Here is a 576,716-nt window from a genome sequence, read left to right on the forward strand (position 1 = left end):
AAAAAAATCTATAAGATCTCAGTGGAATTATTCAGATATAAAGGCATTCCCAAGGTTGTCAGCTGTGGGGTTTTTCATAGTTGTTAAGATCTGTTTCAAATGTGAGAGTCCAAAATAATTTACCAGCCCCTTAGTTTAGATGACTTGCTTTTATTCCCCCTCACCTGACATAGATGTCACCTATTCAGAAAATAAAGACCTATTTTGTTAACAAAATTTACTATGTATTTAGGAAGATGTAATCAGGTATTTTGGTTTGAAAACATCAACATTGGTTTTGTTTCAAGGCACACCTCTGCTAATACAGCATGCATATACAAAAGCTGATAAGTGACTATATACATCATGTCTGAATATATACAGAAGTTCAATATTTCTATTTACAGGGTAAAGTAATGGAGTCAGTCTGATCTGAGAGTGGTTCTGCATGCAATTTGAGGGAATCTATGTTTAATTTAATAGGTCATGTATCTGTCTCAAGTGGGGATTACAGTATCTGGTTTAAAGTGATCTACAGTATCAGGCTTATTATGTAGCTTTTATTTTTAGAAAGGAATGGATTTAACAGTTGACACTCCTACTTAAGTATGAAATACATCAAATTTACAACCCAGGCCAGCCTGCTGGCTGTACTAGACATGCCAGTTTACAAACAACCTTGGGACTTACACTCAACCGGTAGTTAGGGGCAGTGTGAAGTGGCAGGCTGGAGGCATAAAATCATCATGATCCTGCAGCAACCCAGGCTGATCTATGGAGCACTATTGTTGGGGAGGTTGTAAAGCTGATTGGAGGACAGGTTGATCACTGCACTGAGGAAAGTTATGGGGCAAAACAGGGTAGAGGGAATCCAGAGTGAAAAATAGTTCATGCGTGAATGCCCTGAAAAAGTGTGTCTATCTGCTTTGAACTTGACGAGTCCTAATACAGCCAGACAGTGGGACCAGCAGAGCCAGTCTGCAGTGAAAGGGAGAAAAACAAACAAGCAATAAAGAAATAACATGAGCTTAAGATTTCTGAGGGCTGAAGGGGAAAATATAAATGGTTGCAATGCACGCTGAGGCAGAATGAGGGTTTTCATGTGATACTGTTGTTGCCAGTTGCGATGTCTAAGTGATTTGGATACAGCAAAGGATCAAAAGATTATCATATTTCCTGTGATGATTGGCTGCTCCCTTGATCTCTCCCTGTCTGTACCTGCCTGTTCTTCACTACATCCATCGCTGGAGCCGGTTTCCAGCTAGAAACCAGTAGCAGGAAGCTGAGTGCTGGTACGGTTTCTAGCATAATGAGATGACTTTCATTTTGCTTGTGTAATAAGAGTGGCAAAACAGAGGTAAGTCATAAAGACCTTATCTGTATTCTAATTAACTCAACTTTTGCTTCTGGCCTGGTCTGTAGGTTTTCTTGGCACAGGAATGAATCCTCTGAGGTGCAGAGAAAGAGGAGTGTAATATCTAGTCATCATAATTGCACCAGTGAAAGCTGCTATATAAACAGAATTATTCTGCTAAAATTGCACTTCTCCTAGGAAGCCTATTTTACTTCTGAAAGTGGCTTTACTGGAGTGATACAAAACTTTCCTTGTATGCCCTGGCTGCACAAAGACTGCCGTGCCAGGACTGAGCAATACCAGCATGCCTATATGAGTAAAAGGCTTCTATAGCAGAGGTGGCTTTGGTCTCTGAAGTAAAGCTTAGGATTTTTTTCCCTTTTATTTTGACTCATTTATATCTAGCTGTAAAATCAATATTTCATGACCAGAAGCACAGCTATAAAAATTCCAATAAATCCATTTTCAAGTGCAAGTTTTGCTCCTGAAAGTGATGCTGTAACAGAGTCATCACACGGTTCCATGTCCAGCACCAAACAAATCTGCTTCATTTGCAATTAAAAGTTAGCTTTTCTAATTGTCAGCTTTAGTAGCTCTCTACCTGAGCTCTGGCAGCCCAGCTAGGGTCAGCCTTCCTCACACATCCGTACCAGCCATGATGACTTTGCAAGCTGAATTCTGCCTGGCAGTACACTAGATTCTCACACGGATGCACTGAAACAGTGAGAATGGATGGGGCATTAATCTCACCTTTCACATCACTTGTGTACAAAGGGGAGGGAACCTGGTCCATGTGACAGAATACATGGGTTTGCTTCTCTAACCTTTAAGATTCACTCACTTACATATTTACTTGGGCACAGTCTCTCCCTGGTGTTGACTCCTTGGGATACCACAGATAAGGAAGCCAGCCTATTTCCACAGGATCATCACTTTGGCAAGAACAGTAATGGAAACAATGGAAATCTTTCTTTTTTCTTCCTCTTCTGCTCTGTTAAAGGATACAGCCCTGAACTAAACTCCCCTTCCCCAGCCACTGCATGGCAAGTTGGTTACTTGTGTAGGCAAGGTGGCAGGTTAGTGACAGGAGGACAGTGCCATGCAGATGATGTCCAGGAAAGCTTAATTGGCTCCCCACAGGTCCTACACTTCCAATATCGCTTTTGTAATAAATCAGAAATGTCATTTGTTAAATAACCCAAGACCTTTCTTGTAATCACACAGGATTACATTAGAACATTAAATCAGACATAATTGGACTGTCCTATTTAAACATAATTTCAAGGTAAAAATAAATAAATAATTAAATAATCAGACAGGAGTGTATTATATGTAATGAGAAATTTATTGTAGTTCCAAAAATATCTGCACCAAAAGTACAAAAGAATTTATGGGCTAATTTTTTTTCCTGAATATAAAAAGAACTAACTAGAGTGTTTTAATCTGCAGCCACTGAAGTAAGCACTCTCTCTGACACAAAGAGTTTGCTTTTACTAACAGTAATTAGATCTATAGTCACCTGTAGAAGAAAATATTCAAATGCTCTGTTCTTTGCTGTTCTTATCTCTTTAAATTACACTTTCTACTTGTTCTTGAAATAGCATCAATGTAACTTCATTGGCTTAGATATTTTGACATATAATCAACCTCACAACTGATTTCTCAAATGAAGGGTTTAGAATTAAACTGGAGTCTGTTGAACCGAGATGCACAAAAATATTAATTTCCTTTCTAGAAAGTTTATTATTATTTATAGTCAGATATATTCACTATCAGAATGCTTCACTGCAGAAGAGGTTGAGAAAAGGCACAACTACTATCAGCATTGCCACTTCCCTGGAAATTGATGTTCTTCAGGTATATTCAGAGAAGTTTTTTGCAGAGATTTCCCACACCAGAAAGTGAGGAAAATGATTCGGCCAGAGGAAACTGCCCCGGCCGCACTGACATCCTGCCCACAGGGCAGCCCCAGCAGCGTGTGTGCACACAGGATGTGGGCAAGCACAGAAACACGCGCAGGCAGGATGTACGCAGCTGTGTGGCACCAGCGCTGCTTCCTCGCCAGGCTATTGTGATGCACCAGAGCTGTCCCCTGCCACACAGCCCTGCATCAGAGCAGGGTGAACACTGGGTTCCTGAGATAGCTCTCACTCCTTCGCAGCATGTTTCTATTCCCTGCTGGGGCTATGCCTTTTTACAACCATAAAACTAGTGTGCAGGAGGTTTTGCTTAAGGTCTGATGAAAATTAAACATGATCTGATCATTTTTGTACACTGGCCAGTCTCTGCCTTCAAACTATTTTGTGCTAATACCACTCTCAAAGAAAGCTTGTGCTTCAGGAAGAGTTTTGAGACTTCAATCTTTATTTCTCATGCTCTCTCTTTCTGGTGTGCTTTGCATGTGTTCTAAATGAATTGGTTTGGAATTTAGGGATGGTGTGCTTCCATCTGTGTTTTAAAGTCTTAAGATTTCTAAATGTATACACTTCGTATTTATATCATAGAGAACTCTAATAACCTTGTGTTATTATCATTTATTTCAGCTTGACATAAATCAGGAGCCAAGCAAAAGGGAGGGCAGGTTTTTCTGTGTTTAACTAGGCTGTTTCACTTTGCTTGATATTCTCCATGACTTTATTTAAAAGCTTCACTCCAGCTTCATTAAACTGCCTTTGACAGGCAGCAGCTTAATATACACGTGCACACACACATATGTATATACGTATTCGTTTGAATTTGGGCTCTTTCCCTCCAGTCTCTGGTAATTATGATTTGTGTCTGGAGGAATGAACTGTCTAAAAAATAATAAATAAGAGGCCAGGAGAATTGAAAGCCAGCGTTCGGGTTCATCTAGAAAGAAATTAAGCAAATCAAGTTCAGGTTTATAAAGGGAAGCAAATTACCCTGGGGTCTCCACACACTGGATCAGAACTGACTTGATGGTATTTAATTGTATTGCAGGTTCCTGCCCTTCTAAAGAAAATTGCAGCACTTTCACTACAGCCACCTGGGGAGGTGATGAGGTTATCAGGCAGTCTAGAACTGCTGGAACAGCTCCTCAAATGCACCCAGCTTGGGAGGGCTCCTGGTGCAAACGACACCCTATACCAACACATTAATACCCAGCTGGCCACTAACTAGCTTCAACCTTTTGAGGGTGTGGATGGGACGAAGGAAAGTGCCTCCTGGGGAGATAAAGGAAGACAAGACAGCCAGGAGCTAGCAGTAGGAGGAACTGTTGATCCTACAAACTGTGCCTTCAAAGTAGCTGTGGGCTGGTGTGGGGGCCACCTCTGCCTGTTCCCCTGGATCTGAGGCTGGCTTCCCAGCCCACTTGTGGATGCGGCTCTTGGTATGCTGGGAATGCTGTATACCACAGAGGTATGCAAAAGAGATGACTCAACACTTCTCCGATCATGATCCTACAAGTAGCCTAGGGATTTGGTCTTGATGGTGAGCTGATTATTATTTTGTCTCTTACCGAACTGCATATTTCACAGCAGTCTAATGTTTGCATGTTTTATTTGTGAGCCACTCTTGCTATTTCATTAGCAGCTGTGTTAAAAGAGAAAAATGCCTTTCCCTCCACAAAATTATTTACTCTCTTTCAAGCAGACTGCTCCCAGCTTTTCTACCTCTCCGCAGAACCCTGAACCCCCTTGAAGGGTTATACTTTGGTTGTCACTAAACAATCTATTTCAGCTGGATACAGAAAGCCATCTTTGATTTCAATTTCCCCTTAGGTGATTTAACTAGGTTCCTTGTTGAGAGCAGACGTTGAGATGGGTCTGGAGTGGTTTCTGAATTCAGCAACTCAGATGAGAAAGCCAAATTTAAAGGTGTTTATGAGTGTGTACAATGCACCCTTGCGCACTTGCAGCCACAGGCTGCAATGTAAAGCTGTGCAAATGTGTGTTGCTGCTGGGGGCTCAGGAGCTCTGTGGTGTCTCCTTCTTTGACTGCTGAGGTTTTGACCTTTCTTTGCCAAGGACTTGACTGAGGTAAATATGTAAGTAAATACCTTATTGATACAGTAGGTCTTTGCACAGTTACCTGGTGTGAAATCCAGATTCTGATTATTTAAAGGTTTGATTCTTAAACAGATTTTTTTGGGGGGTGTTTTCAAATTATGGCTTAATGTGTTACCTGAAACAGTGCAAATATGACCACTCAGGTAATGGCAAGCTTGCCTCACCTTAAGGGCAGGAAGGGATTGGACAAGATCTCTGGATTCTGGAGTGGGACTCTTCATTAGGGACTGTAGTGATAGCACATGGGGCGATGGGTTTAAACTTAAACAGGGGAAGTTCAGGTTAGATATAAGGAAGAAGTTCTTTACTGTGGGGGTGGTCAGGCACTGGTACAGGTTGCCCAAGGAAGCTGTGAATGCTCTGTCCCTGGCAGTGTTCAAGGCCAGGCTGGACAGAGTCTTGGGTGGCACTAGTGTGTGGTGTCCCTGCCCATGGCATGGGGGTTGGAACTAGATAATCTTAAGGTGTTTCCAACCTTAACTATTCTATGATTCTATGCTTCGAATATATGAACCTTCATGTTCTCAGGCTATCCAGGCTGCCTTGTCGCATTTCTCATTCCTTCAGCTAGTGATTCCGATAACCTGATGACACTTCCTTTGGGTTGTGACTGTCCACACTGATAAAGAGAACTGGTAGCTATTTTGGCAGTGTTTACCACCAGCCAAATGCATGTAATACTTAGCAGGGGAAGTCCTTCTCCTGCTGGATGCTTTAGGAAAAGACAGAGTAGGTTGTTTTGTTGGGTTGTTTGGGTTTTTTTGCTGCAGTTGTTGCCTGTTGCGTTAGTTCCATAGTGCAAAGAATTGTAGTTCATAATTTTATATCCAAAAGTGCAGGCTCAAAAGCTGCTGGCTGCAGTACAGGTGGCAGGGTCTGCCCAAAGGGAGGAATAGTGAGGAAGCATGGCCACCAACATGGTCAACACATTTCTGGTACAGCCAGGCTGTGAGCACAACTTCTGGACCACAGCTGCTTTGGCAGGGCTTTAGCCAAACTGCATCGTGACACAGCATATCCTGTGGGCAGAACAGTACTTTTCTTAGCTTGCCTGGATTCTGGATGTGAAGGTCACTTTTAAAAGCTGTACAAAAATTCTCAGCCATACTATCCACAGGTTATTCATTCTGCTTATACCACAATATACGTGGAAACACTTTTTCTAAAGCAGGATGCTAGTGTTGAGACAGGATCTCAGTTCCTCAGTTTCTCAAGGAAGTCCTCAAATCTTTTTGTCTCTATCGCTGAGTAGAAGCTGCCTTCAGCTCAGGACTTGGGTCTTGGCTGTTGATCCCAATTAAAGGCTGTAGTTTGAAGAGACTAACCCAAGTATGTGCAGTGAGGCTGTACAGGTACAACATGCTCAGAAAATTGTGAGCAGGATCACCAGGTTAGCTAAGTGCGTGCAAGAGGATGAACAAGTAGATTCAACAGGGATGCTCATTTAAGGCTGTCAACACCAGCTGCAGCAAAACCAGGAATGCTTGTCTAAAGAATGTCTCTTGTTGTTATTAATAATGACAATCCATTATACTGATAGTGCTGGACTACCTGTACTTTTGGAAGTATGAACAAATGCCTTTGCAGATTCACCCAGAAACATGTGAGTTGGTGTTGCCACCATAACCCATGCAGTCTATTCCTATGGCAACATGCAGCAACAAAGATAGATCCCACACTATGCAAGGGGGCAATGAGTAAACCAAGAGTGCCAGCCCATAGGTTGCACTGATGGTATACCGGATAAGAGGTTGGAAGGAAAAGGGGCAGGGGAGAATGCAGCTTGAGCAGCACTTGCTGAGGCACAGCTTATATGATGTGGGTCTGAGGACAGGCCAAATCCTGCTTAGTCTCATCCTGTGATTAGAAATAATAACTGACAGCAGGGGAAAAGGCATAGGATTTAGCCTGGTATGTGTTGCTTTCTTAATGGGGATGTCACTTGGCTGAATAACACTCAGCTGCTGTTGAAGGATTTGGAAAGCAATGCTGTGAATGCACTGGAGAGTGGGAATAGGAAGCTCCTTCTGAAAACTGGGCTGCTCTGCTACTTCTTCAAATAGTTGACTCCTGTTTCATTTGCTTTTAGAGGACTATTTCTGCATTTGTTTCTTTAAAATTGAAAACACAAAAGTAATAAAATACTTCCACTTAAAGGGTAAGAACCATGTTCTGCTCCACTTGCTCTTTCAACTAGTCCCTTAAACTTAGTATTTACTCTATCCCTTATAAAATGTATTTAAACTGTTCCTTCGGTTTTGGAGGGGGGTTTGTGCTGAACATGGCATATTTTTGCAGCCACAGCTTGTGACAGTTACTAGGCGTTCCTGCTTTACTGACAAACGAGACTTTCACTTTCAAAATCTTTACCAAATTGTGCAATACACATTCTTTATGAGACACTGAGTTAGCATTTAAAAAAAAAATAAAATTTGGCAGTGGAAAGACTGTTATAGTTGTGTGACAAAATTCAGATTGGAAGGAAATAGCTCACAAAAGCATGAATTAAACATCTAATTAAAAGTGTTAAGTCTCATTTTAATTTTCTTTAAAATACCAAAGACAGAAAAGCAGCTGCATGCTTAAAGAATGCAGTATGATAGGATCCAGTTGGGTAGAAACACAGAACTGATACAGAGAGCTCAAGGCAATATATCTTTATGGAAAATGTGGATTTTTGGGATCCTTGAAGACACGATTTATCACAGAGTAGATGTTTGTAAGGACTGCTTATGAAATGGATCTGAAATGGGAGTGGCGGAATGATGGTTTTTTCTACTTTGTGGTGAGCAAATATTAGCTTAATTTTTTCAATTAGCAGATGATACTCCCATGCATAGTCTTGTGCCACGGCTGTAATTTTGGACTAATGGGTTCACAGTGGTCTGATAAAATGGGCTCATATTTTTAAGTGACTATAAAGATAGGCATCAGTCTCAGCTGAGGGTTGCAGTGTCCTGCAAGCAATGGTTTGAAAATGTTAGGAAATAATTTGGGTCCTTCTCCAGTTAGAATTATAATTCTAAGCCAGAAAAAATTCATACCCCTATAATTTTAGAAGAATACTTTTTTTAATCTTCCATATTACACATCTACTTAAAAAGAACATACAGGGTGACCTAGGATTGTTATCTATTGTTCAATAATGTAACTGGACAGTCTAATATTTGCTCTATGAATATGAAAATTGGAACACTAAATTGCTGGGGCCATTTCATGTGATTATGGGGAATAAAGTTCCTTGCCTAATTACAATTGTAATTCAAAATGTATTTTAAAATATAAAATTATCTGCATTTGCACAGCTCAATCTAACCAGAAAGAAATGTGTTGTACTTGTATCCCTCCCTGTGGGCTGTATTCTGTCAGACTGTGCAGAGAAGTCAGGTCCAGAGAGATGAGCAGCAGAACTGTATGAAATGCAACTGCCTCCTCGTTTTGGCCGTCAATTGTGCAAAAAGCTCTACCTGCCCAGCCCAGAGAGAGTCCAGGTGCTTCTGCAAGCTGAAAGACTAGACTTGGATCTGCCCTCTCTTTTAGAGTGGTTTTACTTTGGAGCAACTGGAATGGAGCTCCTGATTTACACCAGTTGCTAAGAATTAAGAAATGGGCTTTTGAAATAAAAGAATTTTTCTTTTCAAGTCTGTCCTGATGTTGGGATGGCCCCTGTGCAGAGCTTTCTGCTGAAATAACCAGTGCTTCTAAGGAAGCAACACCAGCAAAGGGCTGTGCATGGCTTTGTTGAGAGCCAAAGCATATATACAGACTTACATGGGTGCTGCTGCAGTTGCATGTGGTCTTTCTGTACAGTAGGAAGTTTCTTTTTTGATTTGAAAATGCTCATGTCTTGCTGTTTCTAGTTTGGAGAGACCAAAGAAGTGTGTCACTAAAATGCTGGGCAGGTTGCTGGACACATCTCGGGGAAACAGTTTGATCTTGGCTTGAAGGAACTCATAAGTTTATTTTGCTTTCATGACATGAGAACTCATAAGGCTTTATTTTTATCTTCAGAAAATATCAGGAGTCTGATCAAGTGCATATAAATTGGTACACAATTACTACGGTAGCTCTACGTGTATGTTTTACTCTGTGTTTGCAGGCACTGAAACCCAACAGGCTGGGTTCTTGGGTTTATACCTTGCATGTCTGAAAACCTGTGAGCAACAGTGAAACCACACAGTGGAACAGTTATGCCTCAGTTCTTTCCTCTCCCTGAGACAGTGATGCAGCCGCATATGGCTGAGTGTTCTTGCGTGTGGCTTGGGGAATCAAGCAGAGCAATACATGAATTTCAATAAGTGTGCTCCCCCTCCATGCACAGTCCCACATGCCTTTCTCAATTTTGTTTCTGGATGGAACAATTAATGTGCAGGGGCTGTGTGAAGCCATGGGCAGCTAGAATATGGGTGTAATTTAGCACTACAGACAGAGTACTTTAGACAGGCGTGTCAGGCAGAGAGTCAAATTCAGACCTTTTGTTATGAAATTTGTGGGCACTAGTCTATACAGGTAGAATATGTGCATTAAAATGCATTTAACATTATTGTGGGACATACTTTATAAATACTCTGATCAGGTCTAGATGTACAAAGAATGCCTTACGGTATAGCCAGGAATCATTGCGCATGCCTTGGACTGAGAGGAGGGAGGATAGCATTCTCAGAAAAATCAATGAAATATTTAAGCAGAAAAAAGTAATTTTGTCTCTTTGATTTCATCTGGTAGCAACTGAAAATACATTTTTAGGCGCCTTTAAAGTACCTCTAATTTTTCATTCACTGCCAGAAAAAAAGGAAATTTCTCTGGTTATTCATAAATACAAGAGCAGTATGAAGTGGTTACTCCTTCAATATGTTATTGCACAACAGTGTTCTAACGTAAGAGGTTTAAAAGAGTTGGAAATACAAAGCATTGAAGCGTAGCAATGGTAATATTAATTTGCAGAAGGCAGCTGTATATGACTGTAATAACTGAAAACTGGATGGGGGAAATGGGTTGGACAACAAGATCAGCAACTCATAAAGTGAACATTGCTTCTCCTCTCCCTGGCCCTTTCCCCACTTCGCTCCCCCTCGCCCCCCCCAAAAAAACCAAACAAACCCGCACAACTAAAAAGTCCAAACAAACCAAAGGAATTGGAGAAATGGCTGAAAGTAAACAAAACATCAAACAATAACTGAGAGAGAGGTGGCAGAGGAGAATAGGCTAAGTCATGGCTGGAGAAAGGGAAATGAGCTGAGACAATGGCTGGAAAGTTAACACTACAGTGAAAGGAGCTTTTTAATTAGAAAGTTAGTCACTGAAAGACTTCAACCCCCAACCTAAAACCCAGAAATATTTCTCTGCATAGAAAAGGATACTTGTATGCACATGCTGAATTCTCTGCCCACACACAGTATGCGTGAATCTTTATAAATATTGCAGCAAAGGTTGAGCAAACAGCTGGTGCTGAGGACCTGGTGTCTGTGTTGTCCAGACTTAGGGCATTTGTGTTTCTCGTTGGCTCTAGCCTGGCCAGGCTTCATGTCCTGACTTGCACTGTGGAGTCAGCCTGGAGCAGGCGAACAGGCTGCTTCTTAGTGGAAACCAAAGTGAGATGTGGCCCAGTTTGATCCAGAGTCACTTCAAAAGAACTGTCTTGACCTGGAGCTGCCAACACAGATGCCCCATCCTGGGAGCATGGGGCGCACTCCTGATGCTCTTGTGCCCAGGTGCTGCTGTTTGGGGTTTTGGTACTCGTAACCTTGTTCAAAGTGGATCAACAAGATCATTGCTTACAGCTGATGAGTCTTCCGCACATCTTGTGTTGTGGGTAATACTTACTTTTGGCAGAATGATTGTGTGCTGCTTCTGCCCCTCTCACCTGAGGCACAAGTAAAGGGCTGATCAAAATGAGATTGCTGTAACACTTCACGAAATGATTGCTGCGGACTGCTCGTACTTGATGGGGAGTTTACCTATATATTTTTATGTTGATGAAGTCAGATGACCCTGATAATCCTGCATTTCCTCTCGTGTTTATTCAAAGAGCAATGCTCAGTCCCAGTTATTAAATACCACATGGTTGACAACGGAATTGATTTTTAGGCCAATCTGCTTTAACTTCTTGTGCATCTGTACCTCTGCATTTTGTCTTATCCATTACCCAGAGGAAACTACTCATAAATGGCATGGCATTTGTAAGCAGGATATTAGTTTTAAGAGTTGTGTACCCCATCAGAATTTTAATTTGTTTTATTTAAAGTCCCATTTGTGATTAAGAGAAATAGGGACAAACCGAAATGTACTGGAAATGGTTAGCATCAATGCATTCAGTATTGTATAGGAAACAACCAGGCCCTTACAGTGCTCTCCAGACATTATATCTGTTCAGAAAAGGCAACGCAGGAGGCTCTGAACCATTTGGCACTCTTTTTCTGTAAATGAGCACAGCTGGGGATTGTGGCTATTACTATATTTTTAATTGAGAATACGTTGACTAAGCAAGAAAAGAGATGTTTGCTCTACAGAAATGCAACTGGCAGTCTTCTTTCCACAAAGCATCAACCAGGAAAATAAATGGTGACATAATGGTTTTATAACTTAAAGATACGTTTTGAAGTGGACCATAAAATGCAGGGCAGGATAATAAAAGCAAAATTTTCTATTGCATTGTCTTGCTCAGGCTGTCATGAGGAGAACAGTGTAGGTGCTGGCTTGGCATAGAGAGAAAAGGTGCCCAGAAGAATTTACTAACATTGTGTGTCTTTCATCATAGCACTTTGGTTTGTTCCCCAGCAGTAGCACCTTGTGCCACCCGCCGTGTTCAAGAATACAGATAGCCAAATAACCTTAAAATGGTGTATGGGTAGCAACAGCAGCTTAAATTAAGCCTGATCCAAAGGTGTGAGGAGTCACTGGGCCCAAACCTGCTCACAGTTCCACCAGTGAAAACAGAAAACGCTAGCATCATGTGGCTGTGCGTGGTGGTGCATCCTCCCCTCCTCCTGCACATCCCCCCTTCCCCTCTGGGCTGCTCCGGGACCTCAGGAACTCCTGTCACGCCTTTGTGTAACAAGTTGGGGGTGAAGCATCCCTTGACCATACCAGGAACTCTCTTGCATGGCTAAGGAGGGAAGTGGCACTGACTGTACCAGGAACTCCTGTTGCCTGGCTAAGGTAGGAAGTGAGAGTGGGATAATCAGTCATACCCTGACAGCCTTGGAACATTCCTTCCCTTGATCGTAGCCTGAGTGGAACAGTACTATTGTTACTGGAATTTTGAAAAATTTCTAGCAATTACTGGCTTGGATTGTGGCCAGGATGGAAATTTACTGATGACTAAAGCCAATCCTCTTGCGACCCTACGAACAGCAGCCCTGAGTGAGGCCCTTGGAGCCTTCCTGGGCTGCAGCAGGCTGCAACCAGCGTCTCCCTCTGACTGGGATGCCTTTCAGAGCTCATGAACTCTTCAGTTTGTGAAGATCTGAGGACTGTTGCCACAAGCTGATGGCAGAGCCTGGGATGAAGCCCCCTCACTTGTCAAGGCTCAACCCTTGCCTGTTGAGAAGTGCCTAGACCTTTGATGTGAATATTTCACTGAACTCAAGGGGAATTTCTAACAGGTATATCTTTTATATATAATTTATCTTTGTGTCTGTGTGCATGTGTGTATAAATTAATCTAGGTACCCTATAGCAGGTTTAGGATGAATGTTGTCATCTTGGTTCTCTAAGTCACTGCTGCTAGCTTTTTTGATCCACCTTAAACTGCAAATAATCTTAGACAACTGCTAAATCTTGTGATCCACCTTAAAACTGCAGACTGCTGCTAGGTCAAAAGCTGTGTAGAAATCTCATCTGTGGTGAATTGGTACTTCCATAATATCATATTAATATCACCTTTTTCTGATATCATGGACAGTGACTCCTTTAGGCAATCCTAATTGATTACATGTGTAACCTTTTGGACATAAACTGTTGACCAAGTCTGAGACTAAGATTGGACCTAGCTGTACCTAAGCTCCACCAGGAGTTTAGAAAGCAAGAGGGTCTATTCTGAACCTCATGTCTCAAGGGGAGGGTCTCCTTTACCCTTTTGCGTCTTTAGTCTCTATGTAAATCATTCTAAATCAATTCTAACTCCATTTTGCTTTGTATGTTTCATCCAGGTAGTAATAGTGAACTTTACCATTGATCTTTGGCATTATTATAAATTTTTATTAAAATTACTTTTGCTAATACTTTTGACAGTGATTCTTTGAGAGACCCTAAGCCACACTTTTGTGACACTGTGCTGGCAGAGTGCTTTATCACAGCCAGCAAACCTTAATGAGCACTGCTGAGTTGCCTCACATGTGCATCTGGCTTCCCTGTGCCAGTCTAGGCTCCTGCACTTTGTTGCACGGCACATGTACACCTGAGGTCAGGCTTTCTGCCTGTGGATAACTGAAAAAGATTTTTCTCTAGTCATTCTCCTTAAGGAAATATTTCAATATGCTTAAAAGAAGACTGAATATCTTATATATTGAATTTTCATATCAATAAATATTGAAATAAAATCTTGATAACCACCTATGTGTCCTAGGTCTTATCTAGCATGAAGAAGACAATAGTTCTTACTTTCTAAAGTATATTAATTCTTAAAACTAGTAATTTTGGTTTTTAGACCAAATTTTTTTAAGCGAGTTTTATAAAATTGTATTTTCCAGTCTAGAAAAAGGAGGTTGAGTTGCTTCAGATAGTAGAAAATGAAGTTACAGATAGGGCTGCCCCAAAACATTGGCTCTTAACTTGCTTGATTTGCTTTGAGCTATAGGAAGAGCAGAATTCCTGGTGAAGTGGGTGTGGGGAGACATGTAAACTTGACATTTGGATGTAAGGGGTTTCCACTGTGTCAGGTGGGCAGAGAGCAGATGATTGCTTGTGGAAGGTGTTTGTACCACAAGATCTGAAAACATAAGCAAAGAAGCAATCTCATTTTCCAGTGGAACAAATATTCACCCTGAGTACTTTAAAAATTAGTCTCTAAGTGTGGAAAGAAAGGATATGTGCTCATAGCAGATTCTCAAGCTTCAAGGACACTATGACAGGTACAGTGTAGGAGTAGGGAAAATGATAGGAAGTGGGTCAAAACCCAAGCTTTTTGTTATCAATTTCTCATGCTTGTTCCTGAAACTTCCCACAACACTACTAGGACCATCATATCTTGGTTTACTTGGTTTCAAACTAGAGTGAGTCCTGTGATTCTCAGGAGGCAAAACTACCTACAACGCAAATGAGGCCCTGGACTAAATCTCAGTGTACGTGAATAAACATCCTCCCCCAGTGTTGGGGAGGCTGTCTTCAAAGAGCTGTAAGTTTTGGGAGCTGTTTGATCTAGGAAATTAGTGTTAACTCTGTAGGAGGAGACAACTGTAGTAAATCAGCCCATATAATTATTATAAGTAAGGCGTTTATCCAAAGGATAACTTCCACGTTCCATTATTGGTGTGATGGGTGGTGCTGGGGAAGTACTGAGCTAGCTACAAGGGGGGACAGGACAGAGTGCTTGGTGCACTGTTCAACACTGAGTAGTTGATAAAACTGAAAATTAATGCTTTGCTATGAATCACACGGCCCAAAATCAGAACAGCATGAAATAGTGGTACTTAAGGGATACTGAAGTGGGACTTGAAGGCAGTAGAAAATTCCAGCAATGGAATAAAACATAATCAAATAGAATTTTGCATCAGTGTAAAGAATAATTTCTCAATTGCCACAATATTTTAAGTGAGAGCAGGCCTATTAACACAGGGGAAGAAAAAAACCCTGGGTTTGTCAGTTAATTCCCAACTGTGGGATTTTATTTATACCATTCTGGGACTGTTCTGTATCTACAGCAGAAAAGTAGTCTCAATTTTATACCATTTGCTGCCTGAGTGGTGGTGGTTTAAAATACTGGTTTAAAATGCAGTCATATCTGCACTTCTTTGGCCTTTTAAAAAGCACTAACATTTCAATTTGCACTTCTGCTTTAAAAAAGTCTTGTTACTCCTTCTCAGATCGAACTTTGTCCTACTGGAACTGATTTGTCCCCTCTGATTCTGAAATTGTCCAAAATGAATTTCCTCCATATCATTTGTGGCCTTTAATTACCTTTGGGTTAATCTGCCTCCTTACAAGGAGGCCATCTAGTTTACCCAAACTAGTTCACAGGGAACAAAAAGTCCTGTTGCATGACCCATGCCCTGGGACTCTGCTGGCAGGAGATGCGTTAGCAGTGCTAGTGAGGGGCTCTTCCCAGGGAAACTGCTACCCAACTCACCCTACTCTGACTTTCCTAGTCAGATGCATCCCAATGCACTGTCACTCATCACCACAGACATTTCACTACTCTGTACCTACATTCTTGTCTATAATGGCAGAAGGTAGGGTGAGTTGTTAATTTTATCCGATGCTAGGTGACTATGCAGCTAAAGAATTTATTTGCTGGAGATGCAGTGAGCTAGAGGTCCTTTTTGGTTTGTTCTTTCCCATGAGCTGAATTTTAACACCACGCTTAGTTTAAGTCTATAAATGATGTACTATTGGATAGTTCTGGATAAGGCTGTATGGAGAGAAGCCACTTGCAATTAAAAAAGTTCAAGACGCTGAGTAGGCTGTGATTGAACAAAGTTGCCTTGTAAAAGCTTGGGTTTCTTCCCTATAATTCTAATCTGCAAAACATTACATGGGTTTGGTTTTCATATATCCATTAGCTGTTTAAAAGGTAACCATTTCCTGAAGCAATAAAATGGTAACATTTGTACAATTAACAATAGCAACATATGAAATTATGTAGAAGTGCTTGTCTGAATGATTAAAAGCAATTTGCCATCTCTGATGCTACTCTGTACCCTGTGACAGGTGAAGGTAATGAAAACAGTAAGTTGATTTGCACTTTGCCACAAAATCTTGATCTGTAGTAATACATACCACCTTAAAAGTATGGTGGAGTTATGAAAACTACACATTTCATATGGAGAAAATGGTAACTGTTACATTACCACCAGTCATGCTAGAGCTTCATCTCCCTTGAAGCAAAGAATTAAGAAGCAAGATACTTGAAAAGTCAATCAAAATTAATTAAGAAATTACAAATCAATCAATAATAACCCAAAAAGTCTTATGACCTCAGTTACTTCTTTAAGCATAAACAAGATAATCAGATACATTCCCTGTCTAGAAATAAGATCATTGCCAATTAACTTAGGACTTAATTACCTCTCTAAGGTACTGAACTTTAGATGCATCACAGACTGTTTTAACATTCTTATTAGTCACTGCAGTGACTCTAGTACATTTTTTATTTATTACTATATAACTATTACATTTACACTTATGATGCTATTAAAAAACAAAGCCTTCAATATTATGTTACAGTTAATGCCACATAAAGGACAGAAGCATTAAATAAAAGTAGAATTAAACAGACGATATAAGTTTACATTGGAAAACCACCAGTCCAGCTTCTGCTCTTTGCTGGGAGGCATCAGCATAAGAATTTATACCTTTAGGGGTATCAATTTTCCAGTGCCCAGCTATAATTGCTCTTTATTTCTGGTCATGAGCTATTGGATTTACCAGCCCTTTGGCAGCTCAGAGAAGTCACGGTATAGCACTGTAATGCAATCTATACCTTTTGAAGATGCTTCCTGCTTGTCTGTCCTATAACAAAACTTGGGACAATCTTGATTTTTATTTTTTTTCTTTTCTCTCACGACATCCCAGTAATTTCTTTTTTTCCGACACCTCAGTGACCCAGTTTTCTTCTTTTGCTTCTCTTTCTGTTTTAATAACTACAAGCTGCTCTTTTTCCAAGGCTGAGAAGAATTTGTTCCATGTTTGCCAAGAATAAACAGTCCAGTGGAACAAGTGTTCTGTCTGCTGAACAGAGGAGTGAAGAGAGAAAAAGTTGGATCAGTGCAGGCATAAAGCTGTTCCTTTGCTCAAAGTGGATGTTAATGTTAGTTGTTTGGTGGCATGTGATAAATATCTCCAGATCACTGAGTATCTGGAAATAAACCTACACTATAAGCTACACGCAAGTGTAACTATTGCTTGTGAGCTGGCAATAACACCACCAGCACACATCTTTTGTAAATGCGTATTTTGTCTTTTTTACAGCCCTAAAATAGTCACTATTAAAGTATTCCAATCTTTGATTTAAAAAATACTGTCACCTTGTCTATAAGGCAAATCCTTTTTGGGTGCCTTTATGCGCTCTTTCCACCAGGTAGAACAGTAGGATCTAGTCTTCACCTTTGGCTTTACCACAGTTTTAGCTGGCATTCAGGCTTTGGCTGCTTTACCATTTTATGACTGAGCTGGACAAATGAGGCTAGGAAAGCCAATGTACCTTTTGGCACTGATTATATTTACAGCAAGAGTGGGCTAACAGCAATATTTTGTTTCATGAAAGAATCATTTCAGCTTTAAGAAAAGCTCACAGCTCCCATGTGTATTATCTTGTGGTTTGGGGGTTGTTTGGGGGTTTTTTGTTTGTTTGCTATGTCCAAACTTAGGAAGTATAACAATCTGGTATCTGCTTCAAATCTGGCAACTAAACATAGGTGGATTTAGGATTAGCAGGGCTTGTTTTGAGAAAGAAACAGGCTCACAGAGAACCCTTTGACAAGATTGAACCCCATTCCTTTACAGTGTCTTAAGATCAGGAGCTTCCTTGTCCCAAACACTCCTGGGTACCTGTTTTGTGACCAACTTGCTAACAATGCATGTGCACACATGGTGGTGTTGCCACAAGCTAAACTGAAGCTTCTGCATCTCTCCATCCACTGGTTCTAGGCTGGGACTGCAGTTAACATCTCCAACAGTACAGCATCTCTGACAGGTGCTACATATACTTCATGAATACGTTTTCCTTTAATTCATGTCTAGATTGGTCACATAACATTTTACCTGGATCTAGGAATATGGCCATTACAATAAAGGAGGTGTCTACCCAGGGAAGTGGATTTGGCAGACTCTGCCAAATATAATAGGAGAGCTATTTTTTCTAAAAAGGCAAAAGGAATCCAAAATGAGACACTTTTGTTCTAGAATAGAAATATCCATCCTGGGAGTGTCCTTTCAGGGAGTAATTCCTGGCTCACTTCCAGGAATAATGTTGTGTGAGGACTCGCCCCTTTCTGCTGTCTCATGGGTTTTTTCCTTCTAAATGTGATGCAGTTAACATAAATACCCAGTGCTACATACAGAGATGTGCTTGGTTATCTTAGTTAAACACTTTCACAAAACTTAGTGTTATCTAAATTCCTTTATTGAGCATGTTTTCTACAGAGGCCACGTTACTCATTTGTAGGAAAAAAGGCAAGGAACGCAGAATGTCTTTTTCTTTTCAGATGTTGTCCTAGCTGCCAAGGATGTATGGCCAATAAGAGTAATGTTGTCATAGGACAAATAGATCACTTCTTGCATGCATGTCTGCATTGGTTTGTGCACGGGCTTGCTAGCAGAAACACAGTTGGGAGGAGGTTGAGGAGAACTGGTGGTGTTCATGCAGAACTCATTTCTTCAATATTATGAATCTTCTCTGGTGCTTTTCTTTTAGGTCCCTTGCCCTTTCCTAGCTATTCTTAATTTCACAGGGTAAAGCTAAATCTTACTCTTGGGTAACTGTGTCCATCGTTAATGTCAAGGATCATACAAGCCTCTGTTCTTATATGCTGTGGTTCAGCTGCTGCTTTGCCTCTGCTTGGCCCCAAAGCCAGGCTGAGCAGGGGAAGCGGCTTTTGCAATGTGTTTCTCTGGGTTGGCTTGACAGTGGCTCCTGATGTGCAGGGAGAAAATGATGATGGTATTGCTATTGCTGGGTAGTGCAGAAGTACTAATATCTTTACAGGCAGTAAAGAATTGAGTTATGCCTGGACATTTGCTAGTTATGTACTTGCTCACAGTCACGCAAAGAGCCTGTTCGGAGATGGAATAGGGCACATCCACTCTGCTTCCCTTTCCTGTGATTTAAAGGACACTCCTAATCATGACTTTATTATGCCTGCCACACACTGCTTATAGTTCTGAAAGGAGCTTGACTGAGAGTGCTGACATTTCTTAATGATATTTTGATCATTTTCCTGTAAATTATACTGTTAGGAAATGCGCCATGAGGAATAGAGGAAGGAATGGAGAATTTTACTTTCAGCCAGACTTAGATGAGTAAACCTTGCCACAGTCCTGGGTGCTCAAGGTCTTTCTATGATGCACTTAAGATATTAGGGGCCACATTTGAAACTTCTACTGAATTTAAATAGGGTTTGGATTAGATCCTTGAATACTTAACCAATTTTTTTTTTTATACATATACTGACTGTCACCATACTACTTTTGTAGTCTTCAGCTCACCAAGTTCTCATAAGCCTCAAGAGCAAAATAATGCCACCATTGCTGTTGCTCAGGAGCAATTATTATACCAGGTACAGAAGCACAGAGTTAGAAGATTAACCTCCCTGAGCCAAGTGAGGAGGGAAGCAGCCTGTGGTGGGAGGTCAGGTTGATGGCAATTAATGCCCTTTTTGTCATACTCAAGTACTTTGCTCTGTTCTGGTAACTGGTGGCTTAGGAGAGATTAAAATTCTGGGAGATAAAATATAAGGGGAAAGAGAAGAAAAGGGGAGGACAAATATGAAATGTGTAACACATGGCAATGGTGCTGTTATCTTGGCAGTTCATGAATGACACAGCAAATCCCAGACACTACTGTGTTAATTCTGTGGGCAGTGATACAGACTCTTCGTGTTCAACCTACCCAGATCAGAGGAGCTATCATCAGTAGTTGTCACCAACAGAAGACTATGCTGTTAAAAACAATCTGACATCAATGGCAGATGGGACTGGAGCTTGCAGCAGCTTTGGAAGATTTACTTGTATTTTGCTCCGTGATGTGTCCACTGCATGGACCAGAACCTGGGGGTCCAGAGGGCAACAGCTAAGAGGGTCCTTTATTAATAACACATACTGGAGATTGGCAAAACCATGAACCTACCTGAAATAAGTGAAGATAATATCTTTTAAGACCATCTTCAGCATGAATGGCCAAGTCCACAGTTGCTTCCAGCCTTTGAGTAATCAGGCAAAATCTGATCAAACGTGTTGACCCACACCACAGCTCCACTTTTGATTACATGATGGTCAGCACTTAGAGTATGAAATAGTTCGCTTTATCTGGTCAGTTCTTAAAAGATGCAGCAGAAACTTAAACGTTGATGTTTAAGTGCAACTGCCAGATGCTTTTATAGAGCTATCCAGCCCAGGCAATCCAACCTAAATAAGGTCCACTTAATGGCATTTAATTCAGCTGCTTTGTTGTTTTTTCCTTCCATAAACAAACACTAAAGTTCTCCATTTCTTCCATGAGCCAATTGTAAATCTAAGGAGCAGCTGGAAAATACAACATGCAAGTTCTAAACTTCCTAATGGATAACATAAGCATATCACACCTGCAATTGCTCTACTCCTAGTTAATGTACCTATTGCCATTTGCAAGTAGTTTAGCCCTTCTGCTTTGAAATTCTTCAGTCAACCAGATCACGCACTCATAAATTGAGGTTATCTGAAACAAATATTGCCCTTCCATTTTCTTCCCCTCTAAAATCTTTAAAGATTTTAGACACATGTAAAATGGAGCTTAGCAGAATACATACTGTTATTGGTGACTAGAGCCAAGCAATCAATCTTAGAATCATCCCTGGAGTGCACTAGCATTTCCTTGCACATGGGTGCTTTCAGAAAGCAAGTAAATTACCTGTTTAGAGAGATTAAGTGAGTTGGTGTAGTAACCTGCAAACTATAATTTAAGGAGTCAAAAGCCTTTCTCTCCCCACCCCCTTCCACAGAAATTAACAACTCCAGTAGCATAATGTTTTTTTTGTACTGCCGCTCTCTCTACAGTAAAATATACTTTATTACTATTTGGAGGCTTTATCCCTTTATGACAACCAGTATCAAGAGTAATATTACACCAATAACTTGGTTTGCTAAGTATTAATACAAGGGAAATTATGCTAAGAGCACTGTGTGAGTTTAATTGCAATTCACACTTTAATATTTTGATGCAGCTGTAAAAATGTAGAATGAGAAACATTACATTTCTATTGGATACTAATAAATTGTGTTGTGGAGGAGGATATGAGCTGTACTTGCCATAATGAAGCACATTCTACTTCCCATCTCTCTGTTTTGATCTTGCATGTGTATGATTTCATAGAAAGGTTCAGCAAAGGTGCTATAGAACAAGTAAGAAATGAATGCAGGGTTATATATTTTTATTTACAATAATCAGAAACAAAGTGAAAATAATGTAAGTCATCTTGCTCATGTAGTATTTGTCAAGCATTTTCTTTATGTAAAATATGAGAGTGTTTAGAATGAGTCCTACCATGTTTGGTTTGTTGTTTGTTTTTTTTCCAGACTTAAGCTTTCCAGGTTTAGATGCATCTAATGAAATGGCATTCTGAGAAATACTCAGGTTCATTCTTTTTCATTTTTTCCTAATAGAAATGACATTTTTAAACTGCTATGCTTTTCTCTATTTCTGTTCATAAATGAGGGATACACTGTGGCAGCAATGCTTCCATGGAGCAGAATCATAGAAAAGTTTAGGTTGGAGAAGGCCTTTTAAGGTCACCAAGTCCAACCGCTAACCCAGCATTGCCAAATCCACCACTAAACCATGTCCCTAAGTGCCACATCTACATGTCTTTTAAATACCTCCAGGGATGGTGACTCCATCACTTCCCTGGGCAGCCTGTTCTGATGCTTGACAATCCTTTTGGGGAAGAAATTGTTCCTAATAACCAATCTAAACCTCCCCTGGTGCAGCTTGAGGCCATTTTCTCTCATCCTATCACTTCTTACTTGGGAGAAGGGACCAAGCCCCACCTCACTACAGCCTCCTGTCAGGCAGTTGTGGAGAGCAGTAAGGTCCTCCCTGAGCCTTCCCTTCTCCAGACTAAACCCCCATAGGTCGCTCAGCCGTTCGTCATCACACTTGTGCTCCGGGCCCTGCACCAGCCTTGTTGCCCTTTTCTGGATGTGCTCCAGCACCTCAATGCCCAGAACTGAACACAGGATTTGACGTGCAGCCTCCCCAGTGCCCAGTACAGGGCAATGATCACTGCCCTGGCCCTGTTGATGCAGGACAGGATGCTGTTGGCCTTCTTGGCTGCCTGGGCACAAGCTGGCTCATGCTCAGTAGCTGTCAATCAGCACCCCCAGGTCCTTTTCTGCTGAACAGCTTTCCAGCCACTCTTCCCCAAGCCTGTAGTGTTGCATGGGGTTATTGAGACTCAAGTGCAGGACCAAGCACTGAGCCTGGTTTAACCTCATACAGATCTTACTGGGCTACTCACATAGTTCTGTTGCATTTCTCTGGGTAACCATTTGCTGAAGGCAAATGTCTATTTGGCCCTGGACTAGCAACTTCAGCACATAATATCTGAGGCTGTCCCACAAGAGCCTTCAGAAGGAGAATGTAATCTGTGGTGCACGCAGCACAAAATTACATGTGAGATGTTTGAGTTGTTGACCCCTTATGGGGCTTCCAAGTACTTTTTTTTTTTTTTTTGGTCCTTTTTTGCCTGTGTGTGTGTGACAATAACTAGTCATGCTTTGGTTATTCGCTTGCTTTCAATCAGCTGTCTGTGCCCTGGATCAGTTGCTACAAAAGGCACTAGCTCTCATGTTCAATCATTATAGCTCAATGAGAATAAAGCTGGAATCAAGGACTCTTATGCTGGACACTATAGATAGCTACAAAAAGATATGGTCTCAAGTTAAAGATCTTTCAATTAAGGCAAATAAATGACTGAAGAAGGTAGGCTGCACTCAAAGATCTCAAACTTCCATGTCTTGCATGTTCCGAAGTAACTTGTATGTGTTCAAAGCACAAATCCTGTGGGGTTTCCTGATATCAGCAGCAACTGAAAGGAGGCTGAGCTAACAGTTTAGTCTTATGTTCTGACATCCAGACTGAAATGCGCAGAACTATGTGACTTCAGGCAAATCACGCAAGCTCTTCTCTGCTACAGTAGCAGGGAAGCAGAAATAAAAATGTTTCTCTTCATCCCCCTTATATTTTTCTGATCGAATTAGAACATTACTTGTGTTCATTTGAACCCTAGGTTACTCTATTTTCAGAGAAGTGCACATATAGGTGGGAATAACCCCACTTCTATGCTGCTGATACAGACAGAGCATAATCTCCTGTAGCAGCACCTTCCTTAATTTATTGGTAGCAAGCATAAGATTACCCACAAAATATTTTGGTATCAGTGCTTTGGTGTCACACTACTAACAGCAATACAAGACTTCATGGAAGAGCTGACAAAGACCCAGCTCGCATCCTCAGGGAACTTGAACAGAACTGCTGACTACCTATATGTAGCTGATACTAAATAGTGGTTTACTCTGATTTTTCCTTTGAATGTATGTGAATCGTTGTGTGCGGGTAGGGGAGATGATGCAAGATTGCTGGTTAATTTGTTCTCTTTTCTAAAGTATATGTTCTGGGAGAAATCAAGGCTTGTAATAGCAACATTTACCTTTTCCTATCAGGCTTGATTTTCAAAGGTCAGTGTAGTTTTCCACTGGCCTTAGTGGATTTTTTGAGGGGTAAGAACAATTTAAGTGAACAGGAGTTTGTACACCACATCGCCAGCAAGTTATGTCCTTTCATGTCTCATAGCTTGTAACACCTTGCGTTTTCTCCTTCAATTCCTTCTCCCCCTCTTGATCTGGGTATTTTGTTGTATCTGGTTTTATGCCCATGCTCTCAGGCTTAGCACCGCTGACTGCACATTTCTCTCATTCTCAATCTAAACCCATCCATGTGTCTTGAATGAGCAACTTGCACAGGGATCTTCTCAATTAAAATGTTCACAGAGTCATTAAACTAACTAATGGTGGAAACTTCAGTAGAAATAATGCTGTAATGAGACAAGCTTTCATCATTTCGCTGAGGAAAACATATTTCACTTGATTCAGATAAATTATATTCCCCTACATATTATGATCAATATTTTAGCAAGACTTAGCATTTAACTATGTCATTTTTGAGTAATGAATAATCACGTTGAGTATATGAAAAATGAGTAATGACAGATATCACTGGACTAGCACGTTTTCTACTTCTCAAAATGATGTTTAAATTTTTACAAAAATGTTGTATAAAGGATCCAATGCCTCAAACTTGTTCCTTCTAATGGAGCTCTATCATCTAACACTGCATCTGCTCTCAAAGTACAGGTTAACATACCTAATTCTAGAACATGTTCAAATAGTTCTGCATTTTGACCGAGGAAAATGAAACCCAGTTGTCAGGAAATGTATGTGATAAAACTGGATCTCAGTAGCTGAAGGCCTCAGCAGACCACTAAAACTACTCTCTCATGTTGCATAATGGCAGCAGTACTTAGCAGTTTACGGCTACTTCATAGCTTTGCTATTATAGGAAACATGAGAGGTGTAAAGTAATTTTATCAGAAAGAATATCTAAAATAATGATTTTTAAATAATGTGCAGAAAACTACAGCAGCTGTCCTGAACTAGGCACCCTTTAATTTATTTACTTGCCTCCACTTATTATATCACATTTCTTTTGTGTTCAGCCTTCCAAATGGCTCCTGCCCTCATTTTTTAATGTTTATGCTTGAACCTACATTTTTAAAAGCACAAACCAGGACCAAAGGAAGTGTTTTGATTTTCCTCTAAAACTGCCAATGCGATTTCAAGCACCTACTTAAGAAAACCTTTGCCTCTTCTTGAGGCCTGTTGAATGAACCGTCAGTAAATGTGTGCGGGTCTTAGAAAGATCATAGAATCGGGAAGCATTTGTCACTGTAATCCAAAAAGAAATCTCTGTATCCATAATTTTTTCTCATTCAATTCTCAGTCACTTGATTACATTGATCAGTGGTTGACTTTTTTCTTCCAACAACTGATCAGTCATGGAGTTCTCAGGTTGCAATTGGGGTGATAGATACTGTTCTATATTTTCAATATCACTAGGTTGTAGTTGGCTGTTCTGCTCTTAATTGACTTTTTTTCATGATGGCAAACAGGTACCTAAAACTAATTTGCTAGTATATGACCACTGACATGGTGACTTGCTCTTGTAGCTGGGTTTAGCAGTGCAATTTTGTACTTCTAACTTTAAAAAAATAAATATGGTATTCATGAGTATACCCTATTCCAATTGTGTTAAAGAGATGCAGCAATCACCTCAATTGTTATTTCTGAGTCTTTAAAATTAAAACAGAGTGAACAAGAAGCAGAAGGGTCCATGATCACTTAAGTCAAATCTTCCCTCAAGTAGCTCCTTGGAGGAGCTTGGAGGAGGTTTGCACTGTTATCTGTAAGAAGCACTGCTTGTTTTAGTCACCTATACCTCACAAAGAGGTTTCTATTCCTCACAGAGTGGACAAAAGGCTTTTCAGGTATCCCCTCAGTGTAGCTGGCTGTAAGGTTTCCTTTCAATATTTAGTTATTTTAGTGTAGTCCAGATAAACTTCTAATGGTTCTGTCATTTTATGGAAGAATAATGTCAAGGAGATCAGCTATAATCTTCTCATTATATTTACATAAATACCATTCTGCTTTTAAACTCCTTTCCAAGTGTGGCTTTTTCACTCAAAGTGAAATTCTTCCTTTGTCAATATCAGTGCTTTCCTTAGGGATGAAACAGCTAATAATCTATACTATATAATAGGAAAATTCACATTAATGCTATCACAAGGATGATGATTACTGACTCTTATAGGGCTAGTTTTCCACAATGACAGAAAGGCATTCTAAAATGCATTTTCATAAATTAGGTCATTTAAATCAGTTCAATATGTAAGCCACAGCAGCAAATTTTTCACTTGGCAGCTCTTCATTGTGTAGCTTGGATTAATTCTGATTCTGTCCAGTTATTCACTTTTACCCTCAAAACTTAATTTTCAGTAAATGTAGTGACATCACAAAAGGGTATAACATCATTTGGTGCCACTCGCTTCTTCTGGCTGTGGAGATGATTTCACAAGGCACAACTGCTGTAACAGCAGAATCACAAGTGAACCACATAACTTACAAGGCAGCAGTTTTTCACTAGGGATGAGGGGGAAAAAAGAAGGTGAGAGTGGAGTTGCACCCCAGGCCCAATGATGGGAGTAAATGGAAGTTGTACTACTCGCTTTTGGAAATAGGTTTTAAGAGCATAAGTCATTTAACGACCTTAGTCTGGGGTGCCTCCATGCTAGAGCTGTACAAACACATGGTAAAAGACAGTCCATGCCCCAGTGAGTTTAACAGCCCTCTCGGTTTCCCCCCGGCAATGCCATTATGCTCCAACCCTCTCCTCTGGGGTAAGATGAAGGCCTCTGCCTCCTCCTCCTGATTATTTTAACAGACCTCTGGTTAGCGCGCGGAGCGAACCCTCTAGACTTTGCCATCAGCACTACAATCCTTTCAAAGCTCACCTGGCAGGTTTCCCAGAAAAGCAAGACACGGTCATTTAAGCTGGTTGCCAGGAAAAAGACTGAATAATGCTCATTCGAGCTATTTGTTTGGGATACTGGTTCTCACTTTATGAAATAAATATGCCAGACGTTCATCTCTTGAATGAAAAGAAATTGCTGCCATGGTCTTGCACTGTTCTCAGCAGAACCTTTCCAAGACCTCTCAAAGGCCTTTGACAGTCCATCTCAGATGCTCTAATCCTGACACTATTTCTGTATGGAGTATCAGTTTCACCAGGTCTTCCATCTTCCAGGGCTCAGATGGAGTTCAAATGGGGAGGCTTCTCTATTATTGTCTTGTAGGTGGGCCTGAAGATCTTTTTCTCAAGTCAGACCTGTCTTTCGTTCAGTGTAAAAATCTTAGGGGGGTGAACACCCAAACCCACTAACTTTCATGCAGTGCTCTGTGCTTGCCAAAGAATGGGTATGTGGGCTCGTACTTTAAAGGTATTTTCTATACTACAACATTTGTTACATCATACCAAAGTAGGGTGTAATAAGCTTATAGGATCCATCCATTAATGGCTGGTGTCTGGATGACTGGCTGCATCTGCCCATGGAAAGCAGGCGTTTCTGGGTTTCTTGCAACATAGCAGGAAGAAGTCTCCTGACTCAAGTCTGTTGGCTTCCCCATGCACCAGTAAAATGCTTCCAACATCCTGTGTAACTGATCAAATATGCGAACAAAAACTCCAGATACCTTCAAATGGGTATGCATTTGTGAAAGCACAGTGATCCTGTGCAATTAAGTTAGCATAATATATTAACGTTTTTTTCTAGAAAGTAAACTTTTTGTCAGTATTTAACAACCTCCTAATAGGCAAAAGTCTCTCCTTAAATGAACTTCAATTTCGTCTGACCTCCTCATTATATACATGGAATATTTCATATATATGGATGCTGTCTGCAGTTTTTAATGCTTTGTATTTATCATCAAATTCCTTTGTTTGCTATTGGACATCTAGACAAATACTGAAGCTGTGCTTAGATTCTGTTGCTTCCTTGCTGTTAATCCTGAATGGCTACAGGATCTGCTCTGAACATATTTGTTAGAGATACTGCGCTCTGATATTAGTAGAAGACAGGAAAGTCTATTTTCCTAACATAGGTTGATCAGCCAATTGAAGTTGAAAGGGATGAACATAACAGAGTGATCTTATCAGGAGAACAGAAGAAAGGGGGGAAAGAGGAAGGGAACAATATATCAACTTTTCTTGCCTGGTATTCCTCCTCTGTGCTAATGCTGTCTGCCATATATTATTCTTTTTGTTTCCTTCATAAAAAGGAAGCTTTGCCTAGTCTTACGTTTCTGCAAAGTGCATTAGAGAATATCATCATAAAAATCACTGAAGACAAGACAGTACTTCAGCAGCTTATATATAGACATCATTGCTGTAAAGTGCTTCTGTCTTTTGAAAGCAACATGGCAGAAAGAAGGAAACTTGATGTGAAAAGCCTTTTTACCATGCTTTTGCACTTCAATTTTTTGGCTGTGTTTGTGTTTCAAAGTTGGTATGGTAGTTTCGTTTTACGCTGTGTGTTAGCTTTGGTTCCACTCATAAGGAACATACGGTCGTGCAATTGGTTAAAAAGCTACCACAGGGATTGCTCCTGCATGCCAGGCTAGAAGAGGGTAAGAGCCATGCTAAGGCCATAAGCAATTGGTTTGGTTAAGGGAATGGATTGCAGCAGATGGCCTCCTCTTTATCTGCTCACATTGGCCCATCATTTACAATTGGTAAGCAAGAAATAAAATTTTGTCCCTTAAATCTTAGAAGATAGCCAGCTGCTTTAAAACCTGCAAAACTAAGTATTGGCCATAAACTTAAAAACATGAAAAAAGAAAGGAAAAAGGGGGGGCGGAGGGAGGGAATGAGAGAGGAGGATAAAATTAATCCTAATTAATTAATAAAATGTTTATTTGAAAATCAAATTGGATTTTTTTTAATAAAATTTGATATTTTTTTAATAGAATTTTTGTACTTTTGACCACCGGGGCTCTCCAAATTCGTAGTTGGGTGACCCTCCCTCTTGCTTTTCACAATTGATTTGCATCTGTTTTCTGATAGATCATAATGGTTTGGAGTGACTTTCTCATAGCTTTTGAATACGATGTCTTGTCTTGGCTAGTTTTGAAGGTTTAGACTACTCTGGCTGTTTTAAGAGTTGCCTGGCTAATGTGCAGAGTGACATTAATAAACAGGAATCTCATTATTATTGGCTCCCCCCCCTCCCCACCATGATGTTTTTCTGACAGTGGCAAAGCATCCTGGCGAAGCTGTGGGATCACACAGTGTTGCAGTCTAAGCACTGCTATACTTTCAACATGATTGCTGGGTTATCTGTGTGCTTCTCTTGAAAGCACAAGTTTGCAAATGTATTAGAGAGGATTTTCTCACCACTTGAATGGCATTCTTGGGGCTTTTGCTGTGGCATGTAGCCAACATATAGAAAGGTACCAAAAGAGGGAGCTGAAACCCCCTATGCCCAATCTGCATCTGACTATTGTGGGACCTCGTAACATCCACTGCACACCTATGAGCAGAGCATGATGAAACTCAGTGTGTCCTTGCAGCTAGCTCTGGACACATCTTAACATATGATATATAAGAGCTTGCCATTGTGAGCTTGAATACAATAGAAGTACCAAAGAACCCTATTTCCTAAAGGAGTCTAGAAAAACTTACTGAAGGAAGGGTTATTCATCAGGATGTGAAAACATTCTCCCTTCTTACAGTAAGAAAACTTTTCAATATATTTTCAGAAGCAATTATTGTATTAAATTAATCTTGTTTCATAAAATAGGAGCAACAATGCTAATAAGAGAATAGCTCTGCACAGTTAGATAAATCACTTGGGCAGCATGGAGATGATAATTACAATTAGGATGGCAAGAAAATAAAGATTACCTATACATATGCACTTGAAACTGAGTAACAACATACATTCAGTAACTAAAATTCTTCCATAGTTCCAAATGAGAAATTCAGCCATAGAGGCAGCACATGACAGGTTCCTACTTTATAAATGCATCTGTCAATGGTGATTTTTTTTTTTTTTTCTGATGTAGCAGCTTTAGGATATATAAGATTTATGCACTCATGCCAAGAGCTGTTCTCACAGAGTTGGGCTAAATGTTCTTGTGCTACCTTCAAACAGATGCTAATGTTAACTTAATTTTCAATGTATTAATGTAATTTGTGTGCTTTATCTAAGGTGTTATAAATTTGCTCTCTATACATGTTTAGTGCAGTATGAATGAGACACAGAAAGAAAAATCAATCATTGCTTCACAGAGAAATATGAACTCTGTTAGCTTCATTTTTCACACTGTGAAAACGACTTGACCTTCCTTTCCTCAGGAATCCAAATATCTCCAATCTGTATTCAACAGCATAGCTGGGCACAAATTTTCCATTAACATTTTCTGGATAGAAAACTGTGATTTTATTCTTGTTGTTTTGTGGAAAAATGGGGTTTTCTTTGGATCAAATGGAGTATTTTCAGCAGAAAAGGTTTCTGTACTGTCTCACAAAGGTTGCAGTTCAGTTACCTTTGGCTCTGCGGCTGTGGACCACTGGCCTCAGTCTCTCTTGCCTGACCCATCATGGCCACAGTCCTGCCATTCCTCCTTCAGGAACAGGGATGACGGAGTGGCTGGTGGTGGCTGTAGCCTGGCTGCTTGAGCCCTGCCTTTGGAGCAGAGCCCTGAACAGGCCCTCACTATTACTTCTCCAGATCTTCCTCCTTGCCATTGTGTCACCCTTTGCATATACAGCTGATGTGCGCAAAGCCTGTGGGTAATAGCATGGAATGTTTGTAGGTTTGAAAGAGAGGTTGAGGCTGGGATGCCCCTTCCCTTCTTCAGACTCTGTGCCCCGCTGTCTGCTGCTGAACCTGAAGGAGCAGGTGGGAAGTCTGGCAATTTTGGCACAACCTCCGCAGCTCCCTGGGTTGTGATTCTTACCCATGGTCACCCAGACTCAACCACAGCAGCAGCTGCCCAAGGGGGCCAGGCATTCATGCCTTCTCCTCCTCCAACCCTAACTGGGGACAACTGCCAAAGCCACCCACCAGGAGCATCCTGCGGGAAAGCCGGCTCTGGGCTTGCAGAGCAGGATGTGCAAGGGAAGGGCTGGCTGGTGCAGGGCAGGGCCTAATGCGATGGCAGCAGGACTCATAGCCTCATGGGCACAACCACAGCCGAAGTTGTGCTGAGCCAGCATTCCCTTTTGCAGCAGACTGCGGGGCCGGGTGGTGGTGAGTGGGGCCAGGAGGCCTTGCTGACAGTATTATCCCTGTTCAGAGCTGTTGCAGGAGCTGGGAACCGCAGCTGCATTTTCCACTGTAACTGTAAAAGAAGTCATGCCGAGGGCAGTTGAACTTTCTGTTCCTGGCAGTTCGGGTAAATGACCCCTTCGCTATTTGAAGCGGGAGCAGGGCAGCCTCATTGTTGCTCTTGCCCCTGAGCTGGCAGGCTGCGCAGCTGCTTGCTGCCCGTGGCTGGTGGCCATGTACTATGGGAGCACGCGCTGCCCTGGCACACTCCCCACAGCCCTTCACTCCCGTCGTTCATGGCTGCGGTGAGCCCGGCCAGCTCCTGCTCCAGCCGGTGCACGCTGAGGTCGTGTGGGGCCAAGCGTGGCCGCTGGCAATGGAGCATGCTGTGTCCCTCCTCCTGTCAGCCCTCGCGGCAGCACGCAGCGGGGCCCTGGCTGGGTGACTGCACTGGTGTGTACATCCAGGCATGTCCTTGGGTTGGAAACTTGACTGCCAAAAGCTGGTTCATGCACACACCTTCTGGTGCAGCTGAGGGAGCGGGGCGTTTGAGCTGCAGGTGCCAAATGTGACTTCTGAGGAGAAGAACTCTCTCTCCTACTGCCCTTCATGGGAACTGCTAGTTTGCTTGCTCATGCAGGATCTCCCAGCCCTTATCTTTACTAGAATGAACTCTGAAAGCCTTTTTAGGCAGACTATTTCTGTGCAGCTTTTGCTAGTTTCTGAAGAATGAAAAAGGGTTTACTTTGAGAAAGTGAAGGCACTAATAGCTGGGAAGTGGGTTTTCTTTCTGCTAGAGAAAAGGAACTGCTGCTGCAGACCCTCTTGCTGCAGGGGTGGCTGGCTGGCAGCCACCAGACCCTGCACTGGGAACAGAGGCCGTGCAACTGCCAACCCCTGCAAGTCCCAGTATGGAATGCTTTTAGTAAGTCATTTAGTTGAATTTAACGGGTCAAGCTCAAGATACTGAAAATAGGTGAGTCATTGAACTTAAGTGATCAGGTAATAAAAGACTAGGCTTTTATTAATAGTAGTTTAAAAAAACAAAAAAAACCCCCAAAAAAACCCCCAAAAAACAAACAAACAAACAAACAAAAAAAACCCCACCAAAAAAACACCCCCCCCCAAAAAAAACAACCAAACAAACAAAACCCCAAAAAACCAAAAAAACCAAAACCAAATCGAAAACCCCCCAAAAACCTCTCTGTACCTGTTTCTGGAGAAAAATTCTGAAAATGTTGGTAAGTACAGGCCACAAATGATTATTTTAAACAGGGCTTTTAAACCCAATGACAATGCTAAAATAAGAAACAGAAGAGGGGGGCCTGACCCATGATATTTGAGCAGTGTGTTTGAGTCTGTCTGTGAAGAGAGCAGAGATGCTAGAAGGGAAATGCTGTGTGCACCTGCCTGCCACAGCGGGGATGGGAGCAGTACTCTGGGTTTTGCGGGTGCGAGTGCAGACTGTCATCAGCACAGCCTGACCTGAGCTCCCTCCCTGTTGCAGATCCACAGGCACACGATGCAAATGTGACTCTTGCAGTGAAGCCCAAGCTAAGATGATGAAGTCTGCCACATTTGACTTCCACTGATAACAGTTCCACAGCTTTTCCTCTGCAATATTTTTAACCCAGAAGCACTTATAAAACATTTGTGTACTCCTTAGGAAGGCAGAAATTGTGGATTATATTAGCTTCTCTGCCATTGATCTAATTTATAATCTTGGATTTGTCTCTTAATTTTCAGGAAGACCATAAAGATGCTTCTGTTAGAGGGTTCACTGGGGCCTCTGTGAGAGCAGAGCTGGGTGCTGTGATGGGCTCTGTGAGCCTCCTGGGCTGGGGCATGGCTGTAGAGGTGGGACCTCACCAAAGCAGGGGTCCTTTCATACTTGGTCAACTCTGAGTCCCTGAGACCTGCTGGCAGACAGGGAAGCTCAGGGTGTGACAGGTCCTGTAGAAAACTGGAGTAATGAACATAGCTTTGGTCTTGTCTTTGCAGTACCAGCCAGTGTATGTTCTTGTTTGCTCAATGGGTATATGTATTTGGAGTGTTGTATTTATAAAATGGATGTGGAAAATCATGAGATGTTACTGTTTAGAAGGCAGTTGGATACCAAAGCACATGGTCAGGGTGTGTGAACCTGGGTAGAAAATTGTCTGATTTTAGGGGATGGAGGGCGCAGTGGGCCCCTTTCCCCTTGTGTGTGTGTGTGAGGCAGCCTGTGACTGCGGTTGGCCTTTCCGGGGGCAGGTGGGGAGCAGGATGCTCTCTGCAGGAGCGCTCTGGGGTGCCCCTGTACTGCCTGATACCCGCAGATGAGCGGTGCCACTTCCTACGAGTTGCGAAGCCGGGGCAGTGGGAAGGGCTCTGCCATCCCCATGGGGAGAAGATGCTGCTCGCCGTCCCGGAGTGCTCGGGACGCCCCTTCTCGTTCACCCTGCCGGGCCGGGGTTTTCCTGTGCCCCCTCCCGCCATCTTGCATCTCCTGGTAAAACTGACCCCGGGCCGGGTCCGTGCTACCTCTCGTGTCAGCGGGAGCCCGGTTTGTTCACTCACAGGAGTTCGCTTGGGCAATTAATTTATAGGTGCCTATTCTAGTATTAGTATTTTTCTCTTTCCCTCCCCCCCACTTCTTTCTCCCCTTCTGCGAGCCCAGCCAGGACGCTCTCAGATTATCCCAAGGCGAGAAGCCCCGCTGCTTCCCCCCCATCCCTGCTGCTTCTCCTTTCCCCCCGCCCAAACTTCCAGGCGCGCCGTGGCCGGTTCTGCTAGGCTCCGCCAGATCCCGCCGGTGCTGCGGCGGCGGCTCCATGCCGCGGCTTCGGGCCGCCCCGGCTCCTCCCCTCGCGGTGTGCGAGCGGGTGTGTGTGTGTGTGTGAGTGTGTGCGTGCGCCAGGGCCGCCGCCGCCGCCGCTCCCGCCGCTCCCAGCCGGGCAGCCAGCCGAGCCGCGCTGCTGGCGGCGGCGGCGGCGCTCCGCGAGCCCCGGCCGGCTCTGCGCGGCCCCGGCGGCCGCCGCTCCCCGCCGCTGCCCGTGCCCGTGCCCATGCCCATGCCGGCCGCGCTGCCGTAGCCGTGCCGGCTCGGCGCTCCTCGGCTCGGCGCGGCGCGGGGCGGGGAGGGGGCACCACTTCTCTGAGTCTCCCCACCACATCGTTATGGACCTATTCGACTTTTTCAGGGACTGGGACTTAGAGCAGCAGTGGTAGGTTTTTTTCCGGGTGTTTTTTGGGGTTTTGTATTCTCCCCCCCCACCTTCCCCTGTCTCTCCACTCCTCTCTTCTAGCAGCTGCCCGTTTCTTCTCCTCCCTGCCCTGCTCTCTCTCCGGTGCCTTAGCCTTTGTTGAGGGGCGAAGCACCCGGTGCCCGCCGGGGCGCGGGTCCGCGCTGCGCCGGCGGGGAGCCGCACCGGGGCCGCCGTGCTCCGAACACGCTCCGCAGCCGCGCTCGGGAGCCCCGGCCGCGGCCGGTGAGAGCACCTCGCGGTGCGCCGGCTGCGAGGCGAAGTTGATCCGGCGGGGGAGCGCCGGGATGTGCCGGGGTGCCGGCGGCGGCAGCCCCCTCCCCGAGCAGCGCAGCGTCGCGGAGCCGATGTTTTCCCCCGGATCGCGGCTTTGCTCACGTTGTGTTTACTGCTGTCAGTGACAACATTCCTTCCTTTCACGGGGAAAAACGCAACTGTAGTTTTGCTGTGTGGCACAGTTCAGCTGTAGCCCTGTTCAGTGGGGGGGTAAAGGGGGGTTTCTGGGGTTGGTTTTGGTGGTTTCCTCTTTTGGATGAAGCGTTATTGAAGTTAGTTTTGGAAGTGGGAAGATCAGTCCCCGTGATATTACAACAGGTCTCTCCTTGCCCCTTCCTCCGCCCCCCGCCGTCTATTTATTTTCTTTATTGCTCCCCCCTCTCTCTTTTTTTTTTTTTTTTTTAAAGAGTGGAATTTTAGGTTTATATTGCTCTGCAGGTAGGTGCACACCTTGAAAAGGTCGGTGCATCTGTTTAAGTGTATTGTAAACTTGTCACCAAAGTAAATGTTAAGGAATTTTCGGTGGGTGACAAGTATCTGGGAAAGTTACAATTTGGGTAGGTATTTAGTCGCTTCCCTGGCTGGTTAATGAGGTCATGCTTATTCTTTGGCTGTTTTTCTTGGTTCTTGCTTTACTTTTCAATTTAGCAAATACAATTCTTCAACTGTGCACGGTGAAATTCAGTGGTTGGTTACTGCTTTGTTAAATGCTCCTAGGCTGGAGTGCAGTTTGCCACGAAAGAAAGAGACTAAAATACTGTATTTTGTGATCCTAATCTCTAAATGTCACCCAGATTATATGTGTGTATGCGTGAGCATTTGGACCTCGTGTTTTGCAGAGAGTTTACTTTACTTTGTTGATAATACAAAGGTATGTCTAGGAAAAAGATAATATATTGAGTTAATAACTGTCATTTTGCCAAACACAGTCTAAAAGCTATGGTTGCAAATCCAAGATAATCAGAACCAAATACCTGTCACGTTCCATTTTACAGCAATTTGGAGTAAATCCTTGGAACTGTAAATTACACTCTATCAATATTAATCTGTAAACAGGCGTTTTGGATCATGTGCGTGTTTTATCAGCTCTACATAAACCATCATATTATATCTTTTAATAACCATGCTGTTGTTATTTAAAAGTAATAATCACAATAAAATTAGTGCGCAATTAAATATTATGCTTCTACCCCACTATCTTTACTGTGCTGCACTAATTTATTTTGCAGACAACTGATAACCACCGTATTACTACTCAAATAATATTTGCATACAATTTGCCTAATTTATAGCATGGGCAACATCATTAATTTAATAGAAGCTGTTACAACCCAATATGTAGGTGTGGTTCGAATACTAAGAACATTATAGGTATTGAGTTTTAATGTTTGCTTAATAACTTACTTTCATTTGACTGTGGTTTTATGTGGATTTAGAGATGTGCATCAGAAAGAAGGGAACTCTTGCACCTCTGTTTTTCTATAAAATATGAACATATTGCCACTTGTTCTAGAAATCCCATTTGCTTGCTTCCATAAATTTATTGGTTTTAGTGGTTTTTAAGGTCCATGAGGAAAGAACATTTTTACTTTGACTGTTTCGAAGTGTTTGATAGCTGCACAAACTCTCCGTATGGCACAGGCGTTCACAGACGATTATTCATTGCAGAGATCAAGTTGAATTTAGCTTTTAATAATCTAATTAATATATGCAAGTACCCATGTATATAATAAGTAGGTACGTAATCTACATGTACCACAAACATTACATGTATCTTATTGTACATGTAAAGATTTCTGTCTCTGACAAGTAGTTGTGTTGCTTAAGGAGAGTTGAATTTAGCTCATAATACGTGCATGTGTATATATGTAATATGTTATACCCATCATTTCTGTGTACCCAGAAATATGCATACTTACGCATCAAGATTTATTGTTTTTTGTCTGTTACTTCATAATATTTGTGTGGTTACTTCATAATATTTACAAATAAGTATAGATAACATGATGTGTGAATTGCTGCTTATTCTGAAACTGTCCTCCTCCCTTCTCTCTGTAAGATGGCCTTTGTAAAACATGTTTCACAAGCATTTATAAGGCAGTTAGAGACCCTCTTTTGCATTCCTTGCAAACCCCAAACTTCTGCTAATCTGTGCTGCAATCGCCAAGAAGGCAAGCTCAGGCCTACAGTGTGCGTGTGGGGGTGTTTGTATGTATTATCTGTGTGCAAAGTACAACAGAAACATAGTCACCCTGAGAAATATACTAAAAAATATAGCCTAAGCAGAGGTGGCTTTTTTTTTTTTTTAAATCCCGTGAAAAGGTGTAATGCATTGCCATTATATCTGTGCATTGTCATTGTATCAGAGAATGATTCCCCGAAAGTTTGGGGTTGATGGGAAAAATATACTTAATTTCCACACCCCACCCCGCCCCCCCGTGGAGGTACGTCTTTGTGTCACTCCTTGAAATGTATTTTTTCAAGAACTGTCAGAGTTACAGCGTGCACTGCCGCTACGTGTGTTCTTGAATTCTTACCTGGCATTCCCGATGATTAGTGGGAGCTTTGTCTTGATATAAACTGCAGAATCAGCCCTTTAGTTCCCCATATTACAAGAGATCACAGTAGTATAAGCACAAGGTGTTTAATTGAACCTTCATCAAGAATGCGGCTGGGAGGGTAGCCAGGGGTTGGTGTGGGGTTTTTTGTTAACACTTGGGTAAAATGTGTAAAATAAGGCCTCAAATATCCCAGTGGATGTTTTACCAGACTTCCAGACTTGAAAAGCTGAAAAAAATACCAAAACCCCCAAACAATTTGAATGAATCCAAATTCTGGCTGAGGTGAAAGGGCCAAGGCTATATAGTCTGCTGTGAGTCCTGGGTGAACAAGAAATGTTCACCTGGGCTTGCATTTTAATATGAGCCGTTCTATGAGGGAGAAAGGAAGGGAGATGGATATAATGAAAAGCTTGAATGCCTGTGTGCACCAAGGGGACCACTTGCTGTTAAAAATCAAATTTCATCTTTTAAATCACTTTCCACGCTTGTCTGTGGTAACCAAGTGAATGAAATCTTCAGGTGTCCTGGGACCATGTGGCTAGATTTGAACCTGCTTATGGAGTAAGGTGGTGCCATTAATCAGCAGCTGGGAGGCAACAAAAGTCAACAAAAACCCAAGCACCCCAGAATATATAGCTCCTCACTAACACAAACAAAGGTGGAACAATTTGTGGTTTACGTTTTATTTATTGTCATTGGTATTAATATTTGTTAAGTGCTCCAATCTTTAAAAAAAGTAGAAGTCGAGAAAATACTTAGCGGGGGAAATGCATATTGAGGTATATAAAATAAAACCTGGTGAAGGGAAATAAGCTCAGCAAGTAAGAGTATCGTTGTAGCTGTGTGGTTGTGATGGGGAAGACTTCTCACTGCAGAGAAACAAGCCTCTTGGTTTTTTGTTTTTTTGGGTTTTTTTTCTTTTTTATATTATGTATCACAAGTAGCCTAATTACAGCCAAACCAGCAAACTGCCAGTTATACAGGAAGAGGCTTAAACTCACTAAACTGTTATATAAATAGAAAGTTCAAAGGTCTGTTTGTGGCTGACAGTGCTGAGAACAGGCCATCTGTGGGCCAAGTTCCTCTCCTGTATGAATGTAAAAACACGCCGCATGCCATGGCAGCATGTACTTTTGACATAGTCCTCAACCTGGAGGGGGTGATCCTGCTCTCCAGACAAAGGTGGACTGTTTCAGTTCCAGCCTTGGGTATTTCCTCCCCTTCACCCACCTTCCCCCTCCCCTCTTTGCCTTGTGCCTCTGCAGAAGACCTTCTCAGTTACTGTTCCTTCACCAGGGTGTACAATAGCTCACTAAATGAAAAGTCTTCTGAATGTGGAGAGAGTGTTGTGGAATGTGTGAAGCAGAGTAGATAGATTCTTTGGGAATTAGATTGATTTTGTATTTTTATTTTTTTTATATTTTGGGATGATGGTGAGAGCATTAGTGAAGGAGAAAGTCACATTTTGAATGGATTTCTGTAAGATTTTTCTCCCCCTCCCTTTCTTCTCCTTAAGGATATTACACTTGAATTGCAGTTACTTTATGGATTTGTATTACAGACATCCCTGAGTAATTATTTGAAAATGTTTCATTTTCAATTTGCTTTGAAAGTGTAAATGGATGGATTGTGTGGCTGCTAGTGGGTGGGTGAGGGGGATTAGATGCTGTCAAAACAAGCAGCTGAGGAAGACCAAAAATAGTCTTGGGCCAAAACCTGTATTTGAAGTGCATCCTGATTTAGTAATTCTTCCCTGGCTGATATTGAACTCCATGGAGTGTAAATCTTAAAAAGAATTTGGCCGTTTGCAAACATTAAGCTCACATACATCCTATGAGGCAAAATTACTATCAGTTTAACAGCATTTGAATTGTTTTCCTAATGATTCATTCAAGAATTTAATGACTTTTAAAATGTACAAATTGGGATGGGAAGTAGATTCTTCAGATACTGTTCAGCTGTCCTGAAGCCAGGCAGAACTTCAGAGCACTTAAGCACTTTGTATATGAATGGCTATTATATTGTTTGGGATTTTCTTTTTGAGTAAAATATGGTGTTATGATGGAGGTCCTTCAGTCAAGCAGAATTACTCCTTTTGTCTGTCTGACAAGACAGTCATTGCAACCTGGAATTTAACTAAATAATTTAAGGGGAAAATGTGACATTCTGTAAAGTATTAAGTTAAATGTACTAAATGATTGCTGAAGAAATGGGTGTACACTGCTGGTCTTTTTGAGCTTCTTAGGACTGGGACAGCGTATTCCAGTGTTAGGAAGGAGTGTTGTGAAGCTCTTTGTGTTATGAGGCCCAAATTTTGTCTTTGTCTGAGTCATGCAAAATTCCCATCATGCAAGATGGGACAAAATTGACTCTAAGACCTAGAAAAAGCACGTGGGCCTTAATATAGGAGGGCCAATAGACAGGTGCGGAGTTTTGAGCATGCAAGCAGTCCTACTGAAACAACTCTTGGTTTCAGATTTTACTGAACTGGGTTCTTGATCACTCCCAAAATACTCAACATGTTTTACTAATGACTAAACCCCAGTTCTCCATGTATTTGGTGATGGTGTCATTTTTGACTGTATAATGCACATCCATTTGCCTGAAATCTGTCAGCAGTTTTACATGATGGCACAAACAACTGGGCAGGCAGAAAGAGTGAAAATACTAAATCTAATTAAAAAAAATTCTAGAAGAATTGTAGGAAACATTTTATACACTGAACCCGTGAAGTATGTGAAATCTAAGTATCTAAATAGATAGACCCCATCCTGTATTTTCTTGGTGCCTTTAGTTTGTGGTAATGGAGTTTATTTGTGTAGAGGACTTGAAGGTTTGGGCTCTTGGATGCTTGTTAAAATGTATATAATGAATAAATACCATAAAGTACCTGTGTCTTCCTTCAGCTTGGGCCTAAGCCAGTAGCCAGTGATGTCAGTGGACGTGCTCCCAGTTGACTTCAGAGAGTACTGGATTTGACCCTCTTTTGGCTAAAATGCAGACTTGGAGAAATGTGGAGCAACTCTCCAATGACCAGGATCAGCAAGGCACTTTGAACCCACCTAATACTGTGCATGTGGAGAAACTCCACAGAACCCAATTCTGAACCTGTTCAGTTCAAATTTACTGCCTTTCTTTTGAGAAAAAGAGAAGAAAAATGGAGAAGAAAGCTTGAATCTTTTCTCTATAGAGCCATCAAACATCTATTAACACTGAAAACTGAAACTGTGCCACAACTCTAGGTTTTGCAATGTTACGAATTCTTTCTTAAGCATTGAACAAGAAGATAGTAAATCCAGTAATATATCAAGTTAGTATAACCTTCCAGACCACTCATAAAACAATACAGTCAGGAAGTCACAATAGTGACTTGAAAAAAACAGCTCTCTCATCCTTTTATTGTTACTGAATGTTCTATATTGATGCTTTCTAATCAAAATATTTAAATTGTTGTAATAGCTCTGGTCAGAGGTCGGAAGGTACGTTACTCCTGACTAACGGGCAACTGTAGAGATAAAAAATGAGAGAAAAGATAGCATGTCAGTAGCTTTTAAGCTCCCGTTTGAATAACTTCTATTGATGCAGTTGTTTGACCAAAGATTCTCACAAAGGGCATGTGGTATTCAATCTGCATTTGTGAGTGAAGATTTTGGGGAATGAGCTGGGGGGTTTGTTTTCAAAAACTCTGTAGTTGAGCCCAGTCTTAATGAAACTTGAAAGGAATTGCATATGGCTTCTTAATTTCAACAAGACTGCTGTCGAATGCAGTCAGTGAGATGGATTTGCAAGGTTGGGCTTGTACTGCTGAAAAAATAATCTGGAACTAGAGGGCTGAGGTAAAGGAATAAACCAAAACTTCCTGCAGTTAACTTCCCAGCTGTTACAAACTGTTTTATCATGAAGAGAATGTTTTTCAACTCGTACGTAGCAGATCCACACCATAAATTATTACGACTTTTAACCAAAGGTCCAGTCAGTAGTTTCTTCTTCTGTAAAACTTTATATCACATTTTAATAATATGTTATGAATGTGTTCAAACCAAGCCGCTGAGAGAACTTTTACTTGGGGAATTTTTTCACTGTTTGACCATAGCAATTAATCTGTCTTTTTACTGGAGATTATCGATGAGTCCTTATTCCCGGTAGTTTGAGATGCTGAGGTGGTTTAAGGAGGGTGGGAGATGATACCACAACTGGAGGCTGGTATTCATTGTAGGTGACACAGAGAATGGGGGAATGCCATTTACTACGTACAATGTGTAAGTCTTGTTTAGTGAGGAGCTGTAGTCAGCAATTCAGATTCCTGACTTGGATGCTGCGTGGTGCTACCAATTATAGTGAGACATGAATAGCCCACTCATGATTATATGTTTTTATAGGGGTGGGCTATTAGCAACCAGGAAAGAAGAAAACAAGATAGAGCACCAAGTTAAAAATCACTCAGTTGGTCCTTTGACAAGTATTATAATAGCTATTTTTGTATCACTGTGGGTGTACATGGTGTTGTGGAATAAGTAAATCCTGTAGCTCTGCATCACTTTCAGTGCCTGGGGCTCAAACCTGCAGATGTCTTACTACTGAGACTAGGGCTTTTCCTTATGGTGCTTTGCATGGACTGTTGTCAGGATTCAACTGTATTTTAAAAGTTTTCTTCTTGGTCGTTCAAGTGTAGGCCCTTGTGATAGGTGATGGTATCTGCATCCTGCAAAGGGATAGACACCTAAAAGTAAGACGGGGTAAAAATGGAGCAGTACTTGGTGGCTTGTGATCTGTGCTGAGAAGGTGGCTTCACAACAGAATGTTTTTAATTTAAACTATTTTTAGGTCTGAAGGTAACAGTCCATTATGTAGGTCTACTTGTTCTTTTTTTCATCCTTTACTGTATCACTGGGTTAGGTCTAGATTTTACTTGTGAAGAAAAAAGCAAACAACTGTCAGTAGAGAAAGCAAATGCAAAGCTTTAAATATAAAATCAGGAAATACAAAATGTCATTAAGGTTGTCAGTTCCCATTTATTTCAGTCTCATGTCATGAGGGAAGCTAAGATCCTGCAGCACTCCAGTGTTTAGGCAAGTTTGTTTCTATACTGCTGTCAGTAGCCATGTTTATATTTGAGAATGCAGTATTCAAGACTTGGAAAAATAGATGCCTGTTAATTAGGGGCCTCTGTCTGCATAGAGGCCAGTGTGCGAGATGATTTCAGGGGCCTGGATTTCAGAAGGTTGCACACTTTTTAGGTCCCCATACTGAACTCTCAGGTGAGACACTCATAGCCTGGGGTAGCCAGTTAATGAATAAAAACTTTGGGCTGCTCTTTCTAATGTGAGGGTGATTTTTCTTCCAGTTTCTTTCCTGTAGAACAATGGAATGACATTCTTCCTGGTGCTTCCTATGAAGAATAATGATGAGGAATTATCTTCTCTGTCTACAAGTGTTTAAAAACTCTTTAGTTAGAGTCCTTGAAAGAATTCCAATAGAAGTCAGTGGGTGTGGTGAAGCTGATTGTAATGGGAAGCGGACTGGGCCCTGGGGCTGGTGGTCAGCAGGGAGGCAGTGTGTAAAGAATACTGTGCATATGCTATGGTAAGCATTTTCATAGATCTCCTCTGTGGGAGAGGACAATGGCTTTGGAGCTCATATTTACTCAAAAAGCAGCCCTTTGATTTTCATGGGTTTATGCTTCACTGCACATTGGAAAGCCCATTTGTCTTCACCAAGTCTTTGAAGAGGGATAGGTGAAGGGATTGAGGCATTGGCCAACGGCTGAGGGTAGCAGTTGCTTGGGAGAAGGAGATAAGTTGCCTGGCTTTTTTTGGTAATACTTGGCAGAGCTGTTGTCATCCTTTTCAAGTTTACTAAATCGAGGAATAGAGCATGGATTCTCTTACTGGCTCTGCCACTGGAAAGTCACTTTGTGTCTGTCAAAGTGGGGTAATGATGTTTACATCTTTGGTAATTTGCCTTTTTTTTTGGTCAGGTGGAAAGCATGAGAGAGAAGGGCTGCTTGTTTTGGCTGTGTGGTTGGTTACCTTTGGTGTTTCTGTTCATTTTTTCATATTCCTGGGGGTCAGCACAGAACTGTTTTTGATGTTTTTTTCTACTCCGAACTTCACTCTAGCTATACAGTCCTTCACTATCTTGCTTGTACTACCTTACCTACAAGAAGAGCAAACAGTGTTGATGCAGATTTTCTATGGCATAGCTCATGCATTGAGCTCCTGTGTTGAATGCAACTTTTGTGCTGAGGATATCAGACACATGTTTAGAAAAATGGGGTGACATTTCTGGCCACAGACCTTCCAAGCAATGTTGATTTATGTCTCTCTGCTATACCTCCTTTTCTGAGAAGAATAACATCTCAGAATTTTACTGGTAGATTGAGGCATTTTGCAGGCAAGTCATTGTTACCCCATCTTATCCGCAGGGGAATGGGAAGAAAGGAGTGAAGTAACTTGCAGAAGGACTCTGCATTGGTCAGGACTGCTGTCAGCTGAGTTCCAGTTCACTGCTTGCCCACCCTGATGGGTATATTTTCCTATTCCGCAGGGGTGTGATGAGGTTAAGTCCCTTAATGTTTACGAATGTTTATGGTGATAGAGCAAGACAGGAACCTAGGCAGATATATTAGTAGGAGAAAGGCAAACCCATAAAGAGAAATGGTAGGATTTGGGCAGAGCATATCTACAAGAAAAGATACTCAAAGCAGAGAAACTCTTCTGAAGGGCAGAATTTATTTACAGTGTGCATATTTGATATAATTTACCCTGCTTTCAGCTGGACAGTGAAGGGCATGGACCTTTCAGAGACAGAATGATCTTGTTACTCCAGAAGACTTGTCATTTCCCGGGTCTTATAGCAAAGCTTTGTATATGCAGCTGTAGCTTAAGTAAACGTCATGTCTTGGATGCTTCACTGAGTAGTACATCCACACGTTTTCAGAAGCATTGTGGGTCTTTGAGCCAGCTGCCTTTGTTTCTAGCAGACTGCTGCTTTGTTGGTTAACCCTGGGCATAAGTTTTCTTCACATATGTTATTAGACTGAACATACTTTCTATTTATACCATTTGGGGATAAAAATTACTGTGTTGCATTATCAAGCACTAGGAAGAGTACATCTTTGTGATGTAAAAAAAAAATACGTAGTCAAAATTTTATTTGAAGGTCCTTTCTTTCCAGGTTTGAGGGAAAACAGGCAACAAAACCAATTGCTGGTCCCAGAAAAGCAGGAGGTATTTGCACATATGTGTTTTAATAGATTATGTTGGTTGAATTGGGTTCTGAAATTAACAATGGGATTTTGAAGCAGGGAATGAATTTTTATGAAATCCTGTTTATCATTTTAAGGTAATTAGGGAGATTATTAGTAGCATATATATTTACAAGTATTGTCTTCATGGCTTTGATGATAGTTATCTGTGGGCCAGTAAAATTGCACTAGAGGGCTGAGCCAAAGGCCACTGCAGCCAGTTGAAGTTTTTCATTGATTTAGTAAACTCTAAAACATACTTAGCAAGAGCTTCCTTTGCTTTCTCACTCTGTTTCTGGAGAAGATGACCTTTACCTACTCTGTGGTAGAGCTCCAGAAATGTTATGCAATCTATTGCAATATTTTTGTTACTGCTCAGTCTTTCCTTCTCTCTTTAAAGAGCCCTTGCCCAAACTGACTATTCTTTAGTGTGCACATTGAGGGATCATAGATAAGGGAACATAATTAAAGAGGGTTTTGAAATTTGTGTAGGAAAACACCTGTGTGCTCATTCAGAGTCCTACAGCCCCATCAGCAGGATGTAGAGCATGTTTGGGTCGTAGACCATGACTAGGTGTTATCCTCATCAGGATAATAAATAATACACTTTCCTGTCACTTCACTCTGCCTAGTTCTTTCCCCATTACCCAAGACAAGCTGTTGTGTGAGAATTTTGCCTGGTTGTAGACTGCTCATGAATCTTGCAGTACATGACATGCAGACATCTAACAAACATGACTAGAAACTGCATAAAATACACAGACATAACACGAAAGTCATATGTTTGAAAACACGTTAGAGCTTCTCAAATAACCTGATATCTAAAAGGTTTTTTTCCTCCTGTTTATCCATAACCAGGAGTATTCTGCTAGATGCATTTCAACCGGATCAGGGTTATTTTAGATTTTATAATGATTCTTGCTTGTGTAAACTCACACAATCTGCCTGCAGATTCAACTTCAATGATAAAATGTCTCATCAAAAAATTGAGGCGGGCTAGAATGTTTGGTTAAGATTTAATATCTTTCTAACTAATTATAACACAGTGTCAATATATGTTCTAATATCTGTGGAAAGGAAAGGAACATAAATGATATAGTTCCACTGTAGCAGGTCTTTTGTAAACAGTTAACGGTTAGGTGGATGTCTGAGGCAAGGGCGAGAGTATTGATAAACCTGTTCCAAAGGGCTTGAGAAGTTGAAGTGAATTCTAAATGTAGATTAGGAGCAAATGATGACAGCCAAGCCAGCATTACCTCAGTTGATTAATTTATAAGGATACTGGTCAATGATTTTAACCAACAGCTATGCATAGTAGAATTCTAATGGGATCTGTCTGTTAAGATTACATAAAGTAGAGCATTTGATTTATTTCATAGCTTTCCAACGCTCCACTTTAACTTCATACAAATAATGCATTAGTCACACTGGATAAAATGGCGTATTGAATAAAGTTGTGATTTTGTCTGCCTCTTATAATCTGATTTTTTATAAAAGATTAAATCTGTTTTAGTAGTTTATTCATATCATAAAAGAGATTGTCGCTTGAATGAAATCTTTACATCTGCCACTTTCTATCTCATTAGAAAAGACAGTAACATAAAGTTCCTCATTTCCTCCCAGTCTGTTTTATCCCCTGGTGTGTCTGAGTCTGTATATCTTCTGTACATGTTTGTATATTATAATGTCAGTGTGTTTTCGAAGTTGTGGTTAAGACTGCGTCACAGCTTGGAGGGGTGGTAATGCGAGGGGTTATAAATGTTCTGCAAAGAAAATACCCACCCAGGAACAGATGGGGCATGCAGTAAGGGATGACTGTCAAAAATCTGAAAATGATGGGTTTTAGTGGCATGGCCATGTGTGTATGCGTTGCCAGATTCAGCAAGGTATTTAAGTACATGCAGTACTTCACTGTGAGTGTGCCGACGTCAGTGGACACAAGTGCATGCTTAATGATAAGCACATGTTGACTTATGGCTGAGTTAAGAGGACATGAAGATTGGGCATTTTTCTGAACTTCAATGTGAATTGTCAGTTGTGATCAAACTGTCCAACTGTCATTTGTCTATCCCAGTGACAGTGGTTTTTAAAACATTATTTGAATTCAAATGCATGGTTGTTGGCTTTATTAAGCTAAATATTTAATACGGAATTACAAATTTAGGCAATTTTATCCATTGTTGCTGGAATGTTGGCTTGTTGTTTGTGTATTTTATTCCTTTTGTTTAAATGTGTGTCATGGACAGGATGCTGCTGTTACAACTGGCAGTTATTTTCACATAGACCTTTAAAGTCAGAGCAGGAGATGATCTTTCCATAGATGTTTTCTTACTTGTATTTAAGGGTCTTGCCATTTCTGTTTAATCCCATTAAGTACTCACCCAGACTCAGTCTTCTGAATGTGAAGTTCTCTTGGTTTCTGATGGTGAGCAGAGAGGTAGTATCCAGCTCTTTTAGTTGCCTTTTTAGTCAGAAAAGCAGATTCTGAGGATCTTGCTTCTCCTTCTGAGGACCTGCTGAGGACGGAACTTCTTCATTCACATTTTCATTTGTTGGTACGTGTTGCAGTTTTACTGGCTCTGGCATTTTAATCTTGGCTCCTTTTCCTACATACTTCAAGTCAGTAGGAGTGTTTTGATATAGAATGTGTAGTCAGCCTCTCCCGAGGAGCAGGGAGCCACCTGCAAGCTCTGGTTGGAAGTGCCTGGGTGTGCAGGGAGGCTTGTGCTGGGTGCTGCCCTCGCAGAGGACCTTGGGGTGCGAGAGTGTTAATACAGGATTATACCTATGCGACTTGCAGCACAGGATGGGGCCTTCCTCTGACTCCAGCAAGCTTCTTGAACAAGGCTTTAAGAAACCCGTATTGTTCATCAGCCTGCTTTGTTTTAGGAGAAGCGACAAGGGGACCTAGCTCTTTGCTCTGCTGGCCATTTTCTCTGCAGCAGTGGTGCATTGGCTGACTGAGCTGTACAGTCACAGCTGAGTCATTTTTTGCCTAAATTGTGTTCATTACTGAAATTGAGGGAAAAAACCCTTTACTTGTTACAGAAGTGCTTTTGGTTGTGAGTACATTCCCATGATGCAGAGTGTTCCTCAAAAGGGCAATAATGTTTGCTGAGATAGAAATGCACCCTACACTGTAGTTTTGGGGCCTAAATCCGGGGAGTATTCATGGCTTTGTTTGCTGAGGGCAAGTAGTTTTGTCATTACTGAATGAACAGTGCCCTCTTCCTCAGCTAAATTTAAGTATCCTCTGCAGCAAGTTTACCTATGCACATCAAGCAGCTCCAAGATCTCTGGCCTTGCATTAAAAATGGGTAGTCATAAGAAGCAGGCACAATGCCTGTGTGCTCTCCAGCGGCACGGGGGGGAGATGGGCATTGCATGTGTCTTGGGAGCCAAGGGAGCATTCCCTGGTTGTCTCCACCCCAGCAAACCTGGCCTTTTGGAGGGGCCATCCAGGAGATGCAAGTGTCTGGAGCACATATCCACCACTGTTGTCGGAGAGTGTCCAAACCTTGCACCGTCTCGTATGCACAACTGTTTAAAGGGCAGTATTTGTCAGCTTTCTCACATCTGTAGTAGCACAATTTCAGGGGTGGAAAGCATGTACTAATTATGTAGGGTTCTATCTGCTGTTCAAGAACCGATGATGGTTCTTGATGATGCTGGTGCTGGACCCACAGTTTCATAATACACGGAGAACTAATGCAGTCTTCTAGCACTTGGTTAACAAATTATCCTGTGAGATGGTTACGGCAATAAGACACAGTGCAAGTATTTAAATATGAAAGAGCAGTGCCATGCTGTTTATTTTCTGTGAGGAATACTGACTGTATCTCTGAATAAACAGACAAGAGCCTTTCATGGGAGATTTTTGTTGTATTATATTTGGCAGCTGTTTGTCTTAATAGGAATTCTTCAATAGTATTTATTGTATTTTGTGCTGGTAGGGGGGAGAGCCAAAGCAGAATCCGAGCAGTTTTACTTGCTTTACTTGTGAACAATGAGAAAATATTGCTATATTAATTACTGTTGTGCTTTATTGGCAAAAATAAAGAGATCCTATAATATGAAATTGCTAATATAAGAAAGGCTTTGATTTTCTCATTAGCACAGGATATTTTGCATCTGTTCTGGTTCACGAGTGCATTGTCGGCACTTAAATAATAATAATGACTCAGTAATGAATAAGAATAACAACAAATAGGCATGCGAGTATGCAGGCAGGCAGGCACCCTCCGGTGTTTATCAGTAGGTTGGTTTTGGAGGTCTTGCAAAATGAGCTGTTCCCATATGCCCATTCAGATTTTCTTAGATCATTGCACAGCCTGAAGATTCATTTCGCTGCTGACATGGCTGGGTTATATACAAGTACATTTTCATTGTGTGTCAGGGGTGAAGTGTTAAAGTTGAAATGGAAAATGTGTTTCTTCCACTTAGAAACATTTAAGTCTCCATTTTTCCTCTGTTCTATTTTTTCTTTTTCTTTTTCTTTTTCCTTTTTTTTTTTTTCTTTTTTTTGTGAATAGTCTTAAGTATCTCATTGTTTTGAACTCATGAAAATATCAGAGCTCTGGATTGTTCTGCCAGCCTTTCAAGTATGCTCTTAAAAATGTAGCCTGGAAATATCTTCACTACAGTTCAACACAATTTGTATCAAATTGTCCCTGCTTCTGTAGTTACTATTGCAAAAACAGGTAATGTTAAACGAATGTTAGTGGTCTGTCTTGAATATCAGAAAGCACAGGAATCTAAAATTAAGGTTCAAATTCTGATTTGACTCTTGGTTTATGACACTGTCTCTGCTTTTATAAAGTCGCCTACCTGCCTATATAATGTGCCACGCAGTACAATTTATGGTTTTCTTTCTTTTTTTTTCCGGGTCGTATCTAATGCTGAATAGTTAAGAACAGTGATAAGTAAAGGATAGCACAATATTCCCTTCGTTGTTAAAGCAGTGGCTAATTTAATCAAAGTATGTTAACTTTTAGCCTTACTCCCAAAATAATTTGGGCTAATGATGTGACTTAACAGTTCTGAGTTTACTCTAAGTGAAAAGGAAAATGCTTAGTTCAAGTTGGTGCGAAAACAGCAATTATGTTTTGAGTTACTGTTTTCCTAAAGCACTACTCTGCATTGTAAATTATACCCTTATGACCCTGCAGCTCAAGAGAAAGTCACAAAAAAGGTGTGTATATGTATAAACAGTGATCTGGAATTTGACAGTTGTGGTCAAAATACTTCAAGTTCTGGGCTGACAAAGGAGAGGGCATCTTTTGTGTGAAGGGTCTAAATTGTGCTTGTCATTTAGTTCCATTAAAAGACTACCTTAAAAAAAGTTACCAAAAGCTGGCCTTACTGATTGCTCCAAGTGATACCTGGCTTAAGAAGTCATGTGTTAATGTGGACTTTAACTATGTCCATGAAGCAAAGAAAAGCAAAAGGGAATTCTTTTTGTTTTTCCTTATTTATTAAAATTATTTTTTGGTCCAACAGCCCTTAACCATAATGGCACAAACCTTACAACACATGCATGGTTAAAATACAACAGCAAGCGAGGAATTAAAAAAAGGAAAACAAACAGAAAACCAAGCTTCCCCTCCAACTAAAACAGTTTAGCCCTGGATAAGCCAAAAGAAATTGGTAAAGCAAGTGGTTTAATAGATACAACGTGTAAAGTACTTAAAGTGATCTGTGAATGGAAGCCACCCTAAGTCTGCTTCTTGTCACAGTAATTTGTCTGGCTTAAGAGCAAAGTAAGTGGGTCTCCTTGGCAGTACAAGAGCAAGTAGATCACCAGGTAAGATCAGATAGGAGTCTCTGGTGGTAACAGCAAAACTACAACAAAGCTCTTCTTTTGACACCATTTCTGCTGTTGCTACTGCTGCTAATAAGTGTGCTAATTATCATGAACCTGATAAGGCTTATATTAATTGACTGAACTAAACGTAAATTCTGGTTAAACAGGGAATAGTTCAGTAGATTTGACAGGTGCTGGTTTGTTTAGCTGCTGTATTCAGAGTAAAGGCATGCTTCAAAACAAATATCTGTATTTTAACCCTTAAATTTTGGAGAGGCTTAAAATGTTCAGATTGGACTCCTAAAATAGAAAAGCTTAAGGTTTTCAGAATATCTTCTGCCTTTCTCCCTTGTCCTGTGATACTTTATGCAAGGACAATTAGTTCTTACACATTTTGTATTGCAGCAAAATCCCAAGTGGTCATTTGTCATGTAGTTGCATGGCACTGAGTGGTATGGCCTAACTGTTTAGTCTCCAGATGCTATTACAGTAGTAAATGTTGGATAATAAATAGCAACAACAACCGATCTGATGGCTGTAGACTACATGTGGAGTGCCAGTTTGAGGGCACCCTGTGTTGGGGTTTTGGGCAGATCATCTTTCTCTACCTCACTTCAAGCATTTGCAAAATGGATACTGTCGTACACACTTGGCTTTAGAGGTGGCTTGGGGCATGTGTGGTAATTGTGAAGATACTTTTAGGTCTTTCAAATATCTTTCATATGTCCAAGCAAAAGAGTATCGGTATTGAAGTGCTCTTCTTTTGCCTGGGAGGAGGGCATTTCCTAACCAACAGAAGTGTTTAAATGCACAGTGTTGTAAGTGTAGACATGGAAATGGACATGGAAGAAACAAACATGATACCTCTGGTGGAAAATGTCACAGACATTCTTTGGAAATACTGGAATATTTATAGTATATTTTATGTATTCCATAATTAGGCATTGCCATTAGCACACACGACCTCTTCATTTTGTCAGGAGAGCTGTCACACAATAACAGATGCTGAAGCATGCTGCAAAAAGGAGTCGGCTTTTGTCATTTCTCAGCTACATTACTTTAAAAAATGCTTTAATTCTTTTTCCCTCTCTCCACATCATGTTCATGTGTAAGGCAGACTGCTCTGGAAATCAGTGACCTCTGCCTATCAAGAGGCCTTGGCAGGATGAGGTTCTTCCTCTGTGCTCAGTGAGGTTCTTCCTCTCTGCTCAGGTCTGGCTGTATCCAGAAGGAGCAGGGTTATTTCAGTCCCTTTTGTTCCTGTACTTGATGCCCACTGTAATCTGAATCATGCTTGCTAAAGGCTGAAGTTTGTATTCATTTTGGCTACATGATACCTTCAAAAAAACACTCCCAAATCAATCTCCCATCAACCCAACAAAAGGAAAACCTACCACCAGGTCTGTGCAGAGTTTCAGGACTCTGTAGTCTTACTATGAATGGGGCTGGAGTGGTACCTCAGAGTTAGGTTTGATGCATGTGGGATAAAAATAGCCGTGTGCTTTCTGCCCTGTTCATGCCACCTGTCCCAGTGGAAAGAGGAAGCCTTAGTTGCTTATAATGGTCACGAAACTAACTGCATTTTACTGAGACATACAGGTGCAAATAACTCCCTGTTTTAAAATATACATTGACTGTTGAGAAATTAGGATGCAGCTGGAGTCATTTGCAGGGTGAGGGTGGCTTATTTCTCTGGGTGCTCCCTTTTCTATCAATGCATGGTAATTACCAGACGTTACACTTTATTTTGGATTACAGGATCATCACATGCTTTTACTACATGCAGTGCTTTATTGAAGCTCTCCTGCATTATGTCTGCAAAGTTGGTTTTTTTGGTTTTTGTGGGGTTTTTTGTTTGTTTGTTTGTTTTTTTCTTAAAAGGGAAAAATTACAATTACCTCCTGTCCAAGGAACATGCTGCAGGGCTTTTTCTTTTCTTTTCTTTTCTTTTCTTTCCTTTCCTTTCCTTTCCTTTCCTTTCCTTTCCTTTCCTTTCCTTTCCTTTCCTTTCCTTTCCTTTCCTTTCCTTTCCTTTCCTTTCCTTTCCTTTCCTTTCCTTTCCTTTCCTTTCCTTTCCTTTCCTTTCCTTTCCTTTCCTTTCCTTTCCTTTCCTTTCTTTCCTTCCTTTTCCTTTCCTTTTTTCTTTTCTTTTTTTCCTCTTCTCTTCTCTTTTTCTCTTCTCTTCTCTTCTCTTCTCTTCTCTTCTCTTCTCTTCTCTTCTCTTCTCTTCTCTTCTCTTCTCTTCTCTTCTCTCTTCTCTCTTCTCTTCCCTTTTTTCTTTTTTTTCTTTTTTTTTCCCTAGTTTTGCATTCACTAATTTACTGTTTGTTCTAGAGCTGCAGTGAGGGGGAGTTAAACTTTAAGAGCACATTTGGCTCTTTAAAAAGACGTTTAGTGTACAATTACTGCTGTTTACCATCTTATAATTGTTGTGTGTTTAGGCTTAGTCAGGCTTAGGAAGATGGGTATCTGTAATCTTTGAGGGCTACAACTCCCTGTCCTAGTTTTTACAAAAGAGAAAGTAATTACAGATATTGAGATAGATACAGAGATAACACTGTGATGTTTTAGTGATTACTGTAAAATAAATACATAGACAAAGAGAGAAGTTGTGGTAAAAGATGCTGTATGTGGCTGCAGTTTCAGTCAGTGATAGTCAATGTGATGTTCAGATCTGGGAGTCAAGACTGCTCTTCATAGAGTCCCCAGCTTTGCTTTTCTGTTGTTACACAGGTGTGCAGTTTGCAAAACACTGGGTTTAAGTAAGGGACTGTATTTGTAGTAACAGCTATACGTTACACCACATCAAAGTAAAACTAAGTGACTGCAGTCATGCCTCATTTGGCAGCCTGATTATCAGGGGTACTGTATGTCCAGTTGCATAGAGGAGAAATACCTCCATCAGCCTTTTTGGTGGACATCTTTGTTAGATAGGAATTAGTAGACATATGGGTGAGTATGGGTTTGGGAAGAATCAGATCTATATCAGCATCTCAGCAGTGCTTAAAGTACAGTTTATGGGAGCAAGCGGGGTTTGGAAGCTGCAGGCTTCCTAGTTTGAGGTCCATCACAGGAAAAGGATGGTTGTGTGTTCCAACCTGCCATGTAGGTTGTTGCTCAGTAAAACCGTTGTCTTGTCAATAATGCATGCATAAAGCACTTGAGAAATATGGCTGAATGCAGATGTTAAATATGTGGATAGTGATATTTCCGTTTTACAGGACCTGAAATGTGGTCTTGGTGACTTGGCAAATGTTACTCTGTTAACCTGTGGTGTCTGAATTTTATTCATGAGGAAGCACATTGCTGAGGAATGGACTGAGATGGGGATGTGATGTCTATGGTGAAAATGTAAACTAAGCTGTGTGGGTTGATTTTGCTTTGAACTTGGGTTGAAAAGACAGTTGTGTGAAAACAAAATGTGACAGATGTGTAACTGAAAATGCCATAGTGCTTGAAAGGCATGAGAGATAGGTATTTAAAAAGCATCATTAGTTAAAAAAGTGTCTTCTTCCTTTAATTCAGTTGTATGACCCACTCTAATTGGAAGACATCATTCCACTGTTTTTCTTTAAACAGGAGAATATTATTGGATTTCAGGCCAGTCATCTGAAAGTTTTCGCTTATAAATGTAATGAATGCTCTCAGCTGTATTTGTAAGAAATGTTTTTGGGTTACAGATGCTCTAGAGAAAGAAATCTGTTTGAGGGCTATTTTGTAATGAATGCCTTTGAGAAAATATTGCTATCATTCAAAAAAGATCTGAAGCTCTGAGTATGTATTGTGATGCCATGTTAACTTTCATACTCGGAATGCAAAGGACATCTAATCCTTCCCTCCTTGGTAGAGTCAGATGCTGCTTTTCAACTTTCTTCACCATATTTTATTTTTAATGTAATTTTAATGAAAAGGTGGATCAGGCATTATAAAGTGGTTGGTTGTTGCTTCTCTTCTGTTGTGACAGTGATAGGAGTTCCAGCAGTGTTACTTTTTTTGGAATAATATTGTAGATATGCTGCGCTTAAACTTTGATCTTGTGTTTAGTCCTATGAGTTGAAATCCATGACACTTTCTTTGGGCTTTCTCTGTAGCCTTTTAAAATCAACTGATACTTCTTTTAACAGACTGTAATAGTCTCTGGATTGAGACCACAGAACTTGAATACTTGGGTGCTACAAAGGTGGAATATGGGGAGGGAGGTGGTGAAGATCAAATCCACCCTCCCATTTAAAGGGTGGAGATAAAGCCTGATACAGTACCCCACCTCTCTTTGATAAGGCTGCTCTGTCTGTATTAATGCTGTTCCTCCTCGCCGTGGTGAACTTCACCCACTGACATTAAATCCTCTCTCATAAGTGATTGGTGTACAAGCCTACTCTGTGATTTCCAGGCGCGTCAAGGGATTTAGCTGTACAAGCTTTTTCTTGTATTTGAAATGCAACTTTTTGATAGTAATAGGAAGCATGGATCAAAATGTGTGATTCGTCCTTTTTTGTATCCATAAAATCATGTAACAATAGCCAGGCTAATTAATAGTTAATTGATTTGTTCGGACTATTAAATAGTAGGGAAAAACCCAACCCACAAACCAGAAATCCTTAAAGCCTGTCTACTTGAAAAAAAACAAACCAAAACCAACACCTCCAAAACCCCAAAACAAAAAAATACCCCCCCATAAATAAGAAACCAAAGCCCCAAACTTTTTTCTCTCCTTTTTTTTTTTGTGTGCAAATCCCATTTATTTTCTAAAGATCAAATTTTATATGGGAAAATATATTTTCCCATAAAGTATAATATTTCAGCAATTTTATGTCAGTACTGGTGGAAAATTTTTTAATTTGGGAAAGGATTTTTTGCCAGTGGCAGTAGAGGAGGAAGATTGTTTTGCTTGAAGATATAAATCTGAGCATCTCTTAATAAACACTAGCATTACTGTGGTTTTTTTATCTGTATGTGCTTTCATAAAAGGTTCTTTTTAGTGCAATACACATTTTGTTAAATCCTGCAGTACCTTAATGCCTTTAATGCTAGTGCATCCCAAGGCATTTTACAATCTGTAAAGTTAACATTAGAAATGCGGCACATAAAATTCCCTAAGACAATCCTTTTTAAAATGCTGAATAAAACATCTAAACTGTTAAGTTTGGATTAAATGGCCCAGCAGTTGGTGCATTTTCTTTCTGTGGAAAATATGTTTGAAACAAATGACTGAAATGAATAAAGGCTCTGTAAATAATATGACTTCAAATGATATTCATGAAGGCCAAAATCTGCCATTCTGCAGGAGGAAGTCTAGACATGTACAAAGTTCAGCTCTGTTAATTAAGAGGGAGCAATACGCTGCAGTGAGTCAGAGCAATTTTATAATCCAAATGCTGCTAAAAGGGACTCTTGTCAACCTCAAAATCTTATTTGCTTTGTAATCACTGGGTAAGGAGACTTGCTGGCTGAGGAGATACATGTCTCTCTTAGGTTTGAATGCAGTCCAGCCTGGTAGTGACCAAAAGCTGTTACCATCTGATAGCTGTTTGTTAGGCTATGCAAAATAATTGTAGTCTCCAAACAGTTCCCAGTGTCAGCGTCAGAAAAACCACCCCCACACTTGGCACTAATTATTGCCCTCACTGGCAGCCCCAGTGAGGAGGCCAAGGTTTGACTGTTATTTCCCCTTTCAGTGCTTGCAGTGGTCCTGCTGGTCCTGCCGTGTGTGTCTGGTTTGTGGTTAAACGGTGTATGCTCTGTTCTCTGCAGGGCTGCCAGCCTGGCATCTTTTATAAGTACTGATTTTTATCATTAAGAAAAGAAGATCCTTCATCGTCTTCTCACTCCACCTTTAGGTCTGCTGTGAGCTGATTTTTTTATGTTGATTCAGGTTTTTTTTTTAAACAAACAAGAAACCCAACGAACCAGCAGAATGAAAGCAGTGGCAGGTATGAATTTGTTGTGCAGGGTAAAATGGGGCCAGAAGGAATCGGTACTTTTAAAAATTGGGGTTTTCTTTTTTTCAAATTAAAAGAAATAAAATGTGTGCTGAAAAATAAAAACAAGAATAACAGCCAGTTGATAGCAGTGGAATACATAAGAGAAAAAAACTCCCAGGATTATGCAGCTTCAGAAAGAGCCAACAGATGTTCAGGGCGGGTTAGAAAAACAACATGATCAACGGTATAAAAGCTGCGACAGATCTAAACAAAACCCCAAAATAGATGCAATTCTAGAATAAGCCTGAAAAAGAGAAAATCATTATAGGCTTTCCTCAGCACAGCCGCCGGTCTCTGATAAAACACGATTGAAACTTCTCAAAAAGGAAATTTATACTGATGTGGGTTTGCAACTTCATTGCTAGAGACTTCTCATGCACCTCTGCCAGCGCGTAAATTGGAAACAGGATAAAAATGAACAGTCTGTTCCTCGGGCAGGAAAGGTTCCTGAAAGGAAGAACTAATTGCTGACCTTGTAACAGAGTGGTACTTTCTTGGGAATGTAGTTGTTGTACCACTTAAAATAGGTTGGGGTTTTTTTCCTTCATTTTACTGGACACCTTGAGCTGGAAGGAAGTCCTAACAGTCCGTGTAGTCATACAAAATCATCTCTCTTGCCCTTGATGCGGTGGTGTGTGTTCCCATAAAATGAAGGAAATCAGACGCATGGGTGAGGCCAGATAAGTGTGTGGTAGCATCAGGGATGCTGGTGTCCCTTGCTGTGTATCACAGCCCCTGCTGCAAGGCTCAGATCAGGGTTATTGCCTGACACAATTGTCCTCCTCCTTCAGCACTGGAGAAATAGTTTATTGGGGCAGACCTGGGGGCAGGCTGTTCTGAAGAGGTTCGTGCTCGTAGGAGCCTGTTCCCTCAGACTCTGGTGGGACAGAGTGAGCCCTGTGTGATGTATCTACTGGTCTTTACAGGGGCGTGTTCTGCTGCCTGCCCCTAAGCGAGACCACAGCTGCTGGAACCAGCCCTGGCTTCTCACCTGTGATTAGAAAATGCCATTTTGAAAAGGCAAGGATGTATGGGTCTGGTTAAGTTACTCTAAATTTTAGTAAGACTATTGCTCTGTTTTTATCATAACATTGGAGAAACACCAGAGTGAAGTGTCTTGACTTGGTGTTATGGGAAGGGTGTGATGCCCACTTGGGTGCCTGCTGCCTGGTCTGTGAGAGAGACCGGCTCCTGTGGCGTGGGTGCCATGTTGGGTGAGGCGTGCTCCTGCTGCCTGGGCTACACCAGCCTCCTCTCGCAATGCTGATTATTGAATGTACATTCATTTGTGTAAATTATGCAAATCAAGTAGCAGTTGCGCACCACTGTGGTTTGGGTGGATCTCGTGCTGTACAGTTTCACATTGGACTGACACAGGTTTTGTTCACTACAATAAATGTTTTTGCTGTAGAGTGTTTGGAAGGCAGCTGGTGGTGGTAATTGGTTGTAGGTGACACTAGTGCACTTTATGAAGGTTTGTTTCGTAGAATCACAGAGTCATAGAATGGTTTGGGTTGGAAGGGGCCTTGAAACTCATGCAGTTCCAACCCCCTGCCACGGGCAGGGACACCTTCCACTAGAGCAGGTTGCGCCAAGCCCCTGTGTCCAACCTGGTCTTGAACACTGCCAGGGATGGGGCAGCCACAGCTTCTCTGGGCACCCTGTGCCAGCGCCTCAGCACCCTCACAGGGAAGAATTTTTTCCTAATACCTAATCTAAATCTCCTGTCTTTCAGTTTAAATGCCATATTGAAGAATAATATATTCTTCAACAGGCATATGCAGAAGGTCGGTGCGCTTAACTCACTGATGTACGTGGTTTGAACCAGCAGTACTTGGGCCATTTTGCTGTAGGGGGATGTTTGTGGAAACATTAAAGTGATTGTGTGCTCTGTTAAAAATAGGTAATTTATTTATCGTTCCTCAGGTTTAAGAAACTGTGAAATTAGTGTTGAATCATACAGAAGTGTGGCAGGTTCAACAGTTGCCTTTGTGCCTTGGTGTTCAGTGTGGCCTTGCTCTGCAGCCCTGTGCCACCGGCTGCTCTTGCCTCCTGTTGTCTGGTGATGTCCAGCGTCTTCCTGCGGTGGCACGCCGAGCAAAGCTGAGCTCTGGGCATATGTTTCCAGAAGGAATCCAGCTCCAGCTTTTCAGACGAAAAGGTTAAAGACTTTGACACAAGATAATTATAAAAGGAAAATGAATCTTTTCTTGGATCAGAAATTATTGTGTAAAAGAGTGTGTAAATTATGGCGTGCAAGTTAAGTAATGGCTTTTATACTGAAATCTGGAATTACTGTGATGAAGGAGATGGTGTCAAACTGTGGTAATTTATTTCGTTTTGGTTTCTCGGATCTGCAGTGAATTTAGGAAATTCAAATTTATAGCAAGTGGGTCTTTGTAAGAGTTTCTCTGCAAGAATGAGGATACTTTATGGAACTTCCATCGGGGTCATATTCATACCATTATTCTAGATGGGTGTTCCAGTTAGAATGTTCCCATGTATGATTTCTTCCACTGGCTTCTGTAAGTGAATTTTTCAAACTTTAAATGTTACTTCCATTTTCTCATTTATCTTGCATCACTGCTTTTCAGTGTTTGAACAGGGATATGGTGATGAGCATAATGCTGTATTTTGGTAATGAACCATAAAACCTTCCAAGCACTACTTAAGTTACCTTTTTTTTTTTCTTTTTTTTTCTTTTTTTTTTTTTTGAGTGGATTTCTTTCCAAACCATGCATAGTTGTATTTTTTGTTATTACACTACAGTACTAAGAGCCCAATCTGAAGTTTCCCTGGGGAAAAAAAAAAAATTAATCTTTTTGAAGTTGTATTTTTGGGAGGTTAAGTCAGATTAACTACAAGGCTTCAATTTTATTCCTGATGGAGGATGGTTATGAGTTGGTCATAAGCATAATTCACCTCGGGGTCTCAGCACTTCATACAGAAGAGTATTGTTGATGCTGCAGAGCATATAGTCTGCCTTGCAGTAAATCAAACCTAGGGTGTAGAGTCTTTCCGGGTGTGTTTAAAGAAAGAAATGAGCAGGCTATATATCTGCTGTATCTAAACTGTTCTCTTTTGTAAACAGAACGGCTATTTTTGAACCTCTCTAGCAGGATGTTTCTGGCAAAGGGGTAGTGCAGATGGATCCTTGCGTGCACACAGGCGCACACCCGTGGTTATCACTTAGTGAAGAGGCTCTGCCTATCATTCATTTAGCTGGCAATTCTTTTGTGGTGTCAGTATCATTTCCTAGCAAAATTGGCTAAAGGAATTGTTTCAAACACAAAAGATGTTTTGAACTGGCCTAATTACTTGCTCAACAGCCAGTAACTTTGGGAATTGTTTTCTATGTGAATTCTAGATAGAAATTGGGATATCCTTCCATTTGTTTAAAAAAGATTAGACCAATAGGAGAAAAAAAGGATCTTTACCCATTTTCACTGAGCAGTGAAGTTTGAATATGCAGCTTGCAATTGAAACTATTTTTTCCCCAAAGCCTTTGAGGGCTGTTTCTCAGTCTAGTGTAAACAATTTATTGTTAAAGTCCTAGAATATTTGCATTTTAATTAAAGACAATTTTAATTAAATACAAAACTTTAATCAGAAAAGCAGAGTTTAGGCAGATAGTGTGCTTGCATGCTAAGCAAGCTTACTCTGAGGGGACCTGTACTCTGTGTAAAACTGGTTTGTGTGGTAGTTTTAGCAGGAAGGTTGTAAATGCATCTTTCTTGCCGAACTTACCTACAAATAGTAATCTCCCTCCTGCATCTTTTATCTTTCAGTAAGATATTCTTCCTACGGGCAATTAAGTGAAAGAGAGAGTGATGCGGAAATCTTAAAGGGGCACTGAGCAGAAAAATGTTTACTTTGAACTCATAAGCTTGCCTATAAAAGTAAATGTTAAAATTACTGTTGCATTTTTTAAAATGTTCTGTTTCAATGGTGTGTTTAATGTTAAATTTTTTAAAATAGGACACAGGCAATACTGTGCAAACCCACATCTGGATTTGCCACTGCTTGGTAATGCTATAATGCTGATGCTCCAACAGCATCTTGAGTTATGACCCATTGTTTTTGCCCTGTTTGTAGATGAAACTCTCTGTACCCAGTCATAGAATTAATTAGTGCCCTAAAGGGTACATGTATAATAGAAAGTTGGGTTCTACCATGATGTTGTTAAGTAAATTCTGAGGTCTCACAGGCAAATGTATTTGTGGAGCTTGCTTTCTTCATTCTGATGATAATTTCCTTAGGCCAAGACTGCTTGGACAGTGGGAGTAAATCCTTCCACAATGAGCTATGAACAAGTCTTCCGAGAAATACAATGGTAGCCTGACTCTGAGAGGTTTTGATTTGTGGTTGTTGTGTGAGTTTATTTTTATATGTGAGATTCTAATATCCTACTGTAGGAAAGAAGTAGGTGATCTTCTGTGCCCCTTCTGTCTGTCTGTTGGAATTCACTTAATCCTTTGTAAAATAACAACTAAGATCTAAAATGATAAACAGTCACAATATGAAATGAGGGTATTTCATGCTTACCTGTAGCTACATATTTTGAAAGCAGTATTTCTCGTTATGGTCTAATCATTGACAAACTGCTCATAAAAAATTAGAATGCAGGTGTCACTCAAGATCTGTTTGAGACTGAGACTTGAACTGTGATTTAGTATAATATCAGCATCATGTTTTAATTCAAAATGGATAATGTAGCATGCATACAAAAATATTCTCTCTGAGGCCTAAAGTTACTTGTGGTAATGGCAGGCAGTTAATATATTACCTTTGCTAACAGGGAAAGTGCTGCATATAAATATTTTTAGTCAATAATGTATTTTAAAAAAGATTTCTCAGTGGGATCAGATTTATGTTGTCAGAAAAATTTATTCAGCTGACAAGTGCAGATGCCCGGCATGTCATGTAGTCTAAGATTTACAAAGCAGTTTCTTCCTGGACGTCAGTTGGATGTGGTTATGGCAGGGTTACGTAGAGAACTAGAGAATCAGTCCAGGAATCCTTTTGTGCAAAATCCTGCCTTAGATTGGTATGATCCAATAAACCTCTGCCTCTACATGTCCGTAGCAGCTTCTGGTAGCATTAGATACTCAGGTCAAGAAGGGGCAGAGCGCTGGAGTCAGGATCTGTGGTATGGATCTGAGAACAGAATTTTGCCTGAAGCGTTTGAGATTTTCCTTATATATTAAATGGGCCATTTTCCTTCTGCTATTACTTGTGTGTTGCTGCCAGCTGCAGTTCAGCTAGGTAGAAGTTGGAGCTTGCTCCTGTGGTTTCCACAGATAAAAAGTAGAGGCTAATAGTAGTTGTGCATTAGATTTTGCCAAGTGTGCATGTTTCAACCACTATTGTTAAAGAGCATGAGGATTGTTTGTTGTACAAAATATGTATATAATGAGAAAAATATGCCTGAACAGAGATTTCATGTTGCATAGAGTAGCCAAACTGTATAATGAGTAAAGAATAACAATGCTGTTTAAATCCAGTTTAAAATTAATGATCACAAAATAATTGAAATTCCACTCCTTTGAAAATTAAAAGCCTTTAAAGTATTTAAAAAGTCGTAATTCCCATTTGTTTTTACAGTTCTAACATCAGTTTGTGAACTTGTTGCATCAGTCTTTGTGCCTTCTGATGGAGCTTTTTTTTTTTTCCCTTCAAAAATCTTAATTGGTTGAATGGAGTCTTTTCTTCCAGTATAGAGGTAGCTAAACCAAGGAGGTCTTCAGTTGCCTAATTAGCCTGGTTAGGCAAATGATTTGGTATAGGGGATGTCAGGAAGAATTTGACTAATCTGTGCTGACTTTGAGGTAATCCATCAATTTTATCAAATAAAGAGGTGGAATTTTGGTTGGGTTTTTGGTTGGGATTTTTTTTTTTTTTTTTTTTTTTGATCAATAGGTGCAAAGTAAGCAGATTTTTTTCCCCTTCATTTTATGTCCCTTCTGAGTAATTGTGGTTATCTAATCAGCATAAAATTTGCACTACAGTTAAATAGCAATGCATGATTATACCTGGTGATACATTTCTTTTTAAAAGAAAAAGAATCTAATAACAGGATTCCGTATTGATTGTGCTGCTAATTCTGCCTCATAGCCCAGACTGGCAGAAGGCAGGTAGCTGAATTGTATTTAATGGTTTTATTGTGATGTGACTAAGATGGATGTGACATGGTCCTCTATTATTCGTTGGAGAGTGTGGACACTAATGAAGCCATTAGCTGAGCTAAGGCAAGTGAAGAAAATAGGGAAATTACCATTATTCTGAAGCCATTAAGTTGTAATCTGCCACTTTCTCTCCTTACTCAAAAAGGCATCTTCTTTTTAAGGCCTCCCCGACTGTCCTTTAAAGATTCATTAATTCATTAACTTTCCAAAGAGGATGGAGGAAACACAATTGAAATTTTAATCAGCTCAGCGTGTCATATTATTAACATTTTGAGTGTATCTGTATTCACTGTTGCACCACATCAGGTTAAGGTTAAATAAACTACATTACAGCAAATAATGTTCTGTTTCATACTGTAAAACATAAAATGTTGAAGACAGAAATTGGTTTCATGGTTAAATTAAATTACGATACAGAGCTCATATTAGAAATTCTGTTATTCAAATGTATGTTCTTTGGAGGAAATGCAATACTACCTCTGTGCTATCAACAGTAATATTTTCAAAATATTCACGACTGGTCTGTTCTGGGTGGAAGGATATAGAAAGCACTACAGAACTTTTTCAATAAATGTCTGCTTTTACTATATGCTCACTTATGATCAATGCTTTTATCTTTTGTGAAGTCACTGACTTATTTTAGTGTGTTTCTTCTAATGGGTCATTCAGGTATTATTTACAATTACAGCTGCAAAATTTTCTCTTTGCTACTACTTTGGTTTAGATACTGTGAAGTGCTATTTTTATCTTTCTCTTCTTTCTTATAAAACAATTTCCCTTTTGCCTCAGTGGTGCTGGAGTGTCCTGGAGCAGCTTTTGGCCTGTGCTGATGGATCTGATTGAGTTACGGCTCAAAACAGATGAGTGCTCTTTCTTAACAATTAAAATACCCAAAATGTACAGAGGGGTTGACCTCAATTCTGAGTATGGGAACAATTTGATTCCAGGTAACCAACAGGAATTTTTTGGGGGGTGGGAGGGAAAAGCCTGTTTCATTTTGGGCTTTCAAAGAGTGGTTTTGTTAATACGTCAGTTGAAAGAAGCCAGGGGTTCAGATGCTTTCTGGAAGGTGCACGTTTTAAGGGCTTGCTTGAAATCCTTTGAAACTGTGCCAGGGATAGGGCTTACACATACACAAGGGTACAGTGGAAAAAAAGGTGTAGGGACGATAAACAGAGGGGTGCCGACAGCCTGCAGGTAGGAGGTAAGATGAGGCACAGAGATGAAGGGAGGGTAATGGAGGCCTGAATGTGCTGTTGCTTCTGTGAACTTAAAGTTTTTTTCCAGCTTCATCAGGCTTCTTCCTCTTCTTATAGTTGTATGTTTGGAAACACTTTCTATTTGGCTCTGGACTGTTTTGCCCTTGTGCTGTATCACAGAACTTTTAAGCAGTGATATAACAAAGCCTGCATAGCTTGATGTTAGTATTTATGCGACGCAGGCAAGCCTGGGATAAATCTGAGGTGTTTTTCTTTTCTTCCTTTTTTTTTTAACTTAGCTGTGATAGTGTCAGTTTGATGTATCACCTTTCATGTTGTGTTTGTACTTGAGGTCAGGAAACTTCTGAGTTTTGCGTATCATCAGCATTGTAAATACAAAGTAGCCTTTGGCACCTTAGTGTGGTGCCTTGCAGTGGATTTGTCAAAACAAAACAAAATCCCTGCTTTTGTTTTCCCATGGAGTCAATTACACTCAGGATGAAGCAGTTGGTGACACCAGGGATAGTAGTTGAAGCATTACAGGTTAACCTGCTTATCAGAAGTGCTAGTATTGGTATTTTCTAGTATCACTGGCTGACTTGACTTGGTCCGTTGAGAACTTATGCTTTGAGCAGGACTTGCAAAACTCATTAAAACTTCTTCGCAGATTTTTGAGCTTCCATAAAGCACCCACTTAAATAAATGGATTTGACTGTGTCAGTGCAGGCAGGACAGGAACTTTCTCCTTTTGCCTATGAACAAACCCTTTGATGAGGGAGGTGGAGTGGTGGTTGTGCCTTCCAGCCCTGTCTGGCATGCCCTGCTGTAGGGACACTGAAGAGATGTGCCAGCCCTGCTGCCCTGCCCAGCCCCTCCCCATAGCTTGGGGGACATACCGGCCCTGCCACTTTGAGTGCATTTTGCACATCTAGAATACACTGTCCATAAACAGGTGCTGAGTGTGTGCTAGGGAGTGTTCTCAGGCTTTGGAGAACTCATGTAGGTGTATACACACCTCTGTAGATGCTGGTATTGTTTATACTCTGGATGATAATACAGGAGAGATGTATATACGTGATGTATACATATATGCACAGTGTATGACATGTATATTACCACATATGTACAGTATACCTGTATGTTCTGAAGATGCCTGTTCACAGCATCACACAGGGTGATCTAGTTGCAGCTGGTTTTTCCACACAGTTGGAAAATGGGCTGGTCAGCTGTGGTATTCCTAGGTTCAGTACAGCTGTGGAATAGTAATTTAATGGCAATTGGTTTTCTGTGTCTTGGATTTCAAAATGCTCTCTCCTGTGCTTAAGTATGTACAACTTTATAATACAAAATGATATAAACAGACCTGTTTCTGAACAAAGCTTTCCTTATTGTGCAGGAGAAGTTTATTTTGACTCCCTTCTCAGATAGGTCAGCTCATTAATTGTGTTGTAGCTGCAGTGGCATAGTAAATGTGGCTCAGGTGTTCCCATATTGCTGTTGCATGTCAGATGGAAGCTGGCTTTTGTAAGTAGTTTCCATATGTAGGATTAGATTTTAGCCATGTTCTAAAAAGAAAAAGGAATTCAAAATACAAGAGACAAAAATAACTGTGTGCCTCAGAAGCAGCAGAATGTAAATCTTGTATTGTTGTTTTGGTGATGAGATCAGTAGCTGTTCATTACACATCAGTGGAGTAAGAAACTACTATTGGCTTGGGATGGGGTTTCCAGATCTGTCTGCTGACAAGTAAGGTTTAGGACCCAGTCACATCTGCTGTGACGTTCCTTGCTTGAACAGAGCTTTTTCCCATTTCCCTTCAGTGTGTGGAGATTAGCATAATATATTTGAGTACAGTAAAAGGTCCAGACATCCTGGCCAACAACCAAAATATGCTCTATACTTAATACTGCCTCAAATTTCTCATAAATGGTCTGTGATCATTCCAGTCACAAATAACATAGGGAGGCTTTGAGATAGACTTTGTCATATGGTTATGAGTTCTTTTGTAAATAAAACCAATCCTCAGGAGTGAGCATGAGTAATGGTTGATCCTGAAAAATGAGGAATAGGACTGTGTTTTGAAGCTGGGTGAAAAAACCCACATGTTGTAATTTATTTATTTACTTCCATTACTCTGCACTTCTCCAAGCACAGAAACACAAGCAGAACATAGGAACTTATTGCAGATCTGCAAAGTCTTGTACAGCGGGGACTGCTCTTAGTTATTGCTATCAGCAGCAATAAATGTAATAAACATAAACCTCTCACGACAGCCTCATACATCTCTCAGTCTGTGATTTCTACAGTGGCCAAAAAACAGATGAACTTTGCAGCATGCCTGAAAGGGGTTATCAGGAAACTCTGGGTCTGCAGACTGGAGGAAAAGTTCAGCGTTCAGTGTCCCACGTTTTTCGTGGAAAATACTTATCATTGGGAGCCTCTAAATTTTTTGGGACTCTGGTCATAATTGTTGCCATCTTCCATGTGAGGAGTAGGAGACTTTTCAGTAGGCAAAATCCAAACTGGCAGGAGTGTTAAAAGCTAAACCTAGTGTCTAAAAGCCTATGTCAAAATCAGCCAGCCACTTGCACAGACATTGGAGCACCAGTGGCGTGTGTGAAGTGGGACTACAGAAATAGGTAGCCCCAAGAGTATGCACCAGTATCTTATTTTGAGGTGAAAACCACAAAGCACAACGGAATCTGAAAAAAAGTCTCAGTTACAGCTTTCCTGAGTCTTTCCTAAGTTTCTTATGAAAACTCAGACCCTGCTTGTCTTCAAATGTTGTTTCCCTTGTGACTCCACCATTCCTGACTGTGCTTCAACATCCATCAATGAAAGAGAGGTTCTGGGATTTGGTTTTGTTCCCCCTCTCTTAAGTGCGTGAAGGCAGGAATCTCAGTGCTATGGGGTGGCTCACCTGGCTATACAGAACTTGTTAATGCAGTTCTTAAGAGCTTGGTTTGACATGGAAGTACATGTGAATAAAAAACGTGTACGATTCAGTTCTCCCTCTCGTGGTCAGATGAGGTCCTTCTCACAGCCTTCAAGGATGGACATATTAGATGTTTCTGTTTATTTGATGTAACTTGCATCTTTTGGAAGTCTCACATGTTTGTAGTACCACCAGGATTTAGCGGGGAAGTTACTGATAGTTCTTGAAATACATATATTGACTTTTTGCCACACTGTGAGTGGACAGATTGGAGATCTGAACTGAACTGCAACGTTCTGTGGAATTGGATTAACCTTACTTATACACACCTCCCCTAAGTGTTTCTAATTTGCCTCTGTTTAGGTGTTAAAGTACTTCGGAAACATAGCTCTGTTTATCATTCTCCTGGCACTCCTTTTGACTCCAGTGGGTGATACAGTGTAAGCTCTGTTGCTTTTAAAGGATGCTGCAGTGTTGTTGACTTTGATAGGAACACTCTCTAAATAAGGAGAGTAGGATTTGCCTCTCTATTGTAAATCTCACTGTTTGGGAAGAAAAGTCCTGGGGATTTTGTTCAATTATATTTAAGTCTCCTCAGAAGCAAAAAAAAAAAAACCAACCCAAACACCCAAACCCCAAATTTAAAAAATTGCACAAATGTGCAGGATTAAGCATTCCAAAATCAATTCTTAATTATTGTTTAATTGATTTCAGATCTAAAAAGGAAACAAAAAGGAAGAAAATTGTCAAAGATATTCTTTGCACAGGGCTTAACAGCCATTTTCTGACAAAGTGGATATTTGAACAATACCAAAATTCTGTCATGGACAAAGCCACTGTGCACCAATATGCCTTTTGTCCGGTTCCATCAGTAAGGAGCAGAATTTTGTCTTCATTAATGTTTCTATTTCACAAGTATTTTCTGTTGTGTGCCTCATTTTTAAGTGCTGCTGACACTTATTTTCATCCAGTAGCATGAGAAAATAAGTGCCACATTTTAAAAATCCTGCTAAATTCTGAAGCAATATGTTTAATTGCTTATTACGTATTTCCAAGTAGTTAGTTTCCTCTAAGAATTGGCTAAAGATTTTCCTCACACAGATCTTGACTCAGAGATTGTCCTTTAGCTAGAAAATATTGATTTGCTTTTGTTTGGCCCCTGTGGAGAGCCCCTTATCTCTAAGACTGGGTTTTGTTACAATGAGAGTTGACAGAATTCAGATTTAGCCAGGTGAAGTCCGTCACGATCAGTAAAAATGTTAAAGAATTACAGTAAGAAAATATGATTTTAATCTTGCCTTTTTTTTTTTTTAATCAAAGGCAATTTTTTATGATGCAGAGATTTTGGGGAGTTTGGGCTTACTGAAGTAATTCATGCTAATTGTCTCATCTGCTTCCTGTGTAAGTTTTGTTCTATGAATATCAATGCCTACACTCATTTAATCCAAAATAATTAATAGCCAAACAATTAATAATGAGAGATAGAATCTGAATTGAAAAGAACTTTAAAAGATGTTTAAATATATTCATGATTGTTAAGACAGAAGATAAATATTACATTACATTTCTAATTATCAGAAAAATTATATGAACACAATAGTCATATGATTCTTTTTGTTATGCATGTCAATATTATTATTTTATTAGCATGCATATTCTGGTAAGTCAGAGCTCAGGCTTATGTACCATAGTTCAGGCATTGTGCAAGCGTGGTAAGAGGGTACTGGCCGTGGATGGACAGCCCAGACTATTTAAGTGAAGTGTGGTGCCCGCCTCGCTGATGTAAGCAGGGAGATAGGTGCCTTTGAAGAGTGATTCAGCAGCTCTCGGTGCTGACTAATCACTAGATTTAGCCACTAGCAAACGCAAGATCCACGATGATGTTTGAGCTCCTGCCTTTTAGGGCTGGCATAAGGCTCTGACTCAGGGCTGTATCTGCCCACTAATGATCTAGTGCCTACAGCCCTCTCCTGATGCAAGACATCTGAGCCCATCTCATTTCCTTAAAACTGACAAAACCCTCAACAAAATGTTTCTGCCTTAATGGTGCTTTGGCTTTTCTCTAATACCCTGGTGACAGAGAGAGCATGGCTTTGGGGCTCCTGGCACCTTGAGGGGGCAGAGCCTGCTGCCCTCGCCTGGGAGAGGGTATCCTGAAGAAACCGGCCTTATGCACCCGCCTACAACACAATGAGCGACAACACAAGCGAAAATGCAGCAGTCACAGCGCCAGAAGTAAGTCTGATCCTGCAGCCTTGTGGCCTGGGAGTCACCTGAAGGGGATTGGTTGGGTCTTTGCTTGGAAGCGTTTGTATGTTTTCCAGTAGACAGGAATTGGACAGAATAATCAGGATCACTATGTATAGTCTTTGCTGACAGATATGAGCTGCTGTTGTAACACGGGAGCATGTGCATTGCCTGCGAGGTTCATCAGGACCTATGTGAACATGACTTACATACCACAGTGGGGTGCTTTGTGTCCAGAGTTGTTTCTCAGTGTCATTTGCTCCTTTTGGGTTTAGCAGATCTTTCACACTGTTGAGAAAAGGATGTTAAAAGTGTGAAGGTGGATGAAGTGGATGTGGAGGCAGTAGCTGAGAACCTGTCTGTGGCTCCCAAAACCTGCTGCACTCATCTATGCTCTCAGGCATGCTTGTGACATAGTGATGTGGAGGGTTAGCCAGGTGTGGCTAGAGGTGGAATGTGACCTGCCACACAATTTAACTACCTGGCCTCTTAGTGCTGGCATCTATCTTCAGTCACCAGGGGACAGTGTACCCTTGGTCACCTCTTTTCTGAATGTTTTAGGGCATTGGCTTCAGATCTTCCTCCTCAGCAGCTTTCTGGCGGTCTCTATACTTAAAGGAATTGTCCCACCAAGCAAATTGGTGGGCTCCATAAGTACGTTCTGTAGATGTTATTTAATTTTCCTTACTACAGGTATGCCTACAAGCTGTAACAGAGCTGGCATAGCTAGGCCATTCTAATTCTATAGTAACAGCCTGATGTGCTACTGCTGGCTGGCACCAAGGACATGGTAATGTTGTTAGTTGTTACAGCGATGTTTTTCGTGTGGTTATCGGAGCCAGAGGTAGTTTGGATTTCTAAAGTGGGAGTTGGAGAGCCTGAAAAGACGTAAGAGGTAATGAACCTTGGATATTTTTTAAGCGTCTGTAAAATATCCTCAGCCTAGACACTGTCAATTTTAGGTGTCAATTTCTTCATTCACTTGAAATCTTAACACACGCAGGCTGCCAGGACAAATGCTATCCTACCTTCCAGCTTTACCCCAGCTATGCATTTGTTCTGTCTGCCTTGTGCTGGTGCTGGCTTTTAGGATGTCATGTTGTGACTCAGATAAAGCAAATCATCCTGCCGAAAGCATTCTCTTATTTGTTTATTTGTTTATTTATTTATTTATTCATTTATTCTGGGGTGATGTGGGAATGGGAGGGAGGGAAATTACTTTGCAGCCAGATTAATTTCCTGGTCTGTCTGCCTGAATGCCACTGCCAACACAAGGAGGGGAGCAAAATTACTGCTAAATTAAAATATTTGTGGACTGCCATCTGTAGATATGAAAGAATAAGTATGACTACTTTGTTAATATGACTTTGCTCTAGGTTTCGACACACTATAGGTTAGGACCATATGTATGTAATCATTATTCACTCTTGAAATGTAGAGTAGTCATCAGCCATGTTTTGTGGTTTTTCTGAGTATATATGTGTATGTATGAGTACTGCGATATTCTTTGTTACTAGATGAAATACATTTATTGGTGGAGAAACATAACTTGACTTTGCATCACAATGGCCTTAGCATGAACGATTGTGCTGCATCTGCTAGATGGTGTTCATGTCTTTTAAACACATGTTGTTCTGAAGATGTTTTGTCTAATTCTCACTGTTGCAACTTGGCTGTTTGCAAAGGGTGAAGATGCTGAATAACTCAATGGTTTGTGCTGGTCCTGTGGCCATGGCTTCTCGTCTTGCCATTGACTCAGTGTGGGTTTTTTTCAGTTTCTGTATATGAATTTACTCAGCACTACACTGAAGGGTCTTAACAGTTTTACAAAGTGATTTACATTAGTAAAGGATACAAATTCTGTGTTAATATTGCTATTATAGAAATCTTGCTGTAGAATTCTGGTTGATCTTTAATCAATGACCTGCATATCAAAAGTTAAGAATGAGTAATTCTGGTATATGTACTTCAAATCTGTAAACATAATCAAAATAGTTTGGTTATAAAGTTCCTGAAGCAGACAATTGTTTCAAATGTAGCTTATAGCTTACACTGAAGTAAAGTGAATGTAATCTGGATAGATGTCTATCCATTATAAATTACCAGATTCAGATAGATGTAGTGAAAAATTCATTCTGTTCCCGTATTTTCTTAGTTTATTAAGACAGTATGACTTCAGTGAATGTGGGAAGCAGTAGGGGAAAAACCTTAAATACATGTGAATAAACAGATTTCCAGACATGATACCATTTTTTCTTTCCCTTGTATATGTATTTGAAAGTATTAGGTCACAAAGTACTTAATAACTTTGTAAATGCAGTTAGTTTTTCACGTTAAAGATTCTACTTCTCCTTTTTTAAGCCTTTTACACAGAACACCCTCAGTTTACATGTGTCTCTGCATAAATACCAATAATGCTTTAATTTATGGGTGTTTGCTGTTGGGCTTTGTTTAAATGAGTTCCATCCAAAAGGAATCAGGGCCTTCTATTCCTGCAGAAATGAATAAACCACATGAGGTGAATTTTCATACAACCCATTTCAAACCTGGAGTTTTCAGGGTATAATTTAGATATTGCATTGGTGGTTTATGACCATATAAAGTGTAGGTGTGTAGGTAGGAGGTTAGATAGATGTACTTGTAAATGGCTAGAAGCAAGGAGGCTGAGTATGGTCTCCAGCAGTGCATTTTTCAGCTCACAGTTTCACATCTCTATCCTAAGGCATTAGATGTTACTAATTCTCCTAAAGCTAAAGATTTGTTTTACAGAAGAAAATTCTGATTTGATTAAGATATTGCTTCAAGACCTAATGTTTCTTTAGCAAATCATGCCACAGCTGGAAATGTACATGATTGGAAATAAACTGCATGTTATCTGAGAAAAAGTGAATGGAATGATCCTGCAGAAGCAGCATTTAATGTAATGACAGTACACTTAGATTAATTATAGCGCTGCTTGCAGGCGCCACTATATACTTACTGTTGTGTCAGCACTTTTGCTGTTAACCCTGTGTTGCAAAAGTTTATAATTTTGCTCTAAAAAATTAATAAATCTCCTGGTTTGGATTCAGGCTTTGTGCTGCATGCACAGAATAAACGTTTAGTTAGGGCCTGAATTTTATTTTTTGTATCCTTAGGCCTTCAAAGTATATAGCTGTAGAAATAATTGTATCTGTTTAATCTTGTCTATGTTTTCTACTCTGCCCGATTTTGATGGAAAATTTCGGTTCAATAAATGCCGAAACTGTGTTGTGATCACTTCAGACGGTCTGAAATAAAGCCCCGAGATACCTGACCTTGAAAATTGGAAGGGGTACATGTGAAGCCACCTTTTTTCTACTCAGTATAGGAGTTAAACTTAAATTTGGCTTAATGTGTTTTTATATGATTATCTGCAATGGGTCTGAAGGATTGTTAAGGTCTGAAATAAGCCTTGAACATGGCTTAAAAGGCTGTTTACACAAAAATTTGGAAATACTCTAAAGAAGCTATTATAACTAGTCATGTAAAACTACAGAGTAGTTTTTAAAATAAACATTTGAAATTTACTATAGCCATAGAAGTGAGAGTAAAATTAAACAACTTTCTGACTAAGTCATCAGAATGCTCTTTATCCTCATTTTACTACTGATGAGACAGTAATAAAAGCTGAGCAAATAAATGTGCTTGTACCTAGAATGTCTCCTCCTGCAATGCAGGAATCTCTGGACATTTTTCTAGCAGATCTTGGTCTCTTACCCTCTCTTCTTTCTAATTTCCAGTCTTAGATTGTATTTTACTTCTTTCTGAGAAGTGCTGGCAAGTGGCTCTTATCAAGAACAAATGATGCCATAAATCAGGACCAAAATCGATGATGCTGTGGGGCTGTAATAGTGAGATGCGGTTATGTGGGCCTGAGTGTTTTACCTGCCTCTGAAGCCAAGAGTGAGGCCCTGAGTACTGTTGCAACCCCTGGCTTCTAATTTACTGGCAAGTATATATATACAGCTGTTCTGTCTCAGAGTGGAGGTATCAATATTAAACTCCTGTTTTAATATGTCTTTCCTCATAATGCAAACACTAAAAAGCAAGTGGACATTCACAGTCAAGTAGAATTGCATAGGAATACGGAACACACTTAATCCCCTCCATCCTAAATACTACTAGAGTAGGATTTAGGACTGGCTGAAATGTCTGGCAGCGTATTGGCTCCCTTGTTTTCTTTTGAACTAGTGTTCTCTGTAGGGGCAAAGGATACTGGGTGCTCAAATAGTAGGACTGGTTCCTTCAGTTGGAGGAAGGTTTATTTGCCCAGAGCAACAGGGTCCTTAACATCATGACTGCCCATTTTCGGCTGTAGTTACTGCTCTTCTCCATGATAGGTGGTAGTATAAACAAGGAATGATTTGTGCCGCTGGAATAAGGCCATGTGTGTTATGCCAAATATAAAATGAGAGGGCTGATATGAGTGCCTCTTGGACATGTCTTTCATTACCCTTTACGCTTCTCTTTCCTAATAGAATTTGGAGGAACCAACACATGCTGCATCCAGAGTTTTATTAGAGTGCTTTGCCTCGGGCCCTTAACTCCTTTAGCTGGTCATTACCTGACCAGTAAAGACCTCTAAACGGGTCATTAATGCTTAAGTAATAAACTGTTTCACAAGACTGTATTGTACAGAACCTCTTCTATCATTTTTACAGTTACTGTTTTATAGATAAATCAATGACCAACAACTGGATATTCTTGTTTTGCTACATAATCTTGTAATAGCAGCCACAGCAAATAGGCGGTGGTTCAGTTAATGGTGTTCAGGAGAGCTGGAGATGGCCACACGCAAGTGGGACCTGGAGTTTTATGTAGGGTAAACTGGGAATATGGTAAAGAGTGAAGGCACATTCTGCTATTACCAAAATAAAGAGTATCTGCTTGTAAAGGGTGCTTGCTTTTTGGTTTTTATTTCCTTTCTAGAAGTTGTATAATTTCAGTAAGGTAGCTTTTCTTACTGCGCTACCATGTTAGGTACAAGTAGGCCTCAGCAGAGTCTAATGTTGACAGAGAGGTATTTCCTACTATTGCAGAACTAACAGTTAATAATGTGAGTCTTGCACTCTACCATACATCAGTTGTCTTTGAGTTTGGCACATATTAAACGTTTTCTAGGTATGACAGTAAAAGTTAGCTGTGGCACACGTTTTTCTTCTGGTTCTCGACATGAAAATTCCTGGCCCCTCCTTTGACCAGCATATCCCTTAAAATAGGTTTCTGTGCATGAAGATGTACAGAGCCCTTTCTCCCTGGAAAGACAGAAAGAGAAAATGCATAGGAGGTACCCGTACGATTTTTCAGCAGATCACCAGGCATTTGACATTTCTATCTTTGTTAATATCAGTGTATCATTGATTGACTGCTGAGTGCTGGAATAAGCAATCCAGTTGTATACCTTTTTTCTCATCTTAGTCTTAGAGGAGTGCCAGTCTGAACTGGGACCGTTGCAGTTTATTTGTGTGATTTTTGGCTTTGCTTTTTTTCCCCTCCCTTTTTTTCCCCATAATGCATGGATGTTCCAAAGCAGAACAAAATTTGATGCTGAAAAGGGTTCTTTTTAGACACTGTATTTCAATGGTAAAATGGAACAAAACCTGTGAAAATTGATGACTTCTTGTGTGATTAGTGCCCACAGAACAATTTGTAATTATTTTTATAATAAATTTAAAATATGTCAGTTAAGGCAATGTAAAACAATTAATATTGAACAGCTTGTTCTATGATGGGACTGACTGTTTTGCAAAAAAATAACTTTGACTTGTTTCTCTTCAGCTCTACATTGAATTTAGTTTTGCATTTGAGCTGTTATCTTGAATCTAACTAGAAAAAGGATTAAAAAATGAGACGAGTTATTTATTGAAAGAAACAATACAAGAAATACTTTTTTCTTTTCCTTCTCTTTTTGAGAAAAAAAGTATCTTTTTGAGTGAAAGCCTTAACCTTAACCAGACACACCAAGGGCTTTGAGGTGACCTCAGTACTGCACATCGTTGTGCTAGATCCTCAGAAGATGGTGCTGAAAGTCACAACATTATATATGGCGGCAAAAGAATTGTGTGCTGAATTAAGTTTAAGTAGGGATGAATCTGACACAGCACTTTCTCAGTTTACAACTCTCATAACATTCTTCGCACCTGCAGAAGGATTTTAATTTGTTTAAAGCAAAAATGCACCAGTGCTAACATAGGATTAGGAGACAAGAAACACTTCACAGATGGCAACTCCATGATTGTCCCATTGTCATCTTTGCAGAGATGCAGACAGTGCTGCTGTAGCAAAACCAATATTTCTATTGAATGCTTCCTTCAGACTCACTGGACAGAAGCTGTCCTGGGTGTCACTTTACTGTGTTAGAACGACATCAGGAATCAATTTGGTCCCATCTGCAATCTCCTAATATAATCAACCTCTATTCTGTTTAGTTCAACTGCCTACCTACAGTAGGTGATTTGTATGTGCATGAATATTAAACTTTCCAAGTAAACGTGCGAGTAAATACAATTTGACTATAAAAGGAAGTTATTTATGTGCACTGAAAATGAGTGCCCATTATTGTTTTTATAAAAAAAAAAAAGCATTATATTGCATCATCACGGTGTGAATAATGATTATTGCTTCCTTCTCTTATGGGAGAGAACAGCAGATCCCAAATAACATCTTTGTATTACTGCTTTCACTTCTGGTTAGTGTAGTCTCTGTTAGTCTATTTGTTGTAAAGATTTTCTTCTCTAATTTTTTAAAGTCAAACCTCTGTTAGAGAAATTTTTCACAGCTCAACAGCTCTTAGTTTTTTAATATGACTGACTGCAAGTGTATTTGCCTAGTGATTACAACAAGGCAGATACAATATTTACAAGCCTTAGCAGTTCCTGTGCAAATGCAGTCTCCGGAGAAGGGCACAATAACAAAGCAAGCAAACATCACAGTTATCTAAATAAGAAGAAGTTGCAGGCATTGGGGTGGTGACTCACAACGTGGATGAGAACCCTGGAGTTTTAGAGTAATTTATGGGGATGCTGCAGAGATGGATTTCATTTAAATACAGTAACTGCTGAAATATTTCTAAGTTAAAAAGTCAGCTAGTGGTTAAGTAAATATCCTCTTGACCCCTTTTAGCTCTTGTGATGTACTGTTGTTTTAAAGTATTTACTTTGAAATGCTTGAGTCATAAAATGACCCAGGAGAGATGGATTGACCACAGATAGTTAATGCACGGGATTGAGTTGCTTAAGATTTAAACCCCATGCCCATTTTTTATCTAATCTATTGTTCTTTAATTGGATGAATGAGGCTATAAATGGAGGGCCGGGGAGTCTAAAAAAAAATTGGGGAGGGGAAAAAAAAAGCATGGTTTCCTACAGTACTGCAAAAAGCATTAGGGGGGAAAATTTAGAGAAGAACAGAGATTCCTTCTTGTTTCTATAGAAACCAATAGTGATCAGGAGGGGAAAGGATTTCTTTCAAGTGTACATTTTAGTGAGGCTGCCTCAGCAGCTCAGCTCACTGGAGGGCCAGGGTAAAAAACCCAACCTTCCAGCGGCTTGAGCTGCAGTGTTCCTGCCCCTGTGGTACCAGCTAGAATGAGGATAACACATCGCGGGGAGTTTCTGGTTTGCACTGCTGTGGGTGAAGGGGACTCTTTGCACTGCCATGTCCCCTGGGGAGTGCAGCCTGGCAGGAGGGCTCCCAGTGGCTGAGCATCGCTGAGAAGGGAAACCAGCCGCAACGGCACGAATTGGATGTGAAAAAGGGGGAGAGGACAAAAGAGAAGGAAAATACTGAAGGAGAAGTGTGCTGTCCTGTGTCAGAATTAACTGTGCTAATTGCTATGAAGCAATAATCTCGTTTGGTTTTATCATGACAGAATCATGGCCACTGAAATACTGTGTGTCAAAACGATTACAGCCAGGACTCAGGCTTTTGAATCATGATCTTCTTCCTAGTATACTACATAATACATAATCCCCTCCACAACAGAATTATATTCTTAATTATCTTCCGTTTTCCTAGTATTACCTAAGTGTTTCCATAAAGAGCAGATTAGGGAAACGTTTGAAAATCAAATTCTAAAGCAAATCTAAGTCTTAATCAGTACAGTACCTTTAAAATAATCACAGGATTCCTCTAAGTGAAGTTCAGGTCAAATGCAGTGTCAAAAATAAGGCAGTTTCAATTTGCTACAACTTGACAGATCCAAGAAGTAACTGAGGAATATCTAGTAGCTGGCAAAGACACCTCTGTTTGACATTTACTTTCGCATGTAAACAATGGAGCACTGTATATTGGCATCTGAATGTATTAGCTGGTGGTGATCCGAACCCTGGTATGAATTTAGATGGTTTTCCTTTCTGTTTATAAATACATAATCTTGATAACAAGGGAACATTTACTGCAATCTTGCTCTGCAGTTGTCAGAGGCGAATGAATCATTTTGAAACATAAACCTCCTCAGATCTCAAAAAATATCAAGAAAAACATAAAACATAAGGGAAAAGGATTATAAAATACAAATAAAAAAGGTTCTTAACATATTTAGAGGCCTATGGGCTGTAAACACTGTAGATTATCATTAATGAAACTCTCTGCCAAGTACACAAACCACAGTTCGGTAGCAGCTGTTAAGCAAGCATTGTTCAAAGCTGGATAATCCCTTGAACATTATACATTGCGGCTCTGTACCTCTTCCTATTAGTAATCAGATAATTGCCTTGCATTTTCTGTTACACATTTTTCTTTCAAAATTCAGTTTCATTCCTCTTTATATCAAAAGGCTTTATCTTGCAATAATCACTTAGGCAAAAATCCCGCAGAGGTCAACAGGCAGGGCTGCGGTCTCCTTTATTTTCTGGAAATCTGGTGTAATAGAATTCAGTAATTCAGTCCTGTGGTGTTACTTTGGCTTTACAATGCTAAAACAGAGAAGAATCCCACTCTACAAACAAGGGGCTTGAACTGTATTGTAACATAGCTTTGTTTGTTTGCTATAAAATGGGCTATCCTAAATAATTCGGGAATTAATTGAAAATACTTTCTGCCACTATTTTTTACTTTAAAAATAAGTTTGCTGTTACATGTTGGGAGGAGGAAGAAAAGGTGGGAGTCTTTCTGATTCCATTTCTCCAAGAGTTCAGGCCTCATAGGAAGGCTTCCCAGGACATATGTAAGTGTCTTGCAGGGAGAAATCTGGAAATTATGACAGCTGTTTTTTTCCAGCATTAAAATATCCTTAGGTCATAACAACACAGAAATAGTGAGCCATAGCCCTGGCGATTTTGAGTTCCCTTGAGCTCCATTGGCTATTAGGGTTGAACGGAGGGAGTAGCTTATCTTGCTCTTCTGGAATTTCTCATAACCCCACAACAAAGCACTATTGATTTTTCTCAGCCAGGCAGGAGGGAAGGAGGGATTGAAGAAGGTCATATGTAAATGTGCTAAATTTGATAAACAGGTGGACCAAATATTACTGTGTCTAGAACCTCACCTGTGCTAAGAAAACCCATTTTATAACCCCTGAATCACGCATCTGCTGTTTCCTCTCAATTAGCACATTGTGTCTGCATTGGAGTGTTCAGCCTGACAGTACTTACTGACACGGGCCATTCAGTTTAAAACCACCACATCTTTTTGATGGACACTGGCTTCACAAGCTGTTGGCATCAACTTTCTTAGTCCAAGATCTGGTTCCAATTCCAGACATCAAAGCAGATGGAGACATAATTCAGAGAGCAGAAAATATGATTCATCCTTAAACCTGCAGGGTTGCAGGGACTGTTTCTGTCTAGTACTTAAAATTATTTTACATCACAAGGCATAAGCAGAGGTTTGAGAGATGGTGTCACACCCCCCATGGGCAAGGCATAGTGGATATTTTCTAGCTAACATATCTCTGTACATGTGTAAAAAGAAGAAATTGCTTTAAAAAAAATAAAATTGCAACATTTGTTTTCAAGAGAATGTAATGCTTTCTGTTCATTGCAGAAGCAATATTATTAAATGCCAGTCAGCAGGAAAAATTAGAAAAAGGATGGTCTGAAAGACAAAAAGAAATGCATTTTCCCCCCATTTTCAAAAAAATAAATTACCAATGAAGCAGGAGCTGTCTTTAGGCAAGGTTTCAGGAGGCAGATTAGATAGCAAAACTATTTCCTTGTTCTAGTGAGAGGCAGTTTTCATTGAAGATGGGAATTTAGGAGTATTTCTGAGGGAAAAAGTCTTGCAGCAAAACTGCAAATTGGGCAGCACTGCTCATAGAGCAGCAAAATCACTGATCCTCCCAGTAAAGTAATTCCAATTAAAAAGGCATCGTAACCAAGAAAGTACAAATATACTCTTCTCGGTTGCTGTGCAAGGAAGACATGTATGAAATAATATTATTATTCTAAAGGGCAACTAAAAGGTTTGGAGAAAGTATTCCTCAGTTGCTTTGTTGTTAGAAGCTCCGCTCTGTGCAGAGCATCTGCCAACAAATGTCTTATAGCATATGCATTAATTTGTAGTATATTCTAGAAGAAACAGCTTTGCAAAGATTCAGAGTTTTGGGTGAATTTACCTACATTAGGATGTTAATCTTGAGCATTTCCAAAAAAGCACTCAGGCCTCTGAAAGAAGGTTGTGACAGTAGTAGTTTTTGTACCCTGTTTGGATACAGCCATTTGGGACTTCCTGGAGTGGTGGTTGGCTTCAACTGAAAGATTTTCTTGCCCTTAATTATCTTTACAGTTGTATAAAACTCTTGCATTGTCTTGGCAGTCGTGTGTTGGTTTAGATTTGCATTTCTTTAGAATGCAGAATGTGTCAGGATCTGCCCAACTGTCTCAGCAGCACTGCCACCCAGGAAGGCTGAATAGTCTGTGATTAACTCCACATCTGTAGAGGGTTTAGTTTGCCAGTGGTACACAGTGGTTGAGGGAGTTTGCAGGTAATAGTTGGGTACAGAACATCAGCTCCAAGGCTAATCCCATTGAACATCTATTTATGTTTTATTGTTAGGGGTAACGTTGGCCAACTACAAAGGTTGTCCTGTGGTCTGCTGCTCTTATTTTAACTTACAAGAGCACATTAGCCATAGATGATCTCTGAAGTTCAGATAGATGGATGATTTTGAGGAATGTTAATCTTTGGGTATTGAGCAGGAATATGAAAATAAACCACTTTGCCTCCATACTCTATTAATTATTGGCATTTTGCCTTTTATACAAGTGCTAAAGGGAAGAAGAGGTATGGAAAACAGGTAAGAGAGAAACTGGGATAAGAGTCAGATGCTATAACTAATCCTGTTGTATTTTTCAGAGAAGCTGCAAAGCAATCAAGTAAGAGATTGAACAGTGCTTTCTTCCCCCACTCCCCCTTCTTTTTACCTGGCCATATTCTGGGACAAAACATTGTTTCTGAGAAGTCTGAAACACAGCTGACCTGGTTGCCAGGCAAACAGAAAGTCTGAGACTTTTCTCGTATTTTAAAAGAAAACAAACCCCAACTGTTCGCAGTTCCCCTTGAGTGGGATCCAGGAATGCCTTCAGCATTTGACTCCAGATGATGGAAGGCTCACAGCTTCGACTAGAACCCAGTCAGCTGCCATTTGTGATTTGGGCTGTCTGCTTTGGGTGAAATGAAAGGGTTCAAAATCTTCGTCTTATTTGAGGGGAAAAAACCTCACCATTCCTGTCATTGGCAAAATGTGGGGACTTTGAGCATAGAATTCTTATTAAAGGATTATTCAAATGAGGTAAACAAAATGCTCTGACTTCCCTACTGGAGAGAATTTGTGAAAGCAAATAGTTGTTATTGAATCGGATGGAACACACATACTTATGGAAGTAAAAGTGGAGAATTAAAATACCGTTGTAGGAAGGTGCAATTATTAAAAAAACAAGAAGACAAAAAAAAAAAAAACAAACAGGAAAAAATAAATCTAAAAGGAAATGGGAGGGGGAAGCAGTGCTTTCCTACTAATTTGCCCCCTTCATTCTGAGTTTAATTTAGTAAAGCAGTCATAAACGTTGCTAAACAGTCAAAAAATTAAATGTTGCAGTATAATTTATGGTGGTTACAGGATACATGAGAGTGCACTTTAATTAGCAAATTGCATGTTTATTTTATTTGCTTAGCATATAATTTAGATTGGATAAATGTGCTTTGACTGGCTATGGCACCTTGGTATCCTCATTTGGTATAAATTTTAATCACATTGTTTTGGAATTTTATTGCAGCATTATACAGTTGATATAACAGTGCACAATTAAGTATGCTCAGTTCACACCTTGCTCTTGAGGAAATTACTTTTTATCTGTATTTCGATGGAGCACTTTGTATGGCAAGTAAGAACTTGGGAGTAATAAAGAATGTGCACTGTGGGCGCTAGAGCTGCAATATGAATAGTAAATAATAATAGTAATGATGGTGCCCTGTTGGTGAAATGTGTTCAGGAGAAAGATAAAAAAAAAACGAACCACAAGCAAACCCTGGAAATAGGCAACCAGAAATGATTATTGGATTTAATAGTGTATTAGCTGTATCATAGCAAGGGCTACACGTTCCAGCTAAACTGTGGGAGGATGAGGATTGTGCTTGGTGCTGAACACAGCCAGAGGGGGAGAGATTTTCGTCCAGCAAACATTAGGAGAAGGAGGCAGATGTTGAGAGATGGTAAGTAGGTGATGCAGGATGTAGGAAATTATTGGACAAAGCTGCTATCTCAGTTCTGGGTCCTGCTTCTGCACCACCGCTATACTGTGACCAGCATCAGGATGCAGACCAGCTCATAAAATGTTGTGAGTGTGAGGACTGCCATAAAGAGACAGTACGTTGGGAGATGCATGCACAGGCATGGTGTGTGTTCCCGTGGTTCTGAGACTTAAAAACATTTCTGCACTTTTTTGCTTACTGCTGTGTATTTGATCATGCTCAGGGAGAGTCAGTCTGGGATCTGTTCATGGTATTCTGACTTCGATAGGCTTTGAATCTGGAGTGCTGTTTTTTCCCTGTTGTTCACTTGGGGGTTTTTTATGTGGTGACAGGACTAAAGGAAGGCTATATCCATGCTTTGGGGAAATTCAGATTCATCTTACCATTTAAATCCCTACTTCAGGTAAAAGGTCAGCAGCATGTTCCAGTATTCTGTAGATGTTACTGGAGAATATAACAGGGCTGCAACTTGGAGATTCTGGAAAGTAAAAATAAATAGATTTTTTTTTTTCTTCAAACAGAAAAAATATTCCCTGAACATATAGACATTAATAGATAATACTGTTTTTACAACTAAAATGTGGAAGGAATATAGAGCATTTAATTGAGATCTAGAATATAACTCAGCAGTGGCATTTTATATAGTGGTTTGACTTACAAAATTTTGCAGAAAAGCTATCATTTTCTCTCTCATTCTATAGACCTTTTCCATAAGGGCTGCCTGAGTATTACATATGTGCCAGTCTGAGATCCCAAGTGACTATGTGTCAGAAAGATTGATGCTGGGCCAGATTATGCTTTCAGTCACACAGGTATAAATCTGGGGTAACTCTGTTGTCTCGCTTCCACTGAGCAGAGGATCTGGCCCACTTCCCTTTCTTCTCTGCCTTTGAGTAATTGGCCCTGTAATGCGCCAGTGCCACTCTGGTGTGATTGGCACTGACCGTTTTGCTGTGACAGGACGTCAGCGGTGGTACGTACTGCTCGAACACTGACATTCCTTACTTTGTTACAGTGTGTTTTGATAACGTTATCTGTAAAGAATGTTCCTTGCGCTGATTATGGTTATTAAAATATACAGAGATCAACAGATACAGCAAACAGCTGCTTAGTCACAGCTGATGTGAGAAATTTGATTTAATGTTTCACAAATTGAAACTATATCTAACTCTAGAAAAACACAAGCGATTAATCCCTGCTGCATGCGAGCTAGTTGACTTTGTTTAAAATAGGATTATATCAGGATGATAAACAGAGACTAGACTTAAAGCACCTTTTTGAAGATTGTTGAAATAGAGAAGAAAAAAAGGCTGAGGAGAGTTTCTCTGTTTTGGGGGGATTTGGTTTTGTGTTGTGGGGGTTTTTTAATTTTGATTTGGGGTTTTGTTTTGGGTTTTTTTTTTCCCAGTACTGATGTACTAGATCGTTTAAATTAATATTTATGAGACCTATCATGCCAATGTCACAGTGCTGTAAGAAAACATTTGTGGTATTTAGAGCCAGCGATGCAGTCCTTTTAAATATCTGTATTGCTCTATAAAGGCAGACAGTGCTTCCCAGCATTCCTTATGGAACGCAGGGAGAATGGCATGGACCTCTTGAATAATTAATATGGTTTTCAGAGCAGTAGTCATGGAAACCCAGGCAGTGTCACATATATGGATTTTAGGAATTAGGCACGTTTTGAATTGCACACTTAGCCAAAAAAGAGCATGCTGCAAGTCCTAAAGATCAGAAGCATTTTCTCAGCGAGTCTCTTGTTTACACTGACAAATACACATATCTTATATATTTTTCAATTTAAATAATATTTGGATGTCTACAAATTTACATGGTAGCTATCTAAAGGGCCCTTAAAGGCACTAACTTCCATAAATCATCTTTCAGATGTCTTATTCTCTCCCTCCCCTTTTCTTTTTTTCTCTTTTTCATCCCAGACCCCTGAAGATACCAGGATGTAGGTTTTAAACTGTATAGCCAATTGCCATTCACTTAAAGGACCACAGCTTTAACACTAAGTTGCTAGGCCCTTTCTATTAGTTCAGTTGTGTGGCTTTTTTATCTGTCTCAAGAAATGTCTCTTAAGGATCAATATCGTCATTAACTTGGGTGTGTATGTGGAAGAAGTCAACCAGGCAGCAGTGAAAAGCTATCATCCAGTCCTCAGTAATATTGTACGTGTAAAGAATAAAAATACATGGAAGTTATTTATAGACCATAAACCCTCTGGTTTCATAAACCATTTTATACTATTATTTGTCCAAGTCTATAGAGTCTCTCCTGAGTTCACGGCACACTCTAAAGCCTCTGTGTTTTATTTCTGGCTGTTTGAATTGGGAAATTAATTAGAAATACACTTAGCAATTTATGGACATGAAAAAGCCATTTGGCCCAGTAAGCCTGCTTTCTTTTACCTTTTTTCATCCTCGTTTTGTTTTGTCGCTCTCTTTCAATCTACTCTCTACTAATAAAAATATCAATCTGTTTCATAAACTCATTGAGACTTTGTGACGGTAATAATACTTGGCAACGTAATATGGCATATTCATTACTCTCTAAGCAAAATGATTTTTCTTTACGTTTTGTGATCCAGATTCCTCAATTAGATGCACACTTGCAGCTTTCATTGAAGTCATTGGGAGTTTTATAGCTGTCACTGATAGCAGATACTGGCTCTTGATTTCCAAATGTGAAATGATGCCCACAGCTTCGTTTTTGTATTTTTATTTAAACTGGTAATGAATAGGTTCTCTCCCTCTCCCACATCTCTCTGCTGTGTTTAAAATTTTCCTAATATGAAATGGAATATTTCTGTTCAGGCATTTCCTAGCAGGAATTAATTCAGTCACATTGTCCTGTCTTGACAACATATCTTTAAGTAGCCAAGGTGGTTCAAGGTTTTTAAAGTTGCACCCCCTCTGCAGTAAAGCTAACTATCCTGTGTGATGCTTAAAACTGTGGACAGAATTCCAGTTGTGAAGCAGCTACTAGAGAAATCATCTTACTTCCTATGATTTGTATTGCAGCCCTTTGTTGATGCATCTTTGTGTCCTTGTTGCTTTTTCTTTTACTGCAGCCATACACAGAACAAATGGCTTCAGAGATTTTTCTACACTAAGCTCTAAATACCTTCCCAGTTGCTCTGAGCACTGTTTAGCTGATCCTTTTCATGTGTATTCCCTCTTTCCTGGGTTATTACACTATAGCACTCCCAGCTAAGTTGTCCATCTGTGGACCTTTAAAAAAGATGTATGTTAGTGATGGAAATAGTCATAAAATCAGGAGGATAAACTCAGAAGGATGTGTAAATATCTGCTGCCTATTGGAAACATCTCATAATTACCCAAGGACTTTCAAAACTCAACCCCAGAAATCCCATGCAGTTGATAATCTTCTCAGTGTAGCGTTCTCTGGGAAGAGTCGCAGGGAGTTAATTAAAATGATGAGTGTCCTTCAGACTTTTAGAGCTATTAGAGAAGTTGAAGGGGGACAAGAGTATGGTCCAGACTGTAGCTGCGTGCAAGACAATTTACTGATGAGTCCAAATGACTGTCCTGGTTTCAGGACCACGACTCTATGACATTCCCACAAAAGCAGCTTGGGTGAATCGTAACCAACTGAGGATCTTGTCATCTGGGCATGTTTGGCTCTTCTCATTTTCTGCTGACTTTCAGGTAGAATTCCAGTATGTTAGTGATATATGTGTGTGTGTATATATATATATATAGTGTGTATATATGTATATACACTTCCCTTCTTCCATTATGAACTGGTACAGTCATGGTACCAGTACTGTCCTAGAGTCATTCCCACTCAGGATTGTTATGCTTCCCTAGTCACAGAAGTCATTTTAATGACAACTTTTGCAAAAATCCAGTTGTCTCCCAGTTTTAATGCAGAAAGTTATTTAGCAGTTATTTAGTTTCCTTCTCACAGAACTATACATACCTTCTTACACAGAGACACACACAAGCACTTAATATTATAGCCTCAAACAACTGATGCTGCTGTCATATCTGCAAGTAATCTGCAGTACCATCATTGCTGCGACCTTTCAGACTGCTGAATGTAAATCAGATTCTTACCCTCTGGTGGTCTCTGTGGCAAACTAAAATTACTCACAGATTGTGTTCGAACAGTGCCTATCAAGTCAGATGACAATGCAAGCAGCAGATCATCGTTCTGGTTGCACTGGCACATTTCCAATGCTACACCAACTGCAGTGTTTTACAATGCAATCTGTGGTTTGTCGCGGGAAGTGTGTGTGCACCTCTGTTAGCTGTCACATACTTGCTCATAACCATTGTGTTCTCCCTGACTTCTACCCCCTATTGATGGAAATCCCTACTCTTGTTCTTAAGCCATCAAATCTCTGAAAACATTACTGGCTTTGTGGATTTGGGCTTTTTAGATTGACGTTCTACAATAACATCATGCCAGGTATTCAGTGGAAGGTATTTCACATACCATATTCTGCCAAATTTGCATCTTTCTTTACAGGGACATTTTCAAGTCCAGGCAGGTGTGTTAGTGGTTGAAATTTTAAGTAGGGTACAATGCCAGGCCCCTGGGAAGAAGGCAGCATGAAAAGAAGCAAGTACAGAGTAGTGAGGTAGTACTGGAAATTCTCCTTGCGGGCTGTTGAATTCATCATCTCCTGATATGATCCTGTTGAAGGGTGTGTGTGGGTTAGGTTCTCTCCTGCAAAAAGCAAAATGACGATGATCACAAGTTTAATTCATTGCCAAAGAAAGTCTGTGATTAGACTGAGGGAGTAAGAGGATCAATAAATACAATTTCCACAAAAATTTGTAATTAGATGAATGAAGAGCACTGATTCTTAGTTCATCAGCAAACTTCACATGTGACTGTGTCAGCAGCAGTCTTATCATATCTCGCCTTTGTTAGGCCTTTCAACTGTATTAATTTGTCAGTTTTCACCAAAAGATCAAACAAGGGGGGGCGATATTTGTGTAAACCAATCTAGGGCTCGACCCCTAGAGCCTGGATTCTTAGAGCACTCACATGGGGCAGGTGGGCTTGAACTATAATTCTTATAATGGTGTTTGCTGAATTGGGCTTTCTCTGGGATCCCTTTCTCCTCTCAGACATGCAGTGAAAAAAATCAGGTAGGAGATTGATAGTCCATCCCTTTTCTCCTTCTCTGAAATTCTACGTTGAAGTGGCTGCAGGAATATCAAAACTTAACACATTTATTTCTGGCTTAACAGAAGAAAAAATGTGTTTGTTTGGATATCTTGGTGTTCATAGTCTGTTTTCATCATCTGTCCAGGATTGTGTAAAAGGGGCTGGTATGAAGCTAGATTAAAGAGGCTCAAAGCACAGCTGATATGTCTTTTTATACATTGTCAGTAGAAGAGACTGTCTGAATGCTGCAGTGGGCTTTAGATCTTGGTTCCATCAGCTCACAGTGGAGATCAGGTGAATCACTGTACCTCATAGAGCGAAAGAAACTGAAGCCATGGATCTTTGCCACAAATCTACATGGCACGTGGCCAGTTAAGAGCTGAAATAGGTTGGTATTAGCGGCAGGGAAGTCTGAAAATGCTCTAATCATACCTATCCCAGCAGGGCTCTTACTGCAATGACAAGATGATCATCTTGACAGACTTTGAGAACTTTCTTCTTTAAACACACACAAAAAAAGGTGGGAGAGGGGGGCTGAAAAGGGGAGGAGGGAGAGGGGAAGATAGAAAAAGCTTTAATTCTGCTGATGTGGCTTCTTTAATTTGCTGTCAGTGATGCCACTGATGTTAATTCTGGCAGGGTTAATTATGAGAAATTAAAAAGCCGCTCAGAACAGACTGTACCCTTCGTACTTCAATAAAGAGGCAGCTCTGGCGTGAGAAAATTTCTTCATTAATATATATCCCCAAAGGGCTGCTGCGTACAGCTTTCTGAATATGAATCATAAACTCCCAGGGACCCTGCAGGAAGCAGGGGAGATAGGATTCAGAGGAGATTGACTGTGTTACTTTTACTGCTTCAGGAGAATGACGCTCAGGCTGGCAGGAAATCACCATGCCGGTGACATTTGGAAAGAAGAATTTATTAATTTGCATGTTGGCATGTTACAAGCTTTGAAATATGGTTTTAAATACGTTCTGTACAGACACTGCTGTATCAATGTTCAGTATGTCAGTCTGTAATACATGCAGCTGTTAACATGGAGCTTAGCGTAAGCATTGTAATTGTTTACCATTTAGTATTTTGCAAAAATGGCTTTAGGGCACGCATTTATTTCTCAGGAAAATTCAACTGACTTCTCACAAACTAGGCAGTATATACCCTAACCTAATACATTATACTAAATGGCAGTGTGGTTATACCAGATACATTGAGGAAAGTAAACCGAGAAGAATACCGCATACAAATTGCGCAGCTCTAAAATGTAAGCTGAAAAAAGAATGTGTCCCAAAACAATACTCTATAATTTATATTAGTATAACTTGGCAAAGCAACATTACCAAGCAAATAGAAGTGCAAATGGAGCTAGATAAAAGTGAAATACCTCAGTGATATTAACTTTCAGCAGAAATAAAGCCCTATTGTTAAAAAATTGTGCACTTAGACCATTTGCAGTGTAACTCTGATGCTGACAGGGTGTTCCGAAGTGCTGGTGCAATTTTGAAGTCTCTTCCCAGGAAAGATATTCTGATCTGTAAGTCATTACTACAAAGAAGGCAGTTAGACGAAGTTAACTTACAGCACAGAGGTCTAAAAGGAGGCCAGTGAATTAATTTTCATAAGAAAACATGTCTTTTTTCTCTCCTCTAATATACAGTGAAGTACCGATACACAGTGTGTAACCTTTCATTCAAAAATCTCAATCGTCTTCAGAAACATTATTAATTAACCTTAATAGCAGCTTTAGTCCATGAGTATTATTTTGAAACTTGTTGTAAATGGTCATTCAGAGGACTGATAAAAGCCAATTGAGGTGGACCTCTAAGAAAAATGAAACATTACTTACAGCAGTTGAGAGTACTTGAAGACAACCTCTTAGGAAAAGAAGTTGTTTAAGCAGATGGCTTTTTCAGGCAGGTTATGTTCTATATTACTGTTGCAATTAGCAGCTTAACTCCGGACAGGAACAGTCTGGAATATGAAGTTAGGACTTGTGGGAATTTTCTCCACATCTGCAGTCCCTCTGTGCTGGGATCTCTGTTTTGACAGTCTTTGTATACCAAGATAACCCTGCTTATCAGTGTAATTTTATTTTTCTAGTTGCTTTGTTAACATGGAGCTGGAGGTACACGTACATAAAGTGGCACACATAAGGCCACATGACAGCGCAGGACTGCTGTGACTGAGGGGCAAAGTCAGAAAACCTGATGGCCATTTTCTTTGTTCTAACACAAGAGTTCTACTTTCTACCTATATAACTAAACATCTGCTATCAAAACTAGGGAAAGATTAGGTATGTGCTATAAAAATGGCATTTCCTTTGCCACTGAAAAATGAGTTTAACATTTCCAGGAATAAAAGACCTCCTTTGTATTCCCTGATTCTAATCCCTGTCTCAAATTTCACCTTAGAAGTGTATGTCCCTCCCAAACCCGGAATCCCTGCTGTCACCAGCTGTGCAATTCTTGGCAGAAACCCACTTATCAATGTTAAGGATGAACTTTGAGGCTCGTTGAATCATTCATTGTAATCCTCACGTAACAAACATAACATTTCAGCAGGATTTCTAATTACCTTTTGACTGTTTTTTTCGTAATGCCCTGTTGCTGTTGGAATGGCTCTCATGGCATACACAGAAATAACACTAGACTGTAAATCTATTGACTGGAGCAGTGGTAGGAAGAAAAAATGTACAAGGGGAGAAGGTCACTTTTATAATTAGTGTAATATATCAACATGCTAGGAAGCTGAAATGGAAGAAGTTGTTAGAAATGGAAATTGACTGAAAGTGAAAGTTCATCTGCTTGTCTCCTCTTCCCCACTTCCCTTCTGTTAACCTTATTCTCCAGAGCAGCCCTTCGGACAGCTCCTGGGTATACTGATCTCACAGTCTGCACCTGCAACCCAATACAGGGGCAGGGTTCGCTGCTTCTGCCCTCCTGGAGGATGGCTGCTTTAAAATATTCACGTAGTAGAGACGGGCACTGTTCTCGGATGACTCCAAACCACTGCTTCCAGAGCCCTGAAGGGAGCAAAGCAGCAGAGCAGTGCAGGACTGAGTTGTGCAGCTGTGTCTTCACTACTTCCAATTCAGGTCTGCACAGAACAATTATAAAGCCCTGTTTGTGCCCAGACCTTGCTAATTGGTGACCTCTGGACACCCAGTAGTTCCCAGTATTAATGGGAGGAATAGCAGCATGTGTGAGTCTGAGACCCATGGTGAGGATCATCACAGTCTAGTCAGGTGAAATAAACCTCATGTACTGGTACACATGGTATCAATTAGGAATCAATATACAGGCTACTGTGATTGGGAATGGCTGCACTGAAACCCTTTCAAAATCTTTTGATTCCTTACAGTCTTTTCTAGACATCAGTGTATTATTCAGGCAAAGATCATGAAAACTGCTCTGTTTTCAGCTGAATTTTTCATCTAAAATGCAGCTCACTCGCAACTTGTTACTGTCTAAAGAGAATGCTAACACTGCCACATTTCCTCATTAGCTTTGCATAAGACAGACTCCTGTGTCACAGCTGATGGAGCTTTTATGAGCCTTTTAGCCAAATGACTGATGTTTCCCTCGTTATGTCAGATCTGAGGGCACTGCTGGCATCTTTCTTTATTCGCTGTCTAACACCATCAATCGAGCAGCTGCCATGCACCCATGATCAGGCTGATTATTAAAATGTGCTCAGGAGGCTGCCGACACCAATTTTCTTTCATCTGAAGAGGCCAATATACACTGGCTCAAGCCGACAGTTATGTACATGGAATATTTAGTGCAGAAACCAGCAGGTAAGACTGAGGCTGATTCTTTACAATCTGGATCCAGTCCACTGGGATTATCATTAAGATGTTATAGAAACAATGGTGATTGGTTTTTTTCCTCTCCTTCTCTAAATAGGGAAGTTGTTTTTTTTGTTGAGGAGCACTTTCTCTAAAACACAGCCCTTCCTCTTATACCTAGATGGCCCTGGTGATGAGGGGTCACATCTGTTGAAGAGCTCTTTAAACATGAGTCCTGCTAAAAACAGGCAGGGTTGCTCACCTGTAAGGTTCGTAATACTAGTTTTGCTCTGCTGTCCTTCATTCACTGACCTGTCAGTCTCTTTCAAAGGGAGACAGCTCTTGCCTTCTTTCTGATGCTGTTAGTAAAAAAAGCCTTCTGCAAACAGTGTAGTTCAGCACCATGGGCTCACCCAGTGTGTCAAGGATTGGTCAGGAGCTCAAGCTCACCTGGAGTTTCCCTACCAAAAGCAAACGCAATGGCTTGGCCACACGTCTTGGAACTCTCCTGTTCACCCGCTTTCTGCCTTTGGGGTCTCTAATCTTGAATGTTCTTCATCTCTAAATAGTAAGTTCAAATCTTTATTTTAAATGCACTTGTCCTTTTGATTTTTAAAGGTGACCCATGAAGGTTTGTTGTTTTTTTTTTTAACCCCAGGGCCATATGGTTTTAAAAAGAATATTTTAAGTTTAGTGGTTATCAGATGTAGTTTTGTCTTAGTACAACAGTGTAGTTGTGTGTGACTAAAAGGTGTAGCCAAATGCTTGTCATAAAGAGGTTTTATACGTAGGCTTATGTACATGAGTATAGCACAACAGAAAAGGAGGAGAAAAACCTCTGCAGATGTTTTGACAAACCAGGCTGCAGAGCAAGGGGGGCTGTCATTGACTTTCACCAAGTTGTTGTTGGAAAAAAGGGGGCAGAAGTTTTATGCTCAGATGTGGCGCATCCCCTCCTCTTGCCCTGTCCTGCCCAGGCCTCCCTTTCACTGCATTGTCTTTCAAATAGACCTGTATGCTTCAGAAGTGGTTTCTGCCTTTGTGAGACTGCTCATGCTGTCCAGTTGCTGCTGTGTTTAGACCCAATCTGTAAATTGGCTGGAAGGGGATTCTAGAAGCTGTGCTGCTCCTTCAGTTTGAGTAATGTTAAACTGTCTACTCTGGTCCTACAGGAAATGCAAACCCGAGCTGTATCACACTTGTTTTTCCACATCACAATTCAGTTTTTATTTTTCTCAAAAAAGGAAAAAAAAAAAAAAAAGGGCATTAAACTGCCTTTATTCCTCAGGGACAGGGATCCCCCATAGACCCCATGATAATCAAAACCTCCCTTAAACTCATAGTACTGCTAATTAGCTCCATAGCACTGCTGAGCAGTTAACACCTTTATTGTCTGTCTCAAGTTCACACCCAAGAGGTTATTTCTCTTGAAGAAAGCCCTCTCCTTAGGGAGAGACTAGAAAGGACCAGATGAGAGGGACTGAATTATCAAGATGCTGAGGGTGAAGCCCCAGTTACTTTGAAGCCTGTTTTGTTCCTGAAGTACCAGTAGGAGGGTTTGCTGCAAGAGCTGGTGTAGGGACTTGTCATAAAGAAGAGAATTGCGAAAAGAAGAGGGTTTGGTTATGGTCTTAAATCTCCAAGCAGCTGTGTGTCCATGGTGCCTTTATGACAGTAATTTTGTGTGGCAGAGTGTGCATATGAGTGTGTGTGGAGTGTGTGCTGAGAATTCAAAGACAGTGGTCCTGTGCAGTCTTAAAACTCCTACTCTGAATGCTACAGAATCAACACAAATTCTAATGGCATGATATTCTGCGGTATTAAGAGAATACGTTTTTCGTGGCCCACCTGCTAGTGTAACTAATTAACAGCCATTCTCATTAATTACATTGATCAGGATCATAAAATAATTTCAAATTGCTGAACATGATCAACAGGAGTAAAATGGTTTCACTTTAATCCCTTAATGATTTTTTCATGATTAATCAAACAAAATATATGTAGTTATTTGATCCATTTTTTCTTCTTGGAACTGCAACTCAGGGCAATTACAGTAGACATAAAGTTGCTGCAAACAGAACTACATTTCATCCAGTAGCTAATTAAGCAGTAAGGCACAAGAGGAGAGTGGGGTGTGAGAGAATCACACCCCTGAGGATTAAAAAATAATCCATAAACATGGACGCACGAGGACCTCTGCTCCCCCAGGAGCCTGATTATATTTGTATGACCACATACCCTGCAGTTGTCTTCTTGCTAGCAGGAAGTTCTTTAAGATTTTATACAAAACTGAATTGGAGGGGGGGAGGAAATCTTGCCAGGGTCTGCTCGGGGCAATGGTGTGCTGCAGTCTCAGTGTTGAACTAGAAGACTCACCAAGTCAGATGTCATTTACAAGTCGTAAAAACCCAGTTACCAGCTTTTCTCGGTAAAACCAGCATTTACTGCCAGTTCTTTGGATGTTGTATAGATCTGTGTTTGACAGTGTGTAGCTCTTTTTTGATGTGCAAACAGTTATGGCCTTTGTTCACAGTAGCTTCAGACAGTGGGTAAACCCTGAACTCAGGATATTGAACTGGGATGTTAAATATTGGTGGTTGAACTATAAGGAAGCTTCAGTATATACATGTGCACAAAATAAAATATGAATCCAGAAAAGGTTAAAATTATGTTTGTCATCATTTATTATACTGCTATTACTCCTTATTATCCCAAATTACTGAGACATTCACAGTGTTTTGCACAGTCATAGAGATAGAATGGTTTATGGCCATACCAAGGTACCAGCATTCTGTACATGGTTATTCTTAAACATATATATATGTAAAAGAAAAAAGAAAAGCATAATTTCTTATAGTTTATATGCACATGAGCAGACTCTGAGACCATAACACTTAGGTACCACCTGAACACTAGAGATAAGCATCTCTTGTCATGGAGAAACGTGCCTGGTATCTACCAGTCCTGTACCATGTGGATGTGGTAGGCTGCCATCACGCTCCCCAAGAAAGGGAGCTAGAAAGACCATGTGGTAGGAGCAGCCTGTGTTCAAGCCACCCTCTCCAGCTGGGATCGTGGCAGTAGATGTGGGAGCAGCCTGTTGATGGCCTGAGTGGTGCTGCTGGTGAATGCGGTGGGGTGGGTTGCCCTTGGCTGGCTGTGCCCTCATGTGCGCATGAAGAAGGAGGGGTGTGTGATGGATGGTGGTGTTACTGGATCTGAATGACCGGGTGGATTCAATGACCAGGCAAATTCAGTATTTGTTCCCATGAAAACTTCACCAGGCAAACATTTTGTACTTAAGGCTTGGAAATTTTTTCCTGATTTGATAGCTTGCGGTTGGACTTACTGTGGCTTACCCAGCAACAGAAATACAATAGCTGTATGATAATGCTTTCTGTGTGGTCATAAAGATCCAGAGTATTTAACCTAGTTTTGCATGAAATAACTAGATTTAGATCAATCACAGTCATTTTGCGGAAGAGAGACAGAGTATTAACTTGGTCTTGAAATGTGATTAATTCCAATTTGCTGTTTTCAAAGATAAGCGATGCTCACAGTCCTGTTAATTAAAAAATTTGGAGTTCTCCATTTTACTTCATGCACTATTTTTTAATGAAATAAGTTTGTCTTTTTGCTTCTTATTATGACTGATGCCTGGCTCAACATGCCACAGGCTTCCTGAAGGAAAAGTAGTGTGTACTTGTTGTGACCCTGTGAAATGAAGATAGATGGTCTCATGCAAGATACATTATGGGCTTTATGACATGCATAAATATACAGTAGGTTGTATCCCTTCCATAAAAATGTTCTTAGATTTCTAATATTGTGTTTTAATGCAATTTTGTTAACAGGATGACAAATAGTAAAAGTATGTAGGTATTAAAATAGGATCCCAGATTTGTGTGCTGTTCATTCAACTGTCAGCAATTGCTGCTTCTCACAGAGCTGACTTTGACCTTGCTAAATATTCATTTCATGTCTCCACCATTGCTTGATTAAGTCAGGCAACTTTCTGTGTGTAGCTGTGCTTGGCATGAGCCTGACTGCCATGTGGAAACACTTTTTTGGTCAAGGTTAGGTATGAGCAAGACCTTGTTAAAAACTAAACAAGCACAGGAGTTAGGAGATTTGCAAGATCTAGAAACACTGGCGTTCTTATGAAAACTACTGGTTTCACATCTTATCTTTAGTGAACAGTGATTGTCAGGCCTGCATTATATATTAAGAAGAGGAAATGTCAGTTATCAATGTACTGTAAGTGGCCTAGCTAGGAATGCAAAATGACCTTTAAACTAAAAACCGCAAAAAAGGGGAGGGGAAATAAAACATACATTTACTTTATAATTGGCTTTAGTATTTTTACGGAGAGTGTTTGGCATTTGGACTTTACATCTTACTGATGCTTCTGAACTCAGCTACTGATAAAAACAGTGATGACAAACCCAATAATTGTCCTTAAAAAAAGTTTTGCTGCACTGTGAGCATATATGGGGTGTATGTGCTGTGTTTTTTCTGTCTGTGTCCACATTGCTCAGTCATTACCTCAGAAGCCCTGATTGAAACCCGCTGTCACTAACAAGCCGCACTGTGCTGAAGCATAAGTCACCCATTAATTGACAGGTTGTGGGGCAGATTCTGAATGTACAAAGTTGTGTATCAAGTACTCTGCAGTACTCGGTGGAGTCATGTTATTTGACATGAGCTTTAGCGTCTGATCCCATATCTTATTTGGAAAATAAATCTTAGAGCAAATTATGTGTTTTTAAAATTGGATTGTCTAATCATTGTTATTCAAGAAGGCAACAGGCGCTAGAGTTGTTTATACCTGTAAATATCCAGGTGTTTTGCTCTTTTGAAGTAAGCAGCAGTCAGAGTTGATAAATGCCTTGGCTGGAATTTAGCAACACAATGAACGCCTGTATAGATATCCCACATGGTATCAATTGAAGCTCCATTTAAGACCTAATCGTTGGCCCATACAAGCAGAGGAAAGCTTGGCTAGACAGATGGAAAGTGCTGCTTTAAGAAGGGATCAGAAAAGGCATTGCTACTCGGCTGGCCTAAATCCACTAATCTGATGTTATTATTAGCGATAAGGAGCAGCGACCAGGATAAAATCTCATTCTCTGCAAATGTCATTTAAATAGGACTCTGATATTTTCCAGTCAAGTAGACAGGCTTTAGTCAAATAGTGAGCACTTTATTTGTAAATGCAGGAGGAAAAGAAAAGCTTTAGTTCAGCAAGTTCTTAAGATGTCAGCTTACCAGTATTGATTAATCGTTCAGCAGTGGCAGCTGCTTCTTTATTAAAAGCGTAGCTCTCCATACAAAAGATATCAGATGTAGGAAATGTTTGTTGACAATTTACCTTTTCTCACAATGTGGCAAGAGCTCAGTCTGTTATACATTCCCCCGCTTTCTGGCCCTGCGACTCAGATAATACCCATGAAGGAATGTATTAGTTCATCTGCACAAGGTAGATCGTGGCAGCTGGACTCCGCTGGAAACGTCACTCTGTTTGAAACAGACCTGCAACACCGGTTCCCAGCGTGGGAATTCATTCATGGAGAGCCAGTGCTGCTTAGGAAAACCCCTTGGTTTGGCTGTGCATGAGTGTGTTTGGAGTATCCACAGAAATATGGTCTGATGAAGCCAGAGTGAAGAATGAGATGAATGCCTGAATTTTACTCAAAGGGATATGACTTCAAGTGCATCATTGCCTATTTGCATTTTGAATGTTTTAAAACCTTTGGTTCTACCCGCTGCTGAATCAAGTGGTTGATATGGTAATTTGTCACACCACACAGGTGTGTAGGGATGTGGGGACTTACACACCTATGCACAGAAAAACATTTGAAGAGGAGTATTTTCTTCCCTTTCTTCGAATACATTTCTCCTTAGACTTAGGACATGGCTCCTCTTGCTGAGTTTTGAATGTCTGATCATGTGGACTCCCTCCATGGAAAAAGGAAGGCAATTAAGATGCATTTAAGGCTGAAATGACTCACCTTTGAAGTCCCCTCTTTGCTGTTTAGTACAGAGGAAGCCTATGTATTTAGTGTAGACTGCTATCACCTCAGGTCTTGAGTGTATTTCTAGAACTAATAAAGTTGAAGCCCACTATTAACTGATTGTAGAACAGTGGAAGCGAATATTGCACAGTGTCCTAGGAGCACAAACCAGGCTTATCCTGTTGCTTTATATCTTCTTTACTTGCCAAATGCAGCTGAAGAAAGAGAAAGTTGCTTTTCCAAGGGATTAGATGGGACCTTAAGTCACATCAGCATGCATAATATCTTTTCTTATAATGTAAGTACAGTTAATAACCAAATATTATTCTGGAAATTTGAATAGTTTCTTTACTGTACACCACCCTTCGCTGAATCTCCTGTTTCCTTTTTTGTCTTTCTCTTGAAATCTCAGCTCTTCTGCCATGTTCTTCAAATGCAAAGCAGTTTGACTGATTCAGTCTGAATCAGAGGAATTAAAATGGATTAAACTCCACAAACTTGTCTCACCTTCAGTAAATACATAGCTGTAGAAAGGAAAAACAGAGACGCTTTTAAATCCTTGTAGCTATTGAATGTTGAGCACTCCTATTCCTGGCTTAGTGCACAGGGGTTTATTGTGTGTCCAGTACATCTCATGCTAGTGCATGCTTGATGAGAACATGTCCAGCAGAGCCGGTCGTATTACGTGGAGTCCAAACTATTTGGTATCTGAACTGTGGTTGGATAGAACAGTTAAAGACTTATACAAATCTTACTGTCATGTCCAAATCCTTGGGACACAATAAATTGTTTGATACCTTGTCCTTGTCCTTTTCATTTATATGATCTTGCTTTACAGCAAGCTGGCTTCTAGTAATTAGATGTATGAGCTTACTCCTCGAAATCCCAATTTGTAGTTTCTAAAAGCTGCTGTTCAGATGAAAACCCAAATTAATTTTTATGCTTTTTGAGGCATTTACCTGTGACTAATTGTCCTGAACAGTTTTGCAGTAGGTGGTGAAAAATTTATTAGTCCCTGATCCAATAACTGCAAATTTTCATATTCTATGATAGTATTTATACTTTTAAGGCTTAATAAAATGAAGTGTCCATGTCAAACACTCAAGCAGTTCAGACTTCACTTGTCTTCTCTTGTTACTTAGACTGTGACATTCTGTTTGTCTCAAATGCCTGTAGGTATAGTTTGGGTTTTAGGTGTTCTGAATTAGTAATTTACAGAGTCGTCCAGCAGTAAATTCACCTATTGACCTTTGTTTGTGCTGTCTGACTATTTATGGTTAAGAACCCAACTGGGACAATCTGGTGCATAATGTGTAGTAGTTGCTGTGGTGTGTCAGGCATTTATTTTCATTTAGAAATCAAGATTCATTTGTAAATGTTTGGAAAATGTGTTTGGAAAATGGCATCTTCCACAGTTACTAATTCCATTTACTTACTAACCTGCTGTATAGAAATCAGTAGGTGACTGTACCGTATGTTTTTATGGTAGATTTATAGTTTTAAGAGAAAAATAACATTAGTTGAAATGTCAATAAAACTGTTCACTATTGATATTATGCTAAATTGAATAAGCAGCTCCCTGGAGCTGACATTTCTTTACTTCTTACAGTAACTCTTTGAAAGCATATATGAACTCACGGAAGCCAGGGTTTCATATAACTTGATACAGATATGGCTCAACGTTGGCCATATAAATTTCATATTTGTCTTGCAAATACTGTTGCTGCTCTGTTGTTGGCTGCTTCGAGCAGAAACTGGTATTAAATCTGCATCATGGATATGCAATACTGCCAGTGGTAGTGGGGCAGCCTGATCCCGGAGATTTAGAATTTCACTCCTAATACAAACTGATAGTTTTAAATTAAGAACAGACATTACTGACAGTTATCTATTTTTTAAAATATGCAGTATTGTAACTACTAAGATAATGAAATGGAGGGGGAGGGAATTGCCCATCGTTTTTGTGTAGCACCCCCAAATACCATGCATGAGCTCACCTTTAGTAACTGTCTGCAGAATCAAGAATTACTGAAGTTTGGGGAACCTTCTTTTCCTCTTAATTAAGAAACAGTATTTAAAATACACGGTGTGAGGGCCATGTTTTATTGGCTTGAGCACAATCTGGCAAATACCTTCTGCCAGCAATGCCACTGGTCTAGTGGGAAGTGCTCCACAGTGGCCAGTAGGAAATGATTGTAGGCTTGGGCTGATGCGAGAGCACAGAGGGATCCTTTGCAACCCATGGTGATGGATTTTAAAGACACAATTGTGTAGTATTGTCTAAAACACATCTAGAACATAAGATGGGTTTGGTGTTAGCTGCTAGGGACCACAGGAATGCAAATTGAGAGCGCTGTATTTATAAAATAAACATAGGTGTTGGTCTGAAGCTGTCTGCTAGAGTAGGAATGAATTTTAAATTACATGTGCCCGAGGCTTTACCTTACTTGCCGTGGGCAAGGCAGATCCTTCAGCCATGGCACTGTATGCACAACTATGCTACTAACAAAACACTGCTTTGGGAATAACTGAACCTCTACATTTTGTAAAGCTTTTCCTTCTGCTGAAAAAATATTACCAGATGACTTTTTTTTTTTTTCCCCCCAATCATTCCTGCATTTTCACTCTGTCATGCTCAAGTTAATGCAGCACAAGGCTGAACTTCCACTCTGGATGAAAGTGGGGCTCTGCTAATGCCATCTATGAATCTGCAGGTATGAGCCAGATTAATGGAAATGAGATGTTCCACTTTTCCACCAGCCCTAAAAGTGATTCCCTGCCTGGTGGGGTGAGTGCAGAGAAGACTTGCTTTCTTCTTAGTGTAATTATAAAATCCAACCAGACCAGCAGCGCTTGAAAATACCAGCTTCCAGAATCAGCAGAATCAAAATACCAGCCCAGTCTTGCACATCCTGCTTTTGCTTGGAGTTCTTTGGTGATGCTTGTGGTTTTGAGAGGAGGATTAAAAAGAAATTTCCACATGTTGTTTACGTAGGTTTTTAATACGTAGGTTTTTAATCAGTAGTCATATGTGGAAGCATGCAAGCAGGAAAAAAAAACCAACACAATTCTTTAAGTATTACTGGGTTTGGGTTTTATTTGCTTACATGTTTTTCAGTGCCTGGTAAGAAGTATCTGCTTAATTGGAAAGATATTGCAGCTGCCAAGTAGAGCTGTTGGTTTGAGTGGGATTGCTCATGTGAGTAAGGGCAAGTTCAGGCCTTTTTTGTGTTACTTGTGCCTCTGCTTCCTAGGAATATAAAATCTCTTTTGGCGATGGTAATGCCAAATGATGAAACTAACACTGGAGAGTTTAGTATTTACAAAAACTCAGTAAAATAAAGAGCTCTAGAGATTTGATTCCTAAGTCCTGAAAGCAGGTATAAAAACCTCCCACATCCATGAATGTATGTTGAGCAGAAATGAAACATTTAGAATTTGCTTCTCTTTTTCTATTTGTGCCTTTAGGGGGCTGTAGTAGAAATGGAATACATAATGTATTGACAGGAGATATATATTCCACTTGTGAGTAAGGCTCTGAATCCTCTTGGCTTCACTGTTTCTGAATCATCATGTCTTTCCTCAGCGGAGAGATAAATATGACATTCACTTCAACCCATTTAGCCCATTATTCATTTATATAAAGCAGGACCAATTAAGACATTCTTTTGTGTATTTGCACATTCTACATATGGAGCAAAAGGGAGTTAAAAATATCTGTTGCAGCAAATGTGACAGGATGCTCTCTGAATACTGAACATGTTACTCCTGCGCTCCTCTAAGCAGTAAACTGACATTCGGGAACTGCTGAAATACACAAACAGACACTTGTTTGGTTTTGTTTGCTCCGTTTCTGATATATAAGATTCATAGTCACCCACTCACATAAAAACGTGGATCCCTTTCCACTTCCACAGCTGTCTGCTCCTGAGTAGACAGGGCAGAATACAGCTCTTCAGCCATAGACAAAGCAAAAGTGACCAAATTGTTTCTGAGGCCAATGTCCATATCCCAGGAGGGATCCTCATTAGGCAGCACTGGTGTATGAGAATGAATTATTTTATTGGTATTGCTGCTTTCTTTCAGAACACGTGTTTTGACTTTTTGTTCAATCTAGGAGAGTTTGAGAATGAAGTTAAAAATAAAATAATAAAAAAACCCTAAGAAATTCCTGCTATTGCAGGCTTAAGGAAATAAGCCAAAATATACATTTTCAATTCCAACAACGTTTCAGAATGGTATAAGTCTCTGTTGGCTTAAGTGTTTCTTGGCACAAAATGCTGATTATATATGTCTCAAGGAGACAATCAGCATGTTCATACAAAAGTCTCAATCCCTAAAACACAATAACATGTGGTTGCCACTAAAGATTTGCTGTTGAAATAGATAAGAAAAGTTCTTCTGGATTACGATATGGGGCTTTGCATTGGAAAGCTTTGGTTTGCATTAAAAGGTAGTTTGTGGCATTGTGAAGTGATGAAATGGTATGCAGCCTAATACAGTTTGAATGGGAAGGAAATACGGTAAGATATAAACTGGTTTGATGGTATTTTTCCCAGCAACTCAGTAATATTTAACTATTTCATTGCTGCCTGAAACAAGTCAGTCTGGTCCTTGCTGAGGGAGTTGCAATGGAGTGCAGAGCTCTTACACAAGGTGTACCGGCACTGTGGCCCAGTTGCAGATGGGCAGCTGCTGCTCGTGCAGAGGGGGCTGTCTGGGGGAAGGCAGCGGAATGGCCCAATACATTTTGGTGGGTCAGAACGTGTATGCATAGTGGCTGTCTGTGGACCAGTGTAACAGTGATGGGTTCAGGTGCATCACTTTGTATCTCCTATGTCTGCTAGAATGAGTTTTATGTTTTCCACTTAAAATCCTTTCCAAATCTCAGTCTGTATTGTTGCTTAGAACTTCAACATCTTTGTGTGCGCAAGTTTGAGAATGGCAGTGTGAACATACGTTGGAAACTTCTGATCGTGCGGTTTTGTTGTGTTGCTGTGATGGGTGTCGTGGGGTTGGAAGAGGCCGTTTATGACAGGTCCAGCTTTCCCAGCAGCTCAGGCCCCACAAGCACAACCACAGAGCAGCGGGTGAGGAGCCCACCCAGAGAAGGACGGAGGCAGGGGAAAGCTGTGCTGCTTCGCTGGAGAAGGCTTTGTTTCATCCCTTCTATCAGGGCTTATGCCAAACCCCCTGTGCTGTAGTGTGTCTTTAAGAAAGACTTCCAATGCTTGTTTAAAGGCTGCAAACGGCAGTGAATCCCCTGTTTTTCTAGTTAAGTTGTTAAAATAGTTATTATTTTGTTATCGTTGAAAATTGATGCTGCATAAACTGGTTTGAATTTGACTGGCTTCAGCTTCCAAGCACTGGATCTTGTTACGCCTTTTTCTGCTAGATTAAATACCCATCTGCTCGCAGCAATCTCTTTCCTATGTAAGTATTCATAGTCTGTGATCAGGTTGCCTCTTAACCTTCTCCTTTATGAACTAAATAGACTGAGCTGTAGGCTCTCCTTGTAAGGCAAGTTTTTCCAGACGCTCTTGTAGCTCTTGTCTGAATCCTTTCCAAGTGTTAAAGGAGGTAGGGAATAAACCAGCTAAGCAGGGGAGGCCCACTTTTGTTTGATTAAGCAGTTCAGTATCAGGAATTGTTCATTCCTATTGAGAGGACTGAAAAGTACATCATGATGAAGAAGAAAAACAAAGCAGTGTGTTTCATCTGGCAAATGGAGGGAAATTCATGTCTCTGTGTCAAGCATCACTTCTTTAAAAAGCCCCGAAATTTCAGTCATTAGCAGAAATACAGACTAAACCTATAGTTGCTTTTCCTTCTTGGTCCCTCTGTCATACATATTTCCCAACATGTCCCAGTATTGACCTCTGTAGATCAGGTTTCTTGACCTCTGATCCTCCCCAATGTTTTGGGTAAAGGTTATATATTTGCTTTGTATAATGCCAAAATAAGTGTTAAAATGACCACGAGAGGTTGCTGATAGAAGCACCTTGATAACTGCATTAATTAAAAAATTAATTTGAGGATTATTTTGAAATATATATTATTTGTTACTTTAAATATACACAATAGACCACTGATGTACTGCAAAGCAAGGCATCTGTATGCACAAGTTGGCTTTTCTGGCCAACTTTAGGGCACAAGGCAGTCACAGTTTATTATTTGATTTAACTGTAGAACAGTGAGTTAAGAGGGAACGTATGTCTCCCTCTTTCTGTTTCTCATTTTCAGAATAGCAAAATAACTACCTATCGGCAGATGTGACTATATCCTCATGCCGTACAATTAAATAAGTTTTTATTGTACTGAGATTCTATTTAGTATAAACAACAAATGTGAATAATTGAAGATCTTAGTGAGGTCTTCATATTGATTGTATTGCCAGCAGTTTGTTTGTGCTGAGCATTTGGGATTCAGTAGAAATATGTTGTAAATATGTTCTGTTTTAATGCTGCTCACATTTAAACATGGTACATTGTTAGGATGAAGCTTGAATTATTGAAGAATCAGAACAACTAATCCTTGATAATATCAGAATGCTTTAAAAAGTTTAAGCGAATACTTTGTCCTTCACGTTATATGACCTGGAAATAAAAGTATACAAAAGGATTTAATAAAACATAGGCTGTCCTGTGTGAGAGCTCTCTCAAGGCTTTTCAAGGAGTAAATGGCTACCATTACTAGAGGTAGTGTACTTCATTTGCTTTCCTAAGAAGCTACTTTGATATTAAGAGAAACTCCTGAGCCAGAATTCGAATTTAAACTCCTGCAGGGTATTTCATCTTGCACCCTGACAGACCAGCAGCTTGTTTGATTCTGAGGTCAACTGTATTACTGGGCATCAAACTGGCTTTAGTAATTTCAGAGTTATTTCTCAATTTTATTTATTTTTTTCTTCTTCCTTGTGCAGCTTCAGCAATGATTTTGAGCTGTGCTGTGGTTACAGAGTAACTGATGACGGCTCTGTTCAGAGTTTCCCATTAAAATTCTACATTTTTCTCTCACTAGTTCCACATTTTAAGTGGATTTGTTTTTTTATTGTGAATGTGAAACCATACATGGTTTCTTTATTATAACACAGCTGTAGTTGGCTCCCTAGAGTACTTCTCTGAGCAGAGTTTCCCAAGGGAACAGTAGTACATGGGTGCTTTGAGGGTGAAGAGGTCCCCCCCATACCCACATTCTTAATAATGATTCAGTGGAAATGTCTCTGTAAAGAAGGTACTATGTATATGTGTGTGCCTGTGTGTTATGTTTAACAGTAATTTATGCTTGTGTGTTACATTATGTATTTTGATGTGATTTTGATCAATACTGTCTATCTGTTTGCAAAGTAAAGCCATCATTTGAATGTACTAGGGCCTGATGTAGTGTTTGCTGAGGTCAGCAGAGACCTTCCACTTCATTTTGAAGGGATTTGGTTCTGGTGCACAAAGAGAAAGTTGATCCACAAGGCTGTTGAGCTTTGCTTGGGATTCAAAGAATAGAAGCTGCATGCTGGAATGTGGTACTTGCCTTTAGGCACCTGGAGGAGATGATGACCCAGTGGAGCTAGAAACAAATGCACTCTTCCTGTTTTTGCAATTTCAATTTCCATGTTGTATGAGATAACTGTAGCCCGTTAAATTCATTGCTTCATCTGCAAGCTTCCTTTCCTGTCCTTGCTTTAAAACACTGCAGCAGTTCCAACACAAAAGATACCTGTTCGCCTCCTGGGTTTCTCAAGCACTTACGTGTACGATTTTTACATGGTGTGTTTCTTTTAAATTTTCCTCTCTGGTAGCGCAGGTGGTGGGAAGTGTAAGCTGCAGGCATTAAAGAAACTAGTGCAGTGTAAACGCATCTACACATCTATACCTTCTCTGAGATCTGGCTCAGTGTAACCAAAAAAACCCTCAGCAAAGCCGTCCTCTTTGGTGTTTAACACTGCAGCCTTGTGTTGACAAGTGAAGGTATGAGCGCTAAACATAAATATCACCTCTCCTCCCCGTGCTTTTGGCACTAAGAAATGCCATTGTCTTAATGTATAAAATTCTTAAGTTTGGCATGGCACGAGTTTCATTTTGAGGCAGGAATATGGCTGCTCTGTTGTAGGCATACCTTGATTTTGTTTGTTGGTGAGTGTGAAACAGCAATTGGAATTTCATCAGGTACCATAACCCCTTGGGTTTGTGTAAGTGTACTTGCTGTATGCAAAGGCCTGGCAGGTAAATGCATTAAGTGTACATACTGGACACTGGTTTCTTAGGTAAAAACAAAACCTATTCGACACACAGTTTAACAAGGTCAAGTAGTATATAAGAAAACTTACTTTTAGTTGATGAGTGAGGGATTATGTGCTGACCTGCCTGTTGGTTGAGGTTTATGAGTTACTTAGCTGACGATAGGTTTGCTCCAGTATTTCACATTCTATGCTACTGCACAAATAATAGTAGTATTTCCAGTTCCGATCCAAATTATGATGATTACTCAACTGCTGATAACTGTTCTGGTTTCCTAGTCTTTTCCCTGGAAAGCTCTTTTTTGCTGCCATAGGTCTCCGCATGCTTCCCTACAATCCTGCTCCTCTCCACTAGGGTTCTTTCAGTGTTTGCTGGGTTAGCAGGATAATTTGCTTTCCTGGCATGTTTTGCTTGTCCATAGGGACAGGCTGCTCAAAAGAAGAGAGACCTAACCTGGTGCATCAAGATGCAGCAACTAGTAACTATCATTAGTTCTGAGTTCGAACCTCCCGGCGCTGAACTGCACGGTCTTCGAGAATAGTAAGATTGATGTGTCTGTTGCTAGTTTAACATGCCAGCCTAGCCTGCTTCCACACTGAGTTGTAGCGTTATTATCCTTCAGCGACAGATATGTGCAGTGATGGTGATCTTTGACCTGCATAAAATAAGTCAAAGGAACAAAGCAAAACTTCAAAGAACACAAGTGCGCCCAACACTTTCAAGCTTATGAGAACAATATACTGTTAGCGTGAGTATTGTGGAGATTTAATCGTTTCATCTGTACCTTGGCATGTTTTTGTAATTAGAAATCAGACAATCCTTTTAATTTTAGAGCTAGAATTTCTTTTATTTTTTTTTTTTTCCTCAGGAATCAGTCCTATGCTTTGATTTTTCTTTTAATATTTTGCATATCACGTAGTCTGATTTATCATGAAAATGTATGTTGCATATGCAACTAGTAAAGAGCACTTACGGTCCTGTTTTTGACAGAATGAGTTGTTTAAGCCAGCTGCAGTAAAATTTTCCCGATTCAGACTAATGATCAGGAGAGTGATTGCAAATTCCAGAACTTTCTGATGTAGGGAGCCAGCAAACAGCTATAAAACCCAGAACAAATGCTTCCTATAATGTACTTTGTTCATTTATTTCATACCATAAGGATAGTTTTGTTTTAATTATTTATGGTAATAAACTTCTGAGTAAAGGCATTCTGCTATATTTTGTAATGATAATGAAACTTGAGTGATGCAGAGCCTCTCCACAGCATCCTGATATTAAACGTGTCTTGAAAACAAAACAAGGATTCGGTCATGTGCTCTTTTAGGATTTTTTTGCTATTTAAATAGGGGTTGAGAGCTCGTTTTCTTCTTCTCTCCTGCCTTTCCCTTCCCCTCAAGATAAAGCAGGGGCCTAATGCTGTTTCATGTATCAGAAATTCACACTGTTAAAAAGAAGCTCGTAATTAAGGCTCAGGATCCTGCACTTTTTAATGTATGAGAGCTCGTGGAAAGCATCTTAAAGAACCTTTCCAAACATTCTCTGCAAGCTTATAGGGAGCATCACAAATTTTGCCCCCTGGCTGCCTTTATTATCATGGGCGGGGGGGAAGTGTGTGTGTGTGTGTCCCCTGAAATACAATTAAAAAGGCCTTTCCGAGTCACCTGTACAATCTTTATGTGCAAACTGTGGCAGACACAACTCAGAGGCTCTTCAGTAGTTCATTCCTAGTGGCATGATTTTTTTTCTCTCACTGGTGATCTATTTAAGTAAAAGCTATTGAAGCAAAAGGCATTTCCTGGGGAATTAATGATCAGATAGGAGGAGTTGATAACCTAAAATACAAGTGAGGGCCATCTATCCCAGCCCATCATTAGTCTCCAGAAAATGCCCTGTACTGAGGGCACTGATTTACTGGTTTACTTATTTTTTTTTAAAGTAAAAAGAATGAAGAGCAGTACCAATTTGCTGTCTGTGTTTTTAACAGTTCTCAAATACTGTGCTTATATTTCATCTGTTTTAACCTGGTAGATTGATAGGATGCCATACTACGCAGTGCTTAAGAACTTGATAAATAATAATGTAGGGAGCATTTGTCAAGAATTAATGCCTTTCAACTAGCCACTTGGAGTACTCTAACACTTGTTAGTGTTTTATTAATTTGATAATTATTAGCCTCCTGAGTGCTAAAATTGAAGTCTTACTTTGCTGGTGGTGGTATTACAACTAGAAAGAGACAAACACTGTAAATAGAGTATTAATGGTGACATTCAATTTAGGTTCTAGCCTTTACAACAGGATGCATGGGGGGTATATATTCTGGTAGGTAGCGCAAATAGAGATGCTGTAACAGTAGCTCCTTACCATTAGTTAGGGATGTTAATGATGTTGTAGATAACAGGACTGAGACATGGGCAATGGGAAGTGGTTCCACTCCCATAGCTGCCGCTCGTTCATTCTGTGGCCATGAGCAAGTCCTTTCATCTTTCCATGCCTCAGTTTCTCGATTGGGAATGTATGTTGCTAGTGGCAGTTACCTGCTTAACGAGTGTTTTCACGAAGTTCTGAGTTAATATGTGTCAGGAGAGCCTTTGTTCCCCATTGTTGTTACCAAATTTGTAAATATTAATGGAAAAAAAAAGAGTGATTTATCTGATGAGTTGGAAGTTCTCATCATTTGGTGTGACAGGCAGTTCCATCTTCTCCCTTCGCCTGATGATTTCTGTCAGCATTATGTGATAGAGGCCTGTAAAATGTTAAATCTTCTAGATCAGATCTGGCTACAAAAATCCTATTTATACTAATGCTCCGATGTGATTGTGCTGTAATCCAGTGAATTAACAGAACCATTTTTAAAAAGTGAGCAAGCTATATTCTGTTCAAGGAAATAGCCAGAATCTATGCAGAACTGAGGAATGTAGTTGGTACAGTTTCCTCAGGAGGATTCATCCTTGATGAGTTGACCTGGCAGAAACCTGTGAGATCAGTAAGTATTGATAGATCTGCTCTCCATAAGGGCAAGCTGATGTATGGAGGGACCAAGGCTGTTTCTGTTCAGATAGAGAAACACTAACACAGAGGAGAAAAGAAACTAAGGAGTCATATGAGTAGATGCTTTTGTATTCATGGAGTATATACCTCCTGATATTAATTTGGTACAATACCAGTTAAAAGAACATAAAGCTGTAGTTCAGTCTTCTGACAGAACTTAATGTGTTGAATAACCGGACTGCAATGGTGAAGAGATCCACGCGGCCATGGCCAGATGACCTCCTTGAGCTGAAATCATTAATTAAAATGTTTAAATCATCAAAATAAGTTAAAGTAGATGTGAAATGTGGCTCTACATGTGCAGTCACAGGGCTTGTAGCTAATGATATGCAAATTGCTGTAGAGACTGTTGGCACAAGGCACTGTGCTCTCCTATCTGACGCACTGAAAGCCGCATTTGTGCTGGCCCCAGAGATGAGCTACCTTAGAGTAACAGTTGACCCTGTCTGCAGGAACTTTTTACTGGGTGTTTAAGTTAATGTTGGGCTTGGTTCATTTTGCTGCTTCCATCAGCTCTTTTAGGGCGTGTTGTCTGATGTGGGGATTGTGGCTTAGGAGGCCAAGCTAGATCTGTCAAGGTGCTTGGTTTTGTCTCTCAGGCTTGTCTTAACCATAGGTGGGTGTTATGTGGCTATAAAATCCACTCTGTAGGATTGTTTGCTTGAACAGATGTTACATTGGCTTTGGAGCTGTAATTATTCTTTATTTATGTCTGGTTGCTTGAAACTGGCATTTAAAGAATGACAGGTTCTGGGTAGTACAGAAATGTGTGTGTGGGGGGGCTGAATTATGTACAGTATGTTAATGTGAGGAGAATAATCTACATTGTAAAATCAGAGAATCCTTCCTAGACCCACAGTAATATACACTTTTTTCAGGCTTTCAGTGTAGTGATGTAAGACTTTCAAGTGGAAAATTGTTAATTTACTATAATGAATTGAAATGTGAAAAAACAAATATTTAGTTAATTGCCTCATAAATCTGTCTGTTACTATCAGTGGAATTAAATTGATAAACAGTTCTTTAAAATTAATTTCCACATGGCAATGTGCAGATTTTATTTTATTTTATTCAAACCCCATTAGGTATTTTTATGAAAGAAAACATAAATTTGTATTTCTGTCACATTAAAGAGTGTGTGTGACAAAGCACACATTTCCTACCGTGGGTACTGAGGTTTTAATACGTTTGGCATAATGAGGAGAGCTCAATGTTAGTTATTTTTAAAGGCAGTACCAGCTGAAAAGTGGAAGTACATCATACTGTCATGATTGTATCATGTTGCTTTACTGTCAATATAGCTTAACTCAGAGTCCTTTTGCTGTTGGGGTCAGAGGATCGTGGACATGATGCTTGAAGGTCACATGTGGTTTTGGGCTGTTGCCAGTGCTGGAAGTGCTTCAAGAGGCTGAGGGGAAGGTGGGCGCTCTCAGGGGGACTATGAAGCTTGTTTCTGGTCACTGCAGAATGGGAGTTCCTGGTGAGAGGTTGGTGGTTTATGCTACTGGGCCCGTATTGCCTCCGCAGCCACAGCTTTTCTCAGTTTTGAGCCTGCTGCACTACCACTTGTTATGAAAGGAGGTGGGAAGCTGAGTGCTCTGTTACTTTAATCACCTAATGACATTATGCCCTGTGCAGTATCAGTTTGTCAAAGTAAGTGGGGCACTACACAAAATTAAATCATTTGATACACTCCATCCTTCCAGCAAATGTAATAAGAACAGCCTTGCTGACCTCTCCCAGTGACATTCAGCAGGAGTGTCTCGTGGGTGTATGACCCAATGTTCTGGAAACGCACATAAAGATAATTCCTTCTTGCTGTATGGTATTGTTAGATAGTCTTAAATTTCAACTTGATGGTTGTCATCTCAGAGTTTAGTGGTGGATGAATGGTTGCAAGTTACAGCTGGTCTTACGGTGAAGTTTAATGTCTGAGAGTCAGGACTCCTTGGTTTTCTTCCCACAGCCGTCTCTTGCTTCTTGAATGACTGTCATCAACTCGCTTAAACTTTCATTCCCCCAGTTGTTCTTCTTGACAATAGTTGCTTCTTCCACCAATTAATCAGACATGACTTGCTCTGATCTGTAATGATCTTTGAGATCTCCCAAAGAAGCCAGCTAGAGGGACAAAATATCAGTGATAACAGTGACCCGCAAGACTTCAGAAGAAGGAGGTTACAAACACATTTTCATTTAGCTTTAATAATACTTTAATAATCAAAAGAAGAAATGTAATGTTTAATATTTAAACAACACTGCATTCGCTTTCTTCTCATGTTAAGTGAGTATTAAAGCAGGATGGAAGCTAGTTTACATATTTTTACAGTAGACTATTTTATTATTAAATACTGAAATGTGCTGGAGTGGGCCAGCCTCCAGTGAATATGAGTCAACTTACATTGCATTTTAATATTTGCATGTTGCATAGTGTAATATTTCTATTAGATGAATGGCTGATGTTAGGGAATTTAAAAAGGATGCACTTTTGTTAAGTAGCGCACTGTGTTCATGTTATGAAAATAAGTGATGTTAATTTGGTGATTGAAGTAGAAGGGACAGAAACATGAAGTGTTTAGAGTATAAATATTATTCAGGATGCAGTAATCCATGTATTTGGTCTTGAAAATGCATGGGACAGTGCTGTGGTATGTGCACCTGAGATTCTTCAGACACTGAAGAGCCCTGTCTGTTTGCCTGTTATAAGTGCAGGTACCCCCCCAAATGCATGTGAGTTCTCTTCTCACATATTCAGTAAAATACAAACAATATTGTTAAATCAGTAAGGTTTTCAGACTATGTGAGTGATAAACCTAATTTGACATAAGGTGATAATTTTCAAATGAGTTGTGAAACTCTTTGCCAGAGACTATTCTGTTTGAGAACGTTCTTTGGAGAAAAGGCTTCTAGAGATGTTAAATACAAAGACATCAGGTCCTTTGTACTTAACACGTAGCTTCATATGCCAAAAATTTCTCAAGGCAGTGTCAGTATTTTGGGGAGTGCTTTGCTCTGTTCCTGAGGGATTAACTGGGCATTCGTGATTGGCTGTTGTCAGAGGCAGGAGGGTTAAAACACAGCTTTGGTCTTACTTTGTTCTGGGAATTTGCCCTTAAATGACCATGTTTTCTTCATTGTGATATTTCTGTCATTCATGAAGTCAGTTATCCATGTGAGATTTCAAACACATTCAAAACATGATTGGGAAAACAGATACAGTTTCTGTTTGGCACTGGGAACTGCAGTGCTGGGATAATCATTTGCATCACACCCACCTTAAAAATTCAAGTAATTTCAGACATGAAATTGTAGTTTCGGCCAGTCTAAATAAGACTCTGATACAATCTACTCTGTCTGAAGAAGTGAAATTTTTTTTTTAAAGTGCTCATTTTTAGCTTTCAAATCCCAGGGCACGTTTCGAACTTGTGGCAGTAACACCTACGTGCCATATCCCTAATAGCACAGCACTCCTTTGTTGAGTTAAATTTAAGGGTGGTGTTGCTTCAGGAAGCATGGTACATTTGCTTTACCTTCTCTCAGTGACAAGGTCTGTAATCTGCTGCCTGTGGGGTGTGTGTGTGTCAGTACTTACAGTGGCATAGAGGCAGATTTCGTTGTTCCCCAGTCAGTTGGTTGAGATGTTCTGTGTACAGTTCCTAACATCACTTAAGAAAATCGTGCTTTAGCTCCAAGTGGTAATGGCCTCTGGGGTAGATTGGGAAGCTTATTTGGTATCTCATTTGATTTTTGTTTCTTTTTATGAAGACATTCCTAAATTTCTTTTTATTTGCATTTGTCAACCCAGGACATCTATGCAGTCAATATCTGTTGTAAATAATGACCATAGAAGCTGTGTATCTCTGATGTGTGCTGGTTTGTACTTAAGAATTTTTAAACTCTTGGCAGTGGATAAAAAATTTCTGTTGGCAGGAGGAATATGACAGAAAAGCTAGTTTGTACCAAAAAGTTGATGCTGCTTAGAGCTGGCTGCGTTAAGAGACCTGGCTTTTTTATCATTATTAAATGACTAGGTTCCATCCAACCCTCATTGAATTCACTGGGAAAATTGCCAGTTGCATCAGCTGAAGTTGAGCTATGCCCTTAGAGAGGATGTAAACCTCAGCAATGCTAATGAACTTTGTGCTGCTTTGGTTAAATAATTTTGTCACACTTTACACTCTTGTTTATAAATGAGGAATAAATATTATATGTTTGCTGGAGACATGAGCAGTATTTGTTATAGATTATCTTCCTCACTTAGAAGCCAATGATTATGATAATCCATTGACCTGCTGACTCTGAATCTAGTTAGGAAAAATAAGTACAAAATATTATTATACTTTCCTAAAGCTGTGTGTAACAGACACCTTGTTGCTGTGAGGCTTTTTACAGTCTAGTGGAAGAAGGCTTAAAGTCTGGAGTTTGAAACATTCTAGGTTCTTTCCAAGCTGATGACCATTAACTCTCATGAAGTTACAAAGTCATTGCATTGTCTGCAATTTGGTAGTGCCCAAGATGGGTAATATATGTCACAACAGCACTGAAAAGAGGATGCGTGTTTACTTGAATCTGAAATGAGAGTACCTTGCATTTATTTGATTATCTCTTTCTTTTCCAGTAGATATTACTACAACAAATGGAGGCAATTATATAGGGTTTCAACTGAGAGAAGAGTAATTTATTTAGAATATAATTTCTCTAGCCAAACAGTGCCCTAAATAACAATCAGTTAAATTATATTAGGCTTATGGTACTATTTTTCTGTGCATTTGGATCTATGAATCAGTCTGTATGGGTGCACTGCACACAGAGACCTGCGTGCACTTCCCCTTCAATCTAAAATTGATGAAGGAAATAGTCATCCTGCTGAACTCCTAATTTTCCTGTTGGTGGTATTCTTCAGCACACGTTAAGTTTAAGAACGTGTGGTTAAAGAGCTGCACAGCATGTGAAAATGCTCCAGGGAGTAGAGGTGCCTGTTAGTAAATGGATGCATTTATTGGAGCTGTAGGAATAACATGGAAGCACTTCTGTGATAAAATACTCAAGTAGTTGAGACTGCGGATTCATCTGTATCCACAAGGTTGTGTTAATCAATGATTGTTTTGTAATGTTTTTTAAAAAGGCTAGATTTATTTCTGTTAGCTATATTGCATATCATTGCCAGTATTTTGAGAAGCTACAAATGTGTGGACTCCATTTTTAAGGAAGCATCCTACAGGTGCCCAGGAAAGCTTTGAGTAGCAATAGTAAAGAAATTTTTAAATTATAAATATGAAAAAGGTAAAAATAAAAGTAGAATTCCAAAAAGCTGAACGCCAGAATGGTTTTCAGCTCAGATTTAAGAATTCAATCTATACACATTAAGTGACAAGAATTATTTTGTGTTTGCATACATTAAAGTACATTTTAATCTTTGAAAATGGTACATTAATAAAAAGAACCTTGGACATTTTGAAGATTTTTTTTTTTTAATAATTTGAGGTATCCAGGTAAAGGAACTGTGACAAGCATTGTCAGATCTTTCATTGCATCAACTTAGTGCTGTGCCTTGGGAGTGATATTATGTACAAATACACACTTTGTAGTACTACTATGCTATGTTTGCTGATGGTGTGTATAAAGAATAATGCACAGCATGCAAGTAAACAAAACTATGTTCATCTGGAACACATTAACACATAGAATACTGGTGCTGATGAGCAGGTGGAGTATGATGGCAGCTAGGAAGCCATTAGGAAGGTATGCAGTGAAATAGATTTGAATTACAGTATCAGTGAATTTTGAAGAAACTTCAAATTCCAGGAGATCAACAAAATTATAAAACAAATTTAAAACTGAAGGAACCATCATATCCTTCATAAGGGCAGTGAAATTTCAGATTGAACCTCATTCCCTGTTCAACCCACTTGTACTAATCAGTGTCCCCTCACAGTCACAGCGCATTACCTGTCTAATAAAGCTTCCTAATCCAGCTCCCATGTCCTGAATGTAGTTCATTAGATGCCAAAAATGCTCATAAATTTCACATTTATCTAAGTTTGTTCCAGTTTATCAGCGGTTTAGTGTAAGTTGTAACTAGATTCCAGGTGTTTCTGGGAAGTTATCAATGCCATAATGTGCATTCATTTATTAAAAGAAAAAAAAATTACAGCAGAAATAACCCCCTGATGTTATCTTAACTAGTTCTTTTATTTACGCATCAAATGTTTACTCTTAGAAATGCTGCATTTTGGAAAGCTAATTTATGTGACTGATGTTCTAATGACTGTGTGTCTTTTAATGTCCTTTTGAAGGTGTGGTTATAACCACTTTTCTCTTTAGTTTTCCTCCCTCTCTCCCTCCCTCCTCCCCTTTTCCTTTGGTTTTGCTTTTGTTTTCAATACTGCAAATCTGAACTGACAAGAAGACTGTAATAGGACTCCAAAACATACCTTGAACACACATTGTTAACCAAATTACAATTGCTGATGTCATTTACACATGTTGCCTTTCAAAGGCTGAACATGTTCACCTAATTTGCTTTTAAAATATCCATAGCAGTGTCCCCAAGCATTTTAACAAAGCAGAAACAGTTAATTATTGCCAAATAACGATATCCAAATATAGTGGTCTGCAGCTTGCATTCAAATATATCTGACAGCACTTCTCTCTTGAAAAGAAAATTGTATAAATTACCAGTTATTATAATTTTTAATAAATAAGTCTTATCTTGCCTGTGTTTCTCTCTTCCCTTCCCACCCCTCTGCAATACTGTTCAACAACCATACTTGCAGTGGGACCATTTCTATTACAGAGTGATTGAGCTCTGATTTACACATCAATTACCCAACTTCATGGAGATTTTCATGCTCCCCTAGCTGACATCAATGAAGCATAACTGCGTAAGCGCTTTATTTCATCCCAGTTTTTGATAACTCAGACTGATAACTAATCATATTGAAAGACAATGTGCTGTGATACAGGAAACAATAAATGCTCCTCTTTGAAACTGCATCTATTCTTTATATCCTTACTGTTCAGGAGCTTATCTCTTTCATCCATTCCTCCAGAATCGTTCCTACCAAATTCACATTAAGGAAAGGTCTGGGGTTGCATAATACCAAAAAGGGGAGAAAATTGAGTGAAAATAACATTTTCTGGGTACTTGGGGGGGGAGAATAAAAAGAATGAAGAATATGACAAATATGAGCCAAACCCTTAGCCTCCTAGCTTAAATTTCCATAAATTGCCCAGGGGTCTCTTGGGTGTTATTTTGTTCGGAGGCTTTAATCTTCTGTATTCTCTATCAAATGTGCTACAGGAATGGCATTGTTTTTAATGCAAATTGTTAAGAGATTTAGCTCATGTGGATAGATAACCAGTGACCATCTCAAGTGCTTCTCTACAGAACTGTTGAACATCAAAGATGGAATATTCTATTTTTTAAAATCAATCATTTATCTGTAAGTGCGGTGATAGATACGTTCTGTGCTAGATACTTCCAGTAACTATTCATGCTATGAAGAGCACAACATTAAAGTAAATGTTAAATATGAAAGATAGTGAGGAGTTGTAAAGCTGTTCTATTATGGCTTGATTGGTCTCTGTCAAGTAGTAAAATTACTAGGACAAAGATGCAGGTTCAGTGCTGATAAACAGAGAAAGAAAACTTTTGCTATTTTAAGTGTGGTACTGCTTAGGATGATATCATTAAGTGAAACAGAGACTTCAGATGAGCAGAGAACTTAACAACATTAAGTTGGGCATATTTCTGCTTATATGTCAGGTTTTGAAATTCCCCTCGTTTACTGAATACATTTTAAGACCTGCAATGAAATTTAAGACCTAAAGCTTTTTTTTTTTTATTCCCCCTTTTGTGTAATTTCGAGTAAATGTATTCAAACACCATAGTGCACACTGGGAAAACCTGAATGTACCAAGGAAGCCTGTTCTTCCCTTACACGGTGTTGTGGTACTCTGCTTTTACATGAAATCAGTGGAGGTATGGTGAAATAAATCTGGAGTTATATAGAGGTAAATTCCTGATGTAATGTATTTGCTAGAAGGAGTCTTTTACCTAGTTCAATTATCAGGTGAAATGCCTTTTGCCTTACGTTTTTACTGGCATTGAGAAAGAATTGCCCTGATGTGGAAAAGCAAGCGTGTATTTTAAGCATGGGAATGTTCTCATTGACCTGAGTTGGATTTCTCCTGTAAGTCAAATATGTTCATGAGTGGGTTTTCATTTGGGATGTGTAATACCTTGTGCAGGCACATGAGTGAGTTCTCAAGGAAGCCCAGTTTCTGAATTGACTTCTCCAACTTCCTGAGTGCTTGTGGCAAAGCAATGATTCCATCCCTAAGTCAGAGCTAGGAAGAAATAAGCTTGGGAAAGGACTTTCAGTTCTCAAACTTATTTTCTATCCAGAGCGTCTTAGTTTAGAAGCTTGTGTTTATTTCTTGTTTCCACAAATGACAAACATTTCAGTTTGAGAACTTCTTTCATCTTTTAGGCATATCTGATATTTTAAGGGGGCTGGAACTAGTACAGGGGGATCTTTGATTTGATCATAGTGTGCATTTTCATGAATTCAGGTATGTTACTGAGAACAGTGACTACTTCTTCCCTAACTTGTGGATAAATGCTGTTTTCCTTGAATGTTGTTCATTTATCCCCATGGATGTAGTCTGTCACTACTATAAAGCTTCTCTGCTCCAGCTTTTTTATTGATTCTTTTCCTATTGGGCTTTTGTTGTTTTGACTGAATCAACGGAGTGATGTTCTGTTCTCATTCATGATTCTTCTGCAACATTAGGTGTTTGATAATTTTTTTTTTTGTCTCCTACTTTTTCTTCATATCACAGTGACTACTCCTTCAAATTTGTTTGGTCTGATTTCTTTCTTCTACTCTTTCTCTTGTCTTTCAGGCTCTTGTCTTCCTTGCCTAATCTTCTGCGATCTGGGAGACTGTTTGAGTGGCTTAGTTAGCACATCCTTGAAGAAAAACCCCAAATGCAAAGGCTGTTTAGCTGTTGGTCTTATTTCATCAGCTTTCCTTTAACTCCTCCTTCTAACCTCGTGCTCTGTTGCAGTCTGTCCTGAAAGGCTTTTTCTTTTCCTTCCAGATCTTTTGCACCACATCCTCTCACTTTCACTACTGACACTTAACACTGTCTTTTCCAATGCCCCGAATTTTATTGCTCTAGTTCTCCTTTTTGTAGACAGTGCATGTCTGACTTCTCTTTCTTACTGCCAGATCCACATTTTTAGCTTCCAGTCCAAAACCTATGTACATGCCTGATATCTTTTGCCTTGACACAGCCTCCTCGTACCTCAGCCCCCTTCTCCCCTGCTCCATTCTCTGCTTGGTTCACATTGTCCCTGCAGCCATTGTGGCCCACGGTGAGGGTAAAAGGGTGAAGCTCCATGGATCTCACTGATGATCTGCAGATTCACACAGGCTGAGCACCTGGCCTGTTGCAGCACATCAACTTACCCTGTCCCTTAGGGTGTCCGTAGCTGAGAATGATGACAAATGGAGGTCTGCTGGTCTGATTTTAAAGGATTAAGTATCAAATGCTGTTATTCAAAATGCATTAGCAGCCTGCCCAATGTTAAACATACCAAACCAATAATACAGTTATGGTTACTATTCTTTCTGCCATATCCAGCACTCTGGTAATTTGTAGATCAATGGTCTCATATGCTTCTGGAACATTCTTACTGCTCACCATTCCTGATCTTCTCATATTTATATACAGACTTCCCCATTCAAATTCAATTATTAATCTCAGAAGTAGTAACAAAACAATAAAGCTCATGTATTTAAACTACATTGTCACATAATAGCTGCCCTCTCTGATCATGGCCTGCAGCTGTTTACTGCTAAATCTCTTTACAAATATTTGCAAAAGTCTGTATTTGTGATTTCCTGCTCTCCTGGCTTTAGAGGAGTCGTAAAGTATTTCTTATACTAATGAGACAGGCTGAACTCTGGTGTTCCTCCTGGTATCTGACTGTAGTTTTCACTGACACCTTCACCACTAATCACATATCTGTATTTCACAGAACATTAGTTAAACTAAATATTAAACATAAGTCCCAGGGATTGCATTGTGGCCACATTAAGAGTTTCTGGAGAGCATCCCATTAGGTTCTCAGTGCACTGCAGCCTTAAGATCTAATCAGCATCCCTCTTTGGATTACAAGGAATCCAAAGAAGTTGTTATCCTAATCTGTGTATGATCTTAGAATATTCGGCTTTCCAAAGCCACAATCAGCACCCTGTCAAGCATTCCCATAGCAAAAGTACATGTGCAGAGAAATAAGCCAAGTAATTGACCTGACAGGATGAGCAAACCACTTCCTTTTGAACAGATACTTTGGATGCGTGAGGCTGCCATGTGACTGTGAGTAGAAAGTTCAAACCAAACCTTTATTTTTTGTTTGTTCTCACAAAAAGAACAAGAGACAGATTTGAATTGATGCAGAGGTAGCAATTCACGTAGGGCTTTGCTTGTGCTGTAAAATGGATGCTCACAGTTTGGTGGTCTGTAAACACCATTGGGGTCCTTTGTGCTCACTTCTTGGGTGCGTGGAGTAGATACCTTTCATAAACACGTGCACTAATAGAGAAATACTTCACTTTGTTGTATTGGAAAATACTGTTTTTTCAACCTTTTGCTGTTAACATTGTAAATAATGTCTTAGCTTAACTTAATGTCTTTTAAAGTGATTATGCCACTTTGAATTACTGCTGTTTTCACCATTTTTTATTTGTGGTTTTGTATTGTGTCATAAAACATATCTAAATAGTCTTAGAGCCCTTGTTGCTTTTTCTCTGATAGGATATGGCAAAATGCCTCACTTGGTTCCCTGAATACTTTGCATGCTTGAGACCAGAGCCAGCTTTTAGATAAGAGTGCTGGAACCGCACGTGAAGGGTGAGACCTGTTGTGTGCCTGTAATCTATCATTCTGTGATCAGTGTGTTCAGTGGCCTGGTCCAGGTTGATTTGAATGGGCCCACTATTTCACCCTGAAACCCTAGGCCAAGGTTGCCATTTGAGAAGCTGTAAAACGCAGCTCTAACTTTCATGAATAATTCTTTCTGAAGTGAATGCTGGCAGTGCCTGGGATAGGACTGCTCCCATAAGCAAAGATTACTTAGGCAGGATGTGAAATTCTGCTTACAGTAGATCCACTCTGCTGGTGTCGAGACTGGGCTTAAAACTTCGTAATGATCTGATCTTAGTGTAAGAGTCACACAGTCAGTGGGTCAAACTGCTCAAAGAAATCCCTGGAAAGATCTCCCATGAGAGGGGTGAACACGGAGTCTTCCTACTGCTCCTGGGCTGGGTTATTCTTTGCCTAAAGCAGCATCCTATGTCAGAAAAATTGTGGGGAGAATTGGACTCAAATTTGTCCTCATCTTTGTGTACCAATTTGGGAAACAGTTTGTAGTCACTTATTCCCATACCTGTGGATTTAAATCTTGATTTAGGACATGAAAGGGGGGAAGCTTGTGACCCCCTACACCTTTTAGTGAACACGTCACTTGTGGTTTGCAGTGTTGTGTCAGCAATATGATCACATATAGTATAGTAAAATGACTGCTGGTTACAAAAACTTCCCTTTCAAGTTCCTCATGAAACCAGCAAATAGTACTATAGCTTCTGCAGAAATACTGAGAATGATTATAACAGCATTCTGGAGCTTGGTGTTCATGCAGTGATGTCACCAAGAAATAAAATAAATAAATTGTGGCATCTTTTCAGCCTTCTAACTTGTGAAAGAGAAAGGTGGATGGAAATCATTCAGCTCAGCCTGTGTGTAGGTGGCTTTGCATTTGGTTTACAAGCCATATTTAAGCCTTATTCAATCCAGCCAAGTGATCTCGAATTGCTTAAAGCAATTATTAATTAATATTTTGTATTTAGGGATCTTATTGTGGCATTAGTCTGTTTTTTCTTTCCTTCCCTGTACAAAACCAAGTATATGAGTGTAAGGATACGTGGAGTCATCAAGCAACAGACATACGCTTTCCTGTGCTCTCTGCAGGGCTTGCAGGTTCAAACACAACCTGCCTGAATCATAAGAACTTTAATTGAGTAGATAAAGAGGTCCTCATAATTATAAACTGCAGTAGGTATAACAAGAGGCTAAATACATAGCTGTGGTTTTAATTAGCTGGTGCTTCAAATTAGTAATTGTGGTTTCACTCAGAAATCAGTGACTTTATACACTGTTAAAGCCTCATCACTGTGCAGTTCATTCCTCATTATATCTCTCGGTGTGAAGCTTTCAATACAACATCATGCTGAGGTAAAAAGGCAAAAGTTGTAGGTATTTGGTTATCTTCCAAGTGCAGTGGAGCTCTATGGAGATTTAATTAATTCTTGCCAGAGATAGGAGAATTAACTGTTCTTTGTTACATATGTAATACGTATGTTTGTGTGTTTGCATTTGTACATGGATGGTGTGCATGGATGTGTGCATGTATGTCTGGAATCTGCTTATAAGGGATAATGCTAGTGCACATACTGGATCTGCTATTCAAGTTGTTGTCTGGAATTTGGTAGCTAATTAGCTAACACAAAGCAGAGCCAAAAGCCTCATAACAAATCAAATCTGGGCTGAAAGCACAGAAGTGTCCCTTTATGCTTGTCGCATGAGAGATTGTCAGTGCAAGTTGAAGCATGCATCTTTCCCTTTCCTCTTTCCATTTTTCTCCCTCCTTTAGGGTTTTAATTATATCTTTTCCCTTAGAGGAGCAGGAGGTAGTTTGCAAAGCCAAGAGACCAAAGTACTTCAGTGCTATTCAGGGGAGAAGTGAATGTGGTCTCTCAGCTTGTCATCTAGGTCTGGCAGGTGCACAAAGTAAGCTGACATACAGATAAGTGCCACTTGCCATTGCTACGCTGAGGTGCTAGATCCTTTTCTGTTTGTTTGTTTGTAGAATTATCCGAGACTGGAATCAACTACCCTGAAGCGTCTTCCGGGAGCCTGCTACAAAAACACTTTTTAAAAACCCCTTGACATCCACAATGAAACCATACATAAATTTTAACAAGTACATGGAACAGAATTAGGTGGTCTAAATCACACGAGGCTGAACTGGAGCAGTGGGATGGATAGAGACAAGTGTTACACCGTTAAATGGATTTGAAGGTGTTGCAGTGCTTCCCTGGCTTTGCATTTGCTTTCTCTGCAAAGACACATTGATTGTGGGCACAGGTCTGTGTTTGTGTGTGTGTGGTGCATGTATGTTTGTACAAATGCATCAAAATGTATTTTACTCTTCTGCATAGTGCTCTGTTAATTTGAAAAGAACATTTTTGTCTGTTTTCACTTTAGCAGTGTACTTAGTGTCCTACTGCCCAATTTCACATATTATTATGATTACAAATTTACATTTGGGAAAATTATTCAGTGGCTGTTTCTTTCTTTCAGAATTGCTCCCAGGAGTTGCATTGTTTCTGATGTTTTGCTGCTCTTACTGATAGTAATGAACATGTAACTAAATTATGGGGAAAATAATGTGTCTTTTTTTTGTCTTTCTCTTCTTCAGTCACTATGAGCAAGACCGGAGTGCACTTAAGCGGAAAGAATGGGAGAGAAGAAACCAGGAGGTCCAACAAGATGAAGATCTTTTTGCTTCAGGTTTTAACCTCTTTGGGGAACCCTACAAGGTAAATTGCATTGTTATGTTTTACATTTTCAGAATGTCTTTAACCTGAATGCATTTTACAAATACCAGTAAAGCTTCTCTTCACCTGTAAGAAAAGAAAGTATAACATCTGCCTTGGAAGTTATACTTTTGAACACACTGATTATCCAGATCAGCACATGGCAGCAGAGCAAATTGAATACTCTGCCCAACGTTTCATGCTAGCATTGACAGGATCAGAGTTTTTGTTAGAGTACAGTTCAAGATTTCTTCCCGTAAACACACAGCAAAGTCCTGTCATGGAAGTACATGCAGCTGATCTGTCTAAAATGGAGTTCATACTTAAAAAGCTAGTACTTAGTCCTTTTATTTTTAAGAAGAAAATATACCTGAGTTGTTAAAACCAATGTCCTCTTATAGATAATGAGCCTGTAAGCTTTCTTGTGCAATCATAACCATCCAAAGAAGTCTTTTGGGAGACTGAATCTTTGGGGAGCATAACAAGGGTATGAAAGGGACTTATGACAAGACTTATTCTCTCGAAGGAGCTTTGCTGCCTGAGATTTTCATCACCAAGGGATGTCCCTCTTTATGATTTCTGCTGCTTTGATTTTCAGTAAGCCATTCCCTGAAGAATTCATCAGAATGTAAATTTCCATATCTCTTTCTCCTCCCAATCAGTGACATCCATTGAAAGGCCACCACTTCATCTTTCCATTTTACATTGTTAGCAGCTGTAGGGAGGATGAGGGCTCTTTGAAAATCGCCCGAAAAGGAGGAGGAAAGACTAGAATTATTATCAGATAGTGCCTAATAATTATAGACTGGGAGAATATGACGGATACACTTGACTCCTAGCTGTACTTTGGTTCAGGCTGACTAAGGAGCGACAGGCCTCATGTCCTTGGGGTGAACTCGTGAGCTGGAAAGCCCCTGGCTCACATACCAGGGGGTGGAGGTGTCTTGAAAAATATTTCGAAAGGTGGTTTCAAAACTCAAAAATGCAGATAACTGAAGTACAGAACAAGATATCAGAGCTAAAGCAAAGACATCTATCTTGTCTGTACCATTGACTAGCAGCCAACTACTTCACCCTATAAATATTACCATCAGGATGGGCCCAGTTTGAGCTCTCCCTGAATTGCAGCTGGATTGCACAGCAGCTAACTCTCCCCTTGAGCAGGGATGCCTCTCAAGGTTTGAGATCTCTTACTTGAGACTAAGAGATCCTTCCTTACCCAAGGCAGAGAGATCCCTTACCTGCAAGAGATCCTCGGTAAGTGATTGATAGCATGCTGAATTAATAATATGAAGCGTTAGTAATCTGTGTAGCTAGTGTAAATATTGTATGGATAATTCCATTAGGCATGAACTGTTGACCAAGTTTGAGACTGAGTTTGGAATCAGCAACACACAGGCTCCAAAAGGAGTTTAGAAAGCAAGGGGGTCCACTCTGAAGCTCATGTATGGTCCTCCTTGCTCTTTGCATCTCTAGTCTCTGTGTGAATCATTTTAACTCAATTTTCCTTAGTATGTTTCTTCCATGCAGTAATTAATACGGTAAACCTTGCTTCCAGCCTTGCTTCAAACTTACTGAACCGTGGCAAACCTCTGTTAAATTGTGTTAAATTCCATCAAACTTATTGAACTCTATCAAATTATTATTTTACCTCAATAAAACATATTGCTGCTTCTCTGTTTTGACTGAGGTGCATTCCACTCATCCATGACAGACTTACTCAGCCAAATAAGGACTCTGCACTAGGGCAGTTTGTTTGTGGGTTCTTTTCGTTTTATTTTTATAAAAATCTAATCAATGCACTGTTTCTGCACTGGACCACATTTTAGCACCTTTGTGGGAATAATAACTTGCTATGAACTGATTTTGTTGATTTTGTTTTCTGCAGGTCATGCAAACATTTTTGTTCATTTTAAGTGGTCAGTGCAAATTACTGCGAAATTTTGTGTCAGGAACTAAAAACACCACACCCTCATTCTCACCCCCAATATGAATGGTAATACCTGATTTTACATCTGTTAGTGTGTATGTGTTCGCACCAAGAATACACAGAGCACGTGTTTTGTCAAAAATGTAACAACTGAAAACAAAACAAAAAAAAATCATTCTGGTGATTTTTCTGAGCAGATTGGGGTTTTATAATTGCTTTTCACCTGCTTGGTGGAGAAGTTTGTCAAATCTGTGGGACTGAGCAAAACATAATGTATTACTATCCTAAAAAAGTATTGTAATTACGAATTGCGAAAGATAAAAATTAGGAGGAAATTGCATACAAAACAGTTACATCTGTCTTAAATTTGCGAAACAAAGAGAACCAAGACTGAATAGGAATGCTGGGGCTTGCCTACATTTTACACTATTGGGGGGGGTGGGAAAAGGACCAAGTGATAGACTGGTATTTCCTTGGTATCATAAAATGGTTAGGGTTGGAAAGGAGCTTAAGATCATCTAGTTCCAATCTCCCTGCCGTGGACAGGGACGCCTCACACTAGACCATGTTGCCCAAGGCTCTGTCCAGCATGGCCTTTGAACACTGCCAGGGATGGAGCATTGCTAAGATCCAGCCACAGCACAGATTCCTAGGAACTAATGAAAGCTCAATCTAACTCTTAGTGGATATGTAGCGATTTGTATTTTTAGGCAAGTGCAAAACTAAATTCTCGGGATTCCGTCCATGTTGATTCTAAAATGAAATGAAGAGGCCATGAAGTGAGATGTGCTGCACGTTCAGTTTGAATTCCTTTTCCATTTTGAGATGAACAGATGTTTCTGTGTGGATGAGACTCAAGGCCTGGTGCACACAACAAGCTGACAGGGTATCCCATCTTGTCTCTCCTGGGTGCTGTCAGCGGGAACAGGAGGAGATGAAGCACTGCCTAGCAGTCAACTGTTGTGGCCTGTGGTGAGCACAAGGTTCACATCCTCAGCTGGGCTAGCTCAAGGGATGGCTGGTATGCCTCTCAAAGATCTGTGGCTGTGAAGTAACATGGAGACTACAGCAACAAAGGGAAGGTTGGGAATATCAGGTCTCAGAAAATATATCTTTTCTTTCCTTTTATTCCCAGACCTAGTATCCTTCCTTCCTTATCATTTCTTCCTCACGTGCTTCCACAGAAGCCCAGAAGGGACTATTAGGGTAGGGAATACCACAACTGCTGTTTTGATGTTTTAAAGATTGAACAACTAGCAGCTGTTTAAGATTGCTCTGAGGCTGGGGGCATTAAAACCTGTCCATTTTCTCACAGAGTTTACTGCCATTGTGTATCATGAGATGTGTGGAGTATCTGCCTCCATCTGTCATGTCTTTGCTTTAACTGTTACAGCATTTTCCTTTCTATCTCTCTGTCAAATAAAATTTAGGTGATCATTATGGTTTTGGACAAGTGCATGTTCCTACATTGATTCTTTGTAGTGTATATATGTGTACACATACATGAAAAGAGATATTTATTTCTGTGGGTGTATAAAATACATTTGTACATGGTTATTGAAAGATAAGTGTTCTTTTGAAGCTCTGCTGTCTCATGTGGGGAAACAATGACAATATTTTGACAACGTGATGACATCCAGCGTTATTTCGGGAAGGTCGGGCAGCGAGGGCTGTGTTGCACTTTAGTGCAAGTGGGTTGTAGGTCTTGCCCTTGAACTCTGGTGCAACCTGCTAATGCTAGATTTTGCAGAAGGGATCAGAGAAGAGCCTGCAGTGTTGTGACAACAGACATTTGAAAAAGCAATGTCAAAGTTTTCCTGAGAGAAGCTACAATTTTACTGCTGAGTTGTTGATACTGTTTAAAGTTTTGAATTAGTTAAGAGTTTCAGAGATGAGTGTTTTAGAGAAAACAGTAGGAGTATTTTTTGTTACCATTAGAAGAAATTGCCTCAGAAGAGTTCAACTTGACAAAGAGAACCCAGTGGGCAGCATTTCCACTGGGGAGCCTTTGGTGAATGTTAAATCATTCATCTTTTTCAGGTAAAGCCCCTCAATACTATTCAGGCTTAGCATAAAAAAAATAAATAAATAAATCTCAGCTTCTAATCCGTGGAGGTTAGTTTAACTGTGTGGCATGAGAAAGTGAATGAATTGTGAAACCTCAAGTTTCATGCAGATTTTCACAAAACCCTTGTAAATTGCGCCTACAAGTTTGAGTGCATTAGTTCTTTTCTTTGTAAACCTAGAATGCCATAGCTAGCTAGCAAATTGGTCTTCCAATAGGATTCTATTACAGATACTTACAGAAAGCAATAGAAGCAAAGGTAGGAAGGTATACATTTCCTAAATTAACAAGAGCCTAGGATGAGGGGGAAGGCTACTAGCCATGAGTCACAAACCAGACATATAATTTATGCCTTGGAATACTCAGAAAATGCTGCAAAACTGTGGTTCAACATGCTGTTCAGAAAACAAGATGTGCAGAGTTGTCCTTTAAGAAATAAGCCAATTACCCAGAGTATGAAGGTAGAAATTGTCCCAAATTTGGAAGTAAAAAAAGCGGAACCACAAATTATGACTGGATTTTGTGTTTACCTTGCTGGTATCCCAGCTTGTCAAGGATACTCTGCTTCTCACAAGAACCCCGAATATGTTGAGTAAATAAAATAAAAACATTAATGTTATGCTTTATGTCTTCAGTGCAGGTAGTACACTGCACTACACACCCACGCTCATTCAGGTTGTGTTGCACAAGTCTGGTCTTAGTTGTGCGTGTTCTAGCTTTATTTAAGCGTAAGCCAAATTACCACTCACGTTCACGATGTGTTTTTTGCTTTGCAGTCTAGTCCAAAGGCCATTGAAGACAGCAATAATCCTTCCATTGACTTCAATAACTATTGGATATGAGCTTTAGTGCACTTAAAATACGCTAAGGATGTTTAAATTAATTTAATCTCTGTGCTTTTCAGGAAATTTATTTTTTATTAATGCTCCCAGTAAATGACTACAAATAATAATACTTTCTACAGTGTCTTTTATCCCCAGGATGTGAACATTCTGCATAAAACAGAGTTAATATCAGGCAAAATTATATTAATCATTGTGACATGTAAAAGAAAATAGGTGGAATCAGATACCTCCAACACAGAAATGATTGAAAAGCTCTACACGCAAATTAGAATACTGATTCCTTCTATGAGGATCTAGACAAGAGCCATTTAATGTGCTGTGATGTTGAAGTGTTCTAGTGATGATATGTTGTCAGTACTTTTTTGGTTTGTTTTTTTTTTTTTTTAATTAAAAAACCCACAAACTTTTGCTTTTTGGAAAGAAAGCGAAATGCACCCTGGAAGTGTAGCTGAAGCAGAGGTGAAGGTTGGTGGTCGGGCTTTTTTTGATACTCGGCTGTTTCCCCTGTGCTATCGCATAAGGAGTTAAAATGTTTGGGGAAGGAGGAAACAGAACAAGTATGTAAGTGTTTAGACTTCGCATCATAATTCCTGCTGGGCCCTTAAGCACAATGGAATCTCCTTGTTTTAAATTTGGGGGTTGAATAGAGAGAGCCTGGTTTTGGCTGCTGCCCAAACAGCTCATTGTGCAACTCAGTTGAAGGAGACTGCTCATATACAAAGAGCTTATTCTTAGCTTAGCTAGAATATAATTTTTGCCACTAAAATGACCAACCTAGGGACTTACTTAGTGAATAAAAGTGATTCTCCACAAAATTGGTTCTCTACAACTGGTATTATTAACTGTGTCAGTTAGGAGCACTGGCAAAATGCATATAGATGAGAGCAGCGTTGAACAGTTAATTTTTAAATCATTGCCTCAGTGCAGTGGTAATATATGTTACAATCCCTGAGAATGAGCAAAAGGAAATTTGCATTTATTATCTTCTTTTTGAAACATTTTTTATGGCCTGTGCAGTACTAAGGGGAAAAAGAATCTTTCTGCAGTATTCTTCTCATCTCCTGACTAGTTCAGCAGTGGGAAATATAAGCAGATATTTCAGGAGAAATCCATGCATGGATTTTTTTCATCACCAAAACTTCTGCTTAATACTTGAGGAAAATGGGATCAGTGGCAGGTAGGATCCCTTGTTGAGGAATGAAGTGTGACACTCTCTAACCAAGCACAAGCTCATAGTGCTGCCTTACTCCATCTTTATGGCCTGGTGTTAGGGCATCTTTGGACTGTGACGCTGTTTGCTGTATAGAGTGAAAAAACCCAAACATAGGTAAAAGCATAGTTGGTTGTATGCTGTGGTATGTTACATACACTACAACTTTCTCATTTAATTCCAGACTGTAGAAGTTAACCATCTGCTTAAACAGGAACTATAGTTTTGCTTTGATTTTATCCTTTGAGTCTTATAAAGTAATAAGCATGGGGAATAAGATGTTTCAGTTCTCTGCTGGTCATTTCAGTGGAACATAAAGGTCACTAACAAGGCTGGTACTTTGGGTCTCTGTGGGGTGAGTTAGAACAGGAAGAGAGGAAATTAGCTGCATGTTAATTATAGCTTCAAGCTTATTTGTCCAGCTTTTTACAAGTGAAAGAGAAAAAAAAAAATAAAAGAAAAAAACCCCCACTTGATGCTTCAAAAGTATAATAGCAATGAAACGCAAATGAGTCAGTGTTTACTTATTACTGGAATTCAGAGAAAAGCGGGACTCACAAATACAACCAGCCTGCAGACAACGGAAGAATCCTGGTACTTAAGAATGTAGCAATTGTGTCTATTTATGTTCTGTAAGAAAATATTTTTGAATGGTCTTTTACTGGAAGTTACTGTAGCATTTGAGTGGGTAGAAGCTTTTTCTTTTCTGGGTTGAGATGCTAGATACCTCAGGTCAGCCTGAACGCTCTGTGGAAAAGTAATTGGACTTACACTAAAGTGAAGAGATTATGTGTTTATTGCAGACTACCTAGCTTCTATTTCTGGACTATGGGTCAAGGGGCTGATAGAGCAATAACATACTCAAATAAACTGTGTGATTGCAATTCAAATGCTCAGTAGCCAGTAACTGCACGTTCATGTTTTGCATGATATGAAATGTACAAGCCCAACATCTCTGACATAAAACCAGCTTATTTTGCTCCTAACATCCGTAACTGATGCAATTTAAACACTTCTCTGAGAGCATATTTAAGAAAATGGAAAGCAGTATACAAGTGTTACTCATGCAAGCCTGTTTCAAGAGATTCTTTGAACACAGTTATTGATAGGTTTTTCTTACATAACATATGCAAAATGTAATTGAAATTAAATTAAATGTCAGCATGACACCATTAAAGAGCTAACATTTGCCATCTTCTAAGGCAACTATTCTGAGCAGCAACTTGTAATCAGGAATGTACTCACTCTTTTCCTTCATTTATTTTCTTGATATTTTAGACAAATAAAGGTGATGCCCTTGCAAACCGTGTCCAGAACACATTGGGAAATTATGATGAGATGAAGGACCTGTTAACCAACCATTCCAACCAGAGTCACCTTGTAGGAATCCCAAAGAATTCTGTCCCACAGACACCCATTGACAAAAATGAACAGAACTTTTTCCCAGAACCGAGAAACAGGATGATCCCATCTCATCAGATCAGTGGCCACTCATCGACATCAATGCCTCCACCTTCTTCGTTGTCATCTAATTCTACTTTGCTACACAGTCACCAGAGTAGCAGGAAGTCAAGGACAGACTGGTCTCGTGGTGGTCACAACTCTAGTGGGGCCCAGCCAAGCCAATCCAGTAGTCAGCAGAGTCGGACAAAGCATAGCTCCTCTCATGACCAGCCACAGGGCAGGTATGAAGACCTCTATAGTTGTCAGAGTGAGCAGCATAAAAGTGGAGGAACTGAGGAAGCAAATTCTATGGCAGCATCTTCACATTCGAGGAGGCACACTCATTCCAAGTCAGCACCTGGAGAACATACTTACAAAGAAAACAGTCATTCGAAGTCTCCCGCAGAGCTTGAGTTTGTAGGTCATGGTCCTGGATCTCCACTTCCTTCCACTTCGTTGTTATCTGCAAACAACGGTCTTTCGTCTCAGAATTTCCCACCAGGACTTCACTGCAAGAACAGCATGGTCCAGCAAAAGCCTACAGCCTATGTCAGGCCTATGGACGGTCAGGACCAGGTACCCAATGACTCACCTGAACTGAAACCTCCGATAGAAATTGAGAGTGGATATGGAAATCAGTCCTTCGGAACACTGCTGGAAGGAAAAGTGAACACACCTAGTTCGAAGAACAAAGTACCAAAGCTCACCATTCCTCCTGTTAGCGAAGTAAGTGGTTTAAAATATCTTCTCTCTAGTACTGCTTGAGTATTTCATGCACTGAATATTTTTCACTGGAAATATGCAGGTCCATTTCCTGAAATTACAGTCTAAAACATTCCTTTTTTCTAGAATGTGCATGACTACAATTGGCAAAGTTTGTTTGTGATAGTCCCGGTAGCAATATTTAATGAAGTTTTAAAAGCACGGTTTGGAATACTAACATTGCTCTTTTCTGATTATATTAAAAGGCTAGATCTCTTTTGGTGTAATGTATTTATACCAGCTTGAATTCTGGACAGAGAACTCTAACATCTCAGTTCATCTGCAGTTTTCACTCTTGCATTTTCAGCTAGGAGCTAGTTTGATAGAAAGGTTACTGTGCTGAACTCTAAAGAAAAGTGGCAGTGTTCAAATTTAGTGGTACTAAATAGTTCTACCAACAAGGAGTTTATTTGCAGAGTTTGCTAAATTCCTATTGCTTTTAATGGAATTAATGTGGCTCTAGTTCTGAGTAATGCTTATGAAAATGTGTCCCATTAAAGCTTTTATGCATTCTGAAGAGCTCTTAATTTTGGGATTCAGTCCCAGTCTCTGCTACCAACAGTTGAAGCTGTTGAATTTTGTATTGCTGGTCAGTATAGTAGTCCTGTGAGGAACATTTTAGTTGGTTCATATTCATATCCATTCCAAGCACAGATGTCTAGTATGGCTACCAGCTGAACTATTTACACTCTGTATACTTTTTCTCTTATTCTGAGTTTCTCTAAAGCAGTAACCTTTGCAAGGTAGGTTTATAGCATATGTATGAACAGAATTGCAATATGGGGTTTTCATAGCTTTCTGTTTCCCCCCAAATATTTCCCTACTTGGTAATATTTTTATACCAGGAATGAGGAGCAGTGCATTCTTAAACCACTTTATTGCAAAAGGTCAGCTTTTTCTATTGGAATAATTGTTTCAAGCCAATAATTTGTTTGACTATTTAAAAACTTGATGTTATTTATTAACATTCCAGGCAGCAACAAAGACTGATGTGTTTTGCAGTAGAGCTTGGAATAATTTTCTGGGAACTGCATCTGAAAACAGTAAAAGGCCTATTTATATCAAGTGGAAGCTGAGGGTTGCTTGCAGATGGTGTTTTATTAGAAAATGTATTTGTTAATAAACGTAGCTTTGTACAAGATTACTTTACAGATGTTTCTGTTTATTTTTACCTTAGGTTAAAAATCTGCTGATGTAGATGGCTTCGTAGTCTGTTGCGATTTGTCGCTAGCATTATTTGGCAAGTAAATAATTGCATGCAAAGGAAATAATGATGTTGTAAAAGCAAATACATTTTTTCGCTCCTGCCATCTATTAGAACTGTGAGTCAATAGAGGCACTTTAAAGTGCAGCATCAATACGAAGTATTTTTGGAAATGGAATATACCTTTTGCAACTTATTCCAACTATTAAGAATGCTTTTTTTTTTTTTTTCCCCCCTTTATTTTTTTGAGTGAAATCTTGGCACTGTTGAAATCAATTGGCTTGCCAGCAATGGTTTTTTGGTACAGGACTTAACCCACAGTCTTTTTGTGTAACTCTAAGAAACTCTGATATGAACTGTTGTTTTTGGTAAGATTCCTAGTCTCACAGATGAAAAATTGCATTAGGAATTTGTTGCTATAGCTGCTTTAGTCTATAGCGTGTATAGTGAAAAGTGTAGGTATATAATTTGAGGGTCATAGTAGTAGGGGACTCTACTTTGAAAGGCACAGAGGCGCTCATCTGCCGGCCTGATCCAGTCTCCAGGGAGGTGTGTTGCCTGCCGGGGGCTCGGATCAGGGATGTTGCTGAGAGGCTGCCTGCTCTAGTAAGTCCTGCTGACTATTACCCCCTTCTAGTCATCCATGTGGGTGCTAGAGATATAGACAGCAGTTGCCTGGAGGACATTAAGAAGGACTACAGAGCCCTGGGAGAGGTGGTTAGGGGCTCTGGAGCTCAGATAGTTTTTTCATCGATTCTCCAGGGCAAAGGGGAGGACCTTAAAAAAGCTAGGCGTGTCTGGCAGGTTAATAAATGGTTAGAAAGCTGGTGCCATAGTCAGGAGTTTGGCTATTTAGAACATGGGGCTCCATTTGGGAGGCCAGATCTACTGGAGGCTGGTGGAGCTGGTCTGACAAAGAAGGGGAAGAGCTGTTTTGGTAGGAGGCTTGCCAGGCTGGTCAGGAAAGCTTTAAACTAGATGTGTTGGGGGAGGGGAGCATTGATCCATCCCAACACTCCTGGTCAGTTGCCAGCACCTGTAATAAGTGCTTGGAGAGATGTAGAGATGTTCCAGCTGCCCCAGCCATTGAGTCGGCTTCATTTGGAGCTCGGATAAGGTGCCTCTATACAAACGCCCATAGTATGGGGAACAAGCAAGAGGAATTAGAGATGTGTGCAAGGTTACAGGAATATGATGTCATTGGTATCACAGAAACATGGTGGGATGGCTCCTATGACTGGAATGTCGGAATGGAAGGTTACAGGCTGTTTAGAAAAGACAGGCCAGGCAGACGGGGAGGGGGCGTTGCTATCTATGTCAGTGATAGGCTAGAGAGTATGGAACTCTGTCTGGGGATGGGTGATGAGGTAACAGAGTGTTTGTGGGTCAGGATCAAAGGGAAAACAGCAACGGGGGACATTACGGTGGGGATCTATTACAGGCCGCCTGATCAAGAGGACTCTGTGGATGAAGCGCTCTACAGACAGATAGGAGCAGCCTCACGCTCGCAGGCCCTGGTCCTCATGGGGGACTTCAACCATCCTGACATCTGTTGGAGGGACGGTACGGCCCGGCACAAGCAATCCAGGAGGTTCCTTAATTGTGTGGAAGACAACTTCCTCTTTCAAGCAGTAGAGGAGCCGACGAGGAGAGGTGCCATGCTGGACCTTGTGCTCACCAACAGGGAGGGACTGGTTGGAAATGTAACGCTCCAGGGCAGCCTTGGCTCTAGTGATCATGAGATGGTTGAGTTTGAGATCCTCAGGACGGTGAGAAGAGCGTGCAGCAAGCTCACTGCCCTGGACTTCAAGAAAGCAGACTTTGACCTCTTCAGGAACCTCCTTAATAAGGTTTCATGGGATACAGTCCTAGAGGGCAGGGGGGCCCAAGACTGCTGGCTGATATTCAAGGATCACCTGCTACGTGCTCAAGAGTGTTGCATCCCGACTAGAAGAAAGTGCAGCAGGAGGGCCAGGAGACCTCCATGGATGGACAAGGAGCTGCTGAGGAAACTTAGAGGGAAAAAAGAAGCTTATAGAAGGTGGAAGCAAGGACAGGCGGCCTGGGAAGAATACAGGAGCATTGCCCGAGAAGCTAGGGACCAGGTTAGGAAAGCTAAGGCCCAGCTAGAATTAAGTTTGGCAAGGGATGTAAAAGATAACAGGAAAGGATTCTATAGATACGTAGCAAATAAAAGACAGACTAGGGACAATGTAGGCCCTCTCCAGAAGCTATCAGGAGAACTGGCTACCATGGATTTGGAGAAGGCTGAGGTTCTTAATGACTTCTTTGCCTCAGTCTTCACCAGCAAATGCTCTGACCACACAACCGAAGTCTTGGAAAGCAAATGCAGGGACTGTGAGAACGAAGACCTTAGGCCCACTGTAGGAGAGGATCAGGTTCGAGACCATCTTAAGAACCTGAACGTGCACAAGTCCATGGGACCTGATGAAATCCATCCACGGGTCCTGAAGGAGCTGGCGAATGAAGTTGCTAAGCCACTGTCCATCATATTCGAAAAATCCTGGCAGTCAGGTGAAGTTCCCGATGACTGGAAGAAGGGTAATATAACCCCCATTTTCAAGAAGGGGAAGGTGGAAGACCTGGGGAACTACAGACCAGTCAGTCTCACCTCTGTGCCTGGCAAAATCTTGGAACATTTTCTCCTGGAAAACATGCTAAGGCACATGAAAAACAATGAGGTGGTTGGTGACAGCCAACATGGCTTCACTAAGGGGAAATCCTGCCTGACCAATTTGGTGGCCTTCTATGATGGAGCCACGGAACTGATGGACAGCGGCAGAGCAGTTGATGTCATCTACCTGGACTTGTGCAAAGTGTTCGACACTGTCCCACATGACATCCTTGTCTCTAAATTGGAGAGACATCAATTTGATAGATGGACCACTCAGTGGATAAAGAACTGGCTCGATGGCCGCACGCAAAGAGTTGTGGTAAATGGCTCGATGTCCAGTTGGAAACCTGTGATGAGTGGTGTCCCTCAGGGATCGGTGTTGGGACCGGTCCTGTTCAACATCTTTGTCGGTGACATGGACAGTGGGATTGAGTGCGCCCTCAGCAAGTTTGCCGATGACACCAAGCTGTGTGGTTCGGTTGATACGCTGGAGGGAAGGGATGCCATCCAGAGGGACCTTGACACGCTTGTGAGGTGGGCCGATGCCAACCTTATGAAGTTTAACCAAGCCAAGTGCAAGGTCCTACACCTGGGTCGGGGCAACCCCAGGCACTGCTACAGGCTGGGCAGAGAAGAGATTCAGAGCAGCCCTGCAGAAAAGGACTTGGGGGTGTTGGTTGACGAAAAGCTTAACATGAGCCGGCAGTGTGCGCTTGCAGCCCAGAAAGCCAACCATATCCTGGGCTGCATCAAAAGAAGCGTGACCAGCAGGTCAAAGGAGGTGATCCTGCCCCTCTACTCTGCTCTTGTGAGACCCCACTTGGAGTACTGCGTACAGTTCTGGTGTCCTCAACATAAAAAGGACATGGAGCTGTTGGAGCGAGTCCAGAGGAGGGCCACGAGGATGATAAGAGGGCTGGAGCACCTCCCATATGAAGACAGGCTGAGAGAGTTGGGGCTGTTCAGCCTGGAGAAGAGAAGGCTGCGTGGTGACCTCATAGCAGCCTTCCAGTATCTGAAGGGGGTCTACAAGGATGCTGGGGAGGGACTCTTCCTTAGGGACTGTAGTGGTAGGACAAGGGGTAATGGGTTCAAACTTAAACAGAGGAAGTTTAGATTAGATATAAGGAAGAAGTTCTTTACAGTAAGGGTGGTGAAGCGCTGGAGTGGGTTGCCCAGGGAGGTTGTGGATGCTCCATCCCTGGCGGTGTTCAAGGCCAGGTTGGACAGAGCCTTGAGCCACGTGGTTTAGGGCAAGGTGTCCCTGCCCATGGCAGGGGGGTTGGAACTAGATGATCTTAAGGTCCTTTCCAACCCTTACGATTCTATGATTCTATGATTCTATGATTCTATAATTAATTTATGTTCAGATAAATAGTAAACTCAAATAGTAAACTCTAGGTACTTTAGAAATGAATGCAGATAATAATCTTAAAGCAGTCTGGGTATAAGAGTGAACAATAATTTGAAGGGGGAAAGAAAACCCAAAGCTATGTTAAGGTGACGAATAACTTTCCTTCCCAGTACAGACCATCTGACAATACCCAGACTGATGGATCTTTTACAGGCAAATCTCCTCCTGAGTTTGGAGGGTTGGATTTTTTTTTCACCTGTGTCAGGACTGTGAACTTTGGCCCTATGTGTTTTTCCACAGATGTGTATCCTGAATTTGATTTACCCTGCGTTCAGCAATAAAACTCCTTCCAATCCAACATTATAGATAACTGGTTTAGTTTAAGCTTAATCAGAACTGACAGTGCACACCTGTGAAACCCATAACATTTTCAGAATGACTGCAACGAGTGGCTCTGTTGTAATCTTTATACAATTGATGTGGAGGCTTATGATCCTTCGGTGGTGCTTATCAATTTATGAACCTTCCCTAGCCACCTGGAGCCGTAGTGATCTGCTTGGAACAATTTTGCTCCTGCTCCCTGGGTTTCCATCCTAGCACTGTTCCAGGTGATGGTGGTGATCTTTGAACTAGTAGTAGGAAAGTTACTTTTTGGGGGCATTTCTCCATAATTTGTTCTGTAAGCCTCCTCTGTCCTTGTGTTGCTGAGTGTCCATATAGAGAAACATATACAGCGTACATATAGAGATTTACACACCAAATGTTTTTCTCTCAGAATTCTGTATGCTCTTAAGATGAGGAATTCTGTGAAGAAATAGAATTCCTAAGTAATGATCCTGCAATAATGGCATCTATCAGGATGTGCAAAGTTGAAAAAGACAGGTTTTGCTATCTTAAGGAGAAGGAGGGGAATATGTAACCAAATATTTGAACAAGCAGATTTAAAAGATGAGTTCAGGCTGATGTGGAAATATGGTCTCATTTATCATGGCTTAATGGAAGAGGATGTTGAGTGCCCTGGAAGCATTTTGCCATGTGTAAGGAAGTGATCAATTTTATAACATAATTTGTGTCACTTGAGGTGTTGCTCTAAGAATCTTTGCTTGTTCCCTGGGCCCAATTCTGCCCTCAGAGATGCCCATCCATCTTTCAGCTTCTCTGGAACAGACAACATTGTTAATGCCTTGCTGCTGGCATGTCTCTACTGTGCAATGGATTGTGGTTTAGTGATTTCTGAGTTTGTAGAGATTCATGGTAGGTTCACACAGACTTACCAGGCTGGGTCAGGACGTGTCAGCAGCACTTACACACCCACGGATTCATTCTTGCCTCTGAGTGGATGGTGGTGTATGATTTTCAGATCTTGACTCAGTCCCATGGAGCTAGTTCAGACCTGGCTGCACCATGTGTGGCCATTTCTGGTAGACAGATAGGAACAGCAGAGCCTCTGTAGGCTTTTAGTTGTGATCCGTAAGAATTTCTTTATGATTCGGTGATCCTTCTGATTTCTTTTACCTTTCTCCTTTGTTTTACTTATCAGTAGCCTTTTCTAAGGGTAATGGCAAACAATTTAATGGTTTGATGCCTTAAGCAAAACCCAGTGTAACCACTAGCATCCAGGCTTGACAGCCTCTGAGATTCAGAAATTATGAAGTAGACCTTTTAGAACTGGGAAGCCATAAGGCCATTGTGTGACTTCAAGGGGATATGCAGAAATGCAGCAGACACCATGACACAGAATTAATAAGAACAGCCCTGGAGCTAGAACTGATAGAAAAATTGATAGAAAGCCTCAAGCTGTAAACATTATTTCTCATTCCTTTCTTATTAACTCTCATCTCTTTAGCCTATATTTACATACGCACTTACATACATATATATATATTAATTTTGAGCTTGCATTTAGCATTCAGAAAATTGTGGCAAGCCTGGGACATTGCAAAGAGCTTTTGTGTTGTGTAGAATTCCACCTACTTAAATTGCATGATGGCATGACGGCAGGTGATTGTTACTTACCACTCAAAGAGAACTGCTTAGTTAAATCCTATGCATTGCTTTAGAAAAGTAGAGGTTAGAGACCACAATAACAGCTGATCCTCTCTCTGCTGCATTGAAATCCAGAGTCTTGATACATGTATGTATATTTAAACCTCTAGGAATCAGATGCTTACAAATTATTTCAAATAGACTAAACAGGAGATAGCTGAAAGCAAGCATGTACTTTTCAGATTGGGCTTGAGCACAAATCAGTGAGAGTACTGAGTAAAGCAAAGCATTTTAAGGTCTGCAGGATCATCAGAAGATATGTTCCTGGGAAGTCTTATGCAGAGTTCTCCAGAGCAATGCACGGATTTCCATTACATGTTTATGGATGGGAAATAAAGGGCAATTAAGATAATGTTTGATTCTCAAGGCAGAGTTTTTAAATCTCACTGGAAAATTGGCCTCACGTTCCTACAAAGTAGCAAATGCTTGTGTACCAAATTTTCCCCAAAATACAAAGCTAGGAACAAATCCAAAAGGCCTACAACATCTATGTCACCACCCACTTAAGTAATAAAAAACGGAGAACTTCTATTTTCATTTTACTTCTAGGAAAATATTTTGACGGGTTCAGTATACTGTGAAGTGATAAGCTTCTGTTACGTGTTTCAAATCATTCTGTTATCACTGCATGTATTGATTAGCTTAGTACTTTCTGAGCTAGCTATAAAAAAGGCTGCTCTCTTTCTGCATTAAAGAGCAAGAAAAATTGACAGGTAAATAACCATATTGACTGAACCTAAATAGTAAATGCAAGAGGCTTATATATGACTTACAAAACCCAATAGGAACCAAAGCTAGTTTAATATCTTTTTTATTAAATGGAAAGTAGATGTCTTTAATTAACCACCCCCACACCTTTTTTGATATACATGCTACTTTAGTTGCCAGCTATAGTACATTACCATAGTTGTGGATAAATCGCTTTTTTCAGATGCAAGCTTTAGCTGTCCCCCAGACTGAGCTCTGAAGAAGAATGGATTGAATCCCGCATTAAGCTGAAATCCCTTTGCTTGGTTCATATTTCAAAAGTCTGAGGCCAAAAACAAACCCAAAGAGCAGTATTTCTTACAGTATTACAGGTTACAGCCATATGTTTTTCATTTGTAAATACTGTGAGAAGTAATGTTCTTGTGATACTTCTAAATGAAGACCATATGACACCACTCGACTGAAGACCTCTTATTGTGGCCTTTGAAAGCTACTGTCCGATTGCTTGGACAATTGCTAGCAAAGCTATTTTGCAGGGATGGCAAGAGGACAGCTTGCCTATTTTAAATCAAACATAAATAAGCGTATTTAGGGCCTGATTTTGAATCACTGTGACCAATGGGAACTTTGCATTTCACATCAGTCTGCAGAACAGTGCACTTTAGGTGACTTGAATAGGTGTGGTTAAAAGAACTGACCACATATATTTGGTTTGGGGAAGGAAGGCCTAGATAGCTTCTTTCTCATTGTGCATTTGTTAGTAGTTTTATGGTTTTGTTTTTTTAAGCTACTCCTAAACTTTTCTTGCCGGGAGGAAAAGAAAAAAAATCTCAGTGAACTTCTATTTGTACCTATATATCTATATATTCTCAGAGTACCTCTATTTGTGAAGAGTCAGTGTCATTGTATGTTGAAAAGTCTTTGTTTCATTTTGTTTACAAAAACCCCACAACACTTTTTGAAAACTCCCAGTGCCAAAGGAACTGCTTGTAAGTGGCTTGTTATTGGTCCAAGTTAAGTGTAAGGAATGCTGTTATTCAAATGGTGTCATAGGAAATGTCACAAAGTAAAATGACCTCAAAGGGTTTGGGGAGAGGAGAAGTAGAATTTGTTTTGCTAGAGCAAAGATGTGGAGGTATCATTTAACATTTGAAGGGGGTCTGCGGGGTGTATTCATATCTCTGCCAGTAGATTTGGTGTACGACGTTAGGACACTCACTTTGGTACTTGGCCAGCATAATTTGTAGAGGATTTTTAATCAAGCAGGAGGCAGAAATCAATCCTGTTTCCCGTTTTGATGAGTGGTCCTCAGTGCCGTGGTGCATATGACTAAGGAAGGGGGTTATAATATTTACTTTTCACCCTTAGAGGAATACTGTTTGGATATATAATGGAAAAGCATTATTATGGCTGCTTTTCCATAACTAAAACTGCATCTTTTCTGCTTCCTCCTGTTAATTTAAGGAAAACATCACGGGCCATAGGAAAACAGTGTTAAGTGTTGTGGTATCTTCACATTGACTGGTAATGTACTTTTTGAATAATGCTCAGGAGTTGGTAATTTTTCAGCATCTTGTTTCCATCCATCTGGCATACAAATGCATAAGGAAGGATGCTCTTGGATCTTGATAGAGCTGCTTAGTTGTCAGCTAACAAGGATGTTCTTCTAGGACCAGTCTGGCAGGTGTAACCAAGTTGGAGCCTTTGCGCTCTTCATTAATACTTTTCTGGAAGATGACCTGCTTTAAAAAATATATTCTCTGTGAACCGTAAAACAAAGAATGCTCATGTAAGAAGAGAAAACACTAGTTGCAGGTATTTGAATTTTTTATAATGTGTGTTTTCACTCTGGGCTGTGCTCAGCCCTTGAGGGAAGAGCCTGCATGCTTCTTACTGAGAACAGGATTGGCAGGTATCAGCATTTGGCCTTCCTTATGTGCTGGAATGAATGACCATTTGTAAACTTTACCATCAGCTATGTTAAATATTCCTTTATCTGATGCAAACCTTCAAAGTAACACGTGGCTAATTTGAAAGAACCTACCTACAGCTCTTTCCTGTCACAACTTCTGGGTACTTTTCTACGAATTATTCTGTTCTTTTCTCTGTAGAGAGCAGAGGAATTAAGTTTTTAAATAGTCTGAGAACACAGAAGTCACTTTTTTTTTTCTGTAAGTACAGGCAAGACAGTAATGCACACTCTTCTGCATGGGCAATGGCAGCTGCTGTGAATCATGGCTGGGACTGAGCCTGAGGCTTCTCAGGACAGCCGCTGGCTCTTCAGCAAGAGCAGGGACTCTTGCTGTAGCTGTAATTGACTTTCTCCCAGGGCCACTCATTTAGTGAATATGATGAAAATGCTACATCCAACACACACCTCATAAGTATATAAAAAGAGGCATAAAGAAAATACAAGACAATCAGTGTGCATAAAGGTAGACTTGGAGAAGAAAGTTTTAGTCCTTATGACTGTGGTAGTCAAGTAGAAAATTGGACTTTATCTGGTAGGCGTAGATCAGTAAGAAACAACTGGAATGCTCTCTTGCAAATGCCAGGAATCTGGGCAGCTGAATGGTGCAGAAAGTGTAATTAGGTACTGTAGAAGCAACAGGAAGCCAAACACAAACCACTGTTCAGAATCCTGTGTTAGCAGTTGGGACTGAAATACAGCTAGTGAAAGGTAAAGGAGGAGGGATAGTGCCATATATTGTTAAGCTGATTCAAGATTTACAAAGAGTATTGCAACAAGTGAGATAAAGCCTAGGGAAAGAACAAGAAATAAAAAATCACTTATGCAACAGAGGTGTCATAGACATGAAGGAGATGTAGGTGTGATCTGAACATGCAGTGAACCTTTGCCTCAGCTTTCAGTAGGAACATGCTAACCGTGAAGCAGAGAATGGACAGTGGAAGTTGAAGGTAAGGAAACGGGACTCACTATAGGAGAAAGAAGAACTACAGTACTCGGGTATGGTTGGCTTTCTGGTGGGAATCGCAAGAGCAGAAGTGCTTAACTGTTCTTAAGCTCATCAGACTCCATCTTGTGAAAATCTGTATGTGATATACAAGCAATTAACCTGTGATCCAGAAGACAGCCTCTTCCTGCTCTGTGTTTTTCCATTTTTACACATGTAAGACACTTACTTGCATGCATACCTGTGGGTATTCTGTATGCTTAGTTCGTTGACATGCAGAATAATACTCAGATTTTAAGCCATTAGAGCAATACCATATGAATCATATTTATAACATAACTTCAAAGTGTGAAAATCAGAGGAGGGTCTTCTATGAGCATTTCCAGCTTCATGGCCAGAGCCACCCCACTATAAACTGGTAGTCTCTGATTCAAGTATGGAAAAGCATTTAGGAGCTGCAAGTGAAAACATCATATGGGAATACTTTAATAAAAAAAAGAGTGAAAGAAAGTTGAACATATAACTTGGCAACTTGCCATGAACTGCAGATATAGGTTAAAGTTATTTAGTTGGCAGGCGATTGCTAGTGTATTAGCAATGTTGGAAAAAAAAAAGATCTAATTTCTGTATTTTGGCTTGTGCAGTAAAGAAATTCCTCCCACATAAATATGTTCATTTCACCTTCTGGGAAGTAAAGAAAGGAAACTGTAGCTGCAGTCTGTTATTTAATCTTCCTGAAATTAGCATTTGGTGCTCAGGAAGATTGAAAGATTTAATGCCAATGCCTTCCTCAAAAGAAAGAAATGACACACCACATATGTTTTAGCACTGGTTAGACTGTTAAATGGAATTAATCAAAATCCATGTTAAAATATTTCCATGTGTTAATTAGCAACGGTTTGGAACATTAAAATACATATTGGCTTGGGAATAAATTAATGAAGAAATATCAGATTGAGTTTGTGGGCTTTTAATTGCAACATAATATACTATGTGTTTTAGAAAGGTAAATGTAAATATACTCCTATGAAATGCAATGGCAGTATGCACTTAAAATTGTGTAATAAAACAATCTAAACCAGGCTTTCATTATGGCAGAGGGGGTGATACCATTTATCATTTTAAAAGAAACATTAAATCATCTAATAAGGCGAGAGAAGAACAGTTTTAAAATGCCAAGAGTTTCATCTCGGGCCAAAGGAAGTTTTAAAATTTCTCCTTTGAAAATCATGATGACGTAGCAAGTACCAACACCAGGTCTCCCATGGTGCACAGAAGAATTCACTTTTGCCTTTCTCTTCCTGCTGAGTCACTGCAAAGTTTGTTTCCCACTCCCTCATGCTGAGACTTGAGAGCAGCAGAACAGCATAAATTTAGTTAAGTATGTAAATGAGCAACTGAACTCTTAAATTACTACACACAAGGGAGGTAGAGATATCTGTGGTAGCATTATAGATACTTAACTCCTAGCTGAGGATAGAGGCCACAGTTGGCCCACAGAGTAGGGAGGACCTATTTCTTTTCCTGGGGAGGGAATGACCATTCTTTTCTATGACAAAAGAATATGTAGAAATGACCTCCAAGAGGTTTCCTGAAGTTGTATCCTGGGGTTGGTCTCCTGCATTCACATTGGTGGAGGTGATTTTGTGTACATCCAGCACAGGGAGCTTAAGAAGAAGGTAGGTGTTGATTTTGACTTTTTCTGTGGTCGCTGTTGAAGTAGCTGTTTGTAATACAACAGTGAGCATAAGAAAAAGGTTTAGGGAGCAGAGGGAGGAAGAGGCAAGGTAAGTACAGTTCAGTCACTTTCCAGGCTAATGAGCCTATTTCTGCTTGGATTCGCAAAGATCTCTGAGAGGAGTCACTGATCATAGGTGTAAGCCTCAATCCCCATTAATACTGCCAATTAATACTGCCAGTCTAAACATATTTCAGTTAGTACATGCTGCTTTCCCTTGCACGCTTCCTCAGAATAATTACCCATTGTTATATCCCCCAGATGTGTAAACTTGTTGGGTTATATTTCACTGAGCCACAAGCTGTGACACTTAAATCCACAAGACAAGCTGGCAGTTACTTCTGCTGTTTGTAAATATCCAGGCACCCATTTACATTTGCCAGTATTTTAAATATAAACATCGAGAGAATTTTTTCTTAAATATTTTAAAACTCTGACATGTACCCCACCCCCACCCCCCTTTGTAAACTTGGGAAACTGTAGAGATCCTCAGATCACTTGTTGGGAGTCAGGAGCTGGATTTTATTACTTAGAGCTCATTCTAAATGAAGGCTTCATGTCCTCATCAGTAACCTATGTCTGTGGGGTTTAATCCTTTTTAATGCCAAGAAACCCTAACTTCCATGTCATCAGAAACTAAAAACATCTCAAAAAAATACATAATTTCTACTAGCACATGATAGTGACACTTGAATATGTTTGATTTTGAACCTCTCTTTATATCCAAGGGTAGCTTTCATAGGCAGCTTTCTTGTGAAGTAAAACTTCACGGTATATTTTGCCTTGGGAAGAAGGAGAGATTGTAACATCATTTCTTCCCACCAACACATGCAGTTAACACATTGACTGAAATGTGGCACAAATTTAGCTAGGGAAATATTAAAAAGACTAATTTTTATACAAAGCAATTATCCTAGCAACCACTTCATTTGCTGTACAATAACCATGATCACAGAGGTCACCATATAACATGGTTTCATGGCGAGGACTACACACTGTGGTGTCATGGACCACAAATGGTTTGCAGATCCAAGTTTGGAAATCAAGAATGTAGTGCTTTGCCAATATTTCTGAAAGCAAAACTTTACCGTTAAAGTTTCCTAAGGTCTGTGGAGTCACAAAAAGCCAGTGAGGGGATATGCACTGTCTCTGCCAATGGTTGACATTTTTTCATTGTCATGAATTACGTCTTCCGCCACCAGATAGAAGATGACTCTGCAGAGTGCAATCGTGGCAGGGCTGCATTCAAAAAGCTTCTGCATGCAAATACAAAGAAATACATTTAAATTTGTATGTACAACTGCTGTTGCTTTTTCCCCTCCATGTATTGATAAACTAGTTCTTGCCAGTTCCTTACAAAATAAAATACCCGATTCAGTGTAGTCCACATAAACAAAATTAGCCAGAGTGAAGAGCAGACCCTTCTCTAAGGGTTATAGAGGTGATTGTAAAATACAGCCAGGTTAGACCTGTCTTACCCTTTGATGTTGGCATTGCTGTGCAAGTAACTCCACTAATTCCACATGAGGACTGAGGCTTCCTGATTTCGAATAGAAGCAGCAAAATTGGGCCATAAATGATCAGTCTGAATAAGACTTACTTAGGACTGGCAGCAAGAGTAGGATGTAGCAGGGATACAGAGAATTATTGCTCTTCAGAGGAGAAGAAAAATTAAAATTTGCAAATGCTGTTTTGCTAAACACTTTTTATTAAAATGTAGCTGCACCTGCATTTCATCAAGAAAATTGTTTGCTACAGTTTTTAATATACTTTGATATATTGAAGATATTTGATTTATTTTGATAATAATGTTTTTTCAGCTTTTATTAGTGTTCTACATACTTTTAAGTCCCTAGTCCCAGTATCAGATCTTGTGAGAGATGGCCTGTTTACTTATAATTCTCATCCCACTTTTTCAGAATCAGCTATAATGAAGACTTCAGATGAGCAACCAGATTTCAGATGTTTAGCTAAATCAGGAATATCATATTACTGTTGACTTTGCTTGGTTTCAAGAGGCAGGTGCTAGAAAGAAAAAGGGTGCATTTCTGTTAGCATTTTAGTTTATCTTAGGAGCACATTTTGGAAACAAATCCGATCTTCCCAGGTTGCTCTGTGGTTCACTGGGGAGTGGTCTCAGGGTAAGTCAACTAAATTTCTTTAGGTTGAAAGGAAAACAAGAGAAGCTCTGCAGGGATGCCCGTGACACACTCCAGATGTTCTTTGATGCTCAGGAGTAGACTAGTGCCACACAGCCCCTTCTCTTTCGTCCTCTCCCCCAAGACACGCACACTATGTTCACTGGCTTGGCACCAACTCTTCCTCACAGATCAGCTTCTATTAGTGTTGTGCTTCTTACTAGCATAGGTACAGCTTAATTCTCTGGCACTACCACAGGTGCCAGTGACCTGAGATAAAATTAACAGTCATAGTGTTTCAGAAAGGGTGACTGACTTCTGTAGCTTGCCTGTAAGAACACCTTAAACACCTATATGAGGAGGCAGCAAGAATAGAGAAGACTGCCTTCCCCTCACCACAGGCTGCATCTTTACAGGGACAGCCTAAGTGTAGCTCTTTGAGAAGGATGGACTTCTGCAAGTGATAGAGGCAACTTCCATAACTAAGCACATAAAAAAGGGAGTGGATTTTTACAGCCTAGTGTGGGAGATTTTCCATAACAAATCTTGCATGTGGTTTCAGAAGTGGGAGCCCAGAACAATTCGCCATGTTCTTGGCTCCTCCAGTCATTTTGGTTTCTAGGGTGAGGCACATGTCAGGTCACTGAAGGACAGAAGGGAACAGAGAGAGGGATTTCCCCTTTCATGAGCCACAATAAATATGTTTGTTCAAGAACAAATAGCTGGAATAAGAAAACGTGCAGCTCTGATGCTGAAGAAAAGGCTATTTGTGTCAAATACATAGGAAATACTGTTCACAGCTGAACCATTGTAAGCATTGTCTTTTAACGAGGACAGCTTGGGATCTTGTCTATGTAAAGGCCCTGTATTTCATTTTTTTCGCCATCAGCTAATATGGGGCACTGCATGGTGAGTAAAGATGTGATTGCAGTGAGCTGGGTTTTAGACTATTTTGGTATAGTGCTGTACTGCAAGCTGCCTTGGACTTAGGTGCTGTCAGAAATCCTTATTGAGTGGGATTTCCAGGTCTAAAGTCAACAGCCAGAGGCGGAAAGAAGAGATGCTATCTCTGTGGCATGCCCTTAATAAAAAGTTCGCTTGAACATAACTCCCTTATGATAGCAAACCTGTGTATAACGGCGAGAGTATTTACTTGGCACTCTCCAGGATTATCCATGGTATTTTGTTGTAATGGTGGGGAGGGAGAGAGAGAATGAAGCACAGAGAGACCAAGCCTGTGGCAATGGAGCATGGTGGGGGTGCTTCCTCGGCTGTCCCAGGCCAGGGGCATGGTGGCAGCTGGGCATAGAAAGACAAGTGGGTTTGCTTTCACTAGTTGAGTTGGAGCCCGGGCTGACGGCAACTCTGCAAGTAAAAATGTGGCAGTTTGTACTGGCGAAACAGGAGACTTGATAAAGAGCAGCTAGACCTGAAGGCATGAGCACCAGTAGGAGGCTGCGGCAGGGGTCATGGGGGAACCCCTAGAACGTGCATTACCTGACTCCCAACTGCTGCAGCCTCTGCCTAGGCTTCTCCAGAACCAGGCTGTTTCTTCTTTGCGGGGCTCTTGCAGGTGGCATCTCACTTCTCTTTCTGTGTGTACCTGTTTCTTCAAAGTACTGGCAGTGAAGTTGACTGTTGCACTGTCTTTTGAACTTGAGCTTTTGCGGACTTCATAGATGATTGTTTTTCTGGCAGCAATATCATTGGTTTGTTTTCTGTGTGTGTGCATATGCACAAATCCAGATGTAAAATTACAGATAAGCAGTACATAGACAGTCATATGACCGCTTAGAGCTATATCCACACTTGCCATACAGAGGCTGAAAAGGCTTTCCCTGGCACTGTGCTTTGGTTTCACAATAGAACACACATGATGAAAGTGGAAAGGAATTGGGTATTTTGTTGCCTTCTCTCCTGTGACATAAAGCCACGTGGAGATCTTCACCACATCTGGTTTCTGATTTTGGCCTCGAATACAGACAAATATCACAGGCCCTAACAGTTGTTTCTGGTCCTCCCTCCAAAAGTGAGGCCTAAGGGAATTGGTTTTCAGCTGAATGCTTTCTGTTCTGTTCAATGCTTAAATTTTTTACTGGCACTGCTTGTTTGTCCCTTGTTGAGTGGGATCGTACAATTACTTCTCAAATTCCTCTTTGTTCCCATAACTACTTTCACACTTAGTCCCACTCAAAACCAACCAAGATCCACAGTGCTTGTGTCCCATGGCTCCCAGCACTTACCGTCTCCCCTGCTGTGGGGAAGGATGCGGGTCTGCAGTGTGAGGGTCAGAGGAGGGAAGAAGAGCTTGGCTTGTGGCCCACAGTGTAGGGAGCAGAGATGTGTGCCTCGGGAGCTGGAGGAAAACAGAGGAAGACACTGCAATCCCTAGGTAGAGGAGCAGGAAAGTGAAGGCATCGGTGCATGCTTTAGTGGACATGACAAAAAGATAAGGGCCTGAGAAGGGGCAAAGTGCAAGGGAAGAGCAAGGCAGGTGTTCGCCCAAGGGCAGGGTGCTGGACTCTGGCTGCCTGGAGGAGGCAGCAGCAGGACTGCCCACCTGGACATGGAAAACCTGGGGAATATTCTCTTGGCTGACTCTCAAGTGTCTTAGCCTCTTCCTGTGACTTGTCTGCACCATTTGCAGGGGGTAGCAGTGACCGCAGTAATGCGGTTTTAGATCAGATCATGAATACATCCACTCTAAGGAGAGGTGAGCTGTGCATGAGACTTCTGCCCGGCTCCAGTTTCCTCTTACATGCCATCAGATGCACATTGCAAATAGCTGTGGCTGCAATAGCAGCACAACCTGTACTCTGTTGTCATAAAAAAGCCTGAACATTTTGAGTGTTTGGCACCTGAGGAACAATCCAATATCTTCTGTTAGGAAGCTTTGAGTTAGCAAGCTGCTCTTAAACCTTGAGGCGATTATGGTACACATGTATAAGGTGTAAAACCAAAGCTTCTGTATTTGTGTATGTTAGAGAAGCTATTCAAATGTGTTCTCTCACCATTTTTCATGTACTTTTACAGTGGTGATGGCTGGACTTTGCATATGGATTATTGTAATCCCACGTCTTTGCAGCAAAGTCTCACCTTGGATTGAGTGTCACACTGGGCAAAGAACATTGCAGATATTTTGGAACAGAGCTTTGCTTCATGAATTGCTTTCTCTCTGCTCTGAGGAAAGAAAAAAAGCCATAGGTCTGCATTTACCGCAGCTCTGTGTCTGAGCTAATAAACTGTGCTGAGAGCTTCAGCTCAGGCTTACACTTGTTCTTTTTTCCAGCCTGAAACACAGGCTGAGATAATTCAGGTCTGCCCACAGCAGACAGCACAAATATTCCTTGAAAGGGTTCCAAAAGTTTCGAGGCCTGGATAGCTATGGCAAGAGTTTGTAGGTGTGTATAAAAATATATACAATAAAGGATAAAAATATGTATCATAGAGGATGTGTATAAAGCCATTTGAAAATCAAGCAAAATGTGCACACAGCTCTATTGAGATTGCTCTTGGGGGAAAATAATTGGAAAATTACAGAGGGTTGTTTTTTTGGTTTGTGTTTTTTTTTTTTTTTTTTTTTTTTAAGAGAAGAGAAAGAGAACAACACTTAAACAAGGAAAAGCCAACACTGGCATTTTTGCATGTGGCTGTTACACAACTCTCCTTAGGGATTACCTTTGACACTGGGCTCCTAAAGTTGCAGCATCTTGCATAACATGCTTGCACAACAAGCACTGTGCTTCCCAGGCAGCAGGTTTAGACCCAGGGCAGTGAGCAGCAATCACTGACATTGTCTGCAGCGTTTTGTGGGAATGTTCTGAACCATTCCAAAACTGGAGGATAGAAAATGGAGTAAAGGAGACTGTTGGGGAAAAAGAAAATAAGTCCCCGCAGCACATCAGTCTTGCACATTTGGCTTTAAGTAAAAGAAGTATAAGAATTATTTCAAAATCTGGTGTCTAAGCTTTTGAGTTTGTTTACTAAAAAAGAAAAATCAATACATTTTCTCCAGGAGGATCTATTTGTACTCCTGCCAAAGTCAGTATAATTTTTATTTTTGGCTCCAATGGAAACAATTTTTGACCCTTTGTAATCAAGGTTAATAGATGAAAAATGTTCTTTATTTCCCCCGTACGTCTGTACCTACTTCGTATTATGCCAAATGGTGAGACCAAGATAAGAACTTCTGCAATTTTCTTTTTAAGGACTGAATTCCAGACCCACAGTTGCTCATAGAGAACTTATTGACTTCAGTAGTGTTTGGATCAAGACCTGGAAAAATAAATTCAGAAAGAACCTCTCTGAAATTAGCATGTACAGATGACAACTGCATTATAGATTGGGCTGGACTGAATATTTGTGCTTGTCCTCTTAGATAGCACTTTAAAACACCACAACTTTCACTGAAACAAGCTCTTGGGAAAACAAATGGAGAAGTTCCCAAATACTATAGCTGCTTCAGTATTCATACATAATAAACCCAGCTTCTGTAAATAACTCATTTTATCTGTCAAACATTGTAGGCACATATGCCACATTAACTGTCACTGGGGTCGTAAATAAACAATGTATCTGTCTACACATTACTTATGTCTGGGGGAAATGAACAAGTACACAAGAAAAACAGTAAGGAACATATTTTAATTGTAAAATAAAATGTTGGCGTTGCTATTGCTAATTATTTTAAATACATCTGAACTGAAGTTCATAATTCAATGCAGGATGACAAAAGGGTGATATTCAAACACAATCAAGTTAATAACGTATCTAAGATGTAGTTTTAAAATGCATTTCTACTCCCAGTCATTCAAGTACAACTCTGGGCACGTTTTGACTCGTTGTGCTTAACAACAGAAAATGCACACACGTCCCCCCCCACTTGCACAAGCCGAGTTTGGAGCTGTGGTGGTGCCTGTAACTGATTCTCTAATGATGCTTGACTTTGTAGCTGGAATCTTCTCAAAATGACATTTGCAGATTTACCTTAATACCATGGTGTTTTCTATGTATAACTATATAGAATTTACATTTGGGTTTAGACTGTAGGTCCTGGCTCTGCTTTACTGTATATCAGTGAGCTGAACTTGCACCTCTAACATATTCACAGCAGACTCTCTAATAGTCTGTTTGCATGATTTCTGCTTAGCAGTCTGTGCTGTACCGCTTCTTGTGGTCACATTTAGGCATCAGAGATAATAGGAGATTTCTAATGAGATGCCAAAATATCAGGAGTCTGCCTTTGACCACCGCAGTATCTCAGTTGTTGAAATACATTCTGTATGCTTTTAGTTTTGTTTTCTCAAGGCAGCATTGTCCCTGAAATGAGCAATTTCTGAGCCTTTCTTAGAATAATTTGTTTCCTGACATATGTTTGAAAACAAACAAATCCAAAACCAACAAACCCACAGATTCCCTTCAGTCCCTTCTAGATTTATTGTACTTTTGGTGAGAAAAAATAAGTTCATCAACAACAGTGTATGGATGGGGATAACAGGCTTGATCTATGATAGAGTAGAATTAAGTTAAGCTCTGTCTAAGCCAATGGGATAGTAGATCTTATATTTATATTGTTAGATGATATTATCTTTATTAATTAGAGAATTATTATGATTTAGTGTCTGCACTAACCACAAAACAAAAGCCTTTATAAATTCTGTCAATTGGCTAAAACACACCTTTTACATTAATAGTCTTTTACCTAAGCTAATGAGCCAGAGTATTAAGATTTAAGACATTAGTGCTATTAATGTAATAGCTAATGATGATGAAATTCAGCCTTTAGATATTTCCATGGATCTCTTGATAGCTTATGGATGGGTAGAATTTGACCCTACATGCTTTGCTGCAACACCAAAATACCACAATAAAGGACTAAGGTATAATTGATCCTGGGATGATTGAGTCACAAGGTAGCTATGTCTTTGAGAAGAAACACGTTTACTTCTGCTTGGCATGCATATAGCAAGAATCGATTGTGAATATCTATGTTATTTTCCTTTGACATTGTTAAATACCTGATAAGTTGTTTTCTGCCACGCGCAGCACTGCAAGTGGCAGGCTAGGAAGCATATATGATCTTTAAGGAGCTGTTGTTGGTGGAATTAAACAGCACAGCTATGAGAAGAATTCCAGTGCAGACACCTCTTGTTAACAGCTTTTCCGTAGGTGCTTAAGTTCAAATTAACTGTTCTGAAACCCAAATTAGAGTCAAATCTGATATGAGCCAGTTTACTCTGCACAGCAATCATGGGCAATGAAAAGTGTTCTGCTAGATTGCTGTTTAAATCGGATCACTAAAGCTCCCTTGGTGGGAAAGTGGTGCAGAATAACAATGGCCAGCAGCTAAATGTAATTTAATTATTAGGTTTACATATTGGTTAGTTCGTGCATTGTTTAAAAAGAAACATTTTCCAGCCAGGTGTACAATGTCTGGCCAGTGTCAGAAATCATTATAAAAAGCTGGAGGAATAATAGACTGATGATCTAACACATTTAAATTAAGCAAGGTCTGATTGTTGGATGTTGAAGGGTGGTTAGTTCATTTCCATCAAGGGCTGACATTTTGTCCTTTTTGTATATTGCATTGTTAGAGGGATAATGCATACAGAAATATGATGATGAAAAGTCTGAGGACTTGGAGTTTGAAAATAAGGCTTCTTTAGGGTTGAAATATCAGTTGTTTCACACAGCAGTTTTTCTGGTTGAAATCACATGGTAAATTTGAGACCCTCCATTTAATATTTACAAACCAAAGGAAAAGAGAACTAATAAGATGTCAGTCCATCTTTATCTTTCATCTCTCCGTTAGACTTTCTCATAACTGAAAGGTATTCCAGGCTGTGGAATGTAAGGTGGTGTAGGGCATCATTGTTCTAGTATTGCACTTTTTTCTCCAAGTTCTTTCTTTTGTATCGTAACAGCAAAATTCCATATCACGTCGCTGTTTGATATGAAATTGCTTGATAGGGTGTGATGACACATTCATATTATGTTAGCAGCATAATTTAACTGCTCCATTTTTTTTAAACCATTCGCAAAAGTGCCTGAAATGTGTGCATTATAAAATAGGGTCATTACAGCTATGGTTGATTTGGCATTTCAGTAATAAACCCTTTGTAGAGGGCTGGATGTTAATGCAAATCTTTTATCATTATAAATATGAATCAGTCAGCAACAATATGGAGTGACTTCAATAAATGGACACTGGAAAGCCTGATTTGCTGAATGCTGATACTTCACTCTCAAACTCCTGACATTGTGCCACCAAAATGTTTGCCAGGGCTGGTACAAGTCGAGAACACATAGTTTGGTGGTGGCTTGAGGGAGGAATCCTACTCGCAGATCAGCCAGCTTTGTAAGTCAGGAGAGGCTGGCATTTACTGTGTTTGGGGGGAAGGAGGTTGAAATGGATTGCTATCTTCCAAATGCAGCCTCAATCTGTGCCTGTATTTCATACAGGCGCCATCTCATTTTGGCCCTCTGTGGCATCATGGACCCAGCCCTCTGTCTTTATTCAAGTGAAGCATACTGCAATAAATATGAGTGTCTCCCAGTAAAAATGATACAACCCTTTGTGCTCTGTTTCAGAAGAATGTTTTTCATACAGTGTGGAGACTAGAGGTGTCTCTGTATTGCATACAGAGAACTGAACAAAAGGATTTGTATGCCAGAGCTGTTTGTCTCCTTCTTCTGCCCTTTCTTTCCAAGGATGTTACTTCAGCTGTGCTTCTCTGAGGCATAAAAGACATCCCCATGGGAAACTGAGAGCATCTCCTGTTGCAAAGAGGACCCTAAATGCTGATCTCAGATTTGGATTTGGAGTAGGTTAGTGGACACCTGAAGTATGTTTCCAGGTGTAGCTCTCAGAGCAGAACCTCATGTATCGTCCCATAAACATTTCCCTGCTCTTCTTCCTGAGACAAGGGATGGAAGGAGCAGTTGCCTCAGCTTCAGCACCAAAGCTTATGGTCCTTACTTAAGGAATTTATTTGGCTGAATTGACTTATGTTTTATCAGAATTTAGACTTTTGGAGTGCCTGTTAGAAGCTCAGGAGGGATGCCGGCATGGCTGGAGATCTGAAGACAAGCTCACAAACGATGTGACTGGGCAGATGGACTGGAGAAAGGGGGTGGCTGTGGATCCTACTTACAAAGGGTCATGAAAAACAAAGATTGATAGACATTGGTACAAATGCTTCCTCTGTAGCATCACATATATGCACTTGTCAGTAATTATACAGTTTGTTACTTAGGATATGGGGCTCCTTTTCTGCTGAGTTTCACTAATTCTGTTTCATATTCTGTCCATGGCACCAACTGGTAAACTCACAAAAGCGTGTTTTTACTGATGAACTTCTTTTGTGTATTTCTGTGTCATTTAGTAGTGCCGCCTTCTGTCTTCCGTAGTATGATCCCATAGCACTGGACGTGGGAAGACTCATGGGACAAACTAGTAATTTCTTCAGTAGAGGACTTGCCTGTTCGTAGACTCAATGCTTTTCTGCATCTTTGTCAAACAATGCTGTTACCTCCAGTTGAAAACCCGCCAATAAACATGACTTTTTGTGATAAATTTAGTGTCGCTTAGGATGTTGGGGCTCAAGAGGACATTTATGAATGAACCATGAATAAGCAAGGTCCATTCGCTGCTGTATGTCCATTACAAAATGAAATGGTAGAATTTCGTCTGTTTATACGCTGTGGTTTATAGAAATTTTAAAATATCTAGCTTTTGTTATAAGAAAGGCTCTTGCAGTGGAAGCACATACCCTAAGTGGGTACCAGGTGAAAATGCAAATGGCATTTCTTCATTAAAGTTCATTTTGTTTAAATTTAGAATAGTGTTGGATGGCTTTTTTCATGTTTGTTCACTCAATAGGCACATAAGTCACATCTGCCTGCATGGTCTGTTTACTTTTTAGGTCAGATTTGACACATATTTTCTGTTATTTCGGGAGTGTAATCACTCGACTTGTTGCCAGTTTCAGGGAATTCTTTTATACTCAGGTCCTTATGATTGAATTAAATGGCTAAAAGATTAATTTGTTGTGGAAAATAAATAAGTAGATTGATGGATATGATGCCTCAAATTAAATAGTGTGAACCAGAGAGATGGTTCTTTGTTATGTTTCTATCTGGAAGTTCCAAGTGTTTGAGCCAGCCCTCATATCTTCAATTTTAAGAAGCTGAAACCACTAAGGTCCTTCTAGTGCTGGTGGAGATATGCCTGACCTCTGAGGTATTTGCAGTTTGCGAGTTAATATTATTGAAACCTGTAGTTTAAATGAAGTAATTTCCCATGTTGAAAAGTAACAGAGCATTTCCAAAACTACAACATTATAGTATGTATATCCAAAATCTATAGGTGTTCTTGAGGAATAATGATACAATCTGATAGCAAAGAATCAACACAGAAAAATTAGGTCACAGCAGCTTGCTTGCTCTTTACACTGTCATGGTTGATTGGTTATTCTCATCACCCTTTGTTTAAAATCATTTCAGAATTAATTGGCGTTCATTAACGCAAGTCTTTGTAGCAGAATTGCAGAAACAGTCATTAATGTAGCTAATAAACATAAAAAAGAAAAAAGGATCCTATTACCAGGTCCCTACAGGCTGTTAACTAACATTTTGAATAAGAATACATAAACATAAATTAAACATTTTTACAAACTGCTAAGGATGTGGGAATTTAGCATGGTGGTCTGTAGCAGTGCTTTGAACCAATTTGTTACATTATGTTGATTTTTTAAGGTTTCTGCTATAAAGATAGTAGTCCTGATTAGCTTAGATTTTCACTGCAGTCACGCAGGTCTCCTAAGAGGTTTGTCTGCCTCTGCCAGCTACTACAGATGAGGCTCTGATCCTTCTCCCCTGCGTTCAGCAAGTGTTTTTCTTAAGGAGTGTAGAGGTTCAGGTTCCTTTTGTGATGCCTGGAGAAGAAACAGAGCAAACTTAGAAGCCAGAAGTTTAGGTTGAGGGTCCAGCAGCAGATACTGACCAGTGCAAGCATTGCCTGCTTCATTTCTGTGGGTGAAGGTTGGTTACTGACTTTATCTGGCTGCTCTGCCATCTGATTTTCATGTTAGCTTGAGTTTAGAGCAACTCAGTAAAACACACTTTCAAATTTGCTTTGTGTTAATGGCAGGATTTCCCTTGTCTGGGCTGTTGCCCTGATTTGATGGAACATACAATTGAGAAGGTGCTGCTGTATCTCTTAAACACACACCCCCCAGCCATTTTTTCCAGTGGATCTCCCAAGGTTAAGGGTTTTCAGTGGTTGAGTACAACACATTTAGGTAAAGTCAACTCAACTCTGCTGTGTGCTCTGGCAGGCTAGGAGGAGTGGTGGGATAAGGTGGTGCATACACAGCCATGGGTCTTGGAACGTGTTTCTGCCTGACTCCTTGCAGGTCTGCAGGGATGGAGCAGGTCCCAGTGCTCTGGTGCAGGGTCCAGGGTTGAGCTGTTTGAGGAAGGCACGCTCATTCCCGTGCTCACATGTACTTGTTACCCAACGTAGAGGGAGATGATGCTTGTGCTGCCTGCTTCTACGTGGAAGGGAACTGTGGCTTTTCAAAGGGTGATAAAAGCAGTCACGGCGCTGGGCATGCAGCAGAAGCTTCCGGCACAAGTTCTGTCTGGCTTCATGGGAATTCCTTCCAGCCGCACAATAGCTCCTCACAGTGCCCATCCACTTGGCTGTGGCACGGGGAACGGGCAGCAGGGCTGGGAGAGGCAGGGACCTTCTGCTCCTGCTCGTTCACTGGGACCTTCTGCTCCTGGTCGCGGCTGGCACCATCCTGCTCCCGCAAGTTCATACACCTGAGTCCCTGATTTGCAGGTGTGATGAGGTACCTCAGCAGCCAAGTGAGCATGGCCTGAGAACAAATGAATGGAAATGCCAAATAATTTATCCTGAAACGCTGCAGACATTGAAATGGAGCCCTAGCGAGGGGCAATTGGAAAATGTGTCCGCTACTATTTTGTTTTCTAATGTGTTACTACAGCTTACTGAATATAAAGAGGGTAATTTGCAGATGAACCACCTAATGTAGTTGGTAGGTATATTTTGAGTGCATTGTAATATCTGAACAGCGTTGGCTGACGCACTTTTAACTTTGGGTAAATGCAGAGTCTCCATGCAAATGCAGTCTTGGCATACACAGTAAGTTACAAAAACATTTCAGATATGAAATCAACTAGACAAATATATTGCTTTGTATGTCTGACTCTTGATATGCAGTGTCTGTATACATTCTGACGTGCGCAGAGAAACATGAAGGCTTTCCAGTGATCCATATACATTACTTTTTATAGCACACAATTTCAAAGAAGTCAAGCTTTAAGTAGGATACAGTTGGTAAAGGGACAAAGGAATCTATTCACCCCTACAATTAAAATATAATAACAGAAAGACTAACAATTATTTTAGTGTAACTTTTGTTTATTGACTAGAACATATAAATGGCTTTAGGCACTACTAAACAATAAAAAAATGTGGCTCACTATTGGGTCTTTTATCCATTTTAATTTATTTTGATGCTGCATGCAGTTTCTGAATATCTTTTGTGGGTTGTAATAAAATAGCCGCAGTGCAATTTTGCATGTATGTCAAGCGGTGCGTGACCTGATATGCAAATTTAATACCAAGGTGCCAAAACTGAATTCATAATGTTTCACATCTACAGAGCTGTTTAAGGCAGTTTAGAAATCAATGAATATGTAATATGAAGGTGATAAGACCTAAATAAAAACCCTATTTATCTACTACGAAAAGTATTTATACACAGAATATTTAGCACAAGCAGAAAATGGACAGAGCTTCCAATTATATAGTTTGCATAAACAAATGTTGAACCATGTGCTTAGAATAGATAATAACATAGCTGGTTCCTTCGCATTATACTTTAGAAATGTTTACAGATGTCTCTCCTAGTGTATATATAAAATGAAATACTAAACCGAAGCAGCTTTTGAAGAAAACCTCTTTGAGGTCTCTTATTTATTTTTAATTTACAGTGTATGGGGTGCTTCATTATAGGATTCTGTTACCAGTTTTCAGGTTATTAAAGATCAGTGAAATAAGATACACTTTTGTGAAGTCTCGTAGTTTATGGTGAAAGAAGGGACATAAATTCAACTGGTAATAAATAAGAATCAAATGTTTTCCATGTGCTTACCTTTAAAAGCAGAGAAGATCTAATTTTGGAAGCATTTCAACTTTTGAGATATTTTCCTGAATTGATGAACTGATTATTTCTATTGTTTTGTTCAAAAAGTTAATCTAATAAAGTTTCAGGAGTTGACCAAATGATCCTTGTGAATTAGATTGGCCTTTCACTCAGCATACTTACATGTGGAGATGGACTGGGCATCCAAGTCTTGATTGATGGCAATCAGTCCCAGCTATACCACTGAAAATATCTACTGTTTCCCTGCGGAGGCAGAGAGAGTCTGAGTCTGTGTGTTTGATTGCCTGGCTGCGCTGTTTTACAGCACCCTGCCAGTCAGCACAGAGAGACATTTTTATCTCTTGGCTTGAAATAAGTTGCTACAGTAATGACTACCAATGTGTTGAGCAATCAAGAAGAATGTAGGGGTGCAGTAGTTTTTGAAAAATGTCCATCATGCCATATGTGTACTGCTGATACTTGGAAGAGATTTTTGAATCCACCTTGCTAGAGGCCAGGGTCCATCATAGGAAAAATCAGAGCATTAGACTGACAGGTGAAGTAATGATTTGAAATAGATATTAATTGATTTTTGTTCTGTGTAAGAAGAGAGAGAAAACTCAGACCCCAGAAGTGCGTGCTTCTTTTCACACCTGACCTTAAACCAGCTCTAGTGTAGTTTTCCAGTGTTGGTCAACAGCCTGTTGACTTAATGTCTTGAACCTCAATGAGGGTTTAAAGTTCACAATAAATTTGACCACCACCTTTGTCTGATCAGATACAGATAAGCAGAAAAGGGAGGTAGATAATAATGAAGTAGATCTTAGGTTTTGTCCCTTGTGTGGCTACTACCCCGTGAAATTGCTGCCTCCCTCTGAGAAATGAATGATGGGGTCATTTTTTGTTTCTGCATGAGAGATTGTCTCCGTTTCTTCAGCAAGTGCTAGAAACATTCATTTTTATGAAGTTTTCTTTGGCTTTTGCCCCTATTTATTAATAAGACATTGTATAAAACAATAGTAGCCGGCATATTGTGAATGTTGTACTTTTCTGGTCCTCGCTTATATGTAAAAGCCTCAGGTTAATTCTCTGTACCAAATATGCTGCATTAATTTTCCTTGTCTGAGGCGATAGCACTTCATTCTTTGGTGGGGAGGACACACCTTAGTGCACCATAAGAGGTTTGTTTTTAAAGTATCCATATGGATCCTTCCCTGTGGAAATGAAATGATCTCTGAGGTTCCTCTCACAAAATTCTCTGCATTGCCTTCATGGTCCTGAGCTCTCATAGGAGACCACATCCTTTCCAGTTCTAAAAGAAACGTGCAGTAAAGGACCACATTAGGAAAAGAATCAATACAGTAAATGAATGAACTGGAATACACGTGGTTTAGTGAATAAGTGGAATATATATAGTGTTTTTCTCAAATTGAAATGAAGCATACGTCATTCTCGGAAACAAGTATTTTGAGTTGTTAAACCTTTTTCTGGAACATAATATCATAGTATTTATCACTTTATCTTTAAAATTACTATGATTCCCTGGAATTTTTATTTTGATCTTGGCTATGTTTTTCCCTTTCTGACCTAGAGACAATTTTTTTTTCCCTTTTTTTTTTTTTTTAAATCGGAGTTTTACATGGAATGCAAATTTTGGTTCCTAAAGAAGTCACAGAGCACAGGATAATGTTGTAGTAAGCAGTTTGGGTTATTTTTCTCCAGAAACATCATTTCCCTCTCCAGCCTGTTTCACAGAGCATGGAGGAGAACAGCAGGAAGGAAATGGATGAGGCAGGAGACCACCACTTTCCTGTGTGCAAATTCTGGGTTTCCACCACAGTCTCTGGTCTGTAATAGAGGCTTGAGCTTCAGTTGTTGCTGGGTTCAGCTCTGAGGTTAGATGGAAACTCCACCCTCACACCAAAACAGAGGGGTTTTGCACTCAGCCGGGCTACTTAACCTTTCTTTATGCAATCTCTAAAGCAGCTGTTTTTTACGTGGCTTTGAATTGTTCCTAATTTTTGGACAAGCAGTTGGGCGCGGACCTACAGTGCAATGGCTGATTAGTCAATACGTCTAAAACAAATGGGAAGTCTGACACTAGGCTTCCCTTGGGATTTCTTCTTGTGCAGAAGAGTGTAATGCACCTTTATAGTAATGTTGGCATAAAGGCTTGAGCTGCCAGTTCAGGAAAACCTAGACTCAGATTTGTCTCCTAGATTGTTTTCTGCTTCATTATTCAGCAGTTATCTAAACTAAGAATTAGGGAGACTGATCTCCTTTGGAAAATATTCCTGAAATTGGGAGTATTTTTGTGTTACAGATTTGTTTTAGTGACTGTTTTGCTGCTTTGGAGAATATCCATCCAGGACAACTGTATTAATAAAGCCTTCAGTACTTAAAAACCTAATTTTCTTGGCAGCTAAAATGTCTTTATTTGTGATATTTATGTCCATGTCTTTTAATCAGTGTCATGCTGTGAAATCTGCCATTTTTGCCATGACGAACCCATGAAATTTGTCATTGCTGTTTCTGTGATTTGCATGGGGCCTGCTTTATGATTAGCAAGTGAAGTTCAGAAGTGTGTGTTTTATTTGCATGGATCTCTGTTCTCCAAAAAATGCATGGCCTCTAGTTTGGGGGCCGGAATAAAACTGTAACCCAAGGCTTGCTGTTTCTAATATTAAGGGGTAGTTATTTCAAGTGATAGTTATGCTCCTTTCTGAAAGTGGTTATTAGGTTAGGCACCATGATGCTGTCAGGAGAGCTTACCTCGATGCTTGGATTCATCACTTTTGTTTTGTAGCTCGCTCATATTTACTTAGCTTGGCATAGAGGGAAGCAACACATGCTTTCTGCAGAAAAGAATTCAGACACTTTAAGAGTGTGTCATGCAGCAAACCAGATTACTGTAACAGGCTCAGCTGTGGGTTGAATCCCCAATTTGGAGTGCAAAATCTGTATGAGAAAGCGAGGCTCTTACTATTTGATATATAGTAATTATATTGTGAATTATAGTGATATATAGTGAATTATATTTTTAACACTGAAGCACTGTCTTATGAATCTTTTGGCTCTGCAAAAGGTAGTATGTTTAGTTTAACAATGAGATTATATTTTGACATCTATTAAAAAAAAATAGATTTGGCTTTATTTTAACTGTGTGGTCAGAATGAATTCATTTGCTCTTACTGGAAGAATACTTACCATAATGGATTCTTGTGGTATCCATGTGCTCATCACGTGTTCTTTTTTATGCACATCCCTCTAATTCCATTTCAATGGCACTTTAATTTAGCATTAGTTAATGGACTCCACATAAAGGTTGCTCATTTTTTATCTGGATTCGCCAACTAAATTTCTGGTATTTAAAACTGCTAAGCTGGAGAGGAGACCACTAAATGTTAATAGCAGCACTTTGAAAAATTAACAGAATTATCTTCCTTTGTCTGTTGATTCCATATTACTACTTTACAAATTAATAAGCAAAACAATAACGGTTAGATAGTAGTCATGAAAAATGAAGTACGTTGTTAGAAGAGAATGGGCAGCTTACCTACACAGCCCAGTCGTCAGTGGCTCTTGGGCAGCATGGGAAGACATGCAGATAACCTCTGGTGGGCATGGTGGAACAAGAGTGAGTGGAGTCACCTGTTCAATAGAGGAAAGGTGCTTATATTAGGAGCCCACCCCTCTGTCCTTTCTGTAGGTGACAGAAGTAACCTCTTGCTGAGGCTCAGTTAGGAGCCTGACTGCCCAAATGATGTGATCTCATTTCTGGAGACACCTGCTTACCTTGAACACTCACCTAAAGCTAAGGTGGGCAGTGGGAATATCTCCTAATATAAAATCCACAGAGGTCCATGGGAGTTATGCAGTTTAATTTAGTTGTAATCTAGGCTTCACACAGAGACTGGAGACCTGGAATTGTTGAGAAGTTTTTTCATTGACTTCACTAGGGTTTGGCTTAGGTTTGATGGGCCCACAGTGTGGTGTGAGACAGCCCTACACAAGCCAAGGTAGAAAAGATCCATTATGATAGCCAGTGAGGAAAAGAAAATATTCCAATGACTAAATTGGCTCCAGTTGTTTATTATCTATTATTTATTATCCCATAAAAAGGCTTTCTCCAATAAGACTGGAGCTGAATTTTCATAGGGCATTTTAAACAAAAGTGGCTTCATGTCAAATTTATGCTGGAAAGGTCAACATTAGTTTACATCAAAGGTTTGGGTTGTTGAGAAACAATAACATAAGGTCATAATTTCAGCTTGTTTGAAGAGCTGCAATGCACTGTTTGCCAGAGATTCGATCTCTGGTAAACAGGCCCCTCTAGGCTCAGTTGGAAAAGCTTGCAAATGCGTTGACGCTCTTTGCCCATTAGATTCAGGATGAAAAGCAAGTCTGAAAGCTGCCAGTGTTTATATACAGAATTTGGTTCTTGTTTCTTTTCTTTTCTATTCATTCTTTTACTTCTTAAGAGTGAAATCACTTAGAGAAAAACAAAAAATGGTGGAAGATGGAAAGAAGGGGAGTAGGTAAGAGGAAAGGGTCATGACGCTTAGACCCCAACTTAATTTAGCTTTACAAGTGTATGGTGCAACTGAAAGTTGCAATAAAAGTTATTGATCCTGAGGGGCCTTTTTAAAAATACGTTATAAACTACAGACCAGAGCCCCTTTACATCAGGTTGCGAATGGGTCAGAATTGAAAGCTTCCCTCCATAAGGGAGGAGGAAGCCTTGCTTATCTGAGGGAGAGATCTCTGAAGTGCCAGGCCAGCACCTCTTCCAGAAGCTGGGAAGAGCCAGCTTGGCTTTTTCTGAAGGCTGCTGTGGTAACCCTGCTTTTCAGGGGTGCAGTGCACGTGCTTCAATGCAGATTTGCCTCTGTGCTGCCGTTGCTCATCGGCTGGCAAATGGTGGCCTGAGAGCTCAGGCAGAAGCGGGTGAAGGCACTGCCCCTGGTCAAGGTCTCTTTCCATCCCCTGAAGAGTAACATTTCCCCTCTTTCTGATTACCTCTCCAAATGCACCTTTCAATTCCTTGGAGACTGTTGAAATGGTAAAAGGACCTTGTCTAACATAGATACTGCAGCTGTTTGTCGGGCTTTAGGAGTCCATGCATCCTTGCACATTTGGTTGTTGGAGTGACGTAATTTCCATGCTTTCACACACATGGAAACCATAATATCTCATCACAGATGGAGGAGTCCAGTGATTAACATACAGAAGAAGGTTGTCTAATTCCATGCAGTTTAAAAATCACCTTTAAAAAAAGAAAGCAAGAACAATAGAGTTGTGATGCTGTCTTTAACTCTGAGTGAACTTCGTGAGCCTCATTTATTGGGGTGGAATATTGGGCCTCTGGGGCTTGTTGAAGCCCTAGAGTCCCTTAGGATCAAGTGACAGACCTTATATTGGGAGTATCCAGTAATTACCAAAATCCTTTGAGTACCGTTACAGTTCTGATTTTTATTCTAACATTGCTAGTGATACTAATTTTTAAGTTTCTTCACAGACTTCTATTCATTACCCCTCAGTGATGTGCTAATTAGAGCAGCCAAATGCTACAAATGAGTCTCTGTTTGTGATTTTTCAAGGACTGGAGTCTAATCATTTTCCCCACCACTATAAAGATGTCATGAGGTAATGTGTAAAGTTATGCTGTGGGAAACCAAACAGAGAGAGGGGGAGATAAAGCATTCGAGGGTGTCTGATTTAACTCCTCTGAATGCAGTCATGCGCATGCACTCCTGGGTTGGAATAGCTGGTGTGCACAGGGTGCTCTTCAGCCTTGTGCTCTCAGATGCATCAGAGTTTTTACCCTCCTAAGAGAGAGAAATACTTTAATACTCGTAAACATTTGTTTAATCACTTGAGTCTGGAAAGGAGCACCTCCAGAAAGGCTACATGCAAATGTCTGTTCTTCAGAATAGGTAATAAACAAAGTCTGCTGTGAGTCTGCCAAAACCCAAGATCCACCTAACTAGACAAAAATCTATGAATAAGGAAATGCCCAAAGAAAATACGTGGATTCAGTCCCTCTTCCCCTAAAATACTTTCCACAATAAAGCAAAGAGAAAAAACTATTTTCTTTTACAAACAAGCACTCCAAAGCAGAAACACTTTTCTTGCAAGCTTGGCACTAGTGTTTTGAAGCAGCTGAGTACAGTATGGCAGCTCTGTGACATGTGGCAATTCCAGCAGACTTGGGAAAGCATAGAATAAGGAAATTCTGCTATCTGAAGTTAGGTTGAAATCCTCACAGTGTGCTTCATCCCACCAGATTTTAGTCACATAAAATATAAGAATTTTTGTCCAAGATTAGTTTTTTTTCTGTGATGAGGTGAGAAGAGTAGGGGAGAGATCTCACCTGGCTTGTCAGTCTAGCTTGAAACTATATTTCAGTGTGTATTGATGTAGTACTATACCTTCCAATAAAGGTTTAAAGTTTCAGGTGTGTTCACCCATGGGAAGTGGCATCTTGTTTCAACACATGCAGTTACCTGTTCCGCATGAAGGAGGGTGGTGGGATCATGCCCCCAGAAAGCTAGCACTAGTACTTTGTCAGTGGGATTTGTCTGTTGTCAACCTAATGGCACAGAGCAGCTTTGTATGCATGGTAAGTTTTGGGGTTTTTAGTAGAGAAATGATCCAATGCCTCAACACTTCATATTTAACACATATGGACGCTTGCCTTAAATGCATTTTCCCCATGCTAGAGTATCATACACGACAGAGACAAAACTGTTTGCTCATTCACTCAAAGACTGAATAAAACCATTCTGAAAAAAAGTCATCCTGCTTTTCTTGAACACAGTGGTAAAATTTGCTCTCTCAGCTCTCTCTCCTCTCCACTGCCCTTTTTTGTGTGTTCCTTGACGCTTTATAAAAGGGTTCAAAATCTGTTCTATAAGACTATTTGACTAGATCTATGATGATGTATGCCAGAACATGTCAAAATAATTGTGTGGTGACTATTCTGGGTTAAGGAGAATCATATTTAATGTTACTAATTTTCACATTATTTCACCCATAAAAATCTTTCTAGCAGCAAAAGTTTTATTGCACTGTATTTCAGAGTCTCTAATTTATTCATGGGATAAATGTTTCATGTAATGAATTTTCTAGTAAATGTATTCTGAAATTCATGCAGAAGCAGGACCACTGTAAAGCTGCACACAGTTGTGCTAAAAGAGATGGATTTCCCCCACTGGAAAGTTTGGAGGGCAAATCCTGTAGCTTTTTGCCCTTACAGCCCTTGTTTCTTCTTTTATTAAGGATTTGTAGAGCTTTAATAGCTTTATTGTAAAAATGGTATTGCCACATAATATGCAAGTGAGACTTTGAGTTGATTTATGTGTGCAGTCCTTTGCACTAACAGAATATTATGAAGCCCAATGCTTTTCTTGATCATGAGGCTTAACTATATTTTTAATGTTTACACTGGATTGTCTTTGTTTCTGTTTCACATCTTGGCACTCGCAGGTGGGGAGCAAGAGGTCTTGAAAGCTCTTGTTATTTTTGCTCAGATAAGGTACTCTGTTACAGACATGCATAGTGTTTGAAGAAGCAGAGGAGAGCTTTGTAGATACTGGCTCTACTGTCTTTTGCTGATGTCCTATTTTTCTTATGCTAAAAATGGCACCTATATGAAGCAACAGGTACAGAGTAGCACATGAATCATAAGTGCATAACCACAGACAATACATCAGTGACCTTAGGTTTGTCCCTGAGTCAGTGTAAAGTCATTTAGTAATGACGATTTAGTAAAGTCATTCAGTAAACCGTCTCTTGCTGCATACACCAGGTACCAAACCCTGGTGTACCTAGCAATCTAAACCCCTCGCACTCCTACAGCAGAGAAGTAAGCAACAGATATTCCTCAAATGCCTCCTTGTCTTTCGACACCAGCCAAATTCCTGACCTTAGAGATTAAGCCTCTCACGTGTTACTAAAAAGGCAGCTCTAACCATGTTGTACTGCACTGGTGAAAAATCTGGGATAAAACCTGTCTTGAATAATAAAATTATGTCACAGGGGCACTTACTCTCTACCTGAGTAAGTTTCAGGGACAAATTCACTGCCAGTCAAATTGATTATTAACAACTAGCAGCAAAGCAGATGTACCCTACTGTCATGTCATATAAAATACGCAGTGATTAACATTGATGTAGTCATTAGCTGTAGTTACCTCTCTATACAGAAGTAACACCCATGTATTTCTGAGTGTAGGTAGGAGAAAATACTGAAGTGGAACTTTTTTTTAAATGCTGTCTGTTTAACAGGAATCAAAGTAACTAAAAAATGAGGGATCAAATCCTAAACTGGAATTAATAAGTCAGTGGTACTAGTTCAGTTTATCAAGAAGTCTACAGTCCACAGTTCCTAATAAGTTACAGTGCTGCACTGTAATCTTCAGTGTGGTCAAAGCAAAACATTTAGCAGTAATCAGAAAAAGGAAGCATTACCAGTGTCCATGGTGAATGGAGCGGACATCTTTAATCTGAATGGATATAGTCTCCCAATGTAATTTCTTTAAGGCTGCTTCTTAAATAAATGAGGTAACCTTAGCCCGTTCCAGAGCTCTGTTTTAATATTCTTTTTAGGGTATGGAAATCTTAGGATGTGAATCTCTGAGTGACCAGATGCATAGGAGCAGGTATTAAACTGCTACAATCTAATTGATATATGCTGCCATCAGTTCTGACCCAGGTAATAGCACAGCTAAAACAATTTCGAGTGGGTCGAAACATCCCTGGAGTACTTACTGCAGTGATATAAAAATCTTGAAGCAATGTGTCTTAAGTCCCGTAAATCATGTTAGACTTAATGAAACCTTCTGCAAGAGTATTCTGTATCTGTGGTGCATTCAGCTGCAGTCTGTTGACATTTTGTATCTGGTTTTAAGAATTATGTAAACTTCTGATGATGTGCTATAGCTGATAGGATTGAAAAGTAAGGATTGCTTTTTAATGGTTCATGTTTGTGGAGATCTTAATAATTGCAAAGGAATTTCCTGAGATCCAGTGTCTTTCATCTTAATGTTTTGACTTCTTTTGCCCAGAGGAATTTTTCCTTATGAAAACTTTGAAACCAGAGATGTGCCTGTTGTGTACACAATATCTGTTTCAGCTGGTTTGATACAATTGAGTCAGACCAACTTCATACTCATGTTGCTTCAGTACATAAAATTTATCTGCCTTATATTTACCAGTGAGCTATAAATGTTGTCCTTTGGAAGGGAAGTTGCTTGATAATGACAGGGGAAAGATAACAGGTGAGGCTGCAAACACATAGACATACATTCTTCCCTCCATATGCACACATAAATCCTTCTGGCGTTAATGAGGACAACATGGATGTAGTGAAAAGCAGACAAGACTCCATAATAAAGGTTATGCTGTGTGAAGCACTTAAAACACCATAAGACTCTCTGTTTTCAAATATTTTCTTATCCTTATTACTGAGCTTAACATATACAAAGGCCTTCATCTCTTATAAATTAGGGTTGTGCTATGGATTTTCTTAATTTAGCCTTCCATAGTGCTTTTTATTGGTAGAAGCTTGCTGCTGGAAGGAGAAGCAAGTTGTGCTGTGTTATTCCAGAATGTACCTGAAGTAGATTAATTCAGCAATTCCAGGGCACTTTGTTTTGTTCGGAATTTCAGAGCTGTGTGGCTGGGCTACACGCCACTCTAATGCACACTTTGATCTAATGTGTTCAGATACACTGGGCAAGTTCAAATGCTTATTTTAGGAGAAAATAGAACAAGCTAAGGGACCCTGAAAGGAGCCTGAGTTTCACAGAAAACATTCAGCAATTTTGAAATTCAAGTTGGACTTCCTCTAATCAAGCCACACAGTCCGGTAATGATTTTGGAAAATGTGGTTTGTAATGCCAGAAGTCCATGCCTGCATTTACAACCAACCATTTATCAAACTGGATGTTGGCACCGACAAGCGCTTTAAAAAAAAAAAAGAAAGAGAGAAAGAGACAGACAAAGGTTCTTTCTCAAAAAATCATGAGACTGGCATAGTTATCATGACATTTAAAAAAGTAATAAGATCTTATGTGCTATTATTTGCTTTCTGGTTTCCAAACGAATAAGGGTAACATTCTGAAGCTTTTCTCTGGGACTGAGTAAGCTAGAAAGCTCTTAAATAAACTGAAACTAAGTTCTTCATGTGAATAAATGATGTAGTAGCTTAGGCTTTAGGAGAAGCACCAAATGTCTCAGAACTCTGTAAATCTGGTGAGCTAGCACTGTGTCGTCAAAGTTGGTAGATTTATTCTAATGCTCGCTAGGTAAAGGTAAATACCTTTAAAAAAATAATAATTTTATTGCTGTCTTAAAAATGTAAAGGTCCTTACTCCTGTAGTTCATCTGATAGCAAACAGATACTGCTTGATTCCATAAATGCTCCATGTGCCATCATGGGGGAGTTAGGGCAGTGGGTCTTCTGCCATGGGTTCATGCCCAGCTGCGACTCTAGTAACAGCACAGCCTTTATTTGGAAACAAAAGTACAGTTTGTTTTAATAGTGATTGAAAATGCTTAGAAAGAGAGGGGTTTAGAACAATCCACATGCATCTCCATCTCACCACGGGCCTTCTTAGCCCCTTGGAGCAATCCAGGCTGGCCTAATTCCTTTAGTCACCTTCTGTATATGTAAAAGTCAATACAGAAATATGATTCCCCTGAGCGGTTCGCGCTGCCTCCCTTTGAGCACCAATGGTTTTTATGTTCCTGGCTGTTCTGGGCAAAACCTGTCAAGAATGCTTACTAGAGATAAAACCTTTGGCTCTCAGCACGTCGGCGCACTGTGCTGCCATGGCTGACCTTGAGCATTTTCCTTTCTTCTGTGCTTCTCCTGTGTGTTGGCATCACCTCACGCAACTTGAATCGGCATGATCATACCATAAAAATTGCAGTTGAACCATCTAGTCAGCTCAGAATATCCTTTACATTTCCTTTGGGTTTAGGTACTCAATAGATGTTCCTGGGTGATCAGATCTTTTTTGAAAATCTGGCCAGACCTCCACAGCGAAATGTGCTGATGCTGAATGCTTTTGAAAAACTGACCCATACGAGAAACACACAGGCCCTAGAGTAGAAGTACTCTGTGATATGGTGTTAATGTAGTGAATAGTCTCCTTTTGCTGTCCAGACCTCCAGGTCACACTGTGAGAACAAGTGTAGCTAAATTCCTGAGCACTCTCCTACAGGACACATGGTTAGCAACTGAATTTTACAGTTTCTGGTTCAAGCCTAAGAAGGGATCCATCCCAAATACAGTTACATGTGAGCAGTCCAACAGCCATGATGGAACACATATCTGAAAGCAGTGAGACTTTCTGGATAAATTCCTTCTTTTTTAGATCGTTGTCAGTCACCACTGTTCATAGCTAAAGTTGCTTTCCAGGCATGTGTTGCCAAAGGCAGCTGTATCCATTAATTAATAGCAGGGATTTACAAATCATCCAGTCACTCTCTTCTCAGCACTACTCCTCATCCACAGAACATCTCTTCTGCTTCGTCTGCCCCAGGCCAGGCTCACAGTGGGGCGACCCAGTGAGCTCTGTTCAGTACAGGTGGAGGCAACCAAAATCTCGCTCCCGACAGATGCAGAAAAATGTTTTGAGCATGTTGGTGCTAGGAGCATGAACTGTCTCAAACCGGTAACTCTGTGCTCTTTCCCCTCACCTGGGACATCTTGTGGGATATAATCACTGACTGAAAGAGTAAATCCTCTTAAACCCCATTCCGAAGGAAGTCAGTCACACTCAGACACTGTAAACACTAACCTCCTTATCCTAACCCTCCTGATGTACCCCCTCCACATCTTCGTCCTCTTCTCTGCTTATGATATCCATTTTTATCTTTCCTGTTACATCACTCCCACCACACTGTATTAATCATCTGGCCACTATCACGTTACACTTAATAAATGAACAAGATCTAATACAAAAATCCCTCCAAACCAGATGACTTAATACTGTTTTATGCTTAAGTCTTTATTTTATTCCACAGATGTGTTGCAAACACTCATGAGTGTTCTGTAGTGGATGAAATGCTTTTAACAAAGATAGCTTAAAATATGTGTAATTTATATCAGCTATTTTAAATATTACTGTTCTTTTCTGTTTGATGAAGTATTGTACATCCTGTCTTCATTGTAAAAAGAGAGAAAATGCCTATTTTTGTGTGCAAAAAGGGAACAACCCCACTAAGTTATAAGCTTAGTTTAACATGTGGCTCTAAGGAGAGGAGATGTTCTCGGCGCAGTCCATATCAGAGCTGGGACAGGCACCACTAATCATAGCCACAATATTCCCCTTTAACTGAAATACCCTGTTTTCAGGGTCAAAACCTTCACCTTCAGGAGTGCAAGTTCAGCTCTGCTGAGAGCCACTGGCCCCTGGCTGAGCCCCTGTTTCGTCTGCTTTGATCCTTCTGCAGAGCTGCCACGCCCAGATAAGGTTGCCATCCCCAAAGCCGAACTTTGGGCTTTGACAGATGGATCTGCTGTCCCATTCCCTCACAGCACCTCGCAGTTGGATTGTGCAAACCCTTTCTGACCCATTTTCTTCCCATGGTGTCCCAGTTGTTCATGCATGCTCCCGATGCTTGCTCTCTGTGAGCGCTGTGCTGTCCAACTTTTCGTTCCACAAGTGCCACGAGGTGAGCAGGACATCCTTGGGGCACATCTGTGTAGCCCAGTGCAGTGTGTCAGTTGGCTGTTCATTTTTGCAGTGCCATACTTCCCTACCTCGGGAAGCAGCGGAGGTGCTGGGTGCCGTAGAGCTGTATGAGCACCCCGCTCTGCCTGGGCTGATGTACCCCACAGCTCCAATGAGCCGATTCATACCGGTGATGTTCGCGGGTATCTCTCCCAAATACCTACAAGTACCAACAAGCCCCACGTGGACATGTTCTGTGGGCTGTGACACATCACCTGTGCTATGGGAAATAAGCCATTGAGAAAGTACCTAGGAGAGAGAAGTAATAGGGATTTCTGAGCAGGATTTTGATAGGGTTATAATAGGTGATTAAAACCCCCTCCAATAATCCCCTTTATTTACTCACAAACGACTCTTTACTTTGATTTTCAAGAAAGAGGATGGTTATTTAAATAGGACTCACAAATTTTTACTGTCTTAGATTTGCCTGAGACGTCCTTATATTTGGCTGTCAATTGCAAAAATAGACATGAATTCGTAAGATTCAGATTGCAATTTGTTCACACCAAAACGTTCTACAGAACACATTAGCTTTCTAAATTGAAATAGTAATGACCCTTGCATGACTATGAAAGATTAAGTTCTGGGTTTTGAACACATCCGAGGCTTAAGAACAGTGGTAAGCAGGTATAGCATTAGGTGATTAAGAGGCTGAACTTTGCATCTGGTGTAGCTACCGTAAAGCTTTTCTGGAAAATGTAAACCAAATTACCTGAGTACTGGAAAATTGCATTTGAAATGAATAACGGTTTCATTTAGGTTTTTTATGCAGACTGACAGCTGGAGGAGACTCGGTCTGTTGCCGAACCCCCAAATCAACAAGTTTTGTCTCTTGACACACAGGGGGGTGGGAGAAGCTCTCATTTAAAACCAGTAAACAGCCACCACTGTGAATTTCTAATCCTTTCATTAAGTCTCGCTCTCTGATTACTGGCTATGTTCACTTTCCTTTCTTTTAATTCACTATCTCCTAAATTATAATAATTGAAAACACATTAGGACCAAGAAGGGGAATGGAAAAAGCTAAGTAGACAATCACCTTGTAAACATCTTGTGATGGTGATGGCTATTAAACAGGAACGTTCAGTACCAACTGAGGCACAGGCGAGCTTATCCAAGCAAATCAATGCAAGTTAATCTTTCAGTGTCAGCTGGCTGAGTTTTGGACTAGTGATGAATGCCTTGACTGGAAAGATGAAATGCTGGAATGCCAGGCACTGCTCTGACAGCTACAGATGGTGCCAATTACTGCCAGTAGAGCCTGTCCTGCTGTGAGCCCAAGATGTCTGATTTGTGGTCACAGAAAAAAGAAAAAGAGGTTTCCCAGCTGGGCCTGTCACCTGTCCTATATTGCTCCACAGCAAAAATGGTATTCGTGTTCTAAAATCAAATTTCTTTGTATATTTATGCTAATGATCCCACCATGCTAATTACCAGACATATGCCTTGGAAAGATGCAGACACTATTAGAAAACAGAATTTTCCTTTCCCTTGATTGAAATAAACTTCAAAAATTATACAAAACTTGCAATAAAATGCACTAAATAAAGGGGAAGGAGGTGAAAGGAGGAGGAACAAGTAATTCAATAGCGCAGGCAGACATTCTGTGCTTAATTTTTCTCCATGCAGTTGAAAGGGATTTACAGGCTGTAAATCAGAACAGAGTCTAGCCCATGGTCTACAGTCTTACCATACGGAGCTTGAATGTTAATATAAGCTTTTACTTTTCCTTTGTACGTTTGAGCCTTTTTGTGTTTGTTTTTCATGTGCCATCTTACTCCACTACTACCCAAGCCATACAAATTGTCAGTTATTGCACTTTCATATTATTTCCTGCCTCTGTGATATTTAAAAGGATTAGTCTAGACATCTGTGATCTGTAATTGGCTTTTTCCATGAAAGGGGATCAGCTGTAAGAACTTAAGCAACCCAGACTTATTTTACTTGTGATACTTGAAAGCCTTCTGGACAGAGCACCTTTGCTGCAATGATTTAGCACCAGGTTACTCAGTGTGCAAATGCAGCTTCAGTCAGCCTTTTGCCATTGAATCCACTGTGATTTTATCCACCTGAAAATAGCCCATGTGTTTTAATTAAAATAGATTTTGAAGTAAGTGGTTCCAGGTTTGGCTTGCTTTAGCATTGTGCTGTGGAGAATACCCGAACTCTGAAATATATTTCCATCCTGCTTTTATTTATATGTTAAATTAACAATAGCATGGTAATTGTCCTTATTGGAGCATGAAATACAAATTTGCCTCTTTTTCCCCTATCCTTGGAATGTATTTGCCACAATTTGCCTAATTGTTAAGAGCTTGTAGATGGGGACTGGGGGGCAGACAACTTATTTCCATGTTATTAGACTCAACCTTTGCTAATGAAGCTATTTTTCCCTCAACTTCAAACATAAATGTTTAAGCAAATATTAGAATTCATTTAACAATAATAGTAAAGCAGTAGACAGACTGTACTATAAAAATAACTCTTACAGCAGCTGTGAAGTGGAGTGGCCCAAAGTACCTTTAGGTCCTGGCTTGAATCATGGAGTATTTGGTGCTTTCAGATAAGGACTCAGTTGCCAGTTGCAATTCCATCATGTAACTTGGGAGAACTGTCACTGCGAGTTCCCAATACCCATGAACGATAAATTGTAAGCTTCCAAGTGTATCATTCCTTTAAGTATTTGGGAATTAAATGGTGATGATAAAATGAGAGATGGGAAGAAACTACATCTTTTAGTTTTTATCTTTTCACCTTTTCTCAAGTGATGAGGAAGGTTAAGACACCAGGGAAGCTTGGGAAGACTTTCAGTATGGCCATAAATTGCTGTAGCTTTCATGTGCCTGTTGTCTGAGAGTGCCATTAGGTTGCAATCTTTTATTTGTTACTGGGTTTGCTTTCTCCTACCTGTAGCTATTCAACAGTTAAAACCAAATATACAGGTTTCGTTGCCAAAGGTCTCAGCTTCTTGTAGAGCCTCTTGAGCACACATCGGTGAAGTCACCTGCTTTTAGTGGCTCCCTTATTATTCTGTGTAGGTTGCCTGTATTTAAAGACATTATTATAAATGCAAGGAGAGTTTGCTGGAGAAGTAGTGAGAAGAACCACATAAAAAGCCATTATCTGAGTGGGTAAGATCCATCGCCTCGTTCTCAGGTACAGCTGTGGGCATTATAGATTTCATAACATAACATAAAAAGTCTCCCAACCGCCTTTTTTTTTTTTATCAGCAAGGCCAAGGTGGTGAAATAGATGCTGCATTTGAGGCTTACTCCTGCTCTACTCCATGTACAAAACCTGTTCAGGGCTGTGCTTGCAGGGTGATGGGACTGTCAGAGGATGCTCTTGGGGCGTCTTACACAGCCAGGTGAGCCTGGGACAGCTTCTCTTGTCAGAGAGTGCCATCAGGTTGCAGCCTCCTATGTGTGGCTGAGTTTTCTTTTCCCTACCCCTAATTATGTACCAGTTAAACCCAGATACAGAGGTTTTGCTGCCAAGGGTCTCAGCTTCTTGCAGAGAAATATTTCGGTTGTCTTCTGAACCACTTTTTAATTTCCTGGCTTCTGGGAGAAGAAGGATAGAACAAGTGATAGCCATAGCAGTGGGCCTCCTGAGTCCAGCGTTTTTGGGGGCAGATACACTGTTTTGCGTAACATTGAACCTGGGGAGATACTTAACCACTCTGCCTCAGTTCAGCATGTCTAATACTTGGCACAAATCAGTGTATTCGTGTTTCATTCAGCTTGGATAACAGCCAGCATAGAGACTCTATTTTCATTTTTGAATTTCACTTGGCAGATCCTTAAAAGTCACTGGAGAACTTTGCCTGGGTAATAAAAAGCAACTTTTTTATTGAAAACTAATTATTTTTTCAGCTCTATGTGCCAGCTGTTCAAAAATGTTGTGGTCACGTTAGCGCATACTTTAATTACAGAGTTCTAGAAAAATGCAGATCCTGTTGTGAAATGTTCCGCACAGCAGTTAATAAGCCACTTATTTTCGGCCACATCCAAACTGTTAAAATACACAGATAGACTTTTTGGTTATAATTAAGTATCAATTAACACTAAATGCACAAATACCAGGAAAAAACATCTATCAGTTTTGGGTGAGAAATTGGGAGTTTAAGACTAGAAGACCAAGCTTGTGCATATGTGTAAGGATGTGGATAATACTGAGTGAGGTTTTTAGAAATGCTCAGGACTTTCCAAGTCACTAGGAACACCAGACTCAAGGTACTTTCGAAATTTCTTCTATTCCTAAGGAAGATCCCTTTAGGCATCCCAATGCATTCTTAGGCACCTAAATGCTTTTAAAAATCATGCGTGAAAAGACTGCTGGGATCCTGTAATGGACTCTACTAGCTCAAGACACAGGGTTTGGCTTGGGAGAAGCTGGGCTGTTGAGTGCAGCGGCACAGGCCACATAGAGCTGGTTCCTTGGCATTTGTGTCCCTGAGTTGGATGGGGTTTAAGTCTCTTGAAAAGAATAGGGGCGAGAACAAGAGGATCAGCAGGGAGGACAAGCGTGACATGAACCAAAGCAGGAGGTCTTTTCTCCTTTGAAGGGAGCACCACAGGGATGTTGGGAGCTGGGTCCCTTCGTGCAGCTGCAACCTCCAGCTTTCCTGCATTCACTGTTCCTGTGCGACCCAGCTTCCTCCGCGGAGGAAGTGTTTCTTCCAACATGCTGTGTCGCATGAGACTTCATCTTTCATAGTGCCAGCGTTTGCAGAGCGTTTGGCCTGCCAGATGCTGCTTCAAATTAAGGATGGGCCTGAGCCAAAATCTTGGGTTCAAACACCTTCAGACTTTGGGAAAGTTTGCATCCCAATTTTATGGCTTTGCTCTATCCCTGCTTCATTTCAGTCTTACCTAGTTACAGTTTTTATATTCTCCTGCAATCAGAAGCTGCAAAGAAATGTAACGGGAACAGAGTGGGTGGATGTTCCATGGGAGAATAGTAAAACCCTGCCTGGCTGGAGGCATGCTCCCCTTCCTTGGTCCATTTATTGAACGTATGAAAAGGATTGTTCAATGGACAAGAACAGTCCTGCATCCCTACCTTTTTTACACTATTTTTGGTCATACCTTTCATATAAAAATGAAGTATTTTGCCTGTTATATTTGATTTGTTACCGTAAAAATGAATGTGTCGCATATATATAGGCAGAATTTTATATAAGTGTATAAATACCACAGGAAAATGGCAAAACATATGGTAACTAATAAAGCCATTTAAAGGTACTGCTGGACATGCAGTACCAGACATGTATGTTTCTTCTCTGTAATTTTTAATTACTTGTTGACTTTGTTTAGATTGCATCTGACATAATTTTTCCTCTCATTGTTTTGAAACAGATTGAAGATTCAATTTCACCTGTATTCCCACACTTAAAGTGTAAGCATGTAGTGGCAGAATGTTACCATATCAAACTGTTTTGGTACAATATTTGCTTATATCGTTATATCTAATCTGTGTTGTTAGAGACAACTGCAGCTGTTATAAGTAGCCCGTCCTAGAAATAAACCAAAATGGCAATTTCAAATAATGTTGAACACGTGAATTTCAAAACCATTCTTTTGACCACAGAATGTCAGAATAATGCAGCTAAGGATGTCTGAAAACCTGAAAAACCCAAACTAGAGTGGCTGTTTTGATACTGTGCAATTTGACATTTTCTCCCAGGAGATGGTGAAAACCAAGGAGACAAACCAGTTTAAGGTGAAGAGGGAAGGAACAAAAAGTACATTTTAATGAGACATTTACAAATTGTTCAGCACTGAGAGAGGCACATTATGCTAGCACTTTGTCACTGTAAATATTGCAGATGTCGTTCCTCTGAGTTTGTCCTGGAGCATTATTAGAACAAAATATACAAACATACAGCCAAATCCTTCTGTGTTGATATTAATGCCTTTGACTCAATCAGGGTTGTGCAGGGAATCCAGATCTGCACCACAATCAAATAGTCATTAGAGCCCAACACTAATTGCTGCAACAATTAATTCCATGCTGACACCAGTACTGGTGTGGGGGGTATCGTTTGGCTGGTGGTGGGTTTTGCCTGCAGCACAGGGAGCAAAAAGCAAAATCCTGGTGGAGCTGCAACCCACATTAGGTGCTAACTGTGGGTTCCTTGCGTGCCTTCCCCAGCCCAGCATATTCCCATTCTCCAGTGAGCAAAGGGAAAGCCGGCAGGTCCACCGAGGCTTTTCCTGGGAGCCCTTCCAGGGGATCTTCACAAGCAAACACACCTCTGCATCTCTAGCATCCCATCACTCAGCAAAACAGTCCATGACTTTATTAATTTATTTCACCATTCTTCCATGCTTTATTACCAGTTCTTTTACCAGGTATTTTAGTTAAACAGCAGGAGCTTAACAGGTTTTGTTGTTGCCATTCCTATCACCTGAGCCATCAGTCCCCTCTGCCTGTTTATTTCATGGCTGTACTGGTTCAACTGGGTTCGAGTGATGTTGTAAAATGTGCAGGTGGAGGCATAAGCAGGCAGCCAGGAGCAAGGATGGAGGATCTGCTGGTTTTGTCTGTGCTGGTTGCTCCGCCAGCTGCGATTTGCATGACTTAGTGCTCTTTAATGTGATATAGGGAAGCGCGCTTGCTGTGGGGTGAGCTTCTGCCTGAGCTTTCTCAGGTGGTGCATGTCCAGGAGGTCCTGCAGCAGGTGTCCTGCAGGCAGCATCACTGGCTTCCCCCACAGTGGGTGACAAAGCTCCAGCTGAGTTTTAGAGGGGTAAGAAAGGTCCTCAAGAGAAAGACTTAATGATTTTGTTGCGTTCCTTCTTATCAGACACCAGTGGTTTCACTAGGAGCATTCCTGGATGTTTCAAAAGCTCTGTTTCCCTCTTCAGATTCTGCCAGCAAACATGGCTCTTTTTCTTTCATTCTGTATTTAAAAAATGCAGTTGAGCAAAAAGTTCATATTTTCTTAAAACTCAATCATTCTTTATAAATTACTAGTGTTTAATTTTTTTTGGCTGCTAGTCTTTTTTGGAAAGCTGCCATCTTCTTAATGTATCAGTGTGTATGTATGCACTCCCTACCACCAGAGAATGTAATTAATGTTTGAAAATTGTGGCTTTCAGTCTCACAAGCATAAAGAAATGTTTTAATTTGACAGTATGGCTGACAAAATACTAATTTGTTTTGGGACAGACCCTCACCTAGTTGTGTGGAGACAAGCACAAATAGGAAGCAAAGCCTTTCCAGAGTTTCCAGCAGGAGTAAATATCAGATTGGAACCTGTATTTAGAAAACATCCACATCCATTGTAATTATGCATTTGTACTATTAGCAATTTCCAGTAGTATAATTTGATAAAACACTCATGGTACAATTAACCATTAGGAAAGAAAACTAAAATTAAGAACAGCCTTTGAGAGGAATTAGCTTCTTTTAGTTAAGACAGTTTGCTGCGCCCGTGAAAATAGGTGCATATTCCATTTGTAGTATAACAGAGTGAAGTAGAAAGGCTACGTAAGTGCAAACAGAGAAAAATACAAATTTTTTGAATAAGATATGATGGACTACTTTCAGGAGTCAAGGTAATTGTAAGAGATCTATCTGGGCTAATGTGACTGCTTCATATTTTTGTCATGCCTTTGTAACATTGGAGATCATTAGGAGCCGTCTCCAGGGAAAGGGACCTGTGTCTAAAATCAGTTTGGGCCCATTATCTTCAGTGAGAGACTGTCTATACCCCAGGCATCCTCAATCTTCTATTTACAGGGGGAGGAAGCACATTATGTAATGGATATTAATACAGTGGGACCCCACATTTCTAGAGCTCATTAATCTGAATGACTCGGAATGTTGAACGTCAGTCTGTTCCTACCTCTGCTGTGCCTGCTGCTCCTGCTGCTCTGTGGGGCTTTTGCTTCCTGCCCTTGCTTTAGTTACTGTTTCTTCTGTTTTGTCTTATCCTGAAACGCTCATTCCCCATGAAATACCTTCAGTGCGCAACTCAGAGGATGTGTCCTGGCACAAGCAAGTGCCATGGGATGAACTTTGGTGACAGCATCCCCGGGTTTTGCTGTTAATGAGGTTCCTCTGTATTCCGTGGAGGAGAGGCTGAAGCCCATACAGGCACATGCCTTCCTGATGTGGCCAGCCAACGAGCTTGTTTAGGTGGTGAACTGAAGATCACCAGCAGCCTAATTTGTGACGTGTTTGTGGGGCCAAGTTTCTTCCTTTGCAGTAAGCAATCCTTAAACACATTATTTTTAAGCTGTTCCTCTAAACACAGTGGTAATGTTGAAATAATGTAGCATGCAGATCTGCTTTAATGTAATCTAAAGTAAAACATGATAGCAGAAATGTAAAATCAACATTTTAAAAGTATTCTTTTGGAAATTCAGATAGCATCTGAGGCTTTTTACCTCCCTCAAAGTGCAGTTTAGACATGCAAATAAACAAAAGCTAGAGGTGACTGTTAAAGATCTGTCTTTTCGACTATCTGTTAGAATTTTATGGTTTTCAAACAGCTGAGAATGTCTTCTGCTTTTCTTTTGAGGCTGGAAACACTGTGAATTACTGAGTAAAATACTTACTAGTCCCCTGTTCACTAATCAAAATCTGTAAGAATTGGCACAGTGTTATAGAATCAACATTTAAAAAACATAAACTTTGAAAGACTTTTTTTAACTATCGAAATATATTTCTTTATGTGCCTCTAAACAGTTTTTAATAGCTGTTGAAATAGACCTGTAAATGTCATTATGTCTTTAAAAACTACAGGTTACATCACCTGGCACATTACGTGAAGGTGTAGATAACATGAAACATACCAGCTTTATAATGACTACACAAATATGTACAAATGATACAGCTTGAGATCACACAGAAATTATATGTATAAGCATTAGATAGATGTTATCTCTACTCCAAAATCACCCTAAATCTGGTTAAATAGTTACTCTCCAGAAGTACAATAAATAACTCCTGGGATTATCTGTTACAAAGATCTCTTCTGAGGTCATCTGTACAGATGTCTGTGCTTTCTCTTGTAATTTGATGACTGCATCTCCATAGGCAGAGTCCTGGGAAGCCTTCGGTGCCCTTCTGACAGGTGCTGAGGAATTGCAGGATTAGTGAAGCCTCCGTAAATTGAAATGTTGGCGATGTTGCTAAATTCATTCGTCCTCTTTTCTAGAAAAAGAAATTATAAAGCTAAAAAGTATTCCCCTACATCATTTTAGTGCTGGCATATGCCTCCATATGATCGTATTTCTTTCTTTAATTCCTCATCCAAAAGATGCCGATAGTAGCAAAATGAAAATAAACAGATAGAGGTGTCCCCATACTAGGGGGAGAGACGTATTCTTATCCTTGTGTTATTTTTAACATTTTAATTAAACTGGAAAAAGAGATCTGGTTTTGGCTAAGTCATGGGGTACAGTCCAGCAAGTATCCGGGCAGTGTTTTGCCAGCACCCAAGCTACTATATTAAATGCCACCCAGTTTTTGGATTATTGAGCCTGTCAGCTCCAGCAAATATGTTATGGAAAAACAAGCGACCAAAAAGGACATTTTGATTTCAGTAACAGTTTAGCGCTGGTAGCTCCTACTCTGTACACATGTATCAGAAGTAGGAAGTCAGATCTTTAAAATTCAGCGCTCTAAGCTGATATCTTTTCTGCTCAATGAAAGTAGGGTTCAGAAACTTCCATTCCTCTTTCTTAGCTTTTGGCTTAAGTCTAAATAAAACTCAAACCTGATCCCTTTGGATTTATTCCACACTACTGACCTCATGTCCATCTGCTCACATACCCTCTCCCAGCATGACCACCTCCCCGTGACAGTTTTCCTTCTTGGTTTATTATCTGGTACACTGAAGAGAGGTCATTGAGCTATCCTACAAGTATGGGCCATGGTTACTCCCCTCCTTCAACTACAGAACAAGATCTTTTCTTCAAGCACCATTTTCTTTTCATTTGCAGCTATTGCTATTTTCCCCCCCTTTATTTCTCCAGTGTGTCTGTGAGACTGTTTTCTGGATACTATATAAAATAAAGTGTGTTGTATTGTAATGTTGTAAAGAGAGCTGCTGCTTGGATGAGGTGCTTCCCAAGGAGTAACAGTATTTGTTGAGCAGATGTTATTTCATTCTGAATAATGGAAACCATTTGGTGTCCTTCAAAATCATCATGAGGGCAGTAGACAGGAATAAAAAAGATTCAACAGAGACGTAACAGCTGGAGAATTTCTCGCCTCCCCCCCCCCCCCCCCCCCATCTTCTCCCCCTCTCATCCCCTGAATACTCGCTATTGCAGATGTTTCAAAATGGCTGAGGTGCTGTTCAGGAGAAAAGCTCCACAGCTTTCTGCACCATGTGAAGCCATGCAACTGGCTCCTGCACCCTGCTGAGCTATTCAGTAGAAAGCTCAGCTGGGTCATGGAGTTCCTGCCAAGGGGCCAGAGGGCAATTCCTGTAGAGAGCATGAAAATCAGAGCAGGAAACACTATTCCCCGCACTCCTCTGAGTCTAATGCAAAATGTCCCACAATGGGCAGTTTTATTTTTATTCGACAGAAATCCTTGTCTGTGCCAGGAGATCATCAGTTAGGTAATTTAGCAGGTATGGTTACACTTCGTTTACCAAACTTATTAAAGGCAAAAAGAATAAAAGTTTTGTTCCCTGCCATGGATCAGGGGACATGCAATTTGCATTATTTTCACTTTAAGAAGCTCTTAAACTATTTAAAGCTGCAGAGCTGATTGGCAGCTTTTCACCAGCCAGACACTTACGTGCTTTCCTGAACAGGTATTTGTGAAATCTGGAAGCGTTGGGCTGTTTCTCCAAGACATGCTCTGAGGCTTTGCGGTTGTGTCTAGCTCTATCTGATGGAGAGACATCTGTAAAATAAACTGAGGCTGGTGGCTGGAGTGATTTATACCAGGAGTGCCAGAGGAGTGGTTGGTTCCAGTTGCCCTCAGTATTCATATACAGCTGAATTTGCAAAGATTAACTCGGTTGCATGTAATAGGCACTATAGTTGCAAACCAACTTCATACCTACTGTCTTCTGTCCAGTAGTTTGACATGAGTATATAAAGAAGTCATAATACAAATTCGTGAAACCAGCTGTTGTGTGGGGACCTTTTGATCTCCTGCAACTTAGTTGTCTGAAGAATCTCCAGGCTGGGATGGAGTGCATCAATTTTAGCAAAGTCTTTGATGTTATAGTACTGAAATAACACACATTTGCACACTGGTAAGTACAGGATCACAAAATACCTCCTCAATTCAGAGGTGGTAGAGCAGGTATGATGTAAGAAATATTAATCTTCAGGAGATAGTGTCAGAAGAAATGTCTGCTTTATTAGCAAAAGTTTGATGATACTACAGCTGCTCAAGTAGAATGTTCATCTACTTTAGATCTATTCTTAATTAATTCCTGAGTACTTGACAGGCTTTTTCATTTAAAATTCTGTTTTCACCCTTTGAATATCCATCCTTGTTTGTGCACTGGTACTTAATTTTCTTACGGCTCAGCCTAACCTTTCCTTTCAAGCCTTTTTCTTTTTTGAATGAATGTATCATCAGACTCACACACAAAAGTTCCAGTGTGGTTTGAAAGTAAAATAAGAAACTAATTTTGCTTTACAGCAAGGAACAGCACTTCTGATACAGTGTGTTTCATTGGATCAGCCAGACTAGAGTCCAGTCCATTTTCGTATTATGGAAAAAACTTGAAGTCTGGACAGGTGTGATTATTTTACAAAGTCAATCTTAAGATAGTCTGAGGATTCGATTTACAGTCATGGCGGAAGAACAAGCTTAGATGAGAGAAAAAACAGACCTAACCCCACCTTTTTTGATGGCTAAAGAAATTAAAGATTTTTTTTGCTTAATTTTCTTAAAGGTGAGATGAGATACTGTTGAACCCTCTGGAAAGCAGTTGTGTAACGTCTTTGGTTGCACACATTTGGTATTAACCAGCTGACCACTGTGTATGTAGCTTCAGGGCAGTCCATGCAGGGTACTGTGTGTACGCTGCCTGGCTAGAATGAGTGTGGGGGTTCTGGACTATTCTGCTATGCAAGGACTGTGGCCCCAGGTTAAGCTCCCCGTGTTTGTTCAGAATGGATGTGGTTGACTCAGAATCCTAAAAGGTGACTGATTTTCTGATCTGTTCTTCCAAAGACAGGGAAATTTCCCTAATAATTCTTACCGAGTCTCCCAGCTTGTTGTTTATGGGTTTTGCTGTCATTTTCATTAACAGAAAATTGTTCAATATGATGCTAAACTGAGCTATATTAGATCAGCTAGAAATCTTTGTAGGCTCTCAAAGCATGGGCATTACATATTCAAAACAGGACCTAATGTTTCAGAGATTCATATTCTACTATAATTATATGGTTCAATGCAAGTGATTATATCTCTTCTTCAGTATTGGACTGAAAAGTTTTGGTTTGCTGGCTTCCTCATAATTTACTGCCGAGGCATAATAGGCCAGTCTTGCGGAAAAAAAGATGATAAATGACGCTGGCAAGGATTCATAGATTTATTAAATTTCTATCAAACAGTGCAACAAAAAAAATCTGCTTAAGTTAGAAATGGGCTCAAATTTTTTAATCAAAATTCATGAGTCCTTATGCTTGGTTCAGTAGGTCCAAGGAAGGCTTGAATTGAGGACTGATTAAAGAAAATAAAAGGCTTATTTGAAGTAATTTTTCAATGACGGCTTTTAATTGGATGTTAAATCAAATTCTTATCTGCTTTTCTGCAGATAGCACATTATATAAAATACAGTTAGTGGCACTACCACTGTAACTGATACACTGAATAACAATTGACTTCTTACTTTACACCAAGAGGATAGAAGGACTGCAGTTGTCAACCTGTCAGAAATTAAGTATGTAAATTAATGCTTAAGTATATGAATATGAATATGATTTACAAGAGGCTCGGAGTGCTGTTGGTAAAAATACTGATTTCTTCCCCCTTCAAGGTTAACAGTTACTTGCTGACCTTTACAAATTTGGGATATATTTCTTCCTTTTCTTTTCTTTTTTTTTTTTATTTTTTTACTCTTCCGAAGGTCTCAATAATGCTGAAATAATCTGAAGTAATCTGTCATGTACAAAGAGAAGTATCTTACTAATACCTATTATATTTCATGGGTATAAGGCAATACATTGGTAAAGATAATAGACTTATTATTTAGTTTGATGGTTACAGTATCTGTGAAATTTGTTGCTTGGTTTCTTTGAGGTCTGAGTTGTAGGGTAGCACTATTTTTGATGGGGATGTATTCTTGATAGGCTATCCATTAATTTTGTAACGTTTTACTGCTGAGAATAACATCTAATTTCTTGGGTTTAGGAAAAAACCCTCTATCTCACCTAGACTAATCGGGACCTATAAAGAGAAGTAAAATATGCTGTAGAATTTATGCAGTCTAGAGTGTGGGAGAAAGAGGGAAACTAGCAAGGTTTAAGCTTTAATGTTACACCTTTTCTTCAGGAGGACAAACGCGTAAATGTGGGTTTTCTCTGCTGAAGCTTGCATCGTGCACAGTATAATCACTGTGCTGAACATTATGATTCTTTGTACCACTGGAATTTGCATCTAGTTCTATGTATTCCCCTGCCTATTCCTCCACAGAAGTGTTCCCATAGGAAATAAGACTCCATATTAGGAGAAACTCCATGAGATGTTATTTTAAATTCAGAGAAACTATCGTCTAAAACCAGATCAGAAGCTTCTCTGAACAGTTAAACTTTGCAATGTATAACAGCGTTTTTCCACCAAGAGGCAGTATCGAACACAAGGTAGTGTATCCAAATTGCAGAATTCCCAGGCCCAGAATGGAAAACTAGATTCTCCTCATGGTTTCCATGAGGTTTCTCTTGTTCCTTCCATCTCAGATAGCCAGCCCGTTGGGATCCCTCACTTCTGTGGCGGGGACAAGAGCACTGAGAAGGGAAAGCACACTGTAAAATTATTGCATGAGGTTAAGCAATTTTAACTTCTCACAGTGCCTTGTAAAACAGACCCCCTGAGCAGAGACAAACCATCTTCAAAAGATTCTGAAATTTGATTCAGATAATCGTCAAGAAATTCAGCTTTTTCAAAGCTTTGAAGTCCTGTATTAGTCATGCCTCAGAGCACATGGAGCTTCAGTGGCTTGTGGGCTTCTATAGGTACTTCAGACATTGTGGCGTGTAATGGATCTTCCCGCCTGGGCTGGCAATAAGCAGAGAGTGCCACCGTGCTCCGGGCAGCTCCGGGTTGTTCTGCCAGTGTCAGTTGTGAAAGGAGAATCCAGCTCATTTCCATCAGAGGTGACATGCGTGGCTGCCGCCTGCCCTCTGTCAGTGCCAGCCCCTCTCGTGTCAGCCTGCAGGAGGCTGCTTGGAGGAGCAGGTAGAAAGGTCCTCTCTGAGCATTGACGCTGCTCACACTGCTCCCAGTTTTGGAAGTCCCCGATTTAGTAACTTGCTCAACCACCTGGTTAACTCTTAAACTGCTGTGCTGAATCAGGGCTTCGTTGCTTCCCAGAGAGGTTTGTCATCAAAGTAATTTGCATTTGACTTTAAATGTGCCTCTTACATGTCTTCCTAGATCATGAAAATCCCGTTTAAAGCTTGTGTTCACTAACTGGGAAATGTAAACTTTTCAATTCCTCTCATTTTACTACTTCCATAGTTTCTGCATCATAATGCATGTTATGGATGCCCTGTTTCGTTTTCTGTAGATGAAATTCGGGCTCGCTGTAGTACTTCTGGCAGGTTTCCCACGTTCCACTTTAAATTCTGGGCTCTTTCTCAACTGGTGCAAATTAAGCTGTGCTGGCTTAAACTGCACAGAACTCTGACACCTTAACGGGAGCAGGCCTGAGTTTGCATAATTGGAAGGAGGACTTCGGTCATTGTCCCTGTAAAATAATATAAACATACGGATATGTAAGTCAAGTTATTTGTGGGAGGTAAATGAGTATCAGAGAAGAATCTTTGAAGGTACAAAGATGCATGCAATTTTTTCACTTAATCTTTACGATAACAAAATTCATTTTCTTGCTAGGTCTGTATTATTTGGTAAATACGCCAATAAACACTGGCAACAGTTCATGGGGAATTTTTCTTCTAACAGCCTGGAAGACAACTAGTATGTTGCTCAACCAGATATGGTTCTAATTATAGTGTTTGCATTATACTGCTTTAATTGTCCTCTTAAATGCAGTTTTTGACATCCTGCCAAAACCTTCTCAATGATTTCTTCATTGAATAGAGGACTTTTAGTCATCCACTACATTTCTTAAGGCCATAATTTTCAACAGCATTAAAATCCACTTTTTCTTCATTGCCTTTTGCTGCAGTTAATATCATTCATCTCAAGAACAATTGTCCTGTCACCCATTTACCTGGGAAGCACAGTATCCTTTTTCTAATTAATCCACAAAAGGTAGAGATGGAGTAGTCCAGGGAGTGAGTAATTCTGCCATCTTGCTTGGCTTACATCAGGGAGGTGGTGGTGATACAGCATTTTGCTCCTGGGATAACAAGGATTTAGTAAGTAGAAATTGTCAAAATTCTTTCGTTTCCAGACTGTGTTTTTAATTATATTTTTTGTATGCCAGAGTCATGGAAGATAGTCTTTACTTCTTGTTCTATATAAAAAAAAGCTGCCTTAGGGTGACACTATTTTAAATTCTGAAGGAGAAACCATGAGTAGAAACTATTTTGCTAGTCGCTTTAGCTCTGTGGCTGCTTTGTAGTTCATGTTTTTTGCACTGAAAATTACACACTATGGGGTAAATTTTAAGTGTGGTTGTAAATTGCCAGAGGAGACTGCTGCTGCAAATAAGAATGAATTTAAGAGGCAACTCAGTAGTTCAGAGCAGGGGGCAATGCTGTAGAATTAGGAAGAGGCATTTAAGGTCATTCAGAAGCAATCAACTTTAGTCAGTCCCCGATACTTTTGTTGTGGTGGTTTTTTTTCCCTCACAGTATATTTAGGAGGTGGGGGCAACACGTCAGTGTTATTCCCATTACATTTGTATCAATCCAGAGGTACTGTCTTGAACAGAAGTGCCTGCTGTTGAGTTATGGGTTTATGGAGGGCTCTATGGAAGACTGGATTCTATCCTGTCATACAAATTGACTAACACATTTGCCAAAGTTTCAGTTATTATTTATCTATTCGTGTCTTCAAAACCCAAACATTTGCGAAATGAAAAAATACATGTTAGACCCCTCTCTTATCAAACACTTGACATAAATGCTTAACTTGGAGTATTTAAGCTGTTGAATTGAACTCAAGCAAACTATATTTTTGTAAAAAGTCTACAGGTACTGGTCAAATCAAGGTCCTAACATCGAAACCACATCTAGCCTGTGTTTAAATGCTTTCCTGAATCAAGACCTCCTTTCAGAAAAATATATTTTGTCCCAGATAAACGTGGACAAATTCTAATGGCCATTCTGGTTAGGCAAGAGCTCAGGTAAATCAGGTCTGCAGGACAAGGTAGCAAGTATCCTGAAGTTGCTCCCACTGTTCATTTTTTAATGATGTTTATAATGATTCAGAGATATTTTGATTTAAAAATGTACATTATAAATTTATGGTAGACATTTTTACTAATGTGTTTCTTTTAATCACCAGATCAATCATTTTTGTGCATGCTCTCCAGGAAAGCACATGCAGCCAATATTCATCTGCAGATGGATGTAGTCCAACCCATTTCAATGAAAGTCATTAATTTATTAGGAGTATTTTGACTTGTAAGTAAAACCTTACAGTACATATCCTTTCTGTCTACCCAGTCTGCAGACTATCTTTCTGGTAGCAGTAAGCATCCAACTGTTTTTGAAAGACGGACTAAAAATTAATAGGCAAATTTACCTACTACTCCCAAACTGTTGCTTCAGTTCCTCTCACTGTCTGTCGTTTGATAGCTGAAGTACTGCTGCAATGATATTATAAAGTGTTTGCCTGCACACGCACATCTCCAGCTGGATTATTTCAGCAATGAACAATTCAGTGGAGTTTGATCCCTGAAATTAATTAATTGTAGCCTAATTTGCCACTAGTGAAAACTGGCAGAGATCTGCAAGATCAGTGTAGTTCTGGCAGTTCATACCAACAGTGAATTTGACCCATTATCTTTTGTTGTTAAAGCTTTATTTCTTTTGAAGTAGTTGTATCCTTTGTCCGTAGTTAATTATGATATTAAATTGCAGAGGAATGTTTCCATTTTCTCCAACTGCCTAATCTGAGTCTTTGGTCTGACACATCAGATTAGTTGAGATTTAAACCAATGACCTCCTGGCTCTGGATAATGTCATGTTGGTTCCTATACAAAATAACAAGGCTGTCCCTGTTCAGGTTACACTAAATCACGAGCTGATGAGAGGTGACGGGTTCTGCAGCAACGCTGAATCACATGTTGTTTGATTTCTGCCTCTCTGGGCCAAATGCCTCCAGATAAAAGGTACAGAAGGTCACCCCCTGTCCAGAAACACTGTGCTGAGATCACAGCAATATTCCAGCAGTGCATTTTTGTTTTGGCAAGTAAACCAGCAATGTTCTTATAAATGAAAAAAATCGAAAACCTGTTTATAACCCAAACAATGCTTTTGTGTGCATCCCATCTCCCATTTATAAGTAATGGAATGAAGTGATGAGATGTTGTGTAAAAAGCACTTTTAGGCTTAGTTTTGCTCAATCCATGGAATAGTCGGAAGATGCTGTAAATATATTCTGGAGCCAGTGGCCAGTCAGAAGTACTTACATGCCAGCTTGCAGCCTTGACATGCTCAGAGTCAGCATCTAAGACAGCAGTTGGCACAGATCAAGTTGGAAGTCTAAATGTCAGTGAGTAGTAAGTGTCTAAGTCTTGATCTCTCAAGTCGTTAGGTTGTTTATTTGAGCGGTCGCTCCCTGAGGTGGACAGAAATGTCAGGAGAAAACTGTTCAAACGGATGTTGCACCACTGAGCTATTGGATGATAGTTAGCCTTGTTGGGTCTTTATTGAGAAAGTAAAGTTGCCATGAGTGTTTTTTATTTTTAATATTCAAGTAATTTTATATATTTATTTTTAGCTTTCTAATGAATCCTAGAGATTTTATAGTTTGAAAATTAGGTGCAATCATTTGTTCTCTGTGCTCACAGCAGATAGGTACGTATGGCTGTTTCTGAGGAGAGGGGAGAGAAATGAGCCTTGGAAGGAGATAGCAGCTGAGAGGATGAGCTAGAAACAACTCTGGATGGAAAGCCAGATTTCTGCAACTGCAGAAGAGGAACTGCCACAATGTCTGCATGCTGCAGTGAAGCCTTTAAAGTTTCAAATCTTACTAGTCAAACGTCTTTAAAAAGGGAGGGTTGTGTCCATGTGTATCCAGGCTTTGTGGCTGTGGTTGTGTCCATGTGTATGTGGTTGTGTCCATGTGTATCCAGGCTTTGATTTGGTAGGGCAATTTCAACCAAGTGTCAGTGAAGCTGTTGAATACTGTTAAAGTTGGCAGAAGTTTTGTGAAAGCAGTAGGATTTACCGGTCCTACTAGCAGCAGGGCTGGGGTATGAGCTCAATTTATGTTAGATGTATAAGAAACTCCCATCAGCTGTGCCCAGAGACCTGACTCCACGCCAGGAGCCCTCACTTGTCATGGTTTTGGTGGAAAAACATGTCGTTCCAGGATGCGAATGTGAGCAAAGTGAGACACAGTAGTCGTGGCCATATTTGAATCACTCCTCTGCTAAAGCATAGTCTCTTGCTACTTCCAGAAGAGCTTTGTCAGAAGACATGGCTGGTAAGTCACATCCCATTTTGGTCAAAGCTGGGACTAGCCTATGCTCTTGAAGTTTTTCCTGCTGAGCAGGCCCTGCAAAACATGTAATTTAGATGCCTGTAAGTGTGAGACTCCGCTCAAAAGTCTGCAAAAATACAGCAGAAGTAACCACCCATTATTTCTATCTTACCTGCTTCCTGGGACACCCACACAATGTTCATGTGCTCGATGAAAGAAATCCTTCCAGACTATCCCCCAAATATCGACTTCCACACAGGCAAATATAGACTCCTAGAATGGTTTGGGTTGGAAGGGACCATAAAGATCATCTATTTCCAACCACCCTACCATGGGTAGGGACACCTTCCACTAAACCAGGTAGCTCAAAGCCCCAGGGAGGTATGTTTCCTCTTAGAGATAAAATTATCTTTCTCTCCATGTTAAATGTCCTATTCTGCCTACAGGGTATCACTCAGTATTTTCAGTGTGCTCAGGTTCAAAGCCCATAAAGGTCATGTTTCCTTAGGAGTAAAGGGAGCAATTAGGGCAACAAGTTTTATTTCATTTGATAAAAGTTCACATACTTTAATACTCAAGTAATAATTACAGTAATCCTTAAATTAGTCAGCTAAAATATTAATTCATTTGGCACAGTCCTAGCATACACTGTCATAACAATGCCTGACAGGACTAGCTGAAATCCTATAGTTACCTTTTTAAATACCACAGAATTTCTTCATTGTTGTGATAAAATACAGATGTGGCTTCAAACGAAACTTGCATGGTGAGCAGAAATAGAATATATAATTAGAACAAAGAGGGCTTAAATCAAATTAATCTTTATCTGACAGGAACATTTACATTTAGATCACTGAGTGCAAAGTCATAGCCAAAATTGAAATTAGAAACAGATAATTATGATAAGAGAGGACACTTACGCTGACTTTTCTCATGCATAATTGGAAAGCACACAAAATGCACTGCTTGTTAGAATTAGTGTTAAAAATACGCCACTTTTGATGAACACTGTTTTGTTGCAATAAAAAGTTGCCTAAATACTTGTCTGGTAGAAGCACAAGTTGATTCTGATTAGAAGATCGTAAAGAGAGCAGATGGTTTAATAGCTTTTCAAAAACAATAATAATAGAAATGCAATCAGTAACATTTTGTCTAGTGTGTTCTAGATCTTTGAAAGCATAGATTTTTTGATGCAGGGCCTAAGTCCAGGCACGTAATTACTGTCATTTAAACATTTTAAGTGTGCATTATGAACAGTTCACCAGTCACTGAGCAAAGCATTTGCCACACCAGGATTTGATCCTGAGAAGAGCAGGATCTGGAGCAGCAAATTAAAGGTGCCCAGCACGCGGGAGGATTGTGCCCATCTAATACCCGTGCAAGCTACTTTTAATTTACTTATCAGCACGTTCACCTTGCAAGCATTTTACGTGTACAAACCTGTGCCCTTTGTGAGGAAGTTGCTGCTCATTTTTGCCCCTGGCTTCACTGTGAACACAGGTTTTGCTGCTCAAGTCCCAGGGAAGAAAATATGTTTTATGAAGTTGCTGCAAGAAAGAGCTAGCTTGAAAGCAAGGGAAATGCCAGTATCAGAACAAAAATTTTAATTCATTAGTTCACAACTGTATCCTTGTTCTATAGATCATTCATCCTTTTTCGTATGGTTGCAAACTGGAGGGCTGGATTTTCAGTTGCTGTAAATCCAGTACAACTTGCTTGGCATCGTCAAATTTGACTGATTTACTAGGCAGCTGAGGATCAGAGCTTGTGTGTATATATATGCTACAAATACACATCCATGGTGTTTAGAAACAGCACTATAATTGTCCCCAGCTGTAAAAATAAAATCCGTATGTTTAGATTTTTAGATTTCAAAAGAGGTATAACTGGAGCTCTAATGATGTTTGTCTGATTAACACCTCCTTGGCATAAGGAAAACTGTTTCCATGATGTTAAGGATAACGGGAAGAACTGGGATGTGAACTTCAGCCTTTGGTTGGATTCTCATAGGCTCTGAACCATTCCTCCTTTGGCTTTAAGTTGCAACTTTTATTAATGAAACAGATCCAGAGGGTCTCTGGGAATTTACCACCACAATAGTTTAGCATGCTGTCAGAAAGTAGCTTGTCAGATGGCTCTATTGTACTGGGATGTGATTTTTAGTAACATGTAGGATTAGGGAAGTGATTCATGTATTGTGCACTGTTGAAAAGAAGGGTAATTTGAGGTAGCAGAAAGGATTTTCAATGCCAAAACAATAATGATAATTCATGCTGTGGTAAGGAATTGTTATGACACGTTTTCTATTATTAATCTGGTTAGAGGCTCTAGGTTAAATGACTGCAGTCGATTAAAAGATATAGAGATAGAAAAGCTTTATGTATTTATTACCTGCTTAAAGAAAAGGAAATTTATCTGAGGAAATTACAACATGGAAGAGTGCACAACGGTGATTTAATGAGCTGCCTTTACACAAACATCTGGAATTATTATTATTATTATCATGATCATTATTATTATTTTACATAAAGACAAAATACTCACAAATATGAATGAGAAGTGAGTTTTTGTGTTAGCTGTAACAATAATATCCAGTGGGTTAAAATTAAACTAAACCGTAGCATTTCTATGGGCCCAGTACTGCTACAAGGGCTGTAAATTAGTGCTTTTCTCCTGGGGAGTGTCCCACTTAAATGAGGGAATGCAGAGGCACTTGGTGCAGAGTTTGTGCAATGTAGTCTCTAAATGGTAAATATGAGCTGCTGTGATTTCTGAGGAAAACATTGCTAAGGGAAATAAACTAGCAACTAGAAATTTCATACAGCTGATGCTCAAGGAGGGCAGATCAAAGTGTACAGGATGGTATTAGCTCACCTGAAGTCTGGCTTTTGTCAGGCACAGTGAAGTGTAGTCCTGGCACTGGTCTTCTGTGTAAAACCAAAATTCACTCCTGCGTACATATTTATTTGCCCAAAGCCTAGAAGTGGCCACATGTAAGTATATACAGTTGCTTGAAGAAGGGCTGTTCTTTCACATTAATGCCCATTTCCATGTATTTTCCTCCCAAATTCAGAACTTTATTATAGCTATAAAACCTAAATTAAGTCTTTATCTAGCTGTACTTGTTTGTGATACTAATCAGTTAATTTTCAGTGCCTTTTTATCGTTACACTAAATAGAGTTTAATCATAAGTTTTAGAGTGATTTTGAAGTATTTAGTGTAGAACCAAACTGTAGAAAGAGCAATGTACTTCTGATTAAACAGTCATCTTGCAATTTCCTAAAGCATAAGCCTAGTTACAAATGACACCAGAATGTATACAGCGTTGTGCCAGCAAGAGAGTTCATTGGTCAGAATGGTCTATTAAGTACCTACTTCTCTTTAAAGCAGAACTCTGAAGTTTTTTGGCTCTTGAAATTAACCTTGCCAGGAACCTGCTTTTTAAGGTATTTTATAAAAAGCTGAAGGTAAATTTAAATGAAACATAGCTAGATTAAATACGAATGTTAAACCTAACACTTTTCTCCTTCTTCTATACTCACCTTGGGTAGTAAACTATTGTGAACATATTTCTTTTCAGTTGGAAAACAGGACAACATCCACTAGGTTAATTTAATATCCAACAAATATCCCTTAAGGAAAAATTATATGAATCTTTGTTACAGTATTTCACAAATCAAATTAGCAACTCAACATTAATAGATTTTGATTGACATATCTGATATTAACCATTAGTGTCTCTATGGACTTTCGCTTTTCCTCATTAAGTGAATTCCACCTCTTGATCAGAAGAAGAGTCTGTTTTGTCTTTTCTTATGGAAGCAAGAGCAGATCTTCAGCTGACATAAATAAGCCCACCTCCACTGAAGTCCACGTAGGTGCTCCAGTTCACATCTGCCTCAACAATAAACTGTTTATTTCTGATGGAATGCATTCTGCAGGAGAGGACTTCCCAATATCACAAGTGAATTTCTTGGGAATAAAGTTTATCATTTACAGGTAAAATTATGGTAAACCAAAGGTGGTATTACACCCCTGCTCACTCACGTCTGTCCAATTCTGGCTAATCAGTCTCAGATTGGAGGCTCCAGCCACTGATGCCGCTTTGGTGTTCCGCATCAGCAAAGTGACAGTGAAGATCAGCATGCTTTCAGAAAGTACAAGGAATTTCCAGTGCAACACATGTCCCTGTTTGGACAGGAGAGTGACACCATTTTGGTGGAGAATGGTGAGGAACCATGCCCCGTCCAGCAGTCAGAGCACTCACTTGTGATGTGAATGGCATGCTCCCCCTCTCTTGAACTCAAGTCGGAGACTTGAACCTTAATCTGTCCCATACCTTGTCAGTATTGTAAACACCAGGGTGGTCTCGGTTACTCTGGTGAAACTCTCTCTCTGAGTCTGTTGGAACCGCTCTTCTCTGTGCAGGATGTCAGCTGGGGATGGACATTTGAAATTGGTTGCCTGGCTTGTAGGGGACTGTTTGAGCATCATTGACTGGTCTGGTGTGAGTGCAAAGGAGCAGCTCGCTTGGCTTTGTCCTGTGAAACTTGAAAATGTTTGATTCCCAGCTCCTCTAGAAAGGCACTTCAAAAATACTTTGGGAAAAAAAAACCAAACACAAAAAAGCCCCAGAAGAATTAATAGCAATCAGGGTTCCTTTCAGGAAAGTGAATCTTGTTTAGATGCTACCTACTGGTTTGTGGAACTAAAGCCTGAAAGCCGTGAATCTTTTAAAGAGAAAAGATGACATAGGTAGGGAGAGAATCAATACCTAATTTCTTTTCTGGAATTGCTTAAGAAAAAGAAGGAACACGGAGAATAGTGTTGCTGTAATCATAGCCATATTAAGTGTGTTTTTCTTAAAAACCGTGTATGCAGATACAGATCTGCATAGGAGAGCAAACACTGGATTCTGGATTTGCTAAGCCTTCATTTTTTGAACTTTGTGTTACACAAATTGTGTTTCCTCAAAGAAAACAATTTTTTCTTTTGATTTAGTTAGTGTTTGCCCAACATTCTCACCTCTATGATGATTATGAAGGTGACTTACTCCCTTAGGAGTAATGTTTTATATGACACCTGATGTGTCTTACAAATTAAGGTAGGTAAGTGGGCAATTTATCTCCACAGATACCTCTGCAGAATCATTTTACTTTACTGACCAATACTTTAGACTTCTCCCGCACTGGGTGGGAGGCTTCTCAATTTCTTTTGCTGTGAGCAACGTACTGGTTAACCCAAAACAAATGTATATGATAGATGAGACTAATTCTCCAGAAAGGAGCTTGGCCTCACACCTGCTGCAGGCAGGTTTGTGGCCAACCTTCCTTGACAGAGCTGGTTTGAATTCAGATTCAACAAAGAGACTGGAACATCTCTGTGCCTCCTTTAATGACTGTTATTTTTAGAACAGTTAAAAGCCAGCTATGCAGCGTGAAGGATATAAAGAGTATGGAGTATGTTAGATAAGAGTAAAATATAATAACTTTGAAGGAGGCAGAGGTGGGAGTTTGTGTGTTACATGCAAAGCTGCCCAGTCCAGTGTGAAAGCATCTGTGTATAGATGTTTTCTCAGAGTACATGTTCTTTCCCTCATGGGTAACTTCATCAGATCCATATTTTTAATAATGTAAATGCATTTAAAAATTAAATGCTTTGGCTACCTAAGTATCTGTGTTTTACACCATTAGCCCTGGTGGCTTAGCATTAGTTTCTCATGATTTTTCCTGGGTTGCATAGATTGCAGCCCATTTCTGTGCCCCCTTCAGGAGTGAGCCCATTCAAGTGGTCATCTGGCCTCGCTCTATTGAAGTGACTGGAGTTAGGACCATTGAGACAGCAGTTTCATAAATCATCAATACATCTGCTTCCCAAACTAATGCTGCTACAAGCTTCACCGCTGTGCTGAAGCTGCTTACAAGCCATCAGTGTTTCTGCCTCAGTTCTGTACACCTGTATTGATGCAATACTTCTGTTTAAAAATTTGCAACTTTAATTACAGACTCAGTTCTCCTGGGATTGCCATGAAAGAACTCTGGTGGCTTCCATTTAATTACTTCTGATTAGACCTCTGGTGCAAGCAAACACAGAATCAAGCCCATTATAACCCAGAAGGTTATTTGCAGTCATCCCAAAGGGGAGGCGTTCTGAGAAGTCTCAATAATACTGATATATTTTAGCATGTGACATAAAGGAGATTTTTTCAACCCATTTGTTGCGGTGAGTACAAATGAGGTGAAATATAATCTAAATTGGTTAAATAAGGTTCTTCAGCTATTAGAGGTGCTTACTGGAAATGAAGTGGTTTAAATCACTCAAAAGGAACATCACTCAGAAGTTAGTCACAGCCAAACAAGGTCGCATGAAATTTTTATATGTATTTTTTTAGTAACTTCAAATTAGCATTAGAAAATTTCACGAAATGTTTATGAGATTTCAGAACGTTTAGAAGATTTTAATCGGTCTTCATGGACAGCTGGGTCAGATCTTGAGTTGGATCATTGACTCCAATGTAGATTTAACCTACTAAGGATAGGGTACTTTGTGTAAGATGATGGAGAGACTAATAGCATTATGAAATGCCCAGTAAAACAGCAGGGTAATGGTGCTCTTTGTGGATTTTCTGTTGCTTATTTTCTGTGTCTTATTTGCTGTTTAACTGTTCAGACATGGTGTGGTGTTCTGCATAATTTTGAAAGGACATTTGTGTGTGTCATTTGTATAAGTGTGTTGAGTACAGTATGTATGGAAGGGAAGAGGACAGTAACATTGCAGGATGAAAAGGATGGATTTCGTGTTTATTTGAAAAAGACACCTGCAGAATTCATGCTAGATTGGCCATTGCCATGAGCCTGTTGGCCCTACAAATGTGTTTTTTGACCCATAATAGGTTACAGCTTGATTTAATAGGTCACATTTCACTGCCTTTATGGACACCTTTACATCTTCTTTTCAGGGCAATTATCTTTACACACATCTGATGTGTCAACGTAATTGACTCCTGCTTTTGTATGGCTATAGGTTAATGAACCAAACTGATAATTTTTTTAAAGAGAACAAATCACTCGTGTATTGTTTTTGAAATGATAGTCAAGCTGTATGTTTAGAGGGCTGCTTTCGATTTAGCAGAACACTTTGCAGAGAGGCAGCCACCATCTGGGGCTTTATGCTGCACAGTGCACAATGCATGGAAGTGTCCTGTACAAAAGTATTCCCGTCTCCTATGGGCAAGATCCTGCAGAGGTAATAGCCTCAAAGCTGTTAAGTAAATAAAATAATGGCAGTTTGCATCCACATGGGTGCAGACCTAAAGACTGGATGAGAAAAAAAAATCCAAAAATCAGGAATTCATTTATTTTAAAATAAAACCACAGCACTCCTAAAAAAAAAAAAAAAGAGTATGTCCCTTCTATTCCAAAGCCAACATTTTTCATCAAAATATGCCCCAGTGTGGGTTCACTCATTTTTCAGTTCCTCGTATAGTAAAGTGTGCATAGATGGCAGTTCACCATTTTTGGTGCTGGTTTGTTTTCATACAATCTGAAAGGAGCCTTTGATTAACAGTGGTTGTTTGGCATGGTTTCTTAGCTATTTTAAAAATCTGTTTGAACCATGGGAGCACTCGAGCAGGAAAAGCCGAATTAGCAGGTGCCTTTAGCACTTCTCAGTGGACACTGCACAATGTCATAATGCCTTTTATTTTTCCTATGGCCTGAACAGAATCCAGCAAATGCAGGTTTTCCGCAGAGTTATTTGAGTTTATTAAAACAATACCTCTGTTTCTGCCTTGAAGTATTTTTGGGGTTCTGATTTTTACAGAGGAGCTGAAGATAGGGAGTTTGAGGCTAGAACATGCTTTTACAAATGTTACTCACCTGAATGGGCCTATTAATTTTAGACTACCTGTGTGAGAAAAGATAACAGGTGAGCAAGGACCCTGTTGAGGGCCCTAATTAGTTAATGTGGGCCCTCATTATGCAGAGAATGTGCTCCAGAAGCCCATTCTCATTACTATTCAGGACATGTTGGTCTATCTTAATAAAGCTGTCACTTCCACTTTACTATCCCTGATTTACTTTAGTACTGATTAATAAATATCTGATAGATGAATTGTACATAGAGTGCCAATTGTCTGGCCTTTTGATCATTTTGTGTCAGAAAGAAGATGCAAAAGGGTCATAAACCTCCGGGTCCACCCAACAAAGGACATGTGCAGTGGGTAGGCAAACAGGTTGCTTGGCAATATTTAGTACCTTGGTAGTCCTTGGCAGCGAGGGGCATCCAAGAGTTCTGAGCTTCCCTGAGGATGAAAATGAATGGAGACATAAATGGCTTATTTACACCCCTCCCAGATGCTTGTTGGGGCATAGCTGAGAACATGGACACCAATGCCTTCAGTCTGCTAAACATCCTATTTTTAAACCATGCTTGTGGCTGCGTCACCAAATTCCCACTACCTGCTGGTACGAGTGGCTTATGTAGTTGGGTGGGGGTCTCAGTCTGTTTTTTTGCCCACCCAGCACCTCTTGCCAAATTTCCACCAAATTTGGAAGAGATGGTAGCACTGTCAAAGTTGAAAGTTTTGTGAAAACCAGCAATTGGCTAGAAAAGAGAGAGCCTGGCAAGGCCGTGGTCAGGAAAAGGGATACATAGCATGAGCCCAACTCTCAACAGTGCCAGAAGAGAGGGCATACACAGAGCTCTAGGAAATCAGCCCTGCTTGCACTGATCAAAGGACTGTTTGCCTAAAGCTTTGAATAAGCTCTTCAATCTTAGTTTTCGTACCGTGAGATACCTTTACATATGGGACTTAGGAAGAGTGTACTGTAAAGCTTTGGTACCTGGTGTTTGGAAAGTCATACTTGGAAAAAATTCTCCAGAAAAACGGTCCGGATACAAGTCCAAGCACTTCATGCCATCCTCCCTCAGGCCCTGGTCCATGTTACGATTCAGCTCTCTGAGTAGATACAGCAGCAAGACCACAACGTGATGTACAAGAGCAGACTTGCTGAGTTCCAAGGACCTGGGCATATATATGTAAATGTTTGCAGGATCAGGATCCTGGATATTGCATGGAATCTGCCCTGGCTTTCTGCTTCCCTGTGGGATTTGACCTATTGTTTTTAAACACCACTGTAATCGATGCATTTTAATATTGCTGTGATGTTATTCTGAAAGGCAACTGGGAATTAGCATACTGTATTTCATTATTTCATAACTTTTTATATATTCATATTTAGACTGAGCAGTGTTAAAAAGAATATTTTATTTCATTATGCAATTTTTAGTGAGCTTATTATCAGTAATATGTTTAGCATAAAATTTATTAGTGACATGCCCTTTAATTTAGCCTGTCTAATTGGTGCTAATTTAGTTAGATTGCATTAAATTACACCCTTTAATGTAGCTATGTGTGGGTCAAGAAATCCATTCCAACAGGTTAGGTAATTTTTCATGCAGCTGAACAGTAAAAATGGTATTAAGGTAGCTGGAAAATGCATTCATGTTCCAAAATATAGTTTTCCTGGATATGATTATGAGGGAAACAGGATTTCTGTTATAAGTGCTCTTTGTTTGAAGACTTAACAGGGTTCATCTTCCATCTAAACTCATGTCTCCAATCTCCACAACAAAGACAAAATGTGGGAATTAAGATCATTACTCTTACGTGAGGGGGAATTATTAAGAATGATTTTTATTTCAGCCTTCATTCCTTCTTTATCATGCTCAGCACAAAGATAACAGTGAAAAATACGTTGTCCCTTCTTTTATCTGAGTTTCTGCTTTCTGCTCCATTAGAATTACTTTGGTCAGATGGTTGGAGTGGAAAGTAATTGATTTGATCTCAGCAGTGTACAAAGAAGCAATCTAAGCCTGACAAAACAAAACAAAAAATCTGACCTGTAAGAGTCATTGATCTCCAGCAGTAAGAGCAGAGGGCGGCCAGGCAGGACTCCTGGGGGCAGGTCTTCAGCTCGTGTAAATTGTCCTCGCTGTTATAAGTCAATGGTGTTTGAAGTCACCGGCAGTTTCGCCAGAGGAGGTGTCAGACCCTGGATTCGGTTCCCGGTTTCCCATACAGCCTCCAGAAAAATCCTGGTTTTCTCTGGTCCCGGAATGAGTTGCTGTCTCTGTTCTGTGGATCAGCGATGGCTGCACTCCTGTGCCACCAGTCTCTCCCTCTTACCTGCTGGGAATCTAGTCCATGTGTAAGGCGAACTTTTTCAGTCCTTGGATGTATTTTAATACATCATTTCTGTGCATGAAGAAGCCCCTTCACGTCTTGGTGCTGTCTGTAGCAATGGTTTCAAGAAAAGGTGTGAGGAAAAAAAAGACATTAAAGCTTTCTCTCAGTGAATGTAAGTGTCAGTCCTGGCATGTAGAGGTTGTGTTCTCAAAGCCGTGGGAGATCAATAAATGATCTCCTAACTCTCTTTCTTTTACCTAGAGAACTTGAATCTTGGATGAAAGGGTCTGACAGGTTTTAAGCATCCTTCTAGGCATGGTCCTTGTAACATTATGGTTCACCAACCTGTGTTTGTGGTTGTTTGCTGAGATTATAGCATGGTGTTGTCATCACTGCTGAAGGAGTTATATTATTAAGCAGCAGTTTCCAGCTTTATTGTCATCATCCTGTTCTTGTTGAGCTTGGTTTTACTATAGATTGCCTGAATAAATAGTAACACTTGCTCTGTTTTCCCATATAACCCACTCCTGACATAACAGTATTTGTAAAGGTTTCAGGTTATAATCTTGGATTACCCACATCCTCAGAGAGCATCTGCACAACCAAGTGCATGGGAGCTGGGTGAGGAGGAGCAGTCAGTGGGAGCTTAGATGCAGGAAGGAAGAACAGGGGTATCTGCTATTTCTTTTTTTACCTTTACCAGCATATGTGATATTATTGCAGCTTAGTCACACATTATTGGGATTTTGCAGGTAACCAGCAGCATAGACCAAGAAGTAAAGCTTTTGCTTATTCAACTCCTGGCCTGTCCCATATTTAAGCGGTTGCAGTTTTCCCCTGCGGCACCAATGAGAAAAATGACTTGGAGGAACTAAGTGCTAATCCGTGAGGTATCTCTTTGGCAAATAAAAGAGCCAGTTATATACCAAAATATCAACCTGAGTTTCCTCATACAGCCAACTGAGCATTGAGAACAAAGCTAAATGCCTGTTAGGTCTGATCCAGAAAGCTTTTTAATCCCTTGGAAAAGGCTAGACGCTAGAGCAGTTGTAAGGGATTTAACCCCTAGAACACATAGGAAGAGCCCCTTTATGAGAGCAGTTGTCTGGGCTAGGCTGATACCTGTTTGATTTTTGGAAGGATGTGAGATCAACTTTGCATTAACAACCCAGCTGTAAAACTGGCAGAAAAAAGAGAGCAGCGGCAGCTCAATTGCAAATACCATGCTGAGTATTATGTTTTGGGTAAATAAATGTAAAAAAGAATAAGTGGAAATCTTCCTCTAATAGAAAAATACATCAATGATACTGTAATTAGAACCAACATTATTCAACTGTAATAAAGTATTTATTTTACTGTGATTACAACAGTTGTTTATTCTTGGGAGCTGTATCCAGAAACAGAATATCCAGTCTGGATATCCAGCACAATATCCAGCAGCTGCCTAAAACTAGTTTCTTAAATCTCTGCTTAGCAGCTCAGCTGGTACTTCTCACTAGAGCCTCGAGACAACAGACAGGACAAGTGCACCAGTCCAGTTGGGTCACTACATGGTTACAACCCTGTGCCTCGGATGTACCTGGATGTTAATGAAACTGCAGCTCAAGCAGTTGCAGAGGGAACAGGCAGCAGCTGTTATAGCTGCACAAAAAATTAGTCTGTTCAAGCACTGCCTGGTCCTGCCATGAATGCAGCAATGATGGGCAGATTTTATCCCAGAAACAAAACTTACTAGTCTGAGTGGGTTTTCAGGGCTTTAAGGAAAAGAGTGGATTTTTTAAGAGATGTGTGTTTATATATTGGCATTCGATTTAGAACAATAAACACTTCACACACACTGGCGCTGAGCATCCTTCCAGCTATTTAAACGTTCCCAAACTAAACAGTTCAGTCTATTCCTGTGCTCTGTCATCAGGAGAAAATGATCAGCTCCAGCAGCAAAGCCAAGTTTCCAGCAGGACTAACGGGGATGATCCCAGGCAACTTGGTACATCCTGCTCAGTAGCCCTGCCTAGAAAGTGCTGACTGAGGAGGACATAACAGCTGGACAGACTGTTTGAGTCTGGGCATCTCAACTGAGGAAGGGACAGAGCAAGTGTCTGTTTCCCAGGCTCCTGCCTGCAGTCTGGAGGCCCTGATAATCCCTGGTGATTCAAAATATTCAGAAATATCCCCGGGATATTGTATGTAAATGAACTGTACAATAAAATGTTGTGGGTTAATTCTGAGGATTGTTGTTGATGTAAGAGAAATTAGCTCTTCAGTTCTTCCTGTGTCCTCCCCCTCTGCCCTGCCACAGGGCTGGTGAATGGGCTGGTCACGCCGGGCCTTGTTCTTTGTTCAAAGTGAGAGGAGCAGCAGTGCCAGCCCTGCCCGTTGTTCTGATAAACGCAGAGCGTGCTAGATCTGGTGCCAGTGCTGCGCCTGCCAGCACTGAACTGCGTAAGTGGGGACACTGGGAGGTGATTCAGGGTTGTGCTGGCATAGATCCAGGCCATCGGTAGTGTCCTTTATCTCTCATGACATAACAGACTTGTAGTGTTGGGTTTGTTGCTGTAAATCCAAAGCTCTCACAAGGAGATGCTCTGTGGCTGGCTGTGTGCCTGCAGCCGAGGTGCTGATGTACAGAATTGCGACGTGGCTTCCCCCTGTCAGGTGTGACGTGGTCTTCCCAGAGTCCCTGTGTCATCCTGGCCTTTGGGTAGAAGCTGGGGGTCAGACAGAGAGTATGGTCTCCTGGCTTTGCATAAGAAGCATCTGGCAGAGGAGCAAGCTGAACTGAGGTCTTCCAAGAAATCCGTGACACATGCCATAGCCATTTTGGCAGTGGGTCAGTCTTTGGGAAAAGATGCAAGTTGTTCTGAATTGCTTCCAATTGCCTGCCAGCAGCAGGCATCAGCTCTGGCACTTAATAATTGTTTTGAGTGCTCTTAGGTGGGACGCTGCCGGGGGAATGCAAGCCAATACTTTGTATGATAATATTTAGAAAGAGATAAGAAGATCCTGCTTTTCATCTAAGCTCATTCTTCCCTACCAGCCTGTGCTTTCTTTCAGCTTAGGAGACTGAAATCTTCTGTTCTCTTGTAAAAAGAAGTCGCTCTCTGAGCAGAGGAGCTAATGAAGCCTGGCTTGTAATGCCTCTCTCTCTCATGCGGATCGTCTGATATCTGACAAAGGGTGAGCTTTATTAGCTTTTCCTGTAACGGGACAGCAGTAGGGTCCCTTTCGTCTCCCCCACTGCCTTCTTTTCAAACTCCAAAGAGTTTCTGTATCTTTTGACTTTGATGCTGGACAGCAGGGGCGAGCTGAACGCCCTTTTTGTATAAGAACACAAACACATGCATTATTTCAGATGCCCGTGGCTGCAATCCGTGGGTGTCTCCTTTCTGTCAGGATTCAGGCTAAAAATAAAACAAACAAATCCCCTGAAATTAAAAAGAAGCATCAGTGTTCAAATGATTTTATGTTATAAACTGGAGAGTCATCTCAAAAACCATCAAAATAAGGGCTATACTGGCTAAGCTGATATCCACCCACTCATAGCAACAGGAGTTGATACTTTATTAGAACAGTGGGATGTTGCTCCCAAAACTTATTGTCTGTTAACATATACATCATGTAGCTTTTCTTCTTAATCCACAGGTCAGCTTTCCGTTTTCTTACGGTTAGAATTGGTGAGACAGGAAAAGAGCGGTTCATCCCTGCCACTAGCAGGCAGAGGGAGACAAGGGAAGCTGAATGGGTTAAAGTCACTGCTGGATTCAAACATCAGATTTTCCTTGTCAGTTTGTCACAAATGTAACCGTATTTAAATTCAGCTACTTGGGTAACACCCAAAAACTATCATTGCACTAATGCAATTATGATAGTGCATCAATTGCTGTAAATCACAAAGCTATAGATAGGTTGTAGTTGTCATGTCCTTTGTGATTAAAAGATGTAGAATCTCTAATCACTGCAACAAGAGAGGCTGTCATCGATAAAGAGAATCTGGAGCTGGAGAGCAGTATTGATCGTACTGAGGAATTTGCAAACTCTATCTTTCAGTTTTTGCACACTTTGAACAGCCTTTCAAGATGCACCATCAGCTTCACACACATACACATCCCCCTTAAGACTGGGGTAGTAAATGAATATGTTAACATCTGCCTTGCTCAGGTTCTCTAGCAAAAGGGTGTTCAAGAGATGCTAATTTTTTAGCAGTTTCACACCATGCTGGTGCTGGGGGCTCTGCTGCTGGCAGAGGCTGACTGCTGAGCCCAGCCCCAGCACAGGCCAGCATCTTCTCCACTGAGGCTTTAAATACCACCTGGAACTTTTTACTTTAAATAACACAACTTCTCTATCTGTAATTGAGAATCAGGCTTTCCCTTGCTCCAGGATGATGTGTTCCTCTGGAAAAAAAAAAAAAAAAAAAAAAAAAAGAGAAAAAGAGCAAAACCAAAAAAAACTCACAACAAACCTCCCAATATAATTTATGGCTAATATTCATAAATTATTTACATTTGAACTGTGGAATTGTAAGCAAAACTGAATATTAAATGACCAAGTATGATGAAAAGGGGAAAGATAGCGCAGGATTGTCAGGCTGCTTGGTTGTTTTTCATGCATTTGGCTGTTTGTTTGCTTTTCCCTGAAGAATCTCCATGGATCAACATACAAAGAATTTATGTGATTTTTTTATTAATACATAGCATATGGTTTAAAAGCTTTTATACATTTATAGCTTTCGTCCACAATCACATAGTTCCTTGCATTGGTGTGTCTGCATATAGATGCATGTATGTACATAATATCTGTATGTTTATGTGTTTAAACTAATATTCTTTGTATAGAAATACTATACCCTCGTGCTGCAGTTTCTCTGGTTTTCACCACTTTCTTCTTTATGCTTGGGTGGTCATATTTTGAAATTTCCCCAGGATCAGTTTTTCATGCAGTCACGTTTCTCATCACATCTGAAGGATGTTGTGCTTCGCATGGTAATTAGGTCCTCTTTGTTTCATCTGCTGAACCGCTCTCTGTTACTTCCTGCAGCACACTCACGACTGGAGGCTATTGCTCAAATGTTAGAGCAGTGGAGGAGATTCTCTAGGAGTAAACAGCTTCACGTTAACTTGTTTTTTTTTAACGCTGATTTACATCCTATTTAAACCTTGTGCAATTATATTTATCTTTGTTGCTTTCTTAGAGTAATGCCATTTATTGGAATAATTTATTACTGCATTGTGTGGCTGGTGGGTGTGTATGGAAATCATCTGAGTATTTACAAATACATACGACTGTATATATAAAAACACACAAGTGTCTGTCTATCTCCCTGAGGCTTGAAAATGCTGATGGCTTAGCTGGAAGCGCAAGTTGCTGTCAAGCTTCACAGAGGTTAAGCTTTCATGGCTTAAAAGAAAGCTCTGATTGTTAGTTTCTTTGGCCCCACGTGAAGGCAGGCTGAGGGGGGCTCCAGGCTGTGTTTGGTGTTTGTGGGACCAAGCAGGGGCTGGGCTTGGGAGGCAGTTTGCTGTGGGAGCCCCTCTCTGCAGATGCTAGGACAAGGGCCCATGTCCAGCACAGCAGGCACCAACAGCCAGCGCTCCTGCAAGCATGGCCACTGGCCAGCACAGTTTGACACCTCCCTTCTAGCTGTCAAGTTACAACAGAGCATCAACCCTAAGTTTTTAGCCTTTGTTGTTTAGAAAGAAACTTTCCAAGCTCGACTCCTTTTGCTGGTGCAGCCAGCTCCTGTGTCTCAGGGCTCACAGGTTGCTCAAGCTGGAGCCAAAGGTCAATTCGTCGGAGGCAGCTCAGGTCATATTGAGCTGCACTTGCAAACCCTGATGGAGCTGGGGAGGGCAACAGGAACCGGGTCAGGTTTGCCCTGAGGCTGCTGGGGAACCCCTGCCTGGGGTCCCTGCAGAGAGACATTCGGGGCAGGAGCACTGAAAATGCCTTCAGTCGCCTCAAGAAATGGGAAGTGACCTAGTAACTGACCCTGAATTCCCTTTTAGTCAGTACAAAGCTCTGGAATGACTTTTTGCAGGACATAACCCAGTGTCGTTATAATGAGGACCATCACACTGCCCGCAGGAGGGGAGACAGGCAGGAGCTCTCCACGCAGCTGCGGTGGCAGGGCAGAGGTGGCAGCAGGGATGTTTTTCACCCCAATAGGTTGAATAATACCCTCAGGCTGATACATGCTGGGTACATGCAAGTGGTGCTCCCGTATGTACATAGAAGTGCACATAGGCATCTGAGTGATGTGAACACTGATGATAGACAGCAAATGCTTTTGCCAACACGTGGAATTCCTAGTGGTTGTTTATCTATTTTTTCCCTCTTGTAATTAATAATGCCGTGATTACTCTGATTATAATGATTGCATATCCCTTTAAGTGGCATCTAGATTGAGGTTTACATGGCATTTTTTTTCTTGTTTGTGTGTTCTGCAAACATATTAAGAAAGTCTCTAAAATAATATTACCAAACATCAAGTCAAATCCTGTCTCCTGAAGGGCTGATGAGATCATATGCGCATGGCTGTGTGTTATCTTGCCTGACACATGGAATTAAATCTTGGAGTACTCTCACCTAGGAAGACATCATTCTGCCAGCGGTTTCTCTCTTCTGGCCATTTCAGCTACGACAGCTTTTTTCCCTTGAGCCAATTAAAGCAGGGCTGTTCTCTATAAAAGCCAATGAGAAAAATTGGGCAGTTTGATAATTTCTGAGTATTTCTTCATGTCATTTTGTTGAGCTTACTGGTAGCACACAGAGACGTTTGTGACAAAAACCCCCACCGTAGCCCTGTAATAATTCTGTGACTTTAATGAACTCAGTTGTATGTGGAAGGGAGACCGGATTTTCGGTTATCCCACTGGCAAAGCTGTGGGTGAGGGAAGCCTGAAATTCAGCCATACAGCCCTGCAACTTGGGGGACACAGTTGATGCAGTGGAAGATCAAGTTTAGGAGCACTGTCACTTCTTTTAATAATTTTATTTTATTGGGTTTTACAAATTCTGGGAAGTTGTGAAAATCAGCAGCAATGTAGGTATTGCCTTAATTCACATTTCCAGTTTTTGAAACAAAATCTATGTTGTTTCCTTCTGGAGCTCCTGCCATTGTTTTGTTTTCTTGATGAAAGTGTTTTACCAGGTTGGAATCAATAGGAGACACCTCCATTTTTGTCAGAGCAAAGTTTTTTTAAATCAACACAAAATGAATAATTTCCATTTTTCAGCTTTCTGAAAAGTTTTTTAAATGTCATTGTAAGTCCGAATCAAAGCAATTCCCCTTCCTTCCTCCACTTCAAAATTATCGCTAGACGACAAATTGCTTATTGTCTCTCTTGACAAAAGTGCTTGGCTCTCGGCCTTGCATTCAGATCCCCAAACCACTGTCTGATGGGGAATTATTCCCATCTGTTTCCATTTCTACACTGCGAGATCAGCCTGGCACATGAGCTGCAGTGCAGTCATGGGGTTTGTGATCCATGTTTAATTCACCTGACTTTCAGTCGTTAACTGAGACACCCCAATTAAGCGGAGCAGTGACCCTGGCCTCTCTGTATAGTCACTGCAGAAGTGGGTTCATCCAGAAGGTAACTCTGCCCATGGAAAATCTCAATTAAATGCCTAAAGAATAACTTCTCTAAGATCAAGCTGCTATATGCTTTGAGCAGTTCCACTGAAAGAAACCTCGTTGGCTTGTAGAGACATGCTGATAATGGGCTCATTGGCTTGTTAGGTCAGCCAGCAAGCGGAGGGTGGAGGTCCTTGGGGCTTAACTACCAAGACATCATTGTATTTCTGGGGAGATCATTGCATTTCAAGGGTGTGATGTGAGACAGGAGACTGCAAAGTCATCTCCAAGCTGCATTTATTCCCCTGAAATGCTCAATGTGTCAGGCCTGATTTCAGTTATAAAATGGAAATAATAGATAAAAAAGGTCAAACCATTTATTGAGGATTGACATTTACAGCAGTCAGGAATCTCCAGTTGTATACAGCTTTGTGTATATATGTAATTCCTGTATGACACCATCCTGCTGAGGATCTCCAAACCTGTGCTTTCCTGGTGTAACTAGATGGTGGCTACCTAGATATTGCTTATTGTTTTTATACAGGTGCCTAAACAAAGAAACAGAGAGGTTAGTTAACTTGCCCAAAGTTGTAGTACACCTCCAGCAAAATGAAAACATAAATTCCCAAATCCTCTCTCTCTCTCTGTGGTTTCCAAATTATTTTGTTTTCTACTTTAATAAATTTTGTCAGAATATTTACTGTAAAGATTGTAAAAAAAACCCTGTTTGAGATTAATTATGTTTTCTATAAAAGCTGACTGTTAAAAGGCTTGCGTCCTTGATCCCATTGTAGGCAGTGGCAGTGACATTGGGTCATTGACAGGGTATGTAGCTTGAGTACAGTGCGGGAAACTAGGTTGAAGGTAATAGTCCAGACAGGGATCCAGAGAGCAATTGCTGTCTGTTCTGCACCAGGATCTGGCACAATCAGACCTACCACTGGAGGGATCATGCTGTGTGTGTGGAATAATGCTATCGATCAGTACATCATCTTTACCATTAAGATCTAAGTAGGAAGGGAAGAAGACAGACATACACACTTAGTTCTATGCACATGCACCCGTGTGCACATACACACACGTAGGGTAGGAGACAGACGCCTGAGGTAGGGCTGGTAACAGCAAAGTAATTAAAGGTGCTGAAGCAGTGAGTGCCAAGACACTCTCTTCAAGGGTACAGAAGGTTTGCTAATGTCACTGCTAGTGTCCCTGCGGTATCATGCAATTCTGGTATTTGTCTTAGATGCCCTTCTGTGAGATCTGCATTGCCTGGAGCCAGTCTTTTATCTCCTTGCCTTAATGGTCTGACTTTGAGAGCTGAGCCTTGAGGTCACTGTGCCTCAAGGAGACCCAACACAGACCCTGTTGATGTGGTCTTCAGGGCTGTTTTCTTCCCGTTGCTTACACATTGCTGCAGCATTATTTCTCAGTGCTTTGAGTTAAGGAACTAATATCCTGGCAGTAAGGATTTAAGGGACCTTGTGTATAGACAGTGCATTTTACAGAACAAATACCATAGTAGTCTTGAAAACATTGATAAAATGACCTATTGTCGCATAATAGGTATTAGATCATAGAATCATAGAATAGTTAGGGTTGGAAAGGACCTTAAGATCATCTAGTTCCAACCGCCCTGCCATGGGCAGGGACACTTCGCACTAAACCATGTCACCCGAGGCTCTGTCCAGCCTGGCCTCGAACACCGCCATTTTCCTGTTCCCACTGCCCACTCCCCAAAAGGAAACATTTTAGCTTCTGGATAAAATGGCAAGAATGACTAGTCAGCCCTGACTTTAAAAAGGAAGAAAAAAAGACATTTAGGTTTTAATGAAACGTCTTCCAAGTTAACTTACATGCTTGTTTAGATAGCTTTTGAGATTGGTCTAAGAATAATAAACTGTTATTTATAGGGAACTTCCTGGCCAAAGACTTCTGGGCAGCTCCAGAATACCAGAACAAAGGATTTACAGCCCACTGACTACTTAAAACGGTGATGCTATTTTCAGATTGAAAAGTCCTTTTTCCTTTATGACCACCTTTTGGTGAAGAGGAAGAGCTGTCTACCCATCCTTCAGATTTTTTCTGAGTTACTCTTGAGAGTGTAAAAAACATGGGTCAGTTTATTTGGCTTGAGTTTGGAGCTTTTATAGATCTGCATTGTCTTCTGTGCAGATTTGTTTTTCTGCTTATGGCATCAGTTAGAACAAATGGAGGGATGGGATCTGCCCTGGCTGCTATAGGGAATTTTCCTGAAATGTCCCCATCCTCCTAATAAATCAGTGTCTTTCCTAGTCTGTTTCGATGGGATCTGGCAGCAGGTCAGCATCCTTAGGTAAAGAAAGGCTTCCTCAAGTGAGCAGCAGTCACAGAAAGTAAATTAATGGAAGCCGGCATCTGCTGATCTCTTTGACAATAAGGAATTTTGCTGCCAACATTTAGAAACCATTGGAAATGGTCTCCATTGGAAACCAGATTTCGACTTTCTGCCCTGGGCTGCCAGAAGTATTTCAGCATAAAATGCTAAAGTAAGTTGAACTTTCAATTATAATTTCAATGACTGTCTAGTGAAATGGATTAATGCTCTGGCACTGCACCTTTGAGGCTTTGGCTCGAATCTTGTAGGATAAAAATCTGTCTGCTTTGACAGTTGAAAAGGTCAGAAGTGAAATAATGTCAGGTGGTCTTAGCCCAATTCAATGTCTCGATTAAGAAGTAGATGTAGAAGTTGTTGATGTGGGATATCATATCAGATCCTTTACAAAAATACAATATAAATATAAAAATACATTTTTTAATTTACATTTTAGCAGCAAAATCAGATGCAGACAGCTGTGTTCTAGAGAGGTGGAGTTTATTCAGAATTCAGGAACACTGGATTGCAAACTGAGCAAAATATGGGTTACGCTATGCAGTATCTTACGCTCAAAAGCTTGTGTCCATCATGAAATTGATTTCTTGATATTTGACTGTGTCAAGTATAGTTCTCACTGAAGTATTTTTTAAAGTTTAATTTGGGAATTTTTATTAACTGAGAGTGAATAGAAAGAACGTTTTTCTCACTGTTCAGGCAAGACATGGGGTCTTTTCAATTTACTTTTTGAAACTGCTGCAATTCAATTCTTAAGCTCATTAAATAGGATTGTGTAAAGGAGCAAAATGAGGTTATTTGCAGAATGCATTTTTTCTCTTATTTGGATAGACTCTTATATAATTTTATATGATAATAATATTTAAATATAAATTGCTTCTCCAGACATCCCTGCAGAAAGGTCACTACAGAAAAAATTTCTGGCAATAGTAACAGGAATTTCTGTTGGGGAAAAAGGAGCGAATCAGAGTATGGGGTCGCATGTCTCAGTGATGTGTGCTTATGGAGGGGTTAGCCACAGGGACGGTGGCTATCGGAGCTGCAGAGCAGTTTCAGTGCCTTTGATTTGTCCCAGCCTCGCTTCTCCTCACGTCAGGCAGCCTTGGCACCGCTCTACCGAGTGAGGTTGCAGATCTTTGCTTATTTCAGTAAGAAACACACGTACAAGATAGTGTAAATTGGAAATCAGCTGTCATGGCATGCTGCATAAATTACCCGGTTCTGGTTGGTAATCTATTGCAGATGATTAAATAAGTGAGCAGTTACATCCTTTTCAGAGCTGGTAGGCATCTTTGTTTTATTTAATTCCCTGTTCCTTCTCTGTTTGTGTACATGTGGCGTGTCATGGGTTTTTGTCAAGTTGTGTTTACGTCTTAAGGCAAAGAAACCACAGTCTCCATGCGATCATGATGCAATGCAAGAGCTGATGGAACTGTACATATGTTGTAAAGATTAATTGGCATTCAGTTAGGCCCCATAAAGCATGGCATGCCATGCATTATCCTCTACTTTGTCTTCAATTTACAACACAGTTCAGTTCACATAGTGGGCACAGGCTGGAAAAAAAGTGTATTTCTGAAGTATAAAATGTGTACTGTTTTAGTAGGCTAATCTTCCCAATGACAAAACCTTGGAAGAGCTTCGGAGATTCAGATACAGCCTGATTGTGAGGCAGTGATAACATGCTCTTGCTTTTCTCAGCCGAGATCTACTAAGTGGGGCCCAGGGGACCATCAAAACCATAGAATTATCTTTTATTTGTTCTATAGATTTTTCTGACCAAAACCCAAAAGGTAACACGTCGCCATCCGCACACTTGAAAGACGTGGTGCTTAACTGCGGTGCAGGAGCAGAAGGCATTCCATGGCCCCACGGTGCCGACCTTGCCGGCTGCCTGGGAGGGCGAGAGGCCAAGCACCTGAGTGCAACCCGTTATTTATAACAGAACAAAGTGGTAATTTTGCAACTATCAGGGCTCAAATATGGGACCATTTCCCTAGTAATAAAACTATTACTCTGTAACTGTTTACTTATCAGGAGACCATTATGTGATTGATGACCTGAAAATGGAGGTTATCTTTCAATTCATTTGAAATGCAAACTGACTAGAAAATCTATAGTTATTGCAGCGTATTTTTAAGCAAAATCAGGCACCTACATTGACTTCCTATTTACATTTCTTTGAAAAGAAAAATCACATAAAAGCTATCAAGAAACACATTTCACAGCAGGCAAATTAATTGGTTTTACTGTATTTGAATGGAGGGTTTGTCAAATAAAACATGCCATGACAGTTAATAGTGTCATTTAGAAACAGCAAATTATTGGCTTATTTGTTATTGGATAAAAGGAAGGCAAACACTTTGTATTAGGAAGTTTTAATGTGTTTAAAATCCTCATTAGGGATTTATGGACATTCTTGCTTAGCATAGCGCCTCATTAATTTGAGGCTAAACAGTTACTTCTGTGTTTCAATTCCTTTTTTTTTTTTTCCCCTTTTCTTTAATTAGATCTCGCATTAGAGTTTGGTCTCTACACCACTGGAGATGTAGAATTAATTAATGTGATTTATAAATCTAATGGAAGTGAGTTATTCTTAGATATCTTTTCATTTTCGTGAGCAGTTTAACTGCATGCAGCATAAGTGCACCCAGGTCTAAGAGATTTTGGGAGCTCAGGAAAAGTATGCTACTTCTGCATTGAATACATTTAGCAGCATCCCTTGGCATTAATAGATCAAAGCATTTTAATTAGAAATGTAACTAAAAGAGAGGCCATAAAGATCCCATTCAAAATCAGATTTTCTTTGTTCTAAGCTCCATACTGTCTATAAAGTGTTATTTTAGCTCCCCTTTTGTATGATAACCATAACAATCAGTGGCGGTTGGGATAATAGTGTGTCTTGCTATTTAATGAGCATAAGATCTGGCTCTTAATGTAGTCTGAATTTGGATCGAATCCCAATAAAGACATAATCATTAATTTAAATTATTGATAAAAGAAAAATAGCTTTTATTTCATATAGGAATTTCATTTATTCGATTGAAGTTTATGTAAAAAAATGTATTTGTGTGGACTAGTTATGCTAACAGGTAGTGTTGGTATTTAAACCCTAAGATATTTCAGAATACATTTGTTTTCTTTCCCACTGGCAAGAACATGTCCTTGCCCTTTGGATTCTGGCCCTTTATTTTGAAGACAGTGTGAGGACACTGACTACAAGTTGTGGCTGTGGTGGAGGGACGTATGAAAACAAATAATTTGCAAACAAGCTCTGAGCAATTAATTTGGGTCCCAGCATTGGCCTTGCAGCTGTGCAAACTACTGTACAAATTATACCCAGCAGTAAATTTTCAGTGAGGACATTCATACCTGCTTCAAAAAAAAGAAGTGGAGCAGACAACCAGCAGTCACAAACTGTATTCTTCGGCTACAGTAAAGGTATTGTCAGATGCAAATAGATGTTTGGAAAGGTTCCTCTCTAAAACCGCACAAGAAATGTTGCAGTCTGAATTCATGAGGCCATGTAATGCTCCAGGTTACACTGATGCAACATTACTGACATCAGCGGAGTTTTAGTCATGTCACCGAGGCCACACTCTGACCTGGCGATGTCGCTACTATTTTAGCAGGAAGTTACACAACCCCTGCCTGGCACTGCTTGCCCTCGTGCTGCCATAGACTGGGAGCAGACACCAAATTCCACTCGTGTGAAATAGATTTGAAGGAGATCCAGTTCCAAGTTGTATGAAATTGTCTTTGTCTGTATAGTAAAAGGATTTTGAATGATTTACAAGAGGTTCTATTCAAAGGGTTACGCAGAGAATAAATATGGTGTCTAATTTACATCCCCCTAACTGAGGGCAAGTAGTCTTGGAAGCCAAACTCCCCTCACACTCCTTTTATACTTAAACTGCTTCACTGTCTTCAGAGGAGTTAGATTTCATTCACATTGGTAAAAGTAAGACAAGAAACAGACACTTGATCTTTATTTCTGCTGCACTATATATCTCACCGCGCTAGAGGGTTGCATAGGCTGTTAGTCAGGCTTTGATGTTTCAGGTGGACAAGTGCATGGTGGCATTTTAGGTCAGGGAGCCTTTTGTCATCAGTTTAATGGAAATGTATAAGGTAACCTCTTTCAGAATAAGGCGAAAATACCAAGGCATATAAGAAAATTTACTTATTTTATGTAAGTAAGTGAGTCATTGCAGTCATTGGAGGAGGAGGGACAGAGAGAGAAAGGAAGGAATAAAGGAAGAATGAAAAAAAAAAATGTTTATTTCCAAAATGCCTTGCTCTTTGTCAGTGTTAAATGGTTGTAAGAGCCTTTTTGCAAGCCAGTGTTTTGGTCACAAATGAAGGACTGCAAATGACACTTTTGTTGGGGCCTGGTTACAGTTACTCTATACTACCAGTTACTCTGGTATTATCATCATGGCAAGCTTCTAAAATACTACATTCAGAATATTTCATAAGCAAAACGTGCAGCCTTACCTACATTAAAAAACTCCCAGGAGACCTTGAAGTGAGAGATCACTTTATCAGGCTCCTCTCTCTAATAGAGTTTGGCAATTTACTGCATGAAAATAATGAAGAACCATTGAGTTTAAATTGAACATCAGCATATTGTGCTTTCATGGAGACTATTTCATGCTGATCAACATTGAAATGGTATTGTTAAAAGAAAACATCAGAGAAATGAAAAAGAAAACATGGGCTAAATACAGCATGCACTGGGAAGAACAAGAAAAATGTAATTGTCACATCCAGGTCAGTCTAGTTTAAAACTTGCTGTAGCAGAACTAAATGCCAGTGAAAAAACATTGTCCTTGCAGTTGGGGTTGATCTGACGGGGAGGTCATTGTAAGCTGAGTTCCTTGTAGGGAAATTAAACTAATTCCTTCCAATTTGTGCGCTGGCACCCAAGTGTCCCAACCTGGTGTAATGGCACCACTCTGTCTGGCTCCAGGTGACTGGAGAGGAGCATATTGGAATCATTGGCTTTTGTATGAAACTAGAGGTACCCATTGTGGCAGTTTTGGCTTCTAAACTGGAGACTTTTTGGCAAGTTCACTAACGTCAGCAGGAGTCTGATTCAGTCATGTTTTGGACCACACTAGTAAGTTGTTTTTCCTCGCTAATGTGCTTTACTCGAGGGAAGAGGCATAAACTTCTCCATCCACCACTGGAAGAGCAGCACTGACCGCAGCCCAGGCTGCCCTAGCTTAACAAATGAATTAACTTGACTCACTCCTTAAAACTTTTCCTTGTTGTCGGGTTTTCCACTAGATGCGTATTTGACACAGCTGCTTCTGCAGTATTTGAATTGAGGGGGAGCAGTGGAGCAGCTCTATTTTGTTTTAGGCAAAAGTTTTTCATTCTCTCTTTATTTTTTATATATATTTAAAGTGTATATTTTCACAGACCTTTTAATAAGCCCAGGAGATATTTTTGGGGTTGAAATAATGGGAAATGTAGTCTTCTCATGGAATTCTGGTTCAAAGATGGTGGAGGTACTAAAAGAAAACAGTGAATATACATTATTTGGGACCCACAAATGGCTCCCTTGAGAATTAATGACCCTGTGAAAAAAAACACATATGTACTTGAATACCAAAGGAGAAATTTAGTTTGGTTTTGGGGGGCTTAGGTTTTTTTTTAATACCACCATGTTTGACTTCATTAAGTTTCTTCCAGAGCCCAAACATACAGTCCTAATATATGGTGGTGATAATCTCATGAATATCAAATATGCCAGAAAAAAAAAATACCACTCAGGTTGCAATATTCATTCCTTGCTCTTTTGCTGCTCCCATTCTTACATGTTTGCACTAAAGTTAGTAAGGAAGAGCCAAGATCCTCCCAGCTAGTGAGATTAGTTTGACATCTATTTCAGGTGTCTTTAACATGAATGACCACTTGGGCATGAAATATTAGCAAGCTAGGAAAGAGACAACAGCATGAACTGTGAAACAACTCAAGGAGGGTTGAACAGTGGGCTCTGAGCAGTGGTGTACCTCAAATACATGTGAAACAGTCTTCCTCAGGAGGAGAAATATGTAGTCAGATGGCAGCTGAAATGCAGCAGGTTGAGAAGAGATGTAGGGAATGACTGAGGAGGGGAAACGAAGCCCGAGCATGCAAGGACATACCGATGGCCATCAAAGGAGAGCTGATGTTGGAAAGGCATGGCTCTATCCTCCATTCAAGTGCAGGTAAAGTATTGCATCTTCTTAGATTTGTAGTTAGCATATTGCAGAAATTGAATCATAGGTTCACATAGGTTGGAAGGATGTTCAGAGGTCATCTAGTCCAACGTCTTTTATCTGGAAACCTTGCTGGAACCTCTGTTAATAGGAAGCCTGGCAGAAGCTGAAGGCATTCATAGGATGAGGCTTCTGCAGACAGTCCTGGTTTGGCTGTATTGTGGTTTATGCCCAGCCAGTAACTCAGAACCATGCAGCTGCTCACTCACTCCCCTCCTTCTTTTCCCCCTGCTCTCAGAGGAATGGGGAGGAGAATCGAAAGAATGTAAATCCCACAGGTTGAGATAAGAACAGTCCAGTAACTAAGGTATAATTCAAAACCACTACTGCTACCACCAATAATAATAATGATAAGGGAAATAACAAGGGGAGGGAATATAAAACTAAAAGGGGAAAAGGAAAACAAAACAATAAACACAAGTGATGCACAATACAATTGCTCACCACCCGCCGACCAATACCCAGCCTGACCCGAGCAGCGATCTGGGCCTTCCAGGTAACTCCCCCCAGTTTATATACTGGGCATGACGTGCTGTGGTATGGAATACCCCTTTGGCTAGCTTGGGCCAGGTGTCCCATCTCTGCTTCCTCCCAGCTTCCCGTGCCCCTCCTCACTGGCAGAGCATTGATTGGAGTAAACATTACTTAGCAACAACTAAAAACATCGGTGTGTTATCAGTGTTGTTCTCAGGCTAAAGTCAAAAACACAGCACTGCACCAGCTACTAAGAAGGAGAAAAATAACTGTTACAGCTGATCCCAGGACAGTCTGCTTCTGGTTTTCTAAGTGTTTTCCTCTTATCATTGTGTAGTGCACACTGAAAATGATCAATCAAGGCTCATGCACATGATCTTTTCATGCTAGCAAGTGAAAAATCAATTCGTGTTCAAAGGAGTAAACAGTAGTACGAGCTTCACCTCCCCGGAGTCAAAATAGATTCCTTGATAAAGGAGATGACAATGAAAGCTGAGCTCTTGATGTGTAAGCACACAGGTGCTCATATGCAAGAAATCAGAGTGGGTTCCTACATTCATTTAACATGCCACATATATTTTTCCAGTAAAATAAAGGTAGGAAGAAGCCATTTGTTGAATGGCAAATGTGCATCAATAAAGCCACAGGGATTGTTCACAGTTTATCCAGATGAGAATGTAGATGGTCAGTTCTGGCAAAGACATTATTCATTGTGTATTTCTGCTTTCTGACTCTACATTTGAATTTTCAGAACTATTCTTATAAGTCTGTTGGAAGATTTTGTTGCTATCATTTCTGAGAAATGCCTGTTGTTGGATGTAAATTACAGGGGAAAGAGACTAATATGATTTTTCTGTGCTGCAAAAACAAAATCTGATCTCATCCAGGTTATAAATTTTCCAGGAGGTAAGAGTGGTCAAGGAACTGTTGAATGAATAAATGGAAGGTTAGATCAACATGACTCATCAGATATTATAACCATTCACCCAATGTCATTTGATCTGCATAACATTAAAGGCTACTATTCCCTAACTCTTAGATTTCTGACCTCTTTCCCTCCCTTTAAAGTTTAGCACTGAGCCATCCAAGCCATACATTAAACCTTTGGTTCCACATCATTTAAGTTTTGTTCTGTTCTCTTGGGAGTCCGAAACATGAAGAGACCCTCTTAATACTGACTTGTAGTAGGTGGAGTATTTTGATCATCTGACCTGTCCCTTTTTCTAGCAAGCAGCGTTTAAAAGTAAACATGAAGTGTTTTGATGCAAAAGAGCTTTACCAGATTAAAATGAAACTGGAAGATGAGTTCAGCGTAGCATGTAGCTGTTCTGAATTGGTTTTGTTTTGATTGAAGTTTTATTACCTCAGGACGTCTATCTGCGGCTTAGGTAATATTCACTGTTCTTCAGTCTGGGATTCACGAATGCACTGCCGGCTCAGGGAGGAGCTCATGATGTGAAATGCATCTTATGGAAGTCTTATGGAAGCCAAATTTCTGGAATCTTTCCTTTTGGCTGAGTTAGACCATGCTGCTCACAAAGGAAGAAAAGCACGAAAAGCGTGCACAAATGCAAGCTGTGACCTCCTTTTTAGAAGGTTACTGATGAAAGCTGAAGAGGAGAGGGGTGGAGAATCGCACAATGGGTCCTAAACCACTTGATTTTTATTAGATTAGGAAAGTAGTATTATGGGATGAATGTCCCATCTCGGCTAAACTACAGGAGGAACATGGCATCTTATTAACGGCAGTTGTAATAACAATTTGTTATAGCACTAGCACTGGAGAAGGTGATTAATATTGTATCTGCTCTGTTTCATTCTGTCCTGATGAATCTGCATGGATGCCATGGTGTGCCATGGGGGCCTGCTTGCACTTGTTAGCTGAATGCAAGTATTCATGGACAATTAAACTTGCAATTTTTGATTTACACTTTGAAAGGTCAGAAGGTTGCTTTTTTCTTTTCTTTCTTTTTTTTTTTTTTTCCCCAGGATAGACCAAGTTTCTAATAGATCTGTGCCTTTCACGTCTCTTAGAATGTGCAACTGTAGCATGAATTTAGAAAAATGGTCTCATTTCTTTAGAAATCCATTAATAGTAATGTACTGAAAGACTCTTACATTGATCTTCTCTCTGATAGCTATGTTGTAATAATTATTCTTTTAATGTTTGCATCAATCTAAATGTTTTCCTCTTTGTGCTAGCTCCTACTTGGATTTCCCTAGATGACAATCACAGCACTTTGACATCTTGCATTACTTTAATACCAGTGATTCAAAACAAAGCAATGCCAAAGGGAACAAAAGTTCTGTCAAGCCATTAAAATCTTCTTTGCCATTAACACGATTAAATTGATGCATAAGCATTTAAAGTTATTAGCAAGTGCTGCCAGCAGAAGCTGGTTGTGATTGCATAATATATAGTGGGCTTTATTAAAGTAAAATGCTATGTTTATTGTTATTATCATCATTAGTTCTGAAGTAACATAAACTTAAACAGGGCTGTGAATTGCAAGAGGACTGTGAAACAAGTAAAAACATGCTCTGCCCTGTATTAACAGTTAGGGACATGATTATGACAATTAAGACATTTCTAAACAAAAGAATACCCATGGTATCTTGGTTAACCATTGAAAATGGCATGTGCAATGGTAGGGAGGGTTGTTAAATAAAGAGAGGACTGCTGTATCTCTGCAGCTCTCACTCTTTCCAGTCTTGACTCACTCGGCTGGAGTTTGGGCTGCTCCTGTTACTGCTGTGAGAGGTTTTGTGGTTGGTGTGCAAACTGATGGGGGGAGTATTTGTTTTGTTTTCTTGTATTCCAACATGCTAATTTTTCAATTAAAAAATTCAGAAGTGTATTAGAGACATATGTACTCCCACTATCCTGCTGCACAGTGTAGTAATACTGGTGCTTGCTGGTCTTAAAGTTAACTATTCCTCACTGAATGGAGAGTTGGTATGAGGTATGGAAAACAGATTAGCAAAGAATGTGCAGGTATTGAGAGGGAGAAAAGTGATTTAAGTGAAACACTGCTGGATGAAGGAAGGCCAGTGAAGTACTGGAATATCAAGTTATGCAGTATGAACGGTGGGCTGCATGCCTATTGCAGTTAATGCTTACCATCCACTGGAAGTTCTCCAGTGCTATGTTAGGTAGAATTTGAGCAGAGTAGAAACTGGGGACAAAAGGTAAGGCTCTTTTTTCTGATCAGTTGAGTGTTTTTAAGTGATATTATGGAAAATTATAATCTATAGTTGCTGAAGGAGATAAAAATCACTAATATCCCTGCAGTGTACTCATATTCAGTTGAGTACTTCTTTACCAGGATATTGATGAACTGTTGGAAATTCAGAGAGCAGAGATGAAATAAGCCACAGGGATAGAAAATGTGTATCAGGAAAGAAGGTAAAAGTTCAGCATACATCATTTGAGAAAAGTGAAATTCTGCATGTCTGTGCATGGTGTAAATATGAAGGGAAGAAATGAATAGTGGGAAGAGCTCTACAGAAAGGCTGAGGTGACATTGAAAGCAAAATTTTAACAATTATCACAAAAAAGGGCTGAATAGTTTACAGCACTGCTCCATATTTTATTAAGGGAAGGGATGGGAGACCCATTTCCCTACAGTTTTTATGTCAGACTAGCGACAGTACAAGAAGATACAGGGAAAATGTGCTACTTTAGCAGAGCATGAGCTTGGTGATCTAATAGGTCATTATGGTCTTCAGCCTTTGTAGCTGTGTGGATTTATTTTTGCAGCTTAGCGCTGGCTGAAATACAAGAGGAGAGCCATGGTCAGTGCTTTTGGTCAAGCTCTATAGCAGATTAGGATGACAGGGATTAAGTTTAGTCATGAGTGTCTTTTACCAAACTAGTTACCAAGGGCAATACATGAAGTGTCAGGCAGAAAAGTCTCACTGAATATTCACGCAGTGCTTACCTGGTTTTTGGTACCTTCCTGAATATTGTTTCTTCCTCTTCTGCTGTACCCCTGTGATAAGAGCCTGTCACAACTACCTACAAGTGCTACAGAATGGTTGTACACACGGGTCCGCCTGTTATTTATGTAATTGTTCACAGTATTTAGAGGTTTTGAGCTCTTTCATGTCCTTGGAATGAGAGATTGTGGCAAATGCTGCTGGTACCATTTAAATGAGTATTTTCAATTGGAAGACATTAAGGGCACCACTCTGTGTGTGCATGGGTATGGTTGTGTGCATAGATACATTGCAACTTTCAAAGGGGAGAAGGAGTATCTGTCAAGCCTCTTGAGGTGGATTCCCCTGTGCTGTTCGGTCTTCAGAGGATACTTAACCTGCGACAGGCTGATGAAGTGAGAGACAACAAAATCAGCAGCCACCCTTACAGTCCAACCAGTATTTTACTACAGTATGTATTTAAGAGCTGCCTTGGCTGTTAGCCTATTAAGCTGTAGGATAAGATAGTTGATGATAACAGCTTTCTCCTAACTGTTATCACCTCTGTCCTTTGCTGCAGCGTGCAGCAAGTTAAACCAAACCTCGCCTTCTCTTTGAAGGCTGCCGATAGGAGTAGCAGTGGGATCTTCTTCAATACAGAAGTTTCAGGCAATTCCAGTGCCAGTGCCTCAACTGTGAGGAAATCGGGGTACTTTATTGCTTCAGAAGTGTCGTTAGTAGCACAAAGCAGCGCAGAAAAAAAAACCCCAACTTTTGACAGAATGGATCCTGCTGATGATTTATGTTGATTGGAACTGGAAAATCTGGTAGGCAGCAAGCATGGATACAGCAGTCTTCAAACAGAGGCTTGTTACCTGTTCACCTCTGTGGTTGTAGTCACTGAACTTTGCATCCAGCACCTGATTAAACATTTCTTTCTTTCTTTACACCTAGGTTCCCAATGACTCCAGCTGTGTGGAAGACATATTACGGGTGAGTAATACCCTTTGCTTTTGTATCTTCTGTATAACTGTAGTGCTGTTATTTCATCTTTCAGGGAGAAGAGTTATATGGGTGTCTTTAACACTGTATGTGAATAATAACATTTTAGTGGGTCCGTATTAAAAACACACAGGCAAGTGGTAGGCCCAGGGTGCTCCTTAGTGGGTAAGGTTAGTTCACCTCATATTCTGCATGTGTCAGCTTGTCCCAGTCAGGATTTACACACATTCCTGGGGGTTTTAAGCTCTTAATCTTAGTGAGTCTCTCCAGGACACATTTCTCTCCTACCCTGAGGTGGAGTCACCTTAATTTTCTCACTCATAGGCTGACCTACAGTCTTCCTCCTTCTTCCCCCAAACTACAGTTGCTCATCATTCATGGTTTTGTTAAACACTCAGTTATTTCTTTTTCCAGGAGCTCTGGTCAGTGGTTTAATACAGAAAATTAAAACCATTCCAAACTGAGCATGGCTTAATTGCAACAAGATCATATAGTAAAGGGGACTGTGCACAAATTGTGTACATGTAAATCTGTGTTACTTCAAGTGTAAGATAGGCTTTTCCTCAGACACCCCAATTTTGACGTCCCCTGTTGGCACTGAGATTTGTCTGGGGTCAGGTTTGCCACCCAGCAGTCCCTATCTGGAATTTAGGTTTTTGTCCTCAAGTGTTGAGTCTCTCATGTGTCAGAGACACCTCCTTGGATTGCCAGCCAACTTCCTGGGTTTTGGTGTAGAGGGTATAAAATTTCAGTGGGAATTTGTGCTGACCATGTTCTTACCACTAGGAGCAACTGTTGCAGACCTGAAATCATGTTTAACAATTGTGCCTACTTGCTTGCAAAGATATGGACTTATTCTTGCTTATAAAATAAAATAGGCTTCTCAGTATCCATTGCAATCCAGACTTAAATAGTTTGGGGAAACTTGCTCCTGTTATGTGCACACACATTATCTTGGGATGGTGTTGATGTCCTTATGGGTTGCCAGTGTTGCTGTGGAAGTATATTGAACCAGCAGGCAAGTATGCACGTGCAGACCTGCAGTACCAGAGGCGTATGCATCTGCATGTGCACCCAGACGCAATAAATGCATGCTAATAAGTAAAATCTAGTTTCAACCCTCAAAATGAACAGGGGTTTATTACCTACAGAACACTAAGGGGGCAAAAGCAAACAAAATGTTGCAAGGCTATTTGAAATACTTGGTACATTTTAAATTTCTTCTCCTGTTTATGTATTTCAGTTAGGTTCGTTACTATAGTTGGAATGAATGACTTGTTAGCTGGGGAAAGCAGTTGTCTTCAGTAAACAGCATCAAAAGGAAATGTGATGATGTGAATTTCAGGGATCAATCATCCAGATGACAGTTTTAATGTGGGAAGAGTGCATATAAATCACAGAAAGCAGAAATGTCCTTTTTCTAATCAAGAGGAGGTAATACTATTTCCTACCCCATGACTGCAATTTGAGTCAACACAGTAAGAATGTCTCAGGCTTTCTTCTGAAACGTGCAGCGATCAGTGCAAGAGACTCTGCTGTCTTTAGAGGGTGGGGATGAGCTGCAGAATCCCTGCAGCTGCACCCAGTAGGCTGTTAATCTTGGGGTGGACAGAGCAGGGATGTAGCAGGTTTCCGTGTCTCTGGTGATCTATCTCTCAAGAGCATGTAATGGGCACCTGGAAAAGGGGTATGAACCAGCAGATCTTTCTTGACTGCGGGGTGCAGATGCCTGGAGGCAACCCCAATGCCCAGCCTTGCCATCCAGCCATGGAGCAAATCTGTCACCCACAGCCACAGGCGTAGCCAGAAGCTATGTTGAGCGCATGAGTCCACGTGTGCCAGGTACAGGGTTGACACAGAGCTGTGAGTGTGGGACCTGGCCACATGCACAGCTAGGTATGAAAGCAGCAGATCACAGAACCGCTTCTGGGGCTGCCCATCAAAGGCCCAGCAAACCCTAGTCCCAACTGATTGCCTTCAGTGGCAGCTAAATTAGGCTTTCAGCTTCGTATGGTGGTTGAAGCACACATGGAAGTAGAAGTACCTCAGTTTTGTCAGTGACTTTGTTCTTCTCAAATTTATAATGCAGAATGAGCTAGTGCAAAATGTGTTTTGGCTGCATGCAGAGTGTCATATTCTACTTGGTAGGCAATGGAGAGAAAATAAAAGAATGTGATGCCCAGCAGTGGTCAAAATCCAGTCTTCAGGCTCCCCATGGAAACCCTGTGTCAGGAGATTCAGGCTGTCTGCACCAGATGAAAGGATGACCTTTGGTTTCAGCAGCGATTTGTGCTTTGAGAATGTGGATTAAGTTCCTAGCTCTGACTGATCCTTTCTGGCCTTTTGAGGCCATTTATGTAGGCTCTGAAGAGCCTTTGGGAGTGTGGCCCTCGGCTCCCTGATGGCAGTTTCCCCACGTAAAAACTAGGCTATTAACACTTCCATCCTGTCAGGGATGTTGCAGAGGTAAACAAGAGGGATTACAAGGTAGTAATCTGTCTACCCTGAAGGTAGACAGATGGGGCTCTAATAATGTGCATTTTGACCAACCAAACCATTGACAACAACTGGCAATTTCTGCTGTGGGCCACGTCCACTCCTGAGCTGTGCACCCCAAAGAGCAGGAGAAAAGGTGCTGCTGCCTGCCTTGCCCGAGCCCTGCCCGTCTCCCTCGAGAGAGATCATTTCATGCCTTGAAGTTTGCTTTTTGTCTCTTTTAAAGTCAGGGGATTAAGTGACTTAATTCGTTTTCACCTCTCAGAAAGACACAGTAACTCTTCTAGGGTTTTTTCCTAGACTTTACAAGAAGAGGTACCATGTTAAGATCTGTGACCTCTGATTTTACAGAGCTCTTTTTTCAAGCTGAACTTGATTAGTGGGTTTTGTAATTGTAGAGGTTTGCAATTCCTCATCTCTATTTTTTTTTTTTTTCTTTAGGGAAAAAGAAATTTTAATTGAGTTTATGGTCGAAAATTTCCAGCTGAGAGAGGGGAAAGGTCTTGAGTCCATTCAGACCTCTGAGTCTTCAGAGACAAAATTTCACAGTCTTTCAGATTTCCTGAAACACTTAGCCACTTATGTCATCTTGTGTAAATGCTTTACGGACTGTTCTGATACTGTAACCAAAGGTTAATGGCAGACTAGTCTCCTGTTGATTTTGATTTCCTAACTAGGATGGCTGTGAAGGTTGTTAATAATAATAATAATAATAAAAATAATCTCTCTTTTATAACTAAGGCTAAGCTGTAAAGGTAGTACAGGAGATTTGCATTTCATAAAGGTTGCTAATAGCAAATTGAAAGATGAAGGTGAATACATGGGTGGTCCGTACCCTGTTTTCTGTTCCAAAATGTGGCTTACTTTTTAACCCACCATAATGGCTTTGAAAGTGTGGGTAACGTGGAAGACAGGCACTCGACAGTGAATGAGTGTGTAATTCACATTTTATTAATATGGGCTTAAATTAAGTTGTCACTTTGCTATGTGCAGCCTTTGAAAAATGAGTTTGTTGAAATGTTGTGATACAAAGTGCGAATGGGGCAGTAGAACTGACATTTTAAACCAGTGTTTTGATGCTGTTACTTGTGCCACTTGTACCAGTGCTCCATCAGCATTCCCTGCTGGCATGGCATGTTATGTGACACGTTGTGCTGGTCCCAGTATAGGGCTGTGTGTCGGTGCAAACCCGCAGCCATCCTGTTTCTACCTAGAATGAGCACAGGAGGGACCTCCCGTCGCATTGGTTTACCGCTGGGCAGAGAGGTGATAAGCATACAACATTACACGGGAAAGAAAGGAAATCTTATTTAACTAAATGTTCTTGAGGACTTGCAGTGTAAATTGGAACTTTGGGCTAGGTGTTTAGGCAATCGATTAGATGTAATCCCACAGCAGTGAGGCTCTGGTCTGTACACATAAAGCTTTCGTGTCTGTGTTGCTAACCATCTGGGCAGGCACTGCTGTCTAAAAATCTGTCCCTGCTTAAAGGAACGAAAGAATTCTTGTAGATGCATATTCACTGTAGTAAGCCATCAAGTAACTAAATGGACTTCTGATGTTATGTGGACAGCTGTGATATTAATTATAAGCTTTCTAGTTTGGAAGCAAAACAAATCCTAAATATAATTCAGGTTGTAATTAGTATAAAATGACTAGAGTTAAAGGAGCAAAGTCTATGATTTGTATAGTCTTCCATTCTTCTGATGACTAGCTAATATCTGATGACATTGGAGAATATGTAAATTGATCAGCAAGTGAAGATGCCCTTGACTGGGCAAATTATGTGTAGTATTACCTTCCTCGTGCCAATTGAAAGCACTAACGAATTTAATGTGTGTCATCCATAGCTGAGGTGAGCTGTTCACTGAGCAAAATTAGACTGTAACAGATACAGGCTGTTATTTGCCTCTCAGTAATTGTTTTCTCTTCTAAAATACAAACCAACATTGAAGAATGATGCTAAACCTAATTATAATAATTGTAATTTGAAAAACACAGGTACGCTGTCCAGTGTAGTTACAAATGTGTTTAGTAGCTGATGGGCAGTTTAAATATTTTCGTGTGGAATCTGAGGGCTTGCTGGGCAGGACATGATGTGAGTTTCAAATGATTATCCAGACGTCATTGGACAAGTGAATAACGAGCTGACTGGCCTAGTAAATCATGTGAACCTGTCAACTGTGGGAACACGTTGGGGAGGAGATGATGTCAAGTAACAGTAACTTAGCAACCTGGCATTTAGCTGTCCAGAGAATGAGTAAGAGTAGCCACTTTTAAATAGCTGAGTAAATAAATGAATCCCTATACATCTTAGGTGTGCTATAAAAATAGCCCAGCACCGTATGTTTTCTGTCAAGCTGCTTCTTTCTCCAGGATAAGGTGATTTATTATTTCTACTGAAATGAAAAAATGGATTGAAAAGTTAACCCACGTGTAAATGTGCATCTGCGGCCTTTGTCCCTCGCCTGGCGTGCAGCCTTTGGAAGCATGTGAGGAACGGGTAATAGCCTGTTTTGAAAAAGGCAAAGTGTTACAACTGTCGTTTTGGTCTGGTTTTTTTTTTTTTCTTTAGACTTTGCTTATGTACATGAAGATTTGGATGGATGAAACCAGTTAATTTCTTAGCAATTTCTAAGCCATTGCATTTTCAGCTTTTTATAAGCATTTTCTCAATGGAGGCAGAACCGGTTTCTGCTCTCTCATAAAAATAAATCAAGGGGTAATTCCACTGACATCTGATCTCATTTGAGTTCATTGAATTCTTCTTCCTCCCACACTGGTATAAAATGGCAGCAGCTCCACTTACATTGCTGGTGCTGTTATTAAATAAAAAGGAGTTACCCCTGCATTACTTTACGTGTACATAAAAGCAGCAACTAGTCCTTTGCTCTGATGACTCTCTAGATGTAGACTTGCCCCAGAAAAATGAAGTGCTGAGTAGTTTTTGAGAACAGCTCGTTCCTGGTTTGGTAGGTGATCAGCTCAGAACCACCACAAGCATTCAGCAACAATTTCAGGAACGTCAAAAGAAGCCTTTTCCCAGCATTTTGTGAACTGTCCAGCCATATACACACAGGCACAGAGAAATCAATAGCTGGAGTCATTTGAGGACAGCCTAGTGTAGGTTTGATTGGAGCTGGAGAATGCAACCTTAGGTCTTTGTAGTGTAGAGTAGACCCTTAATACAGAGGTTTTGTTTGGCCAATGTGAGCTATACCTGAACACAGCAGAACAGGATTATTCAAGTTTTTGGCCATTCACCTTTACCATGGCAATATTATTGTGCCGTGCATGAGAAAGGCACCTCAGGAGCATTACCCCAGAGCTGTTTATGTTAACTTGAAGGTACGTTATGTAGAAGTCAAGAGTTAACTTTAGGCTAGCTGAGTAGGAAGTTGGCATGAGTCAGTGCTTGAGTATGCAGCTTATGTGGCTTGTTTTTTGTGGGCCACTGTTGCAGTGCTGACATGGCCCAGGTTAGGTATGAGAGGAGTTCACTTGTGGTCTAGATATATACTGTAAATCTGCTTTGTGCTGCCAGATCAACACAAAGATACTACATGCTGTTGGGGAGGTGACGGGGAGGAAAGGTTGACTGTCTGATCTGACAGATGCACGTGGGTGTGCAGTGTTTCCTGTACTTGTAAGGTGTTTTGCACCTGCCTGTTACAGGGATAAATGCCTCTTCAACATGTAAGGGGCAAAAGATAAGACCTTTGTCAGGACAGACAAGCAAGATCTGATTCCAGCCTGCAGGAATTTATCAAATAAAGATTTTATTTTTGTAGCAGTATTAAAGAAATTATTTAGCAAAGAACTTTGAAACGTAAAATCTGATCATTATGTGGGTCTATTGCAGCATGTCTACACTGTAACAATAAAAAAAGATTACAAAAGGTATTCAGGAAAAGAGAGAGAGATTGCAGTGCACCTATTTCAAACTCACTATTCAGTTCTGTTTTCTTATCTCCTTAACCATAATATTTTAACATACATTTTTGTACTACCAAATGGAAATACTACTGATTTCAGTAGTACCATATCATTTGGCTATCACTGCCAGATTTATCATCGCTACTAAAATTACTGTAAAGTGAGCTGACATCACAAGAGTTCAGACACATTTTACTACTCCTGAAGAGAATGAAAGCACTCTCATGAGAAATGAATGACTAAAGGAAAAAGTGTTAATTCTTGTCTGTTTTCCGAATGCTTCAGCATCTCTTTTGCACCGAAACAACCACTCTTATTTTCTCTTCCTCATTGACAGTCACCTCAGAAATGATCCACTGTGCATTGCAACATCTTACGGCATCCTCACTCTGATTTGGTACTCTGTTATGATAAAAATGATTATATTTTATGAGAATATATGAAATATTTTTTTAAAAAGGCACTTCAAGAAAGTAATTCCAGAAAAGTACATTGCCTTGGAGGAAAAGATAGTAAGTTTTGCAACTTCTGCGGAAGATCAGGTGCACCCTCTGCGTCACTTAAAAGTTTGGGTCGGTTTATATACTACTTTTTTAAAAAACTCTAAGCTTTGTAGTTCCAGAAATAACTGAAGTGAAAGAGGCAAAAAAATGTGGGAAAATGAGCTGATGGGGTCTTGAGTGGAGAGTATCATAAAACTAAGATTCCTACTCCAGATTTGCAGACTCATGGGACCCGACTTCCCGTCCCTTTTCTTCATTGTAAATAAAGAGTAGCTCTCCTATCTCTGAGTGAAAGTGCGAGAAAAAACAGACCCAAGGAATCTGGAATGTCACATCCACTTTGACCTTTTGTATGCTCCCATGAACAAAAAAGGCCGCGAGTGCTGAACTGGATGGGAAATTTTCAACACTTCTGCACTGTTACAGTGTTAGTCTCTAGCTGTACCAAGTATCCTCCCATAAGGACGCTGCATGGATTTATGTTGTCTAGAAATATGGATGAGAACTGCAGAGCCTGGTGTGTGCCTGTCCTGGAGTACTGCTGCTGATTCCAAAATGACCAGTAACAGCAACTACTGGCACAGTGTGCAATCCGGTCAAGTAGAAGAGCCACCTGAAGCTCCTGTACTCCACTTATACATCTTACTGCCAAAGTATTAAAAGTAAAATCTAGTCCTATTTTGAAATATAGGTAGTAGAATATTGCTTTGGTCTCAGATTAATCATTTCTGTTATTTCATCTTGTCCTGTCAAAATGAAACATTGTTAAATATGGGCATGGAGTGTTTAAACTGCTAGCAATGTTACCTTTCATTTAAGTAGATTAATAATGTGTACTCTACATAACAAATTGCTTTAGGCACAGAATGAAGACATTGAAAACATATTAAAATCGAGTTAGGCTTTCTGAAATGAATGTATGCTTTAGAAACAATTCTGGTTTGAAATGACAAAGCCTATAGCATCTTCTGTGGCTCTTTATCGCACAAAAGGGAAGAGCTCCGTGTTTGCAGCCCTGAGGGTAAGTGTTGTAGTTTTTGAGTCCTGGTAGGAAGCCTCCCTATATGTCAGCACTGCTGAAGAAGCTGGTGAGGCCCATGGAGGGTAAGTTGGCCATGTGGTTAGTCAAGAGAAACAAAGCTAGGAAAAAACAGACTTGCGGTGCCCAGGGGAAGACAGGACTGGAGGATGTAACTGAATGAATCTTCAGAAAGAGCTCTCCTGTTTGAAATTCTCTTCTGAAGTTTCAGCTGGCCATGACAATCCAAACCTGAAAAAACTGGTTGATGGTTGGAAAATATATGTAAGGAAAGAACTAGAGAAATTACAAAAAAAAAAAAAAAAGGACCAAAAGGGGGCCAGATACTTGAGACATGCTCAGTTTCAGTGATTTGAATATACCTACCATGATGCAGCCGTTGATGCTTCACCGTTTTTGTATTCTTAGAAGGAAAATAAAAACAGGACAAAGATTACATCGGGAGTAAAACTGAAATTAGAAGTATGAATCTCGTCGCTCTCAGAGGAGATGGGTGTAGTGTTCTGTTTCAGCAGATATCAGGAGTATTTGTTGCCGTTTTCTTCATGTACTGCAGTCTAAATTTAACCCAAGTCATTCCGAATCTCTTCTTCTTAATGCAATGATACAGACACGAGCTACCAGCTGAGTTACAGGCCAAGAAGTATTTCTTCCTGAGAGACCCCCTGGAGAAGCAGGTGGACTTTTCCTTTGGAGGAGTCATGTGGTGACACTCTGTCAGCCTTGCCAGCCTTCATGGAGTCTGGGGAAGCTGCCTGGCATGGGAAGGCAGTCTTGCAGTCATCATCTGCCTCAAGTTCAAGTTATTCCACATTCTGTAGGGAGAATAGTTCTGGAATCCGCCTTTTTAGGGGGAGCAGTTTCTGTCTTTACTTTCTTGACATTGATCTGTGGGCTTTAAGACTGTCAGTACAGTGGAGCTGTTTCTGAAGGTGTCTTCCTTCTTGACTGTGGAGATTGTTTCAGCTGTCAGAGTCTTCAGAACACACCACTTCGCACCTGCCAGTAAGAGACTGATAGGGTTCATCTTCCCACCTCTTTGAACATCCTCTCAGTAAATGTTTGAATACATAGGCTCAGGTAAAACATCCTACCTTTAATCTTCCTGTATCACTTTGAGATACCCCTTCACTCCACAGCGTCTCCTTCCGTGAAATGGCAAAATAGAACCTCGCCCACACTGCCATTATTTTGCAATCAAAATACATTGAGGTTTTCAGCTGGAATTATTGGTGTTATGATTGTGCAAAAGCAAGGCATAATCATATATTTAAAATTATACTACATACTGTGGTTTATCCATTGCTATAGAAAATTTCTCACATTTCTTTAAAGAAAGCGTGTCATTGAACTTAATGTTCTGAGAAACCTTATGAACTTCCAATCTATTTTAGCCATATATTCCAAATTGTGCTTATAATTGTTTTTTATTGAATACGTAAGTTCCTTTCAGTTTCTTCATACAATACATGGGGTTTAATACACATTTGAGAAGAATGCACACTGTGGATGGGAGGCACTTTGAGCATTTTCAAATTGTCACAGTAAAGTTGTCACATTTGTTTAATTAGCCTGTAGATCCTGCCATGCTGATTTATGTCAGCTGTGTAACTGGATAGCTAGAAAATCTGACCAGAATGCTTTTTAGATTTTTTTGCCTTTTTTCTGCCCTTTATTTTTTCTTCCCAAGGAATTTCTCACATTTCTGTATGATTTAAAAGCAGTCATACAGGCACACAGCCTTGCAGAAGTCAGCTGAAGAAAATGTCAGGCTATAGCATTAGAAAGGAAAATGGTTTTATTAGTTCAAGGCGTTGAGGTGTTTGTTGACCATTGTTCAGAGGCAAGAGATAAAAGACGTGAATCTGAAGTTCAGACCTAAGTGCCCAGATTTATGTTTGTTCAACATTCTGCATGCACTGTTTATTCTCCCTGCTGCAAGTGTTTCTGTATTGCTTTCCAGGGCTCCAAGGGCGAGGGCTCTGCTGTGGATGTCGCTAGAAACCCTGTTCTCAACAGTTTACAGCTCTTAGCAAGTATTTCCTCTATTCCAAAATTTCCGGGCAACGTCTAAGCAAATACTGTTTGGGGTGAGGTGGAAATAATACCTACTGGTACTTTGTAGGATGGAACAGGAACATGGACACACATGGACTTAGGAGGCTTGCATGGGTTGGAAAAAGAAAGGGGAGGCCAGTGTAATGATCCTTGTATTTGCTGCTGGTTGAGCAGGCGGTTTAAGGCATGGACCAAATTCCACCTCTGGAGCCAAGCTGGAAAATGGCAGGTGCTGATGTCTTGTGAGGAGTGCTTTGAGATCTTCTGATGGATTTTGTTGCACAAACACTGAGTGTTAAAAGCCCCTTTGGGCTTTGTAGTGCATTAATTTCTTTGTCATGAGTATACTCTCCTAAAGATTATGTTGTTTGTATATATATAAAGGTACAGTAACCTTTAAAAATATTCTGGGACTCAGAAAAAACCCTGGTGCTCGGTTTGTAGGAGAACATTCCCAGTAGTGATCTTTTTTTTTTTCTTTTTTTTAATCAAGCCAATTAATTCCTTTCCATTTATTCCAGTATTTTATAATTTCTAACCTATCAATCCCATAATCTTTTCAATAAGAGGTCTGAGTTGCCAGTGTATCTGAAAAAGGAGTGCTGTACCAATCAAATGAAAATTGGTGCTCACAGAAGAGCAGCCTCTTCTCGTCCCTGAGTTCAGACAAAAACAAAGTGTGCAAGTTCAACAGGGAGGCATTCACTGGAGGCTTCTTTTCACGAAAGTAGTTATCACTACTCTTCCTTGGCAGTCGTTGCTTTTAAAAGTCGTTGTTGTCAGTGCTAGAAGAACCCCAGAAGTGCAACTATATGAGCCACCATTGCTGGGACATGCTCAGCAAGCCATGAGGATATCACATCATCGTTCCTGTGCCTTCTCCAGCCCTTCCCCATCCTTAGTAGAAGTCCCTCGTGAGCCCGGAATGTGTCACTGCTGCTTCTTCTGACTCCCTCTGAAAAGCTAGTTTCTGCCTTAATAATTTTAGGAGAGGAGATGGTGCTATCAAACAGCATGAACATTTTAACACTATCAAAGGCCTACAGCAGGCTGAGAAACAAGACTCTTGGGTTGTTTGAATTCTTGCTGCTTCACTCCTCACCCTTCTCCCTGCTTAGATCTCTCATGTGCACTGACTGCATCAATACAAATCTGGTTTGTAAGTTGAAAAAAGAAAAAGAGGTAACTGCCTCAAGCTGTGCCAGGGAGGGTTTAGATTGGATATTAGGAACAATTTCTTCACAGAGAGGGTGGTCAAGTATTGGAACAAGCTGCTCAGGGAGCGGTGGAATCACTGTCCCTGGAAGTGCAGATGAGACCCTCAGTGACATGGGTTAGTGGTGGACTTGACAGTTCTGGGGTAATGGTTGGACTTGATGATAATAAAGGTATTTTCCAGCCTAGCTGATTCCATGATTCTAAAAGAAGTTGTCATGATGTCCTCATTACCGTTTTTCTTAATATGGTCAATGTAAACTACAAGAAAGCTATCATGTTTGAAAGGATACGGGAACTGCTTGTGTGCTTTGAAAAGGCTTGGACTTGGAATTTGACTAGATGTATCATTCTGTCTCCGTTGCAGCAGCATTGTTATTTTATAGTGTCTTTCACTTACAACACAAGTAACCTTTCAAAAAGAATGCTGTGTTACTGCATCTAGCCTTTGTATCTCTCCAGCAAAGTGAGATCAACAACTGCTGTCGGTAATTACTTGTAACATGATAATAGATTGCACTTCTAACTAAAAAACTAAAAAAAAGGATTCTTTGGCAGGTTTATTCCAGTTCATCTTTGTATGATAACTGGTAATTGTCAGTGTTTGACACCAGCTGGAGTTGCAAATAGCACTAACTGCTTAGAGCTTACCAGCAACCGTGGGTCTACTGGGTGGCCTTGTCTTGGGCTTGCTCCAGGTTTGTTCCTGATTGCTCACATGACCCCTGATGAACTATTACTAATGAACAGTTTGCTATTCCTGTTTGGCCATCTAGAAGCAAAAAAGACAATACATGTCATCGTCTAGTAATGTAGGTACATGATTTTTAAATGCTGGAGCACCGAACTTACTGCATTTTAGCTCTGTGGCTTTTGTGTGCTACTCGCTGGTTTTCCTTTGGGAAAAAAAGTAGTGCAGTGTTTGGAGACAGGAAGGTTGTGGACTTTGCCCTTTTTCAGCCCAACTTTTAGGAGTTAGTTTGTTTTGATGTAGTTTGCTGTCAGAAGGCTTTAAAAAATGCAGGCATGGGAGGAGGATATATTAATCTGGTGTATAGTCAGAACATGCTGATTTCAGACTTGGTCTCTGTGTGGGACCAAGCAACCTCAGCTGTCATATGTCTTCGTGGCAGTTCTGAGTATTTAATGTTTCCAACCTCATACTTACTAGCTTTCTACGAAAAAACAAGCTGGGAAATGAGGAATCAAATACATGCATGTGACAGTGGGAATCTGTCTACCAGAAATACTCCAAAGCGTCCATACCTTAAGGGAGATCAAAAAAAGACCTCAGCATGTTTTGGCTTCGGTTTTCTTTACTCTTTAAGCTGGCTTATTTGGGTAAGGCTGACATGCCAAAAAAAGTACATGTTGTATCAAAACATGTTCTATAACATACATCTATTTTTTCTACACCTGTTAGTTTAGCAGGAGTGGATCAAAGGGGAGTGTTGGCATGGTTTACAGGACACACAGATGCAGGAACAGACCTGCCTCAAGACACAAGTGAGCAAAAGGAAATCCAGACTGAAATGTTTGGGGTTTGGTTTGGGTTTTTTTTCCCCAAAGGCTAAAGTTACTGTAATAAATGCCAGGTCACATGCTAGGGTTTCAGGTGGCTGCTTAGGTCTTTCTCTAAGAGAAGAGAATTAAAGGGCTGAGTGTGAGAGACAGCAAGGACTCTGCCTCCTTGTTACAGGCCAGAACCCATAGTATTTTTTTGGTCAAACGTGCTAAGGTTTTAACCTTAAAGAAAAAACCAAACAGGGTGCCAAATGAGAGGATCCAGTGATCAGGCTTCAGTTTGAAGTTTTTTGCCCATCCAGGGCCCACTAAATGCTGATCAAGCTGGCTATGTTGTCAACTCAGGATTTTCCAGCCAATATTCACTGTTTCCAATTTCCAGCCAATATTCAGAAGTTCCAGCACTGCCCTAGGCACTGCATAAGACAAAAAATGAGACAGTCTTTTCCCTCAAAGTAGTCATAGTCTCTGATGTAGGCACTGAGAAGATAATCATACTCTGTAGGGGGGAGTGCATTCTTCATACACAAGAGAGAAGCAAGTTTTCAACTGGGACACTTAGGGAGAACATCACACAGATGAAGAAAATGTAATGGTGGAAAAAGACAGCTTCTGTAAGGGCAGGTTTGAGGTTTTCTAGCTGTTCACTATGTCTTAGCTTCAGACTACTGTTTTAATGGCATTACAGTTGAGGTGCTGATGAGACCATGTAAGAGGGAAACACTCAACATTAAAAAGAAGTGCTACCCTGGCACACCCACTCAGGAAAACCCATGCTGCAATACTGCTTGTGTGGTAAGCAGAATAGAAGAGATCTGGCAGAGTCTTGGTTTTGAAGGCAAAAAAACCCAGCTTTTGTAAAAGATTTCAATGTGTATTGTACACCAGTGTGTGGTAGCTTTATTTCTTTGTATTTGATGAGTAACAACTTGGAGTCCAATTTTAATGAAAGCAAATCATGGCTTACACAAAAGAATTCAGCTATAAACTCAAATAAGTTGCCTAACCTGATTTCTTAATTTCCTCCATGTGCTGTTGCAGATAATTGATGCTCCTGTTTTAGGACTAAAGCTGGTGTCTTCTGGCACAAGTTGATGCTGTCAATTTCCTGATGATTTTTTAGACTGTTTCATCTTATTGTCAGGATGTGTTGTAAGCTGGTTACATGGGTCTAAAACCTGGTGCACAATATAAAACTTGAACAGTTTCTTTGCTAAGCCTACAGAACAAGAAGTTCTGTAGTTAGTAATGCAATTTTACCTGATGCTGAATTTGGAGATTTTATTTTTTCATGACATTGGCATAAGTGACTTCAGAAATTAAATGCATTTTGCAATAAATTACATGGATAAGGTCTTGTCATGTGATTGCATAATTCACTGTTGCATTTTGTATGAAAAAAGCATGAAATGATTGCGTCTGGCAACGTAAAGAAGATGGTGTAATGTATTGTATAAATGTGCACAGTGGAGTGCCTCAGGGAAGGTGCAGTCTTGTTTTGTAACTGTAAATTATAGTTCTTCTCTCCTCTTGGTGTGAGCCCTAAGTTTCAGAGAAGAAAACAGGCAATTCAAGGCATGCTTTTTTGCTTGTGAAGCTCAGGATGGATGGAACAAATTACCAGATTCCCTTAAACAAGTGCCAGCAGTGAATAGTTTCAAAACACAGTTGCTTATTTACTTGGAGAAATGTTGCCAATGTTTTTTAAATTGCAAAGATGAAATTATATGTTGGTATTAGTAACTTTTGAAAGAATTAGCTTTTTATTACTTATTGTGCCTTTGTTTATATTATACTGTTGGACTGCCAGGATGTGATGTTGCATTTAACAGTTCAGTGCATACTTCCTATCTCTTGAGGCCCTCATGAAAATTAGATGTGCCATCCCTGGAGATGGTTACCAAGTATCGTTTTGAATAAATAAAATCAATGGGATATGGCTGTGCATCTCAGTGGGGATGAAAAGCTGCCAAGACCAAGAGGTGCTATTGGCCATACTGTTCACAGCAGGACCCTGGTACTGTGTATTGGGAAACAAAGGCATTAGTCTAAGAGTCTAAGGTCTGAGAGTGACAGCTGCGTAGCTTTCTGGAATTTGGTTTAGTACGCATGACTGCAAGTACCTGAATATTTACGGACCTATCATTAACTTTTAGGACTCTTAAAGCTGGTGTTAGCTGGTGTTAACTGAATATCCAGTTCCAGATGCAGTATTAAACAGATAGGATCTCAGCATGGCTGGGAATTAGTAAGTATTGAGGATCAGGATTTTACCCTCATGATTGTTCTGGTGCTCTTGAAGTGCTCTGTGAAAGACACAGCACCAACCACTGTCTACCAGCATCCCAGATGAGTGGGATGAGTCTGACCCATCATGGCAGTTCCATGTTCCTGGCCCATCAACAGGTCTGTCCAGAGGAACAGTTTCATGGAAATATGAATACCTCTCATGGCCCAGCATCTTGCATGTGCTTGGCAAAACTTCAGAGCTTTGATCATGCTGTCCTTGCATGCAGTCGTTATGGCCTATCCTTAACAAACCCAAATATTCTGCAAATAGAGAAGATGCCTGCTGCCTCTCTTGGATGGGAAGAGGAGTTACCTCAGTGTCATTATTCCTGGTCAGTATATGCTTGTCTTGGACACCCTGAGATGGACTCAAAGGAAAATTGCCCTGATCCACCTTGGTGAGGAGCATCCAACCTGTTTCACCCTAGGGTCTTGGGAATTAACTATTACCTGCACAGTGTGGACCACTGGGGGCCCAGGACCCAGTAAGGAGCTAAATCATTTGACAGTGTAGACACACTGTCATATAGTCTGTGGTTACTTTTAGGATTGTGTCGAACTTGTTAAATTGGAATCCAGTGCTGGGTTCAGGTGCTGTTGCTTCATCACTCTCCCCCTAAGCTGAGATACCTTCTCACTGTAATAGACCATTGTTTTTCTTCACATACACGAGATTGGTTAGAGTAACAAGTATATCAGTCATGATTTGCCATTTTTTTATTGTCTTCTAAATGCTCTAAGCAAAGAATATGAGTGCTATTAGTTACAAAAGCTACAGTATGAGGAAAAAATATTGAAAAGCATGAGGTATACAGGAGTGAGGGACTATTGAAAAGCTCTACAGAAAAAGAAAAATTCTTTGTGGATTTCCAAATGTTAACATAACTTGTTAAATTGGAATCCAGTGCTGGGTTCAGGGTTTTCCTTCCTTGTTAACAAAATAAGGAAGGAAAACGTACACTGTAAAGTTTATAGTCAATTGCTCGTGGCCTCTAATTTCTGTATTCATTTTCATTGAATATCATTTTTGTCTGTCCTTTCCCTTCTTGTTAATAGGGAAAGGAATATAAATTTACCATGGGAAGATAAGGAATGCATCCCATACACCACTTTAGCATAGGGAACCTGTTCTCATTGATAAAACCCAGAAGTTGAACACTGTGTTTTTAGATTGTGGTCAGGGAAATGGTTACTTTTTGTAGAATAAACTTTAGTTTTTCAGTAATAAACTCAAGCACGTATGCACTGTATTTCCAAATGGCTTTCTTAGTAGGTTTTGGTACAATAGCAAGATAAATTCTAGTATGACAAAGGCATCATTGCAGATGCTGACACATTGTTCCTCCAAGACTATGTACTGGGCGCTAGCCACTTGTAATAACCTTGCTAGAACATTCACATGAGAAAAATTTTTCCATCTTAGCATTCATACTGGGAAAACTGACTTTCTCTTGGAGACCATCAGGCCATCAGTGAAGGGGTTTTTGTTTGGGTTTGTTTTTTTTCCCTTTACAGGAGAAAAGGTGTGATATCCCTTTGGTGCTGAAACATGATAATCGAATATATATCCATGAATGTATCTATCATGTCCGTGTCAATACTGACAATGTATCAAAATCCCTTCCTCAGGAAGCCTTTGGCCCAGTATAAAGCAAGCTGCATTACTGGTCAGGATATTCTCAACTGCTTGTGCAAATTTCCTACTCGTTCATCTGGAATATGAGTGAAAAAAACCCGACATAGATTTATTGCCTTTGTGTTCATTTAGGCTTTAGGGTCATTTGCTTGTAGATGTGTAAATATATATCTATATATTCATTCTTTCTTTAGCCTTTTCCCCAAAGATAAAATGGGTTGAGATGTTTTTTAATTCAGCATTCATCACACACATAAAATGCGGCTGCTCCTCATGCATTGCTGCCTTCCTAGCAGAGAGAGTTTGATCCGGTTTGTATAAATGCAGAAATCAGAAAGATACTGTGAAACAAGACATGCTTTTTATTAAGGTTGCATTGATAAATAGTTGATAAAACATTAATAAATCATTAACAGAGCCTTTAATAAATGGTAAATCACTTGGTTATCTTTATTCCATCAAGGCAGTAGGTTGCTTAGCACCAGCTGTAACATCAAGTTTGTGATAACCTTAGAACATCTATTCATCATGTATTAATTTTTTCCGAATGCAACTTTAACATACTGTGTAACCAAAAATTTGAGAAAATTTAAAGCAACAGATTTAGCTAAGAGATTAAAGGATTGGGAGAGTTGGCAGAGGGAATACAATGGATAAGGTTGCTAGCAGCAGTGGCCTCAGATTGCATTTATTGCTAGCTATGTATGCAGGGCTGCTCCTCCTGCTCCTCTGGCTGTCCTTTAATGATGTGAGCAAGATGTCAGTCCTGAATCTGCCTTTGTGGACTCTAATGCCACAGAAGAAAAACACCGGGATTATTGCTTTCTCATTCTGCCTTTTTGTGGGTCTGCTGTCCGCAAGAGAGGCAGTCAGGGTAGCGTTTGGCCAACAGAGATCTATCAAACTACAGAAAAAGGGCTGGGAGGGGTCTTAGAAAGCTCATTATCTACTACACATCTCTGTCCCAATGCAGGAATCAATTCTGACTAAACCATTCCTGATGGATGTGTGCTAATCTGTTCCTAAGTGTGTTCTTCCAAAGATGGAGTTGGTGTAGCTCTCTGAGCAATTGGTTTCAGTCCTGCATGGTCCTTACCATTAGAGAGCTTTTTCTTATGTCTAACTGGAATCTTTGTGGCTACAGTTTAAGTTCATATCCACCATAAAACTGGAGAACAGATTATTTTCTCCTTTCTCAATGGCTCTTCTGTAGTTAAAGACTGTTCTCATGTCTCCCCTCAATTCTCCCAAGGGAAGTAGCGTGAGCCCTATATCTTGGGAGACTTTAAATTAGATCAGGCTAAGCAGTTTAGAGTGCGCTGTAGGAAGGGAAGGAAAGCTGCCTCAGTAGGAACATAGAGTACACAGGCTAGCTGCTTTTTTCCATAATGACCTCTTAGAGCCTGGCTCAGCACTTTTATCTGTATTTAAAAACTGCACACTTTCTTTTGAACAAGAAGGAAATGAGGAAAAATGAAATACAGAGAAAATAAATAAATCTTGAAGGTGGTTATTAATTTTAGGGACTGGTTTTGTAAAGCTATTTACCATCTGCCCCATATCCCCTGTACTCAGTTCTCTCACGCTGACCTTTTCCTTAGAAACTTGCAAGTTTAAATCCTGCCCCAGTCCTCTCCTTCCATTTAAATCATGATTTGGCCTTGTACCTCTGCAGCCCTTAAAAAGTTTTCTTGAAGTATTTGTATTTTGGGTGATTCATTAGATCACATCTGCATGTGTCCTTCTTAGTTACTTACCTGAGGGCTTTTATAGCTGAAAAAAGCAGACTTAGCTGAAGAGACGAGCGTGCCTAGCTCTAATAAATAAAGCACATGGAGTCAATTAAAACAATGTTTAAAGAATTTTCAAAAAGGAGGATGCTTGATGTTACTACATCAGAGGACCACAGTGACTTTTAAGCCAAAAAACTGTGCAGGTTTACTTTCTCATTTAATCTCCAGGTCTATAAAAAAATGCATGCTTCCATAGCAGTCATCTACCCACTCCAACAGTTAACATGATTTCAGAATTATTTTAAGTCCAAACCATGTGAAAATAAATCCTAACTCAATTTTGTGGGATTACTTTGTTTCCATTAAATTCCTCTTTAAAGCATTTCATATGCTCAGTTTTATTATTGTTACTTCCAGGAATTTCTAAATACTTCAAAATTTGGATTGATTAAAGTTTTTTAAGTTTTCCTGGAAAAAAAATAATAAATGAATGCAATTCCCTGCCTACTTTTGCAGGTTTTTACAAACCAAGATGTTTATATATACATCTTAATGGATGCCTACACAACACACAGAGGTTTTGTGTGGTTATTTATAGTAATAACATATTAGAAGGTAGATAGATCAGATTTCACAAGTTAAACAAAATAGAGTTTAACAAGTACTTAAAGATGAGGTACCTCCAAAAGAAATTGGGGCATAGCAAAGAGTGGTGAAGTCATGTGGATGATTAAACAAATTACATCTTTTCTTCTGATTCTCCGGAATAATGTTCATGTTCTTAAGGAACAGAGTGGGAGAGAGTTAGGCACACGGTCACATCTCTGCAGGATGTGAGGCTGGGGCTTTGACCCTTCACTGGAAACAGTGCAGTGCCATTTCTGCATGTCATTCTGTAGCTCAGGAGTGCTCTGTGTGAGTATAATGCCCAGCTCCGTGGTGGTTGGTGCATTGCTGCCCCTGCGTTTTGAAGTGACATTTTTCAGATGAGTAAACTCAAAATTTTCACTACAATCACTCTTTTTCTTTGGTCAGCAGTGCTGTGGCACCTATCTGTAGGTAGATGTAGGTGTGTTTCTTTAAGTAACTGTATACTTCCTCACCACTTCCACACACAGTGCTTGTTTACATGCTGAGCTTTAAATACTTGAGTTGTTTTGCATGTGTGATCGTATTTGGAGTTTTCTATACAATAATTTTTATTACAGTGATAATCGCAGTGAAACAATTCAATGTAGCTAGCTTGTACATTTGTAATAGACTTTGGTGCTCATAAGGGCACTCTGTAAACGCATGGATTGGGTAGTCCTGACCTCACTGAAGTTGACTTTTGCCTCTGACCTCAGTGGAGTCAATATTTCTTACTTTATAATTGAATTTCCTCAGATAACAGCAGACTTATTTTTCCTTTTCCTGCTGTTTTGTGTTCAGGTGTCCATGAACAGGGAGATGACTAGATTTGCTTACACTTCAGCCCACCAAGTTGGTACACAGTGGATGCTAGATGCATTTTGACAGTGAATGTTCTGAATTATTTGCTGGTATCACCTTCCCCTGAATCCTAGGCTTTCTGAATCCAGCCTTTTATGCATGGTCAGGAAGAGACTGAGGTCAAACCTATAATTGCAGTTCTAGAATAGGCTTCATTTCTGCCTTCAATCAGGCTGCCTGTCCCTCTTTTAATTATGTGATATGGTCTCTGTTTCATTGTTTTGTGATGACAAGATTTGCCACAAAGCAACCTCTATGGCATAGCATTTGGCAGAGGCATGTAGGATTTGGATTATATTATCTCACAGAAAAGTTAACTGGATGCTTAAATCTTTTTCTGCCTTCCTCTATGCAGAGCTCAATCAATCAAATGCAATATAACAGGGTACTTCTCATCATTGCACTGAGCTGCTGCAGCCTCACCCAGCAGGAGGGATGAGCTCTTCATGAGCTGCCTCTTCCTCCTCATTGCCACTGTTTGGGCTTTGTGCAAAAAAACAATGAAATCATTTTGCGATGAAAACAAGCCCTGACCTCCACAGGCAGAAACCCAAAGGCTCTTTCAGGAGTGCAGAGACATCTGCACCTTCCCCTGTCCCTCGGTCATCTGCACAAGGAACTGGCAAAACTTGGCCCCAGGCTACATTGTCGTAGCTGTGTAGCCTTTTGGGTCAGGGCAATCCCAAACACAAACACAGGCTGGGTGGAGAAAGAATTGATAGCAGCCCTGAGGAGAGAGGGTTTTGGTCAATGAGAAGTTCAACATGACCGATCAGTGTGCGCTTGCAGCCTGGAAAGTGCACATTGGGCTTTCCAAAAGCAAATCCTGGGTTGCATCAAAAGGAGTGTGACCAGCAGGTCAAAGGAGGGAATTCTCCCCATCTACTCCACTCTTGTGAGACCCCTCCTGCAGTCCTGCATCCAGCTCTGGGACCCCCAACACAAGAAGGACATAGACCTGTTGGAGGCTCCTCCAGAGGAGGCCACGAAGATGCTTCAAGTGCTGGAGCACCTCTCCTATGGAGACAAGATGAGAGGGAGACGTTAGAGCAGCTTCCAGTCCCTAAAGGGGATGACAAGAAGTCTGGAGAGGGGCTTTTGACAAGGGCCTATAGTGATAGGATAGGGGGAATGGTTTTATACTGACAGAGGGGACATTTAGATTAAATATTAGGAAGAAGTCTTTCCTGTGAGGGTGGGGAGGTCCTGGCACAGGGTGCCCAGAGAAGCTGTGGCTGCCCCATCCCTGGCAGTGTTCAAGGCCAGGCTGGACACAGGGGCTCGGAGCAACCTGGTCTAGTGCCCATGGCAGGGGGTTAGAACTGGATGAGCTTTAAGGACCATTCCAACCCAAAACATTCTATGATTCGCTGCAACCGTGTCCATGGTGCGCTGTGCTGGTGGAAGCAGAGCAGCAGAGCCCAGTGGAGCTGAGCTGCTGGACCAGCCTCCAGCAGAACAAGGTGAGAACTCCTCTCCATAGTGGCCATTCCTGAACTCTGTCCCTTGCGGGGCTCACGAGACCTTGCTGCAGTAGCAGCGTTGCTAAGGGTGGAAATTTAATGGAATTCAATAAAATACCAGTGCCTAAGAGGAGCATGGGGGAAGTTTACATGTCTGTCTGTCCCACTAACTGAGGACCATGGTGCATGATTTTCCTTTCTCTCTCCTAACCTCATGTATGACACATAATTTGTGAGGGACAACTGGAGACCTGAAACTTGCTAGCTCTATCTTCAGTGAATTATACATTAGTATCCAGCTGTAGCCACCCAGGACATGTCTTTAGTCCATATGCACCCACCACACTGCCCTTTTGACAACAGTTACATTTTCATTAATTTATTCTATTATGTTATATTTTTATTTGTGGAGCATTTGCAGTGGTTGTCATGTTACTTACAGAAATTTGTGTGCTTGTAAGCTTTGCTGTAACTGGCCCTGGGCTTGACCAGTGAGAAATAGCAGCTGGGAAGTTTAGATTACTACAGTCAGGATTATGGCCATTGCACACAAAATATCCTAGGTCAGACCCTCCTTTGCTCTTTGTTTCCGTTGTCTCATGAAAGAATCTGTTCTGAGCTTTGTAGGCAAAGAAAAACAACCAAGAAAAAGATAAAACAGATTGCCAGAGACAAGTATTACTGCCTTTCTGACTATTTATTAAATTAAAAACAAAGATAAGAGAGAATGGACCAGCATCTACCATAAAACACACTCATTGGAAGGGCATTTACAAGCTCTGCCTAAAACAACACTTGCAGTTTCTTTATTTTACTGACTTTCCCCCAGAAAGGGAAAAGTTCATTTTACTGAACTTAAGCCCCAGTCTGCTCCCATCAAGCTCAGTGTAGCGGTGGTTCTAGGCCTCAGTATGAAAAAGCAGGGTGTGCACTGTCTCTTCTGCTTGTTTTCATAGCTGTGGGCACCCAGGAGGTTTCTTTGAAGGTCGTTGGAACATGAGTGTGCAAATGATGAATTAACACACTGTGCAGAAAATAGGTGTGTTGCTTAAGTGGTCTGGTAGGCAGGTCTTCACCAGAGACCTGGATTTCCTAGTCAAGTATGGGCTTTCGGTGGAACTCTCTTGCAAATCACCTTACCTCTCAGTCCGTCATTTTAAAATGGAGTCAATAGTGCTTTGATGCTGTGACATTGCAAACCACAGTGCCTATGGCCAGTGCTATGAGAAGATGCTTTGGAGCATAGGACACTTACCACTCTCTTCTACACCAGGCATTCATGCTGCAAGCACTCCAGCTTTTTCTTGACTTGCCTCTGATTTGTTTTGCCACTGTGCTCTATCGAATAAGGTTGCATTTTGCCACCATGCAATCCTATATAGAGTTGCATCCAGTGCGATGCAGGAGGAGGAGCCCCTTCCTGCTTGGCCTTTGCAGTTCAAACCCTATTCTGTACCTGTTGGCTTCATTCATGCAGCTTGACAGGCTGACCACAGAGGTGGAGCCAGCTGCCACCTGATGAAGACACAGATGGCTATAATTTTCAAGAATATTTCCTGTCTTCACTCTGTTCCCAGGAAATGCTGCCTGTTGGATAGTGAAGGTGGTCATCTGCCAGATATGGATGGGTGGTGATGCTTCCTTAAGCAATAGCATCTTCACACCCAGTGGAGAATACATGATAATTTTTTTCCTCTTTTTCTTCTTTATGTATTTGAATTGTTTTCAAAAACATGGTTTGTTTCTTCCCTAGGAGATGACCCATTCCTGGCCTCCTCCTCTTACTGCTATTCACACTCCTGGCAAGGCTGAGCAGACCAAGTTTTCTATCCCAAGCAAGGTACAAGTAGGTTAACCAGTGACCCAATTAACATTCTGTGCTGTGGAGTGTTCTTCACTGGCAAGTTTATTTTTGTAATTGGTTCAATTTTCAAAAATTTCTTAAGACTATTTTTAGTTGGAAATTCCCAATCAGATTGTTATTACTAGTAGGACAGCTTATTTTAAAGCTGGTGAGTTGCATTGGAGGCAAAGTGAACTTTATCCCTGTTGTTACAAGAGTCTTTCTACATTAAGTACAATATATTTTATTTGCTTGGTTTTTCCCATTATTATTTGTGCAATGCAGTGGCTGAAAGGTCATTTTTCCTACTTAGTCATTGATTGCATGATGAGGTTTAGGCTGTATGGTCAAATTACAGCAACTTAAAATGTTCCTGCATGTGAACAGTGCTGTGGCATCTGTGTGCACACTCCAAAGGTAAACCAAGTTGTGCAATGCACTTCGGAGTGTTGGCCTTGTTAAAAGCACACAGTCGGCACTTCCCATGTCAAAAGCACGTGCCTGGAGAGTACCTGCAGTTCACCTAACACGCAGTGAATCGTTTAGTTGTATGATTTGAGCATGCCTTTAGCCTAAATTGTTGCCTTCTAGCTATGATTCTGGTAGCACTGTTAGAATTCAAGCCCATACCCAGGGCAGTTACTGCCAGAGGTATCTTTTGCTGGGAACTGAAGAACCGCAAGTTGCTGATGTTTGGGAAAGGGGAGAACTTCCCCAGGGTGCGAAATCTACCCCAGTTTGACATGGAGCTACATCAAGTTTCTTTCTAAAGGCAGGACCTTGGAAAATAGCTTATAAAACTGGTACTACTTAACAGTATGGTTCAAACAATCATACCGTGTTTTAGAAGCTGGAATGTGATTTTCCTCTTGCTGATTTTATCTGTTTGGCAGATATTCCCCTGTCTGAAATGCAACCGCCATACTTAATTGAAAATCATATGAAATTACTAGTATCTGTGGCTCCTTAAAAAACACAGAACCAGTGCCCGGAATGTCTGGCTTTAGTGGAATGTGATTGTCACTGCTCTAGCACTGCCATTGTCACTGCAGTTAACTGCTGCAGCATTAAGCATCAGAAGTCATAATCATGCAGGAGTATAATCCTCATTGCAAACTGGGTTAAAGTCAGTCGAACCTATTTAGAGGAAAGTGGAATCTGAGCTGTGTGCATACAGTGAGCGGGGAGGGGTTTGCCCACTGGAAGCTGTTAGTTTTTTTAATTTATACCATTTATTAATTTAGTATTCTGGTTTTGATGGGCCCTACAGAAATTGGTCAAAGTCCTGCAGACTGTCACTATCCTCACTGGCAGCAGAATAAGCATAGGTTCAGCGAAGCTAAAATTTTGGTTTGCTTTTCTCTTTCTATTAAGTTTGCTTTGAACTTTTAAGACCCACATCAAAGTTAATTTCTGGGCACATTAAATGTTGATCCTAAAGTTCTTGACCATATCACTTCAATGCAAAATTTAAATTAGATTTCTTTTTTTGAGCTCACATTTCAGGAAACAGGCAAGCATATAAATGTTTCCAAGTTTGCTAGTTTTGCTTCAAAAAATACAACAGAAATGTCTCTTCAGAACATCACATTAAATCAATTATACCTAGCCAAATTATAGATCTTAGGCATAATGTAGCTAGATTGTGCAGCCGTATAAACCAGAAATGGGCACTATTAGACGTTCTCAATTATTATCTCAACTATTGAGAAAAATAGAAAAATATATTAAAAAGTGTGATATAAAGGTGGAACTTACCAGAACAATTTATCCCTTTGACATTCAAATTGAAAGTGCCATGTTTAGTCTTAGGGCGTGATTTACTTCACAAGGGACTGACTGACAGCATAGTATAATATTAGGAACTAATAATGCCCTAAGAGGAAGTGCAGTGAGGGCTTTAATGACTTTAGCGTCCTACAGAACTAACACTTCCAGCAAAGTAGTGCCTGGCTGTAAGACGAGGTTGTAAATAACACTTTAATTTCAAATGATCAAACTCTGCTTGGAAGGAAAGCTGATTACAATCACTGTGGACTATAAAGCCTAGAGAAAAAATAAGCCAGAAAACACCGTGACATTAAGGAAGCAGCTTAGTTGCTGTGAGCCAACAAGAATCTTGGAATTAGCATGCTCAGTGTTACAAGTCAGATTCTTTGCTGGTTTAAAGTTGTTGTACTTCCATTGATTTCATTGGATTTGGACCAATTTCCATCAAGTGAAGATCTGTTTCCTGCGTCTTTATCAAGTTCTGTGTCACAGTCCAAATAAAAGCAGTGACTATCAATCAAAGGTTACTGTATTTCCAAGTAGTGAGATCAGAAAAAGAAAGGTAGTGGTGCTGAATTAAATGCATAGATGCATTCATGCTGCAGTCTGAATTGTACATCATGGACGGCTCATACCCACATCCACGACCAAACCTGGAAAAAGCCTGGGACCACTGCAGGTATAAATCTGTGCAGTGTCTCCATGAAGGGGGTATGCAGATTTACAGCTGCTGCAGACAAGCCCTTGTCTGAACTGTAAAAGGATCCCTCAGTGCTGCTCTGTCTCCACAGTTAATGTTGTCACTGGTGCTGCCTTAACAATCACATGATCCCTTCCCTGTCCCATCTCCTTCCCTGTTTGTGTAATGCCATGCCCTTAATCTAGCAAGCCAAGATATATCTTACCTTCTTCATCTTATTTAATTAATGCTGACATTTTGTGTGTTCTTCTTTGTAGGACTCCCAACATCTGACCTCAGGATACAATGTACAAAGTAGGTCCTTATCATCTTAGTCCTAACAGTCAGGGTTGGGGTTTTTTTGGGTTTGTTTTTTTTTTTTTCTGCTTAACATCATTAAAACAAAGGCGAAAAAATTAATTTCTATGGTGCTAAAGCAGATCAGTTCCATTTTTTATTACATGTTATGCATTGTGGCATGTTGTGAAACCAAGTATAATTAGATGGGCTGACAGCTTTGGGTGCATTTTAATTCTACAGTAATCTTTTGACATTTGAAAATGTGTTTCCTTTGTTTGCAGAGTGGAGTGATCCAGCAGGGAAAGTTGCAACTAAGTCAGTGCCACAAAAGTCGTAAGTATTATTATTTCCAGCTTTAAATCTCATTTTAAATTTATCATAAAGAATGAGCTTATTTCTCCAAAGGTACCTAAAATCTAGCTCTGCTCATAATCTTGTCCTGGTGTTCAGGTGTTCTCAGTAGTCCTTAAAAATTAGCCATAAACCAGTTTGATGTTTTCAGTGCTTATTACTGTTTCTTCTTTTTAAGCATTAGCTAACAGAGGTATGTGAAAGATGAGTTTATTAAGCAGAAATAATGCTGATTTTAGTTGTAGAGCTTGCCAAAATTAAATCACTTTTATGCTTCTCTCATCAGATACTAAGCCTCTTACAATAGAAAATGCAACCCAATGAACAGATGATGCAGGAATTTTAACATTCATAGAGTGAGAGAGAGTGAAACACATCATACAGAATGATTCTGCTAGCTGGTGTTGAAAAGCTGGTCTTTCAGTTTCATACACTTTGAAACAGCTGAAAATCACAGATGATCTATAAATATGACAGTTGAAAATTGTGAGAGCTAATTCTCCATTGTGTTAAACCATTTTTCTTTGGTGCTAAGGCTGCAATAATGTAGCAGTGAGTTGAGACTGAACTGTTTTTTTCTTTCTACCCCAGGATCTCAAAGTAATTTACAAACAAGAATTAAATAATAACTTTGAAAAGCAGGTTGTCGGTTTTATGGTTATGAAAATGTGTGGGTCTGATTTCAGTTCAAATCTGCTTTTTTTTTTCAGTGTTCAAGCACTTTAAACTACTGAATGCAGAACTGCACTAGCTTAACTGACATTTGTATAAATACAGTATGTTCATTTAAAATTACTTCAAAATTATTCTAGTGATTCCCCTCAATTTACTAAAGATGCAATTTTAAGTAAATCCCTATAGGGGAAGTAAAATCAATGCAGAGATACCTACATAGGTTTTTAAAATGAATGTAAATATATTGATTCTTCGTACAAGTTTATGTATAGGAAAAGACTTGTTGGAGTTCAGCGATTTGTGTGACCATATAAGAAACGCAGGACTAGACTAGATCTAGGTGCCAAATCCATTAATGTACTCACCAGGTTCTGAAGGTCCAATTCTTTACTCATATACTGAAGTCATGGAAGTGCTCATTCAAATAAAGTTTGTTGAGTAAAGCTTTACAAAATTATGGTTAAACAAACAATTCAATTTTAAAGTGAAATGTTTTTTTCTTCAGATTGAGAATTGGCTGTGAATGCTAATGATAAGTAGATTAATTTGCATGAATAGTGTTTATTTGTGAAACTTAGTAACAAATTAGATTTTGCCCTTTGCTATTTGATTGCTAGTAGTGTCTTTTTTTTTTTTTTTTTTAAAGAATCTAGCCAGCTATACCCACTGTTACTGGTAACAGAATGGGTGCATTCATGTTTTAGAACATCTAAGCGATCCAAACCTAACATCAAGCATGTTCCATAGTATAAAAAAAGTAAAAAAAAAAATATTATTACATCTTAAAATTATTTTTCTCCTAAAGCAAGTGTATTTGGATTCCACTGTGAAAAATATTTTAGTGTGTATACCATAAAATACAATATTTCAATAGTTTGTAACCAACAGTAATAGACTTGTCAATCATGGTTTATAGTTATAAGCTGAATTTCAAAAGAACAGTGCTTCAGAGCTCAGTGGTATATAGTGCATTTAATGGGACCAAAGCTCTCTATAGGAAGCCTGATATAAAACCCGAAGACACTGAGTACATTTTATGAACCAGTTGCTCTCTGTTCTGCTGCTTGATCTAAAGTTCCAGTACTATCAATCAGATTTCTGCTGCAATGAACTGCCTTCTTATGGTAGGTGATAGATTTTACACATGAGAGATCAGAGCTGCAATAAAGCTGCTTTTATTTTTAGCTTCCAAATGAAGATCAGCTAACCCATTACTATCACTTTTTCTCTTTTACTGCAGAAAAATTGTTAAGGCAGCTTCTAAGAATTTCCATAGGGCTTTGGGAGGTTAGAAGGCAGTCCACTGTGAGACTTGGTATTACGAGGCCAATTTGTTTCTTTAGATCTGCGTGTGCAGTCACTGCCACTTTCACTGGGAATTACAGTACTTGAGGACATAATGAAATTAAAGCAGAGAGTGGGGCAGAAAGATGTAATGGTATCAAGTAGAGCTGGATAGTGCAATCCAAATAAACCCTGGTAGATTGACAGCTCCTGTCATTGTGTATTTTAATAACATAGTATTTATCAGATTGCAGTTGCATTAAGAAGGATTTAATCTTTCTAACATTGGTTGGTTTCAGGAATATTGGAGTATATGAGTGAAATTGCAGTCCATCTTATCCCCAGTAACATTTGTTGCTGCACTGTCAACCCCACAGCATGATCTTACGGACTTCAAAACTGTATTGCCTACCAATTCCTTATGTGTTTTGTCAATGGGATCTGTTGTCTGTATTTCAGTTTGATCAAATCTGACAGAATTTGGGTTTGTTCATCTGTATGCTTTGTTGGAGACCTTTTAACTTGGACATACTTCTATATATTCCCCAACTTTTATAAGTTTACATGCAATTAAGGTGAAACTTAAGTTATATTTTCCATTTACATTGGTCCTAGTGATAGTCTTACAGATGCCACTGGCTTTGTTAGAAATCCATAGAAATTGGCAGTAATGTGCTTGCATTACCATGTCACTGAGTTATACCATGACTAGTTGAGCAATGCATGGAGAAGAAGGATACTTTACCCTCCTGATGCTATATTCTGCTGCAAAATATAAGGATATATTCTGCTCCAGAATAAGAATATAGGCAGCTAAGCTGCCTGTATGTCATTACAGAATTCAAGTGTAGAAATATTGGCATCATGGAAGATCATGCAAAAGGGATGTATGGTCTTTGCAAGATAAGCTTTCAGGTGCGTGCTTTCAGGGGGCAGAATGGAGGCAATATACTGCAAGGTAGATTAATTGACCAGCATCTCGATGTTGTAGAGGGTTGCAAGATGCATGGCTTCTTGTCTAAGTAAAGCTTTCTGAAATACAGTTTTCATGCTTTTTATACTATTTCAGTGTCTTTTATTACATCCACATGCTGGAGAATCCAAATCCCCAGTGCTTTGCAGCAGGTAAAATAGTAGGTAGCGTAATTGGCATTGTGTCTAAATTCTGCACTTACGTTGCACATGTAACTAACCTCAGATCCTAATTTCTACTCAAAAATCTTGAAAATAAAATTTTGAACATTGACATGCGCACACTTGTGTATACAGTGGTGAATTTTTATAGCTGAAATCAGGTTATGTAAAACTAGAGCACTTGCCTTTTTTTAAATTTCAAATTCCCTGTATATCTCCACTGGCTATTACGTGGTCAGCTTTCAGCCAGTCTACTCTGATTAGTTTATTATGAAGCATAGCAAGCAGGAACAGATAAGGTGCAACTAATTGCACTGAGAAGGATTTTCTGTCAACTTCCATGAATTTGAGGGTTCGAACTGAGCTTGTGACTTAGGTTTCTGTTATATAATTACCATTGCAAGTATGTCATCCTCAAACATGCAGTCCTTTTGTTCTGTTTAGGTTGTTAGCGTTTGGCCTCTGTCCAGTTGGAAACTACCCAGAACCTTTTTAATCAAGCACATCCTGTATTTCGAAATCATACTGCAGTGTAGTCTTGAGTAGTTTCCATAAAAGCCTAGCTAAAAAGAAGAATGTAATCATAATGGTATTCTTCCCCTGTCATAAAATTACTTCCTATACTTACTGTATTAATATAGTATTAAAAGGCCCTTCTCATGGGCTCAGTGAACTACTAGAAACCATTAAAAACTTAGAGCAGCAAATTTTTGTGGATCAGACAAAACCAAGTTACTTTATAGAGTTTTTGTTAACCATCATACTTACTGATACGCAACTTGTGTGGGGGCTAGAGAACAGCTAAATACATTGGGCTTAAAAACAAAACAAGCAGCTAAAACTCTTTATGTGATATTTCAGAAAGGATTTTTCAAAGGGGGCTCACCACTGGTTTCAGTTGAGCCAGGATTTCACTTCATGGTTCTAAAAAATTTTCAGTAAATGCCAGTACTTTTCTAATTCCAAAGATTATCATAATGCTTGATGGAAGCCTGTTCGAAAATGGAAATGTGCTTCTTGACATCTAACTGCTTTCCATAAGTATCTAATGGCTTTTTGGAAGTTCTCCACTGTGTCAGGGACAGCCACCTGGGAGCATGGAAAACAAAATTTGGCAGCATGTTCAAGCTATGAATTAAAGGTAATTCACGGTTTGAAATGAATCAGCATGAGGTCCTTATGAAGAGTAATCAGACATCAAGAGGATTTTACACCAAGGATCATATATTGGATAATGCGACAAGTAATGTTGTTATTCAGAACATTCAAATCAAGAAGCACTGATGAAGTCTTAACCTTGAAAGGAATCAGTTTTAAAAAACGGGAATTCATTCAATGTTGATGCATCATTTCCAGTTCAATCACATGAACCAAAAGTGTCAAATTCATCCCCAGCTGGAATAGGAAGAATGTTTCTATGTATGTATCGAACTCTGTATCTGAGTTCCAGTCACAACCCATCCCAGGTGTAAGACACTGAAGAAGATGAAATTTTAGTATTCCTAATTACAGTTTTTAACTGATCATATTAAAGCACAAGAGTGTCAGTTGATCCCCCAGTGCTGATAGCCTGCTTTCTTTTATTGCATATGTTCATTTTCACTTAGTGAGTGTGGCAAGCTTTGATCATTAGACTAAGTACTGCCTGTTTGTTAGAAGTAGGAAGTTCCAAAGATATTCCCTCTGGGTAAACTGGGAAAGTCATGAATACAAGGGACTTTCACTGCCATGTACAAATTATGATAAGTGAAACAACAGTGGCATGTAATTGGAACTCCATTAATCTTAAGAGAGCTCCAGTGCACCATATTAAAGGGACAAATAGCAAATGAAAATAGAAGGGTCTGTTTTGATGTCATTCATCTTTCATATTTACTGTTTTGTTTTGTTACTTAGAAGTTTGCTTTGCATCCTTTTGCCTCATAAGTTCTTGGGTTTGGAGCAGTGGTAGTCAGTAAAGATTGTATCATTTTGTTCCTCGCTGCTGCAGGCTTTTCCTTTGAGCAAAGTACTAAGTAATTGGCAGTAAAACATACAAGCAATTCCTATGGACAGTTGCCTGTAGAAGCAAACTTGCAAAATATTTCAGCTGCTGTGAAATACAGTAAAATCCAGTACTGTAATTAAAAGCCCTGTATCCTTGAAGATAAGCCCATTATTCAAAATAATTTCTAAATTAGACTTTTAATTTGTTTTCATTAGTCAGCTGGCTCACATACAGCTTAACCTCCCTGTCAAAATAGTTACTTCCTAATACATTCTTTTCCATGATCTCTTTTTCCTGACATGTTTATAAATCAGTTTAAAAGATTGCAGGAATGGAACTAAATTAATTCTCTTATATTTTGCTGATCAATGTTGAATAATTTTTCTTGACAATCAGAGACATACATAATTACTGCCTTTAAGAACACCTGAAACAAGCTAACCAACTGCATTCTTGCCATCATTGCTGATTGCAACTCAAGTGAGCACTGAACCATTTGAATTTCCTCTGACACTGTATAACCCCCCACTAAAATTCAATATTTATTTGCCCTAACTAACGAGTAGCAGTTGAAATACTTTGTTCTCAAGTAGGATGCGCAACCGCATCACTGCAAAATGTATGCAGCCACTGAACTGCAACCTTTGAAGAGTCGGAATAATAGAGATAGGTAAAATGACGCACATTAACATGTTTGGATTTGGGATGTATTTCCCTGTGCTCTACGTATCAGTTCCCATTTTGGAAACTGGTTAGACTGCAAATCTGCCAATGGTTTCCCTGTATTTAAAGAGCTTTTCCACAGGAAGCAGCATATGTTGGACCTTCATGTCTTTAGGCCAGTCTCAAACCGCCCTCTCACTTTACATTTCTGTGGGATGGAATCACTTCCGAATTTTAGTGCAACCTCAGATGTTCATTTTAAAAAACAGATGTACTTGGTAAATCTGAAAATGTAAATCAGAATAGAGCAGAGGAAGCTACCACACTCTGCCTCTCCCACCCATTTGTTTTGTGAGCTGCACACTTGCTGATAAAATGCATATAAACTAACTTCTTGCTTGGCTTTCTGGTCACCATCATTTGGACCTCACCCTACTCCCTTTTGACTTTGACCTGTCAGTAAATGTCAGGTTCAGAGCCAAACCATTTCTCTCTCTGGCTTTTAATTCCTGCTGCTTTTTGCTCTAGTCCCTTTCATTCTTAACTATGATATCTTACTGTCTCTGTATACTTCAGTAGCCTGAAACAAACTGAGAAAATTGTCACCCAGATTCATCTGCACCATGCTGCAAAATAGGCATAATCAGAAATGAGTGATAACCTTGAAAGAGAGATTTTGCCAGGAATTTTGGCATTCATTATACCAGAGAGAGCTTGAAACTCCCAATTTGTGTCCTAAATATCCTAGGTAAGACTAACAGCCACTTTTCTTAATATCACAACTTAATCCTTTGCATCTTTCCTCTGAATCCCTCTGACAACCCCAATAATCCACCACATTTTTCTCAGCTTTACACTCTCCATCCAGAGGAACTTATATTGCTACCATTATCCTTTGGGCTGAGGGCTCAGCAGGCCTCCAAAGCCTATCAATTTTCTGACCAGAGGGCTTATTTTTTATGAAGTGAAGTTCTCACAACACCCCATGAGGCCAGGCCATGCTCACTGTGTTATTCTCTGTCTTGGATAGCCCTTGGAGCCACAGATTCAGAATAGCTTTACCTTACAGATAGATCCTCCCAAACGGTGAAAAAGGGAAATATTCCCCGCTGCTGGGATAATTACTGTTCTAAATTCCTAGAGGAATGGCTGCTTCCCTCACTTGTGTCCATGCATCTCAGAAAAATGCATTGTGAGGCTTCCTAGTGTTGTAACTGCAGCTTCCTAAAAAAGTGATGCAGCTCTGGAGGAGGAGGGAGATGTCTGTAGCCTTACTCCAGTAGGCTTAATTAAAATCCATGTTATGGAAAACATGGGAGGGGGCCTAGAGAATTGGCAAATAGTGATTTCTTAATTTCAGGAAGCATTTTATCCTTCAAGATATAAATAGTAAACAAAATCTGAAGGTAGTTTAGCTTTCAGGAAATTGTCCCTTACTGGAAAGTCTTGTTTAGTCAAAATGCTTCACAAAAAGATCTTTAAAGAAAGATGCTGACTCATGTGCCTCATATTGACAAGACAGACTGAAATGCAGCTGTCAGGCTCATCTGAGGCTACAAAAGTAGTAAATATCTCCAGTAATGAGGGATTGCTTTCGTAGCTCTTTACTTGTTAGACTCTGCTGAGGTGTTGGCTTTTTGGGTTTCCCTGATAAATTACATGTATGTAACTGTTTTAAGGACATCTATGTGCTTTTCTACAGAGAGAGAGGAATGCGAATCAGTGCTGCCCATATTTAATTTAGCATAAATTTCAATAGTTCCAGGCAAATTTGAAAGCCTATACAAATCATACAGCTTCAAGTCTGGCTGGGTGCTAGACTGGAATTTTTTGTTAGGTCAGACCTTTATCTCAGCTTCTTTTTGTGGCTCTTTATGGGAAGATTGGAGAGGAACTGAAACTGGTGACCTCTCTTGACCTTTAGTACTGGATTAAAATTCCAACTTGCTGCCATGGCAACGGGGCCTTGAAAATTAGATCCTGACAGAAGCAGGGAGAAACTTAAAACTGCAACTGCTGCACTGAACTGAAGAAAGGTTGCTTACAATTGTCAGTGACAGGCGCTTAATTGAAATAATCTGCCTATCCCTGTACTTAAAAAAAATAAGAAAGAGAGAAATGAAAAAAAAAAATCAAAACAAATCAACAAAACCCAGAAAACCATGTCTTCAATTTTTTTAGGCAAAAATCTGTTGCAATTCAAAGTACTCTGATATTAGAGGTGGCAAGCAAACCTGCATGGTGAGAAGGGAGCCAGACATGCACTCACAAAGGTCTAAACCACCCAGACCAGACCAGAAGCAGGAGCCAGACAGTGGCCAGAGTTAAATCACAGGTTATTTTTTTCCCCTTTAACCTGACACCAGGGATCAAAAGAGACATCACAGTGTCACATCTGACTCCCAGGATCCATGCAATTATCTGTTCTGTAGATGTAAAGGGATAAACATAAGCTAGATAGCGCTATTTCAGATCAAGTGTGATAAAAGTTACTCATTTTCCAATCTAATCAATGCAGCAGTCAAAGGGAGATAATAGTGCAAGCCGTTCACTGCTAAATGAGGTTAAGTTGTTTTTTTCCCCATGGAGAGCAGAATGCAGCTGTAACCTGAAGGAAGAAGTTGCTGAGGGTCACATAAAAGATTTCCTGCTTTTTTCCAATTTATCCAGGAATCCCCCTTGTCCCAAAATAAAATAACCTTGAAGATCAGGTTGCCACACCTTCTCATGTTAATCTGTGGCTTTCCCTAAACACCTGAGTGTCCCAAGGATGCTGTGAGGGCTGTGCTCCCCTTCCCAAGGAAGGACCAGAATAATCCCCCCAGCACACAGGGGGATGCTGCCTCCTAGCAGCCACTAGCCCCTCTTTCTAAAGGCCCTGCAGAGATTGCTGTCATCTTCACACACAAAAAAAAAAACCCAGAAATCATGTATAGATTTTACATATCAGATATAGGAGGTTTCTTAATGGACAAATAGATACTTTTCAATTAGATGCTCCATACAGTTAGATAACTGCTGCGGAATCAGATTGCATTGCAAGTACTATATATGGAAAATATAACAGCTACAGGTAAGACAGCGTTAAAGTTTTGGAAAAAATAGTTTTGTCAAAGCTTAGTGTCGAAATTTAATGCAAAATCCCAAGACCATGTTTGGAGTCTAACTTCAGGTAGAAGGTGTGCACAGAAAAATACATTTTGTTTTCTCTAGACTGTACTACCAAAGTATTGGATTGTTATGTATTGGTGTATTGTATTGGTGTATTATATTATATTGTCCCAATATAATATAATGTATAAGATCAGGGGAAATATTACGGATGTTCAAAACCACAAAATTTCAGGTAATGTGTTTTGTATCATTCGCTGCATTGTTTAGCAAAAATATTTATTGACAGTACTGTCCATTATCAGGCCAGGTAAGCATTAAGCAAATGCAGGTTGCATTGAAATAATGTGTTGTATCGTCCTAACAAAGCTGATTTCTGGAGTAGACTGTTGGCTTGATACATGGCAGAAAGTGGGTGAGTGGGTGAGTAGGTGAGCAGTTTCCTAACAAAGGAAAATAAAATCCACTTAACATTTCTCAGGCCCTCAGTTATGTGCTTCAGTAATGTCAGACAGTTAAAAATAGAGGCCGTTATTTGAAATTTCAAGTGTCAAATTGATTTCTAGAGTAAGTTAGTTATTTCAGAGGAGTTGCTGTCAGAAATGAATTCGGCCCATCTTGTTGTACACTTGCCACTGTTTCCATTTCCTGCAAAGCACCACTAATTCAGCCTTAATTACTGTCAGACTGGACTATGGAGCCCTGGAGTATCTGGCAATAAACTTGTGTTTTGCTGGGAGGGAGGTAAAGAAACATTTAAATGGGTTTTTAAAATAAGCATGAAATCTCTGAAGATGTACTGTTGTAGTGTGTGCTGTATATCAAAATATATAAGCATCTAGTTGTAACAATGGCTTTGTAAACACATTACTGAGCAAACTATGAAAAGTAATCCACCAAGGGGCTGTTTCCCTAACTCATAAGCACGAAGTTAAGAGACCAGTGCTATAAAGTAGATATGTGCTGTTAAAAAATCCTTCCTTTTATGTGAGGCTATTTTGTATTAAGCCCAATAGATGATTCCTTTTTTATTTTTAGATGCATATCTTTTAATGCTTGGAAATATTTGTGTTTAAGGCAAAAGTGAGCCATCCTCAGAAAAGCCATAAATAATTCATTAATATATGAACATGGGGCAAACAGTGCTTAAGGGTGGCATGAATGTGCCCACATGCACCTGACATGGGCAGAGTGCAGTAGTGCATACAGTCCTACTGCAGTTAACTGCTAGCTTTTTGTGGAATTACAATCTTGCAGTGTATAATGAGAAGAGCCTTCAGCACTGTCATTCCTTTCAGCAGCCTGCTGGCATAGCCTGAGGGGCGGTTGGAGCCCACCTCCCAGGGCATGCAGAGCCTCTTTGCTCCCAAGCCCTGCGGTGCCTTGGTGAGCTTTCAGCTGCTCCAGGGCAGCCGCACTGCAGCAGGGCTGTAGGCTGCTTACCCAGGAGGAGCACAGTGTCTTGCAGCCACTTTGGAGGCCACAGTTTCCAACTAATCTTGGCACAGCTGTCAGTCAGATGTGCGTATCACTTGCCCCCATGTCCCCACCCCAAACTAGTTCAGAGCAGCCTGCTGCAAAATAGAAAAGGCATGAGGTAAACCATGCTGCAGTGTGAATAGTTCTGATCTCTGGTTGGCATCTTCCCTCATAGCTGGCTGAGGAGCCCTTCCCACCATACAGCATTCGTGGACAATGTCAAGAAGGAAAGGGAGATCAGAACCAGAGGGTTATCTGATTTCTGGGTTGATTAAGCTCTTCTGCATTTACCCATCATGTCTTCTTTCAAAGCAAACCTCAGGGTTCGTGGTGACTGCAAGGGAGTTTGCTCAGATAGTGTGCAGCTCACTCTCAGAGGGATTTTATTCAGGAAATTGCAAAACTTGAGTAAGAAAAGGTGTTAAGTGAATTATATACAAACTGGATATGGAATTAATCTGCCTTAGCCAAAAACCAGTAAAAGCTCACATATTGCCAATTGCTGACATTTCTTGCAGTTTTGTAAATTGTGCAGCTATGCAAACACTGAACTAAAAATCCAGTATCACCTTCCTTCTCCAAAATACAGAACTTCCCATGCTATTTTGCTTTAGCCGAAGTGTTACATACTATTCTTTTTATTATTAATTGACTCTTGTGAATTAAAAAAAAATCGGCTACACAAGGATTGGTACTGGTTGGATTCTTGGAAATGTATGGTACACAGTTCAGGCTGATTAATACCAGTGAAAGAGCATTCATTGATTTTGTTTGCTTTGTCTCAAGCAGTTGAAAAAGTTGCTGTTTAGTGGATTGGAGAAAATTTATGTAGTTGAAATCTCAGATCTGGCTGGTTGTGGTGCTGTTCATAGAAGTAATGGGAGATTAAGACTTTTCAAAAGAAAGAGCAATATACCTTGTTATAAAGATTTTGCAGGATGTTTATTAGTATAACGCTACGGTCTTTTAGCATTTTTGTGTTTTTAGAGACTGAAGGTTTTAATAAACAGCTGTTGTTCATCTGTAGCAAGTTTTTAAAACATCTATTCTGATAGGTAAAATTACTTCACATGTATTGTACGGAACATGCACCATGCGTCACATTAAAAAAAGAATAAAGCAAACACAATGAATCTGTTAAATCGTAATGGCTCCTAATCGTGACAAATTTGCAGATTAAAGCTCATTGAATACACATTTAAGTGATAAATGATAATGGCTTGGAAAGAGTCATTATGATCTATTTCATCAATAATCCACATTTTTTGCCTTGTAACTACACCAAGGATGAACGTAATGGATACTGCCTGATGAAAAAAATATTTTGTTTATGAAAGAGAATCAGAGAAAAGAAATTCTCAGATTAACAAATTTAAGTGGTTATTACTGTTTGTTTATATTGTTTGTACATGACAGATTTTTCCCATTATTAATATTAATCATTTACAGCTCCAGAGCTTGTACTCAGATAAAGCGCATGTTTAGTATCCCTCAAACTGCAGTTGATTTCACTGAGTTTCTGGTAAGCGTAAGTAAGCAGAATGAAGGAGGGATGCAGAATGAAACATTCAAGGTTTTCAGCTGCAGATTGTTCAGCAGTTGTGACCACCCAGTCCCACAAAGTCTGGAGCAGTGTTCAGCAGGTTTGTCACAAACCTGTCATGTTTCCCATGCAGAAACACGTGCGCAGTTTCTTAATTTATTGTGTGCTGGGGTTTGCCATGCCTGCTCAGGACAGCCTTCAGGGTTCTCCAGCAGATCCCAAGTGCATTCAGTTCAGTCCAGATGGTGCTGATGTGTTTTGGCGCTCACGGGCATGCACCTGTAGGAGACCTAGTGGGGTTTTGTCAACAAAATCCTTAAATTGTGCTGAAACAGAATTTCCTGCTGGAGAAAGAGGAGGGGTGAGGGTAGACTCAAGTGTGCTGTGTTGCCAGCTCTTGGCTGTAATCTCATGTGTCTGTGATCTCATGCCTCATCAGGTGAAGACTTCAGTGGCAAGTGCCTTTAGGACTGAGTTCCTGGAGGCCATTTAGAAAGCAGCAGTGAAACTCTGTTTAGTATGAAGGGTGACAAAGTGCACCTTTGTGGGATATTCTGATATCAGCAGTTAACTTAAATCTGAAATTTTCTCATGGAATGTGTATTTTCATATGTGATACCCAAAAGCTAAATCTGCTGCAAGTATGAACTGTGGTGCATTTGTTTGCCTTACTGTGTTGCTGGATAAATTGAACGAGTTAACAGTGGAGCAGGATTCCGGTAACCTTTGTTATAAAAGACATCGCAGTGAAGTTACTAGAGTCATTCATCTAAAGGACGTTGAAGGTCCTTTTTAAGAACCATGTTTATCAAGTACTTCTGGGCATTTTCTGTTTTCTGGTAACATGCTGTTGCAGATTAGTATCATGGAACCATTTAGCAATAAACAAGACTGTTGGAATGTTGTCTGAGAAAAAAGAGCAAGATCCAGGTCTAGGGCCTAGGTAGCCCTCTTAAAAACATGTGTGATTTAGGTAGTTCTCTTTAAGAAAAAAAATTACTTATTTCACTCTGGTGTTGTGTAGGACACACCTTAGATACTCTCACAAGGAGTGAACCACATCAAGTGGCTTGTTGTCTCAGGCAGTCGGTATCTGTAGCAATCCAGCATTAATAGCATCCTATGCTACCACAATGCTTTGAATTGTAGAAGAGAGATTGGGGGCTTCTTAACTTTGAACACATGCGTTAGGTAAATACTCAGGTAAAACATAAGCTTGCCATGAATTTTTATAGCCCTTCTCCTCCTGAAGGCTGTACACCAAGACATCCCTAATGCCTGTGGTTGGGGTACTGTCTGAAGGTGCCTGTGAGAGTAACCATGGGGACAGCTGTGGTGGTTGGAGCTCCCCAGTGCTGTGACGGAGCTGGCGTGTCCCCTTGGGCAGCGCCCTGAGGCATTACCGCAGTGCTCACCAGTGCACTGGCACCAGTGAGCTCAGTTTCAGGTAAAACACTCTTACAGCGCACCATGACGCACTGGTCCTCACCCTTCAGAGGTGTGACCACAACCAGTTGTGGGAGAAGCAGGTTCATCCTGCCCTGGCCCTCACGAGGGTGCCCTGATGGGCCAGCGCAGCGCTGGGCCCCATGTTTGATAACCTGGTCTCTCATGTGGCCTGCTCCCAAATCCCTGCATCCAAATGAGGGGCTGTTATGGCCAGGCTAATGACTTAAAAACTATTCATTAAATATTCCTCTTGGCAGTTTGGTTCATGGATGCTCGAGGGGAGGGGGAGGAAATGTTGGTCCCAAGTGTTAAAAAACCAGCTTTATTTTTAGCCCTTTTTCCGTAGTCAGATTTTCTCAAATGACTTGCTGCAATAAATGGGTCTTTTTGAATTTGAAAAGTTCAGTTCTAAGTTCAGGGGTAGCCCTTGGGCACTGTGGTGGAAGATCGTTGTACATACTACAGAGTGATTATTGACAGAATTTAACTTTGTTGACCCTGCTCTCCTAATTCCTAACAAATTTTCTAAATGTGCTCTTTAAAATCCCTGCAGAGCACTGCAGACTATGGGTAATTCCAGCGGTGCATTTGAGATTATTGCTTTATTACCTTCCTTCTTTCCATCCCCTTTCCCAGACTGACTGGTCCTCTGACATTTCTTTTTTAATATATTCTAAGCAGAATATGGAGGTTTGTTCTTCCCATAGCTTTCTGCTTAGCATTTATCCAGCCCTCCTGATGTATTGTGTTGATTCAGACACTTTCTGCTCCTGCTCTAACCCATTTCGGCAATGTACTTGCCTATGCTTTAAAAAGAAAATTGTTCATCAGTTTGATAGCTTTGTCACAGGGTTCAATGAAAACAGATGACATGTTTATTCCTGTATTGACAACTGAGAATAGCCTGAAAGTCTGTGAACTTTCTACCTCTCCAACTTCCCTGAGCAGACTTGGGTCTCTCCTCTCTCCACAGTTTCTTGCTGCAGGTTGCCTTGACTCATTTTCCCCTGCTGCACAATTGAGGGATAAAAATCCTACTTGAATCAGTAAAGAAAACCTGAGTATTTAATTCCTGCACAGGATTCTGGGGTTGATAACTTACAGCTACGCATCATATAAATTAAGTACAGTTTGTGCTTAAGTGCTTTTTTATTAGACACTGCTGAGACTGTTAATAGCAGGTACGTTCTTTAGATTTAGATTTTAGAGAAAGTTACTTGCTCTGAAGTGATTGAAAATCAAGCAATACGTCTATCTTTAGGTATGAAATCACTCTGAAAATAAGAACGACAATGTGTTCTTCCATATTTAATCTTTCTACCTTCCTTGGAAATAACAGTATTGCCTTAATACTCATATACCTAGCAATTCGCCAAAGCATTATTTTAATCTCACTTTTTTGCTATGATAGCAAATTAGGTGCTTTTTTTAAGGGTTAATCTTAATTCATACCAAGTTTTAGAGTTCTCTCATATGTGAGTTAATATAAAAATACTTTCTGTCAAACATTGCCTAAAATTCAAATTTTTGTCATAAATTTTCACAGAACATTCATATGAAAATTGAGAGGAAATATTTACTTAGAGAAAAAAAAATACTTGATGTGTCTTTGTGCCTCCTTTCCAATTTTTTTTTTTCCCCAGAAAAGAAGAAATCTTAGATTAAATACACGAATTTTCCCTAATCCTGTCCAAGCAGCATGTGTAGTTGGAGGCACAGAAGTGTCCAGAGGAACTTCTCCAGGTGCTGATCTTATTTCAGGTTGAATGTGCAGTGCGGGAGGTACGGCTGTTGCCTGTATCCTCCCATGTATCATCATGAGTCAGAAAATGTTTAGAGAAGAAAGCAGGCAAAATTAGGAAAGAAAACTGAGGAAAATCGGCTCAACTCTGCCCAGTCAGCATCATCTCTGTTCCTGTTTCTTTTGCACCTTTAGCTGCGGGGCTAAGGAATTGCCTTAGCCTAAGTTTGGGTGGTTGGTTGGTAATGTTTATTTATGCAAAACTTAGCTGCTGCTTCCTGACCCACTGAGTGCGTGGCCTGATCACCTTACTCATGTTCCTTATGAGATGGCTTGTTCAGGTGTGCAGTTTGTGTGTGTGATGCTTTAAGTCAAGACAGGTATTCATCATGTCACAGTACTAAAAAAAGGTGTTTAAATGGTACAGGGTTGAGCGTGGAATACAGTAGATGAAGAAAAACACAGATGTCGGGGGAAGATGAATTAGCTGTTAAGGCAGTGGATTGGTGCTCAGGAGAATTTGATTTTAATTCCAGCTCTAACAAGGACTTCCTGTATGACCTTTTGGAAATTGTGTCTCAGTTCTCAGTCTGTAAATAGGAATAATTATTTTTTTTTATCCTTCACTGTCTTTTCAGTGTACACAGTTGTTAGGGCAAGGGCTCCTTTATACTACGTCTTTGTACTGACCTAGTACAAGGCACTGTGTTCTCTGGGTGCAGCCACATGTGTGTGGTATGACACAAAGGTGTGGTTAGGGATAGGGAGGGGAAAAATAACATTGCAGAGTGGATATACATGTCACTGGTTGAGAATTTATGGAATTTAATATGGGATGTTTGGGATAAACCTAATGAAAACATTGCCTATTATAGACTAAGATTTTTGTAATTTCTGTGAACCTCTGTGCTATAAAAGGCTTCTGTAAAGAAAAAAAAAAGTTAGTTTAATCTCTGTTAAATGCTTAATGGAACTCTTTACATAAGCTGGTTTTTAGCATGCATTTGAGATGAGTGCATTACCCATGAGTAGTGAACTCACAAATGAGTTATGCGGGTAATCCCAAACAAGTGCCAGTAAAACTTTTGTACCACATAGCATCATTATGGAATTCGTTTATGCCACATATTTTAGAGGGGGAAAAAACACACTATTTTGGTCATATATTAGAGAGTTTATAATTTTTTTTTACTGGTGCTGGTTTTCACATCCCTCTGCCTCTAAAGCCGGGCCAAGTGGATACCGGCAATCCTAGAAGGAAGAGAAAATTAGAACAAACACATGTTTGAAATGTCTCTGAAAATAAAGCAAGGGCCAGATTCTAATCTCCTTACTCATACCAAACACCACCTTATTCCGTGGGTAGCCCCATAGTTTTCTTTGGGACCATTTGTCAAGTGAAGTGCTATGTGACATGTGTGGCAATACACAGAATTGGCTCGATCTAAACAAGCTTTTTCCATTTAAGCCCTCCAAAGCTTGCTGTCTTCAGTGGTTAGAAACATATATTTATAGTTTTTTATTGCATCAAAAAGAATTCTCACACTGCTTAAAGGGTTTGTTTCGTCCCCTTTTTAACAGACCTGGGTGATTGGAAGCAGAATCCCAGCATTTTTATAAAGGTGAGACAGAGAAAAGCCCTCCTGAACAGGTGGCTGGCAGGCTGAGTATGCTGCTTCCCGCCTATTCAACGGGTCATGTTTGGGCAGCAGAGATCAAAGAATTTGTGCCTTCCACTTTTGCCTGCTGGAATCGTCACCTCATGCCAGCAGTACAACAGATGTAAACTTGTTGCACTGATGTAATACCCTTCTCCCCATCACTTCAGCATATTACCTGCCATGTCCCCATATTCACTTCCCCTCCTCTTGGGAGCAGTTATTTCACCTTAGAGACTTGAATCCTGTATCTTTCCTTGTGTAAACACAGTGCATTGTAAGAGAGAGGTTTTGTATCTTTCTTTTGTTTTTCTGCTGCTGTGTTAATTTTATTGTCAGGATCATACATCCTGAACTAGTAGGCGTAAGTCAATAGAAGAACTCCACTTGACTTTATTGAAAGCAGGATCAGGCCATAAATGTCCTGAGTTTGTTCTTTTGTCTCACATAAAATAACTCCACCAGTAAAATGCCTTGTCTGATGATGGCTAATCAAGGATTGCTGCTTAAAGCTCCACACATAACCTAGCTATCTCCACATTAACCTCCTCCTTTCATTTCTTTGGTTATGTTGAATAGAAAACAGTTATTGAACCACAGTTATGTTCATAGAAACCATTTGATTAATTGACTATGTTCTGAACTCTTGTGACCTGAGACTGAAATATAGCTCAGACAAAAGTGACAGTAGCCCAGTGGTGGGATGGAGTTATAAAAGAGCACCAGTAAACTGTCCATGGGCAGCCCACATTCATGTTCATGTTTATCCTTGTGGAACTTGCTAAAAGTAAAGACAGATGTCCAGCTTATTTCATGGAGTCAATAGCAATAATATGTACGGATGCTGCTCACTGCGAGTTGAGTCTACTCCTGCTGTCACTATGTATTTATGTGTCCGCAGGGAGAAAACCTGGAAGGCAGGGGAAAAAAAAAAAGTATTGCCAGAAATCCCTGTGGGCTATCTGAGAAGGAATGGATGTGTAAAGCATTTCTTTCTGCATAAACATTTAGAAATCAAGCTCTCATAAGTCAGGGATCCACCAAATGTGGTGTGAAGAGGCAGATGAAGCCTGCCTTCTGGCATGCCAGCATTTGCTGATTGATTTGGAATGCAGAAGGGCCCTTTTTATTTTTATTTTAAAATTTGAACCACATCTTAATACAAATCAGGTGAAAAATACATTGAAAAATAGCAAGCCTGAGATTACAGATGTGCCAGCTTCATATTGTTCAGTTTAGCTGAGGTCATAGTCAAACCCATCAAGTTCACATCGTTTAGTGTATGGCCACTGAGGTAATATTCAAACAAAAGAAAAGCAGTCAGAATACTGATATGCTCCTACACTGCCAGCTGGCCTCATTCAGCTGCACAAAGCACACTGGCTTCAGCTGTGTAAGGAACTCTACATTGGTAAGGAATACAGGTTTTTAAAAGGATATTCTGTTCCAAACAGCCCATTCGTGCTCCAGCTTTCTGATTTTAGATCAGTCATAAAGAGGAAATACCTCTCCTAATATGCAGTTTCATATTCTGAAATCTAAAATGTAAGAGCTATGCTAATGACAGTACAGTTAATTTAGACAGAAGAATTTTCCTGTGGGGGACATTTGTATTCTGCTCAGTGGTTTACAAAAAGCTTGAACTTCCTAGAAAGCCTACAAGTAGAATTACTGGCATCCGTTCCTCCTCCATACTGGTGACGTTACCCTGCTGGTTCCCTGCACACAGGTATAGATTTATGTAGATTAATTTGGTATAGTACAGTGAATTGCCACTGTGATATATATTTTAGAATTACTTCCTAGCACAGCCTAATGGCTGGAATCAAATAAAACATAAAAGTAGATTTATATAGATTGCTGTATAAATCAGATAAAGCTTTATGTTACCTAGCATTGGTAATGGAAGCTTTTCCTGCAAATAATATAGAAGTTGTTCATGTAATATTTTCATTATTTCAGTGAGAGTAAGGCAACAAAAAAAGAAGAAAAGAAATAAACAAGTCTATCGCGCTTAGCCACCATTAAACATCATTAACTACAATTTTGCCTGACAAGTTCTCTCATCTGGTGATGGGTGAAATAGTAGAAAAATAGACTGAACAATTGCATAAACCCAAATGAAATATGCCCTTGTATTCTAAGTGTGCACAGTTCAGTCAGTTAAAATAGAGCAATTTATTATGCTTTAGCAGCTTGAGCTTAATCTAGTTTTAAATACATCTCTCTTTTTTAACTTCTTGCTGAGATTTACCAAGTTTGAGAAGGCACATGAAGAAGACACATGAGAAGACACGTAGTGCTACACAGTCTCATGCTCATTCTCTCACCAGTTTACTTTGAAATAACTTTAATAGAGTACTGATGAGGAAAATAACTCCCAAAAAATGTAGATGAGCCTTTAAACAACAGTGAATATATTTGTTTTGTTAGAAATGTGTTGATAAAGGCTTAATGATAGAGGTAAGAATACAGAGTGGGGCAAAAGGAGATGCGTGTAGTAAACTGCTACTGTGAACCAGTCTGAAACACTTTGCCATATTGGCCACCCGTTGCCAAAATGAGTTGGGAATGTTTATCAAAAGATCTTCACATAATACAGGCAAAGCTCTTAGCTGCCTGCATTCAGTGTGTTGTGCTATTCCTTGAGGTGGGGAATCTATAACCTGTAACTGGTGGAATATTTTGGCTGTAGACATTCTGTTTGATATTATGGTGTAGTTTTCCACTTATTCATTAGATCCCTGAGCATTTTTCACAGGTAATTCTGTAATTACACCAGCTGTGATAAATGCTGTCTTGAAATCTTACTTGAAGAAATTCAGCTCAGACCCTTTGCATGTGGAAGGAAATAAGCATCTAACTTAGTGTTTGCGCTGTTGATTGATACAAGCAGCCATGCCAGATGCATGGGTCATTACTTGCACCTTTACATTAGATCCCACAGAAATGGAAGAGGGATGTTTTTTTCAGGGAATTGTGTGTGCATGTGTGTAAGAAGTTCAGAATCCAAGTGGCCCCTAATTCTTCTTATAACTGGGAAGGGGACTCTGGCTGACACAGGCTGCACTAACAGTAGGACGATGGACCCTTTCGCCTTCGGGTTACCAGTTCAAATTCAAAGCAGATTTGTAGTGAACAAGAGTCCTTACACTCCCAGAGCTATTCAGTGGCCTGTGTGAAATGAAGGTCTCAATGAGAGTGTAATGAACGTGTGTCCAAATCCAAAAGCTGTAATCCTAATTGGCACTCTTGTTTATAGTGGTCAAGGACTGAATCGCATACAGACTGAATTTACTTTCATTGCCCTGAGCTGAGTTAAGGACCAGTAGAGTAGATCATTGGGTGTTTATGTTACTGCTGCACATGATATGAATGTTGCCTGGGCTGAGAAGGGACTCCAAACTTCAAAAGCATTCACGGACTCTAAAGTCTCCTAAAAAGTCCTAAGCTAACTTCTTTTTTTCATTTAGAGAAAAAACTGCCTGCAGTGTTTGTGGAGGTGGCTGAAGCTTTGAGGTGTCCTAACTCAAAAAGTAGGGGGAAAAATGTTTTAATTAAAAGTCAGAGAATACCAGGAAAATCAGTAGAGAGACTTTATGTACTGTTCCTTCTTGTGAATGACTGTTTAAACAGAACCAGATTTCTGGTCTTTAAAATGTATTTTCCTAGAAGAAATTTGCTGTTTCCTAATAAAAAGCAAAAAGAATAGCCCTAAAAAAATAAACCAAACCACAAAGAGTATGCCCCCAGCTGACTGCATGAAGCAGCTCTATGATCATGAGTGTGTATTGTGATCAGAAACTGTATATTGCTAAAACTGCTTGATGGAATGAGTTTTAATTTGGTTTACAGAAAGCTTTAGGGGATATGGCTCTCTACAAATTAGACCACAGGAGCTATAAAATGAAGGATGTCCTCCCTAATTAGAAACAGTGGAGCAGTCTGGTGTTCTTCCTAGTTATAGCCTTGTGGGTACTCTCTCACAAGTGAACTCTGGGCAATAGATGCTTCTCTAGTAACTGTTACCTGCTTTGTTACTGGAATTTATCTGTCGTCCAGTTTTCTGTCTCCAGTTCTGAACACGCTTTTCTACATGGCTGGGCTAAACTCTTAAGTGAAGTTTTGAATGGCTGCTGCAAACCAGAAATTCATATGTTGCTTGATGATTAGCCACCACTAGCAGAGTAGCTTATTTGTTTTAAGTACTAGGAAATGGTTCTCAAACTCAGGTGACCATGACAGTCAGTTTAGGGGGTTCCTTTTGCAGTGTATGGCCGTACCAACTCTTGTTTTCTCATTCCTCTTCTGTTGAAGTTAATGAGAGTTCTAAGGAGAGGAACGTAGATGGAAAATATGCTTTATGGTAATCAAATTCAATTTTCTAGACACATTTTTTAACAAGAAAGGGTTCATCAAACTGGTATCCAGGATTTGGACAAGAGAATAATACAGTTTTTTAACTATGGCTAGAAAAAGAAAATGGTGCCTGCAGGTGTAACAGTGGGATGTCTAGAGCTTGTCATTTGTGCCAAATGATAAAACCAAATTTAAGCATAACTGCAAAAGAACATTAGGCATAAATGCACAACAGTAAAAAAAAAATCAGCTACAAATGTATTTCCAAAGCACTTGTGACTGGTAAGCTGAGTGTGGAGCTGACCTGGGAAGTATTGTGAGGCTGTGCTTAGGCAGCTGTAATTTGACTTTTTTAATTGTCGGTAAGGGAGGACATCCAGGCTCTTAATTCATCAACATCTTTCCATGTAGACTTATATGGAGCAGGACCGATGACTGATCCAGTGAAAGCCTTAATTTACTTGTGATATATTGTTTCCACTAGGAGCTGTTGTAGATCAATTCGAGAACAATTACTAGGTGAATAAAAGAGAGAAAAAAAAGTCAAGCATTGCTCTGGAATACAAGTAAAAAATGGAAATTTAAAATCAGTTGAAATATTTGTTTTGCTGCCCAGCACGAGGTATTACTGGCAGGAAAGAGCTGTATTTTTAACTGCGAGTGCTGTTTAGATTTTACCAGAATATATAACCGAACATGTCTCATGACCGTCTTATTTTCATGTAGTATTTCATCCTCTGGTTTTGGGGGGGGAACTTTATGCCAAGAGAACTCACTGGAGACTGAGTGACAGATCAGGCTGTTGTCCCACATTCCCTTTCTACTAAATCACAGTTTTCTTTAGATGGAAGGTGGCTATTGTGAAGCTGTCAAACTGAGGAAAGTTAAATGGGCTGAAGTGAAGGCTCGTGCTAACAATAGCAGCTATCTCTGTCAAATGAAAGCTCAGCAGACAGTTACAAGGCAATTCGGCACTGATGGGTGCTCGATTAAAAACAACAAAAGGCAAGATGAATGAAAGGGGAAAATCCCTATTACTTTGTGGTAGGAGCAAGGGGAAAACCAAAAATAAAATAAAAAGCCCACCTCACCCAACCCTGCAGCAATTGGAACAGACTTGTAGTTAGCATGACCTTCATCATCTCAGATATGGCACAATAAAACTGACAAGATTATTTTCTCTTCAAGCAGTGCTGAGGTGTTTTCATTGGCAAAAATCTGGAAAAGTAAAATAAATGCAGAGTTCAAGGCAGTTGAAGAATTCTTGAATCTGATAACAGCGGGAACATAGTGCCACCAGGAAAAATAGCTAGGTTTTGTGCTAAAAAAATTATGACTTGTTCATTTTTTTACAGTGTCATATCTGAGATTTTGAAGGTTACCCTATAGACAACCAGAAGAGGATTAGAGAGAAATTATCTTTGAGCTCAAGGGAGCACCAATTTAAATTGGATTTGAGATAAAACTTCTGCATTACCTTAGGAGATGAAAGGTAGTGTTGTGCCCTGATAGTTACCCACCTACCTAACCATACGTATCAACTGGATTAGTCTGTAGATTAACAGCTCGTGCACCAAGCGCAAGGTGTATCGTGCAATTTCCTTTATGTGGGACTCATCCTGTTTTGATTGAACTAACATCAAAACTCAGCAAAAGTGGGGAGGGCTTTGTCACTTGCATGTCAGACGTAAGGTAGCTACAGCAGGTGTATAAAGTAAGAGGAGAAAGTAAACCAATAATAGTATAAGAAAAATGGTACATTATGTCCTTGTAACTATCCTGATAGAAAATCAAGTTTTGAAACCTTAGTGAAATTGGATGGGAGGCAAGCACCTAGACCTACTTGGGTCCTATGAAATTCCCATTCTTTTTTTTTTTTTTTTACAATTTAAATGCTAGGAGGCATTTCATGAAATTCCAAAAGCCAAGAAAAATAGTTTTTTACGCAGCATACAGTTAGGACTCAGGTTGCTGCCAGCAGGGGAGCCAGGGTTCAAAGAGGTTCTGAAAAAAGATTGGAATAGAGAATTTGGGAGACATATGTGCTCCATGAGCATATGAACCAATGTCTCATTCCAGTTATATTAGGAAAAATAATTCAGTAATAACAAATTGTTCCATTGAACCATCTCCTGTGACAAGATACAGAACTAGAGGTACCACAAGCCTGATCTAGTCTGACAGTTCTAACATATTATCATACTATTATTTGTGTTTGTAAAGTCATGATGTCATTAGACTAAATGACTAAATTTTCAATCAGTGAAATTGCATTTAGGCTGCATCACCCCTAGGTTTTGCCCTTTGAAGAAAAGTTTGAGTCTCCATTTATCAATTTTATATACTAATATTCTTGTTTATTTGTCTTATAATAACATTGATATACTCTGTCATGGACAAAGAAATCAAGTGCCAAGCCTGGTATAAATGTACAAAAAGAGATGTAAAAAGTGAGTATTCCGGGATTTTATTTTCTGAAATGTTTTTAGCACAGAGGACAATGTTGCAAGTTTCAGGATTTTTTCAATGGTAACATGCTTTTCATCTCATAACTAAATGAATTTGGTGTGAAAATATTAACCAACCTCCCAGAGAATTAACCACAATGTTTCTCAAAGGCTTTATGGTAAAGGAAGACCAGAGTGGTCTCAAGATGACTTCGGGAGAGAGACCTTAAAGCAGGGAACTGCTAAAGGAGGTCTTCCTCCTGATCTTGGAAACATCACTGTATGGCATGTTCTCATTAGGATCAGAATTGCAACAGTAACTTGCAGGGTTTGCTCTCAGTAATTAGGCATAAATAGTGTCTGTGGGCATCTTTACTATAGCCTTTTAAACCAGTAACTGAATATTCATTTCTTGATTCCTCCCAGCTTCATTCTTCTAACATTGGAGAGGGCTCTGCAAGCACAAATTAGCAGATAGCTAAAAGAAACCTGGATTTCTTAGGGAACATGAAGAACAAAGAGAATTTGTACATGGGGTGTGCGTGAATGCAGGGAAGCTTTTCCAGAGTTACACCATTTGCAGTGATACTGAAAATAATAACCTCTTGCAGATTTCAGGCCAAAGTGTGGCTTAACCATGTGGCACAATTTATAGAGTAAACAAACCTTCAGTAAGAGCTAACTGTATCAGAAAACTTGTTTAACATGCACAGAAGGCACTGTTAAATTATTTCAGTGCCATAATTCAAAATGCCAAGGAAAAGTCTCTTGTATTACAGCCAGTGCGAGATTGGATCTGTAGCCAAGTACATCAATGTAAATGTTCAACTGTCTGGGGAAATACAAGTCTTACAGTGTTACTTAGGGGAAAATGTGCACAGACATGGTGGAGCCCCTTATGAAACAATCCTCATTTTGTTAAACAATAGGATCAAATTTTCAATCAGGTTATCAAGCATATTGCATTCTTCAAGCTTGCCAAGCAAAGAGAAGTATCAGCACGAAGATGGATATATTTTTACAGAATTAATGACGTATGAAATCTGGAAATGAAAACATAAATTTTCATTTTATCCTGTAATTTTTCTTTTTACATTATAAGTGAAAGGAAATGCTTGGACATATTTGCAGTTATTCATATCTGTTTATCTTAGAGTGATTATCAGAGCAAACAGTGTCAGGCATTGTGTTTGGATCTGAGCCTGAAAAATAGTGCTTGCAGGAGCGAGGATTACTTGCATGAGTCAATGTTTTCAGGATTGTGCTTGGTACTTGATTTCTGTCATGCATATTCAATGCTTTCTAAATCATCCAGATTCAGAAATTATTTCAGTATTTTATTCATTTATCCTCTCTATTTATATTAGTTTTATTCTTGCTTGGTTTTACCCCCTCTATTTATATTAGTTTTAGTACTGCTTGGATTAATCTGGTTTTACATTTTTAGATGGCTCAACAAAATGTGCATTTAAGGACAGAAGTGGACTGTCTTACTGAAGATTCATTTCTCTTCCAAAATTTGTATCAGATCTACAGGATAGGTGTGGATTCTCGATGTAGGATGTTGCAACTACAGAAGTGGCTTTAAAAACTACAGAAGTGGCTTTAAAAACTGATCAGAAATTTAGTGCAGTGAAAATGAAGCTCACCTTCCCCAAGATTGGGATTTGATTGATCAGGCCTGATCTACCCTGCATTCTTTAAGCCTCTGACTATGACAAATTTCACTTTTCTCCATATGAACGAACACCATTTCTGAAGCTAAAGCTCCCATTCTTCTTAACCTAACATATCACTGAGACTCTTTCAGCTTTTCAGATCCACCCTTATTTGTGAAGAGTGGATAAAGTTGACTCATCTTGTGGAAGAAGACTGGAAAACCACTGCCATCCTCCTGAGGTCCTACCACAGGACTGTGCCAGGATGGCAAGAAGGAGGAGGCAGGGTTCCTTCTGTGTGCTTTATGCTGGGTGTTGAAAGTCAGGAAACCCATTGCCTTCGTTGGCTCCTGGTGCTACTGGTGAGCTGCCTTACCCCATAGCAGGCACTGAACAAGCTTCTTTTCCTTATCACCCCACTGCCCAGCTCCATGCAGTCCTGATACCCATGCCAGAGAACATCAGAGTTCATCTCAGTCCATACTGCCTCTGCAAAGCACCTTGGGGACTTGGTGTCATCCTTACAGCTAACGCTGATGTGCAGTCTCTCTCCATGACACTGAACTTTGCAGACAGCAGTTCAGAATTAGAGGCAAATAGTTCAAGTGGCAGAAAAAGCCTCAAAAATGCATCAGTATAAAGGTTTTCATGAAAAAAAAAGCTGCTTTTGCTCCAGACCAGGTTATTGAAGCTTAAGATTTACCAGACAACTCATTTCCAATCTGCAGAAACAAAAAGAGCTCTGCTCTTCAGATACGAGATTAGTCTAAACTAAAACAGTGCACAGAAAAAGATATGTGAATGTCATGTTGGCACTGACAGCTCATCAAACAGCTCCTTGAAAGACTCACTTTGCTACCAGATTAAAAAAGGAATAAAAGATAATATAATCAATGAATAGAATTAATGTCCTTCCATATGCACTGTAGAACACTGGATAGACGAGCCAGTCCTATGTTATTTGTCCCCCACTGAACAACTCTTTTTAATATATTTTCTGGTATGATTTTTTAAAGTCACCTTTGCAAGTTGCTGTAGAAATATCAATCATTGTTTAACTGTGTGCTAAGTTCCCATAGCCTTTGTGTGTAAATATGCCAACTGAAGGCTTGTTTACCAGAGAAAATACTGGTGCTCTGGCTTGGAGACAGTTTTAATCAAATATGGCTGCAGTAAGCAGGTGTTTTTCATGTGGAATGTATTGGAAATGAGAATGTATCACAGAAATGGCTCTTGGACTATATATTGCTCTTGATAAATAGCAGAACCCAAAATTATACCAGCCGTTGCAGTTGATCAAAGGGAAAATAGTAAAAGCTTTGTGCACACCAGCAGAATTTGGCACACTAAAAAAGTAGGGTCCTCATTTTTATTCTTCAAAAACTTGAACAATGCAGGTTTTCCACTGCTGTTTTTAGAAACTGCCAGTCCCTCCCCTTATTTTTCCTGGACCCACACTTTTCTTTGTTCTTGTCTCTTTCTCTCTCTTCTGCCCACCCCCCTTTTTGTTTCAATGATACATCATTCTCAGGCCTTGCCAAACAGAGGTGTGTTGTACTGAGGAGTCATTCAACAGTGAAGGAGACACGATGTAGTACAGATTGCACTTTTCTAGACAGAAGGCGTAAACAGTAATATTAGTGTTAAGACAAAAATACCAATTCACCAGCTTGAAACAAAAAGACGTTGCGGTTTTTTTGGTTGGGTTTTTTTTTTTTTTTTTTACTTTTTAAACTGCCTTTGACACTTTAACAATATTTTGACCCAGTTCTGTTCCCATGCTATTGGATGTGTTCTTTGAGAGCAGGGTTGGACCTCAATATGGATATGAAGTTACTGGATATGCTACAGTATTATTCATGCTAAACGTAAAGATTGCCATCTATGCTTATAATATACAGATAAACTTTGGCAGTAGTTTTCTTCTTCCTCCCAAAGTTCTCGTCACAGCTTTAATGAAAAACAAAACGCCTGTCAACAGAGCAGTAGTTATAATGCACTTAGTAGCAACTTAATATTTTAGTTGCCTTGAAGAGATTAATGGATGGCTAGATAAAGAAATTCTTCTACTGAAAGAATTAATTTTGCTTAATCCTTTTGAAATTAAGAGATGATATGGAGAGATGAGTAATGAAGTGCGCTCTCTGATTGTGAGGTACCTAATAGATAACCACAGGGGTTACTTCTCTCTCACCAGCTGTAATTACACTAATTACTGATACCGTGCCAGGAACGCTAAGGCAGGCTGAATGTGACAACACAAAATGGAGTGCTTCTTAGCAAGCCATCTTCCTCCATCAGCTGGGCCAGAGGGAGGCTGACCAGGTTACGAGGCTGATGTGTGTCTCCTCCTGTAGGAGGGAAGGGACCAGGTACCTCTTTTGCTCACAAGCTTTTTTGCAGCACAGACATGAAACTTGACTTAAGTTCTTCCTAAGGGGAGGTATTTTCAGGCCAGAGGCTGAGGTCTTGATCTATACTTTAAGCAGATCAGTCCTATTCGGGCCACTGAAACTGCTGAAATGAGTAGAAGTTACTCCTGTGAGTAAGAGTTTGCCAGACTGACCTCATCATTGATGAAAATGTAATGAAAGAAAATGGTGGATGAGGAGAAGGAAAAATTAATAAACTATATTTAAGCTTGTATAAAATTGCTGGACAAATGCCCCTGACTATTAAGGTAAATAGTGCTTGTATATTCCATTTAATCTTCTGAGATTTTCTTTTACCGTAACTCTTACAGTATCTCAGAGGAAATATTTTAAAGATGATTTGCACATTTCAGCAAAAGAATGAATATCAGGTTTCAAGATTTATTGATGGGTTGTTTTAAAACAAAAGATATTTTTTTTCGTTGGAATTACTCTACCATTTATTTTCATTTCCCCAGTTTTTTTGTCCACTGTATTATGAAGTTCTCTGGGGAAATCTGTTGTTAGATGTTTTCACACACATAGGCCCCCTTCTTCCCCCTTGATAAATGATAAAATTGTGCTCCAGTGTGTGCAACACATTCTCGAAATACATCTGAATTCCATTATACAGTTTGTCATCTGCATGATGCCTTTTGAGTTACCACTCTAGGAGAAGTCTTATATGCTACAGAGAAATGCACTACGAAAATGAGAAACAAGCTCAGTATAAAATCCATAGGGTAAACCAGCATAGATTGTATTCAACTGATGCCCTTATTTCCATGAAAGTTCAGGGGTAGAAAAGGTTGCATCTCAGTGCTAGTCAGTATTTGCATGGACAGTGTTCCCTCCACATAAGTTTTGCTGCAAACAGGGGTGTAACAAAGGCTCTGTAGCTCAGGATGGTAATGTACTACTTTTTTTACCTCAAAGACATTTATTTGACTCCTGCCTGTTCTGGATTTAAGTCTTATTAAGTATCATAAGTGAAATTTGCTATAACAGTCTGAGCTCTCTCTTTAATATCGAACAGAATAACTAGTTGTAGCACAGGCTACACCAATCTAAATCACACAAACCTCTTTTTAAAATTGTCCTATTGTGTCAGTGGAAGGTTGAAGCAGGAGGGAATTTTTTCCTTGGAGAGCACCCACATCCTCTGTATGCTTCCCATACCAGCCACTGATTCTCCCTGTCAGTGCTTTGCTGTGTCTTTTGTGTCACTAGGCACAGTTTCATGCTTAGCTTCAGTCAAATTTAAGCAATACATCTGACCCTGCTAATGGGGCAGAAGCATGGTTTGCCCATTGAGGTTGCAAAGACAGTGTTGCACATTTACAAAAATAAATGGGCTAGATATTTTGAGAAGCAGGAATCTTACAAATAAATTCCCATTTTACCAGAGATAAACCTGGCAAGAAAAGAGTGGCATTTCTGTGCGGTTAACGCCATTGCCTGTCCTCCTTCCTACAGAAGCAACACTTGTGTTTGTTGTGATCTGACCCAGATGGGATATACATTTTGTACAAATGTGGTTTGACATGGGTGAGTTAATTTTCTGGGCAGCTCAGGATTAGGGAATTGCCCAGTATTCCCTTTGCTGTCTGCTTGCAACCCCCTCTTCCCTTTTTTCCAGTCCTTCTCATTCCCACAAGGGTTTGGTTTTTTTTGCATTTGAGTGGAGCTCCAGTGCAGTGATGAACTGATCCCAGAGCAAATTCAAAGTGCAGAATCTCATACTATTTAGGCTTCCTTTTAAGCACCTCCTCCTTGGTGAAGCTGTCTCACCAAACTTATGTTATTGTGAACAGTGTACTCACATCACAGCCCTACACACAGAGCAGAGGAAAAAAAAAAGCATGGCATTCTCAGAAGTCTACTGGCAACTTGGACATTATTCACTTCCAAAAAGCTTTTAAATATGCTATACATGAAACAAAAAAAAAGGATGATGAGCTGTGAAAATACTCATTTAAGAAGTTCAGAATCTTCTACAAAAGTGGCTGAAATTGAGTTATATTGTGACAGAGCTTTTTCAGGGAGGATCACATCTCCTCACTTGCTTGTTCACAGAATCCCAAACCAGCAGGTCTGGTGTGCACAGAATACCTGCTGAACTCGACAGTGCAGTTGGGGTACAAGTCCAATTTAGCATGCACACAGCTGAGCTTGGTGACACCCCAGTAAGTTGAGGTTCTGCTGCCTTTGCTCCACTGATGGGGGAGAAAACCTATTTCAGTGACCCCAAAAGTCTCATCAAGCCCAGGTCATTTTTTGCTGCAGCTTTGGCCTCTCACTATTCATGACTTCTCTGAAGCAGTTAAAAAAATGTGCCTAGACTTACGTTTTAACTGAGTAAGTTGTGCTGTTACAACTGTTGGGAGCGGTTGGAGGGTATAAGACAGTCTGTCTCACTAAGAAACAGTGGGCCATGATGGGACTTGCATAATCTTTTGGCACTGTTAAGAGAATAGATACAGGGAGGTTTCTGATTATGTTTAAATTGGTTTATTATCATGGCATCATTTTTTAATGGTTTTTTTGTTTTGTTTTTTTTTTTTAAATATGTGAAGAGTCAAATAGAGAATATAAAAATTTGGCTTGCTATGCCAAAATCATAATAAACTGTTATAAAAATAGCTCATTTTGGTCCATTTCATTGTCTTCTGAGGCCTGGTACCAGTTAAAGGCTCCTAAAAATAATATTTTGTTGTTATTATTTCTAGTGAGACTTTACAGAACTCACCCTAATAAAGCCCGCGTTCAGCCATTTGTCTAGTTAAATTTGTAATGTAGGAACAATCTGCTTTGGGAGCTGATTCATCCCTGGAGGAAGTGGGTATTGTAGTCAGTCAACAAGATTGCCCCTACTTACACCACAGATAAATGTGTTGCTTTGTCCTGACATTTCTGCTTTGCAATGATTTCACATTCCAAATTATAAACCTCTGAAAATTGTAGATTGTAATAAATGTGCTGACACAATTTCAACTGTTAGAGTAAATGGCATTGCTCTAATAATGAAATAAAAAATCCTCCTTAATCCCATTCTTTCCCTAAAGTGGTGTTTTGCATTAGCTATGGATGAAAAGACAAACAAGTACATGTATATTCAATAATAATGTCAGCTGAGTCAGAGAAGAATAGGAAATAAAATGAATTCATAGCACCTCTGAAGATAGCTTTCTGATACAGGCAGTTTTCTCTTTGATTTGCCCTCATTGACAGTATTCATTGTAAGTTTAACATTATTAATAGCTGGCCCGATCTTCATAACAAATATACTCTGTGATCTCCAGTCTGGGTGTTGCTGAGGTTAACAGTTACATACAGCAGAACAGATCAAATGCGTATTTACAGAGATCTCTCACTCAAGAGGGCCTAATTTCACGTTCAAACCATCCAGACAGTGTTTGAGATAGCTATAAATACAGAGTTCCTGCATCTCAGGGCTGTGAGGCTGAAATGGGTTACCTCTCTAGGTATGACAGTGAAATAGTCACCTTGGATTAAGGTTGCTGGCAATCTTAAAAGCCCTTATTGGGCTTTGACCGTGATCAGATGCTACTTGCTTATAAATGAGAGTTAATAGAAACATTAAACAGTACAAGCTACTGTGACCCATGTCTTCAGAATATTAAGCACATTTTAAAATTGTGGAAGACCATCTAGTCTTCTGCTTTCTGTAAAATATTACCTTTTGTAACCAATATCCTCTGGGAGCAGGTTATTTGAACCCTTCAAGATTCTACTTTCATTTGCACATACAGTGTATTTTTAATTTATTTCCTCACTTCTCTGGCTACCATATATTTATTGTTGATACCATACTAGTTTCTCTTTAATTATTCCATCTGCCAGGAGTGTGTGATGCATTTTAGAAGCTGTGTGGTTTAGTTGTTTAACCTTTGAGTTTTGTAACTGAATGGGATGACATATTCTTCATTTAGCAGAACAAGCTATGAAGAATTATATACTCCAAGTGATAAGCTTGGAACTGCTAAAGAAATACCAAAATCCAATTTTTTTTCTCTCTCTAGTCATCTGAACATCCATTAGTCTCTTGAAGGGAACTCATAAATCCTGCAAATTTAGTTTATCTGGAACCAACTCTAACAGTTGTCCTTCCTACTAATCATGTTTTATATCCATTTTATATTTTTCAATATTCAATAAACATGTCTTGTGCTTACTGTACTTGTTAGAAAATGTCTGCAGTATAGCCTGTATGAGGACAGTTATTAATCAGCCATTTCAGATGGCTGTTTGGTTAGTTTAGTAAGTGTATCCATTTATCTTTTTTATGTTTTCTTCTTTGTTCTTTCCATTTATCCAGTATGGAATTTCGTTTGTCCTTTTTCGTTTATTTCTACCAGGATATGTCAAAAAGGAATTTAACATGTAACAAATGAAAAAAAAAAAAAAAAGCCCAGTAGCTGGAAAGGAAGAAAAAAACCCCACTACCCTTTGGGCTTCGTTCATGAAAAGATCCTTTTTATTATGTCCTCTTAGATCTGCATTAAAAAATAATAAGAGAACACATTATCTAGCAGTGCCGCTTTAAAGCAGCGGATAATTTACACATTAAAGTGAGATGTAGGTTTAAAAGTAGGAGTGTAGGATTGAATTAGAGTTAAGAGACAGAATGATATAGTCCTGTATGAAGATGGTCTCAGTTTCCTGGGGGTATTGTCCTTCTGGTGTGTAATGAGACTTGCGGATAACAATCTGGGACTGTGGATAGATCAAGGTACAGCGATATACTGAGAATAGCACAGCAAGTAATGACACTGGGGAAGCAAATGAATGTGTCTACTAGATAAACAACACTGAAAGTTCCTGTTCATCACCAAAGTCCAGGCCTCTAAAGATTAATATTTCATGAAAAATTCCATACTGGGTTTACATGGCAAGGGTTTGGAAGCAGGGAGGGATGCAGGGGGGATGACCCCGCGGGGAACCTACACTGGAGCAGGGGAAGAGTGTGAGGAGTCCTCCCCTGAGGAGGAAGAAGCAGCAGAGAACACGTGTGATGAACTGACCACAACCCCCATTCCCCAATCTCCCTGCTCCACTTGGGAGGGAGAGTTGAATTCAGGTGTACAGTTGAGCCCAGGTAGAAGGGAGGGGTGGGGGGAAGGTGTTTTAGGATTTGGTTTAATTTCTCATTACTCTACTCTGATGTGATTGGTAACAAATTAAACTAAGTGCGTCAAGTCGAGCCTGTTTTGCCTGTGACAGTAATTGGTGAATGATCTCTCCCCATCCTTACTTTAACCCACGAGCCTTTAGTCATATTTCCCATCCCCTGTCCAGCTGAGGAGGGGAGTGACAGAGCAGCTTTGGTGGGCACCTGGCATCAGCCAGGGTCAACCCATCACAAATTCTTACTTTTAGAAGATTCTTTACCCATGCTGCAGTTCTTACTTTTATGGGTTCACGTATTACAGGGAGGCATCTGCCATTTATCAAGACATTAATGACTAGTAGTTATGTGTCCAGATACTTTGTAACCACTGAGCTGCCCGACAACAGAGGTCACAGAAAGACAGATGACTTACAAACCAGTTTAAAGACCTCCTTGCACTTTCTCATTTTAAGAGCACCAGTAGGGCTTCAAACCTTTTGAGATTTCCACGTCAGGATTATTGTCCCCTCTTTAAAATTCCTTGTACCAGGAGGCTTCCATGATTTACTGGTAGTCTTCAAACAGAAAAAAAACTTCCTAACAGAACATCCATTGATTGCTACAGTTATTTAAAGGCTAACAATAAAAAATCATAGACTTCAGTCTCCATCAAGGCAGAAAAGAAACAGTAATTGCAATTTGCAAGCCTCTTGCTGTGGGTAAAGGAGCTTGGGCTGGGGGAAAGGAAGCTCAGCAATTTTAGTGGCTGTCACAGCGGATCTGGGTGAGATGTGCCAATTCATCCGTAAGTTATCCTGTGATAAGAGAATTTGTCGAGGTGAAAAGATGGGTGTGAGGTAGGAGTGTGCCCAAAGGAATATCCATTCTGAGGAGGACCACCCGATAAAAGCGTGAATATATGAGAAGCTATATGGGAGTGTATTTGGTGGCTACTAGTCATGTCTTTCTAGGTAGACAGACCTCCAAAGAAGAGGCCTTTTCTGCCAAGATGTAACAGCAAATAGTATGATTTCTTACCCCATATGTTTTGCCATACCCAAGTCTTGGACTGAAAAAGAAGTAGTAATACGAGTGTTAGTATAGTAATATGGATTACTCAACTCTTTTTTCTGCCAAAGGAAAGGAAGGCAGTACTGGTTCAGCCACATCTTCTAAGAGTTTTCTTCCCCTTTAACCAAGGGCAGGGAACAGTCATGTGAGATTTCCGTGTACTTAAAAATAAATACATAAAAATGGGGATATGAATTAGCAGATTCGTAGCTTGGAAAACGTTTGCTCTGCCTTCAGATACCAACAACTGTGAGGTCCCATCAGACCTCACACAAGATCCTCCTTTTCTTGCTATTTTCCACACCATTCTCAGTTTGATAAGATGGGAATTGGTACCAGCCTCCAAGAAGATCAGTGATGCCCTAGATGAAGAATAAGACATGGACTTTTTCCCAGTTTAACAGTCTCAGAGCTGAATTTCCCTTCCACCTTCTGGTTTAGAAATATACATAGGTATATATGGTAATCACTGTGAGACAATGTACAAATAAAAGAGGACATGAAAGAGGAGCTGCCAAACTTTATGATGGATGAACCTCAGAGTCATTTGTTCTCACCTAGCATCACACAGGACTAATACATACATGAAGTATTCATCAGTTTAATTATAACATCTGATTTTGCTCTTCTTGAATTGAAAGGGAGTTTTTCCTCTGACTTTGCTGAAGGGTAGATTCAGCCCATTGTATATGAAGTTAATTCATTAAATGTAATTCTGTATTATTGTCTGTCTTTTCAGAATGCTTGAGGATGATCTGAAACTCAGCAGTGATGAAGATGACAATGAACAGGTAAATACATCTGTATAAGTGCATAGACCATATAATCTGACAAAGTTGTTTCATCAGTTGAATGTGATTGTATGTTGGTTTACTATATTTGAATCAAAAGCATTTTGGGATGCAGCAGAATCCATTAACTTAAATCTTGCTTGTACATAGAACCTCTGTGGAAGGAAACTTATTCTCAAATAGGAGTGCATTTTGTCGGTTTTGCTGAATTAACTTTGTGAAGTGGATTAAATTAAACCAAAACATAACTTCCTAGCCTTGGAATTAGAAACCACACATGGCATCACCAAGGAACAGCTAATGTGCTCTGCATTTCTGTCCCTCGTTGTACCAAACTGTCTCTGGAACAGCGTCCACTTGTTTTGCACTTAATTTCTGAAATTGATTACCTTTTTGGAAATGGGTGTAAAATGACCACATAAGACCACCAGCACAACTGTAGAGTTGGTTTGGGTTTGCACTGTACAGTTGCACCTGAGAAGATTGGGTGTGTAAGTTTTATTCCAAGTCAGTGAGTAAAGGACAGGGAGTCCATAGTCAGTAATCCAGTGATTCCCATTTGTGAGAGGGGAAAATCCTCTGTGTAGCTGTAAATCAGTACTGAAACTCTCTCAAGCTATTTGGGATGTTAATGAAGAATCATTTTCAGAAATCTCGCTCATATCATTCTCTATTCTTCCCACTTTATAAATATTTATGGATAATGCTTGGAAATAAAGCTGATGAAATTCATATTCTTAACATTCTTATCAGAAAAAAAAGAAAGAAAAAACAGATTTTGGGTTAAATTCCTCCTTCGTGTTACTTTATATATGCAGTAGGCTCAAATGTTTAGACATCTGCAGTGGAGAGGAGGGTAATGCTATAATTCAGCATAAGATCATCTGTTCATCCTGGGAAATGTTAATTATAAGTTGATCTTTCTTTCTTATTTATCTTTAAACCACCTAAATGTTCTCCTTCAAACCACCTAATCTGCCCTTTAGGGTCATGCCAGGAAAGATTTACCTTCTGGTGTCAGTTGACCCCTTAGTCATACAGTCAGTATTTTTTAGCTCCAAGTTAGACTTGCGCTCTCTTCTGAAGCTGAAAGATCATAAGCCTGTACTTGTGCAATGTTGTATTGTGTAAACATGGTGGCCTATGAAACCAGCAGATTTCCTGATCTGTTGGAAACTTGGACAAATAGTCCTGTAAAATGACATTATGATACTAAGATGTCCAAAATATAGAAATGGAAATATATTATCAGGTGGGAGTTACTTTTGTTTTCCTACAGTAGTAGTTTTCTCATGACTTAAGTAGACTTACTGCAAATCTATACATTTTACACTACTAAGATAAAATCAAGCTGAATGAAGAAGCAAATGCCTGGACCAGTATTTGCTGACAAAAAATCCTCAGACTTGAACAGGTGTCATCTCTGATGTTAACCCCAAGCAGGAAAGACGTGGTTATGTCTATACTGCATAGAGGAGTGTAGATAGCTCTCAAAACATCATTGCTGTTATGTGGTACATGTGTGCCTCTTACCCAAAGGCAATGTCAGGCATGTGAACAGTGTCACACTCCTCCCAGTTCAGGGGCTGCGGCCTGAGTCTTTATGTGGTGATGATGTGCCCAAGCTGTAGGAAGCCTCATACTGCACCAGAACTCCATGTGGCTTTCCAGTAACTCCGTTCACAGCGTAAGCTGCAAATAAGAGAGCACAGTAAGGACCATTCATGTAGTTTCTCAAAATTTTATAGTATAGAGATGTTTTTCCTTTTCATAGAATCATTTAGGTTGGAAAAGACCTTTAAGATCATCAAGTCCAATTGTTAACCCAGCACTGCCTTATCCACCACTAAACCATGTCTCTTAAGTGCCACATCTAAATGTCTTTTAAACACTTTCAGGGATGGTGGCTCCACCACTTCCTTGGGCAGCCTGTTCCAGCGCTTGACAACCCTTTCAGTCAAGAATTTTTTCCTAATATCCAATCTAAACCTCCCCTGGTGCAGCTTGAGGCTGTTACCTCGTGTCCTGTCACTTGTTACCCGGGACAAGAGACTGACCCCCACCTCGTTACAAGCTCCTTTCAGATAGTTGTAGAGAGTGATGAGGTGTCCCCTGAGCCTCTGCTTCTTCAGGCTGAACAACCCCACAAGACTTGTGCTCCAGGCCCTTCACCAGCTTTGTTGCTCTTTTCTGGACCTGCTCCAGCACCTCAGTGTCTCTTTTGTCGTGAGGGGCCCAGAACTGAACACAGGATTTGAGGTGCAGCCTCACCAGTGCCCAGTACAGGGGATGATCACTGCCCTGGCCCTGCTGGTCACTATTTCTGATACAAGCCAGGATGCTGTTGGCCTTCCTGGCTGCCTTGGCACAAGCTGGCTCGTGCTCAGTGCCTGTCAGTCAGCACCCCCAGGTCCTTTTCTGCTGGGTAGCTTTCCAGCCACTCTTCCCCAAGCCAGTAGCGTTGCCATGAGTTTAGTTCCACGGATCCTCCTTCTGGCTCTTCTTGTAGATTGGCATCACATTTGCTAACCTCCAGTCAACTGAGACCTCCCCAGTTAGCCAGGACTGGTGATAAGTGGTGGAAGGTAGCTCCATGAGCACTCTGCCAGCTCCTTCAGTACCCTTTTGGCAGCGTGAGCTTCATCTCACTCTGAGTGATTAGAATTGATTCAAATCTCCTAAGCTCTCTGAAATATCTTCTTAAGAAACAGATTATGGTCTGTATCTTTAGGGATTCCAAACATGAACACTTCCAATCATGTCAAAAAATAAATTAACTATCTGGACAAGAAGCACACTGAGCATATTTCTTAAATGCCCTGCACTTCAAAGAAGACCTTCACCTCTCCTGTGTGTGGTTGCATTGCTTTTATTTGTAGTACAAATAGAGAGTATAGACAGAGTTATACACATTATAGGAAAGAATCCTGCAGCATTTTAGGTTTCCTGAATGAATGACTGTATGGGTCTGTCCTTTGGATTTTTGTCACACGCTACATCCCAGACTAAGGCCTGCTGAGCAGCAGGGCTCTGCTGCATCCCTCATGCATTACACTGGCTGTGCCTTCACACTTTAGCAGCTTCTGCCATATCTCTTTAAAGGAGTATTGGAAATGGCAAAAAAAGGTTGATCTGGCCCACTGGTCAGACACATAAACATCAGCAAAGTAACTGCAGCGGTTTCTGATAGCAAAGTGTATTCTCCAAAAGGTATATAAAATATTCATTCAAAAGGGACAGATCAAGGCAATTAGAATATATAAATTTTACAATGTTTAATGTTCAGCTGTGGAGCCCAAGGTTAGAAAAATACTTTTCTGGTTTTTAACATAAAGATTTTGCAGTCAAATGACCATTGTAATTCAGCTGCACACACACGTGCATTCTGACAGGGAGAGAAAAAATTAAAACTTTCAGCTCAAAACTGTTCTAACAGTTTATGCAACATTTCTATAATGAAAATGGGTTCCATGGAATCATTATCCTTACAATCTTTCTGACTTTTTTTACTATAGGCTTGTAGCCAGTGTGAGGCATGAGCGCTAGCATTTACTCATTTTTATTAGTAAAAACATAGTATGTAAAAATAAGATTTCTTGTCTTTATTTCTACTTGTATTTCAAGGAAATTAAAATTCTTTGAGAACAGTGGTCAGTAGGGAGCCCTAAGATTTGTTCTTTGAGAATTGCTAGGGACTTTTCAGTCTCTACACAGCAGGGGCAGTAGTGACACTGATCCAAAATGCACCTTGATCTCAACTTTTAGTGAATGTCTGTAGTGTCGAGAGAGTTTGATCTATCTGCCTGTCTTCTGAGAGTCCCGGTAGTCCATTCGTCATGATGGAAGATTGTTAGAAGCTTGTCTGCAAGAAACAAAGCTCTTCTGTCTTACCCTTTCCCTCCTATGAATGAGTACACTTATTTCTGCATTTATTTAGGGGTTCATGGACCTTGTGCTCTTTTAGGTGTTAAACCTTTCCTTCCTTTTCTCCCTGAGGAGAAACCCAACACACAATAGCTACAGTCAGTCATACAATTGAGAAGCTGAACCCAGTTTCTGGATAGGATGAGAACTACCAGGTTGAAATCAGTGGAAGGTATTTATTCTATAGATATTATTAGCAATGCTGTTACTAAACATGCTGCCCACTTTTGGCATTCATTTTTCAGACAGGATTTTGAATAGCAGGAAATTGTTCCTAAGAGGTATAAAAATGATCTGGAGAAGCCTCCTTAATGTAAGTGTTAGGTCTTTTTTGGTTCAGGCACACATGATGATGGCCTAGCAACATCACCAAGAAAAAGCTTCTTTGAAAGGAGGCTCTACACTTTAATTTCACTCTAGAGGGCTTATGAGGCTTCAGCAAGTGAGAGCTGACTAGAAATCCAAACTACTAGTGCCAAGCTGCTGCAAATTGAATGGAAACCCTGTGTATCCCTCTCCTTTTAGACTTCTGGCAGCTGTGGGCTAGATGCAGAAGTTGTCAAGTGAGTTTCTTGGGGCTCTGGCAGGCAGGAAGTCCAATGAGATGTTCATTGCAGACTTCAGATATGTAGAGCTTTGGACCATCTTAATGATTACAATAGTGCATGAGGCAAGTTACAAGTCTCTCCACCCCAGCTGCAAACTTGTGTTGTCACATTTTGGGCCTCACTTAGAGAGACCGCAGTTACCACCTACATGTAAATACACCCCACAGTATCTTCAGCGCAGACACTTTGGAGCTGGCTGTATGACACATGGTTTGTCCCATAGACAAAATGCTGATTCTTATGTCTCATTGTGGGTGATTTGGGATTAAAGACACACAGAAAACGACAGGTTAGATCTGGAATCAATTTTCATTTACAGCTGAGAAGCAGTTATTGATGCTGTACTCACAGTTCAATAAAAGATCTAAAGATATAGACCTTGTGTTTCTCTTTCAATATAAGCAGCATAATCAGTGTCAAATGTTTTTACAAAGAAAATTGTATTGACAGTTTTATTAAAATTGCTGTCTTTAAAGTTCTAAGTTACCCACAGTTTGACCTACTTGAATGGTTTTTAATATGCACACTGACCAACCCAATAGATTTTATGTCACATATTTATAATACCAGTACACATCTGTGTAATGTATTATTTGAGAGATATTGTTACATTTAAGCATCACCTGGATTGTAAACTCCTGTAGTATTGTCACTGAGAGGAATATTGGCATATATATCGGTATTGCATTCAGAAGTCCTATTGCCCAATATTTTTAGATTGGCTATGAGAGATGTAGTCAAGGCAGATGGCAGACATGTTGTTAGTAAAACTATTAAATGACAAGGCATTTCAGAGATGCTAATGTTAATACTCTTCTGTGAGGAAAGACAGAGCTTTTAGATGGCTTTATTACTCTGTTAAAAAAATACATCAGAAATTAGGAAGAGTGGTGAAGATTTTTAATTAATAGCCCATTTCAGCTGAAAGAGCTTAGATAAAACACAGGTTAGTATTTTTGTTCTTTAAAGCACCTCTGTATAATTCAAATTAGCTTTGAGCTCAAAGGCATCCAAATGAGTTGTGCCTGGATACAGTATTTTAAGTAGCTGCAATATACCCAATTTTCTTCAACCAGCTCCTCTTTGTTCTTCTGCCTAAGGAATAGTCCTGTTAACCTTTGAAATGCGTACTTAATTTAAAGCACATTGCTAGCATTCTGTGTGTTTTTGAAACTTTGATACTAGTTACAGACATACTCCATTTTCAGTATTTTATGTATAAAGTGTTTTTGGCGGAGGAAATCAATAAAATGTTTTTCCTATCTACTTGATTTTTTTTCCTTCTTTCCCTTAATGATTGCCACTTTATTGCCACTTCTCTGATAACCATATAAAGAGAAGACATGCACATAATCCCTGGCTCTGCTTTATCATTTGTATTTTACACAAATGGAATTTTTTTTTGCTAGGTTATTATTAGGTAATTGTGTACAAAATGTTTCACTTTGTAGCTCAGCCTAAAAAGGTCATCAGCCATAGGCTGAGCTTTGAATTCTTACAACGCATGCTGAGCTTTCAAAGCCTTTCTTCAAGTTAATATTTTTTTAAAGTTTATGGAATTCTAAGACACAGTATGCCTTCATCGTATCGTGGAAACACTTTTTAAAGTAGAACAGTGACCACTTTTCTTGTAACAACAGGTATCCTTTCCTGTTGTAATTTTTCCCATTTTTAGCTGGATCCTGAACAAGCTGTTTACCTCCCCAAGGTTTCTCTACATTTCCATTTATTTTGTTATCAGCAGAAAGGCTGAAGAACAGCTCTTCAGTAATGACATCAATACTGCACACACAGGGAGAGAGGTCATCTTGTCAAAGCTATAGAAAAATCAGATGGATTAGGATGAAACTAGGTGCAAAGTAACTTTGATAGAGTCTTTTAATGTAAACAGTTTATCTGTCACTGGGTTTCATTGAAATCCCAGAGTGATGCAGCATCAGTTGTAGCCACAGCAGTGGCAGTATTTTGATAAAGAACCCACAGCCTAGTGTTTAAGATCTATAATCATGTTTTATAATTGTAAGGAAATGTTTTCATTAAGCCATTAATGAAAACAGAAGCTATTAGGATAATACAGTAATTCTCCAACCTTGTCAGTCTATAACCATGAAAAATCCTTTCATGACATTATTTCTCTTCTTGCTACCTCAGTCCATTTTAATTGATATTCAAATTATTTTATTCTGCACAACACTAGTTGAAACAACCATATATCATCAACTGTGTCATCAACTGTGTAAAACGAATAGTCAAGCTTCCCGTAGACAAATCTTTGGTAATAAGATATTTGATAGCTGACATGTCTAAGGTCATCATTCACGTGGTAATGACATAGGTTTGTATCATATATTTGTTTATTATCAGCAGAAGCTTTCAGTAATCACTCTGAGATCTGGGCTGAACTTGCTGCATTTATGAGGAAAAAACATGCCACACCACTGAAATACACAATGTTATCAAAAGCTTTTAACTTGTTCAAATTCACAGAATCTCATGTAATTGTTTCTGCACATGTTGTTATTGTAGAGGTCATCCATCTGTGAGGAAGGGGATTAATACAACCCTCAGGACACATGGTTGCACAGTACTACAGATTGACAATGATACGTTTGCCCCTGCAGGTTGCAGCCATGCTCTTACCTGGACTCTGGGATAGGGACTGCCCAAACCAGCACAGGAACCAGAGGAGCCCCATCCCTCCTACCGACTTACCTTTCCCATGGGTTCCCAGTATGCACTGCTAGCTCAGTGTCTCAAAAACCCTCCCTCCCAGTAGATAAAATAACACACAAAAAGGAAATACTTAGGACAGGCAGCCCTAACAAAGGGGGAATTAAATGCCTTAGTTGAAAAGGTGGGTAAATACAGCTGCAAGAAGTCCTCTCCTCACTTTGTCACGAGTAAGCAGGCACTTCATAGCCCCTCAGCACTCTCTTAAGCAGGTGCTTCTCTTGGGTTTAGTTTTTCATGCCACCAGCCTGGAGCAGCCAGACTGTCTCAGCCAGACGGTAAGACACCACTCACCTGAAGGAGGAGCTTTAAAAAAACTTGATGCCTCCATCACTAATTAAACAGAGGTGGAAAGGCCAATTGTTCTTCAGTGTAGCCATAAGGACCAGACACTGGAGATCTGCCAGCCTTTTTGGAGTGGGAGGGAGGATGAAAATCCAGCTTTCAGTCTACGAGATGGGTCATGTGCTCTGTGTGTGTGCATGCTTGTGCACACATTGTTTTTTGTAAAGGAGTCTTTATTATAAGCATGGAGGAAAAGTATATTTCCCCAGGGCCTCTTGCTGTTTATGCCACTAATGCAAAAGCCCTGTATTGTTTTGGCAAGAAGCAGAGGCAGCAGCAGGTGAGATAATTGATTGATGCCCACATTGTCGTTGTTGTTGTTAAGAGAAAAGCCAGACTTGACCATCCTGTCCTATAAAAATAAATCTGAAGTCTGGTATCTGAGGGCCATCTTAGTGCTCAACAGTCGCTAATCTGACCACATAGGAAACATTTATCTCCCTTTTCTCCTCAAAAGGAGAGTGTGATTTTTATCATGAATGCTTTGTAAAGCGTTTTGGTAAAGAAAGTGTCTGGCTTTCTTACACTGGCCATCTGCAGTGTCACTCTTTTGTAAATACCCAAGGAACTGACTGTGAACTTCAAAATCTAAATTCCTGGGAGTTTTTTACACCAGTAGAGGATAGTGCTAGTGCTGGCTTTGAGACTGAAGGGGTTGCAAAAGTCTGAAGGAGGGACTCATAGGTGGCCAGAACAAGCATAAAGCAGGTGATGAAAAGGGCATGATAAATCCAGTAATTAGCTTCTGTCAGCCAGAATAAGGGGAGAAGAAGTGAAAGTTGATCTCCCCTGGAGGTATTCCAGAAGGAGAACAGTAATGAGAACTAAACACCTTCATTTTTCTTACAATAAATTCATCTGCCACTGCAAGGTTTGCTGGAGCTGGAGGTGCTCCATGCTGTGCTGGCAGGATGAATCTTCCCACAGCAGACCTTCTGCCTGCACGCAGGGACAGGTCAGGACCGCAGTCTGACAGTGCAATTGATTTGGACAGGGTGCTCTCACAGAGAGCGTGCCTGCTTTACAAAACTACCAATTTCATGGCAGTATTTAGTTTATTTTTTGGAGATGTGCAATTTAGTAATTGTCTAAGTCATCTGAGCAATCTACTAAACCAGACCAAGGTCAGCAAAGAGTTATTTCATGTGTATTTACCTCTGTTACCTCTGCTGCCTGTTTGTAATAGATTTAACATTCAGTATAGGTGTAATGTTCAGTATAAATTAAAATCCTTAAAGTCTCTAGTCCTGCACAGGAAATAAATGGGTGGTGTGAACAATAGCAACATCAATTCACGTCTTCCCAGCACTGCCGCTGCTGGTACTCTTTGACTCTGCCCTTTTGCTTCTCAAGTCTAGGGAACTATTCATTGATTTAGAGTAGGGAACAGACTAAGGAGAGGACTTGGACTCCCAAAGGAATGAGATAAAGGCCTTTGCCACAAAGGAAAATCTAAGGGCATAAACTGCAAATGAGCAGGGGTACAAAGGGCTGTTTCTGAGATGTCTGCCTATCCTCCTTTCTGTTTTGACATAGCAAGTTATAACTCATGTGATCATTGCAAAAGTAACAATCGGACGTTGCACACTAAAAGTACACCTCATTGTAAGACATCGAAAATGTCAGCACTGTTCAGGTAAGTTTCAGGGATGGAGATTCAAAGAATTACTCTCCTTCGGTTAGAAAGAAATACTAGGAAACACAGGTTGTGGAATACATGGATGGTGGAGACTGTCTGCAGCTGCACAGTGAGGTCACAGGATGCTCTTTGAATCTAGCCTTTTGCTGCTTATTTCTTGACGGAAGTTTAGAGAAGACTTTCTGTTTCTGTTAGAAATGTTTCTTAAACTTTTCTCTATTTCTTTTGCCTCCTCCAGATTTTAATCATGTGATTAACACGTTGAAATGTGGCTATGGAGTAAATGAAACAATTAATGGATTTTTTTTATTTATTTATTAGTCATCTGGAGGGTTGACCCAAGCACATGTTTTAGGAAAATCATCAGTAAATAAGACAACAACAAATACTGAGTTTTATTCCTAACTAGATGTTTTATATTTTCACAATAGGGTTATCATCCTAGGTCATTTGTAATGAATTTGTAACAAATTATTTGCTAGGAAATTATTTTTCAAACCAGAATTTCAATTTAATTTATTTTTTTTCCTTAAACTTGGACCACTCAGTACAATTTTCCCAACTTTTTCTGTCACCATGGTTGTTATTTGTTTTCCAAATAAAACAATTCTGAAAAATCAGGCCTAGGTCTAGCCAGGAGTTCTTTTCTCTCCCATAGAACTCTGCAATGACCAAGTCAATTGGTATTATCAGAGCATTTGAATCTATTAAACTTCATGAGACATTGATTAGCATTTGTAAAGCAACTTGACAATGTTTTGTAGGACTACAAAAATAGAATCAGTAGAATTTGTAATGTCATATTACAATTTCTCCTTTGTTGGACGGAGGTGTCAAAATTAGTGCAATTAGGAACTTCCCATCTAAAGCATATTTTAAAGATTCCAGCATATATCAAAATAGCTGGAGGAGAAGGGCACTATTTTGAGCCTCTTCTGTCAAGGTACATTGTTACTAAAGTCCTAAAATAGGCATACATGTTATGTGAGTTATCTCTGAAATAAGTCCGTTCACTGACAGAATGTCATAACAGTTTGTATTGTAAAGTTCACCAAAGACGCTGAGTAAACTAAAGCCTGTGCGACGAAAGCAACAATGTTCATAGTACCCACACGAGCTAATTTAAAACTAGCTCAGGTATGTCTACACAAGCAACAAGCACTCCTCAGGGTGTAGTATGCATTCAGTGTGGTGCTCTTAATCTCCATTTCTTTAAAAAATATGGAATACTTCTTCAAGAATGGGAAGTGGCCACATTTATCTTACATATTTCCTTAGTTTGATTGGCCTGATGGAAATGTAGGGATTTGGGAAAAAATGCTGGCAGAAGCCCAAATATATCTCTTGTAGCTCGATTAGAAGCAGTTTGCTTACATCAAGGATGAAGGTAACTCCTAACCCACAGACAGACTGGTTTAGATTTGGTCACTTAAACTCTGTTTTTCATTTTACCCAGCCTCCACTGCACCAATTGAAATTAAATTTCCAGTATTTCAAGTATTCTTGAGCATCTCTCTGTGAAGCCATGAAGGTTACTGCATTGCTCAAAGCAGTGATGAGAAGCTCTCTGTGGTTCAAACACAGTGAGAGTTCAATGAACTGTTCTGATTTGTAGATACCACGTTTGGTAACTTGATATTTCAAAAAATAGATCTTAACTGATCAATCCCACTTGTTCTGCTTCTGAAAGAAAAATGCTTATTTTTTAAAAATACAACATGATGAGGAGAGAATATTCTCCGTTGTGTTTGGTCCTAGACATAGTAACGTTGGACTTGTCCTCGAGGTGAGACTCACGTGGAACATCACACACAGATGGAACATCAAATACAAGGTTGCCAACTTCATGTCAAAGGCAATTAGCAAGAAAGAAATACAATCTCCTCTGTTGACATCAGGGGACAGGTAGAGGAGAGTGTAACGAATGAAGTAAAGAAGGAAAAAAAAGGAACACAACACACATTCACGCATGTATCATCACATTCTAATCCTTCAGCCCTTGAGTTTGGGCTTTCTGATTCCCAGCACAATTCTAGATGGTTTGTTTGCTGCACACTATGTTCTTCTCCTCCACAGGAAATCATAGCACTAACTGTATCATTAAGAATCAGAGCACAATACAGTGCAGTTGACAAGTAGTAGGTTTTGGTTCATTACTTAGGATCACAGGTAAGCATTCTCTGTAAATAACAGTATGGTGTAACTTCCAAGACAAATTACAATCTACAAAGATATATGAAAATATATGTATATATATAAACCTATATATATAACTCAATTAATGTAGAAAGAGTCTTTGGTTTTATTATATTGTTGAATTGGGTCTCCAAGAAGTCTCTACCTACAGGACAGGAGAACAGCATCATGGATTGTGAACTTAATTCTGTTGAGTCACTTAGCAATTCACCCAAGTATACAGAGCTGGTTAGAAACTGGAAGATTAACCTGAGTCAGATTTGCAGGAGCTCATGAAAGAAATTAAAGCATGAAGGCCTTCCTTCTTCTGCCAACATATTCAATGGCATGAAGTGCCATCTGTCTCCCTCTAAGAGACTCTTTGAGGCTCAGCAATTGCCTTCTTACATGGCTGATGTGCTTCTCAATCAAGAGGGTGAGGAGGCATTCTTAAAAAACAGGTTTTTTCTAATTTCACTTTCTCAAAATCAAATACTTACCCCTGAAAATCCTGGATTTTCAGTTATGCAACGGCAAATATGTATTTTATTTGGGTAGCAGACACTTTCACTGTAACACTTGACCAAAAATCTAATTTGTCTTTTGCAGATGCTGGTTATTTTACTTTGATATTTTTGAGCCAGCCTCTTCTCAGTTCATTCACCTCAGGTCTTTGTAATGCAGCAAAGTTGTACTCATTGAAGTACCTTTTCCGGTTCTTTCTATACAAAAGCCAGTCCAATAATTGATAGTAATTGAGAAAAGCATAATTTTCTACATTTTTTGGTCCTTGTGCACAATCTAGAAGCAGTTTGTGCTTATTCCCATGTTTACTGTTTTGTGTAATAGTTAAATACCTGCTAAGAAAATAAGTTTATGGGTATATCCACACTGCAGATCATGTAAAGCACAGTGTGGTGGTTCTTGAACTAAAGCTGAAAGAGCTAGTGTCAAAATCGGGTGTAAGCAACATAAGAGGTAGGAGTCATTTGCAGTTTTAAAAGTCATGGGAAAACATCCCTGGGCAAATATTCTCTAATAGATGATCCCCTGTATCTTACTGCTTTTCATATATTCTTCATCATCTTCCTTCTTATTCAACATGAGAGTCAGCTGTTGAAATATCAGGTCTTAGAGAGCAGAGGCACAATTATGGAAAGGCCATAATTGTAAAATAAAAATCAGAAGGAAATTGCAATTAAAGTGGAATGATTGTCTGGTTCACTCTGGCTTCCATTTTCTAATCATCCTAAATTATTTTAATGCATGTTTTCAAGCTCAAAATTAACAAAGGTCCCATGATGTAATTCTCCTAACACCCATTGAATATTACATTATACCAATCCGATTTCATTCCAATCTTCTGCGTATCATCTCCCACTCAGGGCATAATGCTTAGAGACCTCCTACCTGCTCTGTTTCTATATAGTACTTTTAATACATGAAGTTTAGGAATTGTTGTGGATTTAAACCCAGTTTCTTATTTGAAAAGGCCTAGGAACATAAGATAAAAAATAACTCTTAAAACATGTTTGTCTTTGAAATATCTTAAATTAATAATCTAAAGCTTGCATCAAGTCTAAAGCAAATCAAACTCAGTCATGAAGATGAGAAACAGGAATTATTAACTGAGTAGCGAGGCTGATGGAGGCTCAATGAGATAATTTTGTTCAAAGATTAAAGGCGATGAACACTAAAATAGTTGAGGAGGATGGCTACGAACACATCTGACTAGAACTGCTAAATTCAGTAATGATCAAAAGTTAATTATCAAAGCAGAGAGAACTACTCAACAGACAGTTTGAGTCAATAGCTAAGCAGCCCAGAAAAAAAGTAATTTGGAAGAAGTATTTTCCTATAATGAAGTTATATAAAAGACGTACATTTCAAAGAAACCTGCCTAAAACAAGATTGCATTCTTCCTGATCAGAGAAAAATAATTAGCTCTAATTGACAGACCCGCTGCACACCAAATATTTTCAGATAATATGTTTCTGCATCAAAGCTTAATGTGTAGAGTTACTTAATGTCGCTTTGATTTTGCCTTCCTTTATCTTCTGCACTGGGCATGCTCATGATACTGCAACAAATACACTTTGAAAAATGAATGAGCAACACCTATAGTCAAATAAAAGCAGAAGGCCAGATCCTGCATTTTCGTCTCAGGCAGAATCCCTGACGTGTTCTGTGCTGTGTTTAACATCACCACAGACCCACTCAGAGGCAAATTGAATCATTTGTGATAGGAAATGACCAGTTGCTTGATCATCCAACATTAAAATAGGATGCCATGTAGATTAAGCTGAGAGTTTGCAAGATTTTTTTAAAGCTCTTTGTGAATGGGCATGTGTGTGAGGGACCCGTGCGTCCCTCCAACATGTGCCTTTTCTTAATAGTTAGGAAAGTGCCTTCTCTCAGTAACACAGCAATAAAATGTGGAAATTCTCCATGTAAAAATCTAAGGAAGGATATGTGGTAGAATCTTCATGGTCCAAGATAATAACATATATCTGTAATTCTTCTGAAAGCTACCACATTTATTTCACATTTCTTTCATTTTCTGTACCATGATGGCATGGTGAGCAGTTGCCATCAGCGTAGCTAAGTAATCAAAAAAGCAAACATCCAGTTTAGACTCTGCTCTTTAGTAGTCTATGACTTTGACATTGTCAGTTCTCACTCCCTGAAATATCTTCCTCTTCTTTAATCTTTCATGTAAACAGTTTAGCTCACACCATCATGCACATGCTTTCCAGAATATCTTCTGCTATACTTTGTATTAGAATTGACTGCATTATTATTTACTTCTGATCCTAGACACTCTCCACTCTTCTGTTCTCTTTTCTTTATCTGTATTTTGATACCAGGTTTTGTGTAGTGATTTTTGAATAATTCAGGGGGAAAAACCTGATTTAGATGCAAGCTTCACATACTTGAACTCAGAATTGTAATAGTCCAGCTATTTGGTATATAAAAGGGTCAAGCAAAATACCATTGTACAGTCAAAAAAAACCCTCTGCCATTGTGGAAGGCTCTTTATGAGCTTTAAAAATAATCTTAGTTCCCTGCAGGATGGGACTGAAATTGGCATTTAGTGGGAGGCTTGAGAAACTGAAATGCCATTTTTGATGGTGTTTTAATCCATTTTAAATGAAGCATTTGTGTGTTGTTACATGTGTTTTATTACTCAGAAAGATTTCTTAATAACATGCTTCTGACTCTGCGTTTGCACGCGTGAAAAAGGGAAATTCGGGATAGTGTCGTTGGAAAGAGGCGCAACTCACATTATCTCACTAATGAGGCAGGGACCCCATTTCATCATAGGCTTGTTTGAGAGCACGTAATTAGGTTTGGGTCTGTAACACTCTACTTGTGCAATCTTAAGTTTAGCATTTCCTGAGGTTTAAGTGTTTTATTTAGCAACCCTACTGTACAATTAATATAATTGTTTCCTATCATGCATTCATTGATTTATTCTTTAGATGAAAAATACAATCCAAATGAAAAAATCCACGTTTTATTTGCACACTGGGAGCCAGCCCAGAGGATTGCTGTTGCCCCATCTCAGCTCTCACAAGCTCTAATTCCTTCTCTCATATTTTAAAATCATTATTGGGGATTTCCATGGATTTAAACACAGATTTTATCTTTGCTATGATTGGAGGCAAAACTGCCAAAACAGCAGGTATTTTGAAAAACTAGCCCTGTTGTAGACTCCAAAGGAAAACTCATTCTGGCAAAATTTGGAACCCAGCTGTGCAGGTCCCAGAGGTTTCAGAAGTTAGTTGGTTTTCATAAAGGATTTAATTCCTCAAAGGCAACGTGAGCATTTTTCAGGACCACTAATCTTAGCAGTTCCTATGTGGGAACCTTTTTATTCCCATCCTTAAGCACAGCAGAGGTTAAAGTTCCTCACCAACCCCCTTCTCAATTTTGGTAGGCTTTATAAAAATATCTCTGAATGTAATTAAGCACTAAAACTTCCCTTACTATAATAGGTTTATGGATCAGTTGTCTTAATTCTGCCTTTCACCGCTATCTGTGCTTGTAATCTCACTAACCATCTGACCGCTTTCCATGTTTAAATCTATTACAGTCTGGTTCTAGCAAATGCTAGGAGGAGTTCTCTGAAATGATACGGCCACCCTAGTTTATCCAGAGGTGATATTTCAAGCCTTCTTGCGTTAAAACATCATTTACCTGTTCTGGAAAAAATCAGAAGGTAGATGCAAGGTTGGTTCAGATTACATAATTGTGCCACGGAAGCATTAATAAAGCATAAAACCTCCACTAAAATCTCAAGCAGCTTAACCAGTGTGATAGACTGGCGCAGCTCTGCCATCGCTGCCCCCAGCTGTGTTGCTTAGCAACATTTTAATTCAAGAAGAATCGAAGGAGATGAAATCCCCGTGGAGAGGGAAACAGAAATAAGAGGGCCGTTGACAGATGATCTGAGTTGTTTCTTCTAATATACTGTGAAGATCACTGGCTCTTTTCATGAATGATAAATGGACTGTACACAGATCAATGGGTTCAGCAATAAACTGGAACCAGGCTCCATGTCTGAGGTGGTGCAGGCCGAGAGGCCCAAAGATTTACTCATTTAGATGATTTGGAGTGTGTTTTCTCAAAGGTTTCACAAGAGGAAATTGATCTGACCATTTGGTCATCCCTTGCCCTTTCCTGTTGCTGGTGAATAAAAACTGTTCTGGAAATGGAGTCCATTCTTCCCATTATTTTTTCCCATTGTTGTTCTTGTTCCAGATATGGACAGATAGCTTGTGACAAAGGGACCAGACCTCAGAGCGGGAAATGAAGTAATCTCCCTGAATGAGCAGTTCCTAAACACTCGTGGCCATTAAAAATAAACAAACCATGCTGATATCACAGACTGGGGCAGAAGTGTTCAAAACCTCTAGTGCTGTATCCCTGAAGAGTGACGTATGCGCTTCCGAAGAGCATCCGCGGGTTGATGTTTGCTTGCGGCTTGGTTGTGCTTTGGTGTGTTGCCTAACTGCTTGTTTCCCCCACCCCTCTTCTGTTTACAGGCTGCTGAAAAGACAAAATTGAGAAATATTCCTGTAAAGTAAGTTCTTTTTATATCTGTTTGAAAATGCTGGTTTAACCAAGTTATTGTATACAGTCACTAAAAAGACTAGGACAGCAAGAAGGGCGATGAAAGAGATAATAGAATTCAAGTTGCCCCTAATCATAGCTATAAAAAGGTAAGTATCACTGAGGAAAGCTTTCGATTTCTCATGTGTCCCTAATGATTGCACTCCCCAAGTTTCATCCAGTTTCCATAAATTAATGTGTTGTCTATGAATAGCTGCCAAATAATATCAGAGTCATACTCAATACATAGTGCTCCTAGCCTTGGGGATGTTTGTACATGCTAAAAAGATTATGATTTTTAATTGCAATCCTTGAGAAGGTCTGACAGAGGGGAAGTAACTAGGAACGTGCCAAATGATTTCTAGACACATGGGAATATTTTGCACCTATGTATCAAGGCTTTGCTATCCTGTTGATTAAGAGCTCTTTCTCACTCCGTGTGTGCATCTCTCATACCATACGCACACGTATGTTTCTGCTCTTTACAGTAGGGCTGTGTGAAGGATGAGCAAGCTACTAGGGAGCAATTTCGAGGGCATTTTATGAGAAGTTCTTAAATCTTAGGGCACTAGAGGCAACATTCAACCATATATCATTGAATTAAGAAAGTTGCTATATAGATGTCCTGGCTTTTTGAGAAAAGCCATTTTCAGTTAAAGCTACCAACAATCAGTGATTCAGTTTAAATAATGAATACTCTGGTCTTAATGGGCTCTTATGTACCAATAAAACACATATTTTTAGCTTCAGTAGGAGGTGATCATTGCCATTTAAGTAAGTCCCAGTAACTGTATATTCCTGTTATAGACAGGGGAAATGTTTTTATTTTTATAGTAGTTTGCTGATCATGCTGGCTTTTGGGCTGGAGTGGTTTTGCATTTGTAAGAACATGCACTGACAGGACTCACAAATCATTGTGGTTTAGCACACATAACAAAAGAATACAGTTCTACTTCTCACTTGGCTTCCATCATGTGTAGACATTTACACCTTATAAAGTGAATGCAAAATGTGTATGAGCACTCATAAGAGTGATTAGGCAAGATGCAAGGTAGTCATAAATCACTCTTTCTTTATGTTTCATTCAGTCTGATAAAAGTTAGAAATAGGATCCAGCAGGGACCTGATAACACATGAAACTTCTGATAAGACAAGGGACCTCTCTCACCTGTAGGGCTAGTTCAGATTCAGTGCAAGCTGAATTAAGTCATTGTTAGTTGTTGGTTGTTTAATAGAAAGTGTGCGCTGTTTTCACGTCACATTCTAGAGAATCCAGGAGTTGCAAGGTGGTGAGAGTCCTGTGGAACAAATCCAAAATAATTATTTATCATTCTTTCACTTATGTTTAATATTTTGAACCAGATTCTCAGGAATGGCTCAACTGAATTGCATTTTCCCACATATAACAGAGATATTGAGCCTTGCAGTCATTAAATAGCGTGTATGTGACACTGATACCCAGTTAATCCACTGGGATGGTTTGGGAGTTGGGGCAGAAGGGTGATTTAGGTTAAATCATTCCTTTATGGGACTTGAGTAACTGTAACATTTTGGAATGGAAGAAGGCCAGATGGACAGTCTCGCTCGTTCTACCTACATGTGCATATTTCACCCTGTCGTATTTCCCCCAACTGATTGTTTAACTTCTCTTTGACTATGTTCGTCGTGGCAGCTTCAATTAGTACCTTAGGGAATCCATTATACATATTAATTACACTCTGCATAACAAAACAGCAGAAAAATCTGCCTAGTATTTTTCAGTGACATGTAACTATTTAAGGTACCTGTATACAATTATGATTGTGTACTAAAATACTACCTCTCAGGGCAAAAGTAGGAATAGTGTCTGTAAGATAGCCGTAGTAGATACGGATTGCATTTATATAAGTGTCACAGCCACACTTAGTACAGCTTAGTCTTGTCTAGTTTTTATTCGTTGCTTTTGCAGCTCTCAAATGTCAAAGAGAATTTCACTTGAATTTTAATGTTCTTCAGCAATGCAAAATAAAGTTAGTAGCTTCCATTGTCATAAGGGCTGAAAGCTGTACAGATTCCTTCTACCATATGTGACTTATCACATACATTTTTAAAAACACATTTCTGTTATTAAGACATATGTGATAGTACACTTCTGCAAATGTGAATTGCTTTTGGCTAAAAGCCATGCACTAATAAGTTGAGTTGAATCTAACTGCATTTGACATCTGTTACAATATATTTTTTTACATATATAAGTATATATAAAATATTCACAGTTGTCACTAGCATAAAAAATTCCCTTGTTTTTACGTTGTACTGGCATAGTTCTTGTGTCCCAAAACTGGAATCAGAAATCTCTCCCTTTTCAAGACTAGGTTTCTGTAGAGTCCTTGGACAGAGCCTAATATTAGTTTAGGGGCATGACAAAGATTTCAGAAGTGGTCTATTTGTTTTTCATTGCACAGTTTATTAATGTTGGTGGTTTAATGTTTGGGCAGAAGTTTAGTATTTTTTGTTCTGTTGAATCCCTGCAGCCCTTAACACTAATGGAGGGGAAAAAAACATGGAAGTTTCCTTACTACAATTAAGTAAGGCAGCCAAGCTGCTTGTTTCTTGGTGTTAAGTGTCTATAGGTGCTTAGACTAACTGATGTGAACTTCTTGAAGGCCAAGGTAGATGCACGTGCATTTGGCTCCTTCAGAAGGCTTGGTCTCAATTGCGTGTTGTTTGTAGCACTGCAAGACACTGCGCATCCATAGGAACTCATTTTTATGTATTGGTAGCATCATCTGACATGATATTATTACAAATAAGCACATAGAAAATGGGTAAGAAGTGTCTGTGTCTGCTGAACTGTTTTTTTTTCTGAGGGGGAGGTGAAAAAGGGGGGTGGAAATAATGCAGTTACTTTTCCAAAAACAGAAGACCTTTTTCTATCTGTATGTGGCACCAAGGTGGCCCCATAACTGCAGAATCCATGACATATAACTCATTTATCCTCTCCTGCCCTTGCTTTGTCCCATTGGTTTTATCCATATTTACATTGAGAGTCTGTAGTAGAAAAGGGATTTCCTGGATGCAAAGTCCTAGATACTTTATTACTTGCTGGTCCTTATCATGCTGTTCCTACCCCTGAATCTTGAAGGAGGAAACATGACTTAAACAATTTTGTGCTGTGGAAGGTTTATGATTTCTAAAGAGCTGTTACATGAGAAATTATTTTGAATTAGGACGCATCTGAGGAAATACTCTATATACCCTGTGATTTGATGGAAGAGGGGGAGAACAGCAATACCATTAAAAGTCATGTTGGAGTTTAAGCCCAGCCGGTAACCCAGAACCATGCAGCTGCTCACACGCTCCCCCCGCCTGCTTCCCCACCCCACTCTTGGAGGGATGGGGAGGAGAATCGAAAGAATGTAAATCCCATGGGTTGAGATAAGAACAGTCCAGTAACTAAGGTATAATACAAAACCACTACTGCTACCACCAATAATAATAATGATAAGGGAAATAACAAGGGGAGGGAATATAAAACTAAAAGGGGAAAAGGAAAAGAAAACAATAAACACAAGTGATGCACAATACAATTGCTCACCACCCACCAACCGATACACAGCCTGACCCAAGCAGCGATCTGGGCCTTCCGGGTAACTCCCCCCAGTTTATATGCTGGGCATGACGTGCTGTGGTATGGAATACCCCTTTGGCTAGCTTGGGTCAGGTGTCCTGTCTCTGCTTCCTCCCAGCTTCCCGTGCCCCTCCTCGCTGGCAGAGCATGAGACTGAAAAGTCCTTGATTGGAGTAAACATTACTTAGCAACAACTCAAAACATTGGTGTGTTATCAGTGTTGTTCTCAGGCTAAAGTCAAAAACACAGCACTGCACCAGCTACTAAGAAGGAGAAAAATAACTGTTACAGCTGAACCCAGGACAAGTCAATAGCAGCATCGTTCTGAACGCAATTGATCATCACTCTTCCTAGATTTTTTTCCCAGGCTTTTGTAGGCAATAGAAGCCCACTTCAGCATAGAGCCTAGAGGTATCATGTTCACGTTGGCTTGGACCACATCACTTCTATCAGTTGGGTTGAGCTGCAGGATCCCCTCATATCCAGTCACAGTCAGGGTTAGGCCTCACGCTCAAGTACAAATACACTTGGCTTGGCAGCCTGTACATTAACGTAGAGTAAGGGTCAGCCAACCCAGGGCTTTATCTGCTAGTGGCAGAAGGTAGGGGAAGAAGAACAGCAATTACAGAGGTATCCTTCATGTGGCGTGTCCTCCCACCTTCCTACCCACAACTCTTTACACCTCCGTAACCTCACATCCTGTATTTAGGAGGTACCAGTGGACTTAGTCTCCATGCAAAATCTCTTTGAAATCTGTCTATACTTCTTGTCCCCACAACATCACATGGCACTGAGCACCATAGTGTGTGAAAAAATACTGCCTTTTGTTTGTTTTTTCTTATATATTCACTGGAATCCACACAAGTAGTTATAGTTATTCTTACACAAAAGAGCAAGTGATTACTTACTGTTCTTCATCCCTGAAGAACAAATAGACCAAGGAGTCTCCGTACTCAAAAGCTACTCATAATGCGGTTTTCCTTCTAAGTGTGTGAGCCAAGGCAAGTCTCTGCAGTTGGAAAAGGAAGACTGTGTGTCTACTAGTCATGCAGAGACAGTAGTTAGGAATATTAATTAATTTCTTTTCACTGTTTTCCATATTAAAGAGGTGAGTTCTTTGCATGGCAGTGCAAAGACTGGATATAATGTCACTCTAAACAAATGCCTCGGATTACAGTCTTTTATGAAAATGGCCACATGAATTCCTTGGGAAAATGTGGGCAGGTTAAAGAACACTTCAGCTAAACCCTGATGTCATCCAACACTACAAAATACTTTTTTTTTTTTTTTTTGTTATGAAAGAAATTAGATTTTTAAAATTGAAAATGAATGCAGTTGAGTGATCCATGTAGTCCATGAACTGCTGTAGAACTATGAGAATATTGAAATTGACTTCTTGCTTCAGGGAATAAAACATTGCCTTCCTTAGTGTCCTTTATACTCACTTCTTTTATAGTTCCTTTAAAAATCTTCAATAGAAAGCAATGGCATTTTCCTCAAACACCTGCATATGCTTAGATTTGCTGTAGATTTAATGACTTCCAGATACATGTTTGGGGATTACAGCTTGTGTTAAAATCCCACTGCTTTTTTATTTTCAAAAGATATTTGTTTTCCATCAGCCACAAGTTTGTTAACCAGAAAGACTTCTGGTGTTTATTGTCTTTGCCTGCCATAAAACTCATCTTCTCCTCAGAAGGGCATCTGACTTGACTTGGTATGGTTTTCTGTCCCAACCATCATTGGAAATGCAATCCATTAACATTTGATATCTTGACATTTCAATTGACCTCTCATTTGCAAAGCGCAGTGGTATTTTTCGTGGCCTTTTCATCCTTGATTATACATGGAATAGGAGTGACTGTTTCTACTGACTGCACTTTAAAAATATCTTTGTTTTACCAGCTGGAGTGGCACCTTGTTTTTCCCTCCCTGGATAGACCTCATTCTGCATGGAAGGTTTGAGGTCTACGCAAGTCATGCAGAGCCAGAGGATTTTCTTATTGACTCACTAAGCGGGAGGGCGAGCAGGTCAGACTCCAAGGGTCAGTTAATGTATGCTGTAATACCAGTAAGCATAAACAGATCTTTTGCTCCTGTTGGCAAAGGTGCAGGCCAGTGGGCTAGATCTGAAGGTTGGTTTGTTTTTAACCAGTCCAATCAGGCGTTTGTAACCAATAGAGGTACGAAAGGGGTGTTGTGCTGTTGACATGTATGCTTGGCTGTTCCGCTGCAGGGTGTCTCCTGTCCTGTATTTACAAAAGGAAGAACCAAAGTATGTCATGTCTAGGTTGCAAAAGCCTCCCCTTCACGGATAATTGTATGGGAGGAAGGCCATATATACATATATTTATCTATATGTATATGTACACACATGTATACACAGGCACCTGTGGACCTGTGCGTATGTGTACCTAACAGACATTTACTAAAGGACTTAAACCACTTTTAAAGAAGCAAAAAGCCCAAACCTGCCATGGGTTTTCATTCACAGTAAAACTCCCAGGCGGTTTCCACACTGCCACCTGTTAGTCTCTGCTTCTAAACCTTCCTTCCTGTTGTTTCTCCTCAGACTATTTCTGGAGGACTACTAAATCAGCCAGTACCAATTCAATTAGTTCTAAAAATCCATTATAGCATAGTGCCTAAACTGCCTGCCCATATTCATTTCTCAGAGAAATCCATTCGTATTTATGTTTTAGTACTTTAAGTCTAGCATGCGAAAGCACTCAAATCGTGAGTAGAAATCCAGGAAAAAGCCTGCTTACAGGCAATTATAGACAATGTTCTTCAGCCTCTGATCCTCCTAGTCTGTCCGCTTAGGACAGACTAGGTGTCTACACAGGTGCAGAGTTCAGTCAATGGGATCAGTTTATTGCAGCAGCAATAAAGTCCCTCCAAAAATTCACAAAACCCCCAAGTGCCACTGATTCTGCAAGTTGGGCCATGTGGAAGAGTCTGTACAGACATGCAGTACTCACAGCAGGGTCAGCACCTGGAGCATCACTATGAAAACCAACATGTATATGCTACCGTTGATTTCCAGTGAGTTTTATTTAAGGGGGCTTAGTTTCCTCAGCAGAATGTGAACTCTAGAAATGTTGCAAAGGATTATTTTACTCTTACAAGTTAAAGGTTAGTGTTGGAAATGGATTACAGAACTGCTGCTTTTAAACTGTTTGCAAAGAAACGCACATATTAAATCCTTTTTGATGATATCACATTAATCCCTAAATACTGATTTTTATGTAAATTTTGACTCTTGCAAAGCTCTGACAATTCATCTATCCCCATGTGGTTTTATCAGAGCTCGATTGTCCCTTTAGATCTTTTTTCCTTTTTGCAGTATCTTTTGCTTTATTCTAAAGTCATCACGCCAACTGGAAGATATAGTACTTTAGACATAAAATAATAAGTCTATTTAATATTTTACCTTTATTTTCTGAATTTGTTCATCTGACACATCTTGTTAGATATATTTTTATCAGTCCAAAGGATAACCACAGTAGGGCTATTTTTATTTCTAGGAAAATGATGCATGATAACTACTGGCAGGGCCCAAAACACTAAATCAGTCCTGTTCCAACCACAGAATATATTAAAAGTCTGTAGCCTGTGGTAATAAGTTATAATTTAGTTGACTAGCAGTTTGTTTGGACTTAAAACTGTACAAATGAGTCACACTGGCTAAGCCCTGAAATATAGAATAGTTTGTGCTTTATTAAGGTTTTCAGCTTCCACCACAACAGGTTCCCAGAGCGAACACACATTTTTCAAATGGGTGCAATACATTTTTATAGTGAAATGCTTCCGACTTGATTGTATAATTTATAGTAGATGGTTAAATTACCACACGTCCTGTGTAGTGCACAGTGTTTGCTTACAAGACAATGAGATGAACAGACTCTGAGATCTCATTCATCTAATCTCTCACAAAGCTGAGCACACACCATCAATACCAAGCACTGCTGTCTGTATCCAGCCACAAGGCGTCCCTCAGCTGCCAAGCCCAGCATGTGGCTCAGTACCCATCACAGAACTCCACACACCCAGAGAAACCTTCTCTTTTGTGTATTTTTACTTATAGAGACATGTATATGTCCATTGACTAAAGCTAATCTTGCTTCTGTGTACAGTTTGCCAGGAGTCTGTCTTGCAGCTGGACAAAAATAAGTATTTTCACTGTAACTGGGTCACTTCTGTTGTTTTTCAAAACAATGTTTTTACACCTTCGTTGTAATACTGCTTGTCAAGATTAAATTTAGGTCAATTTTTTAAAGCTATAAAAAAGTGACAGTTTGAGCCAAACAAAACCTTTTTTTTTTTTTTGCCTGATTCCTTATTTTGACAGAAAAAAAGTTAAGGTCAATATTTTTTTAGCATTTTTAGCATGTATCTGCTGCTGATCAAAGGAGTTACCCATTCTCTCGTCACTCATTCTGTAGTTTTCATCATTTTAGAGTTTGTGTTTGTCTTTCTTGGTTATTATTTTTCGTTTTAAGTTACTTAGCAGTTATTCAAACAATTATTCTAAGTGTTTGTTTTGGGCATTGTATTAAGTAACCGCTGTTTTCTAACTACCTGTGATCTTTTTTGAATTAACACTTTAAAAAGGTGCTTCTGAGAATTAAGATATCGCAACAAAGCAACAAATGCTAGCAAAAATGAAGAAAAGGCCTCATCCTGGTAAGAACGAGAGGACCTGTTCTGCTGATTTCAGTACAGCTGGCTGAATCCACCATAGCAGCCTGCCTTCAGATCTCATGCCCATGAATTTCACTGTTATCCCGTTTTTGTGCTGCTGGAAGATAAATAACCAGAGCAAAACCGTAAAAAGTGTTAGTGTATGTGTAGGACTTCATGGTTTATTTAGGTTCTAGCACGTGCTAGACACTCTCCAGATGAAGATCCATGGCTTGGAGAGCCTGGTAACAGGCAGTGGATAAAGCTACCAGGCAGTGAGATTTAACTGAAGTTGTCAACAATATCTTTGAAATCTGGAGGCCTGTGTCTATTCTCTTTTGGACTGCAAAGCGCCACTGGCATCTGTCTTACTTTTACCTTGGTGTGATGGGAGAGGATGAAGTTTCCTTGCTCTTTTTGGCTTGTGGTCTGGTGGTAATATATCTAGTAGGTTTCCTCTGCCTTGTGGAATTACGAAAATAGGGCAGAATAAAGCTGGTCTTCCTTGCTGTCACCTTTTATATGCCCCAAAAAGTGCCTGGCATACAGCTAAACGTCCTTCACTTTGGCAGTGAATAAGTGAAAGAGAAGAAAAACAGGTGTCTTCCAAGCATTTTTTTTTTAAATACACATACAAAAAAAAGAAAATAATGATCTTGTGTTAAGTGAGAGAAGTAGAAAAAAAAAATCCAGTCATTTAGGATCGATGAATACGAAAGAAAGGCAAAAGCTAGATAATGTTTCAGGAAATAACACTGCTACAAGGTTAATTTTGCCTAGTACAACATTTCCTAGTATTGAATTGCCTGATATACTCCCTCAGGGATTGCTCCTGCGCTTGCAATAATCGAGGCTGATTTTATTGGAAAATCACCTCTGGATGAGAGACATACTCTAGAGAGAACTTTGCATGGGTACAAATAGGTTTTTGGTGCCAGTGCCATGTTGCCCAGGCCAGCACAGTTATAGTTCCCAATCTGTCAGTGCATTCAAGCAGCAAATTCATTAGCAACCCTTCTGGCAGGATAGAAAAATAGACATATTAGGGAAATTTACTTTGAATTGTTTTCAGGATTTGTTGGGTAACAGTTCAGTAATCAAATTGCGCCTCCTAACAAGAGCATTAAATATTTTTATTAATAGTGGCAGGGAAGCTGCAGATATTCCTTTAAGTGCAGAACCTTTTACCATAACGCTATGTGACTTGCAGAGATCGTGGATGAAAGAAGAGATTAGCATAGCTGGAGCAGGGGTGCTTGTAACGTCGAAGCTGATTTTTGGTTTGTGTTGTATGGCGAGGCTGTGTTGAGTCGCGTGACTCTCACATTGCACATGCAGTGTATGTTCAAGTATCTGCTCATCCATCAGACCTTGCCAGTTCACTGGCTCTTTAATTGTAGAAGTGGGCCCTATCTTGACAGCTCTGTGCTCTCTCTAGCTATGGGACCTAAGTTCACATACATGTAGTGGCTTCCAGGCCTTGTCAAGTGGAAACTGAGCATATTGTAAACATCATGTTTTGCCTCCAGCTGGAGGAGGGACACGTGGAGTGCAGGAGGGCCCTCCACTGACCTTGGAGCGACTTTGAGTGTGGGGAGGCCAGGGAAGTGCTGCGAAAAGGCTGATTCAGAGAGACAGATGAGCGAGGAACTAAAATCAAGGAGATTGGTATAAGGTCAGTGGAAAAAAAATCCTTTTAAAGGCAGCAGGAAAAATTTTTACACTCAAGGCCAACACCGAGCCCTTATAATCAGGCTCATCTGGCCACACACCAACAGTAGTGAGAGAAGAAAATACCGAATGCAGCTTGCAAGCTAAGGACTGTGCAAAAGCTGGTGTTCTACTGGGGAGAAAATGAGCATGGACTGAATTTATTAAAGAACAAATTGCCTTAAACTCCAGGAACTGACAGGGTTAAAAATTAGGATTGTGAAAAATTATCTGTTTCCTAATTCCTTGTTGTCTTCATGATTGTTTCACTGAGGAGAGCCACCCTGGGTATCAATCATAGTAAACTATTTAGACACAGAAATAAGTGACATGTGGGTTAGCACTTTTGGGTCTAGCAATCAAGTAGCGACCTTCTGCAGTACAACTGTAGTTCGGTTCCCAGTGGGCTTCACTTTGATGATTAGATATATTGAGTTCTCTGTGTCATTCAAAGACAGCAGAATTTCATACAAGTTGGTGTTAGCTTCCTCTCACTTCATTTCAATTTTCAATAACCAGTGTCATCACATGTAACAGTTTCTTCGTAATGGAACTTCATGTCGAATCAGATTTGTCTTTCAGGTGCAAGAACACTGTGAAAAGTCTTCAGAAATACTGATCTCTGGAAAAATTCTTACCACAGTGAAGTTGGGCAGAGATTATTTATTTATTTCTGCAAAAGACACTTAGGTGCCCAATCCCCAGATCATTCAGGAATATTCAGAAAAAACCTTAGTGTTGCATTTTGGGATGGCATTAGCATTCTTTACAGAACCCTAGGTGCTTGCTCAGGTCATTGTTGTGCCAAGTTAATAGAAAATGTTTGTTCAGTCATATTTGAAACCCAAACTATGATATTTAAAGCTAACTTCTGCGTAAGTGGAGTTATATCCCAGGAGATTTTGGACTTCAGGTATTAATTGATCCCTCTGTATTTCAGCATAGCAGCTGTTAAACACTGATGTGCTTCGCTGTAACAGAACTGCTACTTCTCTGGTACTTACCTTCTCTCCATTAGCTCAGCCCTGTCCCTGGGCAGTGGAGAGGTGACTGTGCTTGCAGGTAGAGAGAGCCAAGTGCTTTGCTCACTGGAGGATGAAGGCATGGTCCCTCATGGAGGTCAGGGTATAGGGAAGGGAGGGCAGAAACTCCAAGAGTAAACAGCCCAGAATGTGCATCGTGGTGAGCATAAACATGCAAGTATCTGCCCATTCTGTCAGGGATATTTCTGGAAAAATTCAGTGTCTTGGAGAATCTACTCATTACAGGGCTCGAAGATCTTCCCCAGTGGGCTGCGATCTCAGTTTTCGCTTTGTTGCCCCTTCTCCATAAGATTTCCAAAATGGAGGAACTCTTTGAGGGTCCACCTGTGTCGCACAACCTGTACATTGAGATTCATCTGGCAGCTCACCATATACCCCCTCCCCTGCATATGGATTGTATCAGATAGTATAACAGAGCAAGCAGTGTTTTTAAAAAGTAAATTCTGGGTCACACATTCACAATGAAGCACTTGCAGTAATTCACAATTAGTTTTAATATGCTGTAAGAAGAGTGACTGCAGATGGATGTCTCACAGCTTTATAAGCCTTACATTCACCAAGCAGCAAAGATGAAATGGCTGGCTGTATCACATACCCAAGACTGCCCATCCCATAGTTTTGTTTCTTGGCAGTTTCCTACAATTTTGTGAAATATTTTTTTAATGTGACAAAGTCACTTCAATTACACAGTCATTATAAGTTTTGCCAAGGTTGACTATGGATCGTTTTGTGTTCATTAGAGCACAAAATTAGAATTTTCATTGCAGCAACTGTAAACAGTATTGGCTCAAAAGAATCAAGCTTTTTTCCCTCCATAAAATCTTGGATAAGCTATAACTGAGGACTTCCATGGGGTTTTGACAGATTTTTTTTTTTTTTTTTTTTTAACTGCCTTCTGAGTTGTTGGATTTTTTTCTTCTTCTCCCAAGCCCTTGATATGTTTGTTTAACTGAATAACCAGTTCCCATCAAAACGATGACATTGCCACTATGTGCATGAACAAGCAGGTGCAGTCAGTTTCTAAGACTGTGAATATGTTATTTCTTCAACTTCTTAAATATTATAGCTTGGTGCTTGTCGTTTTAGACCCAGTCAGGGTTGTATAAGCCATAATGGTCTTCAGGAAATAACTGTACTTCAGGAAACACTTCATCATCTGCTTAAGTCCCACTAAGCCCCATTAAGCTTTCCCTTAAGTAATCTCAGAGTTTATTATTTAAGTAATAATTAAAGTTTCTATTTAATATTCTCATGAATTTATGGATATGTATGATCGAGTTTGCTTGTCATGCTGATATAAAGAAATTGCTTCAAACCCGATCATTTTATATATGCAAAAAATAAAGCAAACAGGAAATAAATTCATCAAAGAGAGTTTCAAGCAATGGAGGAAAACCAGACGGGTTTCTGGTAAAGCCCAGGTTTTCAAAAGCTGTCTGGAACAGATTAAGAATAGGACTACCTCGTCTGGATTTAGAAAAACAAGTAAAATCCAGGAAAGCATCTTGGAGAGAAGGAGATTGTGTTTTTCGCTTGATTTTTTATAGTAATGTCTTGTGGGTTAACTTAACCTTATTGCTGATTTAGCTCACTAGAAACATTAGCATTTTAAGTAGTGGGAGGCTGCTTAGTAGAAAATAGAACCAAAATGTCTCATCTGATAGCTTTTCAGGCTGAAGGTGAACCTATGCTGCTCTACCTTCCTCCTCTGTCTCATAGGATTAGGGAGTTTGTGCTGTTCCTCACTTGTGCTTCAGTTGGAGGAATTTCCAGGCTTTGTTTTTAACCTAATGTGCATTTACAAGGAAGGAGAGATGACAGAGACTATTAAGAAAGTAGCAAAAAATTTCAGCAGACATCCCTGTCAGAGCTTGCACAGCAGCAATCCCCTACCTTGCTCCTATAGATCCATTGAGTGCATGTGTTTCTCTTTGCATGTGGCATGCTCGTGTCTTGCCAATGGAATGCCCAGTCCTTAGATTTTTATTCTTTTTTTAGATATAATATGCTGTGATAATGTCATTTAGGATAAGATAGGTCAGTAAATGCACCAACAGGCTTTATCAGCTTATACCTCTTAGCAAAACCTGGAGCTACAGTGAATGAGGAGAGCAGACATACAGCAAAGGCATATCTTTTCCTCTTAAAGAAATGTGTTTAACAAGTTTATGTACTATTTGCATTCCAAATTTGCAATTAGCACCCCAGGAACACACAATGAAATCATCCAAGTGGCAGATAATGTGTTAGATATATGTAGTTAGACTTTTGTAGATTAAACACACTATTAGATACGTGGTAGCACAGCTACAGTAATACATTTTATAGAAATCAATGTAATCCGAATAGTATGAGAGCTCATTGAAATGGTTCTCTTACTAAACCTGTGAAGTATGTATGTTTGTGAATGCAGTGTGCACATGCAGGAATGCAAATTACTGAGTGGAAAGATTAGCAAATTGTGGATCGTGGAAGTCTTACTGTATATAGTAGAAAATTTTCCTTCAATGCACATATAAAGGTTTGATTCTGCAACTTTATTCTCAACCCTATAATTTTACACTAGCTGGCATAAATTAGCAAGCTAGAAGTCTAAATATATGTGTCAGATGCCTCTCAGAAGAACTAACAAGACGAATGCACATGGTGAAACAGCAGTAGTATGTGTAAAATATCTATGCTTTTCTGCACATAGGTTACATTTCAGTCAGGTAAAGGAAAGAAAAATCCTTCAGCTGCAGTTTATCCATGTTGTTCGTAGTCTTGGAGTTCTTTGAATGTATTTCTTTTTAACTTCAAGGACTTTCAGTCTGTAAAGAAACTGGCAGTGCCAAGCATTCCTTCTCTACCAAATGTGATAATTTCTGAATCCAGACAGTTGCTTACTTGCATTAATGTGCTCAGTGGTCTGGTGGAAATCAGTAAAATGATGAGGCACAGTGAAGGGGGAAGGCGGGCCTTCCACATTTATTTATTCTGGATAAATGGTGCACATTAATCTATCAGGAAAATATGGAATTAGCAGGGAAGAAACCACAGTTGCAAATTTGGCAGTTGCTAGCATGCACAGATGGTCTTTCAGTGTTTTAAGATTTTCCAGTCTTTTGATATTGATACCAACATTGAAAAGTAGCCCATGCACTGCTAATGTTTACCTAGAATAGCCATAGAAAAATAACATTGTGTATTTTGGATTGTTCGATCTCCTCTCCGTGTATTTGCATAAAGTTTTTTAATCTGTAAGGTAAACTTTTTATGCTCTGTTTGTCTTTGGTTATTTTAAGAAGCATAACTGGTGTATGATTTCCTAAAGTAAGACAGACAGTATATCCAGACAAAGGCATTAGCAAGAGACTGACTCTTACATGTGAATTATGTTGAACAAAGTTTGCAGGTTCATAGTCCAGATTGCTTTCCTACTGTTATAGATAGTATGCTTCTTTGTAAAGTGGTGTTCTCAAAACGGATGTTGAGTCCCTCCGTGATGGAGTGTTGTTTATTTGTATTCTGCTGACAAGCACTGATTTTCAGTCGCTATAGCTTCACTAAAGCTGGGAAACTTACCCTGGCCATGTCTCCGTTCAGTGTTTCAGGGCGTGAAGTCAAGACGGAAGGATCATATCATCTGCTTAATTTGCTTTGGGAGTGTTTGGTTAAGTCTTTAAAGACCTTGTTAATATATTTCACAGAGAAAATCACAGAATAATTCTTGCCAACTTTACTTTGAGTTTATTTTCAGCTGACTCAGAGGGCACAGAACCTTACTGACTGTTCTGAAACATGCCTTCTGCAGTGCTGTGGTTGTGTATACAACCCGTATGTGCACAAAACAAAGACATCTTTGACTACAAACAGGCCAAGGTGCTTTGTATTAAAAATCAGTAAAAACTGTTGGGGGAAAAATAAATTAAAGGAAATTATCTCTCTGCACCACAGATTTTAACCTGGTGAAAATAGATCTGAGATGCAAAAGTAAGGTGAAGTTTGAGATGTGTGACAGGAACAATGTATGCTGCTATCTCCAGTGTATCCAGGTACATAGGTCTCATTTATATAGATCTGTATGAAGATAGATAGATAGACAGACAGACACATATGGACAGTCAGGCAGACAGGTGGATGTGGCTATCTAGATAAAGGTGTGACAAACCTATAGGACATTAGGATATATAGGTATGCTTCTAACGCTTTTTTGGTTTTAAATGAAACAGGGCAAATGAACGCTGTCTTGCTAATATCTACCAATGAGAGAAACATTTCTGAAGAATTAAATCTTAGGTGCTGACAAGAAAATTTTCTAATTATGTTCAGCACAAATCTTTTCAGCATCTGGATACCATAGAACAGACTTAGAGCACCTTGCTGCTTCAGACAGTAGTTCCCATCCTTGATGTGCATAGCCAGATGTCATGTACCACCTTAGAAAGAGAACTTGGTTTTGTTTTAAAAGCAGAGATGCAAAATCTAGAGTTTTATTTCCCAGCTTGCCAACAGCCATCTTGGGTAAACAAGTACTTTAGATTAAGCCGTACCTGTCTTGAAGGGCAGAAAAATTATGCCATATATTTTGCAAGCTACACTTCTGTTTATTCATCCCAAGAGGGTGGTTGCTTTTTCTGCAACCACCTGATACCATTGACTGATGCTCAGTGTGTAATCCATTATAACCATCTGATCTTTTTCTGAAAACCTACCTCACCAGTCATTCTCTACCTTGTATTTTTGCTGTTGAATTTTCCTGATAAACTGTAGTACTTTGCACTTAGAATCAACTATGTTGTAAAAGACCTTTAAGATCAAGTCCAACTTGTCCACACTGAATTTTATCCTGTTTCTTATCTCTACTTCATGTGGAGGATGTTTTGTACTTCCACTTCTTACTTCAATGTCTTATCTCTGCTTCATCAGGATAATTTTGTATTCTGACCCATCCTCCATAATACTTGCACACATTCTCTCTTATTTGCTAATTTAACAAGCATACCTCCCTGTTCTCTCATCCGGACTGTTAATGTCCATGTCTATTGTATAGCTACTGTAACAGTAGTTAGACTTTAGCCTTGACAGATGTTTCTTGCCAGTTCTATAACAAAAATGAGATATGATACTGGTGATGATTTGGGCAATTTATGTGATGATAATAGATAGCTTACCAGAATGGATCAACCCTTTAAAATCTTGAAATGGATGCTCATCTTGCAGGGCTTCTTGTGGAAGTCTAAAAATCCTGGAGTGTATGAACTTTTCAGTTCTTTTGTGTGTATGTGAAAGTTTTGTTTAGCAAGCCACAAAAATGCACAAACAACTCAATGCAACACATTTCAAAGTCCCTCACCAGCAATTAAAGGCTCTGCAGTTCTGATTGTCTATTTGCTACCCCACAACATATGAATTTTATGAAATAATGCCCACCATCAGTGTTCTTGCAGCACTGGCAGTTTTTTAGTTTTATATGTTCCTATTTTGTCATGAAGATTGTATTGAGAAAAATCCTAAATTTCCTTCTAGTCTACGTGACATTTAAGAGAGTAGAGCAGCTCCTAGGCTACTTGGGACAGAGGTGCAAAAAAATGGAAGTGACAGGAAGTGGAGAGGAAGAAGTCAGACACCAGGCTAGACTAGGAAATGAGCATGGAAGGTTGTTGTGTAAGCAAAAGCTGACCCTAGTCAGTTCTAACTAGCGTTATCTTCACTTATTCCAGATATTGCTAGAGGAATTTCTTCATTTGTTTAATATCAACAAGCAATTCATCTAGACTTCACTCAGCAGTCATATATGATCATATCATCACTCATGCACATACTGCAAAATTCAGGCACACATTCAAGAATAAAGCATTGTATCTAATAATATATGTAGAGGATTGTTCCGGATGTATACTGTAGCATGCGTACTTCAGCTTCTCTGTTAAAAGGAGCTGTTTAATACTTCTTTTAAACATGTAACTGTGATATATCAAATGATCTTTTAATCACTGGTCTAAAAGTCTGTTTGCAGGGTAAAGGATTCCACTCCTTTTGTCCCGTGTCCTCCACTGCATTTATCCATTCCTCTTCCTAATTTGTACAGGTGTATAGAGACCTCAGTTCTGCCTCCACTCCAGAAGCTGTCTCAGACCCTTAGTCTCCTACAGGAGTTCGCTAGCATTTGGAGAACACTAGCACAGTTGTGCTCACTTGGGTACATGTACGATGCTGTTCATGTATTGTCTTGCTCCATCTTCTAAACAAAATATCCTGGAACTTGGCTCCCAAGCTCTTTGTGTGTTCCATACTGCATTTGTGCATACCTGGTTGCTTAATTTTGCTTTGACTGAAGTTACTGAATCTATCTTGTAATTTCCTAATATTTGCCAGAGTAAAGGCAGAGCCATGGGCTTGTGATTTGGCCCAATAGAAGGTTGTCATTCTCTACATAAAAGCATTTCTGACTCACTTTTATGCTGTAACTCCACCAAAGATTATTTTTTTCTTGGCCCATAACCATTGTACAATGATCAGTCCTTAAAGAAAAGTGTGTATCTCCAACACCAAAGCCCAAGGAAGTTACTTTTGTTGTCAGCTTTCTAGTGTACTCAGGAGAAAATCTATCCTCTGCCATCCTCGGAAGTGAGAACTCAGGGAACAATCTCACATCCATTTTTCCATTTAGGTTCCCAAGTGCCTTTGTGTATTTGCTCTGACCTTATGGTGGGAAGAGTTATAAGTTACTAGCAGTCATCTTCTCCGTATTTTTCCTATGACCATAATTCAGTGGAATGGAAACATTCCAAGACAATTAGAAACACAGTCCATAAGCAAACTGCACTCAAAAATTCGGTGGAAAGCACTGACCTTCTTTAAAGAGGCATCGGGAAGATGGGCTTGCTGAAAGTCCTGAATCTGTTCTTCATAAGCTTTACACTTTGTTCGTATACTAGACTGCATCTTAAATATAAACCTATCATCAGGTTTAGCAAATCAATACTGTAAGAGTGTGAAATGGTCCCCAGAAATCTCCAGAATGCCATTTCACAGTAAAAGCAATTGAAAAAGAAGCTGCAGTGGAATATCTTATGAGATAGCCATTTAGATCACAAAAGGATCATAAAAGTCAGAAGCAGTTTGTTTGAAGCAAGGTTCATAATATAACCATACAGAGCTTGCTGGAAAGAAAGAGGAAAATTGCAAACCAATTTGTGGTTACAGCTTTTTCTGTCAATTCTACAGGGATTTAAAACTTGTAAAAGGTGGAACTTCTGCCATCTTACATTGCTCAACTAGAAAGAGATAGCTATAATCATAGTAGCTAAACAAACAGCAATTATTGAAAAGCGGTATAGTCTTCATTAACTTCAAAGCAATTAGCACTTCTTTGGTTCATTTACTACTGAGCAAGGTGCTGTCAGACAGCGACATTTGTCAGTAATAATCTAAGCATCTTTTGAGGCTTGCCTTCCTATATTCTCATAATATTTTGTCAGTGAAGTTTTGATACTTTATGCGCAATAAAGGCAATAATGAAAGCATTAACGTTTCTGTGAGCGAACGCCACCTGAGCATGCCACCCTGTTTCAAACATTTTTTATCACATAGCTACAGATTACTTAAAAGATGATTATGTCCCAGTGCAGGACAATAGGAGCAGAGCGTTCTGGAGGAAATTGTGTGTCACAAAGGAAAAAAAAAAACCTAGCATAAAATCAATTCATTTTGTCACTCCCATTCAATTCCACAAGTGTCTGTGCACACCCTTTGAATTAACATGTAATCTTTGTTCTTCAGTTAGAGCTAACAGATGCCCTGGCTAACTAGAATGGCTCAGGTCAGATTTAAACGAATCCCTCCCATGGTTGGAAACTTAATTAGGTTGCAGTTACAAGTCCTTTAATATATATATTTTTTAAATCTTTATGATTCATGGTTGATTAGAAGCTAATATGGAGCCAGTCTACCTTCTTCTTTGCTTCCTTTATTAAAAAAAAAAAATCTAAACAATAAAAATAGTTTCTGTTTATTCTTCTGATAGCATTTCTTTTTAAAGAGTGGCATTGCTTTAATAAAGATATAGGAAATGAAATTTCAGCTATGTTGCATTCAATCAGATTACTTTGGACAAATGAAAAGTAATATTGCCTCCTTTAATAGCATTAGAAGAATTGATATTGCAGAATTCTTTTCAGATCGCAGTACACTGACGATAAAGGCCTGATGCCATTTACCCTTTGGTGATACCCATGTGCTGTGTTGCTGGGAAATGTCTCAGTTGTGGGTACAGGAGGTGGAAAGCTAATGTGCTGCCATACACTGGGAGCCTTCCCGTTTTCCTGGCTGCTGCCACCATAGGTGAGGCTAAAGCCCAGGGCAGGAAGCACAGCCAGGGCTGTTTAGGTAAGCAACTCTTTTGCCTAGGGATGCTCTCCACAGTACTGTACATGGACTGGGACACAGCCTTGACCCTCCTGCACCACTCCAACATCCAAAATATGATGCAGGCTTGTTCAGTTTTGCAGGATCAGGTTCTAATTACAGTATCTTTAAGTGATGGTTGTCCTGAAGAGTTCACATCTATATAGTGGAGTGAAAACACGTAGGCTGCATTTTTTCTATTACCTTCTAGATGGCTGGCCTGGCCCATTGCGAGGAAGCCTGGCTAGCCAGCTCTGGGAGGACTGCCTGGCTGTCCAGTAGTGGCAGCACAACAGGTTTTTGCTGCCTGCATCCGTGTAGTATCATCAGAGTCCTTTCTTCATACAGATACACAGTTGCTGTCATGCTGGGGCTCCTCAGGCACCCGGCATGAAGCAGAGTAGGCCTACAACAGCTCTGCAGTGGGACATGCCATTGCCCTGGGATTGGGCTAACATCGAGTCATGCTCTTGATTTCCTAAGCTACTGCTCTTCACTCCTCAGCAGCTGAAGTCCTGGACTGTAGAACACTAAATGAGTGCTTGAAGTGATTAGGCATTATTTATCTACATTTAGGAACAATGCATTTCATTCATGTCATCATTTACTTCACATATGGGGAAAGTTATTGGGCTCTTTGGGCGATTTCTGTTCCAGGAAGTGAGCATGGCATTTTTTTGTCTTATACAACCCCCCATTTATCTCCCAGAGCCTGCCTTCTTTAATGCCACTTCTTCTTTTTTTTTAGTTTTGCACATATTCTTGTGTCTGAAACAATGAGAAGAAATGCACATTAAAACATTTGTTCTAATCCATTTATCAGATAGGGACAATTACAAATAGCACTTTACCAATTAATTAGCAACGTTATTCATCGTGTAAACTCAAATCATGCTAAGGCAGCTTCTTTTCCTTTGCGTGATTTGCGCCATTTTTATCATCTTATGTGACTGATGCTGCTGAAATATATTTCTCAACATTGCTCAGAAAGACAAAGGCAAATTATCTCTTTCCCCAAGTGAGTGTTAATGAGCAGGAGGCTGGTGTGCATCATTCCTACCACTTCTTTCAGTGTCCCTTGTTCCAGGCTGGGAAAATAGAAATCTTAATTACTAAATGCCACTAGATAATCCTTTGTCCTGGTTTGCGGGTAGCCAGAGTGCTCTGCTAGCACAAGGCCGTTGGTCTCTGTTAGCTGTATCAGGAGCAAGGTCAGTGCAGTGCTGCAGCTGATGGGCTGGCTGGGCTAACCAGTGTATGAGAGGAGTTCATAGTGCTTAATAATAGCACTATGCGCAAATACTTCTGGCAACTTAAAATCATCTGCAGGCTGGAAGCAAAGGGACAGCTGCCACTGATAGCCGGTCTGTCATTACAGACGTAACACACAGCTCTCAAGTAGCGTAAAGCAGCATATCTCCGTTTACTTCATTAGATCATCATCATTTTATACCAGTGGAGGGTTTGTCCCATGAATCAAAACCTCTTCTGGTATATCTCTATTGATTTCTTTGGAGTTACCACAGCAGAGAATTGTACTCCAAAGCATTGCAGAAGTAGAGAAAGCTGACAAGATGAGAAGAGGGGCTAAAGGTTAAAGCCATGAGTTATATGAGTTATGCAACATAGAGAGAAGACAGACAGTTTGTTGCTTTGGGGTAAGCAAGCAAATTCTCAAGATGAAAGATTTTTATTCTTTTTTTTTAATCCTACTTATTTAATAGAATGTAAATAAAGGCTTCTCTTACATAGCTAAGCTTATCATGGCATTAGACTCTCCAAGTAAGGCCAAGAGTCATAGGAGTCATGCTGATGTAAATCCAAAACAATTCAACTTTAGTGAAGGAAATATCTATTACATTTAAAAAAAAAAAAAAAAAAAAAAAATCTTTCTAGGTCAGTGGTAGGAGTTCCAGTCAAAACAGACCTCTTATTACTAACATTCCCTTTAAAAGACAGTATCGGCAATGAGAAATGGGACTAAGGGACTATGTTAGTGACATGCAGCTCTTGCTCATATTTAGAAGTAAAGTTCAGACACTTTACAGCCACCAGAAGGATTTTTACTTTCAATAAAACTGAACTGAAAGAAGGAAGAGGAGTATGATGCTTCCCTATGAAGTTGTGGAAGTTTGGTGTTTTTTCGTTACTTTTTTCTACTTCAGAGCTGCAGCACTTTGGGGTATGGTTTAGGATCAGCTCCAGCTCTCAGTCAAGTTAACGTGAGCTGGATCGGTTCCTCCATGACATGCAGTTGTAGTTGAATTCTATGTGGAAACAAGCAGATGTGATTGAACACACGCCTACTCTCATCGTGTGTCCCAGGCAGCTATGGAGGGACCTTCACACTTCTCATTTTGCAAAATGCAACTCTTCAAACAGCATTTTAAAAAAAGTCTTTTAAGATGTGAAGTGAGTATAACTGGTACAGAAGTGTCTGGCTGGCTTCTGAATAGCCTGAAACTACTTTTCTCTGCGATGCAAATGATACTGTTCAGTGCAGTGCAGGCTGATACAGATGATGACGGATGCTTCGAGGATCAACATCTGTTACCCAGTCAGCCAGCATGGCCGGAAAAGAGAGAACATCTCTTAAGGAGATACAGTGTGGGCGCTTATAGAGTGAATTCCCCTGTGCTCTGGGAAGTGAACCTGTGACGAAATGTCGGTATGTAAGATGTGTGTGGTAGAGTTAGACATGAACATAGGCAGGCATTCAGCAAGACATAAATGGTATCCTAGATGTCTCTGGTTATATTTTACTGCAGCAGCATTCTACATTTAGAAAGTAGGAGGAAACTGTTCTGGTGAAGTCTAGTCCAATGGCCTAAAAACAAGATTTGAATAGGAATCCTAATTTTCTGTGCTTGCCTTTTTTCCCCAAAATCTCTGTAGTATTGGTCAGACAATTCAGAACTTTCCAGCCTCTGTGCAAATATTTAGACATCTTAAAAATCCTGAAACAAGAAGTACTAAAAGTTTTGCTTGGGATTTGGTAAATTGTTGTGGGAAATGCACAGGAATTTGCAATAAGGTATTTTGTTGAAGACTTTGTATGTTGAATAAATGTATTAGATGTTCTCATAATATATACATATATATATATAATATATACATCCTAGATGGTACACCAGTGTGCAGAAGAAAATCACTCAAATAGTTACCTCGCTGCAAAACCTAGATGTAGAGAAGAGCCTGGAAACTCTTAGCAAATTCTTTTTGGTCTTTCTGTGAAAGTATGTGAAAAAATGGAGAGCTGTTGGTTGTGCATAAGAACAAGGAAAATTCTAGTGTAGTCTGGAAAATTGACGATTTTTTGCAGAAAGGAACAGACACACATGAATTCAGCTATATTAAGTGCTTTTTCATAAATATCTCCAATCAAACAAAATATTTTGACAGTCTTGAAAACAGCATACTTTTATTAATTTGATCGAAAGGTTCCACTGGCTTTGCATTGCACTGCATCAGACATCCCTCACAGACAGGATGCAGCCAACTTAAAGCTCTCAGCAGGGACTGTACTCTGGGCTTAACTGATTACATAAAACATTGTAAGTCAATTTAATGAAACAAAATATTTCTTTGTGGATGAAATTAACTCAAAGTATTTTACTTGAGTTTTCCCGATAGAAGTGTGTTGCTTTAGAGGGGGAGTTTGGAATTTTCTTGCAGGTAGTAATGCCAATTTTAATGAGAATTTGTTTTTGTCAGGTTATCCTGGGGGAGAATTTCTAAGAGCTCTACTATGCTTTCCATAGAAGACCTAATTAGTATTGCACTTCTCACGTCCTGCTGGGCGGAAGATCTGTGGTACAACTTCCTACATCACCAGACCCTCCAAATAAGTTAGATTGCAGTACCCCTACCTGACTGCGAGACAGGATCAGGCCTTGGGCCTTTGCACTTGCAGACGCTCAGCTGCTGTTCAGCAAAGGCAGCTGGAGCTGATGTGACTGAATAAAGAGGATTTCTTTCAAGCCCTTTGGGCCCAGGGTGATTACTGAACACTACAATCAGGGTCTTTTACTTTTCTTTTTTTTTTTCAAGTTTGATTGCCCTTGCATGAGACTGGAAGGCAGAGAAAGGACTGTGGCAGTACAGATTCCTATGATCTCCCCTTGCCATGTAATCAGAAGAGCTCTGCAATTGAATATTTCACAATAATCACTGCATTTTCAATGGGGATGATATAAAAGCAAATATCAAGGCCTCTGGCTGACAAAAGCAGAATACAGAGGGAAAATTTGAAAATAGCAACTTACTTCAGCAATAAAGAGAGTATATTTTATACTGCAGTTTTTCTTTTTGTTAAATCATGACTTTCTAGTAAATGACATCCCAGAAGATATTTATCAAAGCAGGAAAGCACTAGAAAGGAGCACCCTGCATTCACTTTAATATTTCTCCTTTTCTTCTGACATTTTCTTGCCTAGAGATCTAATTCCATTAAATATGTACATTTTTGACTGGAAGACTTCTTCATGTATCTTTCAGATGAATCTTAAAAGTACATAAGGTCTGTAGGGCAGGTTTTTTTAAGTGCAAATGAGGTGCACAGTAGAATATTGTCTATGAGGCTTTTCAAATTATTTATGTTCCTGCAGTGCTTTACCTTTCTTTTTCTGTGATAATGATAAGGAAGAAGTGAGACTCCAATGCACCTTCTGTGGAACACTGTCAAACAACATTAGTCATATTTAATATCTGACATGCAGGATCTTACTTTGGCTCATCTCCATTTTTGGAGATTGGATTTATTAGACGTTATCATGTCTGTAACTTTCTCTGATCCCATAGTGCATCGATGTGTTAAAACCCTTTAGGTCCATGATTGGTCAGTGTTAGAGCCCTGTTACGCTCTTGTGAATGGATATAAATTAACATTCCTCATTAAGTGTACTTTGCAGCACATGGGAATCTGCTGTAGTAACAATGATAGCTAAATGCTCTGTTGGCCCCTGGCCATGCCCACTTGTGCTGTTCTCCTCCAGCCTTCTGAAGCTGTGTAGAGCTGGGCCATGGCAGTGCTTGGAAAGATGTGCTCTCCAGGTCACTTGGCACTGTAGAATGGTCCTGGGGCTGACTAGGTGGCTGTTTTCCCGTCACCTTTGAAACAATGACTTTATGTTGTGTTAGAGGCCACTGTGCTGTAAGAGTTGCTGCTTTAGATTTGGTTTAAAGCAAAGGTCCTTGCCATTTGCAGTCATTAATGATTTCATTGCTTTTTCCTAAGAATTTGAGTTAAGGGTGTTAATCCTGGTGTCCCAGCCAAATTGCTACTTAAGTAATTATAATCTGCCTAAATGTCTGCCTGTGCTGCTGCTAGTGTCACCCTCCTCCCGTTATCTCTGAGCATCTCAAGCCTTATTTCAGATCCCATATTTGAATAACTTATCCTCACCATTATGCAGCGGTCTTATCTGTGCTTTACCAAGAAATACACAAAGCTATGCTGACGTAAAGATTGGGATGGTAAGACTTTGCTTTCTCTGGTTGTGTTAAGATGAGTGAATTAAACTTCCACAGAGCAGGGAGGGTCTTCAGCAGGAGTAAGGAGTGACAGGGTGATCTGTTAAGTCTCCCTAGCAGGAATCTGGAAGCTGAGTAAGTCTTTCCAAAGCTGGGCCAAATATTTATAGCTTTCATAGTGTTACCTAGCTATAATATCTCCAAAAAATCACATTGTCAAGAGCTATGTGAAATATAAGACCATCTTCAATCCACAAGCTCTCGGTTACTCATTCCTATTGTAGCAAAAATGGCAAGTTGTTCAACACAGCCTCCCTTTCTCCTGCCCTGGCTGTGGCTACTCGTGTGTTCGTGCATCTCCTCAGGTCTCCTAGCTCTTCTGTCCTGTTGCAGACTTTGTCTTGCTGCCCCTTTCATTGTTACTTCTTTAAACTCTTGTTTTCTCTTTTCTCTCTTGGACTCTTCCTTAAAGCCACACTTGCAAATAATCTTTTTTTGTGCATAATGCCTCCCACGTCTGACATTGTGGATCTTGCCTAGTGTAGCACTATTGCAGTGTGTCTCAGGTTTGAGGCATGGTGTGGAGGCCTGTGAAGGTGTCCCGTACGCAAAGCAAGTGCTTACACTTGCCTTCTTTTAAAGGTTAGAGTCTATTTATCCTCATATGTTAGCCAGCTTTAGTGAGAAGAAAGGAATGGCTGTGGCAAGTTATCTTGCCTATCCCACTTAGATATCTGTTTCTCTTCAGATGATGAGCAGCTCCCCTGTGTGTGAGGAGCAGCGTCTAAGCTTAGCAAGGTCCACAGGAAATGTCCTTCTCCTGAGTTTCACTTTTTGTTTTACAGAAGTGCAGGTGCCTGTGGGGATGATTGTACTAATTGCATATATATACAAGTTGAACAAAATACAGCAAAAATCAGGGCTGTACCTAGTCCCAGAGACTTGAAGTGTTTCTCTCAGAGCTGATACCTAGCTTTTTCCAGGATTTTAGTTTACTGCTTGCTTATAAGTTGCAGACTATAAATAAGCTTCATTTATGGTCACCACTAAGAAAGCCTAAACCACAAGTAGTTGGCACCAGTGTATTAAACCATGGCACACTCCCAGTGAGAAACAAATTCTGTAGCTTCATGGTTGCTCTTGGAGTTTAGCTCCGTGTTGGGTTGGAGCTTGAAAGCCTGGGCATAATTTTGATCTCCACCTTCCTCAACAACACTCTTTTTGTTTCTTATCCTTGGAAATGTTTTGCTGCTGACCTTCATTCAATGTGTATTCTGCTATGCTAATATTGCCTTCACCGTAAGTTCCTAAAGTGGTTTTGGACTGATGAGTGCTCTCAGCTTCCTTCGACTTCTTCACTTTTTTCTTTTTCCTCTTTCTTTTTTGTTTTCCTTTTCCTTTTTTCCTTTTTTTTTTTTAATTTTAATTTTTTCCTTTTACTTCTTCTCCTTTTCCTTCTCCTTTTACTTCTCCTTGTCTTTTTCATTCTCCTTTTCTAATGTGTGGGTAATTGGTCCCACATCTGGAAGGAAACATCTGCTTCTGTTCACATTCTTTCTGGTTCGTTGGTTGAAGGAGGATGCTGCCATTCATCACCGAAGTCAGATGCTGTGCACAGGATACCACTTTGTCCCTCACTGCCAGCTCAACCCCCTTTAGAAGTCTGTAGGCGTCCTCTATGCAAATATGATCCTCTCCAGTGTTGCCAGCCAGTTTCAAATGTAGGAAAACCTTAGCCCTGCAGCCCACTGAATTTCCAAGCCTTCTTTCTTATAGGCCTGTTTCTCCTGAAGTTCAGGAAAGCAGTTGCTTTTCTCTAATTTTTGGTTCTTGTATGAGATTATTTCCTCTTTCCAAGTCTTAACTTGACTTTCAGGTGACACTAAGGTCTGCTGTTGTAATGGCACATGGCTTTTCACAGGAGTTAATTCAAAGATTTAACTTTGGATGCTGCAAGTTTTGAAAAATCATATTGTAGATATACAATTATATCTGAATCTTTTACCTGCTCAAGGAGTTCTTGTGCCTGATGACTTCTGCAAAGTGTTGCCTGATAGCATCTCCCATCAGCTCAATATATTCCCAGAAGTAGTTCAACTGTGGCAGTTTTAGTTGCACTGCAGTCAGTGTCAGGAGAAAAAAAAACAACAAACCTTTCAGTCTAACACTGAGACTGCAAGAATTTCCCCTCCATGTTTCCTTCCTTTGGGCTGCCTGGCTGCTTCTCTCCACGTGCACACTCCATCCCCAGATGTTTTGATAACATCTCTGCTGATAAGTACTAGCAATACATCAACAAATAAAAGTGCAAAGTAAATAGTCACTGTCAGCAGAAGTATATAGTTGAGACAGCACATTTTGAAATATGCAGAGGTGAGAGTCTGTGATCCCTTGAAGAGCCAGGACCCATGCACACGCTGCCATATGGCTGCAGGCACCTTGGGATCCAATAAGACTCTCAGCAGTTTTTCATTTGCACTCACATAGCAGGATGCTAGGTGCATGCATCTCTTCATGTCTTCCATGTAAAACATCTGAAGACAATGGGTGAGGCATTAGCAAGATAAATACATGGCCAACCCCCAAAGAGAGATGACAGATTGGTGCTTGGAGAAAAAATTTAATTGTATTTTATGCCTAACAGCTTATCACAGGTAACTGGTTGAGAGGGGGATTGATGCTAAGTATGAGATGCGCTTCCTTCTTTTGTCACAAGAAAAGAAGGAACTTGCCTGAATCTCATCAAGCCAAAAAGAGCTTCTTTAAAGCTTCTTGTTCCCACTGAATGATTGTTTTATCCTTGTTTTCTTTTGTTCCTACTTCTGCCATTGATAGCAGCCTGAGGGAAGAGGGGTGGGGAAATACGTTGCTCCTGCAAAAATCATTGTAGGAAGAATGGCCAGAACGTAAATGATACTGGTTTGGCTTCAAAAGGGTAAGCAGGTGTCTTAGGAGTCCCAGAGGAGCGATGTGCAAGCTTGTACAAACAACCTCGGAATCACGCCTGTTTGTTATTCACACAAACAGAGTTGAAACCGTCTGAATTCCTCAGTTTCCAGAATTCAGATGGTGCACAATGGCCCATAATGAACAGCACCTGTGCTTACCTCAATTACTACACAGAGCCGAACAACAGCAAGAAGGGCTTTCAGGAATATTTTTTCAATAATAGATTTAGTTATGTCTTTCATAATTGGATTCAAAAGCTCAAAATTTCATTTTGCAACTTGTTCATGAAATTTGTATGAAAAAGTCTGGCACTTATTCAAAAGAAATACTCTATGAACAAGAAATTGCAGAACAGCCAACTGCTGGTAACTAAGCAGCCAAATTATAGTCCAAGCACTTGGCAAATACACCGTCTTTTTTATTATTTCAGTAATTGAATTTCTGTTAAAGCGTGGAGCATAATTTAACATCAGGAATTTATTTATAATACAATAGTGTTTCAGTAATAAATGCATTATTATTGTCACTTTTAATGGAGTCTTCCGTATTCCCTCAGAGACTGTGTGGCAGACTCTGAGACAACCACTGCATCAGTGTTGTTTGTAGACAATTGAATTAATTGGAGACAGGGTCATTAACTCGACCTGAATACCTCTGATTGCTTCTGTAAATAAGGTTAGAGAGCAAATGGCTAATCTTTGTTGTCATTATAGATTCTTTTTACATTTTCACACTGCCTTGTATATTAAGATCATTTTGCTAAGCAGCTTTTCAGGCTGTCGTCGTGTTTACAGTATTGTCTTGCATGGCATACAACCGTAATTGTATCAGACTTACATTTCATTTCCCATATCTATATAAAACATGATACTAGAGAGAGACTTATTCTGAATCACAGCACATAAAAACCATTGGACCAACAAATTAATAAACCAAAATGAATAAGCTGTAGCATTAAAAAATAATCAAATCACAAAACAAAAGTTGATTTTGTTTGATTTTGTTCGAAAATTCCAACCTGTGAGACTTGCCAGGGATAATATAGTGAGTCCATTACTCAGTTGGGAACATGACCCGCAAGGCCGGCTCTGTGTATACCAGCCTGTGAGTTAAACATTATCTGGACTTTTGGCATGGATTTTCTTGGAAAACGAGCAGCAGGCTGTCATTTTAGCACAGATAGAATACAGATATTTTTCAAGGAGAGATCCAAAAAAATGTTGTGAGAACACTGTTTCATTTCTCATCAAACTTAATAAAGAATGTAGCCTGAGAGGCCTAGGAAGGCATGTGTCAGGAACAAGAGACACCCTGAACTCGAGAATGAGGTCAGGTTCACACTGAACTCAGGGATACCAGCTTGTCATCACTCCCATATTCCACCATATACTTAAAAAAACACATTGCTTTCTCAGAAACAGTCTTGTAAGTGGAAGAAAACAGCTGGCAGTGTCTTATAATATGCCTGGTATTTGCATGAATTTCTTTCATTCTAAATTTATATTCAAGATGGGCTTGAACCCAAACCCCAGATATGCAGTGTGAGTTATCCAAACTCTGGAGCCGAGTGTGGGATCCTGAGTTCATCTGTAACCTAGATGATAAGTGGTGTTTTATGAATTCAGATTCAAAAATAACAACCTCTCCAAAACTAGCAAGTACAGCTTTCAGCTTCAGAACTCTGCCCATGTCAAACTCCCATTGACAGTCTGTTGGTGCAGGAATCCATCCTGACTTGAGCGTGGTGGGAGGAACATGCTGCCACACTATGTTTTCTCTCAGCAGCCTCTGCACAGCTTACTTATAAGAACATTTAGGGATGTTGTTTCATTTAAAAAGCAAAGGAGGAAACAAAGCATTGAATAGATGCTAAATTGTTCCAGGGTTTTGAAGGCATCATCTGAACTTGCAGACTGGCCTTGTAGGTTTTGCTCTGCACAGAAAAAAAGAAAGAGTGAGAACTTGACCAAGAAGTCTTAGTACTGAACAGGATCCAGATTAGAACTGATCTGAAACTCAGGGTGAGCCTTTTAGGTCTGGGCCACAGTGTCTCTGTCTCTCCCTGCACATTTGCAGGGGATGAAAGCACTGCTGGTGTTCACCTTGGAGCCCTGCTGCAGAAGCAGTCAGTCCTGCTCAGCCTCTTTGACCATTTGTGCTCCCGTCTACTGTACAGGCTGACTTTTGAGCTCTGTCCTTGGTTAATTTAGCTTTATTGTCCATCATATCCCAAACACTGCAGGCAAAATTAGAGAGGATAGGGGGCTTTTAATTCTGATGCAGAAAATAAGTTAATACTTCTCTACTTCCCTGCTAGTAGAGTGACATCCCGGTGCTGATTTTTGTCATTAACAAGCAAGAGAGCTTCAGATGTCACGTAACAGGCAACCACCGTGCCACACTAGAGCATGAGGAGATTGAGGCTGTCTGGGCAGATATGTGAAGAACACATTTACACCTTACTAAAGGAATGATGATCAAGTTGAAAACAATAAAAAGTTCAAGGAAGATTGAACTTTGCCTATTTACCTTTGTATCCATGAGGGGTTTGGATCTTCCTGACCTTTGCTTGCTGGCAGACCTTCAGCAAATCATTGCTGATACAATAACCCTTCATCAGTCTGGGGAAAAATGGATGGTGGTGATGTTGAAAAATCCATTTCTTGTAACTCAGGAACATAAGTGACCAGAATGAAAGCTTCTTAGCTGTAATGGGTTTAAGAAAAAATAATTTAACTAATCCTAAAGTTCTATTTTATTTTAGCCATACTGAAAAAAATAGACAAAATGTCATTTTTCTTAGTACCCTATGGATAAAACCCACTTTATACTCAGGATTATGGTCACTCCACTTCTCTTTTCCTGATCCCATCTTGCGGAACACAGTGTTTGTCCACAGTCATTTCCAGGTCAGATTTTAACTGCCCTTGTGAGGCATCCCAGTTTCTCTCAGCCTAGGTTAAGCAAGCAGGGGATGAAGTACTGAAGTTACACATCAGGAAGGCACCCACGGTTACTTGTGGCGATCCCAGTTCTTCTCTCCATTTAAATCAGCAGTGGCTCGAAACTTGCCCTCAGCATGCTCGCAGGCAGTGCAATCCTTCTACTTGCAGTGTTTTGACTTAACTCCCACAGAGCTCCATCCTGAAGGTGCTAAGCACCACTAGCTCCCTCTGGAAGACATGGCAACTCTGTTTGCCCACAAGATCCCAGCAAATAGGTGTGGAAGCTAATAGGATCTTCCCTTTATTTTGGTGTAGATGAAAAAGGCTGAAAGGCAAGATTTTCAGCCAGGTAAGGTTAAGGAATTAAAGATTCTCTCTTTCCTTTTGCTGTCATTCAAAATAACAAGCATAGAAAATTCTGTTTAAAATAGCTGAGCTTTTTGACTTAAAGGGTTTTCATGTTGAAGATTTAAGATGTCAGGTTTAAACATGACACTGATAGTATTAGGCAAAGTATGGGAGCAGATACTTGTTGTAACTGTCATTTTTCTGAGTGTTTATTAATGGCCTTTTGTGATTTATAGTGAATGTTGTGAAAGATCTTCAGGTCCATTTATCACTCAAAGGAGCACCTTTTTTTTCTTTAATACCTACGAATATCATAATTAAGGGTGGATGCTGCTTAAAGATTTAGCTCCATTCTTAACATAAGATCCTTCAAGATCATATTTAATCCTAAACAGATTTAATACATTTTTTTTATTTTAATCCACAAAGCAGTGTATTATGTAACTGGCAAAAATCAACAGCATTAAAAGAAGCTCACATTAGACAGAAATGTAGAGAAGGTTCAGGTTTCCACTCCAAATGGAGTTTTTCACCCCATTTTAAAATCAATTGTAAGGAAGAAACCTATGTTTCAGCATTCACCTTTATTAATATTTTACTAGACAGGTTTCTCCTTGTTCAAAAAACAAGTCATGTGTGCTGAAGTACATCTTTATATCCATGAAGGGCTCTGGTGCTGTGCCATAAATTCATCATGTGTCTTTAGGAATACTTCTTTAAAAACTATTTCAGAGTAATTGCCCATTATTAATAATGATGGCTCCTTTTTACTGTTGTGGCAGAAGCAGTCAAACTAAGTGTCCGCTTGTGGTTTTCGTTAGCGTCTGTGTACTTCTGTGGCACCTGTTATTCTAACTTAAATCTGATGAATGTAAACATGCTTGGAGTCTCACAATACTAACTGTATTAAAAACAGGGAAGAAGTGGAGGAATTTAATTGTTTTGCCCATTAAATCCCAGAGAGACGTAGGAATCGAACCATTTTTCTAAAGTGTCAGATCAGTGCTGTAACCACAGGGTTGTCTACTGAGGTGCAGTAGTCATGTCTGTAGAGGTGCATTATTTGTGCCTTAATCATTTGAGTAGATGCCTACAAGCCACGCCATGCCTCTAGCACCAATCCTGCCGTGTCAGGCTTTGTACTATGTATAGTGCAGGGAGATTGCTACCAGTTTGTGAGCAGCCGAAGCTCATTTAGTAAAATATTGCCCATTTTTTTCTGATTGTACTTAGTTTTTATCTCTGTGTCTTTCTCTATTGCTTGTTTTACTCGTCATGCTCCTGACAGTCCCCACAGTTGGAGCAGTCTTGGGCCTTTTGTAAATAGGGGTGGCTTTGACAGACTGCAGCGGGCTGTTTTCCCTTCTTTGGGTTGCAGAGACTCATGTTTCTGGTTCATCTTCTTTGCTCTGGAAGTGGTTATACTGCTCACCTGCTCCCAGGGGAATCCCCTAGAGAATAAATCCTGAGGTGATGTTGTGACGCTTGTACATAGTGCACAGGTGTGAATGACTATGTGTGTGCTGTAAAGCTCTGGAAAATCAGGGTATGCCTTTTGGCACCCTTTCAAGCTCAGAGGTGTTGTGTAGGGGAAGTAAAAAAAAAATCCTACTTTCTCATGTTTTCTGACTGCTTGGTTGCTCAGGATAGTAAAATTAGCTTTCCTCGGATAGCAGATGAGACTGGAAATGTTGAGGAGTTGGAGGTGTCATGTGGATCCATCTGCACCAGTGTGTTTTGGTCCCACAGCTCCCAGTTCTCTTCCCACTGGGCTCTGTAAGCTGGATTCTGTTTTCAGTTAGAACTGAAGTAGAACTGAGTTAGATCAAGTAGGGTAGTTCATTTACAATATTATGTATCCAAGTTTCTGCCATACATGTATGAGAAAAAAAACCAACACTTTGGTTTTAGAGGTTCACTTTGGGTATTTTTTATCATGTCCACACTTGGACTCTCTGCTGAAATAAGTAAAATCAAAGTGCAAATAAGTGACTCATTAAAAAATTTTTTATGTTAACTTAAAATTATGAACAGTAGAGGGGTGAGTATGTACTTATAAACTTTCACTGAAGATTCACAAAGTGTACTGAAAGATGTAGTATTCGCATTTCCTTTGTGGAAAATAAATAAGTTCCTATGTATCAATACTCATCTCTAGCTTGATTCAGTGGGGCAATATTGATGTAATAAAATGGTTCCATTTACATCAAATGAGGCCCTTTGGAGCCTCACAGTAAGAGACAGTATTCTTATTCTTCCAGATGCCAGACAAACAGTAGCACATCAGGGCATAGTACAAATAATGCACTCTGACACTTGAATCCATTCACTAAAATATTGTACATCAAAAAGTCTACATACATTGCATTCCTTGAACAATACCATGCTCAAAAAACTGCTTCCAAACTCTGAGGTGAGCAGGGTGATGCATGCACAAATCATGGGTACAATATTGCTTTTAATATGCAAAATCCCCTTCTCTTCCATGTCAAGGATGTATGAGAGTGCTGTGAAATTGGAAGGAGAGCAATTACCATACCAATAGTTCAGAAAGTTTTTTATGTGCACTGTTAGGGATGTGCTGTTCAAACTCCTCCTCTGCTGTTTGTTTTTTATAAACAGTTTGATAAGGCAGTTTGATACATGGCACCTGTTCTTTATGGCAGATGTGATAAAGAGTCAGAACTTACTGTAGCCCAGGGATAAAACCTGGGAAAGGGTCAGAATAGGACAGTAGAAACAGTACCGTGGTTTAAGTCACATTGCAGATGTATATACTCAGTTCCACCTAGGATTTGAGGCTAATGTAATTCTTTATTGGAAGGCTTTGACCTTGTTACGGATTCTTGGCAGCTTTTTGCCACTCTATTCATTACTAATGCAAGCTGTCAATCACTTTAGTTCTGCTTTGACATAGATTGTGGCTCATAGGAGTTAGCTCTGTCATTCTTTTTATTTCTTTCATCTTTCCTATCCTTTTTTATGGTCTTTAAAGCTGGAAGTGTAAAAGGGTTATATGTATATGAAAAAACTGTTTCAGTAACTCTATCAACCTTGTTATAAACGGTCTTTGATTAAAACAGTTACTTTTGAACACAGTAAAATGAGAATGCAGCTTTTTACATGCAACATCTTGTAAATTACCCTCCCCCTCAAAATAAATCAGAGCTCCTATTTGCATTACAGTGTTTAGGATTGATACCAGCAGATCAGCTGCCACATCCTGAATGACGTATTAGAGAGGTTTTCCCTTTCCGTGTGTTTTGACATGAGAGAGCCATCATAAGTGATGTCTTACTATGCATGCTAATGTTAGCTGAAGTAACAATTTCCACACCTTATTTCATTTCACTGACCTGGGTATGATAAATATTTTAAAAGGGCTCTATACAGGTTTTCAGTTCCTGTGTCAACCCAATCTCTGAAAGTTTAAATTTGAATTCTACCAGCCTGATGATAAATAATTTAATACTAACCAATGGAAAGGCAGTGAACAAACCATTCAGAGCAATCCTTTTCTTTAAAACGTAATCTAGTGGCAGTCATATATAAGTTTGAAGATATAGATATGAAAATTCATTATAGAAAAATGGCAGCTCCTTTTCAAATTAGAAGAGACTATTACTTCCTGATAATGGTATAAGAATAGAAGGGAAATAAAACTTCGTTATTGAACAGTTATGGTATTAAATTCTGACACTAAATTTTAATCTGCTAGGTGCTGCTCTATTATTATCAGCTAGAAGAATGAAGCAGCCTTTTTACACAGAATTCAGTGGGCCCAGTAACTTCTAGTAGTGCCCCTCAGGTTCACAGTTTTTCATGTTTGTTCCTCTCTCTTATCTCAGAATAAAGTGTAGTGAGTGGGAGAACGACAGTATCCCCCAAGAGTGAGCATTACTGTCTACTCTGATAGATCCTGTAGTGTGGTTGTAGTGCACAAAAGTCTTACCCAAAGCTGGGTGCCCAATTTTCAGTGCTCTGTGCAATCAGAGTCTTTGTTCTGAGGAATTTGCTTTTTAAATAGATGAGCCAAATTAAGGATAGGCATCATAGTCTCTCTGTTACTCACTGGGAGCTGGTGCACAGATGTATTTTCTTCTAAGACACAAAGCAAAATTCATCCAAGTCCCAGTCCAGTGCCTCCATGGGAAGATCAACCACTCTGTCAAGTCTGGAGTCACTTTTCCAGCATGGACCTTCCCCTTTCCAGATTTCTTTGATTGAATTTTCCCTAAAAATAGGCCTGTGCAGTAAAGCAACCTTTGTAGAGTGCTGCTTCATGTGGAAATACATCGCCAGCGTTGATACACTGTTGACATACTGGTCAGGTCCCATCTACAATTTCCCACTGCCCAGCAGCGCTCTGCTTTCTCAAAGTTTACATTTTGGTTTCTGGGTAGAGCAATGGAACAAGTGGCCAATTCATCGTTACCCTAAAAAGGAAGGGTTGGAATGAATAAAGCTATTGTTGGAAAGCACCATCTATTTGCCAAATTCTCTTCACAGCAATTAACGTGACTACATCTAATTGGTGAAAAGTTCAGGGAGGTAGTTAAGGGATTTTTGTTCCTTGGTGAGTTTTACTGCAGTAGGCTGAATTACACACCTTTTCTTTACATGTGTATTTAGAGGGTAAAAAGCTTATTCTTTTTCTTTTTATAAGTTAATGAGTTTTAGTATTTTACATTATCTTTGTTGTAACTACCAGGTTTAATCTTGAAAATAAGTTATTACAACAGAGTAAATGATGTGTTGAAATAGCCTGGATGACAAGAAGAAAGTGTCAGCTGCATGTTGGGCCTCCAGTTCTCTAGGCAGCATAAAATCCAAACATATAATAATGCCATGTCTGCTTTAACTGGCTTTGGAAAAATAACCCATGAGTTTAAAACCAGACAAGCCGCAGGGTCACGTTTAAATTTAGGCAGCTCATCTGTACCAGTGAACCGCGGTAAAAACATGACGGTTGATGTGTGATGAGCTTGATGCAGTTCCTTACCAGGAGCCACCAGCAGACACCTGCAAGCCTCAGCTGCTCTGTAGTTAAACCTTAGCGCAACAAGTGCTGAAAAACACTGGCAGGCACTGGTGATACTGGTGTTTTTTCTCTCTTTCAAGACATTTCTCACTTCATACTTTGCGCCCATGCTGTACACAGTCATGCTACCAGGCAGCAAGGGACAGGAGAAGTGCTGTCTGCTGCAAAAGCAGGAGGGAGGTAGGTGAAAGTACTGCAGAAGAGCTTCCTTCCAAATCACTTCCGAACGTGCAGGTATCTTTCTGTCTGCTTCATTATTTGATAGCAGGGAGGAGACCAGCTTACCAACCTGCAGGCAACTAGAGACATCATCATGATGGCCTTTGCAAAAGGAGGTCTGGTTTTCCTCCACCTACAGTGTGGGTGTCGCTCCAGTGTCTCTCATCTTCATGGCACAGGAGAAGCTGCTCTGGAGAGGGGTAAGCAGATGCTGGTCCATCTGGCATGAGTGATGGGGATCCTTGCTGCCAAGTCACGGGTGTATTTTTCCTCCCAGATAGCACAGACATGGTAAGGGCTCTGGGTCAGGGCAGCCCCTGTCTGACTGCCCTGCAGGACTCACCTCAACTGCTGAGCACAGGGCTTGGAAAATGGGGAGAACAAAAGAGGAGGAAACTGATGTTTCCATTAACGTCGGAGTGGCCTTGGGCTTAGAGAATGTGAGACGCCTGTACTGAGTATGAGGATGATTGTAATACCTCTCATGTTTGCTTTGTGTGTTTGGATTGCAAGTTCTTTGGCCAAAGGACTGTGTCTCATCATGTATTTACACAGATCCCAACACAGCGGGTCACTGGTCTCAGTAGGGGCCTCCAATCTCAAGTGATAATAATGAACTGGCTTTCTTCTAAGTGTTATTTACCCAAACAATACTGTGTTCCATTGTGGAGCATTGTTTTTATTAAATTTATTTTTTTTTCAGTTCAAATGAAGTAAAAACATTGTCCACCCAAACACTGAGGAACGACATGAGTGCTCATCTCCTGCTGGGAAATAAAAATTCAAGAGTTTCAAATACCAGTGCTTCCTGCCCCCTTTAGTCACTTTGAGGACTTGTATCTGATGATAAAATGCTTTAAATCCATTTTAAACCTTGTCTGGGCTGGCATTCCTTGTCCAGATCTTAGCAACACAACAAAGCTTCCTTTGAAAGTCTCTTAAAGAGGCAACCCCCAGTTCATGTAGTTGATATTTATGTGAAGAAGTCCAATTTATTTGGATGCTTGAATGCACATTTTCAGAATCTATCCCAGCATCTTTTAAAACATGTGCTTTAACTTTAAAGCTGAAGAAGTCTTTGGGAAAAGCGCAAACCGACCTGTTGTTTTGAACTAAAAGATGTATTTTATGTAAGGAAAAAACCCCAGAAGACAACCCAGAATCTCTCTGCTACACTCATTTTATTGGAATCAAAGGTTTATTTTTTTCATGCACTTGTATGTGAAAGTTCTGTGTGTTTTCTTCTGTTCTTCTGAACAGCATTACTAGAAGTTGATTGTGCATGTAGCTATAAGCAAGATCTCTCTTTAGTATGGGGAGATGCTAGGAAAGGCGTTTTGGATCTTATCTGATTGTTTTGCAAACATACAGAGTTACTCTCAACACAAACTATATGATGAAAAGTGAATGCTTCTACTTTAAAAATGTAGATCAGCAATGATGCCTTCAGCATGAAACCACTTGATGTAGCCAAGGCATAATTTTATTATCCCAGATGAAAGACAAATATGACCTCATTGTGTTTTGTATGAAAAACATTATTTTGAGTCTGTCTGGTTCCTTCAAGCTTGCTGAGCTGTGTTATTCAGTAATGTTTGGCATATGATAATTTTCTAAGGCTAGTGTGCAGAAAGAAAAAAATAAGGCCAGGTTGGAGCTACCACCTATTTCCATGGGTTTTTTTTCTTGCCCTTTGAGTTCTTTGTCAGACAGTTGCAGTCTGCTACAGTACAACTCCAGTTTTGTGTAAGCCCATCCCAGCTACAGTGTCATTTCTCTTCCAGAGTGCTAAAAGACATAGGTTGTGTTTAAAGGCTGGAAAGGTCTGGCCTTACCTGCTGGGACACTGGCTTTTCCTTCTTTGATCTATTATAAGAGGTGATATTCTTTAAATCAGTTATCTTAATGACAGCAAACTTGCCAGCACTGACAACAGAGCATTTTCTTAGGCAGATCTGCACAGATGTGTGAGCAGCCTCACACACATCCTTCTGTATGAGGGTTGCCTGGGCATAAACCACCCCAGGCAAGGAGCTTTGTCACTGCATGAGTCTAGTGCAGGTTTATGTGCCCAGCTACAGAGATGCTTCAACTCCGTGCAGGAACCAGGCTCATCATCTCCACGTCTTCACAGCCAGCTCCCTGCTAGGGTAGTGGGAACTGGAGTTTCCAGCAAGGGTGAAGCATTAATATTGTCTTGTTCACTTCTAGTTTGGGGTGAAAACAGATGAAGCTCACAGACTTAGGGAAAAAGTAATTTCTAAATTGCAACTTCATCATTCTGATAATTCTGTAAGTAAAATTCTTTTCAAGGCTGATGTTTCATTTTGGTATTTTAGAATGGAATTGCCACATTTGCCCCCTCAGCTTTGGAACCCTTGAAGTTTTTTCTATTTTTTTTCTTACTGTTTCTTCTTAGAAACAGTTGTAATGAAGTAGGAAAACTCAGTTTTCATCTACTTGTTTTCCAAATAGAAAATATAAGGCCAAAATCACAAGATATTGAAATGAAAGGCAAACTCCCCTACAAACACATTCACTTGTTTCCTTCTTCACTGTAAAAAAAAAAAAAAGTCTTTTGCTACACTTGAGCTTCACTGAAAAGAAGGGATAAAGAAAGAAAAACAAATGTGCAAATAGTTTCTAAAAGTAATGACATTAAGTACAAAGTGTAAGATTTACCTTTTAATTCAGCAGTGATTAGTTCTCCGTGATAGTTTCGGAAATGCCAATATTTTTAAAAGCATCTGTTTGATTTACCTGTTACTTCCGTTTGAAATTTGTAAAGTAGCTCTACTTGAATCAGTTGAGTGAAGAGCCTCTGGAAGAAGGGGACGGGGTGTGGGGGGCAAGTATACGCACTTAATGAGCAACAAAGTTAGTGATCTGTAGAAATTACCCAAATGAGTAATTTTGTTTCATTAATGCACCCTAAAGCACCAAGCTGTTTTGTCAATGGGCACTGCAGGGCCATTGCGATGCTCAAAGAGACAGTTACGTTACCAACCGCGGTGTAAGGGATAGGTTTACCAACAAGGAGGGAGAGAGAAAATAGCTTAGCATAAGAAGAAAATTAAAGACCATCTATTATTGTCACAGAAGCCAATGGCAATACTTGTAAAAACTCTAGCAGAGCAGGTCACACATAGTTTTTCTGGCTTTTCCCACTTACTGATTCTTGGTTAGTGTGTTTTTTTAAGAGGGCATCTTGATGCACATAGCATTTCAGTTTGAAAGGGGAAGGAGGGCATGTACCTGGCTTACTTGAATAATTCCTGGAGGAAAGTAGAAGAACAGATAGCAGGAATGAAGGCAAAGCTGTATTAAAACTTCTAGGCATCTCAGAATCACTCAATATGAGACACACAGAGCGTATGATATATTAAGGTGAAGTATTGAATATCCATAAAGGAGTACTCGCAAGCAGTGTCAATTTTCAAACACTTTGCTTTGTCAGCTTCACAAATTTAAAATCAATCATCAAAAAGTCTCTGAATAGATCAGCTGAAGAGACATAAAACCTTATGGTTATCTCCCTGAGAAAAAAGTTGAAATTAAAGATGAGTTTATAAAGACTCAGACTGGCAGAATTTGTAGTGCTTAAAACTGGGGTCATCCAACCTCTCAGTTTAGAAATAAATGCTGAGGAAAGACAATGACACCCAGTGCATTGTGAATAAATACATCCTGGAGGACAGTTGAACATGCAGAAAAATAAATTTCACAGAGAGGCTTATTTTCAGCATGAATGCCATTTCATCACTGCATTATCATAAACATGAGAGAAAAAACAGCTATAAATAAAAAATTCTTGGGCAGTCCCTGCAGACTTGGCAAAAGTATGTAGTTTTTGTATGCCGCAGTGTAAAAGTATTCATTAAAATTAATTTTTAAAATGCCCCATCCAATATTAGTTGCCTGATGTCCTTCCTTTGATCATAAATTATAAATGAACCAGCAAAAAATGAAGAAACTATGATTCCATTAATGAATTATTTAAGTGTGATTGTTAGTGTTTGCAATCACTGGGCTAATAAGCTCAGGCTTGTGACACTGAAGTGTTTCTCATTTAAGGGTGATGATGATGGTGGTGTGATTAACACCATTATCAGCGTGTCCCGTGAAGCATAAACCCAACGGGCTCCTTTGGTGGCTATGCAGTGGCATGGCCACTGGAGCTTTCACTGGGTCTGTACTGCAGGAGGGGGAGTTGACACAGAGGAAGGTCAGTGTGAACTGGCTTCACTGGGTGGCTCCCTCCAAGGCAACACTTTAAAAAAGGCAAGGAGCATACTGACACAAGAGGCTCTTTTCCCCACAGCAGCCTGCCCGTGCCAGCGGCACACGCAACTGGCTTAGCCCATTCCAGCGGCGGCTCCGGCAGCTCCAGTGAGTCCGAGAGCAGCTCCGAGTCCGATTCTGACAGTGAGAGCAGCTCCAGTGACAGCGAGTGCAACGAGGAGTCACGCAGTGCCACGCCAGAGGTAAAGCCACACTCAGCTCGTCCCCAGCGGGTGCTTGGAGGGGGAAGCATGGAAGAGAGTGAAATCCCGCTCCCTTATAGGAGATGTTGGAGTTCTGTGCTGTTTGATGCTGTTGACTTTTTTCTCACTTCACAGTTTTACACATATGACCCACATACTCATTCTAGCTTTTGGAAGAATCCTTCTGGCCTACATTTGAATTGTTTGAAAGAAATATTTAGATTTTTGCCAGTAGCTAGAGAAGATTTTATTGACACAGTATTCAGCTGGGAGTAAGGGAAGGCAACATGACAAAAGTATGTCTTCAGGGACCAGCTAAACTTTTTAGTTGTATTAAATTTCTCCAGGGCCACATTGTAAACCAGATAAGGAAGCCTAATTAACCATAAATACTCCATAAATACTCCCATAAAACTAGCAGTCACCACTAGTTGACTGAAATAAAAGGGTACGTTAAAAACATTCTCTTTTAAAGGCAAAAGCATTGCTTCTGTGTGAGATTTGTTCCTTGTCATTCTTCCATCTGCAGCCTGAACCCCCCTCAACAAACAAATGGCAGCTGGATAAATGGCTAAATAAAGTGAACCCCCACAACAAGACCATCATCAACAATCAAAATGAGCCTCACAGCGAGACCAGCTCCCAGACCCAGAGCAACCAGCAGGCTGAAGGGCCTAACAAAGGGAAACTCAACAGCAGCCTGCCCCCGACTGATTCCAAAGACCGAGCGATCCTTAGTCCCATCCGAGAGAAAGCCAAACCGCGGGTTGCCCAGAAAACCCCAGAGGCAAAAAGCTCCAAGCAGAAGTCACCAGCTCATAATGAGCCAACTTCACAAAGGACTACTGGGAAAAAGCAACCCAAAAAGGTAGAAAGGACTTCCAGTGTAGAAGAGTATAACTGGCCCAAACCAAATAATACCAGCAACACTCCCAAAGAAAAAGACACACAGGAACCCCCCGAGCAGCCAAAGGTTCGAACTAAAGCAGCAGTTGGGAAGACCGCCCCAAGGAAAGAACCACGAACTAGCACAGGTCTCACTTCAGAGAAGAAGAAGTACAGAGGCCCCAGCAAAATTGTCCCCAAATCCCGGGAATTCATTGAAACAGATTCGTCTACTTCTGACTCAAACACTGACCAGGAGGAGAGCTTGCAGGCTAAGGTATTGCCAGCTTGCCCTGGCTCTGCCAATGGTGTCAAAGCGAAGGACTCTGGCAGTAACATCCTCAGCGTAAGTAGTTTAACTAGCAATGGCAGCAACACATCCATTGACCAGACCAGCAATGACCTGGAGGAGCAACTCTTTTCTCCTATTCCAATTGTACAAAACGAACTTCTGTCCCCACTGAGAGAATATGAAGAACTCAAATCTCTGTGGGTGAAAATAGACCTTAGTTTACTCTCTAGAATACCTGGACAAGAGCCTTTTGAGACCACGTCTGTGAAAAGTGAACCAAGAGAGGCAAATGTGAAACACAGGCGACCATCTCGAGAGTCCCCTACCCCAGCAGCTGAAAAACCACCAACAAAATCCAAAAGAAAACACAAGGTAAGTAATTTTCATTGTCTGGAGGAAAACACTGTATGCATCCTTGATGTCAGGATCGCCGTCAGTGATTCCTCACTGCACCTGCAGCAGGGCTGTAAGGAGGCCTCATAACACTAAGGTTTTACTGTTTTTACAAAGGACATACATTTACAAGTGCATTCCTGCAAATTAACATCAGAAACCATTAAAAACCAACCTCCAGCTGACAAAATCAATGAACAATGTATTTTTTTGACATTGGTCTTACAAGCTTTTTCACTGTATTTGCTCACTTACCCATTAATTTCCAGTGTTCTCTAGTCAGCAGAAGGATTCCCAATGATGAGTTCATAGTACTCCGGGTTCAGCCATACTCAGAAAACGGGAATACTGTTTGGAAGGCAGGGTTTTGCTGTCTGCAGAATTAAGGCATTTTCACCACTGGCTTAAAAAGGCATAGCTTCATTAAAGTCAATGGAATGGTAGTTGCTTCTGCTCCTGGTGAATTTAGTCTTTGTATTGTTTTGTTGTATAAACAAATGTGATTCGTAGAAATATCATTTGCTTAACTAGCTGCTTTCTCTACACAGCTACCTGAAAAAGCAAATATATTTTGACTTAAGGCGTTACGTTTTATCATGTGTTTTATGTTATTTATGCCCAAGGTTATCCTATCTCGTGGGATACGACAGTGCACTTCAAACTAAATGTGTTTTCAGAAAAAAAAACCCTGAAGTTTTATATCATAAATGAATTTTTGTAGTCAGTTTTTCCAGCTGGAATGGTTGTGCTCTGGCCTGTCTGTGAGAAGTCATCATAGCATGGGGGTTTTTATACCCCAGATTTTATAAATGATTGTGAATGTGTCTTCAGCTGTCTGTTCTAGTGGACTTCTTGAAATCCTGAGTTTGAGCAGCCCAGTGGTATGAGAGGGTTAACTAAACAAAGACAGACAATGCCAGGCAGACACAGGGTCTGCACCCTTGCCTACATGAGTCACTGCACTGGCTCCTTCCCTGTTGAATTAAGTGGAAATAATCACATGAGTAAACTCAGAAGGTTTTTACTCAGTTTATATTCTAGCTGTACACTAAAGGCAGAGATATAAGAAAGAAGGAGGAAAGAAGAGGAAAGGGATGTATAAATGTCCATGCTTATGTGTATGTATAAGTACACCAGGGTGCATACTAATTATACAATTATACTCCACCTTAGTGGAGTGTCAGTATGATGGAGACGGAATCTTGGCTAGTATGGGCAGCTAATCTGAGGGCTCCCAGGAAAAATAAAAGGGGGGAGGGGGAACATGGTCATGAAAGATGGAACCTCATAATTTGAATCAGAAAGTAAAAAAATGAGGAATCTCCTTCTGGGACTGTACAAACATAAGCTACGCTCTGGAACAGCCTGCTCAGTTGCTGTATGATTGTTCCCAAGGGGAAACAAGCCAATTAGGATGACTTGAGGATATATCAACAGTTAAAACAGGGTAGGGAGAGCCTGATTTCTGTTTCTAAATCGTGCTATTAAAAGATTTATTTTAACCATCTACTAGAGGGCTCAAAGGCTGATATGAAGGTTCCAGTGACAGAGCAGTAATCAGCTTTGCTTGTATCATCCTCATTCAGGCACAAAAGTCATGCATCAGAGAATCTTTCAAAGCAAATTTTAAACCAGCTATCACTGTTAATGACTACCCCAGCTCAGTCGCCTAGTCTTCTAGTCTTGTGAGGAATACTTACTCAGGGAAGTTTTCCCATCAACTTCTACTAAGTCAATGAGTAAAAGCTATTTACTTCAGTAGGATTTGGTGCTATCACGTCATTCCATCTGAATTATTAATTACATTACAGCACACTACAGAAGATAACTACAGCACATGAGGTGTTTTGTTGCCTAATTATCTGGCTATGTCACTTGTTATATAACTTCATGTCATGTGTTTGGAGCACGTTTAGCCCTGATTTCAGGTGCCTTTCACTTCTCTTAGACCAGTATTTTAACTGCTGCTACTGTAAAGGAAATACACGGAGATTCCTGAGCTCCTCTTAATAACAAGTGAAACTGTGCATGCTGGATTTTTCAAACTCTACCCTTTTCATTAAAGCAGACGGAAAGCCTGGATACCTTTGTTGAAAGCAAGAAGCAGCGCCTGGAGGACTCTTCAGCTTCATGCCTACTCCCACCTTGTATCTCTCCAATACCGAATCACAGATTAACCAGCACTAAAGAGTAAGTTGGGTTTTCTTTACGACTAACATTCATGAGGGATTTCGTGATACTGTTCTGCAAATGTCTTTGCTGTAGAGCCAGATGGGGTTTACAGCCCATAAGCATAAGTGAACCGGCATTGCTATTCCTGTCATTCGGGAAGAGGAACCACATGGTTTTCAGTGAGATTCATTCATCCTTCTGATGGACTGCAGGCATTCAGAGTGGCACCACAATCCTGGTGTGCTCTTTTACCCCCATACTATGTCTTTTCAATGTTCTTTATTGCCCCATCGTCCTTAACCTCTATGGCCAGAGAATACTACTAAAAGTAGGCTTTATTTGATTGCCTGGAATTTTTTTTTTTTTTAATTGTTTTCATAAGAGACGGTTCTCATTTTTATTGAACAAAATAGTGACTTTGCTGTTCACTTCAGCAGCTCTTACTCTTTAACTGTGTGTACAGCAATGCCAGAGGTGACCAACCTAAATCTTTCAGACATACGTTCTTTGTAGTTCAGCAGACATGTAATCAAATACTTTGTGCCTTTCAGAATGTCTTTGAGAGATGGCTATAATGCTTGAGCAAACAGGTGCCACATAAATAATGATTCTGATTAGTATAATCACAAGATTAACATTCTATAAATAACCAAAGAGTTCAATTCCCTTCTGTCACCAATTTTGAGCTTTTACAGTTTTGAGACAAGGCATTTCTTTCTGCTCGGACAAACAAAGGATCAAACCCTCAATGTGCTTCTGAAAACAATTTGAGTGTAGGAGTATTTAAAGTTAGATAAAGTTCAAACATTATTCATGAAATAGCATACAAATTTTAAAACCCACGAAGAAGGTTGTTTATCATTTTATTTATACTAGTGTATAAATACCAAGGACTTAACTGAAGTCCTTGAACTAAGCCCTCATTTTACTACTGAGAAAGTCAGTTGGAGTCTGGAAAAGGCAGATGAGTAGAAAGTTACAATGTGTTCTGTAACATGTTGCACGTTTGATAAACATCATAATGGGTGTTGCCTGATTGTCCTTGCTAGAAATACAATAAGCAGAGATATATTGCAGAGGAAATGAAGGATTATCCATCCCCAACACCTCCACAATCCATTAAAAAAATCCTTCTATTCTTGTCGCCAGCAAGCCCTAAGGATCCACCCCCAACCTGATGTTTCTTAATCTGAGCTTGTTTTCCAGGTCCTTAATTTGATTCCTTGCAGCTTTCAAGCCTTTGGTATTCTCTGTTAAAATATAATTGTGTCCATCAATAGTTATTTCCATATGCCAGCTTTTCTTCTTGTCTGCCTCAAGTTTTTAGACAAAATTTTCTGACTTCTTTTCCACTGCAGTGTTTGAGCCCTGGATCACACTGTATTTGTTGTTAGTGTTTTCTGAGTTCACTTGAAACAAACGCAATATTGTTTGATAATTCAGGTCTTCAGCTCCCAGAGACGTGCAACTGAATATAGATCAACATATTTCCCAGAAGATTAAGGAGCTGGCTGAACTGTGTGGCAACAAATTTCTGGAGAGCCCCAGATTGTTTTTAAGTAGTCAGGAGTGGTTCTGCTCCTCAGAGGGTTAGGTAGAGTTTTAAGGAGAGGCACAAGAAAGGGGAAGCTGAAAGTACACTCTTCAAGGGCATGGGGGAAAATAACACTTCAGTGGTAAGATGTTGAAAGACAGGCTTTGCCATTTGCTCCTTTATTCCCAAAGGTTTTACGTTTCTTTCAGAACTCCCTAAATCTCTATGTAAGAACTTTGAGAAATGAGGGTGATTCAGCCACAGGTGTGATGGTGATGTTCATCCATTAAGAAGGTGGTATGTCCTATGGTGGATGTTCCCAGTTGGGAGGAACCTTAAGTCTCTCCTGTTAGAACTTGTTAGCCAAGTTGCCCAAGGCAGCCTTCAGAGACTTTCATTGGGGTTTTTATAGGTACAAGAGTCTTTTGACAGGAAGACTAGGACCTCTAGGCTGAAATTTGGAGGCATTCAGGAGTCTGGAGGAATTGGTGAAAGACAGCCCCTCTTCCCCTTGCCTCTGCAGCTCTTGCTTGGCTCCCTGTCCATGGTTTAGCCATTTGAATACATTTCCTCATAATCTTTCCCTAAATATATGTGCTCAATAGAGCAAGCAAAGATGCACAATTAATTTTTAAAAGGTAACATGTCTAATATGGACAGTTATATGCCTAATTTCCACAAGTTTCTATGACTACGTGTACAGTTTCAGTGTAGAAGTTTCAAATGGTCAATTATGAACTTAAAAGCTGTTCACACAACCTAAGAGCTGGTTTGTATTATGTAGTCATTGCATAAGCAACTGGTTATCTCTCTGTTCCTTCCCTCGCACGCTCTGGGGCTGATGCCTTTACCTAAATCTGACATGACACTTAAAATATAATTATTCAAACAAATGCTACTGTATTTTCCTTATTTCTGACATTTCATAGCAAGTGAAGGAATAGATAACACTTTGTTTTATCTAAGTAGTTCAAGCTGAAACACTGCTGTGAAGCTGGATTTTGGTCAGGTCAGCTGCCCACTTTGCAGCAGAGGATTATTTATTTATTTACCTGCTTGCCGGAGCAATTTTAATTTAAGCATTAACTGTATGTGCTGCTGAATACCTTTTATATTTGAATACCTGATTGGTAGACCCAGTCCAGAGCACTGTTGGCCAGCATTTGGCAGTTTGTAACAACGCAGAGTTATTTGCTGATGCAGAATGTCTGAATTTCAGACTGGACTCATACCAGTGAAACATGCTTGCCATCTAGCAGGCACACTGGAAATCTGTCTAAGGCAAGCATTTCATCCTGGTTTTCAAGATGTCCTGTTCCCTTTTGTTTGACCTGTAGTTAAAGATGCACTTATACTTGGCAGCGTATATTAGCCAATCCCTTGGGTAGTCACAGCCGTCTATATGCGGCATTTCATTGTGGACAGGGAAAATAGAGGCAAAGGAAAACCAAGTGATTGGTGTAGATAATGGTTTTGTGTCACTAGTAAGCCAGAGATACCACTGCATACATACCACAAGGAGTGGATAAAGAAAGGGCAAAGAAAGGGAGCTTGAAATGTGAGAGTAGATGGAAATTCTCTCCCCTTCATGCAGTGACCTCTTGTTACCTGCTTTCTTGCTTTCTGCCCCAAAAGAAACCAGGTTGGAAAAAAAAAGCAAATGGGGATGCTTCTTGGTGTTTGATAATTGGCCTTTTCAGTCGCGAAAATTAAACCCTGCAGCCACAAGACCATCAGTTCTGCTTGTATTTTTTCCTTAAACTTTTATTGTGTTTCTCCCTAGATTTTAAATATAGTTTAACTAACAATCATGTCAGCAAATTAAACCATTGAGTCTTGGTAATTATTGCAATAAATTCATTCAAAATTAGCGATTACTGCAATCAAAGACCAGTTTCTTAGGCCATTAACAGCCCAAAGCGAAGTGACAATCTGGTTTACTGCTGGTAACAACCTATTTCATGGAGGTTATTGTTAACATAAATGCTTTGGTGTAAATCTTAGGGAGGTAACATTGCTAAATAAATTATCAGCCTACTTCCTTCAAAAACTCATAAGCTTAAGTGGGCAACAGGGAAAAAAAGAAAAGAAAAAAACCTAAACCAAATAGAATTATAACCATAAAGTATTGGGGTTTTGAGTTATATAGAAAAAAAATATCCTCAAGTTCATTTTCGCTTTGTGGTTAAGTCTTCCCACCCACAGAATGACTTGTGTGCCAGAGCTGAGGAGCTGTATCTGTATTGTGGTTTCCCCTATCTCTTATTTAAGCCCAGAGATGGAGAGAACTGGTGAAGTTTTAAAGCACCTACAGCCACCTTAAGTTTGTCTGATAATACTCTCTAATGCCTCCACCTCTGTGTAGCAGCTGAGGAATGTTGCTTTATATGTGCCTTAAATTTCCCCGTGCAGTTGTAGACTGTGTGCAAGCAACGGAGTCCTGCATTAGCCCTGGAAATATCCATGGGTGTGCTGAGGAACCTCACTAGTGGTGCAGCGTCAGATCCTAAAGGGGTCTTGGCCAATGGCTCAAGTTTTTCTTCACATGTTTTTGAGATCTGCCAGATGTCGTTGCTCTTCCCTTTGCAAAGCTGTACCAGGGAGAAAGAAGACCTCCACACACCTCCATGCACAGGGGCACAGAAAACCGCTTTGCTCTCTGCTCCCACACATATGTGCATGTTCAGGATTCCCTGCATAGGACACTCATTTGGGAGGCAGCGGGTTTGGATTCTGCTCCTGGGTGTTTCATTAACTGTGTCTGCTTTGCCTCTGTACAATCCAGTAAAACGTGCATGCTTTGTTGGGACAGTGCTTGCCCTCCTTTGGAAAACTTTCCTCTGGAAGAAGTTCAGAGTGTTATTGTGCTATAGCTGTGGTAACTTGTCTGAGTTCCAAAATGCCCTTTGGGGGTCAGAAAGCTAACAGATGGAGTTGTGAGTGAGAACTGTTTGGAGGACATGTTGCAGGACCACATGCACATAAAATCAGTCTCCTCAAAGAACTGCCAGTCTCTTCCAACCTGGTTGCTTTCCTTTGATCAGGCCCATGTGTTTTCTGAGCAGGACATGATTCATACCAGTCCTACTGTAAGGCAACATGAATTTCTGTGCTTATTTGATTCCTTTAGTCTGAAGATCTTTAATATCAGAGTTTCAAATCAGATACTTTTAACTCTGCTTCACTCGAATTAAAATAGTTTTGAGAAGAGCTGTAAAACCTGAAACATGGCGAGCTTGTGTGATTTTACAGTTAAGCTAAAATATTCTTCTATCAATCACCAGATTTTGTATCATATTTTTGTATTTCCCAAAGTAGGGGAATGACCAAAGCAGGTGTGGATCCTGATACTGTTGGCGAAACTGCAAAAGAGGCCAGGGTGGAATGAGAGAGAGCTCCAGGATGAGGAGCAAGGAAGCTTGGCTTGCCTTCTCCTCTTTCCCTGGTTACTTTAAGGCAAAGTAGATCTATAATTCCTGACACTGACTGAAAGTGACTGGGAAGGAAACATAAATTCTTTGTGACTTAATTTGTTATTGAAATTTTGGTCAATAATCATGAAAAGCAAATGACCGTGTAGCACAATATTAGATGTCTAACAAAAGATTAAAATTCAGGTTATCTTCATTGACTGAGCTAGGACAGTACCCAAAATAAAAATCTATGAGTAGATTAACATGTTAAACAGCAGGGTGTTGGGTTCTGTTTTTATCCTTTTTGATGGATTTGAGGGGAGAAAGGTCTAAAAGGTTTTTTTTGTTTTACTGTGTATCACAGCTGCTACTTCTAGCCGGCTAACAATTTCTGTACATAAAACAGACAATAGATTATCATATTACTTGAGCTTTCATGTCAAAACCACATTCATTTTCTGAATCACGTTCAATTCATCAACCAATATTTGCTCAAGGGTTTTGCCAGCTACAGTGTATCATTTTAATATAGTGTTGAACATTGGTTTTATTCTAGAGGTCAAATAATTATTATCTTGTTATTGTTACGGTTATCATTTTGTAGTTGTTGTAAATTATTTTTTTTGTTCACATGCCATGTGCTGTTATGCTTTTTGCAGAGGTTGCTTATGTGGGCCCTAATCCACCTCTTAAGAAGATGCTTAATGTTAAACACATAAATAGTCATACTTGATGTCAAAGGAACTAACCCCATGCATAAAACTTTCTAGCACTTTGCTGAATCAGAACCTCTATGACCTCTTAAATGAAGACTGACTCAAATTAGCATTTAAATTGGGTGCAATTTGTACTAATGCACTGGAAATTGTCCTCCAAAGCAGGAGGTTTCTGCAGCTATTGAAAAGGCAGAGGTAGCTCTTCTTTTTTCCCTGCCTATTCCCTTTTGATGTAGTTCGTAGGACATGGGGACTGCAGGACATATTTGAGGGTAGAGCTGGCTTCTCAGTAAATATAATCTTGGTGCTATGGAGGATTAACCAAGGTTCTTGAAATGCAACTGGTTCTTGTCTGTGTCCCAGGAGCAGTGGTAACTCAGTGAAAAAGGTGGCAAAGAAAAGAGAAGAGAAGCTGTTCCCTCCACCGTTATCCCCACTCTTGGACGAGCCTGTGCACCGGCGGCACAGCAGTGACAACAGCTCCTTCAGCCAAGAGACCAACATCACAAACACCTCTCAGACCAGCAACTCTTCCTCCTCTGTTTCTAAACACAGAAAGAATGAAAATAAATCTTCTTCTAACCCCAAAGGAATGTGTGTAAGTAACTGACCTCAGTTGCTGAAGGTGAACAAGATAAAATTAACTTAGCTTTGTTCTGTTTGATATTTTTCCCCCCTCAGTATCTATTTTTAAATGCTTATGTAGCCCCACTCAAGATCAACAAGGAGTGGATCTTTGCAGAGCTGGGCATAAGCAACTCAAAAAGCTCAATTTTTAGGTCAGTGTTAAGCATTTGCTTGGCATTGTGTATCGGTCCCAGAGCCTCAGAGGAGAGCTTTGCAGCCACCAGCTAGCTGCAATTAGTCCCTTAAATCTATAGCTACAACACACACTCTTGAAAAATAAAGCTTCAAGAATTTTGATATCCATCGCTTGAATAATTTCCCCAAATTCTCAGCCAGAATTAAGTACTGTAGTTATACTGAATATTGTGGCCTAAACTAAACAGACAATAAAAATCTAACAAAAAGCTACCTGTCCATAGCATACTCAACATGGAAATATCTTCTCTCAGGTTTGCAGGCTCCCAGCTTCCAGCAGTTAGGTTTATTTACATCTAATCTCCATGAATTATGTATATAAGCTTTTAGATACCATGTAAATAGTTGGGGTTTCCACCCAAAAAAAAACCCAACATTATGTTAGGGCCATTTCCTGTTCAAAGCAATTCTTTCTTGCTTGCTTTTCACCAGATTCAGATGATTTTTTTTACAGAAAATACATGAAAAAGAGCCAAGCCTAGAAACTGCATAGCAAATTCACTAAAAAAAAAAGTAGTGTTTCACATCTGTTTGTCATCCTTTTTTAGGTGAAACAGGAAAACTTGAGGGTTTGGGCCCATTTAATAAATAGTCCTCCCTCTGGAGTTTCAAACATATCATTTAGTATCCGACTGTATCTTAGTATCCCTGTCAAAATTAAAAGACGAGAGAAAATTCTGCCACAGAAAAGGACACGCATAGCCCCGTTTTTCACAGTTCGACGCTTCGCGAGAGGTTGTTACCCTGCACTGTGATAGTAAAACTCACAACTTGCATTGGATCATAGGTGACAAATCACCTTATTCATTCATCCCTGTTGCTTTCTGATATCATTGTGTCACTTCAAGCTGCGAGACTAATACACACACCTTCAACTGAAATCAATGCCAAAATGAACTGCATATGTCAGCAAATAAACAATGCTATGTAAACAGCAGGGCCACTTCCTCTTGCTCCCAGCATCTCTAGTCAGATTTATCCTTGGTTTATCTATTAACCTGATACATGACATATTTGTCTTCTAAAATATGTTAGACTTCTTTTCCTAGTTCATTGGTTCAGCTGTAATTTAGTTTATCTGGCTGTGGACCTAGCTTGCAAGTTGCAGTTGCCTAATTTAAATGTTTCATTTACGCTTCTGGTTTTAATCAATGCAAAGTCACAACTCTTGACTTCTGCTTTCCTTTCTTCTCTCTGTTCTGTGTAGCAAGGGTGAGGAAACCACTCCTTGCTGAAATCTGAGCAGACTTTTCAGACACCTTACAGTTAGCTAATGTTAATACAAAAAAATAGTTACATTAGTGTGATACTGCTTGAATGAAGTTGAGTTTACATCCAGCCCTTCTGCATTGGATTTCCCCACCATTGCTTTCAGCAGTATCTCTAGTCAGTAACTCTGTGGTATCTGGGCTGACTTCATCTAGGAGTGTAAGTTAATGAGTTCAGGTGATGGGTCAGAGGTAGAGTCATATTGCCTAATTAATCTAATAGGCTTATTAGATTAATTAATTATAAACGTTAGAAGTGGTTTTGTGAGGTAACCTGGATGTAGTTGGGTATATACAAGCGCTAATTTGTGCCTTAGCCTTTTGTTTGGTTGGTTTTTTTTCCTGAGGAGTGGATGTGAACAATTCTATTGCTGGAAGCTGTTTGCTTGAACTATGAAGAGTTAGTAACAGTACTTTTTTATCTAGGAGGAAGAATCTCACAATACACCAACAGCCAACCCTCTTCTTGACACCAGCCATCTAGAAACGGACATCTGGTCTGCAATGCCAACTCTTTCCAATGGGAGTTCTGAGTCCAGAAGACCCAAAATAACATTTGATGATGTGTAAGTATTATTGGCTCTCTGTGCTAGCTGTACGTTATGTAGCTGGGATTTTCATGCAAGCAGAGGTCCCAGTGAAAGAGCGTATCTTTGATGAGAACACTAGCATTGGGCACCTGTGTGGATAGTGCTGCACAAAGGCACACACAGTTTTAATCTTTACAAATGAACTGTTGTCACTGATTAATGAAGACTCAGTTGATAAATATTTTTAGATCATGAATGTTGATTCACGGTAATTCTTCTTTTTTTTTAGTTTTATCTCCTCTAATGGAAACTTTTTATACTTAATTAGTTTAAAATATTTTTCCTTTTCCTCTGTTCAGCGCACATTAACGGGTCCTTTGGGTGGCCAGTTTCTACAGCTAGTTATTTTGCATTCTGGTCACCCATCATATCTTTGCTTACAGCAGCTTCAGATTAATATCAGGTTAAGATGCAGAGCTAAGTGGGTGTATATGTTGAAATTGTTCTTGGAAGCAGTCAGCAGTTTTCTCAAACAATGTTTGTCCAACTGTATGAAAATGAAGACTTGAAATAATTGATTTTGTCTTTTTAGGCTTCACAATGCGGATTATTATATGCAGGAGGCTAAGAAGCTTAAGCATAAAGCAGATGCATTGGTAGGTTGACATGGGGGATTTTTGTCTCTTTCCAGTGTGGAACTGGGTGTTACAAAAATGTCCATTCTGAATGTCATCTAAAGTCTCAGAAACCAAGAGGAACCCTGCTATTGGCTAAAGCATGCTTCAGGTTGTACTCCATAAGTACACTGTCCACAGCAAGTCAAACCCTGAGCACCATTTCTAGCCTTTAACAATTCATTCCCCCCAAAAAAAGAAGCTCCTTACAATAGTTGATATCTCTTCCAAGGAGGTGCAACAGTTATGCTGTTTATGAAGGATGTAAGATAGTTTCATGGAAGATGATGTGTACTTGAAATTTGTTTTCCTATTCACTTTGTGCCTAAACCAAGTGTGTTGAAATATTCCATTACAGAAAGTTAAGAAAAGCAGATCACCCTCCACCCCATTATCTTGTGGTAAAACTGTTTGATATTTCCAATCCAGTTGTTTAAAATTTGCAACAATTGATTTTTAAATAATACATTCATTTTTATTGCATGCTTTTAGGCTGGTAAATAAAGACTCAACACACTACTTCCCAAAATATTTTGCAATGAGGTAGTTCGATGCTGGAAAAGCTTTTTATCTCATTTTACCCCAGATGAAATTCCAGTAAGATTGACCTAATTTTGCAAAGTGTTTTGATTTTGATAAAACTACTTAATCTGACAGACTAGCATAGCTTTTTCAGTCCAAGCTATTGCTAGCACTGAAGTGCCTTTAATAGCCATTTGCTTTGCAGGTAGGGACTTCACTCCAGTATGCTACATAGAGTACAGAACAGCAGCTCATTTAGGCAGGCTTAGTGGAACTTGACTCCTCAATTTATTTAAAGTAAGATGTCTAAAATGGAGTGTAGCCATTCACTTTGCCCCTCAAAATCACAACTGAAAAAGAACTGGGTGATTATTCACCTCTTGCTTTATTATTTGGCGGGGGTGGGGGGAGTTGCATGCGTATTTTATCATTCCACATCAGAGATTTTGTTCTTGGAAAAAGTGTTTGTCAAAAAAACCAAACCAATCACATGCTATGTTTCTAAACACCAAAAAAAAAATAGAAATTAAAATAAAATGGCTTTCCCTTTGCTGTCAGTGAGCTGAAAGAGAGTTGATCTGTCAAGCTGCCTGCTTCCGCTTTCCAGGCTGCCTTTTGACTTGGGGCACAGTGTTACCAAGTGTGTTTTCAGTGGGAGGTGGGTTCAGGTTTTTGACAGCCTGCCATGGCTGTCAGTAAGTGAGCAGTCATCCCTCCCGACACGTCCAGTTGCAGGAGGTGGCCTGAACTGATGCCTGCAGCCCGGCTCAGCAGATCATGTTCAGCCAGAGCCCTCACATCTGCATGCTGAAAGGGCTGGCAGAAGCAGACTGACAACACCTCCCACAGCTGATTGACCTTTAAGGAAAATACACATGGTTCTGGCACAGGGATGCCTGCTTCATGCTAGCAAATATTTACAGGCTCAGGCTCCTGATGATCTCAACATGCTATGTCAATCCACTTCCCTCCACAGCCTCATGCACTAAGAAAGTGTTGACCTGTCTCCCATCCTCTTACCTTTGACTATGCCTTGTGGAATCAGGGGTGTTTCTCAAGCAGAACTAAGAGGAGCAGGCACAGCACATCATGCTGCTGCCTGCAGGCAGGCCTTGCCTGTCGCATGCAGTTTGACACCCCGAGTGCGCTTACAGGAATGTGGGGCCATATGCTACAATACAACTTGTTGGCAGACAGAAATACCCATGAACAAAGTATCTGCTTTTTCTTTCCACTGTTTAGGTCTCGACTTCTTTTTTTTTTCCCAACCCGATACAGCTGCACACAAATTATCTCCATGTAACACATTTTCTGTGCAATCCCGTAGCGTTAGTTGTCCTATGGAAACAATTGCTTCTGGTTACTTGGTGCTGACATGACAAAGCACACACAGCATTGAAAGATGTGTTGCAGTGGCTAGAAAGATAATGCATGTGACCTCAAAATGTGTCAGCAAATGTTAATGGGATTTGTGGCAGTGCTCATCCTGAGCTTGTATGGAAAATAGATTTCTGGTGAAGGGCAGGCTTGGGGAAGAGTGGCTGCTCAGAGGAAAAGGACCAGGGGGTGCTGATTGACAGAGCTGAGCATGAGCCAGCTTGCACCCAGGCATCCTGGCCTGTGTCAGCACTAGTGTGGCAGCAGGGCCAGGGCAGTGATCATCCCCCTGTACTTGGCACTGGTGAGGCTGCATCTCTAATAGTGTGTTCAGTTCTGGGCCCCTCACTACAAAAGAGACATTGAGGTGCTGGAGCGGGGCCAGAAAAGGGCAACAAAGCTGGTGAAGGGTCTGGAGCACAAGTGTGATGAGGAGTGGCTGAGGCATGGGGAGGGTTTAGTCTGGAGAAGAGAAGGCTCAGGGAGGACCTTACCGCTCTCTACAACTGCCTGACAGGAGGTTGTAGGGAGGTGGGGTCGGTCTCTCTCCCAAGGAACAAGCGATAGGACCAGAGGAAACGGCCTCAAGCTGCACCAGGGAAGGTTTAGGTTGGATATTAGGAACAATTTCTTCACGGAGAGGATGGTCAGGCATTGGAACAGGCTGCCCAGGGAAGTGATGGAATCACCGTCCCTGGAAGTGTACAAAAACTGTGTAGATGAGGCCCTTAGTGGCATGGTTTAGGTGGACTTGGCAGTCCTGGGGTAATGGTTGGACTTGATGATCTTAAAGGTCTTTTCCAACCTAGTTGATTATACGATTTTGTGTCTTATGGGAGCGACCCCAGGAAAACCTATCTTTGTCTGGATGGCAGTAAGGAATCGGCTAATGTGGACGGGCTACTGCAGTGGCAGCTGACTGTAGCATATGGAAGAGATCTTGGAGACCTCACTCTGTTCTCAGCTGAGCCGTGATGAGCTGGAGGAATTCCACCTACTCCACTGGAGTCAGCGTGGAGCAAAGGGCAGGATCAGATCCTGTTTCTGGCGCAAACTGTGTCTCTGCACTAAATATGCTTGCAGCCACATTCCTGCTTTTTATACCACAAAAAGTAATCTTTGGAAGACTTGAAGCAAGGAATTCAAAGAATATGCTGAGAAGTGGCCATTAGAATAGAGAGGAAATATTTAGAAATATTTCCCCTTTTGCGGTCATTCAGGTAATGGCTATCAGTTATACAAAGGCTTTGTATATAATCAATGCACAAGAGCAGAACTTGAAATTAAAGGTATGCAGAGGGAACTAGTTAGAAAGATTGCTCAGAAGTAGCCACAAAGGCACATATACTGTTACCTTGCACCAATACTAAATGTTCTGCTTAATATGTTGCTAGGACAGGCTTCCATTTTGTGAATGGAAAACATATGCAGATGCATCAAAAATATTTTGATAGAGACATACAAAGAAATTTTTAAATTATTTAAAGTATATTGGATCTGTTATATCAAATGGCACATTAGTAGAATTCTTACATCCAGCTATCAAAAATTGAAAATGTTAAATACTGTTATAAAATACTTACTATAAAAATGTCATATATAATATTCATTACACATAAAAAAGAAATCAGTATGTCTAAGTCAGTTTAATCACAACCATTATGAGGACTAAAACCTTTTGCAATAAAATCCTAGTAAAATAAAATATTTAGCAGTGCTATATTTTCTCCCTTTTTTTTCCTGCTCTTTCGATCATCACATAAGTGATGATATTTTTTTTTGGTCAGCAGTTAACAGAATGTGATGTCTGACAAGTGACATGGAGTTGTAACTTGACATTCAGACTTAGTTCAGATATCGAGGAGGAATACTGATTTGTTCAGACATGCTTACTGTCCCTCATTGCCTGTATAAATCCATGTGTGTCAATGGACATACACTGACTTTCCTCTGTGGAGCTTTGGGCCGTATACTACCTGAAAAGATTTGGTGAAAACATAGCCCCTGCCTTAATTACTGTATGAATTCATCCATAACTACCAGCGTCGCTTTGCTTTCATCCCAGTGCTACTGTTGCTTTGTATAATGATCTGTCTACCTAGAAGTTAAAGCTGAAGGATTTTCTTGATGGTGTCATTCCCATTTCAGCTGGAGAAGTTCGGCAAAGCAGTGAATTATGCTGATGCTGCCCTCTCCTTCATCGAGTGCGGGAATGCTATGGAGCGAGATCCATTAGAAGCTAAATCTCCATACACCATGTACTCAGAGACTGTGGAACTCATCAGGTTAATGTCCTTTCTGTGATCATTTTCATCATCTCATTTCAGACATAATTAGAACCTGCTATGTTTTAAAAAATACCATTTCGACATATTAATGATTTGTCCAAGGCATCTTCATCTCAGAAGTCATCATAATTAGTTCTTGCCATTTTATTAATGTCATGGAAAATTTATAATTGATGGACACTGCTTTTATAAATTATCCCCTTTAGAGGTTATAATGTGAGTGTTATAATTTGCAATATTCATAAAATTAAAATTGAAATGTAGTGGGTGGAAGTAAAGTATAGTAATTTCACTGTTTGGCAATGACACTTGTCTTTTAAAAGGTGTAGTTTTATAATTCAAAACATTAAAGTGAGTCTATCAGGATTTCTATTACAAACCCTGTTTTTAGAGGTTTATAACTTGGCTGTTAAAAAAAAAAAAAAGCTGAAACTTGGCACGTAAGATCATACAGAAGAAGCTTTCTGCATGTATTGTATTAAGGAAATATATTTTTTAATGTTAAAGGAATGAGAACCAGCTGAATTAGTTTAAATACAGTTTTGTAGGCTTAGAATATGGATGAGAGAGCCTTAATTTACTAATTAAATGTCTGAATTATTATTTTAAAATCTGCTACTATTCCCTGTAGCTGTTTCATAGTCTTGGCTCTGTAGAAATAATGGTCTCCTGAGTAACTAAGGGCTTGTTTGCTTTACTTGCACAAATTACCAAAGTGAAATCAAGCAGGATTAAATTTACCTGTAAGTAGAACAACAGGATTTTTCCTCTTCGCTGTGATGCACCTTTGGTTTCTCCAGTGTGTGCTGGGAATATCACCATTACTGTCAGTGTAATTACTGGTAGTTTACACAGAAGAAAGAAAAGGAGGCAAATCAGGCCCTAAGTGTTTGATTTTTAATATGACAAAGGTGATTTTTTAACATGCCAGATTAGCTATTGGGGACTGCCAAAAATAATACATGTTTTACGTTCTAAGCAGGTATTTACATAATAAAATGTATTAAATCTTAAGAAGCTCTTACTCTCAGGTAAATAATACGCTTGTTAAATGTTTAAAAACATGTTTTTACATTCTACACTTCGTAAAGAAAAAAAGAAACTCTGAAGAGATTACTTGACAAAAAAAATTATGTTCACTCAACATTCAGGACCCAAGTTAAACTCTCGAGGGCAGAAGGTTTAAGAAAAGGAGCTGTCTACCTCTGCCTGCACTCTGACAGTGAACAGCACAGTACTTTGTGTCCTGAACTACATAACTACAGTTGTATGGCAGGATAAATTGTATTTAAAGAAATATTCTTTAAAGAAGTGAGAGCTTTTTCATAGGAGCCCATGTGTATCTTTTTTTTTTTTAAGAAAACCACATGGCACAGTTGAAAGTGTTCCTCAGCCCAGCATTCTGTCTGTTCAGAAGTGGATGCACCAAATATCTTCATTCATTCGAGAGCCACACCACATGCACCAGTTAACTGGGAGAATGGCAGCTCTAGGAGTAGCTGACAAATGGGTGATACCTGGATGGAGTCAGCTGCATGTATAGCTGCATCTTGGAGCAACTGGCACTCCTCAGCGTATGCAGCCCCGCTGCCTTGATCCTCCCACCAGCTCCTGTATCAGCACAGTTCTGCTGCAGGCTGTGTGACAGATAGACCTTGGCACAGAAGCAGCACCTGAACTGCTTTTGGATTGCTTTTTGAACTGCGTTTGGCTCTAGAAGAATCTGGAGGACTTTATTATAGTAGATCTCAAATTTCTAAATAGTTAAAGTCAGGTGAGATTAATTCCACCACCTACCATCAAAGGTAGAAGTCAACTTATCAACTCTTCTATGCAGCATCTTGTGAGCAGCCAGTGAGAGACTGATTTGCCATTTAATTGCTGACAGTGGTCAGACATGATTGCCCAGGTGAGCAGCAGGCTGGTACAGGTTCGATACATTCCATGGACAAATTCACTGCAGCAGTGGGCTGCAGTGGGTGCTGAATGTAGAAACCAAGAACGCAGCTGTGCACACGCACTTTCTCAGTGTGGCTTCTAATGTTAACATAGATTTTTTTACAGTGAGATAAGAAATAGGAGTCTTCTCACTTTTACTCCTACCTTCATGAGAGGCACCGTTTGCCCCTTTTGCATTAGCTGTGTCTGCCCTGAGTATCTGCATCAGACACCTATTTGTGAAAGCAAGTGAAGCATCAAGGAGATTGGGAATATCAGAGATCTGACTGTCAAAGGTGTTTCAAAGTTAATGGTAATGCTAAAATCCCTAATGTAACACTGGAAGTACGAGAAACATATTTATTCATGTTTGGTCAGATTTATTCAATATGACTGGAACAACAATACGAAAGAGCAGGTGAGATAGGACATGGAGGAAGCACATAAGGTGCTGTGCTACAGCTGCAAGCTGGGGGCTGATGATGGGGTGGTGGGAGGAAGGCAGAGTGAAAGCAGCACTGCCTGCCTGCACTCCATTATCTCCTTGTAAATGAGAACTCATCAAGACTGCCTTAGATACCTTAAAACTTTCTTACGCAACGGTGAACCCTATTACTGATTCTAACACAAGTACCTGTGAAATTGCATTAGGGCTCAGAACAATGATTTTATGCGATGAATTGATTTTCAAGAGACTAAATGCATGGAGTGGAGTGTGCTCAGTTAAAGGGGGAAAAAAGAGAGGAGGTAGAAATACTCAATCTTTGGTGATCTAAATGCTGGACAGCAGCAATTAAAAAGAGAGGGAAGACCAAGTACACAAGACTCATAAATTAATTGACCCAAGACTTTAAAAAATTGTGAATGGGACCTTTCCTGTATTTAAAACCATTTTGTATATAAAATATATTAAAAGCTTTGAAGAAGCATTTGTGAGAAGGATTTTGAAGGTATTATTCAAGCCCAAAGTATATTATGTAAAACCTCATTATAGATTACTCTGCTCTTCAGTACATATAGGGCCAAGATCATATGCTTCTGTCCAACACTCATCACAAATGTTTACAGGACCCAGCCTAGATGGATGGATGTAATATCATTAATATGCCCAAAGATAGTTCATCTCATTTGCCCAGAAAATGGGTTGGTGATTTACTTTAGCCCTCCAGATTTTAAGTGGTGCTTCCTGTTGAATTTTACATTGATCTCATCATTACAGAATGATGTGGCCTTTTGCAGTTGGAGATGAGTATCTATGTGTGGCTGATATTTTTCAGAGTGTCACTAGTATTCTTGGAAACACCTTAAGTCTCAATTTCTTCTTCTCACTTTTCTGACAAGGTATGCAATGAGACTCAAGAATTTCACAGGCTCTTCTGCCACGGAAGGGGACAAGAAATTAGCAGTTTTATGGTAAGTCCCATTGCGACAATGAGAGAAGCAGCTAAAATCTTAAGGAGGACTTTAAAAGTACTGAATTACTTAAGCAGCTTACAGAAGATCATTATTCTTGTTTTCCATTAAACTATTAAAGGATAACTAATGGATTTCTTCAGCAGCTGACTAAACATTTATTCTTCTGATTTATACTTTTATCAAGATGGGATTTTAATGCTTTTGACCACTTCTTTTTTCTTTCCCCATTTGCTTGTGTTTCAAAATCTAACCTTAAAACAGAAACTGCAAAATATAGGTCAGCATTTTTATTTTTTTTTACAGTTTATAGGTTTCATTAAGCAATGGAATTAACATAATCCTTTCGTAATTACCACAGCTACCGATGCTTATCACTTCTCTACTTGAGAATGTTTAAACTAAAGAAGGACCATGCTATGAAGTACTCCAGATCTCTGATGGAATATTTTAAGGTAATCTTTATGCTGCTTAATTTATTGATGTGAAATGAAATTCATACCAGCACTGAAAGCTTTCACAAGTATAAGTGCATTACTTAAAAGTTCCACATTTAACCTCTCCCCTGGGAACTGCAGGCAGGATGGCTGCCAGGCAGTGGGGACAGAAGTGATTTGGGGGATTTTTGGATTAGTCACTTGATTCAAAGGACCATACTCAGTAATTCTACTAAAATAACATTATTCTCAACACCATGTAATGTTTATGCAAGTTTCTGTAAAGGAAACTGATTCTTCCAAGATTTCAATGTGCAAGTGATTATGAACTAACACCCAGTGAACCATAATAAAGCAATTATTTACGCTTTAGTTAGTTAAATTTAGATTTTAAATTCAGTGAGATTTGCTGAAGCTTATTGCAGACTCAGAGATTTCTCCTTTTATTTCTGTGGAACTTCACATTTTCCTATCTACATATGGAAAGTTTGCCTTCACCTTGAAATCGAGTGAAGATCAGATTGTCATCACTCGGTGATGTTTTGCTTTACCTTCTCAAGTGCTGTTTAAGAATGACAAATCCTCACAATCCCTAAATTAAGAGAGAAACAGAATCTTTCTTCAGCGCTGCTAAAGTTTTGATATTTGTAGTTTCCTGGTTAATGCTGTTTGAAGCATACATTAATTTTTGTACTCTATTACTACATATTATTCTATAATTATGTAATTATACTGGTTTGTCAGCCCATCAGTCTTTTTTTTTGTTGGTTTTGTCAGCCTGTGTGAATTTGTTCCAGGCTTTGACATATTGGTACTGCAAACCAGTAAAACTTTTAACACTGTACTTTTAATATTTTAATGTAAATGGTGATGAAATGGTCCTTCAGCTGCTAAACTCCAGTACTATCATAGTACCACCACTTAATCCTGGTGTCCTCTGTGTGTAACTTCAGTAATATTACTCCTGATTGTATGCTTAAATAGGGGCTCTCTTGAAGTCATTAGGAGTGCATCTGTTGTTCTCACAGAGTTTTCAGTCAGGGATTTGCACAACAAATTAAATTTGAACTAGACATATCTATAGCTTCAGCATTTACCTGTAATGTATTTCATCCACTTCAGATTTTATCCTGGATGAATGTAGATTGTCTCTTAAAAAAAAAAAAAAAAAAAAAGGTTGTTAGACAAATCATTTGATAAACATTTTCTGCAGAAAGTAATGATTTCTTAAGGGAGTAAAGGAGATTCTTCTTCTCTGCAAATAAGTACGGTGAAGAACATAATACTACTGCCTGCGTAAAACCCTTTTACTGCATCCACACAGAGAAAATGTCTTTTAATGTAAATGAAAATGAGAGAACAAAAAATTGAAACATAATAAAATAGACAAATCAGGAATGCTGGTTTTAGGTATCCAATTGAAGCTGAGTATTTCAGCTAATGTTACTGTGTGTATGCTATAGACACTGTAACTCATTTGCTAGAAGTAGTGTTTAAGTGTATACAGATTATATGTTCAGGATCTTTTTGTAGTAAAGGCATAGGAGGAGAAAAGAAAAGAATGGAAGCTATTAACTACATATTAGTTTTGTATTGCTGCACAATGTTCTCTGTGTTCACTAGCAAGAATCTGTAATACAAATGAAATAGATTAACTGTTTGAATAGAGTTGTTATTCAAGATTTTACACAATTTTAACTGTGAAAAGCAGCCCACTGTTTACAGCAGAACTGGAGAGGAATTTTTTGGCAGAATTGTTCTTCATATTCTTCCTCACAAAATGCCGCTTTGTCCAAATTGAAACCATTTGTGGAAAGAACTGGTTCTGATTAATTTCCAATCAAGAGTTTCAAATTGGTATTTTTTACATTTCAAAACAGAAAATAACCATTAAATCATAAAAGTAGTTTTGAAATTTAGAGACAACTTGGAGTAAAATATAACTAAAATGATAAATTTTTAAAATTGAAATCAAACTTTATAAGATTAGCAGAAGTGGCATCCTTCAATGCATTTCAACTAGAAGTTTGAGATGTTTTTGGAAATGTGTTGTCAATAGTCATTGGCAAAGCTATTCAAATATTTTCATTGTCGAATAGCTACCTCCAATTGAGAACTAATCTTAATTTTGAGAGAGCTTGTATTTGTCTCCAGATACTGTTAGGAACAATCCCCAGACAGTAGAAACTAACATCAAAGCTGTTTCTTCATCGCTGAAGACTTTGCAGGGGAGTTTAGGATCTCCCTCTTTCTTATATAGGAGTGGGTGGCAAAAATATACACTACATGTGCTTTGTACTGCGAAACACTCCATTTCATCTTTAATGAAACAAGTGGCATAGGAACATGTTCCTTATAGGACTATGCAGGCAAGGCCAGTATCATAGTTTGGGCAGTGTTTTCTGTTTTGGTTAATTAGCAAGTATAGCTCTGTTTTAGAAATCAAGGATAGGATTTTGCTCCCAGAGTGAGCTGCATGACCCTGGGCCATGCCCTGGGCTGCTCTGTGTTCTTCTGAATCTCTGTGCCTCATGTAAAATAGTGATTACAGTAACCAGATGAATATTGTAATAATGATGTAATCCTTTGCAGAGAACTTGTAAAATTTGATTGAATTCTCACTGTGTGTGCTGACTTCTTTGCAAGGGAGCTCATAGTGATTGTTTTCAGAAAGCACACATAGGTAGCTTCAGCCACTTTTTTGTGGGAACCAAGTAAGATATACCACCCAGTCTGAGCAAGACTGGGAAAATCTGGACTTTATTGTTGCCAGGCAGTCTTTTTGTACAGGGTTGCACAAGGTGCTACACAGACGTGAAAGACAGAATGAGTAAGCAGGTAAGGAAAGTCAATTTGTGCAAATAAAATACATAAAACTAAGGGCACTCAAGCAGATCCTTACTAGAAGTTTTATTTCTACTTCCCAAGCCACCTTCTCTACAAACTTGGGAGGGATTAATTTCATTAAAGTATCAACGCAAATTCTTTTTGTTCCTTGTTAAAAGATTGAAGGTTCCCCTAAAGATAACAAGTCATTGTGTAAGTTTCAGTGGTAGTTAAGCCGCTTCTTTGTGAACTACATCTGCTTTTACTGGAACTTTATTGTATTCCCTCTTTGATTAAGTGACTTTCAAGATATTGGTTGGAACCTACCAGTCGTCCACCAGCCACTTGGTTATGGGACTAATGTGCAGAGCTGTTCTGCTATATGCTCTGTAGCTCTTGCAAAGAAAACAGGGAGTGTTGAGCTTACATCAGTATTGATGTACTTGCATCACCTTTATTTACATTTTGGTTTTGTACTTACAGAACTCTTCAAAAGCCTCACAGGCCCCCTCACCTTGGGGCGGCAATGGAAAGTAAGTATTTTCTGCTGAGTACTTCTGTCCAGGAACAAGTGGTTTCAAGAGGGGGGGAAATGTTTTGGTGCCTTTAAAGGCAAAGGACAGGCTATGACACAGAGGTTTGGGAGCCACAGATGCGTTTCAGATATGTAGCAGCTTGAAAATGTTATTCTAGCTACAGAATTGATCTTATAGCTGCCTTAGGCTTGTGGAGTGGGGGGCTCCCACTGGGCTACATCAGGTACCCATGTTAGCTGTTCAGTGTGAGTGGGAAGGAAGAGCTGAAACACACCTTCTTCTTTGTGCAAAGCCCCCTTAAGCCTAATATGAGCCATGGTGGGTCTGTGCTGAATTCTTTGACAGTTTGCTTCTCGAGCCAAATGAAGGCCATAAAAATATCTGTTAATTAGCTAGCAAGTACCATGTCATTTCAGGAAGCCAAAGTAAAGTTAACCTTCATTGCAATGATTTTTCAATGATTCGTTCAGTAATGAAAGACCAATGAATATTTCATTGATATATGGTAAGTGCTGTTTAATAAAACTGAAGGCATAAGAGCGGCGAAAATGTGAAGGCACTTAGTCAACCAATTATCAGTGGCTTTATACTAATGTTAAAACACCCTCGCCTCAGATATGAAGTCAGGGCAATGCAATTATGATCTGCTGTTCAGTGAAGGTGCATTGGTGCTGCAACCTTGCCTTTATCGTGCAATGTCTATTGCCACCTCACTCACATTTCTCCTGCTCTTTTCTCCTGCCCACACATACAGGTACAGGAAAAGCAAAGGAGAATTTTACCTGTCTTTCCTTCTTTATTTGAGTATGCTGAATTCTAGGTGAAAATGATTCTTGTTAATGGTCTCTTTCTAGTGGTTCATAAGAAGATATTACTATGAGACACTCCAAGGAAACAAAGTAATAAAACTGTAAAAGAGGTTGAAGTTTAGCACACAGAGAATTGAAGTTTTGTTCTGAATCAGTGCAAACCCCCAAATTCCAACATTTTGCTTAAAGAAAAATACCGTGTTATATGATTCAAAATATTTTTTTAGTATATATACACACACACCAAATACCCAAAATTATTTGGATTATGTATATGGAGATATTTTAGTATGCATTATAACACAAACTGAAGTGATGAAATACAAAATCATTTTAAATAAAAACAGAAAAGATATTTTAACACTGGAAAAGCAACTACTAAATTAAATTATTCAATATGTGCCAGTTTTTCAAAACATTGAAATGTCAGTGAAACCTTGTATTGCAATGAAAGTACAGTAAGGTTTACATAAAATTTTAGTGCCAAAATAGACCACTGGGGTGTCACACTTCTTGTTCCTTAAGAAGTGGCTGATACCTAAAAATTTCATAGAGCAGAAGTTGTCCTTTTATTCCTGTCCTATAACAGACCCCATGAAGTGTGTGCTCTGCAGGTGATGACATCTCCCTTGCTATTTAAAGGAGCTGATTAGGTGCCCAGGATTTAGGTTCAGTGGGTTTTGGCTGGAAGAGAAAATTCTTGTCTGGACACAAAGCAGGCAGCAGAAACCCAGCATTTGGTTCAGCATCACTTCTAACATAACACCCAACTGATTGGTCTCTTCCCTCTAACTTTGGAGATAAGGAAGTAGAGCTCTGAAAGTGCATACCTCTGTCTTTTATGCAGAAAAGGAATCACCTGACATGTAGGAATAACTGAATATGACAAGGCCTTGTTATAATGGTGTTATTGTGAACACCCATGACCAAACACACGAAGACAACAGTTCACACTCAGGTCTTCAGTCCCTTCAGAAGAAAAGCTCTCCAGCTGGCGCAGTTGCCATATATCTCAGAAGTTTCCTGGTGACCCCAGGGATTGTCACGGGCCTGGTGCTGGCAGCACATGCTCTGCCTTCCCCAGGGCTACTTGCTCTACAGTTTCTTCTTATTCCCAGATGGGAAGAGAAGCCACACACCACAGAGGAGAAACTAAACACCATCACGGTATGGCATCACTGGAGGCACATCAGTAGCCTGGTTAAGAGTGGGGAGACAGCAGGGTATTCTTTTGGGGTTTTTTTGAATATAGCAAAACTTATCCATTGCCATGAAGTGTAGTTTGCTTGGGATCTCAAACTGTCGAAAATCTCAGCTTGGCTTACTGGAATTTCTGGCCGCTTTTGTTTGAAAGGGTTGTGAACCTCTGCAAAGTTGGCCTGAGTTTTAGGCTGGCAATGAAACAAAATTGCCTTGGTTTCATTACAGAAATGTTTCCCACCTCTAGCGACAGAAAGCGCAAAATACAGCGATTTAATAGACTCACCACAGTAATAATGGCTGTGCACAACAGGGTAAATCCAATGAACAATGTGCTTTATTTGGCAGAAGTGCGTCAGCTTGTTGTAAGTGGCTCTAACAAAATACTTCTGGTCTCCTCAGATACTTATGATTTTTAACCGCTCCCAGACTTAATCTAGTATAATTCAGCTCTTCTGTGCATTAAAGACACTGCAGCGTGTCAAGTAACCAGGATGTTTTGAGACTTAAAACTAAAACATTTGTGCCATAGGGTATGCTTAAACTATAGCACATAAGCTGTGTAAAAAGCTAGTAGCTGCTGAATTAACTTGGTCTTTACCTCTGGAAAAAGAATGTATCACAGGAGCCTGTTGATGAGCACAGGTAATAGCAGAGAACTGCTGGAAAATTGCAGAATCGTAGAATAGTTAGTTTTGGAAAGGATCTTAAAATCTTCAGCAAAAGCTGTTGCCATAAATGCCTTTCAGCCCAAGGCTGTGCTGTGGTGGCAGTCTGTCCTATGGCACCTGTAAGGTATCAGCACAGCAGGTCTGTACCCATGCTTCATGTTCAGGACTGTTGGCGGTGTCCTGTAAAGCCAAGAGGACGAGGTTTTCTACTCTAGGCTTCGGATCAGGCCCGTAATGAGTCTGAGTGAGCTTGATGCTGTTGCACAGCGTGAGGCACCAGTGGCCGCTTGTCAAGACAGGGGTTGCGGCATCCCCATCCAGAGGTTTAGCTTGGATGTTAGGAAAAATTTCTTCACCAAAAGGGTGATCAGGTGTTAGAACAGGCTGCCCAGGGAAGTGGTGGAGTCACCATCTCTGGGGATGCTTAAAAGCTGTGTAGATGTGGGATTTAGAGACATGATTTAGTGGTGGACTTGGCAGTGCTGCATTAGCGATTGGACTTGATGATCTTAAAGGTCTTTTCCAACCTAAACAATTCTATGATTCTATGATTCTATGGATTTCAAAGAGGATAGCAGTATGTGAGCATTCAGTGCTGCACAGCTCTAAACATGAGCTTGCTGTGCTGACCTCTGCGCTGCCTGCAGCCAGCAGGTGATTCCTAATTGCTGCTGTTAGAGTTAAAGGAAAATCTATATTAGAACATTAGTGTTGCACTAAGTAGGTAACTTAAAACACTGCTCTGAACAAAACTGTGCAGATGAACTGTAGGCAATTAGAAACAAATCTCCATAGCCACTCTTAAAGAATCCTATAGAGATATTCATAATCCTACAGTACCCTCAGCTCCTAAAACTACTCTGCAGGGTGCTTTTGAGACTTGCGCTTTACTTACTGTGGTGACTGTTTTTGGAGCAAACCGTCATTGTGGTTTTCACAAAATGCTTTGATAATAAGCCAATATTGCACATTTAGTGTTTTCTAACTGCCAGTGCAGCTGCTGGCAGCAGGTAGAAAAATCATTACAGCAATGAGATATTTCTTTGTCTGAAAGATTGCTCTATTTTGATGATAGATACTTTTTTCTTTTTTTTAAATAACAGGTTCATTTATAGGGAGAATTAAATCCCTTTTTATTTTCAATCATTCCACTTTATAAGCTCTCCTTTCTCATAAAACTAGGAGACACTACTGCACATTCTTCCTTAAGTGAGTGCAGAGTTAATTTTTCAAGTGCATTTAGGATGGCAGTGAAGTTGCATGGGACTCACTCTCCCTTTACCTCTCGCAGGAGCACAGAAACGCCATCGCCCATGTCCCTGAGCCCGTCCCCCGTCAGCTCTGCTGGAAGCAGCACGGGCACCACTGGCTCCTCCTCAGCAGGGACCATCACCATCCCTCAGCGCATCCACCACATGGCTGCCAGCCATGTCAACATCACCAACAACGTCCTGCGGAGCTACGAGCATTGGGATATGGCTGACAAGCTGACTAAGGAGAACAAAGGTGCCCCATTCCGCTTCTGCTTTGTCCCATTTGGCTCATCAGCTTTAGCTTGCTTTCTGTTCTCGTAGGCGTTGTTGGGAATTGGACCCAGAACCACCGCATCTAGGAGCACAACTGAGACAGCTTGAGCAAGCAGACCAAATCTGCTTGCTGGTCACTGTAGCCAATGCATATCTTCTCTTGTCAAGCACAGAGGGGGGATGTGTAACACATGCTGAACATGAGGTTATCAGAGCAGCTGGCAAATAATTTAACGAACATGAGCCCCAAGTGATGAGAGCTTTTGAGTCTGCAAATTTGTTCACAGTTTCAGCTTCTCATAGAGCACCGAGGTTATTTTCAGGCTGCTCTGTCAATGGATTTAAGACTATTAAAATGCTAGCTAGGATAATAAGCAAACATTAGAAGTTGTGTTTATGCAGGGGGTCCGATTAGGAGATGTCCACTGAAAGCCATGACCTTGACTCTCCTATGGTTGGATTGCAAATCTGCTTGTTTATTCCTAACAACAAAATGTGAGTCTTTACTGCAGTCATTTCAAAGGAGTTTTGGCAAGCAGTTTGTGACTGGGTTATATTGAGTATAGTGGAGTGGCTGAGATGTAACTAAAGGACAAATTTGGCCTTTTGTTGACCAGCTGTGAACTTCCCTATGATAATGTAATTATTCGAATTCCAGCTTTGGGCTTACAGAAATCATTGACAAAGCTTTCTTTGACACTAGAGGTACAGAGCCTAACTGGGAAATATTCTCATCATGAATTGGCTCATTCTCTTAAATTATACTGAGATTTCAGATGGCTGACTTCTCCTGACAAATGTGCTCGCTGTATGCAGTTTGATCTTACTCCCATTAATGTCAGTGGCAAATTTCCACTGATTTACAGAAACTAAGCTTGAGATTTATAGAGTTTTATGTCTGAATGGTGGGTCATAATGATCTATCCCTGGATGAGGAACAATAATAGAAGTTCTGTCCAGTCCTCCCCACTGCTGCTTGTCTTTGTGCGCATTGGTTAATTTAGTAGCAGTGCAGTCATTTTGGATTTTTTCCATAGCTGCATCCATTTTCACAAAATGTGAAAGTGATTCCCTGTCAAATGTACTGCAGAATATTAAAGAGGGAATGCAGAAGGATGCTCTGATAGGAGAAAGATGGCGATAATCTTGTAATTAGCCCTGTGTGTTGTGGAGTTGTTAAATGTTCTACTTGGTATTGAATCAAAATAGCTCAGGCATTCAGCCAGCAGACAGAAAATGTACCCAGCCACTGCTGTTATCAGTCCTAGAGCTGGATGAGAAAAAACCTGCTGACTCTCTTTCTGCATTTCCCCCCTACACTTCTCTTTGTTCTCGTTTTGATTTGCAGTCAAATAAACCCAATTCTGCAAAGCCATATAGGAATAATCTTTATTCAGATGAGCAGTCCCTTTGACTTCAGTGGAACTGGATGCATGAATGAGGATTTCTCACATGAGCGAGACATCTAGGGTTGTGGCCTGTTCTTTCATATCTTGTTTCACAAACTGCAGCCATGTTACAGGGAATGAGAAGTTCATGTTACTTCAAATTTCATTTAAGTATTGTAAACCATTGGAGAGAGATCAGAGTTTCATACATGCTATAGTGTATCTGTCTTTACATTTTGTCTGAAAGGATACCTCATTTCTAATTAAATACTAAATTTAAAGTTGCATGTTTAAACACAATTAGACTGCAGTTTGAAAAATTCATGGTGTAACAAAAAAGTATACAAGAAGTGCTGTGGTACTCTGCAGCCTTCGTCATATCATATGATGGATTCTGTTTACAAAAGTGTTTAGGACACTGACATGAGAAATGGTACAGTGTTTTATGAAACCTAGCTGTAATTATTTTAGTAGATATCATCTGCACCTCTCAATCCAAAACACCTCTATCTTTGTGGCTGAGACAGGACTCATCCCTTTCCACAGGGCTAGCTCTAATCCACCTTTGCCAGCTGGCCTGGCCATTGCAGTGCCCCAGCTCTGGGACACTGGTGCGTGGACTCTGAGTTTAAAAATGCCACATGACAGCAAACGGGATAGGTGCAAACCCCGGACTCTGCCTTGAGTCCCAGGTAAAGGACAGATCTTCTGGTCTCTCTCAGGAGTTTGAGTAGTCAATTCATCATAAAAAACGAGATTTCCTCCCCCTTCCCCCAAGTAAGAATGGTCTCAAAAAACAAATAAACACAAACCCACAAAGAAACACGCATCTCAGATAAAAAAAATAATTTTCTTACAAAAAAAAAAAAGAAAGGAAGAAAACATAAACCAGATCCAGTCTCTTCTTTTTTTTTTCCTTGCGGTCAGCTCTTATTGTTTCTGTCGTTTTCTGAATCACAGGGTGTGCCTTGCCCAAGAACATGTCCCTGATGAGCTAATAGAGATGGATATAAAAATATGGCCCCATTGTTGTAATGTTTAATAGCCTTTACCTCTGCATCTTACTGCTGTCATAGATGTTTCTTAGGTCATGCCCATGCAGACACAAGAGATTTCTTCCACGGTGTAGGGGTTGTGCAGCCTCCCCTTGTCCACGGCTGTCAGCTTAGGTTTTGTGCTCCTCTGAGTATGCCTGCACACTCCCAGTTTGGACTTGACTCATGTCCAGCTGGCTCAGAGCAGGAGACAGAAGCCCTTCTCGTCAGCCTGACAAAAGATGTGCCATTAAAATAAAAAGGCATGGCAAGAGGGAGAACAGCAGAACTATGACCTGCCAAGCTGATCTGGTTTGAATAGGAGAGCAGGAACATACTGCTGTGTACCTCTGGTTGAATTTCCTCTGGTCAGTAGACTTTAGAGTGTGGGATAGACTGGATGGAGTTTGTCATGAGCTCTCCATCTGTAACAGGCCAGGCTAAACTGTAGACTTCCCAAAGCCAACCCATGGACTGGTTTGTGCCCATGAGAGATTTTTCACCATTTATAACATCAAACTCTCAGCTGGCTTTACAAAATCAGATTTTTTTTTGAGCTTCCAAAGATAGCAGCACTTTTTCTCTACAGTAGAAAACTATCAGCTCTGTAGTGACAAGGGCCTGTTCTTTCATGCATAAATTTAATAGTGGCTTCAGTGCTTGTAGCTTTTTCAAGAAATGTTAAACTGAAATTAGGCTTTAAGGTGAATTCTCGGTGTTTAAAGCAATTATTATTTATCTGAGTCTAGAATGAGATCTCTAGAATGCAAGCAAGGCAGTGCATTATTTCACTTCTAAATGTATTGATTTTACACTGGAGGAGGGGAATAAAAGACAGAGGAAGGAAGATTAAAAGTAACTGCTGGCTGCAGCATCTTAATGCAACTGGTGATAGCCCTAAGCTTTCATTATGCTTGCCTCCAGCCAAATCACTTTGTGCTGTGACACTGCTGTAGCTCCCAAGCTGACCAGGGTCAGGCTGTCAATACTTGGATAGAAGACCTCAAAGCAGCACTTGCTTGCTGAAGAAAGTACTGATAATGATTTCGTACCCAGCATCTGCTCTCCCGAACTGCAGCCAGCACAGCGTTAGCTTGCTGAGTGCTGTGTGCTTTATTTTAGATAGGGTGAGAATGTAAAGGCTCAGCCACTGGTTATTGTGACCGTTGGTTGTTATCTGAGCTCTGAGGGGCTTCAACTGAGAGCAGGCTCCACTCACCTAAATATAGTGTAAGTAAGTGTTGTATATGTGGGAATGCCTGCACCCCAGTGAGCAAAAAGACAACTGTGGCTGAATAGAGGACGCAATCCAGTTTACCACTGAAAGCAATTAGGAAAGGTCTCTTAGCCCTAACAGGATTAGTCTTTCACCCAGAGAGCATTTAACACATGGCATAAACTGGTGTGTCGCTTCCTAACTATGGCTCTTTGTTCAGTGACATTCTGTTAACCCTTCCCAATACCGGATCCCGGTGGCCTTACCCATCTTTTCTTTCCCCTTATAGGTTTCCATCTCCTAGATGCTATTTTCCTGCTGTGTTCCCTCTCTCCTGTTCCTTCTCCCTGCCCACCCCACACACATCCTCAGGGGCCTGCAGCTGCAGCAGGATGAGCAGAGGGCCAAAGCTGCCGCAGAGGCAGTAACAGAATTTGGAGGGTGCAGAAAAGAGCAAGCAAAGTCTTCTGTAAGATCCAGTCTGGCTCTTCATGCCCAGGAGAGGGTACAGCATGGAAAAGGAAATGCCACAGTTCGTTACCAGCTATTTAAATCATGCAGTCAGGAAACGTAGGCTCAGAAAACAGAAAGTGCAGATCATCAGAATGAAGGAAAGACTATTCGTACCACGTTGTGGTTAACTTCCAGTATGGATAATCTAATTTGGTCTGCTTACGTATATTGCTGCCTTTGTTTAAATTCTTTCCTACTGACCATGTGCTCATGTGTGCAATGTCTTGTGAACTCACTAATTGCACTGGTGCTACTGTGTGGGAAGTCATGGTATATATATGTACTTCAGTATCATTGCCTGAAGGAATGACTTCTGTTTCCTGTGTATTGCAGAATTCTTTGTAGACCTGGACTCGGTGATGGGACCCTTAACACAACACAGCAGTATGACCAATCTGGTTCGTTATGTTCGCCAAGGACTCCACTGGCTCCGCATTGAGGCTCATTTGTTGTAGTGACTGCTGCCCTGTTCATAACATCCCCATTCTTCTACCTCTACCAGCGCAGAGACGATCACTGGTGGAACTCCACTCATTTTTGGAAGTTTATTCATGTAACTTCATTTTTATTGCCTTTTTTAATATCCTATCTATTGGAAGTAGAAGTCACCATAAATTGAACTTATGACTCAAGAGCAGTATGTGTTGTACCATCTAATCATTTTCGACAATTTTCTATGCCTTGTGTCTCCTGGATCCTGCCATCCTTATGTGCTTTATGGAACGGTACATTCCCTGCAGTATTGTTTTAAGTCCATGCTGCCTTCAAGTGAAAACAAAAAAGCACTTTGAGAAGATACGGATTCCTGAGAAATAGTACAAAGCATCTTAAATATTTGAGGGTATATATGAGAAGTCCCTTCTGAAATAAATTAGTAGAAGTTATAGCTATTCATATGATTTAAAATCGTCTTCTGAACCTGAACCGAGCTTTTTGACGCTAAATTCTGGCATCATTACCTGACACAGTACATTCGTAAGATTTAATGTTTCCTATAGGCTTAATCTCTAAAAGAGAACATATAATATCTTACAGATACATAATGTAAGATCACCAAAGGTGTTAAGAGGTAAAAGGTTGAAGGAATGCCTCATAAAAGAATGACACACTATGCAATGAGGTTTTGATATTCCATTCTTCCTGTTTATTGTTGGCTTAATAATTTCATCAGGCAGCAGAATTTATTGCAGTTTTTAGGCAGTTTCAAAATATTAGTTTTCATAGTCTTATCTACCACTCCTATACTGTATCTGTGAATTTTGTTTCAGTTTTGCTGTTTAGTCTCAATCAAATACTCATCCAGGATTTTTCTTCATAGAACAATCTCTCCTTGCATAGTGACTCAGTGAAAGCAGATTTTAACAGGACCACTGCACTCTAAGCATTGATATTGTATGTGAAAGTCCATTAATAAGTGTATGCAGATTCTTCGTGAAACTCTCTAGAAGTTTAACTAACCAGCTACTATTGAAACATTGTAATTCCATGTGGCATCAATTTTCACCTGTTTTGTTCATTTCAGAGCATTAGAAATGAACAGTATTATCTTGCTATCTTGAAAACAATGTCAAATTAAATAAAATCACCAGATTTACCCAAAAGCAATATAACATTTTTTTAATAATGGCCATGAATACTTAAGTCAGATTACCTATTTTCCAAGCTCTGCATCTGTTTACCCATGCTGTCATGTTTTGGACCATTCCTCTAATGCATGAATAATGAGACAATTCAGATAGAATTTCAAAGCAATTGTGAATAAATTACACCATTTCACATTTGCTCTTTCCTCTTCTTTTTTTTTTTTTACCCCTGTTATAAACTGCACTGCTCTTCTGGTGTCACTGCAAGAAGCGCTGGTGCATGAAACAAAACAAAATGAATTTATATCAATAATCCGTGAGACTTTAAATGGTCTCATCTCACTCTTGATATAACGCCTGCATACCTTACTGAACTGTAAAATCCGTTTCCATAAACAGAAAATGCTCATAGCAATGTAAATATTATTCTGTCTCATCTCATTGAAATAATACAATATGTGTATTAAATGCCATCCAGATATTAGTTAATTGCAATTACCTTCTGCTATATAAACCTGTATATCCTTTAATCTGGTGAGTTATTGGATTCTACTCACTGGGTTGTAACCAGATAAATAGGAAAAATTTGCATTTAAAAGGTTCAGACTGTTAAGATTTTTAAAGCAGGCCTTGGATATTTGCAATAAGAGCAGTTTGAGGACTCTGCCCAATGCACATTTAAGACAAACTTTACTGTAGCTGTTGTATATTAGCTCCCTGTAGTACTACCTTTTCTTAAAAATCAGTAATTCCTAATATTTTGTTCCAGAAGACTGTGTTGTAAATGTAGCCAAGGTGCATCATTAGAGAAATCATCTAGTTTAGGGTTGTCTGCAAAGGACATTTGCAGAACAAGCACATCCTGTATTATCTGCACATTCCTGTTCCTGAAGTGGTCGATATACCCTTATCTGTTCTCTGAGGGCTGAAACGTGAATCCGACAGCGTTTGTCACGCTGATTCTGGCCCCAGTAGCTATGAATAAAACCACGACAGTGAGAACCATTCAGAAATGTAGATGAAAGGTGGCTGTTGGGTTTTTTTAAAGAAAAAGAAAACAAAACACTTGAAGTACTTTATTTAACTTTTTTAACAGGGTGAGTACTTGAGATGAAGTAATGTTGGGGTGGTTTTGTCATAAGCCACAGTTTTCCATTCTTTTTGCAAGATCACACTAATGCTATTCAGTAACTATTTAGTCTAATTAAATACATTGTCATCATTTTTTCCTTTAATGTAGACTGAAACCTTAGACTTCCATGCATTTATGAAGGATAGATACATCTTGAAATACAATCTTCAGGTGCAAGACTGTTCAAAGAGGTAGCTGCAGTCACTCGGTGAAGAGAACATATTACCTTTCCCCTAGGGCTTGCAGTAAACAGACTCCTATCTCTACATTTACCCCATGTTCACAATCTTTTGCTTAAACAGCTTAAGGAATTAGCCCACCTTATTTTGTATCCTGTGACTTAGTTTGAAATGTATGCTGAATCAATGGCATGATTATAGTAAGTCCAGCAGTCAAGTCTAGGATCACAAGCCAACTTACTATTTAGCAGTCTTGTTTCAAAAGCGGCTTAGAAACAAATTAAATATGGAGAGTGAATTACCATCTTATCCCTGGGGATGATACTTCTTTTGGGTTAGTTATTAAGGATTATTGCACTTATACAGGCACTATATTCATCTCATTTCAAATGGCAACATGTCATCTTCGTGGAATCATTTTACCCCTTAAAATATTACTTCCAGCAGAGTTAATCAAATGAGATGATTGTTTGTTTCAATCCATGGGGAAGCAGCATGTGTTTGCTTGGGCATTTGCTATGTCTGCTCTTAATACAGCCCACTTCAGGCATTCAAACTCATGAACCAAGCACCAGAAATTATAAGATTGGCTTCAAATCATGGGTGGGGAGTTTTTTAAATAAACTTTTTGGGTTCTTGTATTGCCTTCTGGATACTACACTTTGAGACTGATTTCATGACATGTTTTCAGGCATTTTTCAAGCATGCCGAGGGCCAGAAATGACACATTTGTTTTTAATAGTGATAAACTGGAACAGTGATGTAATCTCTTGATTTCTGCAGCTGGTATTTAAGGACACCAAGCTTGATAAAAAATTGCAAGAACTGACAAGACTCTCATTTGTGTCCCATGCTTCAGGAGCTTTGGAGCAAGATCAGTAGTTCAGCAGTGAAGGGAGCATGCCAGTAAAGGGCTAAATGCAAGCATTTGGGAGCTCCATCGGTATGAGATCCAAGGGCAGCAAAGTCCTAAGTGCTGGAGCGAGGCATTTACATAGCACTTACCCTCCATGTCAAGAGCTGCAGCAAGTGTTAGTGAAGCATTTGACAATGTGCAGGCAGAATATCCTGCTCGAATGCAGTATCTCTGGCTGCATGATGTGCGTTGGGTCCTTGCGAGCGGGGATCAGAGGGAAAGCCTGAGATGATGTATCCATGTGGGCCGTGTTCCCTCAGACTGTGTCCTAGTGGACACAGATCTCAGCTGTGCTCCTTGGGCTCCTTTCAGGGGGCAAATTGTTCTGCCCCCGCTTACCAAACTAACAGTGTAAGTGGTTCATGCTGAGTTTGGATATCTGGGTTTGGCCCAGTATTTGTGCTGTTTATTTTAGTTTAGTATTTTATTTTATTTTATTTTATTTTATTTTATTTTATTTTATATTACTTTATTTGGGTTTTTTTGTTTTTTTGGTCACTGTGGTTTAGCTTACAGCCTTTTTGTTGCTAGTGGTGGTGGTGACTTTCACAGCTTGCTTCTTATAGCTTAATTTCACTTTTTATTACATGGTCTTTGGACTTTTAATCATTTAAATAGCCTCTCTGTGAATATATTATCTCATTTATAAATTATTTCCTTTGAAAGATAGGAACAGGTCTGTTGATATCAGTGTGGGATTTTTTGAAGAATAAAGATCAAGATCTTCATTCTTCCTAAAGAAGCAAAATCTGAGAAATTGAATCTGGACCTTAATTTCTCAGATTTTTTTAATTTCACAGATTTTATGGTGTTCTTCTATTAGATTCACAAACAGTTTAGATTCACAGACAAGTTTTTAGGTACTTCGGAAGAAATGTTTTCATTGTATTTTTATTAGTATTTAATGCTGCCTGAATCCAGTGATTAGTTTTATGAGTGCAACTTAAATGGTAGCAAAAATGGAGCTGGTAAGGTTTCTGACTTGGGTATTAATATACTACTTTGCTTTGAATTCAGGAGAAACTCCACTACACACAGTATTGAAGGAAGCACATGTGTGTGTGTGTGTGTGTGTACACATGTATAGATTTGGATGTGGATGTGCAACACAAAGTGTCTGCTCATTACTTCATAGCACAGGAAAAAAGATGCAATAGCTGTAAAGAGAAAACACTCTTACCACTGCTGAGTAGTAGCAGAATTATCAGTGTTCCTCTGTAGTTTGTGTATAGTCCTATTTGCACCTGTTATCTCCTTGCAGGCAATGAAGGTATGACAGGTAGTAGCAACAACTCTTGTCATCTTGGTCCTGTGGCCCCTAAAGTCAGTGTTGCAGCAACGTGTTGTCAATGTATTGTTTTTCAGAAGGTTAACTCATGCAATAGACCAGTGTCTTGAAATTTTAAGAAAGGCAAAAATATTTCACAAGTCACCAAAGAAAACTAACTTGTCATTATGAACCAAGTGTGAAATGTCCTATAGGTGGGCCACCACCAACCAAGGGCCTTTGCTTCTCACAGCATCTCCCCGGCCTCACTGAGTGTGCTGGGAATGAGGCAGAGGAGGTGACGATGAGAAACCAGTTCACTGTCCTTATGACATCTTCCAGCTTTACTTTACATACTGTTTTATAAATACAAATAAAACAAGTCTTGTTAATGTTGGGAGGGCTCATTTCCTCTATTTCTAATACTTCTCCTGGACTTCCATGGTATAACCAGACCACTATCACAGCAATGCATATAGGCATTCTGTATTGTCTAATGACGTATGTAGATAGATAAATAGATAGATAGATCTCAGTAGATGATCACTTGATATTTCATAGCCTATATGTAAAGGCTAAAAGCTCACTAAGTCTCTCCTTCAACAAAACCTCCCTGCTACTGAATTCAAAATGTTCCTGCCTGACTTAGAGAGTAGCCATCTTCTGTGCAGTACCCTGCCTTTCTGGTGGATTCAGTAGCTTTATTTTAGCCATTCTGTTTCAAAGATCTTTTGTCTATTTCTTTTGTCTTCCAAGATCAGTGATTCTGATCACTTCATGCCAGTTTAAACCCATGGTAGTAGCTGTGGAAGTCAAAAAAGAGTGAGCTCAGATCTTGTGTACAGCCAGGGGGGTCCCGTGGCTCTGCAGATAGAAATGAGAGGAAATTCAGGTGCAGATGAGTTACTGCATAAAACTAGTGTCAGATAAGAATCAAACCTGGCCTCCTTAGGAGGCAGAAATACTACGAAGATAAGCTGTGCCCAGAACCACAGGGTATGTAGCAACATCTGTGGCAGCTTATTGGCATTGTAATCATATGAGGCAATGAAAGAGATTTAGTGAAAAGTGGTTTAAAGAAACTGGGGCAAGTTGGTGTGGTCTGGCATTGTGAATTTAACCTGTGCGTGCTTCTTGGGAAGGGGGATTTGTTACTGTTTGTATATCCTGTACCATAGTATCCTACAAAATCTGAATGTGGCACCATCCCATCCAATTCCTTAATCCACCCCAGGGTGCCACCACATCTCACAAAGAGCTAATGCTTGTCTCTGCCCTAAAGTCACCATACAGTTAAACCATTTTTCTCTTACAACTCCAGCAAGGACCAAGCCCAGGGACCCAGTGGCCAGCTCAAGTAGCTATGTGTGTGCTCGGTGCTCTGGAGAGAGGCTGCAGGAAAGACCTGACCTTGTCTACTGCGGGCTGTGGAGCCTCACACAGCTCCCTGAGCCCTCAGCCTGCTCAGGGTGTTGGACTACTACAGGTCTGCATAGCCCTGGCCACGGTATTGGTGTGCAGGAGGTGTGGTGGGGGACCAGGGCTGTGCCCAACAAGAGTGAGTGGCCCCAGCCCCAGCGCCTGAGTGCAGCAGAGCTGTGGCTCTGCATTGCTTTTAGCTCTTGGTCCTCTGCTGCTGCAGGTGGGACTTGGATTTGGGCACTCCGTTTTACATGCACTGAGTCTGGGAGCGCCAAAGGAGTTGACAGAAGTGGTGCATGCAGTCACATCATAAAACTAAGGCAATATTCACTGTATGCAGAATTGCAATTTAAATTGTAGTGTCCATGGGGCCACTCGTGCTTACAGGACTCTAGCTGAGTCCAACTGATGCCAGTGGTAAAAGCCATGCGAGTGGATGATACAGCTGTTTGAGACTTTTGTTCTTTGATTTTAACTGAGTTCCCCTCTATGCAAGTCCTGTAAGCACTCTGTGCTGGATATAAGCTAACTGACAGTTGTGTGTCAGTTTGGTGTAATTCCATTGAAAGCCCCACCAAACAGGGATAGGCCTAATTTCCAGTCAGTTATTTCCTTCTTTGAATTAGAAGGAAAGTCAGATTCTGGAGTAAGTTTATTGTTTTAATGGACAACAGTAATTACAATGGACCAAGCTTTCAGCTAAGCAAATGTAAAGTGACTTGGCTCAGCCTGTGGAGTTCATGGGATCAAATTCTGCTGTCATATGACAATCACACAAGTTTCACAGAGCTTGCTGAGCACTGTTTATCAAAGGAGAAGCTGGTTAGCAGAAATGGCATAGTTTATCAGGCAAGACCATCAGTTGCATTAAGCCCATTAATTCAGTGGAATTACACCTATTTTTGTTCTGGCTGAGCACTCTCTCCACTGAAATTAGTTCAGTGTCTCTGGACTAGAGCTGGAATAACTGCAATCAGACTTGTTCTTCAACCAGACCTTATGTTGACTCAGCCCAGCTCAGGGAAACCACCGTTGACTTCAGTGATAACATGGAGTTATGGACATGAAGAAGCTTTGGCCCACTGGCAGGAGGCATTTACCCATGAATTTATAAATGAACTGAGTAGTGGATAGCAACACGCTTTATTTATGATAGAGGTAGAGTACAAGTTCCCCAGCTGGCGTAGACTGGTGTAGGAGTACTGACTTCAGTGGAGTTAATCCAATATGCACACACTAAGGAGCAAACCCTCCAACCCCAGACTAATTTTTGCCATATCTCTATGCAGACAAGCTTCCAGAGCTTTTATCATCATGCCTTTTTTACTGATCATGCCAATGAAATTATTAATGTACTATAATCCATGCCTTTAAGGAGATACTGTACTTTGCAAAGCTATGCAGTGTAGAGCACATCGTAAAACTGCTTTAGACCACACTGTCTGGGAAGACATTATCAGAAACCAGACTAACAGAGCAGCTCTGTATCTGATGTTGGTGACATGTTCACTCTGCGCTTCCACCACTGAGTTTTACATATGGGGTGAATGATGGCTCTACATTTCTGATGACTGTGGGCCAAAGCTTCAGCTGATGTGCCTCTAAGTAGCTCCATAGTTGTCAGGGCTGATTTACACCAGCTGAAAAACTTGTCCTCTGCCTTTTCATACCATACTGCGTGCTCTAATGTAGCTTTATAAATACATACCGAAGCTAAGTATATATTGAACTCTTCTGATTCAGCACCAGATAGTCCCTGCTAAAAGAATTGGAGGGTAATTTCTGCCTGCCATCTAGGCTTGCATGTGTTTTGGTTTTAACTGAAAGGCATGTTGCAATTTCATTACCTCTGAGTTTAAATATTTACTGGCATCAGCATTAGCTTGCATAGAAAAATGGCAAATAAATTCAAACGTGTCATAAATGCTCTCAGTCTAGAAATGGAATCTGTTACTTTAGCTCAAAGACATTGCAGCAGGCTAAAGTGGTTTTTCTAATTCAAAAGCTGTGGCAAATATTTATCTAGGCCCAATTTTGCCGTTCTTCCCCTGAGCATCCTCATCGGCAGGTTGCTCCACTGAAAGCCACAGGAGTAACTGTGTAAATTAGTGCTGAGCACACAGATTGCAGAATTGGGCACTGAGGATGTCAGGTTGATGCAATCAGGAGTTTAATTTTAGCCATATGTATCATTTGAGGACTCTTAAAAATTCTGTACATTTTATCCAAGCTGACAGTCCTTGTAATTCCATCAAATATTGTCTAATTTACTCCTGTCTGTATTTTTGACATCTCTGGATTGCATATCTTCTACTGAATCTTAAATGCTGTTTTTTAAAACCCACATTCCAGAGGTCTAGGACATATCACCACAGAACATGAAAGTCGAAAGATCGGGTTATATTTTGCTCTGGTTTTGAGCTCTCCTTTGGTTGGTGTTCTGTCTTTGGCTGTAGTACTCCCAGTATTTTAAAAGCAGCTCAATTCAGTTCAAGATCCTGCCTATCTTCTGGGGAAAAAAGAAAGCAAAACACAGCTAAGATTGGGGAAAAGTAATCATGCAAGCTCAGTGGGTGTTTGCTCTTCCTGGTTGTCTTGGTTTTTAACCCAGCCATGTTGGGAGTAGCCAAGTCTGCGCGTTCTCTTGCCCACGTTTCTGACTCTTGCGGCAAATACTAGATTTTCCTTTCTTTTTGTTTTTTCATTTTGTGTATGTGTGTGCGTGTGTAGAATGAACCAAAATATCAGGAAAATTTATATGCGCTTTCTTCTGGTTCCTGGAAATAAAGCAACATTATGACCTTACGGTCTTCCAGCAAAAGTCAGATTTAATTTCTGCATTGCAGTGCAACTTAATTAGCTATTGGACTTAGATTATGGTTTACTAAATGCCCTTTACCTTACATTCTTCCTTTTTATTTACTGTTGAAGTAGCCTCTTTTATTTCTCATGTGTGCAAATACCGTATCAATAATCATTGCAATTCCACAAGGTGTCTTTGTTCTGAACAAGCATGTTATTCTTGTAAAGTTTTAAGTATAAGTTAAGATGTTTTGTACAGACCAAGGTAACTGTTAAAATGTCAAGCAATTACTGAAATGTTGTATAGTTCTAAAAGTTTGATTTCTTTTGCTTTATATGTATAAAATTGTATCTTGCCTGTTTTGCTTTGTATTTCCAACGTGTTGCACAATTATGCATTTTGTTTACATTTGTTCCTTCAGAGAAAAAAAAATAACAGTAATACTTTATGTACAAACATTTTAAATGTACTTTTGTTGTTTTTAAACACAATGTCTCTGTATAAATAATATTGGTTGAACTGGTACAATTGTGTCTCTCATAGAGGGATTAATTATACTGCCAGTGCATTGAATTATTTAAAAAAAAAAAAAAAGTAAAATAAAATTTTTATGAAAATGTAACCCATTTTATCACTATAAATTATTCTGTCTTCTGCTATTTTCTCATTCCGCTCCCAGGATACAAGAAGCATGGTACAGTAAGTACTGTTCGTGGGAGAGCTGTCATCAGTTTTAATTTTTAATCGATGTGTTTGTGTCATTGCGGGGACTTAGAATGACTCGATGTTAGAAAATAGCACAGTGCTGATACCAGCTGCAAGGTGACGGGATCAATAGTCTATTTTCGCCATCCCTGAGGGGCCTCTGTTGCAAGACAGCGGCCTAAATCCTGTCTGTCCCAAACCCCATCCGAAAAGCAAAGGAGCCAGGCTTCAAAGGCAGGATATTTTTGGTTGCTTGCCCAAGGCCCCAGCGTGACTGAAGTGGTGTAATTCCACATGCTGACCTTCTGCGCAGGGGTGCGCTTGTCCCCGGGGGCTTCCCGGGATGACAAAACTAGAACCACCAGGTTTAATATCATCATCACAGCTCTGAGAGGCAGTGCCAAGAAGACCGGCTCGAAAGAGATGTAAAAAGCTCTCGGGAGATGCTCAGCAGCGAGGCTGAGCGCTCGGTGCTGCTGAGTGCGGAGCAAGTGAGGTCAAGCCACCCGCTGGGAGGGACGAGCCGCAGCACTCCCAACACAGAGATGTCTCAGACTGCTGTCCCCAAGCAAAAGAAGCCATCGCTGTGGTGTGTACAGCCCCTTACACTTATAGCCCCGCTTAAAACCTGTTACCTGAGTCTGGAGAATCTCGTGCTCTGGAGATGCTGCAGGAAGGGGAGGTGGCCGGTGGGTGTCTTAGCCCGGGCAGTGTCGGGCATGGAGAACCCAGAAAACACGTGGTGGTGCAAAAGGATGCCTTGAGAGCTATACCAGTAGGTGTTTGGAGGCCGAGTATTTATTGTAATGTCCTGCTAAAAACAAAGGGCCACTCACTGATACCCTTCAGCTTCTCTGCACCACTCTGATCTCATGAAGTGGCTTAAAGCTGTCCTGTCTGACCAGGCTATGGCTTTCCCCATGTTCCTCATCCCACTTGTGTGAATGGTTACCTGTAAAGCACATGCTAGAGCCCCTGTCCTTCTTAGCAGTAGGTCACTTCGTAAGAAAACTAGAATGGGGTATTTGGAGCTCACCATGTATCACATTTGACCATTTTGCATTCAAGGAGCCAGGAAACATCCTGAGTATCTCAGAGAGAGACATCTTTAGGGTCAGTGAGGAGAAGGCAGGTCTGATGCTGCGTGTGCCATCCGTTCCCAGAGTTCTTACACATCCTCTGGATGTGCCCAGAAACCCACCTGAAGCTTGACTTCAGATAGACAGCTCACGTCATTCCCTGCATGCGTAACCTTGTAATCAGCTGTGAAGTGTTGTGTGATCCCAGCTATGAATGATGAATGGCTCCACACAAACCTGTGCTATACAACACTGTTAATGCAACTGCACAACGCAGAAAACAGCCCTCTAGAAAAAATAAAAGAGATTATAATTATTCACACAGCCAGGACGAAGGATTCCCACAGGAGCAAGGATGCCCGGCTGCTGACTAGAGGGAGCAGTCTATCCTCCAAACATGGCCGTGATGGGGGTAAGAGAAGATGGGCGTTTGGATGCTCACTTTCACGCACAATTTCACAACCGCAGGCAAGGTACTGTGTGCCCTTTTCCCCAGCCAAGGAGATGTCTTCCCTCCCTCCCTAGCTGTGTGGGGCTGAGGCAGTGGAGTAGGATGTTGGTAAGAGCTATGTAAGGCTCAAGAGAGACAGAAGTGCTACAATTTCTCAACCAGCTAAGATGATTTAACTGCACAACTCCCTCAGGAATGAATCTGGCCCATGACAGCTGCCTTAGACCACAGGATGGTTAGTTGCCAGCACGAAAGACATAGAGGTTGTGAAGCCTTATTTATATCTGGAAAGTCTGGCTGGAGCTTCCCATGGCCTGTGGAGCTAAGGAGTAGGAAGAGTAGCCTAAATCTTTGCACTAAAAGACTGGGATTCTCTTCAAGCCCTCCTACATGGTCCAAAAGGAGTGCAGTGCAGTATAAGCTCCACGTAATAGAGAGGAATTTCACTTACCAGCTGCATTTCAAAGTGAATTTAGATATCCTTTTATCCCTTTGATTGAAAAAGGCACATGTGTATGGGGAGTTTCAGGGGGGTTTTGCCCCCATACTCTGCCCACGTGGTTGGAAGGACTTTATTATAGCTAAAGTAAACGTGTTCAGCACACAAGCCACATGTGAAGTTAACGTTAAACAGAAGTTTGTGGTCATATGAGCTACAGAAAAGTCCCTGTTGATATTTTTAGGCATGTATGTTGACTAGCCTTCTGAAAAAGAGACTTTCTCCTGGATACCTGTGAGCATATGGAAACAGCTAAACACAAGGGAAGAGTTTGTAGGTTAGACCTCAGCAACTGGACCGCAGAAGAAAAGGGAGTGTTGGCCTTCCTAGGCCAGAAATATTCGGCAAATTTGGGCAATAACCTTTAGGATCAGTTTTCCTTCAAGTTACATCTCATTCATCTGTGAAACCAACTTTGGGGCTGTTCTCCAACCAGCTGCTTTCTGGTTATGTTTGTCCCCTGCCCCTGGGCACCTTGTGTGTTCTGCTGGACTCAGCAGTGATTTACACTGCTGGCACGCAGCTCCCTGAAAATGTGGCTGCTGGTATTTGTAGGATTGCATGAAGATTTGCTCAAGGGCTTACATTTTGAAAGGAAAATTTAAGTGAAAGAGTACAAAAACCCCCACACCACAATAGCCACCACTACCACCACAACTGGATCCCCATTTTTCAGCCAGCTTCAGGCCGGGTTCACCCTTTTGGCTGGGGGGTGCTACGAGAAATGTGTGTGGCTGAATGTGATGAAGCCACACGAAAAGTCCTCCATTTTCTGCTTTCTAGGAGAGCTGAGTATTGCTGCCTGGGTTCCAGGGTGGCAGCTCCCCCTGCCCTGCCACCCTCAGTGACACCTCAGTGCCAGCTGCTCCCATCCAGCACACCAGTTCTGATCCCCTGCTAGGATGAAGCCCCCGAGTGTTTGCTGTGTTTGAAGGGCAAACTTTTGGCAGAGGCTGCTGGAAAACCCAGCACACCCTGAGTACCCCGTAGTGCTGTTCCCAGGCTTTGGGCAGCACCGGAAGCTTTGTTTAACTCTCCATCCCAAGGAATCTCAGCATCACGGTGGTGTAACAGGGAGCAAATTCTGCAGCACTTTCTTCTTTTTTTTCTTTTTTTTTTTCTTTTTTTTCTTTCTCTCTCTCTCTTTCTTTTTTTTTTTTCCCCAGCAACTCTACATTCGCTGCTTATCAAGCAGGAACTAAATAAAAAGGCTGTTATTGTGCTTCAAGCCATCAATTTAAGAGCAATCACCTATGCGTTCGGGATGTGCTGGCAGGGAATTATCTGCAATGAGAAGCTGTTGCCAATCAGCGTTGTAAAAGCCCATTGGCTTTAACTGAACCTAGAAGTGGATGCGACTCATTCAGTTAAGTGTAGCACTCAGATCTCTAATGCCCTCTATGGTTTTGCAGCTGATTAGCCTAAAGGGGCCTCCTCCAGACGGGTGTCCAGGGCATCCACAGTGCCCCAGACGAGCACTGCTGTCACCCTGTTGTCCTGCTGCAATCTGCCTGGCTGCATGGAGCTGCAATGAGAGGCAGAAGCTATGCCATGGGGGAGCACAAATGTCACAAAATCATGACTGGGACAGGACAGGACAGGGCATGTCAGAGGAGCAATATGCCTGGGAAGCTCTGACATTGGCGTTAAGGGTATCATGAGGGAAATACTTTCATATTAAATGTTCCACAGCCAAGATGACATGATGTCTCTGGCTTGGACCAAGCTGCAACAGTGAGCCTCTGCCAGCCCCAGGCAGAGACATAAGTGTCTCCCTCAGGGCTGCTATGACTGAAGGTCACTTGGGTGTCCAGAGACTGGATACAGACATTCTGGCAGCAGGCTCTTTTCCACACTACTCAAATAAATCCCTTCTTGGCTCCGTAGTGCTGGTGTTGGTTCAAGGACAGACCCATATTCTCCAGGCTGCCCCAGCACGACAGTGATGAGGGACTGGCCTCACAGACCATCTAATTAGTTCTATTCTAGGCAGAAGAGGCCTCCTCTGCTGCTCAGCTCGGCGGGTTGCTCCCTTCTTTGGCAGCAGTGTCCTTGTTACTGGTGGCAGTGGGGATATGCAGAACCCCTGCAGCCAGGGCTGCCCCACGGGGTCTGTTGTTATCCCGGCTCATCCTGCTGAAGGGATGGGCTTGCTCAGCCAGTAAAGGTACATTTGAACAAGGACTTACCAGGTGAAGTTTAGTGGCCTCTTGGTAGTCAGGAGGTTAAAGCAGATGACCACAATAACTAAAAATTGATCAGTTTATTAATCAGGTCACCTGCCCTCACCACAGTGCCTTCTGGAGAGAAACAGAGGCTGAGCCTAAATCCAGGTTACTTCACACTGACGTAACATGCCAAATCGCAGGGTAAATGAAATCAGGTTCAGGCCTTCAGTTTTGTAACACCAGCATGAAAACAATGCAGCTGCATTGACTACTCAGGGTTTACACAGGCGTAACTATCATTTTGCTGTCAAAACTGGCATCTCCTGTGGTGAACGCTGGATTCTCTAGGCCAATGGAAATGTCACCTCCATGTCTCAAGGAGGCATTTCAATCTCAATCACCTCCAAATCAATCAATGAAAGCAGCACATCTATTTCAATAACGAAGTGCCGTGGGCCAGCACACAAAACTCCCGGTGCCTGGCACCAGGGCTGCCGATGTGCTGCCAGTACATGGCTCAGGCCCCTGCTCTCTGATCGCCTCAGTCAGCACCATCAACCCCCCATAGCTGCTGCTCGTGTGCAATTTCAGGAGCGTAATTTATTACCCTGAAGAGCCTGACTCTTCTCTCCCATATATCTATATCTCCATGCTACATTGTTTATGTTAGCATAATCATTCCTCAAGGAGAACGTCAATAAACGCTGGAGACAAAAGCATCACCACTACCACCACCACCAAAAAGCCCAACTGCTAAATAATTCCTAGAATGAGTTGTCAGAAACCTTTTATTTACTGATTCCGTGCATTTCATTTATTTCTGGCAGCAGGCCAGCCTTTCTGACAGTTAAGATTTATTGATTTAATTGCCTAGGGTAACCATGCAATAAAATCATCTCAAAGATAAATTTTCATGGCACAGTGCGGCATTGAAGTAATTTTTCAAGTGCTATGGCTATATTTCTGCAGGTTACAGGTGCAAAATTTGCTTAAAGCAGAAATGTCTCATTATTGTAACCCCAGTGCATCAGTGTGGTCCTTCCTGTGAAACTCCTTTCTTCTTTTCCTTTTCCCCTCTCCTTTCTTTCTCTTTCTTTCTCCCTGTCACTGGCTCTTTCTGTATCTTCCCCTTTTTTTTTTTTTTTAAGGGGGACAGCACAGGTCTCTCAGAAAAGAAATTATATTTATTTCCTTAATTGGTTCATATGTTCAATGCCCAGGAGAAGTGAAGCTTCAGTTTAATTAGCGGTGGGCTTAGAGGTTATTTACAATGTTATACAGAAGCATTTGTTTCCAGCTGCGTGATGCTTTTTAACACAGAGGCCTCACATGGTAGATGATTGCCATTTGTGACATTATAGTTTATTGAATCTTTAGATCTTTTTATTTACACTGTTCAAGGGCTCATTATAGTTCAGAACAAGGAGCAAATTAAAATCTCTGACTAATTCCCAGGTTAATGGTAACATGTCTGAAGTCAGAGATAGTATAAACTTTTAACAATGTGAAATGTTTTCTTCTCTCTTATGATCTATTTGGGGTGGGGGATGCTGTTTGGTTTGAATGTGGCATTTATGGCCTATTGCTCTGGCAGCTTTGGCAGCTTCCCTTGCCAGATCTGAATGCTCCGTTTCACTCTCCTGCCCCATTGAGGTCATTTGGCCAAAAGCAGCTCTGAGGTGCCGCCAGCACCATGGTGGTACCAGCCTTGTGCTGGAACGGCTGCAGCCACCATGGCCTCTGCAAGCCGTGCCAGAGCTGAGTCCAGCAGCCCAAACAGCACAAATAAATTAGGAAGTAGGGGTTTTACTCTTCCAACCTGGCACAGAAACACAGTGAGGACAGCAGATAGATAGCCATGTGGTGTGGAGACGATGAGCAGCCAGCTCCCAGGTGCCTCCTCAGGGTGATACTATCACCTGAGACCTGCTTTCCCATCAGACCCGTGCTGCTGTGGGATAGTGGGGCTGTCTGTGTTACCACTGTTAATCCATGAATGGATCAGATGGAGGGTTTTGCAAAACAAGCTTCTGTTAATTCAAATTATTAGTAATAAAATGTGAAATGGACTTGACAGCTTACTTTTTGTGGTGGAAAAGAGAGCTTGGTCTTGCAGATATGCTCAACTGACAAGGTTGTGGATCTTACATGGCAAACACCAACTTTAAAGCCTAGGACCTTTATGGTTGCAGTTTAACCTCTTCAACCTCTACCCCTCTGACTTCAGCCTTTCACTAAGTGAAATATGAAGGCAGGTTGGATACATTAAAAAGAGTATTAGTTAGAAGAGAGGCAGTTGAATCAATAATGTCAGTAAAGGTAGACCTGTTTATAGAGAAACAATGTCAGCATATGACAAACCTGTGAGTAAATTGGCTGAAAGCCCAGAGCTTTGTACTGGTTTGGTGAGCCTGAAGGGATCTGAGCAGCAACAAGCACAATCAGTAATGCTGGGGCTCAGAAACATCAGCCATGACAACTGGGGATCAGGAAAACCAAAGAAGGACCCTAGGGTGGGAGAGGACGATGGAAGGAAGAGGGGAAAATGGGCACAGCTTCAAGTATTGTCAAAGGGAAACGCCAAGTCCTTAAGGCTGGGCAGCAGTGGTGAAAGCAGAGGTCCGTGGTCGCTGAGCAGGCTGTGAGCCATGCAGACCTCCCACACTGCAACCACACATCAGCCTCCAGGCACCCAACATCAATAGGCACCTCCAAAAACCTGTCCAGGTGTTCAGAACAAACATCCCAGAGGTACCAACTATATACACAAGCCCCTCCCTTGACCACCAAGAGAAGAAACTTGCCGGCTCCAAAGAATCTGATTCACCATAACCAATCCGATACTTGGGTTTGGCTTTTTTTAAGGTAAGAGACCACTCAAAGCAATCTGAACACAGTCTTGAGTCTATACTGAAATCTATGAATAATTAACATTGGCTAGATGTAGCATCCTGCTTCTTTTCATTGACTCCACAGAAAGTCAAGGGATGTGAGCTTTACTAGAATTAAGTTGATATTGCAGACACCAACCCTGAGGATCATTGGGGCCTACTGTGAGAAGTCACACTCTGACCATACTCTTGGTAATTAGCATTAGTAGAAATATTTAAAAAGAATAGCATTTCTGTTTCAGATGAACATTTGAACAATTTTTCTTCTAGTTTGAAAGCAAAATTTAAAAATTTTTCCCCCAATAGTCAAAATTCTCCTTTTCTGCCTCCTGACCTCAAAAACTCCACATCTGGGGCAACTCCACCAAGTCCTCCCAAGAGCATTCAGAAAACTTCATCCTATGGTATCAGTCTGACTTACAAAGTGTCCTTTGTTTCGGTTTCATTTGCTTAGGTTCTGAGATGGCTTCCATGAGCTAGGACACACCAGATCATATAAGAAGTTACATTTCTGCTGATGTTTTCCTTTCACAATTCACTGCTGCTATGGGCAGGCTGACAACCCAGGAGTGTAAGAGTACATGAAACAGAATAGACTCATGTTTGTGGGGAAGTTCAGAAATAGCAAACAAACCAAGGAGCCTTCAAGTGAATAAAAACCCATTCACAAATGCAACCAGTGAGATCAGGCCTATGCCCTAAATTGTAGGTGTGTAGAGCCAGATGCGTAGCATATAAATGTGTGGGTACGCTGTATGTTCCCAATAAACAAACATAGGAAGAGATAGAGGCACATCAGAGCACACAGATCACTTGAGCCCTACCAAAAAGCCACAGTCCTGAGCCCTTCCAGGAGATCTGAGTCATCCTCATTTGAAGTAGGCAGTCAGGGAAGACATCAGTGAAAGCATAAGAGGTTTAGAGGGCCTTGTGAGGGGTGGTGTCCAACAGCCACATCCTAAACCATGCCAGGGCTGCTGGATTTGCTGCAGCAGACCCAGTGTTCAGTCTGGAGCCACGTTAGCCCAGTTCTGGCCACAGAGTGTGTGCTAGATGTCCCAAACAGAATGTAAATAAAAAGGGAAAGGGCTATCAATCATGTAAAGACCCCTACTGACACACACTGTGCTCACATACATAGCACAAACACCTCTAAAAAACTCATTTTTAAAGAACCAGAACTACCAGCTGTTTCAAAACCCCTGCACTTTATTAACATTGAGAACGTGTCCTTTGATATAAACTCTTCTAGAAATGATTCAGATGAATTAGCACAGGAAAATCTAGCTGAGTTGGAAAGCGCTGAATCAGAAGCAGTGCAGTCAGTGAATAATGAAAGTAAACCATCATTTTGAAGTATGACTAATGGTGACATGGTCTGTCTAGAAGAACAAATAACCAAGACATACTACTTGGCCCCAAAACTGGGTTGAACATTTTTTGAAATGACTTCACTGTTGTATGAAGATTATTAACAAAACAGGAAACCCTGCCAACTTGTGGATTACAAGTCCGATGAGGGAGAATTTTACTTGTCCACAGGAGAGACAGATGATTCGCTTTGTAAAAGAGCAGGACTTATTACTCTTAGAGGCAATATTAATAGATCCATCCAAAATCGCCCATGGAAGAGATCTATTGGCAGTGCCAAGATTCTTAGCTAAAAAATGTGCAGAGAAACTTGAATCTGCAATGTAGAATGCTGCAGCGAAGTGATTACATTTTGTGGCACCTAAAATGCTTTTATCAAAGGATGACTTGACAAGACATCAAGATAGCTAAATGCTTAGGGCTGAATGTCAATCAAAAACTTACATGTATTATTCAAGCTGCAGACTGAGCTTCAGCTAGGCAAAGGGAAAATACTAAATTAAGGCTTATGGAAAGCATATTTGTGAAAAGATAGCAGGTATTTTTTGCAATCTAAGTACATTATTTCTGCTTCTTGGATTAGATGTGTTGGGTGTGGCTTTACCAATTGCTTGGGGAACGAATTTGACCCATAGTGTCTCATTTGGGAGGTGGGGTAAATACATTGTCTAGGCATGGTGTGGTTCCAGGATACAGTTAGGACTGCAGAGGTTTTCAGCTCAGTGCTGCTAGTCCAGCAGCTGATGGCTGCCAGATGTAGTATGCAGCAGAAATGGCTGTCATCAGGAAAAGGCCTCCTCTTTCTAACAAAAAGGCAAGAATTGAGCTGTGATTCAGATTTAGCACAATGACCCATCACTGAATGCACCCGCACCAAAGCATAATCTCCACCAGTAGGAAGGCACTCCTTTAACTCCAATGTTTTAAAGCCTCAAAACAACCTAAGACCACCACAACTTACCCATTCAACATCCCAGCTCTGAGATGTCCCAGCACTCAGCTTCTCTGGGATGGATGGGAAACAATCTACATTTTCGATGGTCCCCAAAGACCTGGTGAAGTTTAAGTGACTCTCTCTCTGGACACACAGACTTGGCTTCTGACCACAGCAACGGTCACCAAGAACATGCAAGTCCTCTCAGGAGCAGGATGTGCAGCTGAAACTGCCACTGACTGTTTTTCCATCATCAGAGCTGTATAAAAGGCATAAGCCTTATGCTCGGTCCTGCAGAACATCAGAAAAACAGTCAGTCTCTAGCTTAACCAGCAAAACCGACTTCCTACAACAAATGAACAACTAGAAGAGACAATTTATTTCTATGTCTTTTTGCACATACACATATGTATGCTTTCTAATTGTGATCACATCCTAAGGATTACATGGCTAAGAAGCCAGGGGACACACATTATACAGTCCAAGACTTGCCTTTATAAAATTCCAGTCATTCCATCCATGTTGTTTCCTACAGAACTCTCAGAGCATCTGACACCAAGTTATTAATTTTACTATGGAAGTGATCAAAATAGCAGCAAAATGATGTGAAAAAGAATACGGCAGGGAAGCAATGGCAGCACAGAGCTCAGACTTGGGAATAACCCATGACTGGTCACACAGAGAGGAGGAACACATGTTTTCGCTCTGCTTTCCTTTGTGTGGCCCAGCTGAAATATGGAACATCACCTGAGAGGACAGAGTGGAATTATTGCACTATTAAAACCAGGAGTGAAACAAAGGTAAACACAGCCTCACGCTTGATCTGCTGCCTCCTTGCAACTGCCTAATTGCCTTCCATACCCAAGGGGTTTGCAAGGCAAGAGTGGGAGCAGAATGAGAGAGAACTGTCTTAAAGATGTTAAATATATCTATTAAGGGGAGGGGAAAGAGTGAATTTTCCTATAGGGCACATGGATCAATTAAACCTTTCAATGGGTACACCTTCCTTGTGCTTCCAACATTAGCACGGGCTATGTTGCACAACTCTATTTACTCCTTTAGTTAATATGAATAGCAGTTACCATAGCAATTATTACTTTTTATGATGTACATAAAGTTCCTGATGGAGTTAAGAGATGGGGTCAGTGTTTAAGCTTAGCTCAGCATTTAGCAAGCTTTCTGTCCTAGATGTTTTGATTACTCAGGAAAGCCTTAGCCTGTACAACATAATGAAGGACTGGAAAGTTGTAGGGTAATTCATAGGAGAAAGGGTGTGCATGAGGATATATGCACTAGCTTAATAAATAACCATGTGAAATCACTGGCATTTAGGACCCTCCAGAGAGGAGCTTTCCCAGCTGGCTCCTGATCCCTCATACCCTGAGTAATTCCAGATTAAATCCACTGACTGTGGAAGTGCACGTGACATCAGAAACCCACCATGTATTTCCAAAACACACATTAATTGGCTCCAGACAGTGTCAAGGGGGTTGTACATGGCTCCAACCCTAGGGCTTCAGCTCCTTCATCCCCAGTGTGGCTCAGAGGGAAAATGGTACAGTGCACAAATGGCCAGAGCTGTGGGAATGATGTAAGATGTCTTCCACTTGCATTTTATTGAGAGAGCCCATAAAATTCAAAATCCAGCTGTGCACATTGGTTCAGTCTGCCTATTAAAAGGGCGGCATTTTCTCATGCCTATGATTGATATGGCTTTAGGCACATCTGTGTACTTACTTAACCCGCTTCCCTCCACCCTCTCCATGTCAAGCCACTACGTAGACATGAAAAGTGGGAATTTGCCTTTTCTATGTGAGGGTATAAAAGGCTTCTTGACTTCCACTGGAGAACAATAAGTGGCAATTCACTTTGATTCCCTCTTGATGCTAATTTTATCTTAATTTGACTCAGGGAAAACATGGAAGCCCAGCACCAGGGTTATCAGCCCTTTTTCTTTCATAATCTCAAAGGTGTAAGAAAGGAACAGCCTGGTAAAATGACCTGGACACGTGTTACAGTGGATAATCAATGGCTCTGGTAAGATGCATGTGAAAGCATTTCAAGCCCACATTTCAGTAAACATTTTCCAGAATCTGTGGCTATTTATCAAATATGAATGCACTTTTCAGGATGAGAATCTCATTTCCCCCTGGCGTTTTTGTTCCAAAAATAATTGGAAGTGACAATACAGACAAAGATGATGTTTCAACTTCATGTTTAAAATAAATATAAGGCTGTCATCAGAGCTGAGCTGTCTTGCGAAGATCCCTCTCACAGGAGTCAACAGGCACCTCTACTGATAGAGAATCGTGTTCTATTATTGATTAGCTTTTAAGTTCTTGTTACATATTAGATTAGGATAGTTGTATGCATAGGGAATGAATAGCCCAATTACAGTCTAAAATAGCTCACCTCAAAGCGGTTTAGGATTTTGATATTATAGAAAGAATTTTAAGGAAATTACAGGGTTTATTCAGAAAGCCTTCAAGGCAGATATTTACATTTTTGTTGCATGGCTTTCAGGATGGGGAGGGCAAAATATCCCTCCTGTATTACATACAAGGCTGGTTTTAGCCCCCTCCCAATTAGCTTTTAAAAACTTTGGGAGTTAGGATTTGCTGTATTTGGGATTTTTTCTGCATAGAAAGTAGCAGACTAAGTAGCCCCAGAGTTATACCTCTAGGGTCACCCAGTTTAAATGAGACTTCAGGGCTTGTTTTGGAGGCAGTGACAGTTCTCAACAGAAGTTGGCACTCAGATGCTCAGGACCTTCAATTTCTTACTCTTCTTTGCAGGAGGAAAATCTATTGATGGTGCTACAACAGTCACAGCTTCCTGAAGTTGGCCCTCAAGTGGACTGAGCATTGACCACAAGTAACTTGGAGTAGACTCAGCACTGTTCGAGCACATTCCGGCCCTCAGCAAAGGCACCGATCCCAGTGACCAGGGCTTTTGTGAACATGGGACCAGCACTCGCATAATACAGTGTTCTTGAGAGTGCTGATTAATATGCTTTAGTGTTGCCAATTTTTATAAGACTGGAGCAATTCTAGGGATTTATGCTTCATTTTTCAAAACCCAGTAATTTAATTTTTTCCTTTTTTTTTTTTTTTTTTTTTGCTAAAATCTGGCAACCTTAAGGCCAAGAAATTTTCAAGACTAGCTTAAGCAAAACCATAGCTGATCTTGTCTGGCATTGGCAATACCCCTCTTCAGGCGGCAGGTGGGATCTCAGGCCCCTAGAGCTCCCTTCCAGTTGGTGTTTTGTTGTCCTTGTAGACACACTGGACAGGGTCTCCAAGGTGGACCCTGGGGATTGCATTGGGGAGCAGTGAGGGCTGCTGACAGAGGGGGAACAAGGAGCTGCAGGCCAGCATGGCAGGGCCATGTCCCGCAGCAAGCCAATGGGAGCGGCACTACATCCGAAATGCCAGACACCGGTCTGGCTGCAGGGGAGCGTGAAGCAGGAGTCAATGGGCTGTATCGTTCTTGGCACATGACCCATGACAGGGTGGACTGCTGGCATAATTTAGGGACACCTGAGGTACCTCTGAGAGGTGCCAGCCTTGGGGACTGCAGGAGGGTGACAGAGAAAGAGCTGCTTCCTGCTCCAACCCACACACGCATGCACACAGAGCCACACCACCCTCCACCCTCCCTCACAACTCAAGTTTTAGCACTAGCTTTAAAGGCCCTAGTTGTTAAAAACCATGTTTTATAGCTGTCCAGAACATGGTCATTTTTCATTTCACAAGAAAATACAGTTTTGAACTTACGGGGGAGAGGGTGCAGAAGCCCAGACTCACATCTCATCTCTCCATATCCACTCCTCACAGCACCAACAGTATTACATTTCACAGTTTTCATTCCATATAACCACCCTGAATACTTTGGCATAGAAAATAACCACTTTTTTTCTACAAAAAAATTCCAGCCTTCAGCAAGGTGGAACAATTTTAAAAATTGATCTGACTTTCCCTCAAATTTGCCTGACTAATCCGTAGGTTAATTTGAGGCTTGCATTGACTACTTCTCCAGGAAAGCACAGATAAGGTCACCAGAAATAGATTTCCAAGGCCTTCAAGGGTCTCTGTGGGCAAATGGTTGCCACTAACCAACGCTGCAAAAGTGTGATTAAAGGTAAAAGGGAGAACCAGGTGGGGGAGAGTTGCATGATCCCAGGATCCTTGCCAGTGGAAAAACTGCAGCAGAAATGTTTAATACATATTCCAGGCCCACTGACTCACTCTTTTTGGAAGGTAATACATGAAATCTTTAGAGAATAGTTCTGCTGAGTTCTACAGTACTGATGATAGATTCATAACTGCTTGCCACATAAGAAGCCCAAGTTCCTTTTTTCTTTTTTTTTCATGGCTGCAAGTAATGTAAGCACCCAGAAGGCTTTCCTTCAGTAATGAAAGTCCAAGTCCTCACATATATGTGTGCACACAAGGTCACACTGGCTGATCAGCTTAGATATCTCTCTCACCCCTCCTGAACTGTATGCTGCGATAGCCCACATGAATTTACACCTTTCCAAATAAGTTCATTGAGGTGCTGAGTACAGTAGTTTAATCAACGAAAGTATTTTCTGAACTGAGACTGCCCACACATGTTTAAAATTAAAAAGGCTCTGGACAAATTGCTTTTATGCCCCACAGATGAATACTTGCTGGCTGTCAAATCCAAGATACAGTCCTAATAGATATCTGCGCCACCTTGTGCATTCACATCCGCAATCTAATAGGGAAATCCATAGCTTCATACAGGGAAAGTACACCTGGACATAGCAAGAAAGCAGGTTGGCTTGTACCCATGAAGCGATGCTTTGAACCTGGGCCGCTCCTGTCTCACGTGCACGGGTATGGCTGCAGATCCCAATGAGTGGGTGGTGGACATGCCAAAGGAGTCAAAATAAATTACACGGACTAAATGAGAGGTGAATAGCTGAATCAACCACTTGTTCTTCAATTCTTTAAATTCAAAGTGATCCTTGGCCAGGGACATCGTGTGAGGAAATGCCTTCAGAAGCTCACTGGGGTTGCATCCTGCTCTCATTGCAGGGAATGGGAACTTTACCATTTGCTCTGTCAAGGCAGGCACACCATCACTGCAGCAGAAAGTCCTACCTGAGGTGCTAGTTGGAAAATTAGATGAGACAGGTAAAACCAGGCGGTTGGTGCCTTTCTTTTTCCACTGTAATGAAAAGTAGACAGGAAGTAGTTCTGTGTAGCAACAGAGAGATCAGCGCAGGGATGTTTGACCATATGAAAATCTGAATCAGTAAGTTCAAGTCTAGATATCACCTTCCTCAACTGACCAGCTCTAAACTCAGCAGCTCCTTTAGTCCCTCCACAACCTTATGCTTAAATATCCCTCTCCTTAGTCTATACTGAGGAGGATTACAGTTAGACATCAAAACTTCTTTTACAAGCAAACAGACCAAGCTGACAAATGCATAATGGATGCACTGAACCCCCATAAGAGCAGCATGTCTTCGGCAGTTTACATGGTCCCTCATTTACATTATATAATCTTTAGTTAAACACATCCACAATACTTAGCTGTCCAAGCGGAGACAGTTCTTACTTTGTTTCTAACCATACATTTTGCATCCTTTAAGCAAGACCAGAGTGCTTTCTTACAAAAAAAAAAAAAAAAAAAAAAAGTTGTTATTATTATTGCTGTTTTGTTGTTTTGGTTTTTTTTGTTACTGCTATTGCTATTACCACATTATGCATAGAAATGTTTCTGTGCTTTCCTATACCTCAGTAAAGCAAGAGCAATTATGTAGCTTTATCCATTTCTCTAAACAGCTATGGAAAAATCTCACTTTCAAGAAAAAAAATTAGAATTTTTTATAAATATATAAAACAAAATACTCAAGGCATTTTTGAGAGGCATTCTCACATATTGCTGAAATTACACTCAATGTGTGAAAATTTGCATAACAAATGTGACAAGATGGTTACTTAAGGGACTGAAACAGAAGGAATAAAATATATATTAGATACCTCAGCTCTCATTAATTATTATTCTGAATGAGAAATAATGCCAGGAGCAAGAGGGGTGCCAGAAGAAGCAATGGGGAAATATATTATCATGTATTTAAAAACCTTTAAAAGATATAATAACAATTAGGAAATTATTGTACTACTGATCTTTTTAGTAGCAGAGCAACCACCTGTTCACACTTCTATTAATCGCTTGTCACCTCTTCCTTAAAGATGGTCTGTGAAGATCGTTAAAGGAAAAGCTACCTGAGTAGAAAGAAGGAGAAAGAATTCAGGTTATGCAGGCAAAAAATAAAATAATCCATATAAAATTCATAACTTCGAGTAAGAGTCACATGTGAAAAGGCAGTACTATTTTAAGTACTGGAAAGCATGCTAAGGCACTTGAAAAACAACGAGGTGGTTGGTGACAGCCAACAAAGCTTCACTAAGGAGAAATCCTGTCAGACCAATTTTGTGGCCTTCTATGATGGAGTTACAGAACTGATGGACAGGGGCAGAGCAGTTGATGTCATCTACCTGGACTTGTGCAAAGCATTCGACACTGTCCCACACAACATTCTTGTCTCTAAATTAGAGGGACATCAATTTGATAGATGGACCACTCTGTGGATAAAGAACTGGCTGGATGGCCACACACAAAGAGTTGTGGTCAATGGCTCAATGTCCAATTGGAGACCAGTAACAAGTGGTGTCCCTCAGACATCGGTGTTGGGACCGGTCCTGTTCAACGTCTTTGTCGGCGACATGGACAGTGGGATTGAGTGCACCCTCAGCAAGTTTGCCGACGACACCAAGCTGGGTGGTTCGGTTGATACGCTGGAGGGAAGGGATGCCATCAGAGGGACCTTGACATGCTTGTGAGGTGGGCTAATGCCAACCTCATGAAGTTCAGCAATGCGAAGTGCAAGCTCCTACACCTGGGTCGGGGCAATCCCAGGCACTGTTACAGGTTGAGTGGAGAAGAGATTCAGAGCAGCCCTGGGGAGAAGGACTTGGGGGTGTTGGTTGATGAGAAACTGAACATGAACTGGCTTTAGTGTGCACTCGCAGCCCAGAAAGCCAACTGTATCCTGGGCTGCAACAAAAGAAGCATGACCAGCAGGTCGAAGGAGGTGATCCTGCCCCTCTACTTTGCTCTCGTGAGACCTCACTTGGAGTATTGTGTACAGTTCTGGTGTCCTCAACATAAGAAGGACATGGAGCTGCTGGAGCAAGTGCAGAGGAGGGCCACGAGGATGATAAGGAGGCTGGAGCACCTCCCATAGGAAGACAGGCTGAGAAAGTTGGGGCTGTTCAGCCTGGAGAAGAGAAGGCTGCATGGAGACCTCATAGCAGCCTTCCAGTATCTGAAGGGAGCCTACGAGGATGCTCGAGAGAGACTCTTCATTAGGGACTGTAGCGACAGGACAAGGGGGAATGGGTTCAAAAGTTGTGAATGCTCCATCGCTGGCAGTGTCCAAGGCCAGGCTGGACAGAGTCTTGGGTGACATGGTTTAGTGTGTGGTGTCCCCCATCACAATAGTGATGGAAGAGAATATTATTACTATTGATGTTAATTTGCTCCCAATGCTCTGCCTTACCTAGCTTTGTCTTCCCAGTGCTCCCTAAAACACTGTCGGTGCAGATATATATTTAAGGCAGCTCGGTGGGGCCTGCTAAGCACTGGCACTGCAAGGTGGTGACCACAGCAGGTCCGGTCTCTTCCCACAGCACCCAGGGCTGATCCGCAGCAGCCTCAGACAATATCCCCCAGGTGAAGCTGTTGCTTAGTTGTTGCTAAGCTGGGAAAACTGCAGCCTTCCTATTTCGGGAGATAATGCCAGTTAATGTATGTTTGTTGTCAGACACACATTCACCCCCTGAATTACACTGCTATGTGCTTGCGAGAGCTGCACAGGCCCCTGCTGCTCCTCTTGTCCCTTCCTGACAGCGGATGGAGATGAAAGCACAGAGTGGTCTTGTTGCTGGATTGATCCCTTCCCCGCTGCTGCTGCGGGAAGGTGCATGCCACGGCAGAATCGCTGTGGGCGTTTGTGCACACCATGCCCCATAATCATGGCAAGCAATTTCACAAGCATTTGTCATCATTCCCTCCTTCAGGCTTTGAAGCATTTATGCTTTATCTCTTCTAAAACAGAGAAATCTATTTTTCTATCAATCAACCTCTTTCCTTCAAGCCTCCCATGGAAGCTGCACAGAATTTCCCATTTGCTCTCTGCTGCAGCCAAATCTTGTCTTGTGTTTCCACAGGGGCTTAGTCTTGGCCTTCTCTGGAATCAGTCTCCCACAGAAACCAGCTTTGCTTAAATGCAAAATTCCATGTCCATTTTTCCCATTAGTCTCCCTGTGTTTCTTTTTTTCTATTCCCTCTCTTGAACCTCTTATCTCCCAGGTTCACCAATTGGAGGCTATTTCCTCACTGTTTGGCCTTGGGAAGCACTATGTTCCATCCAGGAGTTTCTGAACTCAAAACCAAGTCCAGTGGGTCGCAGTACAGGCACCTCCACCAGTCTCCTAGTCCACCCTCACATGGGAGATGGATAAAGCAAGCTTAGCATGGTCAGAAATAGAGAAGAAACCTGCTATGCAGTGGCACTCCTAGCTTTGCAAATAGCCTGCTTCCATTCGTCATCCTCTTGGAAATGACTCCATTCCCTAACTTTTCTTCCTACTTATAAGCCCAACAGCTGGGGCAGGCAAGCTGGAGGGTGAAGAAGGTGGAGAGGGAGACAAAACCCTTTGCACAGAATCTACTGGTGGTGCCAGTTCATTGTGCCATTGTGTGATTGAACTGTGAGAGGACCCGTGTCTTTGCTTTGGGCTCTGTGGCAGGGCTGTGTGCCCTCCCCTCCTGCCAAGGCTCATCCTACCCTCAGCACCTACACCAACATGAATTCCCAGCAGTGGTTCACTGGCAGGGCAGGCGTTTGCACACTGCAGCACAGGAGCTGCACGACTCCATAACGGCAGGCTAGAAATGGCGTTTCACTGCATCTGTCTCCCATGCTGAACATGAGTGCAGCAATTAGTAAAAGTTAAATCCACCTAAAATCGTTTTAAGAGGGAAAATAAGTCCCTTTCTGGGGATATTATTTCTCTGTCATGTTTTACTCTGCCATTAATATACTTTTGGAATGCATGAGAATTCCTTGCACCCAAGGCAGGTAATAATGGTCTATTAAAAGACACCATCTCTGTTTCCTAATGCTCTATCAAAGGTTCATTGATGAAAATAGCCATCTGACTGCTCTCATCAGCTTTAAGGAATTCCATAAAAGAACAAAATATGCTTTCCTCATAATTGCTTTTGTATAAGATTTATGACAATGTGAGTAATGAATAAACTGGGCACTTGCTGAACGACTCAGATTTAAGATGTGCTGATGCAAACAAGGAAGAGTTCAACTAAGAGGTGCATTTCTTGGGAGAAATGTGAAAGGGTTTGCAAAAGCTGTAAGTTACCACATACAACTGGCTACATTCCCTACTGGTGTAAACACCTACAGCTCCAGGGAGGCCAAAGAAACTGCATCAGCTTTCTCTGATGGTAAATCTGGATCTTAGAGGCCAGTCACCTGAACAGCTCACAGCTGAGAAGAGGACCTTGACAGCATCTGGAATATGTCCTGGGTATACCTATACAGCTGATTAAGCAGTAGCATGGGCTTTTGCCACCTGCACCTGATGATGTTGTATGTGTAAAGAACATCATGTGCTTGGGGAAAAAGAAATAGTTCTTTAATTCCTGGCAGCACTTTTCCTACTCCTGCCAACAGTAAAAGTCACATCAGTGGGAATGTGTGATTATTGTTGTGGGATAATTAAATCCCATTTGCCCACTATTCATCTGGTTTAAACACTCAGCGGTGCAATGGTCATCTCTGTTCCTCTTTATTATTAAGTCAATAATATGGTCCTACGAGCTTTTGCTTCCAAGATTATCTAAAGCACAAGATTGGCACTAAGGAGTTTATTTATGTGTTTCCAACTCTGTTATTAGGTTTTGGTGTCACTTCACTTAACTTTTTTGTCTTTTTCTGTCTCCAAAACAGGAATAATAATAGAACTATTTAGGTTGGAAAAGACCTTTAATGATTCCTTGCCCAATTTCATTGCCCTTTAGGAGGCAATCAGATACTACAGATCTAAGTGCTGCTTAAATACTTGTAAACATGCCTGTCTCATGCTATATGATAAGGCAACCACTACACTCTCACTCAATGCAAACAAACTATTCAGTCATACACCGTGAGGATCTGAAATTGCTAATGTGTGCGCATTTCTGAAGTTGCTCCACCTCTGTGAGTGTTTGATATGCCCACCAGAGTAAGCTCAAGGGTAGGGGGTAGCTCAGTCCCCCATAGAAGTTGAGAGGAGGTGGTGGGCGTCAGCTGGTCACTGCTAGAACGATGTGAAATTAGATGCTTTTTAGATTTTTAATTTGAAAACATTTCAATCCGCCAAAATTTGAGTCTGTACAGATACGCATGCTCTCCAAAGCCATTTCTTTCTCTGCACACTTTCTTCCTTTACAAACGCACACATTTTAAGACTTTCAGCATGCCCACATTTGGGTATTATTTGCACCCAAAAAAGCTAATAACCAGTATCCAAAATTCTACATAAAAGATTTGAAGCTTGTCAGAGCCGTAAGACCAGAGTATAAGAGGGAAAGAGCCAGCCATTTTGGTACGAGTCAGTACTACAGACACACTTTTAACACCCCAGTTATTCATTCACCTTCTCCTTTGCCTTTATTTTTTTTTTTTCCCAGCTAATTACATCAATAAGACTTTATGGAAACCACTGCCAAATGTTTAAAATGAGAGCAGTTCAGTTGTTATTTCAGTCCCAGGTTACTGTGGTAAATTGTACATGCTCACCTTGTGCATTCATTTGTGAACATTTGACATATCAGTGATTAATTAATATTAATGGCATAAATCACTTCAAGCTTGCTTTATGCTAGAAATCACACACAATCTTGGCTCTAATCACTCGGCACATAAAGAAACTTTAATTGATAACCCAGATTTAATATCCATCAGGAATGGATTCTGTAGGAGGAACAGAGCAATGTTCCCTGTAATCATCCTAGAGGAGATAGAAAGCTTGTTCTACCAACATCAAAGAAGATTAGGCAGCAGAAGCCTGATAGTAAAGTAGCAATTATGGAGGGTTTTTTTTAATTCTGTGCACCTGCTTCATCAAAATAATAGGCATCTTTTAGCAAAATAACCTGAAACTCAGTTCACTGACTTTCAATTATCTGATGCTGGGAAATGCATCTGGAGAGACATGAAAAAAGGTGATAGACACACAGAGAAATAAAGAGAAGGGGGAAATTAGAATGAGGGAAAATATGAGGGCCTGTGTAAGTGGGTGTTATAAATATCCTGTGCCTCAGGCTGATTATAGAATGGGAATATTTTTGCTGAGTTAAGATAGTGGCATCAGGCACATTTGACCAAATCAGTCCCTGGTGGAGTGCCTTTGACTACAGTAAACAGCTTGCTTACACCAGGGACAGAATTGGCTCATTGCTTTTAAGGGCAATTTTAGGCATCAAACCCTAATGTAAGCGAGGGAAGCGCACGAAAACTTTCCATGAACATTTCAGGCTGTATAACTCAAAGCAAAACTGGCTATCCCCAAATTCCCCTCTATCAGGTGGACTTGCTACACAAACTAGGAATGACCCCATAATTTTATTTCAAAAGATGAGCCTAATGTTAGACCAGAACCAATCTTTCCTGAACGTGGGGAGGGAAAGAAAGCCCAGACAAAATCTTGGTTTTACTTCAGGGACCGCATACCCATTTCTGGAAATGCGCAAGGCAGACCCTCAGACTTAAGAAGCCTGCCTGGGGCTTAGTACATACCCTTCCTTGTTGGAAATAGGGTTGGGGATTATGGGTGTTGTTTGTTTTTAAATAAATCCCAATCTTCTCTGAAAACACTTTTTCAGAGGTCAGTGGGCAATTCACTTAAACTTTTCATGATCTGAAGCCTTGGAGCCCCCAAAGGCAGAGCACAGCAGAGTTCTTACCAGAGAAAAGCCACATTGCCAGCTCCATTTCTGGATAGAGTTCTTGCCAGGCTCAAGACAAAACCGAGGACAACATTTTTCCACCTTTTTTTCCAGCTTTACATCCCTGTTGAATGCACTGTGCCCTTTCATGCATGTCTCTCTTCCTCCTCCATTACATACAGCCATCCATATCTCATCTAACTCAGAAATGATCCCCACATGAAAGATGGACAGGAGAGCTGTTCTCTGTACTTTATCTTCTGAACCTTTGTGGCTCACGTTTGAGCTCCTCTTTCCCTGCAGGAGCTCATGGCACATGTGGACTTACACTTAACCAACATGCAAAACTAGGCTCTGTGTGAGGCACAGCAGTTGCCCTCCCTTTAGCCGTGCTGCATCCTGGCACATCACACATCCAGCAGTACTGGTCCCTGTGCCAGAGGTTGAAGCATGGAGGATCTTGAGCCAACAACCACGGCTGGCAGACGCTGATCCTTCAGCAAGAATCACAACCACATCCCACTTCATGCGAATGAAGTAGAAGTAATTCCATTGTAATTAAAAGGAATTTTTGTGTGAATTCCAAATGAACCTTTGTAACATTATCATTAGTTCTCAATTCATCTCTTATTTTACCTCATTAGAATTATTGGTAATAAATGGTAGTAACTGGATTGTAATTAAATAGGAATTAAAATTTGACTTCCTAATGAACTACAGCAAAGCAATCACTATTTCAATATACATTAATTGCTGTTCTGTTAGGAATACAGGCAACTTATTTTTAATGAATTGCTACAAATTATTATGAATATATGGCCTGAGCCTACAAAATAGTCTCTTATCAGTAAGTGTGCCTGGTACATGCCAGCCAGCTGTGCAGTGAGCAGATCTACCCAAGGAACATGGGACTTGCAGCATGCTAATGCCAGTAGAGAATACACTGTTATGACATTTCCACAGCAAACTTTTTTTTCAGAAGGTTGCAATTAATTCCCAAAAAAGGCCAGACAAGATGCCATTGGGGAAGTGGACTTCAAGGTGTGAGAAACAAATAGCAATAATGCAAGACTAGTACATTTTCGTGCCAGTGGTTCCTGCTTGATTATAATGAAAGTAAATATGTCCCAGAGTGGTAAACTGCATATAGAAAACCCCATTTTATTATTTATTCATTCTCTTTCTGTATATAGAGATATATATAATATATGTATGAATAAAATTTCATTTGTATGACTGATCTAGATTTAAAAGCCACAGATAGTGTTTGGTTTTTTTTATGACTGTTGAGGATGTAACAGGCTTTTGCTATAAGAACATGCAAGCTATGAGACATGTTGGTGATAGGGACTACTGACTATCTAACAGAGGGTTTGTATCCATATTCAGGGCAGACTTATTCTGATTTGATGGAATGGTTGGGGAGTGAACCCAAAGTGTACATGAACTGCTGAAAAATCATCTTTCTGTTTTCACTGTGAAAGCTGGCAGCATGCGTCCCTTTGAGCAGCCTCTTGGTTACCTTATGTCTCCAAAGTGACTGGCACAAGGCGGAATTCCGCAGGCTTTCACAGGGTGTAAGTTCCCCCCATTAACTACTGAGGAATTTTTTCCATCCATGCTCCTCATTTCTGAACCATCATCACAGAATCATAGAATCACAGAATCACAGAATAGTTAGGATTAGAATGGACCTTAAGATCACCTAGTTCCAACCCCCCTGCCATGGGCAGGGACACCACACACTAAACCATGTCACCCAAGACTCTGTCCAACCTGGCATTGAACACTGCCAGGGATGGAGCATTCACAACATCCTTGGGCAACATCATCATCTCACGCTGTTGATTTCTAGGGGATGGCAGCAGTCAGTCACCACAAACATGGGACAGCCAGTTCCCTCAGACATGGCGTGAGCCATCCGCATTGATATGATCACAAGGCCTCAACGTGGTTTTACTTGCAGTGAAATATCTTCATGTCTCCATTTGTTCACCATTGCCATCATTTTACCTCCCATTGTACTGCAAAGTCAGTGTCTGACATTTGCAATCCCTTTGGATTTCCAGATCCAGCAGGGAAAGTTCAGAATCAGGCTCCAGATGGGATACGAGAGAGCCACAGTGACACGTGTGAGCTCGGGAGAGGGCAGCTCACTGCTTAGGCATCTTTGTTATACCCACATTTAAATCACAGAAATTGAACAGGGCAAGCAAACTCACTTTTTCAATTTTGTTACCTAATCAAAACTCTGAAGCTTTCTAGTGCTGGAGAGTGTTCACATATCATCCACTTTCCATATCCAATGCTGACAAAACAATAAGGCAGGAATAACATAAGCCGTGAGAAAACTAGTCTGTCTCATAAATCTTCACAGGAAAGTGGCTGCTGTTTTATGTTATTGCAGTGTGTTGTTTCCAATGAAGTGATTACTGTTAGATGTATTTTTAAATTGCTTTTGGTATTTTTAAAAATACATGACTTTGAGAGTGATAGAAATGAGATTGAGTGGCGGTAGGCAGTGCCTACAATATGATTAACTTTTTCCCACACCGGCTACTTCTGAAATTAAGGTTACCAACACAGCTATTGTCAACTTTCCCCTGTCTGATAAGGGCTCATTGGAGTCTGTGAAATGTATGTAATTATCTGATGGCCCATCTAAACCCTCCTTTTGCTTCAGACATTCCATGGGCTTGTGTTCTGCTTCAAGATGTTTGATTAATAATCGCTAGTGTTATTCTGAAGTGAATATGCACGTTTATGCACTAAAGCTCTGTAACACAAAGCCTCAAGTTACATCCCACTGTGACTGAGAAGTTGTGGTTTCTGCCATGGTGGGGAGGAACAGCTTTGTGTGTTAATGGCTTCAACCAAGGCACACACGCTTCCAAAAAGGCTGATCTACGTTTTAGATAAAGTTCATTTGGAAGACATTCAAGGCAATAAATATCCAGTGAGAGGTTTTCTCAGGGCTTTACAAGTCATTAAAACTCCAGGTAGATTTTACCTACCAAAGGCTTCACTTGTGGCTTGCTGAGCTCACACGGTCCTTTTCCCGGATGCCGTCATAGCCCTTCCAGCAGCTAATGAAGCCTGTAACTATCCCAGGGCCCACCTACAGGGTTCCTTGGACTGCTGTGTGCTGCATAGACCAGGCACTACAGGGTTAAGCTTACCCAGACAAGAGGAGACTCAGTAAGAGGCAAAAGGAAAATGAATTAGAGGAAAATCAACAGGCAGCAAAGGAAAAACTAAATTACATTTCATGTACACATATGCACTCTTTTGGCTGGAGGGGCAGAAAATGTAGCCAAAACCAGGCTGTTTTTATTCTAAACAGTGCATCAATCCATTGATTAATTTTACACTTTGTTCCTTATGAACCTGGGCTGGGGCCATGAATGCTGCTATGAAAAGAAGAATATAGCCAAAAAGGAACTCTAAAAAAGTTGGCAGCCGTTTCAAGGCAATGTGTCTGGCCAGCAGGAAGGAGATGGCTCCTCCAGGGAAGTGTATGGAGCTGTAAAACCATTTGTGAACCGGCTCTGCTTTGTTTATAAGGTGTGTGAGAGACTTAAAGTCAAGTTTCTTGCACAAATTTGTGACTTGTAAATCAAATGATAAAAGTAGTCTTAAGGATCATTTTTCCAAGAGGGCATTACAAGATTGGTTAAGAATGACTGTATTTCCTCACTAATACCATTAACTTCAGAATTGTTTCCATCCATTACTGAGTTGAACAAGGAGGGTTTACTGTAAATTGCTACATGCTGTATGGTTAAGCTGGTCAGCTTTATGGTATAGGAAGCAGAAATAAACCAAAATCAAATAAAAGAATATAACAAAGCACCACGGACCAGCTTCAGCCTTGGTGTAACCAAATGCAAATGGAAATTAGTGGAGTTGCAGTCACACCAAGGCTGACACATCTCTTGGCCACAGAGCAAAGGGAGGCAGCTAACCTCATCTCTCCATGTTGCTTCCCAGGAACACCTATGGTGAGCAGAGGCAGGCTACTAGCTCATCATTTTCCAATTACCTGCTATCTGCTGCCTAAGTGTTTCCTGAAAAGCCTAATTTAACAAAGGATTTCCCTTCCCTAAGTATGTATTCCTTTCAGCATGTTAGGATGTCAAGGAGTGATTTGGGAAATACCCCAAAAATCTCTCAAGATAAGCCAAAAGTGACATTAAGTAGGTGGAGGTCTGTGTAAGATCTCAAGAAAATGGGACAGAAGGAGGGAGAAATACTGCCTGTGATATATCTTATTCCTCATCCAGGCCACATTGCTTAGTGGGGAATCAGGCTGGCGGTTTCCATTGACAGGAGGTTCAGAAACCCCATAATACTGATTATCTCATTTGCATCAGGCAAGAGAGAGTATAAATCCCACTTACTGATGGGGAAACTCACGTTCTGTAGAAGACTAACACAAAGCCAGGACCCCACTTAAATGCCTTAAAACAGGGATCCGCAGAGGCTCAGGGCAGCACACAGGCAATATGACCATTCCCCTGACACAGCACCCTGCAGTCAGCACCCATCCTGGCACCTGCCTGAGGGAAGAGTTCGGCTCAGTGGTGAATTCGACTACATGTTCACATTTGGCAACTGTAATGAGAAAAAATTGCTTTTAGGTGAGTTTCTCAACTATTGGTCATTTAAGCGACAAAGCTGCTCCTGCTTATGTTGCTTGACTACCCAACTTTCAGACCTCCTCAGTGCCCATAGCCTCAGCACAAATACTTCTGAGCAGACAGGGTTTCCAAATCCCCTGCACAGAACCAATTCTTTCCCTTCTCACTGCATTTCAATATTGCTAATTGCTAATTATTCACAGACTTTACACAGCCTCCCCCTTGCCCAAGTTTTACAGTTGAAGTTTTGTTTGAACTACTCTTCACCCAGCTGAACAGTGCTTGAGGGTCAACAGAGCTATGTAATGTGCTGTGAAAAGTAATGCTTCTTTTAAGAGGCCTCGTTATTGAAATAACTTTTGAGTTAATGTTTGGAAATAACTTTGAAATGAGGACTTGTGCAGATTTGTTTTCTTAGTGCAGCAATTAGCTTCACGAGCAGTTACTGGCTGCAGTACCTTCTGCCATGTCTGACACATTAAATAAATTATGCACTCAGTTCATTAGTTGGAAATACAGTTTGTGTTACCTGCCGAGTTACAGGACATGCAGCAAAACCACAGATCATCTCGAATAGAAAAATGAAATCAGGTTTTGCTGCTCCCACATAAACAAAAAAAAGAATGTGAAAAAAGGTGAAAAAGATACTGTTGTTCTTACCATGCAGCTCAGTTTCTTTCAGAAAACTGCCCCTCTGCCCTGTTCCGTTTTTAATGATCAGATTACAATTCTTTCCTTCCCACCAGGTTGGACTGCCTCAGCAAAATCTCCCATTGCCTCTGGTGGAAATATCCTCAGCATTGGTTACTTCTTAATGAAAGTACAATGTTACACCCTCAAGAAACAGCTTATTATTTTTCCTGCCAGTCCGTCTCACGGTTGCAAGCAAGACCCTTGCAAGCCATCTATTTTTCAGGCTTTACGTGAGCAGGCAGCAAAAACCAGACACCTTTGTGGAAAGGTGGAAGCTGGGGCAAGGAGATGTGCGGGTTGTCCTTCACGCTTGCTGGTCTCTACCTGGTGCACTGGGACATACTCACCGCACTCACTGCTCCCATGAGAGAGGGAACAAGCTGTGGGGACAGTACCTATTGATCTAACAGCTTTTCACCCCACATACCCGTACATAAACAGGTCCCTACCTGGATCAGCACTTGTGATGGAGACACACCTACTGTTAGTCTGAGCTGCTGGCACCCTGGCTCTGGAGGAGCCCAGTCTGGGTGCAGAAGGTGGACCAGGACCCGGCTGAGACCACCAAGGCTTTTCATGAGTGAGTGTAAGGCCACTGTCTAGAGGCTGCAAAGGGCCACCCAGACGTACAGGTCTTCCACCTGCATTACTGTCCAGCAGCCTGTGCAGTCAGGGCCCTGGCCTGGGGTGATACAATATCTAGGATCTTACGATGCAGAGTATGACATTTAAAGAGAGGAGGGGATTTTTAAATACCAGTTAGCAGCTGAGCTTAACTAGACATGGCAGGGCAGGAGGATGAGGAGACCTTTGGAGCCTTACCCTGCCCTTCCATCTTCATCATTCAAAGCGGCCCTAAAAACAAAGCCTAGATCCAGCGAACTTTGACTAAATCCTTGAGCTCAAGATTTCCTCAGCCAAAGAGGGAGGCAAGTCCTCCTTTCCTCAAAGGCAGTAGAGCCAGACACCAGTAAGGAAACACCATGCAATGAGTGGGATTCAGGCCAGAATGCTGGGATGAATTTTAGAGAGACAAGCGCCTGTAATTAAGCTCCAAAATACATATTCAAGCATCAAAATGGGTGACATGATTTTGCTAAGCAATGATGGTAGTAGAGACACCAAGGTGAACCCCAGTACATGTGGCAACCATGTGCTCACATCCAGCAGAGCTGCCACCCTAAAGCAGGCCTTGGACGATTTGATCCTTTATTTTGTTCAGTCAGATTCCCCCAGGTAGAATTAAAAGGCTTAGCCACTGCAGGTCAGCTGTACTCTTCCCAATCACATACCATGGGTGACACAGGTCTGCTATGTAAAAACATGTTGTGTAAAGAAGAGGAGAAAGGAGAGAAGAAATCTAATAAATACTCTGTTATTTTTAGCATATATTATGAAAAATTTGGCATGAAATCTTTATCTCACATAAACGTGAAGGTCACTTATTTGTTCATTAAATTCTCCTCAGTCTACATCATTATGCTCATAGTTTTTCTTATACTCAATGTAGTAGGGGCCTGCCAAACTCATTAGACATCAGCTGATAAATGGATTTGAACTCACAATCTGTTAAAAATCACACAGGCACATTAGAGCAATATTTCCATGGCTTAGAGACTGTATACATTTAAATCTTCCCAGAGAGGGTTTTAAGCATTTTTGATCCAGTGCAGCAGACTCAACACATAATTCAAGTCTGCTTGCTGTAAAAATTTACAGGCTGGGATCTTAGCATCACTAGTCATAAATCAAAGCTGCACACTTAAAAATGTGGTAGTGGCAAAACTGTTGGATAGGGCGTAAACATCATCAAGCTCATTGTCATGCAGCACTTGCACTGGAATAATAGGGGGAGATAATGTTAAATGTTGCATATATTTTCTCTCTTCTGGTGGAATTTGTACATATAACATATTACTCTGTAATTTCCAGCCTGGGCAAACCTCTGGATGAGGAAGAGCTGCTAAAGCTGTCCTGAATTCTCACCCTTGTGCCATGGCTTCAAATAAGCTTTTACATGAAACATGGACAGAGGGGGATATGGGGCATGTTTATGCCACAGTTTACGTTTCACTTACTCATTGCTCTTTATTGTAATTTCCCCCAACTGATGATAAAATGCTTATAAAGCATTGGGCTGATAATTTGCAGGCTCTCCTGCTGTTCTGTTTGTTATAAAGCTACTCATGTCTCCAGGAGAGTCTTTCTTCCTTCTGGATTTATGAGCCTAATGAACCACTGTTATTCTCCATCACAGGAGCCAGTGATGCTGTGACATTATAGCAGGAAGATTTGAAAACTTATGAGAAAGCACTTGAAACAAACTGCTGCTCTTAATAAGTGCCTCTTGTCTTCAGTGTGGTCTGAGGAAGATCTAAGTGAACTAATGAATGAAAAGAACAAACTGAGTCCTGCACTAACCCTGTAAGCTCCACTGCAAAGTAGTGCTAGAGAGACAAATCCTCTGCTGGGATGAACAGTGTTTTTCAGTGTCAGAACACTGATACACAGTTCCACCGAAGGGACCACTCAGCATAAAAGGAGCCCAAGTCCTCAGGACTGCTTAGATTTTCCAGATCAGGGTTGTTGGATCTATGAGACTATACACAATTAAAATGACCTACAATTAATTTCAACTTCCACCTTACTGAAAGGTCGTTCACTGGAGCTCAGATGGCTTAGGCAGGCTTTTGCCCCCTAGGCACTCCAGATTCACTCAAACACATCTTTTTCCCAGGCCATTCTTGACAGTCACCAAATTCAGATAATTTCAAACCAAAGCAGTGGAAGTGGGGGAAAAGGGACCACTTCCTGAAGGCTAGCTGTGCACTGTGTTCCCCTTGTTATTTCCATAAGGGAGAACATTTCTGCTTACCATGGCAAGACACAGTGAAGGAAAAGGCAGTACCACCCCTAGGCCAGCCCCAGGCTATTTAGGAAGTTATAGGTCATAACCCACACCTTCATCTCCACCTGGAGACTATTAGAAAGCCTGTGTAAAGCCTGGAGCACATAGTTCATTGGCTCCCAGTGAGATGCCCAGAGTTAAAAGCATGTCCTGTTTAGAGCCCCATTGTGCAAGCTGTTTCTATCAAAGAGACAGTTCTTGGACCCCAAAAATTTACTTCAGTTAAAAAAGTGTGGGGAGCTAAACAGAAGCAAGTTGCCCAGTGTTAGGCAGTAAGTCAACAGCAGCGCTAGACGTAGAACCCAGGCATCTTGGCTGGGAGTGCAAGCAAGACACCAGTATGCTCTGGCAAGGTTTTTGCTGCCTTTGGCTGCTCTGCTGAATTCCCAGAGACAAGTGGGTTGAGCCAGTTGAGCCGTGCTGCTTGTTGGGGCTGAGCTTGAGACGATGCAAGTCCCTCCCCACCCTCAATGTCCCTGCCTGCAGAGCCAGCTGGCTCCCTCCAGGCTCAAATCAGGGTGTCAGACAACATCTCTGCAGCCTGGCTGGTCAGGGAGCTTACTTGTAGGGTGACCCCCAGCTATGGGCTTCTGTGATAGTCTTGACATACCTCTTGTTGTCCAGGGAGGGGCGCTGGGTCTGGCTGGAATTTATGTTTGCAGGTGAGGAGTCTTGCCAAAATAATGAGACCTCCCACCATACACGATGCCTAAGCACGCTGTCAACTCTGTGTATTATTCATAAAAGCTCTGCTGTTTTCAGTTGCTCTGTAATCATCACATCTTTCATCATGGCACACATATCTCAGCAACTGTACTCATTACAAAACCACCAAGGCATAATAGGAAAAAATGACATATTTGTTCTTTTTTTTTGTTATATAGTGGGATATGGAACTCAGTGCAATACAGGTCATTTAGCCAGAAAAATATTAGTGGAAAATGTATGGCGACATGCCAATCAGTGCTTTGAAAAGCTCAACCTAGGTGACTCTGTTTGTTAAAAAGTATTCAAAAGCCCCAATTACAATCAGTTAAAAGCAATAAGCATGCAAATTATTTTAAAACAAACTTTAATTAATTTCAGCATATGTTTCACTTCGGCTGATTAGTCAAATCTGATTTTCTGAAAAGAAACAATAAACATCTGCTAATGATGATTTACATATCACCGCTCACATGGCCCGCAGTGTATGCTGTGGCGATGGAGGTTCTGTGCAGCACAAGGAAGCAATGTCGTGCTGTGCCAGCTACCCCCAGCCTGCAGCCATCAGGTACAGAGAGCAACAAACAATTCTTCGGTAAAATAACTAGACATGCCACAAAAGAACATGATAGTGTTTGTATGATCAACTGTCCTGGTAAGGGCTTTCTGTTTTGATAAGCATTCTTAGGATGAGAAACAGGTAAAGCAGCCTGAAGCCTGGGCTTATGGGACCCCAGGCTGAAGCTCTCCACAGCCTGACCTTGGCACAGACCCATACCCTGAGATGCCAGGTGAGAAGCTATTCAGGCAGCTGCATTCAGAATAACAAGAAGGGCTTAATCTATTGTTTAGACCCCCCTTTCCTATAAAATCAGTGGAGAAAAAAACACCGTTTGCTATAAACACATAACTTAGCCAACATAATTGCTTATTCTCTGTCCATTATATAGGGAGACAGGATGTGATAATCCTGCATAGCCAGAAGGCTAAATCCCTCTTTACACCCAAGACTCCATTGTGGAAGGCCTGAATATAGCCCCCTCATACCTTTGGGCCTGTAGCTCACAGTAATGTAAATATTTAAAAGCCCATGGAATTTTATATTCACAAGGCTGATAAGGGAATTGCTTTAATATCCTTACAATGCCAAATCCAGATTAAGGCGATAATAGTGGCTCCCAAGCAGTTTATTAGCACTCATTCCCAATATGCACTAATCCTAGAGGGGAAAAAAAGGGAAAAAAAAAAAAAAAGTCCTGCCAATGTATACTGCACACCAAGCTGCAGGATGTTGTATTCCAAAAGTTATTTCAGTTGTAGAAACCAAGTGCCATTACTTGGCATGAAGAGAGGATAAAGACAGAATGGTCTATGACAGGTGTTGCTTTAAATATTTTGAAGATATGCATCAGGAATAGTTCATAAAAGTGCTTCCAAAGTAGCTCTTACACCCACTGGGCTTGGCAGTCCTCACTCTTTAAAAACATGAACTTGGCACAGTAGTCTCCTAAATCTTTTAAACTAGCTTAATCCTCCCAGAAATGAAACGTGCACTCAGCTAGATGGGTGCATTTATCTGAAACTCACTTATTTACAAGCAAATAAAACATGAAATTAGCTGGCCCCGGAAGGCAGCTTTGTGCTTCCCAGCTCTTCTGCTATCATAAATCAACCCATTCAAGAGGGTGCCACATTTGTTTTTCCCATTCTTACATTCTGTATGAACAATCTTTCCCCATTTAATGCCAAAGATGATCCTGTGGAGATGTCTCTGCTCGATTCTGTGATTTCTGGCTTCTGTGGGACTAGAAGTACGTGTGTGCTGGCAGACATCAGGAGGTTTGCAAAATCTGGAATTCTGGGAACATTTCAAAGGACATTCCTGTACCAAACAATGCTACTGCAGAGCGGGCATCGAATGTGAGTGATAACAGTGGGATCAGCCATTTCCGCCAATTATCTCTCTGCAGAGAGCAATCCAGCAAGCAGGAAATAGAGTTGTACTTCAAATGTATGCTCCTTTTATACCCACATTACTGTGGTAGTGCCCAGACAGACAACTAGATGCACTCATCACAACCACTCCACACTTCCTGGGAATATCAGTTCTGAAGAAGGTTCTTGTATCTCCACCATGGCGAGGGAGAGCAGCCTTACTTTGTTAAATGTGAAGAACCAAGCTTCTGCCCAGCTTGGTGAAATAAAGGATTTTCCAGGATTCCTCACCAGTATATCTGGTAGTGTGTCCTTGCTCCACTATGCTACTTCTGCAAAACAAAATGTTCAGTGGCCAAGTAGCACCAATATAGAAGGTATTTTCAGCTTAGGGATTCAAAATTAGTATTGAATCTTCTCCTTAGGGAATTTCTTCCAGAAATTAGACTACCCCAGCAGAGATCACTGGTTCATGACTGCAGAGAATAACACACCTTTGAAGGAGGAAACATCAGAGCAACAGGAGATCAAGGCTCACAACCGGTAGCTGAAAATACTATCACTAAGCCAGCCAGCCAATCAATCACAGAGCTTCTCCACACTTCATCTTTGACTGGAGCATAGTGCAGTTGGCTTCTATCAGAAATGTAAGCAGCTCTTGCAAGGTTAAAACATTCTATGCAAAGTGACCTGAAGATCAGCAGTTGCCTTTTATTGTTCTTTTAAAATGTGGCACAGAAGACAGTTAAAAAAATAATAAAAAATGGAAAGGGTGCTTTTCTTACTTGCCTGAGAGAATGGCATATTCACAATACACCTTCATTTGCCTTTTTACACCAAATTATCACCTGTCACCTGATCATTTCAGCCTTTCAGCTGCTACAAGGATTTCCCTTTATTCTGGAACATTTTCAAGTACTGGATTTAAAACCGCACAAAGAGCAGCACCAGGCTTGAGAATGCAATCAGGACCACAGAAACAGGAAAGAATCTGTTTCCACAGAAACTTTTAGAAAGGAAACAGCAACTCTTCATTCATTCCCGTATCCTCTTTGAGATCTGGAGTAAAGATTTGCTGGGAAAATGAGTTACACGTGAATATACCAGATGATGAGTCAGAAAAGCTCTGGGCAAGAATTCAGCAAACCTCAGTTTTACCAGTGTTCATATGCTTCTAAAACAAGATCCTGAGCAGAGTGTTGTCAGGCACAGGAGAAACTAGGCACGTTGATATGCGGCTTTTGTCAGCCAGCAAACTGGATACATGTGTGAGATGGAGGTGGCTTCTCACAAATTCTGCTCTCCCCTAAATACAGGGGCCCTCAAATTTTGTTGGCCAGAGATCAACTGTGAACAAAAACCATTCTGCCAGAATCTCAGGGTTTTGTTATCTTGTCTACATCAATTTGAACGTTTTAATTCCCTGGTGATACAAGCAACACTGGAGGGTCTCAAAGGCGACACAAGAAGCCGGTGTTGTAAGAGATGGGTTCTTTTCTGACAGGTATCAAATAACACCTCCAATCTCCTCTGGAAAAAGTGGAAGAGGGGAACAGAATAAAATATATAATGTGATAGCAAAGCTCCTTGTCTTTGAGGGCAAAACTCCCATCCTGTGTGAAGAGTATGAAGGAAACAGATGTTCCTGTGTGGAGTTTAATGGCTAGATTGTTAAAGGGATAACATAATTTCTCCTATCTGCATGTGCCTTGTTCAGACTAGTACAGCAAAACCTTTTCCTCCTGACATAATGATTCCTGATTAAGGACCAGATTCTGTCCAGTTCCAAGATAAATGAGCAGAAACTCCCTGATGTCACTTCTTCCATAAGCACCCTGCACTAGAAGCTGAAAAATTAGCCCATGTGCCCAGGGGAGCACAAATCTCTTCCTTTGTAGGTTTCTGGAAGTAGGCATTTCTTGGTAGGAATAATCCTACCAAGGACAGGAAAGAGGTGAATGGGTTTCTGGGCAGCCTCGCTTCCCGGCTAGTGACTATAAGCAGTTATGTTTTGGGGTCCACAAGTTCACGTCAGTTGCAAACCCCAGTTATGCAACTGAGTGTCCACCAAACTGACTTTGAAGTGTCCTGGCTGCAGACAAAGTTTCAGCCCTCAGCTCTGAGAGCCAACCAAAACTGCAAGTCTCTCAGACACCCTGAAAGAGAAGGGTGCACCACACTAAACCCTCTATGCCATGGTTCCTCAATAATCTTGAGGCATTAATGGACAGAATTTTCCTCTAGAAGGTCACAATTGAGATTTTACCACCAGACCATTCACTATCTCTCAGTTTTACACTTAAATTTCTGAGCAATTGTATTTGGTACTTTTCAGGTCAGCTCCTTTACTCTCAAGTTAACCCTGATTTCTGTCTACAAATAAAAGCAGAGAACACCAAGTACATTGCTGGGAAAGTCAGTAGTTAAGAATCACCTACATGACCACATTATGTCCATGAGAGCTCCCAGAAAAAAGGTCACCACGTATTTATCTGGCTGCACACTCAGTAGGAAGTGTGCTCTATAAGAAGTGCTTTTAGCAACAGTTAACATTTTCAAGACAATATGTCAGCTAATGGTAACCTTTGAGAGGAGGGTTCGAAGAAAGGTTAAGGGAAGTTAACCTAAATAGCTTAGAGAAATAAAGAGAAGTGTGGAGGTAATTAATACTTGAGAGGAAATAACGTAAAGGAGAAGAAAGACTTATTTAAGGTTGGCCAAGTGCATGTACTACAAGAGGTAATAGCTTTAAATTAAAGAAGGGCAAGTTTAGATTAGATAACATGAAAAAAACTTTCCAACAGGAACAGTAATTCAACAGCATAGCAGTCTGAAGAGAGAAGCAGCGCAAGCACTATCAACAGACACATTCCAGCCGACGCCAGCTAGCACTCTCAGAGGGAAAATACCTGGGATAAACCACAAGAGATCCTGGTGATTTGACTCAACAATCCATAAAGACCATTGCAAACCCAACATCTATGATCCTGTGATTAACACACACATCACCTATTAATCTTGCATGTTCCAATGGCTACCACTTCCCATTTAGAGCATACCCACCTGACATAGATGGATGGTGGATTGTGGAACCATAATGTAGCCCTACAATGGATTACTGGTCTGCTCCTCCCCTCAGCCATGCATCACATCTCACCTCATATATGTTATGTTACAGTAAATTTTCAAAGGCTGGTCCCCTCCCCCAGAAAAGCCAGATGCAAGAACCAAGTTGGAAAAGTTAAAAAGTGTTTAAGGTATTGATTTAGCAGCATGTTTAGCTGACCACAGTTTGTAAATGTGCTGAAATGTTTCAAAATGAAAATGATTGGATTGGCAGCGGCTCCAATTTTATGAGTTTATTTGCCATGATTTTTATAATTCTGAAAGATTCATATTTCCTTCCTTCATCTCATAATTTTCCTTCAGCCTACAATATCATCTGTTAACCTCTTCTTTATTTGCAAGGGCAGTTGTTCAACTGAATTTCACAAAGATTTGATAGCTTCTGGCAGGGAATAGAAAATACAAGATGTTGCATAGTCTGAAAGAGGAAACAGCATAGGATCTCATCTATCACACAGTATACCACATAATTAGCAGAAGCATTGTTTCACTCTGATTAGAACCATATTCCTCACAGCACAGTTGTTCTACTATGCATTACTCTAAACCCAGACATTCCCTCAAAATTAAAACTTCTCGGAAAAGTACAGGGAAGCTGAAGACATCCCACAGGAAACTAGTAACTGCCTCCAAAAGTACCATGGTTGTTCTCAGCGAGGATATCAGTGCGGCAAAGAACTGCAGGAGTAGGGCCAGACCAGCTGTGATATGTGCTTAGCCACCACTGGAATCTGAGATACGGAGCCATGCTGGGCTAGAAAGACACGGGCCAAATCACAGCCATGAAATTAGGGCTCCTGGGTTTTCTTCCCAGCTTCCCCGTTGACTATGCACAAGGTTGTGTGCATAATCACAATTCATTGCAAGCTTGCAAGGGTTAATTTATGGACTTTGAAAGACTTGACTTAAGGTTAGGTTATGGCTCTCCTGCAACTGTGAAATGAAGTAGAATTAACCCTTAAAAGGAAACACCTGGGGGACTTGGGAGCAAGATTTGCTGTCTTGGCTCTCAGCTGAAGGTTGAAACCCTAGCTAGCTCCAGAATCACAAAGGTTCTCATAGCCTGATACAGCCTGCTGAAAGTAGAGGTCTGATCTCGGAAGCAGCTAGTAACAAAATCATCAGTTAGTAACAAAAACTAAGCTTCTGATAGCCACCCATCCTCAGATGCTTTCTCAGTGGTTGTGTAAGCCACCACACAAGCAAAGTCTGTGTCGTATCTTTCTCCTCATGGGCTGTTCCTCATGGCCATTGTGGGTGCAGATTCCCTGCTTTTGGGCAGAGTTCTACAATGGAACAGGGGGGGTCTGCCTCAGAATATGTGCTGATGGGAAGAGTTACAGTTTTCTTTAGAAGAAAAACTCTGCTCAGAAGTTACCAATACAAAAAAACTAGATTTCCAGAAAAGCAAGCAAAAAATATACTTCACTACTATTATGTTTCCCTGGGAAACTTTAATTTTGCTTGCTATTGAACGTACATTACAATTAATCTTATATGAATGGCCTTACAGATACAACTAACTACATGTGGCCTACAAATCCATATCCATCCTAAGTCTGGGGTGGATAAAGAAATAAGACCGGGAATTCAAGCGATGGAAATTAAACTCAACATGCGAAGACTACCTCTGTAACCATTCATATGCAAATGCCCTACATAACATCCTATTATTATGCATATATATATAAGAAGTTTGGAGGGTAAGAGGTCAAACACAATTCTACTATTTTGCAGCCTTAACATAGGTTTTAGAGGTGACATCTATAAATCACACATATCCTCAGAAAGTTGCCAAATACATGGTCAAAAATAGTTCTTCCTAATGTATTTATCTCTCAGTCTTCTTGCTTCCCTGCTTAACAGATCTAGATATGATTTCCTGAAAGGTTTGGGTAGTATATCTAGCTATATTAGTCAGATCAAAAGATCAGTGGAGGAAAGTTGTCCAGGGTTCAACAACAGCATTTAATCTTATAGCTGCAATGTCAAAGTTCTCCCATCCCTCCTCTCAACAGGTTAATTCATGGAGGTTTATTGATGGCCACAGTGATGGTGGGCTCAGAAGAAGCATTACAATAAAAAGGGACACTAAAGAGGAACTTTAAGAGAAAAGGAAGAGAAAACCATTGGTTTATTATGCAGGCTCCCAGATAGACTCAGATCCAGTTGAATAGAACTCAGCTTGCAAAACAGAAAAATCTAAGCTAAATAAAATTAAGTAAAAAATAAGTTCAATTTCTGCAAAGAAACTCACGAACCACTGCTACTGGCCAAGACTATCTCAACACGGCACCTCATCGCATGTCTCTGCTAAAGAAATTACTGCCTTTATGAGTTTTATTGCCTTAGAACAGGTGTCACACTGCCTCAGCCTTGTCAGTCTCTGTGGAGTATTTCACATGCTCCTGTTCATTCTTAGAGCAACTAGAAGCATTCACAGGAAAATGGAAGAGAAAAAAACACAGCTTCAAGTTGTTGTGGCAGGACAGACACACTCCCTGATGTGCTCAGGGTATCAGAAATTGGTACTAATGTATGAGATTCTATCTGTAAGTTGAATTTCCTTTCCCCTGAGGAAAAAGAGCTGCACAGAGTAGTATTAAATATGGTTGTCTTGAAAGACCACATGACCATACATTTGCCAAAAGTTTCATAGAGCTAAGTTGGCTATAAAGTATGAGCTGGATACGTGAAGAGGGTTCAGCTCATCAAAGGAATAAGATATTTAGACACAGCTGCCTGACAGGGACAAGAAACCAAACCTACTTTACAGTGAGGCTTAATAAATGAATTCGAGAAATTGCAGGATGGACTTATCTGCAACACGATCATATTTGGGGAAATAAAGTATTCTTGTAAGTCATTGATTTGCTTCCTGGCATCAGTTTCAGTGGTGTCTAGCAATGTTACAAGGTGCCCTGAGATTTCTAAGCGCCACCACAGTTCAGGTTAAAGGTTACAGGTAACACGGTCTTCCAGAATAAAAGCTCTATTTGTGGTTATAATCCACTTAGACTTTGCCTATAGTTTGTCTGTTAGTTCTTGTTCCATCATCTACCTCAGCTGTTAAATGTCTTGCACTGCGCAAATGAAAAGTAGGAGTCAAACAAGCATTAGCTGATGACATTTCAGGCTTCTTCACAAACGATCCCAGCACCCACAGGTACACACTACATCTTGGCTCTCCAGCCATCCACCCCACACTTCCCTACATCCATGCCCATCAACAATGGTATTCACCCTGTTCTCCCAACTGGCTGTGGCTGAGGCTGATGAGACGCTTTCTCCATGACTGCATTGGGCACTGGCTTCAGCTCTTCCATCCCAGCAAAATGGTGGGAGTGACGTGACTAATTTGTCTGCTGTTCCCACAGCACAGTCTGCGCTTGGGTGTGCCCAATGCCTGCCCAGAGTCCTGGTGACTTCAGCGGAGTGTGGGTGTCCATGGCTCTCTGTGTGCCTCAGAGCGCAGCTGGAGCATCGCAATAGTCTGTAACACGATAAGCAGCGGAACACTCTTCTGCAGCCCTTGGCAGTGAGTAAACATAATACATACATATATCTACATATATTATTTTTCTGCATGGACTTTGCCTGTGCAGCCACATGAGCCTGTGCCACTCACATCCCAAGGAGCTGCTTGCAGGAGTCTGGAGATCTAAACTCACCCGCTGCCTTTAGTCTCTCATCAGACACCAAAAGCATTCACACTCCAGAACAGGTTTCTATGAGCCTTTTATTAATCCTGTACATTTCTTGGGTGACTGAAATTACTCAGTTTCTAGCTTGCTGTCTTATAATTCACAGGGGCTTATTATTAATGGCCCAGTAAAACAATATACGACCTGTTGTATCTTAATTCAGTAGTCAGTAATGACCAACTTAGAGAAATCATTTTAGACCTATGGTTTTTCTAAGGCCTTTTGAAAGTAATGGCAGTAAAATATGCATATATTAATGTTACTTGCAGAAGGCAGAATATAGTGGCAGTATAAGCAATAATATAGCACTGTGTAATAAAAATTGAAAATTCTTTTCCCTAAGTGTAAATATAAAATACCTCTGGGGGACATATCTAAAGGAAGAGTGTTTCAATAACACATAGTTAAACTCAAAGTTATATTTTTCAAAGCTATCCAAGTATAGTCTAATAAATAAACCATAAAATAAAACAACATTTTACAAGGAAGACTCATACTGTATTTCAAGTTTTTTGCCACTCTTAAAATCATTATTTAATACGGACAGTTTTAGTCACAAAATTTCAAGAGTTTATTCAATATCTTTTATGTGCTTTACAAGGTTATTAGAGAATTTATTTTCTCTTTCCCTTACAGATTGGAAGGTAGGCAGTGATATATGAGCTTTCACATTTTATTTATTCACCAAACTGTTCCAGATGTGATCCCATCATTTATCCACTGACACATCAAACCTGCTGCATGACCTTTACAGTGACCTCTTTACAACATTTGCTTTCATGCCCTTAAAGTTATAGCAGCTTAACAGTGCTTGCTTCAGTGGGAAGACAAGAGAACCGATATGAAGGAAGGGGGGGCTATAATTTAAAAATAATAAAAATTTAATTCCTCTCCTACAATATGAAAACTAAGTCCAGGTGGTAAAATAGCCAGTGGAGTTATATTCCCAGAAATGTTTCAATCATATTTTGCTCCAAACAGGATTTCACTGCATGGACTTGGAATGTACTGGATTTGCACAAGCTAAATTTAACAGGCACTAAGCCTTTCTCCACTTGTGATTTGTCACAGCAATAGGCATTCTTGGGGTGAAACGTCTTTCCTTACTATACATCAGCAAGCACAATGAATATCCATCTGCAGTTTTCCTTCTTGAAGGGGAAAAATTGCTTATAGTGCATGCAAAATTTCCATTAGTTAAAAAACATCCACAGCATTATGACCTTAGCATTATGCAAAAAAAAGAATTTTGGTGTCATGTCTTAGGGAGTCAGTGAGTATACAGAATTATTTCAGGTACAGATAATTCATTCCAGCCAGCTCCCAAAGCCCAGACCTAGCCAGCTGGGAGTTTCCAAGTCTGGTGAACTTTTCCTTAGTACTTTTTTGTTTTACGTACTTCCACGTTTGGGCTGGCACCAGCAGTAGAAATGCCTCTCTTGTGGCTCATGCAATATTTATGGTCCAAGAGGTATCAGGGACTATCAAGAAGCAAGCACACATACGCATACATACCCCCACACACATGCTGTCTGAATCCAGGAGAGTTCTAGCCAACAGATGAAGCTTTGATAGCATGAAAAAGATGCTGTAATGCCTTCTAACAACTCCCCACACTGATTTCACTCAGAAAAAATCCCACCGACTTAAACAGAAGTGCTCAAGTAATGTGTAAGTAAGAAATAAGTAAAACCTGGGAAAAGTTGCAGTGAGAACTTCTGGATGGCCTCTTAGTTTCCATGCGCTCAGATCTTTGCTCTACCCGCACTCACTGCAGATTCATTTCACAGGAATGTCTGAATTTTTGGGTTCATATCAAAGCAAAAACTGAATTGTGAGGTACTGAAACCCTCCCCCCCCAGCTTTCCTCTTGTCCTCTTCTCCCTTCCCTCCCTCCTGATCACAAAGGTGATCAGGGTATGTAGCACCCCGGGCAGACAGTTGACCATCCAAAGTATCAAGTCACTGGAGCCCGCATTGCAGAATCACCATACAGAAATAAGAGGAGCAGAATAACCCCTGCAACTGCTTTTCAGCAAACCCTCCCCAGAGCTATATACAGACACCTTTGGTTAACCTGAACATGGGCTTCTATGTCAGTGGCTTTTAACACAGACAGTAACACTGAGCTGATCCTGAGCCTGTAAGATTTACGCTCAAAGCGGAGAATTAGATTTACTCCTGCCATGTTTTACCCCCTGTGTAACACAATGTTCTGAAACTGGGGTTTACTTTTTTGGTAGAAATAATGAGGTTTCAGAGTAAGATCTTAAACAGCCTTTTTTGCAATATTAGTTAATCAATAATGGAAAAATGACATCAAAGAAAACACACTTGTTTCTTTAGGTGTAAATCAAAACACAAAGCAAAGCTGGTAGAAAAAACAATGCATTAACCTCCTGTGCTTTGAAAACAGATGAACAGTACAAATAGTAGATCTGAAGATGCCAGCAGGAGAATATTATGAAGCTATCTGGAAGTACTGCTTCCAGGTTAAGTGATTACAGAAAGATTACAGTAACACACCACTGCTAAGTGATTAATTCTCAGAAAAAAAAGAAAGGTGCAGTCCTGTTTTGATCACTTCTCTAGTTCACAGACTTACATTTCAGCTGGAGTCATACTTTAAATAAACAGAGCTGAGATTTGAAACTTTTAAAATAACACTCAGAAATAAAATTCAAGCGAGCTCCCCTGCTCGCTTTCTATCACTTTTCCCCGCTGGCAAAGTAAATTCAACTGTTGGCTTTTGAAAGCCACAAATTTGCAAGGGTCTGGGGCGTGAGCTGGCAGGAGGCTCAGGCTCCTTGGTGTTTGTAATTGAAAAGGACATGAAGTAATGAAGTAATTTCCCTGTCCCTATTCTCCATGTTTATCAGAGGCCTGTCTGCAGTGGAGGAAGGGTGACAGGGTAATCTGAGCCTCCACAGAAAACCTGCTTTTTCTCCAGAGTTATTTAGATTTCTATGAGCGCTGGCAGAATTTTGGAAGGAGTCCAGGCGAATGAAGGAATTTGGCTGCTCTGAAAATATCATACAGGAACTTTAAAAATTGAACTGATTTATGCCCTGTAATGTTTTCAATACTGTATAAATTAAGTTTGAGTTCCTAGCCTGGATTTTAAGAAGAAATTTTATATGTTATGAGCCATGAAAGAACTAGAGGAAAAAATATCTTATTGTATGATAATTCCACCTCTCCTATAAGAAGTGCTAGACTTTGCATATATAATGTGTTCAAAGGAATAATATGGAAAATGCATTACTTTGTAGTATCAAAGGATGTTCCAGAATACCTTGAGGTCCTGACAGCTATTTGGAGTTTGCTAATATCACACTGCACTGTGAAATATGTGAGGAATATAAGGTTTGTATGTTCTGTTCACCACGGACAAACTGTAGAGCTGGGCTTGGGAACACTGTAGGCTTCTAAAGTGCCACATCTAGAAAGTGTAACCTAATCAGAGGGGGAAAATTATCTCCTACAGAGGACTGCTTAAAGCCACCTTTAGTCTTTCATGTGCAGACTGCAACATCTGGGCTTTTTTCCCTTGTGGACATGCTAGCCTATGTCAAATACTCCTAGCAACAACTTCCACGGCACAGTCTCAGGAAGTCCTCTAGCGTCAATAAACAGCCATGTGCTTTCTAAGGCTTTACGATAAACTGTGAGGCTTTCAAAGGAACCACAATTTTCACATCTAACAAACATAAATATGTTTATCCATGGTGCCTTGTCCTCAGTCACAGGGAGATACAGTTGTAAACAGCTAAATTTATTTTCCTCTTTTAATCAGCTACGGACACAACCTCAGCTAGGGATCTAAAGTTTGACTCACAGTTGATCCCTGATTTGATTAATCACCAGCCTTCTCTGAGGTTTGAGTCTTGTTTCTGGTTCAGAGGTCAGGGTGTACAAAAGGCCATTACCAATGAGCCAGCTACCTCTGTGCTAACAAACATCGAGTGCAAACCAATGCGTCAACTGTAAAACAGAGAGCTACAGAATATACAACTTAGAGCTCAAGCTGATCTTCAGCTTTGGGCACTAAAGAGTAGCATCAAGAGGCTGAGAAGAGGTAGCTGTCATTCAGAAGTGTGAAAACAGAAGCTTAGGAGAAGATCACTTTCTTCAGGAGCCTGAAAGAATAATTGGGAAGTTAGCAGAAACTGACAGTCATCTGACAGGTGAAATCATAAAATTAAAGCTGTGCTGGCTGCCAAAACTCCCTCCAAGAATTCAGGAGAGCGATGCAGGTGAGGATCCATTCACCAGGCAGCCAGGAAAGAATAAAAGGTTATTCAACAGGCAACTCCTTCATAAGCAGACGTGTACCTTCATCATGCAGATACATGTGGGGTTGCCACTGTCGTTTCCTACAGAGTGGAAGGGAACAGGATCTATTGTCTGTCTATTGTCTGTCTATTGTCTGTAATTGCTTTGTGCACCACCATTCTTCCATCCTTCCCCTTTGAGTCATTTTTTCAAAAAAGAGCCCTAAGTTATCTGGTTGCAATCTTCAGTCCATGATTACTTATAACCAGTGTCATCACCTGGCATGCATTTGTGTGCAAGCATCCAACTCCATGCCTTTCCACGTGCAAATGAGACAACTGTTATTGTTGTTGTTGTACAAAAGCTCTGGTACAGATGATTGTGCATGGGCACATTAAAATGATTTGAAAAACCAAACCAAAACACGACAAAAACAAACCCCACAAAAGCGATGCTCTTCCAGGACAGAATTTCTCTTTCTCTACTGTGTGCCATTCACCATATTTATATATATATAAAAATAATATTTATTATTATAAATATATAATAATACATTTATTGTCATACAGTCCCTTGAATCAAGGCAACAACCCCTCTCTTCCTGCCTTTTGTGACATGAATATCTACAACCCACTATTGCCTGTTGGGACAGGCAACAATCCCATCCTTTCAGCAAGCCATCATGCTAAGAATGTACCTATCTCTTTTTCCAAAATGTGCAATTTCTCTCCCCCCACACTACATGCCTATAATCCTGGCATGCCCAAAGCATGAACAAGAATGAATGCTGGACCAAAACTACCTTTTATACCTGTGAAAATAGAACAGCCATAAAATCCAAAGCTGCTCTTAGTTCTGTGGAGAAACCTAGAAATTTAACCTATTGGGAATGGGTGTTTCCACAGAGGCTCCCAGCAGAGTGCAGAAAGCTCCAGATTTACAGTGTAATTAAAATTACATTTTTCTGCTATATTTTCCACTGTGTGGTTTTTTCTTTCCCTCTGCTGTAGTATTCTGCAGGCCTTAAAGAAGTGTCCCTGTATCTTAGTACACAGAGGTCTTGGGATATTACTTGAAAACAGTACACCAAGAGGAAATTGTGCAATCAATTCCATGAGAATGCCTCCCTCAGCAATAAACACTGCCTGTGCCAAATAAATGGGTGATGTGCGTCATAAATTTCCTTTTCCTGTCAGAGCAGCCACAAGAAATGGATGAAGTTATGCACATTTGTATAAAAATAAAAATGTGTTATTTGCTCTCCAGCATACTGCCGACAGAGTGCTGCAAGTACTGAGGGGCTGCAGAGTGCCTTCTCGGGCTCCCAGCCTGCTCAGAGCTCCTCACACACAAAGGAAAGCACATCCAGTTTTTCTCACAGTCATAGTATGCCAGTTCCAGCCTAACTGGTCACAAATAATGAAGAAATGCCTTAATTTTTTTGCATTTAAATTAAGGCCCTCTCAAAGACCTTTTGTTGTTAACGAGGAGGTGTTTACCACTTGCTGCAAATCAGACCTAGGCACACAGTCTTGGCTAAACAGCCCAAGCTGGACAGTCCAAAACCAACAGCTGCTGAACTGAAATGTCAGGATCTTTCATTCTCTTTTTTTTATTAGGTAGTATTTTCCCCACTGACTGAGCCTACAGAGTGAGAAACTTGCTTTGCATTTACATCAAAAGGACATAACCCACCATCCTTATACACTAAATTCAGCTCCTCATCTGGCGTGGACAAGCACAGGACACCAACTTTAATGCCATTTAGAAAGCTCACCAGATTCAGACTATGGCAACAACACGATTTTGGACTACTTTATTCTACTTATTTTTCTGTTCTTTATTCCACTCCATTCTGGTGTTGTTCCTAACTGCAGAAGAGTGTTACTCACTGTGATCGATGGTGAGACCATTTGACCCTAAGCCCCTCCATGTATCTGCACAGTAATGCCACCCGTATCCCCTCGCACACTTCCAAAGACCATTCCTGCCAGGAGACACACTGTCAGAAAGCTGTTTCAACTCCGCCTCTCTATTGCATCCATTCACATCCCACTTTAGGAAACAGCTCTTCTTTACCAGCCACTTCCATAGGATTCTGGGCTCAACTGGGGACAGAGAGAGCTGTCAACACAGGTATATCAGAAATACAATCCAAGCAGCTGCTATTTGTGTTTTATTCTTAGACTACTTTATTTTTTCCCCTCAGACTGATCTCAATTTCTATAATATTATTCCTTCTCCCAGGTCAAACAACATCTGTTGTTCAAAAACGAAAGTAAACTCATTTGGATTATCAAGTTTACATCTTTCCATTTGTATTTTACTATAGTTGCCTCACTAGGAATTGCCCTGCTCTGCCTTCTGGTACTTCATGAGCTACTGTGTCTGTAAGAAGATCTTGGCATGACTTCAGCATCCATAACCACTGCACAGGCCTTAACCTGATAAACCACATCTGCTCCACAGCAGGATTTACAGCCTGTGTCCCCACTGCTCGGGGAGCAGAGAGCAGCGATGGGTGCAGCATCCTCCTCCCATCCTTGCTGCCTGTTCCGTAAGTGCAGCAGGCTGCAGTGAACACCTGCCATCCCTGCTGCTGCAGAGGGCTCACTCTGGCCATGAAAGAAGTCACTGGTGATCGCCTTTCACAGTCAGCATAGGCACAACTATAATCTGTCAAAAAAACATATAGTGACATAATGTCAGCAACTATAAATTAACGTAACTCTGAAGTATGCTGTCAGCTCCGCCAGCAGGGCATCTAGCCTGGGCTGGCTGTAGGACTGGTACCAGTGAGGAAGGGTGCTCTGTCCCATCAGGGCTCACAAACACTGAAATCCAGAAAGTGAAAATCAAGTTCCTACATCCGAACCTGATTTAATCCAGCAAGAGCAAAGCTATTCAAACTCACAGAGAGCTCTGCAGCACTGGCTCTGTCCTCTGTCTGAGGACCACTGGCAGCACTCAATGCCTTTGTTTTGCTCTTCTTCTTCTCAAAGAATAGAGCCAGAGGGAAAAAAAACTAAAAAAAAAAAATAAAAGGAAAAATCCCAGCTCTTTGGAGGCCCAAGATAAAATCAATGGCATTGATTTGATCCCAGCTGGTATTTCATATACTGAAACTCCAATCTCTCCCTCTCCAAGTCAAAAAACAACCAAGAGTTAGAGCAGGCAGGACAGAGAAAGATAATGACAGTTGCCCAGATGTGTTCCTTGTGAGCAAAGATGTTATTCTCATGTTTGGTCACTTCTGGGAAGAGCAATTTGTTCAGCCATCAGAGGACAGATCCACACAAGAGCCAATGAAGAAAGGAATCTGCTGCCTGGAAGGACAGGTAGGGACCCCAGGAAGCCAAAGAAAAACTTGGATGAAGCCCCATCATTTTTCCTGTGGCTCAGGCCTGACCTTTGGTGCTTACTTTCCTCCTCCGCTGTTAACTCTGTTTCTCAAGCAATAACAAGGATCAGAGCTGTAACAGTTTCCATCATCGAAAAAAGCACTTGACTTTTCCATAAGGCTTTGCTCTAAGAAAATGACAATTTACAAACATGAAAATCTTTGCTGGTACTTCCTGAGGTTAAGAGAAAAAAAAGAAGACTGTCTCCATATGTTCACATTTGTTCTTTTAGGTAAGTAGGCATGTTCGCTGTAATTCTACTAAACTTCTAGGACATGGTGGATTTCCACAGCAGACTTTCTCCCCCTGAAGACAGTACAAAGAGCCCAGAAAAGAGCATGCAATGTGAACAACCACGTGCAGAACTGATTTTCATTCTGGTCTGAACCTTCGGTATATTTTTAAGCAGCAGCAAAACCTTGATTGCTGATCATGAGAGCAGTAATTTTGCTAGTATACAGCTGGCCGCAGGAACATCCCCCAGCTGCTCACACTTTCTGCTGAGGATGCACCCTCAGAGGAGCACACAAACACCCCTCTGAGCTCTCCTCCCAGGCACAGCTCAGGTAGGAACATGAAGTCAGCCTAACTTCACTTTCAGGGGCAACATGAAGGACACTTTCCTGCTGAAACACAGTAGTTGATCCTAACAATAATGTTCTCTTTGTGAGACACGCTAAGGCACGTCCTCTGGGTGAGGGTGCAACCTGCCTGCCATCTGGTTGTAGCACTGGTGGCACTAAGTGGGAGGATGGAAGCTGCTCAAGGGTTGCTGCCCAACCCACCAAGTGGCTTATAACCAGACAGGTGGAAGCCTTACAGTCCTTCAGTCAACACACACCCCAAAGGCCAAATATAGAATGGTTTGGGTTGGAAGGGACCATAAATATTTGCAAGATGTAAATATTCCAACATCATCTCTGTCACCTTTCATTGAAACTTGACAAGGAACAGTCACTTTCTTTGCAGCCAGTAACATACTGCGCCCAGCACTGGCCCCTTGGCTCCACTGTCAGCTCCATCCCATGGCAAGGCATGAATCTCCAAACTCGGTTGTCACCCTCAGTCAAGACAATCCAGACACCAGGTGAGAGGTTTTGGAGGGAGATTATGGGCTTGCGTCTATAGCCTAGAATTAATGATCATGGTCTAGAAAAAAAACTGCTGCGAGTTGTGAAAGATTTTGGGATTTTGTACAATGGTTGGAAGAGTTGACGGTTCCCATCTAGTCAAAAAGGCTCACAAGAAGGGCCTTATTTTGGAGCTTGAAGTATTTCTGTTCCCAAAGGGCACTAGGGTATGGAAAATCACGCCACAGTTTTTATGGTTAACTGAACATTTCTTTTCAATCTCTGAAGGGCTTGGGGTTTGTTTGAATTGTGAATGATGGCTCATGTCCCAGCTCTGTGTGTGACATACTCCTCTGTGACAAAGTTCACACGCTGAGCCTCAGTCAAGAATCCACACGTATCCTGAAAGTTGCTGGCACCCACAGTGTATAATTACGATCAGATGAGACTCAGCATTTCTTTCCCTTGCTGAGCTATATCCAACAAAAGGGCCAAATGACTCTCTTGGCCCTTAAGATTTGGAAGGTAAATCCTATCATTTGGCTTTTCCTTATATGTCTTCATTTCTGACTGTAATTTCTATTTAAATGTTTCTTTACACTCTCCACAACAACCATTGTCACGGTACATTATGGCCTGACCATTTCCCTCAAGATAGCAAGGCAATATTTTCAAAAGCAGCTGAAAGAGTTAAAAGCACAAGTCCCCAGTCAAAATCTTTCTAGGATGAATGGTTGTATGAGCAGGGAAGTTACATGAGCAGCATAACGTGGATCCTCTCCTCAGTGCTGCCAAGAGATTATTTTGGCAAGTTACTTTAAAGACCTGAATTTAAAGGGATAAAAGGTTGGTTTGGCAAGTTGAAATAGCAAGGATAATTCCACAGATTCTATAGCAATAGCCAATTCTGCTCCAGGGGATTTAAACGGCGAGAATAATAACAAGTTTTCTTAATAGACACCTACTTCATCATTTTGCGTATCAGCCTATTGATTATTCTATCAGTAAATGAAGAGGAAAAAGCGCTATTTTAGAGAAATATTAATTGCTATTATTTAAGGTGCTGTCATGATTGTGACTTAAAACTAACAGCTTGAGATAGATATAAACCCAAAATGCTCAGCCTTCCTCTAGTGGTCAGGGCTGGTTAAGAGAGGAGCAGAAGAAATGCGCATTATGACAAGCACATTTCTTACCTGGCACAACTGTGCTGTTTTGACTGGCTCTGGGCATTGATTGACAAACTTACCATAATCCAAGGGAAAGCAAAATAAGGTTGTCTCTTGTACAGCTCAAATGAAATCAGCTGTCCTCTACAGCTGGGTAAATTCAGAGCAACTTGCCCAACTTGCTTTAAATGTACGCCAGTGAAAACAAAGGTACTGAATTTTTATGATTGGAAACAGCCATAACATTGCAAACTGCTTTGAGTGTGGAAGGAAAGCCACATCTGTGAGTTTTGATGTAATATTTTGCGTAATATTCCATGCTCTGTCTTCAGTTTGATTGCTGAGTGTCTCCTCTTCCACACTAATGACTTTGATAACTTTTCATTCAAATCCATGGGGGAAAAAAGTATTGTTCACCCTGCTGCACAGTCTATAAAGCTTGCAGTATTTGAAGTAACAACCCCTTCATTGGTCATGGGGCTCCTTCGGTCGGAAGAAGCAAGGTGACTAAATAGTCTCGCTTCTCAAGTGGAGAAGAAGCAATATAGTAGGGAAAGACAAACCACCCCCCAGACTGGGGGCAGGAGAGAAAGAGGGAAGAAAAGGGGAAAAACTAAAAGTGAAAGAAGAGATGGAGGGAAGAGAGCAAGAGAAAAACACAGAGAAATAAATACTCTGGAGAAAAATATAGCTGACTTCAAAATTCCCAAATTCTGTTAGAGCTTAAAGGAAACTCTTTGTGCTCCTCAGATTTCCTCTTTACATGATGAATGGGCAGGGTGGGCAGGAGCCTGTGGAGGAAAAGCCAGCTCTCTCACCTCTCGTCATGGGCTGGGTTCTAGAGGGCTGCTCTTTGTTGCCTTATGCTACAGCACATGGGTACAGTGGCCAACATCACTGACAATATTCCAGGGGGGAACTAATGGCTTTTACGGCAACAGACATATCTCCTCTTTTGGTTTTTATCCTGTTCCTCCGTTAATGCAGCCTTGTCTCTTGCTTGCCATTTTACTACATTTGTGATCTAGGCAGACAGTTTCAATGATTTTTCCAAAAGAAACTACCCGCTCCCATCAAACCCCTCTCTTAATCCCTCTGCTGAATGCTTGTTCTGTTAACACATAGTCCCCAGTCTCATTCCCTGCTTGCAGATTAATTACTTTACATTTCTCCGCATTGAACTCCATTCTGCCATTTGTTAGCAGAGTCATTGAAGAGATTTTGGCCCTGGTGAATCTGCTTAGGTTGTGCCTGGTCTTGGGGAGACCTTACAGCAAATTCTCTTCCCTCAGCCCACTGCAAAGGTGGAGTAACTTCTCAGACATCAGCAGCTTTACATTTGTACAGTGTTTCTGAGGAGCAGGCTCACTGTTTTCAAAGCCCAACAAACACCCTGCCTGCTCTGAAACATGAAGCTGCACAGCAGCCCCTCACCATGGCCCCAGAGACACGGTGACTCCAGACCATGCTGACAACTGTTCCACCCAACAAAGGCATGAAAGGGCTCCTGGCTGATCAGGCTGTGAAGTCAGAAGGGGGTCTAGCTAGGATGCTTTGCTGCCGGTGGTGCCAAACCTGGGCTGCCTTTGCTACATGAGAATGGTAGGGCATCTTTGTGCTGTCTGGATTACACATTACAGAGGTCCTGAAACAGTCCCAAGAACAGCCTTCTGCCAGCTTGAAAAGTTTTCATCTGTGCCTATTGTCTCATACCTGCTCTTGAGCTGGTTTTGATCCAACAGCCTCTCTTACCTCCTCTTCTTTTACCTTTTGCCTTCGCTATTAATCTCTGATGTGGAACTTTGTGAAATGCTCTTTGAAACTCTAAGCTCACTGCTGAATTCCCCTTATCTAGCCTGGCAGTAATATCTTCAAAGAACTCCGGGAGGCTAGTTAAGTATGACCTCCTCTAGCTTCAAGCTCAGCTTCCCAGCAAGCCCTTCACTTCATTGCTAGAGATGAGAGGAAGAGGATGGGGAACTCTGGGACAAAGAGGCACATCACTGTTAGAATAAAGCCAGCAGCAGAGAGAGCAGAGCTCCTGCTGCCCAGCACATTTTTAAATTGCATTGGTGACACCTCAATCTCCGACTGCACCTTCTGTTTTATACAGGCCCAATCCAAATCGTGTCTTGCAGGCAAGCTGCCACTACTCACATGGGAGGACTTTCACAGGGGCACCACACCAGGGATGTCTGAAATAAAGCTGAGGACCCAGCTGCACATCCTGCGCCTTTGGATACTCTCTCAAGCCCTTTTAATGCCTGCGTGTTGTCAGGTTCTCATCTTTCCTGCCCTCCAACCATGCAGCCATTTTAGACTTATATAATGCTACAGGAAATGTTTTCACCATATGAAGGTGCTCAAACACTACAACAAGCCTCCCAGAGAGGTACCCCCATCCTTGGAGACAGCTGAAAATCAGCCAAAGTCCTGAGAAACACTGCCTACCTTCGAACTTGGCCCTGATTTGATCAGGAAGGTGGACTGCAGGATATATTAGAATAAGTCTTATTGCTGATTTTTATCTTCTCTTTGGACTCAGCTGCATCTTCCAGCTCTCAGTTGGTGAGTCCACGGACTCAGGGTGAGTTTTAAGCTGTCTATTGTCCTTCCAGAACCTCAGCTGGGATTAGCTACAGTTTGGTGAGTTCCTTCCCTCTGCATCAGCCTAAGCAGTATTTAAAGTTTATCTCTACAATGAAGTGACTCCACGTTTTAATTCCACCTCCACTTGCAATTTGCAGAATTTCCCCTTGCACTGTGCTTCCTGCTCCCTCACAGAGGACCTTGCTGTGTTTCCATTCACACATCATCTCTCACTGGTTTCTCATTTACATCATAATACCGGAGTTGCTGTTTACACTGAGCTGCACAAAGGTATGTTTTACATCTTACTGTGGTGTGATCATTAACATCACACTGCTGGCCCCAGGGAGTTTCATGACTGGATTCAGATCCATCTGTCCTGTGTTCCCAACAGGGGTTCCCCCTGCAGGCCTGAATATTTTGGCAGGAGACAATTCAAAACGTGCAAAACACTACACTGTCAGGCAGAAGGTGTTACCTTAAATGATGATCTATATGAATATGCTGTTGTTTTGTATCTAACCTCTTTAAAGAGCAGCCTCCTCAGAAATCATGGTGCAATCTATGCTCCATCACAACAAAAGTGCTACATATACCTGCAATGAGGTAAACTCCCTTAATATTCTCAATTTATAGATAAAATTCCCACAAAAGAATAAAAAAAGACATATGACAGGTTTCCTTATTTACAACTGATACAAGGTTAGTAGGTTTGGTGCATTCTCTTTAAAAGTTTGCATCTGGAAGGTATACATAATGTTTCTACCACCCATATCTACACTATCTGTCTGAAAACTAAAATAAAGGCACATATGGCAATGCTTCAGGTTTAGCCCACAGAGCCACAGGGTGACAAAGCTCTGAGTGTTCATCATGGGTGTTCCAAATGTGCTCACAGCCATGCTGTCCACAGGCAGTGGGCTCCAGGCAGGGGGAAAGAGACATCTGCTTTGGAAGCAAACATCCACCTGGCAACCTACGTGAAAACAGGAGCTACAGAGGAAAATGAGGATGGTGAACATGTCTTTTCCTTACAGGAAGTCCTTTAGAGGTTCTGTCACTTTAAGGGTTGGTTTCAGTAGGAGATAATCCTTTTCTATTTCCTCGTGGTTGTAACTACACCTAGGGCTTACTACATCTACCCTTGAATTCCCTTCCACAGCATGTATCTACCATTTACTCAGTTACATTAGATCAGATCCCTCAAGATTAGACTTTCAGGAACATATGTAAATGGAGAAAATCCAATACTTTTTTATCTTCAAGTATGAGAACAGAACTTAGCTCACTTTCTGTCCTCTCCTCCTCTATGTCCTTGGAGGAGAGAGACACCTTCCACTGCACTGGTGGGCAATGTCTCTTCAGCTTTGAGGACAAAAAGTCATTCCTGACATTTGACAAAGAGTAGGCTCAAAACTACAGCCTGAAAGTGGTTTTGTGAAGGAAATATGAAAAAAAGGAAAAATTACTAGTAGAATAATAAATTTGACAGAACTTATCCTAACAACAGCGATCTCTGTAGGCTTCTCAGAACTTGCAAGGCACACACTTGCAAACAGAAGTGCCCTCAGGAGAGCTCCAACAACACAAACTGGGCCCTTAGGCTGGCTTTGGGCTGCATCCTTTCATCTGTAATACACAGCTCAGGCTGACCTTTAACTAGGAAAAATAAAAAAGGGAGGTGACTGTTACTGAGTCACACAGAAGGGAAAAAAAAAGGTGTGAATTACGATGGGGAAGAATGAAGAATAATATTTAGAAAATCCTAGGAGGCAGAATATTTTGAGAACACTTCTGGATAGGGCAGACACACTTCTGTTTTTAAAGAAGTGGTTGCTTTGGTGTGAGTTTGCCACTGGGTTTCCCCAGGTTTTCTCAGGATAGATGCCTGAAGTCTGAGATTTCAAAATTCACAGGCACTTCTGAAAATCTTGGTTCCTTATATGTTCCTGTAGTGCTCCAATAGCTGTGTAGCCTTGTATTGACTGAGCATTAAGTGCTGCTACAAGGGTCAGGACAGGTATCTGTCTAGGGCGTTGCTGGATATAGATCTGGCAGCTTCAGGCCCCAAGAAATGTCAGGAAACTCCCATCTCACCCTCTAACCCCAATGCAGGTAACAAGCTCAAAGAGAGGAAGGTTCCTCAGCATCTGCCCAATGCTTGTAGATGAAAAAGAATAAAAAAAATCTCAGGATCGTTCTTTTTCCTTCAGTGTAAGGCTACAAAGTTAACATAATAGTGTTGCATGGATACTCAAACTGGCCTTAAACAAGCTGTGGTACAGCCAGCAACACAGCGACAACAGTAGCACATAGGCAGGATAATAATCATCACCAATTTGTTCATGTTCTTGGGAGAGCTTTGCAATCAATGGTGGCTGCTGTCTATTCTTCACTACATTGCTCACCATACATAGGGCAGGTGGTTCAGCTACACTTGTACCTACTTATGCCCACAGGAGGAACAGAAAACCCCTCCCAGCTGACTTACCTCCACACACAGCATCCACTTTGCAAACTCAGGATCCATGCCCTCTCCAGCAGGTCCAGTGCTGCTTTCCTTGGGGCTGCAGGAAAAGCCCAGAGGCTTCACCTGCAGGAACACCACTTTGTGCTAGTGAGAAGAGTCGTGTGGAGGAAGGTGGAGAAAAAATATAAATCACCCAGAATTAATCAAGCCATCATCAGGTGCAATAGCTGTACAAGCAAAACAAATAAATCAACCCATGGTTAAAAATAGCTCTTTTGATTACTGTCTTCAGTCTTCGTCTAAAGACAGTGTAACGACATAACGTTCTCTCAGGAACTAACCCCTGTCCAATATTTTACAGCTCCTGCCCTTAGAGCTAGTCAATACTTGCAGAAGATAGAGAGGTAGATTGATTAGAGGTAAAAGATACCTGTACTGTACACATTTGCTCCTGCTGGGCCCAGGACACTGCCCAAGGGGTCCCAGGAAGGATCCCCAGTGCCCACGCAGCCTGACGGATATGCATACACTGGCCTTCACAGACAAAAACCTGCGTCAAGCGACTCCAGTGGTCAACCAGCCAGCCAGAGGCAGTGAGTGCTCATTTCGGACAACTGACCTCCTAGAAAACACTTATCTTGATATCCCTGTCTCACAACAGAAACGGCACTGCTGCACCTCTAGGTGTTACCTGTATCTGTAAATTAATGTTTACCAAACACATCTCTGAGGCAGCCGTCGCCCCTGGTGGTCTCTGCTGATGCTTAGGTTCTAGTTGTGTTCATAAGATAGGAGAAATATAAAATATATAAAACAGGAATACAAGTAATTATCAAATTTTAAACTCCTTTAGGTTCATTTTTAAACGTTACCATACCCATAAGAGAAAAACCACTTTCATTCACATTATAATTTCTAGCAGATCCTCAATGAGGTTCTCCAGCCCCAGCAGAAAATACAAGTTTAATGTTTAAAAGCAAACAGACCAACGCACCGGATCTGAAACAGTTTGCACCCCCGTTAGGCTACGGGCGGGACCTGTTTGCCTTGGTTGTCTGTCCGTGGCCAGCACAAGGGGCCTCCCATGCAGCAGGGTCGGCGGTACCGGGACGGGGCGGCCAGGGAAGGGGTGTACCGGGACGGGACTAGCGGGTGAGGCCGCCCCCTACTGGCACCGCCCGCGCTGCAGGCGCCGCCTCCTGCCTCCGTTAGACACCGAACATTACCTGCCAGCCTCGGTTATTCCCGAGGAATATTCGGTGGAACAGCGCAGGACATTGCGGGTATTCCCACTGCCCACGTGAATCCTGCCTGGAACTCTGCACAGCTCGCGGCCTCAATTAAACCGTGAGGCAGTAACCGCAGAGAGGTTAATCACAGGGCTTGTTTCTAAACACCTGCATGGCCTCAGTTAATTTTGAAATGTGGCATCTTCCCATTTCAATATCTTCAAACAGGAGTAACCAGTGTGGGTTTTTATGCTGTTCAATATTTTGATAGTCTTTATTATATTTCCTTTATTAATCATCCCAGTTATTAGCTGGCCCAGACTTTTCAGTCTCTCATCACTGGAAAGTTTTTCCCTGAAACCAGCTTCTGGATAACAACCCCCCACCTCATTATATGAAATGTCTGTCATATTTAACCTAGGCTCACTAGTGCCAGGGATCACTGTGAAGTACTTCAGCCACACTGACCCAAACATTTGCACTGCCAGACCTTATGTATCCCATACGGTCATTGCGGACATGCAGTCCTTCCTACCCTGCACTTTAATTCAAACAGTATAATCCTCACTGCACCATTACCCAGAATCATCTAAAGTCCATTTTAAGTCTATCACAGGGCCAGCTCCTCCTTCTCTTTAAGGAGGAAAAAACACTCTGATTCTGCTCCTTGCCTGCAGTTTGTGTTTGGTTGCTCCAGCCTTCACCTGCAGTGTTTAGATAGGGTACACAACTTGTAAATCTAAGACATGGTTATACAGAAAGATGTTCCAGGAATGTTACACATAAACAGATGGCCTCAGTGTAGTCTGATTCATCCAGACTAATTTTTTCAGACTTATGACCTCACGTCACTTGCCCAAGAATGTTCTCATTTGTCCAAGTACCATCAACACTGAAAGCAACAAGTCCTCGCCCCATAACTACGTGCCCTCCTGCTGGCACCTGGCTCAAGGAGTCTCTGACAATTATGAAGAATGAGTCCTGGTCCCCACTGGAAAACCCTGAGCACTGAGTAGCCCTTCTGAAATCATGCTCCAAAATAGATCTTTTGACGCACTGCACAGTGAGTCACTGACCTGGTTCCACAGGAGAACCAGCAAACACAGTCCTGCACTGTCCAGACCTCCTTCAGCCGCTCAGCACACCATAGCCTCCCAGCATCAGCAACCACATCCAGCTGGAAACTCCCTGCCCAACAGCCTCTTGATGCACACAGTGGCTGCATTCCCCAACAGTAAAAATGAAGAGAAAGACCTTATCCCACCTCACAGGGCTGCTGTGAAGAGAAACTTGCTCAAAGCTGCAATGGTAATGAATATTCTTTTTATTTTTGGCTATTCCCTTCACTGGTGGGCTTATTAAAAAAAAAAAAAAAAAAACCAACCAAAAAACAAAAAACCACAAAAACAAAAAACATTCATGAAGGACAGAAAATACAAATATTTATCAGTATATTCCCATTAAAACCCCAGAACATGACCAATATTTTTAGCTGTGTTAAAAACAGCATGTGTTTCAGAGTGGGATCACTTCTCCATCTTTATTAATAATTCCCTATTGTGAACAAGAAGAGTATCATTTTCCTTACACCTTTAGGGAACAAACAATTTTCCCATTTTCTACTACACTAATATACTTTTAATGGCTGTAAATTGTGCACATATAAGAAGTGAAAGATTCCTATCATTTCAATCTACATGAAAGTTTCAGCTGCAGCATTTACCTTATTCTGACTCACTGATTTTAAAATTATATAAATGCCCCCACAGATCTTTTGAATTAAAATAAGATACAGCTTCTGGTTTCAAGTGTGAAGTTCCTCCCGAGGTAGGCAAAGCAATGCAGATTCCATCATTTTTTTCACATTGAAATGAGTATTTCTTGAGTGGTACCCACACCCCACACGTATCAAATGATTTGGAGCAGGACATTGATTCATCGCCACATGAGGCAACAAATTTCCTTCTACAACACCAGGAGCAAGGGTAGCTGAATCAGAAATGGAGCATTGTTGAATGAACACATCAACCAGCAGCAAAGGAGAAAGCAGCAGCTGTGATGAGATTCAAGGCTAAACCAGTTCCTCTCAAGACCACTTTTACATTGCAGCATGAAATTCACACTCTTCGTCAGATTTTATATTGCAGTCAGTGGCCAATTTAGTGTCACAAATAAGTGACCTTATTTGTGACAGTAGATCTACTGATGCAGTCTACAATCTTAGCATTAGCACATTTCTATCTCTGCTGGCTTTCTGTGACCTAATGGTGAGACACCAACTGTTACTAATCAAATTATTAGTAGCTGGAATAATTGCACAGGAATGGCACATCCTAGGATTTTTCTGTTAGCAAGACCTTGTTGGAGGAGAGAATGTGCAACTGTGTAAGCAATTACAACAGTGCGGATGGCATGTCACGACTGAGCCCCAAGCCTATGGTTTCCAAAACTTCTGCTAACAGCCTCTTCAAGGCTCCATGTTGTGGAGTAACATGCACCCAGGTGAAGAAAGCAGGTACAGGCTATTTGCACTCAATGCTCAAAGACTGAGCTTCTGCATTGAACGTGTGTCGTTTTATTACAGGTCATTCATCACTGCAATGTCAAAACACAACTTGTCTTCTAACCTGGTGGTACAATATGTCCCAGATGTACCTAGGAAGCCTCCCAGTAACTTTGGGAAAGAGCATGTTCCATTTTGTAGGGAAAAAGAGAAAGAGAGGCAGAGACAGCTATCACCACGCAGCAGATAAATTCAGAAGGTACAGCTTCTGAAGGAGAACAATACGTTGATAATACAATTATGGCAGGAGAGGAAAAAGACTGATAAACTAAATAGCCCTAACTTACTCCCGAACTTCTAAGTGGTGATGTGTTCACTGGTTTAACTTTCCACAAAGATTACAGCTGTGTGACATTGGAGCCTATGAATTTAGATAGCTCATTGGTTGTAGGAGACTAAACACATACCCGTATCAAGTATGTTTTCAGATCCTTCAAACATGAGGAGAATTGAGGTAGAGTATCATGTGCTACTGCCGCCTGGAGTCTCTGACACAACTCTGAATTTCTATTACAGCTTTTATACATAACTTTCAGACTTCATTAATTCTGGTAGAATTATGATTCGTCTTTCACTTTTTTTAAGGTTATGTGTGACAAAAAAATTATGCTTTCAGTTTGTAAAACCAAATACCTATGTGGGACCTGTCGCCACCAACAGAAGCTCCAAATAATCACACTGATGGGGTTAATTGGCATTTTAAAATAAATCACTGCCTCCAGATTGATTTATTTCCCCCCCTCTCTTTACACAACATTACTGCATTTCTCTATAATTATTCAATGCTAAGTTCATGGGTTTGAAGCAGACGACTGCAGACTTCGGAAATGGTGTTTGATTTGTTGCCATGGAAACATCTTGCTGTAGATGTACTCTAATCCCATGACAACTCTGTCTCTCAAGAACCATTTTTTCTGACATAATAAAAATCTGATCAAGGTCAGATTTAATAACAATCTCAGTTCCCAGACTTTACTTCGTAAAGGTTTAGTGGAGTTATTTTTTTCTGAAGGGATTGTCTGGAAACTTTCTTTGTTTTCTTAGCTGGATTAGAATTTATTCCTTAAAAATACATAAACCTGGTGTGGTGTTATGTTAATTTACAGTGCACCTTTTGTTATGGTATAATTGCATCATTAAAAGAAAGTTGCTTATAATTGTTTATATTGTCTTGACAGATGTTAACATTTTACATAAGATTGTTCCCACTAATACATACATTTGGGATATCAATAACGCTTATTGTTTTCTAACAACTGGTGTTTACACAGTAGCAAATGCCAATGTAGCTTAACTTTTTGTTAAGCCGCATGTTTTTTACTGTAATGTTTTCCTGAACTATTTGTCACAGATACATTCAAACCTGGAGGACTGGAGACAAGTGCCAATGCTTCATGCATTCTGCCAGAAAATAAAACCAGCATACATACAGGAGAGTCATATTAACACAAAAAAGTGACTTGGCAATAACAAACTTGTCAAGAACTCAAGTATGAGTCTGGGGATTTTTTTTTTCCCCCCTCCTTGGCACAACTGTATTTGTCTTTCAGCAGTTAGGTGTCCACCGAGGCCTTTGAACAGCAATAGCTACATAGGAAAAGAGACTTGGCTAATGCAACTCAGTTATACACTTAAGGTTGCACTTTCAAAAGACAGGTAGTTCCTGACAGCAATGATAGACAAACAAAGACCTCAGAAACATCTTTTCATTAATTCCAGCCCAGCCAATAGGCAACTGAATCCTTAGGGTTGTGTGGTCTCAACAGGGGGAGAAACCAAACTGAGATCTACAGTGGGGACTTCACCATTTATGCTACTTGTCCAGTATGACTTTATAGTCCGAGAGAGAGACTTTATGTGTTCATCTCACCCTAAGGCACATACTAAAAAGAGAACAGATAAATCACAGCCTAGAAAAAACATCCTTTCCCTTGATTATGAAAGGAATTCCAACCTAACTCAGAGGCCACGGTCTCAGATCTTCTGTCCCAGAAGCACTGTCTGCAAACCAAGTTGAAGACAGTGAAGAGAACATCTGTGAAGAGTACACCTTGCCTACAGCAAGAATTTATTTTCCCAGATCTATTTAGTCTTGTTCCTATCTATGGTTCCATCAAAGAAAATATATAACTGACTCATCCTGTCAACATGAGTAGTGGTCTTAGAACTTCTTAATACATTGCATTGCCATTTTTTTGCATCACAACTACCCGTATTTCTTATTATTCCCTGAAGAACAACTTCACACATATAGATGGTCTTTTTGTTTGTATCTTTTTAACTATCCAACACTAGGCTATTTGATCTGCCCTGGAAATTGATATCACATCCCTGTAAATGGCATTCACCAACGATATTACAGTATTGTTTGGATCCACTTACAGTGGATTTTACAAGATACATAGCAGTGGTCCTCACCTCAATAGGATGGGTGACGATCTTTGCTCACTATGGTTTCTGACAAACAAGTTCAACCCGTGAAGTATCATGGGGAAGACAACTTCTGGAACCATTGTAAAAAGGTAAGGAGTTTGTTCAGCAAACATTTATATTGTCATGCAATACTGCCACCAAGATATATGAAGCCACAAAACCTGTCATTTAAAGCAAGGATTGTAACAAATTTTGTACATTATTAACTTGTTCAAAAACAACAGCTTTTCCATACTGATTTTCAAGTGTGACACCACAGGCAGAATATAAACCTTTCTTATACTCCTGGAAAAACTGAGCTACATCTGTTCTTTGACATTACAGGTGATAAACCATCACTTTGATGGCTCAGCTGAGATCACAGCACATCCTGGGTACCACATAGACATACACTAAGATACAGCATCTGCCCTGCAGAGCGTTCATTTTAAGTACCATAAGGCAGAGAGAAAAAGGAATTATTCATATTCCTGTACTACAGGTCAGGAAGCTGAACCCTGGGCTTTAAGTACAAGATTGTCCTTCTTTTTGCATTATCAGTATAAACAAGGATTATTGACAGTATTATTGTGACCAAATAAGAAAAGCTGAGACAGCTTGAGTGAAGATTATATTGTGGCATACAAATCATTTAAAGCATATGTGTTTGGCTCATAGGCATGGAGACAGAAAAGACTTACTGTTGTTATGCTGTTGAACTTTAAGGTGGTGATCACAAACCCCACACCCTTTCTGCTAGATGTTCTAAACATGCATACATTTACACACACCAAAAGGTGCTTTCTGCTCTGGAAAGCAAAGGGTCCCATGAGGATACAGCTGCAAGGTCCATGCATCAGTAAATACAGCATCGTTGTGCTGTCAGTCTTGTGGCATTCGATCGCCAGGTGAAAATGTGGTAGAACAGAAAAGGCCACCCCGCGGGATGAGTCAGTTAGGCAATCTGCAGCAAAGGGAACAGTAAATCCCATTCACCCAGGCTGCCCTGCCATCTCCTTCAATAGAGGCAGCTAAAGGATTTGCGCTCTTCTCGGTGCTTACCTTAGAGCCTAAAGAAAGAGGTTTTTAGCGACTTATCGCAGTGAGTGGACCAATATTGTACAATAGCCAAGTGGTGTGTAAACATAGAACAAAAGGACACTGTAGAAACTAAAAAGCTCAGAAGTTGCTTCTACATTAGAGATGATCAATGTCTATTTTTCTCCCTAATCTGCCCTGTTAAACACTAGACCTTGATCACTAACTTATCAAGAACAAGTTACAGACAGAAGCATCAATTCCAGATATTGGCTGATTTTCTATTACTTTCTCTTGGAAGGAATGTCAATCCTTGGCTATTTTGTACGCAATCATTTTTTATTGAAAAACAAAAATTATCTAAGGAGAACTGGGTGGGTTTGTTATTGTTTTTGGGGAGGGTGAGGGAGAGAGGGTGGCAGGGAAGAAAGGGATTTCAGAGCCCATATTTGGAGCACTAGTAAAAGCAAAGTTGCCTTGACAACTGTAGCCATCTTTACATAGAAATTCCCTTTGCAGAGTAGAAGGCTGGTTTAATTCCTCATTTCTCCTCTCTGTCTACAAGACGACCCACTCCCAGGTAAGGTTCTGCCATGTACATGCTGTTTTTCCATCCGTGCATACCCAGGGTACAGCCTGATCTCATTGACTAAATCTGGAGTTTTAATAGATGTTGTTTGACTTTTAAAAGCATTTCATATTAAGATTTTCAGATTTAATTGGCAGATATTCAATTTCAAAGTCCTGCTCTCCTCTTCATAAATCGCTAATAGTATTTTATCCGAAACAGAGCTAACCTAATAAACAGATGAAACTTTGTTGTCATTTCAGTTGCTCGGAGCTCTGGGCTGTGCATAATTGCTCTCTTCATTTTACAATTCTTCTGCTTCAGATTAAACTTTTTCAGGATGTTGCAACGCCAAAACATGCATTCTAACAGGAAATCAGCATCAAAGGTAATGGGCTCACAGACATCTTTGATGCTTTGAAACCAGAGGAAGAGAAGTAACTGTTTAATTTACAACAGTTATTGCAGAGGAACAGAGGAGGGGAAGGAAAAAAAAATGTGACTAACGGATACAAAGGAGATTTCAGCGCGGATGCTCCGGCATTACTGCAGCGGCAGCGCCCGCCCGGCCCAAGGCGCGGTCAGGACGCCCTCTAGTGCCCGACGCGGCACCTGCAGCCACAAGGGGCGAGGCGATCCCTGCCCGGATCGGCCCGGCCCGGCCCAGCCGCGGCTGCCCTGCAAGGCCCCGCTCGGCCCGGGGCTGCCAAGCCCTGCCCGGGTCCGGTCGGCCCCGCCGCTCCGGCGTGGAGAGCAGGCGCAGCGTTCGAAGCCAGGTTGGACGGGGCTTTCAGCAACCTGGTCCAGTGAAAGGTGTCCCTGCCCATGGCAGGGAGTTGGAACTGGATGAGCTTCAAGGCCCCTTCCAAACCCAAACCATTCTGTGATTCTATGATTCCCCTCATTTCTTCTGCAACAAAATAGAAGACCAGCCAAATAAACCTTTATGATAAAAAATTCTCATGCTGGGGGTTTCCAGTAAAGAAGTGCAAATTTTCAAATGAAACAGACATTTTTCACCAATCCTTTGCTGTAATTTCCCATTCAGTAAAAACATTTTTCATGGCTTGCCTTTAAATAGCTTTAGTTATTGCAACAGCACCCACACATTTGCATGCTCACCTTTACAGAAATCAAAGCATAAACTTATAACACAAGAACTGCAGAGATGGATGTTAAATCATGGACACTCCACCCTTCCAGCAACCCTCTCCCAGGAATAAGTAATGACCTAAGGATGGTAATTTCTGTTACACACGCACAGTCCCTCAACCAAAAAGCTAGATGCCACAATACATGTGTACACACTCACTTCCTCCTCCACCTCCAACACCCAGTGGCAGTGCTTTGAGCATGAATATATATAAAATCTGGCCCTTCTCACCTCAATATGTGGAACTGGCAAATTTCTTTCTTCAGTTTAAAGGTTTAAGGCAGATCCTTGTGGGTTAGTCAAGTGAAGTAGGTTATACATGGTGAGAAAGGACCTTCCCACCCTATGTGTGCAGACATCGGGCACCTGCAGTCAAATTCACCTGCAAGGTACTGCTGGATCCCCAAGTGCTGTTGGAAGAAGACAATGCGGCAACAGTTAGGAATGAAGCTGACACAGATGTGTGTGCGCACATGCTTAAAAACACACCGATAAACAGACACAATGATTAAGGACATGAACTTGAAATGGAATTTTAAAAGACTTGGGAAGAATTGTAAAATGTCCTGGTTAAATAACATTTTGGTTCAATGAAATATTTTATTGCCATCAGATTTTGAAGGAGCAAGAATTTATTTACGGCATTTTATTTTTTCTCACAGTGAATATATTCATGGGCAAATATTCCTTTTTTCCATTTACAAAACTGTGGGCTATTTATTTTCATTTAAATTGTTATTCTTGGTGAATAATACAAAAGTATACTTATATTTTTATAATCTTCTTTAATCACACTTTAAAATGCTTGAAATAAAGACTGATTCCTTCTGAACTGGATGATAATTTCAAAACCTTTTGTTTCTAAAAAAAAAAAAAAACAAAAAAGACTTGTTTAGGGTCAGTTCTGTCAAGTGACAAACTAATCTTCAGGATAGCCTAAGGCATCCTGACCTACTGAAGCTTTGACTCATATGCAATCTACTACATATAGTAACCTACTACGAGGTTACAATGACTCTGTCTTTAAAAAGTACTCCAAGGTCTGTGGATGAAGTAAACCATACGATAATTGCCATCAATCAGAGCAGCATCCAAGCAACTAACAGCAAAACGTGGCTCATCTCCCAGATTAGTATTTGGATAAACATACACAGAAACAAGTAACCAGACGAGAGAAACCTGCTTTCATAGGAATCACATGTAATAATAAGGATATTCATTATGCTTTTGGGAGGACAAAAGAAAATAAAGATGAGTGGACACACCTCTAACTTCTCTTATAGAATTGCATCTTGCTCGTAAAGTCAGCTGCCCTTATTTCTTCTACTCAGAGGAATCTTTGATAATTCACATGTAAAATTAAAGGCATCTTATTTATTCAGTTATTTATTATTCTCTGTAAAATGAGTTAGGAATTTGTCCCTGTGAATAATGTTAGCCATAATAGTTAATTTACTCCTATTCATTGGCAGTAATAAAAATGTACAAGGGGATGCAGAAACATTATTATTTCTTGCTTGAAGTGCAATTTCATGTGGTGAGAAAAACATGCTAATATGCTGCAAAGTGCTACAGGAATTTAGTTCTCAAAGGAATGGCGGTATTAAATGTATTCTGACAAGAAGGGTCTTTGGAAGGGAAACATTTATCTTCATAAAGTCATTAAATTTACTGAGCAGCACCGCATTCTTACTGCAATCTGCTCACTCCATTAAAGGCAGAGCTGTGGAACAGTCTCTGCTGTATTAGGAGCATCTACATTTGTTGAAAATTGTAATAATGGGGGGAAAGAAGACTCAAGGAGGGGGAAATAATATATCCTTCTTTAAAGGAACCCTCTGCATAAAAGAAAACCAACTCAGAAATCACCACTCAAAAAGAACAAGTTTCACTGCCTACCTCTGGAAAGAAACATGTTATAGGGGAACTTTATAAGATAAAAGACTGAAATGAGGACTAATGGCTTTGAAGGCATTGGCAGCACATAACTGGCACGTGAGGGATGCTCAAGGCAGAGGGGTGGGAAGAGCAGCTTTGCACATTCATATTTGGCCAGTAACTACCTGCTCATGTTCAGGCTTACGGCAATAAAATGGAATTAGGGCAAGTAGATAATTCTTGAAGTTGGAGATGCTGTTCTCAGTGTCATTTCCCGTGCAGCTGGTTACTTTTTTTCTTTTTGTCCTTCATAGCTAGGTATGTTTTAAGTAAAAAGATAAAATCTCTGTGCTTACTGCAGTAAGCTTCAGTAACTTCAGTAACTTCTGAAGTAACTGCTTCAGTAACATTTTGGGTGACATTTCAGACAACATAATCCAAAGGCCTGGGTCAAAGTCACACCACAGTGATCTCCATAACTGAAGAAGAAAGTCCTTCATCCAGAGGAAGCAGGAGAATTTCTCCAGCCACGAAAAAGCTAGCAAGAGTTATTTTTTATAGAGAACTTAGCACACTAACTCCAAACAGAAAATAGTCCTGAAATCAGTCATGCCTTAGTTGTGAAAATTGTTGCATGGAAGGCACCAGAACCAGGATATACACATTGTTCTTTTCTAGTACCACCATAACCTCGTTATTGACCTTCAGTACACCCCCTGGAGAATGGAACTACCTGCACTAGCTCTTATTACAACAAACATCAAGCACTGAAAGCTAATTAAGCACCAGTCAAATACAAGAGTAACACTGTAAAACCATATTTCTGAACAACAGACAGAGACATCAACAACATCTTTACTGCAGGCTTTTTATATTAATATCACAGGGTGCCAAAGCTCTCCAGGAAGTCATTTCAGAAACAAAGCAGCAGCAAACCATAACATTAACAACACAAACCCACCTGCCCTCCTAACCACAGAACAATACAGCACAGAAACACCTCGGCAAGAACAACTAAGGGAGCACCAGAACCCGAACCTCAGGCTCAGCATGACTGAACCTATCTGAAACAAAGGAAAAGCAATACTCCTAATGCCCCTATTCACTACAATAGGGAATATCATACTTCCTTTAATTGACTTTGTTATCATTACATTCACAGACTCTCAAAAGCTCAGAAACATTTTTGCCTGACTCATGAAAGCAAAACAAGATGTTGACAGAACTAATTGACCCCATTTTCACAGAGGTTGAATGCAAAAGGTTTCAAGTGGTGCAAATAAACTTGTCTTGAAGATTTTCCTCCTTGAACAATCACTGTCAAGGCCCAGAAGACTGAGTATTCACCTATTTCTGGATCTAGTAGTTCTGAAGAATAGCCTTCTAATGGCTTTACACTACGAGTGCATCAGTTCCGCAGATTAGCGTTCTCCCACACTTAACATCACCTGGGTTAAAGGTCTGAACCTCCTGGCTTTGTTCTATTGCTAAATGTGCCAGATAAATAGAGTGGGTAGAAGTTAGATAGCCTGCAGAATAATTGTACAATCATACCAATTTCTAATATACTTGTTGCCAGTTGCAACCTTGCTGTAACACAGAAGGGAAAAAAAAACAACCCCTACATCAGGAAACCACAGACTTCCCTAATGGGTTACAGTGCATAACTGAGTATAAAGAATAGTTATTGCCTGAACTACAGTTGAACTGAGATTTCCAGCTTCCCTAGCAAATGCTCTGCTACTGCTGCTAAGCTATAGTAATAATTTCTAATTGTGTGGGTTTTAAGCGAAAACAGTAAGAAATGCTGTTCAATTGGTTACCAGAAACCATTCCTTCCAACGCTAGCAGGTCACTGGAACAAGCCCTGGAAATCAGAGGTCTTTTATCTAACCAACACTAGCAGAAGCTGGAAACTAATGAAGTAATGCTGCAGCAGCATCACACCCATTACACGATTAGAGGGACATCACTGGACACCATGAGATTGTCACACACCTTGCTAATGAACCATGGTTTACACACATTTAATTAATTAATTACGGCTGAAGTCATTCACTGCTAGCCAGCAACTGCTTTATTATACACAAACCTGACCACCTTACAAATACCACACTGGAGTGCTAATGAGCTATTAAGTGGGACTGCACCTTACCAGCAATTTTGTGGGAAATCAAGTAATAAGAGATCAAATATCAAATAAAAGAGCTTTTAATCCAAGTGAGATAATTAATTGCACCTCCTGTCTCACAGCTTTCACAGTACTTTACAAGAAAAAAGAGCTTTCTCATCAAGTTAATTTGATCCTATTGCCAAAAACTTTTTTAAATTATGAGTGCCATTTAGCAACTATGACAGGAATTATTATTATTTACATAGCGGTTTCTCCTTGGGATTCCAATATACTCCAGAGACATCATTCAAACAGCCAGGGAAAGACGATCAGTGAGCTCAAAGAGCTGAAGAGATAGGTGAGAGAGGAAAGAGGGAAAGGTTACAGTTTCTGCATGGGAATCAGTAATACTCCACTACTTTCCCAGATCTCATTTCTTTCTCTGCTGTCTATCTGCTTCTCAAAACCATGGAGAATATAAGCTGGGTGCAGAGAACATCCAGCGCACTTTGTGAAAGGCCAGGAAGAACCACAGTCCTTGCACTTAAGGCAGCTCTCAAGGGCAGGCAATTCATGGAAGCAGGGTAAAAGCCTGCTCCTCGAGCGTCAGAGCTTGGTGGGCTCTGCACAGAACAGTCTACAACCACTTCCATGACCTGAAGTCCCCCTATACCAGCACCACTCTGTTGACTCCAGGTCCTGTTGCCCCTGCATATTCCAGCCTGGAACAAGAAGGCATTTATGAACACACTTCCTCATGAACCCATTGCATTTAAAAGAAGCCACTAGCAACACCATTCAACCTAATTTTAAGGTGCTCCCAGACTAGCAAGGAATGAACTCTGCTCTGCCTCTATTTTTCCCTTTATCATATGGATAATCATAGGACAGTACAGAAGATGACTAGAACATTTGAGGAACATTAAAGCAGGCTATTTTTTTGGAGTCAGGGAAATCAATAGCTGAGAAGGCCTCAGCTCAGTTTTGTAGCCTAAGTAGCATTCTTCTGCATTTTGCTTTGGCTTGTGTATGTGCGAATGTGTTATAAATCCCTGGGGCCTTGATAGAGTTTCTCTTCTACAGTTTCAGTTAAATATAGGGTGGCCACGACTTCCATAACCCCATAAAGTGTCTAAAGTAACATGATGAAAGCATACTTCATTTCTCCCTGGATCCAGAATTAAATGTTTACTGTGCTTCAAAGTCTTGTTATTTTTCAGTTCACTGGTTCATACCATCATCTCTGTTATCCAATTATTTCCTTTCTACACATTTTTTTCCCCTCTTAAACCTTCTGGTCTTTCAGCATTCTACAGCCCATCATTAGTTAATTCCTGTTGACTTTTGTCATTTCTACTCTCCCTAATTGATTTGTCACATTCCTATTTCTTTTTCATTCTCTTTCCATTTTTATTTTCCTACATTCTAACTTCCTCCAATTTATTTTCCTCCTATATAACCTATGATTTTTATTGATGCTGAATGCAGCCTGCAGGCCAAAAATAATAGTCAGTCCAAAACCAAGTGACCACAGTTCTTCAGCTTTTCACAGATTAATTTCAGAAAAGAGGTTCTATTTGGCTAAATTTCCTTTTCTATATTTCTAGCTACTGGAGAAGCTGCACATACAATAAATATTTAATAGGAAATCCCCTCCAGCTGAATTCAGGCCCCACAGCATCTCATTACTATGCCTTGGAATAGCATCCTCATTGTCACTTGCTTAATTATGCTAAGAAAGAGTTGAATCGTGTGGCTGTTGGGATCAAAAAGTGATTAAATTCACTTGGCGAGACTTTGGATATCTCATTATGATCCTCATTTAGCACTTCTAATTAAGTCCATTTTTTAATTTTTTTTTTTTTTTTTTTTTACGGTGTTTTTTGGGGAGTTTTTATAGGTTGGTCTTTTTTTTTTTTTTAGTTTTCTAGAATCATGATTTGGGAAAATCTTTCCAACAGCAGCAAATATTTCCTTAACTTTTTCCTGCTTTAATGCAAATTTCTGCAATGAAGAAGAATCACATAAAGATCAAAAGCAGTTTGATGTCCTAGTGCAACACTAATCTTTTTTGAATGAAAACTGAACTGAAACTCCCTGGAACAGGCACCTAATTTCTGACCGACTTCTCTTTGCTATGCACTAACACTTGCTGAGTTTATTAGCCTCTATAAATGATCATAAATGACAGCTTGCTCCCAAGCAATCCCCCTGACCACTACTCTCCTGCAGATTTTTTAAGAGCCTGTTTCCTCATTTCGGGTGGGAACATCAGCACTGTGATGGTGAAGATGAGGATGCTGCTGGGAAGGAGAGCATTTCTGCTTTAGGAGTTGCTACCTTGCTTTCAGGAAATTCACTTCTGTGAAGTAAACCAGCAGAAGAGCTACATATCATTTCAATCACAATTAACACATCAAAAGATGACACAAGTGATGCACAAGTGCCAGATATCTGCACAGGGGGTTAATTTCATCCTAAGAATGATGACAAGAGGGTGCTCTATTAAAATCAACATACATACAGTTTACCAGCATAGATACAGTACTCAATATTAATATTGGGAAAGCATCTTAATAGCATCATAAGACAAACTCTCATAGCAATGGCTGTATACAGTCAGAAATAGGTTGTTCACAGACTCTGATTTGGATAAAACTCTCAAAAAAGAGCATCATGAGAATACACCTTTGTGGGTAATGTCTGTGCTTATTGAATCCTATCTCACTGCAGAAACCCTGATAAAAGTATCTTCCTCACAGTCAGATACAAATAACATACCTATAACCTCTAAAATTAACCATCATTAACAAACAAGATAATTTGAAGAGCAAGAACAAGGACTGGGTGTGCTAGGACTTCTCCTGCAAAAACAAAGAAATACTTCCTACAAATATCTTTAGCAGTTCTTACAACCAATAGCCATAACTGAACAGTGGTTGCTACATCTTCATTTTGTAGAAATGTAGCCAGAGGAAGGAAGGTACTTTAAGAAACCCTGGAGCAATTCTGCTGCAAGAATAACAGAAAGAAGTAATAAGAAACAGGAAATCATGAATCATCTCAGCATCCAATAAGGCAAGCACATAAAAGATCATTTCTCTTTTATATATGCAAAAACAGAGATTGGAAAAGGTTATGCAACTTTGCTGCAGCTTACGCAAAAAGACCAAGATGACTTGAGAAACAGACCTTTAACAAAACCCTTGTCCATGCAGAGCCCTACTGGAAGACGTGCTCTGATTCAGCTGAACACCACCACTTTTAGTCTGCTCCCATACCTGGCATGCTAAAGTGGCCAACTACCCCCTCCCAAGTCTCATCCAGAGAAGCACATAGAGCAAGGGTACTTAATTTTCCAAAACCTGATCACTTCTTTCTTTCTTATCCCTATAGAAAGACTTCTTTTTTGCAGAATGTCCCAAGCACATGTTCACCATTTCAAGAAAGATATCAATTTTAGGGCTTTCTTCTTTGCAGGTGTGAACTTACCATCAAGAGGATCAATGTCTGCCCACCATAGCCAAGAATTTGTCCCTTTGCTTTCAGCTTGATTGACACAGAAAATTTTCTCTCCAAGAGCTGCATAACAATGTCCTACAGACGTCTTTAGCTTCTCCAAAGCCCAGATTTTGGTGATGGGTAGCCTTACTTAATTTTGTGAACTACAAAATATTTGCAAGCATAAACATCTCTTCTACCAGTTCTTTAAAGCTTATTCAGAGAAACAAAGGTAAAAAGAAAAACTTAAAGCCTCAAGGCCACCATCAGGCCAAGGATTTGTGGTTCTCCTGAGTGCATTTTTTTAGTGTGTCTGTTCAAGCTGGTACAGGAGATTGACTTTTAAGGTTGATGGTATTGATCTAATTCACAGCCCTATACTCATTTATCATGATTCTTTAATCAATAGTCTAGCTACTTAAGATACTAGGAGTTCAGGTCCTTATTTATCTAGATGACATTTTGATAGCACCTATCTCCTTGGGGGCTCTTGTCTTTCAGGTCAGCACTTCATTTCACCTCATCTTTCTCCAAGGTGTGTAAGCAGTGGGAAGACATTAATGTCACTCGTCCCAGTGTATGTTTGGGTGTGGTAACACCATGTTTTGGACTCCTCAGCAGGTTTTTATCATCGTAGAGGCACACAGACCAGGTGCTGAGCTGGCGAAGGCTGACAGCTTTTCAGCAGAGCCACACTGATTTTCACCAGCCAGAGCTCTCTCCTTCACAATCCACCCAGACCCCTTCTAACACAAAAGGAGCTGCTGAAGATTAACCAAAATATGATCCCAAGTACATCAGCACTCACTGTTTCATCTCTTCACCCTTTTCCTCCCTTAGCATTAAGCATCAGGAGAGTGTTTCCTGTCAGCCTCTTCAATAACACCTTCAATTCTCCAGGATGAACCAGCTTGTTTGGAGCACTCACAGTTGATCACTAGGTCCTCTCCTCCCCTGAAGTTCTATCAAAATACATACTGGTAATGAGATTACTACAAAACCACATTCATGTATCTAAGCACAAGTTCAAGTTCCTGGTTCAGTTATTGATTTTTAAACACTGATGGTTTTTGTTAGGATACAAGATTTTTGCTTTCATTCCAGGAGGAGGAAAGGTTAGCTGGTATTTGTCTTTCATTCCAAAAGCAATGCACCTACACTGCAAAAGACTGTTGAACACTTCAGTAAAAGAAAACTGGGAAAAAAAAGACAAATAAACTGTCTCAAGCTTTGAGAAGTCCGAGTTGTGTGTTGTAGCCCCAGTCCCACTGTCCAGCACTGCATCCTCAGATGCTGTGAAGTCAGGGAAGCTGCTTCACTTTCGTTTCAGCAGTGAGAATGGGCTTCTGGTCCCCTGAAAATGGGCTTTGCATTCCAGTAGCTGAATTTCTTCCAGCTATTGTGTTATGCAAGATAAAGAACATAAGGGATAGAAGACTGAGCCTTGCAAGTGAACATGGCTGCATCATGAACCCCCTCGAAATTTGGCTGTTTCAAAATTGCATTCACGTATTCAATGTTTTGCATCTCTCAGAGCAACTGAGACACAAATATCCTTCAAGCTATTCCACAGCTAGGCCCAGCCTTACCAACTGCTACCTAAGGAATTCTCTCTGACTGATTTCATGCAGACCAATGTCAACACTTCCTAGTCTTGAATCTTCTCCAAGACCAGTCAGGAACAGAACAGCTTACTCCCCAAAAAAATACGATCCGAAAACTTTCAAGGCAGGAAAAAAAATGCTGGAAGTCACTTTACCTCCAGAAACCCCCCTCTGCAGAGTCCAGAGACAATGTGTTTTCATGGCTCTATGAAAATTCACTTTACAACCTTTTGCTGCGGTTTACAGGAAACCGTTGCTCTACAAAAGAATCCCAAAGTTACTTTGATTGGAGAAGTGTTAAATAATTATAATTTACAAATGTAAACTTACACACAAAGATAAAGATGATGTTGGTGGTGCTGCTGTCATACTGACCACTACTTCATTTTGGAAGTAATTCTATCTGTTGCAGTGAAACTCCTCAGGAAGCATGGTGTTGTTGCAATCTGGAGCTATGGGATTCCCTGCCTTTCTCCTGCTACTGACATATTTTCTAACTAGAGAATGGTGACTCTGCAGAGTTAATATCTGTGTGGCTGCTACTGAGTTTTCAGTATACCACGACATTGGCTACATGCCACACAAGGCTCACTCAGTGACAGTTCCGCTGTTACTATGACGCCTTCCTACCCCATAAACTTGCTTGTCGAACCTTACTGTTAATTATAATCTCTTCTCACAGCACTGGAAGACTGGATTCATCTCCACCAATGTCTGTAAAGTTACAGTGGCACAGGATGGTCATGCTGCATCCAATCCCCATGTAACTATGAACTTCAAGTCACTTGTATCTGAAAAATAAATCTCTTCTACTGTTTTAGAAGAGCAGCAAATATAGTTAATTCCCACCAGTAGATTTTCCCTAAACCCACTGATGATGAAATCTACTGTACACAAGGTCTTCCCATTCACTTCTACCTTTAAAATAGGTTTATCTAGGAGAGAAGTGGTGCTGGAACCTTCTGCTGAGCTTCTGTACAGAGGGGTGAATTTTACCAGACTGTTTACCCAAAGCCACTGCTTCCCAAATCAGTAGAACAACTACAGCTGCTCCCTGACACACAGAGAAATGTCATCTTTAAGAAGGTCTGCCACAGCTTGTATCTCAAAGGCAGAATAAGTAATGTGAGGTGACAGATGCTTTCATAGCTGTTTTTGCATTGTAGAACTTACACAGCACATACATAAATATATCTACTACACATGCAAGAAAGACTTTATTTACACATTTTCTTCTTGTCATATTTAATTCATACACACTCAGTCTGCTACATTCCAACTTGGCCAAATCCTTGTTCACCAAACTATCTTCCCTCAGCACTGCAACATCCTAAGGGCACACAACTGAGAGAAGAAGGAAAGCCTATTAAGTGATGAGGATGCAATGTTTACAAAAACTAAAATGTGTGCTGGGTGTTTGGGAAAGAATGAAAAAAAAAAATAATCAAGAGCTGCATTGAAGTATGCTGAATAATTTTAAAATATTAAATCATGGCCTTAATTACTATGTCTCTAATCTCATACAGTCACACTTCACTTTGAGGCAATTTGTGATTAAATAATAATACTTTAAGGCAAATAACAACACTTGGCACTTTTATAGTGCCTTTTGCCTAATTAGTTTGGGATTAGTTCCTTTGCATTGGGTATGGGGCTTTGAAGATATAAAGTGCTAAGTATCATTATGACCTGAAAATCTCAAAGCATTTTACCCATATGCATTAATTAAGCCTCAGAGTGCTCCTATGAGGTAGGTAGGTATTTTTGTATCTCTCTGTGTTTGGCAGGCCCAAATGGAGAGAGGATTGGCCACTGTTTGCAAACTTGCAGACGCATTCTGCCAGAACTTACGTGCACAAGCTGCCTTCCTGGACTGGGGACTCCCCATTGCCCCTTAACCTGAAGTGTCCATATGGGCATCTTCATATTTAACTGTAAGACTCTCATATCAGAAAGCTTTACAGGGATGGCTGGGCATGCCCAGAACTGCTGCGAAATCAGATCATTACTTAGGAAAAGCCATAAAAATTCATTCTCACCTGAATGAACTCCAGTGAGAAAGCTACCGTCACTTTCCTGGTCAAAGTCTTACAGACACAGGCAGTGAAACTGAAACATTCCAACAACTCAAATCCTGTGACTTACATAGTGGATTCAGACACAAAGTCCTGGTCCCCATTTCAGGTTATATGGCCCCCGAGCCTTTTCCAGGAATATAAGTTTCTTTTCCTTTGTTTGTTTCCTCCCTACACCAGAACTCGAAGGCAGACTAGGGATAACAGGCTGTTACCAAAGCAAAGAAAGGAAACTTCTTCCTTTTTAGTTCATCCATTATGAAAACATAAATCAGCAATAAGGAGCTACAGAATCTTCATTCTATTTATAATTAATATTGTACCTGAAGCAGTCACCTGCAGAAGAGGGAGGTATGAAAGGATTTCAACTTACTTTGATAATTAAGGGTATTTAGTGTCCTTTAAACATAAAGTTTAAAAAAGAGGAAATCCACAATCTGCCTGAATGTTCTTAGTTCAACAAAGTCTTTGAGTTGACAGCTAATAATTAATTAACAATGAATGGTGTCTTTCAGCCTGTCACCATGATTGACACTATCATCTTCTGAAAAGTGAAAGATTTGGTAATGTGGCAGACTACAGTCTGGGAAACATTAAAGCTTCACAATTCCCACTGCTTTCAGCTAAATGCCTGAAATGACAGGTGAGCTAGCTTGAGAAGAGGAGGAGGTGAAGAGAACAGCAGCAACCTCTGCTGGCAGAGGCAAGGCTTCACCTCCGAGCAGTGATTGCCCTACAGACAGACAGGAGAAATTAGGAATGGAAAAAGACCTGACTGACTCTGAAAATCCAAATTGCTGTAGGCTGGGAAGCATAAAGTGTCAGTGTGCACTGTGCTAATGGCTGGTCCAGGTTGCACTCAGCAGCAGGGCAGAGAGTGGGCTGGGTTCTGGGCAGACCCCACTGAAAGAGCTGCTGTGATCACCCTTCCCTCTGCCTGAATTACTCCACTCAGCAGTGTGATTCCTGGTTTATCCCAGCATATTCACCAAATAAATACAAAACAGCTGTCTAAGGCAGTAATTGGGAGTGGTTTTCAATTATACATATTTGTTGATTTTTTTAATCCTATTTTTACAGACACTGCCAAACATTATGAAATAATGTGTTCTAACAAACTAACTGACCTAATTAAACTAATTAAGCAGCAGAGAGATACTTTATTCTAGTAAATAAGGAGCCCTGCCATTTCACCCACTCAGTATTGCTACTGTCTACCACAGATCCAACTTATCAACCTTGACTCTCGGTTCTCCTTACGCTGAATTCTCAATGATGGCAACTTCTATGCTGAAGAGACACCTGCGCCCGTGGCTGCCCATGTCCTTGGTCTCACATCTGCAGGTCTGGCTTGACTCTGCTGCTGCAGAGCCCTTGTTCTACAATTGCCTCTATTAGCACAAGCCACTTTTTCCACCTCATTCCCACCTCACGTCTGTCAGCTTTTTCACAACTCAGTTGCATCGGGTGTCCAGTACACAGCAAAAACTTCTGTTTGCTTTCATACCCCTCCTCACTGCCTTCCTTTCTCTCTTCCATTAATAAGGTCTCTCTTGCCTTTTCACACTTCATAAGGCCTCATTTTCCAAGCTTCCATCCCAGATCATCTCCATTTACACCACTTCAGCTCAGAAGAAAGCGGCTCCAGCATAATTGTGGAGACCAGAATTACTTCCCCCATCAGTTTCTCTGGCATTCCCCTAGCTTTTCTGGTAAAAATAAATCCACCTCCATAATTCTTCTGCCTCCTATTCTTTATCCATACAAGCTTTTGCCAACTTTCTACAAAGAAAAAAAAAAACCGACACAAGACTGTTAGACATTTGCACATCTTATTCTTCCTTCTGCCTTTTCCCTCCTCCTTTCCCATCAGACACAGAAATGATTTTGCTTCTGCTCCTTTAGTTCTACAGGAATTCTTCTCAACCTCATCCTATTTCCTCTGTGTCTTCTTACACCCAACACTACCATATTCAGTGTCTCCCTGCTCAGAAAGTCCCCACACTGACTCTGCTTTCTTCTTGAAAAGAAGTCGATCCATCCCTGCTTCAGTCTTCACATCCCCATTTTGCTGATTCTGTCTGCATAATGGTGTTCCCCCATCCCTTGTTCTGTGTCATGTGTGCCATATCCCCTCACACACCCCCATTTTTTCACACAGGAACAGGTCAAGCCTGCTGTCACATCATGTTCTCTGGCGTTCCTAATGCAACCTTCCCCCAATACCATACCCTACCAAATCACGTTGCAAATACCTTTTTATTAGTTCATGGGTTGCTGTTTTCCCCCTTCCTCCTTCAGCTCTCCATTCTCTATTATTTGTGAATTGCTTGCCTTGAGTTTTGAGACTGTTCGTGATTTACTGACACATCCTGTTTCCTCTCATCTGCTCCCAAGATGTCAGGTCTTGCCTCCAATCAGCCCTTGGCACCAAACTTCGCCATTTGCTACTTTTAAAAATAAGGACTTTCCTGCTTTCTTTTCTTCCTCCCATGTTTCCCCTCACACAGAAAACAACCTAAAAATTGATTCATTCTGTTTTTCAAAAAATCTTCTTTCCATTAATGTCTACAAAGAAACTGACAACAACAGATCATTTTTTGCTCAGCTCTCTTCACCTGAAACACTGTTTCCTTATACTATTTACACTGCTGCTTACCAGGAATGGTCAAAATCACTAAGTGGATCTTCTAGTTGCTATAGAAATATAAATACTAAGTAACAAAAAGAACTTGGAACCAGAGTAGGCAAAGTACACACAATTTATACCATTTGCTTCTTGCAGAGAAAACTCCAGAGAGCACCTGCAAATAAACTAACAGCCCCACATACCTAGCGGGCTTACATGCCAATATTGACGATGGAGGATACTCAAGCTCTATATGCTAGTTTACCAGCCTCCTTCAGGTGTTGCTTTCTTTCTGATTTCAAAGAAAGAAGCACAGAGGAGAGAAGGGGAGAGCATTACAAGACATCCCCCCTAATATATGGTCTCTCTGAAGAGGAAACTTGGGGAACCATGCATTAAGTATGCTGAAAACATGGCAAACTAACAGATACGCAAGAGTACAACAACTTGACTTCTGTGGGACTCCTGCAAGCACAGTCTGCTTAGTAAAGGCATTAATTAACAACTTCGCAAGGGACAATAAGATTATAACAATTATTCACTGCAGGCAGCCTGCTTTTAACTCCTCCAGTCTCCAGCATTTGCTTTAGCCTGCATTCCAGATATAAATATTTTATTCTGTGCAGGCAGAAGGTTCATTATACAAGTGACAAAGAGAAAGCACCAATTGCCATATCCACACATCCTAATGCACCTGGTTAATGTAGTTATAATATGTCACTGCAAAACATCTTGTCAGCATTTTGTAATTAAAAAAGAAAAGCTACTGCAACAGTAAAGGCAAGGCATTTAACAGAGACAAATATCACATGTTAGATGATCTTTCAAAGCAAAGATAGACATTACCAAAGTAAAGCCTTGACAACCTTGCCCTACATACTTCAGTACCCTTGAATGCTCTTTGGCCCAATAAAGTACCCTTTTTGTCTCTACAATAGCACTATTCAGATAAGTAACACTGACCAATCTACAGGGCTGCAACATTTTTCAAAGGACAAAAAGCGTGTCTTTCCCATTGAGTCAGCAGGATATTTATTTCCTTGTAACAAAGAGTTTTCTGAACCGCTGAGAGATTTGTCAAAACGGAATCACAAGTGATACATTAAACAACCAGAGGGGAGAACTTATTATTAGGCATTAAAAGAGAAAGCTGCAAGTTTATAAATAAGAATAGGACTATGTACTTGACTTTGTAAATTCTCAGTTAATGAGAAATCAAACATGAAAGGCAAACATTTAATCTAGAGTAAATTTAGTCATTTAAATCACAGCCACTCACAATCCTGCTGTCTTACACTTCATAATACACAGTAAAGGGCAGCTACGAGGGCATAAACATGTGCTTGCACAGTGCTCAGAATATGCTGCAGTTATTTAAATATGAGTTATCAAACCACCAGAAGGAACTTTATATTAAGAAAATGCCAGCTCCCTCCATTGCAATCCAGCCCATAATAAAAGGCAAGCCACTGAACTGGCCTCAGTAATTCCTGGGGCAAGACAGCACCTTTCCTTTCCCAAGGACATGCCCTGCTCACAAGGCTGGAAAGTCTCATTGGCTTCCTCTGGCATGATGAATCCTGGGTGGTTGGTCAATTGCAAATGCCCAGAAGGCCACAGCACACTCAGTGGACTAGTGTTTAATACTCACTCAAGAAGAAGGAAAGGTGGGTTTACATTCCCACAGGCCAACCACCACATCAAATCTGGATGTCCTACACCCTAGATTTCAGCCATTAAAGGAGAAAGGAGAAGGTAATTCCTGCTTCCTCCATTGGCATTATCTATCAACTACCATATCTTAGCAAGGGACAACACGGTACAGCAAAGACTTCCTAGATGCATATACTGCTCTGACACCATGCCTTCTTGCTGCCACAACTCCAGAGAAATAGGATTAAGATTTGCTCATTCTTGAGCTTTTCCCACTTGCTAAACTAAGTACCTCCCTGCTCAGCCAGCTCTCTATCCAGAATCCACTGGGAGGCATTTAATGTTTCCTGCACATCCTAAAGCCCCTAGGTGCAGTGGATTGCACTCCAGGAGCCAGGCATCTCAGCATGCCATGCTTGCTCTCCATTGGTGGCCCTGATGCCAGGACTGGAACAGACCTCCTAGGTCACCAAGCTTACAAAATCATAGTACTGGAAGACACCCCAGAAGGCCATTTAGCTCACCCTTCTATCCATGGCGAAATCAACTGTAAATATGGCATTTGCTCTTAAAGATCTCCAGTGATGCAAACATCAGAACTTCCCTGACAGTCTCTCTCCATCTTTTGCTTTTTTTCCTCACTATCTATCTTGAACTTTTTTCTCCAATTCGAGACCACCACTTCTTGCCTTGTCTTCATGGACAAAAAGATACTTCAAAAAAACCCCAAACTTAAGCAAAAATCATACACCTTCCTTCTTCCAAATTTGACCTATTAATCTATAACACTGACAGAGGATTCTTTTTAGAATTAAAACTCTTTCTTGTTTTCAAAACAAGCACAATGCGGCATGAGAACATGATAAGGATCTGAGTGGTTTGTGAAAGATTTTTGCAGATTTTTATTGAGAGGAGAAATAGGAAGGTGATTCACACTTTGTTCTCATATTTGCTATTCACCTAACTACTGATGTTAAAGAAATTCATCTTAGAGATGGTAAAGTGTCATGCATAGCTTAGAGATAAAGTGGAAGATTAGCAGTAACAGAACTGTTATGGTTCTTGATTTGAACAGTTTCTTTTATTCAACATTAAAAAGGAACTCAGAATTTCAGTCTCTGTGGTTGAACCATGTCCTGGATTATTATGCACTAACACAATTATCCTGCAGGCAGTCAAATATAAGCTTTCCTCTCCTTTCCTGTTCATCTCTCATGTACATCCGTGAGCACACATGGTGTTCCTCTCTAATTTGGTATCCTCCAGCACAAGCAGTACTTCATCCATTACTGCAATCAAGGCTGATGAGGGAAGATAAAACAAAGAGAGAAAAAAACAGTACTGGAACTCAAGAAGAATTGGTCTATGCTGTGAACACATATTGAATAACAGGAGGAATATATTGGTATTTATGGCAATCTGCCCATGGCTAGTACAGCTGAATGGTCCCTGCTACATTTATATTTTCAGTGGTTTACAACTTTAGGAAGAGCATTGATAAGAATACATAGACAATTTCAACCCATGAAAGATTCATCTAATAAAGTATTAGGCCGCAGTAGCTGGAAACATTTCCCTGATAGGAACTCCCTCTCTCCTAGGTGCTTTACTTGCTCCAATAACATTTCCTGTAAAGAATGCCTGGGGAGGGGTTTTTTGGGGGGTGTTGTTTGGTTTTGTTTTGTTTTTTTAATCTAACATGCCTCCATAGCAGCAGAAAGTTAATCTTTAATTGATGAATGCTAAAGCTTAGACAAACCACAAACGCACTATTCAGCATGTCAGACTTACAAAGGAAGTTCTGGTTCTATCAGGTTTCCACACCACATACAGCGGCAACATTGGCTTATATTACTAATCACTTGCAGTATTTGTGTCTTGGGTTGTAACAGATGGTGTTTGTGAGGCATGCAAAAGCTTCAGATAGCCAAATGGTACAGCAGTTGAGATAAGGAAAAAAAATCCTCAAAACAAAGTACCCATCCCTGCTGCGGAGGCTGGAATGTGAGCAGTGTTTAAATTATTCCTAGTCTCTGCAAGCACAGTGGATTTACAAACTCTTAACCCTAAACAGGACTAGATTCAATCTTTCATAGTTCATTACCCCAGTAAATCCACACAACACCAGCTAATAGACAACCCACAACATAGGGGAAGTAGTGTTCCTGATACTTTGAGAGGCCTGAGCTCCAGATTACACCAGTATGACTTGGGTGTAGCCCACAGATGTTTTGGTAACATCTCAATTCTGATGGCAAAAAGTAGTACCCCATATGCTAGGGCAATACTTGAAAATTCAGTATGATGCACCATTAATTCAATCCCGACATCTGCAGTGTGTACTAACCTGCTCTATTGTGGCCCAATAAACTATGATTCCCAGTGCTGAGCTATCGGCAGGTAATATTCAGGGGACTTCTATGAGCCTCCACCTCCTGGGAATAATTTTCAGCCATGAGTTTTTTTGCCTCCATGCTGCCCTGGCTTAATAGACAAGGAATGAATGAAGGACACAATGAACATCTTCATACCAGCACTTAACTTACTGACGTCTCAGGAGATCTCTCAACGATTCACATGTTTAACAAAGAAAGATGCTGGAGCCCAGAGCAGCTGCCAGTTCAGACTCCCTAGGCTTGTTTTGAGATGAAAGACTAGAAACAATAGAACTAATCCCTGCCAACTCTTCGTTGCATTCAAGTCAATAGTAGGTCTTTCTAATAGCATTCTCAAATCATTCAGTAATAAAATTATGACTGTTATCATATTGCTTTTGGTTAAGTAATGACCATTCAGCAATATCGCATGGGTATCAGGGGGGCAGGGGGGGGAACCATACTTCATAACTAAGAACTGTAGATGATTTTGTACTTTTTTTGGACAACAAAATAGCCTCTCACCAATTTCTTTTATTCAATCTTTATCCTCCTTTTACATGAAAAACATAGGAACAAGACAAAGATTAGTTTTTCTTCATTCAATAAAAGAGAATGGCTCTAAAAACAATTCAGAACAAAGTAAGTATTTTCATAAATAAGACTTTTAGAAGATGCTCTGACCAGTCCTAGATAGCATTATGCAGAGCTCACTCACATCATACTGAACACAGCTGGGCTCACTTATTTCTCCATTTCTAGGGGTTGTTAGCACTGACAAACCAACCTGCATTGCTTTTAAAACTCATCAACATACAGGCTTTAGATACTCTCATTGCTGGCTAGTGGGCTTAATTTTATGGTAATATTCATACTACCTTTGCTTTTAAAGCTGCCTAGTTTTGTTTAAAAGATGATAATATTTAAGCACAATGCCCGTCTGAACAGCCCTCACTAGAGGTTCGCATGACCTTGACATGCAGCAGCACTGACATTTATTACCAGTGATACCTGGATGATGTTTTTGACGTCTTGCTATCAAATTTGGAATCACTGAAGGCAAAAAGATTTTACTATTACTATTCATTGAAGCAGGACTGGTTCTGTAGAGGGATGCCCAAGAACATCACCAAGGAATCTTGTTACTGCAGAACACAAAGCAGAGAGAATCAATATAGCACTAAAATACAGAAAAACGTGCTTGACTGGGTCATTTCAGATAATGTACAGGTAGAAGTGGAACATACCATTCACCAAGGATTTATATGAGCACTGAATAAAACATACCTGATCACATCTTTCTGTAGCAGCAAAACTACAGTCACCTGCCCAGATAATCAGCACTTGCCTTTCTTCCTCAGCGTGTCAGGCTTACAAAGGAATCAGTAACCTGATGCTTCTCCGAGTGCTTTCAAAGGGCTTGATCCTGAAAGATGCAAGTGTTTTCTCAGGTCTTCTCTCATAGAGGCCGGAAGAGTTGAGATAAACCTCAGCACTGCAACAGCTGGCACACGATGTGGCTCTAATTGCTTCTGCTGTACCATAAAATCATGAGAAAGTCAATGCAAGTGGGGAAAAATGGCTCAGCAGCATATATAGCCCACAGAGAGACCCTCAAGAAACCCAGTAAGTGCTCCTAGTTGTACCAGAGACCTCATGGATAACCTCACAAAGGTCACCTTTTCTCCTCCCCAGGTCTCCAATTTGTCTAACTATAAAATGATAGCACCAATCATCAGCACATTCTTTTTTTTTTTTTTTTTTTTTAAGCTATCACCAGTACCACTGCACCTTACAAGGATTTACTTGCTTCCTCTCATTGCACAACACAGCCCTGGGCACAAAAACCAGACGCGTCCTCTGTCAGACACACAGAGAGACCAGTGTTAATGCTACCTACTCCTGCAGTGAGCTTCACTGCAGGCATTTAATTGGCAATTCTCATATCTAGCTCCTTCCCAATCTTTTTTGTTCCACAACAATCAGAATACTTCAGTGGTTGATGAGGCAACACTTCTGTCAGTCATGTCTTCTACTGCTACTTTCAGTGACTAAGTGAGCATATCAAATTTGGGCTGAAAAATCTCTACTTTTGGACCTGAATCTGGAACTAACCTGCATAGGAACACAGCAGATATTGAACTTGAGGTTGTTGGCACTAAAAGCAGAAGTTCGGAACTGGAGGCCTTCCCACGTGGCAGCCATCTTGCAGCAGACCCATCAGCATCTTAGATATAGCAGCCACTGGAGGTGTAAAATCACATGCTACAATAACATAAGCTACATTTTTAGTATTATTAGGCGAAATCCTGGGTCACTTGATTTCTATTACTGGTTAAAGAAGGAAACAGTTTCTCAAAGAGGCAATCAGTCTTGCTAAAGTACATGAGCATAAACTGAATCAGAGCTGCAGAAACTCACTTTACATTTTATGTAAAAATAGAAAAAGTAATATATGCAATAGAGCCATTAAAATGCATGTGCATTTGTGTGCAAGTTCTCTTTCTTCTCTTCCTTTCCTTCCCAGCTTGATAACTATATTGTTGATAGGAATAAAATATCAGCCTTTACTTGTACACATACCCAAGATCTTGTAAGTCATTACAACGTGTTTTTGAGATTTGCCACTTCACTGCTCTATAAAAAGCTTCCTGAAAAAGTATTAACAGATGGCCTCTTACTCTCTGAGACTGTTCGCAATACACCAGATGGCAACCTGAAAAAGAAAATCCAACTTACATTTTCAAAACTGAAAGAAATGTGACAATATCCTCACAATAAATATACAGCATGAAGGTAGCAATAAATGATCCGTTTGAAGCAAACTAGCTTTCTTTATTTAAGCAGCAAATCCAGCTCTCATTTTATAACATATTGCAGAATGCTTCATATCCAATGCTGGAAGTAATTTCTGATGCAAGCAGAAAGTTTCCTTTAAATGAGCAACAGATTTATGAGAGGCAAGGTTATTTGAAGGAGTGAAAAAATGGGCCAATAGCCATGGGGGTTAAGACTTTGTATTCTGGATCCCGGGTATCTGCTTTGTGTCTGAGAACTAGTCAGTAGGTTGCAGTGTTTTTGCTATTAAATGCTAGAAGTATTAAACCAAACTCGCCAGTCAGGTTCTTGTTAGGGGAAGGTAATAACTGTTCCAGATACTTACAGCTTTCAAGCTTTCCAATTCACCTGCTAGACAGCAGCTTAGCTCAGCTCGCAGGAACTGGAGAGCTCGCTCAATGTAATCAGTCATTCTCAGTGTCCCTAGCTGTTCTTTAGGACTGAGACTATCACTTCGATGAATCAGGATATCCTTCAGATAGAGGGAGTAACCCCCACCCCACAACAAGTCCCACCAAAGCACAAGGACCACTGATGGGATTAGGGATGTCTTCCAGCACACATCAGGAAACCTAAAAAGAGGTCTTTGTACTTGTACAGTATCAACATGATGGGGGTTCTTTTTTGGATAAAGCATTGAGGCGTGTCCGAAATTTCAGTAACATTCATCTAAGTTGTGATTCTGTTCCTAATGGCAAAACCCCAAGGGATTCTGAAGAGATTAAAACAATTCTTACACAGAAGACAGATAACTTTCCAACCATCTTACACCACGGATCAGTGTAACTGTTCCTAGCAAGTTCACCTTTCACATGCAGGAAAGATTCACCTGGAAAGCCCACCAGTTTCTTCCTCCAAAGTGGCACCTAGAGACTGGCAGTGGAAACACAAATGCCTACACCTGCCTTCACGGAAATAGAGTTCTCTGTTGTGCCATCAGGTTTTAAGCAGAATTCCCTATTGAAGTCAATATGACATAGCACAAAATTGCCTGTAGGAAAAATTAGAAAATTACAAACTAGACAGCTGTTCTAGCATTGCCTGTAAAATGAAATTATTTCTATAAAACTGTTATTTATTATTAATAATATAAAATATTGATAATGATACCAGATGTGTGAAAATTGTCACAGAGAGTTTCCCCTCTTTGCTTTGCTTTGAAAATGGCAATAAGCCCATTTTTTCACAAGCTATAAACAATAACAAAGATAACTCTGGAGATGAGACAATAATAAGACTAAAGCTGTGCTTCCTGTGCAAGTGTACCAACATGTAGCTAAAAGACCTTGTTTGATAGGCCAAGACAGTAAATGTATCAGCAGATTGGAGAGTTTCAGGGAAGAGAAGAAGGAATCTGTTATGTTCCAACCCTCTGAGGTCAACTGCAACATGCGTACAGATTTACCCAGAGCTGGAGCAACCCGTTCACCCTAAAACAATGTTTTAGTTGCTTATTAATACTGTACGACTTTACCATTTTCTGATTAGACTTTAGATCTGTAATGGTAAAACTTACACGGTACAAAAATTCAGAACATAGAATAAAGCAACATCCCAATGTGAATATTACTAATGTGTTTTCAGTTATCCAAATCACCAGCACGATGCTTAGGTAGCAGTGTTTAAATAGTCTTTTGTATCTGACAACAAAAGTCAGTGTGTTAGGTAGGATCTTGAGATTGCCCAATTTGGAAAGTGATAGTATCAAATCCCTCCAGATTTATTATTCCTTAAACTGCTGTTCACAGTATGAGCTCACCACATCCAGTTCCCACCTGGTGCTCATCACCTTCCGGAATCAGGCCAGACTTACCTTCACCCCTTGCAACACCACCACATCCCCTAATTGCACTACTGCCTCCATACAACTACCACACTCCTTGCAAAGCCCTGTGTAAGGTTCAGATACATTGCTAGGAAAGGGAATGGTAATTGCATTGCTTTCATCTGTCATCTTCACGTAGGTGCTAAAGCCAGGAGCTGTGACATAGGTCACACGCTCCTTCCTGATCTGGCATTCCTCTAACTTCTTGGCAAGCTAAATCAACAGGAGGAGAAAAAACAAACACAAAAATAAAACAAAACAAAACCACTAAAAAACCCCAAAAACAAAACACCCAAACAGTTTTTTGGGGATATCAAGCTGAACCAGCTCCCGGGGAATCAGACATGCACTAACAGAAGGGCGAGGGCAGAGCAAGCCAGCTGTGAACATGGCAGGGCAGTGGGACCACCTCTGCACTTGGCAGTCAACTCAGCCAAAGCAGGGGGGAGGTTTTGTGCTGTGGTGTCTAGCACTGAGAATGGGAGATATGTAACACTGAGCGTTTTCTAGTAAAAACTCCACACAGCACCACTTAAACTAGAAATCTACCTTTGCCATTTGAGTGAAACAATGCAAATCTGCTAATCCCAGCTGCTTTCACACAATCACACCAGCAGAGAACTTGATTTACTTTACAAAAGAGGTTAAAAAAACCCCCTGAGTTCTCATTACATTTAGTTTCCACTATTCATTCAATGATCAAATGCACGAAAACCCTCATTTCTACCCCAGAAGCTTGGTTTTCCATGTTAAAACTGATTGAATGACAGGGGATAACAGATGATGACGGCCTGTCACCATTCACTTCTAGAGTTGGCAGGCTGGAGTGGAGTACTTTGCCAATGTACAAGCTCAAGAAACAGAGATGCCAGACCCTAAGAGATGACTGCACTGGGCTTTTGAAAGCAGTTATATATACACTGTTCAGCCTCCAATCAGTGACTGTTTTCTATGAAGATCTTTTTGCCTTGCTGGTGCTAAAGATGCATGTGCTGGTATCACACCAAATGGGCCAGGGTTACTAATCACAAGGTAGTAATTGTGCAGGTGCCAGCCACAAGAGTTGAGCTGCTGTGCAGCCTAAAGACTGCCTGGAGAAGAAAACCGAAGAAAAGGACACTACTTTTCAGCCTGATCCAAGTTCCAAATGTAACTATTGCTAATAATATCATTACAAAATGGAATATCAACTCTCAAACTCATCTCTATTGTCCTGACCATAACACTTCCAACGCATAATAATTTCTTAAAAACAGCCACTTTTAGACTAATGCAGTTTGCCACTCAAACACAAGAGATCTCCTGTGTTTGCAGTTCACAACATGAGCCCCACTGACCCAGTTTTAGATCTTTAAGTTTTCAGTTCAAATTACATTGAGAGTTTCTTAATGCAAACTTGACTTTGAATTCCTCCCTTATACATGTTCCCTATGAACTTGTCAGGACAGATAGCAACCAACTTATTATCTATCAGGACAGATAGTAACCAACATGTGTGAACACACATGTCTCAGAGACTTTGGTTTATTCTTTCTTACGTTTCTTCTGAATTTAAAGAGGGGAAAAAGAAAAATAAAAAAAACCCCAAAAAACAAAATAAAACAAAAAACCAAACCAAAACAAAAAAAACCAAAACCCAACCCAAATCAAAGAAAAACAAAACAAAACAGAACAAAACATCAAACTACCGAACACCAAAAAACCAGAGCAGAATCCATCTGAAATTCAGTCTTTAGCTCAGTTCTGAGCCAAGCTCCTGAGGAACCTGTGTTCAATAGCATAACCACTTTTATATACTTCACTAAAAGATTTTGGAGTGCACCGAGCTTGGTGGAGTCTTTGGTGTCTGGACCAATGGCAGGCCTGTCTCTCTTGGTTGCTATTACACTGAGAAAAGCTTGCATCTCTTCTCTTGATCTTATTCATTAGAATTACAGCATTCATTATAATTGCTGCTAATATTTTACATTTTAGAAATATTAGGTCTGGTTCCACTCTTACACTTGCAAGCTACACTGTGATTTATACCAGAGTTAGTAAAAGTGGTGTGTGGGGAGAAAACACGCATGCTAAGACAACTATAGAAATGCCTTGGGCTAAGTTTCTTTATGCAGGGGGGAAAAACCAACTTAGCCAAGGCAAGAATGCTGTGAAACAGCAATTTCTCCTTCATAAAGAGTTAAAGCACAGCTCTTAGGAGTGCAGCATTCAAATAAGAATCAGCATTTTAGCTGGAGACAAATGCACTAATCATGGTCATGAACACAACTGAACTAAATGTCTCAGCAAAACCACTCAGTAGTGGCATTAGTCATGATAAAGGAAATGAGTATTTTCAGGATAGGGGACACTCAAAGAATACAAACAGAATCCTGTGTGCCTGCTTCTATGGAGGAATGATTCAGAGCATGTATTTGAACAACTTGCTAGTAAAATAACAGACCAGTTCAAGACATCCTTTAAAGAAATGTGTCTGGAAGAGAAAGAGCTGCTTCATAAATTGTTTTTTAATTGTCCAGATAACCAATTCCTCTATCACTGGGCAGGAACAGTTGGGGGGGGGGGGGGGGCGGAATGGAATTATTACAGGAATTAGAGCTATTTTAACGTACGTTGAAACAGCAACAACAACCACCATCTCTATTTTACCTTTAAGCATTCCAAACTTACCCTTTATTAAAAAGTGACTGATCTGTTCTATACTCTATGAAGTTGTAAGGACATGACAAATAGGACTTTGAGCCTCTTTGTAAAGTAATCTATTTTAACCACATCTCCTTCACACACCGATCTTTTCTTCTGAGCACATTAGCTAGCACTGTGGGAAGAAAACACCAATGCAACTGAAAAGTTTATATAAAGATTTAGCAATAAAAATTTCTAGAAATCAGATTTTTTTCTAAACTGCATATCACATGAAAATGTGCAACTTCCTATTTAAGAACAAATTATATTAAAGGGTGATAATTTTTCTTATTATAATTAGAATTGTTTAAAATTTGGAAACACTACTTCCCTCCTACTTTTAATACATAAAATAGACAACAGAAGCATTCCACTACTCTGGTCATGTATCTCAGTGGCTTATAGCTGATGGTGATTAACCATATCACAAATCTTCATTTCAAATGCAAAATAAAATGTTTAGTGGTAGCCAGTATCCCAGAGCATTTCATTTTCTGTCTCATGTTCTTTGATGTGTTACTGACCTCTAGTCGAGGAGCTCTGGAATTACAGGGCAGAGCTGCTCCCACATACACGGATGACATCTGAACTATTCCAAAATCCTTACAAAGAAGGGAAGAGCTGGAGGAATTTTGCCTCTTTCAGCTGTGGTCACAAAGAAGAGGCAATGCAAAGTGCAGGCAGATGGAAGTTTTACATGAGGTTTGTGTGCAAGGTTTGATGTAGGAACATCACACGTTTGTACTTCCTAGGTTTTAGTTTTAGTGTCTTATGACTCATTAAAGCCTTTCCTGGAAAGTGAAATGTTATTGATCTGAAATCAAGGATATGAGAAACTTTGAGAAATCCAGACCCGGCTACTGTTTCAAACTAAAATAGAAGAGAGAGAGAAGGGAGAGGGGCAAGAGAAATGTGGAAACCTTATGAAGCCTAATGAGGATAGAAATTCCAACCTGTGCTACCAAAACCTTGCCACATGACCCCAATACATTCCTGAAAAGTGAAAAATTGACCTTAAGATAAAGAAACAAAACATTTCTTCTCTATCAGAAATGAAATCTTACAAATTCTCAGTTACCCACTCAGGTGGGCCTCTTCAGCCCACTGGCCTCCTCTGGTAGCACTGGCTCTGGGTTGCAAGTGTCAGCCTTCTGGCACTGGTTCCAACAAAGCATTTTAAACACATACTTTAACTAACACACTTAAGTGTGTTTCTGAATACGAATATACTGAAGTGCAGGGCTTAATGCTTTACCAGGTCAGGGCCTATCTATATTCAATAAAGGTAAATGAACCTACTAATATAAATAAAGGTAACACCTACTTCTTTCAGAAAGTGAATATTAAAAGAATCCTTGCTTACAAAGGTGGTGAAAAATTCTGATCTCATTTGCATGGGTTTATATCAGAAAAAACATTGCTTTAACAGAGCAACATGGAACAAATTTAGGAGATATTCAAGGAGTTTCCACCAAGTACTGTCTTGGAAAAGAGTAATTGCAGGTGAGAGGAACAGTTACAGAAAAAATTACCCTCAAAAGAAATGAGGGCTTGCAAATTCTTAAAATACTAAAGCAAACCTATCCCAGCTTCCCTGTCTAGAATGCTGTACCTCCAAAATAAATAGTTTTAATCTGTGCTAATCTTATTTCAGCAAAGAAAAGCTAAAACTGGCGACAAGAAAATGATTATGCTATCAAGTTCAATAAGCCAATCTATTTGTTTTTAACTTCCCTGACCTTGATTTTGTTTAGTAAAACAAGGTATCCAAGTTTTCCAGCAGAGCAGATAAAGGAAGAAGATGAGTATCCCACAGCTGCATGTAATGAGGGCTCCCTAAGTAATGGATCACATCCTTCTTGCTGTGAAATATTTGAGAGGGCTCAAGTAAACAGAATCATTTCCTTCAGCACAAGATCAAACTCACTTTGGAAACAGGAAAACGTGGGAAGTATTAGGCTAGACTGTAGGTTCAATCAAGGACAAATATTATACACTTCATACCTGCCAAGATTTGTCTTCTAGGAATTATATCCTAATTCTATTACCAGGAAAGTATTTCAGAAAAGGCCCTGTTCTGTAATGCTGGAATAGCAGGGACACAGATCAAACAAAATTTTTTACAGACATGTGATTAATACTTGCCCTTTTATTAGGCAATTTGTTGGGAGAAAAGCCCTGCTTAAAATTCACTGCAGTTCTCTGGCTGGGGACAGCATTTCTTTGGTCTGCAGGGGCTGTGTGTTCTGGCTTTCCAGGAAGGAGAGGGAGGAGTGTCATTCCAACAGCAAGATCGGGGTGAGCCAGAGAAGCAGCACAGCAAGTGTGACAGTGGGGTATAAGAGGGGAAAGGGAAGAAAAAGCTGCTGGTCAGAGAAGAAATATCACTAGTCTTTTCCAGTTGGGAACCTGTTATTTGTGGTAGTGTCTCCTCAACTCACACTATTTTGTGTTACCTCTAGACCACATTCAGAAAGCTTCAGAAAAGCAAGAACAGCCTTGGGTTAAAAACACCAGATAAGGAATCCATGTCCATTTAGATCCGGTTCTGCTCACAGTTCTTGTCTGAACTTGAGAAAGGATTTCTACTCTCCAGGCTGGAGTCCCCTACCTGCAAAAGGGCAGTGATCTCCCCTGGCTCCCCTTCTCTCCTTTAGCCTGAGAGTCGGGGCACAGATAGCACGCTGTCTAAAACACCGCAAACAGAAACAGCCTAAACCCAACTCCAGCCTTCAACACTCTGCTAATAGGAATAATTTATGGAGCCAGATTAGAATTGGCATTTTAATACCATGAGAAGCTGCATGGATCAGGATTTTTCCATCACTTTCTTGTTGCCGATATTTTTAACTTTTCCCACCCCAAAAAAAAAAAAATTACAAAAAATTCTGGTTTAAAAACTTGAATTGACACTTGTGAAATGAGCCATTTCCTTTCACAAAGGTGAACACTTTCCTTCTGATGTTAAAATTTTTTGGTTTGACTTTCTTATTTTCACAAAGTAATTGCATTCTCATTTGTTATAATATCCTTTTATATTATGTCAAAATTATGCAATATAATAAAAATCAAAATAAAATTGCAGCAAAGGTCCCTGATCTTATCAAAGCAAAACTTTTCAATATAACTGTCACCAAAGCAATATCTTTGCATAACACAGTTCCATTTAATCAAATAAACATTTTCCTGACAAAAAAAGGCTGCAGTCAGATGATACTCAGCCAACTCTTACAATCTCTACAGAAGATGCATCAGCAAGACTTTGGTCATAAGACTTGCAGCTGCACTTGCAGCCCAACACAGCCTTGAAGCACTACCAGACACTGACTTCATTTGCAGCCACTTGACCCAGCAGCTTCGACGGGCTGCCCAAGAGGAATCCAGCCCAGAGATCTGGCCAGCCAAGCACGTTCAAACAAGGACTATGTAAACTACAGGTAACTGTTCTTCAGTCACACAGGAAGCAGTAAACCAGCGAGCTTCAATACAAGTGAATAACATACCAGAAATTAAAGATTTTGATCCTACTATGTCATTTGGACGAAAAGAGGAAGGAAGAATACATGGGTAATGCCAAATGGAGTATTGTTGGGACAAAATCACAATACACTGTCCAGAGGTAGATTTTCAAAAGTGCTTCAGAGGTAAATTCTAAGAACCTGTGCAGCCAATCGTAACACATAGAGAGTGTACAGATTTTATATTTAAGATAGAAATAAATTAGAGCAGAAGCAGGAAGATCCGAGTACCCCTAGATGTCTGCACTGCCTAAAACCAGAGATACAAAATATTTCCCTTTTCAGTCTTGTTCTCCTTAGATTTCTATTCTTCCCATCTTCTTGCTGGATCCTAATCTTTCAGATCATGACTTTATATCTAATTTCACTATTCATTACACCTCACTGTTCCTTCCCTCTCTGCTACTTCAGCCTATTATCCCCACTCTGTGTGCAGCTGCACCTACAGAAATATCACAAACTTTGCCATTTCTTCTTGGTTACTCAAAGCTACATTATAGTTGGGGCCTATCACAAACTGCTGGATAAAAATGTTGTTGTTCTACTCAGCACCTATCCAAGTGTCAAAGATAGAGGGCAAAAGGCTCTTTTTGCTGCTTCATATGGTGGATCTTGACATTAGTAGTCTATCTTCTTTCATAAGCAGAACTCCCACAGACTTTAAAAGGAGATCTGTACATGTAGGCAGAGAACATTGGAGTCAAGATCCACCCATGCAGATCAGAATATAGTTTTCATTAGCTAGGAAGTCAAAGACAGAGGCATAAAAAGTTTTGACACAGAGTCATCTTAACTTGTCTGGGAGTTTCTGATGTGAAGAGCAAGAAGGTCTAAGCCTAGAAAACTGTAAAGTGATGGAAAACCTAGTTACCAAGAGAGTAATTTCTTTATGTAGCGTTTCACATTTGAATGCTAAGTAATCACTAGAGGGGAAAAAAAAAAATATAAAAATTCCACTTTCAACAAAAGATCTCAGCTGCAACCACCAGGCGCTTCCCAAATATAGTCTGAGACTCCCTCTATCCTAAAGGTCTGAAAAGTAAGCTGAGCACAATGCCCTGCAAAAGCTAGGTCTTGACCATGACACTATGACCATTTGCCCGTGGTGATATTGCTGGCTATGAGAGAAAATACACATTAGCATTGAGAATTAAGAAACATCCCCGATAGAAGCATCGTGTCTACATCCCATCCTTCATGCTGTGGAACTCTCGTTCCAGCAGGGGACTCCACTTGACCAATACAACACAGCAGCAAGTCACTAATACATAATTAACATGTAACAGTGATTAAATAGGTAACACCTCACCAATAGCCGGGACACTTGGCTGCCTTTGCCTGTTTCACCACACAAAACCAACTACAACTCGCACAGAAGCTATTAGCTCAAAATGCACCCCATTTCCCCCAGCAAGCAGAGAGCAGAGGCCGAAGGGGGGATTCCAATCTGCTGCACAGCACAGTGTGTAGCTGCAGCATTTCCGTACACTTCAGTGTGCACAGCATGCCTGAAACTAGACCCAAATCTTCCCTTTGCTAACAGTCTGCTGTAAACAAGTAGAGTGTTCCAAAGAACGCCCAAATACACAGCCATCTCCATGTTTTCGATTCCTATTGCTTCTGCTTTGTACATAAGCATATTTTTTACTTTGCTTTAAAAACTTTGATTTTATGATGTTGTAAATCTATGTGCTAGAAACAATGTCATGAGTTATGACTGAGTGATGGAGGGCTGTTTAGGGACCAAAATTTTAATTCTATTGCTTAATCACTCCTGTACATTAGCTTATTAACAAAGGCCTGTTTATTGACTCTGCGTTGTGCCAAGTGCTTATGACGGCTACTGCAGGGTCCCCAGTGGAATCCCTCCATACATGTACCACAGGTAACAATTCCTGCTGATGAAGCAGCATGCTGTTCTTCCAGCTGTTCTGGTGGCATCCTGAGAAACAGGGTCAGCACTGGCAGCTCATTTATTTCCTGATGCTTGGCTTGCATCCTCTTCCCTCTAGAGAGAACCCTGTTCACAAGACCACTTTACTTTCATTGTTCCTGTTAAGCTCTTCTCCAGTGGAGGCTGCAGTGGTCTAACAAAACCCAATGCTCAGGCTCTCCAGGAGACGCAGCATTTTGGTTGGTTTGAAAAAAATGTGCCTTCTCCCTCTGTCTCCACTGTTTTTGCATTTCGCTCATTTCAAAACTCCTCCCATAGCACCTGCAAGAGCAAAGCTTTTTTAACTGCTATGCCTCACTTGTCCTCAAAACCGTTATGCCTCAAGTCAGCAGCAGGCAGAAGGGAACATCTCACTGAGTGGACAGCAGTCCCGCTCAGTGACACATGCCATTATTCCACAATGTCCTTGCCCTGAGCACATGGATACCAGTCTTAATTCACTGGCTGTCAGAGACAATTCTGTTTCGTGTCTCCCCAAAAGATTACTGGATTTTGATTAAGAAAGGTCAAGGGCAGCTTTTCCCTTCCAATATAAAGAAAATGACTTGAGGAAAAAAAATACTCATCACCTAGCACCAGGACTTTTATCCACACTTGAACAATTAATTTGCCTGAAGAGATGGGAGGCTTAAGGCAGGCCATGTACTGGAATGTTTTCATGCAAATAAATTCTTAAATAATTTATCTACGTGCTATAATTTTAAGGCCCCCCCCCCCCTTTATTTTTTTTTAAGGGGCTTTAGCAGGCAAACAAAATGTCTTGGCTCGGGTAGCCAAATCTAAGATAATACCCATTTGCCAGACCAATGTTAAATGCACATTGTATTACTGCCCTAGCATATCAATGACTTAGATTAATGCTTAATGCTTCAATACATCTCCCTAAGTAATTTTCTCAATATTTAATTTTCCTTTGAAGGAAAGTGTGTCAGATATAATTAGCTCTAGAGGCAGACTCCATTGCCTGGCACCATTCTCAATATAACACACCTTCAACCAGTGTGAAAGTGGTATTGCTACATTAAAACTGCTACATGCAATGGCAGTATTTCACACTGAGGATCCAAGAACACATGCATAAGTGAAAGAAAAATATGTTTTCATCAAGAATAATAATGCTGTAGAACCACAGAGCATCCTGGGCTGCATGAAACAAATGACAAGTTCATACAAAATATATTCTTCTAATTGAGTTTAAGGCACGAAATAACTGCTGCCTTCTAACAAAGGATCAGATTCATGGTGGGTATCTCTGCATTAATTAGGAATAAGATTGTCACATGGATTTTAATGAAATGAAGTTATGTCTGTGGCTTCTCTAGGATATTGAAACCAATTTATCTGGGGAAGACAAGTAATGGCTGGATTTTTCTTTCTGTGGGAATTGGAGCAGTTCGTTGAAGAGGTATCAGGAGTTAGCATTGTCTGAACAAGCTCTTACCTGTTAAGGTACAAATTGTGAGAGTCTCGATCACCAAGATGGAATTGCAGAAATCCAGCAGGTTGATAGAACATAATACAAATTACACACTAAAGCACAGTGTATCTTATGGCTGTGTGCATGAAGTAAACAGTACTTACATAAAAGACTCAGCAAAAACATTTTTCTCAGATACGAGCTCCCAGACATACTTTCCTTCATGCATTTGGCCATATGGAAACTACTTACCAGCATAGCTTGGGACAATTAATGCTCCACATCCTGTGGTGTTAAACACCACACTAAAAACTAAATGGCAGGCCTTTAGCTATCCCAGTCCAAAACCAAGACTGCCAAGCCCCACTTAGCACCTAAGAATGCAAACATCCAAGTTCTGCCACTGAATACGACAACCCTCAAGTGCTATGAGCAGTTCACCAACTACATCAACCAGCAAGCTATATCATCTCTTATCATTTATGTGGCCTCACAGGACCAAACCTCATGAAAAACCACAGAAGAGCATACAGGTATTACCTTAACCCCTCAGTCTTTTTCAGCATTTCAGTGTTGAAAGCACTCATTTCACATACATTAATTATAAATTCAGATCCCCTCCTGTATAAGCATGAATCTCCAAATAAAAGCTCTTATTTACAATAATTTTGAATGAAATACATAAAGTTTCTCTTTTAGCTGTAGTCAGAGGCAAGGCCGATGGCAGCAGACACCTCAGCCCTTCACCGCTATCAAATGTCTCTTTGGCCACTCCAGCCCCAAGGTGGACATTTTACTCCTAGGTAAAATGGACAGGACCTGTTTACTGACACACATTTTCTGCACAGCCTTTCAAACACGGAAGGTTCTCTTTTTCCATGTTTCATACCACCAGTTTCAGCACAGATAATGAATTTTAATTCTAGAGTCACTACAGAAGACCACAGAGATGTTTCACAGTATGGGCCTGGATACCCTGTGTGGCTTTTTCAGAAGCATTAAGAGCTTGCGTTTGAAAACACAACTGCAGAAGTTCACTCTGACTACTTCAATGTAATAAAGGATGTAACGAAAGAAAGCCAATAGCTAATGTTTTCAGGATTTTAATTCAATCCAAGTGTTTTCTGTACAACAGAAAGGTTTTATGCAAAAAAAAGTAAGTGTTACTTCAGCTGCAAGAAGTTTCTGAACTAGTGCTTAAGGAAGCCAAGAATTTTTTTTAAAAACCAAGCATGTGAGGTATTGTTATAGATGTTATAATCCTGGTTTGGATCAGTCTCCACCATGTACAACTCTCCTGCATGGACATCCTCAAAGTCAGCACTGAAGTTGTTAGGATTAAACCGAACCCACACAGTATACCTGTAGTCAATAGTACGCATGGAATAGCCCATGATTCTGATGTCTTTCAGCTTTGGCTTGTCAGAGTTCCACTGAGGAGTGTCTGCAGGCCGGGGATACTGGCTAAAAGCAACAGTTTCTTCATTAAAACACCTGCAAGTGTCATCACACCCATCCTTCTCTTCCTTCACCTTCTCTTCAGAGGCATTAAAATACCGGACAATGCTCGACCCCTCAGTGCACAGTGAAACATGAAATGAAGCCTCAGGGCACACAGGAGGAACTTGCAGGCCAGCCAGTTCAGCAAGTGTTGAAAACAGGGACACAAGTTCAACCACTTTTTTGCTTTGCCCTAGAGAAAAGAGAAAAATACAAGTTATAGAACATGATGGTTTGATAGACACAAGCTGAACATTTTAGAAACTAATTCTGATAATTAAGTTGGTGTTTTATTGGAAGTACTTTGTACTGGATTTGTGGGGTAAAAAAGTGAAGGCAATTAAAGGGTGGCAGTTAGCTCTGAAGATGCTAGTCTAGACATTTATGATGTATTTTTAATGAGAAAATTTTTGCACTTGTTTCTCAAACGTGCAGCCTTCAAGACAATATTCTTCACTTAAAACACTCTTCAGCAAGACATAGCAAATTCCAATGTCACGACGTTTAACACAAAGAATGCCTCCATCAAAAGTTTCCAATGCTGCTATTTTAAGTACAGATGCTACACAGAGAACATTTACTAATCACTGTTGGAAAGACAGCAGCCACCACTACAAAAGATAGGTCAAGCATCCTTTTAGGCATCTACTCTACACAAAAATAAATTGCTTGCTGTGTTAACACAGACATCTAGCTGTTTCCACTAAAACAGATCTAACCAAAGCAAAAGTCTGTGTCCAAGGATGCCTGTACTGACACTGACTCAAGCTGCCTGTAGGCAAAGCATCATTACTTCACCACATCTCCTTTACACATACCCACTGCAAACAAAAAAATAAATGCTGGAAATATTACCTTGTGGTACCAAGCCTAAAATATGGCTAAAAGGGTCGAGGTAGGGGAACATGCTCTCTCCTCGACTAACAGGGGACGTTGTCATTCCTGGTACGTAAAACATCAGTGGCACACGGGTGGCAACATCAAAATTGCTGTATTTTGCCCATTCGCCATGTTCTCCCAGAGACCATCCTAGATGACAAAGAATACAATTTACAGATACTGGGTTGTAATTTTCTAGTCATTTTTCACTCTAAATTGACTCTGGCTGTTGAGGGCACTAATTTGTTCTCAAAGTGACATTAAAAGGCAAACAACAATCTATATTTAAATGTAACAAGGTTTCTCTCTAATGTGAAAACTATTTCAACAGCCACCTAAATCTTACAACTTGATACTTTTTTTATTAATGAAATAATTACACCTTTCCTTATTTCCCCTACTCTAGATTAAAATTAGGAAATTGGCATTAAAGCAACAGAAAAGAGGAGGGGTGTGTCGCAATGCCTGCAAGAGTCTCCAGATCAACTCCACAAGGCACTCAAATTGAAGTTTTGGGCAGCTGCCAGCTCTCCAATACTCCTGTTAACACTGTAACTGAACATCCCTCAGAGCCAAGGCTGCTATCTATGCCAGATTGCCATATCATGATGTTACCCCTGAGGAAGCAATAGAGATCAAATCTCTTTCAACTCTTCTCTTCCTCTTGAAAGAGATGCCAATGTGACTTCCTTCCAGGCAGATTTATTGCCAACTTCATTTTGGGGGAAGACAAAGGAGCTCTATGACAGCTGTTAACACATGATATTTTTGGATCACTTTGCTAGCCACGGTACTGGAAACACCAGCTGTTTACAGCTAACCCCAGCAAGGAAGAGGAATTCACTTCACAACGGAAAGTCCAAGTCGAAGGGACAAGTCAGAAGGAGGATCTAGAGTCACTTTAGTACCTGCTGTTCTACAACTCAAAGGCTTGTTTATACACACATGCTCACAGAAATCAACACAAATTAACTAACTATGTGACTTTAAATTGATTTAGTTAAGCCATACCCTAACAGTTTAAAGTCAATTAAGCCATCTCCCAATTAAAGGGGGGGGAGGGATATTTTAATGAATATTGAGAGTATTGAAACAAACATTAAATGCTTGAGGTATCTGTCCCATGATTCAGATTTATCCTTTTACCACCAAGATCCAGAGTGTGTGAGACCTCAATTATGAGGAGCCATCTTGCTAGCAGTTTTAGATGCTCTTCAAGTGGCAATGACAAGTGCAAGAAAACACACTTCAGCAGTTAATGAGAAAGCCTGTCACCCACTGTACCAGATGGCTCTCTACAAATTGTAAGGGGGGAGGAGCTGTTGCTATCCTTTCACAGCACTGTTCCCAGCACAAGTAACTCCTCAGGCAGGAGGTGGGAATACAGCAAACTCAACTCAGCATCCTGGCAGACAGTCTCATCACTCACTAGCTCAACCTGATTATAGAGAGGTGCCTGCAGAAGGACAGAACGGAGCAGCCACCGAAACCTGTGTCAGTCCATGTAATTAGAAGCAGACTAGCCAGATACACAAGGTATGACAGCCTTGCTGTACATTATATAAACACACACTCAATTAATATGCCAGCACTGAGTTGCACGATTAAGTTACTAACAGTGAGCTGCAGAGACTTAAATGCTTACCATGATCAGCAGTAAAAACCACTATCGTGCTATTTGAGAGCCCTGCATCATCCAAAGCATTCAAGAGCTGGCCAACTTGCGTATCCAGGTAAGAAACTGCTGCATAATAACTCTGACGAATCTGCCGCTGCAAGTTCAGAAAACAGGGGAGAGAGAAAAAAAAGTTAGCTCTTCCTGAGACACACACATAGAAGAACCAGTGGGTGGCTCTGTAAGTAAAGGAACTGAAGGATTTTACTGGTAAAGCTTCAGTGTTTTATGCATTTGTAGCCTGACTAATGTCAGTTAGAAAATTCTATCTGCCTCCCAGAAGTTCTTTTAAGCAAGATGTTCCACACCAATTAGTTCTGCTTCTCTCAGGGTCCAGCCAGTGCTCCTTATTTTGGAATAAGCACTGGAAAGATCTTGCAAAAGAAAATAAATTGAGTGGTGGCTTGAAACAGCTGAAGAGATTCAGATAATTAAAACAAACACAACATTGGAGTTGCTACATACACTCCCTTATCTGCAAACCAGGAGCACATTCTACTATCACCAGCTGATGGCTGATCTATTCCTCCCTGCCCCCACCAGCCTGACTGCAGTTATAATGAAGGTTTGGCTACAAAGCCAGGGGTGACAGTATGCAAGGCAGGGAATTTGTATTTGCAACCGTCAGTTGCCAAATACCTGGAATCTAAGAGCAGTTGACTGCTTCTTTGCATTTGGTCAAGTTAAGGCAGTTTGACTTCAGTGCGCTATAGCGACAGCTTACCTGGAAGTCATCTGGAAGTGGTCCATAAGGGAAACTAACATTTAATGCTTCCACATCATCCCTCTGTCTGATATCCATCCAGGGGTTGTACGCCACAGAAGGTAGTTTCTCAGGCACCCAGGGATCTGGGGCTAAGGTGATGTTTTCGAAGGGGTATAACTTGAGAAATTCCTTTACAATACAAACATACATAAAGACTGCCCTCACTTCTCAGGTCTACTGTAAACTTTGTGTTGTAAAGCAGCAACCATTTCCCCTTGCATGGCCTTGAATATTCGTAGTTTATAAAGCTTCACTCCCCCAGAGTGTAAAAGGCAGCGATATTATGTTAGTGAGCCCCAAGCAACTCCTGAAAAATACTCAGTAAGTACCTAAACCAGCCTACTCTATCTCAAAGCAACACTAAAATAAAAGGTCCAATATCACTTTATCTGAAATGAGTAAGAGTTCTGCCACCAACTCAAACAGGGAGTGGAGTACAAGACCTTGTAAGGCCTCATTATGTCATACTCCCTCAAGCTGAACACTATTTCCATGAAATAGCAGTCATTATTATGGTGGTAGAAGCCTGGCTTTTGGCTGTGGTCACAACTCATTCTCATTAAACATTCTGAAATGCACCACAGGCAATTACTAAAGTGACACCAAATCAAGGTTGGTTTTCAGCTTGCTTTCCAGAAACAATAGCAATAAAGCATTTGTGGAAACAGCTTTGAAAAGCAAAAGCGATGCTTGTCTAAGATCTCTTCCTGCAGGCTCCAGTTTCCTCACCTGTGGGTACCTCAGTGGGATGTGTGGTTTGTGGTAACCGACAGCCAGGAAGAATTTTTGCTTGTTGGTTTTCATAACATTTATTAAGCGTATGGCCTCTTCAGTGCTCTGAATATCAGGCAGAGTACCACTGGGCATTTCTGTCACATCCACTGGGCACACCAAATTAGCATAAAGTTTTCCATCTTTTCCCCTACAAGTCTTTAAAAATAAAAATTAAATAATTAGTTAAGTAACTTCATTTCTGTAAAAGCAAAGAAGAAATCCTCTGTTCTGTAACTTTCAAACCAATTTGTTTCTCAATACTTCTACCAACCAAAGTCTGTATATTGGATACAAAAAGGAATTTCACCATTTCTATGAACACTAAAGGTGCCGAGTACATGGATAACTGAGCAGACAGCTTCAGGAGTTGAAGAATGCAATTTCCACGCCTATGGAAAAGCAGAATCCTCTCAGAAGCTGGGCAGAAGATTAAACGTAAACATATGGGAAAACACACAGCTCCTATGCTGAATGGAATCTCTAACCTACTGACAAGAAGACAGAATTTGGTTACTCTATGTACATGCATTTTTACTCCTTCTCCTACTCCCAAGAGCTCATAGAAAGCTGCCTGGAAGCTACTGACTTTGTTTCTGAGCAAATACCAGCAGTGGCTGATGTATAATCAGTGAAGGATGGTAAATTAGACTAACTGGTTGCCAGGAAAAAGTGGCCTCAGCAGGGTGCTTGGGAGAGTTGCTAATAATAAACACAAAATATGCCATGGATGCAAGCTGTTATTAAAATCGGTCTTTTTCAGCAGTACATCCAAGAACAAAGCATCACCAATGCTGTCTGTAGCCTCATGGCTGGAGCAACGAGCTTTGCAGTATATGGACTCCAGCACATGATGCCACTGCAATGTTTGCATAAACAAATCAGATTATTTTGGGCCACACTTAAGAGTAACAAACATTCTAGAAAACTAAGTCAGATTATAAAGTTTGAGATTATTTAAAGATTATTTTAATTATGACCTCCACCTGCTCAGCCCTGAGCTCTTTACTGAATTAAGTTCACCAAGCCTATTGACAATGTTTTGTCACTTACTAAGCAGAGCAAGACTAGCGTGGAAATTGACAACTGCACTTCTCAAATAAAGGAATTCATGCCCTAGACACAAATTAAGATTACTCTTTCTTGCAAGATTTACTTGCAAGATGTAAGTAAATCTCTTACTGAGATTTTTACATCTCAGTAACTTCAGTTTCCAAATACTAATTTAGGATGGGCACGTGAATTAAGATGACACACAGCTGAAGAGATAGGCCTTATTTTGGAAGACTAAGAAACAAAGCATCAAACTGGCTAGTTGTTTCCCCACACAAGGTTGCCGTCCCAAAACCCGGAGTAAAGCTTCTGCTTGACACAAAGAACTTGGTTATATCCTGAAAACCCTTCTGTGCTAAGGTCCCAGAAATCACCCTTACCTTATCATTTTCATACTTTTCAGTTGAAGGATGAAATGGTGGAACAGACCAACTGTGTGGATAATCATCACTGTAATTGGATGAAATCCCTGAGAAGCGTAAACGCATTAGAAATGTTCTAACAATTCACTGAAACAGAAAGAGCTCAAACACAAATTTAACTTGGTTTCAGGTGGGGTGGGTTTTTTTTTTTAATATGCTAAATGAAGAAACATTTCAAATGACCTTTGATAACTGAGAAAAAGAAAGCCAATAAATAAAAGTCAAAAACTTTAAGACAAACATTTTTCCCCTGAAATTCTCCCTCCTCAGTAAAACGTATCTCAAGCCTCTTGAGGAACCTTACTTCAGGGAACAGCAACAAAAATACACCAAAAAATCACCAGGGTTAGTAACAGTCTTCATGTACACCCTTAATTAGTTTTAATATCAACTGAAAATTCATATAACCACACAAGTTTAGTTTAGAAGTACTACCAAAAAGAGGGTCACTATTACAGTATTTTTCAACTCAGTAGTGTTACTGCTTTTTAACTAGTGAACTGATTTCCTATTTAATTTGAAGTATTAGTCATCCAGTCTATATCTCCTGATCCAGACAGACAACCTACTGTGAATCATGAAACATGTATATGCAGAACAAAATGAGACTGTTCAGTAATTTCAGCTTCAGTAGATACCTAACTCCCAGACACAGTGTTAGATATTTATTCTCACAATCCCTAGAGAAGATGTGAAGATAGTAATTAGATAAGTCATCTAGCATATTCATCTCTAATTCCTTAAGATTTAAAATGAAGATCTGAAGACAACCTACAACCATTGTACAATCTGGCTCATGATTATAATTTAGGATGTCAATATAGACAAGAATCACACAGTTGATACTTATACGTAAAGTCTGTTTGTGAGAATATACGTTAGGTATGTCTATGTTAAGCAGATGACAAGTCAAACCATACCAGGATGAAAAACTTTCCCCACAGATAGGGTCACATAGCCGTTTTCCTTGAAATACTGTGGCATCGTGGAATAGTTTCCTGCATGCACTCTCCAGTAGGAGTAGAAATCATACAGTCGGGTACTGTCAGGTCTGCGTCCAGTAAGAAACGACACTCTACTGGGAGCACACACGGCTTGCTGAGAAGAGAGCCAGCCAAAGAGAGAATCAATTCGGGACAAACAAGCAGAACACATGCATGAACTGCCTTAGGCACAGCTGGGCAAAACACCGAAGGCTCAGGAACTGCAGTGAAAGTGTTTCATATCACTTCAAGGTGGAATAAACAGCATCCTTGTTAAGTATATCAACTTCTAATTGCAAGCTTTTAGCAAGATACACATTTACCCATCTATAATTTTTCCTCAAATAACCAATTCCTAAGCACTAAAACCTTTGGCTACGCAGCTAGTAGCACAAAAATAGAAAAAGTCAGGTTGCACTGAAGACAGTGCTTCTGAAATCTATTAGCTCACACACAGGATTAAGTAGAAGTGGCAGATGGACTGTACTGATAAAGCCCAAAGTCTAGTTGATCTGGGCAGCCTTAAGAATAATGAGAAGGATAAACGTACAGAAGGTCCTGGTTATGGTCCAAAGGCCTCACCAATTCTATTTCAGATTGGCAAGAGCCAAGAGTTACTGCTTTAAAGTCCTAATTCCCAGCAAGAATTAGACTCAAACTTCTAATTTCTCAGCAGAGATATAGTTGGGAATGTAGGCATCCTACATAAAGTATTCAAGTAAAGAGCAGTCGGTGAGATTTTGAGTCCTGTATTTAGGAGTGAAGCTTACCACACAAGCTGCCCCTCCATTAAAGTCTATAAATTTCCTCAAAAGACCAGATTAAAAAGCAAAAAATAATCTTTTATAAACAGTAGGGGGGGGTGAAGAGAAAGAATTCTAATTTAGTAAACTAGCATTTTCATGCAGCACTTTGCTGCTAACAGTGAAAATGGTTGAGTGACATTATACTCCTCCAAGGGCTACACATATATCATCGTTCAAATGCCTGTTTTCATTTTTCTCACCTTAGTAAAGATGGGTTCATACAGTACAGTTCAGCCCAACTATTTATTTTCTAGTGGAAATACTTAAGGTTAATAAATACTTGCTACTTCCAGTGGTCTGCCTAACACCTACTGTGATAAAAACAGCAATTACTTTGCATAGAGGGGACACTCTTTATTTATTTACCTCACCTGTGCATACGCATTGCTGAACACAACACTGTGAGAAGCAAGCTGATCAATGTTTGGAGATTTCACCAGCTTATCTCCATAACAGCCCAAAACAGGACGCAGATCATCCACAACTATGAACAGGACATTCATGCCATCTATGAGGAAACAGAATTAGGGATGTATTAGCTTACGCTCCAGGAAGTAGAGGCTACTTTATGCATATTTCTTGATCAGTTTTTATCCCTAACACATACTTCCAATAAGTAAATAAATAAATGTACATAAATAAATAAACGTAGCAACAAAATCTATTATTTTTGTAAAGAAATGTAAATACTGGGATTAGTTCCTCCCACATATAGGAATTCTTACTTGGCCTAAACAGAACTAAAGTGGTTTTCACTTCCCTATTTCATTGCTTCTTCCCACGGTATTTTCTTGAGATGCCTTCAGAAAAGTGGTATGAAGTAAAGAGGTATTTTATAGCTCTACCTGCTCCTGAATACTGTACCCTGCAACCTTTAGGAGGGGCGTTAAGAAACAGGCTAAACTCAGACCCTGTTCCGCTACGTAACCCTGCTTCAAACACATAAACAGAAAACTTTTTTTTTTTTTTAACAAGTAATTACGTATCTGTTTTCAAAGCCGCCCTCCTGAGGCGGCCAGCTGAATTACGGTTCAAACAGGGGACAGGCTGCTGAAGGCAGCGGTTCGAAACCGATGACCGAGCAAGCGGCAGAGCTAGCTGTGGGAGCACCCTGCCCTGTGGGAGCAGCGTGCCGAGCGCAGGCACGAAGCTCCCGGGGCCGGGTCCCGCTCCCCGCACACCCGGGGCAGCTCCGGGTGCAGCCGGTTCCCCCTGCGCCCCGGCCCTCCCCTCCTGCGACAACGAGCCCCACCCGGGCCCAACCGCACCTCCGGGCCCCGCCGCCGCCCCGCGGGTGCGGAGCCAACGGGTCGCCGCCGCCTCCGGGGCAAACGCGAAGGCACCGCGGGGCAGCCCCAGCAGGCAGAACCAGAACCAAAGCCTAGCAACAGCCGCCATGTCCTCGAAAAGCGGTGGGGCGGGCACGCCCGCTCCAGGACTACGAGGGGAGGGACCGGCCCCGCCCCAACTCAGCCGCCGGTGCCGCCCCGCTGCCGGGCCTTAACCCCGCGGCGCGCCGGGCGGAGGCTGATCCCCTCCGTTCGCGCACGGCGGCGCCGCGGCCCCGCGCAGAGCCCCCGGCGGCAGGCGAAGGGGGCAGCGGAAGCCGGGCAGGGGAACGCGCAGGGCGGGTGTGCGGGCGCTCTCGTAGCGCTTTCAGCCACGTCTGTGCCTCCCAGGGGCTGTGGGCGCTTCCACCAACAGCTCCCGCGGAAAGGGATACTGCGGGCATCCTGACAATTTCCTGTCTCTTAGGCAAATAGCATTGGGGAATGAGGAAATAAAGGTTTAGTGTTCAGAATCGTACTTTACTTTAATCCTATTTGTTAATCGGTTCTACAACCAGTTAATGCTTACTTTTGTTCTTTAAACAAACACTATTTCCAGAGTTGTCTCGAGATGTACCAAGGCCAGGTTCCTGTAGGCTGATGATGAGAACATACATTCTGTATCACATGCAGGTCTCTGGTACCAGAGTTTTCCCTGTGACTCACCATTTGTGAGACCAGAGTATCAGCTGGGCCACTCAACCTCTGACTCCTCTCCAGGCCTTCTCCTTTGTGGCACATGGCAGGCCATGCCCTACTTTCAAGACATGTAACCTCTTTTTCACAACTCAGATGTTGCACCAGACTTAGAGGGCCAGAAGAGGACTGAGAAGTTCTGATCACTTTGACCAATCCTTCAAAGACCAGTCTTGGCTTTAGCAGACTGAAAATCTGCATGTTGTCCCCTCCCATAATATCATAGCGTCATAGGATGGTTTGGGTTGGAAAGGACCTTAAAGACAATCTAGTTCTGACCTCCTGCCATGGGCAAGGACACCTTCCTCTAGACCAGGTGGAAGACCCCTCTTTCAGCTTAAAGCCATTCCTCTTTGTCCTATCACAACATGCCCTTGTAAAAAGCCCCTCTCCAGCATACTTATAGGTCCCCTTTAGGCACTGGCAGCTGCCCTAAGGTCTCCCTGGAGCCTTCTCTTCTCCAGGCTGAACAAGTCCAGCTCCCTCAGCCTGTCTCCATAGCAGAGGTGCTCCAGCCCTCTGAAATATGTCCAACATCTCAAAAGGCATGAAGTTTTGTTTGCGCTTTGTGCTATTTATGCATAGGACATGCTGTGAATTAATTGCATCTGGTAAATCTAGAGCTCTGCTTCTGAGTAAGCGATAAGGTATGCAGAAATCCCAGACAGGCCTTCAAAATCTTTATATTCCCATTGAATAACATTTTGGGTAGGAGCCTCTAGGAAAGTCTGGACAGTAAGACTGTTGCTACTGCAATTTCTCTCAGCGCAGATAATTTCACAGTTGCAGAAATACCACAATTTGCACAATCACAGCAGCACAGAAGGACTAATCCACCTACCTGCCAGCCTCTGATGAGGCAGGCTCTGCTGTCTGAACTTTTCACACTCAGCTATCGATTTGCTTTCCATATGCTAGTCCTCAGTATAAAAAAAGTGATGAATTAGGGCATTTCCGTCCTTGAACTCATGCTGCCAACATTTTAATTTTGATAAGAAAGAGCAGCCAATACAAATCCTGAAGGACAGAAAGCATAAAATTATATGTTCCATTAGAGATGCATTGCTTTTTTGTAAATGGAGGCTTTTTCCCTAGTTGTTTTGAGGGGTTTGAGGGTTTTTTTATTTAATAATCTGTTCCTAAAGACATTGATATTTGCCAGTGCATTTCACGGTTAATCTGCCATTTGTAGTCGAAGGAGCACCTAACACCTGCTAAAAAAGAAAAATCCACATGCTGTCACAGGTACCGCTGCCACAGTGGTTTTTGCATGCAAGTGAGTGGTAAGTTGGCTGTTTATTTACAATATTGGTATATTTGTCATCATTTTACCTGCTTGTTAAATGTTTAAGACTACATAGGTGCATACTTGTAATTCTTTTATAGTCTTGTGACTATAATAAGTCTTTATAGCAGCTTTATTATACTATCTTGGATTTCAGTAACCTTAAAGTTGCAGATTGGGAGGCATCTAGATGGTTACCAGCTGAGTTTATTTTGTACAGGAATACCAGCAATGTCTTTTATCTCTTCCATGATTAAAGATCAAAACCTTTCTATGGAAAAGCCAAATAATTATTTTGCTGTTGCATATGCATTTAATTACCATTAAGACTTGCCTCTCAAATACAAATATGTTAAGTGGTACTTGATATGGATCTCCTGGTTTGCCTAACATGAGTATTCAGCAATCATCTTAAGTTCAGTCCACTAGATGAACAAATTACACAGGAAAAGATCTTTTTCAAACAGCACACAAGTTCTGATGCTAAAAAGTAAACTGAGATGGTGCCAGGTGAATGACTGCAGACACTGAAATCACAGCCCTAATAGTCTGTCTTTGACAAACTGGTCTCACAGCTCAGATGTCCACTCCACCCCGGATGTCTGGGCTGCTTGTCATTCAGCTCCTGAACTAAACCACTGCTGTATTGGGTGTGATGAGTCAGGAGTGTAAGAGGAAAGAGTAAACCTAAAACCTGCCTAAAGTGGAGATACCTTATTCAAAACTCTTTAGCCATTCTGCTAGAAGTACTATTCATAAGAGTGTCAGCCTCCTCCACCTACCGGAGTATCAAATCTGACAATTTGATAGCTTAGCAATACGCAGAGGCATATCCTGAAAGTTTGGGGGTCTACAGTAGTGCTTGCAGCAAGTGTTAGTTATGTAGATCTAGTTATGTAGATGTTGGTAGGCCACCAACATAACAGCTAAATATCTTAAAAACAGTTATTTTCTATGACAGACACACTTTAAGACATGATAAAAATTGAGGACAGCAATATGTTTAGTGGGGAAAATCCTATTAATGCAACTCTGTAAGAAATTACTACCAGGCCCATAGTAGATCTTATAAAGTAGTACTTTCATACCTGTGGATGCTTTCCAATAAAGTTTCCACACGTACACTTATTGTTTAAGGAAGGATTTCATCAGTTTCATTTGGAAAACGTATTTTAGTGTTCAAACTTCTTGAACCAAGACCCAAAAAACTAATAGGTAACAGTCTCTCAAGTCAGTCTCTAAGGAATAAGTTATAAAGAAATTAATGCAAGTATCAGAGAAGTATTTTTATTTTGCTTTACAAAGCATGTGATCAACTTGCCTTTCTCTGCTGTTTCCCTATGCTGTAAAATGGCTTTGATCCTCCTCTGTTGGATGGAAGACAACAACATGCCAAGGAATAGCTTCCAAGACAGGAATTAAAACTAACATTAGATTTGCAGCTTTTTATGTTCTCTGACAAGGAAGTTAAAGACTAAGTGAATATGATCAAACAATATAACATAACCCAGGTGTTGAGCTCTGCCTTGGAAGGATGTCTTGATTCTTCACAAAGGTAACCTGTCCTTGCACATGTCCCGCAGGGATTTCACCAGCAGTTTCATTTAGCTCAAAACAGCAATGGCACATACCATGTTAGATGCATTAGCAAGTCCAAGGAATTTTTCTGCATCACTCAGTAATTCCAAGAAAGCAGGTTTTAGCAAACAAATGGTTGGTCACTGTTATCAGTTCACTCAAACTCTCAAAGAGCAATGCTGTTCTCAATGAATCAATATAACTAATCACAAATAGATTATCATTTTTTTTCTCACGCATTATAGAAAATAATCACTACAGGAAGCTTCTGATTGGCAAATTTATTTAACTCTATACTGATTTTTGTCAAAAAAATACTGTTTTCTGTTTTGTTTTTTTTTTTTATGGACTGATGAAATTTATTTCTGTACAAGTTGCTATGAAGAAAGTGAGAGAGGCCTGTTACAAATGTTAACACCTACATTACTATCTGTAGCCTTCTCTGGCACATATAGTGAGGTAGTGAAATGCCTGTACCAAACATGGAGCTGCCTGAATTGCTGAGACATAATGTTGATAAATCTCTAAACAGCATTTTTATCTTTCAAAGATCCCATAGCTCTACTTTCAGAACCAAAGCAAACATCCTTTTAAGTCATCTCTGAACATCAGCACTCAAGGATAAGCTAAAAACATCATATCAGAGGCATCTGCACAGATATTCAGTTTAAGATTCTTATGATAAAAGATAAGAAACCATTGTAGTCTGTCCTTGCAGTCTAAGTCTTGCATTGTAGTCTATCCTTCTAGTCTATGTACTAGAAAATACATTGTAGGCCTTAGATAATACATTCCTAATCCAAAAATACTCATTATAAGCCTTCATTTCATATACAGTCATTTCTCCCTGGCTGAAGAGAGTCTTGCAGATCTGCTCACTGCAGCGTGCTCTCTCTCCCCCAAGCCATAGGTTAGAAATCTCACAGTGATTTTTCACAAGCACATGTAGTATCAGAGCTGTTTCTAAGATACTATTCAGACTGACTTCAGAGCAATAGGTAAGGCAGGTTCTGTTACCACCACCAAAAGCAATGAATCAAAGGCACACCTCAGTCACCGTTTCTCCCATTTCCTGTTTGGCTTATAAATGTGGCAAATTAGATGCTACCAGCTCCGTCTCTGATGTGCTGGCCAGAGATGGGTGGATTGAGGAACTGCAGTTCTTCCTGACCCTCCCTGCATCCATTCCAGGAAATGTACCTACAATTCAGGTAATGTTCAAAGAAGTCATGCTGTCCCAAGTGGTTAGTAAGGGCAGGCAAGCACATTGCAGCATTGCCCCTATGAAATAACTTTCATGGACAAAAGCGCTGACATAGGCAATTTCTCAAGTTACACAAGAAGTATAATAAAGAGAGAAGGGCTGCAAACAGGAAAGCCTGTGTAAACAAAGTGTCGTGTAATACTACTCAATTCTTTAATGTGGGTAGCTGGCAAGGACTGGTCCATTATTTAAACATTTACAAAATCTTGTTTGCTATTCTGGATTAATAGTTGCTGCAGATTTTAGAGGGTAATTTGGATGGCATCCTCAGTGTAATTACAAAGTACATTTGTTAAAAAATACCCAAAATAATCTGACCCCCATTTATTGTTCATAGTGAAATCTAACTGATTGTCCTGGTTTTGGCTGGGATGGAGATAATTTTCTTCCTAGTAGCTGGTACAGTGCTATGGTTTGAATTTAGTGTGAGAACAATGCTGATAACACACTGATGTTTTAGTTGTTACTCAGTAGTGCTTACTCTAAATCAAGGGCTTTTCAGTTTCCCACATGGTGCCAGTAAGGAGGCACACAGCCAGGACAGCTGACCTGAACTAGCCAAAGGCATATTCCATACCCCAGCATATCATGCCCAGTATAGAAACTGGGAGAGTTGGCTGAAAGGCACCAACTGCTGCTCCGGGACAGGCTGGGCATCGGCCAGTGAGTGGTGAGCAATTGTATTGTGCATCACTTGTGTTTCTGGAGTTTTATTCCTCTCTTTTCCCCATTATTATCATTATTATTATTATTATTGTTTGTTTCCATCATTAAGCTGTTCTTATCTCAACCCACAGGTTTTAGCTTTTTCTGATTCTCCTCCCCATCTCACTGGGGTTTGAGGTGGGGGAGGGGAGCGAGGGAGTAGCTATGCAGTACTTAGTTGCTGACTGGGGTTAAACCATGACACTGACCCTCTATTCCCCTTGCTACCACTACCTTAGAGGGGAAGTGAATAACCTCATCAGTATTCAGGTATTGCTAACAGGGAGGTCACCTTCTTCTGTTAAGCAACTCACCATTTCAAACATTAAAACCTTGCAGTTAGTAATTTGACAAGGACACCAAAGTACATGACTGCTTCGCTCTGACTAAGGTGATGTTTTCTGTAATGTCATTCTACTTACAAAGCAAGTGAGGAGTGATTCCTGTGAAGACACAGAACCTGCCTCCCATATACATGCAAACTGTGAGGTGCAAAGGAAGTGTCATGAAGGTGGGAGCATAGGGGAGGATAAGCAGAGATCTGTAATTAGGCAGAGCAAGGCAGAATTAAAAATTGCTCAAGGTTACAATAAAGCCTTTTAGAAATTAGCAAGGACTTGCTACTTTTTAGGATTCTTTTAATGACACTTTTTATCATGCTTGACTAAAACAGAACAGTAGCAAGACCGAGACATAGAACTAGCAACTGTAATAATGGGTAACAATGTCTTTGATAAGATCAAATTCTTCCTTTCTCTGCTATCTCATTTCTTCACAGTTCACATTAGAGAACAGATCTGTGAGGCAGAAGATTCAGAACTACAAAAACATTTTTCATCACAGCCACTGTGGACGTTTCTTGCACTGCTCTGAGTTTACTACGTACACAGCAGCTACTATGCCAGTAGTTTCCAAATTCTGATTCACAAGACCATTATGCTGATCTACAGGTACCCATGAGTAACACTGCTTCATGTGCTGAAAATGGCCTATACCTCCAGAAGTACCCCATCAGCATGCCAGATATGACTCCAGTACACACCAAGCACTGCAGCAGGCTTTCTGGTCCACCAAAAGAAAAATTCTTGAGAACCACATTTCCACAGAAATCTCTCTCCCAATTCAATACGTACCAGATCAAGATATAATCAACAATGTATTCAGGAATTGGTACTACCCTGAGTATGACTGCAGGATGGAATAGCTTGCATCTGGTTACTAAAATTCTACACTAAATTATTTTGTTAGTATAAAAGAAGACAAAGCTCAAAGATTAATTTCTCTAACCTGCCACCTCAATCTCCTACCATAATAGCTCTCAGTGTACTGGATCCCAAAGGCTCCATCCTGAGCTTACTCAGTGCTTTTAAGCATGACACTTCAGCAAGGTAACTAGTCCTTTCTGGATACTATAATTTTCCCTTGAGTCAATGAGACTCAAAGGTGTTCGCAGGAGCTGTTTGATGAACAGCTTAAACTATGGTCTTTCCAAACATTCTTTTTCCTGTAATTTGTCAATAGTATTCTATGGTCTAAAAGGTTCAAGTAAAAACCACAAAGGGACAAATGTGTTCTTGTTTGTAATATCTCTGATCGCTTTTTATGTAAAGGACTTTCACATGTACCATGTTAAGCCACAAAAATGAAACTCATGAACCACCTTTACTTTGAAATGCTTTAGCAGCAATAAGCTATGGATTCCCCAGATTTGCTGGGAAGAAGTAGCCATAATGACAGTGGGGAGCAGCAGGATATGAAAACTCCCAAACACATCAGAAATTAACAGGAAAACCAGGGCAGTAAAATAAAGACAAAGCCCCTGCAGGTCTTAAAAGGTGAAACTGAACATAAATTATAACTTTATAAGCATCAGCAACCAAACATAAGTATTGACCTAGCTGTCAACTTTCATGGACATGACAATATTATAAGCCTTTTTTAAAAATAAATAAATAGAAATCACTTTGCACATGCTCAGCAGAAACTCAGGCTCAGCTGAGCAAAATTTTCTGCTGCTCCAGGCAATCACAAGGGAGGCAGAGAATCAAGCTGCTAAGGAGGGAACAGTTGTGATCTGGTTAGCCCTTCTGCACTGCTGCCTCATGGGCAGTGCTCCTGTTTGCCTTTGGAAACTAGCAGGCTGGTGAGTGTGGAGGCAACTAGAGGCTAAGCTTCCATGCTACTTCAATACTCTGAGCACAGAAGTGTTTGCTTCTTCAGTAAAGAGACTTCATCCCTTTGATAAAAGGATGGAATTCAAGAACAGGGGGAAATGGGAGACAAACAGATTATGGCCCAAATTGTGGTCATCTATTTTGCCCATATAGAACCCAAAATTGTGGTTACTTATTTCATCCATCTAGAACCTGATTTTCCAAACTTTTTGTTGTTACAAAGCCCTGCAATACAGGTTTGAATGGGCATAACTCCTCATCACCACTACCCTAGGTGTGAGTGGACTAGGTCCCAGGATCTCAAACACAGATACCCAGCGGGTAAGGAATACAAAGTGAGAAAAAATGACCTGTGAAGCCTGTCTTGTACTCAGGGTAACATTCAGCTTCCCAAAAGGAGAACATTCTTTCTCTTCCTGAAATTCCTGGACTCCTTCACAGGACACCTTTCACGTTCAAGAACAAAAGTATGCACAAGGCGATGCTTCACTAGACAACCGCAACTCACTGCAGGAATCCTGTGGGGAAAACCAGCATGCGATCACATCATTGAAGACCCCTTTGCAACAGCTAGGCTGTGTGAGAATACCAGTGCTTTAAAATACTTACATTTTGGTTTTCTTGTAAGATATACACATGTTCACTACAATACACATTAAAAAACAAATGCCCTATAGACTGATGTAAAGCTGAAAACCCAGAGAAGATAAATCACCTCATGCTGTCCTCTTACTTAGTCGTCCTTTGTGGAAGTGTCCTTGCTCCTGGCAGGGAGGGGGGTTGGAACCAGATGGTCTTTAAGGTCCCTTCCAAGCCAAACCATTCTAGGATTCTGTGATAAAAATCATAGCAGATCTAGAGAAAACACAAGCAGAATTGTACTGCAGTTTTTAAATTACTTAGAAACCTCATGTTAAACAACTCTGTATTTTTCAATTATAACAGCACAAATTACAGAATGAAGCTACTTTGTGTTGGACTAAGGGGATGGTATTAGTCAACCTCATAATGAATTTTATAGCAAAGCCATGGGAATTTTGTATCATATATTCTGCCTATACAGTCAGTCGTAGTTTACTGTATTAAATGCAACATTTAAAGGTAAGCCAAAGAGATGCTATATTTCTATTATATAAGCTACTTAATGCATTTTTTCAATTGTAAATGTATACAATTCCTTATTCAAAAATACTGCAAATTAAACATTCTCTTTTCCGTCTATATAAGGACATTTCTGCTGCAGATACATTTTTTGGTAATGAAAGACATGAAAAATTTAAAAAATAGCACAGAAATGTGCTGTTTTGCTCTTTAAAAAAAAATTTGGCAAATTCTAGTCATAACCTACTGCATGGCAGAAAAACTGCACTTTGGTTAGTTGTGTTTAGAATATGGATGACTATTACTTTTGGCAATTAAACAAGAACAAAGTGTGAGCTGAAAGAAAATATGAAAATCAGCACTGTGCTAATGTGAACAGACAAAGTTTAATAGCAACTAAAAACCCAAAACTCTCCAAGGGATGTGACAGGAATATCAATGAAGAAGTCATGCAGTGAGAGTGTTTGAAAAGCCACTAAAGGAAACAAAAATCAAATCTCACTAGTTCCTCGATCTGTTTACTTTTAATTAATGAAGAAAACGTTGCCTAAAATACTTGTTGAATACAGCACATTGGTCAAATTAAAGACATCTAAACCTGGGTCGGGTTGACCTGTGTCCTCCAGTTAATATAAAACAGACCTCACATTGACTTCATTGGAGTCAATAAGGATACCACCACCACTGATTTTTGCAAAAGCCATATTTGGCTCCCACTTCAATCACCATAAAGCACAAAGCTACTGTGGGGGTAGTTTGTTAGTCACTATCTAGTGAAATCTCAGTGCTCTAGAGACCACAATGCACATGTGCAGGAGTTAGAAACACAAGAAGAGAAAACCATGGTGCTTCAATGACAATTGAGATGTCTTTGAAAGTATCCATAATTCTAAACACTCATGACACTGGCAGATATTTTAGCTATGGCACCCACAGCACTGATCTGGTAGGAGAGGAGGGCCTCCTTGGCCTAGGAGACTTGCAAGTTGTTCTTACGGTTTTAAGGTTGGTAGCATCTCCAACATCTTCCGATAGCAAAAATCTACTTTATTCAGTTTTCTATTTGGCTGGAGCTCTCTTAAACAGCCTTTGTCTCTTGGAGTTAAATATTTCTCAGTGGCTGTCTTTCTGAACAGGTCACTTCCTTGTTCTCGCAAAATCCTATCTCCACTGAGAAGTTTATGGAACTTCCTTAAATGGTTATGCACAACAGCTATTTGGCAATTTTCTATCATTTTCTAGGATCCCACTGTCAGAACAGCTTATGAGATAAATAGTGTTTTAGTAGTATAATTTGCTTCACATCACAATCCTAGTTGGCATTAATATAAGCAGCAACTTGCTGAACTACGATAATTCTACAAATGCATTTCATGCTGGAGGATATTAATTTAGGGGCACAACATCCAATAGACAGATGCAAATAGAATGATTTAAAGCCTTTGCCCTTAAACTAACTTCCTAAATAGGACACCAAACAATATTCTTACAGACCTTATTGAAATCTTGGTTGAAACTGAAGGCCCTGATTTCAAAACTAAGCAGCTGCAAGCAATGCCAATGACAATAACATCTGTGTAGATATTAGATCATTATTGGTATTAACTGTGCAAAATTACAGGCTTGGTTTAAAGATTTATAATAGATTGAGTGATCTCTTCTTTATCAATTACCAGTCAATCTGTTTATTCTGTGAATACATGTTAACAGTAAGGCCTACAGTAAAATCGACAGAAATACAAATGGGGATTTTCAAATCTGGATATTTGTTTTTATAAACAACTTGATGTATTGTCATAAACCATCAAAGATGATCTTAGAAACAGTTCATGGCTATGCTGTCAGCTACATAAGTCAGTTATTACTGAACTGATGTCCTCTCTTTAAATGTTACTGTATTCCAGTCATCTAAGAGTGACACTTTGAGAAGTCTGTAAAGCAAACAGGATACGTGAATTATAAGGAATGTTAGAAAGGAGTCAAGGCTGACTGTCAACAGAAAAGCAAGCTTGACAAATTAGAAGGCTGATGCGGGTTTTGTTTCCTTCACTTAACTTTGGCCAGCTAAGGATAGGGAACCTGCTGGTTTATGTTTTGTAAGCAGAATAAGCATACAGACAGATGGCTTATGGAAGCAGTAATAGCTGTGACTATAAAACAGACACTATACATGACTTTCTGAACTAGTCTGTAGAACTAGACACATGGAATGAAAACAAAATGTCTGTTTGGTCTCCAACATAAACTGTCTCTGGGGATTCAGTTCAATTCCTAGGGTTCAAGTTTCAAGCAGCAGTAGACAGGAAGTCTTAACAGTAAGCAGATGACTTGCCACCGGTTTTATCACCTCTCTATATTCCACCTCCCACCCTCAAATTACCATACAATTTAAACTCAAGAGAAATCTTGTAAGTCTTTAAGTTCAGACAAGTTGGCTTTTCTTCACTGCTCAATTCTCCTCAACATCACCCTCACAAGTGCAGTATCTAGCCACAACAACCAAGAAAGAGAGAGCACCAAAAGATCTAAGAAAGCTCCTAAAATCCCCATTGCCAGTTACTTGATTTCAAGCCAAAAATTTAGCCTAGCTTTCCTGAGGTAACAGTACAAAAGTATGTCACCTGAGCTTAACCATAGGTTTAACAGGAATTTAATCATAGCTAAAGACATAGCAACAGGTTATTGAAAATCACATCTTCAACACCAAATTTAAGGGGTAAAAAACAAGGATATAACAATACAAAAATGTCTCTCTTTTAATATGGTATATTCTGTGAGCCAAAAAAAAGGGCAAACATCATCCTAAATCTCAAAGGAATGAAGTTAGAATTGAAAGGCAGATTGATTGACTTATCAAGGGGTCAAAGGTATTGCTGTTTTCTCATTACCTATTCTAATACAAAGCTTTTACTATAAAACATCAGCTGTTTTCTTGTAGTACTATAAACTTTTGGATCACATTGTGAAGGAACTTGGGGATTAATTGCTGAGATTGGGAAAACAAATAATATTAATTTCTTTGTTATTAGATCTATCTGAAGGTGAAACTGCTGGATGGAGGTGACATCATTCTTCTGTCTGCATATCATGTCATTTTGGTTCTCATTTTACAAGGCACAGCCAAAATGAACACATCCTGCATTAGTCACATCTCAAACTGTCAAAATTTGCACTGTCTCTCTTGGGTCTGAAATCCCACAGCAGTCCAGCAAATGGAAGTTACCATACTGTATAAAACTTACTAGATGCAAATAAACTATCTTAAAAAAAACCCAAAACAAACCACTACTATCTGAGCAAGTTAAAAGCCACTTAAAGAAACTTACCAGTCAGGCAGAAGGAAACAAAACCATTTAATTTGGCTCTGAGTAAAAACCTCACCAATTAAGAGTTGCCAGCTGCAAGACCAGGCAGTTGAGACAGCAGTCTCTCTGGGTACATCATACACATGCACACAAACACATCCCCTTGGCACCCAGTACCTGTCAGCCCTGGGCTTGGCACTGGCTCCAGCCTCCTAGCATAGCTTGCTTGCACTCAGACATATTCCTATCCCTACAAACATAATAGAGAATCACATAGAGGATCAGCAGGATGGTGAGAAGGAGGAGTGCAAGGAAGCTTTTGCCACCAGGGACACCACGGGCTGTATGTCTTCAGGTGAGGGTGGGAAGCTAGGACGCAGCAGAAGGCACTGGTGTGCGCGTAGATGTGCGTGTCTGTGCTACACAGGCATGGTCGCAGCCCAGGGACACCTCCAGGGCCCGTACTCAATCCCAGCCCTGCCTGCAAAGCCCTTCTTTCCACCACCTTTTCTGTGCGTGCTGTGTCCCCTCTGCAGAGCCTGGCTTTGCTGCTTGCAGGGAGAACAAGGTATATTACAGGCAGAAAAATGGCACCCCAGTGTGTTTGTCAGATCCAACGGCAGCTGCTAAGCAGCCAGGTCTTCACTTTTCCTCCAGAGGGGAGAGAGGGAAAAGTCTACTGTCTTATAGGGGGCTAAATTTGCTATGTATTTTTTTGGGGGAAAAATCAGCTAAAGTGAGTGGAGGTTTTCTCAGCTGTGGCACCCGCACGTTGGGTCCAAGACCAAACAGATGTTTCCTTTCTGTCTAGTTTCCTCCTTTTTAGTTTTAGCTTCATCTCTATCATGTTTTCTGTAACTAGGTATTTCTTATCCCTTGTAGGAACTATTTAGCTGCCTGGGCAGTCAGCCAAACATTGTAACTGCAGAAGAAATCTTTTTTGATTTACTCCTACAGACCTTCATGAATATTCTTAGAAATGGCATGCTGCTTTATTAGCCTTCTGAATTATTAACAGTTCTCAAGATAATTCCTTGTTAATATTATCTTGACTTTGTTTTATGATTGCATCTGGCTGAGGATAATGCTTGCAGGTAGTCTTGCCTAGTAGCTTCTTTATGTGTTGCAGCAGATATATTTTATCTTGGATAAATACATTATACACAATTGTTCTCTTTTCCAAACTAGTAAGGCTCAACTTCTGAAAAAACAGAATGAAAAACAAGGTTCTAGTTTCCAATTTTTTAAGCCTGGTGATTCTTTGGTTCCTTAGATGCTTGGGTACTGCCCCGCACAGGTCCTATCATATAGGCACTATTCATCTTACCAGTCACTGGAGACTGCCTCATCCCTTCCTTCCCTTCCATTATGTTTTCATGCTCCTCCCTCATCCTGATTTCTTCCCAATCTCCTCACACACTCTCTCCACTGTCATTACTTATGCCAGCATGTCCCTACTTTCTTGTAGCCTTTGACATACCCTTCCTTGCCTTATCAGTTGAATATGTTGTGCTGAAAGCTCCTGGTGTGGAAGTCTGTCAGCTATTTGTGCTGTTGCAAATGGAGTTAAAATTGTATCTACAATTTGCCAGTGAGTATCTCCAGATGAATCACAACTTTGGGTAGATGTGTATTGGCTAATGAATACTTTCAAGAGCTACAAGTAGCTATGGCATTTAATAAATCGCCTTGCATGTAAGCCTAGCTTCTCAGCTGGTATAAATTACCAGTCCTGTTAGCACTGGATAAAGATTTAGACCATTAACTTTTCAGTTGCATTTTCATCTTTCTGCAGAAGCTAGAGCTTATGACATTGTCAATCATTTATTACCATTTCACTTGCAATACAATCTTGATTAGTGAGAGCTATGAGGATTCTCAGTTCAGGGTCTTCAGACAACCTATCCTGATATAGTCATCACATAATCTGTCCTGATCTGCTGTGTAATTTCATTACCCTTTGTCCTGGGTTCAGCTGTAGCAGTTATTTTTCTCCTTCTTAGTAGCTGGTGCAGTGCTGTGTTTTTGACTTCAGCCTGAGAACAACGCTGATAACACACCGATGTTTTGAGTTGTTGCTAAGTAATTTTACTCCAACCAAGGACTTCTCAGTCTCATGCTCTGCCAGTGAGGAGGGGCACAGGAAGCTGGGAGGAAGCAGAGACAGGACACCTGACCCAAGCTAGCCAAAGGGGTATTCCATACCACAGCACTTCATGCCCAGCATATAAACTGGGGGGAGTTACCCGGAAGGCCCAGATCGCTGCTCGGGTTGGGCTGGGTATCGGTCGGCAGGTGGTGAGCAATTGCATTGTGCATCACTTGTGTTTATTGGGGTTTTTTTTCCTTTTCCCCTTTCAGTTTTATATTCCCTCCCCTTGTTATTTCCCTTATCATTATTATTATTGGTGGTAGCAGTAGTGGTTTTGTATTATACCTTAGTTACTGGACTGTTCTTATCTCAACCTGTGGGATTTACATTCTTTTGATTCTCCTCCCCATTCCTCTGGGAGCATGAGGGGGAAAACGGGGGGAGGGGGGAGTGAGCGACCAGCTGCGTGGCTCTGAGTTACTGGCTGGACTTAAACCACAACACCCTTGTTACAGTCAAGCTCACTGACTTGAGTTTGATTAGCATATATCTTCCAGAAGCACCTGGACTTCATTTGAAAATGAAAAATCTCCTGCTTCTCAGAGTTATTTGTTCCAACAGCTGATTACTTTCACATAAAAAACCCCTAAAGGCAAAACCCCAGCTCCCCGTTCTCTAACCAATATAGTATAGCTGAAGTCCTCAGCCTTGATTCTTTTTATGCCTTTTCTAGCTTGGCTAATATTTTGCCTTCAAGAAGGTTCGTGCATGATATAATTAAGTGGTCTCAGTATCTTTGAAATACACTCAACACCTTACGACCTTTTTTCCTGAGCATTTAATCACTACCTGCACAATTTTCAGCATTTGTCCTGATGAAATTCCAGAATATGCAATGGAAGTAGTTCTCAGCCTTTTTAGAATGGACTTTTTCCCCTCATGTTTTTGATTTTCTCTTAATGTACACATAGATTCATATCTAGAGTAATAAGGAAATACAGTGTACAGGCAGTTTCCACAATAATAAACCAGACTAAACTCTCGGAATCATGTTCACAAAAGAGGGATTACTGATAACAATGTAGTTTAAAAAAATGCTGGCAGAAAACCTGCCTCCTTCTCCATGTTACCTTTGTATTCCCTTGGGCATGTGTACAGTCCAAGGACAAAGCTAAACACATGAAGACTGCTTTTAGTTCTTCAGGCAACTTGCTGGGTAATGCTCAATAAACCACTTAACCTTTTGGTTTTTTTTTTCTCCTTTAAAATAACACTTTTGATATTTCCTAATAATTTTGCTGGAGATAAATTTAAACAAGCATTACATATCAGTGCCTTAAAAGTAAAAACCAGCCATAAATAGAGTGGTTTGAGAGGGGCACATGTGTGTTATTCTGACACAACTACAAAGAAGAAAATTTATACATTACAACCTCTGCTTCTACCACCTAGGAGTAGCAAAGCTTACATTGGGTAGCATACCTAAATCTAAAAACAATTATTCTGTCTCCCCGTGCTAGTTCTTACTTTCCCTGGTGTCTTCCCTTCCAGAAGCATTTGTTAATGTAAGATTAACTTGTTGAATCCCATGATGGCAAGACATCACTATCATTAATGGGAAGGTCCCTGAAGATAAACAGGCACTCATGAGGTGTCCAAATAACATGTGACTTAATGCTATGAACATGACGACCACCATAATTACTGCAGAAATTAAGTGATAGAATCAAAACCAAAATCTGCCTCCAAATCCTCTGGGCTTGGCTTCACTAATAGTCTGAAGAACGTCTGATGAGGTTTTCTATTAACACATACTATCCAGTATAAGCTTACTCAAGTGTGAGATAAACCACAACTGAACAGGTAACAAATACGACATTTCGAGCAGATTATCTAAACACATATTTTTCAAACACCCAAACTCAGTGCTTAACTCCTGACACGCAGTCAGTAACTTAAAAGCCAGTAACACAACCTGGGATAAGCACTGCTGACGTGACTGGGCTTGCAAGAAGAGGATGTTCCTTCCTGTCTCTGCAGCAAGCCTCTTGACAAAGCCTGAATGCGAGCAGCCGGCTCCACACCCCGGCGGGCTGAGGCACGAAGCAAACATCCATTTAGCCTCCAAAGGAACTGGGTAGAAACACCATTCTTCACCATGCATCTGACATACTGTATGCTGTGGTTTCGACGGGTTTATTTCCGCTAAAGGCTACAGAATTGCGCCGCTCCATCAAAACCCGTTTTATACACAACCCAAACGAGGTTCCGCTGCCCCCTGTCAGCGCCCAGCGCTTCCGTCTCGCCTAGCCCGCATGCGCAGCGCCCGCCCGTGCAGCGCGGCGACCGGACGCCAGTTCCCCGGCAGAGGGACGCGGCCGCGAGGCTGGCGGGCGGCGCGCATGCGCGGGGCGGTGCGGGCTGCCCGGTTCCGGCGGGGCGGAGCTGGAGCGGCGGCGAGGCGAGGCCAAGCAAAGCCAAGCTAAGCTAAGCTAAGCTAGGCTCCGGTGGCGGCGGCCGCACCCGCACCATGCGTGCCTGGTAGAGCGGAGCGGGGCGGGAGGGTCGAGCCGCAATGAACTTGCGTGGCTTGTTCCAGGATTTCAACCCCAGGTGAGGGCGGCCTGAGTCTTAACAGGCGGCCTCGGGCCGCGCCGCCTTTTCAGGGCCCGTTCGGCCGCCGGTTCGCGCAGTGGCAGAGCGGTACCTGGCGTTACCCCAGCAGCTCCCTGCCCTGGCGCAGCGGGTGGGCGGAGGCTCCGCTTCCCGGCGCCGGTAGCGGGACGTGCCCGGAAGTGGCGGCCCGGCGGGGCCCGAGCTGCCGCCGGGTGGTGGGGGGCAGCGCTGCCGGGCCTGACTCTGCACCTTCCCCATCCGGGCCGAGCTGAGCAGCGCGGCGGGTTGCCTGGGGCGAAAACCGGCTTCGCCAACCTCAGCCCGGTTCGGCGGGTCGAACGCGCTGTGCCTGGTCGGTTCCTTCCCAGTGGCACCCAGCGGGTGCCGGTGCGTGCTCCCGTCAGGTGGCTGCGAACGCGGCAGCCGCCACCCGCTCTGCAGGAGAGGTTCCAGCCGTTTCCTTTCGTTTGTTATTACTCCAAGTCTCATTGTGGGTTTTGAAGTTTTCAGCTTGGTGGTTTGGGGTATAAAGCCTTACACCGGAAAGCAAAGCTGCCATGCACTCTAATACAGGCGTGTAGCGTCTGGTAAAGGCTCGGGTTTTGGAGGTGTGAGGGCATTGCCTTTAACTGCCCCCATCTAGCCACGGAGAACTGCAGAGGGTGAGCCTTCATTCTGGACTCAAAATTAGCAGGATGATAGTCACTATAACTTGGGCTTCTGCTGTTTTGCCAAGCAAATGCAGATAACATTTAATGCTGAAAGAAGCTGAGAAAATTAGTTTAATTTCACTGGGCTTGCTGTTAGCAGGTATTGTAAGAGTTAAAGGCTGCAAGTAACTTGTGCAGTCAATACTGAGAGTCCTGGGGAAAAATCTTGTTTGTGAAAGAGGCCTTATGTGATTGCCACTAGAAAAAGCTGTGTTCAATCAGTTTTTAGACAAACAGAAGGGTAATTAGTGCTTCAGGAAATTCATTCTTGCAGAGAGGTTGAAATAAACAGTTTAAATGTGTGTGGTTGGAAGTAATGGAAAAGTAGGAACAGAAGTTTCAGAAGCTTATAAAGTTTTGGTATTGCAAAGTAATGCTTGCAACTTTTTTGGGTGCCATCTAAATGGTGAGTGAGCAGCTGAACGTTGTATTTGCGCAGATAACTTCATCTTGAATATTTTGATGTTTACTGGACCTCTTGGGGAGCAGCAGCATTTCACCACATGGCATTTTACCTCTCTTTGTTGAGCAGCAAGGGAAAGTACAAATTACACAAATGCTGGATGCTGGAAAAGCATGAGTAGCCTGGGAGGCTGAGGGACCTCTGTTGCTGTGAGGAGTGACTGTTGTTTCATATCATCCTGTCCCAAGGTAGTTTCTTCAAGCATGTGAGGAGACGATGACACAATACAACTGCTTTTTGATATTAAGAAGCAGCTGGATATCTCATGGAGGCAGTGCTGAGCTGATAAATGTTTGATTTTTTGATGAGAGTGAAAGTGGGCAGTTTGAGTTGTGCTGTAGGAGTAAAGGTAGTATCCCCAACTATTGCTGCTTTACTCTATAGCAAGTATTTACACTGTTCCTTAGGTTATCCATGTTTTAAAATACATATAATTACTTGATTGAAGTGGTTGAAACATAATAATGTGTTTTCTAAAGCAGTCTGTGAGACTCTGGTGAATGGGTGGGTGACTTTTTTCCTTCCTGTAGCGTGAGGAAATCACGTACTATGTAATTATTTTGTCTGATTTTTGGTGGTAGAAGCAGTTGCTATGCCACTGCTCTCAAGTGTTCCAAATACATTCATTTGTTCTTAGGTTGACTAGGTTATAAAATATACCAACATAACTATTCAAAACTTGTAAGCACCATCCTCACTATTCCAGTTAAATCACACTCTACAATCACTAACTTTGTTAAAAGCTTAACCTGGTTTTTTTTTCCCGATAATGTTGCTTTTTTCTAACTGAATGTAAAAATAATAATTAAAAAAAAAGGCATCTCTGAAGTCTGCCTTCTTACAATACATAAGCTTTAATCTTTAGTGTGGCTAAAATTACATAAATTATGTAACTTGACTTTGAACATCAAAACTATCTCATTTGATTTGTATGAAAGAACACATTTTCTAAAAACATGTGCAACTGGTATGTTTCTGAGCCTCTAATAATCCAGCTCCTGCCTGGATCCTTGTGGGAGGGAACTTTTTATAGATGTCCGTTCATTAAGTTTGTCATGCAAGAATGCTTTTGATGTGTTCTCTTGAAGCATTGGTTTTATAAGTGAAAGAGATGACATATGCTGTATTTATGATTAAATATTTGACTCTTCAGAACTGATTTGATTCTTTGCAAAGAAGTTTGATGTATGTTTTGTGAGGAAGTATCCTGATTACATTTCAGCTGTGACTGATTTTCTTCTGCAAAGTTCATATGAAGTTGCTGCCTTAATTTCTGACTCTGGGGTTTTTGTTTGTTTAACAGCAAATTTCTTATTTATGCCTGCCTGCTGCTCTTTTCTGTGTTGCTCTCTCTACGCCTGGATGACAAAATTCAGTGGAGTTACTGGGCTGTATTTGCTCCAATATGGCTGTGGAAGTTAATGGTGATTGTTGGGGCCTCAGTGGGAACAGGAGTATGGGCCCGAAACCCACAGTATCGGTAAGTCAAGGATATTTATTTTGCAAAATGGAGGGAACATCATGTGTTCTCTGTACACAATCAAATTCATCAGTAGTTCTTTTAACAGTGTAAGATATAGCATCCAGAGAGTTGCTATGTAAAATAATTATAACCTATACTGTATGCAAACAGCTTTATGCAGCTAAGGATGGCTTAGTCCTAGTTGCAACAGTTTATCACAAGCTTCAGCAATATTGTTTTTGAGAAACTAAAACTTCTCATTGAGTGACTTTTTGCACTTTTCTGTTAGAATGTTGGGAATTCTTTGCTTTATTATAAGCCATATAGAAATATGTATCTTCATATGCACTAGGAATATACTGTATTTAACTGGATTAATTTCTAAATCACTTTCCTGAAATGTACAATAGCTTGAAAGAGGTTTTTGCATTTTTTTTCTCCCTGGTGTGCATATAACCTCAGAGAACCATGAATCTTCAGTGATTCTTGAATATGCTGTGAACATTGAGAATTTTTTCAGACTTTAGTTACAGTTTTAGAAGAAATATTCAAGTAGTTTAATGCACTAAAACAGGCTACGGCAAAGCAAGAGGTTTGTGGCAACAAATTCTGTAAATTCGTTTTCATTTTTGTCAAAGTTGTTTAACACCGATATTTTAATTGTCAGTCTAATGTAGAATAACTTTCAGACCGTTAAATACATCAGTGTTTACTCTTTTGGTAATCTGAGTAGGATGTGAATTTGAACATACCGGGGAAAAGAAAAACTACCTTAAGTGCAATAAAGTCAATCCTCTCTTCTATCTACAACGAATATTAAATGAAAAACTTTGTGCATGGGTCCTATTCTGATACACTATATTGTGTGGTTCAGGTATTGTTAACCCTTTCTGCTTGTGTAGGAAAAAAGTGTGGTTCCTCTTTGTGTGTTATTTTACTTTTTAGTAACAGACAATATTCTGTTGCAATACGCTGATTTTGATGAGGAAAGAAATTCTGGGGAAAGATGTTGACTCAATGAAAGCTGCTGCAGGAACCAAACAGATAATTTTAGACTAAATTTATTTCCCAACAGCCTTCATGATGTCTGAGTGTTTACGAAGTAGCAAAGAAATCCTGTTTTTTCGCCACAGCTATGGAATACTTAGGAAATTTTAAAGATGTAAAAATACCACTGTCTCCTTTGAGAGAAACCCTTTAACTGTGCAGCTTTATGGGCAAGAAATCCTGTTGGGTCATCAGGAGTGTAGTTTAATAGCAGCTGTTTAGGCATAATATATACGTTTATTAAAAACAAGTATTAATATCTGAAACTTAACAATTGTAAATGAAATGTCTTGGGATGTTTGCAGGGTCATGTGCTTTCTTACTGACAAGTAAACTGAATGCTTTGTTATCCTCTCTTTAGAGCAGAAGGAGAAACCTGTGTGGAGTTCAAAGCAATGTTAATTGCAGTTGGCATCCATCTGCTGCTGCTGATGTTTGAAGTTCTGGTGTGTGACCGGATTGAAAGAGGAACCCATTTCTGGCTTCTGGTCTTCATGCCATTATTCTTTGTGTCTCCAGTGTCAGTTGCAGCTTGTGTGTGGGGATTCCGACATGACAGGTCTCTGGAGGTAATGCTTTGTTTGTTGCTGTAGAGTCATAGACTGGTTTGCCTTGGAAGGGACCTTAAAGCTGATACAGTTCCCCTGCCATGAGCAGGGACACCTTCCAGTAGACCAGGTTGTTCAAAGCCCTGTCCAACCTGGCCTTTTATGTGTAGAATTTGTGGCAGTGCAAGACTGCATCAATTCTGTAGCTGTTCATCTTTCAATAAAGCATGAGATGGATGACTGCGTCAGTTGAATTAGTTGTTTGGACTGACCTGCAAACATGAGTGAAAAATCACAATCGGAAATACTGTAAGTTTTTCCCATCTCTTCTAGTGTTTGTTTTTTTGTTTTCTTGTTTTCTCAACTACCACACTGCAAACATATCTTAAACATTCTTTTTAATATTGTGTGTTAATAACAATAAAGCACTGTCCCTGGGCAGAATCAGGGTTGAAAATTTCTTACTATCCCAATCTGCGTGCTTCATCTTTAATTTGGGAATACAAATAGTAGGCATAAAGCAGTTGGGTTTTATTTTCTGCCCCTATCTTCTTTCTCCTCCAACTCACTCCTTTTGGTTTTGGAAGAACTTCACAAGGATTTTAAGATCTTCCCATGGTTGTGGCGTTTCACAATAAATTTAGAATTCTTATTGAATTGATACTTTTTTAAAGGATTTTTTTCTTTTTGCTATGCCCTCAAACTCCTCAAATTTTTTTTATTTTTTTATTTTTTTTTTTTTTAATTTCAAGGCAATGTTTCTCTAGCATAAACCAAGTTTATCTCTAGAGAGGGAAACATTTTTGGTAAGTGATTGTTAGGAGGGCTGGTAAACTGATACCTTAAATTGTGGATGTAAAAATACTGCAAATAGAATTTCATACAGCAGAGTTCTATTCATTAACCATTCCTAAAAGTAAAATCTGTGTAGGAGTACTTGCCTTCGCCTGGCTGATGCTTGATTACCCACTGATTTACAGATGACTGCACAGCTGCTAAGTACTGGCATTAAAAAATGGAATCCACTCACCCCTAAAAGGCAGCAGCTGTCTCAAAATAAATAAGTTATGCAGTTGAACTGTCAACTTTTTTTTTTTTCTTTTACTATTTTGTCATCTTTTTCTTTTTGACTCTGGGAAGATCTCATTACTTCCCTTTCATTTGCTAGAAACGTAAGAGGGGCCTGTCTTTTATCCAGGATATTAATTTTTGGCAGGAGTAATCAAAGTGGTTAATCTATTATTATTTTTGTAATTATGTAATCTGATATATATTGTCTGCTTGTTCCTACTCTGATTAGGTGATCAGTAAGTACATAGTGATGTTTTGTCTACATATCATGGTGGGCTCAGAAAAAGCTTTCCTTTGTCTGTTACACTATTTTTATAGTCAATAAAGTACCATTTATTTAAGGCATAATGAATTCATTAAATTGTGAGCCTAGCTACTTCCAAGGATTTTTAAATACCAGGAAGGTTTTTCATCAGGAGACAGCTGCCTCTATAGTTACTCTATTGGGATCACAGCCTCCCAAATTTAGGGATGCTTAGCAATCTCTAATGTAAATGCATGTTGCATATTACAGTGATAAACATGGAGTCAGAAAAATCCTTAGATTCTTTGTTATCCTGGAAGTGGCTTTATCATGCTAAAGGTTAACAAATGTATTTTCTTTTTGTAGCTGGAAATCTTGTGTTCAGTCAATATTCTACAGTTCATATTCATTGCACTGAGACTAGATGAGATCATCAGATGGCCATGGCTTGTATGTAACAAGTGTTTTCTTCTTATCCTTGTTTAAATGCTGAATTTCATAAAGATACTTACTGTAGGGAACAGTTAATGTATGATCATGGTCCACGATCACATTCTTGCTGGCCTCACAATCCTTCACTGAATGGCATTTCATTCAGTGGTCATGAGGAACAGAGGCTGTTCCTAGGGTATTTCGTTCTTTGAGGAAGAGTGACATGCCATCAGCTGCAATTAATCGCTGATCAGTTGTTTAAAGAGAAATCCTAACCAAAAGTTTCCAATGGGAACATTAAAATAGCCATGAAAATGATTGGTGGGTTAGGGAATGTGCTGGTAAATATGGTGTGATAAATAACTAGTTTTATTTGCTCTGTCACCATACCTGTAAATCCACTAACTGTGCAAGTGGTCACTGTCAAAACTGCTGAGATCTTTATGTCTCAAGTGCCTTTAGACTACAGAAGTGCTGTTCCTGTGCCTGGGTTTTTGTAAACTACCACAGAACTGGTAACCTGGCACAATTGTGACTGTCCTTTCTATTTTCCAAAAAACTAGGGAAAGGATCTAATTCAGAAAGTGTTTCAAGTAAGGTGTCCTGTGTAGAGAATACTTGTTAGAATAATTTTTGAGTACTGTGATTTAACATGAGTCCATGTTAAATCACAGAAGTGTTTCAAAGTTGAACTACATTGACTCAATTTTAAATTGTTTCAGCTTTATGGGGTTTACAAAGCTGAGGAACCCCAGAGAGTGATGTGGCTCATAGCAGTGTACACGATTTGTGAAGCTTTTCTGTGAGAGATTATGTTAGTTAAAGAGCATTACACTTAAATTTCTGTTTCTTGTTTACACGTACTATGTAGATGTGCTTTATTTAAAAAAATCCCACACCTGACACAAATCAAATGTGTTGCTTTCAGGGGGAAAAGCAGTTAATTTCTTTTTCTTTCAGGTTGTTTGTGTTCCACTGTGGATCTTGATGTCCTTTCTATGTCTAGTAGTGCTCTATTACATTGTATGGTCTGTTCTATTCTTGCGCTCTATGGATGTGATTGCTGAGCAAAGGAGGACACACATAACCATGGCTGTCAGCTGGATGACAATTGTAGTGCCCCTGCTCACATTTGAGGTAGGAAAGAGCATGATCAGTTTGCATCTTGTTCTTTTTAGAGTGAGTGATAATGTTGCTCTGTCTCTCGTTGAAGTTACTAAAATGAGAATAGTGCTTTTAGTTTTGGAACAAAATATTAACAGCAAATATGAAAGAAAACAAAGAATTCTATGTTTCTTCCAAGTTTTTTGAGCAGAATATGCATCACAGTGGAACTGTGTAACTACATGTTTCTGTGGAGGCCATTTTTCTTCACAGATGTGTGAAGTTAAAGATCAGAGATCAGCGTATGTTTTAAGAAGCTTGAAAGTGGGTATTGAAATTAAACTGACATTGTACAATTTCTTTGCCATTTAGATCTTACTAGTACACAGACTGGATGGGCACAATTCTTTTTCTTTTATACCCATATTTGTTCCTCTCTGGCTTTCGCTGATAACTTTAATGGCAACAACATTTGGACAAAAAGGAGGAAATCACTGTAAGTATTTAAAAATCATGGAAACAGATTGAAACTCGAGGCTTAATTTTATTAAGATTTTTATTATCATAAAGGGTTTTTTTTATGTATATTCTCTCATGAAAGAACTGTATCTGTTACTGTGGTTTCCAGGTGATTGTAAAGAGTTTTCAGTGTTTATAGTGCCTCTTGATATTTTTAATTTTTTTTATTCCTGTAAGTGTAACTTGTGCTTAGACTCAACCCGAAGTCTTGGTGGGATTTTAATTATAACTCAGCCTTTTATCCTTTCTTACTTCCATGGGTTTCAGTCTCATGGGACATGACTGCATCATCCTACCCTGGGTTCTGAAAAATAGTGTAGCACCTACCATTTTTAATTAGCATTTGGCCTAGTATCCTGAACTAATATTTTCTTCCCTCTTTGGCCAAACAATGCTCTGTGCTGCTTAGTTGTAACTTCAGTTGTCTGAGTGGTGAGTGTAGATTTATAGGCTTTTATCCCCATCACAGCTCACACTGCTGAAAGAAGCATTTGCACTTTCAGCCATCTGATGTTACTGAACTAGTGCAGATGCTCTTCGGACCAGCTCTCCCCATCCACGTTACAGTTCATATTCCTTGTTGACAAGGCAATAAAATTTGTTAGGATTTTCAGAGTTCAAAGGAATCAGCTGTGATATTACATAAACTTACTTCAGTTTTGGTCTGATTGTGACGTACATTGAAAATTTCTTTGGTCGTGATTAACCTTATCACCATACAGTTAGTTTACTTTTATATTGTTGTTGTATGGAAAACTGTTACTGGTGCTTTTTGTTTTTCTTAATGCATGCCCTCAATAATTTATGGCCATATTGGTCTTTTGGAGAGCCACATATTTTATCTTCTGTAGGGTGAACAAATACTTATGTAATTTTTTTAAATAAGACTATTCACCTCAAGTGAGCCTCAGAAGACTTGCATGAAAATCCACCTTTAAAGTGCTAAGTGAAATACATCAGTTGGCCATGAAGAATAATCTCTGCAAAAAGATGGGTTGTGTGCTGTCTTCCCTGACAAATGCTTTTTGTTCAGTGTGAAAGATTTGACTTGGGGAGGCTGTTCCTTTTAGCACTGACCTTTGGTATTGGTTACTAGAGGAGTGCCGCCTGCTGCACTACAGGTGCCGCTTACTTAGATGCTCTTTCCAAGTCTTTGCATATAGCAAATCCATAACGAACACAGAATGTGTACTGGTTTATAATCCAGCACGGGTAATGCCAAGGATGTAATACTCCTGGCATCCCATTATAGTTGGCTAACAACAAAAATATTTGTGGAATACTGAATACGTATATTTACTACTGTGTCTGCCTATGCCATCCCATTCCCTCTGCTATTGTAACCTATATGCATCAAAGTTGGCGTGGATGTCTTCCCATGTGGCACCGATTGCTTTGATCGAGATGGCAGGTCTTTTGTGTTCTTTGTCTGTGTACTGATGTGACCTGACACTGCTTAATGGTTGAAATGAAATAGATTCTTGCTGTAATTTATACATACAGATAGACACACACAGACATGCATGCACAGACATGCAGAAGCGTGCAAATGTATGTACACATTCTGTATGTCTACTTGTGTGTATGTAATCTGAACTCTGTTATATGATAAGTAACACACTGAGAAGCGGCACTAACGAATGTTATATTGCTTATGCAAATAGTCAAGAGAACTGAAACAAGATTGCATAGTCTGCCCACTTACTCTGTTCTGCAATAATGTGAAACAATTATTTATTTTTTTTTTTAGGGTGGTTTGGAATTCGCAAAGACTTCTGCCAGTTCCTGCTTGAAATTTTCCCATTCTTACGAGAATATGGAAATATTTCTTATGATCTTCATCATGAAGATAATGAGGAAACAGAAGAAACACCACTGCCTGAACCACCAAAAATTGCACCCATGTTTCGAAAAAAGACTGGGGTGGTCATCACACAGAGTCCTGGAAAATACGTCATTCCACCTCCCAAGTTAAACATCGACATGCCAGATTAAGATGATGGAAGCATAGTGAACTTGAACTGGGAATCAGCAGACAAATGTATTTCATCTCATGCCTTGTCCTGATTACTTTAAAATAGGTATTGCTGAATCAGCACTTGGATTACAGAATTGGAGATCCTGAAGATAATCTGAGTTTTTCCAGAGATATGTGGTGGTATCATCTGTGCACCTTCCTGACGGGCTGGTTGCACACTTGCCTGTATAGTATTTATATGAACATTTTAGCAGTGTAATATATTGTTTAAAAGTCTTGTTGTGTACAGTCTAAGTATTATCTAAAAGTATTTTTTTAAAAACCCTGTATGAAATGCCTATGCTATTTGAGGTGTCTTTTAGGTCCTAAATATACACTTGATTTCCATATCTGTTTTAAACGCTTTGGGTATGCGTTAGTACAGTACCTCTTTACTACTTCTGTTCAGTCTCAATCATTGTCTTAACCAGAGAGGCACGGGAGAGTTGCATTTCTCAGGCAAGACTGGAAGGCTTTTTTTGTGGGAGGAAGTAGAATGTACAGCAACTTCCATGATGGTTTCAAGTTAGCTATGTGAATTTTCATGTATTTCAACTTTTGCAGTGGCTTGGGAGTTAAACATTGCTTTTGTTGCTTTTCCAGTTTCACGTTTTCATTCTTGTTGAGCAGTGCCTACACCAGTCTGCCACTAGACTGCTTGTTACTAAGCTGTCCCCGCTTGCATTGTGTGTGCAGTCTATTGCCAGAAACATTAGTTGTAGGTTTTACAGATGTTGGTTAGCTGGTATAAATATCATAGCTTGCTCTTCATTACCAACTTTGTGTTGGAGTCAGTGATTAAACTTTTCAAGATAGGAACTTGGTGGTGTTGGTATAGCATTTTCTTGTTTCAAGAAGGACAACCTCTGACAGATTGTTTTGGACTTCTCCGTGCTTTAAAGAAAGTCTTTGGAACCTACACTGCAGTATCTTATAAAAACAGATGTCTGATATTCCCACATCCTTGCAGCTGCTCTTTGTGTTTAGGTGAACCCACAGTTTAGGTACCGTAAATACCATGGATAGAGTTTCTTTAGTGTTTGCATGGCAATGAGACAAGAGCGAAGAGTGTATGAACTTCCTGCAGGTGTGAAAGGTGCTTTTGTGGTTTAACCCCAGTCAGCAGCTAAGTACCATGCAGCTGCTCATTCAGACCCTGCACCATCCTAGTCCCTGGTGGGATAAGGAGAACTGGGAAAAAGTAAAATCCATGGGTTGAAATAAGAGTTTAATTATTGAAATAAAGTAAGATATGATAATAATTGTAATGAAAAGGGAGATAACAAAAAGAGAGGAAAAAAAAAAAAAGTGATGCCCAGTACAACTGCTCACCACCCAGGGGCAGCCACTGCTCTGTCTGTGCCAAGGCCACCTCAGGGACAAACTCCATCATAGCACCAAGGCCTGACTTGCACTTGTGCCAACGGCCTCGGGCCCTAACCAAGGGCAAGCCAGGTACCTCTCACAGCTCTTCAGAAGCTGCATAGTCCAAGGGAATAGAGTCTCCTAAGAGTTCCAATAAACTATCTGAATACAAAGCCTCTGCCAGTTATCCTGTCCTTATAGCTATGCCTGGCCTTGGGCCTTGATCCAGAAAGTCAAAAAGATTATAAATGTTGAAAAACTGAAGTGCCAAAATTAATGACTTCTATTTGTTTCTCTCTACAGTATTAGATTAGTCAAAAGCTTACTGGTATTTTCGATCTTAAATGAGAGAAAGAAAGAAGGGCTTCATTTAATTTTGTACAGGCATCTTCTTTCTAATGAAGAGCTTTCTACAAAGGCTGTCAGGTCACAGACCCTGCAGGCTGCTTCCCCCCATCATATGCACATATAATATTCCTAACCTGTGAATAAGGAAAATCTGGTCCTTAAGGTAAGGTTAGGAGTGGGCTGTCAGACAGATGTCGTATTAACAAAGGCAGCCTGCTTTCAAGCACCATTTTTCTGGAGGGTCCTACAAACTCTTCCTCATATAATCAGAAATACATGTATCATATAATATGGTTGTATTTACATTTTAAATTGGCACAAAATACATCAACCACGTATTTTTAAAAAATGGCAGTTACTTGTTATATAGGAAGAATCCAGCAAACCATTAATAATTTCCAGTGATGGTCATAAAAATTACATCTTCTTTATTCTGCCTCAAAAGGACAGTTCCTCAAATGTATGTGCTATTTCAAACAATCAGTTTTGGAAGGGAATCCTAAACTCACTGGTACTCAAGATACTGACTTGTGAATTACAAGTTACCTGGTCTAGTGGAAGGTGCCCCTGCCCAGGGGGTAGGAACTAGAGGATCTTCAAGGTCCCTTCCAACCCAAACCATTCTATGATTCTAAGTTTGCATTTAGGTAGGAAAAATAATAGCGAGGGGCAACACCTATGCTTCTGCAGGGATCAGTTCCTCAGGGATGTCCACCTGCCACACACCTTGTACCCCTCTGGCAGGAATTGGTTCCAGAAGCCATCTTGGGTTTGAAACGACAGTCAAGTATTTCTGTTCTAGATTACTGAGGACAGCTTTGTTTTCCAGCTCCAGAATCTCTTCAGGAGGCAAGTTTTCTAGACATAGTGATGTCTCTCCAATGTCAATTAATCCTGTATTATAAAATTAAAATACAAAATTAGTTGGCTGTTTGGTCTCTTAGAGAAAAGTTTTCCAAAAGTAAGCCTCCCAGAGGACATACAAACCAGCTCATTTGTTAGGAGAAGAACACTGCATGAAGCATACATACCTCAAACCACTGTCATCCACTGCAGAAGGTGGCCTGTGTGACTGAACTTATGTTGGTGTGAAGCATGGAGTTACAACAATCACAACTCAGTGATACAGAATTCTGTTAGACGCTCATATCTAAGGAAGTACCAGCTGCTACCAAAACTCCTGAGCTACATTTGGCCTTGAAACAGCTTCATTAAAAATAAAACTCTGCTCCTACCAGGACACCATTAACATTTTAAAATCATTAAACTATATGGAAATTCCTGCTCTCTGGAACCCTTTTAATGTCATGAAAGGGAATTTCTGTATTGCTTAATGGTTAAAATAAGATCAAAGAAGCTTTGATGCCTACTCCACAATTTAGCATGCAATTTATGTCAAGGTTACAAATTGCACATTATGTAGTAGTTAACAATTTTCAGCACTAGAACAGAAACGATTTTTCAGTATATGTGATAGTAATTTGTTGTGCAGGAATAGCTGAAAATGTTGAAATGAGATGGTGAAGATAGATGGTGTAACAAAAGATACCTACAAGAGTGCAAAATGAATGCTGGATAAAAGCTTTGTAAGTATACAGTACAGCAACATATGTTGTATTTCAGCACATTATAAGCAAAAAACCACCACTCCATCCTAACTTTTGTTGTCAGAAACAAACTTCTTCACTGCTCAAATAAAAATGCAATAGAGCATTTGTAGAACTGAAATTTATTTATGTAATACTCTAACATGACATGAAATCACTGCAACATGGTGACTTCACCTGACTAAAAGGACTGTAAAATGGTTTCAGCAAGAGTATCTAAGCTCAAAATGCAAAAAGTGTGAAAGTGACATTTACTATCATGAAACAAGGTAATACGCAACCTACGTTATACTATCTTACTGCATCATGAGTTAGCAGAAAACAATTTTATTTCTTGTGTACACTTTAGAGTTGTAGCCTAAAGTTTTTAGTAGACTGAATATCTTTTAAAAACTGAGGCCTGACTAAAATTCTTTATCCCACAGGTCAAACGTACTTCACATTTCCAACACAATGAAAAAGAATAAATTCTATTTACAACTTCCCTCACTGACCTCAGCTTACAGTGACAAGGAATTGAAACAGCCCCCCAGTCACAACACAGGTACCACTCCCTCAAAGTAAGCATTAAAGGCACGTTTTAACGACCGCAACTGTGTAAAGCAAATGTGTATTTTACTTGACTGAATGTTAACAGATTGAAAGCTTGCTTGGAAAATACAATCCATGCAATATTGCAAGTTGCTTACCTGCAATAACTCCTCTGCCAAACTTTTCCCCTTTATCCAACAAGTCTTGCACTTCTTGTGGTGTCATACCAAACCTATTCAAGAGAATTGCTCTCCATGTTTCATCTTCCCAGTCTTTAACAGCTATATGAATAGCAATGGTGCAGTCCTTGTAGTTTGCTAGCAAAGGACGCCAACGAGCCTCCACTGTTTTGACTTTGTTTAAAACTAATCCTGCATAGGGTTGTCGGAAGGAAAGGCAACCAAATTTCATCGTTTTCCTTGCATCAGAACCCGTTTATTTCCTACAAACAAACAAGACACCTTGAGGTTAGTGTTTGAATCGTGCGTAGGACCATGTCAAACCAACACACCCGCCGAGCAGCTGCCCCGAGGACCAGGACGCGGCGCGCTGCCTCCCGGGGCCGGGCTGCCCGCTCCGCGGGGTCCGCACTGCAACAGCCGCCTCAGAACCGCCAGAAACAGCCCCGCGCCCGGGAGGGGGCCGCTGCACCAGCGGGCAGGAGTCAACGCGGTACCGCGGCCCAGCCCGGCCCCGCAGGCCGCGCTCGGGAGGCGGCCGCTCCCGACGCCGGAAGGCGTTTAAAAGCCCCGCTCCTCCGGGAGGGCCCGTGTCCTGCTTCCTCACACCGCGAGCGCTCTGCTGGCTTCAGCGACATGGAGGCCCCGGGACTGCCTCCTACCTTGCGCCTCCAGCTCCGCACCGTTCCCTCCGTTCGCCTGGGGCCGGCGGGCAGCGCTCGGTGCCGCGGTGGGAAGGTGGGTGGCGAGGGGCAGTCGGCCCTGCTGCCGCCGCTGCCTGCGGTGCCGCCTGCGCCCGCGGAGCCCGGGCTGGTTTCCGCCTCTCGGCGGCGCGTCACCCTCGGCTGGTGCCTGCGTGTGTGAAGGGAGGCCAGCTTCTGGCCACGCGTGTTTACCTTCCTTCGTGTTTTGTTGGTTACCCCGTGAAAGCGGCGGCTGTCTCACCTTCCGCTGGGAAGGAAGGAGCTGCAGTGTCTGCTGGCTGCGCCCGGTAGCGCCCGCTGCCGGCGCTGCCTGGGGGACTCGGCCCTGGGGGCGCCCTGTTTGCCGGCGCTCCCGTCAGAGCGCTCTAGCCAAGTGGCAGCAGTAACCCTGCAGAGGGCCCTGCCCGGCTGCTGTGTCCGCAGGTGCAGGGGCCTCACGCCTCCAAAAGTAACAAAAAGCCATTTGGCACTTAAAAATTGGGTAGTCTCTTACGTCCCTGCTGCCTTTGGCCAGTAGCGCATTTGGGACAGAATTTCCCAAAGTGTTTTCATTCAGCTTGTTGAGGAGAAGCGCACGTGTATACTGCTGCCCTTTGAAATGTGCATCTTGTGACAGTGTCCTGGCTTTCTAATACAAATATTTTGAACAACACATTTACTGTTTCACAACAGAGGCTTAATCTGTTCTAGTCTCCTGGTAGGCCACTCCTGGGCATGGAGAGCAATACGTGAAATGCAGTGAGTACAATAAAAATCAGGAACTTCACAGTAAAGGGTAATTTGGAAAAGTAGGCTAAAATAAACATATGGTCCCACTGTATTTAATGGGATATTCAGTATATATTTTATGTTGGTGAACACATGTTTTAAGAGCTATTTCCAACATAGACAAATAAGCGACCTTATTAAGGCAGACCCTGATGCTGTATAGTGAGACGTAGTGCAAAAGGCTGCTGATGCTGCACGTTGAACAGTTAAGATCCTGCCTGAACAGTCTGTGGGTATATATCCGTATCCAAATAGAAATTGCAGGTGATACATTTTTCCTGTAGAGCCATATCTATCAGTTGAGGGTTACAAATGCAAGAAGTGTTGGGAGAGGTTTTCCATGCATGCAGCATCTTAGAGTAAGAAAGTGGGGAGGAGGGAAAGGAGGAGAGAACATTCACAAAAAGGAGTGAGTTTGTAGTAGAAGTAAGGAGAGACAGGCACGAGAACAAAGGAAGGAGGACTGGGAGAGATGGAAAAGAAAAAATAGTAATATTTACAGAAGGGGAAGTGGGTGATCACCAATGTTAAATCCTGGTTGTTTTGTTTGGTTTTTTTTTTAATATTGGTTTCAGTGGCTTAGAATGTCTCCTATGCTCTATTGAGCCACATTTTTAAACCAAGAGAAATGGTAATATTACTTTAACAATTGCAGGAGCGCAGGGTTGGAAAGAGAAAATTGATTTGCCAGAATTCTGCTGCAGGAGAGATGGGCTGCTCCTTTACTTAAGAAAGGCAGAAGAACTTCATACGGCAAACGGTAAGATTGGTTTTGGTTATTTTTATCCAGGTCTGTGACTCTGTGAATAACAAGTTAGTTATTGGTAAAACAGCCTGTAACATTAGTATTCTGCAAGTGCACTGCACAGCACAATTAGATGATGCTTTTCTGATGATAAGCACTTCAGATAGCTTTTACGACAGCCAGTTGTGGTGTACACTTCAAATATACTTTCAGTGAATGTTGTGTATTCTAACTGTTGAAACCTATTTTTTCTTTTTACCATTTTCTGAAATTCCTACTGGTTTCATTATCTTTTTTTTTTTTTTCACCTGAGTATTTCAAATATCTTGTTCAAAATGTTCCAGATAGAGTCATTCCAGTCCTTTATACAATGCCATAATAACTACAGAAATTAATGAATAATGTGAATTTAAAGTCATTGTAGTTTTTAAAGGGTTATTATTTTAAGTGTTCTTTGGCTTTAAGCTATTTCCATCTTACTAGATGTGCACAGTTAGTTGAAGAACCTGTTGAATCTGTCTAGAGTTGCAGGTAACGAGCTTTCATGCTTTTTGTGGTATTTGCTTTTGGTGTTTTTCCACTGCATAATTGCAGTTTATGTGAGGGTTACTTTGGAGGAAAATATAGGCCAAACTTTTTTTTGTGTTGTGTAAGTAGTGTTAGCTTTGTGTTACACTCATGTAACTTATAGGAGGATTTGTATCATATTTCACCATATAAATAAATATAAGGTACTTAAAATCTCAAGTCTAACAGGTCTAAATAAAATGTAAATAGCGCAAGTTGTGTGCTGCCAAAGGTGAATAAATGTTATGTTGAAAATCTCCTGTTGGAAAGCTAACTTACTTGGTTTGTAGAAACCTCATCCCGTATATTTTGTCATTCATTGGAAGACTCAAAAGCAATTTATAGCAGCACCTAAATAGGCCCTGAAATGATCAAGTTTTGTGTATGTGTTCAGCCCTACGTGTGATGTAAACTGACTCTAGTAGGTTTCCTCAGGGTATAAGATAATGATTTGAAGTGTACAGCAGTGAATATGAAAAAGAAAATTTGTTCCCATCTTAGCAGATGATCAGTTTATGCTTGACATTTTAGATGCATGTAATTATTTTTTGATCACTGTGGTTTTCACATGCTAACACCAATCCCAAATTATCTAATCTTGGCACCATACCTCACGTGATGATCATCTCAGCAACAGGAAATTCTACAAGTTTGGTCTATAAATTCTATAAAGTATACTTCATTTCAGTGTCTCTAAATTAGCTTTCCATAGGGTGCCCCTAATTTTAATTTTGATAGAATAAAGACTGGATAATTGCAATTACAGAATGTGTTACTGCTTTCTTTGGAGCTAAAACAGTGCCTAGTATATTTATAAGGGCTTGGGTCTGATCTCACCTAGATAGGCAGTGATTGCTATGTTTATTGCCAGATTTGCTTAGTAGCTGATTTTACGTGGTTCAGTTCACAGCAATAGGTGCTGGGATATCTTGGGTCAAAATCAGGTCAGGGTAGTTGATCAGATACAGTTCATTTCAGAAGTGAGTAAAGATACAGTGCAGTATGTTCAGTGAAATACAGTACCATTGTTTTTATTTAGTAGTCACTATTTAACAGTTGACATTCACAAGAAGCTGGGATATGTTGACATATGAACATCCATTGTATTTTCCTGCATTTTAGAACATCAAACAATGTGAAGTGTGATGCTGCAACCACATGTTCTTTAGCAGCAATTCCATCTTAAGGACTTCTACCAACCTTCTACATTTTACTCCCTTTCCCTTAGTTTTACTCTATTTCTCATTCTATTATTGTAGTTTACAAAGCCTCAGTAAGTGCTGGAAAACCAGCTTCATAATATTCTTATACCCAAATAAAGAACTTCTAATTTTTGGATTAAGTAAAATACTTACATTTTATGATTTACCATTCTATATTTCTGTGTATATATTGTAAGAAATGATGATTGTCTTAAAGCGTAAGATGATTGTCTGAAAGTACAGCTCCAGTTTCTTTAGATGATTCGCTTATTTCCGCATTTGTTGCAACACTGTTTTCTGAACTATTCTCTGAAAATGTGAATCATCTTTTTTTTACACACGCCTCATGCTGGTTTGTAACACATCACTGACATTGCTATCCTTGTTAAAAGCTTTGGCATTATAAATAAGCAACAAACTATGGCTACCAATTATTTATAGAAGAGTTTTCCTGTGCTTAAACTGTGACATTGAGGAATATTTTTGAGGTTTCTCTCCAGATACCTTTATGGTAAAAATGCAGTTTTATTTGAGTGCTATTTGAGAATAAATGCATACATACTAAGTATTCTCTTATGCAGGTTTCAGTATGTTTTCATAACAGATCATGTGTATATGACAGAGCTCACATAAGAACATATACACTCTTCTTTTCTTAAATACCCGACGTGAAAGCATAAGGTAGAGGGTGAGCATTAGCTTCTAGTATGTTTTTGCAGTCAAACATACTGCCTTTCATAATGGTATGTTGTAGTAACTGTACAGTATGGATGTAGCTAACATATGAGAAGTTTTTTCTGATTTAATGAATGTAACTTCTTGTCCATATCACAGTTTCTGTAAAGGAAAAAAAAAATCACTGGAAAACTTTGTCCTTCATTGATTAATATCATTGGAGGTAGTGTAATCGTGTCATTTGAAAATCAAGTCTGTTGGTGGGATGTAAGAAAGCCTTGCTTTGATGTAGAATTAGTTCCATGAATCAAATCAAAAAACAATTTCTTTTGTACAGAACGAATACTCTGTTTCCCATAGCCAAAAGAAGATCTGAAAAGGGTTTTTGAAGTTTCCATCTAGGTTATGAGAGCCATTAACTTTTTTGGGGTACATACATAAGAATTTTTGGCAGAGGGACATGTGTTTGGTCATATTCCTCCTGAGGGTGCACCTGAAGCTGTGCAAATTGCTTATATAGCTTTGCAGAGTATGCAGTGGAAGAAAGAGCCAGCAGTTCACATGTACTGAGATAGATGAGATGTGGTGCAAAGTAGCACCAGGGATCTTATGCTTACTTAACATGGGAGTTGAACTCCTAAACTTCCACCACTCATGAAGTTTATTTCAGCCATTTTATTGCAAGTTACTAGGCTTTTTGTCTGGATGATAATTTATCTCAGAAAAAAGTAGGACGTGTAATACCAAGGTTGAGTCTATGTACTTAGAACATCATTTTGGTGATAGTTATGCTGAATTCCAGTCTCTGACTTTATGGCACCCTTAGGCGCTTGTGGCAACTTGTGAGGACTGATTTTGTTACTTGTCTGGGACAAGGAGGCAAACATTGTTCCTTCTTCCCAGAATATTACATTCTGATTAAAAAGATTTCCAAATACTGATGTTACAGTTTGTAGCTCTTATGTATGTGGGGTCCAAAGATTTCTGATAGGCAAATGCCTTTGCTTCCTGCAGCTATGTTTATTTAAAGCTGTGTTATTTAAAGCAGCTAAATATGTATGTAAGGTAGCACTCTGCACTTTTCTTCCTTTTTTTTTTTTTTTTTTAAATGAAAGGGTCTTGTTAATACTTTACCATGTGCTAAACACCCCTAAACCCTCCTCTCCCTTCCCCAACATATACAGTGTCCTGCCTTGTCCCTTTTACATCAGGTCTTGCTCCTGAATTTTCCATATATTTGAACTAGGTGTCAGTTGTGTGAGCATGAGACAGGCCAGGTTTGCTGGTGAGTTTTACCTGCTTAGTGATTTATTTCTAAACTTTAAGGTTGGTAATATTCGGAGATTATTCTGGTCCTTCTGCTTTTCTGAAGGTTAAAAGAAGGCTGTAACTGTAGGCTGAACACCAAGCCAGCTGATTGGGAAACATCTTGTGTAGCTCTCTGTAGCAATCTTTTTGTGATTGAGATACGTGGCTTCATGCTGCGGTAATCTGCCAGGGAAGGAGAGCTTGTAGTAATGAGCTCTCCTTTCCCTGCTGATTATTATGTCCAAAGCCACAGGCAACTCCGAATGCAGTATGTGGCTGCATAAAACGTTTTTAAAGATGAAGACTGCTCAACACTTCTGTATGGCCATCGCTCCACAATCAGGGTTCATGCCCTCTAAAATGCTGAAAACTTTCTTTTAATGAATCTGCACTTCTGCTATAAAGGGGGTAGGTGTCCCCACTTCGTCTCATTGATGCTGTCCACCCAGCTTAATCATTATTGCAGGTTTTAATCTGTTTTCAGGTGCAAGGTGTTACTGCAAGTGTTGAAACATCGGTTAGAAATGGAAAGTTCACACTACCTGTGGCAGCTAAAACATGAATGAGTTCATTTGTTTCCTTAATAATATCTATCTTATATGACACGATGCTTAGGAATTCTTCAACAATTTGTATTGTGTTTGACTAAATACCTTTTGATTCTGTCTTACCAGGAGACATTTAAAGAGGAGAGAATGAACTGCCTCGCCATTCTCAATCAGTCACAAAATATACTCCTGGCAAGAACTACAAGAAAAAGAATTCATGTGCAGAGGCAAATGCATTTTCAGACAGGTCCTGTATGTTCTTTTGTAACTAAAACATTACCTTTTGGCCATTGATAAAACGCTAAAAATGCAGTTTTCCTCTCTGAATTCAAACCAGCAAAATAACCAGTAAATACTGCCCTTCGCGTCAAGGGTCAACCCAGTTCTGTTTCTTCTTGGCTTTTTTGGTTGGGTTTTTTTGGTGGGAGAAGTTGTTTTGTTTTGGAATATAGGCTGTGTTAGAGAAGGCACCAATAAATGCCTTATTACTCGGAAGGATGTTATTAAAGAAATCGGGAAAGATGTTGCTTTTAGCTGATACTATCTGGAAATATTTGAGATAAAATAGAAGTGTACAAACCAGATGTTACATAGATGCCTGTATGATCATGATAATTACACAAACGTATAAAAGCCAAATCTGGAACCGATCGGTTTGCTGTGCAATTGTTAAAGCTGGTTTTAGCATCCTACATAAGATTTAAAAATGGGTAACTTCTGACTTGATTTTTCTGATAAGCACATGTGTATATTACTTCAGTGAGTTTTGTGGGTTTCACTGCAGTAATAACCATTTTACCTGTTTGTGCCTGGGTTTATATATGCTTTTTCTTGGATATATTGAATTTTTAGGTCATGTTTTACAGTACACTGTGTCATACTTTCTCTGCATTTTCTTTTGTTGTCAGGAATTTTCCACATATATTGGACTTAAATGCTCTCTTAATTGTCAGGTGTCTTTATTTCTACTTTGCTATTGTCCCCATTAGCAGACACAGTATATTTTCATCATGCCTGTCTACTTAGATGAAGTGTTACCTTTTCTTAGGCATACTTTCAAATATAAAGCAATATACTGTCAGTTATTTCTACAGTGTTAATCTAAATGTACACTGGAGTACTCTATATGTATTTTAATCATTAATCGAGATGTCAAAGGAGCCTCATTTCTAATACATCAGTAAGCAGAAATTAAAATAAGATATAGGCTTTAGTCTAAAATCTGAACATACCTTAATTATCAAAATAGTTTTGCATTGAAGGCCTATATCCCCTTCATTGTAAACAGACACTATAAAATACTTTGTATCCTATGACAAAACCAGATGTCAACATACAGCTGAGTGGTTTCTTTGCTTGGTTTTGGGTTTTGTTGTTTTGGGGGTTTTTTTTCCCTTCTTTTCCTCTTCAAATGTAATACACATTCTAAATTTCTTACAGTCAGGCAACCTGGACCAAATTTTAAGAGTTTTGTTAAAGTTGCTGTCTTCTCAGTAGCTATTTTAGTCTTTTCCAGCTTTCCCCTAGGTGGCACCATGACCCACAGAACAGCTCCTGTAGACTTCAGAGCAAGTGACTTCCAACTGCAGATGTGTGCTCTGAGTGATGCGAACACATTTACAAACATTACTCGGCCGTCCTTCTTTTAAGCTCTTTACTATTTCTCGGAGACAATATTGTTTCCATATTAGGTCAGAAATAGTGATGATTAGAACATGGACAACAATTTATTTTGGAAGTATGAACTATTATTTACTTGAAAAATAGACCTGGAAGTATCTCATTTAGATTATTTTTTGTGTGTTAAAGGGAGGGAGGAAGGACACCAACACTTATGCGATGCAACTGGCTAAGGCACACTCGTGCTTATTTGGGTAACAAAGAACTACTGTTTGTATAGAGCTTCATGTTACTACGTGCTTCATTTAGATCTTGCTCAGCTTCCTACTCCCAGTTCCAATGTTAGTCTTGCTTTACTGCCAGTATTACCAATTCCTCTGCACCTCAAGCTTTGTTTCTTTAGTCCGTAAGTACAAATATCTGCGGGGTAAATGAAAGTCCTTCTCAAACATGCGAAGAGTAAGCAAAAGGAATTTAATCTAATCATAGAATGGTCTGAAAAGCTGCTTAATTAACTTTTAAGGGAGGACTACACTACATCATTAGATATGTGTTTTGTCTTCATGCTCAATGTCAAGAAAGCATGCCAGCTTTTCTTTGGAATAGAAGGCAATAGATATTTTTCTGATGAGAAAAGCTACTCCTAGCTCATAGTTTTGTTGCAGGTGGAAGAGGCCTTATGTCTTCTGAGATATCTTACAGCAAAGTAGGAGCAGGTGTTTTGGATAAGGAAGAGTTGTGCATCTTTTGCAGTTAGTGTTTTGTTGACAGTAGAGCTTAAGCTGAAAGGCGACAAGATATCTGCTGCCCAGTCCTACAGGTTGCTTGAGAATTTTCACACAATAAAAAGAGTGATGGGATTACTATTGTCTCTGTATGTGATGGTGTCTAATGAAAAATTGATACTATGACAAGCTTTTTCGGTCTTCTATTTAGAGCATGACTCTGGTATTTTAGTGATATCTTGAATAAATAAAACCTATTTTTGTTGGAGTTAATGTGGTTATCATAGTGAGATCAGAACTGTGTCCTAGAACGCTTGTGTTAGACTTACCATAGCCTAACTGAACATAAAAGAAAGTTCATCATGCAGACATATTTTTCCAATATAAAAATATGATTTAGAAATGTCAGTAAGAAACAAATAATGAAATAATTAGGAACTGCTTTTACTGCTCCTGCATCTGTCATTGATGGTGAAAAGACTCTATTTTAATATCTACACAGTTGTAGTTGTCATCTGCCATCAGTTACAGGTTTGAAGTGCTATTAATAAAACTCTAGAGCACTATTTCTCCTTGTATCTTCTTCCTGGTTGTCTTAATTTGTTAGACTGATTCTTTGTGTCTGTGTCTACATTAGAATTTAGCAGGATGTAAAGCTGGTGCATAGGACCGTATATTCCCAGGATTTCTGTTTCTGGGGGATCAAACTAGCTCTGATCTGATCCTTTGGGGGCTGTTTCACATAGTACAGTCGCTTGCTTCAGAAGTTCCTGATCTGAATTAAACCATCAGTATAAATGCAACCTGTATCTGAAAGTAGCAAACTGATGATGTCCCATAAGCAGTGTGTGGTTTAAGGTCTACTCGCACACATGTGCGTGCACAGTTTTAGCATTTTTAATAGGTCCTCATTGTGTAGTTACCCTTTGAAAAAGTAGCAGCCCAACTTCACAACAATGAAATGGCATTGGCTCTTTGTTGTACCAGGGCTCTTTTTGTCAGAGATGGAGGGAGAATGCTTGTGGAGTAGCAAATTCTAGTTCCTTTTGTAAGAGCATAGTGCTTTACTGCTTATCTGAGGAGCTTTCGCAAACAGATCTGATTTATGATTGCTTAGCAAAGCAAAGTCTTACCAGGCTACTTTCTTCTATTTTAATATAGCATTGATCTTTAGAGTTGAAGCTCATACCTGGAAAGACAGTATTCTGGAGCTGAATTGTGTCATGGATCAGTATTCTCTTGATCAGAAATGCATTACTATGAGACATCATTTCTTTGCAAATATTTATTGTTGTTCCAGTTCATAAATTTCTTAAAAGCAGAGGACAGTCTTTTACTTTAACTGGTCTGGTACAAATACTATATGTTTGATATATGCTTGCAGAGTGCCATTCCAATGAACTGCCAACTTTTTTGCCTAGTTGCTGGTCAGATATTAATGACAGAAGTAACAGTATGCAAGGTTAGGTGTACATTTATTTGTAAAGAAAGAGGAAGTCAGGGCTGTGTGGCAGAAATAATAAATCTGGAGTGAGCTGGTCAAGGTGGTTTTTCTAATAGAGAATTTGAGCTTTGGTACTAACTCAAGGGTGTCCAGAACCCAGGTGCCTATAGTGCCCTGTGATGTTAATTCACAGGGTTTCTGTAAAATGGAAACTTGAGTTACTGCTGCAGTCGTAGTAAGTTCAGTAACTGTTTTCCTTCATTTCATATGTTATTGGGGTTTTTTTTATTATTTTATTACATTATCCTGTCATTTCTTAAAGTTCATGTTTCTTTTGAGTGTTTTTTTCAATCTATGTTTATTAGGTTTGATATTTTATAGGAATAAGTTCATGTTTATACTCAAATTTGTACTTTGATTAATCTGTGCATGTTCCATTTTTGATGCTGGATGATTTGTGGGTTTTGGGTTTGTTTGGGTTTTTTTTTTTTTGGTTTGGTTTTTTTTTTTTTTTTTTTTGTGTGTGTGTTTCGTTTATCACCTTCTTGAGGAATGGGGGTGCCAGTAGTTCTGTATTTTTACCTTTAATCAACATTTTACACTATAGTTCCCTTAAATATTTTGATTCCTTTTGCAAACATAAGTTAGAAGAAAGGCCAACATTTTAGAACATGGTTACATAAGTTTAGCCTGTGAAAATCTGAAAATTCTAAATTTATATATTCACAGAATGCAGACAGAAGTTTGCAGAAAGGCAACTTCAGAGTTGGCAAGTCTTTCACTATGTTTCTCATCAGAAAGAGGTGTTACCCCCTCTGGAAGGTGTCTTTACTTTCTTCTGCACACATGAAAAATGGATCTATATAACTAAATAAGTAATAATAATCCTCTGTGGCATTTAAACATCTGGCATACTTGAGTTAAAGTGTGTGCAGAAATTACCAGCATTAAAACTAAATGCAGTTAAGTCTGTGCAGAGCCTGAAAATAGCAGTTCTAGGTATAAATACTTTAACCTACTTGAAGTCTGATATATCAACTTTGGCAGTGTTGAAGACAGTGGAACTTCCAGCGTTGTTAGTGCCTGCGAAAATGGCACAGCGCAAAGGCAATGTAACAAAGTTTTGCAGCTTTTAGATTCCCATATGTAAATTATTTCTATGCCCAGTACTTAAAATCTAAAGCCATAACTGTTTTTAACCTTGAGAGCTATGGAATCATGTTGATGTGAAAGAGCAGGACTGTGAAGCCATTTCAGTATTTACCTGTATATCGTCTATTACATACTGTATTGCTGTTTAAAGCAGTTGTACCATATTTCACAAGCTACCAGGAACATTGTCATGTGTAGTGTATGTTCTGCTTAAAGAAACTGAACATCCTTAGTAACTTGCTTGCTGTATTTGTGTTCTATTTGTTTTGTTAAATGCCTACTTTCACTTGAGTAAGGTAACATTTACTTTATTTATTTTTCTTTTCCTTGTAATTGCCAGTTCCTGCAGGCAGGTGGTAATTTCCTTTGCAGCTTCAAGAACAAGAGAATAAACAAATAGTTGCTAAGTACTGGTGTGTTTTTACTCAGTGGATGCTTCCCCACTCCAAACTGTAATTTTGTAACACTATAGTTTTTAGACAATCTCTAAGAACAACAAACCGTTGATTTGTTAGTACACTGTTTAACTGTGCTACATAGGAGTGTAGCCATAAGTTTTAAAACTTTCTTTGCAAGGAAAATTATTAATAAATAATCTTCAGCTTTTACAATGACCTCTTTTGTATTGTTTTTGAAAATTACTGGGAAAACTATTTTACTTCATTGTTGTAGAGGCATACACATTTGTGTATCTTTAGGCTAGGGTGTTCTTCAGTTCTTCATCTGAGTAGTCTTAACATCTTTATTAAGATATATCTTACTCGCTAGTAGTTTTTCAACTTCTGCCATGGCTGTGTTTGTCTGAAAATGATACTTCGTATTAGAAATGAGAACAGCTGAATCCTGTAGTTTATTCACATAAATAAGTGGTTCCGCTTATTTCTACTGTTGCATCAAGTCAAAAGAACCCAAAGCTCAAGATCAAAAGATGATCTTTCTGGTAAATACACAGCATATAGAGCTAACCTGACAAAACAATTTTATGTATTAGCATTTTCAAAACTATCTACATAGGGGAACCTCTGAAATACAGCTTTATATTCACTAGAACTAGACTTTGTCTAGATTTAATTGTGCAGTGTTATTAGAACTCAATGGTATATTACTTATAAAGGGATTGATCCATAATGACATTCGTCATGCAGAGAGTCTAGTTTGTATGAATTTTTATCTAGTGGATATTGTTTGGCTCTTCTACGTCACAGTAAATGAGGCAAAATGGGGTACTGTGTTTGTGGCCTTCACAAGCTGAGCAGACTTCCTTAATGAAGTTTAGTTACCACTTTCTTCTGCTGTTTCATGTGTCCCTGTTCAAGTTCTCATACATTGCTGGAGGAACTAGCTATGTATAATGAAATTTTCTGGAGAAACATAAAAATTGATCCTTCTGCAGGCTGGGTGCAGTGTGCTGTTACATGCAATGAGGCTGATTTCAGTCAACAGAACAAAACATTCAGAGTTGTACTTTGACACAGTACATATACGTGTATGACCGGTTGCCTTCAACGAGTGATGTATGTGCTCCTTGAGTGTTTATCTATGTATGTATGTACATGCATAGAAGCAGATGGAAGCTGGAAAGGTGTCTTGCATAAAAGAAGTATCTGCACATACGAAAAAGATAGTGGTTTGTATAATCTGCAATCTGTATAACAGAAAGTGGTTTCCAGACGTGTTGTGGGTCTGTCTTCCTAAAGTGTGCTCTCTTAGTTACAAGTTCAGCTAAGTGATCCACAAAGAGTAAAACTAAAATAGATTGAGTTCAGCAACTAAATGAACCTGCAACAATAAAAAGATTTTTTTTCTATTTTCTGTCTCTTCCCTAATTCTTTTTGCATTATATCTTCTTACCTTGCATCTTCCATTCTTGTTGTATGATGTGATGATGAATCCTCATGAAATGTTACAAAAACTGAATGCTAAACTAAATTATTAATAATTGAAGCATCATTACAATCCCCTTCTATAGCATGTGATCTGTCCTGCTCCTTATTGGCTTTCCTGCTCTGGTTATCCAAAAAGTAGTAGAGTTACACAGTTTGATTCTCTCATTTATAGACCTCACTTGCTTTCCAGGAGTGAATAATGCCTTATACAACCAGATAAGTGAGCAGAGTGGGCCTCAGAAAGATCCCATTCAAACAACATTACACTACATCTAACAATTACCTTCTGCTTCTTTGAAAATGTTGGTGTTTATATATAAAGTTTTGGTGTGCCTTTTTTGTCAAAGATACTCTGCTAATAGACCAGACTGCTAAAGTCAAGACATGTTTTAAAGATAAGAATTCTGTACCTTTTTAGACAATCTTCTTTGATAGTGTATTTAGAAACTGAGTCAGTACAATGAATTATCATGTAGACAAATTGAGAGTTGCTGTACATCTTATGAATGTATCTTAGAAGACTTCAACAAAGGTTTATTTTGATTCTTTGCAGAAGGCTGTTAGTAAAAAATTATGGATTGCATTCCAAGAAACTTCTAACTTTACCACAACATTTGCTATTTCTTAGAAGGAAACTGTCAAGTTTCTTAACAATTTTTTTAAGCTCCCAATATGATACTTCTAAACCCAATTTCTTTCTAACTTTATTTTGCTCTTTGCCTTTTGACTTGCACCATTTCTTCACCTCTTTAATGCCGTTGGTGTATTTGGCTTTAGGCTGTACTTATTCTGCACAGCACTATGAGTCAATGATGTCAACATGACTTCAGAATAAGATTTGTTCTTTAGCTTGTGTTCCCACTGAAACCTTGTTAAGGTGACCTTTTACAATTTTTGTCATAGAGACATCCATCTTGATAAATACCTACTCTGTTCTAGGAAATCCCAGTTATTTTGCTCCTATTGCAGGCCTTTACCCCACCTTTTGTATGGATTATTCATCAACATGAAATAGAGCAAGTATGAAAAATGCATTTTGCTAATACTAATTGTCAAGCATCTGATTCCAGCAACCTGAACTGCGCTTGTTCTGTAAGCTGGAGATGGAAGACTTTATCTAGTGATCAATGTGTCAGCTTTCTATCTGATAGCTCTGAACAAATCTTGAAATATTTTGACAATTTCTAAAGAAATAAATAAAAGAATCATAAGATTGCCTGTATTTTGTGAATATCTGTCTTAACAAAGCTAAATTAGAAGCCATAATTTTCAGTAATTTAAATACCTATTAGCTCCACTGTGATTGGATCTTCACTGTTACATTCTTTGTGCAAAGTTGTCATTTTGCTTTCTTACTCATCTGGATAACTATTTGGCACAATATAACTGGCCTTGGATAGTTAAGGGGTTGTATTTAAAATGGGAAGAATGAGAAACCTGGTGGCCATTGAAAGAAAGCTGCCAACAGAAGGTTTTAAAAGCACATCTCGTGTTTATCTACATATGTTTGTATCTCAATCTGTAAAACTGTTTGTGAAATACTGTGCTCAGTATGTCTAAGCCATCTGAGTCAGCTTTAGTGTGAACTGTTTAGTTGCATTTCACATCAGAAATCCACTAAACGGTATAACAATGATGGATGCTCTTTTTTTAGGATCCTGATACACTACTCTCTCTGTGAAAGTAAGTGCAAATAAAGGCAAACAAACAAAGATTGAGCCATTTTCAAATGTTCTTATCCCACCCAATTGTCATTCTTAAGACTTCTCATTTTATATATATATGTGTGTGTATATATATATGAAAAGGATAGAAATACCTCAAATCAGTGTATTATGTGAAACAACTCAGCTACCACACTGAGCTCTTCCTTAATGTGACTGAAGTCAAGCCAAATGCAAAATAATAATTAACAAAAGGCATGCAGCTAAGGGTTTCAACTGGAACTGTAGTTCAAAGGACTTCCCATTTCTGGATTAGGAATATCATTTCAGTCACTGCAAAACTCAATGCATGGGTAGTTTGATATGTTTAGTGTCAAACTGGCTGCTAAAAGTGGTGATCAAATAAAGAAAAATGGCTTAGCTGTTGGCAACTTGTACTTTATCCATGATCTCCTGGCTGAAAATTCCTGGCTGTGAGAGCTTCAGAAATCATCTGTGTGTTGCCTATAGAGCTGTAGGTACCTCAAGAAAAAAAAAAATTGCATTGTGATTACTGGGACAGATAGAAATAGGAAGAGAATGAAGTGCTTTCTTCTGGGTGCTCTTCACTGTATTAAAGGTATCCTACTGAAAAAGGACAGAAGGTTGCAGGAGAGGGAGCTGTCGTGGCTTGATCAACCTGGGTTGCTAAATCCTATAGTAAAAGAGTGAGTGCGCCAGATAATTCTGCTTGTCTTTAGACTTTTAATCATAATTGCTTCGTTGCAAGGAAACGAAGTTTAAAATCAAATTTACACTGCAAAGCAGTACAGCCAGGATTAACAATAGACCACACAGGTATGAAAGATGATGTGTAAGCAGGCGCCTTCTAAGTGGCACAGAGCAGAGCCGGCAGAAGGCCAGGAGTTTATAGCCAGGAGCTGTGGCTTTTGAGAAGAAGCATCTGTGAGAAGCAGTTGCTGCCAGCTCCCAGTGAGGTCTGATCTCACTCTGAGCTGGAAGCTCCTGCCTTGCACATAAGCAAGATTCTGGGGATCAACAGCGTCTTGCCTGTGTGAAAGGGAGAATGTCTCAGTTCCCACCATGTTTCAACTGTCACGGTACACTTTAATTTGTAAAATATAAATACAGAGCAGTGCATACCCCTCTTGAAAGATGCATGAGTTAATGGATAGGGCAGTCAGAATAGATAATTGAAAGAAAACATGTTACTAAAATGCTTTAAAAATTCTTATGTTAAAATAGCCAAAGAATAAAGAAAATACTATGGCAAATGGACTACAAATCTTGAAGATTTGTTTAGTGAATTAAAACAGTTTTTGTAACTGCAGTTGTATTGTGCATGATTCCCCATAAACTGCTGGTAGTATTTAATGATGCTCCCATACCTGAAGGGGGATTTTTACTCTTATTTTCTAAACAGAACTTGCATGGTAACTCTCATAGTTTTGGGTTGACTGTTTATTGCTAAAACTTAGAATATTCTAGTGCTCTTTTCATTTTTTGGGGGGTTTTTTTTTAGATGGCAGTCCTTGTCCAAGAACTCAAACTGTGTTCTGAATATGAGGATTCTGAATATGAGAGTTCTAAATTACATGTTATTTGCAAAATAACACTTGTGCTCTCTGAGCACAATATCTTTTATTGGTTTCATTTTACAGATGGGAAAATTGAGGTACAGAAAACTAGTGACTCTGCAAGTCCCAAAACACAGTACCAGCACTGACCAGTATTGCAAGTCACTTGTATCTGGAAACTTCCCTTCATTTTGAAGACGTATCTGTAAAGATGTTCCTTTAAAGAGAAAGCAGACACTTGCAATGATGACAAACATGAGATGAATACTCAAAGAAAAATTCTCATTCCTGGAATTGTTGTGAATTCTTTTCATTTGGCTGACTGGGATGCTTGAAAATTATAGGTGGACCTAAAAAGGGTAGAATTTGAGCTTGCATTTCTTGCGTTTTGTTCTGAGTGTAGTAAAGCTGACAGCTTTCATTCTTCTGGCAATGAGTTCAAGAGTTTTGGTTTTACTCCTGTGAGGTCCTAAGTTCTGTGATCACGAATTTCCCTATTGCTGAATGAGAATTTCATCTTTTGTAGTTACTGCCTGGATGACAGAAATGTATGCTTCTTCATGGCTAGTTCTGTGGCTTCTAGATTGTAGTATGATGTCTGTATTACCTGATTAATATGTTTTATGCTGCTGCAAACTATGAATCAGTGTAGTGAGGGTAGAGGCCTCCCAGGCCCATTTACAGGTATATGAGCTGCATATGGAATGCAAAGTGATATGCAAACGTTTGTGTATCTCCATTGAAATTATGTCCTTAGCTAAGCATGCTGTTTTGTGTAGAGTGAAAGGTGATGTGGTGAGATGCATGAAAAACCTAACATGTTTCTCTGACTTTATTAATACTCGCATTTTTTTTCCCCTATTCTATGTATTTTAGAATGTATTTTCTGTATTAAGCATATTTAATTTGAAGGATTTGTGGGGAGGGAAATGCAATGAATAGTTCCTTTGGAAATACATAAAAAATGTTGACAGATTTGAAATAAAGCACACAAGTTTCCTACTGAGATTCATACTTACTAGTGTGTGATCTGTAGTATTAGCTGTAGAAAATGTACATCAGAGAAATACAAAAAGACCTTCAGCAGGTTGTTTTATTGAACTCTTAATAGATATTAAGAAACGTAACACCAGCACTTCTGCCACATTGCTGTCATTAAATAATAAATCATTGCAGTAGCTGCCTAATGGGATATGTAGCAGTGCTGATGGTGGCAGAGTCTAGACTTGAGCTGAAATGGATTAATTTAAAACGCAGAGCAAAACAGTAGATAGCAGTGCTCAGCAGAACAGTTTTGGGGCTAGAACCTGGTGACTAACCACAAGAAAGAAGATAATAGAAATTAGATGTAACTAAAAATGATAACGATGTCTTTCACAGCCCTTAGATATTCTCCAACACTTAATTATGAAACTGTCGTATAAGCATTAATGACCATATTTTCAACCCTCCTGTTTGTCTGAGATGTCTTTTCTAAGATACAGATGGAAGTGGGGGCACTAGAAGACAAGTGGCTTTATCCCAGAAATGATGATGACCTGTATGTGCCTTTTATACCAAAGGAAGTATGAATGCGTGGAGCTTTGGAAAATAAGGTCTTATGGTGCTTATTCGTAATGCAGTGCCTCAGTTGCATAAGTTTTGGTTGGGTTTTTTGTTTTTGTTGTTTTGGTTTGGTTTGGGTTATTTTTAGCAGGATTTGCTAGTTAGCTGTATTTCCAAGCAAGCAAAACTACAGAGTTCTGTGCTTCTGCCTTGTGCCTAGCCAACTAAGGAAGTCCCGTCTTTGCAACTGAGATGTGACAATAACATACCTAGGTGAGAGCCACCTCTTAGTCAGGCACAGGGAGCCTGAGCTGGCTGCCTCAAGTGACGTACCCTTGAGATGCCATCAGTGGTTTGGCCTGTTGTATATACAACTCATTAAGCAGAGATGTGTATCTACTAATATAGTTGTGTGTAGCATTTGTAAATAACATGAAATGCTTTGTCAAATTATTAAAGTTCATCAAATTGTTAAAATTACTTACCACATTATTAGAATTGACCTGTTCAAAGACAATAGACTGCTCTAACAGACTGTGAGGAGTCCGGTAGTGAAAACTGAAGAAAACAGGAAGTGATTGATTGCTCTGTCTGTGACTTTTGTTGTTTGCTCTATGTAGGGATCTGTTGAAATGTGCAAACGTTGAATTTGTGAAACTAATTAGCACATAAGAATCCAGCTGTAATAGTAATCAAAACTTGCTGGTTCAACAGACTATGGGGTTTGTTTAGTATTAACACATCTTGCACATATGGCCCCCAGTTAAGGATCTGGAGCTGCTCATACCAGCAAGTTAATACCAGGGGATTTAGAAGCCAGTGTTTATTGGTGGTAGTTGTGGAACCAACATGTGGTCTAACTGAGTGGTGCTTCCAATGCTGTTTCTGTCTGTCGGGGGAAAAAAGGAAAAAGTGGCTGGTACTGCTCTCATTATTCTCATACGGTATGAAAACAAGGTATGCTGTTTGAATAGATGTATTGGCTGAGATTTCTGTTGAAGAGGCCTTCAGTTGATGAATTGTGGCCTTGCTAGAAGCTGTAGCTGCAGCAACAAGGAAATACTGTCCATTTTCTATAAGTCCCTGTTGAGATTTACATGCTCACATTAGTTTAATTGTAGTATCTTGCTGGCATTTGCTTTACATCCTTTGTTTGTAGCAGCATCCAAGAATGAAAACTGGTTTACTTCCTTTGGAAACATTAAATGACTTTGAGGTTGGCTACCTCACAAACCAAACCAGGCTATCTTGTAAAATGTACTTTAATAAAATAATTTTAAAGCATCTCTGTCATTGTGATTTGCAGATCATAAATTGGTGAGTCTTAGCATTTAAATTCAAAATGAGAAACTTAGATGTTTCAAAGGAAAGAGAAGCAGAATCTATTTGGTATTGTCTTAATAAATTACCTAAAGTAGTTACTGGATTACAAGTAGGCAAGTGCTTATAACTGACTAATAAGGCAGTTATAGTTTCAGTAGATCATTTATCTACCAGACACAACTTCTGGTAAGAGGTTTTCCTTAATGTGAAAATAGAGCACTTTTGGCATGATGCAGCTACCTTTGATCTCTGTAAATGACTAGCAGTAAATTCTGAATGTCGGAAGCTGACCAGTAGGATGTCTTAGGGAAGGAAAATGGATGCGATGTTACCTTGCAAAACCTGCAGAGCATTAACAGGGCTCATATTTTGGTGGGAATCTGTGCAAGGTACTTGGTGGTACTTAGGCTACATCTTTGTAAAAATACATATAGTAAAACACTCTTCTTCAAATATGGCAGTGAAATTAGTCCTTTCACAGTGAATAAAGCAACCTAGACTCAGTGGATAATATGCTGATGCTGCATTCCCTTCTCTTCCAGTTTCACTTCAAAGTGGTAAGAATGGATTTTTTTAGTACTTTCTAAGGCACTTAAATTCTTTTAAGCATTTTTCTTCTACTTGAGTGAAATAATTCAGAAGTTTTTGCTATGTTTAATCTAATGAAGATTTTCAGATTCCTTGTTTTGACGATGACTTCACTTGTGATATTTAAAACTAAGAGCACGTATTCGTACTTGAAACTGCAATGTCCTCTGTTTCCAAGGTTAGTACTTGCAAACTGTTTCATGAAATACTACAACCTTATTGCAGGAAAATTGCATACTTGCTTGAACAAAAATATGTTTAGTAGTGTGAGATAAAAACTGCTATTGTCTTGATTTCATAGTATTATGTATTCCACATATTGTTGGTGTATTTTTCTTAATATATTGTGTTCCACACCCTTTTTTTTTTTGCTAAGTTAAATTCAGGACTTCTCCTGAATTTGGGAGTTCTCCTGCAATCTGTAAACTAAAATTCTTTGAGAAACATGTTTCATAAGAAAGCCTACACCATTTTAATGAAGAATATGTGGACGATGGAAGAAATCTTTCAGTTCTGGGAATTTTGTGTATTCATAGTGTTGATGTCATTTGAGCAAACCACATACAAAAGAATAGACAAAAAATGAACTTCTAAAGCTACTGTTTCTATTTACATTTTTTCCCTAAACTTAATTTTCAGAATTAAACTTAAGGTACACAGTCAGAATCCAAATATATTTGATTTACAGCTATTCTGTATTTTCAGTGATGAAAAAACCCCAGGTTTTACTACTACTATAACTGAATCTGTGAGCATGAAGTATAAAACTGACAAAGGAGATGCTGTATTTCCCAGGATTCTTCTTTTCCCACAGCATTTAATCAAAGCCACAGTCTTTATGTAAATTTAATCACCTTGCAACAAACCAATAATTTTATCATGTCCTTTCCATTTGACAGTCCTTGGATGCTTAGAAATTTAAAATTTCATTACAGAGCTAGGAAAGATTTGCTTTAGAATATTCTGTGTCTATGGTATCTGTCTACAGTAGGTACAGAATATGTTTACACATAATAAGACAATTCTTCCTTGACTTAGTCTTGCAAATAGTCTAAAGGAGTGAGCTCTGCACTGTTCAGTCAAATGATAGCTGAATTTATTTTGTATATCTCTATACCCATCATAATCAAATTACTACAATTATAATGTGATAAAAATATACGATACATATACATAATGCTGAAGAACTAGTAGAACAAATCCCTGTTCTGAAGAACATTCCTTGTCTTTCTCCATGTAAACACCAACATTCAGCTCTAGGTGCTGTACAGTCTGAAAAAAAAAATCTTCACAAGTTATGTTGTTATATAGATGCGGCCCAAGTTTATACTGAAACTGTGGCCTAGGCTGAGACTGTGATCCATCAAACCATTTCATAAAGTGCTTAAGTATGTGAATAATCCCTTTGAAGATCAGTGGAACTGCTCAAGACTATGCACACGCAGTAGTATTTTGCTAGGTTGTGGCAAAACTTTCTGCAAGGATGTGATGAAACACACTACAGTTTTAACATACAGTACATTTCAACAGTTGATCTGATGCTTTTATCTGGTAAAAATTCAAACTATGGACTTCTCATCTGTGTTTTATAACAGTATTCTTGCACTAGATGCAATTGCTGAAGTATATGCTTTTAGGACGGTGAGTTTTATCTGTTAGGGGCTGTAAATGAGCTCTTCATTGACCTCTAACACATGGAAGAATCAAGGAAGGTGGAAAATTATTCTGGTTGTTAAGGATAAGAACAAAAAAAAAACCCAAAACATTGCAAGTTGCCACAAGGGAAGTTTTTATTAAACTTTGGAGGAAGAAGGTGGGGGGGGTGGGGGGGCGGAAATGGCTGGATTAACAAAACTCCACAACAGGAAACTCCATACAGCAACTGAACAGGTTGTCCAGAGAGGTTGTGGATTCTCTGTTCTTTGAGTTATTCAAAGGTTGCCTGGACAGGTCCTGAGTAATCCAGCTTAGGCCTGTTTGGAGCAAGGTGTTCAGACTAAATGACGTCCAAAGGTTCTTTCCAACTCTAGGTGTTCCACAGTTGTAGCACAGTTACTACTGCACTAGGAGAGGTAAAGGTGCAGAAGGGAGTGCATTTAGCAAGAAGGAGCAGTAGCAGCCAGAAATAATTCTGCAATTATGTTGTCAGTAAGATGAAGACTTGAGTTTGCTATTCAAGAGAAAATTCAAGCCATCAACAGCGGTCAGCAAAAAGCCTGTAGTTCTGGTGGGTGTAGGGGGACCTTACTCTTTGCATTTAACAGTTGGCCATGCAAATACTGTCAGCAACAAAAGTGGTAAAATTTCAACCACTGTAAGGAAGTAAAGTCTACAGGGGAAAGAGATGCATTAGATATTTTCTAGCCAGCTTCATCTGTTAAAAATGTTATTCTAAAACTGATAGTGAAGTTATTTAAATGTTTGACTAAGTGCCTATGTTTAGAGTACATACTTTGTGTAAGTTTTGGCACCTGTGGTATCAGATTGGCAGTACACTGAATATAGGGCCTCTGTCACATGGATGGGATGCAGCCTGGCCACATGCAAGTCTAAGCTTAATAGTTGGAGTTTCGTAACAGAATTCAGCTCAGTGACACACTCGTGCAATTCCAGATGCTATTTTTCTTAAGGAATATTTGTCTTAGTCCCACCCAAGAGCCTCTAGTAGTGTTAAGATCGAAGTGGAAGAATTTGTGGAATAATCAGTGTATAATAAGTGTAGAGGACACTGTGGTGTGCTGGGCTGCATTTGCCCTTTCAGATATATACTTTCAGAACACCCCTCCAAAGTTTATAGTTGTTTGCCTTATTGCTAAATGCTTCTTTAACTTACACAGTCACTTTACCCTTTGTCTTTGACTCCTTAGGTTGTAAAGCTTGAATAGGAGAGCCATTGCAGAAAACAACTATGATAAATGTGTAGTTCTCAGCCTCAGCCTTAGTCTTGCTATTTCTTCCTTACCTTTACTTTTAACGTAACAAGTTTCCATTTAACACAGTTGTTTTTATGTTTTTTTGCCTTGCCTGTGGCAAAATTGAAATGTCGCCCTTCCAGCATATGATTTATGTTGTTTGTCACATTGAACTTCATAATTATGTTCTGAAAGTTCATTGTTCTTCAAAATGCCTACACACTAATTTAAGAATGTGTGAAAACTGCTACAGATAGCATTAAAACTAGTGAAAAAAAAATTCTGTATAATTCATCCCAGGCATACATCACATGCTTCATCAATTTAAATATGTGTTTGTGTTCTTAAAAACAAATTCTTCCCTCAGGTATAGATAAACTACATTATTTTATATCAATAGGGATTGCCTCTAGGTGCCAAAGTGTGATGTGCAGTCCTTACCATAGTAAGTCACTACAATGTTTTTTTTAAACTACTTCCTTGAAGATGTCAAATGTTGGGTTTCTTTTTATCTCAGTTCCTTGCAAAAGAATAAGCCTTTTAAAATATTATTCCTAATTGTCCTGCTTTCAAATGATGCAAGCCCCCAAACTGCTAAATAATTCTAGTTGTATTGATCAGGAGTTATCTAACTGGATAATTTATTGTCCATATTTCTTCAAAACAGAACACTTTGTAGGCTGATAAGAGGCATTTTTGTCAAGAATGAGATTTCTGGTTTAAATGAGAGATACAATTCTTCGAAAATGCACCCTCAAAATGTAATTGAAGTAGGAAATCCACTAAGTTGAAGTGTTGGACTGAATGGCATTATAAAAGGGAGTAATGTTTTCTGAAAACCTTCAGTAGCAACTAGTCAATATTTGTTTATTTACAGGACTCGAGAACATGTGCAAGAAGAGTTAGTTGCATAGGAGGAATGCAGAAACTCCAGGTTCATTCCTGCGATGCGACTCAAGTGGGTGCTGTGGCTGTGTTCTATTTGCTCTGGCAGCAGATTTCCAAATTTCCACTGCTGGAAGTTATGTTGGTTTTATAAATGACAGATATAGCATTTGAATTAGGGGTTTGTATTTATTTCTTACATCAAGCAAATTTCCTCATCTATTGCTAATCTATCGCTAGATATACTGCAAGGAGGCTGGCTTAATTTGTGCTTTTGGAGGGAGGATGGAAATCATTATAGTGTAAGGTGGGAAAATAAATGAAATCTTGAGGATTTCTTGATCTTGACATCTGATGGGGTCCATCTGTCAAAGAACGGAAAAAACATCAGAGGGATGAGGCCCTCTATAGACAGACAGAGCAACCTCCTGTTCACAAGCCCTGGTCCTCATGGGGGACTTCAACCACACCAGTATCTGTTGGAGGGACAACGCATCCTGACAAAGAGGAAGTCAGGCAAAAATGCTAGGAGGCCTAAGAATCCAGCCACATTTATTTCTGTCTTTCCCAAAATGATGTTCAGATAATGGGATAATGCAAGTAGAAGCTTTCAGGAAAGCCATGACCACACAAGCGCCATGTTTAGGTCGGGTATCTTGATAGCTGTTGGCAAACTGGTTAGTTTTCCACACCTGCTCTAGTAAGGTGAATGAGGCAAACACAGTTACTTTGAAGTTGAATACAGCAGTATACATGATGCATATACCCTGTATAACTCTACTGACTGGGACAATATCTTAAAGACAATGTATTCAGTGGGCTTTGGGGAAAGAATGGAAGACATAATGTAAAAGCAACCTTTTAAGTTTGGCATAATTCATATTGACATAATCTGTATTGTTTATGGTATCTGAAACCAATGGGTTAATTTACATCTTCCCTAGAACAAAAGTACTATAAAGAACTAGACCATGTCTCCTGGATTAATTATAGCTATCAGTGACTGTGTCTGAGTAATTGAACATATATCATTTACCCCCAAAATATTAAAGGGCAGGTTGTAATTTCTGTCTTAACTTGAATTAATAATTTACTCAGGTTTTACATTACCTGGTTAATCTATATACTTACATAGTTACTCTTTGAATGGTAAGGAGTTCTAGAGACTTATAGCTTCCAGAAACAATTTTTAGCTGAAGTACTGTTTTAGCTATTTATTATCAGTAAATAATTTTATCCCAAATCACAGATAAAAAGAGTATGCAATAATTCCTCTTTTCTCTAAGTTGTTGTTGCCTTTTGACAGAACTAGTGAAAAATCTCCTCCTCCCTCCTTGTTCAGTGAGGCATTTACTTTTCCTTTGCTGTGACTGCATAATGAGTGCCTGCTGAGACAGTGTGTGTAATGCATACTTGTATGCATCAAAACCATGGGAGCTCAGACTTTAATCATAGGTCTCTGTTTACATGGAGAAAAAGAAGTTATGTGGGTGTTCCACTTATATTGTGGAGTTCTCCTTAGGAGTTATTATGCATTTCATAGAATTTAAAAATAAGATGTTTTTTTAAACTTGGTTTGAATGCGTGTTGGAATGTGACTCAAGATGAACCTCAGAAAACACCTGAAAATTAAGTATCTGATTTATAAATACAAAATTAGAATCCATTATTGAGGAAATTACTAATTTTCTGTTTTCTAAAAAGCACTTGTTGTTGATTGTGCTCAAGTTATTTGTATTTGCTGTTTGGCTTTAATCCCAGAGCAGAAACAAGAACCTTGAATGTGCTTGATGTTGTGCAGTTCTTCACAGGCTGTGTATACAGGTGTTCTCTCCAAATTCTGTCCAATTGCCCAGGGGCAGAGGACTTCCAGGTTCTATAGTTGTATTCAACTGTAGGTCGAAACCAGAAGATTTCAAAATCCCATTCTACCATGAAGCCTCACTTTTGCTATAAGCATGTGCTAAAGCTATTAGGAGGGTTGGGAGCTTTTCCCAGTCTAGTCAGGTGCCAGTATGTCTGAAGAAGTAGCTCTCCATTATTATATTGCCTGATGCCTAATAGCAAGGACACTATCTATGGAGCTGTAGTTTCTCAAAAGTGAGGAAGAATATTTGACAGACAGTAGCTTAGACAAAAGTTCAACTTTCTCTCCTTACTGACATAAATGAAACCGACAGTGGTAAGTATTACGGTTGCCTCTTAGAATCATAGAATCAACAAATTTGGAAAAGGCCTTTAAGATCATTAAGTCCAACCATTACCCCAGGACTGCCAAGACCTGAGGGCCTCATCTACTTGGTACATCTTCGATCATGTGTTCTTAATCATACACAATGAGACATAATTTAATCCTCTTTTTCTTTCTAGCAAGTTTTTTACCTTATTTTTTCTTTAGGTGTCAACAATATCTTAAGCAAAATGCAGCTGACAAAACAAATTTCATTTAAAATTATATTTAGATTCACTTCCTTGCCTATGGTTTGTATTATAAATATCAGTAAAGATGGAATGAAGAATCATGTCAGCCATGGAAGTTAGCTTTCTAGACCCTACTGATTTCTTTGGTTAACAGGACTAAGTTTAAAGAAATTAGCAAACATAATCCACAAATAGACAGAGTATCAGTTCTTAACTACATTTCACACACCCAAAACATGGGTTCTGCATTGTTTCAGAGATCTTGCGCTTCTGTGAGTTATTGCTGTTCAGGGGAAACACACTTGCTCTGGAGAGCTACCCCAGTGAACACTGTCTGAAAAGCTGAATATCTTACAATATCTGCAGGAAAATGACTCCCAGAATCAGCAAGACTAACAAACAAGACTTAATTTATTTCAGCTTTTGTAAAAGCTTTTGATTACACAGCAGCTGCCAAGATCTAAACTCCCCCACGCACTTCCAGGCAGTTTTTCTAGTTACACATTTGGCAGTGTTTGTAATTTTTCATCCATTCCCCAAGGCACAGTAAAAATCACAGACAAGGCTTGCAACCTTGTGGGGGAAGAAAAGGGGGAAATAGTGATATTTGAGAGATACCTCTCATAGGACAGCCTTAAAGTACTGTATGTGCAGGTAAGAAAATTCCCTTTTCTTTGCATACTGTGACAAGCAACTATTTTGATCTTAATGGTGCCATCTATTTGGGAGCTGACTGCCATATAAATAGAGCACATAGTGCAGGTACAAGGAATGTTAAAGTTTTCTGAAAGAGGCGAGCTGTAGATCTAACAGATGCAGGACAGCCTTACCTTGAATTGTGCTTTGGCTAGAATGGAATCCAAACCTCACCTTACTTCAGGGGCTGTGATTGCAAGTTATGAACGCATTAACAATGCCTCTGCATTATGTAAGTTTCTATTTTCCTTTAACGAAGGGTGAGGCAGACCCATGACATTATCTCATCATATCAGGGTATTTATTCCCAGGTCATATTTTGCTCTTTAATCTTTGTGATCACGTAATTTCCTGTGTTGGTGAAAAAGTGCCTTACCTGGCAAAAATAAAAATATAAAATAAATAATAATAACTAAAATCATTTTGAATTCGCATGCCTGATGTGTCATGGGGTGGCTGCAGCATAGGACAGGAGTGCTGCTGTGTGCCAGTTTAAATGCTGTTAAGCAACTGGACATTTCTAGGAATCTTTTTCCTGAAGTAATATAGGAATATTTATTACAAATATCACAAATTATTAGCATATTAATTTGAAAAGCAATGACAGATCATTTCACTCAAATCAAACTTAAACAAAACCATTTTGATGATCGTGTTTCATTCTTTAGAAATATGGTGGGCTGCAAAAGCATAACTCTAGCTCAGAGTATTCAAAATTAATTTGGTTCCTACTGCTCTGGAGCATTACTGTTCAGACACTCACTGAGACTAACTCAGTTAAACCAATGGATGTGGGTATATTCAACACTTCTTTTTTTTTCTTTTTCATTCTTTTTCTTTCAAATCACTTTATTTTTAATCCGTATTTTTCTCATTAATATCACTTCATTATTTTACTATTTAACAATCCATCTCAATTTTCACGCCTAGATAGTTATTATATACTATACGGGATAAAAGATATTTCTTATTGATAGTAATCAGTTTCTAGTTAAACTGTATGATAGGAAATGGAAACAACTATTAGGAAATTTTATTCAGACACTGAATCTTTCCTACATTTTTCTATTAGATTTATAGAGGCTTATATAGTCCATGCCTAAAAGTTTCAGAAATCAATATTAATGTAGCTGTGACAGTCAAATACTATAACTCTGTTAACATACAATGCATTATGGTGTTACTTGAAATATTAGTTTTATAACAAGAAAGTTACTATTGGACCCCAAGTGTGGAAACATTTGCAGTAGATAACTTCGAATGTTTATCTAGCACACAAATGCCAAGCTCTCAGCCTGTCCCTTTCAGAGCAGTCAGGTTTCATTAGTCTGTTTGATCTCACCTGCTTTTGTGTAACTGCAGTTAGAACCAAACTACAAATGCCATTATTTTGAAGACTGTAAACCAGGCATCCTCTCACCTCTATGCACAGGATAAAAGCATGTATGGTCAGAGATGCACTGCCTTGAGCAATTCAGTGATAGAAATTTAAGCTCATAGCACTGCAGTATGGTTTAAAAAAAAAAAAAGTTATAGCTATTGAACATTTTGAAGATGCGTATTTAGCTCTGCTGTGCGTTAGGGATTAAGAGGACATCATTATAATTTGTGCACAGCTCTGTGTTTGCTGTGAAAATGCTTGCTTTATAATTTATGCACTGTGATTTTGCAAGGGGCACCCAATAGATTTGCAATGCGCAAATGTGGTTTAATTACTTTTTAAGGAAAAAAACTTAAAATCAATGTGACAGATTTATTTTTTTTTTTAAGCTAACATGTAAATTAATCACCTTCTGAGATGATTCTTTGAAAATTTTATGCCATTTTAATACAAGGACCTTTTCTTACCACAATGGATGAACTCATTGTCAAAACTGCATTCAGTATAATATGACATCCATTTAATGTCTTTATCATCAAATTAGATCAAATGCAAAAGGCTAATGAATACATTCAGTACTGAAGTGTACTTTCCAGGGATGACATTTTCATTTCAATGGAAAAAAATTAGAGAACTGCACATTAACACTGTGCCTCCCTCTAGTTCTGAAATTCCCTTCAGTAAGGAAGTAACTTGTGGAATTTGGCAGATTTTCCCTTAACTATGAGATGAAGACCATACATAAACAATAATATCCTGTTGTACTTGGTACCAAATGAGCCGACTTTTATTGCCACTGAATAGAAATGTGTAGTCTGGCTGCTTGCAGAGTTCATGCTTGAAATTCCAGAAATAACAATATTGAAGTAGGCCACTTCAAAGGTGGTTATTCATCATGAGAGAACTTTTTGACTGTTTGCTGACTGCTGATCTTCACACTCTTCTACATTTAGAACTTCTTTGAAATCACAAGAGAGGCATATGCTTTGGGAAGAATGTATTTTTTTGCTTAAAGGGCAAATGTGTTAAGTCATCATTTCATAATTAAGAATTATGGTTATCCTTGGGAAATATGGGTTACTTTGGAAGTGGAGGGGTGATGGCTTCTGGCATATAATGAGGAAGTATTATAGTAATATTTCATATCTTTGCTTATTGATCTATGTGTACCATACAGTGCTTCTTAAGTAAATATTAACTTTCACAGAATGATACATTTAGTGTCTGTACTATTGTTGTTTAATAATATTACTTACCACTAAATTCTCAGGAATGTCTGTGAAATAAGTCTGCAAGTTGTTGTGTTTTAACCCTACCTGGCAACTGAGCTCTACACAGCTGCTCGCTCCCCAGTGGTGGGATGGGGAGAGAATCTGAAGGGTAAAAGTGAGAAAACTTGTGGATTGAGATAAAGACAGTTTAATAGGTAAAGCAAAAGCTGTGCATGCAGCAAAGCCAACCAAGAAATTAATTCACCACTTCCCATGTCAGGCAGGTGTTCAGCCACCCCCAGGACAGCAGGGCTCCATCACACATAACAGTGACTTGGGAAGACAAACACCATCATTACCAACGTCCCTCCTTCCTCCTTCTCCCCCAGCTTCCCATGCGAGCATGACACCACACGGTCTGGGATATCCCTGGGGTCAGTTGGGGTCAGCTGTCCCGCTGTGTCCCCTCCCAACTCCTGGTGCACCCCCAGCCTCCTCGCTGGTGGGGTGGGGTGGGGAGCAGAAAAGGCCTTGACTCCGTGTAAGCGCTGCTCAGCAGTAACGGAACATCCCTGTGTTACAGCACTGTTCTCAGCACAGATCCAAACCATCGCCCCACACCAGCTGCTGTGGAGAAAATTAACTCTACCGCAGCCAAAACCAGCGCATAAGTGCCGTTAGTTTTGCAGCAGTGGAAATTGAAACACAGACACAGATGCTGTCTCTCCTTCGGCCTTTTTAGATCATGATGCTTTTCTGTTTCCCTTCTGGATTTTTTTAACACAAAGACCAGATGTTTCTAAATTAGATTTAATTCATTGTGGTTTAAAACCCAAGTCTTGGGTATTCCTACAGAAGGTCCTTGATTGTCAAAAGCTTATAGTAAATATTAGGAGGGAGAACAGTTAATCTTTCCATTTTAAGACTTGTCTATCATTCTTTATTTCTCTATAATACTTTGTTCATGCTCTACTTGGTTAGTCTTAAGATAAAGAATAAACAGACACTGTCACTACAGTTTATCCATCCTTAACTTTTTTGGTTTTTAGCCTGTGGTGAACAGCCACTCTTAATTCTGCTTGCTTTTAAAGCCTCTGTTCTCAGGACTTGAGCTTTTATAGATTTCGGTTATTAACTTGAGTTTTATTTTGCCATCTATGAATTAACCTGCATGGAAGGGCCTGTGCACCTCTGTGATACTCAGTATGAAGAATGTGAAATAGGCAAATTGTACATTTGTTTTGCTGTGCATTTGAGCATGGATTCCTTATTCAGAGACCATATCTCTCTCTTTTTGAAGCATATAATAAATCTGACTTTGCATTTGGTCTTTGAAAACAAAGTGGTATCCTCTAGACGTGAGTAGGTTTCATAATACAGGATATGAAGCAGTCTGTATAGATGCTGTTCTTAAGCTCTGTTTCTGTTATTTTAATGTCTCCAAAGGTTCTGAGTCCCTTTCCTCAGCTGTTGATGCCTTGTACTCTCCTGAGTATTAGTAGAAATCAATCTACTTTGTTTCCAACACAGCAAAATGCAAGCAAGTAATTAAAAGGTTTCTAAGAGAAAATATTCATGTTGGAGGCCTATATACTCAAATGGTATATTCTGTTAATATCAGTGTACCTAATTATCCCAACCGTGATCTGAGGTGCAGTTGGAGAGAGAAAAATGAAATTGAGAAAGAACAATTAAAATTGATTAACAAAAATGACAAAATATTTTTATTTATATATATGCATTTACACACATGCATACATAAAATATTTAAGCAGAAAATACTTACTTGGTTTGACAGTGAAATTGTTTATTACAAGTTTGTTCTGGAACAGTATTTTCTCATAATTTCTCTCTGCTAAAGACAGCTGAGGTGTGGGTATATTTTCCTCTAACCATTAAAACTTATCTTGGTTCAATTATTGCTTAATTATTTTCTTTTTAAGTTTACTGATTTGAATAATATAATGATAACCTGTAAAGAGTCATATGAGGTATCTTCGTGGCTCACAATTCTGTGAAGTATGATTTTGTTTGCTTGTCCTTTATTAAGTATCTATTTATAAGCTTATTATGAACATATATTTGTCTTAAAATATTGTCATCTTCTCAGTTACTGTCCAGCTGCCACAGGCAAGTCACTGAAGACCAGATTTAGTTTCTGATATTTCTTAGATAAATAGAAAGAAAGGAAAAAAAAAACCCAAAACCCACAACTAAAAACACCTGTCATGACAAAACCTAATCTTTTCATGCCTTTTATAATAAAAAGCACAAAAGTTGCATAAAGTTAATGTTTAAAAGCCCTTTGCAACTTACAATTAATTTATAAAAATGCCTCCTGACTTGTCACTGTTCTGTGGAGCTTGCTGGGCAATGACCTTACCTGTTCCTCTGGTGTACAGTACCCTGCCCCTCTGCCTGGGTTCCCTCCTGCTCATTCCACTGCTCCACCAGCCCTCAGACACCCAAAGGAGTGGAAGGATGTAACCATCTGCTTAAGATACGTGCTACTTCTGTTTCTTTTGTTGTATATAAAATTAGACCTAAACATAGAGAACAGTTCTATTTTTGTTTGCTTCTGGGTTGTACTGATAGCAGATTCTTTGTTCTTTTCTGTGAATGACTAATCCATGAAAAATGTCCATGCTGCCATGACTCAGGCAAGCTTAAGATGAACATTGGCAGCCGAAGAAGCAAGCATCTTGTGCCAGGCCTACCTCTCCACCAGGGGACTCTGACAGGAGCAGTTACCCTTGTGTCTTCCCCTAAGTCTTCTCCTCTTCTTAGCTAAGCACTAATTAAGCAGGGCTCTTCCTTTTTTGTTCCTCCTTTGAAGTCTGTTGTTGGCCTCTGGGAGAGGCTGATTAGGTACCCAACAGCCCATTAGCTTCTTCCAGACTCATCTAATGGGGTGTACAAACCCTGTATTATGCCACTGCAAAATCATCCCACTGGGAGCAGAAGGACAAAAAGGTTGTGGAAAATAGATTAATAATATCCTACCCCTTTCCAGTATTACATATATATAGCCACCCGTACACAGTCTGTCAGGCATCTACGTAATCACCCCAGCACAAGTAGAGCAGAACCTTTTTGTAGTGTCTGTTAGAGCTGCTGATCACAGAAAAAAACCTACTGAAGTATAATTCAGAGAAGACTCTGCAGGAGTGAAACTTCGCATAAGTAAAGTTTTCATTAATTTTAAGAACTGTTTAAAGTGCCGTAAGTAACTTTTCATTATATCTGAGTTAATGGTATGGCCTTCTTTATGCTTCTCTCCCCTGCTTTATCTGCCCCCTTCAGCTTTGCTGATAATGCCAGAGCAGAGTTAGTGGGAAATTTAGAGGTGAAGAAGTGTAGAATCATCTTAAGCAGACACCATTGTAATGTATCCAAGTTACTTATATATATATTACATAGAGGATTACCCCTTCTTCATACATTCCTGAGTGATTAAAAAACAGGATGACAGAGCTGCCTGTTCAGGGAGGCTCTGGGCTGTCCAACAAAAATGGATTACCATCCCCTGTGCAGATTATTACACTGTCGTTAGGATTCTGCTAAGAACAGTAGAAATGAAACTAAAATACAACTGTTTTGTTCAGTGTCTTGCATGCCATGGGGCACTACTGAAAAAAGGTCTAGAAGTATGATCTTCCCAGCATTTGTACTCTGGTTTTTTCCCTCTAATAAAATGCCTTTTTTCAGTTAACAGTTACAGTTGATTTAATGACAAATACATATGTCAGCCCTTATCCCAAAATATTTTTTTCATTAATAAGACTTTAAGCCAAAACTGTATACACTTTTCCTAGGTATGCAATGTAAACTGCTCTAAAACTATTTAATTCCATCTAATCACTTCCTTGAATATTATGTCAACTGTCTGAAAATTAGACACTAGAAATGAGTCTTAAGAACCTGAAGATGGTAAGCAGTGAATACACTTAGTGCCTTATTTTGTATTTTATTCATAGGCAGCTGAGCTTTGGTAGTTTCTGCAAGTCTTTCAGCTTTATTGTATTCACTGTAGTATTAACCTATGTTGATTACACTTAAATTAGCCTAGTCCAAGTCAACGCAGACAGACTGAAGAGATAGTGCTTGAGCTGTGAAGACTTACTGTAAAGCATGGTTGTGCTGGCGTCTGACAGTATCTGCTTACTCCCCTTCAAGACCATCCAGCTGGAACATAAAGGTAGGAGTTTGGGATGTGTATGGGCCTCTGACTATCTGAAGCAGTTGAACTAAAACACAGTTCTGCTGTAAAGAGACTGATAACTGAAAATGCTTGACTGGTTCATATAACTTAAAGCTGGCAAATAATATATGCTTACAGTTCAGCATCAATTCCAAACCATTCATCTACATCTGATGCTAACTGGTACAGTCATGTTTGTTGAAGTGTACTGTCAGAACCTTAATGTTATTCTGATTCTTTGTTTCCTAGAAAGGAAAATTCAGAGAAAAGCTTTTCAGTTAGTAATGCATGCATAGTCTGAACTGATCTTTAGCAGTCTCAGGGTAAATAATCACAGTGAGAAAATACAGAGAATCGTATATGAAGTACTTAGACTGAATTGCCTTTTATAATGTAAGATGTTCAGTCTGTACAATAGAGAGAAAGATGGCATAGCCAAATGCAAGCTGGAGAATATATTGAACGTAGGGGGACAGAATTACTTATCATTATCATGAAACCGGGAAGAAAAAGGTGATCTCTGGAGAGCTTTGTGGGGAGAGAGCACATAGAAAAAAGGGAAGTCAGTCAAGGTAACACAGATGTACTCTAGAGAAAGCATTACAGTATCAGCATTGGGGTTACAGTAATGCAAAATACAGCAAGGGAGAAACAACAGATAATGGCTGATGAGAAACTGTTGTTGTTCTCCCTGTGTAGTTGTGATGTATTTTCTCTTCTAGGAGGACTATTACTTCTGCACAGTAATTCATTAGAACAGCATATTTTTGTATAAAAGAGGAAGAAAGTGTTTTTCCTTGTTTAAGCAGTCAAATGATTAATTTTAAAGCCACAGGATAATATTTGTATATATAAAATACAAAAAGCCAAAAAAATTAAAAGGCAAATAGGCTCTTTATTAGAGGAACTTGCTGGGAGGAAATGTGTGGAAGTACTCTGCTGAGGAAAAAAAAGTAGTTCAAGTAACAAATTCTGACTGAGTTTTTTTTCTGAGAAGGATTGTGTGTCACTGTAGTTACTTGAGGCAGTCAGCAGCAGAGGATATACATGCCAGCAGTACATTATTGTAGAGTTTCTGAATTGTGCTACACAAGCCACTAACAGTACAGCAGGACCTTCAAAGCAATCTGCTGTACAAAGAGTTCTGCAGAGCCTAGTTTGAAGCGTTGCTGCTACTGCTGCACTCATTACTCTTGAGTATAGTATGGTCAAGCAGGAACTGCTGGCAGTAGGTTGTCTTTTCATATCTCAGATTGCCGCCATTTTCTAACGCCTGGCTGTGGACCCATCTCCTCAATCTTTCATGCTTATAAGCATCTGATAAACCCAGGAGGCTGTATGGATCTAGAGGAGATAGACACTGGTTTCAGGGTAAGCTGTCAAGCTAGGAGCACATGCTTTTAGGAGGGCTGGAAGGAATAGAGCTGGGTAGTAGCAAACCCATGTCCTTTGAACAGGGTGTTCTCTGTCTACACAGATGTGTGCAGTCCTCATAGCTCCTGGAACCTCACGAGGATACCACGGTATTGATGGTTAGGTAAGTATCAAACACTTTAGTGACACATAGAGAATCCCCTCGTCTGTCTTGCCAGAACAACCGTCTTAAATCTGTGACAAGAGGAAGAACAAAGTGTTTTCAGATCTCTGCCTTATTCCAGAGCATGGCTCAGTGGCACCAGAGGAAACTAAATCTGGAAAGCCTATAGTTTCAAGGAGCTCCATGAAAAAAGTTACAGTTTTTCTGGGCAAGGAGTGCTAACCAGGCTTGATTAAAAGGTATGATGGTTTTTATGCTACTGAAGTGAAGCTAGCTCGTGAGAGAAACTTTTTTTCTGCTTATGTGTCTGCCCACAGAGATTATTGTTGTTGTTGTTAAATAAAACAAAATAGCTTTTCAGTTAGCTACTGGCTTTGAACTAAGCAATAACAATGTTTTCCACCCATTAAGTCTCAGAATATGCTTGTTGGAAACAAAGACTCTGTCTTCAGTTGTGGGGGTATTGCTAGGCTTGTGAAGAACAAACTGGTTTGGTCATTTTCATGACTGGTGAACTGGGACACTGAGCAGGCTGAATCAGCTATCAAAAAGCTGGTTTGCAAGTCAAAGTACTCAAATTGTGTACTCCAAACACACCTCTAAACTGTGATTTTCTTTCAACGTGAACAGCAGTTTGCATTTTTCTGTCTTTCTACTTAACACTTCAAAAGGATGTGACATTTTTTTAAAGAACTGGGAAGAGCAGAGATTATAATTGAAAGAGTGGAGTGGGTAATATTTACAAAACCAGTTTATTCAACCACTGGATGAAGATCATCCAGTCAGATGAGCCTAATTTTTGCAGAAAGGAAAGTGTGCTATTTGTTGAAGGGTCTATTCTTTGCTATCAAGCTTGATGGATTAATTAAAGGAAAAGGAAGAATTTCATTAAAGGCACATGTCAAAGTCAGCATAAGGGATACATCTCTACAATTATTTCCACTGAACAGGAGACAATCTGTATGCCGCTGAGTCGGGATCTGAATTCTATCTTTACAAAGATGGTGATTCTTTTTCCCTTGTTTTAATGCTACCCCTTGCCAAATGCAATTATATCCTCTCATTCAAAAAATAAACTTAAACATTTATCACTTACTTTCATTACTGTGTACACTAATCCTAAACATTCTGAAAACATGTTTATCATCAGCCTTGCTTTTCTTGTGTGACTTTAGTAGAACTGTGTCCTTCCTTCTAATACAAGAAGCAATACTCAAGCATTTTGGTAGGGGCTGGTAGGTGATTTACCATCATCTTTCTCTAAGATGAATGAAGATAGCTGAAATTCTTTTGTGACTGCAACCTTTCTCCCACTACTGTTTTTATGTTGTTCCTCTGTTGTGCCCTATTTTTGCAATGTGCATTCCATCCCCCTCTTTCTCAGCCGTACAGGATCACAGAAATAAAAGCTGGCAATGATCAGGAATATGTAGTACAGAGAAGGAAATTCAGATCTGGAGGAATGCAAACAGAGGCTCTGTTGCTAGTCTCACAGGTTTTATTCTGTATTTCTACCATAATGCCTTTTTGTAGCTTCAGGATATCACTATAATGTAACTGTGTAGTGATAACACCTTCAGTTGCTTAGTTTCCTTTTCTTTAGCAACCACCCATCAGGTTGTTAAATAGCACCATTTTTTTATCGTGTTATGTACCTGTGATTTGGGAAGGCAAAGGTATGTAAAGGCTAAACATACTGATAGATAGGATGAGAAGAAGTTGAGACAGTTTTTCTCTTGCAAACTTGAGTTGAAAAGAATCCAGGAGCATGTACTGAACATTTTAAGAAGAGATAGCTAAAAAAGGGAGCTACACCTCTTTTTTCTTGTGGATATTAATGTTCCTATTCTCAGAAGGACTAAAAGGCAGCCTCTCAATGACAAGCACAATATGCTTTTTCACGCAGTTTTATTAGTGTGCCTGAGCTGTGACCTGTAGCAGCTCTGTCCTGCTGAAGTGTTGAACCACCCACAGTATTCCACCAGGAAGCTGTGCATGACCTGCAGCACTGTGGTGTTCTGTGGAGATGGAAGTTTAAAAAGCAGGCTACAGTAAGTGGCCACAATGCTGGTTTTTTCACAGGGGAGGAAAAAAGACTGGGTTTCTTTACACAGTTATATAACAATTAATTTCTCAAAAAATCTTACTGTGGCGTACTCTTAGTCTTTTATTCTTTTGTTTCACTGTGATCCTTACACTGCTGCTCTTTATTCTTTGTGATGTTCTTCAGTCTGAATTGCCAATTTATGTTTCTTCAACTGTCTTTTCACTTACTTCCCCAATATAATCCCTGTGTTAGTCTTTGGTTGTATGTCTGCATAACCAATGGGAAGTGTATCACTCTGCTTACCTGGTAAAGTAGCTTACCTCAAGTGCACGGGGCTTTTCAGCTGGAAAGAACTTGTTGTCAATGCCTCAGGCTGTTATTTCTGTTTCTCACTTTTTACAACTATCCTTGTAAACAAGAACTACATTTACTTGTAGAGTTAATTTTTGCCAGAGGGCTTTTGTCTTCCAATTACAAGAAGAGGTAGTTGGTACATACCTCTAAATGTAGTACGTAAATGCAAAGTTATAATATATGATTCTGTGATGGAGTATTTAATTATTTTGTTTGGGTTTTTTTTTCATAGAGGTATTTTAGTACTATTTAGTACACTAAATTTTTTTTACTATTTTGTGTTCAAATAATGTATCTACTCTTACAGTCAATAACAGTGTATTTCAGGCTCTCTCTTTTGCCAGATTATTTTTTTTCTGTGCAGGTTGTGGTATTTACTACACTGCTGTCCAAGTGACTGAGATCACAACTGTTCAGAGTGTTATAAAGGAGCAACAGTGGCTCCCTGTTCACATCTCGGTTTTCTGTGGGTTGAACAAATGTATTACTGTATCCCTGAAAAACAGGCCTCAAAACCATCTTCAGGATCCAGCTTTACAAGAGGGATCTAATAGAAATGCATTATCATGGTGCTTTAGGCTTTGCCAAAGCATATGTATTCATACACATCTGCTGCTTAGAACATGATTCAGAATCAGCTGCACTTCTGAATAGATTCATGCTTTAATCATAAAAGGGACAACCAAATTATAGCTGAGTCAGCAGACACTTTTGTGTTAGTGATATGAATAGGCTTCGAGCCAGCAGTGATAATAAAAATAACTGATTATTTGTACATGAGTGGAACATGTGAGAGTCTGTATAGTGGAAAACATAGCAGGGAGGTCTCCTGAATGTGTATCTCCAAACGATAAAAAAGAGAAGGTTTGGGGTATGTGCAATAGTCAGCTCCATTTTTCTATCACTTGATATTGGACTTCATTCTTTTAAAAAATGTTTTCTGATTTCTTAGAACTTTTGTAAAAATGTATTTTCAGTGTGTGATAACAGTTGAATTACTTTATAGATCTGCCTTTAAATTTTTTCTGTTTATTCATTTGGCAGCTTCTGTAGATGAAAATATCTGTGTAATATGGATTATACCAGCTGTTACCAAATTCCACTGTAGTGACTTGAAGCATTCTCATTATGTTTACTTTGTCTCTGGAGCCATTGAGTTAGTTCCAGATTTAGTATTAAGTCTTTCCAGTAGCTCACTCCCTGGCTAGCCTCAGATATTATCCTAAATATTTACAAGAGAATGAACTTTCCTAAATCTTGGGAGATTTGAAGGATAAGCACAAGATTTGGAGATGAACGCAATGTAATTCCGTGTTAAGATTTTGGGTTTTGTTTCAAAAGAAGCAACAAACATTTGAGGAAATCGCAGAACCTTAGCATAGCTGAGGTGGGCCAGCACCCCTGGAAAGCCCAGCCCAGCCCAGCCCAAGGGTAGCTACAGCAGGATGTCCAGCAGTGTGTCTGGTTGGGTTTTCAACCTCTCCAAGAGCGGAGACTATGCAGCATCTGGGCAACCTGTTCCTGTGTTCAACCACCTTTTTCTCAGCTTTAAACTTACATTGTAATTGTGTTGAATGGAATTGATGGAATGGTAAAATTATGGAGCCTTTTACTTTTAAGTCTCTTACTTACAACTTGGTTTTTGTTAACATCTAAATGGCAATTGTGTTCTTAAACTACACTTAATATTCAAATTAATATTTCTGTCTCTGTTGTGGCTATTCTGTGTATAAATGCTGGCCATTGCATCTCTTTTACAGAGAAATTTCTACAACAGTAATTCTTCTCATGAAAATGCACCCGTTTAGTTCTTAATATACTTAAAAGATTACTAAATCTTTGGCATCCTTACAAGGAATTTTAGTATTAGCATTTCCATACTTGTAATAAAACAATTTTTGTGCAGGCAAACTAGTGATCTGCATAGCACGGTACAGTAAGTCACCAGCAGATGGGAATGCAATCCAAGAGTCTTGATCATCTCTTCCCTATCTCTAACTTGATAACAAAATCAAACCAGAAGTTGCCAATGAATTGTACAAAATTGGCTTAGCCTATGTTTCAAAGAAATGTAATGTTATACTGTCCAAAATAATGGAAAATCAAGGCATACTTTTTCTTGGCAAAAATCATCCCAAAGTAGGTTCTCAGCTCTGAAAATACAGTATTCTGTTACTTATGTGTGCAGACAACACTGCACTGCTTGTATACCTAAATGTTGTTTACGTTAAAGTACTTACCTTGGCACTCCAATATTCAGCCATGGTTTGAAAATAGGTTGCAGTTGCTACTACCGTGTAAGGTGCCAGGTTTATATTTGGAACTTACTCGATTTCCTCTCTTCTATCTGGCTATGATACATAACGACGCAGGTGAGCAAAATAATTCTGTAAGGGCAGTTTGTACTGCCACCACTTAATGCTATTTAGAGTTCTTGCAGTTAAAGCCAAAGCCATTAGATGGTGCCATGCTGTAACCAGAATTTTCTCTTCATCTGCTTAAAACGAGCTGTATGTTCTGTCTGGAACGATCTTAAATGACTAAACCTATTCTTCCGGCGCATTGACTTCTATTGGTCACCCTTAGTCATTATGCGCAGAACCCAGACAATAAATTAAATCTGCAGAATTTTTTTATTTGTTTCAATGAAAAGACTGCGCCATCCTGAAAATTCAACAAAAGAGAAGGCAATGGCAGGCCAGATTTACTGCCCCTTTTTCAGTTGAAAGCAGTGTGCAATCTAAATGATTTACTTGTTTGCTATCCCTGCATGGTGCTGTCTCTTGGGTTATCATTCACCTAAATGGCCAATGTAGTACAATGAAAATGATAGTGCGGTTACAAATTCACAGCAATTTACTGGTTAGAATCTGAAACTGGTAAATTATTTAATTTCCATTTTTTTCACTTACTGGTCAAGGTTGAAAACTTAGACGTGGAATGCTAAAAAAAAGAACAGAATTTAGCAGCTTTGGAAGCCCAGGTTATAAAACTGTGGTGGTAAAATGGTGGGTTTATTGTGTATGTAGATGTTATATACTTAGGCTTTTGTACAGCATTTGACTTACTACTGTGTGACATGTTTATTCTGATAAAAAAATAACACAGCAATATCAGCAAAGCCCATCTTAAATGGATTAAGTGCTACTTAACTGGCAGATTTCAAAAAGTAGTTGTTAATGGGGAATCATCATTTAGGTTTTAACCATGTTTGTATGGGAGAGGTAGGAGGCCTGGCTCATTGCATTTTCACATGTGAATGATAAATATAAAATCATTGCTAGTATCTAAGGATGATGTAAAAATTGTTGGGATCATGACCTGGTCAGGGCACCCATGAAGAGTAGTTTGGGTTACTCTGTGACCTCAGACCATGCAAACAAATCTACCTATTAATTTTAGCTAGTACAGACAAGTGTGGGGTTATAAAGCTGGGTAGTTAGGAACAAGCAATGCAATCTATACAAAAATGGTGGCTGTATTGTGAGAAGTGAAAATGGAAAATAATCCATAGGTGAATTTTAATGATGATGTCAGTGTAAGTCCTTGTTCTTGAAGGAAGATTCTTCCCTGACATTTCCATTGGTGCATGGCCACGTGGGCACCCAAATGAGGGCTAAGTATTTTCTTTGGTAGGTCAGTTTTAAGCTGGATCAGTTCCCTTATCTGGCTGAATATGTGGCCTCAGAAGCTCTTGTGCTTGGCATGGTTGGGAGCTGGAGAATAATTGGATTGCCTTTTTCAGTGGAATTCATAATTGATTATGAAAGCAAACCCTGTTACCACACAATTCAGCAGCAGCTCCCACTAAGAAGCCTTGAATAACACTGCAGAGTAATGTGAAGAAGCTAGGAAAAGGCTTTTATTTATATATACATATTTTACAAGAATTTTGTCTCAAGAGTGATTCAATGGTTGGAGAAAACCTTTGGAGGGGAAAGGCTTCAACCTCAATACCTGAAGGATATCAAAGAAGGACTTTATTACAACGTATAGGGCAGCCCAACCAGTAACGAGTTCATCACCATCTGGTATGACTATCCTGAATCATGATGACATTTAGCAGTATGCTGACTGCATGTCCACCAGGGCATAAATAATGAAAGCCCAGCTGCAGCAATATGTATTCATAGCATCTGGACATTGGGCAGGTACCTTCTGTAGATATCTGATCAAAATCCAGGTCTTGTCAATCAGAAAACTCTTATGGATCTCAGAACATTTGAATTGAGGTCAGGTTTTAGTTTTCTTTGCATTTTATTTAAACTTGCATTGAGATAGTATGATAGACACTTAGTTTTTTCTTTCTTTATATTTCATATCCTAGGAAGAAGAGAATAAATTCAAGGTGTATCCTTTTTAGGAAATAAGGAGAAAATAAATTCAAGGTACTTTTTGTTAGGCTTTATTTCCTTTGAAATTCTAAGATAGAAAGACTTCGAGAGACCCATCTCAATTCTTATTTTGTTCTGTTTGGCTACCAAACATTTTATAAACCAAAATTCCTCAGATAAATGAGCATAAATAGCTCTTAAGAAGAGAGAAGCAAAAGGAAAGAAGGAATAGGTCAAGTCTTGGAATGAGTATATTAATTCATAACCTTCTACTTCTGGAGACCAGGCTTCAGAAGCAGGTTAGGACAAGTGAAATGAGCTTGGTCCACTCAAGGCAACATTTTTCCAAGTAACAAAACCAAGCCAGAGCCTGGCCCAATTTTCTGTAACTGACCGGTTCTGCTCAGAGGATATTCAGTAGCTGGTCAGTGGGGTGGGAATACAGGAGGTCAGGACTAAGCTGCATCGGCAGCACTCCAAGGGGGGTTTCACTGAGTTACAGATGAAGCCAGCATGTTGGCCTGTTCTGTTGTCTCAGCCAGAGCTGCTGAAAAGTGCTGGCAGTTGTGACAGCCTTTTCAAAAAGTTTAATCTTTATTTTTTTATGTAACCACAAGATTGTGGTGACAAACTGAATCCCACTAACAAAAATACTCTTTTAAGCTTTGAAACGGAAGGTACTTGATTCAATAGGAGTCTTCATAAATTTGAGGGGCCTGTTTCCATATGTGGTTCAACTGATCTAATTGTATTTCATTATAGAATCATATATTCCAGTGTATCCTGATTTTCTCACTCTATAGCTCTAACAGATTACATTACCTGTGTAAAAGCAAAAGAGGAGGATTATATCACAGAGTTCTTGTCCTCCATATAGTTTGCAACATCTTAGAAATGCAGAATGAGGAAGTGCATTGAATACTCACATTACATGATTATTCTAACAAACATTTGTTTGTGAGATGGTTGTCTTCACTACTTAGATTCCGCTTGCTTGAGACAATAGCCAAGCATCTGCTAGTCACTGCAAGATCCTACAAAATAAAGACTAAAGTTTTACCTCAACTGACACCAATCAGTGAAGCAGATGCTGCAGAAACACTGAAGAGAATTTTAACATCACTTTAATTGCACGCTGGAAGTTAAATAGTGTTCATCTCAGTGGGGCAGTGAGTTAAAGGCAAGGAAAAAAAAGGATTTTTTTGGTCAGTTATTCTGTTTTATTATTTCTCAATTTGTTCAAGTGTTTTATATATTGCAAACTCTGTTAGTTTGTTTGGCATTATTTCAGGTGATTTGAGATGCTCTTTAATGCTGACAGACTGTTGTGACCAGTGTGAGCACAGCAGCTTTTCAGTCTGAAGTACAATTACTTAGTATAAACATTTACTTTTTTGAATTTGAAAGTTTGTTAAACAATGTTACAGTTGCTGCAGACTTTTTTCTAAATGGGACTATAAAGTAGTGGTTGTGTTTTAGAACTGGTGGGTTATCAGTGGTGTTCTCAGGCTAAAGTCGAAAACACAGCACTGCACCAGCTACTAAGAAGGAGAAAAATAACTGCTACAGGTGAACCCAGGACACCCAGTAACTGAAATTTCAAAGCTGGCTTTAACACTTAGGAAGGAGACTTAGATTTTAAGGTGGGTTTTGTATCGGAGCAAGTTATTTTTGTGACTGTGATGTCTATGTGAGATGTGAACTCTGATAAATATTTATGAACTCCTGAAGCTGAAACTGATGGCACCACCAAATATTGACTGTGGTGATGTATCGAGATACAGATGCTGTTACAATTAGAGGAAACAGGAAAATACATTACTGAAGTAAAAGCAGCAGTTTTCTATATTCCACTCCAGCCACCTCCTCTTTTCAGTGATCTCTCCAGCTGAAAGTAGTAGCTACTTACAAGGAATGCACATGGTTTTCAGATGAATAATGCTTACATCATCAGGAACCTCACATTTATTCTGCTCCTTCAGATGCTGGATTTTCCCAGATAGTTTGTCAACATGTTTCTACTGTGACCAGAAAAGAAAGAAAAAAGCAGTTTTTCTTAATAACCACTAAGACTTCTGTTACTACATCCACTCAGTATTTAGGGTGAGAAGACCATATTTATTGTTCTCAGTGCTTACAGCTTCTGTGTCAGTGTGGTACTTCCAATGAGGTTGTCTTTACTGCTGCAGTTGTGTACTTAGAATCACAGAATAGTAAGGGTTGGAAAGGACCTTAAGATCATTTAGTTCCAACCCCCCTGCCATGGGCAGGGACACCTCGCACTAAACCATGTCACCGAAGACTCCAGCCTGGCCTTGAACACTGCCAGCGATGGAGCACTCACAACATCTTTGGGCAACCTGTTCCAGTGCCTCACCACCCTCACAGTAAAGAACCTCTTCCTTATATCTAACCTAAACTTCCCCTGTTTAAGTTTGAAGCCATTCCCCCTTGTCCTATCACTAGAGTCCCTAATGAAGAGCCTCTCTCCAGCATCCTTGTAGGCCCCCTTCAGATACTGGAAGGCTGCTCTGAGGTCTCCAGGCAGCCTTCTCTTCTCCAGGCTGAACAGCCCCAACTTCCTCAGCCTGTCTTCATATGGGAGGTACTCGAACCCCCTTATCATCCTCGTGGCCCTCCTGTGGACTTGCTCCAACAGCTCCATGTCCTTTTTATGTTGACGACACCAGAACTGTACACAGTACTCCAAGTGAGGTCTCACAAGAGCAGAGTAGAGGGGCAGGATCACCTCCTTCGACCTGCTGGTCACGCCTCTTTTGATGCAGCCCAGGATACAGTTGGCTTTCTGGGCTGCGAGCACGCACTGAAGCCAGTTCATGTTCAGTTTCTCATCAACCAACACCCCCAAGTCCTTTTCTGCAGGGCTGCTCTGAATCTCTTCTCCACCCAACCTGTAGCTGTGCCTGGGATTGCCCTGATGCAGGTGCAGGAGCTTGCACTTGGCTTGATTGAACTTCATGGCACTGGCCCACCTCACAAGTGTGTCAAGGTCCCTCTGGAGGGCATCCCTTCCCTCCAGTGTATCAATCAAACCACACAGCTTGGTGTCGTCAGCAAATTTGCTGAGGGCATACTCAATCCCACTGGATTGACTGGTCTGTAGTTCCCTGGGTCTTCCGTATTCCCCTTCTTGAAAATGGGGGTTATATTTCCCTTCTTCCAGTCATCAGGAACTTCACCTGACTGCCAGGATTTTTCAGATATGATGGACAGTGGCTTAGCAACTTCTTTTGCCAGCTCCTTCAGGACCGATGGATGGATTTCATCGGGTCCCATGGACCTGTGCACATTCAGGTTCTTAAGATGATCTTGAACCTGATCCCCTCCTACAGTGGGCCTAAGGTCTTCATTCTCACAGTCCCTGCATCTGCCTTCCAAGACTTGGGTGGTGTGGTCAGAGCACTTGCTAGTGAAGACTGAGGCAAAGAAGTCATTGAGAACCTCAGCCTCCTACCAAAGGAGTTCTGCCTCTTCATCAGACCACATCCACCAGCCTCCGGTAGACCTGGCCTCCCATGTTCTAAATAACCAAACCCCTGACTATGGCAGCACTTGTGGTAGGTTCTTTATTACCACCACTTGTGGTAATAAATGGTAGGTTCTAACCATTTATTAACCTGCCAAATGTGCCTGGCCTTTTCAAAGTCCTCCCCTTTGACCTGTAGCATTGATGTAAAACCTATCTGAGCCCCAGAGCCCCTAACCACCTGTCCCAGGGCTCTGTAGTCCTTCTTAATGATTCCCAGGCTGCTGCAGTCAGTTATCACTAGCACCCACATGGACCACAAGAAGTGGGTAATAGTCAATGGGACTTACTAGACCAGGCAGCCTCTCAGCAATATCCCTGACCTGAGCCCCTCGCAGGCAACACACCTCTCTGAAGACCGGGTCAGGCTGACAGATGGGTGCCTCTGTGCCCTCCAAAGTAGAGTCACCTACTACTATGACCTAACGCTTTTTCCTGGAGGCATCAGTAGTGATCCTCTTTACTGGTGCATCAGCTGGTTGTTCATTTGGTGCAGTGTGCATTTCCTTGCTAGCCCCCTGCAGTTCTGGGTGGGGACATCGGATTTTGGAGGAAGTCCCTTGCTTTTAATTGTCCTCTTCCTCCGTTTTTTTTTTCTTTTTTTTTGGGGGGGGGAGGGGGGTGTTTTTTTGGTTTTGGATTTTTTTTCGGTTGGTTGGTTTTTTGTCTGTTTGTTTGTTACTAGCTCCCAGCTTCCTGGATTACTGCCCTCCTCCTTTCCTGTGTGTGCTGTGATGGACGCTTGCGGCCCTGCAGAGTTTGGGCCTGGAGCAAGCCGTCCAGCTCCCTCTCAGCTTCCCTGACATCTTCCAGCCTCCTGACAGTGTCCCGCAGCTCAGCCCCTGCTGCAGGAGGGCCTCCACCAGGGCACCGAGCGCAGCCCTGCCCATTGCGCACCCACCCCTCAAGAGACCAGCGGAGGCACTTTCTACACCCCGAGCTCTGCGCTGCAGCCTCCCCTCCCACCGGCTCTGTCCGGTGCCGCCGCTGCCACCGCCGGGGCAGCCAGAGCAGAGCTCCCAGAGCGGGCCCTGAGCCTAGCGCTCCCCGCCTGCGCCCCGCGCTGCTCCCGCGCTCCCCGGGGCGGGTTCTCCCCGCTCGGGCGGTGCCTCCCTCCTGGCGCCGCCCCCGGTGAGTCCCTGCGCGCGGCAGCGGAGCTGCGGCTCCTGGGCAAGTTCTGTCGAGGGCTCGAGGCTCCCTCGGTGCCTGTCGCCGCTCAGAGTGGAGGCTCCTGGACGCGGTGTTTCCCCCCGCTTCAGTGTTGAAGGTTCCTTTCTGGAGCTGCTCACCTCGGCAGATGACCCTTTACTTGATAAAGTTATGAACAGAAATGACTGGGGCTTACACTTACTTTTATTGACTCTAAAAAACCACAAGGTAGGAAAGTGCTGTGTTCCAGTGCCTCCCAACAGACTTGGAAGGAACGTAAATTGGGGGGGGGGGGGGGGGGGGGGGGGGGGAATTACCATGAAGTTCTGATGACAGTCTCATTTTTGTCATATATAAAATCCTACTTTGTTAATACAGTATGGCAGGGGGGAGCTAGACAGTAGTATCCTGGTTAAAAAGTTATCCTGGTAAAAAAGGTTGATTATTTACTTGCTGCAGTATAATTAATGATTGCAATATAATTTAAGGACAAACTTCAGCTTCATCTGCTGTTACTCTTAATGTGAGAAATAAAGGAAGTGTGTTTAGGCGTGTTGGAGAGAGTGGGGATAGTGACAGAAAAGAAAGCTCCACTGTTCGGATTGGTAGCCAGAAGGTGTCTTCTCTGACCCTTTGTTTGCTAATCATTAATTTTAATTTTTTTAGATTGTAGATATTCTTTGAAGAAAATCTTTGCTGATGTGTTTCTGTTTGGGTGTTTGTTGTTGTTCTTTTTTTTTGTTCCTTTTTTTCTTTTTTCCCTGCTAATTCAGTCCATCAGTTTCCATTTAGCCAGGCATAAGATTCAAGGAAACATTCCAAGAACACACAGAGATACAGGTCTCTTCTGAAATACTATAAAGTTAAATGAATCCATTATATGTTTAAAGTTAGGACTTACCAAAGAATGAGTAAATTGTGCTGTTACAGACATCCTAGAAGAAGATAAACTACATTAGAACTGGAGTACATGTACGTAAAAAAAATCTATTACAAAGAGCAAATAAATATGACTGGGCAGAATGTGATGGAACAAAATTACTTACACTCCACAGCAGGACAGATGTTTGGGTTTAGTGAAATAATACTTACAGATAGGAACTTACCTCTGTATACGCATGTAAACCCTTTTACAAGAAGTTTATTCACTTGCTTTTCACCAAGGAGTTTACTGGCATGTACCCAACACAGACTCAAGCCTGTGGGTCAAAGCCCAAGCATCACAATTCCGTAATGCTGACTGTAGAAGTCATTTCACATGAGCAATATGTATTGGGAAATCACTGAAGCCGGAGAAGATATGGTGTACTTTTCATAAACTTTCTTCCACTTATCTGCTCTATTACAAGATGTATGCAGGAGAAGACTCGTGTTCTTACCAGGCCTCTTCTGAATCTCTGAAAAGCGTGCATGATCCGATTCATTTCCATCTATAATTCAGGTGTCTTTTAGTGGCAGTTCACAATGCTCATTTATAAAATCATGTTGGGATTATTTTACCACCAGAATATATGGTACCAGAAAAGTAAACAGAAACATTTGCCAGGAGCTGCTTAAAATGGTACCACCTAATGGAACCTTCTCTGGAGTTTTCCCCAAGGGTAAGAATGTTGTGAAGAATGAGCTATTTCTCAGTACCGAAGAAACTTGGACAAAAACAATTGGTGTAAACATCAGAATTTCTGGATCATGGAAATACATAAAATGCATGTGCTTTTGAACCATTTTATACATGCTGAAGACAAAAACATGATACAAAAATATTGAGTATTTATGTGGTACAGCTGATTATTCACAATGGGTTGGGAACATGTAAGCTGCAGCATCTGTCCCATTGTTGTTCTTGAGTACACAGCAGCCATTACGTTACGTCTTTAATTCACTAATGTTTATTGCTTGGTAATGGAAAAAGTTAGCATGTTGGCTGACTAAAGGACTTTCTGCACGTGTTTGTGTAGAACCCATTCTCCAGGTGGAAATACGGAACACCCCTAGAAGAGAATCACTGCCAACCCCAAACAGTGTACAAAGACACAGTGCTCCAATTGATAGTGATCCTCGCTGGCAGGATTTCAAACTGAACAGAAGACTCCTTTGAAAGATATTCCTCTTCTACAGAATACTGCAAATGCCCTATACATAAAATCCCATGAGCCCTGTTTTTATTTTGGACAACAGTAAGAAAGAGAGGATTTTGGGGGTTGTGGGCTTGGTGGTGGTTTTTTTTTTTCCCTAGAAAGTGTAGATCACTTATCTAGGAGGCAGATGGTCACAGTGGTCATACTCCCCGCTTTGTAACTGGCGCTTGGTTTGGGCATGCTAATGATTTCTTGTTCCCAAAAATAGCTTTACAGACAGGGTCAATTATATTTTTGGATTGTACAGTGTGTAGAGCAATTAGTTAGTTGCACAAGGCAGTTGGTTTATAATGCAGTGCACCACTTCTTCGTAATTGGCACCTTTTTGAGGTCCCATTTATAATGGAGGGGTCTATCTTTTCAAACAGTTCCTTGTATTAGCATGCAAATACACTGGCTCCCCCCAGATAGTTTTACACACAGAGTCAATTATATTTTTGTATTGCAGGATGTGTGGACTAATTATTATAGAGCAATGGGGCACTTGGTCTTCAGATTTCAAGATCTTACTGTACTAAGTAATTTTGAGACACTTTCAAGGGCGTGCTGGTAAGTAAAATAGTAGAAGGAGATTGCAGTGGCTCATCTCTCAGACTTTCATTTGAATGCAAAATGAGACATTTTATAGTTCTGTTGTTTCATTATCCTTTACTGTCTAGATCACTCTGAAGTGGATGGGGTCAGGTGCCACACACAGTACTCTGCAGATCTAGGTGAAAACTATGCACATGGGTTGGTCAGGTGGGAAACATCCTAGAACCAGTGTGGTTAATAGTGTACTTGAGATTCAGGTAGTAGCTCAGATTTTAATGTGCATGTTATTAGTGACTGCTCATAATTCATTAACTGTTTTGATATCAACAACCACATCGCTTGACACAGTTAAGAGTTTTCATTTTGAATATGAAAATATCTGGACTACTCTCTCAGCAGATAAATGAGGGAAGAAAAGTTTTCATACATGGTATTTAAGACAAGATTTGTCCTTAAAGTATTCAAATCAAGCTGTAGCTCTGCTAAAAAAGTGGTGCTAAATCTAGAGATTAATTTAGGCTGATGTTTTATATAATTATTCTTCTCGCATGTAACAAGACTACAAATGAGGAAACAGGGAAAATAGTGAATTTGCTATGCTGTCTGTAGTCTTTATGAGGGAATGGTCATCTATAAAATATTGGTCAGAGATACAGTACAGTTAGTGCAAATACTTCTCATTCTGAGTATGCTGAAAAACCCTGTTGTAGTGGCTGTTAGCAAGTGGATGCTGAAATATCGGGGCTACAAGGTTTAGTTTTGGGGTTTAGTTAATATTTTTTTAAAGGGAGTAATGCTCCATTCATCTATCCATTTATTTATTTTCTTTTTGTTACTGGGGGAGCAGAGAAGAGATAAGAAATAACAATGCCAGCAGGGAATGAATGAAAATTATAGAGTTGAAGCTACCCTAACAGAAAGGTTCCTGCTCTAGGCTATATTATAGGTTTGGAGACTAGGTGATTGTATGTTCTTTTCGCGCCAAGGGAGAAATCACACTTGTTCTTGATACCTAATAGTGATACCACACAGTATGCACAGTCTGAAATCAAGCAGAGAAAAAAGGTAGGTTTCCTGCTGCCCAAGGGAACTGATGGGATTTATACACATTTCTAAAGCATCTTTAAGGATGGATTCAAATGCCGGAATAATTTTAGAATACAGCAGAATCTCCTGAGTAGATGTTTCCTTAGCCTCAGCCAGTACTGACACTGGGATATGGCAGTTCTTGCTGAAAGTATGGTTACTTGTAAACTGCAGCCCCAAGTGTTTGAGGAATTTTATGTTATTAAGAAAGTGACATAATAACCTGTGAAGAGGAGATGCATTTTAATAGAAATGGTTTGAAGAAAAACTTTGGTAGTTTAGCCATTTTATTTCTTGATAGCAGATATGTACTACATGCTAAACTTTTATGCAATATATACATTCTATACATATATAGGTATTATATGAGTTACTGCTCCTAGGTGAGAGAAAAAGGACTGGTGGCAAGTAGCATGTTATCATCTGCTTGGCCAGGAAAATAAATTCTTCTGTGGACTACTCCTTTGGTCAAAGTAGAAAAAAAAAAAAAAAGAATAAAAAAAATCTAGTGTGTTGTTTTTCTCTCGGGTAAAATGTGAGAATTCTCAGCAGTGCAGTTGTTTGGCAGATACCTAAGTAAGCTAGTTCAATAATTTACAGATTAATTTTTTTACCTAATGGCTTTGCAGGCTCCTGTTTTCTAATTAAATGTTTACAAAACACTATAAAATTTAATTTCTTAGTCTTTAATTTTCTTAGTCATTTCTTAGTCTTAGCATGTCAGAATTGTCGGAATATGAATATATTTTTTCTAAACTTTAGCAAAATATGTAATTAGCTTGTAAGTTTTAACAAAACCCTGACAAACTAGAAATCATGTTTTATGTCATTCTGAGTTTTGCTGAAATGCGCCTAAAACTAACACGCAAGTTTAAAACTTATACAGGAGTGGCTTTCTTAGTCCAATGAATTTTGTCATGACTTTGTATGAGAAAAATAGCAAGAGATATTTGAAAACTGGAAGTTTTTGTTGTTTCAAATCATATTTGGAGATGGTTTTTGTTCTGTTAAAAGCAATGCCTTGTGCTTTAGTCAAGAGAAAAGGTTAGCCTAGGATATAGCTTGTTGCTGAGTTTGCCAGAAATACATTTTCTCCCCCATACCTCTCAACACACAGTGTAAGTGTTTCTCTTCAGAGATGCTGCTGCTTCAGATGTCACATAAGATCACTCTTAACTTCTTACCTCAGGATGTGCATCTTATCTTTATCTTTCCTGAGCATCACTCACTCTTAAGAAGTTTCTACTCTATGAATACAAACCCTTTAACAGAATAAAAAACCAGATAGATGACCACATATATTATGGTGTATGATATTTCCACCGTAGTCAAAATTAAGTGCTATAATCATTAAAATTATTTCAAATTAACAAACTTCTACTCTTTCACTGATCATAATCTTAAAATAATCCCAAACAATGGCATCCACATCCTGGGAAATTATTGGGAGTGATTACCATTTAATTAGCATTTATGTAAGATTCTGTCAGTCATACATACTGGTCTTACATATTGGTGAGCAACTGTGGATAGAAACTGGATTCAGATTGACTAATTTTGGTGGAATTCAAGTAACTCAGGGGTTTGGTTGAAAATGTATCTGCTTTTGGATTACATTACATCCTTTAAAATATTACTGGTAGGACAGGACTAACAGCACAACAAACTAATAATGTGATAAACGTATCAAATGCATTAACTCAAAATTTACTTGCAATTTGGAGGAGACAACATTTCTAATTTATTAAAGGAATAGGTGCATGCTACTTTTTGTCTCAAATTCTGGTGGCTCAGCTGCTGCTTTCTTTTCCACATGACATTAAATTGATATGAATTTATCATACCCAAGATTAGTTAGAAAAGCACCAATCTCATGTAGGTGTAGGATGGAAGATGGTCATGTCTTTGTATCAATAATACAAATGAACGTGCTGTTCATTTTTAGTGATGTAAATTCAAAAAAGCATATCCAGCTTCTCAAAATATAAACCTGAAGGATACTGGGAAATCCATTTTTATTAAATCTTTATATTTTTTTATAGCGATCTTGTGATAAGTTATTTCTGAATAAAATCCATGAGATTAATATACTTCTGGAGCATTAATATAATTCTGGAGCCAAATATAAGATACTCTGTCATACATCCCTCAGCAGAAAGGCAACAACTCCATGAATGGGCACATAAATCTCTGCTTTTCACATTAATTACATATATATATGTATTAATCTATAGATGTAGCTATATCAATGCCTGATGCAAAGCAGCTATCTCTCAGTGGTTAGTCCCGCAGAAGGGCAATAGACTCTTGAGGCCTGAACTATTACAAATTAAGACCAACTCTGGAGCTTTATTGCTTACTGAAGTTTATGATGCTATTTTATTCCCTGGTGCCCAGCATACTCATTAATTCTCCTGTTCAGTGTTTCCCCCTGTAGTGAAAAGCAGCATGCTCTTTATGTACCCCAGCACCTGCCCCTTTCTCCAGAAATTAGTATCCATGTTGCCCATTTTCAGTTCCCCAAAGCATAAAGCTCTCAGATTAACTCACTTCTCTTTCTTTGGGGAGGTTTCCCCCTACACGCACACTATTGAGTGCCCTACTTATACTACTTTTATGTTCTTAAGCCATTGTATTACACATGATGAGCATCCTGGATGTGAATGATTGGTCTCAGCTCTAAAGATCTATCCTCCAAAAGCTGCGCACTCTGAATCATACCATGCTGTAACAGTGTGCGATACAAATATGAAGACATAGTAAGAAACAATTATGTTTATTCCAGAGTCATTCAGCTGTGGATCAGAATGAACTTGGTTTTGACTCCCTGACAAGAAAATGTGAGGGTATACGTTAATTTATGTTCAGATAAGTAGATATCACAGTGTTTCAGCTACAAAGGAGAGCTTCAGATATTTTTTCCTGCTTGCCTTTATACTGTGCGTATGCATAGCATAAAAATTACTGCACTTGCCTATTAAAATGTCATTAAAATTGGGTTAATAAAAGCCAAATATTAATGTAGGACTGAAGCATGTTCTTTGTTTGCATCACTATAATTTGCAGCAGAATTTTACCCATCATTTTATATTCAACTAAATGAAAAACATATGGCAGGCTGCACTTAAAGCAAAATCAATACAAACAAAAGCAAGGATATTAGCAGTGGCTCAGCTGAAGGATCACAAAGACAGATCTAGTATAATTACACAGCACCACACTACAGCCAGATTGTCTTGAAGTATGTATCTACTTCTTAGGCTCCAAATACAATTAATTATTATGAGAAGTAACTTCCACAGGAGCTGCTTTCCTTTTGCTCAGGAAAAAAATTGAAAACAGTTGGGTGTAAACTTCAGAGAAAGGTCACAGGTTAATAGAGTTCGTAAATACAACAGCAAGGGAATCTCAATTTTAATTACTATAATGTAAATTACCTTAGAGAGCCCAAATTAGTGATCACTTAGCCTAGCCATTCCTCCTTCCCAGTAGGTTCTGCTCACTTTGGGAGTTTAACCCAAATTCGCTAAATTCCATCCCAACTGCTGAGATTGTGAACAGTTTGCATAGTTGCAGCTTCTTCTCCAAGAATTTCAGGATGCTTTTTGCCTTCCAAATTCCCTTCTGCTTGTTTGGTGCAACTGTTTATACAGATAGATTGCTGAAGTATCATTATTGCTAACTTCTGTCTTAGCATGTATAACGAAAATGACAAAATCAACTATATTAACTTATTAAAGGCAGAAATGCTGACATACAGATAAGAAGAATATCCGGACTGGGGGGTGGTATGGCATTGCAGTTCACATTCCCAAGCAGTAATTGTTTTGTGGATTCTGTTTGCTTTTAATGACAGGCCCGAATACATTAAAATTTACTATACAAATAAATGTATTTAACAAGTTGTATATTAACAGACAATTTCAACACATTCCAGATTTTCAATTTAATGATAAAGTGGAAGTTGGAACATGCATTTTCAATGATCACTTTGAATAGCAACATAAAAATTTTGTGTTCCCACCATCGTGGCTGTGAATAGTTTGGAAAGAGCTGAGATATAAAAGAAGCAGCTTTCTTTTATGTTTGTATTTATTCGTTTTTTTACTTACAATTTTAGTAAATGCCTGAGTTGCAAACATAGTTAGCCCTTTTTCCGGGGTTTGGCATTACAGTGGAGGAATGGGGCTTCTTCCTTTTTATTACCATTTTCAGTGTAGATCAATCTTTGGTAGGAGGTAACTGTGAAGTGATTTATGATTTATGGTTACTCACGTTGGATGGCAAACAACAATAGCTGTGTTTGTAATCAAGATGTCTTCAGAGGTTTGGTGGCCTGGCTCTATAATGCTGATTCCTAGTCTGAGTTGCCCTATAAGACCTGCAAAAGGATGCTGCAGAGAAACACTCCAACAATGTCTCTCCTTAGAAGGTAAAAAGAAATATTGAACTTAACTGAGAGAAGTTGTAGATGTTTTAACTTTGCAAAATGTACTGATCAATGCAAAATCATGGTTAATTGCCAGTTAAATTTAAAAGCAACCCAATTACAGACTTAGAATGTAGTAGAAGTAGGGAAGATTTTGAAAAGGGAAGCATTTTAAAATAAAAAAATTGAAAGTTTAAAAAGCTTAAATACATTTATAAAAGTAATTGCCCTGTTTTTAAAATATTGGGGTAGCGCATTGGAGATGTGGATTTGATTCTTGACTTTTTCTGTAAGACTTCCTGTAAGACCACTCTGTCAGTGATTATGCCCTACATTAAAATAAAGAAATAAAGATCTATACGGATTACAAGGTCTCCAGGACAAGGGACTTCTTAGGATATATTTTACAGTGCCCAGCACAGTGTGGTTTGAAATAAAATTGGATATTGTAAGTTTTACTGAAAATTTATTTGATAATTTCGATAGTACAATTAGTAAAGTAAAACAAATAAAAAATAGACCCTTAATAAGGAAAATTGTAGGTAAAGATGCTATCTTTTAATCCTAGCCTCTCTGGTGTAGAAAACGGATTCTTAATTAGCTTAGTTCTGTTAATAAAACGTCTACAACAAAATCTTTTATATAAGACTCCCAAGATAAAAAATGCCCTCTCCCAAGCGGCAGTGTGAAATCTTCTTTCTTGACCGGAGAGAGCATCCTTCCAGGAGAGGGGGCTGCCGAGCCTGTGACTCAAGCCGTGCCTGCTCCAATTTTACCTTGCTGCGGAGATATGAATTGCAACATGTTCTAAACTTTCCCATGCACAGCAAACCTGCCACTAGTAGACTGGAGAGCTAGTTTAAGGACATGTCATTGTACTGCAGCCCCTAAGGGGAAGAGATACCATAGTATGTCCTAAATGCAGATCATGAAAGAGGCCATCCTATGTTTGTTACGAGCGTAAAGCAATGCAGGGAAAACATAGTCTAGGACTGTCTGGCAAGGATCCCTGATACTCCTATGTATATTACTTCTCTGGGACATACCAGTGTGAGGCCTCTGGACATAAAGAGGAATTAGCAGAGTCAGTGAGAAGTCAGGCAGGAGATGCCAGGACTAATGGAGATTTCCAGAATGCTACCAGTAATTTCTTTAATGGAATTTGTTTCTTTTCTATAATAAAAACATGTTTATAGACGTAAGAAAAACCATAGTTGATTTGTTTTAAGCACAAGGAAGAACAAGCTCTGAGTTATGCATTTGCTGTATATTATTGTACTTCCAGAGTGTGGTCGCCCGTAGCTGAGAAATAGTGTCTTTGAATGGACCAGGAAAAAAATGTACAATATTTAGTTGAGCTTTGCTGATTTGGTCTGCATCCAAACAGGAAAACACATGAGCTGTTACAGTAGTTTCACCTAGCAGTGCCCTAAGACGTTAGCTGCTTTTTCCTTACTGTGGCCATGCTGGTGCTGTGTTCTCTTAAATTGGGATATTAATTTTCAGTTTCTAAGGCAGAATGTGAGCATTTTACCTGATTCTTTGAAACTCCTCTGTGGAATAATATTCTCCCTCAGGAGGCGCGTGTTGTTGGTCCTACTGAATCTGACATATGGGGTTGTCATTCTTGTGCTTAGCTAGCATTGATCTTTTCAGCATTGTTAATGGGGGCTGTGTATCTCTGCTCACAGTCCTGTCTTTGTAACAGAACCTGTGAAATCCATATCTGGTACAAATACAAGGGTAGTATTTAGTATTCTATTTTTCATCATCAAAATCAAGAAGAGCTTGTTACCACGCTTTGCATGGACAAGTTCTGTTACTCTGTGCTGCTCACTCAGATCAGATGTAAAGATATGTTTGCTGTTGACCTCATTTAAAAGCTCTCTAGAGGAAAAGTCTGAAAAAGTTGATACAGTTTGGCATGGTTATTCATTATGCATGGGAAGTGCATTGCTTCATTTTCATTAATTTTACATAGAAATGAGGCACAGAACAACATGCTTTTCTCATTTTTGGGAGCTTCACAAAGCTTATGTTATGTTCTCTACGCAGAACCACTTACAGACAGGCAAAACCAAACCCAAAAGCATTCTGTATTCCCCAGATCATTAATCCATGTTTAAAGAGGATGGGATTGTCCTTGCTTTAAATGCTGGCATTCTGTTACTTCTCCTGGCATAATGCTTTTTCTGAAGACTGAATGACTGGCACCGATGGAAAACATCCAGGTGTGCTAAAGATATAAAATACTCCTTTGGCATATCATTGAAAATGGTAACTAATCATCGTGATGTGAATGTGTAGGCTATCAAACTACAAGACCAAGGGCACAGAAGTGTAGCTTTATGTGTACTGGACTAACAGTATTGTTCACAAAAAAGATCACAGCTAAAATACAGCCCGATTGTTGAGTTTCACTTAATAGGGCTGAGGATTCCTATTTCATTAAGTAACATCAAGTTTCTTTCTGTCTATTTTTTTCTGTCTGAAGGAGATGTAATTGAAAGGTCAGCATGTCAAATTTAGGATGATTTTTAGTAATTAAAGAGTGGGATATAATTGATATCGAAATATATACTGCTTTTCTAAGAGCATGCAACTAAAGCTCAGAAAAATCTTGGGGAACTCTTCACACAAATGTGATGATTTACATACTAGTGAGAACACAACTACAATTTTTTTCTAACCCCTTACAGAATCTCTTATAGAATAATACAAAATATTGCATAATCTCATGAAGATAATCAATATTAAAGGTATTTTATATCCTTGCATTCCAGCTCAGACCTATTCACAGTGACTTTAGTCGCAAAGCTGTATCTGTTCCATGTACCCAAAAGACTGCAAAGGTTTGCAAATGATGAGCAGTCACTTTTTCTCTTCTGCTTCCTATCCCTCTCTGCAGCATCCAACCTCTCGTACCCAAACCCTCCTGTTCTGAACCCTACAAATGTCATTGTGAATCAAATCCTGTCATTTTTAAACTTCCAGAATGACTGTTTTTTCTTTATAGCATAAATTACATTAGTTACAATCCTAGCAATCCTAAAATTTCTGCTGGCCCTAAAAACTTAGTTAAGGTCAAGTGCTGTCGCCACACAATTAGGAACCAGAAACTTCCTTGTAATTCCATAGTGTAATTCCATAGTGTGAAACACTTGTTTCACCCAAAGTAAGCAAATCCTCAAAGCTGCTTGAGTGTCAGTTCTTTTTATGTAGCAGGGTGATAATACCTCTTGCTTCTTAGAACTGTAATGGAAATGTTTTAAAATCCATGATCCTGAATGACCTAGAAGTACTAAATACTATCATCTAAGTATAACTAGTCCTGATTATGGATTTTACATTGTGTGTGAAATGATAAATATCTGGTTGTTTATGGTATCTTTTTCAGTGGGAAAAGCATGCACTAACAGAAATTACATGTAGTTAATCACTTCCCTGTTTTAGTTACTAAAGGTACACATTCAGCCCTCACTTACCCCTCTGCAGTCCTGTTGACTGTTTCGTGATTTACTTAGAGCTTAAAATAGAGTAGAGTTGGACCCAAAATGTTCACTTCTAATGTGATTTAGGTTTTGACATCAATGGAGATATTGTTCCATAACTTCTGCCTTGCAATACCTCATATGAATTCCATGCAAGGACTCAGAAAACCTAAAGTTTTAAGTGGAATTTCCGGAGTGCATTTTGCATAGCAGTTATGCCCAGTATTGCATAACCAAAGTTACAGCAGAAAGAGAGAGAAACAATTATTGACATTTCATGTAGTTAGTAAAGTATGGGAGTCGCTAAAAGTAATGTTACTAAAGTGTATCTATATTAAAAAGCATAAATAAAGCTCTTCCTCAGTTGAAGACACTGGCTTGTCCAATCATATCCAGTCAGAATACAGTTTTCCATTCAGGCATTGCAGCAAAAGAAAAAGAGAATGCAGAAACAGGCCTTTCTCTGTTCCAGCCACCCAGGCATCCTGAGTCCAAAGTGGTGATGGAAGCTGTTCTTTTTCCTTCCCACTTAATCCAACCCTGAGCTGGATTAGCAATGGCGCGTTTCTTTGTCAAAGTGCAAGCTTAAACTGGATAACCATGTGGATATTCCCAGCTGGGAATCCTGCCTAAGTACCCTCACTTGACACACATACGCGGTCTCTTGGCTGCCTAAGACCCCTGCCCATCTGTTCGAATGGCACTGTGCCCACTTCCCCAGCTCACTGGCCATTTTCAGTAAGGTATTACTGCCAAATGAAGATTGGTTCAGATGGACAACTGACATAGCATTACTGCCTGCTCTTCTGCTTGCAAGTCTTTCTTTTCTGATACTATAGAAGCCTGTGTTATAGGTGTATATGGTCCTGCTCTATATAGAGCTGCATAGGCAAAATCCTAATCTGATTGAAGCTGTGGCAGTGTTATCAATGACCTGACTGGGAACAGATCTGAAACATGTCTTCTTTACACTGGAGGGAAGACACAGGAAAAAAATGGGTCTGCCAACTGTAACCGAGTCCAGCGCTTCGCTTTGTAAGTGCTTTATAGATGACACAGATGCCTGGACATAAACAGCAATTCTTGACAACTGATGAAGCAAGGAAGAGCTCAGTCTCACTGTGGTAATTCCAGGGGAGTTCAAGACATGCTTTACTTAATGTTTTTTTGTTTCTGCACAATATTTGAGTCTTACTTTGATCCATCTCCCTAGAAGTAAAATTATCTGACTTCTTGACCAGCTCACATCCAGTATATGATTTATGGTTTATGTCTTTGTGAAGATCTCACATCCCAACCCATGTATGTGCATCCATGCTGACAGACGATTCCTCTGCATTTCGGGGCATTCATAGTCTGAGAGTTTTCATGAAAGATAAATGATGGAATCCTCTCACAAATGAAAGCCCAATAAAAAATAATTCCAGTAAAAACAATTCTATGTCATTTTTACCCTTTTATATTTTTACCTGACAGAATAATGTGGAGAAAATTGAGCTCTGTGTGTTGCAGTGTAAAGGCACAGTGGGAAGGAAAATGGGCTGAAAGTCAACCAGGACTCTTTTATTGCCTCTGCTGTTGAGCTACTTTATGACCCTTATCAAGTCACTGAACTTCTCTGTGCCTTGGTTTTCTTTTGGTACTAATTAACTAAATTGTAAATGATTTAGAAACAAGACTTCTACCCTCATCTTGGCTTGGGATTCAGGTGCTAATGGATCAAAAGTAATCATGCTGAAAACTTCATAACTGGTCTTTCATTTAGCCAAACATATTCTTACCTTTTTGGGAAAGTACTGACTAACTTACATAAAAATAGGGTTCTGTAATAAGAGAACATCACAAGACATA

General features: G+C 40.1%; 4 protein-coding genes across 12 annotated transcripts; 2 read left to right on the forward strand and 2 right to left on the reverse strand.

The window, feature by feature from the left end:
• The first annotated feature begins 33,949 nt into the window (after positions 1–33,949).
• AFF2 (AF4/FMR2 family member 2) lies at positions 33,950–376,137 on the forward strand. 5 transcript variants are annotated; one of them, XR_003993337.1, is made up of 22 exons: positions 33,950–34,359; positions 121,323–121,443; positions 128,769–129,659; positions 219,878–219,916; positions 243,062–243,148; positions 245,879–245,915; positions 246,182–246,233; positions 280,792–280,843; positions 297,313–297,350; positions 338,109–338,271; positions 338,801–339,820; positions 341,907–342,031; positions 348,040–348,274; positions 350,193–350,332; positions 350,889–350,952; positions 355,018–355,154; positions 356,517–357,066; positions 358,437–358,508; positions 358,870–358,963; positions 362,255–362,304; positions 366,279–366,493; positions 370,998–371,157. XR_003993337.1 is itself a non-coding variant. In XM_030498548.1 (22 exons), exons 4-22 carry the CDS (start codon positions 128,829–128,831, stop codon positions 371,117–371,119), a joined length of 3,573 nt encoding a protein of 1,190 aa, XP_030354408.1. In that variant the 5' UTR covers positions 68,676–68,819; positions 118,601–118,696; positions 121,323–121,443; positions 128,769–128,828; the 3' UTR covers positions 371,120–376,137. The 5 variants fall into 5 exon arrangements, 4 of the variants coding, with proteins under 4 accessions (XP_030354404.1, XP_030354406.1, XP_030354407.1 ...); XM_030498548.1 differs by lacking the exons at positions 33,950–34,359; positions 356,517–357,066 and adding exons at positions 68,676–68,819; positions 118,601–118,696 and having other exon boundaries at positions 370,998–376,137; XM_030498544.1 differs by lacking the exon at positions 356,517–357,066 and having other exon boundaries at positions 370,998–376,137.
• A 100,775-nt stretch (positions 376,138–476,912) lies between these two features.
• Positions 476,913–502,499, reverse strand: IDS (iduronate 2-sulfatase). Of its 3 annotated transcripts, none has more exons than XM_030497076.1 (11): positions 502,184–502,499; positions 494,444–494,565; positions 494,061–494,228; positions 485,052–485,188; positions 483,812–483,989; positions 482,850–482,938; positions 481,375–481,575; positions 480,604–480,774; positions 479,850–479,976; positions 478,181–478,354; positions 476,913–477,518 (listed from the first exon to the last, which is right to left on the reverse strand). In XM_030497076.1, the coding sequence occupies exons 3-11, from the start codon at positions 494,113–494,115 to the stop codon at positions 477,016–477,018; spliced, it is 1,635 nt and encodes a 544-aa protein (XP_030352936.1). In that variant the 5' UTR covers positions 494,116–494,228; positions 494,444–494,565; positions 502,184–502,499; the 3' UTR covers positions 476,913–477,015. The 3 variants fall into 3 exon arrangements, with proteins under 3 accessions (XP_030352936.1, XP_030352935.1, XP_030352934.1); XM_030497075.1 differs by having other exon boundaries at positions 494,426–494,565; XM_030497074.1 differs by lacking the exons at positions 494,061–494,228; positions 494,444–494,565; positions 502,184–502,499 and adding an exon at positions 485,949–486,111.
• Positions 502,500–502,520: 21 nt separating this feature from the next.
• Positions 502,521–513,260, forward strand: TMEM185A (transmembrane protein 185A). 2 transcript variants are annotated; one of them, XM_030497078.1, is made up of 7 exons: positions 502,521–502,821; positions 505,301–505,477; positions 506,868–507,075; positions 508,736–508,819; positions 509,762–509,938; positions 510,278–510,401; positions 512,175–513,260. In XM_030497078.1, exons 1-7 carry the CDS (start codon positions 502,784–502,786, stop codon positions 512,417–512,419), a joined length of 1,053 nt encoding a protein of 350 aa, XP_030352938.1. In that variant the 5' UTR covers positions 502,521–502,783; the 3' UTR covers positions 512,420–513,260. The 2 variants fall into 2 exon arrangements, with proteins under 2 accessions (XP_030352938.1, XP_030352939.1); XM_030497079.1 differs by having other exon boundaries at positions 502,640–502,911.
• LOC115612598 (protein CXorf40A-like) lies at positions 512,924–517,520 on the reverse strand. 2 transcript variants are annotated; one of them, XM_030497080.1, is made up of 3 exons: positions 517,368–517,520; positions 516,451–516,734; positions 512,924–515,048 (listed from the first exon to the last, which is right to left on the reverse strand). In XM_030497080.1, the coding sequence occupies exons 2-3, from the start codon at positions 516,701–516,703 to the stop codon at positions 514,831–514,833; spliced, it is 471 nt and encodes a 156-aa protein (XP_030352940.1). In that variant the 5' UTR covers positions 516,704–516,734; positions 517,368–517,520; the 3' UTR covers positions 512,924–514,830. The 2 variants fall into 2 exon arrangements, with proteins under 2 accessions (XP_030352940.1, XP_030352941.1); XM_030497081.1 differs by having other exon boundaries at positions 517,134–517,520.
• Positions 517,521–576,716: the final 59,196 nt, after the last annotated feature.

This window comes from Strigops habroptila, chromosome 9 (assembly GCF_004027225.2).
Source record: "Strigops habroptila isolate Jane chromosome 9, bStrHab1.2.pri, whole genome shotgun sequence".
NCBI lineage: Eukaryota > Metazoa > Chordata > Aves > Psittaciformes > Psittacidae > Strigops > Strigops habroptila.

Excerpts from the sequence above, each read along its gene's own strand:
- TMEM185A (XM_030497078.1), top strand. The coding sequence starts at position 502,784 with ATGAACTTGCGTGGCTTGTTCCAGGATTTCAACCCCAG. Across the intron at positions 502,822-505,300 it reads TTCCAGGATTTCAACCCCAG|CAAATTTCTTATTTATGCCT; the intron begins GTGAGGGCGGCC and ends TTTGTTTAACAG. Across the intron at positions 505,478-506,867 it reads GCCCGAAACCCACAGTATCG|AGCAGAAGGAGAAACCTGTG; the intron begins GTAAGTCAAGGA and ends TCCTCTCTTTAG.
- LOC115612598 (XM_030497080.1), bottom strand. The coding sequence starts at position 516,703 with ATGAAATTTGGTTGCCTTTCCTTCCGACAACCCTATGCAGGATTAGTT. Across the intron at positions 515,049-516,450 it reads TGGCAGAGGAGTTATTGCAG|GATTAATTGACATTGGAGAG; the intron begins GTAAGCAACTTG and ends TTTATAATACAG.
- IDS (XM_030497074.1), bottom strand. The coding sequence starts at position 486,078 with ATGGCGGCTGTTGCTAGGCTTTGGTTCTGGTTCTGCCTGCTGGGGCTG. Across the intron at positions 480,775-481,374 it reads TCCCACTGAGGTACCCACAG|GAATTTCTCAAGTTATACCC; the intron begins GTGAGGAAACTG and ends TGTATTGTAAAG. Across the intron at positions 477,519-478,180 it reads TTTAGGCTTGGTACCACAAG|GGCAAAGCAAAAAAGTGGTT; the intron begins GTAATATTTCCA and ends TCTTTTCTCTAG.
- AFF2 (XM_030498544.1), top strand. The coding sequence starts at position 34,313 with ATGGACCTATTCGACTTTTTCAGGGACTGGGACTTAGAGCAGCAGTG. Across the intron at positions 129,660-219,877 it reads CCATTCCTCCTGTTAGCGAA|GTTCCCAATGACTCCAGCTG; the intron begins GTAAGTGGTTTA and ends CTTTACACCTAG. Across the intron at positions 362,305-366,278 it reads CCTTGGGGCGGCAATGGAAA|GAGCACAGAAACGCCATCGC; the intron begins GTAAGTATTTTC and ends TACCTCTCGCAG.